Below are 526,628 nucleotides of genomic sequence, written 5' to 3'. Positions count from 1 at the left end.
TTTTAAAAATTAAGAAAATGTGTGTGATAATGAAAAATAATAATTATTATGTCGGGGATGAATTGATAATTTGCCAAATAAAAATTCGATTGGATATTCACGCGGTACGGGAGATGTAAAATAAATGTAGTAAACAATTAATTTGTCGGCGCATTGTCTTATTAGTCCCTGTTTATAATAATCGCTATGTAGTTGGTGTTGTAAGACGATTATAATACCTCTCTCTTCCTCGCCATTTTATTTAACAATTATTAAAATTTTTTTTTTTTAATATTGCTGTATCTCTGTTTTAAGGGTGGTTAATTTTCTATTACTGTACATTCTTTTCCTTCAGTTTATTAAATTGAACTTACAAGATGTATTTATTTATTTTTTTTTTTTTAATTACTGAAATAACTCTGACTGAAATAGTTATTTAAATAGCAATCGACAATTACAATATCGTCAGTCGAAAAATACCTGAATTGAGTGAGGTCAATGAGAAAACATTAGTTATTAGGCAGTTAGCAGCACGTATTTTTAATTTTTTTTTACTTATTTCACCAAGTATATAAAGTGGTAGTCGACTAAAATAATTAAAAAAAAAGAAGAGTACCTTTTTTGTACAATAATTTGTTAACCTACGCTGTTAACAATAAAATAAGACCACCTTTGGTTTCTTTCTGTAATTATTAAGCTTCAAACATATAAGCAAAAATGGAACTGGTATAATTTAGGGTATCTAGGCTATAAATAAATGCAGCAGTAATATTTGTTGTATTTTATAATATAATGAACGCCAATTAATAAAAAGTAAACGCAGAATCCCAATATTTCATAAACGAATCAAATAACAACGGTACACCGTTAACATTAAGATTTTTACTCGTTAAAATTCTTCAATAGTGCATCATTTTTTAAGAGCTAAATCTTAAGTTTCGAGGAAAATTTCTTGTTAAATTCTTTTAAATTATCGAACCGCTTATTAAAATATAACTCACCGTTTAAAAATATATTATTCTTTCTCCGTTTCTTTTTCACCTTCGCCTGAAAATTTTTATTTATAATTCTAATTTTCGTTTCTTTATTATATAGACCGCTTCAAATTTAGTGATTATCAGAAAAATAAAAAATAATGGATGTCATTATATTTTATAAATTTATAAAATCATTTGATCTAATTCCTAACAATCTTCGTATCGATTATGTTGCACGTACGCGCCTCTTCTAATGGCACTCCGATACCGAATCGGTCACATTTCATGATTTTCATGAAATAGGAGATACAATCCATTGTTTATGTCATGAAATACGTCAATCGCGCGAGTAGCACCGGATGGATATATACAATTTAAACATAAATTCAAAATGGCGGACGATTAAAATTTTTACCCTGATCAAAAATTAAAATTGTTTGAAACTCTATTGAGGGATCAAATAAAACTCTCTCTCTCTCTCTTTCTCAGTCTCTCTCTCTCTCTCTCTCTCTCTCTCTGTGTGTGTGTGTGTGTGTGTGTGTGTGTGTGTGTGTGTGTGTGTGTGTGTGTGTGTGTGTGTGTGCTTATATATATATATATATATATGTATTTATTTTTTTTTTTTATTTATTTTTTTTTTTCATGAAAATATGCATAAAAATTAATGTAATTTAAGAAATATTACTATTTACATGAAATAGTATTTTTCTTATTTTGAAATTATTAAAAATAATTAAAGTGTGATTTACCAACTAGGTAACTGAAAATATGGAAGTCGAGAGTTCCAGCGTTCAAGTCCTAGTAAAGGTTAGTACTAGGTAAGTACTTCTATACAGATTTGAACACTAGATCGTGGATGCCGGTGTTGTTTGGTGGTTGGGTTTCAATTGAACACACATCTGAGGAATGGTCAAACTGAGACTGTACAAGACTACATTTCACTTACCCTCATACATATCCTCTGAAGTAATACCTGAACGGTAAATCCCGGAGGCTAAACAAGAAAAAAAGAAAAAAGAAAGGTAATTGAAAATAAATGTAGATAAATTCCCCGAATATTCTTAAAAAAAGGGAAAAAATCTGAAATTGAAATTACAAAAAGAATAATACACATAAGATATAAAATTAAAAGTAGGTGGCCACAAAAATGCAAAACCTTTCCGTGAGAGGAATTTATAAATTTTGCAAAACCATCAGTTAATAATTGTGGAGTAAAAAAAACGTAATTCAAATAAAAAAAGAAAGAATTCATAATTACCGTAATATTTAACGTAGATACTTTTTTTAAGGTTATTTTTCATTGCAGTCATGTTAAAACTTTTAATAAAAGTAACCCAAATTTGCAAACTAGAAACGCTTGCGAACTCGGCACAGTCAAGATGCGTAAGATGAATTTCGTCGGCAAAGTGTAGAATTTCATCTTCCTCGGCTTTCTTTAATCACTGTATATTTTTGAATTTATGTTCCATAAACATGGGTAATTGTAAAATAAATTAATAAATGTAGGAAAAAAATTATTAACCACTTTAATCGGACATGTTGGTAAAAAAAAAAAAAATAAATAAATAATATAAAATACAGGATGATAATTGAAAAATCTAAATATTAATAAATTATATACGTACATAATATTATAAAGAAAAGCAAAGCTACCAGGGTCGTCTCGGCCTGACAGAGATGGCACAAGTATAGCCGAATGACTATGATATTTGTCAAATATGATCCTTTAGGTAGCGTGCTATGAAGTTTCAAAAACGTGCGTTTACTTGTTTAATTGTTGCGATCGAGTAATCCAAACAAATATTGATAATTTCTGAAAAATGGATAAAATTGAAGTTCAAGCTGTATTTAGGTTTAAAAGGTTAATCACGAGAGACACTAAAAGAGTTAGATTCTACTTTAAAGGATTTGTTTTCGACGGTAAAAAGCAGGCTGCTGAATTTAAATCTGGTTGTACATCGATTCAAGATGATGAACGATCGAAATGCCCAAAATTCACAATGCCGTATTAAATGATTGCCGACTGAAGTTATGCAAGCTTCCTGACATGGCGGCAATCATCTCGATAGACCGTGTTCACTAAATTTTACACCGTGTTTTGAGTACGAAAACGTTTTTCGTTCGGTGGGTGTAGCGTTTGCCAAGATTCGACTGAACACTTTTGAAGGGTATTAAGACTTATTTAAACACGATTCGCTGAGTTTGCCATTTTAACAGTTGATAAAACATGGCTTCATAATTACTCGGCAGAGTCAAACAGTAGTCGAAACAGTGGATATGAGCACGTGAAAGTGCGCTAAAGGAAGCGAAAACGGTTCCACATGAAGGAAAAATTATGGCTAGGGTTTTTTGGGATCGTGGTGCGATGCTCATAGACTACTTAGAAAAAGCTAGAACCATCAAGGGGGTATTACGCTTCACTACTGAACCGATTGAAGGGTGCTATTCAAATAAACGTCCACATCTGGCCAAAAAGAAAGTGGTTTATCAGCACGATTATGCGCCTCTACACACATCTCGGCGTATTGCAGTAAGACTCCATGTCCTAACTTTTGAAGTCCTTCTACATGCTCCGTATTCGCCTCCCAGCGATTACTTCCTTTTCTCAAACCGGAAGAAATGGCTCGCTAGACGTAGTTTTACTTAAAGCAATGAGGTAAAAGATGAGACAACCTTTTTTTACAGAGTTAAACAAATAGAATTATACTGAGGTTATTAAATAGTTGGAAAATCATTGGTCTGAATGTGTCGAATTGTAAAGTATCTGAGTCGAAAAAACAATAAATTATTTATGAAAAGTCTTGTGTTCTTTGTTAAGCGGACGACCCTCTTACAAAAATAAAGAAGTTATAGATACAAACAAACATTTCGCACTATCCGTACTACTAGAGGTGTGATTCAAGACCAACAACACGTCAACAGAGGGAAGATTTCTGTAGAGCCTCCGTTCACACAAACTGTGTTTTCAGTAATTTAGGTAAAGTCGTCCGTTTTGTTGTTTTATCTGTATTTTACCAGTGTATTATGTGATACGTTTCAAATGATCAGGGAAATTTTAAAGTACAACCTTACGAATAAATAGACATTAAAATTAAAATCAAGATTTTTATATCTGTAATTTAAGCATTTTCTTCAGAATAATTTTCGATAACGTAGATAAAATGCTTGACTAGAATTTTTATGAAAATCAGTACTGAACTCTCTCTTCCGGTTTATATATATAAAATAATATTAATGATAGAATCAATACTCCTACTGTTAGGCCCCAAATTACTACCGTTCTTGAAATATAAAGCCACAAACGTGACGCACATTATTTGTCAATCACACGACGTACACCCTTAAAAACACAAATTCGTGCATAAAGAATGTTTTTAAATCATATTTTAGCTGTGATGTATTCTGGATGGTAACAAAACTTCAGAAAATACAACATCCGGGTGATCATTTGACTGATAGAGATAACTTCCCTATTCCGTATACTCTAACGACCGACAAAAGTAAATAAATAAATATTGTTTAAACAATGCTTTACAAAAATTAAAAAAGATTCGCTTATCATGAATCGGTTATCAAACTCTTCTTCGCAGCTCTGTCACTGATACTGGGTACCGGCGGGCGACTATTTCATTTTCTTCTGTACTATGAGAAACAATTTTGTATTTCGGTGAATCGGTCATTTGTCTTAATTTTTAAGGCACTACAATACATCCGTTATTTTGAATAAATTTTCCTTTAACTTTCATCGTTGTTTTTGTTAGTGCGAGTGCAGTTATTTTTAATTACAGCACATGACTTTGCCGACTCCAAAATTTCCCACTTATCATAAATACTGTCGTAAAAACAACCCCCTCTTCTTTAGCCAATATCATATCCGTATCACTGTTCGCTTCTTTCTGGATCTTCTCCGCTTTCTATGTCGACCTGAAATATATTTCCAAAAACTTTAGGAATTCTGTGCAAGTGGCCATTCCATAACAACTGTCAATCGTTAATGTGTTTCGATACTGTTTTAGTTACACCAGTTTTGTTTTGAATAATTTAATTTCGAATGCGATCCAAAATCGTCAGCTGACAGGATTTTTAACAAAACTGATCTTCATTGATTCAATTATTCGTCTCAATTTAGGTGTTACTGTCTAGATTTTTGTACCAGATATAAAACCAGCTCAATAATCGTATCAAATAACGGAATCTTTATCTCTGGAGATAAGCTTCCATTCTAAAAAACGGATTGTACCACTTTAATTATTTCTACTCTTCCCTACTTTTTTCAACATATTCCGTTCATTCAAACTATTAGCAGTGAAAGTCACATCAAGATAACTATTTGAATTTCTTAACCGATCTAACTGTGCACTTTCATGTCGCAGTATCATGACTAACACCACCACCACTACCGTTTCTTTTTTCTTTTGTTTCCTTATAACCAGACCTTACTTGTCATACTCTCCTGTAGACTTTTGAATAATCATATATTCGTCATCATCTGCATCTTCTGTTAAAACTACTTTTATCATCAACAAAGAGAAGGATAGATTGGACATTCCTAAATTAAATCTACTGCACAACACTTCTTATCCATTCCTTGAGCGCTAAATCCAGGTACATTCTTAAACAGCAAATGTGATAACATGTAACCCCATCATATCCCTTTATTAATATTAAAAAAAAATGTTAGAATGAATTTTCCCGATCTTAATACAATTCTTTGCCCTCTGGTACTGCTTTTTCACTGTGTTTATGTACAGAATGCGAATTCCATAACTCTGTAATACTTTGGAGAGCTATTGTAAGGAGACGCTTTTGTAAGAGAACAAAAGCCTACTGAAGGGCTGATAAAAACTAAATGCAATTTTGATCCATGCGATAGACTTTTGTTATACTTAAGTATAACAATTTTGATGTCTTTATAATAATTCTGATGGCGCCTAGAACTGATAGTAATGTAGGAAATTGTAATTTTAATTTCCCCTCCTCTAACGTTCCCGGTTAAAGATCTCTTTAAAAATAAAAAAAAAAAAACGCTAGTTTTAAGCAAAGCTCCTAGAATCAGTTTTCGGTCTCCGTGGTACAAATTATTTTAAATAAAATAATTTCGTTTTACGGATCAGATTTTGTTAAATAGTATAATTTTAATATTTACATGTATTTAAATACGGGCGCACCTTTATTAGTCATCAGTTTAGTTAATGCATCGATTTAATTAAAAACTCATCTGATATACAAGTGGCGGTAATATAATTTTCTTTTTCTTGTGATTAATGATCTCCACTACATTAATTATAGATAAAAATCTTACGTGTTAAAAAACACACCTAAAGCATGTACTTTAAAAAAGTATATATATATATATATAAATATGATAATCGATAATCGTTCGCGAAAATAACAAAACACCGACCCAGCCTAATCAGGAAAAGTGAAAAGCATTCGATTTTTTTTTTTTTTTTTTTTTAGCTTGTTCACTTTTTCGCTGACCCTAATTACTGCTACTGCACATCGGCGTGGCAAGCCTACTAAAATACGCGATGTTCAGTCCTACGCTTTACTTTTGCACCGTTGGGACTGGCTGTAGAATTAAAACTATTTATACATGTTTATATAGCTTTTCATACAAACAATGTACAACGCATATTTCTCACGAAAAGGGAGTAGATAAATGTGTGATTTTAAACTATCTGTTCGGTCTTTCATATAGATGTAAAATCTAATATACAAGTGATTTTAGAATGAATTCCTTTCTTTGAGATCAATGACGTCGGAAATTTCTCTACGTACGCCGTATTTATAAAAAGCTCTGGCATGCACCGTTGTCTAAAATCTTAAAAAATTTTTTAAATTAAGGCTGATTTAAAATCTATTTTATAATAACAAACTTTCAATCGTTAAAATTTTTAAAAATCGAGGTTATATTTTCTTGTTTATATTAATTTTTCTTGTTAAAATAAAGAACCGTAACTGACGAAAACATTATTATCGAAGTCTTAAGTTTGGGTTTGTGGACGAGAATTTGAGGATCAACAGAAATATCAAGAGTGGTGCGTTATTTCCGAAGCAAAGGCTTTTACAGTTAGACTAGCATTCGAGATTTGCTTCCCTAGAAAGACTACACCATATACTTTTCATTCGGTAAAGGATTAACGAACACAGTGCCTTACTGAATTATCTGTATCGATTCCTCAGGCATAAGAGCTTTAGAACCGTGGAAAATACTATAAAAACTAGTTTGTTGCTTAATAATTTTGTTGTTTAATTGCTTATACATAATGAAGGTGTTCAACTTAAAAGTGGTCCCATCACTCAGTAGTTTATAATAAATGTATATTTTTGTTAAAATGCACATATTGGTGTGAAATGGGTAAAATAATGTGGAACATGTTGGTACGACTGGAGTTGGAATGGAGAGGCCTGGAGGAAGCACCAGTAAAAATTGTTATTCAGAAGTTAGTTAAAACATTTTGTGAAACGGTTCGGTGTTAGACCAGAGACTTCCCCGACAAAGGTCAGTTTTAACGACGCAGGTCGTCCAATCCATTAAAACGGTAATTGCATGAGCTCCTCATAAATCTTTGGGGAGACTAACCAGGGAAAATAACATTTCATTAGGTTCATTATTTCACTATAGTGAGGAGAATGCTGAAATGTTGTTATCCGTATCGAAAGCAGATTTAACATGAGCTAACTAATGCTGATTATGCATAATCAGCATTAGTTAGACAGTAGTGAATTAGGTTTACTACTGTCAACGGTTCAAGAACCTTATTAGAGGCAAAATTAACATTTTATTTCAAGTGTTTTTCACAGATTAAGTGTGTTTTCACCTTGGCGAGTATGTTAGTAGTCTCAACTGTTGGACCTGGGGTATTGAAAACCCGCACATTTTCTTTGAATTTACCCTGCACTCACAGAGAATAGGCATATGGTGTGCGGTTTCAAGGCGACAAATAATATAGCCCTTGTTTTTTTTTTAAAACTGTAGATATTTCGTCTACCAAGAAATTATCCGATAGTTCATAGCACATTACTGCATGAGGATGAGCGTGACTGCTGGTGGCAGCAGTTGCAAGTGGCGATGTGCCACTTGCCATACAGCTCGTTCTACTATGGAGAGCTACAGGACTTCTTCGTTGGAAAATCATTTATAAAGGATTGTGGCCACCAAGATTCCCTGAACTGACTAGTCCAGATTTCTTTTTGTGAGGTTACTTAAAAGAAATTGTTTGTAGGAGCAATCCAAACACCCTGCAAGAATTGAAGACAAACAGTACCAATGTCATCCAGGAAATAGCAGGGTACAGCTGATAATAGTAACCAAGAACGTGGTCAAACGTGTTGATAAATATATAGAAATGGATGGACATCATTCTCAACAACTTTTGTAAATTCTTATGTAAGTGTTTACCGATAAACTATTATTTATAGACTAAGCTAAATATGAGGCCTCTTTTAAATTGAATACTGTGTAGATTACGTCGAAATGTTATGATTATATATTTTCACCACAAATTTTTAAATCACCTCTTATTTCTTTAATCCTGTTCCAAATACACATTTTTATTAACCTCCTTCTTTAATATTTTACATTTTTTGTTAAATAGTTCTCTCGCTTTTAAAAGTAATGAAATAATGACTTACTATGAGATAGTGAAAGAAATAATCTAGGCCTTATCGATTTATGGGGACCGTTCCTTTGTTTACCAAAAAAAATAGTAAAAACTGTTCTGTTTTCTCTTCTTGGACAAATCGATGATGTTACCAGTCCTATCTTTTTCATTCTTCTCTCTCTCTATCTCTCTCTATCTAGCTATCCCTCTGTATCTTTCACTGTCAACCTCTGTTATCTTCCCTCCGAGTTTAAAAGCTTACCTTAAGTCTTGATCTTTCTGTTTTGTTGTCTTTTTCCGTTGTTTTACGTAACAATTTTTTAATCAAGCCCTACCTTCGTCTTCCATTTACCATCAGATTCATCTTAATTTTAACCGAATTAATTATCGTCATCGTCTGTCATTCCTTCGCAAAGCATTCATTTTGTAAAGCACGTTTTCATTTGTTACTCGTTTATTCTTTTTAAAAAACTATACTTAATAAAATTTTGAACCGTTATGTATTTACACGATCGTTTTCGTTCCTCATTCTTTTTATTACGATTACAAGGCAAAAATATTTTGATTTCATATTCCTACTAGATCAAAAATGCATTCTTGTTCGGTATATTCACTTTATAATCATTGTGAGGAAACAAAACATGAAAAAACCCAAGTTTCAGTGCCGAAACGACCTGTAAGTAAAGGTCGTCTCAATTTTTAAAAATTTTCAATTAGATCTAACAGAATAAATTAAACTTCAGAACAAATAAATGTAATTTTACCCGCTACTCTTCGTAAAAGTTTCTATTCAACTTACTGTCCACGACAACGATCGTAAGGGACATGAATGGAGTCTGAAACCTCGTAGGTTACTTAAAGAATCACAGTCATCCTTCGAGAGGATAAAATGTTTTTGCATTTTTACTGAACCCGGTGATAATTGTCTTCCCGCATTATATTGTCTTCCCGCATAATCCACAATTTGTTTGACGCTACGATAAACGATTTTTTGGTGATCAGATTTTGTTATTTTCATTCACAAATCTATTTTTAGGGTAACTTAACCTCATCGATGGAACAGTAGGGTTACATTATAATCGACTTATTTAGAATGATACAAACTGATAATAAATCGATGTAAACATTCGTTATATACTTTGGCGGAAAACTACACTTAATTATAATAACCGTAGTATATTTTATAATAATTATCATTATAATTTATTATGATTTCCTATATTTTTATAGTTTAACTATTAAAATATATTATTATAATATTACACTGTTATTGTTTTATATATATTTCATTTTAGGGATAATAATTTCCTACCGGTCTCCGTGGCGCGAGTGGTAGCATCTCGGCTCTTTTATCCGGAGGTCCCGGGTTCGAATCGCGTTCAGACATGATATTTTTCTCACGCTACAAAATTGCCATTTCATCACGTATCCTCTGATATTGAAGCAATCGTTTTTGTAACAAGCAAGACATATCTGTCGTATACTGTGCTGTTTTTTTTTTTATTATTAAAAATTACGATATGCTTGTTTTTTTTTACAGAAAACGGCGCTGAAGTTTTGACTATTTAATATCTTAAGATTCCGATATTATAAGAATTTCTTGTTTTTTTTTTCAGCCGCATTTCTTTTGTAACAGAAATTTAGGTATTCTGTATCTATATGTAGGCTAAAGTAAGATTTAGTGAAACCTCGTTAATAATTAGTTTCTGTACTGTGATATTCGAATTATTAAAAGGCTCATTTTTTTTTACTTTTAATTTAAAATTCTTTGTTAGCCTGCATACTATTATCGTTTACCGTTCACGGAAAAAAAATAGTAAAAAGATCGAAAATTACTATAACAGTTGACACCAAAGAGATTGTCAAAGATGTAATCTTTTTACATGTCATTCTATATTGGGAGTCGGATTAATGAACCGGTTTAAATTTAAACGCGAAAAGGAGAGGGAATATGTGTGTTACCTTAATTGATAATATCGCGGCCCTTGTTTCTTTTACATATTTTTTATTATCTCGAACAAGTATGGTTTGTACCGGCTGTTTTAATGCGATCAACGATACAAATAAAAAGCGAAATCCGGTCGGATAGACGCTGCTATTCGACTGGATCCCTGTTCGTTGCTGCCGTGTCGTGTAATTTTGTAAACTCATTCTTTTTTTATTGCTCGGGTGAAGTTTTATTTTTGAGAACGATTATGCGCATCGTAGAAACAGATTTATAAAAGCTATTGAAATATATATATATATATATATAAAACAATAACAACGTTATATTATAAAATATATTTTAATAGTTTAAAAAGGAGCCATTTTGTTCACTTTTAATGTAGCCTGGAGGGGTGATTTGGAGTTTGACTATTTACTTATGAAACTTTGCTGATCTGGCTACCCTTTTAAGTTCTGAAGTATAAAGGACATGTTATGAGAAAGGACTTTCCTGTGAAGGACTTGTCAAAGGTTTATATATTTTATTCACAAACATACGACACCGGATGGTATTCCGTACGAGAAACCTTCACCTAATCTCAGGTATTTCTTCGTTATTCGGAGGAAATTATACTTGTTGCGGCAGTATATTTGAGCCAACTACACCGTTACTCAATCGGTAACGGACGGCTCTCATCCTGAATTATCTTCCGAAAGGTTACGGGAAGATGGATACCGACTGCTCGGAGGTAATCTTGAGAGAGAAAATTTGACTTTTTTGCGTCTCTCCGGGTAGATCGCTTCTTTCTTAGTATCCACCCTCTCATGAGATCCACCTTTTATTCTCTGTGGTGTACCGTGATTTATGCCTAATTTATCATCGGATCCATAATAAGGTATCGGGGAGCTTTAAATATCTTGGTATTTTTATGATTTCCTTTGGTCGAATATACTTTTTAACTCGTGTTTTCTACCCAATGGCTATCCAAACCATCTCCCAATCTTCTTCCTCCTCCTTCACGGCTTAGGCTTGATTAGCCTGTTCCGGCACCCATGGACGTCTCTGGTCTACCTACATTTTTTCCATTCTGCTTGAAATATACGCATGCAGTGGCAACCTGTGTTGAGGCATTCGTAACAGGTGACTCGTCCATCTCCCTCGATACCGTCTGATCGTTTCGTTGATTGAGTGTTATTCTCTTCGCAAATGTCCGTATACCTAATGCAATCCTTTCTCACACAAACTTTCACGCTCCACAAGCGCCTTATCACTGCCGCTTGTATACGGAAATCATCCGATTTGCTATTGGTCCACACTTCACTACCATATGTAAGTAAAGGAATGACCATTGTTTTATAAAATCTAATTTGGGTATCCTTCCTGGCCTGACCTTTCAGAATACGATGTATCGATCCCCAAACCGCACTAAATTTAGCTAGTTTTCAATTTATATCTTGTTCATGAGGATGTTCAAAGGACAAGTCACACCCCAGATATTTGAAGTTTCCTACCTGTTCCAGAATTTTTCCATCGATACTATTTTGAAACCAAGGGTCATTTTCCGCAAAAGGCCATAAATTTAGATTTATGCTGTGAAATTTTCATGTTGAATTCTTTACTGAAGAGATGGAGCTGATGAACTGCCATTTGCAGCTTCTCTTCACTTTCCTGTACAATCACTATATCAGCAGAAAATGCTAAAGAAATCCTCCTTGTGCAAGATATACACTGGAGTCAACTCTGCCTTGCCAATGAGACATTACTTCATTCAAATAAATATTAAATAACGTTGGTGTCATTGGACAAACTTGATGAAGACCGTTGCTTATCCTCAACTTCCCAACTACCTTTCCATCTCCCGCGTCAATCATAATAGTCGTCTTGGAATATAAACGAATATAAACCAGCAACATTAGTCTTATGTCACCACATCATCAACAGATATATGTGACTTTCGTTTAGGATAATCTCGCCGCAGACTATCCCACATCCTCCAATGTGGCCACCTCAGTCCATACTTGGTCCCAATTTTCTTAATATAATGCAATAAAATGATTCATCAAAATGGTTTTAACTGGCTTGATATATGCGAAATCCCTGCTAAAGTGGTACAGCCAAGTTAAAGACTAATAATCAACTGATGTCTCTCTTATTAAATAAAATGAGAAATGAATTGGTTTTCCATTGCCTTTACCACAGATCTAAATATATTCTGACCTCTAAAGGGAAGATCCCGCCATTTGACGATTCCGGTCGCCATGCTACCCCCTCCGTACCTTGCCTGATGGGCTTTACCGGAGGTCATCATCTGAATCCGCAGATTGAATACATCTCTCAGTTAACAGCTTGGCCTCTATCAGGATGCCACCGATGTAAGTGCCACAGTTGACACTTCCATCGGTATAAGAACGTACTATCAACAAACACAAAACAAAACCAAAAACAAACTACTTAATCGAACAGAAATGAGCAGGAATAAAATATTTAAATTTTGAGCTATAGCCCTACCAATGAAATAAAACAAACATCACGAAATAACCAAACAAATACAAAAAGCAAAACTACGGAGCGCATATCTTGGCCACAATAGAACGCCCAAGCAGTCCCTAAACACCTGGGTAACTCGAACTCCCCATTCTGCATGCCTTCCGCAGCTCGCTGAAGAACCAAATATTTCATTAAGTTCTTTACAATTGACCATTCAGCCTGACTTTTCCAGTTAACATTTAAATCTAAGGTAGACCCCCCCGAGCTCCCTCACTACTTCTAATCTTCTTTCATCATACCGATGATGAAAGACTTATAAAACATGAAAGGCATCATCTAATATGCCACACCACTGTCACAGACCCGAATCAACCAGGCCGAAACGAGTCACTAATCTGTCCCTAAAACCACCATGGCTCGAAAAAAACTGAGGTTATATACCTGTTAGGAGACACCCAATAGGAATCCCCGCAGAATCCTCATATTAGGAAAAAGACCATGCGTGTAGCGCAGATACTTCTGAACCTGAACTTATCGAATTCAATGGCCTGACATCGAAACAGACTTGCCGCGTCAAATCCAAACGGCCCTTCAGCAGTATCATCTTGGTTTTATCCGGGCTGAACTCCATCTTATGTTGACAGCCCCCACAGCTCAATTATCCTGCATGCCCGAGAGGTGCGGAGTTCAACCTCATTCCACGAAGATCCTTCGACCAGCAGCAGTCCGTCATCGGCATAAGCGACAACGCGACAGACGCCAGGCACCTCAGGCGCATCAAATAATCAAATCCCACAATTCACAATCAGGGGCCCAGCACACTGCTTGGAGACAACTTAAATAGTTTCTTCTCCACATCTTCGTGGCCACCATCACAAAGTAGAACGCTTCGATGCCCAAGTAGCTATGTGTTACCTGCATTTCATTTTTGGTACACCCACATCTCTGTAATTGAAATGAAGCAGAATGCCACCACAGATTCTTAAATTCCCCGGATATATCAAGGAAAATCCTCAAGATATATCCAGAACTACTATTCTTGATAATGCTTAAAACTCGTAAAATAACATCTTCCGTCTCCTTACCAGGACGAAAGCCATACTGATACTCCATTAATAACCGTTGCGATATAACCTCTCATTAATACGCAGATATAGTATCTTCTCGAAGACCTTACTAACAACCGGAAAAAATGTAAGAGGCCGATATGAGGAACTAACAGTGGGATCTTTGCCGCAACCCTAACAACATTTAACTATTCCACTCTTCCAACAAATTGGAAGATAGCCCGCAAATAACATTTTGTCAAATACTTTAGTGAATATTCCCACACTAACGTTCACTGAACGAACAAGCAGCTCCACCGTTATTCCATCAAAGCTAGGAACTTTACCTCTTTCAAAGCTACAGATTTTTTCAAACACCTCCGCCTCAGTAACTTCTGAAAACAAAACATCCACGGGATAAGAAGCAACATGGTTTCGAACACGACGATGATAAGCAGTTTCTACAGCTAAATCTTCAAGATCTTTGCAAAAGATCATCTAACAAAGCACGTAGGATATTAGCTTTATCCGATATCTCTCGTTGCCTGGTCGAGGGAGCGGACAGAAGAATGTTCTTCTATCGTTTATGCCGTAGCACTCGGTAAACAATACCTACGGGTCTTTGTTACCTTTTCCTGAACAATGGAACGCCAAGAATCACGTTTGGCCTGCCTTACCTTGTGATAGTAACAACATCTGAGCTCCTTATACCTCGAAGCCAAATCTGCTCGTCGCTCGGGGTCACTCTCAGTTTGAGAGGATTTCTGTAAACGGAGAACAGATGACTTCAGTTTAGTAAGTTCCCTCATCTACCAAGGAGCCACCCTCTGCCAGCCCGAACTATGGGGAATGGAACGCTCAGCGGCATCTATGAAAGCCCCCGATAACCGACGTGCCAGACCACTGTCCAAGACATGGAGCCTGGCCGAAAGAATTGAGACAAACCTCCGCCAATTGGCTTTCCTCTGAAGAAAACACCCCTGCTTAACTGGGAAATTACACCTAATCATCACTCAAGCCACCAGTGTTCTCGAAGACAATAAGTCGATGGTCGCTAAAGCAATCATCGACAACCTTCCAACCACTGACACATGCGGGAATGTATCTCCCAACCGTGACATGGTGCCGGCAAATTGCCTTCTACCGACGACAATCATACCAGCGTATGTTGGCAGCTCACCAGAAATATTAAAAACCTCTAAGTTACGTTGGACGACAAACCTTCAACCGCTTCACCACTTTCATCGGTATAATCACTATGCCACATAATAGATTTAGCATTAACATCGACACTAATAACAATAAAACTATGCTCTGAAAACTGAAGAAGTATCTCCCAGACCTCAAGATGAGGCTCAGCAGGGTCCCGATATTGGAAATAAGAACTTACAACATATAGCTGTAAGTTCTGAATATCAACTCTAACAACAGCATAATGATTGTTAGAGAGCTGCTATAAGAAGACACAACTTATTTCTCTTCTTCACAAATCAGCGGACATGCTGTCAGGACAATAAAGTCGCTTCCATCCCGCAAAACCCGGCAGGTCACCAGATATAATATACGGATGCTGCAGCAAAGCAACATCTAGCTTACGACGTAAGGCCACTTCATCTAACTCGAATTGAACAATATGCACTCTGTGCATTCAACTGACTGAAACTAACCATCACGAGAATTAAAATACATCTCAACAGCTCTCAATTATGATCCACACTCCTTGCTATCGTCAGAGTGCTTATGATCTTTCCTCAACCTTTTACAGATACACGATGGAGGATCAACCTTTTTGGGGTAGTCCTCGGGCTTATGTCCCTCCTCACAGCAGTGGGCACAGATAACGGACAGATTATGGAACTCAGCCCTGTGACCATAAGAACAACACCTAAAACACCGTTGAACATCGAAGTACTCCTTAACTCTGCAAGAAGCAAAATCGATGAATAGCCTCCCTTTGAAGAAACGTCTTCAACAATTAAGTACCCAATTGAAATATCCCGTGGTAACGCTCTGCATCCCGCCTACCCGTTTTAAATAAAAACTGACTCTCGGACATAAATGCAGCCTCATCCAACTGGATGTTTTGCTCTCTAATGAGAGTCATTACCTCATCCTTAGCGAGACACCGGTAAATATCATAAACTATGATTCTCGGACGGCTCTTTCCTTTTGGATCGGCTCTCATATCGCTTTTGTCCACCTTTAACGAGTCCGATATCATTTTGACCGTCTCCTTGTTATCAGCCATCACAACAAGCCGCTTCGTAGTTTTTCTTATGCTTTGAATTCTCAGATTCGACCTCTTTGTTCGAAGAACGACATAAAGAAATTCGTCTCTCATCTCTCTACTAGTTTTAGTGTGACCCTCTTTCATATAACGAACAGGACCTCTTGTTGCTTTCGAGACAAACTGACCTCTTGCTTGTCCTTGATAACATCTGCATAACGTTTCCGCTTAGCCTTAGGAGGCTCAATAACTGGCAAAGGAACAGTCTCCTTTACCATCACTTGTTTCACCTGGACTGGCTTAGAAGCCAACGCCTCGTATCCTTCTGCCAATGTAGACATAAAACCTTTTAATTATTTCAATTGTGGGGTCAATTTTGACCTTAGACTAGCTGAGGCACTTCTGGAATTCTTCGGAAAGGCCATCAGATGCTCAAACTGCTCAATAAAAACCCTAATCAAAGATACGGAGCCACCAGGCTTATCTTTTGATTTCAGAAAATCAGCCACAATATCTTCCTTTACCCAGTTGGAAGTTCCTGCTTGACTTTTTTCATCACCAAAGGAGGCTGACGCAACCATTATGACACACAACTATTTTGAATCCGGTAAAATACTCGTACAAGTTATACTCGGACCTATTATTGAAACCTTACTCTGTTTACCAATTGGCCTAGTAGTGAGCATAAATATTCTCAAAGAAAGCTAAATGCTTCATGTACCTCACTCCATTTCATATCTTCTCTTGTTGAAGACTCTGATGTGTATGGGTATATGTGTGCGCGTGCACACACACACACACACACACACACACACACAGACACACACACACACACATACACACACATAAAATTTGTGTTATAATTCCTCTCGTCTATGTACCGACTTAGTAGGAGAATTGGGAATTAATTTTACATAATCGTATAAATACAGAATGTTCATTAATAAACTCTTGGTCATTTATGAGAGCTTTATCGAAGCTAATGAGATTGAAAATAAATTCTGTAACTAATATAATTTTTTTTAAACCACAATCTGATTCAATTATCGCGTTTTGTGTTTTCGCATTTTGTGTGGTCATTTTGATCTTAGACTAGCTGAGGCACTTCTGGGATTCTCCGGAAAGGCCATCAGTTGCTCAAACTGCTCAATAAAAACCCTCATCAAAGGCACGGAGCTACCATGCTTATCTTTTGATTTCAGAAAATCAGCCACAACATCTTCCTTTACCCGGGTGGAAGTCCTTGCCTGACTTTCTTCATCACCAGAGGAGACAGAAGGTGTCCGTCCGTTCAGATAATTTCGAACCTGTGCAGGCAGTGAGGCGGAGCTCCATCTCTCACGAGAATAAAGTTCTCAGTATCTTCGTCTAGTCGGGGATTAGCCGTTCATTAAAATATTGATATAAATTTCTCTAGATACTGTGTTTTGAAAAAAGAACGGTCCGTACACTTATTCTTGGGAAATACCACAAAGCACGTTCACTAAAGGCGAATCGCGTATATGATGTACAGTTTTGCAATGTATATGTTTTCTGTTCTACATATTCACGTAATCATACGTCGTATCTATTGGTCCTTCTACTGATGTGAAACGTACACTCTTCGTCCAAAACTGGCGATGAGAAAATCCATCTTCTTTGTCAACGTTTTCCTACGTTTCCGCACAGAAATCTTTACGTACGGGATTACATATAGCCGATGTTTAAAATTGTTCTAATTGTAATTTATAATATGTCATTTTCAACCGTTTCCGCTAAAATTTCCACAAGGTCGGTTGCGGAATTTATTATCTTAAACTCGTCGATCTGATTAATTTATTTGAACTACGTCGGCACACGGCGTGAACACGACCTGTGTTTTTTAATCGCTTTTTCCAGTCGTAGATGTTATCGCCTTGTTGGTGGTCGTTACCGTATTTTGTTCTGTAACGTCGCTGCACGATAGTAACGGTGTTTGTTTTGGCTAATTCGAGCACACAAAAAGCTTTCTCTACAGGAGACAGCCGACTCTTGCCGGACCGGTTATGCAACATAATAATCAATATTAACGTCAAAAACAGCTGTTGTAACGACTTAAAATATCTTCCTTTGGAACTGTATTAGTTATTATCTTTACATATAAAAGTTAAGTTTTTTATAAACCATCAAAAACGTCTATTTCATTTGTAACTACCTTGTATTTTTCGTTACGGTTAATTTCGAAAGGAATATATTGATGGTGGTAATAATCAGAATCTTATGTTATTTATTCGCGGGAATGCTATATCTGGTGCTCCGATTATTATTGGTACTAGTCAGTTTTATTTCAGTGTAATTTATCTTTAAAATATCAACAGATAATATATTTTTCCGTAACTATTATTATTTGTTTCACAATCCGGTATCTAAAAACTTACACCCGTTTACAGCTACCCACCTTCTCTTTTTTTATGATGAGAAACGAATTTTAAAATTGAATTATATTGATTATAGGTGGATTTAATCGATAAATTTACGGTAGAAACAAATTTTAAGTAAATTATTTATTATGTATTTAAAAATATTAGCGAAAGTTTTACGTGTTTTTTTTCCAAAACACGATTTGTAAATTTTAAATCTAAGTAAATACTTTCTTAAAAATAATAATAGCTTAACGAGTAAATATATTCTGACAAACTTAAAGATAACTATAACTATTATGATTAATATTAATTACTTAGAAAAAACTTTAGTGAAAAGGTATTTGTTTACATTTTTTTTTCTTTTTTGTTTTTTAATACAACTACTAATTACCCTTAGTAATATAAGTAAACCTTAAAAGTTTTAATATGAAATGCAATAATATACCTACGCACGAATAAGTCCCAATCAGCTATGACGAATTTTTAAATGTTTATTCTCTTTTTTTGACTACAATAAAAATAACAGCTTTTATTATTTGTTTTTTATGTGACAAAAGGTCGGTCGTTGGGTAAAAAGAAGTTTAAGATCTTAAAGTATGATCGCGGTTAACAGCGAAACATTATTAAATGAAGTTAAAACACATTACTCAACGATCGCGCGCGCAGGGATACAGATACGTCAGGAAATGTGCACCTAAAAACCTCATTTATTATCACTGTCATGTTAAGTATCTTTAATAAATTTCCCTATTTATATCGATTAAGGCGATGAACTTTCTATGAAAGAAGTACTAGGAATAAAAACGACTTTGTTATGGTTTAACGTGAAAGAGGCGGCCCGTATTTAATATTCCTTATTAACGCTAACATTTAATCTGAACGAAGAGAAATATTTGAACGATTAACATATAATAAGTACGTGCGATGAAAAATGAATACGATCTTTTTTGTAACTTGGCAACGTTTGCTATGTCGCTTACGTAACAGTTAACAAAATGTGATTATATTCAACAGAATGTGTTAATATTCAATAACCTGTGTTATATAACCGAATGATTTTTAATTTTAGCGATTCCAAGGCTGTAAATATTGCCCCTCCTTGGGTTCAAAAATGGTGGATTCTTTAATCGTATAAGGAGAACGAGCAGCCGGGATCTCCAATTTTGATAATTTTTAATTAGATTTAACACGGTTATTGTTGGGTGAAATATTACAGTTTTCATATAAGTAATCCTTTTTAAGAAAATGAAAAATGTAATTCGGTTTAAAGTTCTGGACATTATTTCCCCATTTGTTTTAGAAATATTGTTAAAAGGAATACCGTTTTGATATGTCGTCAAGCTTTTGCTGTAATAATAACTCAAAAACCAAAAATTGACGGTAATATAAACGGGCTCTTTTATTATTATAAGGGTGTCGATAAAGTCTTTCTTTCCATGATTACAAATATGTATTACAAAAAAAAAAACTGTTACAGTTACAGCTGTGCGTTTGTGGCAAAAGAAAGAAAAAAAATATCAAGTTTTTTTACTATGTCAGTTTACTTCAACATGTACGCCTTTTGTCGCTTGTAGAATGTCCAATCGATAATCAATTTCACGCCATGTGCTTGTCAATATTTCTTCGATAACACTAGCAACAGCTTCAGTTATTCTCCGTCTCAGTGTGCCCACATCAGATACAGGTGTCGCATAAGCTCTGTCCTTAACATAACTCCGAAGAAAAGGTCTAAGGGAGTTATATCTGGTGATCGTGGTGGCCGGGGTGTGGGACCGTCGCCCCTAATCCATCTGCCATAAAATGATTCATTCAGAAAATCTCGAACTACTAATATCCAATGTGATGGTGCGCCATCCGGCTGGAAAACCACCCTAGGTTGCAAGTCATTTAGTTGAGATATAGCAAAGTGTTGCAGCATATCCAGATAACTGGTTCCAGTACAGTACCTCAGTAACTGGTTCCAGTACTTGTTCCAGTTCGGGAACAGGTAACTGTTCCAGCATACCCAGTTAGCTGTTATTGATAGCTCAATGAAAAATAAGGGACCAACTATTCTGTTATGCATCAAACCACCCACATAAAGGGGAATCTAATTTTTTTCCTAGTAAAGTACGGATTTTCTGAGCTCCATATTCTCACATTATGCCTGTTTAATTTCCCTGAGGTGTGGAAAGTAGCCTCGTCTAAAAAACACACAGCTGCAGGTACTCATTGCCGTTATCAATCTGTTGCAAAATCTCCGTCGCAAAGGCAGCACGACGAGAGCCGTCATCTGGCTATAGTTGTTGCAATATTTGAACTTCACACGCGTGCAACCTTAGTTTCTTGTGTAAAAGTTTGCGCACTGTTGACCGGGGAATCCTTATTTCACGAGATGCACGACGGGTAAATTTGGAAGGGCTATGTCGAAATACTTGCTGCACAACCTCAACCTTCTCTTCACTAACGGATGGCCGCCCTGTTCGCGGAAGGTCGACTACACTTCTACTCTTCTTGAACTTTGCATATCACGCAACTATACTGTTACTGTCATGTGCTGGTCGTCCGTATTCCCGTCTAAAATTTTGCTGCACAGTAATCGGTGGTTTCGACTCGTGATACCACAACAAACATTGCGCTTTCTCCTGGATTGACGCCATTTTATAAAAAAATTTATCACAGTGCCCTATACCTGCAACAAACCAATATAAAAAAAATATTGATAAATTTTGTTTTCTTTTGCCACAAACCGCACAACTGTAACTGTATAGTTTTTTTGTAATAAATTTTTGTAATCATGGAAAGACTTTATGAACACTCTTATAATAATAAAAGAGCGTGCGGGTGCAATTTTGTTAGCAAAATGTAATAACAATCTTTAATCGATTTGTTGATTTACGATTAGACTAATAAAAGTTAGAAGAATGTTTGGAATCTTTAGGAGTGATGGTTGGTTACCCTTTGCATTATTGAAAAAGCCGCCAATGGGTTGCATATCTTTCCCGGCTTTGATTTTGAAAGATTTTACTTCAAATACCTTTTAGGGGTTTTAAATATTAATAACGACTTAATTATGCAATAATTAAAAGTTATCCAGTACTGTATTACAGGTATAATTGAAAAAAAAAAAATCAAAATTCTTCGGTCTATCCCTTTACCAAATGACATTTTTACATCAACATTATAGTATACTTTGAGTATAATTACTAAAAAGGAAAAAAAAATTCAAAATTTTTAATAAACAGATTTGGATCAGTTTGTTTGATCCGATAAACGGAATGTATCAGAAATTCTCCCAGGACTTTTGTCACCTTTTCTTCTCGTGAAATAATAGAAAAAGTTCACGTAAACATATGTCTTAAATTGCTTCGTTTGCAAGTTACGGCTAATGAAAGATTTCGCTCGGATTTCAGCTACCCTTATGAAATAAGGTTGCACTGAAATTTCTAGGACGTTAATTAAGGGGCAGAATTAGTGATTTCTTATGGGTTTTGACCTGAAAAATCGAATAAAGTAGGTCCCAGAGCCGTATCTACAGTAGTGTTTGAAAAATTTGGAGCTAATACCAATCAATTGGGTTAAACCCCCTGTTTTTTATGTTTGACGTACATTAACTTTGTTAAATGGTTAAATAACACAAAAATTTTAAACAAAACCTGTAGAGAATTAAATTCTGAACAAAATGGTCTAAGATAAGTTGAATAAAACAAAGAAAAGTTAGAAAAATTGAAATTTTGTTCAGAAACAGTACACACAGTACACAGTACATAGTATACAGTACAGGTTAGCAATTTTTATTTTAAAGCCAAATGTCGACATTTAATGAAGAATGGAAAATAGAGATTTAAAAAAATATTTACACGAATTTATTTAAAAATTCGGTATTAATAGTTACTATAAAGTATGTAATGTCCTATAGTATATAATGTAATGTTAAAATACATTAAATACGATCTGATAAAATTAAAAAAATAAAGCTTTACTCTTTATTGAAATGGAAGACCCTCCGAAAGTATTTCCAATTAAAATGAAGGGTATAGATTTCAACTAGAATTAATATAAATATTTATTTATTAAATTACGTTAAAGAAATCTATTCAAGTATATTTTCTTAATGTATATACAGCTATAAGAATAGTTAAACAAATATAAATGAAAGTAATCTGTACCATGTAAAATTTAATTATACAAAATTAAAATTTTATATAGATAAAATTATGAAAAAACTATAATGTATTAAATACAAACTGAAAATTTAACTAATTATTAACCCTACAATGAAGATGTGTTTTATTTTGTTGAAAATTTTCACAAGATTTAGAGATTTTTACAAGTTTCGGAGGAAAATTGTAAATGAAATAATTAATTTAATGTTTTTTTGTTTCTGTTTATTAAGATATCATTCCTTTTTATGATTATCCGATTAGATAAATGTTAAATATATCGATTCAGATCTGTGTTTGTCTACACAAAAAACATTTTTTTTTTAACCTCCGGGACCACCGTTAGATGAGATGAATGATTTGTAGCGTGTGTGAAAATGCCATGCCTGACCGGGATTCGAACCCGGGACCTCCGGATGAAAGGACGAGACGCTACCACTCGCACCACGACGGCCGGCAATTTTTTTTTTGTCTACACAATATTCACAAAAAGGTTTTCTTGACAAAAGGTTTAAAAATATCAAAAATTCGTACGGATAAGTTAATAGTATTTTTTACTTGGGTTCAATTTAAGTAATTTGTATGCACATATTTATATTTATGAATATAACCGAGTTTGTTCATTACATGAGAGTGAAAACTGACAACACATTCGTTTTATCATATGATTTAATTTTACATTGAAATTTGATAAACAACTATTTGTACTTTATTGAATATATTACCTGTACTTAAACGGTAGTGCATATCGTTGTAATCCTGATGTTATATAACCGCTTTTAGCTTAATATGTATAACATAAATCATCGTGAGGAGCGTGTGTCTATTATTAAATATAAAGGTGAGTCGTGGAAACCTACTATCGTTTTAGTAGGAAATCAATGTTTTATTTTTAGCAAATTTTAAATATTTGTTCCTGAATTTTGAAACCGGATTCGATTCGTTTGAAAACCATCTTTAAGATTTCCACTGTTATCATCTATAACCGTTGTAATCGTTGAACAAAGCTATTCTTTGGATTATGTTGCGTCATAGTGCACCTAAATTACCTCTTTATTTTAACTTTTCCCGCTGCAACGTTTTTATAATCGTAAAAGTAAATTCTTCTTTTTAAGATATCTTTACAAGAAAAAGAAAACGTACAAAAAATCACGGTAGGCTATTCATCGCACGTCATCGAGCCTTGAGTCAAGCGAATCTCAAAACATTTAACGCAGAAATACCATCTTTTTTTTGCGAGATAATCCGAAAAAAAGTAATAAACCAGGTATTTCCAAGGTCATCCTGATTACTGTTCGATTTGAGGCTGAAAGATAATCTAAATCGTATCAATATATCATTTCTAGAATCACTGATGGAATGCGCCGCAGCGTTTTAAAAAAAGACGATAATAACCAAACAATAACTTTTTTTAAATGCATTGGTGGTTAGTGAAAATTTCTTGGGGTTTATTCTCACCAAAAACGAGAATTTTCCGGTTAAATAATCTTGAGATTAGGAGATATCAGTAACCTATTTAGTAGCAATGGATTTGTGTACATCTTGTTTGCTATAACCGAAAAAGTTATCGGCGTCTTGACACGAAATTCAAATCATTCATTCCTAAAACAAGGGCGATTGTCAAGGTAACGATCATTTCTAGTCGTAATACAACATGGTTCTATTATATTCTAAGCTTAGCGATGAGTGAAACGGATTTTGGGTTGTTCTCCAAGCAACAAAAAGCGTTTTTTTCGTTGTTTTGCGTACATATGTTGCAAATCAGTGTTACAACCCGCTGAAATTCACGAAAAAATCGGTTCTTCGAATCTTCACTTCGTCCACACGAAGATCGGCTGCAGTTACCGTTATTTATTTCGGGGAAAGCGAAAATCTCTTTTTCATTATTATTCGTAATTCGCCAGATAAGCTCGAAGCTTGTGTTTAGGATATGAAATGGAAAGTTTGTCTGGCCGACATTTGTATTGGGGGCCTTGAGGAAAAAAGGCTGTTGAACCTCGGGTGTTTTAAATGTGGACATAAAAAAAACCGGTACAAATACAATTAGTAGACCGGTACCAAATAATTGTTTTATTTTTAACAAATAAATCCAACAATTTTGAAACGAAATACAGTCGACTAATTCTATATTTTACATTGTAAAATGTAATAACGGATGACAATATATCTGTTAATAATTTCTAGCCATATATTGCGATAGATGGTTATTAATGTAACTTTAATTACTTACTGGAAAAGGAATTAAACGGATAATTCCTTAACTAGAACACTCTCCTTGTTGTCATCATTATCTTCAATGTAATTTTCACTATTATCACTGTCACTCCATAAAGAGACAATGAAAGATTCTGTCAGAGAATCTATTAAAGATTCTTGGCTCCAACATTCACCTTTGATTTTTTTAACCTTTTCGCAGTAAATTTTCTTCCAGTGTTCGTCGGTCGTCAAATTTTATCTTCACCCAATTTCTGAACTTCTGACACTTAAATGTTCTGTTGCGGCTCGTAATATGTCGCTTTACCTCTGACCATACCATCTCGATCGAATTTAAATCAGAATGGTAAAGTGGAAGCCGCAGAATTTAATACCTCCTTCTTTCTAACAATCCGTCAAATCGGTATCATTTTCTGTTACTTTTGTTAAAACTTAATTAGTTCATACAATTTTGGTTTAACCATTTGAGACGAAAATGGAATGTGGTGTTTCTGTAGTCAAACATTTACGTCTTGTTTCTTGTACGATGACACTGGAAGTTTTTTTAGAATGGATGTTTTGATACGGAGCATTGTCAATAACTACTACAGATTCAGGAGGAAAGTTAGGAACTAATTCTTCTTCAGTTTATTTCAAATAATTTTTAGTATTCATGCTATCAAAGTATTCATGCTATCAGTCGCCCATTTTCATTTGGTTAAGTTAACACTGTGTTTGGAATAACGCCTGTTTCACCTCCAGCGTGAATAATTAAGCGTTCACCTCCATTTATCGGTAAATTAAGTCCTGCACCGCTGTCGTTAGCCCGTTGAGTAAGGTGATAAAACATAGGATGCATCCAAGTATTCGATCGTCCGGTTACATTTTCTAAAATCACAGATTGCCTGCAAATACGAAATCCTTTTCTGGCTAATATCATGTTTTTCAACTAAAATTTTCTTTTAGTTTTCTGTTTTGCGCCACTTAAAACCTAATTCTTTAAAAATTCTTCTTAAACTAGTTTATGTGCCGTTAAAATTAATTTTAATTGTCAATCCTTTATAGAGTTTGTTAACTGTTGGCAGCTCCCCTATCTTTGAGGGAAATTCATTACGGTTACCCTAACAACATCTATATCAAAATCATCTAATCGGTAACTGGTTTAGAATGTTTATTTTTCTTTCTCGGGGTGATGTACGTACATTCCTGATCCTCGCATCGAAGAAGTTTTATTTTTTCTTTTATTTTTCTGTTTAGCCTCCGGAACCAACGTAAGTATTACTTTAGAGGATGAATAAGGATGATATATATGAATGTAAATGAAGTGTAGTCTTGTACAGTCTCAGGTCGACCGTTCCTGAGATGTGTGGTTAATTGAAACCCGACCACCAAAGAACACCGGTATCCACGATCTAGTATTCGAATCCATACATAAGTAACGGACTTTACTAGATTTAAACCTTAGAACTCTCGACTTCGAATACAGCTGATTTGCGATGACGAGTTTACCACTAGACCAACCCGGTGGCTTTAGGCTTTGAACCTGAGTCCGGGAAATGCCACACGTAACTGCAGTTCTCTCTTTACGCGTATGTATAACGATTAAATGCTTGTCATTTTTTAATTTTTCTACAGCTAAAGATTATTTCTTCATGAAATCATACACGTTGTTTATAATTTCATGCGCCTGTCTTCGAAATTTTTACCTTTTAAGAACAGACCAATTCAGCCATAACTATTCGGACTTGAACAAATTACTTTAAAAAGGTTGAACCGTAAACGACGATAAAAACTTACTACAAAATACCTTATCGTAAACTAATCTACAATGTAACAAAATACATGACACACGCCAAAAGAGCCGTACCTAGAGGCAGAATCACAGAATTGAACTTTATATACATGGAAAAAACAAATGAGAAATAAAAATAAAATAAAAATAATTATTTTATATTTGAAACATGATGTTACTTTCTTAATACTGTAAACACACAAAAATACATTGCTTCGTAAACATCAGTTGCATCATGTTTATGGTACTAAGAGATTACTAATCATGGTGTGCCAATGTTTCAGAGAACAGTAGTATAGCAGTGACGTGCGGGATCATCCAAGCTCGCCGTTACGTGGCGGCTACTGTAGTGTAAGATAATAAGCATATGTATCCTTTGTTCTGAAAAACAGTTTATTGTATACTATATGCAATATATATATATTGCTTATATTTAGTAGCGCATACGATCGGTGTTTGGATTAATTCCGGATCTTTTTTTAATTGCAGAAATGTAACGATTTAATTTATCACTCCTAGTGAATACGATAGTTATATATATTGGATTATGTAGGAGAGTAAAAAGCGAAATTTAAATTAAGGATACGGCAAAAACTGAGATAAGATAAATTTAACGTGTGTGTTAGCGAATTGAACAATTACGACCGACTCGGCAGCTTAAATACTTTTAATGTTCTCAGAAATCCAAAAATTTTTCAGTGGCTCGATTACTTTCCAAGATATTGCTTTTCTGAGATAAAAAGTGACATGGGATCCTGAATCGCTAAACTAAACACGTCGTAAAGGTATATGAAGATATTCTTTAATATTTAAGAAAAGATATTAAAACATTATATAAATATATTAAAATATATAATAAAATATATTAATATAATAAATAAACGGTAGAAACGTACATGCTAAAATAAAACCTTATTTACAAACAGGAGTTTTAAGCTTTTTGCTGACGTACCGTATATATATATATATATATATATATATATATATATATATATATATAAAATGTATAGTGGGTCTTTTCCGTTTACACATGCAATAGTAATATCTCTCGGTAATCTACTAATCCCTGTTACCGTTGAATCCACAACAGTTGGTTTTATTTTAGTAGTTTCATGTTGTCTATGAGAAGAAAGTAGATGATTTATGAAAGAATAATTTTTTTTCATATTATTTAATTTTGATTGATCGAATCAGGTTTTTTTTTGATTGATTAATGATGTTACGAAGTGAAATATATTAAACAAGCCTATATTGCTTTTACGGTAATGTATACGCTTTCTTATTCTATCGTATACTTATATTAAATTATCGATTATTTTGCTACTAATATATCGTCATATTAAAACGTAATCGGCGAGTTACTAGTTTGATTAGTTAACATAGATGAAACCGTGTTAAGTAATCGGTGATGCTGCGGTTTTTGATGGAAGAGTTAAAACGTGACGAGAAAAGTAGGGTAGAGGATGATCGTGAAGGGTCTACAATCAATGTAATTCGCGTGTTTGATGATACGGAGACCTACGTTTGTACGCGAATCGGGAGGAAGGAGGAGCGGCTGGAGGAATGGTGGTCGAATTCGGGAGTGTTCCCCGAATTGATGGTGCACGGTAAATGTTTAATGGAAAGGCGGAAACCCATTCATCAAGTATACTCTTTCCTTCTTCTTCACTACTGTCTTCCTTTCACTGTTCTACTGTCCTTTTTCCACCCGTCTCTGTTTACAATCTCTCATTCTCTTGGGTTCTTCTCTCCGCCTTTCCTTCCATTTGCCTCATCTATTTACCAGAATGAACGCTGTAATGCAATCTTTCATACACTTGTCAACTGTTGCTGTATAATATATATATACACACACACAAGAGTATATTTATTTTGAAATGAACCTATTTTATTATGCTGGTTGTAAATTGTTTACATTATCTATTTATTTTATAATGGTTTACTTTTTAATATCAGTATTGTTATTATTTTATATGTTTTTCTTGAAATATTCTTCCTGTAATTTTTCACAGGGTTCTAGGAAACGATAACGGTTTTTAAAACCACGTTTTACCGTTATTAATTTCATGTATAATTGTCTGTTTTTAACAATACACTATTAGTTGGTCAGATTCACAATCGGTTTTTATGAATCTGCAGGTTCTAGCTACTTCTATGGGTATATTTATTAATTAGAAAGCCGTCAGAGACCTGCTGATCACTTGTTCTCCCATTTCCCGAATACTGTAAAACTGCAATTTTTTAATAATTATTTCTAGAGTTCCGTAAAAAAAAAATGTAAGAAAACAAGTATATTTATTTAGCCCTCCCAATATGGTTAAATTAAACTAAGATTAGAAACGAGTGCGGAGGCGGAAAGAATCTGAAACTTAAAATCTAGGAGTTATAGTTTCTGTAGATAGTAACCTAACCGTACGGAACGACAAACCCTAACGGATGAAAAGAGTTCCGAATCGAGCGATAAATTTAAACAGGAAAGCCATCACTGAATGTGTGTATAAGTACATTAAGTGCCGTAACCGTAAGGCATAGGCCACCTCACTCGATACTCATCACTAATTTTTCCGTTTCCCAAGTAGATAGAAACTGAAATTCTGCACTATTAATAAACGGGGTCAGTATGAAAAGTATGATAAAGATTATTTTGATTAATCTCGCTGAATAGGTTAAATTAAGTAGGCGGTTAAAAAATGGAAAAAAGCCAAAAACTTGAATTGAGCGACGATCTCCTTTGGTAGTAAACTACCGCTAACACACCCATTAGTACAAAAAAGAAGTAAAGGGGTGCCGAGATCGGAAGAGGGAAAAGCTTGAAATCCGGGATATATTTTTATCTTGGGTATTAAGTTGCTGGTATAAAAGTTGTTTTTATTCTTTTTTAAGGGCGTGAAATTAAACGATTTTTTCGCAAACAAGTAGAATTTTAAATGCAATACTAATATTTGAGCCGAATATTTATTCCGACAATGACAATGATGTACGTGCTATGTTGAATTTTTTTTTCTTAACTGCACTTTTAAGAAGGATAATCAGAAGTAAAGTTGAATTTACTGATATCCGTTTAGTTTCTGAACTTGTTGTGATAAAAGTTTGAAATTCAGGTCGGATGATGACTACGACATTAAAAAATAAAATCTCAGGTTTTCCCATTTAATCACCCTTAAAATGCTGGATTTCATATGTCCAGCATTCTCTACGATCCAGTTTGACAGATAGAATTCAATACTGACAGTAGTTACAACAATATCTGCAAAAAAATTGGGTTTTTCTTTTAGCCACTTCTGAAAGTGTGACGTAGGATAAACCCGAATCCTGTAATTCCCGCGAATATTTCTAACATTTCGTGTCGGATCTCATAATTCGGCACTGATACTAATTAAAAAATGTTATAAAAAAAGCGTGCATCCATAATTAGGTGGTTTCATTTTTAAGACGCTTCAATGTCTTAAAAGATGGTGACTCTAGGTATAAGGATTTCAGATTTCCTTCTATATTACAAAGAAGATGGAAATATTTAAATCGGCCGTGACTAACTCCCGGTATACTGAATCTTTATTACTCGTGTATTAATGGGAAAACCCTTAGCAACTCATTGTTCATTCCTACGGTTTAGCTATTTTTCTGAAATTTGACAGTTACTTCTTGAGGTGTTTTTAGGATAAGTAAGCAAAAATTAGGTCGATTTACAACTCTCTAGGGGTTGAAAAGGGTATCTTGATCTCAAAAATCCTTATTCGTCTATCCGATAAACGGAACTTCAACCGGTAATGGTGTATGACGAAATGTAAATTTAGAACCGCGTAAACTCATGGTTTAAAAATTTATAAATGTTTCCTACAACTTTTGTCGTATTCATATATATAATTTGGTTAAAACGCGAGTGGTAAACGTATTAATGTTTGCTATCATTTATTGGTTGGATGCACTTTACTTTCTTCTGAGTTGGGCTAATCTTTTAACTTCAATTCAACATATTTTTTAAGTCATGCGCTTTCAGTTATATACCTTATATACTTCCTTCAATTACTAAATTAACTAATCCCGGGTCCCTTATTATATGACATACCGACTTAGTTCTACTAAGAATCGTTGCAGATCTTTCGTTTTTCTTATATTCCTTTTAAAAATGTCTTATTTCTATCTTCATTGACCCATTGCTTTCGTCTTTTTACTAACTATTACCATTTTTTGGCTTTCTTGCTTTCCATACTTTGCCGTAACGGATCGCTATACTCCATATTAATATTTAATCCGTAACCTTCTTGTGGTAGATAATTGTCCTCGAGCTTATTATTTCGACCTTTTTGTTCCATTGCGTAATTTACTTTTTCACTCCGTTCACAACCCGCCGGGTTGGTCTATTGGTAGAACTCGTCATCATAAATCAGCTGATTTCGAAGTCGAGAGTTCTCAGGTACGAATCCTAATGAAGGCAGTTGCTTTTATTCGGATTTTAATACTAGATCGTGGGTACCAATATTCTGGGTGGTTATGTTTCAATTAACCACACGTCTCAGGTGTGATCGGCGTGAGTCTGTACAACCTCAGTGAATGTTTACACCTCACTCTCACGTCACAAACAAGGGATACGGCTTCCTAGAGACCTCGAATCCTGAAAGCTGCATGGGATATCTGGAGACTTTCGGAATATTCATAAGATAATAATAATAATAATACTTCGTTCAACAGAGGGACTAGTAGCTGGAAAAACTAGTAGTATAGGAAAAACTCTTACTGTCATAGAGAACAATTTTGACTAGTACTACCTGATATTCTTTACATTATTCAACCCGTAAGGAAGACCGATCAGATACTGCAAAGGGTCAGATTAATTTAGTCCTGATCGGTTGATTAGCCTTGTCTCAGTCGTTCTGTACTTGTCCGGCTGTACAGAATTTATCGACCGGGTTTACAAAAAGTAATAGTAGGATTTTAATTTATTATTATATCTCTTGAAGTAATATTGATTTAAGGCTAGAATTAAAAAGCAAAACGGACAGTTTTTGTTGGGTTTTGGCCGTGGATTAATTCCCTAATTAATTTCCGCTTGACAGCCGCACTAGCAAAGATGTCGACTATTGAACAAAATGACTTCTGTGCTTTGCAGTTTACTAAATGTGAATCTGCAGTTACAGATCGACTATCGTTCCGTAAAAATTTAATTGTGATCCTCTGAGTAACAGTAACACTCTTCGATGGCATAGTCGGTTTGAAAAGACCAGATATCTGTGTAATGAAAAGAATACGGGAATTACCTAGGGTTTCTGAAGAAAATGTTAAACATGTCGGGGAATCTTTTTACGTAGTCTTAAAATAAATGTTAGGAAGGCCGGCCGAGAACTACCGATGCCGGTGAAGACTGTGAAATGTTTTAAGGAAAGACTTGCAAATTCACACATACTGTTTAAAGCTATTACAGGCTTTAAAGCCTTCCGACTACGGTATACGTCCGGACTTCGCGATCGAAACATTGCGGCATGAAGATGACAACGTTTTTTATGGTATCGTGTTTAGTGAAGTCAACATTTCATCTTAGTGGCAAAGTTAACACGCAAAATGTTCACACCTGGCAAGTCAGAAAAACTCCCATTAACTCTTACAACGGTAAAGGATCTCCAAAATTTAATTGTTTCTATGTGATATCCCGACAAGTTAACAGATTCTTTTTCGCTAATGCGTGTGTAACAGGAGTCGCTTATTTGGATTTGCTACTTACACGGCTCTTTCCTTGACTGCAATGGACCAGAATGAATATTCTTATACAAAAATATTTTTTATTATAGTATACGTAAAATCTAAAGGCGGGTCCTCCCTACATAAGCTGCCTCTGCTTGACTCCACCCAACTCCTATAATCCAGAATGCAGAACACGTGTTACTGGTTGCCAAAAAAGTAATGCGTACTTGCTATTAAAAAATAATTTTGTAAATAACTACTCGCGTCAAAGAACATCACTACATTAATAAATAAACAACTCATTTCATATACCTTTGTATTACATCATTGTTACTGTTTATTTATAGCAAACCTTAGTTAAACATACTTGAAAATAATCTTATAATTTCAAGAAATAAATAAATAAATTACTTCATATACATCTTGAACAAAATGTTGGTATAAATAATTTTATTTGTAATAACAAATTTCCAGAACATACTTCGTTACTATAATAGTTACATTATAACTAGATACGGTGCAAATCATTGCAAATTAATTGTATGACTTTTGGAATATACTAATTTGGCTGATGGTGTGACAAATCGCTGAATGATGTTAAGGGTAGTGGAGGGGATACCATAGCGTACTGCGGTCCGCCTTCAAATTACATGCACGATAATAAAGCTTATATACACAATTTGTCACTTTTACGGGGTGAAAAGATGCAAAGCGGTCGTTTGTTTGAAAAAAAAAAATACCTTGTAAATGTATGTCTATATTCTTTAAAAAAATTAAGAAGAAATCAGGTACACGTTTTATAACTTTATTTTTATTACTTTGCGTCAATAATTGATTGACAGAGGATATTATTTAATTTTGCAATTCTTTTAATGTAAATATAACGTTTTACATCAAATTAAACAAAAAAATTGTTAAACGTATTAAAAAAAATATTTCGATCCATTTTATACTTCGATCATTAAATTTTCAAATAATCACTTTTTAATTTAGTTATCTAAATTTCAGCCATAAATTGACTGAAATTAAATTGTTAAAATTATGAATTTTTTTGTTTATATATATATATATATATATATATATATATGCCAAGTTTTACAAAGTCGATTTTAATTTGTTGTGATTTTATGTTGAGAAATTTTCGTACGGTAACAAGTATTAATACGGAGAATTAAGGATTAATATGGAGATTTAAATTTTCACCACACTTATACTGCATTTAAGTGAAGTGAATTATTTAAAAAATAATCGTAAGACTAGTACATATGATTTTTGTCATCGATCGTTTTTACGCACGTATATGCACATGCAATACTTTTTTCAAAGAAAACGAGAAAATAAATCAAATATGCATGGTATAAGCTACATGAAATTTGCAGTAGAATGGAAAATCTATGCGAAATTTACTAGGGTATGCTGTCACTGCTGCAACCGATTGGTGTGTAAGTGTGTGTGTGTATGTTTATATATATATATACATATGAAATGTCCTTTTAAGAATATCGAATATGGAACTACTCCCTGAGGTAGATTTAGCAAACATTTATTGACCTGGGTTTGGAAATGGATTGCCATCGTTTTGAAGAATTTTTTTAAAACTTGATCTTTGAGTCGTTCTTAAAGTAGCGGATAAAAAGGATTTCGGTAAGAGTACAATTCTTCGTAACAAATTCCGAATAAAAACGTTTTTGTTTCGGCCATAAAAGTTAATTGTAAACTAGAGTGTGAGATTATTTTATAAATTACAAAATACGGAAATAACCGATTAACAATTTTAAATAGAAATGATAAAAAGACGAGCAGTTTTAATGCATAACTAATGTATCGCTTTTTGTAATAAATAAAAAATAAAATTGTTTATGAATTGCGAACGGGAAGTAGAATAATTAAAGCACAGGAATCAAATCATGAATCTTTATTTTTTTATATTAGGCAAAAAAAAAAGCTTTGTAATCTTATCTAGTATTATTATTATATGCTTTTCTTTACCTTACAGTGGTTCAACCTAGTCCTTAAATCTTGCAACCTTAATTAAACTCATTTCCTGAGTCATACAATGGTGAAACTTTACACAGTGACGTTAGTCGAGTGATTATACAATATTCCATTGTTAATTTCATACATCTCTGTAATTTATATATATATATATATATATATATATATAATACAAAGGGAACATCTTGAGGAAGGGAGCTGAATCGATAAGATGTAGGTATCGATCCGATTGATTTTGACTGTCGATTCAGTACGAGTAGATCTGAAGTAGTAGGCTGTAAAAATGGATTTTAATACAACTAGTGTAAATTTACGATGATCGAGAAACTGTTCCTAGATTCACTGCAGAACAGATTGAGGCTATTACAGGCAAGGTTGCCATGAGATTAGCGGCTATTGAACAACTCACGCCAGAAACCCTTGCTAATATAATAAAACAAGAGATGGATAGGGAGATGCACAATGGAGTTAGAAAACGAATGGTGTATTGGTGGACTGGAGAAATCGCTTATCTTAGGCAGATTCTGCAAAATAAAAGACGAATTAAGCAGAGGCTCAGAATAGCAGGTGGACTGAGATATGAAGAGGCCAACATGAGATACATAGAGGCAAGAAGAACACTAAATAGAACAATAAGAAAAAAAAAGACAGTCCATTGGGCAAGGCTATGTGAAGAACTCGATAAAGATCCCTGGGGCATGGCTTACAGAATAATTACCAAAAGGTTCGGTAGGTGTCTCCCTGTAATTACAAAGGAAGAAACAGAAAGGATAATCCCCAGCCTATTCCCGCATTTCATGCCCAATGAGAGAAGACACACTGAATGTGAGAGCAGACGTTTTGCAATGAGTGAGCTCTTATGCGCTGGATGTATGTTAGCTATAAAGAAAAGTCCTGGTCCAGATTATATCCCAGCGGCAATTATCAAGAAACTTATCAATCAAGCTCCATGGGAGATGCTAGAGGTGGTCAGTCATGGACTAGTAAACAAGACTTTCCCGGAGTGTTGGAAGGAGGCGAGAGTTGTGTTATTACCGAAGAGCACAGATGAAAGAGGAAATATGACGTATAGACCATTGAGCCTCCTGAACACAACGGGAAAGCTTGTGGAAAAGATGCTGGCTGGCCGCATAGTGAGCGAGGTTGAGGAAGGCTTGGGCATAAGCCCAAATCAATATGGCTTCTGGAAGGGGAGATCCACCGTTCAGGCCAGCAGTAAGGTTATTAATTGGGCCGAGGAGTCTAGAAGAGGTACTTGGCGAACTAGACAGATTCCATTAATGGTATCACTTGACGTGAAGAATGCATTCGGCACAATAGCATGGAGACACATAAATATGGCCATGGAAGAGAAGAGAATCAGCTCATACCTGCGGAGACAAATTGAGTAATATCTCAATGAAAGAAGGTGTAAGATTAGTACACAAGAAGATGAAGTACACTTCAATATGTCAGGCGGTGTGCCGCAAGGTTCAGTACTGGGCCCATTACTATGGGTCCTGGTCTTTGATGGCGTACTTAGTTTAAGGTATCCAGAAGGGGTACAGCTTATTGCTTATGCTGATGATTTAGCTGTGCTTGTACAAGGTAAAACAATGGAAGAAGTTAAAGATAATACAAACCTGTCACTAGAAATAGTAGCTAGATGGTTGCGTACAAGAGGGTTACAATTATCTGTGAATAAGTGTAAATATGTCAAGTTCACCGGACGTAGGGTACTAGAATCGGTTGATATACACATCGATGGTCACAGAATAGAGGAAGTACAGATGCTAAAATATTTGGGAGTCACATTGCAGAAGAAATGTCGTTTTACAGAACATGTTTTAAAAATATGTGATAGTGCAGAAAGAATGATGAGAAGTTTGAATGCGTTAATGTCAAAGAAGAGAGCACCAAGGGCTTCGAAGAGAAGACTTCTTGCGTCGACAGTGACTTCTGCAATGTTGTATGCCGTTCCGGCCTGGTGGTCAGCATTCAATATTGGAAGGAATAGAGATAGAATGAAGAAGATACACAGAGGGGTTCTCTTAGGAGTTGTATCGGCATACAGAATGGTCTCTTATGAGGCCCTCTGTGTCCTTTCTGAAATTTTCCCTATAGATCTTATCGCTAAATACAGAGTTGAGAAATACTTAGGCAGAACAGATAATGAAGTAAAAGAAGAGATATATAACTTATGGCAGCAAAGATGGCTGGATGCAGGGGTAGCTAATTGGACTAGATTATTAATCCTGACATATTAATATGGACAAGTAGGCGTCACGGTGAAATGGATTATTATGTTACACAATTTTTAACAGGGCATGGTTGTTTCAATGCATATCTTCATAAAATTGCCAAAAGAGATCAGCCTATGTGTATGTACTGTGTAGAACAAGATGATGTTGAGCATACCATTTTGAGGTGCCACAAATGGCAGGAGTTAAGGCAGCATGCAGGTATTAGAGGGAAAACGCCGAAGGAAACAGTTGACTATATGTTTGATAGTGAGATAAAATGGAAAAAGGTTGCTGATTACATAAGAACAGTTTTAAAGCAAAAGAACATAGATGAAAGAAATATGGGGTACTAGTTTGTTATTTGGGGTGGACAGCCTCAGCAGTGAGAGCCAGCATGCTGAGGTGTGCTGGTTTCAATGATCTGCTGAGGACTCTTTGGGTGTGTTTGGTAGGAATAAAAAATATCAAAAGATCCATGGGCCACACCACGGCATTGAGGTATGGTGTGGTGCCATAAAGAACAACAAATGAAAGAAACCTCAAAAGAGCCACCGGTTAGCCCGACCTGCCGTGCCGGTAGGTGGAGAGGGCTAATTAGAGTAACGGACCCTCCCCTTGGTGGCGTAATACCATCAAGTCGGTCCGGCCCAGGGTAGTAGAGGGAAAAAAAAGTGTAAATTTACCTTCTAAAGTTTGTGTACGCTAATCATCTGATTTTGTTATAAATAAATATGATCATTGTAATACCAGTTAATAACTAACCAGATTATAAATAATTATCCAGGTTATAATACAGAATAAAACTGCAAATTAAGATTATTTTTTTTTTGCTAAAGAAAGGCTAGATTTCGCTGAGTTATAATCTATTGTGCCGTAATCTAGTTTAGATTGTACAAAGGCGCGGTTTGTACAATCGCGCCGATCTTACAAACTAGTATCGATTTTTAACTATCGATTTTTAACTACTGATTTCCATTATAATTTGCTATCTAGTTTTGGACCTAGGATTTTGACTGTAAGTTTCTTGTTATTTAGGTATAGTTCTATACCTCGTTCTTATTTTTCTTCTATGACTTAGAAACTGTAACCGAGCTTTTAGTTATCGATATTTTTAAACCTATCTCATTGCAGAAAATCTGGAATGCGTTGAGGGCATTTTGAAATAATTTTTTATATTTCTTCCTGCTAGCATTAACGTACCGTCATCGGCTTATAACGTGACCTGATAGGTGCTGGAAATAGTTTTACAATGTCGTTTATCGCAAGTAGGAATGCAGTGACGCTTATGACACCTCCTTGTGGAACGCCGTTTTAGATTTCGAACAGTTCCGGGAGATGCCATTAATTCTTACTGGATTCTTCTAGAGTTTAGAAAGCGTGCAATGAAATTTATTAAACTACATTCTTGTAATGGTAAGAGTGTAACTTTTATTTATAAAATAAATATTGAAAAATATGTAAAATTATAAAAACTGATTATGAGCAGAAAGTAAAAGTTTAACTTGGGCAAAATTGAGATTATTTCTTAAAATTCTTGAAGTCTATGGGATATTGATCATCATCTATCGTTATTCAACAATGAAATCTGCACCACTATTGATAAAATGAGTTTCCCGACTGTCTAATTCTTAAGTATTACGTATATTTGTTTGTTTAATATTTTTTATAAATATTTAAAAAAACGTTTTTTGTCTCAGGAAGAAAAATTCTGATTCTGATAGTATTTTTTCTCCTGAATTTAAATATGATAGCGGTTTTCCCCATCACGTATGATTTCTGAGAGACGGACATATATAATTTCAAACATTTTAATACTTTCTGCACTCTTAACTACACAGCATTCAAACATTTGATTCGCCTAAAAAGTAAGAAATGACGATTTTCTGCTATATTTCGCTTGTGGAGCATCGCTCTTGATTGCCCAACAATAATCGGCCAGTATATTAGGATTCCATTTGCCTTTATACCTCTTTTCCGTAGCTGAAATCTCCTGATGAAAGTGTTCCCCGTGCTCATCGCTCACTGCGCCATCCGCGAAGAAATCTAGGTGCGAGTGCAGGAAGTGTACTTTTAAGGACATATTACAACTCAAACTTTTATAAGATAAGATCGTTGACATATCAAGGTAATTTTCCGCCTTTCGATTTCCCAAAAAACTCTGAGTAACATTTTTGATTGCTTGCCAAGCTGTTTTCTCCAGTGGATTCAATAGTTCTTCAAACTTTTCATCATGCATTATTGATCGTATTTATGGATCCACAAATATTCCTTTTTTAATTTTTGCATCACTAATTTTAGGAAACTTCTGTTTTAAGTACATGAAACCAGGATTATTGTCCATGGCCTTGATGAAATTCTTCATTAATCCTAGTTTGATATTTAACGGTGGTAAATACACATTTTTAGGATTACACAATGATCTTGTTTCACATTTTTCTATTCAGGAATGAGTGATTTGCGCTTGGGCCATTCTTTTCTAATGAAATGGAATTCTGTTCCTATTATCCCATTCACACAAAAAACAACAGTACTTTGTCTAACCAAGATACAGACCAAGAATAAGTGCAATTACCTTCAAATCTCCACAAATATTCCATTCATACACTACATATTGAAGCTTTTCCAATATAAGTTTAAAGTTTTCATATGCTTCTTTCATACTAGTAGAGTGATGGGAATTTATTTCCATTACGCAGAAGCACAGCTTTTAAATTATCTTGAGAGGAATCAATGAACAAGCGCCGTTCTGTTTGTAATGTTCATTACAAAGTGTCTCCGTAAGAGAAAAAATGTCATTACAAAACACTAAGCCATTTTTTTTTTCATAAAAATAGTCTATAAATTCAGAATGACGATTACGATAAGTACATATCTTTGTATTCTTTTGAAGAAGATTCCATCCTTTTAGCCGGAAAACAAGCATTTAAGACTGTTTTTTGAGGGTGATGGAGAAATTCCGGATACATATTTGAAAACAGGGTAAAAAACTGACATCTATTGGTACTCGTGAGGCAAAAATCATGTTTACCAGTGTAATCTTTTAGTGTGGGTCTTTAATTAAGGAGTTATAATTTATCGATCGTTATATAAACAACAATCAGTAATGGTTTGATTGCAAAATAAAAACGATTTAAGTTTTAAAATATTAATTAATGTTACTTTTTTAAATCGTTTCTATTAAAATGCGATATAATAACATAGGCTGTGATTTACTAAAAACTAAAATTGAGTTTTAGTTTTATTAAATATTCATAAATCTTTTTTGTTAAATATATACAAAAGTCCCATAAAGCTTTTATTATATCAAGTCTTTTTTTGTTTTTATTTTTAAATCCCATCGCTCCTGTTACAGAAGATTATATGAACGCTATATTCGATGCCCAAAACGGTACTCTCGTGATTATAGGAACGAAGCCCTTTTTTTCTTTCTTGTTTTACCGTTATTTTTCGTTTTTTTCTTATTTCGTTGAGCCGATTCCACTCTTTCGTCTATATGTTTCGTAAATTATTAATGTATTACTCTCATATAAAAAGATTTCTCTTTGTTTTTTTTTATTTTTATACTTTTTAATATTTGGAATACTCAGATATTATCGTATCGCATAATAGCATGTTAACATATATGACTTCGTATTTGTAATTATCGAGTATTTAACGGGTATAAAAATGCGTAGAGTTTTATACTTGTTAATGCTAATTTATGTGATACGTTATTTATTAAAATAGAAAAAGATTCGAGTAAAGTGTTGTATGTAATTTACTGTTCCTTAAATTTTAACTATTTTTGACAGTTTTCATTCTGCCACTTTACAGATTATAAAATAAATAAATAAACGATTTCATTCTTCAACGAACACGATCGGTTATTTCGTGTGGAAATTAGTTTTATTCTGTGTACGTACAGTATTATACTTATAAATTTTTGTGTCGTCAGTCAGTTCGGTTTGGTGCTATCGTCCATTCTTTTCTATTCCGAGCTTATATTTTAACCTCATCGTATTTTATTACATCTTACATCCTGGGTGTTATCTGTTCTATATATTCAGATACGGTTTTATCTTCCGAACGCTTTTTATCTTTATCGCACGGTTTTAATTACTAAATTAATAGATTCCAGATGTCTTAATAAATGCCCGCGATCCTAAATCGTCTTTATTTCGGGCTAAAGGAAAAAAATGTTCGCCAAAATCTTATTCCTCTTCTATTATTCTTAAAACATTCAGAATTTTATTGACCTAATTATTTTCGAAATCTCCCTGTAACATTTCATTTTAAAGATCTCTCTCTGTCTGTCTCTATCTCTATCGCGCTCTCTCTCTCTCTCTCTCCCTTTTTCTCTGTTCTTTTCTTTTTCTGCTTTCCTTATTCGCTAAGCTCGTAACGTAAAGCGCTAAGCTCCATACAATTATTTTCAAGAATTTATATATAATTCTTAGATCTATGTTTGAATATCAGTATGCTTCTTTTTTTTCATAAAAACTCTTTGTTCGAGACTGTCTGCTTTTGATCTCTTCTTTATTTCTTCTATCCTTTATAATTTTACTACTTAATAGCAAAATACTTTAACACATTTTATAAATACCGTAATATATATCCGTCTTGCAACTTCTTCTTTTCTTGTTTTTTAGGGATAGGTTTTTATAATTTTGTTAAATTAATAAAATACGTTGTTGTCGTTATTATTATTAATCCGTTTTTATAGAGTTTCCTATGCCGTTTGTAAAACTGAATCGGCACTGATTTAATACATCTTACACCATACGTTCCATTGCCCTAAAAATCGTCTTAGATAGTACTTTATTTTTACGAGACGTTAAAGTTAGTGGTACGATAGTTGTCAAATTTCTGTTCTTTTCGCCTTTGATATGGTAACTATCATACTGATTTTAAAATCCGAGAGTATTACTCCGGTCTCATAAATTCTGCTTACTAATGCGAAAAGCATATTCAGTCTTACTTCTCACATACAGCATAATAATTCAGACTGTATGTCATCGATTCCTACTTCTTTAAATCTTTCGGAGCTCTATCGAATTCAGATCGTAGTGCACTCTTGCAATCTTCTGTAAAATCATCATAAATTTATTTTTTCTTTATCAAATTAATATTTTTGCTCTCTCAGATATATTTATTAATTTTAACGGTAATTAAGTTGCGGAATCGTCGCACAAAATCTCTATTACTAGTTTAATTTTTCGGTCTACTATGGTTAGAAAGGGAAATATTTGTATCGCTAAAAATATCATGATCCCGAATATTTTTTAATCTCTTGACTTTTGATGATTAAGGTCCTCTGAATTCAAAAATACTAAAGTCTAAAATGAATTCTAGTACGATAAATGAATATTAAGTAAATTGATTCTAAGGGTTAAAAAATCTGGTTAGCGAAGGAAAAGATGTTTAAAATATGTTATATATAAAACGATTTCCGACTTAATATTTTACGCGAGCGCGCACGTGTTAATTTACTTAATAAAAAATAATAATATAATTGGACGTACCATTGGAATATCATTATAAATATTTAAAACAATATTTTCATAAACTCTTCGCCCTAATAATTTACTTTAATACATTTTTATCATTCCATTGTTTCGACCCGGTTTTTAAAAATAATTTCCTCGTAATCGAGATGTTTTTAGGGAGAGAACAGTTTTTTGAGGGCCAGAGAAGTTTAGAATCGTCTCTATTAAAATAGGAATTCTATAAACTTTTCCAATTTTTTTACTTTTCCAAACTTATCGATTTAAAATTAAAATAATTTTTATTTTTAACGTAACGTTATTGGTATGGATATAGTTTTAATCTTTGATATGAAAAAAATTTACACTTTTTAAAAACAACATTTTTTTTATACAAATATTGATCTATTTTTCCCCATGACGGAACGGAAACGGTATATGCGTTTGGGGTAAGAGGTTGTGTGTGTTTTTTTCTGATACCATTTTCCTCAAAAACTTCTGGAACGATTTCGATGAGATTTTTTTCATTACACAGATGTCACTTCAGAGCAGGTTCTTAGACAGATTTTACGGTTATAGACCACCAGGGGGCGCTCCAGTAGTTGTATTACATAGGTTTCACCTCAGAGCAGGTTCTTAGATTAGTTTCACGGTTATAAGCCGCCAGGGGGAGCTGCAGTAATATGTGCTTTCTCAAAACAGCTTCGTGGTTTTTTAAATGTTTAATTTTATCACTTGTCTCTAACATTATTAAGAAATTATTGAGAGTAACAATACTTATAATTTAAGTCTCGCATATAAGTTGATCCCTCAGTTTCCAATTATTAAATAAGCTTTCTGATACCTTGAAACACAGTCTTAGTGTAGGATTGAATTTTCTGTTTTTTATTTTTATTTTTACAGTTTAAAAATTGTTTTTAATTATTTGTCATTGGTTTGAAATATAAGCAATTATATTTTATATATATTTTTTAAACCTTAATATAACGAAGAAAATATATAACATAGGTCTGTAAAACCTCTTTAAGTGAAGTATTAAATATTTTTTGTAGTGATGTGAAACTTCAGCGATCTTTTTCTCACATGTTACTTTAAATAATTCTAAAATGATTGTTAATCTACCGATATGAATTAGAAATGTAGGCCGTATAAGTTTTTATGCAAAGTGAATGATACTGGAGAAAGGATCTTCACGTTTTAGCCCGAAGAACGCAGTTCCAGGTTCGATTCCTGTCAAGGATTTTTCGGCGAGATAGATTTGTCTTTCGTGAACCTCCTGTCCGTAAGAGATTCTGTTGGTAATAAATCCAGAAGCGATATAAAAAAACGATGCTAACGGCGTAATATCTCGGTCATGTAAAATATACTTTATACATAAATAGAATCGACTTGAATACTTTATTAAATTTATACAGTTTGTGTTAAAAAATTGTACGGTAAAAAGAGACAATTTTAATTTTAAGATTAATCCTGTATGCCTCAGTTCGGCTGAACGAAGATCATAGCTAAGAAATAGAATTTGATGATTGTGAAAAAAACTATAAACTATAATGGATCAAAATAAATGTTTAACACTTACAAAAATAGGATTATAATATAGAAAATAACTCGCATGAAAATGATGAAGCCACCCACGGTTAAGCGTAAGAGAAAGAAATGTAGGCTCCAGTGAAGAAAGGAAGGGAGAGAAAGGTGAAATTCTCTCTTTTTTACGTTTTAACTTACAAACCGAAGAAGGAATCAAGAAAGTAAAGGAAAAATCACGTTGTGGGGGTAATAAGCCGAAGAGAAAAAATTAATGACTTTCAGATCTACTTATTATTTTGTTCTTTTTGCCGAAATTAAAAATGAAATGGAGGCGATGCCGAACGATGAGGATTCACTGATAAGAAAGGAATGCAATTTTTTTAAAGTAATTAAGATTAAAGTAAAGGTAACTAACTGGCGCAATAAGGAAGAGAACAATAACTTTTTAATATTGAGATTAGAAAATATATTCGGAAGTCGAATTGTTTAATTATGTAAGTAGTGTGGTTACAAAGCGCGTGATATAAAGGGAAGATATCCGAAACGATTTCGGAAGCAAGATAAGGAAGGAGAGCTTTCATCTCGGTAAGAAGTCTGATAATACCAAAAATTGTTTTATAGATTAGCAAGAATTTAATTTAATATTTTTGTGGAATGTAGCGCTTTACGTTAGCGAAACACTGGTGACAGCGAAACTAGAAATTAAAGAATAGAGGCTTTTGAAATGTTTGTTGTAGAAGAAAACTGAAAATTAAAACTGGCAAATAAAGTTAGAAATAAAAAGCTTACAAGAAAAATACACATTATTGAAAGAAGAGCCATGTTAAAAGGTAAATGATTAATAATGAATTATTATTTTAATTAACGGTTACGTTTAATTAAACTCTGAAGGTTACATGATTTATTGATACAGTGACGAGTAGAAATTAAAAACCGTCCAGACAAATATTAGTGTATAAAGAAAACAATTAAGATGTAGAATGTTACAGATAATTTGAAATTGAACAACAGATCATAGAACAACAGAAACAGAGTAACACGTCAAACCGGTCGAGTGACTGACAGGTGGTGGAAAAATGTTATCATCAATTATGACTTGGTAGAAACAAATTGTCTTTTCTTTTGTAAAGTGCTTTTTAATCTTATTGTGATTATTTTTTAGTTGTTTACGAAATTTCATTTTCCAATTTTTTCTAAACGTACTTTATGTTTCCGGATGTGATATACGGTTTCTAACAAAGTGAATATCTCTTTTTTGGTATAGATAAACGGTTAACTACTCTTCGATTTTTGTGTTTCTCGTAATTTTGTGGATCTCTGAATCCAAAAACAGTAAACCCTACATCCAAAATTCTGTACGCTATGTGATTGTGTCTGTGACAACTTAGTTCAACTTAGGAACGGTTATCCTACATCAATGAAACTTATTTCGGTAGTTCGGTCAGCCAATAAAATGCCGTATCGTGTGTTAGGAATTAATAATACTAATCTTTATTTTAATCGGATGAGGATTCTCTATATCTCGAAGGTTTTACTTTTAAAAAACGTATCATTCGTGTATATTTTTTAGCTTATTTGTCTAGTCGTTAAATATCTTTACCCATACAAAAATTCCAAATCTGCTGATTTTTTTTATAGACATGTACTCAATCTTTTATTCTCATAGAGAAAAATAAGAGCATTAGCATAATTTTACATGCTAATAAAATTTAAAAAAAGGCGATAAAAGTCTTCTTTTTTCGCTTTTTTTATTTATTTTTTTTAAATTGATTTATTTATCTATTTCTACTTTCAAGAGTGAAACAATGCCTAAATCAGCCAGTACGCCTACTGCCTAATTATCTTATTAGAGTGGCTGATCGAAAATTAAATTATTCGTGAAAATTGCCAACCCTGGACTGGAATTCGAACCCAGGAACTTTCAGATGAAAGGCAGAGACGTTATACTTCACTGGAGAGTGGTGATTTATAATAATTATTATATATATGTATACAGAGTGATTCAAGAGTCATTTAAGGAAATAATTTGGGAACTGATTTTAAAGCTTCAAATAAGGAAAAACGTTTACACTAATATACGTCTGAAAGCGCTTTGTTATCGAGATACAATTGGTGAAATATTTCACTCGTATTTAAGTTCCCCCGATGAAATTAAGTCATACTGAAATTCTAAGGCGTTATATAAGAGTTAAAATTTATTAGTTCTTAAGTTTTCTGTCCTGAAAAATCTAATAAAACAGGTCCCAGAACTGTATCAAAAAGCGTGTAACGCGTTTTTTTTTTTTTTGGTTTGAAGTACAATAACTTTGTTAAATGACTAATAAATGTGTACATTTTATTATCAGAAACTTGTAAAGAAATTTAATTCTGAGAAAACTGATGTAATAATAATGTTTATGAAAAACAAAAAAAAATTAACTTTTAATTATTAAAAACAAAAGTTAACTGAAAAACGTTATGAATTTGTAAAATTTAAAAACAACTGTTTTTAGTACAATAACAATTTATATTATTATTTGTTCTGCAACATAACTTTCTAAAAATTTGCCAAGATAAAAAAAATCGTTTAAAAATGATTAGCTGTTAATCACCGTATATAATTTTTTTCCGTAAAATAAAACGTGACTAGTGAGGTGAGCAAAACTTATGAAAATAATTATGCTTAGTTCCTTGGACTCTTGATTTTATAAATATTCTCAAAATAAATTTCTTAAAAGAAAAATCCTTCGGGCATAAAGATCTGTATCTTACTTATTACATCTGTACATATTACTATCTGTACATATTACTTTATCATTAAATAACACATGAAATGATGTAAGCTTAGGATTTTTATAGAAATATTTTACTTAAAAATAAGTAAAATTTAGTAATCTTGCAGTTTTATAATTCTAAATATGTATTTTTAGTTCTGAAGGTACTTTTAAACCCGAATTTATATTTATTGCGTTTTTTAAATAAATTACGCCAAATAATCTACAGTTGTTCCGATTTTACTTACTGCTTACTGCTGTTACGCAGAAAAAGTACATGGTGTACTAGAGGTATTGGTCAAAGTCGCTTTCTCTGAGATTAATGTTCAATCGCTGTGATCAAAACAATGAAGATATCGCTTGTAAAACTGAAACGCCACATTTTTCATCAGTTTAGCACACTTATATGCAATTGTATCTTCGACTCGGTAAATAAGGCGACGAGAATCCACTTTAATGTCATACAGCAAGCACATCATGGATTATTATTATTCTTAGGAATGATTGCCCTCTTCAGAAGTGACGTGTGATTCATATCAGGCCACCTACAACCGTTATTGTTACGGTATTTAACACTCCCGACATCAGTTTGATATATAAAATGAATTTAATTAAATAAACGGCTTGTACTATACTAGTATTAAACGTATAATTTGCTATCATGATCGCAATTCTGTTCGACGGACTGGTTTATGTATGAATATATACAAAAGTTTTCAAATTGTACTATAATCTTTCGATAAATGATTCTACAGCCAAAAATAAGGGAAAAAGTTCTTATAAACATAGATCAGAAAAGGTTCGTTAGAGAGTTTCGGCTCGCGAAACATTTAGTCCTGCTTTCTGTTCCTTCTGGGAAATTAAACCGTACTAAAATTCTTGGAGCACAAATCGAGGGGTAAATTTAGTGCTTCCTTATGGTTTTGATCTAAGAGATTAAATTAAAGTGTCCGAAGACCTCTATCTCGCTTAAGTTTGAAAAAAAAAAGGAGTAAAACAAGAAAACTTTTGTCGGAAAATACACTTTTTCAGGTTTCTAATAAAATAACTTTGTTAATTTACCGATAAACAAATAAAAATTTCTAGTTAACTTTGTAGAAAATTTACTTCCGAGAAAATTAATGTAAATAAGTGTATTAAAATTAAACACAAATTTGAGAAGTTCATCTTTAATTAGAAACAAAACACAGAATGGATCGGAAAAGTGAACGATCTTAAACAGAACAATTTTCATCAATGTTTGAACAACATAATGGAAATGAAAACAAATAGAAAAACTTATCAATAACGGAGAAAAATGAAAAAAATATATTAAAAAATAAAAATCACGTACTTATTGGTTTTTTCTATTCTAGAAATTATTAAATATCAAAATTGTTATTTGATAAAGCCAAATATTTCTTCAAAGCAATTTCTCAATGTGGCTGCCATTCTGTTCAAAGAATAGTTCATCTCGATGAATTCACGCTAACCGTCCAATACTCGTAGCATCATGATTATTCCCAATGGTAGCTTCTATAATACGATATCTCAATTCTTCTTCTGTGCCAATACGAGCGAAACAGACTAATGACTTCATCCAACCCTAAAGGAAAACGTCCACTGGCATGAGCTGGGAGATCAAGGTGGTCATTTTACTGGTCCGTTTCGACCAACCCATTGCTTACTAAATGTTTTAGTTAAATGTTCATCACATCACGACAGTAGTGAGTAGGCTCGTCATCATTGAAAAACCACATGCAGATGTGGTTTTTTTTAGCGTGCAGACTCTTATTGCAAGTGGAATATCTTCCAAGATTCTGTCATATTTATTTGCAAAAAATGCAAGTATCGGTCTCCATTTAGCTTTGCCGATAAGAAGAAAGACCCTATGAGATTATCACCAAGAAAACCTCATCACACATTAAACAAAAATGTGCGTTGGAAATGACTTTTATCGGTCTCATGGGGATTTTCTCTGCCCAAGTCTGAATGTTTCGATAATTTACAATGCAATTTTTTTTAAACCGTCATCCGTTTATCAAAATCATGGTATTAGCTATTTTGTTCATGAGTTTTATGGAATGGGTATAATTGTTTCTACCGTAACGTTCGCCACACACTTGTTTGCGAAACATGAATGCGATTTGAAAACCTTCTGGTGCTTCAGGTGGGAGATAAATGTACCGCAGTCAATACTGCTTCTTCAGCATTGGCATTTCTCACGACAAACATCAAATCGTTGTGGTTTAAGAGTACCTGTTTCTCGAACTCGCTTCTGCAAAGCGTCAAATGTTTTACGATCTGCTTCGATATGGATTATTTTCCCCAGCCAATCCATTTTTATTTACTTTACAATAAATTAACATGTCCATCAACTCTCCAAATGAAAACAAGTTTTCAGTATATCTCGTTGCGAATAACTGGCCGAATAATAACAGCACAAACACCGCTCAAATTAATATTCAAATGATATCTTAATTGTCCTCCTCTATGAATCATGAGACCTTTCCGTTGGTGAGGGGGCTTGAGTACTCAGTGATACAGAGTAGCTGGACCGAAGGTGCAACCATATCGGAGAGGTATCTGTTGAGAGCCAGACTAAGGAATGATTCCTGAAAGAGGGCAGCAGCTCTTTCAGTAGTTGTTAGGGGCGTGAGTCAGGACGACTTAAATGGCCATATCAACATCACTCAGTCCTCTGAGTATTGCGCAGCTGAAAGCAATGGAAAACTATAGCTGCTTTTTTTCCAAGAAAATGTGGCTCTCTGCATTTTCATATAGCAATGATGGAGGCGCCTTCCTTGGTCAAATATTCAGGAGGTAAACTAGTCCCCCGTTCGGATCTCCGGGTGGGGACTACTAAGGAGGGGGTCACCAGAAAATTAAAAAATAACATCCTACGAGTCGGAGCGTGGAATGTTAGAAGTTTAAAAAAGGTTGGTAGGCTGGAAAATTTAAAAAGAGAAATGGATAGGATAAATGTGGATGTAGTAGGAATTAGTGAGGTTCGGTGGGAAGAGGAAGGCGACTTTTGGTCAGATGATTTTAGAATAATAAACAGCTTCAAATAATGGGCAGGCAGGGGTAGGTTTCATAATGAACAAGAAGATAGGGAAGAGAGTAGAATATTTCAAAACGCATAGCAATAGAATCATTGTAATAAGGATAAAATCAAAACCTAAACCGACAACGATTGTTAACGTCTATATCATGGGCACAAGCGCCCATGATGATGATGATGAGGTAGAGTGTGTGATGAAGAGATTGATGAAGCAATTAAACACGTAAAAGGAGATGAAAATTTAATAATAGTTGGAGATTGGAATGCAAGCATTGGAAAGGGCATGGAAGGAAATATAGTAGGTGAATACGGGCTGAGCAAAAGGAATGAAAGAGGGAACAAAATTATAGAGATTTGCACAAAGTATAATTTAGTAATTGCCAACACCCAATTTAAAAATCATAATAGAAGAATATACACTTGGAAAAATCCAGGCGATACTGCAAGGTATCAGATAGATTATATCATGGTTAAGCAAAGATTTAGAAATCAACTCGTTGACTGCAAAACTTACCCTGGAGCAGACATTGATAGCGACCATGATTTGGTGATAATGAAATGTAAATTGGGATTTAAAAACCTGAAGAAAAGGTGTCAGATGAATCGGTGGAATTTAGAGAAGCTTCAGGAAGAGGAGGTAAAGAAGATTTTTGAGGAGGACATCGCAAGAGGTCTGAGTAAAAAAGATAAGGTAGAAAATGTAGAAGAAGAATGGGAGAATGTTAAAAAGGAAATTATTAAATCAGCAGAAGCGAACTTGGGCGGAACAAAGAGAACTGGTAGAAAACCTTGGGTTTCAGACGATATATTGCAGCTGATGGATGAACGTAGAAAATATAAGAATGCTACTGATGAAGAATGCAAAAGGAACTACCGACAATTAAGAAATGCTATAAACAGGAAGTGCAAACTAGCGAAAGAAGAGTGGATTAAAGAAAAGTGTTCAGAAGTGGAAAGAGAAATGAACATTGGTAAAATAGACGGAGCATACAGGAAAGTTAAGAAAATCATACAGGAATTCTTGTATCACTTTTCTGGCCCAGTTTGTATGCTTTGTTTCTAATTAAAGTTGAACTTCTCAAATATTTTTAAATTTTAATAGATCTTATTTACATAAATTTTTTCAGAATTAAATTTTCTACAAAGTTAACTAACTTTTATCTGTTTATTGGTAAATTAACAATGTTATTTTATTCCAAACCTAAAAAATGTGTTTTCTGACAAAACGTTTTCTTGTTTTACCCCGTTTTTCTTAAGACTTATGTGAGATAAACAGTCTTGGGCCACTTTTATTTAATTTTTTAGATCAAAATCATAAGGAAGCGCCAAACTTATCTCTCGATTTATACCCCAAGAATTTTAGTACGGTTTAATTTCACAAGGGAAGCAGAAAGCAGGGCTAAATGTTTCGTGAACCGAAACTCGCTAACGAACCCGTTTTCTGACCTATGTTTATATGAACATTTTTTTTTGCTGTAGAATCATTAACCGAGAGACTGCCGAGCAATTTGCAATCATTCTGTTTATATGCGTAATACTTAGCAGTAGTTTTATATTTATTTTTTTATTTATTTTTTTATTTTATATATATATATATATATATATATAATTTAACCTGATGATGGGATTATAACTTCAAAACGCGTGATTAAACAACTGAACAAATTTGTAGGACTGATCTAAGAGATAAGTAAATTTTCATTTTGTAATGTATAGAGAATTAAATTTATGTAATACAGAAGTGTCGGTTCAGCGACATTTTTATTTATATGTTGTCTGCCTCAGTTATTCATTTTTTAGTTAACATAACTGTGTCCGTTAATGTGCCATATCTTAGTATGTAAAGATTTCCTGAAAGAATAAAATCGTTAGAACAATTTTAATTTTTGACTACATCTACAGCACAAATATCAATTGTACCACTTTAAATCGGTTGATAGTTGACCACAGGAGTCTAGTTGAAAACGCGTTGATTTTTAATCAAAATACTGTTGTACTTAAAATTTACTTATTTTCTTAAAACACATGTTATATAGTTATTTATTTATTTACTTCAGCAACTGCAGAACTACAGGCTGAGTTCAATTATAAAAACCTTTATTTTTTTATTCAAAAAAAGAGAGAAATGGATATATTGCACGTGAAAAATATTAGGTCTGATCCGGGATTCGAATTCAGAACCTTTCGGATTAAATGCAACTGCAACTCCATCACATTACATTGTACACTAATTTATGTATTATTTTTTAAGGTGGAAAAGTTATGTTCTATTAAGGACGTAATGTAGTCAACTTGAATTCCAGTCAAGCTGGTTCAGGATAAGTGGTGGGGATTTTATTGCGTTCTTTTATGAGATATTGTATTACAAAAGGTGTTATAGGTTTACAGTCGCCTGAAGCAAAATCTTCTCCTTAGTTCGTTATATGTAATCTACATTCTTTTGATACGCCTTTCACTGCGCCGAAGGTAATGATGGTCGTGGTGTGTATGTGTGTGCATTTTCATTTCTATGAAAGATAGATACAAATATCGATATGTTTGAACAGTTTAATGATTAAAGATATATAAAAATATAAGTATAGTTTAAAACAGTGATGCAGGTGGTCCGTATTTAATTTCTTCCGGCTTATATTTATTTATTGTTTACAGACAATGTACCTACATATTGACATTGCGGCAGGGGAACTCTATCATCAGCTGATAACAGATCTGGGTCATTCACCTTTGTCTGTTCAGTAATCTGGATGTTATGCGGGCTGCATTTATTACACCAGTGTGTTCCTATTAGCTGTCGGTGAATTTTGGTTTTAATATCTGCACTGTTTGCTTCATATGGTTATTTGCTGTAAGTATGAATATATATATATATATATATATATATATATATATAAAAGTATCCCCCCACAAATACGCGCTCACACACAACACACATATACAATTAGGATCTTGACCAAAAGTTTTATTACATTGGCTTTAAACATGGATAACTACATACTGTGACACTTTAATAAATTTATTAAGTTTATTTTAATATTTTGATTAATAAAAATAATAATTAAAGAATATTACATGTAATTTTTTGTTATCTATGTTTTATTATAACTGTGTAAAAAGAGAACTTGGATTTGAATTTTGCTGGATTTTTTAATTTAGGGATTAAATAAGTATTACCTAATTAATTGTATATTTTAATTACAGTACACCATATGCAGTTTATTCTGTTATAAAATTGTGATTTTATTAACCCAAATGAGGTTTAAATTTTGCTTTAAACAAGTCTCCAAGAAATTAATAATAACGAAAAACTGAAATTTTAGTTTATTATGAAGCTTTACTTGACCTTACTTACTTTACTTAGACCTTACTTTACTTAGACCTTTATTTGATTCGTGTTTAGTTAAATATAAATAGTTGAATTTAAAAAAATATATAATAAAAACTAACTGAAAGTTTTAATTATGTTTTATTGTTATTTAACTTTTTAACGTAAAGAAATGATACATAAATGATTACATTTATAGTAATCGAGGAAACCTTTACGCTTTGTAAGAAACTGTTACTCTTCTGTTATTTTTAACATTTGTGAGTATCGGTGACTCCGAGCTTCGGAATTGGTTTGCAATCCTTCAAAATGATTGCAGAACATGGCGATTGCGACACAATATAAACAATAAAATTGAAGTTCGAGCTGTTATCAAGAGTTAAATTGTTTAACCTAGAAGGACGTAAAAAAAGAGTTCTGTTCCACTTTTACCTTCGTTTTTGACGGTAAAAAAGTGGTCCGCTGAATTTAAACGTAGTCGTACATCGTTCAAGATAATGAAAGTTCGGCAAGCTCAAAAACGCTACGACTGAAGAAATCGTCACAAATAAATATTTTTACGTTTGATGTATCGAATGCAATTATATCATAAAGTACTGATCATTCGATCGTGGAATTTGATGCAGATTTTCTCTTTTAAGTACGTCTATTGAATTTATTAATAATTGAAGTTACGAAGAAAAAACCTATCTGTAAGCGTTAAATGAAAACTAAAATAACTGCTCTCAGACGCACAGCCGAGGAAGAAAGTTATAGCAATGATTCTCAACATTTTTAGAATCACGACCCCAAAAAAGTAAAAAAAAAATGTAATGAATATATTTCGCGACCCCCTCCCCCGCCAACTATGACCCAATGAAACCTTTTTTCTTTTTTTTCTGTTTAGCCTTCGGAAATTACCGTTCAGGTATTACTTCAGAGGATGAATGAGGATTATATGTATGACATGTAAATGAAGTGTAGTCTTGTACAGTCTCAGTTCGACCATTACTGAGATGTGTGTTAAGTGAAACCCAACCACCGAAGAACAATTGTATTCACGACCCGACATAGTATTCAAACTTGTATAAAAACCCAGTGAGACCTAGTTAAAATTATCTAGCTGTATTTATAGCGACGGGTGTGATCATGCATGTATGAAGTGTACATATATGAGCAGTTACAGGTTCTAACTTGATGTGTACATGCTCCTTGTGATTTGGTCTGCTTGCATAATATTCGCTGTAGAGCGTTCATATTCGACCATGAATTTGATACTTTTCAACACGTCGTGCTCCAAGCTATATAAAAGAAGCGTAAGGAATTGCAGTATTCTATTTAGTTTCGAATGCAAAAAGCGTGCGTCTGGTGCCTTTATTTAAGTTTTTTAAACACTAGTTTCATTGAAAATAATAATAATTGAGGTTTCGATTTTTTAATGTGCGGTCAAACGGGGTAACTGTTTTTTTTTTTTTTAACTAGATTCTTATGCAAAATGGATAAATTTGTGAAAAATCGAAGTGTCATCTACATCCAGCGAATCAATTTGTAAAAAAAAAAAAGATTGTACAACGACATTTAAATTAAGGTTTTATCTCATCGGATGGAAAGTCGCAGTGCGTTGCTTGCGTTCAAGTACTCTCCGATGAAAGCATGAAGTCATCAAAATTAATTTGACTCTTGTAAACTAAACATCCGATTCATAAAAGCAAACCCCCTGTAATTTTCGAAAAAAAAATTACATACTTTGAGAAATCAACAAGCTTCTATTTGTAAATCAAACCACACTGATGACAGTACACTTGAAGCATCTTATCTCGTAACATTTAGAGTAGCTAAGATGTCCAAACCCCATACAATTGCAGAAAATCTCGTACTGCCTGCTGCAATTTATATGGTCAGTGTTTTAATAGGCTTGGGAGAAGCAAAAAAATTACAAAAAATTCCGCTTTCTAACGACACAGTATCAAGGCGAATCGATGACAGGGCTGATGTTCGCGATCAGATAATTCAGGAAGTGGGTTCAAGTGAATTTTTTAGTATTCAATTTGATGAATCAACAGATGTGGCATTCATATCTCTTTGTTATGTTTTAATATGAGTGCGATAGGGAGAGATTAATCAAAGAAAATATGTTCTTTTGCAAATCAATACGTGGTCATGCAACACGACATGTCTTTTTGATTTTTTTTATGAAGCTACTAAAAATTGTAACGTAAATTAGAGAAAACCTATTGCGGTATGCAGTGATGGTGCAAAGGCGATAAAAGGAAAGAACAGTAGATTTCTGAAAAAAATTAAGATCGTCTTATACCAAGGGCGGATTGGACGCACTGCTTCCTTCACAGACATGCTCTTGCCGCAAAAAAATATGCTGGAAAATCTCAAACAAATTCTTTGTAAAGCTGTAAAAATGGTTAATTTTATTAAAACTCGATCGTTACAGAATACGCTGTTTGCTAAACTGTGCGATGAAATGAGCGAAAAGAAAAAATCTGTTCTTTACAGAAGTCAGGTGTTTATCGCGGGGAAAGTATAAACCCGGTTATTGGAATTGCGATATGAATTAATAATATTTTTTTAACATAAACAAACGCCATTCTCAACTTCAATTTAAAAGAATAATGATGTGCGGTGCTTAAACCTGCGAACACCTGAAATTACGTTCACCGTTGTCGAGTAGGATTTTTGAATCGAAATAATTTACACGAAGAAAAAATAGAAGAAGAAAGGAATAGAGATTTGTTACTTAAAGCTACAAAACGAGTCTAGTATTATTATTATTATTGTTATTATTTTTAGATTATTTTATATGTTTGTGGTGTTACTGTTAAATGTTTTACATTTAATGTAAAATAGTGTTTTGGTTAAAAAGCGCCACCATGAATATAAGGATATCAACAGCGTTGTTGCATGTTAACATTAAATCTTATTATGTTTGTGTTGGTGTTTTTGTGTTAGTATATTATGTATTGTGGTACCGTATCTGATTATAGCGTCGAGTACGAGTGATTCATTGCGAGGTTATCTTCGTGGAATTCAACTTCTTGCAGGTCGTTTTCTTCACAGAATTACAACTGTTCGCACAATTTCCTTTTTATTTTACTAGAAATTTGATTTTGTTTTTTATTCATTTGTTATGAAATCGCGTTAAGTTTTTTTATTTATCGTTTTAAACAAACATTTTTTTTTGTTTCGCAGTATATTACAATGCAATTACATTTCACATAGCTAATACCAATACATCGGATTCATATATTCCGAAGGATGTGTAAATATGCATATATGTTCAAACACATTTATTCACACACGACACGCAATGTTTGAATACTTACCTAAATATACAACCTTCCGGTGGAAATGAATCTATTCTTCAGTGCACATTTACTGTTATGCAAACGTACGTTCTGGGTTATAAATTTACCGTCATTTATATTATGTATTTATAACTATAATTCTCGGTAAAGAGGGGTTAGTTTTCTAGCTTTACATCGAATTAATTTAAAAAATCCTAAACTTGAAATATTTTCACAATTAAAAAGTGAACAAAAATTTTGGGGTTTTTTAATTAAAGAAAATTAATTTCTCTGCCGTTTCCGGAAGATTCTGGGTCGAATCCCGGTCAGGTCAGACAAATTATACTCATGCTCACTAGCCGAAGGACATTCTTTTGTAGTGAATTATTGATAAAAAAAATATTTTCTTTAAGATAAAGAAAATATTTCTGTTTTTTTAACTATGAGAAAAATCGGATGTTTTCCATAACGGTATTCAAAACGTGAATTATTTAAAAACAAGTTTATTTTGAACCCACTTAGAATCTCTACCCGAACCATAATAAGCTTCAAAAAGTGAGATAAAATCACTTCCGTTTACGTCATAGCTGTTCTAAATTTTATTTAGTAATTGTAAAATTGTATTTATTGATTACAATCGTATATCAGAATATCGAATCCACTGAAAATTAAGTAATGCAATTCCTTTACTCTCAGCAGCGACCGGCCTATATATAACATCATTATCATTAAAAAAATCAACCCTTAACTGGGGTTTCTTGACCTCACTTGTATCATATCCATTATAAAGATGGTTGTTGGTAGCATAAAGCGACAAATCTTTTTACCGCCTTCTGTCGTGAAATATAGCATTATGTCCAGTTTTTTTCTACTGTGAAGGAGAAAATTCTGAAATCGAAATAAAGAATAAATTTATAAAAATATCGATCTTATATACCATTTTTATGAAACGATTAGAATGTAATCTAAGTGAAAAATTCTTTACAATTAAAGATTTGATTTTCAAAAAAGGAAACATAATTGTGGGAACCTAGAAACGGAGGATTGGAATGATGTGCTCTTTTTTGTAAATGAATGTCAGTAAAAAAAATTTCGAGGAGGGAGACAAAAATTAAGGAAAATAAAATTTGATACAATTTCTTAAAAAAAATAATTTTTTGTTGTTTTAGGAAGGGTTACCTTCTGAGTAATAAAGTTTCACTTTCTGTACCCGAAGAAATCCCTTGTACTACTATTTTTACGTATATAAAACGAAAAAGAGAAAAATTGTAAAAAATGAAGATCTTAACATTGCTAATTGCTAATAATTTATAACAGATACACAAATTTTATGTTTGTGTGTGTGTGTGTGGGGGGGGGGGGGGGACGCGCGCGCGTGAGTTAAACGCTTGTTGATTAGAAGTTAAATTATATTGTTAAATTACGAACCGACTAAAAGACTAGGTTGAATTAAAGGTGACAAATTATTTTATCTGATATAGTAAATTTATCTCATATTTTCATTCGTTAAAATAAAATCACTAAGGGCTTTTAACTTTTTAAATTCCAGATGAAAAGTTTTTACATTCGTATAGGATTCCACAGTATTTTAATAAAATACTACTAAATCGGTTTTATTTAATATCCTCTTCAGTTTTTTATGAATTCGTTTTGTTTCATTCTTCAGCTGTATATACTGTGTTTTAGTTTTTAAATAACTTATCGTCATAAGATTTTTCATTTCAAGAAATCACATACTACATTTTAATAAATTATACTAAGAAATACGATTAAATATATTTAACCTTTTATTTTAATGCGCTTTCTTTAATATATTTTTAAATTATCGTTTACTTGACCGCTTTAAAATTTGTTGTACAGTAAACTGTTTAACTAGGTTCAGTTTAACCGATTCGCAAAAGTTAATCGCAAAGGGACCGAAAAAAGATTTATGCTTTTAGAAACACCTCGATTAATTTATATAAAATACTTAAACGTATAATACTTAAAAGTATAAAATACATAATAATTTAAAAGATATGCAATAGGTCAATTTATTTATACAGGAAAACGCTACGTGTAATTAATTTACAATTATGACAGTAAGATAAAATTAAGTTAGTATTCCCGTTCTGAATAATGATATCCTGAGGGAATGTAGCGGATTATAAACCCCTTACGCCAATAAATTTTTTTTTATCCTCAATTCGTTTTTTCCCCGTTGTTTTCTGTGAGTTTGTTTTGACAGTCCGTGGATTTGTGAATCTGTTTTAGTTACTGTATCCCTGGTATTTATTAGGATTGCTGGGTCGGTTCTGTGCGGTGGCAGTAATTTGATCTGCATCTGAGATGCTCATTCATCCGATTACAATTCGACATAAAATCGTACGTACTCGGATTAATTTTACTCCTGAAAAAATCATTACTTTCGTAAATTTTTAGACGACGCGTTCTTTTGCCCGGTCCAATATACATTTCAGTCCTTGTGCTTCCGATAACCGAGAAACGATTTGTTATTGAAATTTCTGTCCATCTCGAGGTCGCTACGCTTATCTTGAATTTTTATTGGAAAATATGAATACTTGTTAAAAATTTAAAAAAAAAATTGTATGTTAACAAATGTAAGCAGTAACATGAATGGATTAGTTTATTTATTTTGTGAAATATCGTAATAATTATTATAGGAAACCGGTTGCTTTCGCCGGACTAAATGTCACTATTATTTTAATGAACGATTAAAAAATAATACGTTAATATTAGAATTATATAAAACGATTAAACCGTCGATTATTTTAACGAATCGCTTTATAATAATTGTACTGTACTTTATGTGATTTAGAACGTACCTGGTGGCGAGAAAAGTAAAACCTGACGTACCGATTAGATCGCAGAAATTTTTTTCCGGATAATAACAATTAAGAAAGAGCCTTTAGTTCGAGTTAAGAAGATTCAAAGCGAGTAATTACAGTTTAGCTTTATACGAGTAGAAAATGAAGTCTCAACTCGAGAAAAATTCCGTGCAGGAAAATATAAATAAATAGTTGAATGCGAATACGGCAGGTTAGCGTTGAGGATTATTCTATGACAAAATGAAGAGAGGAGAAATGTCTACTCGTTTTGCGCACGAGGACTAGCATAAATTTTTTTACGTGTTATTCGGAAGAATCGAGAGAAAAATTTAAAGATAGTAACAAAATAAATTTTTACTTAGATTCCGATCTCACAATCAGAGGATACCGATCAATTATTTTAAACGTCTTTAATACAAACCTACTATACGTACCAAAATTGAATTTTCAAACGAGCCGATAACGTTCGATTACTATGAGTGTTTTCATTTTGTTTTATTATTTGACAGATTTTTTTAATTTTTGCATTTCTAAAAATGTTATTTAATAAACAATATGTAATATTTTAATATCAATAAACACGTTATTAAAGAAGTCGTTTCTATTTAAACTGCAATTTATTTGACACAAGTCTTCGATTATATTATTACTCGTACTTAACGATTTCCTATTTTCGGTGAACTCCCATCATAACTCTCAACGATCGGAGGTTTACTGTAATTGCTTATATTTATTTCTTATTATCGTTTTCTTTCTTTTTTTTTTTATTTCTTTATCACTCTTCACTCTTCCCGGAGACTTCATTTACTATCGAACTTTCGTTTTGTTCTGTCTGAAGTCATTCTTTATTCAGACCGCGTAGTTAATTTATCTCCGACGAGTAAATTATACCGCAGACGTGGAGATAAAAATTTTAGTTTCATAAATAGTAATTATAATCAAAAATCTTCGATCAACATGTATACGTGTTGCAATAATTTAAAAAAGTGTTATCGGTTTCCGGGTGATGCATAGAAACAGATTAGTATAAGGGTAACGAGTTTACCGTCTTCATTCTTATACGGAACGTATATAATACATAATGAAAGACTGTGCGAGACGTGAAAGCGATAAACGTTTCCAGTGCTTTTTTCTGAAATATATTTTTTTCTGTAAATATGTTACGAGTCCAAAACCTAATTTCAGTTGAACGTTACAACTTCAGTGTCGCTAATTTTAAAAGTTCGTACACGTTTCGAAAGATGACGGCTGTAACTTAAATAATATCGGTTTGTAAGAGTGTTCCGACTCCGCTGCCGTTGAAGGGTATAGTTTTCGTTCCCTTCGATAAAAGTACGCGATAAGAAATAATATTTAATACGTCAGAGGAATTACGTAATTTAATATCATATACAATATTTATTTGTAGTCCGTCGAACTCTGTTGAAGTTAGTTATACCGTTCGTCATTTTTTGGTATTATGAAAGGAACCGATAACCTTAGTTGGCCAAATAACCGCCTATTTTTAATGTTTATATCGTGAAGGTGGACGAAACAGATCCTGTAAATGTTAGTTTTCCGCAAAATTCTATTGATTATTAGCCGTGTTTAGACCTTTAAACATCAAATTAAAATCGATTATATTATTTTTTTGGTCTTTGTAATACTATGTTCTTTTTATGTATATTTTTATTACAAGTAAATTAGCTTATTTTTTTTTAATATTATCTTTTATTATTGTTTGAAACAAAAAATAAATGAATTTAAATTGTTTGCAGTATAATAAAATTTTATGTTTTTCGCTTCCTCGTTATTTTATTCTAGATTATACCTCCCCGTGCTTAAAACAAAATAAGACTCTTACATTTTAAAAGTTTTTTAATTCCTCAAAAATTAGACTTTTGGAGCGCAGTCTGTCTGATTCATAAAACGTTAAACGTGAAGAAATTTAGTTTAAGTAGATGTAAAAAGTAAAAACGCGGTATATATTTATTTTTTTAGATGCCTCATTAATCCCGATCGCGTCAGAAGGATGTGTTCGATGTACCCGATATTCTTGTACATATGCACTTTAAGTTTTGGTAATGATGCAAGTGAACGGCTGCTTGGATTTTTATAAAATACGTCTTAAACGATTCGCTTCATCGTGCGATTGACGTCGTTTGTACGATAATTACGAGAAAAAACTAATGCGATGTTGATACAATTTACTTCCGAGCGGAAATCAAAAATTGATTTGAAACTCAACAAGCGGGATGTTAAATAAAAATGACTGAAAAATACAAATAATAAAACCTGCTTGAACGATTAACACTTTACGTAAATTGTTATAAACGAAAAGTAGAGAATTAATTTAAATTAAATCGAAGGTAATCGTACAAAAGAGTAATTCAAAATCGGTTTGAAAAAGAAAAAAGAAAAAAGTGCAATAAGACTGAAAATAGTGATTTAAAATTTTCAAAATTGTAATTATTAAAATTTTTTAAAACCTAAAAAGAAAGAAAGAGGACATTTGTTTCTTTATATTATTTTACGTTCTTAAAGGGTACATAATATAAAACACGTCGAGAATGTAAACAAGATAATAATGAATGTAAACAAGATTTCACCCTAAGATATTTTTGTAAAGGAAGTGTCTGTATTACGTGTATGCTTAAATTGGTAATCCTTAGTAAAAGTAATCGTACAAACATAATCTCTCTCCTGCTCTCTTCCGTTTAAAACAGAATATTTTCTTTAAAAAAAAAACTCAATTTCAACATGTTTTTAATGTAAATATTCGTTTCCACTTATATAAAAAAAAATCACTTAGTCTTAATTATAAAAATTTACTTTTTGTCTTATATTTGTTTTATCAAAATGTAAAATTATTAACAAATGCCTCTTAGGCAGTATTTTGTCTTGGAAGCTGAAATTTTTCTAAATTAATTTAACTTATATACTAATATAAGTCACTTATATTCAACGTTTAAAAAAAGAAATAATCAATAAAATTAAGTTGTTAAGTGAAATGTATTTAATTATAATAAAAATTGTAAATATTATTATTCAACTTTAATGAATGAAAAATATGAAACGGTATTTAGTGGGCAAAGTTAACAATTTTATTATATAAAATTAAATTAAATTAAAAATTGTAAATATTATTATTAAATTTAAGTTACTAATGATTATAATCATCATTATTAATTATAATGAAAACAGTGTTTTTATTGGTTTCGTTTACCAGGTAATAAGAGCAGATTTGACCCACAATTACGAAAAAATCAAAATGTTCAATAAAAAGAGTCCGATTCACTCTCTTGATCAAATGACCATTTGACCTTAAAAATTATGCAATATTAAAAGTATAATTGAGAAAAAAATGAGAAGTGTCAGTAAAATATTTTGGATTTCGGTTGACTCCCTTACCAATTTACATTTTTATCGTCAAAATAATACTGTATTTAGAGTATAAATGCTAAGTAAAAAACAAAGATTAGTAAACAATTTGGGTCTCATTTAATCTGAACCCCTTGGTGGAAAACCACCTCAATATAACACATTTTTAAGAACAGCCACGTGTGTACTTTAACCATAAAACATTTACACCCATCTAATAGGACAACAATAATAACGTTTTCATGTTTTATTAGTTATAATTCATTATTACATAATTGGTATTAATAATTTAATAAAGATTGTAAAAACAAGAATTTAGATGTACAGTTATAATTATACAATTTTTTTGTACAAATCTAGAATTTTTTATTAATTAGAATTTTCAAAAATTTAAATTGAAAAATAATTCGTCCAAATAAACAATCGTAGAATTTTCTTTTCTGCAAATGAGTCATTTTTCTTAAATATTTTGTCCTCTTCTACCGGATGTAGAAGAGGACTGTCTATTAAACGTTTCTCAAACAAACGTTTTCTATTATTATCAGTTTTACACTGCATAAGCCCTAACTCTTTCAGTATAACTGATAGTGTAGTTTTAGAACCTTTAAATTGAATACTCTTTTGAAGAGTATTTATTTAATGTTAGCAGTTCATTATGATTCGTTAATTATTCTTACAAGGTCTTGATCAAAACTGTCTAATTCATTAACCGGTTTTTAACATTGTTTATAGTTTTTTGATGTGCTGAATGATCACGATTCGATTTAGATTTAAGAAGATCCCGCTTTTCTTTTCGGAGTTTTTGAACTTGTGATCTTAAAATCTCACAAGCTGCAGCTACAACGGTTCTTTCTTTTTGAATGCGTAATAAATGTTCGTCATCTTTTAATTTTCCTAACTTTATAGCTTCTTTCTTCATAAAATCGTATACATTATTAACTATTTCACGAGCTTAACTACGGAGCTTTTTAGTTTCTTTAAGTGTATATAAATTTAACTCAAATGAGATATTTTAATAACCTTTATTCGTATAAAATGGTAATTTATTTTATGACTCGCCTGTTGGAGGGAGTGTAATAATAATCTGTCAATACAAACTATTCGTTTTTGTACTCTATACAGTACGAAATATTTATAAGTATGCTAAATAGTTTTAAAGAAATTATTGTCTAAAATTAAACAAAGTGATAATAAATTTTATTTGTGGAAAGAAGTTTAGCTATATATGAAAATAGTTAAACACACTGCAGAATACTCGGTTTCTGAACGAGCTTCATGTTACGAGAAAAGAGTAATACAGAGTGATTGCAAATTAAATATGGTCTTTCGATAACTTATTAAAAATTTATCTTTTAAGAGTTGAGATGATTACTACATGATTATATAGAAGAATTCTTTAAGTTTTGGTTTATAAATGTTCAATGTGTGCACCGTTTGTAACACGACAGATATCAATACGGAAGTCGAATTCATCCCAAACAGGTGCAAGCATATACCGGTCAACGGCAACAACAGGATTTATGATGCGTTGTTTTAAGTCGTCGATATCAATAGGAAGGAGCGTTAAAAACCTTTGGCTTTTACATAACCCCATAAAAAGTAGTCGCAAGGCGTTAAGTCTGCATTACATGGTGGCCAACGTTTAAACACTATGTTTTCCTCACTTCCACGACAGATCCATCGTGTGGAAAGGAGTTTTCTGACCTGTAAGTACCAGTGATGCGGAGCTCAATCTTGTACAGAAACAAAGTTGTCACTAACCTTTCTCGATTTGAGGCATTAGCAATCACTTAACATGTCCAGATAAATTACTCTGGTTACTGTCACTTCGTGAAAAAAGAACGGCTCGTGTACCCTTTCACGAGGTACAGCGCAAAATGAGTTCTTTTTCGAAGAATCGTGTATATGTTGTAAACTTTCTCTTGGGTTTTCTGTACCCCGTATTCTTACATTATGTGTATAATAATTTCGTATATATAAGTATATTACTATAATACATTACATATATTCATCACCGAAAATTAGGCGATGAAAAAAGTCATCGTCACTTTCAACACATCCCTGCAACTCCACACAAAATTGTTTACGTAAGACTTTATCGTCAAAATTTAAACTTTGTACTAGCTGTAATGTATAAGGCGTCATTTTCAAACGTTTCCGCAGAATTTTCCACACAGTTGGTTGAGAAATTTGCAATTCTAAACTTCCTGATTAGTCGACTTGCGTGGGCTACGTTGATACACATCACGAACAAGGTCAATCTGTTCTTCTGAAACGGGAGGTCTTCCAGCACTTTTCTTTTAATTCAGACACCCTGTCTTTTGAAACTGTTTATTCCAGTCATAGATTGATTTTATTGTTGTTGGTGATTTATCATATTTTCTTCTGAAACGTCGCTGCATGAGAGTAACCGAATTTGTTTTGGCTAATTCGAGAACACAAAAAGCTTTCTCTACCACAGTAGCGGTCATCTTGCCAGACTGGCTGGTAACACGACTCATCAATGAGTGACATTAGCAGCAGGGCAGATATGCCAACATAAACTTTAAAAAATTCCCTGTAAAGCCTAATCATTTACTGTATTCATATACACACACCAGTTTAATTTTTTATAAGCTATCGAAAGTGTAAATTTCATTTGTAATCGTTCTGTATAATGCCCTGCACAGCAACTGTCTGCTTCGTATAAGCAAGCCTTTATTTTCATCATACGCAATGTAAGTACGTACATAAAGCTTTTGGAATTTCTATAACTTTTTTTTACTAAGCGGGTCTTCAAACTCGACGTTTGCAAAAACCCAGATGTCCAAAATTTGGCTGATCGATATACTTTACCTTTATAGCTATCCACAACACAGCTATAGCCGGCGAATTAAAAAGATATGAATTAAAATAAGGCATAATTCAACACTATTTGTAATCTGCGTAAAATTCTTCTTCCATCATACGGATAGAAAAAACATTCTTGCGATTAGGAAGCAACGTAACTATTTTATTCGTAGTATAAATTAATCCCACTACAACGTTAAATTAAACTTAAACCGTGGTGCAACGAATTTAACGAATAGATTCGCCTTTAAGCAAGATATGAATCTGTAGGAGGAATGTGGGCTTGATTAGCGATGATACAGATTGGGGTAAGACTATTCCCGGTGCCTCCTCATCAATCTTCAAGAATGTTTGTTTTGTTATGTAGAAAGTATCGATCGACTTAGTTTATCTCGGTTAGATAACGTTATGAAATAAATATTTTCCTAAAACAATTTCTGAAAAATCTTTTTATACTTTAGTTTTCTTTTTCTAGTACATGTAATTTTTAACGACTGTATTCCACTCATTTCTTTGTATACGTGATGGTTATAATGAATTTACGTATACGACTGGTGTTCATTTGATATTGCAACCCCTTCTACAAAGGGTGTGTAGTTTAAAGAGAATAAATTATTAGCTGTACACTTTACAAAATTTCATTACTACATTAGCTTACCTCCATCCCGCCACGTGATGATAGTGTAAATATCTTCATTATATGTAGTGAATTTTTTTCTTTTGAAAAATATCTTTAAAAACACTAAATATTTTTCGTGTTACACAATTTCTGCACTGAAATCCTCAAACAAATCAACTAGACAGAGCAGATTTCCATAATACTCGTATTAAACAGGAAAGGTGGTATTATACAGAAATACTTTTCTTTTTTATCCGGTTTAAGTAGGTACTTAATTTAAATCTATCATTTTGGTAATTAGGTAATTACCAAAATGATAGATTTAAATTATTTATTCGCATCCGATGAATGTCTCGAGTATGCTAATCGTAAAGTGTTATGTGAAGATCGTATTTCTGAACGGATGTGAAACACGGACAGAAAGAAAAATGGAAAATGAAAGGACAGAGGCTTTGAAGTGCGGACATGGAAGGGATCGGAGAAGATTAAATGGACTCGGTGAAAAATTAAGTAATGCGGAGAGTTAATGGGAAAGGAAGGGTAATCAGAACGATTCAGAATAGGAAAGGTAATCGAGCAGGAAGTATTATCAAAAGAAAAATCTATTAAAAAAATTCTAGCAGGATCAGTAGAACGTACGAAAAGGGGATTCAAAATTACAGATTTAAAAGGAAATGATAACTATCAAGAAATCGGTGTTAAACTGGAAATATAAGGTGTTAGAGATGAACACAGTGTAAGGACCTTGTCTCAGTGCAGCTCAATATACGATATAATAAAATGTTAATAATGTTAATAACTTTTCAACATTTAAATAAAGAAAAATGGAATATAGTAAACACTTACTTCTTGAAACGAACTATCATTTTTTATGAGGCACCACACTCCGAGTGTGGGACCCCCATTTAAATTTTACACACATTTTAAAAGGACAAATTTTTTTTTGACGAAAAAAAACTTTGGGCTTCGATAACTATATGCGAAATGGCGATCATTTAGTGTTATTCGCTTCGTCTCAAAAATCATCATTTTGGTTAGTGTTGTATTACTCCAAAGGTTTTTTACGTCAGTTTTTTTTTTGTTTTTTAATGCCTTTTAAAATATGTCACAACCCTACCCCATTTGAATTTAAAACTTTTTAGGAGTCCCCCATGGGGTGGATTATTCCTGGGTACTTGGAATGTGGTAGTCTCATACTGTAAATAAATTGTTTCGATGTAAATCATTTCGGAAATTTACTAAATTTCATTTTTTTTTACTTAAGGGTTTAAACTTTATTAACACTTTGTATATACAAATACAGTGTCCCATTATCGGATATAGTTCACGAATACGTTCTATAAGTCAGAATAAATAAATATCTGGGGCACCGATTACAGAGAAAATGGTACGTTTTAAAGTGCAGTTTAACCTGACGAATTTAAAATATTGGATTTTAATATCTCCATGTATAATCTTTCTTATTAACAAAACTATAAATGTCAAAACCGCTGTTTTATATTTCAATTAAATAAACTTTGATAAATTACCAATAAAATTTTAAAAAAATACTTACTAAAATCTGTTTAAGATATACCAGCAAATTGAAAAAAATGATTAAGTAAATTTAAGAGAAAACAAGTAAAGGTTTCGTTATGTAGATACTACCCATATTGATATTGGCAGTAATGATAGAAGTATTATTCCACCGGTGACCAACTAGGTAGGAATCGCCGCCCTCCAGCAATTGCCTTGATTGTCGGGGTTGAAGTATCTTGATCGGAGCGGCATTGGAAAATACTACGTTAAGGAATAAAACAGATATGTGGTTAAATACAACAATAATGCATAAAAAACAATAGTAATGCAGTTTTTTGACGATACCATACGAATAAAAAAGGTATAGGATAAAACATTAATTTTGAAACCGTTATAGTCCTAGATCTAGGGTACTTTTTCATGATAGATTTTCATCGTGCTGGAAGTAGGTTAAATTTTTAGTTTACTGAATGGCAGATTAGTAGGAAAATGCTGTTACGCGGTTGCTTTTATCGAATTGGTGATAAACTTGTAACTTTTTGTGCGATTTTTTGTTTATTTAAAACAAACGTATCTTTTACATAAAGTAATACAAAGAACCGTTCGGCAGACATTTGGTCGATTCAGGATCACAGGCAGTCATCTTCTAAACTTCTTGTGTGATTTTAGACTTACAACAACCTAATTATTTTATAACAAACAATTGACCTAAAATAAACATCTAAAAGCGATCGGCAAATATTTTAACTGGACTAGATCACAATCAGGTGTCCTGATTCTGTAAAGTTTTTGCGGTCTGTTGATAATTTGTCATACTCAAAATCGGATATAAATTAGTCATGAAAAAATACGGTATCTCAAGAACTATTATTAATCGATAAATATCTGAATCAAATTTTTACATTTGCAGTTCACGGTTGTTATAATATTACAAACAGAAATATATTACTTCCTGTCAAAAAATCATCCTTATGAATTTTTATATCTCGAAGTTATATTGAGGTCTCCTAGGTTAAAAATTCTAAAATGGATTCAAAATTTTGTGCGTATGATGATTGTTTCTGTGTATTTGGTTCTGCTGCTTATAGAACATAGGGATTGATTTTTTTTAAATCTTTGAATAAAAATTAAAAGGTTGTGAAGAGATATCGATAAGAGGGGTTTATATTTCATTGTATTTTCTCTGACAAATAGAGATGTTGAATTTAGCGCTCTGTTTCCACAAAAATGCGTAAGATCATTTGTTATTTTACATCACCTTTCCCGGACTTTCTTTAGATTATAATATATTTGTGTATGGCAGTAGAGTACATACTGACTCCCGTAGGGGAAGACATCCGCCTTGTGACGATTCTCGTTGCCAAATCACCCCCACCTCCTCCGATTGTTGCCCTAATGACTTTCCTGGCGTCGTCGTTTAGACCCCGGGAATCTGACCTCTTGAATCCGATTACATATCACAGTCATAAGTTTGGCCTCTGTCAGGATGCCACCGATTCAAATGCCTCGGCAGACATCTCCATCAGTGTATTTACACAACCTACTATCGCCTTCTTAATAGGCTTCTTCCAGTTTCGCTCATCTACTCTAATTTGTAACATTTTCAACCAACTGATTATCAGTTTCGCTGAAGCGCAATCCCCGCACCTATATGTATCTAACACCGAAGAGCACAAAATAACCATTTCCCCTTAACTAAATTTCAAACTAAACTGTACTATCAAATATTTATTTTTGAGTCTACTTGAAACAGCTACTCTCATACCTCTTAAACAAGTGTTAATCGCAACGACAATTTTGTCCTACAGATATCGAAACCCATTTTTTAATTTTCATAGACAATTAAGAAATTCAGTTACTAAATTTTAACAAGAAACGAATACTAACTCTCTCTGAAGATCCGCTTTCATCTCCCACACGCACCTTCATTACACAGTTCCTAACACAATATTCCTCTATACTGAAAAGTAACAGCACAACTAACCAGACCTCGATGCCAAAACGCCTTTCTTAGCGAGGTAAACGACTAAACGGGGCCCTAGCCACCCGAGTTGTTACTGTCTTTTAGAATATCAAACTCTTTCAGCCACCCTCTGCAGGGCCAAAAATCTAAGGAAACCAGCACTTTAGGCCGCTCCCTTTGGGGTTTTCAATTTACTTGTAAATCTAAATCAGGATTAATTCTTCAAGTTCTCTTAACTATTCTAGTATGTCAGCTTAGTGCTTTGGTCAGACATGCAGGACATTGTGTACATTGTCGTCAACTCTACGTTACGGATACTGACCTGAGTCAGTCAAGCCAAACCTAGCCAACTTATTCTAAAAGCACCACGTCCAGAAAGAAACTGGGTAATATGCTGATCGGGGGAGACCCACCTAGCAACTTGTAAACGTTTTACGTCCGCGAAAATACCACGATAAGGACGGACAAAATAATCTTTCCTTGTATGAAAGGGGAAAAATTAAACAACTCCCTATCATTCAGAATTCAGTTTTCTGAATTATTTTTGCATTCTTGTATTGAATTAATTAAAGTATCTTGTTTTTTTTGTGAATTAACATTTAGAACATTTTTATTTTCTCGTCCGATAACTGTAATAACATTCTTTAATTCTTTAGACACAAATACGCACTCTCACACACAAAAAACTCTCCTTCTCTCTCCATTACGTTAAACCGAGTTGTTTAGGTGCGGTTTATTTTTACCCTTTCAGTTTATTCTCTGCTCAGTTTATCTTGTTTCCCTCTCTGTGGGAGGTGTAGCCAGAAAACATTCGATGTATTAAAACGATGTTGAAGAAAAAATATACCATCTTTCAAATCCAGTTAATTTTTATTTTAATGGATGAGAGGTAACACATGAACGTGTGTGTTTGTGAGTCGTGTAATATACGACGTTTGTCTGACAAGTGTAGGACTGTTTACTTTTTATCGAACAGCAGGCATAGTAATATTAATTCGCTCACGTATTACACAGCACCGACCGACAACAAACAAGAATCTGTAGGGTATCCTGCAGCACCCGACCCGTGTTTAAAACACCACCGTTTCCACCACACACGGTTTAATATAATCAATCACGGTGACATATTACATAACATGGATAAATGGAATTCGTTTCAAGATATAGAATATTGTGCGACGTCATTATTGCTTAGGTACACGATCGTGCTCGTGAACTCTCGCATGCTCGTGAACTCTCGTATAAAAAAAACATAGGTCTGCATGCGAGCATTCGCACGCACAGACACGCGTTTATAATATAAAATAGAATTTATTACGTTGTTGGGTTCGTTTCGTAGAATTTCATTCCGATAAACCTCACCTCGGTATAGTATTGCATACTTATATGTACATTAAAGTATAGTCTGGTTGCAATATTATAATTAATATAAAGGTACGTTACATTATAGTGCCGTTTTAAAAATCAAATTATTAAAAATTGATATAACGGTGATTACAGTAGAAAAACAAGAAAGACGAGTAGAAAAAATGCGAGACAAGGGTGACTTGACAATAGTAATGAATCTGGTAAAAAAAACTTTAAAAGAAATCTTTTTTTAGTAATTTGCGATGATGTTTTTACTTAGTGAAACTAAAAAATTAATTTAACAAAAATTAAATAAATATTTTATTTGTAGGAAACAATATTACGTAGCAGATAAATATCAATCGAAAGAACAGTAAATAAGGTGTGACCGTACTATTTATTTTCCTATAAAGAAATATAACGGTAAGTTTAATTAAATATGTAGTATGTATTTTAAATTTATAAATTTTCTTTTTCTAAGTTGTATATCCAAAATAAAATAATGTTTTCAACCATATTTTTTATCACGATTAATGAATAGAGGTGAAATCATAGTCGTGATTCTACTTTCGTAAACCCAACCGCTAGTGGGCGCATTGCGTAACCAAATTCATAACATTACATAACATTTCCTACAAGTCTGATCGGTTCGCTACATTTCATCACGTTTCTTCATTTTCTATTAATTTTACGTTATGTATAATACATTTTTACATCAGTATTCGATAAAACGACTGTTTAGGTAGTAAGGCCTTTTGGTTTACGTAGATTTATGTTTTTTTACCGACAAATTAACGAAACTTAATTCAGATATCTAAATAACGAAAAGAAATTTCTATATTCTATCGTCCGGATTATTTTACGTCAAACAATTTAATAATTTTTATCTAAATTCTTATTTTTTCCTTGCATTTAATCACATTTTAACATTTCGTATCGTTTTGTAGGACGATTCCTGCATACAAGAGGTGTCTTAGATGTAATGCACAGTCGCTCATAATTCGCACACGAATAGATAATCAAATGAAACAAATATAGATTAAAAGCTCATTTTATTTGCTATAAAAACCTTTACTTATTTTTCAATGTGATCACCGTTTAAGCTACATATTTCTTCCAACGGTAAACCAGTTTTCTCATTCCGTCGATAAAGAATGCTGGAGTATTTTTTCTTGATCCACTACCTCACTGAATCCTTCAGTTCATCGTTCGTATGAAACGAAAACCCTTAGTATCCCTCTTCGATTGCAGAAAGAAGTGAAGATTGCAGACAGCCAAATTCATTAAGTGTGGAAGGTATGGATTAGGTTCAAATTTCAACTCCACAAGAGCCTATAAGGTTACACGCGGTGTGTACGGCCGAGCATTATCGTGTTGCACAATTTTCGGCTCTGTGGATTGTCGAACATCTCCTGAGATGTTTCTACATCTGTATGAATCGCACAGAATTTACAGTCGACCCGGCTTTTAGTTAGTAATTCACGTATTTTGTGTAATATGAATGGTGGAATTTTCGAATATTTATTGTAAATTGATACAGTATAAACCACAGCAAGTATTTTTTTTTATAAATTAAAAGTACTTTAATTTTTCAAAGGTACAAATTTATTATACTAAAAACAGCCGTTTTTAATCTTACAAATTCATAATATTTTTCTGTTAAGTTTTGTCCTATTTTTTGTTTTTAAAATTTGACTTATTTACCATAGACTTTATTATATCAATTTTCTCAGAATTAGATTCTATACTAGTTTTGATAATAAAACTTATCCTTTTGTTAGTGATCTAACAAAGTCATTATACTTCTGACCTAAAAAAAATTGTTTTTCACCGCCGAATTTCTGTTTTACGTTGGATATCATGAAAACTACGGGAGGTACAGTTCTGCAATCTGTTTTATTCGATTTTTTTGGTCAAAGAAACATAATTCATAAACTTACCCCTTAAATAACTCCCTAAAAATTTCACCAAGGGAACTGAAATCCGGGAAAAATTCTTCGCTAACCGTAACTCTGTAACAAAACTTTTTCGGACATACGTTTATATGAATTTTTCCTTATTTCAAGCTCTAGAATCAGTTCGCAAATTGTTTTTCTTTCCTCCCCGGAATCACTCTGTTCTTCTTCTTCCCCTTATTCAGTATTGTGGATCGGACGATGAGCGTAGACCTCCACTGCTACTCTAATTCCATACTCCTAGTTAAAATGATTTCGTTCATGGACACTTCTCCGATTCAGTATTTTTAATGCTATTTTTTCTTGCCTCCTTCGCTTAATACAACTTTTGTACTATGAGAACCTGCATTTTTACATTTTCTTAAACAAATACATCTCGATGCGAACCGTATCAAATTCTCGTAAGATTTTCGGAAAGTTTCTCTCTATTTGAACCAACACACGATTTATTCTATCCTTCAACTCTGTTAGGTCCTCGATGTTAAGAAATCTCTTTCTAATTCGGGTCGACTCGGAAGTCTTTAGCGATCGATTCATTAAACTGAAGGTCGTTTGTTATTTGAAAGTTGTTTTTCTCATGTTAGATCGTGTACTTTTTAAGCTTATCAAAGTCAGGTTACGGTGGATTTTAATAATCGAATACGAGGGGTTCACGGTTGATAGTATGAATGCATATATAAAAGGATTTTCACTCTTTGTGTATCAATCCATCGAAAAGATTTTCTATTAAAACGGCTTTCTGCCAGTTTTATGTAAATCTTTATTTTAGGATTCTTGCACCTCTGCCGAAGATCTGTCGTATTTTCGATCGTAATGTCCAATTAATCCAACACATTTTCTTTCATCGCGTACTTTTACTTTAAAAATAGAATCGGGGATTCAGTTTTTTGTCGATTCATATCTCATTCGTTTTGATAGTTGTTGATCCTTTAAAATCTGATAGGTCATAATAATTATTTTTATTTTGTAATTCAGATAATCGATTTAATTAATAATAGATAATGTTTTTTTTTATTTCATAAAAAAAAAAATTATCAATTTAATGTGTTAATTTTTTTTATGAAGGGGTATTTAATGCGATTAGTTATAAATATTAAAATTATTTGTGCTAAACAATATTAATATAAATTTTTTTTATAACAAATGTTGAATGTGTCCACCATTTTCATCAATGCATTAACCTCTTGCCATTGCCCTCTTTTTCATATTCCCTGCAATCTTTCGAAGGGTACCTCTTCCAATTACTCGTAATTCTTGAGTTATGTTGGCTTTCAGTTCTTCAATGATGTGTAGATTATTTTTGAATACACAACCTTTTAGATATCCCCAGAGGAAAAAATCTGCAAGAAAAACATCAGTTGACCTAGCTGGCCATAAGTCAGTCGATATTAATCTTTCACCAAAAAATATTCTCAAGAGATCCAGTGTTGCTCTTATCGTGTGACATGTGGCTCCATCTTGTTAAAACCACGAATATCTCTCATTTAATTTTAGATTTACAATAAATTGCGTTACAATTTCACGATTGAGTTCTGACAAGAAAGATTGTTTTCAAGAGTACGTGTCCAATTATTCTTTGCCTGGAAACTGCACACCACACACCAATTTTCTGTGGATGTACAAGTCGTGAATGGATGAATGAGGATTGTTGGAGCTCCAGTAGCGATCATTTCGGCTATTAAACGTAACCACTCAAATAAAACCAAGCCTCATCTGTAAAAAATAAATTATCCAGCACTTTAATGCTCTCCTGAACAAACTTATTAAACCAATGACGGTAATGGAGCCTAACAGCGTAATCAACTGGTTGTAATTCATGTGATACAAGAATTCGGTATGGATTTAAGTTAAGTAGCCGAATTTAAGTTAAGTTTAGTAGTCTCTGTTTAAAGCAACTTTAAACAGAGAGTCCTTCTTTGTTGCGCAAGTTTTCGTAATGATTTATTTGGTGTGTTTTAAAAAGCTTACCGTAACATCTTCCAATGTTTCGTCAATTAGTATTGAACGTTTCCGGCTATGTCTCTGAATGCAAGTGAGATCAGTCCCTCTATATTTCTTTATCAGATGATGAATTGAAGGTTTATTTGGTAAATTTTTAACCGAGAACTTCAATTGAAAAGCTTTTCTTGGCCCAAAACAAAATATTTAGTTGTCATATAATTTTCCACAATAAAAATCATTTCTTCTGTGTTCAAAACCACTTAGTCTTAATAAAAAAAACACAGATAACCAAAAAAACTAAATATTCACAAAAATAGATAGAAAATAATATCAGCTTTTTAACCGACTTCAAAAAAGGAGAAGGTTATATCAATTCGACAATTATTTTTTAATGTATGTAACACAATATCTCCGACGTTAGTAAACCGGTTTTGATCATTGTTTTAATCGAAAGAGTATAATTTCGGAATGGTCCCGTATAAATTTTAACCAAATCCGACGTTACTCTTAGGAAAAATACCAAAAAAACTTTTTAATGTATTTTACGCAATATCTTCGACGTTATTTATTTGAATAATTTGTTTTAATCGAAAGAGTATACTTTCGAAATGGTCCCATTTAAATTTTAACCAAATCCGATGATACTCTTAAGAAAAATACAAAAAAAACTCTTTTTTTAATGGATGTGACGCAATATCTCTGACGTTAGTGAACCGATTTTGATATTTTTTTATTTATTTAAAGAGTATACTTTCGGAATGACCCCATATAAATTTTAACCAAATCCGATGATACTCTTAGGAAAATTACCAAAAAATAAAAACGATTTTTTAATTGATGTTACGCAATATCTCCGACGTTAGTAAACCGATTTTAATTATTATTTTTTAATCGAAAGAGTTTGCTTTTGGAATGGTCCCGTATTAATTTTAACCAAATCCGATGATAATTTTAGGAAAGATACCAAAATAATGCTCTTGCGTTTCGTTGACAAATATTTATGTGTTAAACTGATACGATGAGCATGACACTAGACTTTCATTCCCTAAGAATCGATTGTTGTACGTTTTCATTTGAGAGAGTCTGCATTCTCGTTGTTGAGAAGTCAGCACTTCTTTCTTTATTAAAGGATCATTCCTTTCTTGGCAACTTTCATGTAAACGTTGTTGTCTCATTTGAGCAGCGCGTTTATTAGGCCTACCTTTTTTTTTATTATATAATAATGTAAATATATTATAGTTATAATGTAATATATATATATATATATATATATATATATATATATATATATACACTAGACACCACTAAAAATTGTGAAATAAAATAGTCTACAAAAAATAAAATTAAAACCGACTTCAACAAATAATAGAACCAAAAAGTTAAAAATCATTTTATATTTAATTATTAACTAAAGCAAAAGCATTTACAACAAATAACTACTTTTGAAGTCTGTGCCAGCAACACAAGTTAAAAAAAAAAACAAAAAAAAACTACGAGCTATATAATAGAAATCCTACTACAAACAATGCAAAATTGGTAATAGTAGTTCTACTACAATAAAATGAGATCCACAAAAATACAATACAACAGTAAAATGCGGCATACAAAAATATGATGTAAGTCTACTTTAAAGATGCTTGGCTATCCGGGATTCGTACCCGGATGAAAGGCCGAGACGCTACCACTCGCGCCACGGGACCGGCACTTTAAATATGCTTAGGTACTTATATTATCACCAAGTATATGTGTCGTAGCGAACTCAAGATGAGGTATGATCGTGAGACGCTGTCTTTAATATGCTCTTGAGATCCTATTTTACATGTGGGAATCCCGTTTAGCCGCCTAACGGTTGGTTGAGGTACTAACTGTGTTGGCTGGCACCGACTTCAATCAAATCTTTAAAAATCTTTAATCTGTAATCTGTGTTGGCTGGCACCGACTTCAAAAATAGCTATTCGTTGTTAAATACTTTTACTTTAGTTAATGAATAAAGATGTAATTATTTGTAACTTTCTGGTATTATTATTTTTTGAAGTGGTTTTTATTTTTATAAATTATTTTATAATAAAACAACAACAGGTAGTGTTGTCAACCTCTTCATCCAGAATTATTGTATTAACATTTCTAGAAATTATTTTGTTTGGGTTGCGTTTTAAAACAAACACTCTGTATAAAGAAGTTTTAATGCCGCACCGAAATCGCTGTATATTCTTTCTGAAATTCCTTCTACCCATTGATCAAAATAACTTGATATCATTCGGACTCTACAACTTATAAAAATCCCCAGTAATTAGGGTTCATTAGTTTAAAATCATTTAATTCTATCGATAAAACTGTCTATTCCGTCCTTATAGTGCGGTATGAAAACTCTTTTTGGTGTATATCATTTTTACGCGAATAATAAAAAAATGTATATTCTTATTTTTGTTATGATTTTCCACAGTCAGACGTGGAATTTTCTACTTCTTTCGCTCTTGCTTGAAGCTTTTCATTATAACTTTTGTATATTTTAAAATCAACTACGAGAATATCGGTTTGAGGCGCTTACAGCTTCTCCCAATAATGGTTGTTTATTTCCTTATAGGTACCGTTTTGGTCTTAAAACTGTACGTTTTCGGCTAACTTTTTCATTTTCATAAAGCAATTAAGTGAGGTGCGAAGAAAAATGCTCCCGATTTATGCCTTGTGAGTTTAATTTTATTTAAAATTATTACGAGGGTTATTTTTTTTCAAGGTCCAATCGGTCGCGAAATAAAAACCCGCGCAAAAATTGGATGAACCTTTGCGCATATGTGTTGCAGCGTCTCTAGTATGGTCTTCAATCACGCCGCTTAGTTTAGTTCTGAACACGCAGCTAGCACGTAAACATTCTACAACAATAGCATCTCCCGCTAAGTGTGAAGTGCGTGCGGTAATTCGATTTCTTCAGGCTGAGGGGTGTAATGCAGCTGAAATTCATCGACGAATAAGTAATGTGTACGGTGAAACTTCAATGAGTGACAGTAAACTGCGACAATGGTGCAGGAACTTTAAAGCAGGACGTGCAGATGTTCATGATGCAGGCGGTCAGGGAAGGAAGTGAATGTCAACCATGATCTCGTTGAGCGAGTGGATGAGGCAATTCGAGAAAATCGTCGGTTCACAATTTCTGTATCGAGTGATTCGTTTCCTGAAATTTCAAGGTCAGCTCTCTACACCAATGTGAGTGAGAGACTTCAGTACCCCAAACTGCGTGCGAGATGGGTTCCCAAGATGCTGTCCGACCATCACAAAACAATGAGAATGGACGCTTCCCTAACATTTCTCCAGCGCTACCAGAATGAAGAAGATTTTTTGAACAAAATTGTCACAGGGGACAAGCATGGGTCCATTTCGAAACTGAAGAAACAAAAGAACAATCCAAACAGTGGATGCATTCTCATTCTTCCAGTAAACCAAAGAAGTTCAAGCGAACTTTATCCAACAGAAAGTGTATGGCTACTGTGTTCTGGGACCGGAATGGAGTTCTCTCGGTGGAATTCATGGAACGTGGTACGACCATCACTGCAGCCTCATACTGCGTGACTCTTCAACGTCTACGAAGGGCAATTCAGAATAAGCGGAGAGGAATATTGTCATCAGGCATTGTCTTTCTCCATATTAAAGACTCCGAATTCGGAATACCACGTTGCTTTGATCGGTAGCAAAATGTACGAACATATTTTTAATAAACAGAACGGACGCAATGAAAATAATGTAAAAGCCACTACATTACCTCTGATTATTTTTCCACAGCTGTATTAATTAATTTTTTTATCATCGGTTATGGTGTCAGTTGTAACCGACTTAGCGGATACGGCACATCCAGGTAGTGACAACTGGCACCTACCTCGTGACGATGATGCCCTTATCTTTTAAGAACATGTCAATGTTGAATTAAACGATTAACTGTATTAATAAAATTAAAACAAAAACAAAAAGTATGATGCAACATTAAGCGTTAATTTTTATTAGTATTCATTGTTCTCGCTACCTTAATATCGGGACGTAAGAAGAATAAAGCCCAGGTTGAGTGAAGGGTACAGAGGAAAACAGGGTTTAATCCGTTTACGTAAGTGGCAGTAAAATTTTATTCGGGAAATTTCCCGAGAGAGATATCGTTAAAAGGTTTTTTCATATTTCTACCGATCTCTGTGGCGGAGCGGTAGCGTACTAACCTTTCTTCTGGAGGTTCTGGGTTCGAGTCCTGTTCAAGTAGTGGAGTTTTTCACGCGCTATAAGAATCATTATTGTACATCAGTAACGTAATGATTATTCACAGATTTATAAATACAATAAATAAGATATTTTATTAAGGGCTTATTCCATCGCTGTTAACACGATTATCTTTCAAGGCGATTAAAAAATAAGTCGATTGTGTTATACTTTCTTCCATTATTAAATCGATATAATTGTTCATTAAATGAAGACGTAATTAACATTGAAGGTATATTTTTTTAGCTTATAAAACAACCACTTCATCGATATAAAAGTTACCGCGATCGCTATTTTATATATCGTAACGATGAAAGTTAGCGCAACGACGTTTCCGCTCTCCAGATCTACGAATATACAGATATCATAGAGGTTTCAGCTCGATGTATTGTTCAGTGTTTTGAATAAGGTTACTACACATTAAAAACTAGTTTCAATTATAGTTAAAAAATATATATTACTACTTAAATGTAAACGATAAAAAAATCTTCGTAAATAAAACCCTGTAAATAATCTGGAAGTCTGCAGGGAATGCCGGCTAGGCCTACTAGAGGTCTTAACGTTGTGCCCGATTTTCACTGAACGTGACCGTCATGATAATCATAAAAACATAATCGATGTGTTTTTATTGAAATGTATAATAGAGGAATTCTTAAGCAATAGGAATAAGAAGAGAAGGCAGGGCTGCCGGTAATCTCTTCGGTTATCTCAATGTCCCATCGTTACAGCCTTAATCCATTCTTATTTTTGTAAATAATAATGTAAGATAACATATTATTATACCTTTGTCGGTGCTATTTCTGATACCGTCACTTTCGATTTAAAACTTTCAGACAGATATTTTTGGAATTCGTAAAACGTTGTAAATGCAGTCAGTCCTAAGATCGTTCTAACGTTTACTTACTATTGTAAACGAAGTACTATTTCGCGAAATCTGTATCGGTTGTACATCCGGGTAATTTAATCGAAAAAACACCGTAGAAAGTGTCTCGGTCGAACACATATCAGAAGCGTTGTTTGAAAAGTAAAAAGATTAAAAAATATTTCATTCTCTGATTAAAGGACTCAAATTATTTTTATACCGAATTTTACGTTATATCGTTTTCTTATTAAAACGTCTTAAAGGTGTTAAAACTTTTTTCCATATCGGTCACAGGCAAAGAATGTAAACACGATTACATTGTATTATGGAATCGGATACCGAGCGACTGATTAATTACTTCTTAATTTAAATAAAATAATATGTTCAAAATTGAATCCACCCGACCGAAAACAAATCCAGTGTGTGTAGTCGAGTCATTTCTCTTACTTTAATTATTTTCTAAGCAAACAGGAATTTTTTAGCGTATGAAAAATACCAAGCATGACCGGAATTCGAACCGGTCTCCGCGTTGCGAGTGGTAGCGTCTCGCCCTTTTATTCTGAGATTCCGGGTTCTAATCTTGGTCAGGCATGGCAGGCATTTTCACCCGCTACAAAAATTGTATTCATCTCATCCTCTAATGTAATACTTAACGGTGGTCCTGAAGGTAAAACAGAATAAATTTACCGGAATAAATCGATTAGTACAGTTGCCGGAATGAGCGAAGTTCTATTCAAAGTCGCACCGTATAAAAAAAAAAAAAACGCGAAAATATTAACTTGTTATTAATTTATGTATATGTATAGCATTGTGCTGATATCACTAATAAGCAAAGATTTATGCGATGGGCTCACATAATCTCTTGAAATACACTATATTTACTCGTAGATGAAAAATGCATTTGTACTATAACCGTTAGATGAAAATAAGTTATAAACTATAGTAATGAAATCAATTCGTAATATAGTTAGTTAATATATTATATTTAGCTTTATTGTGTTAATGTTTAATGTTAACAATTAGATTATGAATATTTTTTTTAATAATGGCAAAATAGATGTGCGACTAAACCGTATTAAAAAAAAAAAAAATGTTAGGTAAGTTGATAGAAAGAAGCATATCTTTATGTTATTATCCAATAACGGAACAAAAAACTCAAGTCAATTGTTACTGGAATGTAGATAATAAAATAAATAATTAAAATTAAAAAATTAAAATTTATAAAGCGATTAGATACGCTATAAATTGATAAAAATATAATAAAAAGTTTTGATTTGTCGATTTATAAAGAATAACTCGTAATTCTTATGTATTAGATAATTTCAATAATGGTCATCTTGATTAGAAAAAGGATTAGGAATCGACAAGGAGATGATTAAAGATGCGAAATTAACCGAATTGATAAATGCAGATTCCTTTTTATCCGATGAGGTAAGGTCATGATTATTGAAATAAATAAAAAAAAAACTGATTGACTGTGATAATTTAGGTTAAACCGTAACGATGAAAAATAAGGTTTTCGCACTGCCATAATGGCGGTGGAAAAATGAAAGCCGGGTTACCAGTACTAATCGGATAGGGAGATATCGGTGGTAATTTATTTTTTATATATACCACAAAGTAAGCCGATATATTCTGCAGAGATTTTAAACGGCTTGTGGCGACAAAACGTAATAAAATTGATTTTAATAAGTACTAATAGTGACATGATGGGATTATAAACTCTAATAAGGATCAAGAATTTAAATTAACCGTGATCAAACTAACATAGGATAGGTTGTGTGTAAAGACTGTCTTTACATTCTGAATTCCAAGTGGCATGTAATTAATTAAAAAAGCTTTTTTTTATAAACTCGAAACCGGTAATTCGGAATGTAAATGCTTCGTATCAGAAACCGAGGTAGGTCGTAGTCAGTTTTCAAACGGACAAAAAAAAACAATCGATAAAGACATGGGTAAATTCGATTCGTGAAAATTAAAAACTGTGCATGTATATACGTTGGGAATTAGACGTATACAGTGAACTGCGATACTTTACTACATACCCGAAGACTGAAGCTGATCTGAACAGGCGCAGTACTAGCGAGATAGATCGTAAGATCAAGTAATTCCGATTGACTGGAACCATAACATTACAAGCGATAAAAATGACGAAGACATAATATTAAATCTGTAATCGATTTTCCTGTATTCCACCTTACATTTTACTAATAAACATATAGCCATTTACACGTTAATGATTCGAATTAAGGGCTAACTTTACTCGGATAACTATTCAAGTAAGCGGTAAAACTTAAGTAGAAAGCCTGATGTATTTTTCGTTTTTGGTTACGTTTTGAGTCGTTGACCGTAACATATTTTGTAAGAGATAGCAATTCGGTTCCTGTATGTGAATTTTGAAAAAAAATTAAATTTGCATTTCGTTTATCGATATCGGATTAATCTTTAACATGATTGCAAATTATTTTATAGATCGATAAATTTCATCGTAATTACTGTATCTGATTAAAGTTACGTCCGTAAATAATTGCAGTGATGCATTTTATTCTCTTTTTATCTTTGTATTCCGTTCAAAACTAAAGTAGAAGGAACTAGGGTTCAACAGCTTAGTTTATTTCAATTCGTGTCAATTATCTTGATTTGTGTCCGTTCTATTGTTTGTACGGGATTACGCATGGACGACGTAAAATGTTTTAAAGGAACTCTGAGAACGAACTTATTTTGATTACATGTAGAGATTTACGCGATTAAAGTCATAGAAATTCAGTGCGCTACTTCTTTAAAATAATTACAAAAGGTGGCCCCCTTTCGATGAAAGTACTTTTTGTATTCAGTCACTCTGGATTCGCGCCCAAATAATAATTGTACGATTTAATACAGAAACTTTTATTTACAGCCTGTAATTTAAATATTACATTCGTAGAACTATAAATCTCTTTCAAAGGTAAGAAAGTTTGCAATTAACTTATTGATTCTTATGAAGAATACACTTCTGTATTATACACTAAGTGAATAAATTAAAGATCCAAAAATATAATTTTATACCTTATTTTCATTTTTAGATTACTTAAAAAAGTTTTTTTTTGTACTTTCAAAACAATTCAAAATTTAAATCAACTATACAACAAATTTAAGCCGGATACCGATAGCGTACTGCTGTTTTGTCGATTATGGAAATAATTAGCTCCGCGTGAAGATGATTTTTATACAATTTTGATTAATTTATTATAAAAAAAAAAATTAAATAAATAAAAATAAAATACGCTAAAGAGTTACATTAATAATACCCAGGGATAATACAAAAGCGGTAAAATTGTTTCGATTTTTATTCTTAATTTTCATTAGGCATCCGATACTATACTACACTTTATTTGTAAAAAAAGTTTTCCTTTTCCTATTCGATTGACTAGAAAATGTTCGAAAAAGATTCTGAATATCTCCTGGCACCGGAGGAAAAGTATGCTGCTCTTTGATCGGTCGAGGGATAAAGGGCTTAACGATAGCATTTTTCGGGTTGACCTTGAAAATTGTACGGTCGGTAAATCTCGGAAGGCAAAACGGTTGTGCGATTAATTTTGAGAAATAGTTGCGAAAGGATGTGTAATAGTGAAATAAAACTGGTCTCTTATTGATCGGAATATCTAAGTTGTCGGGTAAGGTTTCTACCTTTTTTTCTTTTTTTCCCAGGCCGGGTATCCAATCAAGTATGCGCAGCCCGGGAAAGTGTCCTTTAAACTCAAAGGAGGCCTCCCCACCCACCGGCTGTACGTCCGGCACGGCAGGTCAGCTCCCCCGGTTGGATCTTTTGTTTTAATGTGCCTGCCTCAAGCCCCTCCCCCGACAGAGAACCAGGCCCGACAAAGCCGTCCCTAGCCCCCGCCGAGGGAACCGGGTCTCGGTCTTTTCATTACCCAGTTGTTATGATCCCCAAACGAAGAAATGATATTCTCCTCATAGCTGCTTACCTTAACGAAAATATTAAACTACTAAGTTACCACGGGGCCTCAATGGCCTTTTAAAAGGGCTACATCATCTTTAGCCTTTAGCACTATCTTGGCAAACTCTTCCATTTTGTTCCAATTGTCAGCGGATCGCAGGAGAAAAAGAAGCAGATTCTCCGGATTTAATTCTTGCAGCCCTGCACGTCGTCTATGTATAGTCCATCTATTACAGTGGAACAGAGTATGTTCGGCAGTATCCGAATCCGGGCAGAACATGCAAATAGGTGCTGGTCTTCTACCGAATCGATGTAAATAATATTCGAAACTACCATGCCCAGAAAGTATTTGAGTAAGATAATAACCAACCTCTCCATGTCCTCTATCAAGCCACATGCCCAAGTCGGGTATCAATCTCCTGGTCCAGGTAGCTTTAGTGGAAAGATCCCATCTGTCCTGCCATATGCGCCTGATGTTGGCTTGGGCTTCTTGTTTTGACATGCCACGATACCTAAGTGATCGCTCTTTAACTAAGAGGTCGATAGGGGGAACCGATGATAATACACAAGCCGCATCGTAAGAGATGGTGCGGTATGCAGAAGTGATGTTTATAAGAGCTTGCCTATGCAGAGTTCTAATTCTTACGACATTTCTTGCTACACAAAGTGCTTTTTCCCATATAGGTGCAGCATACAATAATACAGAGGTTAAATGTGAGGCAATGACCCGCCGCCTAGATGCACGTGGAGCTTCATGTCCAGCCAACAATCTTGTTAAAGCCTTTGCGGTATTCTCGACCTCTTTACATTTCTGTGCGAGATGAGGACTAAACTTTAGAGCTGGGTCTATAATGACACCAAGATATTTTGTTACTGCCACACGGTCTAGTCTGCGATCGCCCACGCGGAGATTTAGGTCTCTGAGTCGCCTTCTTCCAGCCAGAAAAATATAGTGACATTTATCTAAAGACAAAGATAGTTCTCGGTCCGAGAGCCAGTTATTAACCAATGTTAGCACTTCATTACCGGTAACTTCAAGGTCACGTTCAGTTTTGGCTTCAATTAATGTAGCCAAATCATCGGCATAAGCAACTATTTCCGAGCCTTTAGGTAATCTCAGTCTGAGTATTCTATCAATTACTGTTAGCCAAAGCAAGGGGCCTAACACAGACCCCTGCGGCACTCCTCCATGAAGCTGATATCTAAATTTACCTTCGAGCGCCTCGACCAAAGTCCACCTATCAGTCAGATATTCTCGTACTTGTCTTTTGATATAGGAACTAATCTGTTTGTCCGTGAGAGCTGCCATAATCGTATCCCACCGGACCGACCCAAAGGTATTTTTGATATCTAACAGAATAAGCAACGGGATTCTTCTGGTACGATTTTCTGGTAAGGTTTCTACCTGGTTACCCGCTTTAATCGCTTGGTATACATTAAACGTAGAGTAACTTATGCAGAGATTGAATTGAACGTTTTACTGGTTTAACCATAAAATTTAGGCATTTTTTCGTTTATTTTCTTGGTTAAAAAAGAATTAATAAAAAATGATAAACCAAAACTTTTAATAAAAAACAGAGTCGGTTATACCTTAATACGTTTTCATTGGATCTACATGCAACAGAAGTGTAATAACAAATAAAAATTTAAAAAATTAAAAATGTAAAAGAGAAGAATAGTGTTTTTTACTTCCTTGTACGAAGTAAAGGAAGTATGTGAACGCGAAAAATTTCGGTTTTCAGATTTCAACAGAAATATCCATATTGACCATTCCCGAATCCATTTGGACTAGTTTCGGCGTGACGTCTGTACGTACGTATGTATATTGCATAACTCAAAAACGATTAGCCGAAGGATGTTGAAATTTTGGATTTAGTAAGATGTAATTGTACACCTCCCACTTTGGTTGCAATCGACTGGACCAAAAGTGTGCAAAAGAGCACAAAAAAAAAAAAAATGGATTTTGGATTTTTTCTTAACTGCAGTAATAAGCCCTCATTGATAGCTTTTCAACGATATATCATAAGTGGTACTTATTTTCGCTGGTTCCAGAGTTATAGCTAAATTAAATTTTTATTGATGAAGTATTTGGATCTTACAAGGGGAAGGCACATCGGTCCGAATCGGACCTCATCTCACTTTTTTTTTAATTTAATTATATTGCTTTATTAATAATTATTAACCTCCGATTGTAAAAAAAAAATTACGATAATAATAATTCAATAATAACAATAAAAATAAAAATATATATCTAAATATCAGAAGTTATTAATAAAATAAAATTTTATGTACTTTTTATTTAAAAAAAAAAGTGTGTATGTAATTTAATAGGGGTACAAGGAAATTATGTGGTGTCCACATCAGATTTTTTTTTCTCAGATAAATCGATTAATGTTCTAATATTATATATTTTTGAATTATATTTAAAACATTTACTCAAATAAAAAAATAACATTACTCTATTTTATGTATTTTTGTTTTTACATATTTTCGAGATATTACAGTCTGATGAAGATGGATCTAACGAAAACGCGTTCCATTTTTAACAACCATGTAAAAGCAATTTTTTCTCATTTTATTTTAATTGATACAGTGAAAATGAATTGAAGGATTTATAAAAGAAGATTTGTTAAAGAAAATAAGTAAAATTGTAAGATGATTATAACTGTTTTAAGTATTATCACACGTGAAAGGATTAAATTTTAAGCTTCATACACAATAAAAACACCGTTTACGTTTGTTACTTTTACGAATATTGTACTAAGGAATGATTACCTGTACGGGAAACTACTATAACGGGTCAAACTTTTGAGTACTCGGTTTCCCTCTCGAATTTCTCTTGAAATTCCGGAGAAACTGTTAATCATGAAATTCGGAAAAAATTTATTTTATAATAACTCATTAAAGAAAAGCAGTAAGTTGGATTTTTTTTTATCTCATGACTATTATTTCCACCGGGTAAAGAAAAATTTTAATTTCTACACGAGATATTAAACGATCAATCCAAACACTTATGATTTAAATTTTCTTTTACATTTAACGTGGAAATACACATAAATATTATTGCAGGAACCGGAAGGAATAATCCCTTTTACGTCCGGAGAAATGGGGAGGGGGGGATAATTTTTTCAAACTTTATACCGGTCGGTATTTTGCTCTTTTATATTTCCGAATTATCATTCGCGTCAAAATTAAATACAATATTATAATTCTGGAAACATCGAAAAGGAAGTGGAGTTAAATACAGCTAGAAAGTTTTCCGTATCGCTTAGCCAGTTTTTATATTTTGATATTCTATCGATTGGCTGAATAGTTCAAATTTCTTTCTAATTTGATCTCTTGCCTTTTTTCTTGATGCAGTGTTGTATATTCAACCCTTGTACAAAATTATTTTTAACCGGATTCGAACGCGGTCGCTATTCTTTCACACAACAGTAGTCGCACATTTCCCGATCGGTGAAACATGTAATGCAAAAAAATACAGAATCTGTAAGTTATCGTTTGTTTTTTCTTTTTTTTAAATTTTGTTTATTAATTTAATTAATTTTAATCACCACTTAATAATTAAAAAAATTACAGTCATTGCATTTCTATTATACATACGTACATTTATAATGAATTATTCTAAATAATTACATTACACAGTAATAAATTACAAAATATAAATATAACATTTTAAATTATAATAAATAATATTAAAAAAAAATTAATAATTATAAATACACCTATAAGTATTCATTACTAACTTAGTTTTTCTAATAACACATAAATTTGATTATAGATAACTATGATTAATTAATTATATACTAATCTATTAATATTTACGTTGTGAAAATTGAACAAATATTTGTGTCTATGTGACAGTAAAAATTTATAATAATTTTTTTCTATTACAATTATTATTAGTTATTAAAAGTATATGTATACTATTTGTTATGTTATTCTGACGGCTGTGGTTTAATCACATTAAAGTTTTATTATAATAGAAATTAGATTTGAAAAAGAAGTCCCATACGTTCATGAGGATATTCTATATATAATATTTGATGATAAAACCAATAATAAAAATGTCAAAACTGGATATGTTGTGATAGAATTTGCACCGCCGGCCGCTTGAGTCCAGTAACCATCTGGGTGTCTGAAAAAAAAAAAACAGAATTGTTGAATCGCAATATCATGAATAATCAATACTGATTTTTAATCGTTTATAAATTGTATATTAAAATTAAGTTAAAATTTTTCTGAAATTCAAAAAGTAATTTGTTTATTTTATTAATCAATTTAAAAAAGAAGGTTTTCAAGTCAATTTGTGTAAACATTTTTTTTTTGTATATTCTAGCCTTAAAACGGCTCCGAAATATTTGATCCTACGTACACTTTCCGAACGTTCGGTCCGACATTCGTCCTTCTCTAGCTGGTCGTTTCGATTCCGTAGAAGAAGACGATAATTTCGTCGTTGCAGAATCGTTGGTAATTTTATCGTCGGCTTTATTAAAGAAAAAGTAATGGTCGGAATATAAAGTATTCTATGAATAAATAGCCATGTTTCTTTCGTTTTCCTTCAGTCGGCCATTTTGTAAAAAGATGTTTACATCTCGAGTTAAGATTGAGACATCTTAATATAAAATTCTGTATAAATGATTAACCGAATGTCTCTAATAAATAAAAAAAATACTATGTAAATACGTTAACGGATTTCAAAATAGCGGCCACGTCAAGTCCCTTTCCCGTCTAGATAGCGCTATAGCTCTAGAAGGGAAAGTATTGTAATCGGTCCAATTTGGGCATATGCGGTATTCACCGGGATCTTGACGTTTTGACACCTATGGAACCCAAAAAAACGGATGGAAATTTTCCGGAGGTCGGTTCGTATGTACGTGTGTTCGGTGTTGGCCTCTAAGTCACTTATCTCTAGAAATACTGGACCGATTTTGTTTTGACCTAACTTGGTCAGAACTTCTATATATGGGGCATTGATGCCATTAAATTTTCAACGTAAAAGGTAAGGCTGTTGAGCAAGGTCGCCCTCAGTATCTCGAGATTTAGCCTAATTAATATCATATTTTTCTTAGGCGCATTTGTTTACGATCAAAAAATAACAATATTTGCAAAAAAAGTTTTGCAAAATCTCACCCTCACCCTAAAATATGTTGTTGTAGTCATCTGCTATGTTGTGACGTCACAGGTGAATGGTAGAATTAAATAAATGAATAATATTTAATGTGCAAAATAGTAACTCGGTTTGGCTGGATCCGAAATCGCCTGGTACCTGGTGAGTTAAGCCTCGCAGCTACACCAGTCTGTCGACAGTACAAGCGAATTTCTTTTATGTAGGTTGTGGAGTTACATTAATTTAATTAGTGCCGACCGTCGCCGCTAGTACTGCCACACCCGCGCGAATTAAATACGGTATGCCGCGCGCTTTAGTTAGAATCATTGAATAAAATAAACGAAAAAATATTATAGCCGCGTGACGGGAAAAGTCAAACAAGTGCGTTGTCAGCTTTTTTTTATCTTACGTATTTCGGTAATCTATAGTTTTATCAAAATAAATTTTAGTCGCTAATAATGTTAAATCTTCTTCCATCGCAAAGAAAATGAACGTTATTTGTGAAAATCGCTCTACCAACTGCTGAGTTATTCCAGAAAATTGTAAACATAATATCAGCCGGAGTTTAAATCCATAAAATAAATAAATGTAATATACATAAAGTTGTTGTTATGTACCTAATACATTTGTCGTATTAGTGCTTAAGCTAGTAGCTGTATTCACTTATTTGTATTATACTAATGTAACGGTTGTATTTTTTTTTAAATCAATTGTTTAAATTGTTTATGATACCATGTTTTACGTAGTGTATAATTTAAATCAAAATATATTTTAATTTTGATATATTTATTTATTTTAGTATAATGCGTCTAATATTCAGTAAATGTTACATTTCATATTACTGTTGTGTAAATTAACACTCGTTTTTAACATCCAATGTACTCCTCAAAATAAAAATTAAAAAAAAAACGATACGAAAAAACAAAAATATTGAAAATTTAGAAAAATATAATTAATTATATATAATACATTTTAATTGTTTACACACAAACTACAGATGCAACATATAATACATGAACAAAATTATTAATTGAAATTAAAAAAAAAACTGCCAAACGGTTGCATAACTTTCCTGGCTTTTCTCTTGACAAATTTTTATTTTAAATATATTATACAGTTTTTAAATATTAAATTACTTTAGGTAATATTTCGAGTGCAATTGTTAAAGATCAAAATATCAAAATGTTTAGTATAGAAATTTAGGTCTGATTTGATTCCTTAGATCAATAACATTTCTACTTTAAAAATGATGCAGTATTAAAAGCATAATTTAGAAAAAATCATAATTCTTAGTAAAATATTTTGGGTCCCAATTGACCCTGTTAACAAATGACGTTTTTATCATCTGAATAAAAACATATATCTAAATGCATAAAACAAATATATATAATATTGTGGCCGCCATTTTTTAATCTCCAAAGGTAAAATTTTCTAAGTTATTTATTTTATAGACGGTGTTGTTGGATACATATGCAGCAAATTTCATTAAAATATCTCATTCCGTTAAAGTATGAATTTTTACTGAATAACACCAAAGTGGCGGTCAGACGGAAAGAGAGAAAAAATAGAGGAATTTGATCAAATGAACTTTTTTGTCTATTTCGATATCCTGAATCAGTCCTTTAAGTTTGGCAACACCCCTGAGTAGCTAATGTCAGGGGAGGGGGAAATATGGATACTGTGATGTCTTCTCGTCCGATGGGTTCAAAAATTAGGTCAAAGCTCGGGCAATTGTAATCAAATATTTTTATTAAATTTCAGCGTTTTTAGTTATAGGGTTTACGAGATGCGAGGTAAAAACTGTTTAGAAATAATGATGAATAGCCCTCCACCCCAAAGTCTAATTAACTTTGAAATTTTAATTAGAAACTTCGAAATTTTAAATAATTTAAGTGCTTTCATCGTACTTAAACTCAATTTTCTACCATCACCGCTAAACAAAATGAGAAAAATTCAAAATTCAAAATGGCGAAAACTATTCTTCCCCTTTTTTAATTCTGTCCACAATTAAGTAAAAGGTGAAAGATTTATTTGGAATAAAGAGAGTCCAGATCATTGTCTCATACACAGAACATTTTTTTTGCCATTTTGGAAGAATTTATGTCGAACCAGTCCGGAGACAGTAATCAAATACAAGCCTACACCTGCATGCAAGTGCATACATCTTCCGGAAATTTCTATTTATTTTACGTTTTTTGGACTCAAGGGGTCGTAAATCATTGATATTTGCAAAAACAAAAAACAAAAATTGGACCGATCTATATTCCTTTCTTTATGAACAATCAACAAAACAAAAAGCATCAAAATAGCTGGGAACTTATAGATGTAGCTAGGAAAGTAAAACTAAAAAAAATTGTAAAGTAAGGAATATAAATTTATTTTAATCGGTTTTTATATGTAATAATTTATAGTCATTATTACTGGTTAATTGTTTTCAAATGATTTGTGGTAAACAATAAAATTTTAATCGCAGATTTATAATTTTTTGACAATAGAATTTTGACAAATAATAGGATTCATTTCTGGTCACATTATAGCCGTTAAAAAATTATTGTTAACATTTTTATATTAATACGTAATCACCTATTGTATGTATGTTTAATCGAAAAGTGTATAAAATCATCCAAACTAGGGTCGGTAAAACTATTTTAAAAATCCATAAATGACGTTTATTTGGTCAAGAGCGTACATTCTCGATAGGCTAGTGTACTTTCAAACGCGTTTGCACTATACTAAGCGACATTTAACTTGACGGTTGTGGAATAAACAACAGCATTTTCGAGTATAGCCTATTCCTCGTACGGCTTATTAATTCATAAAATAGTTTCAAATGTACGTCGGCCAAGTTTTATCCGTCATTTTATACTGATTTCAAATTATTATAGTTGAATTTGTATAACAAAGACGAATCCAACCGTATCAACTTTTTTTTCTGTTTAGCCACCGTAAGGTATTACTTCAGAGTATGAATGAGGATGACATGCATGAATGTAAATGAAGCTTAGCCTTGTACAGTCTCAGGTCGACCGTTCCTGAGATGTGTGGTTAATTTAAAACCCAACTACATTCATCCTCTGAAGTAATACCTTACGGTGGTTCCGGAGGCTAAACAGAAAAAGAAAATCCAACGGTACCAAATTTATCTCAAAAAGACGGTGAAATCCCGGAATTCATTTTTTAAATTAAATGCCATGGACGTTTTAAAAGTCGTTTAATGTAACTGGTATTCAGCAGAATATTAAATAACGGTTAGATGAATAACAGTTTAGAATATAAAATTTGTTATCGCTGTAAATTGTTTTAATAGTTGTCTAAACTTTATTTTTTCGAAAAGACCTCCGTCAAGTTATGTAGTGGTTAGTATAGAAGGTATAAAAAAAATCCGCATTTCAAATTTTAGATATTAAATGATCGGGCGTGTCCAGCAGATTTGTTTTTTACTGCGGAAATTATATAATACGTAAACAAATATCACTAAATGAATTTGATAGTAACAAGAGGTGGCGATTTAGTAAATAAAATGTGTAATCAGGAAATAAACATAATAAAAAGCCGTAATAATTTAACTTAGTGTATATTATATATTTTATTAATTCTTAAAAATACGAGTATGTCTTTTTTAACTCATTTTGCATAAGTAGTTCTTTTAGGCTAAGTATAAATTAATCATATATAAGCAACATTTCTTATCTCTTTTAGATATACGTTTTATGCAAGCTGTAAATATATTTAATCTCTTGTTTTTCATTTATCTCCGTAAGTTTCCTCCTGATGAACATACGAGTAGATAATTTTTCTTTTTTCATGAAAAAAAATTCCAGAATCTAAACTTAATTATAATATTCAACTTCTTTTTTTTTATTAAATATTTTACGTCGTGGATTCTCAAAGTAGAAATTCGATTTGTTATCTTCGTATTCTAATAATCCTTTATAAATTTAATTCATTACTTCCTTGAACTGTATATGTTACCTATTAAACTTAGTAATTCAAATGTAATTTGTTGAAACAGGTGATGATTTCCCGTTGGAAATATAATGTACGCCATGTCGAGTAACCGAAATAGTGAATGTTACGGGATTATTGTTGTGATACCGTGAAACTGTTTTTGTTTGAGAAAATGATAACAGAATTCCAGATAAACTGTTATATACTGTTTAACAAACAACATTGCTCTGTTGTTTAACTAAAGGCGTACGGTAGGGGCGGGCACAAACTCACACATGGAATGATTATAAGAAAATACTACAAGCTAAAATATTAATCCAAAAATTATGACATATGATGACCTTCATGATAAATTGGTCACATTTCTACTTTTTTTACAGGAAGTTCCAATTAAATAAACAGTTTCGTTAAATAAAACATTAACAGTTAATTATCGTATAAAACTCAGCAAATTGAAGATGTTATTTATAAGTTCTGTTTCAATAGGAAGAAAAATAACAAACCTACAAAGAGATAAGAATATTATGTGTGTATTTGTACTAAGTCTGCGTTGTAGACTTAGTACAAATTTTGAACATTTATCTACAACTCTATTTATCCAGAGGATCTATTTCGTGCTGAACGCATACAGCTGTGCTTCACTATACTACCCTTAGCATATTGCGAAGCATCTCCAGAATTATGGTTCGAAAGGAAGGTTTCCGTCACATTGTTACGGAATTCTTCATTTGTAGCGTCCGATATCAAAGCTTGATTATTCCTCACAATATACTGTCGAGTGTATGATCGGGAATTCGTGGTAGCCATTGCGATGTGGTCGGTGATGCTTGCGTCGCACGGTGGATACAGCGACCCGAAAATCCTTCATTTAGGAAATTTAGCTTCTTCAATTAGGAAAATGTTAGCTGGAGACCGTTTTGCTGAAATCCAGACAAACTCCATGATACCCTTCTCTTGAAATACAGGTACAAACCGTTTTTCCAACATTTACAAATAAGAATCTTACTACTCATGTACTTTTCAAATATTGTCTGAACAAGTATCGTAATGTCATCCCGGCTCATATGACATGTGGTGGTTCCCTTTCCGATTCACGCATAAAAGGAGGATTCTTCTTAGCCCAGAAAACCATATTCCTGACTCGTGAACAGGAATAAATTTCACATTAATCAGAAAGTAAACCTCTTGTTCAGGTCACCGCGTTTGAAAATCGTTCTAATAAAGCACCGGTGGATGCAACAAGCTGTTCCATGTGTTCATCCGATAATTTATTCTAAAAGGTTGATTGAAATTATTTCTTATTCAACTCTTTTTTAATATAATCACACATTGTTGAGCGCTGTGTATTATTAGTGTATTCAATACTAGCTGTTCAATACAATCGGCTAAGGCAATACATGTTTATACTCGCGTCTTCTTTCGACTGTTACGCGGCCTGTCTTTAATACTTGCGAAAACAAATGATGTTTCTCGATCAGCACTGTTGCTTCATGAGGCGGGTTTTTGTTAAAGCGCCCACGAAATGCCTTTATCATTTACGACATTTTTTCTTCGTGCGTCGTCGTTTCTTGTAGACATGTCACCAACGGCTCCTCAAAATTAACCGAGTCGGCTCATTTCAATCAAGATATTATAACTAAAGCAAGAAAATAAATGAGTATCCTGTATGACCTTGAGAAAAAGGATGTCAACCGCGGTAAAAAAAAAAGAAAACGAATACTGCCAAATTTTTAAACAGTACCAACTTGTTTGTTGCAAGGTAGGGTGAGGGCGCTTCTCGAAACCGTAATATATGGTTGAACTGAACGTCGTATTCGTGTCTCTTCGACATATAGGATGACGAATACGACGCAATCTCACAGATCTCACAGATCTCACAAATCTCACAGATCAAAACGCATCTGATAATTGAGGATATTCACGTTCTAGTTGCTATTCTCAGCAACAGCGATAGACGTATTTCTGCCAGAATTTTAGCCGCTGAGGAATGTCAGGTAGCGAAAAGCCGATGAAACAGATAAAAAAACTTGTACTAGGCCACTCTTCATTAAACTCAATATATATTCTAATTTTGAACGCGTATTAAAATCTCATCCATGTAGAATCGGCAACACGGTTGAATATTATTAACAATAAGCTAGGTCACATTAAAACTTGTTTGTCGCCATGAAATTTATCGGTGCGAGACAGCCACTGCGAAGAAGTTATACTTTTTGTCATTTGTGTAGAGCGCACCAGGTCACGCACATTTCGCTCAAGTCGGTGATCCGATCTGTTCCTAGCATAATTTTGGCAAAAAGGGTTCATCACATTTTCCTAGATCGTAAATGTTTTTTCGACTTTGCTTCATAGATTTAAACTATCTCTTACAATTCCTGATATTTTATTGTTAGTGAGACCGAAATTGACTAGGTTTATGTCTGACAGGCTTCAAGAAATCACATTTTTAATAAACGACCGGTTGTGGTGGGAACACTCCTATCAAAGTTAAGTGTAATTTACATACATACACGCGCGCGCGCTAATTCTTATTTGCAATTGTTCTCACATTTTTTTAAATTATTTTTTTTGATCCAAGTATAACCGTCTTGGTTTAATTCTTTCTAATTGTGGTGGTGCTGGTCCGTCTACAACCCAAATATACTTCCGTTTGTTGAATGCATTATTTTTAAAAATTCATATGTTTTTCATTTCAGTTATTCTGTTATTTTTTCTTGAATATATCCATCGCATTATAGAATATATGTAGTACGGCTTGTTGTTAATCGTAACTTTAGAGCGACCTGTACGGCAGAGCGGTAATGTTTCTGTATTCATCGGGAAGGTGCCGGATTCCACGAATCACGATAAGATTTGAAATACTCTTACTCGCTAAAGATTAATTTATTATTATTAAATAAGAATTAGATAGTATAATCGGATGATTTTTCTCCGATTAAAATTAAATAACGACCTATCCGATCATTCGCTCCAGACAAGTAATAAAAAATAACTTCAGCGATGAACCGAACGTTAGAGCAAAATATTCTTACATTCAGATGGATATTCGGTCGATGGACATAAATTTCCTGATTGTGCATCGATTTTAATTTTTAGAGGTTCATTGTGCGATAAAGTTGATAACTGATATTATTCTTAAGCTATTCGTTTCTTATTTGTTTATATTTTACTAATTTTCGAACTGAAGGACATTAAAAAATGCTGTGGAATAATTTTTTCAAGTACTAAAAATTATTAAAAAATTCAATACTGTTCCTGTTGTATTCTAATTTTTAAGTTATCATAAAACTTAATTAATTAAATCGCTTGACACAACTTCTAAAAAACCTCGATAACATTTTGGATTAACTAAAAAAAATTAATTCTCTACTTGTAGAATTCTTGAAAATTATTCCCACTCTGTTAAGGGTAAAATATTTAAAAAAATAATTACAAATATTGTCATGTCAAATGGATTGAAACAAAAAAAAAATAATAATATCTAGAGCTCTGTTTTTAGGAGAGGATGTTTTTGTGTTAATATTTGTTTGATAAGTATTTCAAACTTATAACGGCTCATTCAAAAGAATAAGCCAAAGAAGAATTTAGCTACGGGGTAAAAAGGTATATCGATGTTACGAGTAATAAAATAATTTTTCAATTTTATTATTGAAGGAAAAGATAAATTTTAAGCTCTATACTAATGCCATAGAGTTAAGCGTCATTCTTGTCAGCTTTTTTCTTTAATATTAATTATGAAAAAAAAAAAACTTAAATATTACCAAATTGAATTTTTTCAATTCGTAGCAATTAGTTTATTAATAATTTATGTTCAAAAAAGCAAGTTATAATTTCTTATTCTAGATAAAATTATTAATTCTGTTTACGATCAGGATAGTAAGTTAATTTTAATTCTCAACTGATGTTATTAATACTATAACATTAATTAAACTCTTATTCTGAAGTTTACAAATTTATTTTAATATTTAAATGAATTTAGTTAAAGCAAATGAAAACTCATCAAAGGATCTTCACTTTTTTGTTGTTTGCCTTAATAATGGATACTTGATCCTTTGATGTACGGATATATATATATATATATATATTACAGAGAGAGAGAGAGTGAGAGAGAGAGAGAGAGAGAGAGAGAGAGAGAGAGAGAGAGAGTGAGAGATCTGTGTGTAAACTAAATACAGTAGAAGTGCGAATAAATTTATTCCATCCTGACTAAAACTTTTTGTTTAAATTTAATTTTCATAAAATAATACATATATATATTCTTTAAGTCTCCTGTGCCTTAGATTAAAAATATAACTAGCATAGTATTGCATTATTAGAATAATAATAATAATAATGATGATGATATAAATTCTTTTCATATTAAAGCGTGTATCCTATATTTACTTATACTTGTATTCTTTGAATAAAACAGTATTTGGGTTCTTCTACTGATTTTTGGAATGTAAAACTATTATCCACACAAATGATTCTCGCCATTCGATTGGCCGTATACCACTTTATATAATAAAAAAAAATCCTTCTGCCGGCAGTTATTGTGGGCTTTAAATTCGAAACAGCTTAATAAATAATTAACAGATTTCTATTATAATAACCAAGATACAGAAAAAAAAGCAGAAATTTTCCTATACCTTTTAAATATGTCTTTACATAAAATCGTAAACTGGATTCAAAACAACGGAGACGAACTGCAATCAGTACCGGATCAGTAAATAATAAATTAATTTTAAACATTTGTAATGAATCGTTTCTAAAAATTAGACCCGGACTAGGGCACGTCCTCCCATTACATCACTAAAATGTTAGATTTTGTTACAAATTATCCCTAGATTTCTAATCTGTTCCAACCTTACGTATTATTGTTAGTTATAAAGTAAATTATTCAAATAACTAAAATCCGACATCGATTTAGATTTAGAAACCTCAAAAATTCATTAGAGACTGATTACTCACAAGATTGTTCTAAATCATGCAAGAATAAACAATCAACCTGAGTTAATTAATCGTATTAAAACATTTATTATAAGCTCACATTAAGATTTGATTAACGGACTAGCGTCCAAATTGTAAGAAAGTAGCCATTCTACTTTACTGCATGAGCGGAAGAATGCCGGTAATCTTATCCGCACAACGTTAAAAGGACTGCTTCATGTTACTTTCATTTTTCTAGAACGTATAAACAGATATCGACGTGTATTTTGGTATTTACGTCTTAAAATTTTCACAGGTTTTATTTATCCCTCGATAGATGTTTTTTTTTTAATCAGATGATTTAGATGTTTTTCTTAGTAGTATTAAAATTAACCCTCTTATAAATAGGTTTACAACCAAAAAAAACCGTTCGAATTACTTTATAATTTTTGTTCTTTTTTCTTTTAGTTATAAACATTGGAACAAAATATTTGCAGAACTGAATATACTAATTTAATTCAAAAGGAGCACAGATTCAATGGAGATATTAATTTTTAATGCAGGCTGATAAAAAAAAGGTCGCAACATGTATGGGTATTTGATGATACCTTTCAGATATTTTTATATAAAAGTTTTAGCACTTTGAGGAAAATTGAGTCAAGATAATAAGGTAAAGGAAATGTTTGTAATTTGAATTAATTTAGTACAAGTTATTTCATCTTTATTCATCTATTACGTACAGTGATTTCGGTTGTTTTTTCTATTTTTTCTCGTTCATCGAGGATAAAATATTTTGTACATTAATAAAATAAATAAATAAAATCGCCCTCAAAATATTACTTCAGTCATCTTGTACAACGTTTTTACAGTAAGTTTTTCAGAACTAATAACATATCGAAATGAAGATGAAACGTCTTTCGTTACTATTGGAAGATTTCATTTCGACTGTTGGTGATTTGATTACATACGAAAAGCGTTTACGAGTAATTTTATTAAATTACCGAGATACAATATTTTTACATAACAGAACTACAAGTCAGTCAGCTTATTTTGTTATATTCAACCGGGTCTAGTATTATAAAAATTTCTTCGATATCGGCTCAAGGTTTACTAAACAATCTATTTTTGTATTATTGATCATGAAAAAAAATATATCTTGTAAAAGGGAATAAAGATGTTTTTTAGGAATCGAAAATAAAAAATTATAAGCGATTCGATACGAAATACAAACTACTGAAAATGGTATAGCGTTTTTAGAAAAAACCATTTAGATTCTGTTACGGAAATTGAGGTGCGAATCGTTTTCTCATCGTTCTCTTCACCGTGCCGGGTGAAGACCGTTATACTGTCGTAACATCACTTGTCGACTTCAACCGATATACGACGCGACCATGGCGGAATAGTTCGGAAAGTTTTCGGCCTGGCACAGAGATGGCACAAATATAACCGAATGACTATGATTTATCAAGTATGATCCTTTAGATTGCTGCTGGAAAGTTTCAGACGAATTTAGTTGCTTGTTTGTGTATCGAACAAAGGCAATGCGTTTTGACCATTTAAAAAAAAAAATTGAAGTCCTAGCTGTTATAATGTATTTTGTTTTAAAGGCTTAACCCAAACGGATATAGTTATAAAAGACGGTTAGATTACACTTGAAAGGATTCTCTCAAGAAAAAATGGGGTTAAAAATGTAGGCTGTTAAATTTAAAAGTGATCGTACATCCATTCAAGACGAAGAACACTCGAGCTCTCCAAATCAGCTATGATCGACGAAATCGTCGCAAAAATCCGCGATGCCGTATTAAATGATCGCGAGTTTGCTTAGATCGCATACATTTTCGATAAACAATGTTGATTATATTTTAGACGACGTTTTGGGTTTGTACATTTCTCAAGGGTGTTTAAACTTATTTAATCGTGATTCTGCTGAATTTATTCGACGTTTTAGTAGATGAAACATGGATTTACCGTTACATTAAAAGACCGAACAGTAGTTCAAACACTGGGTGGCAGCAGGTGAAAGTGCGCCAAAGAAAGAGAAAACGGTTTATTCTACAGGAAAAGTGACGGCTTCGGTTTTTTTGAATACTCGTTATGTAATGCTCATAAACAACCTGGAAAAAGGCAGGATCATCATTGGGGAATATTAGACTATCTGTTGGACCGATTGAAGGGTAAAATTCAGATAAAAGTAAGCATCCAGTTAAAAAGAAACTGATTTTTCGCCATGATAATGCACCTGTATATACTTATCGGATTGTTGTTGCAAAACTCAGTTACCTAAGCTTCGAAGTGCTACATGTGTGCCGTGTTTGGCGGATTTGGCTGCCAGCGATTACTTCCTCTTCTTAAACATGAAGAAATGATCGCTGAACAAAGATTCAGATAATTGGGTAAAGCTGAGACAACCGCTTATTTTGCAGAATTTGATAAATCACATTATACTTAAGTTATTAAAAAGTTGGAAAGTAGTTGGTGTAAATGAATCTAATTTCAAGGTTAATAAGTTGAGAACTTAATTTTTTTTTGAAAAATCTTGTGTTCGTCAGATCGAAAACTGTCCCTACGACCCTTGTATGAAAATACAAGCGTTTTACTCGTATGGTCCTACAAGTGAAATTTTATTTTATTCACTACAGGGTTCGTTCGATGTGTGCAAATATCATTATTATCAGAGAAAGGAAATCTGATCGATGTTTTTTTCTATTTTTGATCCTGCACGTATGTCAGAATCATAAAAATGAATACGTGTAGATCAAAGCAATAAATCATGTAGTTCTTTTTGTTAACAAATAGTGAATTGTACGTGAATGGGGGTTTAAAATAATAATTTCATCGATAATAAAATATAAATATTTATTTTTAAGATATCAACTGATATAATCCACCATTTTAGAACGGTTATGAATGCAATGTATTCGCAATATAAAGGATCGTCAAAAAATTTACGAATGCATTTACCTAAATTTATGAATGCGGTTCCCTAAGTAGAATTTAATCAAAACTTTGTAGATATACGTTATAAGATCGGAAGCGAGTTCAATATCCTAAATCAAGCTTCAACTATATATAAGGTGTATATGATATATTGAAAAGTTATCGGTTTTATCGCCGCTAACGAAATAACTGTTGTTTCTTTGGTAGCAGAGCATTGTCGGATTTATGAAAAGGAAGAAAAAGGAATAAAAGAAAGGGAGAAAGAAAGCAGAATAAGTGTAAGAGAAGAAAGGAGGGCGTGAAAATATAAAAATGATTGATTGATAATATACTCGTACATTGAAAAGTTAAGACCGGCTTAATCTAAAACCTTATACTTGACAGGTTATGTTCTCCGATACGGTAGGCTATATAATTTTACGAACCGAAGTCTTACACAGAAAGTTCATTTAACTCGCTTTTACTTTTCCTGTTGTAATATATAAAAAAGAGAAACTGCATCTAACGGTCAAAAAACTACCCACACCTAGCTTTTGTTCCTCAACGATTTGAAGTACTGCGACTGCAAACGTATACTTAGAATCTTAGTCACAAAATTCTATAATATTTAGTATGAATGTGATATACCGACCTTCATTTAATGTAAGTGTGTTTGAACTAAATTATCGTGAAATTTAATTTGTATTGCTTTGTACTTGTGGATAAATTTTGTAAAATTAAAAAAAATCCATTGGGTTGTCGGAAATCTAATGTAAAGTATATCGTACGGAATTGAATTTCGGAAGGAGTTTGTGAGCACGTTTTTATAACCTTACCTTAAAAATGGAACGAAAACGCTCCTGTAAAAATAGACATTATTTTTTGAACTTTTTATTATATTAATGTAGCTAACTATAACATTATTTTATTAAATAAAATCATTATCAGAGATATTGATATATCTCTAATATATAAGTTACAGAGATATTGATATAATTATCAGAGATATTGAGATAAACTTTTACTTTTTGCTTATTAATTTTATTTTATGTTTTTACTTCCTTGTACGATACAAGGAAGTATTGTAATCGCGAAGAATGTCGGTTTTCCGATTTCAACGGAAATAACCATTTTGATCACCTCTGAATACATTTTCACTAGTTTCGGAGTGACGTCTGTACGTACGTATGTATCTCGCGTAACTCCGAAACGATTAGCTGTAGGATGTTGAAATTTTGTATTTAGGACTATTGTAACACCTAGTTGTGCACCTCCCTTTTTGTTTGCAATCGACTGAACCAAAAGCGTCCAAAAAGCCCAAAATCCAAAAAAAATTATGTTTGGGACAAATGAAATTTTAATTAATGAAATATTTTGATCCTACAAGGGGAAGGGACATCGGTTAAATCAAGCTTCATCTCCTTTTTTTAACTTTTTTTTAATTTAAATATATTGATTCATTCTAAAAAATATATGTATATGTAATTTAATAGGCGTACAAGAAAGTCATGTACTGTCCACACCAGATTTTTTTTACCAAAATATTCGTGTGAAGATGTTTAAAAATAAATCATTCGATACTTTAAAACAGAATATATGTACTAATCCTTTATACCGTCTGTCCCAATATAATTCTTATAGTTGTGACTCGTGTACATTACCTTAGGTAAAAATGGAATTATTCGGAATGGCTTTCTCTTGTAGTAATAATATTCATTATACAGCCACGCCCTGTGATCAATAGATCTAAATGACACTTGAGGATTCTAATACCATCGGGATTTCCTATTACAGCATGCGGAATACGTGGAAACTGATGAATTTGGAGTTAATAAACTGGTTTTCATTATTTGGGTTTATAACATTTTTAACATATTTTTATAATTTACATATATTTTAGTTAAAAATTAATTTTAATCTTCTTACAGAAAACAGGAATCCCCAGTGTAAAATTATCTGCCCGGAATGGATTTTAATACTTTAGGAATTCAAGCGTAGGCTCACTATAACTAGGATATTTCAACTGTTTTTAAACAAATAAAATTTATCCGGAATCAAAATGATGGAGCTCATTCTTTCAAAGACTTTTCAAAGGTCATTATTATTAGTACTATCTTACGTGGTGTTTCCGGTAACAGTGCTACGTTGAACTGGGCGATCTTTCGAAGAAAGAGTATCAATTTCATAGCGGCCGTTAACTTGCTAAATAATTTTGAAGCGTCATCATGTTTTCAGCAGTTGTTCGGCAACATAAATGTAATTTCATCCAGTTTTAAATATGATACCTACGTTTCTTAATAAAAAAAAAACCCGTTTCAATTTATTATCTTCTATTATCGTCCTATAACATTTACATTTGTTAATCTTTTCCCTTTTTTGTCGAATTGGCGTTTATAAAACACAGCCGCCTCACTTCAGAAAAAAGAAACATTAACTGCTGCTTTACACTTTCAAGTTTTTCTTAACGGTGATAATACGTGGAAAGCATTCGGGATCACAACGGGAGCGTCCAGAATAGTTTTCTCTGACAGTAGTGATGTTCATTATGCTCTCAACTAAGCACGGGAAAATTGTTATTCTTGAAAATAGCTAATATAATTCCGGAGTGACTTGTGACTTTATCAAGTCGCCGGTAACCATCATGATAATAAAATTTAAAGTACCTACGGTACATTTAAAAGAATTGGATATAATTTTATTCACCATAAAATTAGCAATTTTTTACTGTTGTAAAAAACATATTTTTATTGTATCTGTTGTTTTACAGATACGTTTTACAATGGTTTTTACCGTTTATACGTGGCGTGCATACACATACAGTCAGGTTTTGTATTTTTCTTACTGAACCATCTTTATTTTTATTTTAACCATGTCTGTTAAAGCGCACAAACAATAAATTATAATCTGTTTTCTCATAGCTTAACAAAATATTTTGGTTTGTGAGAAAGAGTCTTATTATGATTCCGTTGTCGTTTTTAATAAACTGTCAAATCGTTTAAAAATTTTCCCACCAACTTATTTAAAATACAATTAAAAGTTTTTCAGATTTTCTTTTACGGAAACAATGTTATTCTGTTAATGAATTTTTAAATAATACTGATTATTAATTAACGTGTACATAATCATCTGCTCAAAATAATTTTCAATAGCGGTGAGTGAAATGTGAATTATTTTGTAGCAATTTTTTTATATTTAATGTATCTATCTTAACATTACTTCCCGTTAAGGTAGTTAAATAATTAATGTGGACTTTAAACTTATACATATATTTTATTTTATATTTTTTTTTATATTTACAATTCATCTTATATTTAAGTGATGTATATAATGTATTTTTATGTATAGATTAGATCAAGATTTATTCGTTTAATTACTCTTATACCGGTAGAAGGAACATATATACCAAAGTATCGGACGATCTTTTTTATATACCCACAGTATTTGTTTTATACATAATTTTTCTAAAGGATATTCAATGAAATGACTAGTTCATATTTTGCTCATACGCATGAATACAGCTGTATTATTTATTGCATCATTCTTTTGTGATTTGTTAAAAAAAAAATTACGTGAAATAAAAAGTTTGTTATTAAATACACGTTATGCAAATTTTGTTTTTAGAGTGTATAAATAAAATCTTATTTAAATAAAAGTAAAGAGTAGATTTTTCTCATTTTTAACGTACAGAAAAAGAAACGTCGGATGAAGTGGATTGAAATTAGTATTACGGTTGTTGTTATAAATAGTATTTCCCTTCCGCTTTAGTTTACTTCATTTCAGTCGGCTACACTTCATCCATTTCTTGAAAGCTTTTCATCACCGGTCTTTTCTCTCGTATCAACGGGCGTCGTTATTTCTTTTCCCGTCGTACCGGACCTTTTTTACTGTCTCTTTCCTTTTTCTTCTGTACTTTTTCTCCCTAGGTTTATCGTTCGGTCTTTTACGCTCGTTCGCGTCGTGTTCTCGGCTGTTCTAGTCCTTTTTTATTTATCGTTCTTCTTCCCACTTCCGCTATAGATAACGACGATATAACCTATATATAACTGAGGGTAGAACGGTCGAGTTTTTAGTAAAAAGCATTAGTTTTATGAATTGCAACCCCTTTCATTATGTCTTCAACGGCTCGATGCAGAGTCACTCTGAATAAATCGTAGTCGTACCGACGCGAAACTCCTTCACTTTACTCCCGTCCTTCTATCTATATATCTTTACAAAGAACCCTTTCTCTACGACTGCATTCGTTTCAAGATTATGACGTCGACAAGAATCGTAAACTTTATTGCGAAAGGGAAATTATTATGAAGTACGTACATTTATATATATGATACTCCGTTTCCAATCTTGAGGAGTTCCTTTTATTTTTTGTGAAAACAATATAGGTTGAAATGAAATCTTGACAAATCGTTTATATACGTATATATTGCTGTGCGGTATAAAAAATGCATATTGCACCGTAATCTTTATGAAGGGGCTTTTTTTTAATTGCACATTGAAAATACTTCCGTAATTAAAAATAAAAAAAAAACGAAAAACTAAGTACGAGGTAAATTTTACTATTATTTCTATGCTGTTGTATAAAAAAGGAACAGCAAACGGCATTGATAACAGTAAACAAAATAATAAGCGCTCTGGATTTTTTCATTTCATTTTATTCGAAAAATAATGAGATCTTGATTTAAAAATTCTGTTTTATCATTCATGGTGTGTGTGTGTGTGTGTGTGTGTGTGTGTGTGTTGACTTCTGTTTGTCTTTATATCAGAAACTTTTTGATGTACATCGATGAAATTTGTTGTGAGGTTTTATGTAAAAAAAAAGGGTTAATTACAAAAAATGCATTTTTTATAATAAGGTGGGGGACTTATCGAAAGAGAAAACATATTTTTACTATATTAATATTTTTCCTCGTCTCTTTTAGTTTATAAACAAACATAATAACGTTTCGGATATAATTATAAATATCACGTTTAAAAGGTTTTAAAAATATTTCAACAAACACTTCGGCTTCTAAATGTATAGGAATTAAATTTTTTCAATAAAAAAGCATATTTTTTTCTAACAGAAGCGGTAAGTCTCCATACATTTTTTGTTTTTTCAATATACTGCATTGTTTACTACAGATGTGTATGTAAAACACCTTAGGCACAAGCGGCAATGGTCGACCGTAATTAGGTCCGCTTGTAAGTCGAGTAATTTTTGTAAGAACTCTAGGAACAACAATTGTACAGCTTTCTCTAAAATTAATGATGTCGACAGCACGGCCGGGCCTCCGTGGAACGGAATTAAAGTATCAGGTACATGTTTGTTATCGCACCGCCACTTTTTAAACATTTTTGATGCAACTTCTTCAGATTTCATGAGAAAATGAGTAATAATAATAACGTTTATTTAAGGTGGAAAAAGTACATTTTTTAATAAGAATAAAAATTTAAAAAAACTACCAATAAACACCTCATAAATACAGTACAAATTCAATTAAAATAAAAAGTTTTACTCATTTTATGACATTTGTCACCAAAAAATGTGGTGGTGCGATAACACTAAGGTTATGTTACTAATAAGTTGTATATAACATGCATATTTAACATTAATTAGATAAGGTTATCGAGAGAAAAGCGAGCATAGGTTATGTTTGGTTATGTTATATTGATATATGTACGATTAGTCAGTACATGGAGTCAACATAATCTAAACAAACAACCTACGCTCTCTAACAGACATATTTTTTGTTTAATACATTGTAATTTGTTTTATACCTGGTTTTTTGACAAAGAAGTTGCATCAAAAAAAGTGGCGGTGCGATAACAAACAAGTACAAAGTATCATTTCTAGAACCGAGTATCGCCCGCATTTCAGGTACCTCGGTGTACCATTACGCAAGAGTACATCAGGCTGGATGAACAAGGGAACGATAAATCGCTTCGTTCCTTGCTTTCCTAAGTATCCGCGAACTAATGCTTGTCATCCCTGAGAACGGCTAAGTCGTTTCGCGGGAGATGGTATCTGACGTCATGTCCTCTACAACCGTTAGGATTGTGGCAACTGAACCGACAGAATAACCAAATTTTCCATATTTTCATGATTCAACCTGCCGACTTATTTTTATTTATTATTTTTTATGAACCGATGGGTGATCAGATGGGAACAGTTAAAACACTTTCTTAAAGGTAAGGTAATTCCACTCCAAAAAAATACGACTTCTATAACTTGTAAATTCTTTTTTACTCTTTAAACGGATCGAATATTTTTTACATTATGGTTTTCTTATTAAATCACAGTAGCGATGATTTTGAGCCTTTATCTAAGCGGTAAGGAAATAATAGTTAATAATTTTATGTAACTTTTACCGGTATTAATTTGTTCTAACGATTCATAATATGATGTAATGTAAGACTATCACAATGTTTTACGATACCTTACGACAAAGCATTTTAATTCAGATATTTTAGTTTCGCTTACATTAATTAAAAAGAAGAGAATGTCGACAGAATACAGAATAAGAATCTTCAATTTTATCTAAGAATTAAATTTAAATCCCGGTACTTATTTTATTACAGTGAGTGTCGTCTACAAAAAAAATGTTCATAACATCACGGAGGTTTTGTCGCATGGAACGATATCAGGATTTAAGTAATCATGTATAAATTGTTCGATTATTAATGTAAATTGGAAATATACACATTATTTTTGCGGAAAAACGAAATTTTTTTAAGCAAAGCTTATAAATCGCTTCTGGGAAAAATAGTTAAAGGATTAAAGAAAGATTGGATAGTGAGAAAAACGATTTTTCCCCCCCTCATCGGACTGAAAAACGAATCAAAAAGAACAAAATGACCCACTTGAGACGAACTAGGTCGGTGAGCCGTGTATTAAGACATCCCAGTGCAGTCAACCCTCGGTGAGAGTTAGAACTCTCTATACACGTTAGAACGTGTAGAAGGTAAAAGCGTATAGGATGAGGAAGAACGGCATTTATGTAACCGGTAATTTAAGATTTAAAGTGTAGTAAATATGTTAAATTTAAAAAGAGTAGCACAGAATAGAAAGGAATACAGAACAGCATCAAATCGGTCGACCGTCTGATGTTTCCGACAAAAAAATTGCAGATGTCCACTTGAACACGTGAAACACTGAGTCAATACGGTTGCATTGTGTGAAACCTGTAATAAATTATATCATAATTGCTCTAAAAGACCCTTCCTTAAAAGAGTGGATAAATGCAGTATTACACACAACACACATACACACACACACACACACACACACACACACACATATATACAAAAAATATGAATGTGTTTCTACCAAAATGATGTCGGCATACAGGAGGTACCATGAATATACGGAGGAAATGAATTAGAAACTGGTGTTATAGAGGAAGAAGAGGAAGTCGAAGAGGATGAAAGGGGAGAAGCAATACTGACATCTGAATTTAAGAGAGCATTAAAAGATTTGAATGTCAGAAAGGCTCCTGGAATTAACCGAATACCTGTAGAATTACTGCGCAGTGCAGGTGAGGAAGCAATTGATAGATTATATACACTGGTGTGTAATATTTATGGAAAAGGGGAAGTTCCGTCAGACTTCAAAAAAGTGTTATAGCCATGATACCAAAGAAAGCAGGAGCAGATAAATGTGAAGAATACAGAACAATTAGCTTAACTAGTCATGCATCAAATATCTTAACTAGAATTCTGTACAGAAGAATTGAGAGGAGAGTGGAAGAAGTGTTAGGAGAAGAGTAATTTGGTTTCAGGAAAAGTATAGGGAAAAAGGGAGCAATTTTAGTGCTCAGATTAATAGTAGAAGGAAGATTAAAAGAAACAAATCAACATACTTGGTATTTATAGACCTAGAAAAGGCATTCGATTTCGTAGACTGGAATAAAATGTTCAGCATTGTAAAAAAAATAGGGTTCAAGTATAGAGATAGAAGAACAATTGCTAACATTTACAAGAACCAAACAGCAACAGTAATAATTGAAGAACATAAGAAAGAAGCCGTAAGAAGAAAGGGAGTCCGACAAGGATGTTCCCTATCCCCGTTACTTTTTAATGTTGATGATGTAGTAATTCTAGCTGAGATTAAAAAAGATTTAGAAGAAACAATGAACGGCATGGAAGAAGTCCTACGCAAGAACTACCGCATGAAAATAAACAAGAACAAAACGAAAGTAATGAAATGTAGTAGAAATAACGTAGATGAATCACTGAATATAAAAATAGGAAGAGAAAAGATTACGGAGGTAGAAGAATTGGTTATTTGGGAAGTAGAATTACTAAAGATGGACGAAGCAGGAGCGATATAAAATGCCGAATAGCACAGGTGAAACTAGCCTTCATTCAGAAATATAATTTGTTTAATAAAAAATTCATTTAAACGTCAGGAAAACATTTGCTGAAAGTATATGTTTGGAGAATAGCTTTATATGGAAGTGAAACGTGAGAAGAAAAGATTAGAAGCTTTTGAGATGTGGGGCTATAGGAGAATGTTAAAAATCAGATGGGTGGATAAAGTGACAACTGAAGAGGTGTTGCGGCAAATAGATGAAGAAAGAAGCATTTGGAAAAATGTAGTTCAAAGAAGAGACAGATTATAGGCCACATATTAAGGCATCCTGGAATAGTCGCTTTAATGTTGGAGGGACAGGTAGAACGTAAAAACTGTGATTGCAGGCAACGTTTGGAACATGTAAAACAAATTTTTAGGGATGTAGAGGGTATACCGAAATGAAACGACTAGCACTAGATAGGGAATCTTGGAGAGCTGCACCAAACCAGTCAAATGACTTGAGTGAAGACAAAAAAAAAGAGGTTTGTGAATTTATTTATTTTTTTTAAGTTTAATTTGTTTTTATATAATTTTTTGGTAGTAAGCTAGCAAATCATGAATTAAATTTTTTAAATCGCTAAAACCTTTTATAAATTCTTAATCTGTTGTTATTCAGTTGTAACATATCTAATTTTAGTTTTAATATGAGTACATTTGTGGGCTTTTTTACTTAACACCGTATTTATATATCTTTTCTTATCAAATCTGTATTTATTTCGATTTAAATTTTATGTCACGTACGTATTTTAAGTATTAGTAATAATTTGTGTGTTATTTGTAAAAAAATAATGATAATAATTAAGTATAATTTTGCTTACGTTTAATGTTTAAAATTGTAATTTATTTGTGAAAAATGGACGCAGTAAATTACACATAATAGGTAAAATAATAATAATAATAACGATAGCGGCCATGATTTATCCAAGTTTTGTCATTTTGTATTACGTAAAGGTCAACATTGATTCCATAAATACAGCTAGCTGATTACTTGATTTATCAATTTGCGGTTAGGTAGCTTGTATTTTCGTTAATTTAGTTGTATAGTTACGTAGTTTTATAATTCTCAGTTTTTTTTGTAATATTAATAATATTGTGTATTTTCCTGTTTTTTTTTTTTGTTAAACATAAATTTTTAAAATGTAGTAATGTAACTACTGATTAAAAAAAGTATACATATATATATATATATATATATATATATATATATATATATATAGAGAGAGAGAGAGAGAGAGAGTGAATGAGGAATGAGATATGATTTAAATGAACAACCACAAAACTAAACTCCTTAACATTCCTATGCGCTTCGTCTATTTAATCTTAATTAAACAAAAATCGAATACAAATCTTAACTGCTACCGCTTTTGCGTGATAAGTACGTATTTCAAAATTTAATCTCTTGAAAACGGTTCGTATAATTTTCATTAAATTTAATTGTATTTACTGTTTCTGTAAATTACTCTATTTTAGTTCAAAGCAGGTAATTGGCAAAAAAAGTTAATTTTAAAGCGCTTTGTATACTTAACAATCGTTATTTAAAAACATTGAAAACTCAGAACACATCAAAATCACTCAAAACTCTCATCCGTACGATTTAGAATTCTTACGTTACTGTAACGACCCATTAATAAATTATATCATAATTGCTCTAAAATAACTTTCCTTCAACGAGTGGATAAATGCAGTATTACACACACACACACACACACACACACACACACACACACACAATGACTGTGTTTCTACCAAAATGATGTTCTACATCAAACACCATATGACTATTGTGATCCCAGAATTACAACGGTCTCATCGTGGTCTCGTACAAAAAGCAGCAAAACCTTCTACGAAAATTTTTTTAGAGTTTTTTTAGCTTTCTACGAAATTTAATTGCTGCTTCAGTTAGAAAATTTCATTACTGAATTTCTGACAAACGATTTGAAAGCTTTTTTAAAGTTGATTAAGGTTAATATTATTTATTGCTATATTTTTATCATTAATAAATAATTTTTATTAAATGATTAGAAAATTGTCTAAATAAAAATAAGCCAAGCGATTATTAGAATAAAAATTACATCCAAAAATTCATCGTAAAAAACAGCTAAATACACCAAGTCTTGTACTAATCAATACCACTAATATAATGAAACCAGAGGAAAAAACTGAAATCTTAATAAATATTGCGGCCGTAGTTTCAATTACGTCCGCCTCTACTAGAAAACAAAATTCATCCAAATTTGGACTGACGTTTACAGTGGTCCCGGGAATTGTTGATCAAACGTAAGGACTGATTCAAGATTCAAAAATAAACAAAACGTTCATGTGGACAAAAGTCCTGTTTCACTTCATTTTTCATCTAACCGCCATTATGTATTATTATTTCTTTTTTCAATTTTATAAGATATTTTATTCTTTTTATTTTTTATGATATTTCAATGAAATTTTGGGTTGCAGTATATACATATACATCCAACAACATATAAGCTTGAAAATGCTGCCTTTGGAAATTCCAAAATAGTGCGGCCGTTTTTAATTTTCGTAGATTAGTAGTTTTATCGAACTATGTGTTTATTAGGTAAAATTTTACCCCGTTAACTGTGAATAAAATTGTACCTCATTTGTTAAAATCAGTGGATAAACAACTGAAATATGGCTGAAAATGTTAAAGTAGATTGCAAAAAAAATTAAGCGGTGACAATTTTAAGCCTCTTCTGTTATTACCAATAATTATAGAAATTACTATTAACTAATTTTAATTTAATTAGAGAGGAAGGAAAACAAATTTTGATGCTTTGAATCGGCCTCTTAAGCTCGGCCAACACTTACCAGGATACTGTGTATATTAGGAGTGTTAATAAAGTATGGCAACCCTTAAATAACTTTTCAACAGTTAAATATAGAAAAAATGTAATCAGCATATGCTCCTACCTCGAAATGATACATTTTTCGGTACGACCATCACATCCCAAGCCGTCAAAAAACTTCTATGGAACGGGGCGACTCAAACATTTTAAATATAAACGGTAGGGTTATAAAAAATCGTTTTAAAAGGTATTGATAAACAAACGTTTTGACTTAAAAAAATTTCAGGCTACAACAACCTAACCAAAATGGTTGCCGTTTAATATTTTTTACAGCTAATCTAAAAATTGGCGTTCAGTATACCTAAAGTGGTTTCATACCGAAAAATAGATCGTTTCAAGGTAGAAACATTTGCTGAATTTTATTTTTCTATTTTTAACGGTTGAAAAATTATTTAAGGGTTGCCGTACTTTATTAATATTCTTTATAAGATATTCTTATTAATATTCTTAAAGGTCGTATAGCGACCAGTCCAAGTGGAGAGGTTTGGCAATATAAGCTGATTTTTCACTTTCTATTTGAGTCGCACAAAACTAAGTTTTATAATTTAATTAAGATTTGGGAGGTTTATAAACGCTTCGTAAATGTGATTTTTAATTAAAATTTTTTTTTGGTAATTTTTTTACTAGTTTTATGTAACTACTGGTTATAATCACTTAAAAATTAAAATGTGCATTTATCTGTTTATTTTTATCCGGTGTATATGGTCTTTGAATATACTTCCACTAATTTTATAGAGTATGAAAATTATTCATCAAACGTTTTTAAACCTATTTTAAAAACTCCTTTTGTGTTCAGCATTATATTTTCTCATATATTTATTCTGAGGACCAGCTGAAAATTTTTACAATATTATTGGGAAAAAAATCAGTACCTTATTTTGAGTTTAAAACGTTTTGTGTTGGTTATCGTAGTTTTAAAAAAATAAATTTTGAACAGAGATTTTATAACTAATGTCGCAAATCGAAAATTTTTACCTAACAAGCAATAACCTAACACAAAGAAAATTGAAATAGGTTATTTCTGATAATTAAAATGTCTAAACGATTTTGAATCGTTTAAAATCAAACAATCGTTTGATTGTTTGATATTTTAAAACATCAAGAATTGATTTTCAGTCAGCATCAGAAAACTTTATAAATAAATAAATAATATATATATAGATGATTATATAGCTAAAAATAAGAAAAAAGTTCATATAAATATAGGTCAGAAATCAGTTTGTTAGTCTCAGCTCACGAAATATTTAGCCCTGCTTTCTGCTCCCTATGTGAAATTAAACCATACTAAAATTCTTGGGATACAAACTGAGGGGTAATTATGTTTCTTCCTTATGGGTTTTGATCTAAGAAATTAAATAAAAGTGGTTCCAGATCTGTATCTAAATTAAGTTTTAGGAAAAACCGGGTAAAACACGAAAAATGTTTTATAGGAAAATACACTTTATTAGGTTTGAAATAAAATAACTTTGTTAATTTACCGATAAACAAATAAAAATTTATAGTTAGTTTTGTAAAGAATTTAATTCTGAAAAAAATTAATGTAAATAACATTTATTAAAATTAAACAGTAATTTTAGAAGTTATATATATATATATATATTTTTTTTTTTTTTTTCATGTTCTTAATTGTCGATTTTCATGAAATTTATTTTTTTTCCCCCAAGACTATAAGGAATTTCTATCATCTTTAGATAATGTTCACCTCTACAAAAAGTGTTCATTATTACGGTTATATTAGTAAGCTTAAAAAATATTAAAAATATATCTGGCGACTTAAACTAATCGACTAAAAACAAATTAATAAATAGTTAATACCTAAAAACGTAAAGAAAAATTTAGAAATAGCTCTATTCTGTACCGTACTCTTCGTACGGTACAGAATATTATCGGCAGAAAAAAATTACTACGACAAAAATAATCTAAAAGGGTATAAGTTCTTAAAATATTAAATCGGGTAAACAGTATGTACCTTTAAACAAAGTTAATAAAACAAATTCCAGTTCATATAGGTTTCATAGTAGCATAAATCAGCATTCGACGAAAAACAAATTACTAGTTGAATAACAAGATTTTTTACAATTGATCGCACATTAACAGATTTGTTCGACGTAATTTATAAAAAAAGACAAAGATTCTATAATTGCAAAAGCTATTTAAAATGCTCCAGTAATGGTTTTTTATTACTTTGTAAATACATATCTTTCCAACTCAAAAAAACTTCTACCGGAGTCGCTTTAGATAACAGCTCTGATACGAGCGTACTTCATACATGAGCAACAGGTATGTTTTAATGCGAATAAAAATGAAATCTTCCGTTATACAAGTATTAATAATAATAATAATAATAATAATAATAATAATAATAATAATAATAATAATAATAATAATAATAATAATAATAACAATAATAACAGCCTTTATTGAAATAATATTTACAAACTTAAAATATTTGACAAAACACAACACGTTTTGATCTATGACCACCAGAGGGGTTGTAGAACCAAAAAATCTTATAATTAAAAATTTAATTCCTGAATCAAAGAAAATGTATATTTTCAAGCCTTTTTACAGTATTTACTTAATATTGGCCAACCATTTCAGTTAAGATACGGCTTCAGATCCTCCATTTCCAAACATTCCTTGTTAAAAAACTGTAGCCTCATCTCCTGTAGAATAAGTAAAAATGTGCAATGTGCTCCTCTCTTTGCATATTACACATAGAACAAAGCCGAGAGTTTGGGTACGAAAATGAGTACTTGTTTAGATAAATCATTTCGGCTCTTGCTTTAAAAAACCATTTACTTAAATTAAAATTTTCATTACTGTAAACATAATTAACCCCCAAGTCTAGTTCTTTGTAAATTAGACGACTGCGAATGTTGTTCAAAATACCTATGTAATCTGACTTCATTTTATTCTTAATCATTTCTACATTAGAATTCACGTTAAATTCTGGGTAGATATAATCGAGTGGAACGTTTTACTTTCCAACAAGCTCTTTCCATTCATCGTAAAAATATATTCTTTTTTCTATAATATTCTACATTATTTCTATAATATTATATCTTTGCCGATGAGTTTGAAGCTTATTCGTCATTTAAGGACAGGGAATACACCGAGGGTGTCTTATTTTATCCCCCGATTCTTTTTCGGTTAACCTACGTTATTTCATTTCATTACTCGAGTTATCTATAGAAAACTGAAATAAACTAAAGAAAATTGTTCTTGTCTCGATTACTTTGTAAACTTCGATTTAAGCCCGTCTTAAACGCAAATAAATGCTTAAACTATAATAACCACCAAACGTTCAGTCTTTTTACAATGCACTCGACCGATCCGAAATTTTTGGAGTTTCGGTTTTCTAATATTAATAAATCCATTATTAAATCGTCGATGAAAATATGTTCTTAAATATTTCTCACCGGTACAATATCTCGGTTACCGAATGGAAAACGCCGGTCAACCGGCGTTTAAATATAAACTATATTCTTTTTTCTTTATATTTTTTATCACGTGACATATCGATAAAGTTTTTGTATCGACAACAGAAATTGTATACAAGCCCATCGATAAAATTAAATTAACGTTATCGTACTGAATATAGCAATGGATCGTTTTATACATATATGTTTGAATTAAGGATTCTAAGTGTATTTTTCCAACGGATATGATTCATCATTAGATAATTTGTAATAATCATTTCAGAATATTGTTATCGTCGAATAACTTTTTTTTATTGTATTTTTCTTTGTGTACTTTAATGTAGATAATGCGCTGTAATAAAACCCACTGTTGTTAAGTGAAGAATGAATAAATAATTCATCCAGAATTTATTTCAAACTTTAAAATAAAAATCTGTGTAATATTGGTATTATTTATGCTTTCTGTTTAGGAATTCACTCCGACTCTTGCCAATCTGTATAAATTATAATGGCCGCAAAAATGTGTGTATGTGTTATACACAGTATATGAAGATTGTATTGTAACATGAGTATAAAAGGTAATGCATTACATTATATTTTTATACTCTGTTTTTATTATTGCAAGGAATATAGTAATATAGTCAGCCGAAGGAGCATCTGGATGTTTAGTAACTGCACATACTCGGGATCAGCATCCTCAGCAGTTTCGCCGGTATATGCAGTAAATTTCGCAAAATTCTACCAAGTCTTGTCTTATGAGCTATCTCTTTGCAGCAATTAGAAAAAAAATGTTTTCGTAAACCTTGTTACAGTAGTTACTCTTAATTACAATATACATCTTATTAGACTCGATGAAAAAGGTTTCCATTGAAAAATAATAATTCTCTACTGAAATAACTGTTACTTGAAAAAGTAGTTTGTTAACTTAAAAACCATTATGTCAAAAACATTGAAAAAAAATAAATAAATAAAAATTGGATGTTTGATTTTTGTTTGAAATCAAACATCGAATTTTATCATGGGCGTAACGCCCATGATAAATTTACGCCCATGATAAATTGCTTTTAAATTTCCGATTGCTTTTAAAAAGAAATCGGAAAGGGATATAATTTTCAATTTGAAGATTTTTTTTGAAATTTATTAAGTTACAAGTTTTTTTTACTTAAGAAATGAAATCACTTTAGGTACCAGAAATAAAAAATACGAAAAATTCTTAATAATATTATTAAGGAAAATTAAGGTCCAAGCTCGAAAACGAAGATATAACGCGACTAGATAAGTCTCTGTGCAAAACAAATATTAATGCACGTTTCGTATAAATTCAATTTCGGTGCTTCTTTTGTTGTCAGTAGTTATGTATTGGAATTATTATTGATTTCAAAATTCAAACGTTCATTGCTCGTAAAACGATTTTGATGATTTTTTTATTAAACGTTTCTGCAGAATTAAATATTCGTTTCAGTTGAGAGTGGAACGGTATTTGTTATAGTTTATTCCCGTTTTAAAACTAAATGTTTATTATTATTCTGTTATATATGACCAGAAATGTTGTAGGCGAGCTGAGATGAGAAAAACATCCTCGCGTAAATTAAGGAATGCTCAAGTAATATCATTCCGTTCATCACATAGATCGGCTGTATAGTGAATATCAATGATTTCAGAAAAACTACCTCTAACTAGTGCCACTTGTATTTCGGATGCTTTACACATATCGTAGCTATAAGAAAGAACGAGACACATATTGTAAAGCGAAAAATTAATGTGCTCCCTTCTTTCGAGACCAATGAACTATAAATATGATTATCATTTCATCTCGATAAGAAAAAACACAAACTAACTAATAACAGAATTCTGGAAATTACAGTGTAGAGAAATAATATAGAAAAAAAATAATCGGTAAAAAAAACTGCCTACAGACTCCGACCACAATCTCGGGGGTCTTATATACATATTAAAAAAAAAAAAAAAAACGAATAACATCGGGCCTAGTAAAACCTAACTATGAGATAGGTATTATATGAAATATAATACCCCACTCGTTTTTTCAATGTTTGCTGTTTTTTTGTATCTATCTTTAGACGATAATTTCATAAGAAAGATGGATTTCTGTCCGAAAGTAATGTCTTTCAAAAATAGTAAAATTTAATTTTTTCATCTTACCTTATCTACCGGTCAAACTAAATTATTACGACAGTATATGAAAAACATTCGACCTTGGATTGCCCTTTATGTAACGATATTTTTATTCTTGTTTATTAAATTTCCCGCAGATTTTTTGTAAATATTTTTTACTCGTACAACTTTACTTACGTTTATAGTAAATAGAAAATCTTCTATATGCTTAAATTAAGATTATACTCAAATTGTGCAAATTTCCCATCATTATTTTTTTCCTTTTCGATATTATGATATACATGGATTTATTTGCAGATATAATTTCTCGATAAAGTGAAACGTTTTTATACGTTATTTATTTCTTGAAAATGTTATTCGTGTAAGATAATAATGTTTCGATTTCATTCTTGTAATTCCTTTGAAGTAGGATACGTATTATCACCGTCGGTCACGCTCTTTTCCAATCGTACCAGATAACGTCTCATTTTATATTTATAGTTAGATATCTAAACCGTATTGCACTGCATTGTTTTATTTAAAAAATTTTAAAAAAAAAAGTAAATTGCATATCAGTAAAAATGAAGTAATAACAAAATATTACTCTGATAACGAGGAAGAAATTAAAAAATAAGCATAACATTTGAAGGTTAAATATCTAATTTAAGTTTTTTTTTTTTAGTTACAAAAGTCATAAATGATTAATATATAATATACATACGGGAATCTTGTTCGTAATTTCTCCACGCATGTTTTCATAACCACAGTTACCTACTTTTGCCAACTATGTAATAATTAATTCTTCCTTTATTTTAGTTAAAATTATACAACGGTCTAAAATTAAATAACAGATTATGAATTCTTTTATAGGTCTCCTTCAAAGAAGAAATTCGAAGTAGTTAGGCCATTAAGATCAATAACGTCTGTTTACATCGAGAGTAAACTCTATATATAATGACGCGCCGTAATGTGTGTTCAGCGGCATCTGTCGAAAAAATAAACACTTATTGAACGTGTACTGTTTTGGAGTTATTGTAGAAATTATTCTTGAAACATTTTGGGAATGTTACAAAACTATTTGGAAATTTAATCGCCCTAGAAGAATAAACAATAAATACCGTCTTGTGGAACTCTTATAACGACATATCCGTATTATTTAGCATGATTACACCATACGAGTGTGTGACGATGAATCGCTCACGGAACTTTGTTACTCCTCAAACGGCCATGGATACACGATCCGTAGATACCTCGCATTTTATGCTTATCTGAAGTAAATTTTTGTGTCCTAAGTTAGTACATCTTTGCAATATAGAAGTATTGTATTGTATTAGAAAAAATTAGAAGATCGAGCTTCTTCCCGAAAAGCTGTAATCTCGAAGAGATTTTCATATCCGCAACAGGATCCAGTGAGCGTTCAGATATATCCATAGATAACTGTTCTGAGAGGATCTGATAGTCTGGATTGGGTAGTGATTACGAAGGAGAGAGAAAAAAAATAAAACAGCACAACAACATTATTAAAATTTGTTAAATTTATAATTATACCAGAAACGCAAGAAGAGTTTATGCATCAACTATAATAAAGGAAAGCAATACGGTAAGTAACATTTATGCTACAAGAACAGAAGACTTATCTGAGAATAATTGAATAAACATTATATTGATAAAATAAAAAAAAGAACAGGTATTCAAATACATAATTAACTTACAGCACGAAAAAACATAGCACGACCAGTCTTACGGATCACAACATTTTACTTAAAAAATAATCTAATTTTAGTATTTATATATTATATCCGACAATACAGAAACAACCGCGAGCAGTAAGTAAAAATTAAATAAAGTCTTTAGATAACTTAAATCTTGTAAAGAGCTTGACCCGACGATTTAATAACAAAAAAACAATGTACACAGCACCGAAGCTAACACACCCAAGGCACGATGAGAACTGACCGACAAGACAGCTGACACCGTCATTCGCACACAGGTCAGAATTGTAATAATAAGCAACCTTGGGTTATGTTGTTTATAACACCATTCACTGATTTGTTGACAGACCCTAGTCCCCGTTATTGCGAAATCGGCTAAACTGTGGTTTCTCGAACAACGTTGTGTCTGCGACCTTGACCAAAAATTGAACATTCTTCCCCGGCAGTCAGCAATGGAGTTGTTGACGAATTTCGGTCGGCACATAGAATTCTTATTAATGTTATCAAAGTTGGTGGCAAATGGGCAGAAGAGCAAGCTTTGAGATAGATCTTGTAAGAGTAGAGATAGCGGTTTTAAGTGTAACCACTCGAGTGAGCCCATCCTTCCCAGGGTGAAGAGCAAGAACACGAGCAAGCGGCCATTTTGAAGGGGAAACCGCTCAACTGTGAGCAGGACCAAGGAGCCAACTGAGATGTCGTGAGTGGGGTGGTGCCACTTGGAGATGGAGTGCTGCTGCTGAAGATAACTAGATGACCAGACCTTCCAGAACGTTTGTAGACGTTGTTGAATGAGCTGCCATCGAGTGAGCCTAGAGATTGGAAGCTGGTGCAGAGAAGGTCCTGGTATCGTAATGAGAGCCTCCCCAATGAGAAAGTAACCTGGTGTGAGCGTCGAGAAATTGTCCGGGTCCTCTGAGGGTGGTTCAATCGGCCGAGAGTTGAGTAGGGCCTCAACTTGAGTTAAAAGCGTGCTGAGCTCTTTGTACGTGAGCACAACGTCCCGGACTGTGCGAGCAAGCTGGGAAGCAGCCGTGAAACTGATTTCACGGCTGCTTCCCACTTTCCTCCAAAATGGGGAGCACCAGGAGGATTGAACGACCATTGAGTGCCATCGTTGAGTAACACAGACGATAGAGCTGCATATTCCAGTGTCCCGCGAGAAAATAGCCGTTTTAGTTCTTGATCCGCTCCAACGAAGTTGGTTCCACAATCAGAAGATAAAGACTGACAGCGACCTCGACGCGAGATGAATCCGTCGGCGGAGTAGTCTGATACTAGCTCCAGGTGAACCGCTGACGTGACCATGCACGCAAAAATGACCAACCAGTCCTTGAAGGACTTATGTCCGCGACCTTTCCAAGACTTAATAGAAACTGGACCTGCATAGTCAACTCCCGTGGAGAGAAAGGCACGAGTGGGATTCACCCTGCATACATGAAGCTGACCCATCAGTTGGTGAGCTCTCTGACCCCTGAAGCAAGCACAGAGCACACAGTTAAAGATGAAAGAGCGAAGCGGCGTGCGGTCACCAAGAATCCAGAAACGACGACGAAGTTGAGCTAAAGTGAGCTGAGTTCCTCCATGGAGAGTCTGAAGATGAGCATCCTGGATAAGCAGATGAGAGGGTGACGAGGCAATATGATGGCATGCTAGGAGTCTTCCCCGATGAGAGCATGCTGGAAACGGCCACCAACTCTGAGTATCCCACTCCAATCAACAAACGCGGTGAGGCGGGACATCTTCGTAACGTCGGTCATAAAAATGAATTGACGTCGTCGAGCCCACGGGAGCACGTCGAAGAGGTCGCTTTGAAGTTTCGCCCCTGGATAAAGAATATCATTGAGTGTGACCGTTATAAGTGGCATTGGACCCGTTGAATACCACTCTGAGTTTAGTAGTAGAGCTATGCTCCTTGAGGACCCCATGGTGTGGAAGGTAATACGATCCCTTCTGGACTGATGGAGCAGTTGAAAGTCTTCTCATATGGCTCTGGCCCAGGCATTCATGTTCCTCAAGGAATTCCGTGTAGAGGTGAGCATATTTTGGTTAACGATCAAACCGACGCTGAAGCTGATGAAGCCTAATCTGAGCGACAGAGCGAGAGTTACCGAGAGCTGAGCCTGATTCTCTGAGCGGAAGCCGCACGATGTATCGTCCTGAAAGATCACGGGTGAACGACCGCTGAACGTGATGTTCGCAAGCCGCCTCGTCTGGAGAACGATCACTGACGGGCACGTCAGGAATCTCTTCCAACCTCCAAAACCGAGTGAGGAGTTCCGTGAGCTTAGAACCATCGAAGGCTGTGTGAGCAGAGACGAAGCAGCATGTCGCCTTAATAGAGGCGGGCCCTAGAACGATTCAACCGAACTTTGTGAACTGAGCGACTGGAGAATCTGTCGTTGCCTTGATAATCTGCGGCTTCATGACATGACCGTAGACATCAGCACCCAAAAGAATGTCCACGGGAGCAGAACGGAGGAATTCGGGATCCGCAAGATCTAATCCTTGTAGTTGTGGCCACTGTGGCGTAGAGAAAACTGAAAAATAGGGCAGAGAGGAAGTGACCTTGTTGAAAGTGAGCGCTGAACACTCGAGAGTGAAATACGAAAAGCGAGATTGAAGGGTGAGCTGAACCAGATCACATGAACGCCCAGCAGATATTCCACCAACTGAAAAAGAGAGCAGAGAGGAAGTGACCTTGTTGGGAGTGAGCGCTGAGCAGTCGAGAGTGAAATCCGAGAAGCGAGATTGAAGGGTGAGCTGAACCAGATCAGATGAGCGCCCAGAAGAGATACCACCAACTGAAAAAGAGGGCAGAGAAGAATTGACTTTGTTGAGAGTGAGCGCTGAGCAGTCGAGAGTGAAATCCGAGAAACGAGATTGAAGGGTGAGCTGAACCAGATCATGAGAGCGCCCAGAAGAGATACCACCAACTCCAATGATCGACACCGAGGATCGCATGCGAGGAAGATTCAGCCGTTTAGAGAGCTGTTTGGAGATTATAGAAAGTTCTGAACCGGAGTCCAATAAAATTCTTACCTGGCGATGCGAGCCGTCAGCAGCGATGAGTATGGCCAAATAGGTGGGCAAGAGAACTCCCATTCTAGAGCTGGAATCCTGGAGAGAGTTGGTTTGCTTCTCCTGGGAGGCGAATCCTCATTCGAGGTTGAACTGTCCTGGTGATGAATCCGCCGAGCTGACAGCCAGTGCGTTGACTGACGTTGCAACTGGAGCTGATGAAGCCAGTGTAAGAGCCTGACCCTGCTGGATGGCAGGCACGGTTCTCCAGGTCTGCAGGTGTAACAACTTGTGGTGACGGTCTCTGCAAATTAGGCACCGTCTAGATGTGCGGCATGCCTGCACAACATGTCGACCCAGGCAACTGGAGCGAAAATGTTGCTGTGTGATGAACTGTCTTCGTTCCGATCCTGAGAGCGCTGAAAAGAGCGACAATATGCGATGTAATGATCACCCTGGCGGACGTAGCAGGAAACCGTTCTGTACCCGTTAAATTCTCATCTTGAGCTGAGCTGGGCTGTTTGGAAGCGCTGTTGGCATGAGAGACCGCTTGTGTTAAGCGTGATGTCTGCTGAGAAGAGCGAGAGCGATTCTGAGATGACCCAGAAGGCCGAGCATCAATTTGAACTGTCCGGGCTTCGATGGTCTCCATGGCAGGAGCTCGACCTTCGTGAAACTTGAGCTGCTCCGACAGGGACGGGAAAACCATGGATTGATCGACTTTGTATTCCCAGGCCTCAAGGAGAGCTGGGCTGAGTTTCTTACTGATGATGATGTTAAGAAAAGCGTCACAATTATCCACTGGTACCTGAAAAGCACGAAGAGCGTTGAGCGATTCAGTGGTAGTACAGAGCAACCTGTTCAAGTGGCTAGCTGAGTGGATGGCCATGGGTAATACATCGAGCATCCTGGTGATTTGAGTGGAGATGAGCGGGCGAGGGTTGTCGTAGCGAGCAGACTAATCCCCAGGCGATATTAAATGAGTCACCTGTGATCGGGAGATGGTTAATCAATTGAGCTGCCTCGCCCTTGAGGCTGGTCCTTAGATACTGTTTTTTAAGCGACCTATGGATAGTCCACAAAATTCACTACCCAGATCCGGCTCGGAGGACCAAAAAATGTTCTGAGAAGATCTGGTGGTCTGAATTGGATAGTGATTACGAAAGAGAGAAAAAAAATAAAACAGCACATCAACATTATTTAAAGTTTGTTAAATTTATAATTATACCAGAAACGCAAGAAGAGTTTATGCATCAACTATAATAAAGGAAATCAATACGGTAAGTAACATTTATGCTACAAGAACAGAAGACAACTGAGAATAACTGAATAAACATTACATTCACAAAATAAAAAAAGAACAGGAATTGAAACACATAATTAACTTACAGCACGAAAAAACATAGCACGACCAGTCTTACGGAGCACAACATTTTACTTAAAAAATAATCTAATTTTAGTAATTATATATTATATCCGACAATACAGAAACAGCCGCAAGCAGTAAGTAAAAATTAAATAAAGTCTTTAGATAACTTAAATCTTGTAAAGAGTTTGACCCGACGATTTAATAACAAAAAAACAATGTACACAGCACCGAAGCTAACACACCCAAGGCACGATTAGAACTGGCGGAAAGACCACTGACATCGTCATTCGCACACAGGTCAGAATTGTTATAATAAACAACCTTGGGTTATGTTGTTTATAACACCATTCACTGATTTGTTGACAGACCCTAGTCCCCGTTATTGCGAAATCGGCTAAACTGTGGTTTCTCGAACAACGTTGTGTCTGCGACCTTGACCAAAAATTGAACAATAACCACTGGGAAATAAAAACTCAAGAAAACAGCGGATATCAATAAAGAAGCAACATAACCGGAGAAAGACCACGAAATGAAACGATAATGCCGCCGGAAGGAATAACTCAGATCTCCCCAAGGCGGTAGGAGTCCATTCTGCAATTCTCAGCAGATCGGTTTACCTTTACCCAGCACTACGGTAATTTTAAAAAAAAAAGTATAACATTTAGGAATTTTTTTTAATGGATCGAAGTTAAATGAACATTTTTTTTTTAATCTTAAGGAATGAATGACACGTAAATGCGCGTGTCCATTCGTACGTGCACACACATAAATAAAACCCTTACAACTAGGATAAATTTATATTGACCTATTGAAAAACTCTGCTTGAAAACCGACTAAAAATTTCCCGACAGCTCCAATCTTGATTAGAGAAAGTTTTTTTTTTACAATAATTTGCTCAGTTTTGTACAATTTTAACCTTATTGTGAAATTTTAGCTGGGGATTTTACTATTTGTTGGACTTTTATTTTACATTTGTTTCTTAAGATGCACTGAAAAAATAATTTACAAGAAAACATAAATTTTTTAAATTCCTAACTGCTATTGTTTCTTTTACCAATTTGATATAATAATAATAATAAATAAACAAAGGCATACTTCATATTTAACGCATTATTTCTTGACAGAAAGGTTAGTTTTTTTTATATATAATCCATTTCAATCTATCTTATGGCTGTGACGCAGAAAATAAAAAGAGATCCAGTAATTATTTATCGGAGGTAATTTCTCTAAAAGTAATGGTTCACCTAGTCGTCAAATGTAAAAAAATGAATGAAGGTTTTTGTTGATAGAAATAAATGTCTTGTTAATATATTGTTAAACCCTTGTCCCGTGCTTTTATTCTACTCTGTAAAGAAGGAAATGAGAAACCATTTTTTCACTGCTTACTTTCCTTAGTAACAAGACTCTTAAACACGTTTAAACCATTTTCAGGAACGATTTAAAATTCTTGTCAGGTCGCCTAGGACTGTTATACAGTTTTGATCGAAATATATTATCTAACGCCCAAAAAGTTAGAAATTTTTTTTTTTTTATTCTGTGTAATTTAATTCTGAGAAGGCCGTTCGTTATACACAATGCACTTGTCTGAATACACGTCATTTTATCGATTTTGTATAAAAAGTGTTTTAATAATTAAAGCTTGTTTAACTGACAGTAGTTTACGACATAACGATTATCTGTAATGTCGGGTAGATTAGCTCATAATAAATATAAACACAATATTAGATAAATATCTAATATGTCACGTTATTTAAATGAAAATATTGAAGAAAAGATAAGTGAATTTTACCTTATACAAAGAAAAATAATATTTATTTTTCAATATAAAACTCATCATAGACTGTAATTTCCTACTTCTAGTTCCCTCGGGGGGCCTTCAACTACTTTCCTCCATCTCTTACCGTCGATAAACCACTCCTTCGCCCTATTGAAGTTATTCTCCATTCTTTCATCGCCCTTTTCATCTAATTTACTCTCGGTCTACCGTTTGATTTTCTACCCATATCTTCTTAATTTACGCTTATAAATATATCCTGAATAATACTGGACTTTTTTTTAGAGAGCTGCGGTAAAGCAAGAAAAAATATTTTAAACTTTTATGTATCGTGTGAAGCATCGATCGGTGTAGAAGACATCACGCACTCGCCTTGCATACGCTGAATAGAACTTATTTTCGCTTCGTCTCTGAATCGGGGGCGAGCGTTTTAAAAATTCTTAAAATCAAAAATATATTTATAGATGCGTATTTTCTATATAAGATATAAGCTTCCGGAAGATGCCGCTTGCATTTTTAACAGTCGTACTTTTTCACTTCATATTTTCTATCTCTAGTGAACAATTACTAGTAGAGGAAATATTTTACGTCTTTTAGTAGTAACGTATCGTGTTACCCCTCCCAAGACTTTACTGGCATTATACTGCACCATCACCTTCTTAGGGTTTACATAGAATCTTTCTTGCACTGTGATGTAAAGCAAAGGAACTAATAATCGACATTGGTGCGTCCATAATCGTTTCTTTATCTTACACGTATAGTCTACGAGCCCAAACATGAATGATAGCTTAAATAAATGTTTCATAACTAAAGTAGAATCAGAAGATGCAAAATACACATTAAAAAGTGGTGAAAAATTATGCTAAAAAAGCGTTTTTGTGAGTGAAATGTTAAATCTACTGTATAAGATTAAGCGGAAGCAGAATTAAATACTAGTTTATAAAGCTTGCTAATCGTTATTAATTAAAATTTTATCGTTTATCAGATGTAATCTTGCACGTTATTGTTTAATTTGCTTTATAGAAAAAGGATCTGTAATTGTTTCAACAAAAAAAAAAGTAATTTCTTATATATTAGCGGTATTTTACAAATTAATATAATTTAATACAAGACTTTACTACCTCGTGAAGAAGTATTCTGACTTGGGGTATCACATTATAAATGTGATACACATATAAAAATGAAAAAGGCTGTTCGGACAAATTTTTGCAGTATTTAGTAATGAATAGTTTATAGTTGCGATTACATAACAACCCGAAAACATTTAAATACTAGGCGACTTTTCAAACATCTACTTCTGTGATGGTAAAACTTTTTTTAAATAAAAATATATTAACTATATCATTCTTCTTTTTTTTATAGATAACAACATTGATGCCTTTTTTTAATGAAATATATATAAATACATTAAAATAATATCTTTGTTGTGTTATGAAAAATCATGAAAAAATATTTGATAAAAGATATTTAAATTGGTCATTTTTATTATTTTCTTGACTACAGTTCTATTTCTGCAACATCTTAGCTGTTAAGGGAAATAATAGCGAACTGTAAAAAATTTGGTATCGGGGTTTTTGCAAATGTCGACGTTTGAAGGCCCCCCCGAGTTCAACAAACAAAAAAAAAATTAGAAAAATTTCCGGAAGGTGTATGTATGTAAGTACGTCTACATTAATTCTTCGGAAATGGTTCAAACAAATTCTATATGCAGGTCATTATTGGTATTAAAATTTGGGAAAAATTCAGAAAGGGGCAGAGGTAGTTTTCGCCATTTTTAATTTTTGATCTTTGTGTAGTGGTCGAATAAAATTTACTTTTAGTATGATGAAAGTACTTAAGTTATTTAAATTCTAAATATTTAACTCAACCGTATTTAGATGTGGCGGGCATTTACCATTATTTCTGAACAGTTTTTCCTTCGTATCTCAAAAACCCGTGGACAAAAAAATTGAAATTTGGTACAGATATTTCAGCTTTGGCCTAAGCTTCGACCCCAGAGGACAAAGAAACAATGCGGTAGCCATATATATTTGATTTGTAAATTATAGTTTTTTAACCGAATCGAGCCAACTTATAGTTAGCAGAAATATAAATAAGCTTATTAATACTTAAACTTTTACGCCTCAAAAATAAGGGGTTGTATGAGACCCTTACTTAGTATTAATTTTTTTTTAAATTATTTTCTTGGCTACAGTTCTATTGCTGCAGCAGCTAGCTCTAAAGAGAAACTATAGCGATCGGTGAAAATCTGGTATCGGGTTTTTTTTGCAAATGTCGACGTTTCAAGACTCCCTAAGTTCAAAAAACAAAAATACTAGAAAAATTTCCAGAAGGTGTATGAACGTAAGTACATCTATAATTAATTCATATATTAAATAAATTCTGACCTCTAGTATAAATTTTTTTACCTTAATTTTAAAGATTAAAATACAACTGTATCTAGTATTAATGTAAACGACAAAGGATGTTTTAAGGAAAGAATTGCCATGGAATCCGACAAAAATTTGTAATTTTTTTTTAAATTTTTCTAATTTCTAATAATTCTTTTTATTTCAAAGTCGCGGTTGTTACTAAAAATGTAATGAGGTAGCTGTTGAGCAAAAGGAATCAATAAGGATCCAATTTTTTTAGCTAAAAATTTTTTTTTTTTTTTTAATTATACTTTTAATACCGAATAATCTTTAAGGTAAAAACCTCACTTGATCAATGGGCTCAGATCGAACCCAACTTTTTTTTATTGAAAATTTTGATATTTTTTGCAATCGAAAGCCAATACTGCGTAATGAAGCCGTTAATATTTAAAAAACATATGAAATATTTGAAATAAAAATCTATTAGTAGTAAAGCCGGGTTATGCATTGCCGAAATTTTTTTGATTTTAAAAATTCAATTTTAAGGATTTTCTGATATATTTTTATAGTTTTTACACTAAACAAAATCGATATATAATAAAAACGATTTTTTTTTTTTACTTTACGATTATTTCAGATGGTTTTTTTTTTGCTTGATGACGTGGTCAAATAAGCTTTAAGCTTGTTCGTGAGGTATGAAAATGGATTTTGAAGCGTATGAAAAATGCCATACCTGACCGGTATTTGAACTTAGGACCTCCTGATGAAAGGCCGGCCCATATGTAAGAAGCTACTGCTCCGCCACGGATATGTATTTAATTAGTATATTATATTCAAATGTATTTAATTAATTTGTTTATAACAATGAAATAATAATACATATACTCTTACTGCAATTTCATGGACATAAAATGTTTTTCACCGATTGCATAATGTTAATTTTTGGATACAATGATGTAATCTCTGTATTTTTATAAGTCTCCATATTTAAAGACACGGAAGGAGGCAGACTTAAAAATGAAAAATCTATATGAACAATCTCTGGAAAAATGATTTTTTTCTAGATTATAATATCTTATAACTATCCTGAAAATCTTGTAGCAATTTAGCAAATTTTTATCTCGGGTTTTACTCCTATAATTACGCACCAAAGACAAAAATTCCGGTAACCTTTCGGAAGTGTTTTAATCCACTTATTTTTTAATCGGATAAAAATTAAATGCAAATTTTTAATTATTTTTTTTTTTATAACTTTATTCATATTTTTAATTTCACTTTACCATTCTAGGCAAAAATAGTTATACTTACTAGAATAATCTGTTTTTTTTATTTAATAGGTTTTCCATTCTTTTTTTTTTGTATCATGTAGTTACTAAATAGTCGATATTAAAGAAATATAATAGAGTTTTGTTCGGTTTTACTTCTCACGCAAACTACTGGAATCTAATTCAAGTCTGACGTCATGTGGTTTAAACGATTACATAGAATCGTTTCTAAAATACCGGTTTATTAGTAGTTCATACTTATATTTAAGCTCACTATAAAACCTACGTAAGTTAATGCCATTCGCCGATTTATTTGTTAAATGTTAGGAGGAGTTTTTTTTTAATTTTCTTTTCTTTGCCGGCGTCCGTGGCACGAGTAATAGCGTCTCGGCCTTTCATCCGGAGATCCTGGGTTCGAATCCGGGTCAGGCATGGCATTTTTCATACGCTACATTTCTATATCCCACATACAAGCTTCCAGCTTATGTGGCGATATCATGAAGCAAAAAAAAAAATAATAATTCATTAAAAGCCAGTAAAATGTCAGAGGAGACCGAGCAAACAGTCACCGTGCACCGGCATGAAAATTCCCTTGAAAGAAAATAGTTATAAATTGCGATAGTGAAACGGATTAATTTTTATTTAATTTATAATTTTATACCGTAAAATTTAACAATAATTTCTTTATTACAAAATTTTAGATATAAAAGTAAGATTTCCTCGATTAATTTAGATGAAATCAAAATACGGTTTCACTACCTATATTTTCTTACTACAAAAACAGATTAAGAGTTAGCATAATACAAAAACATTCTTCCACTTCTGTCGTCTCGTGATTTAAAAAAAAAAAAAAACGGTCGATCATCCATAGAGTTAATGGCAACATAGGTTACAGTCGGTGGATACTTTTTATTTTGCGGGTCTTCACAAAAGAATGGTAGGGTTTTGAAGATGGATTAAATGAAAACAAAAATACTTACAGTTGAGGTTGTTTATTTATCGAATTTGTCTTCTCAAAATAATAAATTTCAATATGTGCACCGTTATTTGCTCGGCAAATGTCCAATCGATACTCAGTTTTTGCCCATACTCGAATTAACGTATCTTCTGTTATGGTTACAATTGCTTCGTTGATCCTATCCTTTAATTGACGTAACTCGAGTATTTTTTGCGAATAAACAATGTTTTTTTTTATATACTCCCACAAGAAAAAATCGCAAGGTGTTAGATCTGGACTCCTTGGAGGCTAGGGTAGAGTCCTTGCCGGCCTATCCATCAGTGTATAAATTTTCTGTTCAAAGCCTGGCTGACGAATGCATTAACGTGAGGTTGGTGGGCCATCTTGTTGGAAATGATTTCGTTGTATGTTTTCCAGTTTATCCAGTTGAGAAAAGCAGTAATTGTTTAACATATCAAGATAAACATGTCCATTAATAATTTTTTCAGCCAAGAAAAAAGACCCGGATTACACGATTTTTCATCGCAATACACCAAACATTAAGTTTAGGCGTATCGCGTCGTTTCTCTAAAATTTTATGTGGGTTTACAGATCCCCATATTCGTAAATTGTGTCTGTTAAAACATTCATTAATATGAAATGTAGCTTCATCCGTAAAAATTATATCGTCTAAAAATGATTCGTTGTCAATAATTTTGTAGAAAATTTCAACAGCGATATTGAAACGTTTTTCTCCATCATCAGGTTTCAATTCCTGCAGTAGCTGGATTTTATAAGCTTATAATTTCAGTCTTTTGTGGAAAACTGTGAATTGTTGTTTTCGGAATATCTAACTCGAGACTTCAACGAGAGATGGATTTGTTAGGACTTCTGATTGATTCGTTCATTAGATTGTGTAATTCGTTCAACAGCTTCGTGTAATACTCATGGTTTGCCAGTTTATTTTTCCGGAGAACAGATCCATTTTCTTCGAACTGTTTGAACCAACGTCGTAATGGTATATATTTTTCATGCAGTGGCTGTTTTCTATATTCACGTCAAAATGCACGTTGAACTAAACACACCTCAGCAACAGTATAAAAACTGATGTGGTGGTTTGAACTGCTGCTACACAACTTGTGGGTTGGAGGCTATCAGGGCTACCTATATAAGTTATCAAACTTTCCCTACTGCCTTGATTTGAATTACAGAAATCCCAACGTTATTTTATGAAGACCGTTATATCGGTAATTATTTTTTTTTCTACGTGTTTTACACCGTATCGCCTACGTAAACAATATTTTTATGATTAGTGCTGCGAACCGTGATCAGTAACAAAATTAGTAATATCAAACATAACATCAAAATAGATAACAATTACATAGTACAAGTAATAAATTAAAGTATAATTTAATTTGAAGTATAATAAATTATCACCGTATGCATGTAAAAAAGATTATATTGCTTTTGATTGAATTCTGTGTGACTGGTTACAATCTAGATAAAAAACACACCGCCATGATGCTGTAACCAGTATTTCCTACCCTACATACTTGTTATTACGTATTATTTCATATTAATTTTACATTTGTTTTAATAAGAAAAATATGTAAATGAAATGTTACGTGAAAAAATTCCACAATCTTAATAGGATTTAAACCCGAGACCAGTTAATTCATAAGTAAGCATGTTGTCCTCTATTAAGAGGCGTACAATGTTATTTTTTGACCGATAGTATTCTTCACATCTGTTAAAGCAGGAAAAGTAATAATAAATATTAACTACTCTTAAAGCGGTTAAAATTTATTTATTTATGAACAGTAAAGTTTTGTTTTATTACTATTAATCGAATAAAATGTACAAATAATAAAACCACATCGTAAAATAAATTTAATAACACAATTAAAACAAACAATAGGACGTATTTAACTTTGTAAAATCCGAGTCGTTTTATTTATAAATCGGCCGGTATTATTTCTCTACGTGTTTGGTGCCGATAATAGAAATAGCTAAAAAAAAAAAAAAATGTTATTTTATAGAGAACCCAGTAACTTAGAAATATCGCAAAGTCCTCGTTGGTTTTCTACTTCCTGTTTCTTAAATGAAAATCACATGTCGGCGTCTTAGAATCTGGAGTTTCCCGCTATTAAACTTTAAAGCTTGATTCTTTTTGTTCCAGAATACGACAAAATGCTGTAATAAAAAGGATTCGATAAGACCGGGTGATTGGGAATCGAACGTCGTACTACAGGCGTTTTAAAGCGGTGTTAGTTTTAAGACTAGTAAACAGTGATATATCACGAAAGGAAAAATAATTTTGTCGCAAAAATATTATTCTATTCGTTATCGAATATCTATCCTTTTGAAAAATAATCTAAGTCGTTTATCTCCTTTATTTCAGGGTTTATTTCCTTTATTTATACTCGCACAGGCTAGGTGGCTTGGCTCTATACGTTTGGTTCTGGTCGGAGGAAACGTCACGGTTTTGGAAATTCTTAATTAATAATAGTATTTAAGTTATATTCTCTTAATTATTTTTTTCAAATTATCGAAAATCCTGGAACGGCTGTTCAAATTCGTAATAATTATGAAACATAATACAGAATCTAGAGCGTTAACCGTTTGAATTTAGCGATTGAAAGAAACGCTGAATAATTTAAAGCCTAATTCGTAATATTGATTTTGTAGGTACCGTACAGCGTTTTGTTATGAATTTATAGTAGATAATTTTCAAATATTACAGATAATATTACCAATCTACTACTCCTGTGTGTAAATTTGTAGGTCGTTCCGGGCATTAATATTCTTATAAGTTCTTTATTGCTGGTGAACCAGTATTCGTTTTGTAATCTAAAAATTTTCTGATCGTAAAAGATAAGGAGAATTCGTGTTCAAAAATATTCTAAATTATATGTTTTATTTAAAACAAAAATCACTTCGTGCTGACTCGGTCGTTAAGTACAATGTTTTGAATACGTCATTAAGTTTAGTTAACGATATGGTTTTATCATTTGTATATTTTGTTCGATTAATAGTAATAAAACAAAACGTTACTGTTCGTAAATAAAAAATTTTAACTGCTTTAAGAGCAGTTAATATTTATTACTTTTCTTACTGTAACAGATGTGAAGAATGCTATCGGTCAAAAAATATCTCTGCCTGATTGTTGTAACTCTCAAAGTTTTAAGGTCTCATCTCACGAATTCAGTAATAATATAAATATGTTATTCATTATGAGTTATATTCTATTTTGCTACGTACGTCCGGAGCGATACGACCTACAACGATGGGAACTCGATGAGGAAGATTTTAAACATTAGAAAGATTAATTGTTTTAATTTTTGAAAAAAAAGTCATATCTCTAAAATGTTAAAATAAAAAAAAATTTTACTAGTATATGATTTTTTAGATATTTAAAAATAATAATACCATTGCAAGTTTTTTTGATACTCAAAAAGTTGAGTTTTTTTTAATCTATCGATTTAGTATTGTTTTTCTGTACGATTTGTTTTCAGGATAAGAATTACTTTTAACATTTATCACAGAAGTTGAGAATAAACTTTAACCTTTACACTTTAAAAGGTAACTTTATAGTTAAAACATTTAAAATTTGAGGCAGTTTTAGCAATATTTTTTGATACTCTTAATTTGCAGAATATCTTAATGTATGAAAATTTGATGTTTTACTCGTTTTCTAAGTTGGACTTATAATTTTTTCATTACGTAGAAAAATATGTAGGATGAGTAGTATAAAATGTATTTTAAACTTTATCCGTGAGAGAGGGTTACCGTTTTAAGATCTATGTAAATCTCTCGAAAGATAACAAAAGCATTTACGTGTGTTTTTATTAATTTTTATTCTTAAAAGAATTGAGAATCAAGCAAATTTTCCTCCTGAAATTATTTTTTTTAAATTTTAAACGAAAAAATCATATAAAATTATAGAGACGATTTTCGAATCATTAAAAAATATTTCGTACAAAAGTCGTTTAAATTTTATTTTAAAAAAATGTTATACCTCTCCACACCTTATAAAATCTTTTCATCCAAAAGAGAAAGTTAATGCTCCGTTAACGGCTTTTTGTGTGTTCTTGCAAATGTATTTTAAGCGAATAAATGCCGGTTAAAACCCAGTTTTAAACAAGTCAGAATATTTTTCAGGTACGATTAAAATAAATTAATATGGTTTTGAAAAATCGGTTCAGCAATTTTTACGAGATATCTATGTAAAATTATCTAAATGAGAGTAAATTTGATATAAGGACATGTGAGTGATTCATAATCAACGGCCAGCAAATCTGCTGAGGATAAATTGATGAAAATTTGTATACGCGTTTTTCTTAAGGTGTAAATAAATGCACACTAAGAAAGAATTTTTTAAAATTCTGTTGTTAAATGTTAAAATGAAGTAACGATAAAATTTACTATTTTTTTAAATTTCTTTGTGACTAATGAAGATATGAACTTGATTTTTGATGTGAGTAATCTTCATGTGAATCTAAGTACAATTTATAGGTTTATCGAAATTCGTCTTCGAAAGGAATGAAGAAAAGTAAAAATATTTTAAACAATGATTGCAAGTTTTCCCCATTTCCGACTACATTAAACGAGCTATTCACTAAATTTAGGCTTGCATACACTCATCAGATAAATCTAGAAACCAATTTAGGTTTTTTATTAATTTTGATTTTTTAAGAGGTGCGATATTGTACGGCGCGGTGGCTCAACAAACAATCACTGTTGCTGTATGCTTCTGCATACATTAACAGCAAACGACTGCCTGCACCTGCCTCCAATTGCTTGACTAAAAAACATAAAATTAAAAAAAATTGACCGCGTAGGGAAACGCTGTAATCATATAGCGCGAGCGAAGCCGCTATGAGAATGCTAGTTTTATACAAAACTAAAAATTATTTTGATTAATATCGTGATAAAAAATTCTTCAGTTTTGTACGGGCTACTATCATTTATCATACACGTAAGAAAAGTTCGATCTATATTTAGTTCTATTATCCAAACCGAGTCGCAAAAAGAAAAAAAGAAAATGTTATTGTTTATCAATTAATAATGCCACGGAAGATAAATTCGCTGTAATAGAATTTAAATAAAAAATGTTGCTTTTAGACTTTTTTTTTTGTTTGAATTCTTTTTTCTTTAAATAACTTTAAAAAGTTTATCACAATTTTTTTTTCATAAGTTTAAAATAATAGAAAGTAAGTAATAATAAATACACACAAAGCAAACAATTATTTTTACGTTATAAGATGATAATATTTTGAATAGGAAAAAAAATAAAAAATCCAAAATTTTAATTTTTAACATCTATTTATTGATTTAATTAAATACAGTAATGTGTTTTAAATTTTATTGTAATTAGTTAATTTTAAATTATTCTAATAAATACAATGTATTATTTCTAATTATTTAATAATTATACAATTGTTATTTTTTAATATATTAATTATTAAAGTATAGTATAATTTTAACAAAATTATTATATTTATTTTGATAAATATACGTAATGGGTAATGAATCCAGGTACAGAATTGTCTTTTGTGAGAAAAAAATGATAAATCGATGAATTAGTAAAAATGAATAAATCTAATGAAATGAATTTATAATTTCAGTTACGGTATTTCTATAATAATTAACAGTCTTTTTCATTTGTTTTTATTTAGATAATGTTTTACGGTTATAATATTTTTACGCGTGTTAAAAATATTTTAGGTAAATATCATGTAAAAATATTTGAGCGCGGTTTATTTAATTAAAAAAGAAATATGAACGTAGATGATTTTTTGTAAGTGCAAGCGAAGAAATTTTCATAAATATTTTACAAATATTTGTACAGCGCATTAGGCGTAAGAATCAGTAATTATTTATTTGTGCTTCTGTTTATACTCATTTTTGTTAAAGAAAATATCAAAATATAAAACTAATCGATAAAAAAAGCGATACATAAAATACAAACAAAAATATTAATGTTAGTCCATGGATAGTTAGTTAATTTAAAAGCTCGAAGTATTATTTTAGCCTATGCATATCAAAAAGATGAACGAGGAATAACTTCTTTTATTTTGTTTAATTAAGTAATTTATTTACGTATAAATTTTACGACGTTATAAAATCTTTTTTTTGTTGTAAGATTTATTCTGTCAGATATTTCTAACGAATTGTACGTTTAATTTGAAAAGTGTTAAAATTTCTATCTTTAAATTTTTTTATTCCAAGAATTCAGGTATTATTACTATTTATAGATGGATTTTTTTTTCTTAAGCAATTTAAATTAATGTTCTTCTTTATTATGTAAAATTTTAAATAGAAATTTAAACGATGCAAAAAAGAATATTTTCCTCGAAGTTATTTGTTATTTATTTTATTAGTAAGAAAATGTGTAATTAAGAAGTATAATAGAGCGAAAAAGCTGCATAGTGAGATAGCGAAGTATATAGTTTATGTATTACAAACGGCATAGAAAATATATGAAAAAAGAGAACTTTGAAATAAGAGAGCAAAAATAATTATACACATATACTTTAAAACTTATATACTACAAAAAGAAAAAAAAACAAATATACGAATAAATTAATAATAATATAAGTATAAATTAAAAATAAAAATAGGTTAAACGACGTATAAAATTTGAATAATATAATATAAAATTAATAATTACAAGATTCCAATAACGCCACAGGATACTCTGGTTCCAGCGTGACCAGTTGTCAGACTATCTGCGAATCCACCTCTTCCAAGGTCGTCTTGGTCAGAATGTACGACGACACCGCGTCCGATGATGCTGTTCTTACCGGACAAGGATATGACTTTGTCTGTTATTGCTATCTGAGCTATACCATTATCTTCTGCGTATATATTACCCAGGTCACCGACGTGTCTTATTTCATCGGTAGGTCCTCCGTGGTTTTTCTGAAAAAGAAGAAAGAAAAAAATATTTATAGACTATAAAAGTATTATTATACCGTTAAAGAATATAAATACTCGAATACGGTTTAATAAAATTAAATGAATAAGGTATTAATGGAGATAAAACGATGTAAAATTGTATTTATTGTGAAAATATAAAATAAATTTACGTTCCAATTTAAATTACAATAACATAGTACATTGAATTATATACTTCGTCGCCGAAAGCTACTTCTGCTCGTGGACATACGTTTTTATATTTATTACTTATTATCGTATCATTCAGATCAGCTAATGAATTTCCATAATTTATATTCAAAACGTATTAATTCATTAATATTTTAAAGTAAAATGAAATAAAAAGTAAACAAATTTTAATCGACTATCCTTATATTCGTTTTCACTTATCTTCTGTACGTGTAGATTTTTTATATTATCCTTTTTGTGTTTAATGAAATAACGTAGCAACTGAATTAAAGACCAGGAGGTTCTCTGTATCGGTTCCCCAAAATTCAACGACTAAATAAATTCGGGTAAAGCAAAACATTAATCACTATTTTTTAAGTCATCTGTCACCTGACCGGGTTAATGTTATTTTCTATTCGTTTCTGTTCTACTCTAATCGTTTAATAATAAAATATTTACATCTTTATTTGCTTTATAAATCTAATTTTTTCTTCCCGACATGTTTTTCCCTCCACCCGTTACAAGATTCTGCCGTCAATCCTTCTAAGATTTTCCTTAAAAATATAAAACTTTCATTTCTAACTTTATAAATCCGTCTAATTTTCAAAAGTTCTTTACACAAATTTTGCTGTTGTTATTGTAAACGACACGTTTCATAAAATTGATTTTAAGAATTTTTTTTTAATTCCTAAACCTTTCTTTGATTAATTAAATGTATTTTCTACACAAAACCTCGTCTTTTCTTTATGGAATTATTTTTAATAACTTTTTTACATCGTCCGTCTTTTGTAATTTTACCGCCTAAATACCCCTAAAACATTTTTCGATTTATAACGGTTATATTTAATACTAGATTATCTTTCTTTTTGTTATATTTTATTATTTTCTTTAAATACATCTTAATTATTTATATCAGAGAATATAAATAATATTTTTTTCGCTTACAGGTTTCGGCATCTTTTTTCAAGTTCAATTAAATGAACTCCTTAAAGATTATTGAAATAATAATTATTTTACTTTTTCTGGACTTTGAAATAATTTATTTGGCCAAATTTAACTTTTCTAAAAATTTGAGAAATGAAAAAAATTAGTAATAAGCGAGTCAGCGGCGATTTATAGTTTAAAAGCTCTCAGATTTTATACGTTACGAAAAGTTTTATCTAACCTAAACTGTTTTATGAAACCTAAACTTTAAAAAAAAATCGATACCTTTATCTGCGGCAGGGATTGTTCAAATTTTATAGTAGGAAACAAAATTTTAAGATAAAGTTTTTAAGCGTACGCTGTGAGCTGATAGAAATAGATGTCCGGGCGTGACAGATTTAGTTAGATTTAAGCTATTGCCTATAATCGATTCTGTTTTATTTCGATTATTTATTTTGTTTGTTAATTACAGAGGATAGAAATTATCTGGTTCGTTATATGTATAAGTAATTATAGGTAAATGGGTTACGTACGATGTATTATTTCCCACCTGAAGTATCTAATTTTCCTTCTTAACGCTTAATAAATTATTTAAAAATCGGGAGTTCTCTAAGGAAGCGGATAAACTCCTTAGCATTCTATTGTCTAGTTATTACTGCTTTTATAACGGTATACTTTGAAAATAATTTTAAAATGGTACTATCTCGTACATCTAAATTTATTTTTACAAGATGTTATCATCGTCATAGCTCTTTTAATAAAAAAAAAGAAAACTAAAATGACCTTCATAAAATTTCATTTCTAAGAGTCCGACAAATAAAATTGAATGCTGAAAGGTAAATAGAAAAAGAGATACGATGTATTTCAAAACGTCTACAATGGAACAATAGAATTAACTGCGAATTTTTTTCTTTCTATTCACGTCTTTTTTATTTTATTTCCAGCTGTAAGTGAAAAACGACCTATTGTAATTTTATATTCTTCTTAAGTATCCTTTTATTTTATTTTTGTATATTTTTTTTGCCCGGAAGGAATCCATAAGGTTTTTTTTTTAATTTAAGAGTACTGTGTGTCAGAAATATTTTTTATTCCAGTATCGTTTATTTTAAGTTCATTGAACTATGCAGATAATCTTATGTAGCTTAAACGTAAATACATATATATATATATGTGTGTGTGTGTGCTTACGCACACACAGTACACAAACAACGTGTGATTGATTGTAATTTTATTATCCTACATCACATTCATTATTATAATTACGTTTAAAAAATATATATAAATGATATGACAGTTTGTTGAAGTGAACAAACAATACGATGTTATTCGGAAAGTTCTCGGACCTACAAAGAAACACAAGATTTTTCACAACTATTTTTTAATTTTTCAACGCAGGTGTCACCTTGCAATTCGATACATTTAGACCGACTTTCCAAATTTTTAATACCCTTAGTACAGTGTAATATCCAACTCTGAAAAATAAGCGGCTTTCTTAGCTTTGATCGCATCATTTGAAGTGAATCTTCGTTATGCGAGCCATTTCTTCAGATCTGGGAAGAAGTAATCGCTGGGAGCCGAATCCGACGAACCGCAGAAAGTACTTCAAAGCCTAGGCCATGGAGTTTTGCAACAACCTAAGACTTGTGTGCAGGCGCATCTCGGGGTAAAAGAGCATTTTCTTTTTGGCCAGATGTAGCCCAAATCTTCTCCCCCGTGATGGTCTTCCCTTTATTCAGATAGCCCATGAGTTCCACAACAGAAAAATCCCAAAAAAAGTAACCGTGATATTTTCTGCAGATGGACCGTTTTCGATATCTTCGGTGAACGTTCATCTTCTTCCACCCACAGTTTGGTCCTAAGGGAAATACGAAGACAGTATTCTAAAACCGATTTAAGTGTTTCAATATTTTTCCTTACATTAATCGAGGATAAGAGGGGATTTCAGATTTGTTGAACCTAGTGGTTTAATAAAAAGCCCTGAAACTGAAGAATTTGATCACAAATTCTGATACTCCTAAGGTAAACGTTTTTTTCGTAATTCAAACATTTATTTATTTTATTTATCACGAAATAATACTGGTGGATGATAGGTACAGTGTCGTATGTCATTCGTGTAGAAGTAAGATTACACACCGTAAAGGAAATTTTCTAATAGTTTTAGCAGTTCCAAAGATTACCCTGGGACAACTACCTTACGTAGTTTTTAGTTTTTTGTTTTTGTTTATATATATTAGCATATTTAGATAAAAATATACGTTAACATAACAATAGATATGATTATACTACTGAAAAGAGAACTGTAGTAAAAATACGTATTATAAAGTAAAAATATCTGAACCTGTAGGAAAACACACTATAAAGGTAAATTATTATTTTTTTTAAATTCCTCAGATGTTTCCGCTTAAGGTCGTCACTGAGTAAGGGATCCTGAACTTTAATTTAGCCTTTCCATTGTTTTATTATTTAAATCCCGGATTATAAATCCTGTATGTATATACATAAAATTGATATATATATATCAATTTTTGTAGAAGTGATGATCAGATTAAAACTTATGTTATGTGTAATAATACAATTAAAAGACTTAACATACATTACTGAAATTTATAAAACAACAGTTCGGATAATAAAATTATTATAATTAATAAATTACAATATGCGTAAGCTGGTGCACGAGCTCACTGCAGTAGTATTTAGTTGGACCACCGGGTTGGTCTAGTGGTGAACGCGTCTTCCCAAATAAGCTGATTTGGAAGTCGAGAGTTCCAGCGTTCAAGTCCTAGTAAAGCCAGCTATTTTTACACGGATTTGAAAACTAGATCGTGGATACCGGTGTTCTTTGGTGGTTGGGTTTCAATTAACCACACATCTCAGGAATGGTCGAACTGAGAATGTGCAAAACTACACTTCATTTACACTCATACATATCATCCTCATTCATGCGCTGAAGTATTATCTAAACGGTAGTTACCGGAGGCTAAACAGGAAAAAGAAAGAAAGTAGTATTTAGTAAAAACATAGTACTGTATAATCCGATGAACCATGTAATCGTAATTTAAATCTGATTATGAATTCCATTTATGTTATTGAACAAAATATAAAAATTAATTTTTTTTTCATCTCTAGCAGAATGTTTTTAAACGAGATTTTATCGATTTTTTAACTTTTATATAACTAATGAATGATATTCTGTATAATATTTCTATTATTGTTATTATTTATGAATATTAATTTGGAAACAATCCAAATTGAAATGAATACAAAACCAACATATTGCATTATATTATTTCTTGCTGTTGTTTTATATATATACACACACACACATATATGCTATTTAGATCTATTTTCAAATTGGCTAACAAAGCAATTTGTAAAATTGATACCAGAGACCGGAGGAATAATCAGCGTAAAATGTTATACGTATATTAATCTATTCTATGCGTATTAATATTAGTTACTTATGATTGGTGGTTATAGTACGGGCTTCATAAATTTTCCCGTAAAATCTGTTTTGACTAGATAAAATCCGTGATTGTTAAGTTAGAACCTCTGTATTTCATGTTCAGTCGGTTAATTTAAAACGTTCATTGTAATATATAAGTTCGTTTTTTATGGTTCGTATAATTATTTTTAAGCAAAATATTTAAACAAAAAAAAATTAATTGATATGATTAAAATTAAAATAAAAAGTTTATACTTATGTACAAACTGTTATTTATTTTTGTTACGCTGCGACCGATGATAAGTATCGCTGAGAATAAATGATGACTATTCCCGGATTTAAAAAATTGTTCAATATATTTGAGATCTTGCAAATCCAAATATACCTAAATCACAGATTCAAAATTCTTTGTTCATTTTTTTTTTAATGAACATTTTAAAGAATTCATTACGGTATATCAATAAATATTTTTAATTTTCTAAGTATTTGGCACCGTTGGTATAAATTAAAGTTCCACTTACCAACAATTTTCAAATATATTTCCAAAGTACTTTCAGATTTGCTACTCCAACATCAGGGATTTGTTATAAGATGTTAATTCAAGTCATATGTATAATTATATTTAAATTAAAATTGTTTCGTTTATAATAGTCGGTCGTCAAGAAATATAAAATAATTTTTACGTCAATAAGACTAATGTCATGTCCGTCAGATGTTTAAAACTTTTATGAAATATAAATATAATAGTACCAACCTATTAATAATTAATTATTGTGTAACTTGTTTATATAGGATATCATTATCGAATTTGACTTGTTGGTTCATTCATTTATTATTATTCAAATACCCGTATATATGAAATTTTTCTAATATGCTGGTTTTATAATTATTAGTGTATTCTAATATTTTAATATATTTCTTAGGGTTATAATTACGAGTATGTCCAGTTTCTAAAATGTGTTTAGCGAAATTAGATTTTACTTTATTATTTTTAATTATGCAGTTAATATGTTCTTTAATTCTTATGGCGAATGAATGATTTGTCATTCCGATATAATTTAAGTCACAGTTTTCGCAATTAAGACTATACACTCTTTGTTTTTCTAAATTATAATTATTATCTTGATTTATTGTTATAGAAGGAGTCTTCATTATTTATGTATTTTATTATTATGGCGTATTCATTTATATTATTATACGTTAGCTTTATTTTGTTCTTTATGAATATTTTATTTTTTATTCTGGTGTATAATTTATGTCCTCCTCTATGAATCATGAGACCTTGCCGTTGGTGAGGGGGCTTGAGTGCTCAGGGATACAGAGTAGCTGGACCGAAGGTGCAACCATATCGGAGAGGTATCTGTTGAGAGCCAGACTAAGGAATGATTCCTGAAAGAGGGCAGCAGCTCTTTCAGTAGTTGTTAGGGGCGTAAGTCACAATGACTTAAACGGCCATATCAACATCACTCAGTCCTCTGAGTACTGCGCAGCTGAAAGCAATGGAAAACTACAGCTGTTTTTTTTTTCCAAGAAAATGTGGCTCTGCATTTTCAAAAGCAATAATGGAGGCGCCTTCCTTGGTAAAATATTCCGGAGGTAAAATAGTCCCCCGTTCGGATCTCCGGGTGGGGACTACTAAGGAAGGGGTCACCAGAAAAGTAAAAAATAACATTCTACGAGTCGGAGCGTGGAATGTTAGAAGCTTAAAAAAGGTTGGTAGGCTAGAGAATTTAAAAAGGGAAATGGATAGGGTAAACGTGGATATAGTAGGAATTAGTGAGGTTCGGTGGGAAGAGGAAGGCGACTTTTGGTCGAGTGACTTTAGAGTAATTAACTCAGCGTCAAATAATGGGCAGGCAGGAGTAGGTTTCGTGATGAACAAGAAAATAGGGAGGAGAGTGGAGTATTTCAAGACGCATAGCGATAGAGTCATTGTAATAAGGATAAATTCAAAACCTAAACCGACAACGATTGTTAACGTCTATATGCCTACAAGTGCCCATGATGATGATGAGGTAGAATGTGTATACGAAGAGATTGATGAAGCAATTAAACACGTAAAAGGAGATGAAAATTTAATAATAGTTGGAGATTGGAATGCAAGCATTGGAAAAGGCAAGGAAGAAAATATAGTGGGTGAATACGGGCTGGGCAAAAGGAATGAAAGAGGGGACCGACTTATAGAGTTTTGCACGAAGTATAATTTAGTAATTGCCAACACCCAATTTAAAAATCATAGTAGAAGAATATACACTTGGAAAAAGCCAGGCGATACTGCAAGGTATCAGATAGATTATATCATGATTAAGCAAAGATTTAGAAATCAACTCGTGGACTGCAAAACTTACCCTGGAGCAGACATTGATAGCGACCATAATTTGGTGATAATGAAATGTAGATTGGGGTTTAAAAACCTGAAGAAAAGGTGTCAGATGAATCGGTAGAATTTAGAGAAGCTTGAGGAAGAGGAGGTAAAGAGGAATTTTGTGGAGGACATCGCAAGAGGTCTGAGTAAAAAAGATAAGGTAGAAAATGTAGAAGAAGAATGGGAGAATGTTAAAAAGGAAATTATTAAATCAGCAGAAGCAAACTTAGGCGGAATAAAGAGAACCGGTAGAAAACCTTGGGTTTCAGACGATATATTGCAGCTGATGGATGAACGTAGAAAATATAAGAATGCTAGTGATGAAGAAAGTAAAAGGAACTATCGGCAATTAAGAAATGCTATAAACAGGAAGTGCAAACTGGCGAAAGAAGAGTGGATTAAAGAAAAGTGTTCAGAAGTGGAAAGAGAAATGAACATTGGTAAAATAGACGGAGCATACAGGAAAGTTAAGGAAAATTTTGGGGTACATAAATTAAAATCTAATAATGTGTTAAACAAAGATGGTACACCTATATATAATACGAAAGGTAAAGTCGATAGATGGGTGGAATATATTGAAGAGTTATACGGAGGAAATGAATTAGAAAATGGTTTTATAGAGGAAGAAGAGGAAGTTGAGGAGGATGAAATGGGAGAAACAATACTGAGATCTGAATTTAAGAGAGCATTAAAAGATTTAAATGGCAGAAAGGCTCCTGGAATAGACGGAATACCTGTAGAATTACTGCGCAGTGCAGGGGAGGAGGCGATTGATAGATTATACAAACTGGTGTGTAATATTTATGAAAAAGGGGAATTTCCGTCAGACTTCAAAAAAAGTGTTATAGTAATGATACCAAAGAAATCAGGGGCAGATAAATGTGAAGAATACAGAACAATTAGTTTAACTAGTCATGCATCAAAAATCTTAACTAGAATTCTATACAGAAGAATTGAGAGGAGAGTGGAGGAAGTGTTAGGAGAAGACCAATTTGGTTTCAGGAAAAGTATAGGGACAAGGGAAGCAATTTTAGGCCTCAGATTAATAGTAGAAGGAAGATTAAAGAAAAACAAACCAACATACTTGGCGTTTATAGACCTAGAAAAGGCATTCGATAACGTAGACTGGAATAAAATGTTCAGCATTTAAAAAAAATTAGGGTTCAAATACAGAGATAGAAGAACAATTGCTAACATGTACAGGAACCAAACAGCAACAGTAGCAATTGAAGAACATAAGAAAGAAGCCATAATAAGAAAGGGAGTCCGACAAGGATGTTCTCTATCTCCGTTACTTTTTAATCTTTACATGGAACTAGCAGTTAATGATGTTAAAGAACAATTTAGATTCGGAGTAACAGTACAAGGTGAAAAGATAAAGATGCTACGATTTGCTGATGATATAGTAATTCTAGCCGAGAGTAAAAAGGATTTAGAAGAAACAATGAACGGCATAGATGAAGTCCTACGCAAGAACTATCGCATGAAAATAAACAAGAACAAAACAAAAGTAATGAAATGTAGTAGAAATAACAAAGATGGACCACTGAATGTGAAAATAGGAGGAGAAAAGATTATGGAGTTAGAAGAATTTTGTTATTTGGGAAGTAGAATTACTAAAGATGGACGAAGCAGGAGCGATATAAAATTCCGAATAGCACAGGCGAAACGAGCCTTCAGTCAGAAATATAATTTGTTTACATAAAAAATTAACTTAAATGTCAGGAAAAGATTGTTGAAAGTATACGTTTGGAGCGTTGCTTTATATGGAAGTGAAACGTGGACGATTGGAGTACCGAGAAGAAAAGATTAGAAGCTTTTGAAATGTGGTGCTATAGGAGAATGTTAAAAATCAGATGGGTGGATAAAGTGACAAATGAAGAGGTGTTGCGGCAAATATATGAAGAAAGAAGCATTTGGAAAAATATAGCTAAAAGAAGGGACAGCCTTATAGGCCACATATTAAGGCATCCTGGAATCGTTGCTTTAATATTGAAGGGACAGGTAGAAGGAAAAAATTGTGTAGGTAGGCAACGTTTGGAATATGTAAACAAATTGTTAGGGATGTAGGATGTAGAGGGTATACTGAAATGAAACGACTAGCACTAGATAGGGAATCTTGGAGAGCTGCATCAAACCAGTCAAATGACTGAAGACAAAAAAAATGTATATATAATATATCTATAATTATACTATTCAGTGTACGTCGTTATAATTAGTTGAATAATAACCAAACATGTCATTATTGTATATTAATGTTCCTTAAGTCTTTAAGGGATTATGTTTATGTTTTAAATTTCCTTAGGTTACGTGAGCATCATTTGGTGGCCTATTAAATCATTATTGACATGTAATTTTTTTATCTCGTGTTCTGCCGGTTTAATGACTTTTTTTTCAAAAAGTCAATTTTTCCGTAATTTTTTAAGTCTTACACTTGATTTACAATATTGATATTTATATGTATATACTTTTTTGCATTTTAGTAAACCCTATATTAATGCTATTGAACCAACTTGATTGCGTACACTACTTTTGCGTGATAATTATTACAAAATGTTAATTTTGGAGACCGTATTGAGGTGAACCCAACGGCCGACCGCGGCCATTCGTGTATTTTTATAATCCTCTAACGATGCTTAATCCGAATCGGAAATCAAAATCAAAATTCGAGACAAAAAGAGTTCACACACATAATATTGAATTCAATAACGAACTGTTCGTTGGTTGAAAAGTTCGCATAAATACAACTTATGTATAAAGTATAAATCTTATACATAACAGCCCACCACCTTTCATTAATTATGTTAAGAGAAGGTATTAATAAGCACAACCTGAAGGAACGCACAGAAACAGAGCCTGAGCCTATCTCTACTACCGATGATTCTATTATGTTCTATTTGTATTATGAGTGTCCATCGGACTGTTAAGTCCGTAGCAGGGATATATACATCTTGTTCGATCGACTGTATGTTGATATGGAACTATTATACTTGGGAAATGTAAGTGGAATATTATAAAATATTTTATAAAAGCTGATTTTGATAAAACCATTTTGACATATAACAAATTTGGACCTTATATTTGTGTTTATGCTGTGTAAAGTATTTCTTACTTATTAATTTATATTTTCATGGGCTGTTTCTTAAATACGAGGCCGAATTTATACGTCCTCTTTTATCATCTCATTGACAATACCAAAGATTTATAGCATATTCGTGCGTTAGTAGTCATTGTACCTTCTACCGATCCTCATAGCTCTTTTTAACTGGTTTTTCCTCTCTCATTATTTAATCCCACAGTTATTTTCGTGTTCTGATTCGTTTAACCGTGTGCTGATCACGCATTTGTTGTTAATTTTCCTTTTTATTTCACATTTTTTCATTCTTTCTTCATATTTATTTAACCTTCCGCAATTCCTCCATACCAACGCCTCAGTTGCTGCTAGCTTTTTCCCTTTTTCTTATCATTCATGCTCCTATCAGTTCAGAAGAACGCTCCCTTCAAACGTATCATTTCACACGACGCTTTGTCAAGTCTAGCGCCATCTACATGGCGAGTGTTTCATTCTATGAAATGCTTCCCTAGCCGTTTTTACTCTGTTTTATTTTGTTTTCTCAAACTTCTATTTATACAATACTTTTAAATATACACACTGCTTTATTTGCTCAATTCTTTCCTGTTTTTTTTTTGCGTTGCGTAGACGCTCATTCATGGTTCAATTCAACTTAGGTATTATAAAACGTCGTTAAAAACATAGTATTACAGTGTTATCGGATATCTGAGAAAAAAATAAAGTAGACTACTAGAAAAAAACTAAGTTTCGATTCGATTGGTCGAAATTGAAAACAGATAAAAAGTTTCTTGCTTTCTTTAAAGAAGGGTGTACGCTACCTAATCCTCTTATAAGGATCGAAAGCTTTTCTTCACTTGATAACAACTCATTTAAAAAAAAAATAATTTTAAAAAAGCCGATCATGTTATTAGGCGGATAGGAAGAAGTTTTACAATTCCTATTTTTCGAGCGGATGGTGTCTCGACATCAGCGCGATATAATGTTCTTACGACTTACTTTAAGAGAACATTAAAAAGTTTAGAAGAATAAACAAACTTAGTATCTTCTGGGTCGGGGTAGTTTGATAGAATCATTAAAGTAGATTTTTATTCGTTCTATTTTCCAATTGTCATCCTCATTTTATAATTTTGTATTAAGCTTTTTACACAGTACATATGCGTAAAATATACATACTTTTGAGACACAGCGACTGTGCATATCTCCTTGGTGGGTCCCCTAGACACCCTTGTATAAAAATACTCCCCTCATATGAAAATATTTACGTCAGTATGTAGCTAATTGATTAGCACTGGGTTAAAGTAAATACACCGGCACATAATTTAATATTGCATTTTTATAGTCAAAATAAATATTTTTACAAATTCTGTTTCAAGGTTTTATAATTAATATACAGAGACAGGAGACTAATTTTTTCTCCTTCTATAACGAAAATATACAAGAAGAAATTATTTAGATAATATTATGTATATAAAAGCAAATTGCACCCGGCAACAATGTAATTATTTATTAGCATTTTTTTTTTCATTTACTATATTTGTAGAGTATCCATATTTAGTACTTTCACAAAGAGCTCTGCTTTAACAGAGCGTTGTTTTATAAAATTTAATTTGAAACATTATTATTATTCTTAATGTGTACGTTGCAATCTGTTCAACTAGTGAAAAATAAGCAACCCCCCCCCCCTTCCAGGCCCAGTTAAATTAGGATACGAATGTAAATGAAATATACAGTCTTGTACAGACTCAGACTTTCCATTCCTGAGATGTGTGGTTAATTAAACTCCAACCACCAACAGTGTGATAGTTAACATATCAAAACTACAGAGATGCACATTTACCGTCTGTCGATCGTATGATGAACTAATCGTTTTGCTGCTCTTAAAATGAGTACTATTTTTTATATCCAAATTTTAAATTATTATTTTTAATTATGAATAATTTAAATAAACTATATTATTTTGCAAAATAAATGTAATATACTCGTATTATTATAATGAATAGCATACAACAAAATAAATTAATATACTACTGAACATTAAAAAATCTACATATATAAAACTGTGAATGTCTAGTAAGTGAATGCTAAGGATGTATAAATTCATAATAGTATTCAGTTGTCTTATCTTATGAATATTTCTTGATAACTTACCGTATGTTATCTTACAACCCATTAGTTTTTATTTCTCCATAATGAGATAGCTTTTTTCTCTCATTCTTTAGATCATGAATGTATTGTTTTATTTTATTTGATTTCAATATCAATTTAAATAATTTTACATTCTGGTTCTATGTATGTTTTTTTCTTTTAAGTCTATTTTATTTAACTTAAATTTTCAATTATCATTTTTTATGTTTTTTACTTCCTTGTACAAAGTAAAGGACGTATTGTGATCGCGAAGAATCTCGGTTTTCAGATTTCAAGATTTCAACGGTAGTATCCATTTTGACCATCCCTGAATTAATGTTGACTATTTTCGGCGTGACGACTGTACGTACTTATGTACGTGTATGTATCTCGCATAACTAAAAAACTATTAGTCGTAGAATGTTGAAATTTTGGATTTAGGAGTGTTGTAACATCTAGTTGTGTACTTCCTATTTCATTGCACTCGACTGAAACAAAAGTGTCCAAAAAAGGCCCAAAATCCAAAAAAAAATTAGATTTTGAACTTTTTCTTAACTGTAATAATCAGCTTTCACTGAGAGTTTTTCAACGATATATCATGGTACTTAATTTCATTGGTTCCAGAGTTATAACCAAATATAATTTTTATTAATGAAATATTTGGATCGTACAAGGGGAAAGCACATCGGTTCGAATCCGACTTCATTTTCTTTTTTTTAACTCTTTTTTTTATTTAAATATACTGATTTATTAATAATTATTAATCTCTGATTGTAAACAAATTTTTTAACTATTTCTTTTTTATTCATTTAAATATATTGATTTATTAATAATTATTAATTTCTGATTGTAAAAAAATGTGTATATGTAATTTAATAGGTGTACAAGGAAGTCATGTGGTGTCCACATCAATTTTTTTTTTATGTATCATGTTACAAATCATATATTTTTAATTAGTTATTTAAAATAAAAATATATAGTTCTTTTTAATAATCATTCTGTTATTATGATATGAACTCGCGGCTAGTGCTCAAGGTTTCTTTTACTAGCCGCATCAAGAATAAATATGTTGAATAAAATTGTAATTGTATATAAAAAAATGTGCAGTGGGACGCCATTTTCGGGATGTCCAATTATCTGAACTGCTTACACCCCACTAGGCAGTTTAAAAAAAATTAATACATAATTTAAAAAATCGAATATGCTATTCAAGTAAAGCTTTGCTTCAACAAGAAATGTATTTTTATCGATCTTTGTTTTTGATGATTTTTTTTAAACTTGAATTTTTGAACTTCGTATAGCACAAAAGATAATTTAAGATAAGTAATTTAAATTTAGTTTGATATTAAGATAATTATTTTAGGTCTGTTTTAAACTAATTATAAAATTAATTTCTGAAAACATTGATGGAAACAAATTAATCGATCAAACATGAACCATTATGTAATGACTTCCAATCAGGGACGTCACACGAAAAAGCTCTTAAATGTTTTTTATGCTGTGGACTGGTTGCGCGGCAAAAATATTTTACCCTGATTCTTTGTGTAAAACCATTATGATCTTACAGCTAATAAACCAAGATTAAATCGACATTAATGCGAATACAGATTACAGATTGTTTAAAGAAGAGTTAATACTTTCAAATGTATGTTTTGATTATTGACGGTCATTAGGCTTTATTCTGTTAAAGGTACTGTAATTTTCTCGATTTTTTGTAATTTTTAGGAATAACAAATATATTTTACAACACCCAGTAACTTGACTGAATTTCTCCTCAATAACGTTTTTGCACGTTTTTGTTCTTATAACTTTTGTAAATGAAATTTTTTATAAAATAAGTAGTAAATTTTAATTCTTTCAAGTAATTTTTGTAAATTCAGATTCTTTTATTAGCAGATTTCTATTTATTGGATATTTGTAACATTTTATTGTAATTGCTTTTTATTACACTGTATCCTACGTATGTCCTGAGTACACTTCAGTATCACTGAAATACATTTCTTTTTTTATATTCTGTCTTTTTATTAAGTTTGAAACCCGTTAAACATTAGAATATGTGCAATACATATGATGTACTTAATTAAAATTTTCCAAATAGCCGGATTCGGCCGTGCAAAGGTCAATGCGGATAATCGGCGTTCACTGTAAACAAATAAGAGACAAATTTATTGCCGTATAATTATGATTAATTATTTAACTTCATCGCTGAGAGATGTATTCATTTTAAGACACCTGAAAATTTCATACCGGAGAGTTTAACAACATCGATTTCAGCTTGTTAAGTTATATTAAATTCAGCTTATATTTTATTCTTTAAATTGTTTAATAGTATTAAATAAACCTGCCGGATGAACGTTGGAGTTAAGAGTTACACTACTTACATAATATCAGAGGTCTGTTTTTCGCAGTGAGACGGCGTAGTTTTTTGTTTTTTTTTTTTAATATAATTATTGAAGAATTTTAATGCACGGTGTAATATTTATTGTGTTGATCTTACCTTATAATCATAATAATAAGTACATTTGATGTGTAATGTTGAAATTTATATTACTTCTTTATTGAAAATGTATGCGAATAACGAGATAGAGAGAGGGAGAAAGAGTGAGAAGGATACATCTTTAAATGTCCTTGCTTGTCCGTAACTAAATTACTAGTTATTTTCTGTAATTTTCCTCTTGTATTTGTATTTACATTAATGTCTTTTTATAGAGATAACAAAAATTGAATTTTATGTTTTATAAATTATTCTTGTATATATTCTATCTTTAAAGTACGCATTAAATATTTAATTATACAATCACAATACGGTTTTAACAAAGTGTTTACTACTTAAAATTAAAATAAACAATAATATGGTATTACAGTGTTTATTTAATACCGTAATAAAAAGGTGTGTCACTTTACAGTCACGTTGAATTTGTCTTATTACAATATGAATTTAGCATAGAGTAAATGAAAAGTATAATTTAGATTTGTTATTTCATAATTACGTGAACATATTATATAGGTAACAACAAATCGTATTACGGTGTAGGTCGTTCGTCCTGTACGGGAAGGTTCGTTTTCTAGTGAAAGTAAACATATGTGTAAATAAATAAACCGACCTAGACCCACAAACATAAACGTATAGTGTGACCATGTATGCCCTCGATTTCAGGGTCAACAACCTTTATTACGTTATAGTATTAGGCTGTAATAAATTATTCCGTAAAGTTTTCAATTTTAAACCGCTTTTATTTTTACCGGCGTATACCGATCGTTATTTTAACTCTATTTACGTAATCATAACTGAAGATTAATTTTATTTTATATATTCCCGTAAGGGATGTATTAAATTATCATTAAATTCAAATCTGCTTACATAATTCAGCGATTCAAAATAAAATCAATTGCGTTTTCATACATTAAGACATCTTCACTACCGTGTAAATAATTTTTTTATTAAAATCGATAAAATTGTAACCTATTCATTAGTAGATACGAATACAACTTCATTTTCAGAAATAATTTTGAATTTCGCAATCGATATCGGTGTAGATATTATTGTTACAAGGTTGTTTAAATATAACTCGTTCCGTTAGTTCCTCTAGAATGAAGCAAATTTTCATTAACGTTACCTTAAATCATTCTTCCACGTTACGAAGTTTTTCTTTTAAGTAAGGTTCTTTAGTTAAGAGAAAAAAAAAACTGAATAACATGAACAAACTTTATTACTTAACGCATAAAAACTACGTTTATTTACTACTTATATGCTAGGAATGGAAAATAACACTCAGATCAATTAAGATAATCTTAGCGGAAATATGAAATATTGTAAAAAACAATTTAGAATAAAACGGTGTGAGAGGAGTCCCGTTCAAATTAGATGCGCAAAATATCGGCGGCCAAATTCAGGGTTCCCATTGAAATTCTTGGTATTTTTTTGTTATCAATCATCCTAACAGTTTTTGCACTTCTCAGTTCGCTACAATCTCTTAAATTTAATATAAATCCTACACTACCCGTATAATTTATTTTAATGTTCGTTTCCTTCACTATTGCTTTTTTTCTTTTTTTTATAATACAAAATATTACTTTCTTACATTCGTTAATATACGGTTAATCCAGCTTTCTATTTATTTTAAATCGATTCTACCTAAAACTTCTCTCTTGTCTTAAACATCATCTCATTCTCTATCAGTCCAGATAATTTTCATCATCCTTCGGTACAATTACGTTTTCTGTTTTTTCTAGCGTTCACATTTCGCTGTCATAAAATGTTGCACTCCATACGAACATTTTAAGGATTTTTTTTTTGCAGTAATATCTAAATTTTTAATTCTGTAATTCGGTCACAAATTAAATTAAATGATTTATAAACGAAAAAGTATTTTTAATACTGTGAATAGTTATACCAATTTTAATAAAAGCGATGTTATCGCCTATTATTTAAATCCGTATAACTATTTTATTTGTGTGACGGTTAATTTACTGTCGGATTAATCTGCCAAATATTTTATTAGTCGAGAGGTCGGGGAGATATAAGGGAGAGCGGTCTCTTCAAAGAAGTCGATATTAAAAGTTTTACTCTATATTGTTATTCAGCTTATCAATATATTACAATCGGAAATTCTATCGAGACAAAATAAATACCAATAAAAACAACTCTCTCAGCTTAAAATATAAGTTCTGTAATTTGTTTCTATTTTTTTTTTTTTTTTTTTTTTTTTTTTTTTACTGATGCGATATATTGATTCAAAACTTTTGTTTTTATTTCTTAATGAAGCGTTATAAAATATTAGAAAAGCTTTCAAGTTGTATCACAGGCTTTAATTGGAAATAAATTATTCTGAATTATTTTTTCAGAATATTTCCTATTTCCACTAGCATTATTGATTCGAGTGTTATTTTCTGTCGTTACTAGCACTGTCTCTAACATTCGTAGTAGACGCGTTTCGGAGTACCTCCTGTTAAGATTCACTTCTCTTTTCTTCATATTAATTGTACATACATAAACCGTCTAGTTGTTCTTATTCATTTGTAAAGGTAAATAAATTTGTTTATATTTAGTTAGCCTATTTTACCGGCTGATATTTTATATTCATTATTTTTCTAATTATTAGTGAATTGTCCAACTAATTTTAGATTTCATTCTGTCATCATACGTACTCATCAACTCGTATTTTCATCAACAATGTAATGTTCACATAATATGAAAATTAAATAAAATATTTTAGATGTAATGAACATTACGACATATGAGAAACTATACTTAAACATGAACTGAACAATATTTATTAGAAATATGAACCGGCGAAATTAATATGTAGAATAAATACACCCAACTGAGGTATTACACCAAGGCAGTTAGATATTTGAACACCATCCTTCTCAAAACTGCTTAAAGCATAGTCTTACGTTTAGCTTAAGAGTGTGCTAAAAGTATTTTGGGAAACGGAGGTACTCAGGAACGCGTCAATTACGAGTATTAGAGTGACAGTATGTAGGAATGGCAGAAAATAATACTGGAATCAATTAAATTATTCTGACCAATTTATTTAAAATTTAATTTCTCTCTCTCTCTCTCTCTCTCTCTCTCTATATATATATATATATATATATATATTCAAAATATTATATATTTATTATTTATATGTTTAGCATTCGGTTATATATATATTTTTATTTTATATATTTACAAAATATATAATGTGTTCTTTCTTTAAAAAACGATTTTATTCTTTGAATGAGTAGTACTAAACACGAACTTAAAGAATTTCATATAATGTGTACAAATCATATTCATTACTCGTTCCGTACCTTTAGGTCCATTAAAGAGATGATACATCTTGAAGATTGTCCGGTTAAAATGAAGAAAAAATGGTAAACATTAACTGGGAATCAAATCCAAAACTAAATGAATAAGAGGTTAGTGTGTTGACCATTACACAGACTCAAATAATTTTCGACCATCTTTTAATACTCCTATCGTTATTATTTCATATAATGATCAGTTTTTTTTTTTTGCGTATGTATTCGCCATAAAATATACTGTCCTTTATACCCAGGTCTTTTTTATTATTAATGTTGTACTTTGTAACGCTCGCTACACCGATGAAGTTTTTCCCACGGTAATCCTTGTAGACAAAAACCGAGACGGTTCCTTTTTGTTTTCCATGAAGTAGTGCACCTACCTGTTCCTGATGTAATCCGTATAATTTATTATTGTATCGACCTCCGTCGTCACCACAAAGGTCGACAAGACGAACTTTACCTTTCACCCGAACGGTTCTGGATTCGAATCCTTGACAGGCAACTTTTTATTCCTACAAATTTAATTTCTTACAATAAAAAAATTAGTAGGGTGCTTTTAATCGGGGATAATTATCGGATAAGAAACAAATAATTGTATCGTTTAAATAAATATTTATTTATTAAATATTTTAAGTTTTAAATTTATTTAAAAAATACAATTATTTATGCAATAATTATATAAAATTATTTTATTTTATCGATTTTAATTACTAAAAATAATTGTAATTTTTACGTATTTCTGAAGAACATTTAATCGTATCGTAGCCTGGTATAGAATTTCTGTCGCTTTTAAAAACGTTTACTCGATTTAAAAATTATACAGGAATATTTTTTATTATTAATTTAATTATGTAAATAAATTAATAAATAATAATATTCAAATTTATCATTATTGAGGAGATAGATTTTAAGCTATATACAAGTATCTTAAATGTTCAATTTTTCGATGGGGAAAGAACCCGATCAAAAATATTCATAATATAGCTTAAATCCTGCAGTTTAAAGGACTGAAAGGATCGCAAAATCTTTCGTATATTGAATTTTTTTATGTATACGGCAGTGCGCATAAAATATTTACTTATCTCTAGGAAAAGATGTAATTTAAACAATGAGAAAGTAAGCTCTGAACTGGATTTAAACCCAAGGCATTTAACTGAAATGCAAATAAATAAAAAATGAAATGAAGATTTTTCCTTCCATTTTAAGCTAAACGAACGAATTCTACACACATACACAAACACACACACATATATATATATATATGACGCTTTAAAAAAATGCAATATAAGCCACTATTATTTTCATTAAATTAACATAAGGTAAATAAAAATTTATTTAAATATTTCTACCGCTCTCTTTTTTGTTGTAAATTTATTCTGCTACTTTTATCTCTTCCTCCCTCTTCCCAAAACACTCGTTTAGAGATCAATCTATCTTTGTCCGTCTTTAATATCCTTCGACAATTTTTATTCTCTATCATTCTAGGTTTAATCTTTAAATCTTATTTTACGGGTTTAGAAATTATCAATTTCATTTCATTCCACTGAATATTGTGATCGTAAAACTTTTAACGGGTCGTTGTCTGTAACGCGATATAAATGTAATTTAATTTTAGGGGTTTGTTAATTGCGGATGTTAACCAATTTAACTAATATCAGCTGCTCTCCTAGTTTTATTTATCCGATCGTACGATTCCCTTTAACATCCATAAAGTTGATATTGATCCGATAAAATGAACATAACTCGTTATGTAGGCTGCCCGATATAATATAATAATTAATTATAACGATTTTTAACTCTAGTAATACTCGTCCTACAAATAATAAAAAAATGCATTTAAATTTGATCCTATTTCACCATCGAAACTTTTATAAAATATAAATTTTTATAAATAAATATGTAACTTATAAATATAAAAAATTTGATGTGTTGCTTCTAGTTACATTCTCCGAATGCAGTTTTTTACGATGATTTTTTTTTTCTTTTTAAGTGAATGCCTGAGTATATTTGTATCTGTTTTTCCGATTATCTTGCGAGAATTACTAAAGTAATTTTAATGAACTAGCCGGTTAAACTTTTATTAAACTCGATTGGGTATTATTTATTAAGTTATTTCGTAATTTGAAGAAATTAAGTGTCACTTCAGCCGTTAAGTTTATTGTGCAGCAACCTAAAGAGTTCCAGAGGAGGTTAGGAAGCTTTCGTACCGAGAACGCATCGCCTCTTAGCACAGACCGAGTAGGATGAGAACTACAACCGAAAAAAAGAGAAAGAAAAAATGAATTGAAAGAAAATGCTCGAATTTTAGTGCATCTTTCGTAATGAAACTAGCTCTCCCGGAATCTGGGTATAAATTCACGGCTCAACTTTTTAAACTTCATCTCGACGCTCCCAAAAGAGTGTTATACGTAAAACCGCCAACACCTTTTTGACAAAAATTATAATTTTTTTATTTTTACCTAAACGGGAAGAAATTTACCGAAAAAAATTAAATGTAATAATAAACTTTAAATGACTTCTGAGGAAGACTTTTTTTTATTGTACTGCAACCTCTCTTTTGCGGTAATGATTTTTGTTAAGTTTTGCTGAGGATGTATTTAAAAACAAATTTAAAGATTAAGATAAAGATTAAAGATAATAACAACCTAAACAACGAAACAAAGAAGTGATTCTGATGCATTTTACTACAAAACTTTAAGAAATAATAATTAAAAAAAAAATTGAAACGTTTTATAGGAAAATTTTTATTTAAGGTTTCTTTCTGTATTAGATAAAAACTGGTAAATCTTAGGAAATACTGTTAATAACTGGTAATGAAACCGGTGAAATAATAAACTTATTAAATTGAGGATTTTAAATTTAAAACGGCGAACGGTAATTGATGGCTCAATGTGGGCAATTATTTTATTTATAACATTATTTCAAAGATTACATTTATCGTTTCATACATGTAAGCATTAATTTAAAAAAAATAATAGAATTAAAAGTAAGTATTCTGTTTAGATATTTTTTATTTTCAGTTAAATTACTTCTTATAATGATGATTTGTGTTACATTGTGTCCCAAAAAAATACTTGGTCGTTTTACATTACAATTCCCGGTCTAGCTTACGGTCGGTTGTGATGCGTGTAAAATACTTGAAACGTACGAGGACCTAAGGCAGAATTTTTGTTAGTTGTACACTCGGTTCCCGTCCCTGTTAAATGTTTACCATATGGTTAGGGTGGTTGTCAAAGCGCGATGATTTTTTGTCGAAATTTTTTTTTTAATTCCTGAATTATGTTCCACAACCTACTCTTTCCGATTAAAATTGTTGAGTTGTCCCCCTCTCCGTAAGTGTTAGTGGAATAGTGGTCTCATACGAAAAAATAGTTTGTTTCACGGTAGGAGTGTTAGCTAAATCACATTTTTTTTACGTTTAACTGTTGAAAAGTTAATTAAGGGTTCCGTATATTATGAACGTTGTATGTTTAGCCTAAGTCTTGTGAAAATATTAGATATTTTTACCGGAAATAGAAACAGAATCTTTTAATCTAGTATGTTAACCGTAAAAATACACCGGCTGCCGATTTATTTAATTTTTTACTACACTAAATATATAAAAAGATTTTCTTTTATAACAAATCAGTTGTTAAAATCTGCCGTGTTAAAACACCAAAATTGTCATCTTTTAGCGTTTAAATTAATATATTACTAAGTTTTATTTTAAAATTCAATTTTCAAGAGATTAACCTGTAAGCCTAGATTTTTTTTTAAAATGAATTATGTAACTAGATGTAGGTCAGTAGTAGCGGTTGTAGCTTATTACATTATTACAACATTTTCCATAACCGATGGGAAACCTTAAAAATGTAACTGTTGTTCAGAGCTTAGTTCAATCCGACTATCTGTTGATTGTAATACTGTTAAGTGTGATATTCGTCGAGTGTAAACTTAGATCTACTTTAAAAATTTCACAACAACGTGTTATTGTATTAGCGTTTCGTGATTTTAGTTTTACATATTTCCAATAATTATTGCTATCACAAGAAGTTTATATTAGCGTACTTTTTTTTTTTAATAAAAACTTACCTTTTCAGGATTGAAATGTCCTTGAGTGGAAATACATCCTCCACTGATATCACCTTTTGCGTGGATGTGGAAACCGTGTTTACCCTTTGTTAGTCCTACAACTATTCCTGTAGCTGTAACTGGACCGTCATCGACTTGTACAAATGTTACATTTCCATTCGCTTCCCCTTTTAATACTGCGATCGCTCTCTTTTCCTGCAACAATAATAATTAAATAAATAAATTAATAACCTTACTGAAATGAAATATTTAACTATTAATATTTGGTTAGATTTAATCTTTTAAGTTTAATTTTTAAATTTTAAAGGGACTGTCTGATTGCTTTATTGCGCTTTTCGGTTCCTTTGTACTTCCAGCTACATTTTGTATCATCCTATATCCGATTATAAATGTTTTTTGCATTTTAGATTTATCATTTATTTTAAATTTGTACCTTGCACCGTTTCTACAAAAGGGATCTAGCCGAACGATTAATTCAGCTGGAACACAGTTACACAATTACACAGTTTTCCTTTTGGAATCCTATACCTGCTCTCGCATATTTCATTTTAGAAAGATAATTATTTTTAATGTCGGATATATTTAATCTGCTCAAAGTCGTTAATCAGTAGTGGTATGTCACTCTCACCCGGGTCTCGATCCATGAGCGACTGTGCGCTTGGAGGAGAGGCTTTCTCCAGGTGGTGACCTGCGGTGCGTCCTAGGTAGATCTTCCTTTTTCACCGGTCATCTCTTTCCCTTACATTTTATTCCTTTTTCCCAATTTTTATCCGTGTATTTATAATTCTAGGCCGATTATGCCGGAACTTCTTCAGTTTCCTGATTATAGAATAAGCCTAATGGTGAAATGACTTACGGTTAAAGTCGAGCCTCAAAATATTTTTTTTTTAACGATGCAAATACTAATACTCTCTAAAGGTCCACTTAAGTAAATTAACTTAGTCACACCGTCTTAAACTTTACGGCCCACCAAACTCTCACGTTTCAATATTCTACTATAAACCCTTATAAACTCTGTTTATTTTTCTACAGTTCTTTTATTTACCTCGAAAAGTCTTATTTTACCAATCGATTTAATTTTTTTCCTGTTCTCTTTCCCTCCTTTTTACATTATTTTAAAGCGTCCATATCTTTTATATTTTTATATTTGTCAACTAACATCTTAGCGACGTAAAAATACTTTTTACAAAAAAGAAAATATATTTAAGCGTTTTTTCCGGATTTTATTCGGATATATATATATATATATATATTATGAGTGTAGCCGATTTCATTTCCGTTATAAATAAAGCATTACTTTTTTGTTACAGTGCGTTTGATTTTTTTCTTATTTAGATCATAATTTTTAATTTGATCGATATCAAGACAAACTTATATATAACGTCTGGAATATTCCTTTAACTGACCCTTCATTTCCTTTTATTATCTAATTTTATTACTTCTGAATTATTTGTAATTATTTTTTTTTAAATAAATCTCTTTCCTACTTACAAATACTTTTCTTAGCTATTCGTATTTATTTACTCGATACGAATCCGTATAAATGTTAAAAAAACAAAAACAAAAAGGCATATAAAGTGAGTCTTAAAATATTAATTTATCGGCTGTTATTGTATGCAGGCCTTTAACAGAAAATAAAGTATTGCTAACAGTAAAAGTATAATCTACCGAATTATTTTATTTTTTCCCTTTTGAGGTCACCCGATCGCAAATATTGTAATTTTTTTTTTTTATCGGATGAAGTTGTTGATGGATCCTTTGTTTGAAAAGGGAGCTAAATTTAATTTAAATAAATTTTGCTGCCCTGTTTTTTATATTAATAAAATTGATAATTTTCCTTCCTTGTTGACTCTTATTAGTTATCGATTTTATATTGAATTTTTATTCTCTTTACTTCTAAATGAGCTACTATCAGGATGAGAATTAAAACTGAAATATTAATTATGTCATTAAGTACTACTCTAGGTTATATTTTAGGTTATTATGTATTCTATCAAATCTTATTTAATTTGTACGAAAGGTGGAAACAAATTAGTTTCTGTTTTTCGAAGTGGTTTTTTTTATGTTAATTTTACTCTGCATCTTATAAGATCGGGAATAATACCCTCGTATAATCTTTACAGAAGTATACACGTTCCTAAAAATTGTAATTTTTATTTTTCTACGTCCCACTACTCGAATCGAAATTATAAATTTTATGCTGAATCAGGTGTTAATAAGGTGGGAATGGTTTGCAGTCTTTTTTTTAAAGAATGAAGATTAAACTTTTCGATTTAGAAAAAGCAATATTTGGGTCTGTTCGTCCGTAAAAATTATATTATCACGGTATGAATTAATGTCACTTTTAAGGATAGAAAAATTAATTATGATTTTTTTAAAAATTATTTGTTATTACGAAAGGTAGGGGTAAAAATAATTTTTAATTTTATCGTTACGGAAAGGATTAAATTTTCAATTCTGTTCGAATGTCTAATTTTTATCGATATTTTTGCAAGCGGTTTCGACAATAATATTGATATATTTTGCATTAGATTCTGATTTTAAAAATTATGTTATTATTTTTAATTTTTTAGCGAGTAATTAATCTAGTACAATTAATTCATCGGCTGCCAAACGGCAAAATATCTGAAATTCGGGATCGGATGATAGTTAAAGTTTATCGATTTTTCATTTTCGGCAACCGTTACCTAATATTTTGCGCTAATTTATTTACATATAGTACTTTTAAGCATCAAACATTAAATTATTTTTTTCAATTTTAACATAAAACTGAAATATTTCACTTACTTGACATCGGGAAAAGATCGGGTCGACTTATCAACTTTTACAAATTTCATTGCAGGTACTCACGAAACGTTTTGGATTTAGCTGGATTCGATGGGAAGAAAACAAATAATGACATTTTCAGTAATTCGAAGCGGGTTAAGATTAACATAATCACCCGCATCAGCAGTTCGATAATGTATAATGAAATAAAAAGTTTAAAATTTAAGGAAAATTAAATCGCAATGTAGAATCACGTAGCAAGGAATAAAAGACGAAGAAAAGCAGGTTCTTAATCAGAAGGTTTAAGACAGGGTCCTATGCTGCACCTGTTGCTTTTCGATTCGTATTTAATAGAAACGGTCCAGGAGTTACAGCGGAGTAATCATTATTCGATGAGAAAAAGTAAAATTTTAATTCTGTTCGATATTCTCCTACGGCATGGATTTAATTCTATTAAAAACAACGCAACAGGATAGAAAGAAGTATGACGAGGAATTAAATATTAAGGTACGGGATTATAATAACCCAACAGTTTCAGTTGAATTTTATCAGCTAAAATTCAAAGTAAAAAAGTAAGGTAGACATCCCGGGTCCGAATCCCGGTCAGGCATGGCATTTTAACACGTTACAAAATTGTCATTTCATCTCATCCTCTGAAGTAATACCTAACGGTGGTCCCGGAGGCTAGCAAAAAAAACGGCGGACCTCAAAGGCGGACTAACGTAAATAATTAGGGCTGTCGATAATTAAGGATCAAATGATCAAAGAAGAAGAAGAAAGTTATTTTTTTAAATATTTACATGGAGTGCTGCTGTTTACGATATCTGAACGCGGACAATAGGAAAAGCAGACAGTAAAAGGATAGAGAATTTTTAAATACGATAATACAGTAGGATGTTTAAAATTCGGGTCGATAAAGTACCGAATAAAAATGTCTTAAGATGAACATTTAAAGAGAGAAACGTTTTATCCTTTGTATTTTAAAAGGAAAAGATATTAAGTAGAATATCGAGTCATATATTCGATATAAATTTTTGGCTAATTTGTTTGTACGTAGTAAAAATTGTAGACGAAATATGAGAACATGAAAACAGAAAACTGAGAATATAAGATATAACCAATCGAGTGGAAAAAGATGAGAACAAAACAGAAGGAAACTTAGAAAATTGTAATGAACCTATCAAAAGACTAATGTAATAAAATCTGTTATATTTCTGCACCACCTTGTCCAGTTGAAAGAAAAATATTTATTAATTTTTCAAACATATTTTGTAGATGACTCACTTAAAATAAAAATAATGATCGTATAGGCCTATAGAAGATTATCGTGTAATCGTTAGGAATGTTAAATATAATTCTAGTAAGAATTCATAACATTACATTTTATCAATATTAGTCAGATGTACTTTACAAATATTTGTTATGAATCATTTTTAATATTACTTTTAAATTATTACAATAATTGTAAAAGAAGTTTTTATTTTTATTGTAATGCATAATACACATTAAGATAACGTTGATGATTGTTATAAAACATATTTTTATCAAAATGGTTTTTTTAATGTTCCCTATTGGGTTTATATTTGTTCCCTATAATAGGTAAGTTTATTATTATTATTATTACACTATTATTTTTATCCCATTTTCTTTATCTACTTGTCAACTTAAATATTATTTATAGTACTTTACCGCTTCAGTAAATAAATGTTTACCGTTTAGACTGACCATTAAAATTGTTTAATTATTCGTTAAGAAATATATAAACCCATTAGCGAGATTAAAAATTTTAACTTAACTTTCTTTTTTTATAATTACCTCTCTACTAAGTGTTATGAAATATTTCTGTAGATTACACTATCAATAACGGGTTTTTCCAGTTATTATAAAATGGAATTAAAATTAATCGTACTGAATAATCTAGATGTAAAATACCTAATACGAAATTTACAAATTTTAGTAGTACTCACAAATACACGCGCGGGCGCGTCTCATAGAGACCGAAGGGAAGTTGATGATTTTTTTTAACCGACATATAAAGATGTACAAAAACGTTTCGCCAGACATTGATTTGTTAAGAAAAAATATCTGAATGCTACGTGCCGAATCATCAAAATTGGTTTCGTATTGTATTTTTGTAAATTCATTTTAAAAAAAACAATAATTAAATTAATGCCGATCGACGGCATTATTTCCTTTTCGTCTGAAAGGTTCATCTAGTACGAATTTCATTTGAATATATCAGTAATTTTCCCAACCGTCATTTATTTTTTCAATTAATCGTTTAAGGAAATTAAAAAACTTAACTAGAAAGTTATATACAATTTAGCTACTTTTTTCATTGCGTAATTAAAACGCTTCTCTTAACAACGCGTTGTTATTAACTCTCAGTTAAAATTCAGTGATAAACGTAAACCTGTTGCGCGTAGGGTTAAATGAAAATAACAGCGAGGTGCTATGTATAATAAATTGTTTTCTCATTGTTCGTTCTGCTATCTTTATTGCTACGTTTTTCTCTGTATATTTTTTTATGTACGACACGGTTTTTAAGAATATTTGATACTTGTGGGAAGCATATAATGCACTGAAGCAAGCAAATACACCGAGGGAGTCGTTTACCGGATGTCCTTATAAAACCGGAAGAAGAGAAGAGTAAGGGCAAGATAAGATGTAGACAATGAGTGCGCTATCCACTCGTGTAAGCTTAAAATAAACAGCAAGAAAACAAGTATTAAAATAAACAAACTCGGTCGCGTTTTAAATTTCATTTTTAAAGGTTCTACTGGTGTTTTTTTTCTTTCTTTTTTAATATATATATATATTAAAAAAGAAAAATTTAAACACAAAATTATAAGTAATTACGTGTTCAATAAGTACATATGAACAACATAATAGGAATTAATTATCTTAATTGCGAATGACTAATAAACAAACTATTACAAAAGGTAAATTTACTATGTACAAGACAATAGTCTATCAGAACATTGACAGTGTTTGTAGATCGTGAGTACACAGTCTGTTAGTAAACAGGCATTAAAATAAATGAAAAGTTGTCTATAATACAGTATAAAAAATCGAATGTGGACACCACATGACTTCCTTTTACGTCTATTACACATTTTTTGCAGCAGTTCATTTAAACTTATTTCATTTTAAAGTGAAATACTTTCCTCCAATTCTTTAATAAAGTGCACAGTTATACAATTGCTGAAATATTAGTTTTTATTAACATCAGTTATTTATACTATTATTAATTCTACAATGTTACATGAAATATTAGGATAGAGTAAAAGTCCCTTTAACGTTAAGATAAGATGATAAATATAAAGAGGAAGAAAACGTTAAGAGCAGGGAAATAATAAAAAGAATAAGAGAGAATGATGAATATAAACAGAGAGAAAATTTGAAAACTAGAAAACGTGTACACAAATTAAGATCAGCATTATATCAAACCAAACAGCGGTTAAATGACTGGCAACAAAAAACAAATAAACTAAATGATGATCAACTCCGACTTAGATATTGTCTGACAATATCAAAGGAGTAATGAACTAAAAGATAAGAATTTTTTGCAATTTATTAAAGATCGGCCGTGCATGCCTCAGTGTATATGTTGTTCTTGTGAGGGTTTATTTTTAAGTCATTCTGTAGTTAACTTTAATGTAAAAAAATTAAAATTAAACAAAAATTCCAGAATAAGTATATAAAATTAAACTAGAAAATCCAAAAATAATACGATTCTAAATTATAATTTTCAATTAATATAAAATAATCGGATGTTTCATAAAATCTATTACATATATACATATGTAAAAATTATATATACACATTTTTAAAGTACATAAAATTTTATTTCACGAATAACTTCTGATTTTTTTTACATATTTGTAATATAGTTTCTTTGTCGCGCTTCGTCTCGTGGAACGGCAGCACACAGTTTCATGAAACTGGAATCAAAAAATAGATTTTTATTACTCGAGTGATTCGGGTACACGAAAACTTGAAAGATAAAAAAGTGGCTGAGTTGAGTACTCTTTTTAAATAAATAAAAGTTAAGTAATCAAAATTGTTTTAAAATAATCAAATCGGGTAGCGAATAAAAGTGCAAAGAAAAAAATAATATCTGTATTAATGAAAACGACGGAAAGTCTTCTGTAAACCTCTGATTTATTCGAGAAAGTTATTTCTCCAGTATGTAAATAAGTAAGGGATAATTTAATTCTCAAAAATGAGTTATGGATCCTCGGGTACATTAGGCGATTTAAACGCGTCACAGCCATAAAAAGACCGGGAGAAGTAATGGCTATCGACAAGCAACTGTACGTATCCTTTCTGTCGCGAAACAAAGCGTTGAACAAAGGTAAGAGTAATTTTGATCTTATCAAAAGACATTTTTTATTTTACGTGTAATAATTTTCTCATTATAATTAATACAACATTTCCACACTTGATTCATGGCGCTAAAAATCGTGAACAGGCACTCGTTCAGAAATAGATTTATTCATTGTTTTTAATTCAGTTTAGTTTAACAAATAAATTACCGACTAAGAAAATTAATTATAGGCTAATATTTGTACATTAAAAGGAAAAAATTACACCAACTATTTTAAAAATTATTTAAAGTAATTTACATAATTAACAAAGAGCAAATTTTATTTCAATTAATTTTTTTTTATATCTTTATTTTATTTAGGAATAAATTACTGCAATTAAACATAAATTTTGGTAATATAAATTAAATGAGAAATATTAATTTTTAACTTGTTTGTTCCTGTTCTATAAAAAATAATTAAATTTCTTCTTTAAACATTATCAATTACTGTAACGATATTTTACAACAAAAAAAAAAGTTAAAGTGCGGCGTACACACCCGCCCGTATATAATATACATTGTAATACTGTTGTAGGGAGCAATTTTATATAAATTCAATCGCTTTTAAACAAATGCGATGAGATGTCATTTTGTTTATAATAAAGTACGTAAGATATATATATATTTTAAACAAAAACGAACTATATTTTTTTCTTTAATGAGAATATGGGTTAAAACTTGTGTACTAAATTTTATAAAATAAGTCTCAATCCATTCTTTAGATATGAATTTATATTGGAGAAACAAAAAATGGCCGGCAGAAAAATAATTAAGCCTTTCCCGACATTATTTGGATGGTAAAGTTTGTTTTTTATTTTAATGTGAGTAATCAATTCACAAAGTTTCTCCACGTATTACAAGGATACCTGTACATATATTCTTATACAGTTAATTAAGTTAGATCATACATTAACTTTTTGATCAACATTTTGTTTATATATATATATATATATATATATATATATATATACTCAAGCCGACAGCTCGTTATTTACTCTTCATTGAGTACCAACATAGATTTTTAAAAAAACTTTTTTCACTTTTTTTTAGAGGAAGTTTTCTGGTAGTGGTAAATTTTTTCACCTTGCTTTATAAATTTTTACACCTGAAAGCGGGAGATTTTTTTTACGAAAACCAATTATATAATACATATTCTGATGTCGTTTAGTTATTCAAGGATTTTCTTGCGATGTTCAAGATAATTACATTAATAATTAAGTAAAAATATAACTGATGAGAAAGTTTAGCTAACGCTCAGTAGCCGTCCTTTACATTGTTTCTTTGCATTATTTTAATTTAATTTATTTTTATTTAAACGTAGTTTTCTCGCATTCAGATAAGATTAGGCTATTCTATGTTTTATGCTTTACAATTATACAAATTCTAGTAAAAAAAAAAAAAAAAGGCAAAATAAAATAATCTTATTACAAAATAAATCTGATTTCAAAAAAGAAAGAAATAATTTATTTTTTAGGACTAAAAATTAAATAACGGTTTTTAGTTTTTTTTAATTCGGTCGCTATTTTTAACAGATTAAATTTATCGGTTATCGAAATTTAAAGAAGTATCATTAGTTTTAAGTAAAAATATTGTGTACGTTTTGTTTCTTGTTAAAAATTAATAATATTACAATAGCTTGGATATATATATATATTCTTCTTTTAATGCTTTCACAAAGCCGATTTAGCCTATACAGTGCTACGAGTCACTACAGAGTCTGGACAGTACTGCGGAAGTTCCCTTGACTGAGAGTATCGAGTGTTCATGTTCACTTCCTTTTCTTACTGTTAGAATTCATAACGAATTGATAAATATGTGAGAATTGAATTACACCTGGCATTAGAATTTATTTGTATTAAAACTCGTTTTAACTTTTTGTTATTATTTTTGGGAGCGCTTTCGTAATGATCTTCAGTCAGTTATCAATTTCTCTATATGAATTTATTAAAAAATTTTCCAATGTTTAATAAATATATTTATAATGATAATAGTTATTTTCGTTCAGGTAAATAAAAACCGAATTATTTTGTTACTATTTCCAAATGAACCGGACATGCACAAATTTTTTTTATTATTAATATTAAATTTATTTTTTAATATAAAAAAACCGCCCTCATATATTTCACAAAAGAATTTTCAGTTACAGTTTACAAAATGTTTACTTAGTATCTAAATTAATTTTTGTAATGCGGTTTTTTTTTTAGCATCATTTTGATTAAATAATCGTTTAGCTCTTTCTTATACTCTCTCTCTCTCTCTCTCTCTATCTCTCTCTATATATATATATATATATATATATATATATATATATATACACTTTTTTTATGATCAGTTCACCGTATAAGCTTGAAGCTTGTGCATGGGAATATGAAATGGAAATTTTGTAGCATATGAAAATTGCCTGACCGGGGTTCGAACCCGGGACCTCCGGATAAAAGGCCGAGACGCTACCCTTCGCCTCGAAGATCGGCAGTTTGTTTACTAATTATCGTTTATAAAGCTACGTACATCTATAGATTATAACTGGATAATTATTTATTTATTTATAATGTTAAAATAGAACACTAAATTATTTGCATATTACATTATTTCGGTTAGGAGAAATAAATTCTAAATTTCTTTAGTACTTTTTTGTAGTCGTTTCGTAATTAGCAGAGATAAATAAGCGTTAAAATTGCTTTTATATCGCGTAACTTAAAATCTTTTAAATTTCACTTTCTTAACCCACCGGGTTGGTCTAGTGGTGAACTCGTCATCGCAAATCTGCTGATATCATAGTATTAATCGTATTCCCTAAAATCTTAAAATAATGTTTACCCTATTTCTGTGAAGAGCCGTACGCTGAAACGAGCGTACGTTTATCAAATGCGGAGTTATTCATTAAAGGCAGCTATTGTAATAACTTTTATAAAGTTATTGACTAAAAACAATATTAAATATCAAATTTAAAAAAAAAATATTTGAGTGAGTAGACATTCGAAACTCTCCAAATAATCTCAGTCTTGAAAGGGGGCGGATATTAGTTTCTGTTTGTGAGATTATTATTATTATTTAGGTCGACAAAATAATAATTATTGGGATTAATAACTTAATCACAGAAATATTAGTCACCCGTGCCGAGTATGAATTTATATATAAATTATTTTTTTTTAGGTCTGTATGTAGAAAAAAAATTACATTTAATACACTCGCGTATCGATGTTATGATTATTTAGAAAGTATGATTTTTTTAATACATTGAATTTAGAGGCATGAAATTTTTAGAGTATGACGGCCTAGATTTTAAATTAAAATATCCTTGTAATCTGTATTTACTATCATCGATTTAGTTTATTATTTTCATTAATTATTATTATTTACTTGTAGATCTGTGTAGAACATCATCGATCTAGATAATTACGTAGGATTCTAAATAATCTAGTTTTACCTCGGCCTAAATAGTAAGTTTTTTTAAGGTTGACGAGTAGAGTTAATATTTTTAAGGTCGTATAGTAACGTCTTAATGACATCATATTTTAGATGTGTATGACATGTAATTACATAAAGAGATTCAGGGTTAAATAAAGTAATCTTGAATACTGTATTATTAATATATATCATTGCTGTATTTTATACAAAAATGAGTATAGAATACTGTATACAAAGTATAAAAATGAGTATTATAAAATAGTTACTAAGTATTGCATAAAAACGTTTACCTGGAAAAAATTGAATTCCTTATCGTAAACGATAAATTATCTAGAATGTTTTAGTTGGATATAAGTTCAGAATACATTCGCGAAATAAAAATAATTTCAGTCGAAAAGTTTTATTGGTTGATCCTTCGCTGATAGTCTACGGTATAATATACCCGCTCTAAAGATATACAAATTCCTACTTTAAGTGTATTCATATATATACATTTATATATATGTTATTTTATAATTTTAAAACATCAAGATATTATGGAAAACGGCTCAAATTGATTAACCATAAGTGTTTTAAATAACAGTGAAAAGAATTACCGTTTACAGAGTTAATTTTTTTATTTTTGTATTTAATTTTTTTTTCATTATCGTAAAAATTAGTCATTTCACTCAGATTCCATTAGGTTATGGTTTTTACCGGCTGTTTTAGCCGTAAAAATCGTCAGTGCAGGACGATCAACGTGAAGAAGTGTTGAATCAGGTTTGATATCAATAAAAAAAACTGCGGGAGATAAAGTTCTGGGACCTGTTTTATTCGATTTTTCATGTTAAAATCACAAGAAGTGTTATAAGTAGGGCCTTACATAATGTTTTAAAAATTCCAATATGATCTCATTTCACTTGGGAACTGAAATCCGGGTAAACTTTTTCGCTAGCTGTAACTCTATAACAAAGCGGTTTCGGACATATATTTATAAGAACATTTTTCCTTATTCAACTTCTAGAATCAATTCCCAAATTATTTTCCTTTCCTCCTGAATCACTCTGTATATTTAATTTAAATTCCAGGGCAGTATTAATTTTTATTTTAGGCGATATTAACCATACTGGTTATTGATTGTTCGACGATGAAAAAAAGAAACAAAATTATCGATTTATTTGACGTGTTTTATTTTTCCTTCTTTCCCCATCAACATAGACCGATAAAAACTTTCGAAATGATCGGTTTTTTTTATAATTAGAAAATTAGACATTGTATTACACTTGTTTTAACAAGGAAAATAAAATGAAAAAAAAGTCAGATCTTTTCGGTAATCGAAATAAGTTCGAATTTTCCTATAAATAATATATAGAATAACTTATTTTATTAAAATTATGTTTTTATTTTCTTTTACGTAAATATCGTTTTACTAGTTAATTTGTTTTATAAATAATTAAAAAAGAAAAAATAATTCTTAAAGGTATATTCTAGCTAGTAGTTTGTGAAACTAGTTCTCTACCCGTAAAAAGGAAGATAAGATGAATACAAAAGTTGTGGTTTTTTTTCGCGTATGTAACGCGATTCTTTCTATGAAATATATTTTAGTTTTTCTAAGAGATAAAAGAGTTGAAAAAACCCTTAATATTCTATGGACAAAACAGTAAATTAAATTATACTTTTCTTTTTATAATTATTAAGTTATGCAGCTTATTCGACTTATTCTCTAAAATTGAAGTAGGTATTTAAGACTTCATTTAATTTTTAAATTACGACGCTAAATTTTTAAATACATTTTTATATAAATATTAAAGTACGCTACATTAATGAAGGAGGTATAAAGAGGATTTAAAGAGGTCACCGAGAATAAGAAACGGAAAAAAGCTTTATAAAGTATTTCTTCTTTTTTTCGTTATCCCCTTTATCTTTTCCTTTCCTTAAGGCGTTTATTTTTATCCTATTACATATTTCAGTCTTATAACTAAAGTAATCAGTCCATTCTATTCTTTTTACAGTTAACAAGGCTTTACTCGTACGTCACGGATGAGGTCATATAATATTCTGTAAAACAAAAAAAAAGACTGAAACAAATAACGGCTTCTTAAATTTACTCTTACTTATAATATATGAATAAATGATAACAATTAAGATTTATATTAAACCTAAGAATGTTCATTATCAAGGAATTAAGGACGTTTTTTGAGCACTTTGTAACTTAAGAATGTTCATTATTAAGGAATTAAAGACGTTTTAGTGCACTTTGTAGAAAGCTTGTATAAGCTATGCGCCACCCCCCCCCCGCCCCAAGTACACATACACACACACATTATTTCAACATTATACGACCTTAAAGTAGGCTGTAATATGTTCTCATTCACGTCACCATTAGGGATACTGATACAATGCTGGAAATGGTAAATGATAAATCAAAAGCGATTAAAAGAAACCATTCTTCTTTAAGCGACATGTGAACCGGGGATCTTCAGCATCATTTAACACAGCCGCGGTAGAATTGTTGTATTGCCTCCTACCCATATATATATATATATATGGGTAGTGTACATATATATATATATACGTCGTCAGGTTGTTGCTATAGAAACGATACGGATTTACGGCGACTACCGTGTCTTATAACTCTCGATAATCGACAGAGATTCGAAAGCGCCAAACCGTTTTTATCAGAGGCCTGCAAACGAGGTAAAAAAAGTATGTCGTGTTAATATCGAGAGTATAAACGGATTAAAGCGGTACGTTCTTGACGAAATTATTAGACATAATAAACTTGATAATCTTGTCTAAGAAATCTTAATGGAAACTACAGAAGGAATACCTGGGTGCAAACTCATCGCTCGCGTATGCTATCCCGGTTATGGAAACAAAATGTACAAATAAGAAGTTTGAACTCTTATTGAAGTTTGGACCGATGCCGGGTTTAAATCTACCGAACCCCCAATCTCTGTGGAAAGCGATATCATATCAGTTTTTCATCCGGAAGGTCCCGATTTCGAATTCCGGTTGGCTTCAGAATTTTTCATTACGCTACAAAATTACCATTCTTTACTTCGATACTTTCCATACTTTCGACCATAAGATTTAGACTTATACGGTCCCATGTAAAAAAAAAAGCCAAACGTTTACACCTAACAGTGTAACGTGAAGACTTGTTTAGTCGACGTACGGAAATAATTATTGAAATCGCTATCGGGTCTAAATGAACGGAATAAATTATTTTTCGATATTAGGAAAAATAATATTTTAAGGTCTCCCGAACGGTAAAGACAATTTTCACTCGATATACACTCGGTTTGAACCGATTAAATAATCCCAATATCCTTCGCTTCCACAAGTTTTCACTGTTAGTAAAGAAAAGGATACTTGTAATCGATACTGATTTTATTGCTCCGTTAGTGCTTGTTTATCAATGCATCACCAATAGGAGATTTCAATAAGACTAAAATACTGCTAATCGAAATTTTAGATATATTTGAGTAGAAATAATATTTACTAAGGATCAGATTGTACTATAAATATATTTTTTTAATGTTTACTCGGCATAATTTTGAATCAGTTTATGTAGAAAAATGTTTGAAATTAGAAATGGAGATATCTCCACTCTTTAACATTTATTTTAATGTGTTAAATATACAAGGTCATTGAATAATTAAAGACATAAATAGTTGTGGAGGCAAACAGTTTGTAAGTGGTTACGATACTTTCAGAACAGTAAGTTCATAACCATGTGATGACTTTTCATCAGAGCTGTCTGAGTAAATTTTTTTTTCTATAACCTTAAAAGCTCATTTTACGATGGTGAGCTTCTTGAATTTTGCGAATTAGTTGAATAGTGCGCAGTGATCCGTGTTTTGCTTTTCGGAAGAGAAAAACCTGTTAACATTTACTCTTGTATGTCTAAACAATACGGTAAGTTATATGAGCCACAAAAACTTTTACAAGTGTATAGAAAAATGTAAAGACGATCGAACTTCAGTAACTAAAATCCAATTGAAGTTTCGACTCCAACGGGTGAAACTGGTATAGATTCTCTTCCAAGAAGAGCGACCGACTACAATTAAGATTACAGCTGAAAAATTAAGGAAGGTTATGCTTTTTCGCACAGTATTCTAATCCGTGATGAGACCTGGGTTTACCATTATCAGCCCGAATCAAAAAGATAAGAGCGTGGATTGAAAGCACACGAGTTCACCCGTCAAGAAAAAATTCCGAACCCGACTATCAACAGGAATCACTTTTTGGATGAAAAGAGGACCGGTTTTTGTCGATTTTATAGAAGACGGCGAACTATAAACAGCGAATACTAGTATGACATGCTTACCACCAGAGTGAAATCAGCAATACTGAAAGAACGCCATGGATCTCAGCACAAATGCACCATTCTGTTTCACGGTAACAGGCCGGCTTCACAACAGTACAGATTACTCGAGAAATCGCCGACAAACTGCATCAGGAAGTACTACCTCACCCGCCACCATACAGTTCTGAGTCGGCCCCATGAAATTTCTACTTGTTTGATACGCTCAAGGAGGCTCTACACGATAAGAAGTTTAATGGTAATGATGAAATCGAAGAAAATTGGCTCTGACTTTAAGAAAATATTTCTTTGCAGCAGGAAGAAGTAAGCATATTCAGAGATGAGACGAATGTATAATGTTTTTGGAGATTATCTTGATAAGTGAAAAAAGTTCATGAATTAAATAAACCGTTTTAGTTGCAAAGCAGTTTTCGTTTTTAATTGCTATTGAATGACCTTACGTATAAAATAAAAATTAAAGCAGTTCTACATGGAAAAAATTCCACTTTTATTCGAGATTCCACTCCCTTCTGTTGTCTAAAGCCGTTATATCGAATTAAATGCAGTTTCTGGGATTTATATATTTAAAAAAAAAAATTTCAGTTATAACATGAAGTGCTTTAGGGCGATGTTTTTTTTTGTTGAGATAATTTTCTCAATTGTTAATCATTTTTTTTTTAGATATTCATTGTGCACATTAGAACCTGTAAACCTTTATCGATATCTCACGAAGTAGGAGTTTTATTAATGAGAAATTAATTATTTTTTGAAATTAACCTGCAAGGGCTAAAATTATGTGCAGAATACTGTATTCTGCATAAAATTATACACCGTACATTAACGTTTCACGAATACCATTCCATCCGGTTTTTTATGTTGTTTTTTTTTCTAAAGAAAACTTTATTGTTTTTCTAAATTTACAAATTAGTGTGATGCTTTTATTTACATTTGGCTTGAGGTGGTTTATTTTATATTTAAATATCTTGAATATTAAATAGCCGGAAATACACGCTGTAAGATACGAATCTATGTGAATGTAACCTGACCGTTAATATATATATGTATATGATAAATACGGGAAAATTATTTTATGTTTTCTTTAAAAATATTTCGACTACCTTTTTACATTTTTACAGGCGGTTAAAATATAAAGAAAAAACCGGTTTATGTAAATTTATTAACAAATAACCGGAAATCAGTTAAATCGGTGGCAATATATTATTGGAGGGTGACAATATACTGTTTATTATTTCGAATAATCTCTCAAAATATATCATCAAACGTTCTAATTTAAAACAAAATTATTTCAAATGCCGTAATTTAAATAAAATGTTTTATTAAAGTTTTGTATTATTATTATTATTACTATTAAACCGATTTAATATTTAAATACGCGTTTGTATTTAATCATGTACATAAACGTTTGTGTAAATGTATGTATATAAATATTTTACGTATATATTCACTTTTATATTCCACGCTAGAAACATTCATCCTGTTCTTTCAAACTTCTTGTTCTTTCGTCCTCTACATAATATGAACATAAAATTTAAATTGCAAATGCTGTAACGTTTAACGCAGCATCATTTCTGTTGTTAATAGCGACTACGAGCTTAACGTATAAAACCTTTATTAACTTTTAAATCTTATAATATTAAGTTTTAAAGGTAACCTAATATAAACAAAATTTGCCTAACAAATCTTTATTTAAATTATGAATACAAAACGAAAAGATTTAGACATTATGTTTAAAACAAAGAAAAAAAATGAATTTACGTATTTACTGTTTAAACGCGATAATATACCTGTGTTAAAGATAAGACACTATAACTGTAATAAACATTTATTTGAAAGTTTGTTTAAATTTCTTTTTACTGGATTAGATTATCTCAATATATTTCTATTACCGTGTAGCATAACTTTTACTAATTCCACATCAGATGAATATAATTTTTGTAAAATAATTTTTTTTAAATAAAACTTTAAAAAAATTGAAACGGGTTTTAAAAAACCCACTAAAAATATTTTTTAATGATTCTTTTCTTAATTTCTATTAACCGTATTTACTCGATTCTAAGACGCAACCCCATTTTAAAAATTCATTACTTGAAATAAAAAAAAGATCTCTAATTAACGGAAAAAATATAAACCACATAATTTTACAACAATAAATTTCAAATTAAGTTTATTACAATAGAAAATTCTAATATTTATTAAGTACCTATTTAACTATCTATACCTGAAGAGTTACTTCATATTCATTTTTATTACCGCTCTCTGATTCTGAATCGACGCAATTTTTATTTGCATCTTCATCTTTGTAAGTTGAATTAAGTATGTTTGAAAATTTGTTAAACTTCTGTTCAAAATATACCGGAAGCTTTTGACTAATTGGTGTACGACGTCGTAATGAAAGTCCAGTGCGACGCATTAACCTCTCACACCAGCATCAACTTCCCTTAAAAATCACACCGATGGTCTTATCGATTTCCAAAGATTTTAATCGCATCATCTGACCGGTTACCGGTGGTCCTTTTGCACGTTTTTCTTTTACGAAATCGATTACAGCATCATCAATTTGGGGATATATTTCTCTTTTAGGCCCCATAGTACACTCGGTCGATGCTTTACATAAAAATATTGCTCGATGGTCTTTTCTCCAACGCCGTAAATTGACTTCGTTAATATCGAAATGACAACTGGCAGTTCTATTGCCATTATTTTCCACAGTACAATAATTTTCCGTTTTAATGCAGCATCATAACGCAACCTTTTGTTGTCATATTAACGGTTAAATTAACGGAAAACTAAACTTCACTTTGCAATTATTTGTGCTAGACTAACAGAGTAGAAGGTAACAAAAACAAGGTTACAAGGAAAGACGGTAACATGATATAACAAATATCGGCGCTATCGAAATATTAGCCCGGTATCGATATCGGGGTACTTGTAATATCAATATCGATATTTTACTTTTGATATCCTATACCTACGTACGAGTAGATTATTGCCCATTATATTTCTTCGAATCTTAGACGCGCCGTATTGCAATGAACGATCACATCGAAAAAATAATGTCTTAGAATCGAGTAAATACGGTATGTTATGCAAATGTTTGAGTCAAATTTCAACGACTTTTCGCGACATGAGGTAAAAACTGTTTAGAAGTAATGTTGAATATTATCATCCCCTGTAATTTCGACTGACTTAAACTTTGGAATTTTAAGTAGCTTAATAAGAATTTTCATCATTTTACCTCAGAGTGTTTCAGCCCGTCCAGAGATAATAATCAAAATTCAGGCCAAATAATGTACTCACGATCATACATTTTCTGGTAATTCCTGTAACTTTTTTTTGATAAAAGGACCTTAAAGGAGAAAGAAAAAATCTATAGCCAAAATTTTGTTCGATCGCTTTACTTATGTTTATAGCTGTGCTAGTGGACGAGCGATAAAGCTCTAAAGGGACAGTAAAAAGAAATTGTAATTTTTATTTTTATACCTGAATTTTTCTGGCTTTACACCTTTTTTTTAAACAATTGTAAGGTACTTAAAACACCCAAGACGACCTGTAAGAGACTAGTAGTAGGAGTTAATTTTTATGTAAGTAATGATGTTTATTATACGGCCAGCCCGTGACGTAAGTGTCACCGGTAGGACTGAATATCTTTCGCCCGAAATATATATATTTTGGTAGCTCGTCTTGATATACATCAGTATGTTCGGCTTAGTGAAGAAGGCGATGTCAAACCGCCTCAGGATTACATTTCATTATAATGTAGCCTACATCCGTTCGATTATGGTGTCTTACTTTGCATTCAAAAAAAGAGGAAATTGTTTCTGAAATTTTAAGAAATCAGTTATTAATAAATTTAAAAATAGTTAAGTAAAAAAAGAAATGATTTTTTATAAATGTAAATTTAATTCGGTATATATTTTAAAATGAAAGTGAATTTCCTTTATCTATTTCTCAAGATATATTTTTTTGTTAATGATGCCGAATGTATGATTTAATCTCTTTCGGATTTCGGTAAAATAAAATAAATAGAATTAATTATATTCTGGGTATAGGTAAATTTACACGTACTTTATTTATACTTTTTTTTAACGGTTATTACTTGCAAAGAATTATAGTCTAATTTTTAAAAATGTAATTTTATATTTCTTTGTAATTTATCTGTCTTTGTTTTTATGAAAAGCAAAATGTAAGTAGAATATATTCATTTGCTTTGTCGATTTACTTTTTACTAATTAATTACGATGGAAGTTATTTAATTAAACATTTATCGTATGTTTTTCTTGTAATGGAAGACGAAATTAGAAAGAAACCTTTTATTATTATTATAAATATAAGAAAGGCAAAAAGGATTGTTATAAAGTAATAACAGGAACATAATGCTTTAGGTTATTTTTATTTCCAACTGAATAGTTAGCTTTCTATATGTATATTTCATCATCTTAGTCTTTTTTACTCCTACCAACAGAATCCATAAATTCTTCAAGAAGAAATTGTTACAAATGAAATGGATCTATTAAGGAGAGAAAAAAGTTAAAAAAAAAATAGAAAACGTAAAGGGAAAATTCGAATGAATATACGAAGTATTGTATTTCTGGTAACGAGAATGTGTGTGTGTGTGTGTGTGTGTGTGTGTGTGTACACACACATACCACAGCACACAAACTCAAATTTTTCTAGCAGACATCTAACGTATAACAAAATATTCCAGGTTTATGCAAGGGAAATTGCTATTAGTACGTAATACAGGGCTTAAATTGTTCGTTGTAAACATACACACCCACCCACACACATATATATATACATATATATATATATATACCACGTGTCTTATGTCGACCTTCCTATTTAAAAAAGTTACGTTTGATTCAGTATGGCGGACAAAAATTAAAAACCTTTTGCAGATTTTTTTTAACTATGTAGAACTACATTTCTTTCTGCCTCCAAATATCTCTCTGATATGCCATATTAAGCTGTTTCCATACTTAAGTATCAGTCTGTATATATACGATTGAATATATCTTCTATCAAACGTATTCAATTTTTAGCTACGTATATAAAGTAATAAATCTCCTTCAATTAAACTTCAAATAAGTAATTTTAAGTTTAATTCATAAAAAAAGTCGTTGGTAATCGATATGATTTTGCAATAATTAACCAAGATTTTAAAAGATTAACGAATAATTATTAAAATCAGGGATATTACTTTTTATAGTATGTAATTCTATATTTTCTTCGTATTCGACCACTTAAGTAACAATTTCTCAACGGTTTGGTGTATCCAAATCGTTAGAAACAACCAATTGTGTCTTTGGCAATTAATCGAGGACATCTGTTGATATCAACAGATCGTTACGGTTTCTCGCGAGAGGTCGTAGCAAAATACTGGTGAATATTACCGGCCCGATGACCTGATGCTTTCTAGGAAACGTTCCTAAAACAAATTCTTTCACCTTCTTTTAACTTCCTCTCCAGAACTTAATATAACACGCTTTCATACAATCGATCCGACCATTAAAATAATAATCATAACGTAATAAGCTCATGCAAGAAAAATCAGTCCGTAATAGATTTCCTGTTTGTGACTTACATGTACATTTATACGTGGTCGTGTTGAACGGAGAGTCGGTTAATAAAAATGAACGAGCAAAAACAACGGTACGAGTTGATGCAACAGGAATAAATTCACCGAGTGTTCTCATTTATTCCTCAAACCATTTATAATTAGACATCAGTATGCGTTTTTAGAATTTGAAAGTATTGAATATTTTCTCTCGTATCGTAATCCTATTTATTGTAATTATACGAGACTTCAAAAACTGAAAAACCTCTACCGATTCCACTGACAGGTTATGTCAAAACCGATACAAAAACGAACCATTTCGCTAATTAAAGGTCTTCTTTTATTTTATACGGTATATCTCGATTGTACGACTGCACGACAAGAAAATCGATAACGTATTGTCTCGGTTCAAGTTCCACATTATATTAAATGGGACAGATTTGCTTTACGTATTACAGGAATCATTTAGTGACAATTTTCAATTATTAAATACGACAATAAAATTTTAAATAAAAATTAAGACGGCATAAAGAATATGTTTTCCTATAAACGATTTATTATTTTACAATCGCTAACTCTATTTAGTGACGAACTAAAATAATTAAAACCGTTGTTTGGAACCGATATTAAAATTACTAAAATAAATCGGTTTAAAAATTTAGGTTCATAAAGATAAATTAAAATATTTCTTTATGTGTTTTCTGAGAAATGAAATATTTTGTTTCTCCTTAATCTCCAGAATCTGTTACTTTAGAAAAAAAAACTTAGGTAACATTTATTCCGAAGGAGGAATTTTTATGTTAAAATTGGAGGCATTTGGTTTACAGTCTCTACGATAAATTAAAAAAATCGAGAACTTTTTACTACTTTCAAAAAAAGATGTGTTCTTAATTTATCTACGTTCATTTAACTGTGTCTCAATCAATTAGATCGATTTAAAACAATTATTTTTTACAATGAAGTTTCTTATTGAATGTTTCTCTGATAATAATTTTCGCGGCTCACCACCACGGACTAGAGTACGGCCGACCGAACCCAGCCGAAATGCAGCACGAATGGCAGCCAGAATGAAGTTAATACCAATACCCACCTTCCTATCCTAACTTACAATTTTACTTCAGTCAATACCTGCGACTCCCTCCAGAGAAGGGAGTGCATTGCTTCCTCCAAACACTAGGGCCCCCGGAAGGCGTATTCCCGTTAGTCCGAAAGGTCTTCAGCGGACGGATTGAAGGGGAATTACGTCGGGAGTACGAGGCTCGTATATGCCCCCAGTATCCCACGATCAGCCCCGGTTAGTTATTTTACATTGGTCTAAAGGACTGGAACGCAAAAACTAACTCCGTCCATAAATAAAACATAAAAATCTATAATCGCCATTAAAGAAATAATGACCCGACCGATAAAAGAAAGACACAGCAGCAAAGGATATTTACTGCTGTGAGATTAGATTTAAATTTTCATCTAAAGCTACTCTTCTTTGGTTTAACGTACATAGTTATTTTGTATGTATACACAAACAAACAAACACATACACACATATACACACAATACAATACAATACTAGGTGCGTACCCGGCTTCACCGCGTTCTTTTCACCCGCGAGTTCATACAAATTTTATTGTAAGACTGGGCCATGTCGATGCAATCTCTCTCAAAAGAATTTTAATTATGTATATTTGTCTACCAAAAAATTATGCATTTACAAACGAGCAAACATTATTTCTTTTTTGGTAATATACGTACATATAGACGGCATGAAAACTGCAATCGGCTACGTAATTCGTACCTATTCTATCCCATTTTATAACATATATTTTAAAGTGCCTCTTTGTAACGTACTTCGTGAGTTTTCTTTCTACCCGGAGCACAGATAAAACAATCGGTACTCTGACATACTCTTGAGCAGGAGATGAATATCTGACAGCGGGATAAACATGTCGTTCTGAATCGACATCTCCAATTTTCAGTGTTACTCTGATATTTATTTACTGTTATAGCAAAACAAACAATTGCAGGAAATTCCAGGCGTTTGAATTGTAATGAGTAATTTGAGCGGGTAAGTTGAATGCGATGAATGAAAATTTCTTCACCTTTCCTACAACCTATAAGGATTCTCGCCTCTAAAATGTTATTTCTTAGGGACTTAGAAAATTACTAAGATTATTGACTGATGCTTCTTCCTCATAGAACGCACTATCGATTAAGTAAACTTCAGTCACAAATTCTGAGAGAACTATATTACTGATACTGGCGGAGAGAGAGGCAGGAGAATTATGCAGTCATAATAATTTATATCCATTTTCCTTCTGAGGACTGATTGAAAGCACGATGGGACAGCGAGCTGGAAATATAATCGCAGTATGTTAAAACGATTTAAATAAACACACGATTATAACTTTTTTATAATATAGAATTTATCCCAGCATAAGATGACAGAAACTGCTGTTAGCCGCGAATAGAAAAATACTTCAATTCAAAATTACGAGAATTTAATAACGGGAAAATATTATTAGAATGAACGTGATATTGATCTATCGGTCCAGTCCTTTTTGAGTTTTGAAACACCCCCTTCCCAATTTTGTGGCCCAGAAGGGATGACGGGTTCTCAATACAAGATTCAACAATTTAGGTCGTAATTAATACGTGTTTATGTCGAATAGTTTTCAGTTTCCCTCCTTTTTTGGATCTCAGTTTCTAAAATTTGACACAGTCTAAAACCCGACCGTGGTTTACGTAAAATCATCTTGAGAATTTTATTAAATTCGAGAGGGCGGTTCAGTCGTAATGATTAAACAGTTGACAGACTAACCTTTATTTTTTAAAATGTAGATTTATATAATTATATTTTTCATATTATTTTTCAAACGGTTTTTGAGTGTTTAATACGTTATTTTCTTATAATTTGCATCTTTAAATTTAATTTTTCATTTCGAATTAATACATATTTTCTATCAGCTCGCAAATATTTTTATTAACTTTCAAATTTCACAAAATTGTGCAGAATTTTGACATTCAAGTTCACACATTTTAGTATACATAATTTTTTCTCCTACTTATAATCTTTTTACGATTAACTCTTATTATATAATTCCTAAAAAAAACATCATTTTTTATTTAAACACCGACCTACTTATTTATAATCGGATTTACATATTTCGGATATTTCCCGTCAGTGATAGTTATAATTTAATGATAGCCTATTTTACTTCGGCTACTTTATACCGTTATAAAGAGAGTTTCCGTTGTAAATAAGGAAGAGAATGTCTTAATGTCGGCACATAAATGTAAAAAAATGGGAGCGAGTTTAAATCGATGTATTCGCTTCATTAATTTTCAGCCTTCATTCATTAAAACAATCGTTTATTTGTTTTTTTCTAACAGCGGTTTTTCTCGCTTACAATGGGCAAAAGAAAAAAATTAACCGATCAATAATAATAAAAATAGGCAATTATATTTTTCCTTTTAATTTGTTATCTCTTATTCTTTTCAAAGTAATAATATATATGAAAGAAGGAAATTGTAAATGAATATCATATACTTTAAGACCAAATTTCTTTAATCTATATCGTTGAACTTATTAAAATAAAAACGTAAGAAATCGTAGCAGAATTTAATTTCAGTTGCTATATTCAGCTTCACCTAAACTAAGCGCCATATAACTTGGCGGATTACTTTGCCGTGTTATCTTGTCGCCGAAAAAAATCTAGAAAAATGTAATAGCATCATCATTCATTACTGCATGAAATACATAAAACACCATTAGCATTTCGGGAGATTTTTGTAAAAATGACAATAAAAATTTGATATTTTAACTCGTTTATTTAGTCTCTTCTTTACCGATCGGCAAAATCCCATCTGATGAATAAAAAAGAGTCGCGTAAACAATACTGTGTAGTCGCAAGTATTGTTTCTAGCGATTTGTGATTATTAACTTGTATTTTATTATTTACTTTTTATTTTACTCCTACAACAGGATGAATGTTCGGTTGAAGCTAAGTATACTTGAACGAGACAACTGCCGTTCTCCGCGCGCGCCTTTTTAATTCATAAAATAATTTTAAAATTACGCCCATCACGCTTCATCATTTAATTTCGATTTCAAATTACTGTTGTAGTCCAATTCTTATTGCACTAACGAGACCAACGATACCAAATTTATCGCAAAACGCCTGTCAGATCCCGAAAGTGCTTCTTTTGTATAAAAAAAACCCAACAACACAGTTGTTTCTAATGCACGGATTACGCGCGCGCGCACAAACACACAACTTATTTTAAAATGTTTATCAATTTATTTAAAGATAACATTTTTTCGTTCATTTAATTCAATGATTCTAACTAAAGCGCACGCGCATACCGTATTTAATTCGCTCTTCTGTGGCGGTACTAGCGGAAACGATCGTTATTAATTAAACTAATGTACTTTCACACTTACATAGAACAAATTTCACTTGTACGGTCAACAGACTGGTGTAGCCGCGAGGCTTAATGCACCAGGTACCGAGTCAACCGAGCGATCGAATTCCGAGACCCAGCCAGACCGAGTTACTTTTTACATTTTAAATATAATTCATTTACTTAATTCTACTGCTCGCCTGTAACTTCACAACATAGCAGACGACTACAATAGCATATTTTTGAGACTGGGGGTGCGATATTGCAACATTTTTTTGCAAATATTGTTATTTTTTAATCGTTAACAAATGTTCCTAAGAAAAATATGATCTTAATTAGGTGAAATCTCGAGGCACTGAAGGTGAGCTTGAGATACAGCTTCACCCCCCTTGACCTTTTAAACTCAAAATTTCTTGGCATCATGCCATTCGTGATCATTTAGAGGCCGACATCGAACACACGTACATACGAACATTAACATCCGGAAAATTTTCATCCGGTTTTTTTTTTGGCTTCCTTAGGTGTCAAGATCCGGTGAAAACCGCATATACCCAAATCGGACTGATTACAATACTTTCCCTTCTGCTATAGCGGTATATAGACCGGAAAGTAAAAGAAATAAAGGCCGTTTACAAATCCTTTGAGTGAACCGTACTTGGCAGAGTGATAAATAACGGTTAGATGAACATGGTAGAGTATTACATTTTTATTCCCGTCGGTTGTTTTTTTTTTATAGTTATTCAAAATTTACTTTTCCGAAAATCACCTAAAAACAGCGTTTTTTTCACGCCAATAATGGGAAAAACAGACACGTTAATGGTATTTTATACATTTCACGCAGAAAAGGTCGGTAATTCTAATAATGCAATTACATTTTTTCTTCGATTTCTTTTGACGACCCAGTAACATGGCGGGTCACCGGCCAAGTTATGTGACGCATAGGAGAGTAACAATGTCTACAGGATAACCGCATAGTATAGAAAGAACACGAAATTCATAGGCACCTAGATAACGATTTTTTATATTCTTTTACAATTATTTTCACGAGCGATAAAATTCGGAATACAGCTAAGGGAACGTATGAATGATTTATGAGACTTTTAAATGGTTTCATCCGTTTTTAACTTGCGATCTTTAGAATAGAAAGCTATCGTTATACAATTAAGATATAAAGTTATTTCTATCTTTTTATAAAACAGAATATCCGTGCTTGTTTACTGGTACCTATGTTTACTTACTTCTTGAAAACTGCTGGAATTTTACGATTGAATACGTATTAACTTTGAAAACAAATTTAGGTGCAAATATCGTTTTTTTTTTTTTTTTTTTTTTTTTTATTTATTGAACTAATTTTACAGATAAACTGATAATCACAATCAGATGTTTTGCAGAGAAAACCGATCTGGTTAAATAAATCAGAATGTCCGAGTGCATGTTTAAATGTAGTGATGTTCATTTAAAACTAAGGAACCGAATAGTAGATCGTTAACTAATAGTTTTATTGATGTTTAATAAAAATGATAGGCGTAAAAGTAGGTAGAAATTCATTTATCAGGTGAGAAGTAAATCTCAAAACGCACAGAGAGTAGTGTTTTGAAGTTTCACCTTTCACGTAGTATCCTCTAACGAAAATTAAAAAAGATGATGTGGACACCACATGACTTCGTGGTACGCCTATTAAATTACATATACTCATTTTTCTAAAATGAAAAGTACATAAAATTTTATTACATTAATAACTTCGATAATTTTCCATATTTTTTTATTTATTGTTATTGAATTATTATTTATTTTTAGGTTTTTTGGTTTTTTACAATCAGAGTTCAATAATTATTAATAAATCAATATATTTAAATGAAAAAATAGGAGGTGAAGTCTGATTTGAACCGATGTGCCTTTCCCTTGTATGATCAAAATATTTCATTAATTAAAATTTTATTTGGCTATAATTCTGAAACCAATGACAATAAGTACCACTTGTGATATATCGTTGTAAAGCTCTCAATGAGGGCTTATTACTGCAGTTAAGAAAAAATAAAAAAGCCAATTTTTTTTGGATTTTGGGCTTTTTTGGACACTTTTGATGCAGTCGATTTCAATGAAAAGGGGAGGTGCATAACTAGATGTTACAACAGTACCAAATCCAAAATTTTAACATCCTACGGCTAATCGTTTTTTAGTTATGCGAGATACATACTACGTACGTAAAGACGTCACGACGAAACTAGTCAAAATGGATTCAGGGATGGTCAAAATTGATATTTCCGTTGAAATCTGAAAAGCGAAATTCTTCGCGATCACAATACTTCCTTTACTTCGTACAAGGAAGTAAAAAAAAATGTTAATTAATATCGGTATTTAATTTTTTTTAAATTGGGGAAATTCTTCTCCATATATCGACGACTTAATTGAATCTGTTCAGAATTTTAAAATAAGACGAATGAAGTAATTTTTCGTGTCGGTTCTTTTAAATAAATTTAAAGGTTAGGTAAACCGATAAAATCGGAATTATTTCCTTGTTTCTTTGCGTTTCATACAAAACTAAAGAAAAATCTGCGATTCAGTTTTTACTCGGTATAATATTTATTCGTTACCGTTGTGTCCGTATCGGATTTGAACTGAAGGTTTCACTTTTCGGGTAATCGATCGTGATCGGTTCCGGATAACTCCCGAGTTAATTAAAATCGTTAATCGTAATTATAATTATCGTTAATTATAAATTTACGAGCTATTCATCACTACTTTTGTTGTACGCGAAGCCGAGGCGATACATCTTTATTACGAAGTAAAAAATAATTGTTCATCAACAAGCAATATTTTAGGCTAACTGCTAATCGTATATAGCAACGCACAACAGTAAAAAAAAAAAGTTTTAGAATAGCGTTTAAACATATCCGAATAAAATTTACCGGCGTCCGTTTTGCGAAAACTTTACTCCCGAATCGTTTTGTATCTAAAAAAACGTCTGTGGAATATAAAATGGATTTGAAAATATTTTACAGTAGAAAAGAAGTTTGTTCGGGTTAACGAGCATGCAATTTGGAAGTATTGATAACAAATTTCATCTTCGGCGACCTTAAACGGGTGTAAAATATTCTTATCGTGTTAGAATCACTATTACGTCTTTCATATATATCAAACTATACTTTCAAAATTTACATGACTTCGAATGTAACTAAATCTTCCTTTCCGATTTCACATTTAATTCGAGTGTAGGAACAGTTCATTTTATTTCTGGCACTCGTTTCGTTCTAATAATCTAGCTAAAAAATATACGTACAATTACATGAAAATTAGATTTAGTTACGCTTTTTAAATATTTGGAATCGTAATTGTTTACAGGATAAAATCTTTTTAAATATATAAATATTAAAAAAAAATTAACACGATATTATCTTTTGGTTTTATTGTCCAATTTACATTTTAAGACCTTTTTCAATGAAAAAAGAAAGAAATCTATTAATATAAACGTAAGATTTAATTATAAAACTTAGAGACTCAGTAGTATTTGTACGGCTTGTAACTCATAACGACAGGTAAACATGGAAAACAGGAAACCAAATCGGTTGGCTTTTAAAATATAATTACATTAGAATATTCTTTTTTTATAAATCTGATTTATTTTTTCGTAACGGTTGTAAGTATTAAACTTTCCCATCGGCTTTGTTCCGAAGATCCGAAATTATTATTCTTCTTACTTAAAATTCTGCAAAATATATATTTAAAAAATAAAAGATCGATATACTGCGATCGACGATTATTTTCAGTTCCTTGAAGTGTTATTGATCGATTCGATAAATTGATAAAATCGATTAGTTTTGTATTCCGTCGTTTTAAAATATTTCAATTTAATTTTTGTCAACGATTTCATTAGCCGATAAATTACCGAAGGACTCAAACGTTCGACTTAACTTTGTGAGCAGAATCGATCAAATAAATGGTTTACATACTCAATAAAATTATTAGAAAATTAATCTACATAACTACAATAGATATGCATTCAACCTTCAAATAAATATTTTCAATAAATGATGAAAATTAGTTAAAAACAGCGGTAAAGACTAAGGGGAAAAGTAAATAAAACCTTGCTAAGAAATATAAAGCCAATATTTATGATTAGTTGTTACTATGTACAATTTTTTTTTTATATATTAGTATTTCCTGATGACTGATTAGTAATCAAATTGAATAAATTACAGAATTTTATATTTTTTGAAACGGTCCCGACAGTTCTTAATCGTTTCCCTTTCCTATTGTTTTCAAAAACCGTTTACTAAATAAAAATAAAAGAATTTTTTGTACTTTCATTAATTATTATTTAATAATATTGTCTGATTAAATTTTAATCGTAGATATATTTATTCGTGTTATGCATGTGCGGCTTAGCATATGTTAACTATAGTTTTTCCTAGTGGAAGGATGAAAGTTCGAGGTGTGGCCGGATCGGTTATGTTTTAACTGTTAATGGCTCCTCGATGACCTCCTCCGGCCACTGTTTTGTTGTCGAACTGTGATTAAAGACAATAAATCTTGTACCGATGATTAAAGATTGTAACAAAATAGAGATACATTAGCTACACAAACAAATGACGCAGCTACCTACACATTCTGAATTAACAAAGCTGTTCCACATATCCTGGGACTTGTGAATTATACAATTCAGTCGGTTATTAATGAAAATCAAAGTCTAAAATAAGGTTAATGTTGTAGATGAGTCCTGCTGCATTGATTTTTTTAATAATATATCAGCCTTTGTTTTTAAAAATATAAGATCACTCTAATAAAAAGAAAATTTTGAAATAATGTATTTTATATAGTACAAAGTAGAAATTTTTTAATTAAATGAGAAAGAATTCAATTTTTTTAAATTAAATAAAAGTTTTAATTAAATAGCATAATAGTAAAAACTACTAGTTTCTAAAATTAAGTCAATAATTTAAAAAAAAAAAAAACAAATATTAAACTACATTAAACATATAATTAAGGATGTGGGATGGAGATGAAAAAATTTTAATAATACAAGTACAGAAGGGAAAGTAGTAGAAAAATTTATTATACCGTTAGAATACCCTTAGACGAACAAAAAAAATTTACATACAAATAAATCGGAAAGTAATTTCTTTTGGAACAAATAAAAGTACTTAATTTAGTTACTTTACTTAATTAAGTTCTTAAAAGTAATTAAAAGTTTGTGAAATAAAGCCAGTTTATTCTGAAAAGATCACGTTAGAAGATGACAACATTAGGAAACGATTTCTGTATTTACTATTACGTATTACTCGCATACATACGTATTTTAATAACAAAGGTTAGATGAACTAAGTAAATGAAAAAATATGCGCAAAACCTAGAGATTAATTCCGAGGTTAGCCGGTTTAAAATCTGCGTTTAAAATAAACAAAAATTATTTTTATTCCTAAAATTCTCTTATTTTGTTTAATTAGTTAACAGTTAAAATTCTTTTATTTTTATTGCTGTTTACTGTCTCTCATTGTCATGTTATATTTTATTATTTATTTGCTCACGATTATATAATATAATCTGGTTACGTAATGACTGTTATCGACTCTACATCTGGTTTATTAGAATATTTTAAATATCTGACATACAGGTAACTAACTGATAATTATCAGACAGATATTCGGAAATATTTTAATTTTTTAGAGTAACCGTAAAATGTTTTGAAGATTTCATAAAAAAAATGAATCGCTTTTTAAGTTGCGCCAATTCATTCATTTATTTATACGACTATATTAATTTTGGCTTTAAAGGTCGATCCCTGTCCCCGATGCTAAAGTACCTGAGGTACAATAAACACGGAGCAGAATCGCTTTCTCACGACAGTAATGATGAAAATAGGCTATACAGCGATCCTGCTGTGAAGAGAGAAAAAGTATAAATTTACGACTAAATATCGCCTGAATTTTGATGGGATTCGCATGCCGATATCCGACTGTGTATTCGCCTCTGTGAAAAAAACAACAGGAAACTAACTTCTACACCTCTGGTTTTCCTAAGCTCGGCACGGGATCTTGTTCTTCAGAACAGATATGTTACTTCCGGAGTATCGTGAGATTTGTATCAGGTCGTCTATGGTCGTTACGGTTACATTTCTTGATTTACGTATTAAAGGTTTTAATGAAAAATACTTTCACAAAAACCTATAACCGTAGTTTATATGGTCCATCATTCTATAGTATTTTGTAAGGCATTTAATATTCTACTTTATAAATTGAATTTTTTTCTTTTGTTCGAAAAACATAAATGATTTTTACCATCGGTCACTACTTAATGAGTTTAAAATAATTCTGCAGTTAAAAAATTAGGATCGGAAAACTGGTGACCACCGTTGGCTGCATTATTATTATTATATTCAAATCTTCTATATCCAGAATCGCTAAGAAAAATCGGCTAATATATCTATTTTATGAAAATCGACTAAGCCACAGCAAAATGACAGAGACTGCCCCAAAACAATTACCTTTCTTGTGGTGCTTTCAAAAAAAATTACTTCTGTACACTGAAATATAAAATTATTTTCGTAATTTTGCTATTATTAAGAGAAATATTTAAAGTTACACATAATTTTAAATACGCATTTATTGTTATCGTTTTGGTAAAAAGAATAATAAACATAGAAAAAAAATGTTTTATTGTTTCGTTACAAAAATACAGATTATGGTGAGTAATTATGAGTGAGCATAATAAAAAAAGCGTTTTCATTTCTACAGATAAATAACGGGAAAACGCATAATTCTTTTGATTTATTAACATCACACTAGCATATTACACACACACATATATATATATATATATATATATATATATAAACTAACAAAAATTTGTGTAAACAATTTTTCGGCGTGTTGGCTACGTTTATAAGCGTCTATGATTGTGCGCGGTACATATCCAGCTAGAGAATAAGTAAGATACTTAATCATAGCGATACAAATCATGAATTATAAAATTAAATGAAACTTACCTCGGCAGAAGCGATGGTAGCCGATAAAAATACTGCAAAAATCGCTCGTACAAAAGCACTTGATAATGCCATGGCAGTACAGTAAAGTCTGCGGACTAGTAGCAGTTACCGGAGAAGACTTGGCTCTCTTACGAGGTAGTATTCACTACTGAACGGCGATCGGTCGGATCTGCAACAAGAATAAGAAAAAACTATATCCTACACCACTGGTGAGGAAGTCGGAAAGTGCATCGTTTAACTGGGAGGGGGAAGTACCTTACGACTCCCTCTAGTGGCCGTTCAAAGAACTTCGTCGCTCGTTTTTATTGCACATATGCATATATATATATATATATATATACAACAAATAATTATTATACTACTTTCCGTTTCACGTTTTTAACGGCCGTTACATATTCTTGTTCATTTATCTTTATTACTTACAAAATATGTAAAGCGGTCGTAGTACGTAAGCTTGCGTGATGGAAATGTTATGTTTATTACATAAAAAAAAATATGTGTAGAGAAGTCAACGCCGACCCTCCTCACTTATTTAATAACTAAGGCCTACCTACAATGCGCGTATACATTACTGTTGCTTCCTTACGTAATGTTATCGTACAAAATATATTACTGTAGTCTATTTTGAACCCGACTTAACGCGACTAATTTTAAAGTTAAATTTTTTACCTCTCGGTGATCGGTAATCATTGAAAAACCGACATAGGGGAAAGTAAATTTTACGTTGAATTGAAAGAATGAATGAATAAATCTTTATTTCCCTTGTACAAAATATGACATAATAAGAATTACAGTATATAATTATAGCAAACATAATACCTGCAAAGGATAACCTGTGCGCAGGTATGAACCTCTTAATAAAAAGGGAATATAAAAATTCAAACTATTTTAAAATAAATAATAACTAAAAGTTATTACATAAATTTCTTACAAATAAAAGCTTAATTGTTAAAGAGATCAATTAAAATTTAAACTTATTATCTTAGTAAAGCGAAGAAAGAATAAAAAAAAAATGAACATAATACTATAACAAATGAGCAACCGCACCCATGCATTAAATTCAACATTAGATTTAGTAATATCAAGAAGATACAAGAATATGAAGATGAAGTGAATAATATTTATATTGTTGAACACTTTTATGATTACTATATCGTGTAAACTGAAGAAAAATGAATATTGTTATATCTTTTAAGTTGTTAATACTATTTTTTAACAATATAAACTAATCCTAAATAATCTTAGTATTAATATTATGACTATAATTATAATTATAGATTTACCCTTAATAAGTTTGCCTTCCTTAGTTTAGTTTAGATTAACTCCGTTATAAGATTTTTTTATAAAAAACCAAGACGTCATTAAGATTGGATCAGAAAATTAACTAATTACGTATATATCATTTAGACCGGATGGCAAAAACATGTTTAGTATAGCGATTCGGACATATTATTTGTCATTATCCACTCATCTATTTCTTTAAGAAGTTTTTTGTTCCCTCTGCTATACGTAAATTTAGCAGGAATAAGATTTATTATTTTAGTAGAAATATACATGAAATGTCTTTTGCAGACCTATAGGACATTTCGGGGTATTATAAAGGTGATACTTTCCTTTTTCCTTTTAGCCTCTGGGAATTACCGTCAGGTATTACTTCAGAGGATGAATGACGATGCTATGTATGAGCGTAAATGAAGTGTAGTCTTGTTCAGTCTCGGTTCGACCGTTCCTGAGATGTGTGGTTGATTGAAACCCAACCACCAGAGAACACCGGTATCCACGATCTAGTGAGCAGATCTGTTTATATTTTTGTCAATATATAAAACTACGCTTTAGACGTAGAGCTGTCTCATTGTTAACACGTTAACGATGAATTAGTAATAAGTTTAAGGTACGATAAAATCATTGATTTTTATGAATTTTTACAAAGTTATTTTCGTAATTTTTTTAATAAAGCATATAAACTTAGCTTTCCGATTTAAATTCTGATGCAAGCGTATAACTGATGTGTATCTTTTCACTTCATTATTTAAGGTTTTACTTTTATCTTATCTGTCTTTAAAAATATTTTGTAGGTTACTATTCTCCGTACGACAGGTCTGCTTTCGAATGGCCTAATTATAAAACGGGAAGTGAAAGTTTGCATCTTGTTCTTTGTGAAGTTAAGGTGATGTTTCGTTAGTAGCGGTGTAACAGTACGCTGTAAAACCGTCGGTCAAAAGCGTTGTTAGGGTGGCACGACTGTGTGAGCTAAAGGTTGTCCTGTTCTACTGTAAATTCGCAGTTTCCGAATGGAAAAGTGCTAGTCTTGTGTTCTGACGATCGTAGGTTCCAAACTCAATGAATATTTGGGAAAAAATCATAAATAATGCGTAAAAAAAGCGAGGGGTGGTTAACACAGACCCGTAAGTTTAGCTTACTTTGTCCGAACAAACATTTACGATCGATTACGCCGCATTCTATGTATTTAGAGAATTAGTGGTGAGTGAATTACCAAAGGCTTTTCAATTTATATATTACACAAGTTTAGTACGTCCTTCACCTCTGATTTTATCGGTTCCAGATGGTTTCGGATTAAAAATTAAAAATACGAAACCTGTATCTAGTTTCACCCATTTGATAACGTTTTAAACGAAAAAATTCCCGAAACAAACTTAATAGAATTTCCTGTTAACTGTTTCGACACATATTCCTGATAATTAAGCGATCTATATTTATCCTCTTTCATCCTTTTAGATAAGATTAAAAAATATTCCGCAGTATATTCAGAATATTATCAGTATTACTTTGAGTTCATTGTTAGCTTCAAACGCGGATGCTCGGTATTTCCGACGGTGCGACGTCCAACGATTTTCAGATAGATGGTTTTGATTCTTGCCAGTCGCTACGATTTAATGAGGCCGTAATAAATAACGATAGATATTATTTTGTTGTACCGGCAAAGTCGCGTTAATTTTAAACTTAAACGAAATACGTCTAGAGTTTTAATAAGCTGAGTAAGTATGAACTGTGTTATGAATTAATAAGGACAGTTACATAAGCTAAGAAAATGAGTATATACAGCTAATATTTTTGAAGTAATAAAACTTATTAAAGAGGATGCCGAGCAACAAAGTAATACATGAAAAGTTGGGAGTTGGGTAGATCAACTGATAAAAGAAATAATGCATAAAACTTTACGAAAGAATGAACAGCATATTAATAATGTATAATGAAAATGTTTACGTACATAAATAAAAATAAGTTAATAGAAATTATTAAAATTAAAAAACACTTTGAAATAATTAAAACCGTTAAAATTAAATAAAATTACAAAAAGGAGAAATCAGATGAAAATAACAATGATTTTATAAGTTTAGTTTTGGTTTATAGTAAATTTCATCCAACAAAACTCAAGATATTGTTTCATCTGGTTGTTTTTTTTTGTTTTTTTTTTTTTTAAACAGTATTATGTTTTATCGGTCAGTTTTGTTTTGAGGGGGCTACTTAGCGAAAGCGCCTTGACTTCAGTTTGTTTGAGCGATACAAAATTAATTAAACATTAAAGAAAAAAACAATAATTCCATAACTTCGTAAACGTAAAAAAATTCTTTATGGAAGTATTAATTAGACAAGTATCTAGTAAATATTTCTTCAACTGGTTTAAGTTTTACAGTGTTGCCAGTTTTATTAAATATTTTAATGCAAAAGAATGCAGCAATAAGTCATCAAACTCGCTCTTATTCGATTATATTAAATACGTCTAGCTGAAAATCGTCGGAAGACGCACAGTTTTTGAACAGTCAGAACTAGGAAGGCCGCTCTAACGTAAAAAAAGAGAACTTTAAAATCTATTTTAATCCGACTTCATCCTTTTAGAGACGGTTATAAAAAATCTGGAGATATTTTTCCATAGAACATTGAACTTATCATCCGTGTTAATTGTCGAATTCTGCCGCGATAGGTTCCGAAAAAATACTATTAGGTATTAGTGAGTGCAATTTTAAAACGGATTATCCTTTTTAGAAATAGTTTACACGGAATATCGTTTTACATAAAATATAGGTTCTGAGTAAATATTCCTGAGAAATTTAAATGTTTCATCTTTATTGTATGACAGTAGCTAAATATCTTTATTAATCTATTTTCTCGCCTGTAAATGCGAGTGAAAAAATTTTTTAGTGGTAGTTCACTACCCGACGGGAATATTATATTGTCCTTTCAAGTTTCTAGCTTTTTCGGTCTCGACACCCTTCTTAATCCTTTTTTAGTTTAACCGTCGATGGCTATTAATCGAAATAATTTTTTGCTTAAAAATTTTCCTAAGGATCTTCCTTTGAATATTTATGCTTAATTTCACATTTCTAACTGTTCAGGAAGCGGAAAAAATTTTTTTTATAACTGTAGCGCATTAAATTTATGACTTAATTCGGCCTATTTAGAATTTGTTTTGTTTATCTAAATAATCCGGTTAATTTAACATCATCTGCTTTAAGAACATCGGTATTACAGATGTTCTTTCGATTCACGTATTGATTCTTCGAAATAAACATCGAAAGTAAATCGGTACGAGCGATACGAATCAGTAGAAAATAAATTTACGCATCAAATTTGAAACTAGGAATTAAGAAGAAATTTAGAAAAACAAAATTATATTTACGAAGCGCTCGGCCAAATGCAACGAAAAATATAAACGTTAGGATAGAAAACAAAAGAAAAGAGTAGAAGCTTACGAAGTGAGATATAACCAAAGAATGTTGAAAAATTTTTGTTGGTCTAAAATTGCAACACGTTTCGTCACGTAACCGAGAAAAAAGTCACATTCTGCAAATTCTTCTCTGTAGAGGATTGTATATAAGAAAGGATGGGTGTGTATAAAGACGTCCAAGATCGGTTAGTTTTTTCTTACGGACCCCTGATGTAGTGTGTAAAAATATGTAAAAAAAGGCGAATTTATGGATATAAGTATGGAGATACTCATTGCTTATTTAGCATCTATGAAACAGGAATTTTAAGATTAAAAAATTAGAAAGGAATGTTGAAATCATGGAACCAGTTAGGTGAACGATAAATAGTTTCCAAAAGTTTTAAACGTTAACATTATAATCTGTCCTAAATATAGTGTCTCAGGCGTGTACTGTAACCTTCACTAAAATCATTTAAAGAAAACAACTTTTGTTATTATTATTATCCCATATACGTCACAAGGAAGTTGTTAGAATCGGGTGGCAAATATAGAACGAGTGAACAGATTATGGTGAAATACTATTCAAAGTAATCGCCTCAATGTTTGTATTATTATTTGAAAATTCCAAAATTATGAGGTTTATAAGTCATATGTAAACCGTTACTTTCAATTTTACTTTCAAAAAATAATAAATTAAGGTATAAGATACTCGTTTATGTCAATGAAAAGTCAATTTAAATGTAGTTATAAAATTAAAATGAAAAATATTTATAAAGTTAAGACAAAAATCTATTACAAATAAGTAAATGAAAATTATTAACAAATAAAAGTAAAATATCTTTGGAGTTCATAAAATAAAATAAAAAATCGGTTGTGGTTGTGTCGGGCTACACGGCCGTTGGTTTAACGTGAAACATTACAGACCTTGGATGAAGTTCTTCCGAGCTACAGACCGACCAACTTATCTGTTGTGTTAAATGGGAGAACCATCATCGTATTTTTTTTAACAAAACTGAAAGTCTCCAATGAAAAATTTCAGTTTTTTCATTTGGGAAACTCTACAGATAAATTGGTCGGTATGTATATCAGCGAGTCACTTTTAGTGTATTGGATTGAAATAAAAACGAGACATTGATTGCGTACTAAATTTAATTTTAACATAAAAAAGACACTAAATCGTACATGATATTTATTTCGACTAATATTGGACGACCATTTTGTTCAAAATTGGTCTGTGATATGAGAAGTAAGACATAATGCATAATAATAAGCAGCGGTAGAAGTTCTCGGGCCATCGGGGTCGTTTACTGAGCGCGCCGTGCCAACTTTGCGAAACAGTCTCGCTCTCTCGACACCAGACTTTGGGGTACCTGTGCGTGGCCCATAACCTCTACTTTCCAACGATATGCGTAATTTATATTTCCGGCTGGCTTTTGCGCGGGTGAGGCTGACATATTGAATTTTTATACTTTTATTACATGTTTACTTAAATTTTTTACATATAAATATTGTCCAAAATACACTTATTATTACTTAAATCGATCTATCTCGACAAACTCTAAACACAAACGCACGAATCGCCGCGCTATCACGTCTAAGTCATGAGTTACATTGAATGGAAATGAACGAGAACGCCAGTTTTGGCCGATCTGCGCTGTGCCCCCTCCCCACCAACCCGCTGGCTAATGATGCAAACTCAAAATCGTATCGGTGAGCAGACCATATAAGTTATAAAATGACACCGCATTTGCTTCTCTGAGACTAATAGTTAGGGAGTTATTAAGGCAGAACGATATAACATCTTTTTGTCACGCTACAGATTTCTGTTCTGGTACCAGTATGTTTCGGTGTGATTTTAAAGAATTTCCACGTCAAAATTTTGAATCTTAGTCCGAAGAAAAGAATAAAAATAATTTAACTGAACCTATAAATATTTCAGAAAGATAGTCCGGAATCGGTGTTAAAAAAATACATTTTTTAATCCTTTAGTAAATAAGTGTTTGCATCGCTTTAAAAAATATATATATTAAAAATGATACATTTTTAAATTTTACGAGTAACATTAAAAATACGTGTAAATGACAATCATTCACACCATTAAAAAACCTATTTGAAAATGATCAAAATAAGTCTATGTTGACGTACATTTTGTTTTAAATGATTTTAAGAAAAATAAACGTAAAATAAGTTATTATTATACTTTCTTGAAATAAACTGAAATCTTCAAGGGGAGAGTTACAGATGAAAGTAATGAATTGTAGTGTAATTCTGATACGTTTTGGTTAGGGTAATATATATTCCTTTTTTTTTTTTGTAGTAACATTTCCAATTAGATTCAAAAACTCCAACTTCCCGATCTATTCATAAGAAAATCAACGTATAAAATATATCACATCTTTTAAAAATATGGTCTTTGTGTGGGGAATATATTCTCGAGGGGCTAGAACTCCCAGTTCCTTTTATTGCTTTGTCATTATTTATTAAAATAGAGATCTTTTCAATAAATTTTTATTTTATAGATTAAAAATTCTTTTCCTACTACCATTTCCTTGAAAAATAGCCTTATGAATTTATTTTATATATTTTTGATTCAGTGTATGTATGTGTGCGCGCGCTTGATTAATTAGGGTAGTAGTCATTTGCCCGTTGTCTCATATGTTGATGATATATATATAATCAAATCTTTAGATTCTCATTGTTCAGAACATGGTACTTCCTTTTGATATTTTTGAATTTAAAAATTTTTAAGAAAATTAGACCCAATTAGTATATCGATTTGGATGTGCAATTTATTTTTTGTTGATCTGGGCATCATGCTAGAACGGTTAACCGATTTCGGAAAAAATTAAATCCTGTAAAATTTGTAACGGTTTGTTTACCAACAAATTTTACTAAAATATTTACGGGCATTACTGAAACATTACGGGCAAACACTGAAACATCTTCAGAAAAAAACTTGGGAGAGAGAACAGGAGACCCCTTTCTTTCTTTCTTTGCAAAGGAGTTTTTATTTACGAATTACGCATTTCAGAAAAACATCAAAGACGGTTAGTAAAGTAAATAATAATAATATTTCCTCTCATGTCCGCATTTTTAATAGACCGACCTTGTCGGAGAAACTACGCACTGGTATACACCGTCTGGATGTGCGAGTTCATGCCGCAACCGATCCGATTCTTCAGATGCCAGGGGTTTCGCCGCACTGCAGTTCGATGCGAGAGACCGCAGGTATGCTTGTGTTGTGTAGAGACTCATGAAGTGGAACTGTGAAGGATCGGACTGTCTCTTCAACTGCAAAGGATATCATTCATGCCATTCAAGAAACTTTCTTGTTTACAAAGATGAAATAGCTATTCAGGAAGTTGAAACCATACAGATCAGCTAAACTACAAGTGTTGATGCACATCATCTCCTCAGTAACCTCGCCCCACTGTTAACTACAGTGGTAGACAGAATAATCGATAAAAAATTGAAATCCTCTCTCAAAAAGAAGTAATGGAAATATATTGAGTAAAAACAAAAGCCCATCATAACAGAACAAAACCGAAGACAAGCTTCAGGTTAAGATTGAGCTACATAGTCTGACAAATGGATTTTGTTAAGAAGGCTTCGGAACCCCTAGGAGGCTTTAAAGCCATGTTCTTCTGGTTCTACTGAGATGGTCTCACAACCAAAACACCACAGAGACTACCTCAAACCATACAAGGGGGATCTGTTTCGATGCGGTGCGACCCCTGTTGTGGATGTCACTCTTGTTCCCGCCTCTGAATCGGCGCCTTAACTGAGCGCCCAACTATGCCCGTCAGTTTTGCCGCTTTCATGGTCTCCGACTCGGGGGCTAGGAGCTACACGGGAGATAACATACTTCTAGTACATGAAGTAGTTCTTAGGATGGAAAAGAAGAGAAAAAGGGTTGGTGAAAGGGCAAACCCCGAAATTAACTGCCTAATATAAACGAGTCGATTCTTCAGTGGAACTTCAAGGAATTTTGTCAAACATCCTTGAGCTCCAACGCTTGGTACATATGTGGACTCAATTTGTATATGTCTTCAACAAACACATTCCTGCCGAGATATAAATTTCAACTTAAGAAGATATAATATTTACCGGCGAGATAAACCGCCAAATACAAAAGTTAGAGGCGGTGTAGCTCATATTAGCGTCAACTAGAGTTACCACCGAAGCGGTTGAAATAAACACAAACCTGCAAGCGGTCGCAATCAGAATGAAGCGTTCGCTGCAGATCACTATCTGCAGCCGAGTTTTGATTGCAAGAAGGATGACATAATGCCATTAATTGCACTGCTTATCCCGCCCATACAAACAGGTGACTAATGCATACAAATCTATTTGGGGATCTGACTGAATAGATCTCCGAAGAAGAGAGTTGGTAAAGTTCCTTTTAAATTCTAACTTAGTATTAAAAAACGGCTCAGGAACTTATTTTAGTGCCAGAAACGGGTCGGAGTCCTGTGTAGATGTAACTTTTATAAGTGCTTGATAACATCGAATTACACTTTCAAAGGTTTAGAAGTTCTCTACAGAAGTGGCCATTTTCCGGTGCAAATTTCAACTGATGTCTCTTGGGGAAATTATTCCCAAAAGATACTCCATCTTTTGGGGAAAATATATCTCTTCCCCAAAAGATGAGTTTGGTAAGGTAGATTGAACGAGCTTCACTACTGATAGGAAACTCCCTGAAACAACTGGAGTTATTGAGAATGGTGACGCTTTTTTAACTCGGCATCAAGATATATTTCCCAGAACATCTGGGAAACTCAAGAAGCCACCCCTTCCTTGATGGAATGATGAAATTAGTGAAGCGATATAAGAAAGAAAAAAGTATATAACTCTTTCAAGAAACATCTAGCATCGGACAATTTAATTGTCTTTAAAAAAACACAGGTCGCAAAAAAACGATCCTGGCAAAAATACGTGTCATACCTATTAGCAGAAATACGACTGTAGCAGACATTTGAAAGAAAGTGAAGTCTACCTGTAGACATATAAAATTTACCCCCATACTTGCCTTCAATATGAAGATGATCTGATAGATACTTCAAATAAAATTGCTGAATTATTAGCCTGTCAATTCGAAGAAGACAGTAAAACGACCAATTATGATGAATGCTTCAAAAATAAAAAAACAGAACTTGAGGGTCACCTAAATTTTTGAACCAAAATTAATTTGTCTGCAATGTACCTTTCGAAATAGATGAATTTATGAAAGCGTTGGTGAAAACAGGCAAATCAGCATCTGGTCAAAACGAACTACACTACATCATGATTAGACAAGCAAGCATCGCTGCAAAACTTAGATTGCTAGATTTATATAATCAAATATGGCTGGATTAAATGTACCCGCGGCAGTGGAAGAAAGCATATACTGTTCCAATTCCAAAAAAAATATAAATATCTGATCTATCCCGATAGTTATCGACCTATTTCCTTGATTGCTATTGGAAAAATCTTCGAAAAATTATAAATAATCGACTCGTTTGAATTTTAGAAAGAGAAGGTTTTTTATCAATTATTAGCTAATATCTTATAATTATTATCCTAATCATTTATCATGCGTCAAGCAAGATTTCGATAATACCATTCAAATAATGACGAAATGATCAGTTTAGAAATTACTATATATAACAGTTTCATTACCAGGAAACACTGTGTCGGGGTCTTTTTTGATCTGCAAAAGGCTTTTGATATGACTTGGCGACATGGAATAATGCTTCAACTACATGAATGTGAGATTCACGGCAATTTACCGGTAATACTTTGCAACTACAAAACGACCATACTTTTCAAGTAGGAGTTTATAAATAGTACTCGTCAGAAAAAAATTTGGAAAATGGTGTACTACAAGGCTAGTGGTTGAGCGGTACGTTGTTTACGATCAACATCAATAAACTTATATTAGCAATTTTATGAGAAATCAGCAAAAGCGTCTTCGTCGATGATCTGGCAATCGTATATGCCAGTAGCAATAATGTTATGGTGAAATATAAACTGCAACGAACGCCCTCAACCAATTTGCAAAGAATTTCAAATTTTCACCAGAGAAACCTTGCTGTTCACTTCTGTAGGAAGAGAACTCCTCACCTTAGTCCTGTTTTAACCACCGATGACCATCCTATTCAGTTCAAAAAAAATATACACTTTTTATGTTTATTACTATATAAATCCCTTACTTGGGAACTGCGCATACAGGAATCAAGTGTTAAATGCAAGAAAGCCGTAAACATTATTAAATGTTTATCGATCGTGTTTTGGAGCTCAGAAAGCAACATTACTGCGATTTTATTAAGCATCGGTTTAATCGAAGCTCGATTACGAGTCTATTCCGTATTCCTCGCTAGAAAGTCGCATCTAAAAAGTTAGACGTCATAGATAACAGCAGAATCAGATATGCCACAGGCGCTTTCCGTGCAAGCTTGGTGACTAGATTAATGTCTGAGCCCTGCATAATGCCATTACATTATAGAAGAGAGATCTTACTATTAAGATATGCAGCAAATTTATGAGCCTTTCCCACCCATATAAACTATAAAATGTTTAATAATAATCCTTTGACTACTTTATTAGAACACCGAGCTACCTGTTCCAGACCAGCCGGAATACGGTATCGTGAGTTAGCAAAAAAACACGAAGCATTTTGTATCAGAAAAATACTACCGTGGCGGCTTTTGCCATTTCTAAGCACAAGATTAGATCTTTCTCATAGAAAAATGAAAGAGAAACCAACAGTGACCATTTAACAGGAATTTTCAACAATCATCAATAACTATGAGGGACATATGAAAATATTAACTGATGATTCTAAAACTGAACGTGATTTTGGATGCTCTATTTACATAAATGGAGAAGCTCATTCGTGTAAACTGCTAAGTATGGCAAATATCTACATTGCAGAGCTCATTTTTATACAGTAAACATTGTTATTGCTTTACTAAACATTTCTGCGAAGAGAGAGTGCTTTTATATTCCGATTCTTTAACCAAATTATTTGCTATTCGGAATAAGAACGTTAAGGATGTCCTTATCGCAAACATCCTGTTCATTCTATTCGTATTTAACCGGAACGGGACAGCGATGTGTATTTGTATGGACTCCAGGGCACACTGATCTCAGGAAATGAAAGCGTAGACGAAGCTTCCACAATGGCAGTAATTTCTGAGAATATGGAGGTGATTCCATTCGAGTGACAGACTTTAAAAATCGTCTAACCATGACTATCAGAACCACTGATGAATGGAGTAATGAATGGAAAAGACTAAGCACAAAACTTAAAGCAATTAAAATTACTCCACGTAAATGGAAGAGTGATGCGAAACTGACTCGTCGGGAACAGGTGGCGATGATTACTCAGAGTCGTTCACACGCGAATAATATATTCATATTTATTAACCGGAGAAGAAATATCATTGTGCAGTGAATGTGATAAACCACTAATCTACTGGAAGACTATGCGACGTATGAAATCTTAGAAAGAGGTACGGACTAAGAAATAATATTGCTACTGTTTAAAAAAATAGCAAAGAAGAAAATATTACTTGCCTACTTGCACGTCAGTAAATTACTAACGCGTTTACAGTAAGCCTTCAACGAAGTCAGTAGGTGTTATTTTTTGATTGAGAATTACTGCTCTAGGTGAAGGCTTTACAACCGAACATAGTACTGAAATCTGTATGGTATTATTGTTTAACATTTTTTCTGTATTGTATTCTACTGTATTTTATTTTGTGTTTTATGTAAAGGACCCTTCACATCCTGTATGTGTTATGTATACGTTTTGTTTAAATATCTCTTGTTACGTTTATTTTTGTGTTTTATTAAAATATAAGGGCCCTATATACCCTTACAACTAACGATCCTGCTGGTGATATAATTCTTTTTTTTTTAATTTGTCAAGAATTAATGATCTTAGAAGTCGATGCCCATATAAAGCAAAAACAGAAGAAGAACCGAAGTTATTAAGAATTTTATTTTTTACAGGAATTTTATTTTTTTATTTTTACGGGATCTTCTGTTCTTGGGTTAAAAAAACTTTTATGATTTACTGTCTAGTTTGTATATATACATTTAAAAAAATTATCGGAATAACAATTATAGGAAATATATTTTATATGAACTTAAGACTTAAAATTTTACTGTGAGGATTCCTCTAGTAATTTCTTTTTTTCTCTCTGAAGATATATTTTTAATAAAAGAAATAGGAACAGCAACTAAAAGTTAATATTAAAACAAGGTCAGTAGAAACATTTAAAAAATCTCGATCAAGGGTTCCTTTTATTATAATTTGTAAAAAGTAATCCCTGGAAACGATACATTATTCGACTTGCCGTTAAAAAGTCGTAAGTTAACGACAAAAATATCGTTCCGTTGTTTCTTTGGGCTACCGATAAAATGGATTTTATTACGACTAATGCACTTGCGACGAATTGTGTTATAATAAATTTAAAAAGTAATCCTCAGCCAAAAATAAAATGTACTTAATTATTCTTACATCTTTTATACCTTTTATTCTTTACCGAAACACCTCAATAATGTAAAAATGAAAAAAAGTGATTTAAAAAAACTTCTCATTGAATGGGCATTAATTATAACGTAATTAGGTACTAACAGGATTCATGTTGGATTTATACTGGCAGTCCAGACAATTATAACATGATTATAGTTATTATTTTAATGTTAATAATTATTATAAATCAATAAATAATGTATTGTTGAATGGTTAAAGCTTAGTTATTTATTTTCTTTATGTAATTGTTGCAACAAGATATTAATTGTGTTATTAGTTGTTGTAATTAAGTATAGTTTTGTTTCTTAAATATAGTTTTAGTTACTAAACCTAATACATAACAAATATTTAAAAGAAATAATTTGTTCATTAGTTTTTAAATATATAGTTTAATTTTGTTAAATTAATTTTTATAATTGTACTACTATTATAACTATTAGAAAAAAAAACTAATAATTCTTTAGTATATCTGTCGACAGACTTAGGTCTGACGGATGATAATGTAATTATTAAATTGTAAATAAAAAAAAAAAAAATAAATAGCGCATTAAAGCGCTGTCTTCATATTAAAATTATTTTGAAGCGTGTGGACCCTCTTACAGATACTGTCGAATTTTTTCACAGTCAATTATCGTCAGGTATTGTAAAATAGGTATATATTTTCATTCTTTAAAATTGCGAAATTCAGAATTTTGAGAAAAAGTATTATGTAAAGAATAATAAAAAACTGGAAAAACGTGGAAAGTTTGAATATTAAAATCGGTGTATAGGTATAACCCCATTTATTTATTTATTTTTTAAAATTTTCTCGTTTTAATTTTTGGATTTTTATGAAATTTTATATTTTTAGTATTTTTAACCTTTTTTAACTACGTCGTTGGGTTCGAGTTGTTTTTTTCAACAAAGATCCTTACTGCATTCGATCGTTCGATATAGATTAAGAAAATTATTTTCTTTCGTTTACTAAATCGTAATCGTACATTACTATATGTATATTGTATATTAGTATTAGTATCTGTTTCATACGGAACGAGAAGAAAAATTAACAAACGATAATAGAATAAAAATACAAATGACAGAATCGACTGAGGGAAGGTAATAATACTTGGTCTGAGGGAAGGTGCTTCTAACATCAAAGATTTTAACGAAAGGTCTTATACATTCAGGAACATGGAAATAAAGTACTGGAAAATGTGTCAAAGGAATAGAATAAAAGATTGAAATGCGGTCTCGGAGGAGAACGGGAAAACTTTCTGCTCTACTTAAATGATGATCGAAGTGTTTAGAATAGTAAACAAAAAAATAAAAAAACATTTATAGAAATATTATATAGACACAATAATTTCATGATGAACGTACCTGAGGAAAAGATAGTAGAAGGTAAGAGAGGAATAGGTAGACCGTAGTACTCGATAGATAAGAGAAATGTTCCCCTCGGGTTGGTCAAATGGACTACGGATTTGAATACTAGATTGTGCATAACAGTGTTTATTGGGCGTTGGGTTTCAATTAACCACACATGTCAGGAGTGGTCGACCTGAGAATCTACAAGACTACATTTCATTTACATTCATAATATCATACTCATTCATCCTCTGAAGTAATACCTTACGGCGGATTTGGAGGCTTAACAGACAAAAAATAAATAAAAGAAATGTTGGAGCAAATTAGTACGAAGAAATTAACCGATACCGGGAAAAATGGACGAGAAAAATCACTGACGACCGGTCTTCGGATTGAATATAAGGAAGAAGAAAGGAAGAAAAATCATTAAATAAAACTGGTAAATTTCCTTGAAATTTTTCGTGCTGTTAACTAGCTATGTAATAACATGTTTTGTGAAGAGAAACAGTCCATGAAATTAGCCGATTAAATAAAATTATCTTAAAATAAATAACTTTTTCTCGATTGAATTAGCCAGAAAATTTATTATCAAACGACCCCAACCGTTCCAAGGTCCTAGAAATTGCTAACGACCGTAGATTTTGATTCGAGTTATTATATTATTCAATGATCAGTAAATAATATAGTGTTTTATTTTTTATAGTGTCGTAATTAATTAAACAATTTGAAATGCGAAATTATGATTATGTCTTACATATGTACAATACAAAGGTCGGTTACAATTACATCATACTTGACGTAATTTTCGATACGCATATTCGCATATTTAAATTTATCTATTTAATTATTTTTCAATTATTGAACGCTGTAATATAATAATAAAATGATGTTAAGGTTTAATAATAATAAACACATTCTAAATGAATTTACAAAATAATTATGTACAGTATCAAAAAAATAATGAACTCGAGTAAAACAGAAAAAAAAAAATTCAGTTAATTAATATTTTATCAATATATTTTAGACGATGGAAGTTATTTAAGAATTATTTTTAAAAAATGTTGAAAAAAATAATTAAATCGTCGTTTGCATGATTAATTTAGTGCTGGAGAACACAGCATTAGCGACCAAATATCAGTTAAAGAGAAAAATATATAACAATAAAACAGTAGGATAAAAAACGAACAAGGAAGGATAGAAATATAATAAAATATAACGCTGGCTTGATATAAAATCAGAAGCGTTTTAATCTAACGCTTCATCGAGGATAAAATTAAAAATTATTATTACGTTATACCTTATTAATTTTCTGACCTCGGTTTATTACATTAGAAAAAGTACAGTTTTAAACCTTTCCTCGGATACTTTACCTTATAATAATGCAGTGTACTTAAAAGAAGTTTTTGGGTCCTTTTTTCAATTTTTATTAATATGAATTCAGATGTGCTACAAAGATTTTTAATGGGGTAAATAAGATTATTAAAAGATAGGTATAAAGTTTCACACCTTCGCCAAAAATAAAATCCAAGACCGACCGATCTAGAAATCACCGTACTACACACACTATTTTTAGTGTGTGTAAAAATAATTTATCTTTATTCAAAAATTGACTCGATAATTCTTTTGCGGAAACAGATAAAAAATTGAATAAAATAAATTTTAAGTTAAAACGGTTAAAAGTCTGGTTAAAAAATTTACAAAAATCTTATTTTTGTAAAATAATTTATTTAAATAAATTATTTAAATAAACGCTCTTAAAATAAGATTTTAAAGTATTTATTTTTCATCGCGTTGGTTTCCGTGGCATTTTATGAGCTAAAAAATATTCGACAGAATTATTTTCAAATAACCTCTTCCGGATTTAATACCTGTTCGTCTACATGAATTTTGTTTAATTCGTCTACAGTTCTGTCATAACACGACAAAAAAAAAAATTAGAATTGTTTCCCGTGATAAAAGCTTCCTCACCAAATTTCATGGTATATATTAAACTGTTCTTGAGATAAAATTCAAAGTACAGCGCATGCAAAACTAGAGAGTGCAGATCTTTTGTTTTCTAGATTTCAAAAATCGATATATATATAAAATTAAATGTTTGTCTCGTTTGCTTTCCTATACCATTCATACGATTGCGATGAAACTTTGGTGTTTTGTTGTGCGCACGCCGGTGAAAGTTTCTGATTTAGTTTGAACCCGCTAGTTGGCGCTGGGCTCGAGATATTTCGAAAAATCTTATTTTTGGTTCGATTTGGTTCATATTCAGAATATATATATTAGTTACGTGAAAAGAAATATTTTTGTAAAAAATATACCCGCTAGGTGGCGCCGATGTCGAGATATTTACGAAACGAACAAATAAATAAACAGACATTCTTCTTCTTCTATATATATATATATATAAATAAAAGGCAATGTTCGTATGTGTGTCCGCTATAGACTGAAAAACTACTGGACCGATTTACGCGCGGGGGAAAAGGGAAAAAATACAAAAGGGAAATAGGGAAAAAAGAAAAAGGAAAAATTGGAAAAGGGGAAAAGGAGGGAAAGGAAAGGGAAAGGTTAAATTTTGTGAAGTTCCGTAATGTTCAGTTTTTTAATGTTTTATCAAACTTTCAATTCTGTTCATTTAATCTATATATATACTCAAATCTAGCAATAGCTAGTATTGCTAAGTATTGCTAGGTCTGCTAGTAGGGAATAAAAATATTCATATTTTTGAATTCCTTGACCTCAAAATGTAAAAAAATAAAAAAAACTCTGAGGCAATCTTTTTTAAAATCGCTTGTTATATTTTTTCTCCGTAATAATCTATTACAGATGAGAGAATACACTTTTACTCCTCCTCAACCACTTCATTTTTAGGGGTTTCAGTACACCCCAAGTAGCGGTTTCTTACCGAAAAATAGATTTTCATTTTGTGTTTTTCAAGAAAAATGTATATTTTAAGAACGGGTAAAGGTATTTTAATGAAATTTGGTGTATCTGTACCCAAAAACATCTTCTACAAAATAAGTTTGAAAATTTTACTTTTGAAAATCCCAAAATGTTATCCGCCGTAAATAACTTCGAAAATATTAATCACAAATATTAATCACAAATATTAATTTGACCAACTATGTTTTAGTAAATAAAATGTTAAGCTTTTAATAAATGTTGAGCTAATTGAGGCAATGTTACCTCATGTATTCAAATCGGTTGATAAGCAGCTGAGATATAACTGAAAATTTTAAAGTGATACGGTATTTATAAGTATTCGTTTTCTTTATAATGTGTAACGTTTTTTTTTTTATTATTATTGTATTTTCATAAATTAAAATCGATAATTTAATCTTGGATGAGAAAATTTAATTCTTAATATAAATGTTGGGTTATCCGATTTAAAGCTTCCTTAGCGTAACGCATTTTCTGTTATTGTCGATGAAGATTAGCGGAATTATATTAATGAATCTAAGACTTATGCGGATGAGACTCCTTCGAACCGTAGTTAAATCTTCTCTATTGCGACTTTGAAATCTACCGGTGGTATTCAGAGCCGTAAAATTATAATTCTTGCCAAAATTATCCAAGAAAGCTTGGTTCGTTTAATTTTTTAAAGTTATGTATTTGTAATTATTTTAACTTCGACAATCATTTCAATAATATTATTCGTATCTAGTCTACATAAATAATTATTTGTGTATCCCTATGTTATTAAGATATATACATATATATATATGTATATATGTATTAAGACATCCTTACTTTGTCTTGAATGTACTTGTTTGTACCGCTTTAAAAGTATTAAAGCAGAAGAGTTTATTTATTTATTCTTATATGTTTAACGGTAAAGAATAATACTCTTCAAGAAAATAGATGTGTAATATTAACATTTACAAATAAAATAAAGTAAGAAAAAAAAAACTATCTTGTCTTCTGTATAAATTAGGTTAAAATGTAATTATAATAAACAGATGTTCGTCATTATTATTTTATACGCGAAGCGAGTAAGTACGTGAAGCGAGTTAATTATACTTAATTTAGTTTTTTAACGCGTTCGTGTAGAAAAAAAATCCCATTCTATCATATTTTTATTTACACGACTGCTCGAAAAGAAGTGTAATATATTTAGAATGTATGTATGTATGTTTGTTCCACCGTAGCAGCTCAATGGGCAAACCGATTTAGATGTATGAGCCCGAGTTGGAATTCTTACATTATCAGGAGTTATAGTTTATATAATAGTATATATATATATATACTATTATATTACAGTACATATTATTATACATATTATATTAGATACATATTACATACTATATTAGTACATATTATTATTATATTACAGTATATATATATATATATATATATATATATATATATACTGCGCTATGCTGAGACCAGCTTGAGCCTGACGAGCTCCCACAAACGGTCTTTGTAGAGTTTTATGACAGTACGATTAGAGGTAATGCTGTCGGCATTGAATTGAGGATCGAGCTGACTATTGTCAAATTTGATACTTTAAGGGACAGGACAAGTGGAACGGCATATGCTGCCACTAATATTGTGTTGGGATGTGACGGTGCATAAACTACAATATATATATATATCCCCCCCCCACACACACACACACACACACACATATTTATATAACCTATGAATCTGGGTAATGTAAGGATACATTACATACGGAGTCATACATCTAAATCAGTTCGGCCGTTTAGCTGCTACGGTGGAACAGACGTACATACATGCATACACCCTAAATATATTACACTCCTTTTTGGGCAGTCCTGTAAAAAGAGCGGCCTTCAGGAAAGACAGTCAAACATTGAACTAATTTTTACGCTGATATAAGATTATGAATACAGGAAGTAAGCTGTGCAAAGGTCTTAGGTTTGAAAAATGCGTTTTTTACCGTACTAAAATAGGAGATATGGAGAACATTAGAGAAAGTAGGTGAATCAGAGAAAATTATCAGGAGGTTTAAAAGGGTATTACACCATAAAAAGAAAGTTAGGATAGTTGGGAGAATATCTCAGGAATTCAGTACGGGTCTGGGAATAAAACAGGATAGCCTCGGCCCGCTATTATTCATAATTCGAATGGATGATACTATTAAGCGGTGTAAGCTAAGAACAAAATGAAGCGCAATCCGGAACCGACAGATGACAGGCATATCGTAAACGTCGTGAAGAAATTGAAAAATACCATCCGAAATAGGGGACGAATTGTGAATCCCGCAAAGAGCAGCAATAAAGAACGACGGTAATGCTTATTTCAAGAAAAACGATCAAACTAGTTGAAGGACTGACTGTAGAACGGAACGGTTTGTGTTGAGTTGAAAGTTTTAAATGTCTATTACGTTTTTTATTTCAACGTACATTTGAACCGACGAACACGTAACGGTCAATCAGAGCCCTTAGCTATAAAGGTACTGGCGAAGCTGTACTTTTGGTGGGATTATTAACAGGTAAAATTTCTTCACGGATAGATCGATCTTTCTCTTGTTCCATCGCTTTCCTTATCATCTACCACTTTTTTTATCACGAGTTCTGTGGGCTGAGATAAGATACCGCTAGTTATGTAATTTAGTTACGTACGTAGCATACGTGCCTTTCGTACGATCGGTTAGGAAGCCGATAGCGGTGATATCGTCCGGAATTACGCTGAAACGCTTTTCCGGTGCAGCAGGGCTTTTTGATCGCTGTTAAATTACAAAAATAAAAATAGCCGCGTTATTTAAAAGGAGAATAGATTTAAAAATACTAAATTACACGTCTGAAATTGTTGTTTGGTTGAATCGAACCGTGGAGCATATAAAATAAAATTGAATATACTATTGCAGAAATTGAAAGTCGTTAACGTTCAAATAACCCGGTCCCAGTTGCAATTAATCATAGTTTCCCCATTTATATGAAGACCGCTTTTGCCGATTCATATTCGGATTACGCGTCAAGATATAATAAACGTAGCAGGAAAACGAATTGACTCGGGTTTAATTAAATAGCCGAAACGAGGTAGGATAAGGAACATTTGTTCAGTGAAATTCTCTGATATTATTCTATATTTATTTAAGGAAATACATCGGTTCGTAATTTAAGTAATTGTAGCCGGTATTTACAAACTGTGAGTGAATTCAGTGACAAATTTTAACGGTCTACTATTTCCTTTGTTTAATTGAATTGAAATAGCTTTCTGTTGTAAAAAACGTCAAAAGAAAAACAAAGATATATGCTTCATGTAGTGTTGTTAATTTATCCTATCCGTCCTTTTGTATCGGATTATATTTATCTTTTTCAATCTCTTAGACTAAACTATACGAAGAAATTTAAATTATAAAGGTTCAACCTAATTAAACGAGAAAGCTATTCTCTCTAATAAAAATTAGTAGTCGACATTAACGAGGTCGGTTTTAATGTTAGGTATGTATTAAGAATGCTTTAATATGTATTTAAGTTTTGCTTTTTTTTGTTTTAAAACTTATTAGGGTTAATTTAAACATTCTTCTACCTCTCGAGTATTTCTTTAAATAACTTTAAAAAAAAAGAAGAGGGTTATTTCAAAAACACATTATTTTTATTTATAGACCCTTGTTGAACACGCATCCGTGAGACTGATCGGTGGACCGTATAAACATAAAACACAGTACATCACGTACAAATAATATTAATCGGTTACTTGTTTAATACATTTTTTATTATCAATTTAATTTATTTATTGAGACTGATGATTATCAGCTTTATTTTTTTAACGGGATGTTTTCTTTTATTTTTTTTTAGATTATTTAATAACAATTGTACTATTATTTTAAAAGCTTCCAACCCGATTATAAAATTATTTGTTATTTTTTAAAATTCATTATCAACTTCTCTTATACGATACGTCTCTGTATTATGATATGTTTCTGCATTGAATGACATCAACTCTCTGTACTTCTTTTGATATATTTAACAAAGTTAATGACTTATCGTCCGTGAATCATATTTACACAGATAATTAAGGACTTAATTACAATAAAATTAGTAAAAACCAGCTCGGACTGAAATTCATATATTTTAAATATTTGATGGTCGGAGTGATTTTGCGAAAATTCTGTTGTCAAATATTACTTGCATCAAACATGTAATAAATAAATAAGAAAGAAAAAAAGAGTTAAGCGTCCCTGAAACATGTTAAACTATTAAATCATAATAAAATTAATGACAGCCGACACGATTGAAGTTTGTAGATTTGAAATATTTAAGGCAAGGAGTGGTTTTTTGACGCAAGTTTTTTTTTGCAAATATCATTAGTATAAAAAATTCAACAAGAAAGTAAGTGAAAAAAGTATTCTTTAGACAATTTCATCGAGATAAAATCCTCTACTTCCGTATCCCCTATTCCCTCGATGTATTTTCAAAAAAAATAAAAAAAAGAGTAACAATCAACGCTTCATACGGTGGTCATGGTCTATCGAGTATTACAGTCTATCGAGTGTCTACGTCGAGTCGTTCCTGAGATATTAAGCGAAATAGAAGCCAAAATACAAACACAAACATAAATTTTTTAAATGTAATTTGTAATATAACACATAAAATTCCAAATTTTTGTAACTTTTCTTTGTGTTATTCAACTTATCTTACACAGTTTTGTTCAGAATTAAATCCTCTGCAAGTTTTGTTTAAAAGTTTTATGTGTTTATAACCCATTTAACAAAGTTTTGAACGTCAAACATAAAAAAGAGGGGTTTCTATTCCAATTTATTGGTTTTCCCCGAGATTTCGCAAAATCTACTACAGATACGATTCTGGGACCTATTTTATTCGATTTTTCAGACCAAAAATCATAAGAAATCACTAATTCTGCTTCTTAATTAACGTCCTAAAAATTTCAGTACGACCTCATTTCACCGGGGTGGATGAAATCCGAGCAAAATCTTTTACTAGCCGGAAATCCGAGCGAAATCTTTTACTAGTCGTAATTCGCAAACGAAGCATTTTAGCACTTATATTTATATGAATTTTAAATTATTTTCACGAGTAGAATAGCTTATGAAAGACCCGGAAGAACTTCGAGATACACTCTGGGTATATATTGCTGGATAATTTTTGATACGATAAAAATAGTCTTTTTAATTGTATTCTACGACAGTCGAAAGAGTAATTATGAAATTTCGGTGTGTTTCCAGAACACCACTTGGCCACTAAAATCGCTAAACATTAGCGACATTAATATAAATCTTAAAATTTAAATCTTTCACCGCCGCTAATTAAATTGAAGTTAGTATTACTTTTTAATATTAGTATTTATTAATTTAAAAAATAATCATTTTTGTTAAATTCAGTCTTTTAAGTTTTTTAATGTATTTTCCATTCATTTCTATTTTCTACCGGTCTCTTATCCTCAATATCTTCTTAAATCTTAAATTCCCCTCGATTATGCTATTTTTTATATTCTAATCTTTGTCCTCCTTTATTGTTTCCATCGTTTACATTTCCTTCTATAATACTTCGGTTAAAATTAATATCCATATTATTATAAATTTGAAAATATTTTTACCTATATACCTTTTCTATTTATTCATTTTTACATTAGAAGTTTAAACTAATTAATCAATTTTTTTTTTAATTTCAAACAGATCCTTTCCCGACCCGACGGGAACAATTTTGTTAATATGATTTACATTTTGGGATATATTTTAGCAAAATATTTCTTGGGGGAAAAGCGTTAAAGAAAGTAAAATTTGAAAAAAATTTCGTAAGAAAAACGTTTTAAAACTTTAACCGTCGGATCTCATCAAGGTAACAAATAAAAAGATACAAACTAAAACAAGGCTAATTCGTTTTGTAATTAATGTAATTGTATCGTGCGATGATCAACAAGCGACATCGATGTAACTTGTCCGTGGGCAAGGGAAGTAGTGTAAGTAATTAATCGTTTGTTATACTTAAACCTTAGTGTAGGTAGGTTTATTAACTTACTGCTTTAATGGTCTTTTTTCTTTTAATACAAGCGAAAGGAATTAGTTTTTTGACAGGATCAATACGGCAAAGAGATAAAACCCTTTATGAGATTAATCGGATAAGCCTACGTACGAAGGGTAACGCTACCCGGTTGTTATTTATGAAGGCTTTCCGATAGCGTTGTTGCTCTTGTTAACAACGAAAATCGTTTTGCATCCCTTTGTTAATCGAAGGCTTTATAACGATATCTGATATATCCATTATAAAATTATTTAATATCTATCATTAATATCTGTCAATAATAATATTCTAGGACGTCGCTCGTTTAAAAAAGAAAAATTAAAACTTGTAATTTGTAAAGCGTATAAATTTATACCCTGAATTCGTGTTTCCTGCGGTAAAGTAATTTTCTAAACGTTTATCGGTTTATTGAAATTAAGTTACAAATACATATTTATAATTTTTTGTATAAAATTTGTATTAAAAGAAATCAGAAATGTTTTTTAGAGCATTGCTACATTGTAAACGGCTGCACTGATTTTCATGAAAATGTTTACATATTATTCTATTCAGTTCTTCAATCCTGTGACACACGCAACAGCACGTAACGACATGTAACAAATATGATGAAGAAAAATAATCCATTTTAAAACTTGTACTGTTGCTTTAAAATGCGAGCAATATTTTTCAATTCTTTCAATTTTAAAATTTTGATTTCATATCAAATTAAGGGATAGTAAATTGCTAGCAGTATTCGTACTTATCTTGGAAGCCATTTAAAGAAGTCTCAATATAAAGAAGAAATTAGGAAAAGTATTGTTAAATTTTTTTGAATATATTATTTTTTAAGTAAAATTTATTTTATTTCTTTAATTTTTTTAAATAAAATTAATTTTTTCGCAATTATTTGGATTTCTCAATATTTAAATAATTTTCCATTCCAAATTTTAAAATGTTGTTTTTCATTTTGAAAAAATGTTGGGTTATCGCATCACTTTTTTTCAATATTCGTATATTAAAATTAGTCGCGCAATCGAGATAAATCGTTAGGAAGGAAATTGGTGCCGCCCATCAGCAGTTATGCAGGCTCTACAATAAAAAAACATACCTCCTACGAATTACCCTCCTTCAGTCGTAGTCTGTCAAAAAACAAATTACCGATTGGCAGACACTATTTTCATTATACTGAAGAATTATGTGAAATAGAAAATTTGTTTTAAATTCATCTAATCGAACGAAGATCGGCACCTTACAAGAGGACTTCACTAATATCCGTACAAATATTCGGAAAAGTTTCAGTATTTTCTGATCGCGACTTGAAAAATGATTTTACCTAATGTAAATTTACACTTATAAGTAAGTTCACCGCGGGTGATATGATATTTTCCTAAACCAAGAACTTGTTGCAATTTATATACTATCATTTCATATCGTTAAATAAATCACGTTCTGTAAGAGATAGCTGCACGGTTTCCAGAAGTGAAATTTAAGAGGTCGTCCGAATTTTATTTTGTTTTTTACATTGCCGAAATCAATCGAACCGTTCAGGATATTTCAGAAATTTAATAAAAAATAACACGGTGTATAACATTTATAGGTAAGCGAGTGATATCATTTGGCAGATGTGCTTTTTTTATACGATTGGAGTTTTGTCTGAACAATGCTCACAATAAGTTTTATTATGATGTATTAAGTAAAGTGAAATTCTAGTACTTGCCGATGGGTGTGGCATCGTTATATTCACTCCGTTGACCCGGTTTGACATCTTTCGCTCTGACTTTTAGTTTTGTCGGATGACCCATCTTTTTTCGTAAACAGAAGTAGTCATTAATAGGATAGTAGTAGCCGGTCTCCGTGGCGTGAGTGGTAGCGTCTCGGCCTTTAATCCGGAGGTCCCGGGTTCGAATCCCGATCAGGCATGACATTTTCACACGCTACAAATCATTTTATCTCATCCTCCGTTGCAATACCTAACGGTGGTACCGGAGGTTAAACAATAAAAAAAGGATAGCGGTAAGTAAAGCCCACAAAATTTCTACCTTATTTCCAATTACATTAATTAGTTAGGGAAAAACTTTGATAGGAAACCCTTATAATCTTCTAAAGGTAACATTATTTATTATTTACTCACTGAGTTTCAAAGAAAAGTTTCTTAAAATTTTAAACTAGGTTTTGATCTCCCTATTAAAATAGCAGTGTTTTTGATTTAGTTGATAACGCCTACAAAAATAAAAAAACAATATTGTTTAAAACATTTTTTAACAATTTTATGTAATTAATCTTTCGACAGTTTCGATTTTTATCTCTTTCGTATAATAAAAAAACTACATTGTATATATATATACACTTTTTATTTATTATGCTCGGTTCCGTAAATTATCTTGAATGAAGAAGTATTGTGTCAAATTAGTGATGAAACAATTATTCATTACTGCACGTCATATTACCCGATATGTGTTATCAAGTAAAGAAGAACACAAATCTTGCAGCAGAAGGCCAGGGAGGACGAAACGGCGATGGACGATAGATAGCCCTACAGACAATAACACACACTAGAAGAAGGGCAATTCCAAACCCCTTTCAGGAAGGAAAAGACCCAGACCCGCCACAGCGCTCTCTAGGGAGCGTACGTGATAGAGGCATGAGGCATAAAGACCGAGACCTGGCCTTTGCGGTGAGGCCCAGGAACGACATAGTCGGGCTTGGCCACCTCATTTCAAAGGTTAGAGACAGGTAAAAATAAAAGATACAAACCGGCTAGCTGACCTGTCGTGCCGGCGGACGGGAAGGCCCGTTTGAGTTAAAAGGACAACCTCCTGAGCTGTGCTAAGCTTAATCCTGCGGTATCCAGCTCGGGAGATAGGAGAAAAAAAAGTAAAGAAGAACAAAAGTCTGTTAAATAATACATTCATATCCATATCTGTGTCAAAAAACCACCGAAAATGGTTACAAAAGACCAAAATTCTCATGAAAATATGAATGAAACTTGGGGTATTATCAAGAACAAGGTGCGAAAGTGTTCCTGAAGGTTTCGAGAATAATAAAGATTACGGTATGAATGAAAGTGTTAACAAATTCGATCCGAGGCTGTTGATGGTGGTCAGTTGGTTTCCTCCTTTCCTTTTTTTGATCCGAAACAATGGGACTTATGACGGACTCCGCGCCGGCTCCGTTTCTAGCACGATTCTGTCAGTTTTTGTTTGTTAACGGTAAACAGCTATTTTATCTGAACAGAGCGGAACGCCGATGTAGAAGTTAGTAGATTCTATTTTTTATCTGGGGTTATATAAAAAGTCAGAGTACCTGTTAAATATGTGCCTTTTACTTCTTCAAAAGTCTGCGGTCTATATTTAAAACGGGTTTAATAGATCCCGATCGGATTGGAACCCTTTCACTCCTTTTTTTCATGTCCAGGAGATCGACGGTTGTGGGAAGCTAAAATACGAATCACCATTATTTTCCGATTTTTCCGCCGGTACTTTATACCAATATATTAAAGAGGTTGTTTTACATGTACAATGTAAAGAATGAAGTTTCCGTTTCGATGTCAGATATTTCTATAATAATGGTAAACAGGAGGTGAAATGCATTACACGATCTCGTTTAATTTTTTAACCGACATGAATATTTTATTAAATAAATATTAATGAATTTCTTTCAGATCATTAGTCGACTTTCAAACCGACTCTCAATTAAATTTTACATCACATACACGAGCTTTCGCATGACAGACAGAGGCAGAAAATAAATTTTGCTTAATCGTTAGAAGTTTTATTTTCTTCTGAATACTCATCCGACTTTTGTAGGTTTAATATTCTGCACTTCAAATTTTAAAGCTATTAAAATACTCTTCTTGAAAATTAAAGTAATACATTAAAATAAACGTATTATATACCAGATGGTAGTAATACGATAATGCAGTTAGTTTACTAACGTTTTGTTGTGTAAATGAACCCAATTTTTTACATTTTTATGCAAAAGTTAACGGACAAATTAAAGGTAAAAGTTGAGTAGTTTTTTAAAAGTATTTTAATTTTTCAAAGGTCTTAATTTATTGCACTAAAAGCAGCTGGTTTTGATTTTTACAATTAAAAACATTTTTCTGTTAAGTTCTGTTTCTTTTTAATAATAAAAATTGATTATGTGGATTTTTCATACACTTTATAACACAAATTTTCTCAGAATTAATTGCCTACAAGTTTTGATAATAAAATATACGCATTCATTAAACAAAGTTATTGTATTCAAACCTAAAAAAAAACCTTTTCGTTTCCCAATTTTTCTGTTTTACATGGAATATCATGAAAACTAAGGAAATACAGTTCTGAGACCTGTTTTATTAGATTTTTCAGGTGAAATACATTAGAAACCAAGTTTACCACTTATAAAAAGTCTTAAAAATTTCAAACTGAACTCATTTCACGGGGGGAACTGAAATCCGGGCGAAATTTTTCACTAGCCGTAACTTTTTTTTTTTGTTTAACCACCGGTAGGTATTGCTTCAGAGGATGTGATGAATGAATTGTAGCGTGTATGAAAAATGCCGTGCCTGACCGGGATTCGAACCCGGGACCTGCGGATGAAAGGCCGAGACGCTACCACTCGCGCCACGGAGACCAGCTCGCTAGCAGTAACTTGATAATAAATAAAAGTTTTCGGACATGTTTATACGATCCTTTTTCTTTAATTCAGGCTCTAGAATCAGTTTTCGAATTATTTACTTTTCCTCTTTAATCAATCGTGTATGTATATACGTGTATATATATATATATATATATATATATACGTATATATGTTTTCAATAAAATTAAATTTACTTCGATAAATGTCGTCATTCTTACATTTTTTAAATCTTAACAATTTGTATAGTAAAAAGAATCGATCTAATTTATTTATTACGTTGGAACGTTATTTATATTTATTAAATGCTTTTAAGCTCTCCAATGATTTAAGTTCTATTTATACTTTTTTTTTGTAAATAAAAATGCAGTGAAATACAAATCCATTTACTTTAAATTTACACTGCTATAAAATGCTATTTTCAACATAAAACTGCAATTTTCAACTAGATTTATTATCCTTTATTTGGCATTTTATTTGTCTGGTTTTTTAAGAGTAAAGAAAAATCGTATCGGGGAGGGTATTAGTGAATGATTTAATAAATTCAACGAATCGATACTTAGAATAAAAATCTGATGTGGACAACACATGACTTCTTTGTAAGCCTATTAAATTACATATACACATTCTTTTAAAATGAAAAGTGCATAAAATTTTATTTCATTAATAACTTCTGATATTTTTTTCATTTTTTTTTTATTGTTATTGAATTATTATTTATTGTAAAAAATATTTTATAATCTGAGGTTAATAATTATTAATAAATCAATATATTTAAATTAAAAAAAAACTAAATAAAAGGAAATGAAGTCGGATTCGAACCGATGTGCCGCCTTTTGTAAGATCCAAATATTTCAATAATTAAAATCTTATTTGGGTATAACTCTGGAATCAATGAAAATAAGTACCACTTATTTTAAAATTAAATTTAATTCAATAAATGACGTCATTCTTACAATTTTTAAATCTCAACAAAGTGGTACTTTTATAAATATCACTTATCGTTGAAAAGCTCTCAATGAGGGTTTATTACTGCAGTTAAGAAAAAGTTCAAAATCCAAATCTTTCAGATTTTGGGCTTTTTTGGACACTTTTGGGTCAGTTCATTGCAATCAAAAGGGGAGGTGCATAACTAGATGTTACAACAGTCCTAAATCCAAAATTTCAACATCCTACGACTAATCTTTTTTGAGTTAAGCGAGGTACATAAACGGTCAAACTAGTCAAAATGGATTCAGGAATGGCCAAAATGAATATTTCCTTTGAAATCTGAAAACCGAAATTTTTTGCGATCACAATACTTCCATTACTTCGTACAAGATAGTAAAAATGAATGTTTGTTTGTTTGTCCCGTATGCGTTCCTATACCATTCATGTGATTGCGATGAAACTTTGGTGAGTTGTAGCACGCCCGCGAAGGTCTCTGAATTATTTTGGACCCGATAGGTGGCGCTGGGTTCGAAAAATTGTATTTATAGTCCGATTTGGCTAATATTCAGAATATGTATTAGTTTCATGAAAATAAATATTTTTGCGAAAATTATAGCTAGGTGGTGCCGGTGTCGAGATATTTGTGAAACAAACAGAAAAAATATACAAACAGACTTTCTTCTTATGTATATATAAAAGGTAATTATCGTATGTGTGTCCGCTGTAGACTAAAAAACTACTTAATTGATTTAACCACGGGTTTTTGAAAAATAATCCGCGTTGTCCGGCGAAGGTTTAAATCTATTGAAATCCTTTATCTGACCAGTAGAAAGAAAATTAGGGATATTTTGAACTGACTACTGTGTTTAGAGAGTAGTTTGAATTAAATCCGATAGTGCTGTTTCGAAACTGGGATTTATTTACTTTTTGACTTGGTCAATTTTTTAATGTTTTATCAAACTTTCATCTGTGTTCATTTAATAATATATATATATATATATATATATATATATATATATATATATATATATATATATTTAAATCTAGTAATAATGAAGCATTGCCGGTCTGCTAGTGGTTTATAAAAAATAATTCTTCAAATACTAGTCTTTTCTTTTGTAATGAATACTGTAGTCAATTCTTATTCCTGTGTATATAAAAAATTTCCAACACAAACAAAATTTACAAATTTAAAAAACTATTTACCTTATCTTATGCTATATTTGCTATATTGAGATGTTTTCTTCATCTGTTCATAAAAACGCATTTATAAGTTGATCTGTATGTTATATCTATGCGTGAAATTTTTTTTCACTTTTTTTAATTTAAATTAAAGATGATAGTAGTCTACAGATATATAATCATTAATTATTTTCAAATTACCTCAAGTGTACTTAAAAAAAAAAATTAGAAAAATAAAAGTCTTCACTTGCATTGGCATCTGGATTCATTTGCAAATATGTTCAAATGTAAATTTACACAATTCAGGTATCACATAATATTTTGTAGTGATATTTAGTTTCAAACTTTTATAAATATTATTAATCGTAACATAATACTCGTAGAAATAAATTAATTTAACCTAAAAGTTACTTTTTTCTAATAATAATTAAAATCTTTTAAACAACCAATCTATTCCTTAGTTCATCCAAAAATATAATTTGTTTTTTATTCAACTCACTGTAATAGAGTTATTGCTGAGAAAGTATAACTAAAAAATAATTGTTTTCTTCTATATTTTATCTACAGTTTGAAGAAAAAAGGCATGGAAGGTACAGTAAAGAAAGACAAAGGAAATAATCTCTGTAAAAGTTTTCGTTCAAGTTATTTTTAAACAACATTTTTAACGTTAAAATAAGTAAAAAAAAAAATTATATAGAATATAGCTGAGAGAGGTGTCGAATAATATACTGCCTTGGTTTAATTCCTCGGTTAGGTTTAATTATTCTAAATATTTATTATTTTCCGGTTCAATCAAGTAAATAAAAGTTTTTAATTCATTTATCATATAAATTATTTTATATTATAATTTAAACTTGTAATTCATATACCCTATATATCAATTAATTATGCGTTCGTAACAAATACAAATTGAGTCTTTGGAGAATGGAACTTGACTGACTAAAAATAGGGCATTAGACCAATTCAATTAATAAGAGTAACAGAAAGAGTGAGAATTTATATAGAGTAACAAAAAAATAAAATTTTTGTTTTAAAATTTAAAATTTCTTCATTAATAAAATTTAAAGTTCCTTTTTTTTAATAGAAATCTGATGTGGACACCACATAACTTCCTTGCAAGCCTATTAAATTACATATTCGCATTTTTTGCTGCACTTCATTTAAACTTTTTTCATTTGAAAGTGAGATACGATCTTCCAATTCTTTAAGAAAGTGGACAGTTACACAATTGCTGAAATACTAGTTTTTATTAACATCAAATATTTATAATTATTAATTCAACAATCTTATATGAGATATTAAGATATAGTAAAAGTCCCTTTATTTCTCGTATTACTAGATCAGTATTATTCGTATCTTCGTGAATTGCTGATTAACAAAATTTTGAGATTTCTGGTGTGTCGTATAAACAAAAATTAATAATAAACTTTTCCGTTTAGTGTACTCCTGTATACTGATTACAGGTGTTAATTTCGACTTTACGGTGTAAAATATTCAGTTTTTATTATTGTATTATTTGATGAATAATCAAAAATGAAAAAAACAAACAATCCTACAAGAAAAGGAAAGATAAAATGAAAAAATATACCTCCAAAAAACGACAAGAACATATATGAAGAGGAAGAAAATGTTAAGAGCAATGGAAGAATAAAAGAAATTAAGAGAAGTTGATAAATATAAAGAGGAAGAAAATGGTAAAACCAAAGAAAGAATAAAAACATTATGAGATTATGATAAATATGTAGAGGAAGAAAATATTAAAACCAAACAAAGAATAAAAGGATTAAGAGAGGATTATAAACATAAAGAGGAAGAAAACGTTAAGACCAAGGGAAGAATAAAAAGATTAAGAGAGGATGATGAATATAAACAGAGAGAAAATTTGAAAACTAGAGAACGTGTACACAAATTAAGAAGAATTATATCAAACCAAAGAGCGATTAAATGACGCAACAAAAAACAAATAAACGAATGATGATCAACTCCGACTTAGGGAAAATATTGTCCTACAACATCAGAGGAGTAATGAACTAAAAGATAAGAACTTTTAGCAATTTATTAAAGATCGGGCATGTATGCCTCAGTGTATATGTTTTTCTTGTGAGGGTCTATTTTTCAGTCACTCTGTAGTTAACTTTAATGTAAATAAAATTAAACAGAAATTCCAGAATAATTAAATAGAAATTAACTAGAAAATACAAAAATAATACGATTCTAAATTATAATTTTCAATTAATATAAAATAATCAGATATTTCACTAAATGTATAATAATGCCTATTAAATTACATATACACATTTTTAGAAGTACATAAAATTTTATTTCACTAATAACTTCTTTTTTTTTCATATTTTTTTTATTATTATTGAATAATTATTTATTGTAAAACGTTTTTTTTTACAATCACGGGTTAATAATTATTATTAAATCAATATTTAAATTAAAAAAAAGTTTAAAAAAAAATGAAGTCTGATTCGAACCGATGTGCTTTCCCTTACAAGATCCAGTTATTTCATTAATTAAAATCTCATTTGGCTATAAGTCTGGAACCAATGAAAGTAAGTACCTATTATGATATATTGTTGAAAAGCTCTCAATGAGGGCTTGTTACTGCACTTAAGAAAAAGTCCAAAATCCAAATTCTTTTGGATTTTCACCTTTTTTTGGACATTTTTGGTTCAGTCGATTGCAATCATATGGGGAGATGCACAACCAGATTTTACAACAGTCTAAAAATCCAAAATGTCAACATACTACGGCTAATCGTTTTTGAGTTATGCGAGATACATACGTTCGTACGTACAGAGGTCACGCCGAAACTAGTCAAAATGGATTCAGAGATGGTTAAAATGGATATTTCCGTTGAAATCTGAAAACCGAAATTTTACGTGATCACAATACGTCCTTTACTTTGTACAAGGAAGTAAAAAGTGTAATTTCCAATAGAATTGTTATTATTATTAATTTCATAATGATATTAATTACTCAGAAGCAATTTAGCACATAATTAAATCAATTTAGCATCAGAATAATTAAATCATATTATCTTACTGAATTTTATGTAAAAATGATCTTGAAAGATTTATTGTTAAAAAAATATCTCTTAAAGTTTTATTTAAATACCAAATTTAAAATCTGATAAAAATAATTACAGTTAACAATTAGGACTAGAATTAAATAAATAATAACCCAAAGTCTATACTCAGAGTACCTTTAAAATCGGTTCAGAAATTTTCATGAGATCCACGAGTACTGAAACTAAAAATTAATCAAGATATTGGAAGAAAGTACGTAGTTTTGTGTGAAATGTCAGTATATCATTAAAATCAGGATGCTAAAAGTTCTATTAAGGGAAATGTCTGTGAAAAGTGACAGCATGCATTAACACCAACGAGGCATATAAATGTCGCTGACTATTTAAGTCTTCATTATGGTTCTGATACACGAAAACCGTCTTAAATAAACTTGTCGTAACACAAGTCGCTTACATTGAGATGAAGGATGTCAATTGTACCCTAAATACTTTCGGGTAAGGGTAAAAATTCCACATATATGGCTGAACATATCATGCATTTCGGTAATCATAACACTGCTAGAACCTGTTGCTTCGCCGAAATAAACTTTTGGAAAATTTCTACCGCTTCTACCTCACACTCCAGTAAATAGACTATACTTTTTGTGTTTGGAATCTTTTTCGTAACCACCACTTTTTTTCGATAAAAGTTAATTTTCTTCCTTCCGATTTGCCGAATTTTTTCTTTTGTTAAATATAAAATATTAAAGCTTCGGAATTATTTTTGGAAATAATTTTTATAAATTTTTAAATTGTTATATTACTATTAATCGATATGAATTGAATGTAAATACTGAAGGACTCGGATTCACAGATTCTACAGGGAGAAATGTCACCGTAGTAAAAGCATTGTACTTCTAAAATTGTAATGTGTCACGGGTAACCCTACAAATTTCTGAACTCTGGTACAAGAAACTTAATTCCTCATGTTTAAGTAGTTAAAATTAAATTATTTTTATTCGTTGTAGCTAAATTTATGTCATTCGAAAATAATTTTTTTGTAGAGCTCTTTTTACCTTTTTTTTAATTATATTTTCTCATGTAGGAAAATAAACTTCGTTATTCCATCGCAGAAACTGCCGCTGGTTGATAAACTTTGCTTATTCTGGCCATATGCGGCCAGAATAAGCGAAATGGAGATCAGATGCAGGAATTGGAGGAGCAGAGTTGTTTTAGACCTGGCCGTTCTTGTATAGATAATGTTTTCAGCATAAAACAGCTTATTGAGAAGTCATTAGCCTATAATAGAGAGTTGGATATAGTATTTATTTTATTTTATATATATATATTTTTTTGTTTGTTTGTTTAACCTCCGGGACCACCGTTAGGTATTGTTTCAGTGGATGAGTTGAATGATTTGTAGCGTGTGTGAAAATACGGTGCCTGACTGGGATTCGAACCCGGGACCTCCGCATGAAAGACCCTGATGCTACCACTCGCGCCACGGAGGCCGGAATATAGTATTTATTAACTTGAAAAAATCTTACAATAGTGTTCCTATTAAGTATCTTTGGACAGCTACGAAAGACTGTGGAGTTAAAGAAATTTATATAAGTGCGATTAAATATTTTTATCAGGGTTCTAAAAGCAGAATAAAATTCGGTGAACATTTTTCTGACGACTTCGTTGTCACTAAGGGTTTACGGCAGGGGTGTTGTATTTCCCCAACGTTATTTAAGATTTCTTTGCAGAAGGCGCCGAAATAATGTACTCGTAACTGTTTTTTTCCTTTTTTTTAGCCTCCGGAACCACCTTAAGGTATTACTTCAGATGATGAATGAGGATGATATCTATGAATGTAAATAAAGTGTAGTCTTGTAGATTTTCAGGTCGACCACTCCTGAGATGTGTGGTTAATTGAAACCCAGCTACCAAAGAACACCGGTATCCACGATCTAGTATTCAAATCCGTATAGAAATAATTGACTTTACTAGGATTTGAACTTTAATGTGGTGAAATTGGAGTTCTGATGGAGGAAAATTATATTTATATTTTATTGTTTGTAGATGATCAGATTAATTTGGCAGAGGATAAGGGTGATATTTTGTATATGATGGGGAGCTAAATTACTGAATACAGGAAACGGGGACTAGAAAATAATGTAGAAAAGTCACAGTACATGGTGGTCGGAGGAAAAGGAGAGGGTTTAGAAACGTCGTTAGAAACTGTGAAGCACTCTGATGAATTTAAATATCTTGGGATAACATTAACATCTGATGGAAGAAATATTACGGACTTTATGAATAAGATTATAAAGGGGGAGGGGATTGTAAGAAGGTTCAATTCGGTTTTGTAGAATAACGATATTTCAGTGAAAAATAAACAAAATATGTTTAAACCTTTAGTTGAAAGTAGTGTAGCATGTGGATCTGAGCTATGGGCTCTACATGAAATGATGAAACAGAGACTGACGGCTGTAGAGATGATGCACTGGAGGAGACGTTGCCAAGTTACACTGTTGGGTAGAGTCAGAAGACTAAGAGAAATTATGAAGGTCATACCATATTTGATAAAGAATAAAGCAGTTAGACGCTACTATGGTATGGTCATACGCGCAGGATGGGTCCAGACAGATCGCCTCGTCAAGTTTGGGAATGGCAGCAATCAAATATAAGAAAGAGAGGAAGGCCACGAAGGATGTGGAGTCATGATGTGGTGAAGAGTATAGAGGAGCGTGGTTTGTTGGACGAGGCGACTCAGGAAAGGAAGGTTTGGAGAGTAGGATGCGGGAAATGGCCGTAACGGCTGTAAAAAAAAACCGCAAAATAATAATAATATAATTAAAAAATTGAATGTTTTTCATTATCTCAGATAAAGAAATAAATAAGTATAATAAAAATACCACATTTTAATTAACGTTTTATTTATCTGAATTTGACTTTGCGAAGTTGAAAGTAGAGTATTGAAATATCGCAATTCGATTAGTTTTATTAATATATTCAATATAATAATAAATAACGTCGCATTGAATTAAAAATTTTTTTCGTTTTAAAGATAAAAATATTATTATTAAATTACCGTTTAAAAATAAAATTTATTCAACCATGATAATCGTAGATACTGCCAAAAAGACGAAGAATATAGGCGTACTGTCACCAGTTTAAATTCATAATTTTTAGATCAAGATTGAATAAGTAAATGCACGAGAGTTAGTTATTTAATTACGTAATGGAAAGTAAAAATTGTAAGGAAGTCAAAGTTTAGAAAGAGCAAAAAAATAATCGGAAAGTTTACAAATATTTTCTATATTTGTAGCGAATCAAAATTCAGTGATTTAATGTTCATCGCTCAGCAATCTTCAGAAATCGTAATAGAAATCAAAAATTGTTGGCTATTTTTCCTAATAATTGATGGCCGCATACGAACTGTAAACCAATGAACCTTTTTTTTTGTCTGTGTTAAAGATGCTAGTAACAAAAAATACATACTACTGTTTTTTTTCTTCCACGATATTTGTTTTAAAAAATTAATAACGTTTAAATAACTACTGATGGTAGATTCATTTCATTTATTTTCTTTTAACTTTTTTCTTTTTTTTTAACCTCCGGGACTACCGTTAGGCATTGCTTCAGAGGATAAGATGGATGATTTGTAGCGTGTGAAAATGCCATGCCTGACCGGGATTCAAATCCGGGACCTCCGATTGAAAGGCCGAGACGCTACCACTCGCGCCACGGAGGCCGATATTTTCTTTTAACTTGTTAGTTTTTTAAACACAATGACGACTTTAAACACGACACAATTAACGTTTGTAAAACACTCGATAGAAATTGACTCGCATATAAAAAGTAATTTGGTTTTAGTAATAAAAAGGTCAACGATGAATCTTATGTTACCGAATTTTCGATAAAAAGTGGTGAACTTTCTTTACATTTATACATTAATTATATATGAATCCAGTGTAATTAAACCACCGAATGCGTAACACGTTTTACCTATTTTAACAGATTGGTAATTAAAATTATAAATTATGCCTACAATGAGAAGGAATAAATCTATATAGAGCATTAACAAATATCTTTGTAAAACAAAAATTATATTAAAATTAATTAAAGATCTTCTTTTGTTAATTTCTTCTTTCTTGTATGGCTTATTTTATTCTCGATCGAGCGAAACATAGTAATTGAGAAAAAAATTTACATTATCTTTTGATATTAAGACGAAGTTGTAATATGAATGCCATTTTCGTGGTGTTATACAGAGTAGTCATAAATTACTTACAGCAATTCAGTTAATAAAAAAATAACAAAGGGATGTACTTACATGCACGTTTTATTTTTGAACAGATCATTTCAACGGTTTTGTTTACAACCCCTATTAACTTCAAACAAGTTCCACACGAGCATTTTTTATGACTAGTAAAACGTCTAGACGATATTCAATTTTACGCCATTTGTTACGATGAATATTTGGAGTTATTCCATTAATTACACCTTCCATTCCTCCATTAAATTCATTGATGTTGACAACCTTCGTTGGTACACTCTGCCTTTGACAAACCCCCCATAAAAAAGAAATCGAGTGGTTAACGTCAGAATATGGAGGTGGCCAGGAAATCAGTCCATCATGGCTGATCCAATGTGGATCAAAGTAATTTTCTGGTATTGTATGAGCTAATCGGTTTGAGGGAAAGGTCGACATTTTTTTTTTCCCAACAGATTTCCTGATGTACGAGAGCCGATTAAGTTCTGTAGTTTGATAAAATTTGTTTTTATTTCTCGTTTTAAAAGTTCACTAGTTCGTATTCTGTACACAGGGTTTAGCACTTCCTATTTCTTTTAAACATTAATCCTTTTTTTCATAATATTAATTAGAGTCGAAGGCAATAATTTAAATATTATGACATCGTTGTTTTATCGTATCCGGTAGTTTTAGTTTCAGCTTTTCTTTTTAATAAGTAATCGTTTACTTTCGTGCAAGAGATCTAGATTTAATTTTTTCTGCTGTTATATCAATAAAAATTTATATACCGGAAGGTATAATAGTAATTCTCATTTTGTTTATTTATTGTCAATTGAAAATTACACGTATAATTTTATTCAACATATTTATCTTTGACCCAGGTAGCAAAAGAAACCTTGAGCGCTACCCGAGAGTTCATATCATTATAACAGGATGATTAATAAAAAAACTAATTAAGAATACCGCATTTAACTAAATAGAAATAGATGATTTTTGTAGCATGATACATAAAAGTAAACAGAATAAAAACATAAAAATTTAAATTGAAAAATTAAGTTAAAAAAAATACATAAAACTAGAATATAAAATTATTTAAGTTTACATTGAAATCAAAACAAATAAAATACAATAAATTCATAATCTAAAAAAAATGGGAAAAAATAATTTCATTATGGAGAAATAAAAAAAAGTTCATTATAAGATAACGTATGATAAGACAACAAGAAATATTCATGAGATAAGACAACTGAATACTATTATGAATTTATAGTGCCGTAACATTCACAGTTTCATATATGTGGATTTTTTAACCTTAAGTAGTATGTTAATTTATTTAGTTTTATGTTATTATAATAATATATTCAATTTATTGTTATTAGTGTGGATTATTTTTGTTTTTCAATTTGGTAATTTAAAATAGATATTTTGTTTCACCCATTCAACTATTTCTTTGATTAGATTACTATTTATTATTCGGACGTTAAAATGATTGAGGACTTTGTTAGAAGATATACTGGCTAATAATCATTAAATAAATAATTTGTTCTACTACATTTAATAATTACGACGATTATAAAGTAAATTAAAAACGTGAAATAGTAACTCCATACGATGCGAAGATACAGTACTCTTACGAGTTTTAACGTCGAAGGTTGTAGAATGTAATATTGTTAAGTAAATAAAAATAGACATCTATAAATGTTCCTTTTCTAGTATACGACTCTTAGCGAATGAAATGGAAATCGGGGAAGTACTGTACCATATTGTTTTCTCTCTGTAACTCGCATAAAAATCTACATATAGCTCAAAAACAGCCAAGTCGATCCTTTCGAAAAAGGCGAAATTCATAATATAAATAAATTTATCAAAAAACAGTTAAACATAAAAAAAATTAAATTGTGTATATTTTCCTACCTTAAAACGATTTATTTTTCATATGAGACCACTACTTGGTGTATTATATATATATATATATATATATATATATTCTACTTTTGAAACCGTATATGAGAAATATTAAATGGCCGCAATTTTGGTTATGGTTGTTGTAGTCTGATGTTTTTTAGTTAATATGTTTTTCACTACTCCTTACCATGATACGTCACATCTGTACCCTTTCTATTTAAAATATTTTGAGTCGCTCCACGATAGGAGATTGGGGATTTGGTGATTCATACCGAAAAATAGATCGAAAGGGATTGTAACATAGTTACTGGCTTTCTGAGATTCTTAGCCCTACGGAGGATGGCTGAGGAGGTCGGATGCTGTTATGGATATATAGATAGAATAATAACCCGAGTGACTAGGGGCTCGCCTGGGTGCTTACTTCGCCAAGGAAAGCGTTTTGGCATCGAGTCCCGGTTAGCTGAGATATTCACCCTTAGGATGAGATTGAATGTGTTCAGAACTCTCTGATGAGGCTGCGGTGTGGGAGGGTGTAGGCATTGACCCCGCTTAAAGCGGATGAGAGCAGAGAGAGATACGGTACGTTTTCATTGGAAGCTTATTAAATTTGTTTCTTAATTTTTGAGTAAATAAGGAGGAAATTTAATTTTAGGACAAAATTGTCGTTGTTGCGATGAACACTTGTTTTGTTGGTACGAGAATAGAATTTTTGGTTTAAAGGAGACTCAAATCAAGTTATGATCTAAGTGCGTAGTCTAAATTAAGTTAGATATTCGAAGAGTTATTGTGTGAAACCTTCGGTGTTAGAGGAAGGCGCGGCGTCGCGCTTCCGCAAATCTGCGAGTTTGATAATTGAGGTTTGTAAGTTATGGTAAGTGGTCGTGGTTGGAGGAAGCCATACAAAAGCGATTGTAAGTTGCGTAAATACACTACGGAAATGTCTGTCTAGTCATTTGCATCGGTGGTATCCTGACAGAAGCCAAACCGATGATTGTGATGTGTTATCAGGTTTAGAGGGTCTAAGAGACGCCTTCCGGTTATCCCATCAGGGCTAGCGACGGAGGGGATGGTGTGGCGACCGGAATCGTCACAAGGTAGATTTCTTCCCCTACGGGGATCAGGATGTTGAAAAGTTATTTAAGGATTTCTGTACTTCGTTAACTTTCTACATTTTTCCGTCAAACGGAAGATTAATATCGTTCTTGACGTTAATAAAGTTGCATTTGCAACGTTAAACTCATATTTAGAGACGAAGGGGTTATAAAAAAGTTCCATAAAGTATATTTTCTTAAATGTAGATAATGAATGTTTTATGAAATTTTTATAAATTTGTTTTCTATTTAAATGTTTGTAAATATATCTACAAAAATGAAGTACATTAATATAGTTAAAGAAATACACGAAAAATAATACCGTTAACGATTTTGATTACTACATCGGATTGAATTACGCAACATTTGGTTAACCCGTTTATCTTTCGTGCATATATTATGGAAAGAAAAAAGATAAATGCATTATATTCCACACGTATGAATAATAATAACACCGTAGTTTACGAACAAACTTGTATTTCAGTCTAAGTGGTGTACGGCACTGTTTGTTGTATCGCTAACTGATATTTAATGGTCGTTGTAGACGCTAAGTTACAAGACTATTTACACTCTGTGTTCGTGGTTAACTAACGCTGACTTTAACTCGGTGTAACAATGCATTTATGCATCGGTTAACTTAAGAACGCTTCTGGCTATACTGTTTCCCTTTATCGCTCAAATTTACATCCGCATACAAACATTTTGCATGCGTTTGCCGTTTACTTAATAAAATTCATAATTTTGATTTATTCGTTTGTTTCGATCGAGCACTGTTATTGTAATATTTTTTTATGTACTTATCGTAATTTATTTTTTACACCGGGGTAGATTAAAATGTAAACATTACAAGATTTTTTTACGGAACCAGGAACTTTTTTATTTTCAGCACTGCTGGTTGTAATATATAATCCGTTAACCTGCATCCTGCGCCATTCTCTTCGCGGTAACGCACCGTATTCTCTTTTCGCATAGTCCGCGAATATAATCTTAAATAATCATCCTCTCTTTAGTCTCCGTTGTTCCTTCTGATACATTTTTCCAACGTATATTTCGTTTTTGATATATATATTGAAACCGGTTTTTCTTTACGGACGGTGTGTTTAATTACTCTGATCCTCCGTAGATCCTTCTCGTTCTTATACGGTCTCACGGCTAATTTCCGTTTCTTTATTTCCGATGTATCCTTTTTTTTACCGTATTCTGTTGAAGGCCGAAGTTTACCATTCGATACTCCAGAAAGTATGCTCCGAACGTAATATTTCATCTATCTTTTCATAATCTTTTAATCTATCCTGTTAGTTTACGTCTTAAATTTGCCATCGCTATCCTTTGAAGTTCGTTTTTGTTTCGGTACTCGTCCGTCATCTCCATTACTTAGTAACCGTTCCTATATCTGTTTACGGTATTTATTTTGATTCTATTATGTAATATGTTTAAATTTACATCGCTTTCATTTTCTGTTTTTATTTATTCTAAATTAATATACTATAGAATTTCAAATAATTATGAACATACAAATACTTCCTTCAAAATATATGTGAAAAAAGTCGTTTCAGTTATTCTGTGAACAAAAAGTTGGCTATAGTATTATGTAGGTTATTTTTTTGTGTAAAATATATTGTAAGTTAATATGTATAATGTCTTGCATTACCGTAATGTTATTAATGTTTTATTTATAATTAATATTATTTATTTATAAATAATATTAAATTTATTTCATTTTACATATATTTTTCCCCGTACATTAATAATTTTAGTTTTTGTTTTAAAGATTTAAGTAATTACTGGGTATGAAATGGAAATTATAAAGAGACAAATAATTAATTAATGTAAAGGAAAATACGAATATTAAAATTATTTTTATTTTATTACCATATTTTCAAGTATTGTATTAATTTATGATATTAGTATGTAATTGTAATTAATAGGTTGTGTACAAATCAAAATACACACACACACAAGTATATATGATTTTATAAAGTATATTAATAACCAAAAACCAACTGGATAATTTACCAATTGAAATATTTGATACCATAAAAAAACAGTTAGGTAAAAAAGACTTCTCTAGAAAACACTTTCGATTCAAAAAATTTTTTTAGTAAAAAATTACTATCTAAGTAATAATTTTTGTTTCTAAATACTCTGAGAAAGCAGTAGTTTGAATAAACATAAATGATGATGTTTATAGACAAAACCTTAAGCATAGATTTTCATACGGTCGTTAAATTAGATAAAATATACGTGCAGTCTAGCGGTCTGTTATGCTTGTATAATAATAAAAGATTTCAGAATATGCTTTAGTTAATTACTTATTAATCAATTATTTAAATATTTGATTAAATAAATGGATATCCATATCTGTTGTTTGAAGAACATTTATTCAAAGTAACTTAACCCAATTATCGCTTAAGGTAGGATGGTAATGGGCTAGTGGGAGCAGGGTAGGTCACGATTAGATTGTAGGTGGAGAGGATTTATTAAATTACACAGATCTTTCTACCACTACAAAATATTCTGATCATCCCCTCTACTTTTACTATGATTAAATCAGCATTAAATCATTTAATGACGATTTTAATTATCGTTTAGTATATTTTTTACTTCTACTACTTTACTGTAATCTGATTTATTAGTAATAATTTTCAAATTAGTGCGCATTGTCGACGTTTCTACCATTTTTTTCCCCAATAAACACAATGTTTAACTTGTGAGAAAACTTAAAGAGAGCGATCAGATCATAGCCTCCTTTCATTTAATGAACCGGTTCCTATATATTTAAACCTTTAGTGGAAATACCATTCGATTGCAAACAGTAACATTTTTACCAAAAATGATTATAATTTGAAGTGTTTTTACTATTATTTATAATAATATATATAAAAATACTCTAGCAAATAACCGTACATACGCATGGGGGCGCACAGGGATCGAGTATATTGTAATCTTACAAACGATTTAAGTAATTATTATATATTTTATTTTTTATTTTAAAAATAAAATATAGTTGTAAAGGAATAATTTTCATTTCTATCATTGGCGAAGTGTTCAATGTAAAGTGTAAAGAATCTATACAAATACATTGAAATTTTGGCTACAACGTTGCCAGATTTAAAAATATATATTTATTAGGGATGAATCTAGGGCTTTTAACCGGTTACTATTATTTTTATTGGCGGTTACGGGTAATTTTTTTTATCGGAGTGGATACTAACAGGTGTGAGATGTAGGGTTTAGAGCAGGTTTTTAAAGATTTTAATTTGAAGAAGAATTTCTACCGGTCCGAAAAATTTCTATACCTAAGTTAAACAACAAAGCAAAGTAAAATACACATCTCGCCATAAAATTGTTAATGATTTAAATTTGTAACCGTATCGTATAACAACTTAAGAGAACAGACAAACCGAAACTTCTTAATTATTCTGACTGGTTTCTCACAAACATTATCGATGGACGGATAGACCCGATGCTTATTTCATGTCAAACGAGGCACGGTTTATTTATCCAAGCTTGTTAATTTGCACATCAGGTATCGGATTACCGATTATCTTCGCCGGATATTTGAGCATCCACTTCACGATGAGAAAATCGGTATACACTATATTGTTTCTGGTAATCGTATAGTGAGGCAGTACTTTTTTTCTGGTCTGACAGTTCAGAAGTGTACCGTATTAAAATTAATTAAGTTTTATTGTTTAAAATTATAATTAGCACAGAATCTAATTTTCGTTTTCATTTCCTCATTTCATTCATAAGATTTTACATGACGCAACTGTGTCTAGTCTACAGAGGTTCGGTTTTGCTCGCTCTGTACAAAAAAATTAATTTTCTTTAAATTAAAAAAAAACAATAAAAAACGTTATATACAAAATATATATATATTTATACAATATACCTGCACCTATATACAATATACCTGCTATTCGCAATGGCAAATAATGAACTTTTAAAATTCCGCCTTTGTACATCCAAAGAAGTGCCACATACGTTTTCCTAGAATTTAATAGTTAGCATCTTACGAGGATATATATATATATATATATATATATATATATGTATAGGGAAATCATCTTTACCCTAATTCAGTTTCAGCTTTTTAAGCATTTTTTAAAGGAAAATCCGATTTTTTTAAAGATAAGATGTTGATTGAATTAAAAAAATAAAAATACAGCTTTAACATAATGTTTGATTATGTTAAGGCTGAATCGTAAAATATATTAGCTAAACTCTCGGGGATTAGTTAAAAAAATAATCGTAAAGCATCTGTTAAATGCACCACTATTTGCTTATTACCGGGAAGCAGAAAAAATTTTTCTATAGAGTTAAAACTGAGCTAAAGTTAAACCTGTTTTAGCCTTTTTATAAATGTCTTTGTATTGTCGTAAATGTAGTACGGAAATTTCTCCATGAAGATAGATTAGATTCAAATCATGCTGGTAAATGAACTTCCATAAACTCGCTTCTCGTGTAATAAGTATGATTTTTTATATAATAATTATTGTACGTTGTAAAATTATGAAATCCTTCCTCACTTTATTCAGTTTTAAGTATTTATGATCGGATTAAAAGGAAAACAGCGTTATATATTTTCACACGGGGTATTATATGTGTTAAACATCAAGCTTCCATCACAAACTTGATATTTGGAAGACTGCAGCATCAAAATTTAATTTCGTTTAGACCCCCTCTCTTATTAATAGTTTATCGGATACTTCTTGAACTCGAGCCAAGTGTTTTGTTGAAATAAATAGTATTTCTGACCAATTTCATTGTTTATCTCGACTGGAATGAGACGCACTGTTTATTTAAAAATGCGTTAAATTCTCTTAATTTGCGTTAAATAGCGTTAGCTTACAATCCAACAGAATAGATGTATTAGCTTTCAACTTCATATCTTCAAGTATCGACCTCTTGATTTAACCTAATTTTTTCTTTCGCTGAAAGTAAACGACGCCGAATTTCAGCTTTCCAGCTATTATTAACAAGATAATTTATGGTGAGTGAAGCTGTACGAGTATACGATGTGTAATATGCGAACACCTAAATAAAAATAGTCTGAAAGATTTATAATTTTAAATATAGATTAAAAATGAACGGATAATTGATAAGGGTATTTATAACCGCAGTTTATATAGCGAATAAGTTTTTAAATATTCCACAAAATAATTGTACTCAGTTTTGAGGAAATAATTAGTACCAAAAGAAAAACATACCGTTTTCAGGTTTTATTGTTTTGTTCTGTGAACTCGTTCGTAAAAATCAGAACTTTAAAATCTACTTGAAAAAAGAAGAAAATAAATATAAATAACATACCTATTTTATAATTAACTCATTTATAAGATTTTAGAGGATCGATCTAAAGTTATAGCGGAGTTTAAAAAAATGGGAAATTATGTCAAGCCTGTAAAAAATTGTTGAGAAATGAAATATCGGTAAAGTAAAATAAGATCCCGAAGATAGATTCTGATGTCATTGAGAAATATTCGCGGTTCTTTGGTTTAGAATAATATGAGAAAAAAGAAGAGCTCTTAGGGTAAAGCGAAACCGGGCACCGTTTTACTGGACAGGTCATGTCCGGCTAATAACAAAAATAAAAGCACAAGGAGTGCAACGTTGAACTCAAGAAATGCGTGTCTCGTTCCCTCATTTCACTTTCAAAGCCGACAGCGTAGTGGCGATAAACTGGTTCGACCAGTTTCTCGTGCTCCTCATTTAACTATTCAACCGCGCTCGATCTTAAATCTACTTTCTGCTTATCTTACTCATGAATTTAGTTTAGCCGGACATGGAAACGGTCAAATGATTAATAGTCCTACATAACTCATTAGGATCTACTTCAATTGTTCGCTTCACTTCTGCAGATAGATATTTTTTTCACAATTTATATGTATACTGTAACCAAAAAGTTTTAATTCTTATACTTTATGACCAGGGATTATTTTTAAAAACTACTGAACAGATTATAAAAACATAAGTACCCATTACTTTGAACATAAGTACACATTAATTACGTCACCCAACCTTTCCCCGACATTTTAAAATTAATAATTATTATCCTTATTATTAATAAGAATATTTACTAAAATGTTACGATGTCTACTAAATAGTAAATATATATATAAAAAATTGAAAATAAACTGAATCAATGAGCTGTGACGATTTAAATAACCTCGGTTACAAATGACACTATTAAAGTTTGCTTACTCCGAGTGTGATGATGTTCGTTCATTATGTTGCCAATCCGTCGAGAAGAGCGTGAAGGCACTGCATACAATGCTGAATGAATATCGTTTGATTTTTATCGGACTTGCCATGCTTATATACAAAAGCCCCCATTCATCTCGTTGAAAAAGACGACGGAAAAACCATTTAGTCCCCCAATTTTTTTTTTCGTAAACTTGGTACAAAATGTTGTTATTTTTTAAAACGGCTAGGTAGTTTTTGGGAATGACTGTCAGGTCTGCGTCGTTGAAACTATATAGAAAGTTTTTACGCCGCATTTGTTGGCCGGTTGAGATACTATATGTATTACACTCCAACATCGAATTATCATAGGCGACCTGACAAAAGATATCGGTCACTTCCGTAAACTCCATAGAGATCTCAAGAATAATAAGCGTCTGTATCGTGCTTCTTGGAGGAAAAATCATGAATAAACCTACTTCCTTCCCTTTTACAGAGCCGAATATATTATATCCAACTTGCCTAACCTACTGAAATGCGGCGATATTCAGTCCTAGAATATTAGCAGTTCATTCTGCTAATCGCTGGAGCCACATGAATAATGAACATCATAATTTTCTCTCAGAATAAGCGACTCTGCTATTGGCCTCATTTAATTTAGAATTTTTTTAATTTGTTACGGCCACAACAAATATTGGAACGTAGCAAAGATAAGGACGGTTCAAGCTGTTAAAGCCGTAAGTTTTACTTTTGGCTTTCAGCTTAGTCAGACCGAGGCGAGTTTTTATCGAGTAATTTTATAAAGTAATATTTCATTAAACGTGAACCTGGATCGGACGGCATTACAAAACAGCCGATCAGCGACGATTCTAACTGTAAACCGTAAATCTTATTTCAGCGATCAAACTATTTTACTAGTTATTAATTAAAAACTCGTGTATATCAACGACACCTACTGTGTTCCATTGAATTGTAATAATAACAATAATAATAAAAAATGCATTTCAGTTAATGAGTTTTTCACCGTATGTTGTACGTAGGGTGTATCCGTACACGGACCCACATATGCGACTACATATTCTCTGTCTATATCGTACATTCAATTATTTAGCGTAAAGTTCCTCTTTATCGGTATATGCCAGCAATGAATATATAAATTTGTAAGGAATACCCTTAGGGAGTTCAATCTTTTTAAAGAATCCAACGCTTTATGTACATTTCATTTACCGACCAATTACATGGACGCATTGTTACCTTATACACGGCTTGCTTCATTATTTTTACTCTTTCATTTCTTTTTTACCCCGTCTCTTTATATTTACTCTTTCTTTATATTTACTCCTTTTTTTCTTTGATTTCGCACCTGTGAACATTCACATATATTCCTTTATTTTTAATTATTAATGTATTTATGGCAGGTTTTAATTTGAAATTTACAAAAATCCGTTTTGAAAGCAACAATCAAAATTACGGTAATTTTAAAGCGATTCGATTTCAGAATTTTAACAAATAATCTTAAAACTGCTACATCATTCATTCGTTTATCTGAGTAAAAGTTAGGCTTTTTTAGACAAATACACTATTAAACATAAGAAATATTTCACTTTTCTAGGGTTTTCTTTAAGGAAGGAAGTGATTCCCTAGCTTTTCCTAACTTATACTTATATCTCCTTTAAGTGCAGATATTTCTTCAAAGCGATGAGTTAGGGAAAGAAGCAACCTTCACCTTACCGTCCAGAAAGTAGTCCTTTGAGGCTCGGCTGGATCCAATATATTTTAACGGAAGGTTCTTTTATTAACGGTACTTCTCCCGGCTATCGTTCACTTTTTGGGTTCTGATTAACAACATATTAAACTAACGACCAAGATGTTTAACTGAGTATAACAAAACCGCCAACGACTCCGGATTATTTAAGCCCTACCGGGTAATTGGAGGCTTTTTTGAGTATAATGTGAAAAAAATAATACTGTTCAACTTCATAAAGATAGTACAATGAGATGAAAAATTTTTAATGGAGCGTTTGATTTTTTAAAACATGTACATTTATTAAGCAAATTTTATTTTGATTCTATCATTTGGCATGTTTAATGATATTTTCCTTTTCCTTTTGTTTCGTGTTTGTTTTTTAACCTCGATATAAGTTCTAAATCCAACGTCTTCGATTATTTATTTATTTAATAAATTCCCAATTCTTTTCTCAATACCTTTTACCTTTTATGCGTTCCTCTTCCACCGAAATTACAGACGTAACTTCGCATTACAAAGAGCTTTCGTTGTAGCTTTTTTCCTATCGTCCACGTTTCAATTACATAAAACGCTATACGCTACACTGCATACAAATATTTTAAAGAATATTTTAATATTTGATACCAGCAGGTTTCTTTTTTCATGAAAACTCTTCATCCTCATGCCGATTTGCTTTTAATTTCTTCTTTATTTGTCCACTTTTGTAATGTTTTATATGTGGGTAATAAAATTCCGTTCTGCCTCCGCCTAAATATTTATTTCTACGTTATTCTTAGCGTCGCATTTCATTTCCTTTTTTGCTATATTTATTTTCAAACGGAATTTTGCTTTCATAGTAATATATCTATACCCTACAAGATTTCTTCTAACTTATTTCCAGTTTCTGCCGAAAGTACAATGTTTCTTTTTCTGTTCTCTCCTCGGATATTTACTCCACACACAAATCTCTCTAATTAATTCCTGTAACGCTTCATTTTTTTACACACGTCGAAAAGCAACAGGTACACACATTACATTCTTGTATCACTGTTGCTAACTCGGTGATTATTGTCCCATTTTTGTACAGATTTTATATAATTAAAAATTTTTTTTTCAGTTTAATCTTCCTTATAAAGATGTGAATTTATGGGTTTTCTAAATACATTTTTTTGACCTTGCTACTGTACGAGTTTAAGATCTAACTACTGCCTTTTTAGATCAACTGAGAAAAAAAACCGGTGTACGTATATTAATTTACAGTCATTTTTATGCGTATTCACGCCCAAACATTCATACGCACTACTGTCCGTACACACTAGTAGAGTTACAAACAACGATGTTGAAAAAATAAATATTTTTTCCGGTGACATCATTAATAGTTATTTTCATAACATATTACTTCAGTCTGTCTTCTTTTGTACAAAATCTGACAGATAAGGTGAAGTAAAGAAAAGAAATATAAAAAACGAATATAATAATAGTAATAATGGGTGGGCCACTATACAACGTCTGGCAGGTATATAAAGCTGCTACCTATTACTGAGTTTTGTGTGTTTGTATGCGTTATATGCGCGCGCACGCAAGCGTGCATTTGTGTGTCCCGCATATTATATTGTTGAATTACATACAATCTCACTGCTGTTAGTGTATTTCAATTAGTTAGCTACTAAGCCGAGCTACCTATCTGCCCGGATGATATACAAGATGAGCTAAATTACTAGCCAGATTATTATATAGCCTTTAATAGACTAATTTGTTATAAAAAAGAGTAGGAAGGTTAATGCCCTATTACATTTCATAAGCCGGAATAAAATATTAAAAAAAAATATATACACGCACGTATTTAGTATATATACGTTCACGAAAAGTGCGACGTTAGTATTTAATTAATTATTACATATTTGATTATAAATCTTTTATAAAATTTTACCTTATAGAATTATTAATATAACGTCGACATGCGTACGCATTTACGAAAGAACCGAATTCAAAGAGATTTACTAATTGCGACTTAAGATTAATTACTACGTTAATTAATTTTACATCAAAAATTAAATTTAGTAAAACGGAATACCTTCTTTCGATTCCTAAACAAGGTTATAAAAATTAATTAATCTTAACAATTGGTTCCTTTTAAAGAAGTGCGCGGATAATAATTAAAATACATAAAACATTATTAGCTGTAATCACACGACTTAACGGGATAATAAAATTTACAATTAAAAGGGAACATATTGCTGTTATGAAAATTAAAAGATATTTTATCTTTCCTCAATCTGCATTCAGTATATGATTTTATAAACGCGTTCTGGATTCAAATTATTCAATTTTTCTACTAAAATTCATCATTCCTAAAGAAAAATTGTTTAACCGTTCTCAGTGTCTATAAATGTTAATTTAAATTAAAAAAAAAAAAATATTGGTATCTAGACGAATAAACGGTTTAAATTTCCTAAGAGGAAACACAATAAACACGTTACACTACAAATAGATGAAAAAAAATCAGTTTAACATCATGTACAAACTAATCGAAGTAAATTTATAAAAAACCCCGAAAAAATTTCATTTCGATATAAAAGAAAATAAGCATCTATTACGCTATCGGAAAAAATCCAACTCCGTACAGCAGTAAGGTAAAAAAATATATTTAGAAAACCCATAAATTTACATATTTATAAGGAAAATTAAACTGAAATAAAAAAAAAAATTATATAAAATCTGTACAAAAATGGGACAATAATCACCGAGTTAGCAACAGTATACAAAAATGTAATGTGTGTACCTGTTGCTTTTCGACGTGTGTAAAAAAATTAAGCGTTACAGGAATTAATTAGAGAGATTTGTGTGTGGAGTAAATATCCGCGGAGAGAACAGAAAAAGAAACATTGTACTTTCAGCAGAAGCTGGAAATAAGTTAGAAGAAATCTTGTAGGGTATAGATATATTACTATGAAAGCGAAATTCCGTTTGAAAATAAATATAGAAAAAAAAGGAAATGAAATGCGACGCTAAGAATAACGAAGAATTAAATATTTAGGCGGAGGCAGAACGGAATTTTATTACCCACATATAAAACATTACAAAAGTGGACAAATAAAGAAGAAATTAAAAGCAAATCGGCATGAGGATGAAGAGCTTTCATGAAAAAAGAAACCTGCCGAAACCGAAGTGGAAACGTCGGATGACAAATAAATATCGGGCGAGTGATGACAGCATTTAAAAAACGAATCACAGAAAAATTCCCCTTGCAGTGTACGATCCATATAGCTAGTTAGATTCGGAAAAATGTCTGATGCACTTAAGAACATGGAGCTAATTTGCGTCGTCACAGATTAGGTTAAGGCATGTACCCAACCACGGTGCATTCCAAAGCGTATATTAAAAAATCAGGCTTATTGTAAAGAGCCTGACAAAGCAAAGAGAGTCGAATTTTTTCTGTGTTTTCGGCATTTGTTTTAGGCCTACCCGGTTAGTGTCCTTTCAAAACGCTCCGAAATTCTATTTACGTATGCTTTTGTCACTCGGAAAATTTTTATGATAGGCTCGTTCGCGTATAATTTTTTTGTACAACAGTGAGAATTTGTTTCTGCGAACCGGTACACGCACTGTAATTTCTCTTGTGACGTCACTAGGTATTTATGCCCGGACTCATAACAGCCTAACGCAGCTTCTACCCGAGGAGAATATGTAAAAATCTTATTGATTTCGCTTCGAGATTCCGCATAAAACACTATCAAGTGTTGCAAATTAAAAACTATATTTGTTCTTGAAACCCTACGAACGCGTACCATCAAAATATGCCGGGTGTTATTTTTTGAACACCCTTTTACTGAATTCTAATAAATTCTATTTTGCTGCATCCTTGTAGAGTTAATGCGGTGTATCGATAACAAAAGTAGGTATTTGTAAAAAAATCATGAAGAATGAATTTATTTAAAATAGGCGTAACAATTTCGCGTTTGAAATCTTAGGAATGCCTGCTATTTCTCACTTGAAATGTTTACAATTATGTTGGGCCCTTTTGATTAAAACTGTATTTTAGTCAATAGGTCTCGATTACAATATATATAAAAAATTACTTTTTATTCTTCGGCTAAGAAAGAAATCGAACTGTCCATCTCGCTTGTAGTAAATTTGTTATAACTTTTCTGTGTGCTAGTACAAGATAAAACGCTATAATCAACTAAACACTGGGGGAATGTTTACAAACTATTTTATGTAAAAAGTAATTTACGCTTATGATCCTTACATTTCGATTTCATTCTTTTGTATTTTATGGGAACATTTTAATATTCATTAGATTTGAATGCACGTTAATCAACCGATAAATTTTTAATTGTAATAATAATTAACAAAAACCAATTTTTTACCGTTAAAACTAATAAATATTAAATGTTAACAAATTTTACTAAAAGGTCGTTAAAAAACTAAAGATCCGTTTTATAGTCTTCGATTACTTAGATAAAACGTAAATGACAATTCTGAATTGAATACACAGAAATTTCTTTATGCAAATTAGTACATACAACTTTTTTTCGTGACCTATCGGAAAAACGAAAATTTAAAACAATTATCCAGAAGAAAAAACTAAAAAAATTTTTTTAGTTTTCTATATAAAAAATGATGACCGTCTGACCATCTGGTAATGCTGTGTGTCCTTAATCCCTTCGGTACCGTATAATAAGAATATAGAGGTTTAATCGGGGCTGTGTTTGCGTCTGAAAGGCAATCTTTACACGTTTAATTTCCACCTAACTTCTTTAATACTAAAAAGAAAGAATTGAAAGACAAAAGTATAAAATTGCTTATGCTATTTATTATAAAAATGAACTAAATGTAAAAACTATGCCCAACAATTTACTTCCAATGAACACTAATTTTGAATATAAACATTATTAAAGTTATAAATAGATTATTATATTTCCATGTAACACAGGTATGAAAATAAATCTACAAAACTACTTAATCGTATAGTATCGGTGAAGATAATTGCGTATAGCTCTTTTAGTAAAAAATTACTCCTGTCTGAGTGGTTATACGTATAAGTCGGTATGCTTGATAAAAAGAAAATTTGTTTGTGACGGGTTAAGATACGGTATTAGTAGATTCAGTCTCATAATCAGTCAAAGGAATTATTTGTTGTGATCGGTCAAAATTTGGTGTTTTCTCTGTTCGGTCACAATTATTGCTCTTGTAACGGTTGAAAAATGAGGAGTTTTACAAAAAGCTCACAAGAAGTGTTTATAGTAAAGTAAATACATCTGCTGATTTTTCTTTTAGCTACAATTGAGATTTTAGAAAATTTTCCTGTTTTCTTTTCGAAAAACTGCTTATATTTTAACTAAGATTCATACCTGCTTTTCGTACGTGCTTGTTTCTCTCGCCCGACCGTCTAGTCAGAACTACCCTGGACCCCTCTGCGTTATCCTCATGGTTGCGAGGATAATATTGACACATTTTTTAAATTATTTTTTTTTTAAATTTCAAATCTTGTAAATAAGCATTTCCACTATTTTTGTAAAACTGACAGCGACCAATATACAGATATTACCGACATTTTCAGGAAAGTAAATTATTATTTTTTTAATTACACATATACCTGTCGACTTCCACAGAGCTCGCTTCTCTCGCCATAACCGCGGGAAGTCCAGAGGGCTCTGGGATAACAGGAATGTATTCTGCAAATTTGAAAGGGATCGGTCGGTTTTCGCATGATGCTGTTGAAAACAGAAAACTATCAGACAAACTTTGAATTAAACACAAAATCTGTACCTTATAATGTATTTTCTTGCTTCATTTGTTACAATTTTGTTCATTAATAAAAGAATTTTCTGAAAAACTACTTTTCTCATTGTTATATGATATTTACTTCGTTTTTAGAACGTAATCTATTTATAATATATTTTTTTAATGATAATAATAAATTAAAAATTTAGTGTAACACAAGTAATAATAAAGTTACACCTGATAATAAAACTGAAAACTATTAATCTTTACGCTTACGCTGATCTTAAAATTTTACTCTTTTACTAATGATAAAGCTAAATTTTAATGTTCCTTTACGAAAATTAATTAAAAATAGCAGAATTTTTAATAAAATAAATCTAAATATATATAATATCTACTAGAAAATCGGTTAATCTCTTAACCTTTACTTTTGGTCGCTGATTTAAAAAAAGGAAGTTTAAAGAAGTGAATAGACTACCGAGGGTGACGTAACTGTCTGGAATGCAGAAGTATGTATTTTTTCAACCTTAAGATTCTAAATAATTTTTTCGACATTTCACTTCAAAATATATTAGAGATTAGAATGACTTCTGGTTAAATATCATTGAACTACAGTAATACAGTAATGTATAATAATTATGTTAAACAAAATCGCTCGAATAACCGTATGTTCTTTTAAAATATCTTTCACCGATATTATATAATAATCTACGAAGTGGCTACAAGCCACTCCCTTTCTACGATATAACATACAGTTTACAGGTGATTGTAAAGGTTAATCGGCTGCTTTCATTTACTCCTAAAAGTGTAATGTAATGTTAAGTGTTGATTCAACACTTAACATTATTTTTACGAGTTCAGTGAGAATTTTGATTTGTATAGTGTTAAGTTAATATGGCAGACACAAACGAGTATTCAATTGAAGTACTTATTGTCACTAATTGTTACTGTTTGGATGTATGAGCGTACAAACGCGAACGCTAATTATAACATTGGAGACCGATTCGTTCATCGTTTTGATAAGAAAGCACCATAATAGTTACACTTTCAAAGTCGAGATAAACACTTCTCCAACGGGTCAGTCCTTGATTTCAAACGATCTGGTCATTCCAGTCGATTAAATAGTTCTGATATTGTTGAGAAATCCTATTTACGATCTCTCCTTAAGTCGACCGCGAAAAAGTTTTCAGAACTCGATGCTTCAGAAAATAATGAAAAAAAAGTTTGGATTTAAACCCTTTAAGCCTATTTGTGTTAATGAGTTTTCTGACCGGATCGATAGCTTTAAGGGAAGCTTGTTACAAAGCGACATGAAGTGCTATTCCGATGTTCAATATCACATAAAACAGCTTTCTTCTCTGGAAAATTCACCATTTAACTGAATAATTGATTTTTAGAATGTTTTATTTTATCTTAAAGAATATCCTTACTTTTATGAGAAAATTACAGACCATCAGTCACGTGTCATGAAGTGGGCAGCGATATTTGAAACGCATCTGATAGAACTATTTTTTCGAAGGAAGTTTTAAAGTATTTCATACCTTAACATGCTTGAAAATTATTTGATTCTTCGGCTTCCATCGATCGGTAAGGAATTAACTGTCATTTTATTGCAAGGTGGAACCCCAGCTCGTTATGCTCAATCGGTAAGGGACTTTTTAAATGAACGTTTTGAAGGACGGTGGATCGTAAGGGGCTTAGAAATTAGATTGCTGCCTAGAAGTCCAGATTTAAACTTTGATCCCTCTCTTCGGGGCGTAGTCAAAGAAAAAATTTCTTATTTGCGACTAAAGAATATCAATGAGCTGAAAACCGGTGCGGTGTCAAAGATTTTTGTTTAACGACTTTGTTTTTCATTACAGCAGAAAATCTTTTAATGGATTGGCGTCCGATACAAATGTGTGCGGTCAATGCAAGAGCGCATACTGGTATAATTTAAATTGTTTTATATGTTAAAGTAGAAAATAAATTAATGACAAAAAAAATTCATTTTCTTTCTTCTTTATATGAAAACGGACTTTTCCGATACCATGCAAAAGAAACTTAAAATGGGACCGCCAGGAAATGTTTCTGTGTAAATTAACTTAATAAAATCATCGAAATCGGTAAATTTTTTCGTGTTTAACGCTTGAAACATAAATTTGAAAACATATACGGGTAAAATTGAGGACCTAATCTTTTTAACCGACTTCAAAAAAAAGAGTTATCAGTTCGACAATTTTTTTTAAATTACGTTACGCAATATATCCGACAATAATAAACCGATTTTGATAATTTCCTTTAATCGAAAGAGAATACTTTCGGAATGGTCCCCTATAAATTTTAACCAAATCCCATGATAATCTTAGGAAAAATACCAAAAAAACCGAACGGCTCGACACCCTTAGTCGCTGACCGCTCGCACAGAACAAAAGGAGGAGGTTTTAGAAAATAATTTATAAAAAATAATAATAAAAATCGACTTCAATAAATAATAGTACTAAATAGTTACAAATAATTATATTCTTATTTATTAAATAAAGTTAAAGTATTAACAACAAATAATTTTTGCAAAATTAAACAGTCATTAGTAATTATTATACAGCCGGGTCAGCTGATTAGGATCAAATACACATGAAAATCCCTCATTTTATACTGTATTAAACTAACAACTAGCGTTATCTACTATTGCAGAGTACTACTGCAGAGTACGTCAAAAACAAAAAGTTGAACTTAGAATATTCCTACAAAGCCCTTAATCATGCACATCGGCCATGTCGGAATAATCCGTCAAAGACTGGTAAGGTATTAAATATAATACACACACGCGCGCGCGTACTAGATACCACCAAAAATTGTGAAATAAAAACCGACTTCAAAAAATAATAATACTAAACTGTTACAAATATGTTTATTTATTTATGTTACAAATATATGTTTATTTATTAACTAAAGTAAAAGTATTTACAACAAATAACTATTTTTGAAATCGGCCCCAGCAAACATAAATTAAGCATAAAGTTACGTAACATTACTACCTCAACCGACCGCTAGGCGTATTCTCACATGTGAAATGGGATCTGAAGAGCATATGAGAAAGAGCGTCTCACGATCATACTTCATCTTGAGTTCGCTAAGGCATATATACTTGTTTAAATGTATGTACCTTAGCATCTATAAAATATTCTTATATCATATTTTTCTATGTCGCATTTTATTGTATTATATTTTTGTAGATTTCATTTTATTATAGTAAAATTTCTATGACCAATTTTGCATTGTTTGTAGTAGGATTTGTATTATATAGATCATAGGTTTTTTTTCTGTTTAACTTGTGTTGGCTGGCACCGACCTCAAAAATAGTTATTTGTTGTAAATACTTTTACTTTAGTTAATAAATAAAAAATATAATTATTTGTAACATTTTAGTACCGTTATTTTTTGAAGTCGGTTTTTATTTTTTATTTTTAAATTATTTTATTTTTGAAGTCAATTAAAAACACAAAATGATTAAAAAATACGTGTAAAGATTTGCTGAAGCGTTGTAAAATTAGGAAACATTGAATCCTGGTGTCAAGATAGCTTTAATTTATCTTTAGTTATTATAAAACGTAATTAAATAGGTTCTCAGCCGAAACGCTGCGAAAAATTTTAATTAAAAAAAAAGAAAAAGTAACCTAACCTCTTTAATAAAGATTAAGGCTTCATTTTATCCTTAATATTCAAGATAACTTATTAAAAAAAAAAAAATTGGATACTTTCCCCTATAATGGAAACTGTTTTTTTTTTTTGTTTTCTTATTTTTCTTTTTTCAGTTCACACAGCGGGATTGCATTTTACTAGAATATTTCAGGGAATTGAGAATTTAAGTAAATAAAAATATAAATCACTTTTCTTAAATTTAAGAACCTGTAATCGTGCAGGTAAAAATTATGAATAGGATAATGCCAGGCGATTCAGGTAATTAATTATTAAATAGGATAAATGTTGCAGTTAATTATATTAAAAAAAAATTTCAAGAGCGTAAAAAGTTCGTCCTACAATTCGTTTGATAATGTTAGATAATCATTTATAGAAAAATGAATGTGCAGTAAAAATATTAAGTTTTACTGAAACTAAAAGAAAAAAAAAATTTCCGAGGATTTACTTACAACAAATGAAAAAATATTTTCACCAGGCAATAAGCGAAACAGAAGTTTTTTAATTAACCACCTCTTTTAGTTTAAAGGAGTAAATTTTATGTTCTTCATTTTTCTACTTTTTTTTGTTTGAGATATCTCTTTTTTTACTTTTAACCACCGCTTAAATTTCCTTAACAGAGTAAAATAATTACTTAATAAAATAATTTTTATATCCGATAAATTTCATTATTATTCATTTATAATGTACTAACTCCCATTGTGTTCGTTATCCTCAAGGCTATGAGAATAGTATTGATAAATAAAAATTAAAGTATAGAGACTTTACAAATACCTGAAAAAGAAATTAAATTACAAAAGAGAGAATAGGAATAACTGTATCGATTAAATTACACAGACTTTTGGAAATATCGTTTTTACAAAACGTTTTTCTTTTTTGATAAAAATGAGTGTTGTATTTTGTAAAGGAATATACATTACTTTTACATCTCTAGTTAAACTTTATGACGTAATGGAGTTTACATGTTTGTTCTACGAACTACTTACCTGAAAATCCCATTTCGACCGTAATTCAATCGAAATTTGTATATCCTATTGAATAATTGTGATAGTTAAGTTCGTTAAAGAAATTTTTGAAAAAAAAAGATAAATTATATATAATTTAGTATAGAATAATTCAAAATTTTTTATCCGTTAATGAAAGCTAATTTTAATGTATAAAGATGTTAGATCAATTAACTAGTTTGAATCGGGTTAAAACGTAAGTGCATTCAAAGTGGCTTTTGTACAACTTACATCATACTAAGTTAAAAGTACTGTAGAGTAATCTCGTCTAACTTTAAGATGAAAAAGTTCTGAAGAAATGTGGATTTATAAGAAGAGGATACAGACAAACCTCTTAAATTATTTAAAAGATACGTTGGCTGAAAAAAAAATTACTCTGAGAGATACTAATATAGAAACTTCATTAAAAAAAAATGAATATTTATAGCTGAAAGATCTTCTTTTTTTTTTTTTTAATAAAAATATTGTTTTAAAATTTGTTACTTTTCTTTACTATTTAATCACTTTAAAAAAATTTTCTTTTTTAAAACTTCTCCAACCGATTTTAAAAAAAATTCTAATTATATAAAAATATATAAGCTACTTTTGAGAATATTGGAAATAAATTAATTTTTTTTTTACCCGATTTAGAAAAAAGATTTGTCTGTTATCGGAAGAGTCCATTAAATAATATAAAAAAAACACAGTTATTTTTTCGTATGTATTTTTACTTCTTGTAGGAAGTATTGTAATCGCGAAAAATTTCGGTTTTCAGATTTCAACAGAAATATCCATTTTGACCATCCCTGAATCCATTTTGATTAGTTTCGGCGTGACGTCTCTACGTACATACGTATGTATATCGCATAACGTTTTTTTTTTGTTTTTTTTTATTATAACGACACAGCACAACTTTACAATCTGTTCAGCAAGATAACTGAACAATAAGTAAATATGATGTATTTGAACTAGCATTAAGTTATTAAAATCCCAGCAGCTTGTGCCGTAATAATGAAATAGAAGAGAACTCCGTACGGCCAGACCATAAAGTCACCTAATTGAAACGGTTAGGCAGACCAAGAATATTGTTCCTCAGCAATCTTGAAAAATCACCGATCTTGTTATCTAATAAATCGATCGCCAAATAATTCGGGTGCCGATCCAAACGATTTTGATACCGTAGGCTGACCAAAGAGATTTCCTGTCGAACTGTTCCCAACAAAATAATTATATATAAGACTTATATATCAGGGTATGTTGATCATTTTCCGCAGTATTTTTGTTTGGTAGCGTTCAAGAATGTTAATACTGGAGTTGCACGATATACCCCACAATTCAAGTCCGTAAGTCCAAACAGGCTTCAAAACGGATTTATAAATCAATAATTTACTTTCTGCTGAAAGCCGAGATCTATGTTCTATCAGCCAGTCCATGTGTTTAAACTTGAGATCCAACTATTTCCGCTTAGAAGTGATATGTTTCGCCCAAGTAAGTCGTCGATCAAGATGAAAACCCAAATATTTAAAATCTTGATATCTCGGAATCGGGACACACATCAAGATAGAAACAGGAGGACAGGTTTCCTTACGAAGGGTGATCGTGGAGTGTTTTGATTTTATTTCGTTTATTTTATTTTCCAACTTGTAAGTCACGATTCGAGGAGAGTGATATAATCTTGAATAAAATGAGACGCAGTAGTCGGATTTTCGTGGACAGCAAGAATTGTAGTATCGTCAGCAAACGTTGCAACTGTGGTATCTACCGTAATTGGCAAGTTAGCTGTAAATAGATCATACAAGATGTGTTCGAGAACGCTACCTTGAGGTACCCCTGATTGTATAAGGAACAAATCCACAAAACCTCTCCAAGTTTAACTTGAAAGCACCTGTATTCTAGGTAAGATTTTAGTACCACATAGAAAACATGCAGTAAAACCTTTTTCGGTTTATAGAGCAATTCTACATGCCAAATTTAATCAAAAGCCTAACTGACATCGAGAAAAACCGCTGAACAGTACTGTTTCTCGTCTAGAGCATGATTTATAACGTTAACAATCCTGATTGCTTGCCCCACAGGAGCATGTTGCTCCCTAAACCCAAATTGGTGAGCCGGAATGTGATCGTCCACGAACCGCTTCAGTCTTTTCAAAAAGAGATTTTCAAAGACCTTAGAGAGCACAGGAAGCATGCTGATAGGCCTATAATATGTTACATTTTGGGATCTTTACCCGGTTTGATATAACAATTAACTGTGAAGTTTTCCACGGACCAGGAAAATTACCAATTCGGATAGAATTGAAAATCAAAGTAACCAAACGTATCGCATGCCGAGATAGTACCTGAAGAACATGATCGGTGATCAAATCATACCCAGGCGCCTTCGCTGAATGTATTTCATTGTTAATGACCGAAGAGACTCGTGTACTGTAAAGCGCATAATCGGCAAGGACATTTGGAAAGCAGAAGTCAAATAATCGGAGATTTCTCTGATCTCCTCCGGATGTGTCTCGACATTACTGGGCTGGAATACGTCGGAAAAGTGTTGAGCAAATAAGATCGCCTTCTCCTGAAAACTTCTCGCCCACGTTCTGTCAATGTTACGGAGAGGAGGAATAGACTGCAGGGGTCTCTTGAATGACTTCGCAGCTTTCCATAAAGTGTACTCAGCTGCGTGCCCATCAGAAATATTCTCAATGTTGGATTTAAATGAAGTGTCCTTAAATGCTCGAATTAACCTTTTTAGTTCTTGAGAAGCCCTGTTAAATCTTCCCTTATCAGCAGGGTAACGAGTTCTCTGCCGTACGCGTCGTCATCTCCCGCGTTCTTCAATGTTCTCTCTGATGAAGACCGGATACGTATTTTGAGCTGGGGGTGCAAAATCCAAATTGGACATAACTGAAAAACGATTAGCCGTAGGATGATGAAATTTTGGATTTAGGACTGTTGTAACATCTAGTTGTGCACCTCCCCTTTTAATTGCAATCGACTGACCCGAAAGTGTCCAAAAAAGCCAAAAATAAAAAACAATTGGATTTTGGACTTTATCTTAACTGCAGTAATAAGCCCTAATTGAGAGCTTTTCAACGATATCATAAGTGGTAGTTATTTTCATTGGTTCCAGAATTATAGCCAAATAAAATTCTAATTAATGTAATATTTAGATCTTACAGTTGGGGGGGGGGGGGGAAGGCACATCGATTCGAATCAGATTTCACTCCTTTTTATAACGTTTTTTTTAATTTAACTATATTGATTTATTAATAATTATTAACCTCTGATTGTAAAAAAATTACGATGAATAATAATTCAATAACAAAAAAAAAAGTATGAAAGATATCAGAAGATATTAATGAAATAAAATTTTATGTACTTTTCATTTAAAAAAAATGTGTATATGTAATTTAATGGGCGTACAAGGAAGTCACGTGTTGTCCACATCAGATTGTTTTACATATGTATGTACTTAACGATTTTGTTCAAATTCGGTCAGTAGGTATTTATATAATGGGGCATTTATCGTGTAAAAACTTTGTTCAAATTTTCCGAGAGGGCGGTCGAAATTTGGAAAATTTTTAATATTTTCTACTTTTTACTCGATCAGTTTAGAAAGAATCTCTACTAACAAAAATGTAACGCTTATTACATAAACTTTCAGAAAAGATATTTGCAAAAGTTTTACTCCTGCCCCCCAAAAATTGCAGGTATACGTCATTAGCGTTTTTAGAATATTTTAATAGAAATAGAAATACGTTTAAAATAATCGTACAGGGAGACTCTTAGTACAATAATCGCCTATTATAAATGTTTACATATGTTTTTGGTCTTCCGGTACTAGATACAATAATTCGACAATATTTTTTTATGAATTTACGCAAAGTTTTAAATTTTCTTAAATTAAATCGTATTAGTACTATTATTACTATACATGCATGCTTCAGAATCATAAAGAGCAAACATCATTGTAAAAATAACAGTTTGCAAAAAAATTAATCCACAAAAACAATTTATCATTTAGTATATCAAAAGTGTTCAGTTTACTACTCAAAATCTCAAAATTTTACATCGCTAATGAAATTTTTCGACCCTCTAACGTATTACTTTTACTTAAGCCAGAAAAAAGTATAAAGTGGTCGGGTATATATTTGTAAAACCCTATATTCAAACAAATTTTTACTAATATACGTTTTTTAAATAATAGTTTAAATTAAAAAAAAAAAAAAAAACAAAGTAAAGTAAAGGAAAGTGTTGAAATCGTTTAAGAAGCCAGTTTTCGAAATACAGCTTGAGTTTCTCAGTACGGGAAAGTATGGCGACTTTTGCAGTTATTTGCAGTTTTTTACATTGTAAAAGAAATCATCTTGTGGTTTCGTAGATATCTTTCTTCTAAGATTCGTAAGTCGAGAATTTTCATTTAACTACAAAATCTTTGTTTTTATGGTTCGAAATTTTTAATGATTGCTTTTTTGTTTGCCGTGATTAGTTAAGTCTTGAATTTATTATATACTGTGTTCAGCGTAAGAACTATCCTAGCTGTTGTTTGTAGTAGTGAGATTTTACTGCGCTTGTTAGATTTTGTTAGCGCAGTATACCGGGTGACTCAATTTGCTAATCCTCACCAGTATTTATATAATACTTTATCGTCTATCGTGTTTTTGTCAACAGAGATATAACTTTAAATTTAGCTACTGTGTAATTAATTCGTAAATAATTCGGTTTTAGTCGGCGCCAAATGAAAACATCAGACGTAAATCAGATCATAAATCAAACGTAAAACATCAAAACATATCATTTGTAAGCGTAACTTTCGAGACAACGTCTATTATAACGCACGCTTTTTGTTTACAACTGGCTATAATTTTTAGTGAATAGAGTATAGCGTAATATTATTACTGTTGTTATTTAAAGAACCTTTAAGTCACTCTAATATTTAACGTATTTTTACGCGAAAATAGAAAAAATTATTTGGAAAACGTGATATAAAAAATATTTCATATTTTACTATTTTGGACGATTTTAGCTCACGTTCGTCAGCGGGTGGTCTTAATCTTGTAAACGTGATTTCTTTACTTCCATTATCTTATTTTGATCGATTTTCTTATTTTTATTATGAAAATTTTCATTACGGACAAATTTCTTTCATACAAACGACGTTTTTTGTGCATACTTACAATTGAAATAAAATAAACATTAAAATATAACAAATCGAATTCGAAAATTTCACTACAATGTAAGATATATATATATATATATATATATATATATATATATATATATATATGTGTGTGTGTGTGTGTGTGTGTGTGTGTTTTCCCTTTTTTCGAGAACCAAAAATAGAAACAGATTAGTTTTAATTTAACGCATATATTTTTTGTCGAAAATATTTTTTTTATTTTAAAATAATACTTATAATATCGTTTTAAAATCCTCTTGTAGTTCTTTAGATTAATTTTGAAAACTTTTTCTGTTATGGAAAATATAGCGTCGAGCTTCTCAATTGTACTTTCTCAACTCGTCATATTCGTACTGTCGTGTAACATATTCAAATAAATCGGTTTGAATCCCTTTGAAAAATAATCGGTTATTGAACTATATATAGTGTTATTATTTTATATGCGTAACTCGTTCTCTTCCTTCTCTGCGAAGTAATAAAATGAGATTAGTAACGCGCAGCTTTTCAAATGATTTTTAGCGTTATTAAAGGAGAACAAGCAATTAAAATATAACCTTAATAATGGAAAACCTGTTCTTGAAAAATCGGTTACAAGGAATTTGATGTAACTGAAAGCAAATAGCAATAAAAATCCTTGATCTACTAGGAAATAAAATATGAGAAAAGAAGTCAAGGACGTAAATGAAATGACCGAACCGGCCGTTTTGAATGGTGTTACATAGCATTAATCATTCTTTCAATAACATTATGAACTTCATACATGTGTAAATAAATAAACAAAAATAAAAATATATATATACACACACAAGGGTTTTTAAAAATGGAAACCCTAAGTAACATTTCAACCGTTAAACTTAGAAAAAAATTTGGTAAATGCTCCTACCTCAAGATGATCTCGTATATAATAATTATTCAATATACTTTATATTTATAAACATAAATTAATATCGGGTTTGTAATCACCTAATCAGTGCACAAAATGTATAATTTTACAATTTTTATTACTTTATATACAAAAAATCAATCGGTTTAATTTTTAAACAGTTAGCAACGATATACAGAGCTGCAGAACTTTCGCCTATTTGCATAAAGTGCTTAAATAAATATTAACCTTTAGCCATTAGTAAGAAAGTTAAAAAATAATTCTTACTTTTACCACTTTACTTTTTGCTTTATTTCTTTTATTATCGAAAGAAAAATAATTACAAAAAATAATTGAAGAATGATTTGTTAAACCGGTTTTTAAAATTAGAATACACCAAATCCTGAGCTAAGGTACTATGACCTTAGACATTCTACTTAATATTTTTTTTGATCTCTATATCCGTGGTAAGGATCCAAAACTTCCATCTTGTTAATGTTTTAAAAAAAAAATACAAACAAAAAACTTCATAATTTAACTAAAAACTAAGTAACTTAAAACTTAAAAGTGGAATGTTTAAAGTAGTAAAAAGTAAGAAGTTTTCAAAAACGTAATTTTTATTGTCCATCTGATGTTCATTTATTAATTCTCTGATGTCATAAAAACCGAATCCACCCTGATAACGATACGTAGAAAAGAGTAATATTAAAAAAATTGTAGTTTAATTAGAAAGGTAAAATTTTTATAGATTCTTATTTTTAAGAGCGGTGATGTATTAAGATAGAAAATGGAAATTTTCCTATCGTGAAAACGATAAATTTAGATAAAATTATTCAAATAAATTAATATGATTGATTGAAACTAAAAAATTAAAGTTTTATAAATTTTCTACTTATCCATGAAATACACGGTGTTCCATTTTCCGCACAGATTTAAGTTCTGTAATATTATTTGACTTACGAGAGATTTTGATTTTGTAGTCGGTAGTAATCGGATGATATTACTGTATATTTATTCTCAGTTAATTTTTTTAATATCTATATAAAGTACAACGGGGTTTTAAGTATAAAGAGTAAGAACATTCTTTTGCTTCAGCACGAGTAGAAAAATATGTGTACTACTTACGTGCATGAATAATCCCGGGCGAAATTTCCAAATTCCTCACTTCGTTTGCAAAAGCCGAAAATGGTGACCCTGTGTTTGGCGGAATGACGAGGCAACTCCTCACTAGGCTCTTCGTAGTCGAATATCTCGATCGAATGTTTCTCGATCGGGTAAGTTGTCGAACTATTAGTGGGCTACCGCATCTGAATAATTCGTTGACGGCTCACAACTTTTAGTTCTGGAGAATAGTCATAGTATTGTTCAGGTCAAATATGACCTGAACGTCTCAATCTACTGATTGAAAACTCAGATGATTTTATATTAGTGGGTCCGATGCTACCGGGTGTCAAATGGGCAGTTGATTTTATATACAGGAGCATTTTTATCAGTAAAAATGTCTTATTTGTTGCTGTTCCAATGCTACAAGAATGGAATAAATGCAGTAGGACGATACTTAGAACACTTTCTCCTTTGTATTAAGCATGCAATAAAGAACTTCTTTTTTTTTTTGTTGATTGTTTTTATTTCCTTGTACGAAGTAAAGGAAGTATTGTGATCGCAAAAAATTTCGGTTTTCAGATTTCAACGGAAATTTTGACCATCCCTGAATCCATCTTGACTAGCTTCTGCGTGACGTCTGTACGTATGTATGAATCTCGCATATCTGAAAAACGATTAGTCATAGGATGTTGAAATTTTGGATTTCGGACTGTTATAACATCTAGTTGTGCACCTCCCTTTTTGACTGCAATCGACTGAACCAAAAGTGTCCAAAAAAGCACAAAATTTTCCAAGTGTCCAAAAAAGACTTTTTCTTTAACTGCAGTAATAAGGCTCTCATTGAGAGCTTTTCAACGATTTATCATAAGTGGTACTTATTTTCATAGGTTCCAGAGTTATACCTAAATGAAATTTTAATTAATGAAATATATGGATCTTAGAAGGGGAACAGATCGGTTCGATTGCGACTGCATTTCCTTCTTTTCATTTAAATGAAATTTTAATTAATGAAATATATGGATCTTAGAAGGGGAACAGATCGGTTCGATTGCGACTGCATTTCCTTCTTTTTTTTACCCTTTTTTTTAAAATTTAAATATATTGATTTATTAATAATTATATTAACCTGTCATTGTGAAAATGTTTTTACAACAAATAATAATATATATGAAAAAATATTAGAAGTTTTTAATGAAATAAAAAGAGGAAGGTCAGGGATCGTTTGTCGGCTGGGGAAGGTCATGAAGATGGCCAAGAAGATTTTACTCTTTCGAGTATTAGAGCTCTCTTTAAAAAAAAAGTGCTCTTATAAAATTTTTCCTGATTGTACTCCCAAACTGAAAAATAAAGGTTTTAGTCAAAATGTTAAAACTTATTTCCTCGTTTGGTGTTTTCAACTTCGACTCCTACATTTGCTGGGAAAGTTGAGCAACAACGTTGCCAATTATAAATTAATTAATTAAATATTAATTTTTCTGCATTTTAGATTGTTCAGTATATTTCGCTTTTTATTAAATCTCATTCTTGGTGTCTATTAGATTTTCTTAATCGGTTTATTTGAAACTTTTAAGTTGTTTTTATTATGGCCTCTTCTTTTATTAAAAAATTTCTTTTGATCTACTTACTAGCGGGTAACTTTTAAAACTGGTCTTGTTTTTATGTGTTCTAGTGTTTTTGTAATTTTCTTTATAGTTTTTTATTTTATTTTCTTCTGAATCTTTCTTTTGAAAATTATTGAATATATTTCATTTGCCTTTTACATTATATTTAACTGAAGTCTTGGGTTATAACTTAAGTTTTGGTGATTTTTTAATAGAACTTCATGTTGTATCTTAACTGTCGTTAAATGTTAACTGATTAAACTTACTGAATTTGTCTTGTTACTTGTTTTCTTTAGTTTTTTTTTTTTAATGTATGGTTGTAAATCTTTTTCTAGACTCTGATCTTCGAACTTTTCTATTTTTTTTTTTTTGCCTTTGCTTGTTAGAGTGGATTTTCTTTTCGTTATTTAATCAGATAAGTTCTTTCCGTCTTTTTAATGTTCTCTGATAAATTTAGTAGAACTGTTGGGTTTTTCTTACTTAAAGCAGAGATATTAGCCGAAGTTGTTCTTCGTACTTTAACAACCTGATGGTTGTAGAGTAAAAATTGCTTCGAAGATCGAAAGTCTGTAAGATTTTTATTTTGAAATAGTTATTAAGTTACTGAAAAAACTTCTTTTTTTTAATTTTGCTTTCTTTGTATTTAAAATTTTATTTAATTTTTAAAAATTAAGCAAACAATGTTGTATGATCAAATCCGCTTATATTACTGCCATGTATTTCACGACTGTAATTATATTCATGTTCACTACCGTTATAAACCGTAATTATTTGTTAGTATAGACTTGTTTAAGAATAGAAATTAATTGATAAAGGTGTATGTTTATTTTGGCTTATTACAATTTTTTTTTTATTCTAAAATTAATTTAGAATAAACAAAAAATTGTCATATTTTTGGGGACACTTTTATTCGAGTTGATTTATCGTAATTCTTCAAGCGTTTTTATTCAGCGTTAATTATTTAATCCTCAGTTATAGGTTATATAAAACCCTCTACCCCTTTACCCTTTACCCTCTACAGATGTCATTCATAAAGAAACCGCAAAAAAAGGTTATTCGATAACTTGCATGTTCTTTCGGTTTATCCCTTTATAGCACCCACTGCAGTGTTAATGTACGACTCCTGGGGTTTATTTTTACTGATAGATATCTTTTTAAGAACATATTTGTCTTAAATTTGTACAATTTATCTTTTAAAAGTTGGAGCAAGATCTGAAAAAGTTAAAAAAATGTTCAGTTTTTAAAACGGTCGTGTTTGAAGGTAATATGTAGTTTTTAAACGACTTTACATAGTTTGGGAATGCGGGAGAGTGAGAAGAGCAGGCCTGTGTTCGCCAAAAATTTCTCAATTTGAAACGACGTCAGAGAGATCGCATTGTCGGTCAGGGATCTTACGATTGCTGGTCTACCCTTAAGGTCACTTATTTCTCACTGATTCTTTTAAACACCACATCTCCCTCCCTCAAAGAAAAATTATTTTCTAAAGGCTAAAGAGTTTTGGTACCTTAAGAGGGATGGCACCACGCCATTTTAGTGAAGTTTATTTTTTGTTCTTTTTTAAAAAAAAGGGACAGGTCTCTTACACGACTGCATAAGATTATATTTTTAAATATGTCAGTTTTAATATCGAATATCACCTGCATTTTGGTGGGATTAAGGATGCTGGGGTGCTACAGTACATCGGCTAATCGAAGAAAGCAGAATGAAATTACCATTCAATTTTCGTAATCCTGGCGGAGGGTGCTGGTTATTTTTGAGAACGACAGATATCGAGAGTAAGTGGTGTTTCGTGTCGGATCATCTACAAACGTTTAACTGTATTTTCTATAATACATAATTTATTTTTTTCTCGATTAAAAATATCATTCTTAGCTCATATCGCAACTTAACTCTTGACTTTGGTTATTGTAATAATTGAGAAAATTTAAAGACTTAACTTTTTCTTTTAATTATTAAAGGAAATATAAAATAAAACTAAAAAAAATTCTGTTAATTTAAGGATTTTTACACAGACTTTGAATACGATAAGATTATTAGTATTTAATAATATTTCCCCTTACCTTAGCACGACATCATGAATTACACTTAAGTTTTATGTTAAAACAAAAAACATAATAAATGCGCGAATACATTATATAAACTTTTAATAAACTCTTAATATAAAAATTTAATAATTAGACAAACGAATTACAACACAGGCTCAGACGTATAGGTCAAAAAATAATCCGGATTAAAAGATAAATTATAATGCCACGAAGATGTCACGAATAATACAACACTATAGAAATGAAGATTTTTTTTATCTGATCTTTTCATTCTGACCGGATAATATAAGAGTAAGTCTTTAAGCGTACGCATAAACGAACGTACCAATTCAATAATTGTTTAAATTAAGTTTTGATCTGTTTGGACTCTGAACCTCAGTACGCTGAGAAATACAAAAATCCGGTGAGCATCATTAATTTTTGACTCATTTACTCGTAGGCTACTTTCCCACTGTTTATAACAGCCGGAAAATAAATAAATCCGTTCGTTGATAGTAAAACGCCGTATAGAAGTGAGAAATAATTGTGAAAAAATGTAAAATTATTAACTTTTATCGTGAAATTGTGAATAGTATTTATTACAGCGGTTCCTGGCGGTTTTTCACTCGGTCGCACGTTCGCATAAATTTTATCTTTCATGCAAAAATGTTTGTGGTTAACATAGCAGCTATTATTTTAAATTTATTATTTTTAACCGGAAATGAACGGGAGAATTACAGAACAAAAGCATTAAAAATATAAATAAACACTTCACACGTTATTATATTCAAAACTAAACAGAGGCCCTATCGTAAAAATTTGTATGTATAATTATAAAAAAAAATCCTCTTTATACATTAAAATTTTTAAAGTTTTTATCGCTTACGGATTTGGTTCCTATCGTTTGAACGTCGGAATGCTCGATAAAATCATAAGAAATGATAGGCGACACATTTTTAAAATATGTTTGTTATAGCGGTTTTCCCTAAAAGACAATACAGCTTTTGTGCAATTTTTCATTTTTATTTCCTTTAAAAAAAACCTGCGTGAATTTGTTATAGTCCACCAAATCGCGCATAAATTCTGTCTAAAATCCGACATTCTCGGTGAAAAAAGAAGGTTCTCGATTCAATCCTTAGTTATTTTTATTTTGTTATGTAAGTTTAAAATTTAAACTTTCATAACTAACCAACTAATTCATCTAGATCAAAAAAACATATCTACGAATGTGTGTTGCTCTGCTTTTGGCTTTCAGGACTGACTGAACCGATTTTCTTCAAATTTGATTCAAATACTTCTATATATGGGACATTGATCGAATTATTATTATTTATTTTTTTAATTTGATATGGAAGTGGAGGATATCGTGAAAAAAATAATGTCAATTTTCTTCACAGGCATTTTAGTGAAAACTCTATTATAGCAATTTTGTTACCTACAGTACATAGAAGTAGTGATCCAAAAAAAGATTTTCAACAAATCAACCCCCATTTCTTAAATTTGAAATATATGTTCATTTGAAACAAAGAACAAAAAACATATATTTCAATTTCTTCCCATGATTTCAATAATTTTCAAAAATTGTTGAACGTTTATACGAAAATTTATACTCGTACTTCATTTATAGAGCTATCAAGAAATATCTACAGTTTTTTTTAAATTGTAGACCTCGGACCTAATATGCAAAAACGTTTTTTGAAAAGTTTATTTTACTTATTTTAGCATTTATTGTAGGGCCTTTATTGTTAGATTTAGAAAAAACTTTACTGCTTAAGAAAATTTGTTAAGCTTACCTACATATAAATAAACATATACGTATTTTTATTTTTAGAAAAAGTTTTCTTAAAATTTATTCCCCACCTCTAAAATACTTAATATTCTGTTATTTTATTGTTATTTTTTGCTCTAATTACTTTAATTTTTATTATTAAACTAGCAGGTACTGGCTTCGGACGCGACTATGATTGTTATAGCAATTATCGAGTTTATAAATCGCTATAAGTACGTGTAAAATATTTCTTATTGTGATTTATGAATATCCAAAGTATGAAGTAATAGATTCATCATTCATGCGTCCTCGATGCGTAAAAATCAATATTTGATCATTTCGACCCAATAACACGATTCGTGAGATCTTAATTTCTGTAGAATAATGCAAATAGTGTTTTTTATACATTTTTACACTATTTTTGGTTCTTCCTTTATCGGAGCAAATAAAGAGCTCGCTGCTCTTACTTACTCGAGAACATTCCACATACAACAGCCCGTGAGCAAAGCAAGCAGCTCGTAAATCTACATCAGCTGTACTCGTACGAAAAGTTTGATCTTGTGACTTATTGATGGTCACTGGAATTCAAGGGATAACTACAGTTTCTCCTTTGCCGCACCCTGTTAGAATAGTCGCTTCGGTGATATGATTTTTTAGAGAGTTGACTTTTAATAATAGAGTTCCATTACATAATTGTGGTGGCTTCAGATTTCTCATGAATATAATTGGAACACCTGCTTTTAATTTTAATGTATGAGCTGGTAATCCTGATACCAACAAAGAATTCAAAATCTCAGTCGGGTAATGAACTGCATCCTCTTTGCTCATAACCGTATTAATGTAGAAGTATATTTCCTATCTCCTGGAAATTCTTGCAGTATGCAGCTATTTATGGCATTTACTTGTTCACTTCTCGATGCTAGTATGATTCACGTAACCACGCCTTATCGTGCAAATTTATAGAATAAATGAGTTCATAGACCTTTCGATCAATTCCGCAATTGAAAAAACTGTACGATATAATGATGGTGAAAGACAGGCGGAGCGAGTAATGCGGCGCACTGTTGGACTAACTTGTGGGCGTGTCAAGAAGGAAGTGAATAAAATTTGTAGTAACTCGGTTACTTTTTAACATATCGGTATAAAACAAAACGGAAAACCTTCTGCTCAGCGCCTGCTATGAGCGTGCAAAGTTTCGTTTAAATCGGCTTAGTAGATTTTGAGATTAGTGCAGACAAAAAACCCAAGAGATTTATTTATTAGTATAGATATAGATAATAGATTTTTTGTATTTTTCTTCATCAGTTAAAGGATTATAAAAATAGCTTTAGTACTTATATTATAATCTGGACCAAAATGAGTAGCAATTTTTTTCATTACTTTCATAAAAGTTATATTTTATTATTTCAATTTTTTTTAATGTTATTAAAGAAGTGAAGGTATTCTTTTTAACTTCTAGAACTTTAAAAAAATTTCTCCACATTTTGATTTTAGGGGAAAGCCCCTAAAATCAAAAATTATTTATTCGAAATTAGGGAATTTTGATGCTTAATTGTTATTTTGGTAATCATCATGATCAATAAAAAAATCCCTTGATACATGGGCTCCCAAATTTAAAAAAAAATTCGGAAAAATTTTTTTTTAGTAGTTTCGACCTCACCGTTTATGAAACTAATTTTGGTGAATATTAGCATTATTAAAAGAAAATACGGCAAAATTGTGCAAGAACATATAATGTCATTTTAAGGATGTTTTATTTTACAATTTCGAAGAATTTTTTCCTGTTTGTTTCTTTACTACTTGTTTTTCTTTTTTTTATACTTTTTTTTTACAAATTTATAGAATTTTTTATTTTACAATTTAAACAATTTTTTTACAATACTATTTTTTGACCAACGTACCCGAGAAAGTGAGGAATTTGCAGCCTTTTTGTAATCAAGACCCCTCCCAATTCAATTCCTCCCTTTGGATTTAATATAGTGTAAACATGTCCACAAATTTCAAAATGGCGGTTAGGTCAATTTTTTAATCTTATATATCTAATAATTAGTTTTATCAAAATGTGATTTATTAGCTGTAGTGTTAAACTACAAGTGTTAAATAAAGGCTTAAGTGAACAAAGTAAAATTAGGGAAATTGAGAGAAAAACTGGAAAACAATTATTTATCTCTAATGTTCATACTGCTTAAATTCTGTTCAGATTTAAATAAATCTTTCTGTGTATTGTAATTGCATTGAATTTATTAATTCATATTGTTTTACTTTAGCGATAAATAATCTTTATTCGGTCATTGTTAGGAGCAGATTTATAAGGTGGCCGAACTGCGTTATTAATAATGATTATTATTTTGATTTATATAATTATCTATAAATAAATAAAAGGCCGTCATTTTGAAATAGGGCTCTTGATTTTGGTAAGTTGTTAATTGTTTTTAATTAACAATTTTTAAATTTATATTGGACATCATTTTTTTTACTTTCTAGTGCGTTTTTTTTAGGCGGTTCTAGTATTATTTTTTTTATGTCGATTTCATTATGTATTTCTATCTTTTTCAAAATTTGTAAAAAAATTTATTGTAAAAAAATTGAAGCCTTCAATATTTTATAGGAAGTACTTTTTATAATATTTTATTTGTAGAGAACCTGTATGTTTTTCTTAATGAAATCTTTTTTTGCGATAACATTCCGTGCGTGTTGTATTTCACTCTAAACATTTTTTAAAGTAGAAATTATTATGAAATTTTTTAATGTGTAGCTTTTTAATTCCTTTTTTTAATACTAAGACATTTTTTTTTTTTATAAAAAGATTCTTACGAGTAAAATACCTTCAGATATTTTGAAAACTTTATACAACCCTTAAAGTAAAATATGTTTTTTCTGTAACAGTTTTAAAAAATATGCATATTACAAAGAATTTTTATTTATTAAATTTTGCACTACGATTTGATCGTTAAAAATGTAATTAAATGAAAACGGATTAAACAAAGACGATTTATAATAGCGGCGCGCTCATTTCGTTACTACTATCGTAAGGTAAGGTTCCCCTTAGTACGGTTATATTTTGCAATTTATTAAATCATCACCGGTGTTGTAGTAGTAGGCGCTTTTATTGTTTATAGGTTGGCAGACTTCTGATCTGTCCTCGATCATTGTTTACGATCGCAGGTAATGTCTGCATCTCATAACTCTAATCTAAATTATTTTTATGTTATCGGTATAGTAGACGAATATTTCTTTATTAATGTTTTAAAAAAATTGAGCTTTGAACCGTATGCAATAAAACTTTGTTTGAAACATAATACGGACGTACGTACTCCGGAATACATTTATTTTATGAATATGAACACAAATTTATTAATTTTACTTTCTTATATATTTACTTTTTAAGAACATCATTCAGTTTTTCTAGTATCCCGCAACATACGTACTCGACGTCGGAAATACCATTTAGTGTTTGTGAAACGGTGTGAGAATAGCCGAGAGAAATAACTTTATTAAATTGTGTTTTTATAGTTATTACAATATTACTATTCATCGATTACCCCGCTTAATATTTAAATACGACGTAATAAATAGCATAGTTAAAAAAAATCACACTTAATGAACATACCGCCTATTAATATACAAAGTGATTTACGAGGAAAGGGAAACAATTTGTAAACTGATTATAGAGCTTGAAATAAGAAAAAAGGGTCATACTAACATATTTCTGAAAACGCTTTGTTACCAAGTTTCGGCTTGCGAAGAATTTCGCCAGAATTTCAGTTCCTCCGGTAAAATGAAGTCTTACTGAAATTTTTAAGGCATTATATAAGGGATAACTTATGGTTTCTTTTGTTTTTTTGACCTGAAAAAATCGAATAAAACAGGCTCGGAACTATATCTCCCGAAGTTTTCATTATATCCAACGTAAAACAGAAACATTCGGTGTTCTGCGACAAAAACCAATTTTTTTTTTAGATTTGAAGTACAATAACTTAGTGCAATGAATAATATATGCGCAAACTTTATTATTATAGAGAATTTAATTCTGAGAAAATTAATGTAATGAAAAAATCTTTTATTTTTAAAAACAAAACAGAAGATTGGCAACACTAACTGTATGCTTCGAAATGAATTTGAATACTCATTGTTGTCATAGAATTATGATTACGTGTTATTAATAAACGTTAGGCGGTTTATTTGTGTTAGGTATTTTTGTGAATCAAGTTATGTAGTGTTGTGTTTGTTGTGCTCTAATCTGTATCTATATTTTTCCAATTGAATCTGAATTTAAAAAAGTAAATTCCGTTTTGAATTCTTTGTTTTAAAAAATGCGAAAGTTTTCGCTAGCCGTAACTCGATAAGAAAGCCTTTTCGTACATATGTTTGTATAAACGTTTTTCCTTATTTCAAGCTCTTCAATCGGTTCCCAAATTATTTCTCTTTCCTCTTGAATCACTCCGAATCTTATACTTGAATCATTATATTGTATTCGTAAAAATTTCAGTACCTGTTCTCTAATGAATTTATAGTTCTTTAATTAAATATTTGTAAACTAACATAAATATAAGTACATCGATTCAAATTAACAGTACGGTATATTCCCGAACACCACAGTAATACATAGACGCAATTTAAAAGGCTTATCTCTACTAAAAATAATGGTCGATTTCTGTTACACAGTTTTCGGTTCTCTTTCGTAAACTAATCGTACTCGCTCTTTAATCATAAACAAGGGAATACGCCGAACGGTAATCCTCATTTAATGAAAGATTTTATCTAAAGCTTACCGGCGTTATGTATACCGGGAAAAAGAGATTATGTTTAGAGGGCAAAAATAATCGATTATACGTTCGTCTGTTTTACTTTTTATTCACTTTTACATACCGAGAACATCGGTTTCATTAAAAATTGACACTCCCCTGTTTTCTTTTATAGCTCAACGTTTATATTCGCCCTGAATTTAGACATACTAAAATTTCAGTTACAGAATTTTATATCTATGTATGCGCTTATCGCGTTCGACTTAATGTCGTTAAGATTTAACCTACGACCAAGAAATTCAGTACGGCAGCGGTTGTAATGTGGTAAATGATTTTTTTTCAAAATTATTTGTTTATTTATTTATAAATAGGTCTGTCTCCAAGTGAATATGATTCAATGAAAATTGTAAAGTATTTATTTTTTCTTCCATCAAACGATAATAATCTCGTAACATTTACAAACAAAATTTCTTAATCGCTTAAAATTAACGAATTAAATAATTTTCTTAAATATTTTCTGTTAACTTATTTACTTAAAAAAAAATTATCTTATTTTTATATAAACTTTATCAGAGAGAGAACAGTTTTGAATTTTGTCGTAATGTTAGCGAGGAATTAGAGTTAGGGGATATAGGATTTTGAAACTCTGACGTTATACAAACGAAATCTCTCATGTTTAGAGTACAAAAGTTGTTTCGGTCAGATATTCAACAGCTTTGTGTAATAAAAGTATAGAAATTAACCGTTCTAGAGTTTTAAGAAATTTTAAAACGTTATTTGTATTCCTTATAAAATTAGAAAGAAAAAATATCGAGAAAACTAATTTTTGCTTCTTAACAATAATTGGTTCATTTCTCTAAGATGAATACAAAAAAAAAAAAATCGTCACAGTTTCACTTCTTAAAAACGGTCCTAAAGGCTATAATCCGATTTGACTGTTAGGAAATGTTTGGCGACGAGTATAACAAAATATGGATGGGATAATTGGAAGAAAATACCTCCACGATTTTTGCACAGACGCGGCCAAAAGAATTATATTAAGAAATCGGGAGAATTATCACATCTATCGACGGAAACGGAAGGCGGATCGACCGCTCTAAGAATATGAAATTACAAGAACTTGAGAAGACGGCTACCGATTAAATTACACAGCTATTGCTACAACATAGCGATATCAAATCTTTAATGTGATCTAGAATGTAAAAATACTACGTTGATTGTAGAGAAACGATTACGGTTGATATTGTTTTCAAAACAGGACTGAAACTCTAGTTTCGAGTCGAGAGTCTATCTACAGAACCGTTAATTGATTTTATATGTGCTCTCTCGATCGCTGATGTCGAACTGGATGGACTCTACTGACAAATATAAAAAAAACCGGATCGCGTCGCGAGTTTTTCTGTTTCATCGCTTAGAGAGTCGTACAAATTACTAAAGAAGTTAGGCGATCGTTATATGTACAATATGTTCTTAAAAGGTTGTACGACATAAAATAATGTTTTTTGAATGACAGTCACGTGGCTGTACATCGTATTTCTATTTGATCGGGTACGTTGTGGGGCGTTGAGTCGTCGGTTTGTGCCGGAAACCGAACTTTTAGTTGTTTTGGGCTCAGTCGAAATCGAATAAATTTCAAATTTTCGAAATCGATCCAAAGTTTCTTCGAGTATTATTTGTATTCTTTCACATTTTTATTAAATTTGTTACACTCTGTTTTATTTATTGGCAATTCGTGTACAGTAATTCATTAATATTTTCTACAACCGTATCCTGTATAGCTTATATTCCTGAGAGATAGACTTTTATGTCCGTTTAACTTTGAACATTTGCTCGTTACTTTAGAACACCTATCAATACCTACGTTCCTTTGCAACACTTACGTTCTTTACGTATAGTGCTGTGTATGTATTACGCTGTACGAAGGTTCTTGATCTTTATGCTTTATTATTGTTTATGTATTTGAATTGTGTGTTACTTTACGTAGCGTAATATATTGTGAATGTTTTGTTATTTATACATTTTACACTTTTTCCTCAAGGTTTCATTAAATGTTTTCTTCGTTTAAAGCAGTTCGTCGTTGTATTGTTTGCGTTTCTTAAACTAATCTACTGCTGGCCTCCGTGGCGCGAGTGGTAGCGTCTCGGCCTTTCATCCAGAGGTCCCGGGTTCGAATCCCGGTCAGGCATTGGATTTTCACACACGCTACACATCATTCATCTCATACTCTGAAGCAATATCTACCGGTGGTCCCGGAGGTTTAAACCCACAACAAAAAAAAACCCACTATTTTCTGGTCGTTCGGCCTGTTAAAAAAGAATTGTAGTTGTTCAGCAAAGACGTAACCTTTCATTTTTGTAAGATCTAGCGAACTCATTTTAACCACAAGTGTGTTTCATTTATGAAAAAACGACTTGTAAGATTAACGCTACCCGATAGTTGTCGCACGAAAGTAAATTTTCTTGTTTGAAAATACCGAACAGCGAGGAACTTCATCCAATTAAAATGAGGCAAAACGTGGATTTATTCTCGAGGGCAAGTATGACACTTTAACGATTGTAGGAACAGAAGAGAGTAGTTATTCGCACAATATATCTTAATTTCACGTCTGAAGCAGGTGGTGATTTATGAATTCTACACGGTTTTTTCGATGATGAATTTCATTTCTAATAAATGTTTTCAGGAAAATACATTTATTTATTTATTGCCGATACAGCAACATTGTAATTGGTATGCTAAATTTTTAATTTTTATTGCGTTTCAGAAAAGCTGGAGAAAATTGGTTAATGAAACGCAAACATAATTTTGCTTTCATCGGTACTGTATACAGAAATATCCATTTTTCCAATAGTTTTACACATATATTGTTTTCTGAAGCCACAAAGAATTATATATACATATTTTCTTGACATACTGATACGTTGTGTTTTTTTTTTTAGAATATATATTACATATCATTTTAAAACTAATAATATATGAAAATATCGTATCCTTTTTTTTTTTGTTTGTGATAAATTTACATAAACCCAGCAATTCTTCTTTGTGAATAAATTACTTGTTTTAAAGTGACATATTAATAGTACAAAATTACTCGGTGAAAATATTTACATCATTTTATTTTGACATATATATGTAGGTGGGTTCTTTTTTCTAAAAAGATATATACTATGCATACAAACAAAAAATAATTTGTAATTTACATAATTTGATGTGCTACTAGGGATCTACTATGTGGCGGAGAGGTAATAAGTTATGTTTCTTGTTAGTTAGAAAGGAGTTTTTTTTATTATTATTATTTTTACTGCTTTTTCTTCTTTTTTTTAATATTAGGTTACAGTAGTTGCAGACCTGTTTGTCCACCCTATCTTTATTATTATTATTATTTTAGGGTGACATGTGTACCAGCTCGACCTCAACCGCGTAGTCTTCTTTTAATGTGCCATGTATATCGTACGCTAACCGGCTGTCATTATCTTGCGGTTCATATTATATTATAAAGCAGCGTCTACCTTTAAATTTAGACCTATATTAAAGGAAGTCCGATTTTTTTTTTTTTTTTTTTTTTTTTTATTCTTTTAGTCTTATGTCTATACTTTATATTATAATTTAAACCACAGGACGTCCGGACCATCGGCCCAAAAGCGCTTATATCTTATGTCTTGAAGATGTATGTTGTTCGTAGTAAATTTCCTTTTATCAAATAACATATTTACTTACCATTTAAAAAAATATTTTTTTATTAACGGGAAATTAAGGGAACAAGAAGTACAGAATTAATCATGCGAAATGTTTCCAATTTATGTCTGCAATTAAATTTCTAAGATTTAAAAAAAAAATTTCATTTAAAAAAGTTAGTGGCAGTATCGGTTTTTCCCCCGGGAAATTTGCACATTGTTTAGAATTTAACCTTCCTCAAAGAATTTTTCCCTTTACATCTTCATTTACTATTTTGTTAGAAAGAAAGAACATTTATTTGAAAAAAAAAAATCGATTAATCTTTTTTAATAACGTATTAATCTAAAACTTTAATTTTTGTATGTATATTAGAAAATCAATAAGATTGTAACACCAATAATAATTTTTCTACTTTTGGAAGGGTAAATTTTAAGCTCTGTCCGAATATTTTATAATTACAAAAATATTATTTCTAGTTTTTTATATAGATTTATTATAAAATTTTGTTTATAACAATTATAATTAATTTGTTTAGAATAATAAAAATATGTAAAAACTTTGAGAATGAACTTTTATTTTCTTAATTTAAATAATACGTATAAAATATTCTTTCTGTTCTTATATTATTATATTTGAGTATAGAATTCGTAGAAAAAGGCCTTTTTCCCCCAGGGTATAGGCAGGTAGTGAATTTCATCGGATGTGCTCTTGACCGAGGAAAATCAATTTCATGTTTGATATTATTCTTTCTATGTTACGAGAATTATAAAATACGAAGTCTTATTTTGTTTCTATTGGAGATTTTATGTCTAGTAATAATTTTTTTCTACTCCTATTTATTTTTCAAGATTTTACGAAACATTACTTTTTTTTATTGAATGTGATAGTTTTCTATTTTATAGATTATTGTTCATCTTGACACACTCGTGCTCGTGCTGTTTAGTTATTCAATTTATTATTTAATATGTTATTATTATTATTCCCTATTTTAACTCTGAATAGAACGGATGTTATCATCTCGGTCTATGTATGTAAAGATACGGGTGATTTTCTACTTCGCTGTTCAAAAACCTAATTATTGTATCTTATGTAGAAGTGTGAGTATATACAAATAAAAGTAACGTAGATTTTTTATACCATTTCTTTCTAACAATTTTCAGTAATATGAGTACATTTTGCAGATCTTTGCGATCCCATTTCTTACTGTACAACTGATCCAGAGAATCTCTGCATGCGATCTCGACTTAGTACAAAATTTGTTTATAAAAACAAAATCAGAATTTGAGCGAACGGCAATCATCCCTCTTTTGTATATTATTCCGGTCCGGCAGATGTAATTTTGGTTTCAAATCACTATAAATCTCTAAACCCTGGAGCGCAGATGATAAAGGTCAGGAATAATTTTAAATCTTTTTAATGATTTATTCGTATTAATATGTACGTAGAATTATTGTGTTTATCGTATAGGAACAAGTTGTCAACGAGTAATTGAAATTTAGGGGGAAATTGCTGCGCTGTAATTTTTTAATACGGTAGGCTTAAATCTTTTAAAATAAAATTAAATGCGAAATTATGTTTAGATCCGTGCGTTTTTCTATTAAAGATATAATAGTCTATTTCAGTCTGATCAGTAATGTATAAGATTAATTAATAGAATTGATGGGCTGCTCCTTCGCTGATAAAAAAAAGGAACTTATCTGGAGTTTACCTGGATCGAGGGAAATCGTAGTTAAGCTTGGTCGGAGCGGGTCGTATAATACATCAATAGTTATACGTAAAATAAAAAATAAAAGCGTTTAACTCCATGCTAATAATTAAAAGCGATAAATATACGCGCTAATATTAAATTAAATTATTGATGATACTAAATAATTTAATAAATAACAACAAATAAAACAGATTTTAAGGCGTTATTGAAAATTATTTGAGTCAGATTATTTGTTCCTAAATTAAACGGAGATGCACTGAATTCTTGAGTGTTTATTTTGTTTTTCTGATTACGTAGAACTAATAGACAGAATATTATTCTGTAAAAAGGAATATTTTAATTTTTATTTTAAATAATTATTGAGGCATTTAAATACTAATTAAAAAAAATTAACAACACAATTGCGCAATTGTAGGACTTTCCCGTCAAGCGGTTAACGCCACGTTCCGGGAAAGTCCCACAGCTGTGGGTTGTTTCTGATGTACGGCTTACACACAAACTTAATTTAAAATATTTATCACTTTATTTACATATAATATTTTTTCGTTTATTTAATTTGATGACTAACTAAAGCACGCGCGCATAACGTATTTAATTCGCGCGAGTGCTAGCGGCGACAGTCGACACTAACAAACTAATATATTTCACAACTTGCATAGAACAGATTTCGCTGGTACGGTGGCAGACTGGTGTAGCCGCGAGGCTTGACGCACCAGGTGCCTAGTCGACGAAGCGATCGAGTTCGAGACCCAACCAGACCGAGTTAGTTTTTTACACTTAAAATATTATTAATTTATTTAATTTTACCGTTCCCCTGTGACGTCACATCATATCAGACGACTACAACAGTAATCTTTTGGGGTGGGGGTGTGATATTGGAAAAGGTGTGATATTTTTTGCAAATATTGTTGTCTTTATTCGTAAAAAAATGCGTTTAAGAAAAATATGATCTTAATTTTAGGCGAAATGTGGAGATACTGAGAGTGACCTTGCTCTACAGCCTCACCCCTTTAACCCTAAGTTTAACATTTAATGGCATTAATGCCCCATACATAAAAGTAATATGACAAAGTTTTGTCAAAATCGGTCCAGTAGTTCTGGATATATATGGTGACTTAGAGGCCAACACCGAAGACACACGTACATACGAAAAATTAACATCCGGAAAATTTCCATCCGGTTTTTTGGTTGTTTGGGTTCCTTAGACGTCAAAACGTGAAGATGCTGTGAAAACCGAATATAAGCTCAAATCGGACCGATTACAATACTTTCCCTTCTAGAGCTATAGCACTACCTAGACGGGAAAGTAAAATGCAACTGAGGCCCTTTAATTATGGCCCTTTCTCTTTTTTGAAATATCATTCCGTGTTATTTGAAAGCAGTTCTGCTGGCTGGTTTGATAGAGGTGGAATTGCGTTATTTTTTAAAGAATAAATTATTATTTTTTGTTTTAGGAAAAATTGCACATCCGTAAACATAATTTTTGATTAACTGATTTACATCGGTTTATATGATTATTAATTATTGGCGTCAAACTATGATCTAATACCCCATTTTTGTATCTTGAAAACTCGTTCTGACTCTTTTAAGGCGTGTCGAGAATTAATATAATTTATTTAATATCGATGACAAAGCATATTCCGCTCTAATTTAAAAAAATAATCTGATGTGGACACTACATGACTTCTTTGTACGCCTATTAAATTACATATACACATCTTTTAAAATTAAAAGTACATACAATTTTATTTCATTAATAAATTCTGATATTTTTCATTTTTTAAAATTTTTATTGTTATTATTGAATTATTACTTATTGCAAAAATTTTTTACAATCGGAGATTAATAATTATTAATAAATCAATATATTTAAATTTTAAAATTTTTAAAAAAAGTTAAAAATGAAGTTGATTCAACCGATGTGCCTCCCATTATAAGATCCAAATATTTCATTAATTAAAATTAACTTGGCTATAACTCTGAAACCAATGAAAATAAGTACCGCTTATGATACATGTTGAAAAGCTCTCAATGACCGCTTATTACTGGAGTTAAGAAAAAGTCCAAAATCCAAATGTTTTGAAATTTTGGGCTTTTTCAGACACTTTTAGTTCAGTCGATTGCAATCAAAAGGGGAGGTGCACAAGTAGATGTTAGAACAGTCCTAAATCAAAAATTTCAACATCCTACGGCTAATCGTTTTTGAGTTATGCAAGATACTGTACGTACGTACAGACGTCACGCCGAAACTAGTAAAAATGGATTCAGAGATGGTCATAATGGATATTTCCGTTGAAATTTGAAAACCGAAATTTTTAGCGATCACAATACTTCCTTTACTTCGTACAAGGAAGTAAAAAAAATCAATAATATCGTAAATTTAAATGAAACTAACGTAAACATCGTGATACGCTTTATTTCATTGTGAAATGAATACTCGAATTAGAGAACACGTTCCCAGTATCTCAGTTGGATTGTGTTAAATCTATTGTGACATAGAGAAGGGCTGATTACCTCGAACAATAAGAGATTTTAATTACAATCTAATCAGCTATTGTAAGACAATTTTATGACTACATTATACTAAGGTATGAGTTGAACGATTCCGACCAATCGGCAGTCGAGTTGAGAAGTACGTTATTCTGGTTCTGTATATCCCACATTTAAACAAATTACTTATATATATATATATATATATATATATATATATATATATATATATGCAGTAACTAAACAACAAATTGTTTTGTGTTTTCTGTTTCTGATCTCCGTTGTACGCAGAGAGAGGTTTCTGCTGCTTGTCCAAAACGGTTTTTAGTTTTAAATAAATAGATTAAGAACATATCTTAATCAAAATTGTAGATAATACAGCTGTAAACTGCCTTAGTCACTGAAACAAAATTGTTCAAAGAAATACACGTATGTATATGTTCATCGACAGAAATATTCGCATAGGATACTATGAAGAATTCCTTATGTCTTTTTGTAATAAGTCACCTACCAGTTTATTTAAATTGAGATTAAAAGTTTCCGATTTTGTTAAGTTTCATGGTTTTTTATTTTTTATTTTACCTGAAATATAAAAAATCTAATATTTTAATAATAAAAAGATTGTTAATTTTTTTTCATAGGAAGTAATTTTCGGCTCACTCTATACTTGATTTTGTACTTCTTTACGAGAGGTTATCTCTAAAGTAAAGACCGCTTCATTATAAAAAATTATTCTGAAAACTTTACAAATATTTTTTATTTCTCTTAAACTGCATACCTTATACTACTTCTCTATATATCGCCCTATGAACGTAGACGTTTATCGTAGCGATATTACTAGCTTCTATATACCTTCGTCGTATTCTTCTACCGCCGGTACATTTAGCCACTGATTAACAGCACTTTTAAGTTCATCGTCATCCGCGAGTTACCACTCAAAAATCCTTTCAATTTCCCCAAAAAATGGCAATCAGAAGGAGCTAAATCCGGACTATATGGTGGGTGATCGTAAATTTCCCATCCAAATATTATAACAGTAAATCATATGTCGGGCCCGCAACATGTGGACGTGCATTATCGTGCAGCAGGACGACGCTGTCGGTCAGCCACCACGTCACCAATTTTGAATGGAAAGCCATTCCGTAACTTACGTAGAGTTTTGCAGTAGGCTTCTGCATTTGTAGTCGTTCCACGTGGCATGAAATCAATCAGCAGTATGCCAAGCCGATTCCAAAAGACTGGCCATCAGTTTGCGTCCAAATGGCTGGGGCTTGACCTTTGTTGATCTGATTGGTGATTGAGTATTGCGCCATTCATTTGACTGCCGTTTCCTCTGTGGCGTCTAATACGAAATCCATGTTTCATCGCCGGTAACAATTGATTTAAAGAACTCATCACCCTTTTCTGAGTAGTGCATTAAAAATGCTAAAGCAGATCCCATTCGGATTTTTTGTGACGCTCCGTTAAGACGTGCGGCACCCAACGTGCACAAACCTTTCTAAAGCCTAAATGGTCATGAACAACGCGATCAACAACAGCTCTTGAAACATCAGGAAAAAGAAGGGCCAGGTCGGAAATCGCTGAGCGACGATCGTTTCTGATTTCATCATCGACAACGGCGTTTCAACAAGTCCTCGGTGATTATCGAGGGCCTTCCAGAACGTTTTTCATCGTGCACATTAATTCTGTTATTTTTAAACCTTTCGCACCATTTTCGGACATTTCATTCATTCATTACATTATCACCGTACACAGCAACCGATTGCCTATGAATTTCAGTCGGCTTAACGTTTTGATGATTTAAAAACATATTATTCCACGTATTTCATATTCGGCGGCAACATCGATTTTCCTATTCACTTTATAATGTAATAACACACGTAATCAACTATACTACAACGCGACAACTTAGAGACAACAATGCAGTGTGTACATTACTAGCGTGGCCATGAACGACGCAGGTTCACCAACCTTAAGAAGAGAAATTTCTCAGCGGTCTTTACTTTAGAGATATACCTCGTATTTAATATCTTCAAAATAATTCCTTTTGACTCCTTCATATATATATTATTATGCGTTAATAAATATAATATTACAATGATAATAATCTAATAATCATTACTATTATTATTATAATAATTTTACTTTTAATTATGTATTTTAGGACGCTGCTCTGATCAAGTTTTAACCACTATTTCCCTCGAACCGTCCTAGAAAATGCCGGATCCTTCCTATTTTCATACGCGATCTACATAATGTATGGATTCGAATAAAATATCTACTTATTTTTTTACCCGCACTAAACTAAGGTTATTCATGTAGATTTCTTTCTATAGCCCCACAAACTCAAACTCTATCATGTAATCCTTAGATATCCTTTTTCCATTTCCGGGTTTACTGTGTCTCGGTTAATTTACTGTTAAGTCCATTCGTTGGATAAGCTTTAAAGGGACAGCCTTCTAGATTAAGCGGTAAGATTCTTTTTTAATTAACGTAATTCTCGACTGTGTCGTTAGTTGAAATGTGTAAGGCTTACAGGATGGCGTGCATGAATGCTCATTTTATTGTTTTTATTATATATTCCTATGCCCGAACCGATTTACCATATTCATTTTCCACATTATATTTTGTGACGTGATATGACAGGTAAAACAAAAGTGCTGATAATTTTTTTCGATCGAGAGGGTGACGTGATTCTTGTTAGTTGTTTTATATGATATATTTTTTATCGAGTACTTTTAATCCAATCATTAATTTTCTAACTAATTAAACGCAATCATTTTAATTTTGCACATAAAATTTGACAAAATAATTTTAAAAATTATATATATACTATCATCCCCGTCGCGGCAACGCCCGCTCTATACGGTTATATCCGTTTCCTGTCTCGGTCAACTTTTTATTCTATTTTATGTTTTTTAGTAAAGTAACTGGAGGCAGGTACTACCAGTTGCGTCTTACGTACAGTACAGGAACTGTGGCAGTGGCTGTGTTGGTTGAGCCGCCGCGCCGTACATCGTCGCACCTATTAAAAAATTGAAATTAAAAAGCACGAAAATGGTTTTAGATTTTTTTATAGAGGTGCCATTTGCAGGCGCCTAGGTAGTGTCGGGATCGCTAACAGGTTCTGCCGGATATTATTAGGTGCGTATGTGTTCCTGCGCACTACCGACTGAACCTCCACCCCTGGCTATCCACTCCTCCTGGAAACAGCTAATGCAGCATTACCACAGGAAGGGTAAAATGTCCGCTCACACAATCGGACACCGCAATCAAAGGAAAACCAATACACAAATAAACATCAATAAAATCACACACTCAACACAAAGATACAAAACACAAGCAACACTAAGACACAGCAAACCACAATTACGCCCATACATATTTATCTGAAGAGTAATTTCAAGCCCAAATGGAGAAAATTTGCAGTCATTGTTCAAATTTTGTACCTTTCTTCATCCTTTTCAAGGTCGAATTACCGAAAATCTAGAAACTGGTATTTAGATATTCACATGAAGATTACACACACCAAAAATCCAGTTGATTTCTTCATTTGTTACTGCGAAATTAAAAAAAATAGTCGGGTTTCAAAAATCCATTCTAACCCTTTAACCTCAGAATTCTAAAAAATCTAGAAATTGGTTTTTAAATAATCATATGAAGATACACCAAAACAATCCAGTTAATATGTTCATTTTTTACCCAGAAATTAAAAAAAAAATTCATTTTAATCCATTTTAACTCTTAAAACGTGGGATTTCAAAAGATCCTTTCTTAATATACCCTGAGAATGTATACACAAATTTTCATCAATTTATCTTCAGTAGTTTTTGTTGTACGTTCATTATGAATCGTTTAACGCACACACACACATACATTGCGCACACACACACACACACAAGAGTATATATGGTTGGGCAAAAGTTTGAAATATAAGCTTTATCTCGGCTTCTTGTTAATACAGGAAGGTGTTTGGTACAGCGTTGAAAAGCTTTTCGTTCCCGAGCTAAACTCAGGGTGTGCTGAAAATGCAATAAAAATACAAAATGTTCCAAAAATTAGCAAAACCTACCTTTTGTTAAATGTAAGTATATCACTATTTTTGTGATTTCAAAACTTCCTCATAAAAATAGCGGTTTTGATTATAATAGTTATTTTTATTTTAATTATAAATGCGTTACGGGAAGTTGAATTTTTTGAATTCATGGTGTTAATTGCATCATAGTGTATCACTGAATCGAAATTTAAAAAATATTTGCCTAATCTTTTAATAGGATTAAAAAAGCTTATTCCTCATGTACAGGTGTTTAAAAAACTGGTGTTCAGTTGTTAAAATATCATATGTTAAATAGATTATTCTTTTTTTAAATTTTTTTTATTTTTTATGTGTGATGTTGCAATCTGTTCAACTAGTGAGCAATAAGCAAACCCTCCTCACGGCCCAACTTTTTAAATTTATAATTATTTTTATAGAATTTACTGTAATAATTAAATTATACGTTAAAAAAGATAATTTATTTGAGAAGATTTACGCGTTAGTCCAACAGAGTATGCGTTAGAGTTATCCGACTCACAAAATGATGTAACTGAGAAAAAGAATTTCAAGGATTAAAACACTGCTTTTATGTGAATCGCGAATGCAAATTGTAAATTGAGCAGTATTAATATTATGAATTACAGGTCCAGAGAGTCAGTTCTGTAATAAGTTCAGAGAGATCGAAAAAATAAAGTAAAACTAATTTTCGCATTTTGTTGGATACATTACTTTCGAAATAACTTTAAAATGAAGGGCTTTTAGCGCCTGGTAGATTATAGATATTTGTTAAAAGTTCTCTTCATGAGGACTAAGTTTTATTTAATCCCGTTAAAAGATCGGGTAAATAGCTTTTTAAATTTCGGTCAGAGAAGTTTTTCTATTCGGTCATTTTGATTTACACGAATAACGGAGAGTATTTATTACTCAAATGTCTACATCATAATTTGAATTACTCGGTATCTCCGTTAGAAATTTGAAAAAATGTTTCCTGCAGAAATTATATTACACATTATTTTATTATTTTTAATTTTCTTTAAATTATCCTTCGCTAGTAAATAAAAAAATTTTCTCTAAGGAGGTCAAAACCCCGAATAAAGTTTAAACTGCATACAATTATAATTAAATCTTTCTCTCGGTTTTTGTAAATTGAAAATATTGTATTGAAGTTTGTATTTTACATAAGATAAAATGTATCTTCTTTATGTATACGATATATTTTCAAAATATGCACTTATTTGTTTAATATATAAGTATATAACAAATTAAGAAAGAATTTATGTTTAATTATAGCAAAATAAATCTTACCCAAGTAATTAGTTATAATATTTTTCTTTTTTAAATGACCTCCTCCTTCAACCAGACTGAAGATAGGTACAGAATTTCCCCTCTGGATCCCAAATTATTCTTTATATGTGTACATAACTACTAGGAAATAATAAGTTTAAAATCCCAATTGTTTAGATTAAGTTTTTTGGATTTGTGACGGGCGTAAACGGGTGAACGTTATTATTATCGTGGTTATTTATATCTTTCCTAATAATAGTCCGTAAATGTGTTCCCGAAAATTTTTAACCGAATCGTACTGAAGCCTAGACAGTAGTCGTGGGCTTGAGATGCGGTAGACGTATTAGATTGTCTATACGATTATCATGTGTTTTATCGGTACGTTATATAAACTGATAAATATGAAACTGCAAATATTATATTCTGTCGTTAGGATTATATTTTCTATCTAATAATAACATATTCGAACGTTTTCCTTTTACGAATCTGTAGCCGAACGTCTGCAATACTTCGAAAAGAATTTGTTTTCCTTCGTATCGAGTCATCGGTATTTTTACAGCTTGTAAATTTTATAGTCGATATTCTTTTACTGGACTGTCAACACATAGTGTAACGTACAACTTTCGACAAATTCTACGCTCAGTTTACTGATAGTGAAAAAAAGTATGGCTTCTTCCGACAAGACGGAACGACTTGTCACACATCTAAAGATTCATTAGCAATCGTCCTTGCAACCTTTAAAGAAAAATGAACTATCCGCAAAGGACGCTGGCCTCCGCGTTCCCGGATTAGTCTAGCGGCGATTTTTCATTCGGGGCTATTTGATGGAAGAATTTACGAATCCCCACACTGTCGATAAATTAAAGGCGAACATTCGATAACAAATTGACGGCATCGACAAAAACGTTTGCGACTGCTGACACTCAATGGATCACTCGAGCGCAAAGTGCATCGCTGCACAGGACGCTCGCTTCGAACATCTTTTGTAAAATATGGTAAATTTTGGTAATGCAGATACAGAATTTAATTTACGTTTTTATTTCGTTTATAAAATGTTACACGTCACGACTGCATTTAGTCTGTAGCGGCTCGGTTTTAATTTGCTCACCCGGTAAATACTTGTATAATATATAAATAATTTGATATATATCTTCTTTTTTTTATATTAAAATCTACGCAAATTATATAGAGAATTCAACATTCAGTTTTTCAGTCAAAAAGTAGTTTTGGTTATCATCGTAATAATTATGGGTAAATTAAGATTTATTGCGTTTTATTAGAAACATAGATTTTCATGTTATCACAATCGTTAAGCTTAACGATATTCTAAAATTTGGGCATGAAAGTGAATTTGATTAAAACAAGGTTTGTTTCTGAAAGAAAAAAGTAAAAAAAATAAATATATAAAGGTTAGAAGTATTTCAAGTAAAACATATTTTTAACAGATTTTGTTGAACGGTCGGTCTGACTCTTCTAGAGGAAATGTTTTTTTAAAAATATATTTCTTGATGAAGTATTATAAAATATGATTTCCAGAAGAAAGAATTAAACAGAATAAAGCCCGGTTTAAACGATTCGACCTTAGTACCGCTACTAATTCTAGTGGTGATCACTATTATAATAATTATTTGCTTAGATGCTGAATAATAGCGACTAGTCTCTTGTAGTCAAAAGTTTTATGTTATTGTTAACTAGTACGTTGAAATGTGACTTGTTTAGAAAGTAGCAGGGTAGTTTTGAGAAGGCTATTGAGAATAAGGGTGCGGGAAATATGTGAAGTAGAATTGAGAATCTTAAGTAGAAAAAAAACTGTCATGATAATGGAAGGGATTGCTTTTTAATATGTAACTAACATCTTTATTATATGTGTTTATGTGTGTGTATCTCTCTCTCCCTGTGTGTGGGTGTGTGTGTGTGTGTGTGTGTGTGTGTGTGTGTGTGTGTGTGTGTGTGTGTGTGTGTGTGTGTGTGTGTGTGTGTGTGTGTGTGTGTGTGTGTGTGTGTGTGTGTGTTAGGAGAACAAAAATAATTTGCATTTCTCTGAAAACCCAAAGTAGATACAAGACATCGACTACGCTGTTATAGAAAAACGGTTATATTTTCTTGGGCTTGATAATGCAGACGAGGGTAACAAGATGTGCAAACAAACTCAATAAATTCTTATCCATAAGCGGAACAACATCCGTTCACAGTTAAAGAAAAAAGCCGGTAGGACAAGATTATTGAAGCCATAAAATACTGGGACCCTCGTTGCTGTATTAGGGCTTTGAAGAACGCGTGCTGATGAGGTGTAATGAGAATAGGATACGGGATTCTGAAATGCTATACCTTCGAGCTATTAAAGATGTTACACATGCTGATCGCTTCAGAAATGAGAATACCAGGTAGAAACTGAATATAAAATTCATAAAAACTAAGGTATATATCGATAGAAATAAACGGTAAAATCATCAAGACTGAATCTGCGACAATAGGATATCGATAGACATCGACAATTTCGATCGTCAGAAAAGATCTTGCCACCTAATCCTTGTTAGGCGATGATGATGTTTTGTAATTTCATATTTCTTTTGTAATATATCTGTGTAGGATGAATTCGTTTTCACGAACGAAAAAAGGGAAATTCCAAGATGGTGGACTGCGACACTAGCGTTCCTTGTGGTGTCAGGGGGTACTATAAACTCAGTATGCCCACTTAGCCAATAGTTTAGAGCATTTTTGGGGGTCGAGATGCGATTTTTCAAACTTTTTTTGCAGGTATTGTTATTTTTTAGTTGTTGACAAATATGCCTACGAAACATACGACCTTACCATAATTAGTCGAAATCTCAAGATACTGTGATACGGTGATATCAGCTCTATAGCCTTACCCCCTTGACCTTTGAAGTTGAAAATTTAATAGCATCAATACCCCATATATAGAAGTAATCTGATCGAATTTGGTCAAAATCGATCTAGTAGTTCTGGAGATATAAGGTGATTCACAGATCAACATTGAACACACATACGTACATACGAACATTAACATCCGGAAAAATTCCATCCGGTTTTTCGGGTTCCTTAGGTGTCAAAACGTTAAGATCCGGTGAAAAGTGCATATGCCCAATCTGGACCGATTACAATACTATCTCTTCTAGAGCTGTAACTCTGCTATAGCGCTACGTAGACGGGAAAGTAAAAGTCAAGAAATGCAAATTAAAGATATTAAATATAACTATAAAGAATATTTTTCGTAATTTAATCTACGGTTTTTCTCCTAGAAATATGTATATAACCTGAGAAATGCCGGGTAAACAAGTAGCATATATTAATTTTTTCCTAAATAGCTGACAAAAAAAAAAACAGAAATGGATACCTATATCAAGTCGGTTGTATTATAAAGCTAGCGAATACAATAAGAAAAAGATGATTAGCATTTATCCTCTACAAGGATACTATAAATTATAATTTATTTATTTAAGCTGCTAGTTTTTTCTGAACCCTTAGTTAATTATTATATTTTTTGTTATTTTATAAGAAAAGAATTGCTTCGTTTGTAAACGGTCAGAGGTGTGATTAAAGATGTGCTGAAGGGTGGTGTTGACGAACAACAGACCGAACAAAAGTGACAGATATCATAAATATTGTAGTGACAATGTTTGTGTCATTACAACAAAGGATACACAATAATAAACAAAGATATTCTCTTATATAATACATTTTACTCCCTCTATTTTTTTCTTTCTTTTTACACTTTTAATCTTTTTTCTTTCTTTCTTTCTCGAAATCACTTTTCCTTAAAAAAATAAATAATAATAAATAGATAAATAAGAAAAAATAAAATAATAAAGGAAACTTTTTCAAGATTAAAGAGAAAACGGTTGAATAAAAAATGTATTGTACGTCGGGTTTACATTATTAACCGATGTCAATGTAAAGAACAAAGATAATTCTCCGATTACGGTCGTTAATCGTGCCGTTGGTCTCAACAATTAATGCACGAGATGATGATAGCACCGAACGAAACGACAATATTTTTGATTAACCCGTGTTACGTCATAAATATAAACGTTTTACGTCGTTTAGATTTTCAGTCGGATACTTCCACGTGTTTCCCCTGCTGAATTTGAAACTGTGTAAATAATGCATTCTTTTGCTCCAGAAAGAGGTACATTAATCTGTCGTATTATACTATTTTTCCCGGTCATTCTTAAGTCTGTGATGCATGTAAAGCGCTCGATTTTCAAGTGATACTAATCAGTCTATTTCTCCAAAAGTAATGAAGTTCACTGTACGACCATTCCGTGCGATGAACAGAATGAAGGTGTCATTTGTACGGCTAAACATCACGGATTCTCGGTGAGTTTAGAATGCTAATATGTGGCCGTATGCTCAGTTCAGTGAAAAATCAACGGGAATCAGCTTGGAATGAGATGGTCGATATTTTTAGCGATTTGAAACGACTTATGACTCATGTCAGTCTCCTACCGTCATTACGTGTATGACGTTTAGCATACGTTCAATACTTCCGTACGAGGAATTTCGTTCGGTTCAAGATTATTTCGGTCGAGCTGCAATCTTCCAGATCTTATGCGGTTTCGTCAGTATCAGGAGGAGTAGCGATTGGTTGCAACACATATTTTAGCCGGTAAAAATAAAATTTCTTAATGATAATGTACTGCTCTTATTCTGCATAAAGGTATTCTGATCTATTGAGTGATTATCAGCGAATCGGTTGCCCGTCAGAGACCTGTAAGAGGTGGAGGTCTATCGAAAATCTACCGTATCGGGTGGTATCGATCGCCTATCTTTGCGATGTAGATCATTCCTCACGTACTACAGATTATTTTCCCTTATCCTCGATCCTATCTCTCCTGAGGTATTCTATATGTTTTGGTCGAACACCCGGTGGATCTGTATTAAAAATAGATCGTTTCAACTACACATTACTTGATTTATTTTATACTCGACATTTATGCGGTAAGATGGGAGGACACGTCTGTTGGTGGAATCGTGTACTGCCTGTTTTCTATCCGATGGCAATATAAAAAGCCCGACCTGGGATTAATATGTTTATCGGGTAAATCAGGTTTCCTTATTTTATTTTAATACATACATCGTTTGATTAATCATACAGAATTAAAGTTAGATTAACTAAATTCTGCTGTAAAATATTATTTTTTTGGATTTATAAAAAACGTTTAGTAGCTGTCGAAAAGTAGGTAATATGATATCGTGAAAGTTTATTGAGTAGGTTAATTTTATTAATGAAGGATCATTTAGCTACGGACTGCTTGTTGAGAAAAGAAGTGTTATCGATTACAGTGCACATAGAATCTTCGAAGTCCAAGTTTATTTATTATGCAATAATATCGTCTGGGGCTTTAAACGCTATAGTAGGGTCTTTCCTAGTACAGTGATTTTAAATGAACTTTCCCCTTTATTTTCGAAAGTAATAAAAGTGAGCTTCTGAATTTAAACTTGTTCGTACATCCGTTCAAAATGATGATCGCTCGGAGCACCCAAAATTCGGTACGACTGACGAAATCGTTACAAAAATTCACACTTCCTTATAAAATGATCGCCGACTGACGATATCGAGCTGCTGACAGTTTTAGGTAAGGAATTCCTTTCCGCTCTATAGTTGCCTCGTTTGTTACCAGTTGACCAAAAACACATTGGACTGAACATTTTTAAGGGTATTTAGTCTTATTTAAACGCGATTCCGCAGAATCTTTTTTCGATGTTTTATAACAGTAGATTAAAATTAAATTCACCATTACTCACCAGAAACCAAACAGCAGTCCGAACAGCGAGTAGATGAAAGGGAGACAAAAAAAAACGAAACGGTTTCATCTACAAAAGTCATGATTACATTTTTTTGGGATTCTCGTGGCATAGTGCTCACGGAAAAAGGCAAGCCATCACTGGGGGTTATTACGCTGTACCGACTGAAGTGTAATATTCAAGTCCACTGGACCAATTGAGGGGGTGCTATTCAGGGTAAACGGGGTAAACGTCCACATCTGGCCAAAAAGATAATGCTCTTATGCCACGCTAATGCGCTTCACGCACCTTTCTGGTTGTTGCTGCAAAACATCATGACCTACGCTTTAAAGTGCTTTTACATTAGCCGCATTCGCCGGATTTGGCTCCAATCAATTACTTCTTCTCAAATCTGAACAGATAGTTCTCTGGACAAACACAAACAGCCACTTCAAATGATGAGTTGGAGAAATCGCATTATACTTATGGTATTAAAAAGTTGAAAAGGCGTTCTTCAGAATATCGAATTACTACTAGGTGACTATTTAAAAAATTAAAAAATTTGGAAAACCTTGTATTCTTTATCAGACAGAACTTTTCAAAAGAAAACCGGTAACAGTAACATTACAAATGAGGATAATTGAAGTTATATTTAAAATATTTAACTTCATTTGAGATTCTATACACAAAAAAACAGATTACTATAGATTAAAATAGTTTTAAACTCGATAAATTTACCGATAAATTTGAAAAATTACAGCAGAATGGACCAGATTTAATCTACTATGAATAAGGTAAGAATAATTTTCGTTCTATAAAGTTTATAAAAACCGATTACCTTTTTTGGATAATTTTCTATTTTTGGACCACTGTCACCTGACTGCTAAAACACTAGCGAGGAAGACAATTAGAATACAGTAAAAGCAATTTAAATTTTTAAATAATTGTTATTGTTTAATTAAATTAAAAAAAAATTTAATTACATTTCTTATTTTGTCACAAAGTTGAATAACTTTCAAAAAACTTGATTATTTTCATTTCTGATTAAAATAATGAATAATCATATTTTTAGTACATTGAGGTAGTTTTAAAAATTTATTGAAAAAGAAACAGATCATTTGTCGATCCAAATCGTTATGCGTTTTATAAACACTGATCAATGCAATGGCAAATTCATCATTGTGTTGGTCAAAATAATTAAATATATCAAAGAATAGAAAATTTCATTCATTTTATAGTAAATTTAACAAACCGAATCGCAAAAGATATTTAGTTCATAAGTGAAAATTAAAATAGAAAATGCAAAAGTATTGCCGTTCGTGATTGTGCAAGATTTACCCGGTGTTAAAAATAATTTTACTGTTAACATTACAAATAGAGTAAGTACTGTTTTCAGGAACATCGGGTATCATTGATCGATTACTGTAAAGAATGAACTTCCACTATACCTCCTTAGGTTTTTTGTACTTTACGATTTTTTTAAAATAAGTTTTCCGAGTGGAAAAGGATAAAAAATAAGTTTGAAGTAAACCAACATTGGATTAAGTGCAGTGCGTTGGGAAAGTTGCTGTACACTGGAATTATGGAAGTGTGAATTATAACGAAACGTTTTTAATTATTACTTTGTATTTTTATTTCATTATTTTATAGAAACGAATATTACAATAACCGGAATGGTTTATAAAAGGTGTTGAAAATGATCTCCTCCAACATCATTACAATACTGCACACGTTTCAATTTGCTTTCACACTTTAACCAGCTGATGTACGGGAATTTCTCGTACGTATGCCGTTATTGCGGCTTGGCAATGGTCGCATGGTCTGTTGCGGTACTCTGCCTCCCATACAAAGTAACCTGGTGGAGTCACATCGGGCGATCGTGCAGGCCACAAACCCTTCGAAATGATTTGTTGAAAGACATTTCGTAAAAAAGTTATTGACCTGTTTGCTCTGTGCGCTGTGCCGTTGTTGGAACCAAGCGTGATTGATTTCCACTTATGTTAGCTGACTAATGAATTTTGTTAAACCATAACGATCACTATTAACTGAATTTTCAAAAAAGATTGGACCCACAATGCGCTTTCTACTCACACCGACCCAGACTCCAATTTTCGCTTCGTGTAAAGATTGTTCGTTTAATTCACGGTGGTTAGTTGTCGACCACAGTCGTGTATTTTGTGAATTAATATAACTTCCGAGATAAAACAACGCTTTATCTATAAAAAAAACGTAATGTCGAGGGTACCTACAGAATTTTGGTCAATAAAACCTTTAAACCATTGACAATAATTTAGTTTTTTACCATGATCTGTAGGTTTCAGTTCTTGAACACACACATTACTTTGTAGGGGAAAAGTTTCAGTTTTTTTCTTCAGCTTTATGTGCGGTTGCAATTCCGATATCTTGTTGCTGTGCTAACTTATGTACGCGTTGACTTTGATGGACTTTCGGCCATAGCATCAGAAATATCAATCAGCTTTTATTCATTTAGTTTAGGTGGTCTTCTACTTCGATCAGCATCTTCAACAGACCCTATTGCCCGAAATTTTTCGATAAGAGTTCAAACTGCGTTGCGGTGAGGTACAAGAGTATTTGGAAACCTTTCAGAAAACTTGTGCTTCACTAAATCAGTATAGTTGTCACCTTCTCGAAAGATGTGTTCGACGAGAAAAATGCGTTTTTCTACCAAAAGAACCATTACGTTTCTCGCAACTGTTGATTCTGTTAAACGAAACAAAACGAAGCACGTACAATCACAACTCAACAACTGACGTCTTGGTTTATTACTAAGCAGCGCCCAACGAACCCACGAGGCATCAAACTTAACGCCGAAAGGACAGAATGCATTACATAATTCTAAAGCATACTGCACAATGACTTTTCTGAACGATCTGTATTTAATAGTGTACTGAAAAGTCATGAAGCCGTTCATCGGTAAGAGAACGGTCTTAAGAGACAACGGTTACGTTGAACACGAAGGAAGATGAGTGAAGAGTCTAATGCGTAGCCTTAGTTTCTAATGTCATAAGTAGGAAAATAGAGGGGAGAATGCAGTACTACCAGCAGTGGCTTATAAACAGAAACTTTCACTCCATCTCATCTCTCTTAAACCTGTGCATAAATATTATTTAAATATTAGCGGGTCTGAACACTGCAGGACCATCTATCAGCTATTTACGAAGCCACTCCAGTTGTATTTTTGATTCAACAGTCGTTTGCCTGCCGGTGAATGCAGATCGCAATGTCCGCGATAATCGTTTCTCCAGCGAGTTGTGAAGTGCTCGCTATGATTTAATTTTCATGTGCAAAAGGATCTTCAGCTGCTGAAATTCATCGGGAGTTGTGACTAGTGTATGGACCTACAGTAATGAGTGAAGGAAAGGTTAGAAAAAGGTTAAAAAGATGACCGTTCATCATAGATAGCCGGTATGAAACCAAATTTTAAATATTCTTCTAAATACTGAATAAATATTAGACTGAAAAATTAGTTTGCGACTTAAAGAAATAAATGTGAGAAAAATGAAATGCGCTTTGATGTTTACAAATTATTTATAATACAAGTACATACATTTACGTATCGAAGTCCTTCAATAATAAATCTACGTACACTGAATACGTTTTTACTTCCTTCTGAGATCGACAGACTTATCTTAATTAGAATATATACAGTGGTCAGCTGGTGACAATGAAGAAGTAAAGAGTAAAAGTAACCTAAACCTTTATTTTCCTCTCACCACTCTTTACTGTTAGCTAGCTTTCCTCCTCTTAGTTGTCGCCGGCTGACTCCGTGAAAATTCTGATTTAATTTTAAAAATGAATACGTCAAAATATACATTTGTATTCTATAACTGAGCATCTAAAATTGTAAGAAATGCAAAATATTCACTGTTAATAACTCATTCTTCAACTCTCCACCCACCCAACCTCCAACGGCGTATGGCCTATCTTGGAAACCACGGATATAGGGAATGTAAATTTTAAAGGGGTTTATGTTATATTAATAAAAATAATTTACATGTATACAAGTAAATTTAATAGCATCTATCTAGCAGTAGAATTTCTTTATTAGTAGTAATCGTAATTGTTTTATTTTATTAAATCCGAGAAAAAATAAAATTTTATTTACAATACAACCATGTAATAGTGATGCAATACTTTAGTCTTTGACCGATATGATGTCGACATAAAAAAAAATTTATCCGAGCGTGTGAACAAAATAATATACCCGTTTTTTTTAACTTAATTATTCCGGTCAGCTGTCGTTTGACTGGTGTGATGCTATTCTCCCGTCACATTCTGTTCTTTGCTAATCTTTTACCCACGATGCATTTACGATATTTACGATCTAAGTTAACTGTTTTATAAATTATACGATTAAATCCTTCACATAAATTTCTGTCTTTTCCTACAGATTTTACCTCCTACATGGCATTCTATTACAGAACTGAATAAATCTGGATGTCTTAGTACATATTACTCTCTTCACTAGATTCAGTCATTCGCTTCAAAGTTCAATGCTGGTCTTATTTCATCTTTATATAAATTTTCTATTAAACTACGTAATTCCATTTCATTACTAAAGTATTTATTCCAAAATAATGTAGAAAGATGTTAACTGGTATTATATAGCCGACACTTAAACAAAATATTAAAACCTTGAGTTTAATTCGATCAACTTCGCTTTCTCAGTACATCACAATTTTCTCTTACACTTCACAGATATTTTTTTATAATAAATATTATCATAACAGCCCACGAAGATAGATATGAAATAACACTTAGGTAAAATATTACAAAGGAAAGGTAATCATTTTAGGTATCGATGAAGAACTGAATTTTTACTACACAAAAGATTTTGTTATTTATGGCCGGATTATGATTATAAAAATAATAATAGTAATTATTATTATTATTAGTACAAATAAGGGAAAAATTTGCTGATTAATTTAAAAGAGAATAGTCTAGATTTAAATCGAAAAAATAATGTAGTAGAATGCTTTTGAAATTTGAAAAAAAATATTTCAAATTATATTATAAGAAATGAGGCAGATTAATAGGTTGTCCTGACATGAAGATGCTGAAATCTCCCACACATTTTCCGCATCGACTAAGTTTTAATTAAAGCAGATAACTGCGCGTTAACAATGTATTCAGAAAACGAAATGAGAATTTATTTGTAATCCCAGTGGAATAATTGTTATAAATTACAGTATACTATAAAAACAAAAAAAATTAATGTTTATCAGTTAAAACTTTGAGGTATAACAAGTAGATTAAGACCCTTTCATGATGGCATTGTTCACTCACTATTAAAAATTAATTCTGTTATTTAAAGTAATTATAATGCCTATAATCCTTATTTAAAACAAATAATGCAGAGTATGAAAGAATTTCTGTCGTATTAAAAATAAATTATTAAAAAGTATATTTAATAATATATAAAAGTATAATACCGGCACAATAATAATTATCCGAATATCTCGTTTGTCGACATATGCGAATTTCGTATCGTTACGAGGACCTCGCATCTCAGACCGAGCCTTCTATCTAAGCTAATTTCCTTCGATATCTAAAAAAAGATTTTCATATAATTCGTGTAAGTACCGCCGGATTAAATCATAAAAAGCCTTATCAACCAAATACTAATTCAAAGTTTTCGGACGACGGTAACGACAAGCCTATGATATTTTTTTTACAATAAAACACTAAGATTTTCTCTAAATTTAATTCACTGGCTTCTTGAAATTAGCAATCGTAGATCGAGCTGAACCGAATTAAATACAAATCGATTGAAAAAAAGAAATAAAATTTTAATGAGAAAAAATGTTACCGGTTTCAGCAAAAGTAAATGTTAAGAAAATAATAAAAACAAACGAAAAAGATTAATATTTCACTACAATTAAGAAACCTTTATAGATGACTGCACACAAGTAAAGAATTATTAGCCTGTTTTTGTTGGTATCAAAAAGAAAGAACTACCAAAATGCTGCCGTAAATATCATTCGTTTATTCTTACGTAGTTACGCAGAAATTATTTTTATCATAGTATTTGTAAAATATTAGATTGTAAAAAATATTTTACGGTATTTCTAGTCTGTATCCGTTTTCCGATGCAGTTTAATGGATTAGATAAAAGAAAATCTTGTCCGATTATAGCAACGGGTTGAATAATTTTACATTTTAATAATACTCGTACTATATTATAAGTTACATATCTCCAGGGGTTTATAGTAGAAATAATCAGAAAAGAATTAAGTTTTATTTTGCAGTATAAGCTAGTCTATTTATAATATTTTCGTTATAAACATTTTTCATTTAAGGAGTATAGACAGTGAACTTTCACAAGGCTATATTTTACGACTTTCAAGGTAAATCATAGGCAAAATATTTATTTACTCTCTTATTGCCGGTGACGAATATAAAACACTTTAGATAAAATAGATAAGGATTAAAATTAATCTCTCTAAGAGTAATGATGTTTATTAAACATCCGGTACATTTGCTGAACCAAAAGAATACGTTAGTAATAAGACTCAATATCACCTGTGTTCGGTGGATTGTACTCCGATGCGTAGCAGTATATTCGGCTCGGTAAAAATTATAATCGGGAAATAATCAATCGCTCAGTTTCCCTAGCACGCTCGATGCGAAATGGGTGTTGTATCATTTGAGTTTCATGACTAGGTCGTCTTCAATTGTAATCATGACAGCTAGTTTTTAAATGCGTTTAACGATTAAGAAGGCATTTTTTTCTAATCTTTAAGTAAATTTCTTGATTTTATAAGAAAGTTACTACTGGAGAATTTATTGCCTTTTTTAGAGTTTTTTAAAAATTATTACTCGGGATGCAGTCCAATGTAAAATTAATTCAAATATTAAATAAAGATTACGAAACATATTATTAAACCTTAAGAAATAAGCTCGACAGTTTTAAGAAATAATTTTAAAAGATCCGGGTTTGCTCGATAAGCATCTCAACTCTACCTTAACTTTTTTGTACGGACACAGGGGTGAAATCTCTGGGGAATCTAGGGCCAGGAAACCCCTTGGTTTTTGCAAGGATTTAGAAGATATCAAGCCAAAAACTAAGACAACACTCCCATAAAAATCGAATCGAGTATAAGGGAAAGAAATATATTTTGAAAAACATTCTACCGTCAAACGACTGCAAAACTAGGCAAACAAACAGTTCCAGATTAATGCTTCAACGCTCCTCCAAATAATCGGTACCCGACCCATCCTTATTTCCTCGATAGATGGGATATCTTTACACGGAACAGAATCAGCATTAATAGAAGAGATTTCATTTAGCGGCTTAGATGTATGGTTCAAAATATCCTTTTTACTACGAAAGAATTTATTAAGGAAAACTATCACCCACTTCCATTATTGTGTGACGGATCCGATACAATCCTAGTAGGGATTTGGGTAATCTATAAATCCCTGTTAGAAAATCAAAATTCTTATTAAGTATCTCTTTATAAATCTTGCTTAAACATTAACACCATAAACTTTTGAAACACCATCAACGTTAAACAAAGAGAAACGCTTCTCTTTTGACGGTAAGATTGTACTATTTTGTCTATTTTCTCATTTACTGTGCCTTTTAAGTATGAATGGGAGGTTTTATAATTGGATAATTCGTAAGAATTAAATTTGAATACACAGAAATTTGATAGATAGTTATTTTTTTGTAAAAAAAACTGTTTCAAATCGGATACATTTGTTACTCTATAACAATTTATTTTGATTTTAATTTAATTTTCCTACTTTAGTGCATAAGTTTTGAAAATTTAATTTTCATCTATTTATATCCCACTTAATCGATTCAGATTTCGATCGAATGGTTTTATTATTAATAATTAATCCTTAATTTCAAAAATAATAATGTTAATTGTTCCAAGGACATAAAATTTCGATTGTACTACAAAATATATTTTTTTATAATTCAAAATGAGTTTTAAGCGTAAATATTAATTTTTAATCGTGTATACCATCTGAATTATCAAAAAAGAGATTAGTTTAGTTAATTTTAATTTTTCCGATTATCCGAGGAATCGTGTATTCAGATCATTTCCGATGCAAATAGTTATAATCCGGAGCAGCAGAGGTTAAGTTAATGTCAGGAATGCACACGTGAAATAAGGAAAGTAAATTCATAAGAATAGCAAAGAAATATTTCCTGCAATTCTTTGTTTCATACATACAGGCCGCATTCATTCGCATTGAAACACACATAAACATATACGCACACGTATACAAAAGCACGCAACCGCATTACGTTGACAAGGCATCAAATAACATGCATCGCTCACATCTTTTTACATCGCTATAAGTATAGAATTAGACAAAGGCTAATAAGCCTTGCATATAGTTCAGCTCCTTTTATTATTCGCCCTATTGTTTCTTAGAAAACCCCCCGCTAAGCGGCATCACAAAGCATAAAACAGCTGCATACTGCACACTTTAGCTTTCTATTTCACCCCCCGCGTTTCGTTCTTTCTACTACACACAGTCACTCTCAGAGAAGTAGATGATATTCATTACGATCTACGACTCTTATAATCTGAAAAGCATACCGTACACACACCGACCCCATGTTAATTAACTACCCTGGTACGTATTTTTCTAGTTAGCTTTTCAATTTCAAAGTATTTTTGAAATATTAAAAAAAAAAAATGAAAATTAAGCAAAACTTTTCACTTTTTAATGAAACAAAACATATTAAATAGCAAATAATTAATTATTGCATTTCTTTCCGCCTAGGTTCTACTAACATACATCTGATACTTCGCATTTAGTTTAATTTTTTGTGCAAACCGGATCTAACATAACATACACGCACCTTTAAATAAATCCTGTCCTTATTGGAAATTCTATTTTGTATGTAATTTATTGTGTATTATTATTGACTATTACTATTGTTTATTGTTTATTACTATTATTATTATTATTTGTTATTTATTTCCGTTTATTATTATTATTATTGATTTGCCTTATTCTCTATATTCTTAAATTATAAATTGTATTTATATAAACATTTGTATTTGTTAGTCTCTCAATATCCTGATAGAGCCGCGAACAAGAGACAATATTGAAAGACAAGTTGTTGAAAAACTGCAAGTTGAAAATTCTCAAGCCCCAGTATCATCGTGATATATATACTATATTAAATAAAAAAATTACTTAGATGTCAATAATATATTGACGGAAAATATTTTGTGCTGCAATAGCTGCTCTTGTTATAACGGGAGAAAAATGGCTGCTTAAATCGCTGGGCTAGAGTATATTAATACAGCTGTTAGAAGGAAATCATAAATCTTTAAAAATTAGGTGAAAAATTATGCTTTATGATCGGCACGAATAATAAATATCCTGCTATATTAATCGGAATGAAAACGATACTTCGTCTTGAAGATAGAATATCGTAAGTAAATAATTCAAATTACATAATAGGGTAAAGGTTTAGAACGAAGAAGAAAAGGATTGAAATAAAATGATGATGATGAAACATTTAATATTAATTAAAGTTAATTTATAAAGCGGTGGTGGGGGAGGTAAAAATGGTAATTTATTTAACTGAAGTTTTATAATAAGATTTCGAGTTGAAATTGAAGCGAGGGTTCTGTATATTAGTTAAGAACAAAATTTAAAGCGATAAGATCTGCGAATCATTCATTTTATAAATTGCGTTACTTTATTCCACATTGTGGCTTCTGGAAAACAGGAGGGTAAAAACGAAGAGAATGAATGGATTCTATTAATGTAATAGTTTTAAAGGCTGAAAATCTTTTTTCTTTTTATTTTATTTATATTTACGAACGAGTGAGGGAGTGTGTTTGTGAGTGTGTGTGTGTGTGTGTGTGTGTGTGTGTGTGTGTGTGTGTGTGTGTGTGTGTGTGTGTGTGTAGTATTTATTATAATTAATATATGACTTACATTTCAAGTTACTTTTTTAATTTAATTTAATTTAGTTACTAATTTATTTTTTTATTACAAAAAAGATCTATTAAAAAACTATTTTATTCGATTAAAGAACTTTACCTTAATCGTGTTACGTTGGGGAAAAACAGATAAACTGTCAATTTAGATTTCGTTTAGTTGAATGCACACTGTATGGTTAATTAAGTAAATAACATACGCTGCACCGTTTTGCGCTTGTTGGTTGTTGCATTAAACTCTGTAATTGGACTCCGCTAGGTATTTTCTTTTTTCTTTTTTGTTTTTTTTGTTTTATTATTTTATAAATTATACCATACTATACCGTGCTATCTTCTTCTTATATTATATAGCCGACATTGTGCAATAAATTTTAATAGGGCCCCGTCATAAACGTTTAACAACTTTTATAATGCTGCAGACCACCCTGTCCGGTGAGTTTATAGAAGTTTTTTTTTTTTATTTCTTTTAAATTCTTAAATTGCTATGTTCAAAATGATAAGGATCTATCGATTTGTGTGCCTTTTTTATTTATTTATTAATAAATTAATAACAAATTCAGTAGAAGTTGAATAATTTAGTTAATCTGTTTGAAAAAATATCCGTATTATTTCAGTTTTTTAGCCTATTTCTGTTTATAAGAAGTTTTTTTTTAAGTTTTTACACAGTTTTTACTTCTTTTTATTGTTTAACATATTAGTTCGGTAAAAGTCTGATATAGTGTTTTGTGATGGGAAGATGCTACTATATCGATGCTACGTTTCATAAATAAGCGGGTGTGAACAATAATTTTATTTTATGACGCGTATTAAACCCGTTTTATTATGTCAAAATTCTATGGACCTCCACATAAATATTACTAATGATATATCTATTCTCAAGGACGAAAGAAAAAAACTTGTTACTAATATTCGGATTATTTAATTTGGAAAAACGTGACGTTTTCGATTTAAAACGAAAACACCATTGTTTTTTAAGCGAATTCCAGAGTATTCATCCATATATAAAAATGTATAATGAGTATTCCAGATAATGAAATATATGATATATACTGTATGATATACGCTGTAATCATGACACTACAACTTCTTATTATCCAAATATAACCGTTCAGATTTATGAGAAAAGAAAAAAATGCGATACAAGTAAAACGTTTTTGCTTATTTATTAAAAAATAAATGTATATAAATATCTACGTTCCCGTAAAAGTTTCGAATCTTTCAGCCGATTATTTTACTTAAAACTTATGTTAAAAACATACGTTTTTAAACCAAACTGTTGCATTAGTTGAAAAAAAATTCGGCTGAAACCGAAAACGTCTATAATATAAGCAAATCCGTCCATAATAAAGCTTAAGAAATTGTGTATCACTACACAAGTTTTCGTGTAGTAATACTGTTTTTATAATTTTCTGAGTATATCACTTTTACCCGTCTAACTAGCGCTATAGGCGAGCTAGAAGGGAAAGTATTGTAATCGGTCCAATTTGGGCATATGCGGTTTCCACCGGATCTTGACGTTTTGGCATCTAAGGAACCCAACAAACGAAAAACCCGATGGAAATTTTCGGGATGTTAATGTTCGTATGTACGTGTGTATTCGGTGTTGGCCTCTAAATCACCTTATATCTCTAGACCTACTGGGCCGATTTTGACCAAACCTGGTCAGATTACTTCTATACATGGGGCATTATGCCATTAAATTTTCAACGAAAAAGGTCGACGGGGTGAGGCTGCAGAGCTAGGTCCCTCCTCTGTATCTCGACATTTCGCATAATTAAGGTCATATATTTCTTAGGCACATTTGTTAACCGTTAAAAAATAACAATATTTGCGAAATTTTTTGCAAAATCGCACTCTGAACCCTAAAAATGCTGTCTTAGTCGTCTGCTGTGTTGTCACGTCACAGATGAGCGGTAGAATTAAATAAATTAATAATATTTATAGTGTAAAAATGTAACTAGGTCTGGCTGGGTCTCGAACTCGATCATCCGGTTGACTTGGAAACTGGTGCGTTAAGCCTCGCAGCTACACCAGTGCGACGACTGTACAGCGAAGTTTGTTGTACGTAAGTTCTGAAATTACATTAATTTAGTTGGTGCCAACTGTCGCCATTAGTACCGCCACACCCGCGCGAATTAAATGCGGTAAGCGGACGCGCTTTAGTTAGAATCACTGAATTAAATAAACGAAAAAATATTGTATTTGGATAAAATGATAAATATTTTAAATTAGGTTGTGTATGTGTAATCCATGAATCAGAAACAACCCGCAGTTGTAGGACTTTCCCGGAACGCGGCTTAGCCGCGTAACGGGTAAGTTCTACAACTGTGTTGTCAGCTTTTATTTTATCGGTAAATGAATGTTAACAAATAAACTGATTTTTTTTTTGTTTTTTCCTTTATCAAAATCGGAAGATATCGGAGTTTTAATAGTAAACTTAATTATTTTATAAAGCAGAAAAGGGGGTATTAATTTATTAAACGAATTTAACTTAGTAAATTAATCAAGTTGTTTGTCTCTCAGACTACTTGAAAACTGTAACAAGATAAATAATTAATTAATCAAAACGTTTTTAATTACTCTACAATTTATATATATATATATTTTTTTTGTTACTCTGTAGGTGTAATTTTTCCAAGATAATTTTCAATTAATTGAACCTTGTGTTCTTAAATAAAAGCGTATCGGATTTTAAAGCGCAATTTTTCGTTTAGTAGAATCTTCTTCACTTCACTGCACTTTCCATTGTGACTTTTCTATATATACTTTTTTAGTTAGGTAATGAGTTCTAATACAAAATTCTGCTCAATTCTCAGAATGAAGTTTAGAAGTTAGTGTAAATTTATTATTATTTTTTTTATAATCTTGAAACTCGATACTGTTTGTCCGATGTAGAAATTTTTATAGATATAGCGGTTTAATTTTTTTGGTCTATTGGTTTTTTCTTTTGAAATTTATGTTTTTACCCCTTTATTAAATTTAATCGAAATATTTATAGTTAAGTCAGCGCGATATATCATCGGATTTATTTATCTTGGTTTTTCTATTTCGTTTATTTATTGTCGCATGATGATACCAAAGAAAGCAGGGGCAGATAAATGTGATAAATGTGAAGAATACAGAACAATTAGTTTAACTAGTCATGCATCAAAAATCTTAACTAGAATTTTATACAGAAGAATTGAGAGGAGAGTGGAAGAAGTGTTAGGAGAAGACCAATTTGGTTTCAGGAAAAGTATAGGGACAAGGGAAGCAATTTTAGGCCTCAGATTAATAGTAGAAGGAAGATTAAAGAAAAACAAACCAACATACTTGGCGTTTATAGACCTAGAAAAGGCTTTCGATAACGTAGACTGGAATAAAATGTTCAACATTTTAAAAAAATTAGGGTTCAAATACAGAGATAGAAGAACAATTGCTAACATGTACAGGAACCAAACAGCAACAATAACAATTGAAGAACATAAGAAAGAAGCCCTAATAAGAAAGGGAGTCCGACAAGGATGTTCCCTATCTCCGTTACTTTTTAATCTTTACATGGAACTAGCAGTTAATGATGTTAAAGAACGATTTAGATTCGGAGTAACAGTACAAGGTGAAAAGATAAAGATGCTACGATTTGCTGATGATATAGTAATTCTAGCCGAGAGTAAAAAGGATTTAGAAGAAACAATGAATGGCATAGATGAAGTCCTACGCAAGAACTATCGCATGAAAATAAACAAGAACAAAACAAAAGTAATGAAATGTAGTAGAAATAACAAAGATGGACCGCTGAATGTGAAAATAGGAGGAGAAAAGATTATGGAGGTAGAAGAATTTTGTTATTTGGGAAGTAAAATTACTAAAGATGGACGAAGCAGGAGCGATATAAAATGCCGAATAGCACAAGCTAAACAAGCCTTCAGTAAGAAATATAATTTGTTTACATCAAAAATTAATTTAAATGTCAGGAAAAGATTTTTGAAAGTGTATGTTTGGAGTGTCGCTTTATATGGAAGTGAAACTTGGACAATCGGAGTATCTGAGAAGAAAAGATTAGAAGCTTTTGAAATGTGGTGCTATAGGAGAATGTTAAAAATCAGATGGGTGGATAAAGTGACAAATGAAGAGGTATTGCGGCAAATAGATGAAGAAAGAAGCATTTGGAAAAATATAGTTAAAAGAAGAGACAGACTTATAGGCCACATATTAAGGCATCCTGGAATAGTCGCTTTAATATTGGAAGGACAGGTAGAAGGGAAAAATTGTGTAGGCAGGCCACGTTTGGAGTATGTAAAACAAATTGTTGGGGATGTAGGATGTAGAGGGTATACTGAAATGAAACGACTAGCACTAGATAGGGAATCTTGGAGAGCTGCATCAAACCAGTCAAATGACTGAAGACAAAAAAAAAAAAAAATTGTCGCATGAATAAAATTGATGAAACTTCGGGAGTAATTGCGATGTTAAAATGAGAACAGCTGCATCAGTCGCTGATAACCGAGCGGGTAAAAATAGGCTTTAATTTTGTCGCTTTAATTTAAAACTAATTATTTATTTTATATAATTTTAAATGCACTTGTTTAAATTATATCTATGTTATACATCGGCCTTTAGGAGTTTCCGTATAATTTATGCGATCGAGGAATAATAATCGTTTTAACCGAAATAAATAATACCTTTTAATTAAATATTAAACCCTGAATTTATTTCTTACAAAATTATTCCATACACGTTAGCATTTTCAATCGTTGTAATTCAGCCGATAATTATTTAGTTATTCTGAAATTATTCCATTTTAAATCTGACTTAAAATTAATTTCTATTTAAAGGAATTATTATAATTTTTTTATACGTAAAAATTCTTTACATGTAAAAACACATATAAAATACGTGTCACTACATATAAAAATATTATATAAATAAAATAATTTTTACTTAAAAAATATTTACATGCCACGTCAGAAAATTTCAGTCGCAAGTATTATTCCGGAATAATGTCGCAATTTTAAAATTATCACCGTGTCGTCGTTCGATTATACGTTTCCATTGGAGTTAATTAAAATTTTATTTTATAGGTTAGTTTAGAATATAGAACGATTACGAAAGCCTTCTAACGGTGAGATTCCGAACTACTCGTGTCGTTTAGTAAAATAAAACTAATTTTATTTTGTAATATCTTTAACATTATAAATATTGAAACTCACAGAATTTTCTTTTTCTTTTTTTTTTGTATCGATCTTTCCTTTTTTAATTTTTTTTTCACGAATACTGAAGAACAAACGAGTTATTTTTTAAAGAAATATAAACTTATAATTACTGTCGTTAAGCTTGATAGCTCGGTAAAAATGCAATGAGAACGTTTACAAAACAACTTTTTAATTAAATTAAAATTGCCGGTACAGGAATAACATATTCCTTTACCCTTTCTTATTGTCCTTTGGGTTTGAGTTAAATTAAAAATATTTTTCTTTTTTCACTCAGTTTCAATAAAATCGGCACTCGAGTCGCGCCCAAAAATTGCATACCCATTTCCAGGGGTAAATAACAATACCATGCCGCAGACTTACGTCGGATAGTGATGACTGAAGCGGTTTGCCGATACTGTCTTCGTAGAGCGGAATATTCTGTCGCGGAATAATCGTAGAGACCGATAAATGTCCGTTATATACGGCCTTACAAGGGACACCTTTATTCTGTTCACCGCAGTGCTTGGGCAATAAAATGAACGTCATTACCGTCATACCAAAGGACTCTGATCGGTGAACTCGTAACTCATCCCCTTTATATCCATCACGATTCTAAAAAAGATTGTCACGATATAGAATAAAGCAAGAAATAAATGTAGTCCTTTTTGAGGAGGAGAACGCATTACACAGATTATCCTCCTGTCAGTTGGGGAAACCGATACGAAAATCATCCGATTATAGAAAGATCCTCCTGCTGTGAACGGTTAGTTAAAAAAATTTGTCGGTGAACTCGGTTTTATTTCTGGATTTTTGAATTTTTTGGGGGTTCAAAATTTTTAAGTATTTTTTTAAAGAAAATTGTACTTGAATGTTTTTCAAAAAGAAAAAATTAAAATACGTTTATTTAAAAGTATGGTTTTTAAGATGCGGGTTTCGTCATTCTCTTCAGTATCGGCAGGTACAATTTTATCTTTTTCTCTGTCATAATTTTCATTTAACGATGATTTGCAATTAACGATTTAAGTTTAAAAAAAAAAAACATTTACCTTACTCCCGGAAACGCGCGTGCACACAAACAAATAAACATGCACACATAAAAAAAGAAGATAAATATGAATATAAATATATAATATAAAATATTTATATTTATATAAATATAAGAAGATAACTATGGAATCGATCATAGTCTTCCATCAAATCAAACGTAATCTGATAGAAGACTATGATCGATTCCCTTTCGATCTTTTTTGCCCAGACCGCATCACTGTTAAAGTCGGTTTATATAAACTCGTAACGATTTAGTATTATAATACACTCGAGTCGTCGAGTTGTACTCGTATACCTCGTTAAGTGAACATGTTATGGAAATCGCCTGTTTACCGGCAACCCATCACGTTTTTCGAGTCGAGTTCTACTATGTGTACCGCATACGGCATGTTCACTCTTCATCAGTCCTCTTCGGCTTTAATTCGCCTTTATATTAAAAAACAAAAATTATAGTACGTAAAAAAATAATAAAATAAAACGTGACTAGACGATGCGGTAAAGAATAAACACCTGATATTATTTGTATTTTTTTTTTTTTTTTAGGTTATCCGAATATTTAATATTATGATACGGCTATCGTAATGACACTATGTTTTTTCTTTTCTTTCATTATTTAATGCTTTTTATTAGTTTGTTTAGTGGCAGTACCGATCTGTTTAAGAGTTACTTTAATAATAATAATAATTAAATTACTTCTTTATTTCAAAAAAAAAAAAAATAGTATTACAGATTTTTCAGCCAAAATTGTGCTGGTATTACAGATTTTTCAGCCGAAATTGAGCTATTATTTCAGTAAATATTTTTAATAATCTAAAGATGAAAAAATAATTTGTCTTTCTTTACGAAAACCGTTTTAAATTTTATTAATTAAAATTTTTTATCTCTGTGAATTCTTTCTTTTTCAATTCTCAGCGAGTAAATAAAAAAATACACTGCCCGCAAGAGAGAGGAAAAAAATCCCCGTTTAAAATTTCTAAAACGTTTATATGTTCGCTTTAATTCTCACCTCGAAAGTTTTCGCTTACACGCGCTTTCGGTTAATGGGCTATAAAAAACTTTACATTGATAGGTGTATGAAACCCTCATTAATCGTTCGAAAGTTAGGAAAACTTCACGGGTATTTAGTTTCAAATTTTATTTTCGGTCTGTTGAAATTTTGTTAAAATGTATGTCGAGCGTTTATATAAAAACCTTTTTTTTTTATCGGAACGGACGGGATTTAATTTTTTTATTAAAATGCTTTTGAAAACGCATCCTCAAAGATTAAAATTTAATTTTTCGTCAAGAGGAGACGATGAGCAGGCAAATCACGGGAGCTCCGAGTCACGGAGCAGGCAAATATTTTAAGTAAAGATATAGCTGACATCTTTACCATTAGCGTAGGCTCATCTTTCATGTATCGATAAAATGGGCTGTCGTTAATTCGTAACCCGTACACATAAGCAGACATATAAACTAAAATAATGGGCACAAATTAAAACAATATATTTTTATTTTCTATGGAAAGTTATGTCACGCCTACCTGAAAAATTAATCTGATTTCACGAAAACAGTTTTTTATAAACGAAATACCTAAATAAAAATCAGTTTTTTTATCTAAATTTTACTTGAGGGGACTGTGAAATTTTGACTTCAAAATATTACTAAATCTTATAGTTCAATAAAAAACAGATGTGTGTAGATCGGTCGAGCTGTTTCCGAGTTTTTAAAAAAAGATCGGTACATATGTAGAAACATACCTGTAAACGTTCTGGTTTACATATAAAGACGGAAAAGTACGAAGTTATTTGTAGTGAAAACAAAAATGCGGTTTATGTGAAACTTGCAAAGTTTTATTTCCATACTTTACATAATAGGTGAGAATAACTCATCAAGTAGCCTGTAAACAGATTATTCTACTAGTATTTTTCATAACTATTAAACTTTTACGGGAGGAGCTAAGGGAAACCGCGAGAAGCAGGTCGGGTTGATTTTTCAACGGCTGGATTTCGGATAAGCAAGGAGCTGATTCCAGATCTGGCACTATGGTTAGATAGGAAACATGGTGAGTTAAATTATCATATCACGTAGTTTTTTACAGGTCATGGCAATTTCAATGAGTACCTCCATCGTGTTGGAAGAAGGCCAGGTCCAGAATGTATGTACTGTGAGAGAATTGACAATGCAGAACACACATTTTTCTGCTGCGAAAGGTGGGCAATTAAAAGGAGGAACTGTGGCATAATAGGTATGAGCCCAGCAGAGGTCCTAGAGCACATGTTGAGGAGCGAAATAAACTGGAAGAAGGTTACGGAATTTATAGTAGCAGTATTAACAGAGAAGGATATAGATGAAAGGCGACTAGGTTACTAGTGTAGAATAGGGTAGGGTGGACAGCCTCAGTGGTGAGAGACGGCACGCTGAGGTGTGTCGTTCTCGATGATCCACTGAGGACTCCAAGGGTTTAGATAGGTTCTGATGAAGAAGAAGAGTAAGAAAAGACCCGGTGCCATGTTACGGCTATTCGAGGTATGTCGTAGTTACCAAATGGGTAAACAGAAAATCACTCAAAAGAGCTGACACCGGCGAGCCGACCTGCCATCTGCCGGCGGGGAGGCTCTTAGAGTTTACCAGACACTCCCCTGGGTGGCGCAATACCAACCAGTCGGACCGGCCCAGGGGAGTAGAGTGGAAAAAAAACAAAAGTGGTACGTCAATTTTATGACGATAAAAACTTCACAACCTCAAAATTATTTAATTAGTTTCTGTTTCTTTCAAAATCTAATCCGGGTTTTCTTAATTATTTTCTATTCTAATACGTGAGTATTTGTTGATTTCATCAACAGATCAACAATACAATTAATAATGAATATTTTAATAAGTGATAAATAATATTAGAACTAATTCCTTGTAAATTACAATCGCATAATTATTTATTTTTTTCTTTGATCATTATAACGTGTTAAGAAAACAATATGTAAACTAAACAGAATTAATGATAAGTACATTGTTTTTTCTGATAGTATGAAAAATTGTACGATAAATTTTAACAAAATTTTTTCGGTGAGTTTTACTTAACTGAAACAAAATGCAGAAATAAAAAAAATTGAAATATTTTATTTAAACGTGTTACCGCGTACAAATCAGATGATGCTTGTTCTATAATGAAATTTCTATTGAATATTCTGTTTTTCGTCGGGGTTTTAAGTTGTGTAATTTTTCTTGAAAAAAGCTCAGATCATTTGGATTTTATATTGAAATATTGAGTAAAATATGGACCGTTCCGTATTTGATCTCTTTCATGATCTATTGCGGTGTTTGGCGGTGAAATAAACCAGAATTCTCATGCGATCTTCAATTTTAGATCAAAACATAGTCATTTACTCGACTATATTAAAACTTCGCTTATCCGTGACCCGCTTCACCATCAGAATCTGTCTATCTATGAAACTTAATAATTCACTTCATATTACGGTTTAACACCGTGATTCTTATTTTATTTCCTAATTTCTTTTATTTTAACCTTACTCCTTTTTATAATTTCGTTTTTATATTTATTTTTTTCTTAAAAAAATACTGAAGATAAAATTTTTTTAAAATATAGCCATTTTTTCTTAACCCTAACTCTATCTTAAGCTAATGTGACATGTGCCAAAAATTCTAAAAATGTGGCTCATTTTCTTTAATAACTAATTTTCTCGTTCAATTCGCCAATTTGGACGGTTTTTAAAGAATAAAAATTAGGGTTTTAAGCTTAAAAAATAGAATAAATTATAATACCTTCGTATTAGGTAGTTTTACTTCTTTGTACGAAGTAAAGGACGTATTGTGATCACGAAAAATTTTGGTTTTCAGAATTCAACGGAAATATCCATTTTGACCATCCCTGAATCCATTTTGACTATTTTCGGCGTGACGTCTTTACATACGTATGCACGTATCTCGCATAACTCAAAGATGATTAGCCGTAGGATGTTTAAATTTTGGGTTTAGGACTGTTGCAAGATCTAGTTGTGCACCTCCCCTTCTGATTGCAATCGGCTAAACCAAAAGTATCTAAAAAAGCCTAAAATCTCAAAAAATTTGAATTTTGGAGTTTTTCTTAACTCCAGTACTAAGCCCTCATTGAGAGCTTTTCAACGATATATCATAAGTGGTACTTATTTCCATTGGTTCCAGAATTGTTGCCAAATGGAATTTTAATTAATGAAGTATTTGGATCTAGGGGAAGGCACATCGGTCTAAATCAGACTTCATCTCCTTTTTGTAAACTTTTTTTAAATTTATTTTTTTAATTTAATTTTATATTTAAATATATTGATTTAATAACAATTATTAACCTATGATTTTAAAAAAATCTTTACAATAAATAATAATTCAATAACAATAAAAAAAATATATGAAAAAAAACAGAAGTTATTAGTGAAATAAAATTTTATGTACTTTTAAAAATGTTTAAATGTATCTTAACAGGCATTACATATGTGTATATATAATATTTTTGGTGAAACATCTGATTATTTTATATTAATTGAAAATTATAATTTAGAATCGTATTATTTTTGGATTTTCTAGTTTAACTTTATTTAATTATTCTGGAATTGTTTTTATTTTAATCTACGTTAAAGTTAACTACAGAGTGACTGAAAAATAGACCCTCACATATACATCGAGGCATACATGCCCGATCTTAAATAAATTGCAAAAAGTTCTTATTTTTTAGTTCGTTACTCCTCTGATAATGTCGGAGTTGATCATCATTTCGTTTATTTGTTTTTTGTTGCCAATCATTTAATCGCTCTTTAGTTTAATCTTCTGTTTTTAATCTTCTGTTCTTAATTTGTGTACACGTTCTCTAGTTTTCAAATTTTTTCTCTATTTTCATCATCCTCCTTAAACTTTTTATTCTTGGTCTTAACATTTTTTCCTCTTTATATTTATCATCTTTTAATTTTTTTTATTCTTCCCTTGTTCTTAAATTTTCTTTCTCTTCATATTCATCTTCCTTTTTTTTAGATATATTTCTTCGTGTTATCTTTCTTTTTCCTGTATGATTGTTTCTTTTTCATTTTTGATGAAAAAGGCTTAATATTCAACGGTTTCGATATTATACGAAGCCGTTGAATATATTACCGTAACTACATTCATTTTACACAAAAAATATATTATTTTCAAAAATAATTTCTAAATAAAGTAATTGAAAAAACTTAAATATAAATTAAAAATAATAATAATAAATTAACCCTCTAAAATAGCAATAAAAAAACGTAATCTTTTAACACGTAGCGTATGTTTCTATAAATTTACTTATCGATGTATTGTTTGATAATTATGCTATTTTACATGCACAATTAACCGGTTGATTGCCCATGGGCCGATTTAAGTTTTTGTCAATATAGAAAATGAGAGAAAAACGTTGCCACATATGTTATTGAGAGATAAATTTGTGTCTCGTAGTAGAATGGTTTGTTAAAATTGAAAGCTAATTCTATTACTCAATGTTAGTAACAAATAATACATCATATAATAGGAAAAATTCTAATTGAAAATGCCCTTAGCATTTTTAACAAAAAAAACACACAATTCTTGTTTCCTAGCTAAAAATATCGTAAGTGTTTTATTATATTTTTTGCATTCATACAACACGTATCATAATTTTAATTTGTTCAGTTGGCAGAACATCTCTCCAATCACCTCCCACATTTATAACCTATAAACCTACGTTTTTGATCACGTGCTGTTTTTGTTTTGTGAGTGTTACTTTTATAAAATTTGTTGTGAATTGCATCTGTAAGTAAAATTATTTAAGATTTGATTTTATACAAACAGTGAATTTACTTATTATATAACAAAATTTTCATTTGAACTTTAGTGTTTAGTTGAGTGTTAGGTTTAGTTTGTTATTTAAAAAAAAAATAGTCTTGGAACTTAAAAAAAAAATAAAAATGGAAGAGGACAAAATTGGAAATTACTTAAATGAACCATCCTCTTTCTTTTTCCTGTTTAGCCTCCGGTAACTACCGTTCAGGTAATACTTCAGAGGATGATATGTATGAGTATGGTGTTGTAAGTCTCAGTTCGACCGTTTCTGAGATGTGTGGTTAATTGAAACCCAACTACCAAAGAACACCGGTATCCACGAACCCTAGTAATCAAATTCGTATAAAAAGTAACTAACTACCTTTACTAGTACTACTGGTTGGGTTTCACCAACCACCAAAGAACACCGGTATCCACGATCTAGCACTCAAATCCGTGTAAAAATAACTGGAATTACTAGGACTTAAACGCTGGAACTCTCGACTTCCAAATCAGCTGATTTGGGAAGATGCGTTCACCAATAGACCAGTCCGGTTGGTTAAATGAGCAATCCTCACAATTAAGTAATTTTGAAAGTGATAGTGTGTCTGAAACTGAAAATGGAAGTATTTTTGGACCAAACAGTGACTACGATCCTGAGTGGGTACCTGACGATTTAAATTTGACTGAATTGAGGAGAATGTAGGTGTTAATCCTCGTGACTTACACCAAGAATTTGAAGAGAATGAAGGTGATAATTCTTATGGCTTAGGCTCAGAAGTTAACGATCTAGAAATGGTAGATGTAAGGAAAACCTGTAGAAGAAGGGTGCTAACAATATCCCTAACAGTAATATTTGGGGGTCTCTAGGAGATTCAGGTAGTGTGAATCAAATTCCTTTTAACTCTAAGCGCGAACCACTTGTGGTAAATCCAGATTTGATTGATTCTTTGATCGAATGTGTCCAATTGAATTTTGGAATTTATTTATAAGTGATAACGTTATTGATACACTTGTCATTGAAACAAACCGTTACGTAGCACAGACGATTGCTTGTAGACCTGATGCTCCTCCTAATGCTGGAATTAAAAAATGGGTGGACACAGACCATGATTATATGTTAAAATTCCTGGGAATTATTTTAAACATGTGTCTATGTCAGTTGCCATGAGTAGCCCATTACTGGCGAAACGATGACTTGTATTACAGCCCTTTAGTCAATAAAATGAGTCGAAATCGTTTTCAGTTATTATTAAGTCTGTTTCACTGTTCTAACAATGAAGAAGCCCCACCAAATTATCGACTGCATAAAGTACAAGTACAAGTATTTTAGAATGTGTATTAATCCGGATGAGAATATGTATGTAGATGAGAGCATGATCCCATTGTTGGGCCGCACTTTTTTCCGGGAGTGTGTAAATGGGAAAAGGCACAAGTACGGGATAAAAGTTTTCAAATTATTCGGAAAAAATTGCTACACATTATCTTTTCGCGTTTATAGTGGTAAAGTAGACAGAGCCGGGTTGCAGGGACGATATATAAACAAATCGTGATGGAATTAGCAAAACCTTATTTGGACAATGAAAGAACGTTATATTGTGACAATTGCTACACCAATGTGGATTTGGCTGTCACATTACTTAACAGAACTACACATTTAGTTGGCACTTAGAAAGAATAGAAAATTAAATCCTAAAACTGTGACCAACGCTAAATTGCAGGTAAGTGAGCTGATCGCACAAAAAAAATGTAGTTGTTTAAAGTGGAAAGATCAGAGAGATGTGCTTTCCACTAAACATACTGACGAAGAAACATATACCATGATTAGTCGAGGTAAGGAAATTAGGAAACCAGCTGTGGTTGTGGATTATAACAAAGGGAAATCGTTAATCGATCTGGCCGACCAAATGGGATCATATAGCTTCCGCTTCGCAGATCACTAAAGTAGTACCGAAAAGTCACATTTGAAATTCAGCTTAATACTGCAGTCATAAATGCTATAAGCATTTATAAAACTGTGACCGGAAAGAATATAATCTTAACCGAATTTAGAGAAGTTGATGAGAGGAATGTTTATTGGCAGGATAACCTACAGATGAAACACATTATTATAAAACCTTACAAACCAGGTAGATGTAAGATTTCCTACAAAAAATATGTAACTTCAATGGGGCGATTAACAGCATAGCGCAAGACCCAGGCACGTCAAAACAAGGTGTGAAGTTTGTGGAATAAACATGTGCATGACATGTTTTACACAAAGTCATGTATCTAAGCTCAAAAGTGTAATGTAAAAACTTTATTTTGTAATTGTATAATATTTCTTTTTGAACATTCTTCAATATAATTTAATATTTTATTTAACGTTAGTCAGCTGAAATATTAATAGTTAAAACTTCTTAGTGGTTAACTGAGATATAAAACTAAAACAAAATACTCGTGTTAGTAAAAGCTGAAATAATGAAGTGAATAAAAGAACATTCTTAGTGTTAAGAACTTGAAAAATAATAGACAAACTGGATATTTATGAAAAACAATATTACTTTGTTCTGGTAAGTCGGCATATTCTTTTATAATATTGATAATTTATTGCATGTTTCAGACTTTAGGTATTATTTGAGGTAAGATAGAGAATGCTCTTTCATGCAAAGTGGTCCCCAGTGCCACGAGAGATATATTTATCTCTCGGTGATTTTTAGGACAAAAAATTATAATTTAAAGTAAAAATCACTTTTTAAGTAAATACTACCTTACTTAATATTTCAATAAAGGAGTCTAAAAAATATTTTTAAACTTTGTGTACTTTACCGGCTGATTTGTTAAGGATAATTAGGGTGAGAGATAAAAATAGCTCTCATGGCATTCAACCTCTTAAAATGTAATATTTCAAAGGTTTATATTGTTATTTCGACTATAGATTGTAATCTTGCTATTATTTTAAATTTCGAAAATATACAAAGTAATTCAGGAGGAAAGAGCAGTACTATACTAATAACTTAGGAACTTATTTTAGAGCTTGAAATAAGGAAAAAGGTTTATACAAACACTGTCCGAAAACTCTTTGTTATCGAGTTACCGCTAGCGAAACATTTCGGCCGAATTTCAGTTCCCCCGGTGAAATGAAATCATACTGAAATTTTTAAGGCATTATATAATGGGTGTCTTGATGGTTTGTAAGGTTTTTTTACCTGGAAAATCGAATTAAACAGGTCCTAGAACTGCATCTCCCGTAACTTTCATGATATCCCAACGAAAAACAGAAAAATTCGATTCGGTTACGAAAAACACGTTTTTTTTAGGTTTGAAGTACAATAACCTTGTTAAATGATTAATTAATGAGTAAATTTTATAATCAAAACTTGTAACGAAAATAATTCTAAAAAAATTAATGTAATAATGTATATGAAAAAAAAATCCACCTTTATTATTAAAGATTTGAAGTAAAATATTATGAATTGTAAAAATTAAAAACAGCTATTTTTAGTACAATAAATTTAGCCCTGTGAAATATTAAAATACTTATAATTTGCTTTTTAAAAAAATACAGAATAAATAATTATCGCGTCGCAATAAACATATTTAAAATTCCTTCTATTTGTTAAATATAAGATGAAGAAAATAAATAAAAATGAAAGAAGTCATAAAGAATTTTAATATTTTGTAAAATTTAAATAATTGTAACAAAATCAAAACGTAATGTCAAAGTTTAGGGGAAAAAAGAATATTTAGTCGTCACTTGATTTTTTTTTTTATCTATTATGTTTGAAGTGAGCGAAACCGACCATGTCATTAATTTACAAACCACACTATTTTAGAATAAAGTGACAACATTTTCTTGAATAATAATGATAAAAAAAAATTACTGACGATCGTCATGAAAAAAGAAAGTTTTCTATTTGATGTTACGATAAAAAAGTTTCATAAAAATAAGTTTTTACTCTGCATTACTCTAATAAATTTTTATTTTTGTTGTTAAAATAAATAATTACGTGACTTTTCTGCTAAATATGAATACAGTAAAATTATAAAACATTGTAACTTTAATTACTGTGGTTCTTGAAATAATGTTATTAAATAAACGATTAATGTGTACAGAAAGAAATTATTCTTTAATAATTAATGTAGTAAATTTATTTACTCGTACACAAGACTTCAGCAAATTTGACATATTTTAATACTAATTTGCATAAATCGTATAGGTAACTAAGCAAAAGTTTTGTTTTATTGGAGTGATCAGAGCTTGTCTACCCATACAGGTAATATCGTAGTCGGAGGCCGGGTCTGGTGGTGGCCAACGGTAACTAATAGGCATTAAGTCCTTTGTACACTATCTTTCATTTTCCTGTTTAGTCTCCGGGAATTACCGTTCAGGTATTACTTCAGAGGATGATATGTATGAGTGGAAATGAAGTGTAGTCTTGTCTCAGTTCGACCATTCCTGAGATGTGTGGTTAATTGAAACCCAACTACCAAAGAACACCGGTATCCACGAACCCTAGTAATCAAATTCGTATAAAAGTAACTAACTACCTTTACTAGGACTTGAACGCTGGAACTCTCGACTTCCAAATCAGTTGATTTGGGAAGACGCGTTCATCGCTAGACCAACCAGGTGGGTTGGGCCTTTGTACACTATAAGTACTTTATCGTTTCTGTTGATCTGTTGAATTGCTTTAGCTTTTATGTAACAGTGTATTAATTTCTTTTGAACTCTTATCAGTACGTATTTAGTTATATTATTTCTAATGGGATATAAAAAAACGATTGGTGGATGTAAAGTTCAGCGCAGCCAGGCGCATGAATTTATAGTCATCAAGAATTTGAAAATTAACCACAAAAGCCATATTTTAATTTTAAAAAACTAGGAAAGTTTGCTAAAGTAACAAGAGTACTGTCCAATGCGTAAAAAGAAATGCGTTATTAAGATTTCATAAAAGAATGCTAACCTGTAGAATTGCCACATTCCACAAAAAGGACTTCGAAAGAAAGCAAAAACAAAAATTGATGACTACGACAAGTACGTTGTTAGGCGAACCATAAACGAATTTCATGTGGAGCAAGGTCAATGACCTACACTAGAAGCTTAATCTATATTTTAAAAAAAGACACAGAAAATTGATTTTACAGACGGAAATGGGCTTTATGGCAAGTCATGAGAAAACAAGGGTACACGATAAAAATCACGTTAACAATCTTAAAGTTCTTATTGAAAAAACGATTAGAGTATCGGATCTTTTCAGTTTTCTGTCTACATCGAATTTTTTATCGAAGATTTTAACAAAGGATTAGAAAGACCAATATCTAATTTTAATTATTTCTTGGTCTAATTAAGACCAAGAAGTTCTTGGTAATTTTAATTAGTGGAGGCCAGCAGGTCATAGCATCATGAAGTATTTTTCGAATAGATCACTTGCTCTCGAGTCAGTGACGCCATATTAATTGCAGAGGTACGAGTCAATGTTAACGGAGTTCAGCACTTTGTTTCATATTTATTATCCTTGTTCTAGGTGGAATAAATTGCTAAACAATAGGTAACAGTTGTTCATGTCAACAACCACTAAAAAACTATTTTTACTTTTCTACAAAAACGTACTGTTTTCGGGAGCTTTTGTAGAAAAGTAGGCTTCAACCTCAATTTCAACAGGAAGTTGAGGGCAACATGATTTTATATATCGAAAAATAACTTCTTTTCACGCTCTACTGTAGTGCCGGGGCCGCCGATTTGAATTGGAATTTTCTACAAATAAACTGTCACTTCACGTATACAATTTGTTACGATCTACTTGTAGACTCATCAATTTCAAGTTCCTTTTCACAAAATATTAAAATTTGATTACGTCTTCTTTACTTTTAATACTTTCAACCAAATGAACGAAATTAATGTTCATAATTTGTCTAACTGTCTACCACGCATAGACCTAGTCGCGATCACCTCTTCTCTTCGTGTTCCAAGTTAGATAAACAGGTTAATCAACCTGTTTAATTAATTATTATTTCTTTGTTCTTATTTTAACTCGAGGATGACTATTTGACCGTTTATTGTTCGTTTTAATTGAAAAAAATACTTCAATCCGATCTGTGGAAAAACCTATGTAGACAGAAATGAAAAGATCCAGAATATCTACGGAAATTATCTAAGCACAGAAAAGAAGGTCGACTAATTAATTTTATAATCGGACGGAACTAGTGTGCATTCGACACATATAACACCCAGTTCTTGACAAACGATTTATAGGAAATGGCCGGCTCCAGCTTACAAAAACCAAAGTGCAAATATTTTTCATGCCAATGGTAAAAAAAGGAATGTTGTTAACAACGCGTTATTGATTTTTTAATTTGAACAAAAAGTCTGATGTGTACTACTATTCCATGCATTTTACGAATTATGAAAACTAGTTTAAAAAACTAACTAATTCCTGATTTACTGCCAAATTTGTTCATTTGAACGACTATCATTACCATCGGTTTACCATCTAACGTTCGATTGAACGCTAAACCAAATCAATGTAAAACAAAAACTGTGAAGATTAAGTGCTTTATTGAAAATAGAATTCAGTTTAATGAGAACATGTAAAAAACCAGGAAAATAAAAATTAATTTCCATCAATAAATTCAGGTTTTTAATGTATAAAATGGATGCGTAACTATCTGAGTACGGTCATAGTACATTACGGCTTCCGTTTCTCACCCTAACCTGAACCCTAGAGTTTAAACGATCAGGGCAATATAAATGATCACGTTGCTAAGAAAAATGTAACTTCTAAATCGGATAACTGCATCACTTAAGTACAAAAAAAATTAATTTTGATAAATAAGAATGGTTGATACAAAATATGTAGCAGGCAAGCGCAAAAGTTGAACAAAATTATTTATTAATGGAAACTGTGCTAGACGAATTATCGGAAATAATTATAATGAATTCAGGAAGCGACCGTGAATCCAGTGATGGTGACAATAGCGTTGGTGGGGAAAGCGGTTTGAAAGAGTTAGCATACGTTTGGTAAACGAAAATATTTTCTATTATAGTAGTGAATTCGTATTGATGCCCGTTAGAAGTAGTCTACTCTCGCTCGCTCGGTTCCCGCTATTGTAAATGGATTTCCCTCAGTAAGTGTCTGGTCTTGCCGTCCGAATTATAGATTTTTTTTAGGGGTATTCAACTTGCAGATATTAACTACTACAATATCATCTTTTATAAAGTGAGCCTACATCTTTTTAGAATATCATTTAGAAGTTTTGCTTATATTAAGTAATTCCATCAAATATCGTGTAGCCAAGTTGCAAATCGAATTGCTACCCGAAAAATAAACCAATTAAATTTTATTAGAAAAATGGGTTCACGAATTCGTAGAAAAACTTTATTTGAAGAAAACTATCAGTAGTTTGTGAAGGACATTTTACCGAAGACATCATTATGAAAGAGTCAATCGTAACGCTAGCGGCAGGATGGCACGTTTTTGAGAGAGACCGAAGGTAGAAAATGATGTTTATCATATTATGTTTAAGAACTGTTACGATATTTATCCAAATTTCTCACACAAAAGAGGAAAACTCCGGATTTGAGACGAGAAGATATTGTGGCAAAGGGAAAGAAATCGGATGGATTTAATTTTTTTTTTTTTTGGGGGGGGGGGGCGCACGACGAAAATTCGTTATCAGCTTCCGGAAGCAATGCTTCTACAACAAACAAACTAGTTCAGTAACAACAAATGCTCAACAAACTATAACGAATATATAAATTAAATAATAGTAACAAAAAAATAAATTCAAAAAGCACAATATCACAGGCAAAATAGTAAAGATCTAAAGCACATTACAATAACTATTAAATATTCGGATACAAAAGCACCGCATTTAGAAATAATAAGACATTCATTAGATGCAATCGTCGTATTTTTTCCTAGAATATTTCGGATGTTAACCCCTAATTTAAATTTCCGACGCGATGCCTCATAACAGGCACAGTCCGACAAGGATGTGATGTACCGTTAGTTGGCAGTCGCAGCAAATACAGGGATGCATCGGTCTGATCCATGAGTAAGTTTAGTGTGCCCTATTCGCAAACGGCAAAAATAACCTTCTCTAGACGGTTATTCCTGCATGAGGAGCTCCACGGTGACACAGTGTTCTTAACTGGGCGAAGTATATTGTTGATGATAGGTTTCCATTTACTTTGCCGCTCGTCACGAACCACCCTCTTCAGAAAACAGACAAATTCTTCGAAATAACGCGATTAGTGAAATCAAGCTACAAACAAGCCTTTTTTCCGCGCTATAAACTCGCTCATCGCCCGAAATTCCAATACGGCTGGGGATCCAATAGGACCTCACTTGTATTACGCTGAGTCATCTCAGAAATAATAGAGACTCCTTGATAACAGAGCGTCTTGATACAACGCGATTAATGATTAACATTTACTGCAGTATGTTTTTTTTAATTAACTCGAACACAGAACTTGCTGTATAAAAGAGAAATTTAGGGGGAGCGTATAAAAAAAAAAACCATAAGGTTCTTTCCGGATGATAATTTGGCTCCGTATATTCTTTGAATATCGTGTTACCTACTGGACTACATGACATAATAACTTTAGTTCTTCTTCATCGTAAGTACCCCGATACTTGTAAGATGAATCGGATTTTTTGAGTTAACAGATTACATTGAACAAAGATGATGGTTCTGTCTAGAAAAGAAGAATGAAAAGTGGGAAAGGAATTATTCTTAAACGGGTGGTCACTACTATTATAAATATATTTTATTTTTACCCCTTTTAAATTAAAAAGTAAAAAATAAAAAAACTGTACTAAAAAATTTAACTACGCGGACACTGTAAAATAATAACACTACTAAAATCTTGGAACATATTGTTGGATTTTCTTTTTTTTTTAAATTACTTCTTTAATAAGTTGACAAAGATAAGTTTTTTACTAGTGGTTAGTATTGTAAATACACTACTCTGAATCGAAATGTAAGAAAGGTAAGAAATAGCAAATTTCTAGCGTAAATGCAGAGCCTTTTTGTCTGTGTATAAACAGTAACCGACAACGACCAATAATGTGATGTCACCATATAAGTATTCAGGCTTCGTAGATCGCGGTCAGATCAGTTATATTTTAATGGTGTCTGCTCTTCGATACTGTTTACCGCCCACTATTGTGCTTTTCGGTTCTACAGTAGAGTCAGGTTATTATGAAGTAAGAGTAAACAACCAAGACTCGTTGCCGTTGGCTAGAATTGGATCTTTCAATTTAATATGATCATAGCTAGATCCCTCCGAAGAAATTTCAGTTGTTACTATTTACATTATTATTATTATTATTACGAAACATTTACTTTTAATTATTTTATTATTATTTTTTTGCATCATGATATTTTAATTAACAATAATAATTGTTTATACGTTATTCTATTTTAAATATTTTTCCTAAATTTTTTTAGGATAAAATTTTTGAAAATATTTACTTATTTAGTAAATATATTATACGATGCAATAATTCAAATCCATGCTCGGTAAAACAGCGAATGTTTTCTTATTGATATTTTTTAAGTCGAATGCAATAATTTTTGTTCGCACATGTACTAACTTCTTTTGTGTGTTTGTCTCATTACCCAAGTTTCACCCGGATCCCCATTAAAGGAAAATATTTTATTCAGATCAATAGGCCTGCATATAATTACGATATGCAGAAATCTTATCTGTTATTTGTTCGAAACCTACATAAAAATTTTAACAGTTTTCCGATTAAATATAGTTTCAAATTTCATTTTTTTTTTTAATTTTCCCCTTCCCGAGAACATATGGCAACAACGCATGTTCGGCGGATAAATTAAAAAAAAAAAAAAAAAGAAGAAATTATATCTATTGAAGCGGAACGAAATCACCTATTGAAATATTCTAATAGAATTTAGTAACCGCTTTAATTCAGTGTATACTACGAAATAATTCTCATCTTTTTAAGTTTTCAAGATTTAAAAGGCAGCCATTTCAATATTTTAAACATTTAACATCTTAGTAAATAATAGTTCGTTACCAAGATGTGATAAATGCATAATCGGCCAAACTGTGTATTTATAGAATGTATTTATGTAAAAACTCAACTACGTATTTATAGAATAAAATTTGAAGCTATTATTTTGAAGAAAGTTGTCTCTCACTTATTCAAAATGTGATGTCCAATGTCGAGTTTTTGACGGACTGTTGGAACAAGTCGACGCTGTAGTTCCGAAACGAGGAAAAATTAAAACGATAATAAAGTTTAGTTGTTAGAAATTCGAAATGATGCGGATGCCTTTTGTTATGTATGTGGGGAGTTTACCGTAAAATCAAATAGAAAAAACACTACACCTTTAATTAAAAAAGCATATCATTTGTACTTTCAGTATAAAATTGGCGGTCAGGATAAGACATGGGCTCCTCATATAGTATGCACTAATTGTGCTGTATATTTAAGAGGATGGCTGAAAGGTACACGGAAGGCTTTGTTATTTGGTGTACCTATGATTTGGCGTGAACCAAAGTATCATGTAACCGATTGTTATCTTTGTTTAACAAGTGTGTCTTGAATTTCTAAAAAATCCAAACATACTGTAAAATATCCTTCATTGCAATCTGCAATAGGCCTGTACCTCACAGTGAAATTATTCTAGTTCCTGAGCCACCTGTGAATGTGTTTTGAAAGTGGTATTGAAGAATCAGGCAGTGAAGTAGACAATGATTTTGAGTTATCTTACAATAAGCCACATCTTCTATCACAAGGTGAATTAATGACTTGGTTAGGGATTTAAATTTATCAAAAAATCAAGCTGAACTGTTAGGATTAACACTGCAAGGTTGGAATTTACTTCAAAAAATACAAAAATTTCGGTCTTTCGAAGCCGACAAAAAGAACATTCTCAGTACTTTATTGATGAATATAATTTGGTTTATTGCACAAATATTGATGAGGTTACATTGCACTCAGGACAAATTCATAAACCTGAGGACTGGCGCCTTTTCATAGATTCGTCCATGTATAGTTTAAAAGTGGTTCTACTACACAACGGAAACAAATATCCTTCGATACCAATCGCTTATGGCATTTTAAAGAGACATACGATGTGATGAAAGACGTTCTTGGAAAAATAAATTATAAAATACATATCTGGAACATATGTGGTGATTTCAAAGTTATAGCTATTTTGTTAGGCATGTAGTTAGGCTATACTAAGTACATGTGTTTTCTTTGCGAATGAGGCAGCCGAGCTAGGGATAAACATTATCTTACCAAAGAGTGAAAGAAACAAGACAACTTAACTCAAAATGGGAAAAATATTATTCATGAGCCCTTAGTTGAACCCAAAAAAATACTTTTACCCCCTCTCCATATCAAGCTAGTACTAATGAAAAATTTTGTAAAAGCAGTGAAGAAGAATAGTCCCGAATATCTTTACATCAGGCAGAAATTTCCGAATGTAAGTGAAGGAAAAATTAAAGAAGGAATATTTGTTAGTCCTCAAAAAAGAGAGTTGGTCAAAGATGATGTATTTAACTCAATAATAAATAATGTAGAAAGTGCAGCTTGGGCTTCATTTAAAGACGTTTGCAAAAATTTTCCCGGCAAACAAAAATCCAACAATTACTACGATATTGTTAATCAACATCTTACTTCATATAGCTATGAGATATAATATGTGTTTGAAAATACATTTCCTCCACTTACATAAGGATTTTTCCCCGGAAAACCTCGGAGACGTAAGTGAAGAACACGGTGAACGTTTCCAAGACATTTCGCTGATGGAAAGCCGCTATAAAGGAAAGTGGGATACTAACATGCTACCCGATTACTGTTGGACATTAATTCGGGATGTGCCTAAGTATATTTATAAAAGAAAAGCATCAGCGAAATCATTGTAACACAGTATGGCTAAGCAAAATTATAAATTTTACAGATTTTAACTATATTTTCCCTTAATTTTATTTTAAGCGTAATTTATTTAAAACTGAGAGTGATAGAAAAATTGTGTTTACATATCTGTAATGTACGCAAAAAAAGCAATTCATGAAATGGCATCACACTTAGAGAAACATTAAAAAAATATTTTTTGTAATCAGTGTTATTTTTACAGATTGTATATGTATACACATTCGTCTACAAAATACAAGGAAACTGAGATATGTTATAAAAAAATTATGTTCGAAAATAAGTATATGTGATTGTTTAAAAACGGTATATTTTTAGTACATAACTCATTTTACTTTTATATACGTAAACGACTGAGCATACAATAGGAGGTTTTATTTTGCTGTATAAAAAACGTGATAAAATGAGATTTTTATGTTTGTGTTTTTTCTTCCGTTTATTTATGTACTCGTATATATATATATATATATATATATATATATATATTTCTATTACTCTTTTTTCTTCAGTATTAATACATATATTCTTATTCTTATTGTATACATCTAGATGACGACGGTTTATATCGTATCATTAGTGATAGTAAGTTTAGAGCGGATGGTTTATATATGTGTATTTTAGGTTACACAAACGGACTTGTTCATGTAGTAAAAGACCATATAGGATCCGTGCTATCCTTTTAAAGTGAACACCACAACAACACTAATGAAGAACGAATGGCTTTAAGAAAAATAAAACCTTTAGGAGGTACCCCCCCGTTTTATATAGGACGAAATAATGCATTCTAAAAGTCACGACGTCTCTTTCTATCGCTACCTCTTTCTCTTACAAGCTTATATAAAGACAATTCTTTCTATCAATAATTGTATGCACTGATTAAGGAAAACCATGTTAAAATATTAACTGGGTCGGATTCAACTAATATAAAACTTTAAAACCACTTTTTTTAATCGTTTTTACCGGATGTACAAAATTAAATATATTGTAATTTAGGGTTTTAATTTGTTGTAATGTGTCTTGGATGAAATGTCCAGCGTTGACTAAAAAGACTAAAAAGCTTTAGTTGCTCGCACGGCCGTAGATTGATTCCCTAACTTTCCGCTTGACAGTGCGATTAGCAAAGATGAAGACTCCTAAACAGAAAGCTTTCTTTGTTTTCCAGTTTGTAAATGTGAATCTGTAATTACAGATCAACCTGCGTTTGGTAGAAAATTTAATCGTGATCATCCGAGCGCCGGTGTTGACAACGTTGAATTTTTTAAGGAATCGCTTAGATTTAAGCCGGATTGTTTACAGCTGTTAGCGGCTTTTTATCCTGCCGGGTACGCTGTGTTTGCCGACTTGGCGATCGAAATGTTACAACGAGAAGACGATATTTTTATCGTATTGTGTTTAGTGATGAGTCAACGTTTCAGCTTAGTGGAAAAGTTAACACACATAATATCCGTATCTGTGGGTCAGAAAGTCCCCGTGAATTCTTATAATGCGAAAGAGGCTGCCCAAAATTGAATATTTTATGTGCGATATCCCGACAACTAGTTTACGGGGCTTTCTTTTTAGCTGAAGCGAGCATAATAGGAGTTTCTTATTCGGATGTGCTGCGTACACGGCTCTTTCCTCGACAGCAAGGTGGATCAGAGAATTTCAATTGGCAAGAAGATGGCGCATCTCCTTACCGGCATCACTTTGTACGGGATCGGTTTAATTACGTTTTTCTCGACCGCTGGATCGATCGGCATCGACTTGAGGGTAGTATTTGTTTGCCGTGACCTCCAAGGTCACCCGTTATGATCCTTTGATATTTTCTCCTTTGGGATTTATAAAAAAAATAAAGGGTATCTTGTACGCGCTTCCGCTGTACTGATCTTTCGATATGAGCCACAACAATGAAGCAACTGTCATTTGCATATTCCAGACATGCTGGTTAAAGCATGGAACGTGCTCTATTCTCGGTTGGATGTGTTCCGCGTGACGAAAGGTGAAAGGTCAATACGACGTATTGAACACTTTTAGGGAAAAACTAGTTGAGTTTCTCTTTTATTTTATTTGTGATTCATTCTGTAAGTCAACCTTAAAAGATATTAAACAGACTTAAAACACTGATATTCTTTTTTGCATACACTGTGTCAAAACTTAGTAATAATTACATGAAATAACAGTTAATTAAATACATTAAGATCTGAATAAAATAACTGTACAAAAAGCGAAATAAATTTAGAAGGCGTTAATAAAAGTTATTTGAATAAATATTATTTAAAAAATACAAATTAAAAATCAAGGTGTTTAGTAAAATAATTTTTAAAAAATATTATTATTTAAAAGCTTGACAGAATAATACTTTTTGTTAAAGAAAAAAATATTTTATTTAAAATAAATTGGACTGCATATTTTAGAAGTGGGTCGTTCATTTTTTATAAAAGATGGTAACAGAAGCATTATAAGATTCTTTTTAGTGCTCAAATGTTTTGTGCTGCGTTACGCGCTGTCTGGTTTGATATAGGTGAGTATTATTTTTTTCAGAAATTAATGACTATTTTTTCTTTTCAAAAAAGAATTATTTCACCTCGGCTGTTGCCAGTTTCACGTCCTTTGTTTGATACCTGTACGGTTCAATTTCGCCGTTATGATCGATCGATTCGTATGATATTACGAAAAACACCAGATAGCGTAGCTTTATTAATTCGATCCGGGGAGGTGATCTCTTGCCATGGTGAGTTTATTATTAGAAACCGATTACGAAATCAGCAGAATAGTGATCGGGAAGATTATGGAGCGCCGTTTCTTAAAAATATAAACGATTCGGTCAGGCATCGAATCACCAATCTCCCGCTCCAGAAGACTAGCGTCAACCTTTTTAAGCTGCTGCGAAACACGCTTCTACGAATATATATTCTCTATGTATTATTTTACTGACCAGCATGTCGGTGTTTTTGTTTGTATCGATATTTACTTCAGACTTGGGAATCGTTGGCCCGTTGTGAATCGATTCTTTTACCGTCGTTATTAAATTTCAGCGAACAATCAGAAAGGATTTCAATGTAAATTTATTTACATAACCTCATTATTAGGTAGACCGGTAGTACGGCTGAAGCAGAGAACGTATCTCATTTTACAGCGTCATTTATCGTAGAGTAGCATTTTGTTTCACTGATTAAATCGCGTTCTGTAAACGATTGCTGAATGTACCAAGTTAAAATCTATAAACAGACGATTTTAATTGTGGTATTTTATTTTTCAAAATGAGGTTAAATGTCCCAGTAGATCCTTCAGAATTCTTCCAAATTTTACGCGGTGAACCAAATTACAAAAATTTTGAAATTTAACTTAAGAATAGCCGTTTGACGAAAATGATTTTAATTTAATGAATTAATGAGGAAGTTTAATTTTCACCTCGTATAAAAGCCTGCTGCCAGAATTAATCGAACTTGTTTGCTACGTAAAATATTAATTTTATTGTAATCGGGTCGATATTATAAAATAATTAAATAATATAGAGAGAAACTTTCACTAGGCTCGATCTGTAGGCTTGATTAGAAATATTATGATATAGAAAAAAGGCTTTTATTGATCGCAGTTTTTGGGTGAAGGGCAAATATTTTAAGAAATATATTTTATAAATCAGATTTATAAATTGTAAAGAATTTCTAGATGTTATCACTCGAATATTACCCGATTAAATTAGAAAGATTTATTCTGATTTAGTTAAATATATATGTATATAGGGTCACAGGTGGAACTACAATTCAACTCAAGTTTAGTTATTGCTTTCTCACTCTCTCTCTCACACACTCTCTCTCTCTCTCTTATCTCTTTTTCTTCCTTCTCTATCCAGGAAGAGTTATATGCGTGCGCATAAGCGTGAATGTGTGTGCATTACGAAAAAAAAAGAGGGATGGAGATAAGTAAAGAAAGTGTGAAAGAAATTGTATGAATTCAGTCCTTAAAAAGGGAACTGATAGTTCAATTGATCACCATTTTTCTTTCGGTTTTTCTTTTTTCTTTTTTTTTACTTTTGACAAATAGCTTCCTGCATGCACAAATTTCCTTATACTTTCCTTTACTCCTTTTTTTCTTTAATATATAAATCTTTCATAAGAACTTTATTAAGTTTTTTTTTTTTAGTGTAATTGTTTACAAATTTTCTTTTAAAAATGAACTATTCTTCTGTAAAATTATCTATCTTCATTTAAAATTTGACTCGTTAATTTTTCTTTAATAACAAATTTTACGATCGATGTTTAATACTTTCTGGTGTGGGGATCTTCGATCTGATAAAACTCGATTTAAAAAAGAGAATGATGAAGATAATTTGTTGCATGTGAAAAAATATATTGCTGAACTAATGCTTAAGTATACGCGTAAATATTTTCTTTGTTTGTATTAACTACCTTGTGTGTACGGTGGGAAAACCTTTGGTGGAGACACAGCACTACAATTCGTCTGAAATAATTACTACAACGATACTCAGATTAATATTGTTCCAAGTTTAGGTATTTTCCCTTTGAAACAACCCCTAACAGGGTTAAACGGGATTATAATTGTGTTCTATAATCTTCGTACACCATCTAAAACCATTGTGTTGCAACTTCGAATTCAGTGCGGCTGTTAAATTCAATAATGTATAAAATCATACATGAGGTTTTCTTTTTAAACACCTATAAATGGGATCTACTCGGTTTAAGTATAGCGTATGAAAAATGTATATATTTTGCCGTCCGATTGTGACGCTAGAATTCGACTTTGAACGTAATCGAAAGAAATTTGATGAAGTTAAATCTGTAGTCGTTATGATGATGGTACAGTTTCATCTTGTTGGGCCGCAACTACCGGTGTTGCACTTCTAAATGCTGTATTTAGAAAGAAAAAAGTTGTGCGATTCTGTATGACGTGCTCACTAGACGAGACATGATGCTCACTAGTTTTTTCTTCAAAAAATTACGAGGCGGTAATATTCTGATACACCGTACTAGACGGTCACTTTTTGAATACGTAGGGAAATTTCTAGCATCCTTTTGGGTTTTTCTTCGACCCAAAAACGAAAATTACGTCAGATGACGCGATCGGATAAATGAAAATGTGTTGCGTTTTACGTAATCGATAAGTCAAAATTTAAGGTTTACCATGCGACAACTGTTGTAACACTTGACAAAAAGTTATTCTCGATGATAAATCATCAGTTAAAAGTTCCTGAACGATCTACGGGTATAATCCTTACTTAATTTTAGAGTAAAATATTGTGTACCATTCCGTCCGTTACGTTGGCACGACGTTTAATTGTGTGTCATGGATTCCAGTTACTTTTCGTCTCATTCTCTCGGTATTAAGTATTTAAACCTTTTTTTTGTTTGTTTATACATTTAAAATACGAAAAATGATTGATTAAAATCGATAGTAACGGAATAAGATTAAATTGCGAGACATAATTTTACTTGATGCCGTAATGCTGAGCTCGCTGAGAAATATTCGTTGAACGGAAATCTTCGATTGAATATCGTTTGAACTTCGATGAACTGCAAAAGATTTTCCGATAAACAGTCAAAGTCTTCATTGATACTAAAATTATATATTACTTATCGCAAAAGCTAAATTGGTTTGCCTACTCGATCCTTCGTTTTTGTAAGTTGTACTCGTGTATTTGACTACTCGTTTTTAAGACTTTTAACACTAAATTACTTGAGGGCCGCCATTTAAAAAAATTAAATTAATGAAAAATCTTTATAGTATTTCAATTTATTAAATGTATATATCTAATTTGGGTTCAGTGTTTTATTCAGATTTGATAATTTTTTCATCATAGAAAAAAAGAAGATAAAAAAAAGACGAAAATAGAAACACAAAAATCAAAGTATTTTTAGTCGTTTGCTCTCTAGATATTTTTTTCTTTGGTATAATATGTGGATTCATTCTCCAAAGATTGAAACTAGCTTCTGTAAATATTTTGTATAAAAAAATAACTGCAGTTACTGTAAAATCTAATAATCTTAAACACCATTTAAAAAATAATTTATTTTATCTAATGCTTATAAATGGATTTATAATCTGTCGACTTTTAATCGACTGACTTTTTTTTACTTAGTACTTGATTTAGAGAAAAACTATTTTTACAAGTATGTATTCAGAACGCTCGCAAATATTTGTGTTTTTTTTTTAACGGTGAAAAAGAGCATTTAGTTTTACGTGGAATAAGCCGTTACATTACTTTTAAAATAATTAATAAAAATATAGCGGTATTACTCGATGACTGAATTCGGTTACAACGAAAACTATTAAACAAAAAAGAAATAATAATGGTAGGCTACATGTTTAAAAGATATGATGATAAACATAAGAAAAGGAAGAAGTAAAACCAAAACAAAAAAATAATGTAAATACAATATACTTAATAAGTGTATATAAATTATACATTTATTAAGTGTATAATTATACAAGTGTGTAATTAATACAAAATCACCGTGGCGGAACGGTAGCGTCTCGGTCTTTCATCCGGAGGTTCTGGATTCGAATCCCTGTCAGGGATGGCATTTTTCATACGCTACAAATTTCCATTTTCACATTACCACGTAAAAGCTTCTTTGTAAGCTTCTGTGAATTCATCAGTCAATAAATAAATTGGTTTTATTTTTAGATTAAACCCTTCTTTTACTATTTTTAATTTTTATCTTAATAAATGGTAATAACAGTTGAAATCATAATAATAATAATATACGGTGTAAGTAAGGAAGGTGGAAATGATTTTGAAGTGAAATGCCACCCTGCTCTGCCTGTCCTTCGACAGGTGAGTTAAGAACCGCGTTGATCTTTGATCTCAGAACAGGGCTGAAGCCGACTGGTCTCGGAGCAAGCCACGAAGAATAAGTCGTGTGGACTGATGATAAAGATGGAAAGCACGGGACCGGTCGTTGACCTGCACCTAACTAAGAGAAGTCCACAACCGGCTTAATGTTTTGTTGCTACTTAATACATATATGAATTCAGTTTAAATCGATGAGAAATAGCTTAAAACTTAAAAAAAATATTATAAAAAAAAATGATGGATTTGCATAGACTGGCTACGGTTTAAATTTATATTATTATTATATACAGCCATTCTTGTATTTTGAGTTATAAATTATTATGTTAATTTACATATGACATCCATTATGATTACTGGAGACAAACGAGTTGATTATTTTTTTTTTTACATAACGACATCATAAAACATACGAGTACATACAGAACCCAAAATTCCTGTTTATAGTAACATTTCGTTGTTTGTTATCCAACATTTATGTGATTAAAAGTTGTTTTACATTATTATATTATTTTAGTTAATAAGAAATCTGTCACATTTTTCTTTGACCAAGATAAACAAAGAATGTTGATAAATAATAAGGTATAATTTTATTTTGTTATGTTGTCATTTTACCATTAAATCCGAGGTTATTTTTTTCACAACAGATTGCAAGCTCAGGTAATATTATTATTGATTTCGAAGCCGAGATTCCTAAGGTTCAAATCCTAGTAAAGGCAGTTATTTTTATACGGATTTAAATACTAGATTGTGAATATCGGTATTCGTTGGTGGTTGGGGTTCAATTAACCACACATCTCAGGTGTGGCTTGTAAATTTTTTTTTTTAAATTAAAAAATCTTTAGGAATGACGGGATATTATGCATAAAAAGTACTTAGTTTTTCGCTTTTATTGTTAGCTTAACTTTAACCTTAAATAAATTAGTTATTTTCTTCAAATTGATATGTTTTTAGCGGGTTCAAACTGAACTTATTCCATTTTTGCCGGTCCTCAACATCTTCCTTCATTTTCGGTAGTTTTGTTTTACTTTCTAGTTTCAAAAAATCATTCCGAAACCTTTTCTCCTTCCTTCTATTATTCTTTTTATATTTCTTCGCTGAAAACTAAGGTTCATAAGGATCCTTTTTACGTAGGACTTATCTCGGAGCAACCATACGTTTTCCTCTTCTTTATCTTCTTCATCATTAAATTTTTCTTCTGACCGTAGTTTTTTATACTGTGTTCTGTTTTTTTTTTTTTTTTGCCGTTAACTTTCAAACATCATTCTTATTTTGGTTATATATAATATCGTTCTTTTACTTTTACCCAGTGCTGACCTCTAATAGGTAATATTTATTAAAAAAAACAAATTTATGTTTTGGTGTACTTAAGAAAAAAATGTATTTCTACCGTTTAAGTATTTAAGGAGTTTCTTGAAAATAAATTTTACAAAGTAATTTTACTCGTACATCTTTTGTGAAATGTAAGCGGAGACTTGTAGAAATTATCATCCTGATCGTTTTTGCTCGATATAAAAATTGTAATAAAAAAAATGTATCACTGAACCCGCAAAATTGTATTTTTAAATAAGTTTAAATTGTATTTAATTTTTTTTTCTTGTAACACACTATTGTAATGGTAAACTAAAGGTGGAACGTTTTTTTTTTTAATTTGTAGAAAAAAATGTTTAAAAATAACATTATTATATTTCGTATAGTATTTGGTGTATTAAAATTGTATTTTGATTATTTTAGAAAACTTGCCATCATTAATGCTTTAAAAATAAAAATAATGTTGTTAGAAATGGTGACAATAAGTTCTGTTAACTCAAAATTGCAAAACTGTGAACGGATTTCAATAATTGTTTTTCAGATTTTTTACTCTGTTATTTTTTATATTTACAATTTCAACAATACCATTCCCCTCTTGCTGCTGCAGCAACACAGCTATAAAGGAAAGTATAACGATCGGTAAAAATTTTGGGTTTTGCAAATGCGAATTTTCAAGACCTCCTTAGTTCAAAAAACACCAAAGAAGTTAGAGAAATTTCCGGGAGTTATATGTACGAACGTATGTCGACCAGTATTTTGATTAATATTTTCGGACCGGTTTAACATAAATTCTTCGAAAATGGCTGAAAATATTTCTATATGCCGGACATTGATGGCGTTAAATTTTGGGCAAAATTTAAAAAGAAGAAGGGGTAGTTTCGTCACTTTTAATTTTTGACTTTTGGTGTCGTAATAGAAATTAGATCTATATTACGATGAAAGTAGTACTTACACAATTAATTAAAATTGCAGAGTTAAGTCGGTAGATTTAGGTGTAGGGAATATTGAACATAATCTCTTAACGGTTTTTGCCTCGGATCTCGAAAATCAAGAAAGTTTGACCTTATTTTCGACATCATCGGACAAGCGGGCAATATGGTATCCATAATTTTTTCTTCAGTAAACTATACATTTTTTATCCTTGTTGAAGATCATCGTACCAAATCGAGTCAACTTATTGAAATAAATAATTATTCTAGTAAATAAACGCTTAAGCCCTAAAAAACAAAGGGGCTGACTGAGATCCGTACTTAAAATACCATTTTTCAAGATTGAAAATCCAACTGTATTTAGTATTAGTGGGAACATAGGAACCTTTTAAAAAAGTTGTTCCAATAAGACCCGACTCAAACTTTGACGATAAAAATGTCAGTTTTTCAAAAGGAACAAGAAGGCCAAAATGTTGTACCAAGAATTTTGGTCTTTTCTCAATATCTTTAACGCTGCAAAATTTTAAAAGTAAAAAAGTCATTTGATCAAGAGGTCAAATCGGACCCAATTTTATGTTACTGAACATTTGGGTATTTTTCTCAATTCTGTAGTCTGTCAGTCACGTCAATAAAAACACTATTTTCATTATTTTTATAATAATTATTATTATTATTACAATTTTTATTTAAAATTAAATTTTATTTAGCAACTTAATTTTATTGTATTATTTCCATTTTTAATTTCTGTTTAACATAAAAGGCAGCTCCGGAATAGTTTTTCAACCCTTTGACGCCTTTTTTATTCACTTATGATAAGAAATCATTACAAAAATTTAAAGTCTCTACGATTAATATATCGGATAGTAATGTGAAACATTTTTAATTAAAATTTAGCTTTCAATTAGTTTTTTTAAAAATCTATTACAACTATTAAAAATATGGTCTAAATAAAATATACTGTACTTAATAATGAATAGTATAATAAAATTTTATAAAAATCGTGGAATTCGATTTTTGAAAACTAATTTAATAATTATAATTATATCTGTATATATGAACTTTAAATATGGTATCTACTTACTTTAATGCGTTTCAGAACTCTTTCCCTCCTTAGAAAATAACTTACTGGAGGTCGTCATCATGAAGAGACCTTAGGCGAGTCTCTCTTCATGGACAACGGTGTGCACACGTCGCGTTTGTGCGTGGTTTTGTGTATTTGTTGATTGTCTTACGACTTTGTATGTGTAAATTTATGTTTGTTTTTCGTTTTTCATTTTATCTTGATGGTAAGACGTCCTCCAGTGAGTGATTTTCTAGAATGGAACGGATTTCCGAAACGCACTAAAGTAAATAGATACCATATTAAAAATTCACATATACAGATATAATTATAATTATTAAATTAATTATCGATTGTGACTTGGATATTTTAAGATGAATTTTAAACGATTTTTAAGAGCTTAATTTTTGAAATGAGATTTTAAAAAATACTTGTCGTGCCATAAGTAGTAGTTTTTGTATTTGACAAAAGCTGCTTGCAATTGTAATTCATGAACATAATTAGAAAGCTTCTGACTTTTAATCGATTCAATAATAAGAAGAAATTCTTAATTTGACCGGTATGTCTTTTTTTTTTTATTTTTAAGTCTTCTTTTTACTTTTCACTAAACGTACAGATTCCGATGATTCTTCTTTTATCTTCAGTTGGAAATTTTTGTGACAGTTTCGTTATAACATTCTTCTGCATAATTAAAATACAAAAAAAATGTTAACTGAAAAATTACATCGTCAACGTAGACAATTTTGAATTTTTTGTCATCATCTCTTGATATAGAATAATTATACAGCAGTGATTTTTCAGTAACAGATGTAATTCTGATTCAAAGCATAACCCCACGAAAATTCAAGAAAACTAGTCGGAAATCTTAGAGTAAAAATATAGTGTTTATTCAGCGCTGTAGATAGCTTTAGGTTAGGCTCGGTAATTACTTTTTATGTCGTTTCTGTATTAATCAAAACGAAGGGTTTTTGGCCTTTTTTTGCGAGCAGTTGTTTCATACGGGTAGAAAATTTTGTTAGCCTATCCAATTTTTAAAAAATGTAAATGAATTGATAAACTTAAACTAAAAATAAAAAAAAACTGACGCACACAGAGAGAATCCACTATTTCGAAGCTTCTTTAGATTTAGATTTTTTTTTGTATTCGACGCTAAATAAAACAGCTTTTTTCCGAAGAAAATTACGGTATTGCTTTTAGTCGCACGTGTGATTGGTGAGGGGGGGGATTGAATTTTCTTTACGTTTTGAGATATTAGGAGTTCGAAAATACCATTAATCTATAAAATTTGGTTCAAAACTTAGAAAATATTCAAAACTAATATAGATCGATTTCATTAAAATTTAGATATGCTGCAGCAGTGTATCTGAAGTTGTGCATGTGAAACTTCTGAGTTGTTCATTTACTCTCAATTTAACGTCGGCAACACACAACATAGCCTCAATTTGAGGTTGTGTTGACTGTGTAGTGGTGTATTTTTCATAGGTTTAAGCAGTGAGACAGTGGTGAGCAAGTTGAACTTTATGTTTATGTGGAGGGAGTAGTCGTTTATCGAACTTATGTAGGGCATTATACTCTAAAAATCAGCGCGTTTCTGACTACGAAATAGTTCGGCGTCGAAAACGAAAAGTCGGTCTTTTTGCTAGAACCTCGCAATATGTTGTTAATGGTTGTAATTTTTTAATTTGGCGCCAATAAGTCGAAAGACTTACTGAAAAAGTATTAGTTTTTATGGATTTATTTTAAGTCGGTTTAATTTTTAAAAGAATATTTTATGTTATACTAGTGTATATTTACTACAGATAATGTTTAAATAAATGAAAATAAAAAACACTTTATTTTTGAGGACGTACTAAATGTATTCATGACAAATTATACTTTTGCCTTAATACTATGGTTTTACATGTCAACACACACACGCGCGCGCGCGGTTATACTAGTTGAAATTACTTTTTACTAAAAATATAACCGCATTGAAATCTGATGTTGTTTGTGAGTAGTAGATTCGGTAAAGTAAATAAAGTAGTTCGGTAAAGTAAAAATAAACAAGTAAGTTTTAAAAAATGTTTTTTTTTAAAGCAACCGAATTTTATGTTTTATCGTTAATATAAATTACCGTTTATAATAAAGTAATTTATTTTGAAATAAATTTTACTATTTCTTTGATATGTATGCAGGATATTCTAAATCGTCAGTGAATACACTACACAGTGAATTTTATAATGATATTAAATCTTTCGTTGTTTTTTTTCTTTTACTAAAGCGTGAAGTACAGAGTACAGAAATTCTAAAATCTTGATAAAAAGTAAAAAAAAAAAAACACGCTGATTATTCATTAAACACTTTCAGTTAAAACTGAAATATTTAAAAAATGGATAAATGACAAAAACTAAATAGTAGCCTATAAAAAGAAACGTTATTAAAATGTAAATTTTTATTAGCAAATTTTTTTATCCTTTGGAATACGTAAATGTTGCATTTATTTGTTAGGAATGTGTTCACAAACGCTACCTTCATTTTTAAGCGGTAGGCTACTGCTGTGTTATGGCTATTGAAGTCCAGTTTTATTTTACATCCGTGAATTTTATCCCTATTCAACAAATTTTTAACAGGATATAAATTTTTTTCTCTAGAAGTCCTCATAAATACTTATTTGTATTTTAAAGGTTATATGCTCCTTTTTTATGTAAAAGATCATTTAATTTTCACACACACACACGCACACGCGCGAATCTAACATCTGTTTATCTGTCTGTTTAAATGTCTCTGTAAAAATACTCCTACCCTTTCACGTAAATTTTCTTTTATTGGACATTTATAAATTCACCGATGAGATAACTTGGTTACTTTGTAGTTAATCTTAGCCATATATTCACTACCATAACGAATGGTTGCGGTATACAACCGTTACTTTTATATCATATCTGCGTTAATTTAAAATTCCATAAAGTTAAGCAGATATTCTCAAGAATAATAATTGTTCAATTTTAGGCTTTTTGGGAAAAGTTAAGAGTAAAAATGTTTTCTAGTGCGGAAAATAATTCCCGAATTCTGAACCGAATATGCAGCTGCATTCGTGTCAAAATACCAAATGCAAGAAATGGTGTTTTCAAATTTAAAATTTGACATCTTTATTCTGCAGGCTACCTGTGTTGGAATTTTATCCTTTCGACTAAGATTTTCTAAAGCGAAGTCAGTTTCACTTTTTTTAAGTTATTTTATAAACGGAGATGAAAATATAAATTTTGTAAGTATTGTTTATTACTATTGTTGTTCTTGTTATTCTTTTTTTTCTTATATATATATATATATATATAATAAGAAAAATACCTAAAAAAACCATTCATACAAAACTTTTTTTTAAGTTGGTTTAACCCTTTAAAAAAATATTTTATGTTATATTAGAGTATATTTACTATAGATAATGTTTAAAAAAATTAAAATAAAAACACATACAAAAATGAAGATTCCCCACTAAAACAACCACCAGGTTGTTTTATTGTGTAAGTGCATACTAAGAAAGGATTTTATGAAATTCCGATTTTTAAAGGGTTAAAATGAGGTAACAATCAAATTTACTATTTTATTTTAATTTCTCGGTAACAAATAAGATATCAACTTGATTATTGGTGTGTGTAATTTCCATTTGAATATCTAAAAACTAATTTCTAGATTTTTTTAAATTCTGAGTTTAAAGAGTTAAAATGGATTTTGGGTTTTTCTGAAACACGATTTTTTTTAAATTTCTCGGTAAAAAAAAAATGAAGATATCAGCTTGATTTTATGGTGTGTGTAATTTTAAAGTAAATATCTAAAAACTAATTTCTAGACATTTTAAATTCTACCTTGAAAGCAGTGAAGAAAGGTAAAACAAGTTTAAACAATGATTGCAAATTTTTCCTATTTCCGACTATACTAAATAAGACATTCACTAGATTTGAGCTTGCAAATACTCTTCAGAAAAAAATCTAGAAACCATTTTCGGGTTTTTTTTTCAATTTCGAGTGCGACAGTGTACGGCGCGACGGCTCAACCAACACAGTCCCCGTTATTGTACGTGCGATGCAACTGGCTGCACCTACCTCCGGGTAATTGACTAAAGAACATAAAATAAAAGTAATTAACAAATTAAAATAAAGTTAGAAACGAAGTACGGTCACCTCCTACTGGTGTTTTCGGGTAGCTCTAAGAACCGTGCAAAATATATTTTCACCCGTACTTCATAAGGGTAACCAGTTATAACTAATATTTTTAAGATGGAGGCCGACTTTGAAACCCACGTTCTTAGATTACTCAAAGTTTCGGGCTCTGTACTGACCACTGTTGCTCAGAAGAAATTACAATACACTGGTATTTTTTATAAATTGAACAGGCTTTAATTTTTATTTATCATTATTATTCTCACAAGCATGAGTTTAATGAACACAGCGGGGTCCAAGGGACAGAGCGCTCTGGCTAGACGGGAAGGGCGAGCGAAGCGAGCCATGACCGGTTAAATATTCCCTGACCGCGACGGGAAACGCAAGTAATCATACAACGCGGACGAAGCCGCGACGAGGATGCTGGATGGGGGATTGTAATACAGTTTTTTTTAACTTTTATTGAGTTTTTGCTTACCATTTTATATTGGATTATTTCAGTTCATTAAAAAGATGAATTGATTTGACAAACATGTTCAATTTTCTTATCTTCCTTTTTTTGTTTTTCTTTAATTAAGCTCTGGGCAACAATTTGTTGTTTATCGTATATCCCTTCTATATTTTTAAAAATTCTTATTCTTACGTTTTATCAGGATTTAATAAAAATCTAAAAACAATATTCATGTTTAAATAATTTTTATTTATAAATAAATAGATAAATAAGTCACCTTTTAAAAAAAATATTATGGGTGAAGCCGCGACGGGGAAATTGCTAGTATATATATATATATATATATATATATATATATATTTTAATGGGTATAAATCAATTCTCGTGATAGAATTACTGAAGGGTTTTTCATTACTACAATATTAATTAATAATACAATACTAATCCAGAACCACTTTTGTAATTTTTCAGATCTATTAAAAGTTCGGTTCAACCGGTTTTTTATTAGATTTTTTCATTAGTTTTTGATACCGTTGTAGTTTACAACGATTAGAATATGTTATTATTTACTCAACAGATTATATTGATGTTCAAAACGCGTTCAATAAAAACTTTCTTAGTACACAAATTTTATTGACTAAAAGGTCGCATTGTTAGGTTTTAAGATAAATTAATTTTTTTTTTTATTAAGTAATGTATTCTGATAATCAAATGAATGTTATAAAAAGCAACTCTTGATATACTTCTCGTCAGTCTATAAAAATATGTAGTAAAAAATGTGAAGTCAACATCATGCGATAAGATGTGGGTTAATTTTTTAGTTTGTTGTTCAGTTAAAACTTTTAGTGCAATTTTATGTGAATAATTTGAAAATCATGACCATCCATTTTGATCTTTTAAATACTGTTACCCTTAATTAACGGATCGCATTGAGGACAAACTAAGTAAAAAATACGCGTGAATTTATAAATTCACTTAAATTTGTAAAACATTTATAATTGATTTTATAAAATATCATTGCATTCATATTCTGTTTATTAAATTTTAAGTAAATTATTCTTAGAATGGAAAAGTCGTTTGTAAACGGTGACCAACTTAGAACCTTACCTATACAGACTAAACACAGCTGCGACGTGTAACATTTTATGAAAAAAAATGAAACAGCACATTAGTAAACAGTATATTAAATTAAATTCTGTATTTACATTAGCAAACGTAAATCGTTTGTTGTACGAAAAATCGCTCCGGTTTGTTAGAAGAAGCCGTACTCTTTTCACGATCTGTAAACAGACCATTACATTCTTCGAAAATTGTACGGTACCCTTCTATATTGATAGTCCGGTCATAAAATATTGGTTTCGCTGTACCGGAAATATCACCATACGCCGATTTTCTCATCATGAAATAAACGCTTAAACATGTCAGGATTTTCAGTATCCGATATCTGGTGTTGTGCAGATTAACACGCCCAGATAGATGAAGCCGCCGATAGATGAACCGTGGTAGCGTTTCGGCCTTTCATCCGGAGGTCCCGGGTTCGAATACCGGTCAGGCGTGGCATTTTCACACACGCTACAAATCATTCATCTCATTCTTTACAGTAATACTTAACGGTGGACCCGGAGGTTAAACAAGAAAAAAAAGATGAAACCGTGCCATTTAAATGAAATCGTCGTACGATATGAAATACAGCATCGGGTCTATTTGTCCGTCGACATTGTTGAGTCAGCCAGTCGCAATAATTAACAAGTTTCTTTGTCTGGTGTCTTAAGTTATTTCGCAGTCGTTACACAATACAGTTTCTAGTTTAAATTATGAAGAGTCTTACGGCAAGATATATATTTAATATCGCTTTGTTATTATAAGTTACGTATAGATTTTTCTAGACCGGCAGAAATTCTTCGGATCTCTAACGGTAGGTTCGTTTCGTTTTGAGTTTGAAACCTACACCATTGTATGCCATTTTTTAACCGAGTCGTGTATGTTCCGCTTTGCTGGGATATAAAGGCTTTTGGAAATCTTTTCACGAATACTTGACGCGTTTCTTAAACGGATTCAGAACTCGCATAAGCTTCCACTATAGCGACCCTTTATTCTGTCGAATAATATATATTATAGAAACGTAAGTGCAAAGAATGAAACTATACTGCACTGAAACACGAAAAGTTTACAACTGGGAACAATAGGCAAGAGTAATAACATACGCGACAAATATTGGCTCAGATAGCGGCGTTAAAGTTCACTCGGATATATGCAGTTCGAGCCGGCTCGATTCCCTTTTAAATTTCTCTCCCTGTATTTTGATAGATAAAACGATATTTACAATAGATCGTTTAATTACACCGAATCCAAATTACTATGATATACACGGTGGGCGTGGTTTTTTCATAATTTATTTGCAGGATTAGTTCGGAATTTAAAAATAAATACAACTTTATTTGGTTTCTGTTTATCTAATTTTGACTAAAAGGTTAAAACAGAATCGTTTGTGTTTCAATAATGGACAAAATCAGTGACGTTAAAATATTCATATATCTTTTCGTTTCACAAAAATTGATTGAATTCTTTGAAAATTTTTTGTGATAATATTAATATCTAATAATTATAATATAGCCTTCCGTAAACTGTAAGTAAATAAGTAATAAAATGTGAAATTGAAAGGTATAAAAATTTAAATGATATGTGAATGCAAAAATTTGTCTAGTTTATTAATAATATTTTATTTGCATACGTCTTTTTTCTTATAAAAAAGAAAACAAATAAATAAATATATATATATAAAATCAAAAAGTTTCAGTTGACAGTAAAAATAAAAAAAACTTTCTTCTATTCTAACGAGAATCCCCCACCCTTTTAACTTTCAATATACCCGTTTGCCCTCAATTTATTCATAAAAAAAGCAATCACAGTTTTTGTTGCTTCAAAAAGTTTTGCCTCAGTCATTCCCATGGGAAGTTTCTGGGATTATATCCTGATCCTTTTTATACATTTTAACATGTATTCAATCAATTTTTTTATTCGTTAAAATTTTTTGAAGATTTAAAAAAGATAATGAATTCCATTGTATAAACTAAGACTTATTATATATATATTTTTTAAATATTCTTTTCTTAGATGATTTATTACTTTTTACAATTTATCCTATTTACTTTGGTAATTTTCTTTAATAACAGTACCTTCTACCCAGGAAGGTTCTAGAATATAATACTCTAAAAGTGAGAATTCCTTTTGAGACGATTTTCACACGTAAATGTTTTTAACAAAACATTTGTTTAAATTTTTAAAGTAAATTTGCCTCGGTACATTTTACTCGATAATCATTGTTACATTGTTAATACCCTTATACGACAGTTTTAGGTCGGTATACACGTGTGAAAAAGACTACTGATTGGTTGCTTCCGGTGCGAATATATTTTTGAGGGCATTGCCTAATTGGCTATCGGTTACGACATTTATTTTTGCACCTGGTTTTAATACAATACACAACAATGAGAAATTATTTTATAACTCTCAGGCTGTTATTATTTAATATTATGATGTATGATTATTCCGTCGAGTTCAATGTATTCCAAAGAAATACATTGAACACATCTGGTATACGTTTTTATTTTATTGAACATTTTGAAAACATTTGTATTTTTTAGAAAACGTTAGGCGTTATTTATAATTAGAAACAAAACATTTATTTAATAATATGAATACGCTTTAATATCTTCGTAAGAAACACTAATAAACTATTTGATGATATAATTTGTTCTTTTCGTATCGATCGGCCGGTTTCGATAGCGGTGTCGTGGAACGAAAATTCTATCTGTCGTAGATGGAGTTAATTAAATACGGTTCTTGCTGGGGTAATCGAAAAATACCGGCTGATTGTACCGAATATAAACCTTTTAAGTAATACTGTTTATAAAGCTGTAAGACTACATCAGCCGTAATTTTACGGTTGTATGCCAGTAAAAAAAGAATAATTTTACAAATTATTTACAAAGGAAGGGGGCAGGTATTACTACGGATCTACTGTATTATAATTATCAGTCGTACTAAATAAATCTGAAATTTTTTTTGATTTGCTACTCAATCACGGAAAAACCACTGCACCGATTTTAATGAATCTTCAGTTTCATTGAATCTCCTCTAGTTATTTTATTCTTTTTAATAGAGAAACATATATGCTACAAAAACAAAACCCAAGCTGAACTTCAAGCAGCATCCAGAGCTGCCGAAACTGAAGATAAAATGAACGAGCATCGTAACGTTGCTTTATGTTACCGCACAAGTCTAAAAGAGGTTGGGAAAATGTTTGCACTAATCATATATTAAAAAATTGTCTTTTGTGCAATGGATTTTATCTAAAATATATATGCATATATAATAAATAAAAGAAAAAGGTTTATAAATATTATATCAGACTATACCTTAGCAGCAGAATATAATTGAGCACAAATTAATTGTAACATTCACGTAATGCTCCTTTATTTTGGTCTCTATCGAGTACTTTCACAGAAATTTCTGTTTCTTCAAAACGGATTTTTTGTAGTTTGTTGTCTCAGTGATTGAAGTAATAATTAAAAAAAAATTTTTTTATCGTAATCAATAAAAACTGTATTGGTATTTATTTTGAAATGTTTTATTACGGGAGGATGGAAACATTTTTAATTACTGTGACATATTTTTCTTTTAACTTTTCATTGTGCGATAATTATCATGAAAAATTAATTTGCTTATTACTTTTAATTGTAGATCGTAAATATAATGGGTTAATATGATTTATTATTTTTATATATCATGTTATAAAAATCGTGTATTTTCATTTAGTTAAATATTGTATTTTTAATTAATTGTTTTTAAAAAATCATCCTGTTTTTATGATATGAACTCACGGCTAGCGCTCAAGGCTTCTTATACTAGCTGCGTCATGGATAAATATTTGAATAAAATTGTAGATGTAATTTTCAATTGACAATAAATAAATATATAACATAATTATAACATTTGTTGTAATTAAATATTTATAATTTTTTTATCTTAAAAATAACGTTTCTTTTTTAAGAAAAATATAATTTAACGATCGTAAAAAGTATGTTAGCTTATAACTTAACAAACAATACCCGATAGGACTATTGAATACCGCATAATTTTTTTTTATGTTTCCCTTTGTACCGAAACACGACTGTACAAATCATTAAATTGTACCGACTGTACTTCATTTAAAACGCTATAAAAACAATGTTTAGTCTAGAGTTGCAATTTATGTACGTATTAATTATTTTTATGAGTCATTTATAGTCCATTATTTTTTTATGCTAATTAACATGAAACATAAGAAATACCATAATTAAAAGGTAATAATAATAATAATGGTATGTTCCTTTTTAATTATTCTGATGTAGTTTTGTAATTATTATTGTTGTTGTTATATATTTTTTATTTATTAATATTCGGGTCTGATTTACTAATGTTCGTGCTTACATTATTAAAAAGAAAAAAATCTGAATTGAATTAAATCCACGATTATTATGTAATCAGAATATTTTGTTCTTTCTTTTTTGCATATACGAGTAGTCTTTATAAAAAAACAATAAACAACCTACAGGATAATAAAAGATAAAATAATTTCATATTTAAAAAATAAATGAGTAGCTAAAAAATATTTTCTTAAAGATTTATTTAAGGTACAAAACTATTTTTAGGTATCTGTTTGCCGCTCCGTTCCGGAAATTTTTTTTTGGGAGAGCGTTTATCTAACATTTACACGTTTTGTTTGTTTGTGATCTTAAAAATTATGTCCACCCCGCAGGATAGAGCTGAAATCAAACCAAAATAAGTGAAGATTCGTTTCAAGAAATTATGATAAATGCAGAACGCCTAGTAAAAAAGAAACATACAAGCCGATTTGCTACGCAGAAAAATAAAGTAGAGGAGAAAATTTCAAAAGAATGTACTTTTTCTTGCTTACATAACATTTTATTGTTAAAGTCAATCTTCATTCATCCTCCGAAGTAATACCTTACGGTGGTTCTGTAAGTACTGTTGAATAAAGATTAGTAAGCGTAAACATATAAATGCACATTAGTTTTATATGAACCCACCGGGTTGGTCTAGTGGTGAACGCGTCTTCTCAAATTAGCTGATTTGGAAATCTAGAATTCAAGTCCTAGTAAAGGCAGTTACTTTTATACGGATTTGAATACTACATCGTGGATACAGGTGTTCTTTGGTGGTTGGGTTTCAATTAACCACATATCTCAGGTCGAACTGAGACTGTAAAAAACTACACTTCATTTACACTCATACATATTATCCTCATTCATCCTCTGAAGTAATACCTGACGGTAATTCCCGGAGGCTAAACAGGAAAAAGAAAGTAGTTTTACATGGGGTACTGTCTGAAATTGTGTTGACACTGCTAATAGTACTGGAAGGTGTCGGTATAGTGTGCAAGACGCTGTAGGTGGCAAAAAAGCTTTATTTATTTAAAAATAAATAAAATTAAGCAAATAAAAATATTTTAGAAAAAATGGAAGTAAAAAATAGACATATATATGAAAATATCATTAAAACGGTTAATAAAGGAAAACAGACACGTTCGCCGTACAGCTTACTGTGTCGGGTGTTGATATTCTTTGTGGCTCTCTACCTGTCTAATAATCCATCTCCATCGCCCCTGCCTATCGAATGAGCTTTCTAAAGTTTCTTGTAATAATTCGAAGTGAATTTTTGCACGACCTGCAACCTTTACGTTTTCCCGGTCTATTTTTCGACTAGAATCCTTTTATTCTCGAGCCTGACACCCGGTCAGGCTTTTTTTTTTATGAAAAAGACATCCGACCCTGTTCTGACAGCCGATCATTTGAGTCCACGATTTACTCTCTTCACATGCATCTTTCTCTACCGTTAGGTATCGCCTACCCTCTCCTTTTCTGCTCTAGGAATACCTTCTAAAGTCTTCTGTTCGATAGGGTTTGAAACCGATAAGTGGCCACTTCTGCGTATAATCGTCACTTCAGTTCTTCAATTCTTTGCAATAACTTCCACTTTTCATCTTCTATCATTTATTTTTATTCTCGTTACTGTTCTTAAATATTTATTTAAAAAATTGGAGCTTTCTGGTATTTCTGGAGTGTATGATAATCGTGTAGAAGAATATTTAGTTAATAAAAATTGGTAAATATTTATTATTTTTTTTAAGTAGCTACTTTATTTATTTATAATTGAAAGGGAATGTTAACGAACAGTTTATTGAGGATGACCTATCGTCCGAATATATTTTAGTATTTAACCCGTCTTAATTCGTAAAATCTTAAACCTACTGTAGAAGGTGTGTAGTAACGGTTCAGAACTATAGGGTCTGCTACCTAACATTTCTGAAAATATAACGATAATATCAACGATTCTTAATATTGATTTTAAATATATACAGTTTTAAATACGTTTACATTGAAACAAAACGTTTCTCAGTCTGATAAAGGTATTTTACGAAATAGTAAAATATTACAAAGAAAAGTTGATTTTTCTTAATTAAATGACTGCAACGATCTAAGGATTGCGTTGCGGATTGACTCGTATATATATATATATATATATTTTACAAACCGTAGCCGATTGTCAAACCCGAGATCTTCGGTGTGGCGAATAAATGCGCTATTGCGAAAGCATAGGGGCCATCCGGAAAAATTATTGAATTTCTCGTGTGTTAGGTTAAAACTTATTTATTAGTCGAATCGGTTATTAACGTATATCGTTAAACATTACGAAAAATGTATTAATTAACAAAACTAATAAATAAAATTAAAAAAATTACGTAATACAATTACATTTTACATTCTATAAAAAGAAACCGTATACTGTAAAATAGACATTATTTAAAAAACAATGGATATCTTCTTATAAAAATAAAAATACTAAAGAAAAAATGATAAAAAGATTTTGAACGGACCGTATCGGTTGAAAACGAGTAGTGAAATAGGGTAATAAAAAATGATGGGAAAAATTATTCGTCCAAAAAAAAAGAAAAACCTAAGGAAACGGCTTAAGAGCGCCAGAAACGATAAAGTAAGAACAGGAACTAAATAAGAATGAAAAATCTAGATCTTGCCGGGGATTGAAAACGTCTAGAACAGAAAACGGGTGAAAGAGAGACAGAACGAGGGTAATGGAAACAGAGAACGGAAAGAGTGATAGGGCAGAGACAGACTGTTAAATGAGGAAAATAGTGAGCATAAGCCGACATGTCGCCAAAGGGTATCTAAGCCTTTTACATTATTTGTGTGTAATCATATTTTTCATATGAAGGAGGACGACGTTTTCAGTTAAAAGTGACTATATATATTTTTTTTATGACTCGAGGGGTTTTTAAATGTTTAGACTGGTTGTTCATAAAAAAAATTATAATAAGAACTAATGACTTCGAGATGAACGATGAAAATTATTTTAAATCAAAAGAATGAAAAAAAAGATAATATGCTATTAAAAATTTTTATTTACTCATAACTATTTATAAATTATGTGATAATTTAACGAATAAATAAATCTACCCAATTTCATTGTTTTATTTGACAGTTTTAGTTTTGATGTGTGTAACACTATTGTGTAGTATTGCTTTCTTTCTTCAATTTATCAAAGTTTTATTTAGCCAGGTATCTACCAAACGAAGCTTTAAATTTTTTTCTGCCTTCAATTGTTACATAAATTGTGGACAACACTTAAATTTGTGTACTAGAACAGGATTTTTTGAATAATAAAATGTTCGTTTTTACGTCAAAAACATAATTTATCTGCCTACAGATAGAATTAAATGACGTTACAGTTCTTCTATCCCTTTTAATATATACTTTAACGATTTTCTCCTCATCTCATTTATTTGAAAAACAAGATGTCATTCCGTTCACAATAAAAGGCTTAAGATTTTAAGAAAAAGAATAATTTCCTTATTTATTTATTTTTTTGTAATGTCGATTTAAATATTTTTACTGAATTTATTCAGATACTTCAGTCCCTTTATTGATTATTAATTTTTAGTGAAATAACACAAGAAGACATTTAAACCGAAAACGAAACGTTTACACCCGTACGTTTATGGAATTTTCTGAACGTATTTTTATAAAATGAATTCAGTCCAATCATTTTTTTCGACACTAACAACATAAGTGTAAACTGACGCCATATATTTTAATCTTAATCTGGGGCGACTATTTAATTTCTAAGGAAAGATCAAGTTTTGATCAAGATTAAAAAAACTGTCGATAAGTACTGCGCTGATCCATTTCGCGTAAAAAGTTCCCAATTTATCGAAAGAAGTAGGCAGCATCGGTGATTATTACCCTGATAGAACCTGAAGTTGCCTATGAGCGGGATTTTTTCCCGTCCTGTATTTTCTTCCCGGACGGTTATTATCCGTAGAAGTGTGTAACATGGTACTCAAGTTGCTGGCGAGTCCAGAAGCATGGAAGGAGATTGAGGATATGATTGGAAAAATAATCCGCAGGAAGGAGGCGGCGGCATAAGCCCTTGGGATAGCCTGCGTGTAGAAGAGACGTTCGTCCGCGTTTCGACATGGATGAACGTCAGTCGATGGTGCGCGGAGGACTTCAAAGGAGTCTGTGTAGTGCCGTTCTTTAATCGGATGCATACAGAGCGCTCCCAAATACTCAGGGACTGAGTAATGCTCAGGCGTGTCTGATCTCCGGGTGATGCTAGCAAGGGGAAAGATTTTAATCGGTGAGAGCCCGACACTACCACCTGTACGGGGGCAGGTGGTAGGGATCTGGTATCTAGGGTATCTGGTAAGGATTTCCTCGCCTCCTACGAAAAAATATGGTTATTTCCTGGGTCTATTTCCTTAAATTTAATCTCTTCTCCTAAGTTTTCGCATTTTTGGGTTAGGTCTCCGGTAGGTGCTATAAATGCCGGAATATCCTACACATTCACTGTTAAATTCTGTGAGCAGAATGCTGCTTATGGATCGATTTGGGAATTCTGTTTTCCGTTCTGCGGTTATAAAATAATCTCGATGACTAAAGAGTTTATAAAATTAAGTTGGCGTTCCTAATCCTAAAAAAAAAAAAAAAAAAAAAAAAAAAAAAAAATCAAAATATATCGATAAGAAATCGGCATTGAACACAAACGGAGATCGATGTGTAAACGGCTGATGATCCCTCTCTCCACCCCCGAAAAAAAAAACTTTAAACGAGATTCAACCTGAACAATAAGTAAATTCCCCGAAAGTAATGTAACCTTTAAGAAATTCTAAATGAGGAGGTTTTTATTTTCATTATTCGTTTGCCAGATTTGACGTCATTTCTCATCACTTTCTGTTATGATCTTTTAATATCACGTTGAATCGTATTCTAGATCCTGAATTCTTTGATTTAATCTGTTTCCTATACCCATTTTTTACCCCGTATTGTAAAAGGAAAAATAATAACAACTACAAAAACAATAATTTTAATAATCTTTCAACGAAATTACTATATTAATTTCAAAGTGGGTAAATTTAAAAATTTTACAGAATCGTACAAATTACTGAGTATTGAGTAAATTAATTATGTATTTAATTTTGAATAAATCGTTTTTTTTGTATTTTAATTAATTGATTTTTAGTTCATATTCTTATTAAACAGATTTAATGTATAGAATCGATTAATGAATACCGAATCCAGGAACGTAGATTAAAAAATCAATGATTTGTCTATAACCCTACCAAATGTCCTGTAGACCTACTTTAGTCAAACGACCAATTAATATGTTACACTTTTTAATTCTAATTTAATTATGTATTATTATTATTAATTTTATATCTTCGATCAACCGACGTGAAGTATCCACGATGTTCGTCTTGTACGTTACTAGAAAAAGAACTCTCCTCCAAAAAAAAAATTATATATGTATTTCTAAGAAATTTATTTGTTATATTCATTAAATAATTTACGTGTATTTATTAATCGACTCTTGATGATTAAATTTTTATTAGAATCGTACTAAATTATTTCGTTAGTCATACATAAAAAAGTGTTGATTAACGAAACTAGATTATTCGATATCACTTAAACATTAGCGGTTACATTTTTTCATTCTTTTTTTTTCTTTTCAATGAATGTTTGTCCATACAGTATATGTCTTACTGTTGAAGGAAAAATCTGAAATTCGTGATAGTTTACGACGGTGGCATGGTGGGGTAGTCACTGAAAGATATTACGGCTGATAACCGCAATTTTTTATTATTTCATATGAAATATGAAATAACGGGCCTGAGTAACGGACCTGAGTAAGGACCTGAGTAACGGGCCTGAGTAAGGTATAACGGACCTGAGTAACGGATTCCTTCCAATTAAAAAGAAATTAGTAGAAAGTATAATAATGGGAGGAATCCAGAAAGGGGCTAAAAGGAACCCTTTTAGTAAAGGTAACAGGTCCGTTTAACAATCGTATTTTGTAATACTGCCCACTGACACACCTAAACAGATGTTCTTCCGTGAGAAGAGTTACCGAACCCAGGTTAGGAATGCACGGGAACGAAAGGGGTCGGTCGATTGTTATCACGCTCAACTGGAATTTGGTAAAGAAGATAGGAGTGTAAATACTCCAGGGAAGATCAGTTGAAGTTAGTTCTCCGAAATCAGTCTAAGCGTGACGTTCTGATGTCAGTCTGCGAAATGAGAGTCTGCGAGATGGGAGTCCTGCGAGATAACAGTCAGCAAGAATATTCTGCGAAGAAGTCAGTGAAGAAGCGAATTTCTAGTGAACTAAGTTCAGAGCGATTACGGTGACGTTACAAGTAATTCCAGTACATGAAAACAAGAAATGGTTCGGTGAGTTACTGTTAGAAGTGAAAGAGATAACGTACAAAATTTTATTCATAAACTGTTAAGGTGGTATTATTTGTGAACAGCAAAGGTATTTGCAGAAAAAGAACTTTATACTTGTCTTATATATTGCACTACTGTTGTTAATACAAGACTAGTGGTTAAAAGTGTTAACACTAGCGGTCATGCTAATGTCTTTTGTCAATAGGACTGAATTCTAGTTTTCAATATTTATCTACCTGCGAACAAATCCTGACGATTACTTTAAATTCTGTTTTGTATGTCATCACTGTTTATTATTACTGACATTTATTACTATTATTGTTTGCTGTTGTCATCATTATTATTCTGATTATTATTGTGGTTGTGATTACTATTTTCATTATTTGTTTTATTGTTGTCGTTTAGTATTATTATTACTATTGTCATTATTATAATTACTGATTTGTCTTATTTTTCTTATGTTTTTAAAGCAATAAATTGTAATTATATAAACATTTTCAATTGTCAATCTCTCAATATCCTGATCGAGTCGCGAACACGGGCCCATATTCATCCTTCTAAGAGTGTATGATATATTTATAGACGCTGTACATTTATTTTTTATATCAGTAAATAACTTTCCTTTAAAAAAATTGTTCGACATTTAGGCATTGATCCTTTTTATTTATCTTTCACTTGTTATTTCTTCTTCTTACTTATAAACATATTGTCCAGCAGTTACTCTTAGTTCTTCGTTCAGTTCAGGTGATCATTGCCTCTCATAATTGTCAAATTTGTTTCAGTGAAATAAATATATTCTGTTAAAAATATTTGGGTTTGTATTACAATGTTCCGGCACCTTTATTGCGCGAGTTATTACATTCAAAAGTAACCGAATGCAAGAATCGCGCGTGAACAAGAATATTCTAATTTTTATACTTCTAATAAGTACGATCGTAAAAGCAGATTTTTTCTCATTTTTAATTCTTTTATTTGTTGTTTAAAAAAATAACTAAAATTTTGTTGTTTTTTGCTATTATTTTTTTAATGCATAATAATAAGCTAAGTTTCTAAGGGTAAATATAATTAAAAAATTTATTACTAAGAAAGAGTTTAAATGTTCAAGTTCAGCGACATACTGTAGTTTCCGTCTTTTTTAAATTTATGTTGATCTAGCTAAAAAAGTATTTAGGTTGATCAAAGAATTGTGATTTAAACCCAATAATTATATTATTTTACAGAAAGCTTAAATTTATCTTTAATAAATTCAATACTAAAAAAAAATGTTTGCCATTTAATTTACGTCAACGTGGGCCGAACCTAACGATTATTCATCGACTTAAAATTTCTAAATATAAAAAAAACTTCTTAAAACTCTTGAGAATTTTAGTTTCTCCACATCTGTAAACTCCCAAAACTTTTTGGGAAAATAATAAGCTCCTATCTCATAATCCGAATCGTTGTATCCAATTACACGAAAATGGTTTTCTTCTCTGGTTTTCTTTCTCTGATTTGAACCACTTTTTAATAAGTGGTGTTTTTCTTTTTCGAAGAGATTACACATTCGTAAATACAAACACTAGGAAAAGCTGATTTTTGTAATTTACTAAATATGGTTATACATGAGCGCAAACATATATTGCATATTCATGAGCGCAAAACAATGATGTGAAGTTTTTAGGAACCTCCAAGAAATATTATATTTCAGACGGCAATGTACCTAAGACTAATAAATATTTAATAACGATGACAAGTTGAACGTTCTATTAAGATGCTTCAAAGAGAAATGGCACGGTGTGATTTCCTACAAATTCACTTTCATAAAGAGAACCTGTACTACTTAATCTATTTTCTAAAATTTGAGAAATTATCGTGTCGGTAAACAATTATTTTTCCCCTAAAACTACATCGAAATATTAAAAGAAGTTTAGGACACCTTTTACTGAATTTGTTTTCCTAAGACTATATTTTAACAATCTTGTATTTAGAAGTGAATTTTGTAGAAGTGCATTTTTCAATTATAATAACACTGAAAAAAATTAAAGAGTGTGATAATTTTTTGAATAATTGTTTAAAACCTGGTGGGAATATTTTCGCTAAACTACTCGAATCTGTCGCTAAACAATTTTCGCATCTCAGTTTGAAAATTCCATCGTAATGCGGGTGATATTCAGCATTACAAGTTACGCATTCACTGTTTTTACTACAGAAACCGGTTGTGTAATGAAAATCATCACTCTCAGAGAAAGCAATTAAATTAATTTCGTTTGTAACTTAAATATTTCATGTCATAGATGTAAGAAACACTGAACCAGTATAAATGCAGTGGAAGATTTCTAAATAGGCTATAGCCTACGGCCGAAACTTTTCGTAGGCCGGAAAAATTTTCGCGCCGGCCGGAGCCGCCGAGCCGGTCGTTCAGCCTATAGGTACATTTGTAAATCCACCTCTGTATAAATGGTCTTATCCTTACAAGAAGCAGTCATTATACATACTTTATATTTGCTTTGTCACTGTTTGGGACTTGAATTCTTAAAATTATTTTTAGATACCGGGTGTCCAAAACAGAACTCCGGTGGGGTTCCAAGAACGAATATAGTTTTTATTCGGCCACACTTAATAATGTTTTATGCGTAATCATGAGGCAACAGTTTAATTTTAATTTACTAGTTTTTTCGTCAGATAGCAGCTGCATTAGACTGTTACACAGTGCAAACTGTTACGAGCCCAGGCTTCAGTACCATGGCGTCGCCGCAAGGGAAAGCACATAACAGTGCGTGTACGGGAACGCAGAAACAAAATTAGTGACTGTCGTACAAAGAAATTACACACGAGTCATCGTAGAAATTCTCCGAGTGACAAAATCATACGTAAGTGATTTCAACAGTTTTTGGAAATCGGAAGCATTTTGAAAGGGCACTCACCGGGTAAGTCTAAATCAAATGCCGAAAACACGAAGTATTAGACTGCCTTTTCGAAGAAGTCCAAAACGTTTGATTCGCAGTATTTGTCGTCGACTAAGATTTCCGTAAGCACCATCAATGATGTTCCCAAGCGATTTAAACTTCGTGCTTTATAAACTGCAGTTACTGCATGAAATTAAACCCAACGTAAGCCACAGAGTTCAATTTGTAACCACCATATTACGATACTGATGAAAACTACCTGCACCGCATTTTATTTTCTGATGAAGCAATATTTCATATTCGTAGAGTTGTGAATCGCTAACATTTTTAAGTACGGAGCTCAGAAAGTTTACAGAAAGCGGTGGAATTTGTCCGAAAGTGGATATTTGGTACCGTATCACGCGTAATCGAATTTTTTAGTCATTATTTTTTCCCCCGAGCTGACTATTACGATAGTGAACTTAGACATTTAGAGAACTTTGAGTTTCTGCAGATTGAGAAAATGGAGGGCCTAATTTTCCAAAAAGATGGAGCTTCTCCATATCATGCAAAAGTTACGCGAACTGCACTTAACGATAGGTTTCCAGAAGCAATTACTACAGACATGCTCGATAGAATGTGGAATGAGATGGATTATCGGTTTGACGCCTATAGGGCTGTAAACGGTGCTCTTATTGACTTATATTAAGAGGTAGAATAAACTTTACACTTTGTACTTTCATGTAATGAAACACACAAATTTGTGTAATACGAAATGTAATAAAATAAATTTAATTTAAAACCGTACCCTTCTTTTTCGGGCACCCAATATAATGAAATGTATGATAAAACGTAACGTAAAATACTTTTAAGAAAAACAAATTTAAAATATTTTTAAACTAAATATTATTTTATTATATTTTAATTACATTTATATTCTCTTATTTTTTGTGTAAGAGAATACAATATTATTATCTCGTATTTATGAAATTCTTTTATTGTTGAATGGTAAGAGGCGTGAAAGCCAGTCTTTAAATCATTTAGTATTAAGTTACTTAATGAATGTGTTGCAATAAATGAAGATAACAGATTATTTTTATTGTTGGTTAATCCTTCTGATATACGGTTTTACTGAATAATGTGGAACAGTAATAAAAGTATGGTAAGTGATTGATAAGAATAAAACTTGTTAGTACCGGACTACCTTAATTTAAATATTACATATAGTGACACACAGTTTTTAATTAAATTATACCAGAAATGTCTCTAAACCATATCTTCACTCGCAGGTTGAGAGATATTTAGAGTGGTCGGGCGTTCACTAGCTTTATCACCCCTTTGCGAATTCTTAGTTTTGAAATGAGGAACAATTGCCTAAAATAATTAGCTACAATTTCATCCCTGTAACTTCCTACGGTTGAATATTTATACTTTATTGTTATTATTTTTGTTAATGTAATTCCTTATTTTATGTTTACAATTATAATTGAATTATTAATAAAACTTTAACCCGTTTACGTGAATATAAATTTTTTTTTATATACATTTTGGGAAATTTCTTTCTGAATTGCCTAAGAAAAAATCTATTAAACGTTTTTGTTAAATTCGGATTTTTACTTTATTTTTGTAAAGGTTTTTCCATCCGTACCGCTCTCGACGTAGTTTACTTGCCATCAGAAGTATAATTTTATGTGTTGCATAATTTTTATTATACTAAGAAAATTAAAAAAATCTGATGTGGACACCCCATAACTTCCTTGTACGCCTATTAAATTACATATACACATTTTTTGCTGCACTTCATTTAAACTTATTTCGTTTCAAAGTGAGATATGATCCTCCAATTCTTAAATAAAGTGGACAATTATAAAATTGCATTGTGGTGGACTGCACATTATATCGCATGTTTTTCTGTTGTCCGTATAAGCATTTTATGTTTGCTTATATATTAATTTTGTTTCACGTCGCTCAAGTATGTGGTGAAGTGTGAACGTTTCGGATCCGTAACCATGCACACATCGGTTCGAATCCGACTTCATTTCCTCTTTTTTTAACTTTTTTGTAAATTTATATATACTGATTTATTAATAATTATTAACCGCCGATTGAAAAAAAATATGAAAATATGTCAGAAGTTATTAATGAAATAAAATTTTACGTACTCATTTAAATTCAAAACATTTTACAACGGTTAATAATTATTAATAAATCAATATATTTAAATTTAAAAAAAAAAATGCATATGACGTTGGACTTCCCCTTGTAAGATCCAAATATTTCATTAATTAAAGATTTATTTGGCTGTAACTCTTGAACCAATGAAAATAAGTACCACTTATTAAACATCATTGAAATGCACCCATGAGGGTTATTACCGCAGTTAAGAAAAAGTCCAAAATCCGTTTTTTGGATTTTGGGTTTTTTGGATGCTTTTGGTCCAGTCGATTGCAATCAAAACTAGAGGTGAACAACTAGATGTTTCAGCAGTCCTAAATCCAAAATTTCAACATTCTACGACTGATCATTTTTGAGTTATGCGAGTTTTGAGTTATACGTACGTACTGACGTCAGGCCGAACTGGTCAAAATGGATTCAGGGATAGTCAAAATTGATATTTCCGTTGAAATCTGAAAACCGAAATTTTAAGCGATTACAACAAACTTCCTTTACTTCGTACAAGGGAAGTAAATATTTATATCGTTCTCTTTATTAAATTTCCAAATTCATAGGAAAGAAAATTTGTATGAATGAAAAACAACAGTCAAAAGTGGCATTTTTCCCAGATTTTACTCGCAGAGATAATTTTAATATTCATGACTGGGTTTTAAATGACAAAAGAAAACCTGAACGACCGAGAAAGCGATAGTACCAGGGTGTATCTGAGGCTAAAGACAAGAGAGGCATGGAGGAAAACCTTTTTGGGTGCATCGAGAAAGATGGTTGCGCAGTGCGGAAGATGGCCGTTGATGACTGTATAAGGTTTATATATACTGATTTATTAAAAAAAAAAGAATTATAAAGAATAAAAAAAAGAATTATATTATAAAGAAATTAAGTCTTATCGAGGTAGAAGACATTAACAATTTCGTATTAATCGGTTCTACTGGTTCGATGCGATTCGCCATTCCATTCGATGCTGTTCTACTATATTAACCTAAATACGATTATTACATTCTAGGTTCTGGGTTGTTTTTTATGAGGTACAATCTTCGTTTTCCTTCTCGGTTTTTATCTTCTATAAAAAAAATTAAGGTAACCCTGGTGGTTTATGATCCAGCAACCTGCTTCTTTTAACAAAATCCTGTCACAGATTTGTTTGATCTTCCATCATGCTCGAACGATCTACATAATTTTAAACATCTTTCTAGATCATTTTTTTTTCTATTTGACATATTAGATTTTTTTCATAAAAAAGAACGACTTATTGACTGATATTAAATTTCTTTAACGTTTTATTTATTTTGTTTAGTTTATCACCCGCTTTGTTATCTCCGATAAATAAAGGTTTATTATATAATTGCTCCGGAAGTGGATTCCCTCGGATTCGATTCGGAAGTACATTATATTGTATATCAGTAAAAAAAAAAACAAAACGCATACATGAAGTGAGTTACGGCCAATCTTGAACTATTACGCCTTAGAGTAGGATACCGAGCCCAAAATTCTTAAACCTTATTTGTTACAACAAACGAAGTGAGCCACGGATAAAGAAATATAACCATATACCGGTTTAAATCGATAAATTATCTTATTGGAATAAATATTTACAAACATCGAGTGTATCGTTTAAATTTCAGAGAAATACAAATACAACGTCGGTGTGAACTGACGAATAGGATCCCAAATCAAATTTGATTAAAAAATTTGGAAATATAAATCAGTTAAGTAGTATCTCCAAGTTTGTTGTTAACAAATTCGTTGGTAAACGGTTAAAATTAGAGAACTAAGTTGCTAATATTAATTAATTATTGGACGAAACTTACTGGTCAAAATTTTACTAGATACATAAGCGGTAAGAAGTTTTGGTACGATTTCGATATAAATTGCTGAAAAATTACCGTTTTATTTTATTTAAAAAGCTTGCTAAAAATATATTCCGAAAAATTCATTTCAGCTTAAAAATTGAGCCCCCCTGTTTAACGAGACTTAACGCAAACATTTCCTCATTATGTTTAACTGGGGCAACTTTATAGGCCGAATTTACCTTACGTTATTCCTTTCAGACAGTGAAAGATTTTTTAAACATCAACAGGTAGTTATTGATTGTGATTATATACACATTTACCGCAAATTATTTTCATTTATTTTATATAAATAAATGATATAAATTTATTTTATATAAAGAAATTAAGTAAGTATTTAGCGATGAAAATAAAGGGATTTACATTCTTTTCAATAAGTTTTTTAATTAATGAATATAACAAATCTTAATGAAATTTAAAAAAAAAAATATTTATAATAAAATTATTTTTATTTACGTAAAAAGTTGGTGTTGCGTGCACCTTGAAAGAAATTTAAAAAATATATAATTACAATATATAAGTAGAAAAAATTAATTTCTTAAAAACTATATCACAGAGAAATTAATTTACTAATTTCATTAGTAAAAAATTTCTGGTTATATGTGATAAAACTCGTGGTCGCGCTTAGACCCACCCACACACGAGCACAAACACGTACTCTCACGTCAATACATTAATCACACGTTAATGTAAGTTGTATTAAATAAATAACTAACTCGGCTCATTATTACGCTAAAAAAAAACGTTTGTGGGTGGTCTTATTTAATTTCCCGGTTGCACTTCTGTTAAACTTTCATTTTATTAATGAAAGGTTTTTTTATACCTTTGAAGAAAAATATTCTTTTTGACCGTTTTTAAATTAACCGGACTTAACGCCTTCGTTAAATTCACGATAAAAGATACTGGTTATCTTATATTATTTGATAGCATTGAATTTGGGCACTTTGTAGCGTCGTTTCTCCGGTTATTATCTATCTATGATGTAACAACATTTTCAGTCGGGAACAGTTAATTTTATTTATAAAAAAGTGACACGTTTATTTTGATAATCCGATAAGTTTCATGTAGTACCACAAGTAATTAGCGTTATGATGAAAAGAAAGTGGTACTTGAAAAAATAATCATTTAAATCGATTGCTACGCTAGCGCGAAATAACCAGGGGATATAGCTGCTCTTGCGGATTGCTATACATATAATTATATAAAACTTTTTTTTTATTGTACACTGTACCCATTATAAGAGTTAAATAACATTTTTATTTACAAATATCACAGTTTTTTTAATATTGCAACATTAAAAACATTTTTTTTTCTTCGTTACCCTACACAATTTCGTATTTAGCATATATCAATACGAACTAACAGTTTTTTTTTAATAAATAATTGCCAACTGAAATTATTTGAAAAATGAGAAATTAATGGAAAATTATTGGTGATAAAAACGCCAAAATTCGTTGTAAAGGTCAGTCATTTAACAGTTAATAGGATATCTTTATTTTATATTTAAAATAAAGTTTAAAAGGGTATTTTTTCTTATATTATCTTCTTTTTTTTATTTCAGTTATGAAATTTATTGCGTACAGAATAAAAATAGACCGACCATCTTAGTATTTTTTTTTTTTTTACTTTTATAATGGGTGAAGAAATTAACCATAAAAAATAATCGGCAATATATAACGCGATGTAGGACTCGGTATAAATAAGTTGCATCCAAATAACAGAAAATAGTTGTATACCATTATTTGTTGTAAAAGCAGATAGTGAAATAAGGATTTTAAAATAAAAAGTTAAAAAAAGTTTGCCGTATGGGTTTAACATCCCAGTAAACTTTTCAATATTTTGAGTAAATATAAAATATATATATAAATATTTTTTTTAACAACAAAATGAAACCGTAAATTTGTTACAGAAACTTAAAATTCTTTTACGATTTATTTCTGAGTATTTTTAGTAAGATGTAAAACAAAAATATATTATCGTTGAAATTTTTAAATCAAGTAAAAAAATAATGTTGATTTTAATTGTATCTATTATAATTCATACTGTAAATAAATAAGTTAAAAGAACAGAAAAGTACGTAATTGATATTCGAATATTAAATTATTTTGTTTTAAACCAATTTTCTTTTTACCCGACCGAAGTTAAAAACCTGTTTGGGATTATCAGCAATACAGAAGAAATTACACGCAAAAAAATATTAGTGTTGAAAAAAAAACACGTGAATAGGTTGGCGTATAGGAATACTGTCTACAGGTTTTTTTAATATCCGTTTTTTTTTTAAGATAATAGATTTTTCTTTGTAATTTCGTAATTGAAGTATATTATTCGAATGAAACAGTAAGGATCTTACCTTAGTTTATATAAGTAATTAGACGTAAAGATGCCGTCTTAAAAACAGGAGCAAGTACCGTGATCGGATGCTAATTCTTTGGAGTCTGGAGAGCAACTGGACCGGACCAAACATCAACCGTTGTATTCCCGTGACGTCACGACATCAGTGCATATAGAGTACAAATGAATCGTGCACTCATGCGCGCATGCATTTCTATCCTGCCTCCTACACATGCATACATATCTATCCACCAAGCACGAATTCATGACGCATTCTTCTAAACGTAACATAAAAATACTAAAGCATACTTTAACGCCTTTATTTATCTTAGAAATTCACGTTTAATTTTTTTTATACCGTTTTAATTTCATTTATTTATTTTCTATTCTATTAATTATTTTATAGTTATTTTACGATATGATTTTTTTCGTTAATTACTTTTCCGAAATGATTAATTTACTACAAAAAAAGAAGAATAAAAATATATTCTCAGGTAATATAAATTTTTGTGTCGCTTATTCTACTGAGAATTTGTTTGCCCGTCCTAGTTTGTTTATATTCAGGAAATTTATTTACCTATGAAGCAGTCCATTTTTACAATAACTTTTTTTTAGCGTAAACTAAACACTTCATCAATGTGAAGGTACTAAACCGGTTTTTATAAACAGCAATAGTATTTTCTGTGAAAAAAAATCTACAATAACTTTACGTGAATACTAGTACTGAAGTATTTACTAGATAATTTGAAGAATGTACTAGTAAACATTTTTACTTCAATAATATTAAATAAAATTTCTTCCTCGCTTCAAAAAATATTTTTCATAAAATCAATTGTTCTTCTTTAGATAAATAAAACACAAATTTTATTTTACGTTTTTGAGAAATTCTATTTTTAAATTTTAGCATGTTAATGAAAAAAAGGAAGTTAAAATTCTTACACCAAATCCTGTTTTCACAGTTTTTTTAGATATGACGATAAAATGATGTTATAAACTTGAAAGTGAAAAATTAAAAAATAAATAAAATTATGGACCTTCTTTTTGCGGTACAAAAGTTAATCGTAGAGAAAAAATTGGCAATACAGTTATCCGTTCCGGGAAAATCCCACTACTGTTGGTTGTTTCTGGTGCACGGCTTACACACACATACACCCACAACTTAATTTAAAGTATTTATTATTTTACTTAAATATAATATTTTTTTCGTTTATTTAATTTAATTATTCTAACTAAAGCGCGCGCGCCTACCGTATTTAATTTGCGCGGGTGTGGTGGTACTAGCGGCTACGGTCGGCACTAACTAAACTAATGTAATTTCAACTTACATAAAAAAAATTCGCCTGTACGGTCGGAATACTGATGTAGCCGCGAGGCTTAACGCACCAGGTACCAAGTCAACCGGACAATCGAATTCGAGACCCAGCCAGACCTAGTTACTCTTTTACACTTTAAATATTATTCATTTATTTAATTCTACTGTTCACCTGTGAGGTCACATCATAGCGACGACTGCAACAGCATTTTTTGGGGTAGGGATAAGATTTTGCAAAATTTTTTTTGCAGATATTATTATTTTTTAATAGTTAACAAATGGCCTAAGAAAAATATTACCTTAAATAGGCGAAATCTCGAGATACTGAGGATGACCTTGCTCTACAGCCTTACACCCTTGACCTTTTAAGTTTAAAATGCAGTAGCATCAATGCCCAATATATAGAAATAATCTGACCAAGTTTGGTCAAAATCGGTCCAGTAGTTCTTGAGATATAAGGTGATTTAGAGGCAAACACCGAACACATACATACGAACCGACATCCGGAAAATTTCCATCCGGTTTGTTAATGTCCTTAACTGTCAAAATGTCAAGATCCGGTGAAAACCGCATATGTATAAATTAGACCGATTACAATACTTTCCCTTCTAGAGATAGTTCTGCTATAGCGCTATCTAGATGGAAAAGTAAAACTAAGAAGATATTGTTGTTCAATGTATTTTAAAGAGTTTAATGTATTATATTATTAAAGAACTGGGTAAGAAAAATCATAAGATCTCCATAAACGTTCTTTTTTTCTGTCTTCAGTCATTTGGCTGGTTTGATGCAGCTCTCCTAGAGTCCCTATCTAGTGCAAGTCGTTTCATTTCGGTATACCCCCTACATCCTACATCCCTAACAATTTGTTTTACATATTCCAAACGCCGCCTGCCTGCACAATTTTTTCCTTCTACCTGACCCTCCAATATCAAAGCGACCATTCCAGGATGCCTTAATATGTGGCCTGTAGTCTGTCTGTTAGTCTGTCTCTTCTTTTAACTATATTTTTCCAAATGCTTCTTCATCGATTTGCCGCAACACCTCTTCATTTGTCACTTTATTCACTCGTCTGATTTTTAACATTCTCCTAGAGTACCGCAGCATCTTTTCTTCTCAGGTACTCCGATCGTCCAAGTTTCATTTCCATATAAAGCTACGTTCCAAACATATACTTTCAAAAATCTTTTCCTGATGTTTAAATTAATTTTTGTTGTAGACAAATTGTATTTCTGACTGAAGGCTCGTTTCGCCTGTGCTATTAGGCATTTTATGTCGCTCTTGCTTCGTCCATGTTTAGTAATTCTACTTCCCAAATAACAAAATTCTTCTACCTCCATAATCTTTTCTCTTCCTATTTTCACATTCAGTGGTCCATCTTCATTATTTCTACTACATTTCATTATTTTCATTTTGTTCTTGTTTATTTTCATACGGTAGTTCTTGCGTAGGACTTCATCCATGCCGTTCGTTGTTTCTTCTAAATCCTTTTACGCTCCGTTATTAAACGTTCTATAAATGATTACTTTACAAAAATATTAAGTAATTTCACGGTGATATATAAACTCTTCAGCAGCCTATTCAATTGAGAATTCGATGGTTTTTGAGGCGAGGTAAGTCCCGAAATTTGTAGAAATGATACTTATAATCTTATGAATATTTTGAATAAGAGTATTGTAAATATAAATTCAAATCGTTGGCGGTTTGAAGTATAATATTTTATCGAATTATCTTATTAAAAACTGTATCGATCGACGGGTATTAAGACGTTACTGAAATGCAATACAGAATATTTTTATTGTGTTCATTTATAATGATAATGCGGTATAATCATGCTGTTTATAAATTATATTAACTTTACATTTCATTATAAATTAAATTTGTTATATAATTTTTGTTTTAATATTGAGGTTACTACCGATGAGATTATTCAGAATAAATTATTTTATTACTGTCATCGGAACAGGAGTTTTTCTTATACTGGTGATGCCAGACTATATATTTTGTTTTTTAAATTAATTTATTTGTGTAGTATTGTGTGTATGTTTTTATTGTAATTAATAATAAATTATTAAACAATCATTTTGGTCGTTACATAATAATTAATTATTTAGATCACATCAGTGGTCTGTAGAAATATCAAGACATACGAATATATCAATTATTGCAAGAAATCTATCAAGTTCTGTATATCTGCTAAGTTGTGTATTTTGTAAAATGATTAAATAAATTATAATCACCCAATTTTGGATGACGTGTAACTCCTGAAATTTTCCTCGGAAATGAAATGCGTATTAGCAAATCTGTTCAATTTGGCACTACAAATTATACGATCTGTCAGCCCATTTGTAACATATCTTTCTCTTGTCGTTTTTTGCAATAAATATACTCAATTTGGCAAAATTTCTTCTACTTTTTACTTTCCTTTCTTCTCCGTTATATTCATGTATTAACTTCGTGTAGTCTGATTAAAATGAATAATTTAAACTCACACACACACACAAGGTTGGTTTTTTAAACCCATTTAAAATACCCTAAACTCTTTATTAACCGAAACGGTCGACTGTATAACCTTGTTATAACGATTGAATAACGAAGAATTCCACATTTGAATAAAAATCAAAATAAATAAATGAAATTAAAAAAAATTGGACTTTTAACGTCTGTACTTTCTGTTATTATTTAAAACATACTCTCTTTTTTCTATTGAGTACGATTATCTACCTTTCTTAGATTCGTCATTATTAAATCACATGTGACGTGTTTCGGATTATAATATAAAAATTATGGCGATCTTAACAGAAAAAAAAAATAATAATAATAATTTTAGTCTCATTTTGACATTTTAGTCTCATTCAACATGTTCGATCGATACCGAGGTATATACGATCTTATTATTATTTTTTTTTAAATATCGTTTAATACCTTTATTACCTTAAGTGTATCGTCGTATACTCAAGTACATCGGTCTAGATATTTAGTGTGGACATTGTAAAATAATCGTGCAAGACTGTTCGAAAAACTTCCTATCTCTATTCGGTCCATCCAATAGATATTAAAAAACAAGCGGATGGCTCCAAATCATTTATTCTATATTTCATTCATTGTAATCAATTACTGGCAATATATTAAAAAAAAATATATTAAGCCCTTTGATTATAAATTTTATTTTACTGACTTACATTTTTCATTAATTTCAATAATGCCTACAGATTTTTAAAACATTTCAAATCCAACTTAAAATTAAAAAAGAAAATGATAGTTTAAGTATATTATGGTATATGAAATGTATTTTTATTTTAAAACCTTTTTTAATCGTAATATTTATATATTTTTGTTCGTAATTTGGTCTGTGAGGTATAGATCAGTTTTCTATCTTTTTAATATAACATTTTTAGTCTCCATTGATAATCTAAAACTGTACTCGACTGAAATCCGACCGGCAACTTTAATTTGCTAAAGAATTTCAAGAGAAAATGCGGGCATTGTTTTAAGTTCTGAATAAAACATATTATGTCAGTTCTCGGCTGACCTTTTATATTTTTTTAATAAACAAAGAAAGACGCAAAATAATTATTTTATAATAAAAAAAAATGAAAAAGTAGAACAAGGCTATAGAATTACATGTATACGCAACGTTTGCGTATACAGTGGACCGATCTAAAAGTATAATAACAGGAGAGGCAAAGTAAGTAAATTACTTTACTTCATACGAACAATCGCTACAAATAAACCATATTACAGAAATATGTGTAAATATAAATCAAGCATTTCAAAAACTACGGTAATCATCCACACACATACACTTTCGCGCATGCGTGCACACACACATACACTCGCTCGTATATTCGTAAACACCAATACAACACACTACGATTAAATAATGTAAAAGACAACAAATGTATAACCTGATTATTTACATTCTATAATACAGTTTTTTATTTAGCTGAATTAAAATACTGGTTTGTATATAACGCATTAACAACTAACTGGGGAACATTAATTTATTATTTTACATTATCTTTATCGACATTTCTTATCGTTTTAGTAAGTGTAAAGCACTACAAGGTACAAGAGGTATCAATCAGAGTCGCTTTCTTTGATAATAATGATATTCATTGTACAGCCGGGTTAAGTAGTGAACAGAATTTAGGGTTGAATATGACAAGCAATTTCCCTAGTATGTTTGGTACCTAGAACGTGAATCGGTCACTTTTTGGAGCGGTTCGTAATTCGTATCGGGAAGTCAAAAATTATTACCGTTATGGCACTTAAAATAATACTACAATACGTGTTGTAAGGCTTCGGCTCCGCGTATGATGTTTTACGGGATGATTCTATGTTAAAATGAAGGAATAAAAACGTATCGTATACCTTGGCATTACTTGTATCCAAATTGTACAAAAAACGCAACGACCTGGCTCCGCTTACGATATTTTATTTGTACCCGATCGTGGTGAAATTGAATTTTAATCCTGTAGTCGCTTTGTCATTGTTACTTGTACGCGGAAATGGAAAATTACATACGGGAAAAAAGAATAAACGATAGATACATCCGATTACAACACAAAAATTACAAACGGGAGGTTTCCAATTTTTCATGAAAAGTTGAAACACAATATCCAGTTAAATTTTTTGACTACTTCAGACTGTTGGCAGATTCATTTCATCACCATATTTCTGTAGTTTGTGACAAACTTCAACGTACAATTACTACTATGCGCGATTGCCTAGGAGTAGAAGAAAAACTATCTGTTACTTAATTATGGTAATTGTAATTTTAAACATTTTCAATGTAATTGTTACAAAAGTACACAATGATTATAAATTGTTGTAGTACATTTAAAATAAATAATATACGATAAACAGAACAATAAACTAAATAAATTAATTTCAATTATTGATAAATCAAGGAATAGATTCTTCTCGCGAAATAAGTGAAACGGATGAATGAGAGATATGTGGATAATTCGGCATTTCTGGATAGAAGATCGAATTGTTGGTGGGAAAGCATTTGTGAATACGACGGTATAGGATAGGGAATTCCGCTGATGTCCATACTGAGTTCCGTTTGCAGTAATTGCAACATCTATATCCAGAATAACAGTTTTTTGGGGTTTTTTTTTTTAACTATCTATATCATTTTCAGAATTATGACTAACGCAAATAATTTGTCTAGGTTTTCATCATCTTTAGAATTGGATATTCTTTATAATATGTAATGATTCAGATTCGAAACGGTTTTCCAGTGTTTCTTTTATTTTTCACGAAGCTCGGGAACTGATTGAAGGTTCGCTCGGAGAAGACCGAGAACGTTCTTCTTCTAACGCTGATGAATTCTCGATTCTTTGTCATCACTATTCCCAGTTTTCTCGATTTCCCCAGTATTCTTGTTAGTATTATATGATTTTATTAGACGAATCGTATTAAGCACGGGTGACTTTCCGCTTCTAAAACTAACATTTCACTGTTTATTTCGTATTGTGTCATTTCATAATATAAATTTTATCAGTGAATTGAAAACAAAGGAATAAACAAAAAAAAAACCAATCTGGCTGGTTACAAGTGCGAGAGGAATTAGCCGTCGGATAATAACATGCATGAGTTACGGACATGAAGCCTCTTTTTCTTTTTCCTGTTCAGGCTCCGGTAACTACCGTTTAGATAATACTTCAGAGGATGAATGAGGATGATATGTATGAGTGTGAATGAAGTGTAGTCTTGTACATTCTCAGTTCGGCCATACCTGAGATGTGTGGTTAATTGAAACCCAACCACCAAAGAACACCGGTATCCACGATCTAGTATTCAAATCCGTGTAAAAATAGCTGGCTTTACTAGGACTTCAACGCTGGAACTCTCGACTTCCAAATCAGCTGATTTGGGAAGACGCGTTCACCACTAGCCCAACCCGGTGTGTTAACGTACGTGAAACCTGAGTGAGCCTGATGGTACCGATACGATAATTATCGGATTACAAATGATACAAGTTGCGACAAAATGCGGTAAGACCTTGAAGACTTAATGCGATACGTTATTGGGCGTGGAGTCACATTTTATTTAAATTAAATATATATTTTTAGTCATTCATCTAACGCAGAATCATTCAGTACTACTTTACCTACTTTGTACGCGGAGCAGTACCATACTAGAGTTCAAATATAATTACCATTTTAACGAAGTAAATTGTAGATCGATAATACACTGGCATAAGCAATGAGTACTACCGTACAGAAAAGTCTGTACCTACGAGTAATAAAGATCGTTGGATTACAAGGATATTTGTAGCGTTTTATGATAACAAAAGATAAACGACTGGAAAAATAGGAAGGAGTAGACTACAGACGTTTGATAAGCGTTATTAGAAGAAAAGGATGTTGAAAATTAGTTGGGTTGATAAAATACGAAATGAAGAGGTCTTAAGACGAATAGGAAAGGAGAGAATTTTGTGACAGATTCTTGAAAAGAGATGTACTAGGGCAGTAGGCTACGTAGTAATACAGCAGCCCTAGTTAATTCGATAGTACAGGGACAAATAGAAGATAAAATCTATATAGGAAGACAAAGATCGATATGTATATAAAACAAATAATTGAGGACAAAGTATGAAGTAAATATATTGCCGTTAAAAAATTAGAAAATTTAAAGAGTGGGGATTAGTAACAAATAGATCCAATGACTGATGACTAAAAAATGTGTATTTTAAATAAATACAATAAGAATAAATAATACTGAAATAATTTTAAACTACTACATTAAGTATAATAATTAACTAACGATTGTATGACTAAATTTTTACCGTTTGTAGTAAATTTATTTTAACCGAGTTATTTACACATATTTTTACTAACCGACTTCAAAAAAAGGAGTACATTCTCAATTGGAGTGTATTCTTTATTTTAAATGTATGTTACGCAATATCTCCCAAGTTAGTAAACCAATTTTGATAATTTTTTTTTAATTGAAAGGGTATACTTTCGCAGTGGTCCCATATAAACTTTAACTAAATCCGATGATATAATCTTAGGAAAAACACAAAAAATTTAACGGCTCGACACCCTTATCCCGCTATCCGCTCGCACCAGTACAGTGTTCCTCTCTGTTCCTGTTTGACTAGGATATTAATAACAGTCTATATTATCGTTGTTTAGTCTCCGTGGAAATATTCATGGCATTTCTTTCTCTATTTTTCATCCTTAAACAACCATTATTTCTTTTTTTTTATTTGCTACTTTCCTCTAAACTCCATATACCCGTAAATATTAAACCTACATGTAATATTTATATAAAATGATGGAAAGGTGTATTTTCCCTAATTTTAAAATTATAATACAAATATTTATATTTATAAAAATGCAATTATTTATAACGTTTTAGTACTATTATTTTTTTTAAAGTTGGTATTTATTTATTTTTTTAATTATTTTATATTGACAAGTTTATTACATCATTTACTTGTTTGCTGGTTTTTGTTTAATATCAATTGTTAGATCGTACCAATAATACAATTTTGAGCGAGTATTCCTGTACTGGTAAGTGAGGTAATCGGAAAAGCAAAACAAATTACTGCTTTGATCCGTCCGGTATTCGAGTTTCTGATTTACCGATAATTCTGACCGGTAAACAACAAAGTCACATTTTTGTATCTCGTAATATTGATTTCAGTTATTGATTATAAAGTATTCTGAACTAGTAATCATAGTCGAGACTCTTTGAAAACGAATACATGAATAAATTAATTATATCGATGCAGATAAAATGAACAGTAGCGTTTCGTGCGTATCATGTTGTGTCCCGTGGTTTTATTTTTTAAAATGCACTTGAACAATAATACTTTATATAATAAAAAAGTTGTATTGAAAATATTTATCATTTTTAAAAATGGACTTCGTAAATACAAGAGGTATTAAGTAAGGTCTTGAAGATATTAAAAATCATAAATAACGTGACTTTTTTTTCCCCGAGCCGTACATCCAATTAAGTATCCTCGGCTCGGGGACGTGTCCTTTCCGGATCTTTTAATTGCCTGCCTCTAATCTCCAACGGAAGAAACCAGGCCCGGCTATGCCGTTCCCAGCCCCCGCCCGCCGGAGATCGGGTCGCGGTCTTTCCTTTTTAGAAAAAATCAAGAGAAGAAATAAGGTGTAAACACCTTATTATAAGAGAAGAAATAAGAGAAGAAATAAACACCTTTGAAAAAGGTGTTTATTTCTTCTCTTGATTTTTTAAACTAAATTACTAAACTATGTAATAGATATTCCGACCTATGTTTGTTTATTGCAAAAATATTTCATTTTAAAGAAGTTATTCCGTTGATAAGATTTTAAATAAACCAAAGTTGAATTTTCTGCACCCTCGTTCAACGTGTAAATAACTACATTATGCGTACAAATAATTTTCAATTAACCGCCTTTAATAATTGTCATTAATTTTTTAATTTATATATTAATTATTTTGACATTTTTGCTTCACCAAGTTTTGTTTTCTATATAACAATATGATAGGGAGTTAAACTCGAATAAACTGAAGTATTTTAGAAATGTGATGAAATTAAATAAAAAAACTCCTTATAACCGTCAACCTGAAAACGCTTTATTTTAAATTGTAACTACCGAAAGATTTGAATGAAATTAAAGCGTAAAGAGCAAATAGTGATTTAAATTTTGCAAACCGTTGCTAATTTAATAGCAAAATTGATGTTTTTAAGACAAACTGGATGGGAAAGTCAGATAATCTTAATGCCTATGACAAAAATTGTTATTCTGCGTAAATAAATTATAAATATTAAATTTACTGAGAGAGTAAAGAGAGTTAAACCGATTCGCAAAGTAATATTTGATTTAAAACCTCAAAAAAATGTTAAAGTGTTCAGTTTTTGTTTTCTTTTTTAAGTTAGTATAAAACAGTTTGTTGTAACAAGGCATCGCCTAATTTTTAAAACTGTAACTTTTTCAGGAATCACTCTTTTATAACTGAAAAAATATAAAATATGCAGAAAGAAATTGCTTTGTAGAGCGTAAGAGAAGGCAGTCCTACAAAAAAAATTAAAAAAAAATTATATATATATTTTTTTTGAGGGTAGTTAACATTTAAGGAAACGGGTATTAAACTTTAACATTCATCCTCTGAAGTAATACTTTACGGTGGTTCCGGAGGCTAAAAAAAAAGTAAAGGTATTAAACTATAGATATGAAGCACAATAGATCGCAGCAAAACTTTGTTCAGTACACAAAACGCCATAAAAATTAGAGGCGAGATGGGAGAGTTTGCTGTTTGCCACGCTATAGAAAATTTCATGAGAATACAAAAATTTTACATATACAAAACACCTTATACTGAATCTTAGTCTTTTAAAAATTAAAAGTTTGTAGCACATAAGTAGTGGGAACTATTAGCTTTTAAAAGGCGATTATTTTATAAAAATCAGAACAGTACGCATTACTTCATTACTTCCATTGCATTATTATTACGCGGTAAACTGATAAATATCTTAATAACCGAAGGAATTATCATTAACTGTAAACATATTTTCAACATACTGATTTTCTAAATTATGAGGGATTGAAAGCCATATATTTTTCCTACTTAAGTGGGTTTATTTCTTGGGTTTCTGGAGAAAAATTTTTAAAATATACTGTAATAAACTTCGAAATTATTCGTGAAATGGTAATTTTCTAGTTTCTCGATTCACCTAGTTTTTTTAATGGAAATGTCGTCTTAGTTTAGTTACATTTTACTAAAAAAAGTTACATTTACAAAAACAACAAAGGGAGACCCTTTTTTATGTAAAATTATTTTCTTTTAGCATTACGATCTCTGTTTTTTTTTTAATAATTATTTTATGTTTAAAGATATTTTTAAATAGCATGCAAAGCAAAACAATCGTCGGCATTTATCTTAAAAACCGATCACCGTGCAAACTTCGTTTTACTTTCATCTATGAAAAAAAATTTAAAAGAAAACAAAATTTAGCTTGTTTAAACCTTTTTGAGATTAATGCCTTTATCGACCGGATGCTGAAAATTAAACGCTTATTAGTAATTATTTACCTAAGTAACCTTTAAATTATGCGCACATAATTCAAGATAATCATAAAAGAATGGTGGCGTTTCAATAACTCAGATCAAGGCATTAGAAATATTTTATGAATTTATGTTTGTAGCATTGAAAGCCTCAACCTAGAAAAGTTTGTGTAACGCCAATTTTAACCACTGCATCAGCTTCTTTATTGTTGCTGAGGTGTGTTTCTTTGTTTACTATGTTTTTTGTTCAAGAAAGAGCATAATGTTTTCTTTGGAGTGCCAAACCGGTCAGTAATTTAGTACAACTTGATTCTCGAGTACATGCTAAAAGGAGACAGCTTATAAATAAAAATGACTCTGATTCAGTCAGTTCAAAAAAGTAGTGTCAGCTCTCAAATAGAAATTGCACGGAAGGCCACCCCTCGGTATCAGAAGAAAGTTTTGAACGAATTAGATCGTCTGGAATCAAAAGTCTTAATAAATCCATCGCTCATCTAAGTCTCGAGTAACAAATTCCAAAGCCAACCGTTCAAAAAATACTACAATCCATATATATGCGTACAAAATCCAGCTGTTGTAAGAAGTGAAACTTTCTTATACAGAAAAACATAACCAATTTACTCTTGAAATTTTAGACAAAATTGGTGAAAACGAATGATTTTTGAACGATATTTTTACGGATGAAGCTATTTTTCACTTTAACGGATATGTTAACAGACACGATTCACAAATAAAACGATTTGAAAACTGACTTGTAATTTTTGAGAAAGCAGAGAATGTACTTAATCTTTGATTTGGATTAATGAAACCTCGTGCCACTGATCTTTTTTCTTTGCTAAAAGACTATTAATGGAAATGCTTATCTTGATATGTTAAACGATTATTGTTTTCCTCAATCGGATGAATTCGAAAATGAATATCGAATTTATTTGAGTTTGAAAATATAATTTATTCCTAACAAGATCGTGCATCCTCACACTTTAACGCGTTCTTTAACCAGTCATTGAGTAAAAAATTTGCAAATAAACGGATAGGTCGAGAAGACGTATATCCTGGCCTCCAAAACGTCGTTGTGATGTTCTCTAATTCATATATTAAAAACATTGTTCACTCTTAGAAATCACGTGATCTGAATTGCTTAAAAGAAAGAAGTAAGAAAAAATTACAACCATTACAACCGTCTTTCACCATTCGTGTTACTACTAACGATTTTATTAATTCTGTTAAACACACTCTTCTAAGAAGGTGGCAATGTAACTGACCTGCTACAGTAGATAATAAATTTCGACACATCAAAGATACGGTGTTGCCATGGACTCTTTATGCAGAAAAATTCATCGGGAGGAAGTGGTCCTCTGCCGATTGTGATTAGGACATACCAGAGCTACTCACGGGTATCGATGTCAGCAGAAAACGCACCATTGTGCGTACAATGGACTGCCGCTTGACTGTGAGCCACATTCTTATGGATTGAATACTTTATGCGGCCTTACGTCGCTAATTTGATTTACCTAGGGAAATTCGCCGCATCCTAGGCAAAGATAAGAGTGTACTAGACGGGTATTGCTACTTCTAAGAAGTATCAATATACTTCATAAAATTTTATGATAACCAACCGTAAATTTTGATTTTTTTGTTATATATTTTATCCTAACGGGTTACACTTCTTTTGTTATTTTAGTTTTAACCTTGTTATTATCATAGTTTTCATCTCAATTTTAACCTTATTTCATTAATATTTTTAATATCCTAGAAGGGGCTTTTTGTTATAGTTTTGACACGGGCGATATAAATGCGAAAACGTTTTTCGCCTAAAAAAATAAACTGATTATCGAGTGGACATTTGCCGAGCGCGAAGGGAATGCGTGCTTATTGAAATGTATTGATTACGTAACAAAACTATTTGGGATGAACAATTTACAAATAAAAGAATAAAATTGTTTTTTTTTTTTTTATTCACCCCTTAATCCCACCATACCTTTATGATGTCTCTGTATATAAAATCGAAGTTAGGTACTGGACGATTTTATACGGTTCTCTTGACCCTTACGATCAAATAGTGAAATAACTTTTTTTATCCATCATATAGCTGGAATATAGTTCTAATCCCGTTGAGATCTATACAAATTGTAATGTTTAATATTGCCATCCGAATTAAAGACTATTTATTTATTTATCGATGTATTACTATGTGAGATTATGGAATACCCTTCAGTTATTTTTTAGTAGATTATTCATTCCATATTTTTTTTTTTTTTTTTTTTAAATCTCGTTCAAGTTTTACAATCAGAATTTAACGATTGATCCTGCCATCGTTATTTTTGTTTATATCCTTCTTTAATCGTTAATTAAATTATTTAGCCGAACCTTTGTCTGTTTATTTATGGTCGATTCCAAGGTGTCCGTAATTGTTTTATCGGGGAATATTGTTTTGAATGCGACTTACATTCGGTTCCACATGATTTTGATCGCTGGAAAGGAATAGTTCGTAAAATTTAATTAATTGCCTGTAAACTTTATAAAATTTATCGTGTTTACCGATTAGCTTAACAGTTAAAGTTTTAAATATTAGATATCGGTTAGTATTTTCTTTCTGTAGAGTGCTATTTTAAAATACCTGGTGATAAATTAAAGGTAATCCTTATTTTAATCTGTCATCGGTTGTAAGAATATCACTGCTGTTAAACGATTGTTTTCACAGATTGGTAAAAGTTTAATTGTTAGAGTATCCGTTGTTTTGCTCCGTCTCCGGGCGATCATATGTTTTTGAGCTATTAATAATTCTACTTTTCGGTCTGGTGAACTCAGAATATAGTACAACAAACTCTCACTTTACTCAGAAAATTATTCGCGTATCCAAAAAATATGCTGCATCAACATCCCAGAGATTTGTATATATCCGGACCGTAATTAAACGTACGGCTTATTTCAGCTGACAACAATAATTGTACTAAAATTAATATCAGATCAACGAAGACGTGTATGTAGTTTCTAAGATCTGTTAATTCGTTTTCATTTGACAGATCTTTTTTTTTTTAAGGTCTATTCACTTATTTATCGGTGCAGAGTTCTCAATAAACATGTCATCGTTTGTAATATCTTCTTTGTTTGTAAATAAAATAAACTTAGACAACGTTCTGATTACGTAATCATAGGAGTATATTTTGAGAGCGAAATGAACCGTAAGTAAGTAGTCCTGTAACAATATTAACAGACCGACATCGGTATTGTAGATGATCGATGTCTAATCTAATAATTATTAATGCTGACATATGCACCTAATTGTATATTACCATCGAGTACAGTATTAATTCACCTACGATGCACTGCATTTAATGCGATATCGATCGAGTTGTCGACGATTAATTTGAGTACAATGTTCATACAAGAGGAAGAGGGTGTATCTAATGTTACATTGTCGAACGATTAATGTCGTTTATCCCCATTTGTCAAGAAAGAAAAAATTTTACTCTTGCTTTATAAGAAATTTTATACGAACAGCTTTATTACGAAAAATAAGAGCAAGTGTTTTTTTTTTTTTTTTACTGGTGTTATTTCTTTTTTAAATCGTTGAAGAAATCCCTAAAATGATCCCGTAATAAGTTTTTAAAAAAAAATTCAACGGAAGTTTTATAAATTAAAGATTACATCGCTTACATAATTTTTTTTTTATTATTCCTAATGTGTACTTTGCAATCTGTTCAACTAGTGAACAATAAGCAACCCCTCCATGGCCCAACGAGATGAGGATGATATGTATGACATGTAAATGAAGTGTAGTCTTGCACCGAATCAGGCTGACTATTCCTGAGATGTTTGATTAATTGAACCCCAACCATCAAAGTAAACGGGCTTTCACCGTCTAGTCTTCAAATCCGTATAAACGTTAACTAACTTAACTAGGATTTGAACATCATAACCTTTGATTTCGAAAATCACCTGTTAAACAAGTGATTTGCGGCGACGAGTTTACCACTATAACAGCCCGGAGGGCCGCTTACATAATTTGAAACTGTTTTTATGTACTTGTCGTTATAAATTTTAATATCGGATTAAAGAGCTTGAAGTGATTCAGACTTCAAAGTAACGCAAAATATAAAAAAAAAATACTTGGAAAAGATAAGGTAAGCGCATTCCCGCGTTTCAAACGGCCTTGTTTCACACCCTTTACTAGTTACTTAGAATTATTTCTACTCATTTCTTTTCTTTATCAAGACGCTGTTATCTTTTTATGTACTAAGACGCTTGCTGTCAAGACCTTTTCCATTTTTAGCAAAGGTTTTTTGTTTTGTTAAGGTGTTTTGTAAGCCTTGCCATATGTTAAATAAAAAGCCTTAAAACTTATTTAAAAAATTATTTATTTAAAAATTAAAAAAATAAATAAAATAAAAAACTCAGAAAACAACATAATATCAAAGCGTAACTTTTTTTTTCGCACAGTAAAGTGCTTGCAAAATTACGGATCGATAAAATTGTGGTAGTAATTTTATTTTTCGCCATTTTTTAAAAGTGCGAATTTAAAGTAAAGATAGAATATTATGTTTTAATGTTTAGTGATCGATTTTAAGATGGTTGTATTTTTATTTTTCAAAATTATTTTCTCATTTTCTTGATCGGCTTCATGAATTTCTTCTTTTGATTGTTGTCACATGTTATTAAAACAAAACAATCCAAAATAGCACTTGATTTGTTAGAGTTCACGAAACATTTTCTTGCCTTTACTTTTTAACCGGTAGTTGTACTTTGAACAAATCATTGGTAAAAGTAATTTATTAATATTTATTTTGCAAAAAAAAAATTGCTGAATATTTTATTATTATTAACGCTGAGTAATGAAAGTAAAATATTTTGAAATTCTGTCTGTTTCTTTATTTTGTGATATTTTTAAAACGTCGGTAGTGTTTTTCGATCCTGCTAGAATTTTATTTTTGTTATTTCGACCTGTAGATAACAATCCCGTCTTTTACTGAAAGATAGAGATGATCAATTTTTAGATGAAAACTACGAGATAAACAGGCCCAACCGATTCAGAAAGAGCTATGATTTTAAAAAAAATATTTTTAACGTAACATTATTAATTTTAACAACCGGATGTGACTATTATAAATCGAAATACTGAATTAGTTTATAATAGGCTAAAAGATATTTCATCGTAAAAAAAAGTTAAAAAGCCAATGGCATTCTGCAACATGTACATCAAATCGAAAGATAACCAAATTAACATGTTTGTTATTTTGTCTTTATACAATAATTTTTTTTAAACTTGCTTTTAATTATTTTAGTAAACATGCTAAATTGTATTTCTTTACCGGCATTTAAGCCCGCTTTGAAGCAGACTTGTTCACATACACGATATTAATCAAGTTCGGGAACAAATAACTTTCCAACAATATAGAAAAATGAAATTTAATAAATGCTCTTACCTTAAAACGATCTATTCTTTTACATAAGACCTTTACTCGGGATTTACTGTGGGCCAGTGTTGATACTAGACGTGAGAAAAATTAAATAGCCCCCAGTTTGGTTATTATTTCCATAGTCCGAGAGGTTGTTTTACATCAAAATATCTATTTTACAATAGTTTTCAAAATGATGTGTCAAAACCCTATATTTTCCCAATTAAAGTGTTTGAGTTGTACCCCTTTTCCGATGAAGGCTAGAGTGTGTGATTGACTACCGAAAAATGGATATTTTTAAATAGAAGTATTTGTTAAATTTCATTATTCTATATTTAACTGTTGAAAAGTTATTTAAGAATCGCTATATTTTTTTATCATTATATATTTATAAACATACATATTTTTATGATTTATTTTGTGAAATTAAAAAAAAAATTACCTAAAATTCAATTATAAATTTACTGAAGTGTCATCCTCATATTTTTGCTATTGAAATATGAAAATTTTTCGTTTTCTTCTTTCTTCAGTTTTTTTTTTTTATAACCTAGGAAATATTGCTACTATTTTATAAAAATTACCATTAATATAAAAACGAATCAATTTATTAAATTATATACTTATATTAATTTGATTAAAATTCTACTTAAAGATTGAAAAAATAAGTCATTCAAAATCACAGTAACTATGTTAAAATATTAAACATTTTTTCTATTCTTTTTGAGAAATTCAACTTTGCAATTTTGTAATTTTCATCCTAGATACAAGCATTAAAAGATTATTGGAGTTATATGTACTTCTTCGCGCACTTTAACGAGTAAGATGAAATAATATACAAAAAAAAAATTCCATTTTCTTTCCGGCAATCAAACCCTATTCGGTATAGAAGCGGGTCGCCTAGGCATCGATTCGTCGTCCGTGTAGTACCGAGGGTTCGTTTCTTTAGTCGTAGCTCGGGTATCAACGAGATTAATTTTTTATATCGATTAATGAATTTCTTTTAAAAAAATGTTTTTAACGAGCTAATGAAGAAAATATATTTGTGCGATAAATATAAATAAAAGTATAAATATTTTTCTATTGACATCGTTAGCTGCGCTACCTCTACCGTTAGCTAGGCTAGCTGTACTTTTGCTAAAACGTAAAACGAAGCGAGTTACTACCGATTGTAATTTACCGATAACTGTAAACTGATTGTACCGATAACTACCGATAACTCACCTTTTTGTTGACAGAGAAACGTACACACACGAATCCACATAAAAATCTTATCACTGTACGAAAAAATTAATTTTCTCTTTCATCGTTGTCATTGTTCTATTTTTTAAATTTATTTTTATGAAGTTTTATTTTCAATTTAATTATATATTATTGTTATAAAATTTAAGGTCGCAAACGCAAAAAACACAAAAATTACTTAGCCTTTCAGACTTAAAAATGTAAAAACTTTCTGGTCTCAAAAGAAGTAAAAAGATCCATGACATTAAAACTTCTTATATTTTTTTTTTTAATTGTAGTTAAATGATTTAAAATACTATAGTTTAATTGCTCCAGGAAAAGTACAAAAAAAAATCAGATTAATCACAAAGGGGAATCTAATAACGAAATTCTAAGAAGAGTTTGCTGTTTACGAAAAAAGGAATATTAAGAAAGAATATAAGGATAAAAAAAAGTGTCGATATACTCGTACTTCTTGAGTTATACGAACCGTCTTCGAGAGAAAAACGGAATATAACTGTAAAAGAGATCGCAACGTTTCATATGAATATGAAAGGTCGACATAAATGAACCAAAAGAGAGAATAAACAACGGACGCTGTCGAACTATTTGCAGATCGCTGACCCCCAAAAAAGACAAAAAGATGTAGAGATTTACGGAAGAAAAGAGACGGTAAAAACTAGTGGCGAAATAAAAGAAAAGTGCTCCTAATAATTTTCAAGTTCCTCTATTACTTTAATCATATGATATCGAACCAAAACTCCATAAACTTTTTAAATTAATTTTTATTTCAAAAAAATGTATTTTTAAAATGTTTATAAACAGAACATTATTATTTTAATTTATAATCCTACGTGTTATTATCGTAAATAACGATAAAATCGTATCTCTTTAATTAGATCGTTAATTTAAAATAGATAAAGCACGACTAAATTAACATAATATCGAAGGAACGAATAAAATTAGCTTATTTTCAGACGGCTTTACTTGCATAGGAAATCCCTAACGTATTCAGATGAATAGTCACGTTTAAACTAAGTAAGAAATATTTCTTTCACCTTTCATATATTTATAATTAACAGATTCTTATCCTTTTGCACCTATTTCCTTACAATAAAACCTATAAGAAAGGCAATGCTTACTCCATCATATTTTTATAAAATTTTATCTTTCACGTACGGAAATGAATTTTTATTTAACTGAATCCCTAATGTTTTAATGAGTTGCAATTAATGAATATAAATGAATTCAAAAGAATAATTTAATTAACAGTGTAATGAAAGGCGATTAACTAGTTCAATTATCCGGGTTAACTTTAAGAAACTTAATTTTCAAGATGAAATTTTAGTGTACAAGATAAGTGCAAAACTATGGTTGAGAGTTAAATATTTGGTAGTGGAAATTAACTGTACAGATTCGACAATGGGGAAGAGAAAGTGAGAGAGATAGAGGGAGTGAGAGACAGCGGTGATAGTGTGTATGCGTGGGTGTGCGCGCGCGCGCTTGCATACAAGTTTTGTTTAGAAATGAGTCGAGCGGAACTCTGGTTAAGTTTGAATGTAAACTGTGCATTTGGGGGAACGATGTAATTGAGCAGTTCTCCTTCACGCATTGCACATAGTTATTTCGGTTTACCGAGTAATATCCTTATCGACCTATACCTTTAGTTAAAGTTCTACAATATAGGTCGTGCAAAATTTAGCAACGAGAAAAATGAATATATGTATTTTCAATTTATATATACCTGTATGTATTTGGATTATTTTTCGGCGATTTTGATTTTAATTTACTCAAAGTAAATTTACATTATTACAAATTATAATTTAATCATAACGCGGATTATTTTGTTACGTAGGAATCATTTACGTTTTTACTGCTGACGGATCGTTATACGCAAATATTAAACTCCGTAGTTTTATAAAACTTCGTACCGAAAACATCGGTTAAAATGATCCCTAAACAAACTAGTGACCCACTGACATTGTTTCATTAGTTTTGATATCTGCAGTATTGCTTTACTAATGGTGCCGTGGTCGGCAGTTTAACGGTCCCGGAGGACCGTTTTGCTTTTTACAGGAACAGTAACTATTTATCGACTAGCTACCGTAAGATTTTTCAGACGTAGCGCTCGGTAAGTAGATCACGCAGTTTTCTATATTTTAATTTTTACGCATAAAATTTACAAAATAACGTACAAAACCACAGATATTGATTAATTTTGGTTCAGAGATATACTATTTGAAGAAAACGTGAATATATTAACAAAAATTATTCGAGTATTTTTTTTAACGTCATTTAATAAAAAAATTAAAAAACTTTTCCTCCTGACTTGTAGGCATTAATATCTTTAATACCTTAATCAATTATCCTCTAAACGATATAATTTTCCTTTTTATTATAAAATATTTACATTAATTTAAAACTATTTAAAAAATCCATTTCGGTACGCCGGAAGAGGCGGAGATAGATTTAACCGGTGATAAGTAGGAGATAAAAAAGTAAAGAAAAACTTAAAATTTACTCAATACGACAATGGTTGCATGTGAAAAAAGTTTCACATATTTAGCATACGACAAGCCCCATCTTCGTATAATTTCAGCAACATTTTGGTCATCCCTTGCCTTAAGGGTTAGTCATATCAAAAATTGTTTCAGACAGAAATTTTAGGTAATGTTTAGAGAACTAACGACCACTAAACCGATTTCATACTATGTCTATTAAGAGAGGTATGATTTTTTTTCATCGAAACTCCGTTTTCTCTACCTCCTGAGCCAATGGTTGGTGATACCAAAAAACTTTACTTAGATAAGTTTTAGGCCCTTATCCAAAGAATAGTAGGAACTTTAAACGAGTTCGATATTTTACTTAATAAGAAAGTTATAGCGATATTTTTGGTTTTCGAAAAAGTCCCCCCTTCCCATTTCTACCCCCATCGACCGATTTTGCCCAATAACAAAATCGAACGAGATTTTGGGTCGTTATATTTTGTATATCAATTTGAAAGTGACTGGCGCAAAATTACGGCAACGGCAGTTATCGTGTCCACAAGAAAGTGAAATATATATATATATATAAACTTTTGAACTAACGCTAGTTTTGGGGTTTGGAGGATGTGAAACACGAAGATATGTTGAAATTTTCCGGAATTCAAATCATGGTACCCATTACGATAGGTAGCTTTCTCATGAAATCCTAAAAGATTATTAATTTCGATCGGTATCGAGATCTGTAGTTAATAGTAATAATTATATCATTTTTGTATACGTGAAGTGAACGTGACAAAAAGCAGATAAATTTTGACGGGCATAAATATCGATTCAAAAATCTCCTAAAAGAAAACGTATGTTAAGCCAATACACAACAGTATGGACGAGTTTATTGACTGTATTCAGAGATCTGGCAGTATGTATTAACTATCGAAGAACTATTAATTGCTGCGAGTCGTCGCGCGAAAATTTTAATGGAAAGTCCCATACATTCTAACATACAAATATATCACTATTGACGGGCTTAGAGTTAAAATGTCACTTGTATTAAATAAAATTAACAGAAGAAATGATTGCGAAAAAATTATTTGAAAAACCGAATTCCAACAGTTCGGTATATCAAAACAATGTTCGTAATAAAATTCAATTACGATATTCGTAATTGATGAGTATATGGTATTTTTAATTGTCTTAATTTTATTAAAAACGTTTGTCTCAAATTTTTGCCAAATGTGTTTAAGGCAGTAACGGACGGTATCATAAAAAAAGTTTTGTATTTATTAATTAATTAATTAATTGAGTTTCTTGAATATAATTCAAGAAATTAATTTGGTGTTTTTTTAAAAAAAGTAGTTTATTGTTGATGTGGTTTTTTAATTAGAGTCTTCAAAGTTGCTGAAACGTATATTTTATAAATTTATTTTATAATTAAAATCTATTTTAAAAATGTATTATTTGTCTATTGTTGTAGAATTTGTTGTTCAATACGATACTCGGTTAAACGATTTGCCGGGCCTCAATCTAGATTTTTCTTGATCTGCTTTTTGATCAATTACTCGGAAATTGGGCTCGGTTCGGCCAAACTGTTTACATTATTATACTGGATATTTAACATCGTAATATTCCCTCCGATTAATATTTAAAAAAAGATAACAATAGATTTACAAAAAATAAAAAATAAACAATTCTAAACTGATAAGTAGTTATATGTATATTAAAATTTTAATAAAATTATATGACTTTTTGGAGAATTCAGATATGATATTTGTAATTATAACCCTTATGTATGAATTAAAATTATTTAAATTTCAGGCTATTTTCCCGGTTTTACGCCAGAACAAACACAACGCGTAGTTTAACAGTCTGTTCTATTAAAAATGCACACTAAAAAGAACATTTTTGGGTATAACACTTGACTGAGATTGATTACATCTTTTTTTAATTAATTTCCAGTCGCTCAGTGCTCTGAAAAAAATGTGACCATTATTTAGTCATTTTAATTGTTATAAAATATACGTGGTTACACTTAACATTCTGAATAAAGTATACCCACATACTGAAAGAAAGTGCGACATCGATGTCAATGTTATTATTGCAGGTGTAGTATGCGATGTCTCATCCCTATAAGAAAATTTAGTAGTAGTGAGTATCTTGTAATTTATACCTGAAATGTTGCAGGAAAAGAAGTACAAAAGAGATAGAAGAGTATGAAGGATAGCTTCTTGAAAAATATTAAAAATTAAGTAGGAAAGAGTAGTGATGCAAGAAAAAAGAGAAAATTTATGCATATCATAAGTAAATGACCATTCTTCAAGCAGTTTATTATCAGTTAAAATAGTAAGTACAATTACACACTCATCCTCTACTTTAAATCTTACTTGCAACAAAAAATACCTCAATCGCAGCATCCTGAATAATTCCTAAGGACTCCAGAGCTGATCGTAAGGGTTTTGTCTCCTCATTTTGTACAGAACGAATATAATGTTCAATTAGTGTTCTAAAAAAAAACTTCTTTCGTAAGTTTTTGGAATTATTTGAATCCTTTGGAGATTATCTGAATGTTTTTTTTTTTTTTTATCAAAAGTTTGGAATACATGAATACGGATGATGAAATTATGAATACTGAAACACCAACAGTAAGAACCGAAAAATCTGCTGTTGTGCCGAGCCATTTTCACGCATACTAAACAAGCAAAAGTCAGATTCTTTTGATTTTTTTAAAAGAGAAATTCTGAAAATTCTGAAGGCAAATTTAGAACAACATCCCCAGAAGTATTGCAGGACCCATATGAAATGTTTCTGATGTCATAGTTGCCACATATAAAAAAAGATGAAACCAAGTGACAAGCTTCTGTTTCAAATTCAGTTCGTGCAACTTATCCAGACATACTGAAATCCGAATCCTAATTCGTACGAGAGTACTTCCAACTCTTCATCCCCTGTTAACAGCGCCTGTCACTGACATCAGCCACGTCGAAGACACCACGTAGACAGTTTTTGAAGATGAGGATTCACTATTGTCCTTTCTTAATCTTTAAAATTAAGTGATAATTGTAATTTTATGAAAAGTAAACTGCATTATAAAAATACTGTGTTGTAGAAAATTAGCCTTACCTTAAAGTTACTACTAACTTTTCTTCTGCGTTTTTACAGTCACGCATTACAGCATCACTATTTGTAATTGCATCTTCAACCTTAGATAATAATGTTTCAACTGAAGATAAGGACATTCTGTAATACTCAAAAAGCTTTTTGAAAAGCTTCCCTTTACTCATCTGTCACTTACAATAGGATGTACCCAATACATTCTTTGACGTCGAGGACGTCGTCGGCGAACAATTAATAAGGCATTTAACTTGTTAAAAGCATTTTTATTTATTGAAAATTGATCCATGTTGCATTGGAGAGCATAAATCACTGAGCTCGCATTAAAAAAACACGCACATGTGGCCGGCTGCGTGTGAATTTTCAAGCTGCATGAGAAGAATCTTCGTTTACAGAATGAAAAAAAATACGTGTTCGTATGAAAAAAATCTGTTGTGGATAGCTGCCCGTGGTGGCCCTCTGCCTTGTTTCAATTGCAGAAGCGTGGTTGCGCGCGGGATGAAATTAGGACTGTCTCGAGTTACTTCAGCGAAAGAACTGTTGTCCTTCGTGACGGCAGTTCGCAAGTAGGAAAGACCCTATCAAAAGGATGTCCACAGGGCAGTGTATTAGGTCCACTCGTCTGGACCATCGAGTTTGACTCTCTCATGCGGCTACGTTTGCCCGGTGGCTGTCGCGTTGTGGCTTATGCCGACGATGGGCTGCTGCTGGTTGAGGGTGGTTCGCGTGTTGAGATTGAGCTCAGAGTGGCACAGGCATGTAGGGTTTTGCGGTTGTGGAGTCTTCAGCATAAGATGGTTTTCAGTGCGGAGAAAACCACTATGATGTTTTTGAAGGGCCGTCTAGCTGCAACTCGCCATCCGCGGGTTGTGATGGACGGTTGTTCAATTAAGTATGTCACTCTTCAGAAGTATCTGGGTGTTATCCTTGATGAGAGGGTTCTCTTCAAGGAGCACCTGCATTATGTGGCGAAGAAGGCAGTTGATGCTTTCTTCGGCGTCCGTAGAATAGTCCATCCCGATTGCGGGTTGAATTTCCGTACCATGCGGATTCTTTACAAAGGTGTTTGCGAGGCCATTATGTTGTACGCTGCGCCCGTCTGGGCTCATCGTTTGCGGTACCAATGTTATAGGGACATTTTATTACGAGCCCAGCGTCGTCTTTTATTAACGGTTGTCGGCGGTTACAGGACTGTCTCGCGAGAGGCAGTAACTGTGATCGCGGGCATCAAACCTGTGGATATTTCGGCTACGGAACGTAGCCAGCGGTATGTTGCAAGGAAGGGAGGCCTTCTTACTTCAGGGCGTATGTGTGAGATCGAATACCAAGGTTTTGACTCTTGGCAAGATAGGTGGAACGATTCTTTAACAGGTCGTTATACGCATGGTATATTCCCCAATGTTAGAGAGTTGCGAGCGGTTAGCTGGGTATCCCCCAATCGGCACACGACGCAGTTCCTCTCCGGACATGGTGCTTTTAGGGATAAATTGGCTAGGTTTAGGTTGGTTGATTCCGGCTTCTGTCCGGACTGTAGGGTCGATGACACTGTGGACCATGTCCTACACATATGTCCCCGGTACGAAACTGAGCGTACCAGAGTTACTAGGGAACTCGAGAGAGTAAACTCTGTTTTGGATCTACGAGTCAACTGGAGGACTCGTAGAGAGTGGACAATAGTTGCTGGCTTCCTTCGCTTCCTCGCCCTGAGCAGGACTGCCGAAGGGATTTAGTAGGTGATAGGAACCTGGGTGGCTAGGGACCGCCTGGTCAGTTGACTGGCCGAAGGTAGGCGCTTAAGGCAGCGTGCCTCGGTTAGAATAATTGGTGTTATTTTGTTGGAGTAAGGCTGTCGGCGGAGTTGCGGCCGCTGCCAACGGGCATGGTTATCCTTGTCCCGGGGGGTGCGGTCGCGCTTCGACAGGGGCATTTTGTGAGCTAACAACACTGTCGGCGGGGCGTCTCTGGGTGCCGCTTCGGTGGTATGCAGCGACGTTTCGGCGGCGGTTACGAAAGATGGTGAATGTCCCGCGGGATTCCGCGATGGAGCTGTGTGGGAGTAGGCGTTAATATCCCTCTCCCGGGCAGACCGGAGCGGAGTCAGTAAAGAAACTCATTTCGAGTAATAAGCAGGGTTCTTAAGGGAACAAGGTCTAAATTTCGCTGTGTTAAACTTTAGTGGGAAAGTTTTTTTATAGTGGTAGTTGGCTCGGATCTGAGACATTCGATAAATTGGCTAAATAAAGTTAGTGCTAGGCGCGGGGTCTTCATTCCGCGGTTTGGCTTCTAGCTTAGTTCCTGAGGGCGCCGTGGTAGCTGCAGGTGTCCGTTGTCTTCTTTCTGAAGACATAAATACATAAAACTATCTCGGGGTGAACTTTACCGATGCAGATGTCCCTCGGGGCATCTGCATCGGTGGCATCTGTGCGGGGCCTGAACTGAAAGCTGTGGTGCGCAATCAGTTTGAGGGCGAGAAGATGTCCTCCGTTAAAGCCACTACTGGCTAGGAACGGAGGGGATGGTGTAGCGACCGGACACGCTACGAGGTGGGATCTTCTCCCCTCGCGGGGGGGGGGAATCAAGATGTGGATAGCTGCCCGCTGGACGATGCGCCGGATAACAGTTTTTCTGTGTGTTGCTCTACTTTTATTTCTCCCGTACTAGCCGGAAATAAATTTCGGTATTTAGTTCAGATTTTATTTACAGATTTCAGTTCATCTACGACTAATAATTGTTTCATTATTAAAAATGATTATAAATGTTTTGTTACTCAGATTATGGAATGCAACATTAAAAAAAAAAAAAAAAAACATTGCTTACCCAAATACCTATTATATTTAAAACGGCTGTTGCTTGAAAACACTCAAATCGACTGAGGAAAATTAGAAAAGATCGGTTATTACGATTAATATTAATCAGTCGGACTTATTTTAAAATTTTTATTGTGCGATCATACAGGCTTAAAATCGATCGCTTCTCGGCCTCTTGGCTAAGATCAAAGTGTAGGCTTAAAATCGAGTTAGAAGAACAGTAAACTTTTTTTTTTAATTCTGCAATAAAATAAATGGCAGAAATGTTTTTAATAATTAGATGTATTCCTCGGCATAAAGAATAAAAAAATAACTTCCCTTATAGTTTTTTACTCCTACTATGAAACGACTTATTAAGATCCTAGACATCAGTCACTCTTACTCAGAAAGTTATAATGCTCAACAAATATTTTACACTCAGAAAGTTATAAGTTATAATGCGACCGATACAGTTTTTTTTTTTTTTTTTTTTTTTTTTTTTTTAATAGAAATCGTTCTTTTTTATTTTAGAATTATTTTATTTGTTTACTATAATGAATACTTTCTAAAATAATTTCTCTTTTAAGTTTCTTAAACTTCATAACACTATGTTTTCCTTTTATCAAATTCTTTGTTTTTCTCCGGCTTTATTTTCTTTGTTTAGAAACGCTCTTAGATTTTTTTTAAAATTCTCTTAGTTAAACCTCTTTACATAATTCCACAAGTTTAAAGAAAGTTTTATAATTAAAAATTTAAATATTAAAAGGATTAAAAGATATTAAAAGTTTTTATCAGATAACACTAACATTAAGATTCCTGTTTTTTTTCTCTCTCTCTCTCTCTCTCTCTCTCTCTCTCTCTCTCTCTCTCTCTCTCTATCACACACACACACACACACACACACACACACACACACACACACACATACACACATTATCGTGTTCTATTCTGTATCTCTTTTTTTATTTTTTCACTTTCTCTATCTATTTCTCTTTCTGTGTATCTCTGAAAGCATTCGGAGAGAATCCCACGAGCAGATTTGAAGCCGATCCTCATCCTCGTACGACCACGATAAGGAGTAATCCGTTGTCGGATACAAAAGGTGGAAAGGGGTAAAGTGTGAGGCATTAGTCGGCCCCAATTATTTATCTAGACTACAAACTTGTGCTTCTGGTTTATAGTGAAGGGTCAGATTATCTTGTTAAGTTACACTTTATAAATGATCGAACGACCACAGACACATTTACTTTGGGATATTACTGATATCTTATCCTTCGTTATATTCCTGTATTTTATAAGTTAGTTATTAGTTCTAACAAATTAACTACAAAATATATATATATATATATATAAAAAACAAAAATTTATAAATTTAAAAATTCATTCCTATTTTAAACCTCCATTTTATCTTAAAAATATATATATATGTATATACATTTACGTATTTTCAAAAGCATTTTATTTTACCGATCAGTTTGTGATCTCTTCTATCGAAATCTCATGTTGTATTTATTTAGATTTTAATATTTGAGTTTGTCTGCCCTAAACCAATAGATCTCTAAAGACTATTTATTAAAATATTATTTGTAAATTTATTTCTTTAACATTAATTTTCTTTTTAAAACAGCTAACTATCATATTTATGTATCTTTATTGGTTACTAAGCAGGAATTCACATTTATTGCTTTAATACACAAAGTCCTTCTGAAACCCGTTTGGTCGTATAGTAGACAGCTACGGGATAAGACGAGCAAGTGCAACATTGAGGTTATATAACGCTTTCAGAATAAATTGGCGAGAAACATTAAGAGAGACGCCGTGGTTTGCACGTAACGAAGAAATTCATAACTATCTGGAATTACCTTATGAATCGTGAGGAAATCAAACGATTCGGTTCACATTACAAACGACTAGGTAATCATGTGAACTATAGAGCACTGAATATCCTAGACAACAGCGAGGATGTCCGACGACTCAAACGTCGTCACATGCTGGATCTTGGGAGTCTGACTTTTGAGCTGGGGTAATATCTTTTGAGCGATGAGCATCTTCTCTTGATTGAGGCCTAATTTCCTTTCATAAGCTAATTATGTTACTGTTTTGTTTTTCTTTTCCTTTATTTTTTCATATTATTTGATTTTTTTTTTGTTTTACGGATTTTTGTGCTTTTTATGGAGTGAATTTGTGCAAATGAACTATAAACTGTATGTTTTATGAACAATAAAACTGTATGTTTTATTGAGGGGAATTCATTGGAATACCCTCATCAAGTGCTTATTGTAATTCTCTTTACTCGTGGTTCCATCTTGGAATCGATTGTAAATATTCGAATTGTGGTACAAAAAACAACCTCTTATCAACCTAAAACCTCTTATCTTTATGTATTTGTAGAGGAGTTGGCGAAGAAGCTCCGTTTACTCTTTCCCGGGAGGAAATTGAAAATTTCATTATGCATCGGTCGATAATGAAATAAAGTATAATTGGACCATATGATTGCTTTTTCCGATTTATTTTTTTTGTACGAAGATAAATATTTAGGTCGTAAACTTTCTAAAATTCGACTACAGTACGCGTTTTAAAGCGGGAATAATGAAAGAACCTTAGTCCAAACTCGCTTTCGTTCGATGTTAAGCATTTAAATTCTGTTTTTGGTTTTTTATTATATTTCGAGTAGCTGAAGTATAATGAGATCGTGTCCTTTTTATTTATATGTAAAATGTTCAGGTGCGAATGAAATGGTCTACAAAAGTGGATTCAGCTTTGGAGTGAAATGCTTTTTATGGTTCTCTATTTAGTTGTGAAACCTACGCTCTGTTATTCTTTCGTAGAACTTATAACAATCTGAGCGGTCAATTTAATGTACCCTAATTAATAGAATTTTGTTGGATTTTTAAAAACCTTTTTATCCGATAGTTTTTATTATTTTTTATTTCCGGTTTTATGTCCGATCTAGTATCCTTTATCAAAATTTTTCAGTAAGATAGTTAATGTAAATGAGTGTAAGGAATTGGATTGCATTTTGTTTGTCTTGTTCAATTTTATGTTCTGAAATTTCTGTAGGAGTTTGTGTTTCATTGTTCTCTTGTATCCATTTGCTTCAGCTAAATATTTTGTCGTGTATACTTCAATACAGTTTATTTCGGTAGTCTTTTTGTGAAAATGTAATACCGTGTAGGTTGTGTAGCATTGTTCTAAATGCTGAAAGTTTATATCGTACTTGGAGATTATACATCTTCTCTAATCTCCTAATTGTGTGGTAGTAGGTTTGTATGATTTTGAATGTATGCGAGAATGTTAGTGTTACTTTGTTATGATCGTGGTGTCCAGAAGTTTATCATCCGTAAAATAATAGTCAATTCTAAAAAAAATCAGAAAATGAAACCACCTTATCTTCCACAACAGATTTCATTTTATATACAATCTAACAGACTAAGTGTGGGCTCAACTTTTTATCTGGCGTATAAGTTAAAATATTTTTGTCAGATAATGTAAAAACAAATAATAATGTAAAATATATAAATATATTTGTAAAATATGTTTTGCAAATAATGTAAAATGTCAAATAATAAAATATATTGTCAGATAATCTTATTTAATAATGTGTTTCGCAGATTCTTATCTAGATTAAATAGAGACTGAATTTTTATTTATTTATTTTTTTTAATCGATTACTCGACTCGACGAACTGGAAACGTATTTAATTTTTTTTTTTTAAATCCAGGATTTCGTTTTAACCTGATTTGACGAATCAGAACCCTAAAAATACTTATCTTATTTTCTATTTTTATTAAATGATTGTAAAATTGTTTTTTTTTTTTTTTACATAAACACAATTCTGAGTAAAACATTTCCCTTTTTTAAATGTTCATAAAGTTAAATGTAATGTAATATTTAAATTTCAATTCGATAATGATACTTGCTTTATGTTACAAGTATTACGAGAGCCGAGAAAGTAAAAATGGTTGGTATATTTAATGTCATTGGTTAGATTACGAGATGTTATACAAAGTGCTGATAGCGCTGAGTAAATAATTATTATCGGAAGATATAGAGTACGTGGTTGTTCCTTATTCTTAAAAATATAAATTTCTGAATAACCATTCCTACAAAATTTTTATAAAAATACAAAGCCTTTCACGAAAGCGAGGAACTCGATCAACATACAATCTAATGATATCTGTTATAAAAAGACCGATTCCTACAGAAAGTTAAGTTACGCTGCATTACTCTTCGCTAAGGTTTTGTAACATCGGTTTCGTAACTCAGAAGTATTTTCATTCCGAGTCCGGTTCCGTAATCTTCCGTTGATTTTCATTTTCATATACGGGAATTCTGTTCGATTAACGTTTTCATTATGTTTATTAAAAAAAAGAAACCTCAGTACTTGTGCGGTTACGTTCGCCGATCTAGAGCTTCATCCGTTCTAAACGTGGCTCGATCTGCGGTATGCTTATTCCATAATATATAATAGTCGAAAGTAGTTCGGTCAGCGAACTCAAAACAACACCGTAGCTACGATAATTTTTCTGCCTAAAACGACCTTAAGAATCATTATTAAAAAAAATTTAGATTTATAAGGGGCACTTATTACGGTTACGTTAAACCCTGCCTTGTGTTCATAAGCCGATTAAAAGTATATATTTTTGTTTTAATAAAATAGGCAGTGTGAAGACCTTCGTGTAATTATTTAAAATGTTAAAAAAGCGGACTCTAATACGTTATTTTTTTAAAGTGGTGTTTATTAAAATGGTGGTGGTGATTTTATTAGAATATATGTTCGGCTTAATGAAGAAACGGAGTTGTGCCCCTATCAGCATGTCACTCGCGCACCACCGTGACGAGATCATTTTTCCATTTATCCGAAAGTATCTGAGATCGAATATCGGTTAAGTTTTGTGTATTTTCGCTCCTATAAGCCTATGAATTTATGTGTCCACCTGTATCCAACAAACAGAATAAATATATTGTTCGTATAAGAAAATTACCTGAGGTACTTTTTTTTGCTTCCATTATAGGTCGAGGGAATAATCGGGAAAGCGGGTACGCAGTCTCGAATTTAGTCGTCGGTCTCGTATGCTTTTAGTAAGAGGGTGAAGAGGCGCTCTCTAATGCTGTTTGAATTTATTGGTAACCGAAAATGAGAGGTAATCTAATTTATAAAAAAAAGAAAATACTTAAAAAGGTTTTTGTCTTACTTGCTTAGCAGTCTCGGTGAGGAGAAACTGAATTTTTTTTCTTTCACGGTAATGCGTTTAGCCTATATATAAATACATACTCCGCGTAATTGTATAAAGCTACAGTAAATAACCTAATTCACCTCTAAATTAAAAAAAAAAACGTTTTCTTTAATAAATGGTAATAATAAATTAATTAATAAAAATATTTTTGAGTTTTATTAATAGTAGAATAAGCCGTTAATGAATAAGCTAGTATGAATGTTAATAATTATTTTATTTTTACAAATTAATGATTCATTTGAAAAATTGTATGTATTTCACGGCTATTTATTTCAATGAAAACAAGTTTAGAGGTCTTTTAACTAGAAATTTATGATTAAACGAATGATGTGAAGGTTCCAGCTCTAGGTAATAAACAGCCTAGCCTTAGGTGATGTGTACTTTTTCATCGTTTCACCAAATTTAAGGTAATCTTCTGTAATATTTAATCATCGCATTCGTTAAATCTGTTCCAGGAAATTTTGTATAATCATTACACTTCTGTAATAATTACAAGCGGACGTCCATAATAATTATGGACGTCCGCTTGTAATAATTATAGTGATTTGACGTAATAGTTCTGCGTATTTTTTTTATTTTTCATTTACAGTCTGTAATAAACATTGCTTTTCGATTACACAAGGTCGGTTTGTTAAACGTATTCAAAGTAAATAAGTTTTAAACAAGAAGAGATAAAAAAAAAAGAAACAAAGATTTACGATTTTTCGTTACTGTTGTAACTTTGAACTGGCTAACTCATTCATAGGAGGAGGGAAGATCAGTCAGTGATGCCGCCGGCGGTTATTGCTTTTCTGGGGTGAGTGAAGCGAGCTTTGGCGGGATGTAAACGGGTAGAAGCCTCGGGTGAAAGCGTGAAATATTTTTATTTCTTTAACGTTAAATATTTCATTTTCGATATTTTCTGCCGTTATCGACCCGACTTTCAAATCTAAAAAGCTTATTCTCCGTTGTATACGAGAATTTTGAGTTGAAAACGTATGTTCAAGTATTTTTTTGCATTGATTTCAGCTAGGTTGCTTAACATTAAAAAAAAAACCTAAAATTAATTTTTTTCTTGTATTTTATTATATTCAGAATCCAAATACTAAGAATATGAAATTTTTTTACAATCGAAAACAGTAAGAGTAAAATCAAACAATCTTTATAAGAAAAAAGGTAAATATCTCGTGACAAGCTTTACATTTGTTTCTATGAATTTATTTCGAGTGCTATAACCTAAAGGTTGAAAAGAACCTGACACGAGACTTCAGTTACTCGCGAAAATGGCATAGCTGTTTCCACTAATCCCCAGGCAGGTTCTCTAAGAAAAGTGAAATCGTTTATCTTTGTCTTTTTCATTAAGCAACATGTGCATTCGGCTTAATGAAGAATCGGTGTCTCATGTGACATTTCCTACCCACAAGTTTTGCCATTTATATATTCATATTAAAAATATCAAGTATAACATTAAACTCCAAATGGCAGACGGCTGTTTATCAAGCGAATACAAATCTGTGCTGGTTTAAGATGTTTACCTTCGATCTAGAACCGACCAATATATGTTTCGATGTTGTTTTAGTTGTTTATTATAGGTCAGTTGTATATTAAAAAGAAATTTTGGTTTGCTGGAAGTCAAAAATCACGGAAAATTTTATAGTATCAGGATACCGGTGCGTGATCCCGAACTAACCTAAATGTATGCCGATTGTTCTTCTATAAATAAATAAAATATCGTGCAAAACCTTACAAATTTTTCAAACAACCGGACAACAGCACTTTCCTACTGAATTTTCTGCCTGCCATTTACCAAATTAAAAATTTAGCAGACTTCCAACCTGATGTAAATTAGTTATGAAAAGGCGTGCTGGCTCTAGAAATATATACAGAATAAATTATCTTTATGTAAATATAATTATAAAACGGTATTGGTAATAAAATATTTAAAAACAAGTACTCTAATTAACAAATATAATATTGATTTAATCAAATATTTTCTTCTTTTTTTTAAACGTGCGACGAACGTAAATTATAAATACGAATAAGCCGTTTGCTTTAATTAATGTTTACTTTTAATTTAATTATATATGCTAATAATAATAATAAAAAATTTAATTAATTATAGATTTATTGTTTCATACGTTTAATTACTGTGGTTGATTTTTCCTATAATCTATTGAAATGTAAATTACATTATAATCCTGCAATATAAAAATTGTTTTGTGGAAGGAAAAGTTGTTTCGGATAGATACTTTATTAATGAGATTCATTTATAGGCTAGAGCTCATTATTGATGACAAAAGATGTGTAAAAACTATAACGTTATAATTTATTTTATCGTTAAATAATAATTTTTAAAAAAACCGATGAGTTACTCGTTCAAAAATATACGACATTCATTGCGTACCCTATTTTAATTACGTATGTTAATTAAAAATTCTCATTGTATACTTCATAACTATTATGTAAAAGCGTCAAGTAAATGCTTACCGTATAAAAGTTATATAAATACTATTAATAATTAATGAAATCCACCTTACCAGCACATTAATATGAACTCAAGATCTTTCGGCTTACTTGAAAGCCATCATCAGTAGATAAAATTATTGCAGATTTCATTAATTGTTATTATTATTTATTTAAAATATCAGCGGTACCATTTTCGAGAAATTAATAAAAGTTATAACAGAAAGGAATTCATCGACATCTTCGTACTTGTAAGCCCGAGTAATCGTATCGCTCTTACCCGTGTAAAAAACCTAACCTAATAACGGTAACATAGCTTCTCTTAGAGTTTAGTCGACCCATCCGGTGAACAGAAAAAATGTATTATCGATATGATACAATATCTGCTGCGTTTAGTTTGTTTAATTTGTCGCTGATACGTAACGATACAATCGGCTCGATGAAGGCAACCGGTTTGTTTTTTTAATTACGAACCTATAAACAGTGAAATAAAATGATTTAGATAAAACAAAAAACTTGGATATGAGTAATTGCCGGTTTTAGAAAATTAAACTTCTATCTACGACGTGGCGCTAGATTTATCGGATGCTGTTCTTTGAATTTTTCTCATGTATCGGGTATTCTTATTTCATACGAAAAATTTTTATCGTAACTTTTGTAATCATTTAACGTTCAATATTCATTGTGATAATGACCACTCAGTACGTTAAGGGTTCATATACAGCAGAAATACAGAACAAGCGAAAAAAGAGTTCAATCAGTATTGTAGAAATGTTATTTGTTATTGCTCAGGCAAAGGATTGTGAAAATCGTACGACAGGCAAAAAATTGTTATAGGAGAGTCTTGCTTTCGTGAGTGGCGATAGAAAGAAAACTAATTTCTCGTAGTTGATAAAAACAAGAGAGATTTCGGTGGAAAAACGCGAAATATCCAGAAATAGAACAAAGATTTCAGCACATACGTGGAATTTACGTCGTTCTAGACATCAGATCTCTACAGAAATTATCGGATGAAAGCCCTGGAAGGTATTCAGGTATGAATTGCCAGGTACGAAAAAAACGTTACTCGGTGATTATGATAATATTTCACAATATTGTCGTACGAACACAAGAAAAGGGAAGGATGAACAATGAATTAATACATTAAACTCGTCTGGGAGCTCAACCAAGCGCTTTGTTTAGAGATCTTCCGTATTTTTACATTACAAGAAATCTTCCGTTACAAGTATTACAACTGTATAAGTTATTCCGCGTACAACTGATTGCCGGAAATTGTGATCTGATTATTATTCCTGGTGGAATGACATCTATTCTTCAATCTCTGGATATCTGTGTAAACCGACCTTTTAAACCACTTATTTTTTTTTAAACTCCGCGACCACTGTTAGGTAGTACTTCAGAGGATGAGATACGGATGATTTGTAGCGCATGAAAATGCCATGCCTGACCGAGATTCGAACCCGGGACCTCCGGATGAAAGGTTGAGACGCTACCACTCGCGTCACGGAGGTCGGCGACCTTTTAAACCCAAACTCCGTAAACACTGCACAAACCGGATGGCCAACATGATACATCATCCGGTAAAATTAAGAAACCGCCTTTGGTACAAATTTATGTGTGGATTATTAGGGTTCGGGCAGAAATGATGATTGATTAAAATATCGTTAAACAAATGTTAAATTTCAAACGCCCTTGATGGAAATTAAGACGATTATTTGCAGTTACATGATACGAAGATAATTGCAATATTACAGATGATGGAAACTCGAGCACTGAATGATAGTAACTCAGGAAATACCTAATATAATTTCCGTGCTTTTAGTTAAATATTTACAGTATATATTGATTTACTGACATTACGCATGTAAGAACTACTGGTATTGTTCAAAAGTAACAGAATGTTTTTCCGTTTTTTCAATTTTCCAAACCTGGGTGCACGTGGTATATGGGTATATACTCTTACGTTATATTAATCTAATAAATTTTTGAAATGTGTTCTTATAAGCGTTATATATGTTGCTGTTGGTTAAATATTGATATAATATCGATATAATCCCATGACTGGACAGTTTATTGCTGATGTTAAAACAGATCAAAGGACAAACTATTATTACTTCATAAATTTTATGGTGCACAGTACCATATCAATTTTAACGAAGGTGTAAATGTTGTTAGATAAAAAATCTTAATTTTATCAGCCGTCACCGTTTCTTTAAAATTAGAAAACGATTTCAGAAGACGACGGTATAATAATAAAAAATACATTAATTATTTTTAATGTTTCTGTTTTTATCTGTGATTTTACCTGTATTCAAAAATTAAATTAGAAACCCATAACTAAGAAAAATTCTAGATTTATTTTTTCTTTGAAAATTCGTAATACACTCATTGTTTTTCTCCTAAAATCCTATGATCGATTTCAACTAAATGTTCGGGGTTAATTCATTTTATCTTATAAATTAATGATGTTAAATCTAGCCTCCTATTAAATGTTTGATTTTCGGTGTTGATAAATCAATGTACAGTGCGTATAATGAAAATAACAGCTTGTGTTGGAGAAACTTGAGACTGCATTACTACCCAACCTGAAAAAATTTACACCTATTTCATAGGACAACGATAATAATTGTTGTAGTTTTATTTATGGACGTTTAATTTATAACAGTTTTCATGTTTTATTAGTTATAATTCATTAATACGTAATTAGTAATAATAATTCAATAAATAAAGATTGTAAAAACAAGAATTGTAATTCAGGTATATTTTTAAATAAAAAAATCTTAACTAATGCTTGAATGTATATTGTGTCCGTAATTGTACTAGATTAGATGTACAATCTTTATCTTCTCTTCGTTCCGACCACTACGGATCATATTTACATAGTTTTGACTTCTTTTTCTTTTCCCAAAAGGTTTTCATTATTTTCCTCTGTTGTCCACTTTCTTACGTCCAAGTATTCAGGTTTATATCCTTCTTTTTCTTTCTGTCTGGAAACTTAGATTCTCGAATCACTTTTCTAAATTTATCTGTCTTTACACAGATCCTTAGAAATGTTTAATGTTTTTAAATCTATTTCTACTTCTCTAAACCAGTTGCTCTTTGTGCCTCTGTTTATGTAGAAATTAAATATTTTTTTTGTCAATTTTTGACTGTTTATTCTGCATAAAACTCTTCTTTTTCTGATTAAGTCCTCTATTTTTTCTGTATGTTTGTAAATTTCTTTTTAACTTTTCAGTTTGTAAATTTTGGTACATAAATCTTTCTTATAATCCTTTTTTCTATATTTGTTATTTCTTGTTCTGAAAAAAATTGCAGACATTCTGCCCCATGTAGTGCTTCTGGTAGGATTACAGTACTCTATTCTTCATCCCATTTTTTTTTTTTTTTTCAGTTATATTCGGTGTTATGATTTCTCCCAAATATTAAAATTTTTGAACTCTACTTATTTCTTTGTTGGCAGAAATTTTAAGGGTTCTTTTTGTCATTCGAAAACCAGTTCGTTTTTTCATAAGAAATTTGAAGACCAATTTTGCTTACGCATTTGCTTAGTTTTTGAAAATTGATTTTAGCCTCGTCTATATCTCTTGGGAAAATTACAATATCGTCTGCGAAGGCCAGAGTGTTTGTATTTATGAATTTAGTTTTAGTGCCCATTTTTTTTTTGGTTTTCGTGTATGCTAACGTTTTAAGTTCTTTCTCCCATTCTCTAATAACTTTTTCAAGGGTAAGAATTAAAGAGGATCGGAGACAGTCCATCTCCTTGCCTTAAACCAGTTTTAATTTCGAATGTTTCTGAAAGTTCCCCTAAGATCTACAATTATTATTATTATTATTATTATTATTATTATACAATTTTAGAATTCTCATATTCTTTTTTGTGTACGATTGTTTTCATTGTTGATTGTACTGTTATTAATATTAACACTTACTTGAGATATGCATTATATGTGTAGTTCCTGTACAAGTTCACCACTTTCTCTGTCTTCATCGGAACAGTAACTTTCCCTTTCCCTACCACTGTCTGGATGTACGAGTATGATACATTTATCAATTATTTTGTCGATTAGCGATCCCATCTTCTTATACTCAGTTTTAGTTTTTTTTTTCAGGTTCCCAATATGGTTTACAATTATCCTTATTCATTTCATTCATTTTTTCTCAGATAATTTTGTAATATCTGACATTAAACATGTTGTTTTATTACTGGCTCTTTAAAGATTGTTTTTCTTTAAATATTTGTTTTTACTGGCTCTTTAAAGATATTTTAGTAGTCTAACATATCTTTAAAGAGCCAACCATACCATCTTGATCGGATTTAAATCGGGATGTTATAGTGGAAGTCGCAGAACCTGATCCCCTGATTTTTTAATAGTTCATAAAAATGGCACTTTATTTTGAATTTCTGTGTTATTTAATTATGTCATACAATGGTGGTTTTAATATTGTTTTATTAAACAGATTATTATTCTTTTCTAACCAATTAATCATGCCACTTTTCCTATCATTTGAATTCAAAGGCTTTACTAGAAGCGAATGTGGTATGGCGCATTATCGATAAAAACCACTGACTGAGGGGAAAACCAGGAATTAATTTTTCAGATGTCCGCTCCATGAAATTGTTGACGCTGTCGTGATAGTCACCGCTTTTCAACTCGTTTTCCGAGTTAACATCGCGTTCGGAATGAACCTCATTTCTCCTCCAGGTTGGGTTATGAACCAGTGTGGATTATGAATCGCATTTATTAATCGGCGCTTACTCCCTCACCACTGTCATCCGACCACAATTTTGTTGTCGAACGGGACGTTAAAATATACTATTCGTCCAAATAAACAATCGAAGAATTTTCTTCCGTGATTTTTAAATATTCTATCCTCTTCCACCGAATATCTTCTTTCTCAATCAAATGTTTCCTTTATTATCAGTTTCACACCACTTAAAGCCTTTCAGGATAGCTACTAATGTAGTTCTAAAACCTTTAAATTGAATACTTTTTTGAAGCTCTTCACGTAACTATTCAATAAAGACAGTTAATCATGTTTCGCGTGCAACTCGTTAACTGTTCGTCTTACAATTCCGTGATCAAAACTGTCTAATCCACTAACTGGTCTTTAACGTTGTTCATACCTTTTTGGTGTGCTGAATGAGCTAGACTTCGATTTAGATTCAAGAACATCCTGCTCTTCTTTTCGGAATAATTAAAATCCCCACAAGCTGCAGCGGTTTTTTCTCTGAATTTTTTAATGCATATTAAATGGTTTTAATTTTTATAATTTTATGACTTCTTTCCTCATAAAATTATATACATTATTAACTATTTCACGAGCTTGACTAATGAGTTTTTAATTCGCTTCATAAACAACGTGTACAATAAATATTAGTTAAAATTTTTTCAGGGCTTCCACCTATTCCCATCCAAAAAAATACCACATACCCTCCGGCAACTATCCATCCACCCTCCGCCAACATCCACCCACTATCCACTATCCTACTAGAGCACGCCAAGAATTGAACTAAATCAGTTCATTGAAAATGAAAAGTCAATATTAGTATTGAATATTAGGTAAAAATGTGACACAAAAATTGCTTAGCTATTCTATGAATATGTTTAAAACGATTAAGTCATTAATAAATCATTATAATTTGTAGGGTGTAGGCCTATTATTTAATAGACCTATCATCAGTAATAATACCCATGTAATGTACCCAAGTACATTTAAATATAACTCAAATAAAATATTTCGATGACTTTTATTCGTATAAAGTAATCATTTATTTTATTACTCAACTGATGGAGGGAGTGTTATAAAATCTATCAATACCAGTGTAAAATATTCGTACTGTAATGGATACAGTAAGAAATACTTATAAGTACCTTAAATATTTTTAAAGAAATCGATCATAAATTTTAATCGTGGAAAGAATTTTTGCTATTTATGAAAATAATTAAATTCACGGTACTGCAAAATACTCTGTTTCTGAATGAGCCTGATGTTACCAGAAAAGAAAAATATAACACCCTGCACAGCGACTATCTGCCTCGTGTTTTTATTTTAATCGTACAACACTGAGGCCTCGTGCAAGTAAGCTTTATTTTTATCTACGCACTGTAGATAAAAAAAAAAATGTTTACGTTTTCTTATTTTATTCAAGAAATACACCGCTGATACGTTCAGTCAGATTTCATCCATTTTCCGAGATAAATTGATAAACCTCCGCGACACTTTATAATCTCGAATGCCAGCGTGCGGAGAGCGTTGGGAGGATCTCCGCTTGCTACATAACGAACTTTACAGGATATCTCCGCGTGGTCATGTTGCACATCAGTTCCTTATTCTTTACTCTGTATATCAATATTCTCTGATAAGCCGTCCTACTAATAACACAGCAAAACACAACTATATTTCTGTGCGACCGTTGTATACTCAAATGTAACTTTGACAAACCGCTTACTTTTCTCAATAACTTATGTTTTAAAGGGCATGACGTCCTTGTAAGGGATTGTGAGTTATCGCATTGTTTTTGTTGGTTATTTTCAAGATTAATATATGGTTATTCTAATGATTTGTAGGAGATAATATATACAGAAAATATTTAGAAAAAATTTTATTTCAACTAGGATTATTTTTTTCTCTCTACTGTGAAACAAATTTCTCTTGACTCTTACATTGTTTATATAAAAGTTAAGTAAAAACTATTCATTTAAAAATTAATTACTTTTTATTCATTTTATTTTAATTTTTTATTTGTTCATTTTATATAATGCATTTAGAATCAATTAAAGGGAAAAATATTTTAGTCGTAATAATGATCAAAAACCGATAGCTTGGTTGAGGCTACATAATTTGAAAATTATTATTCCAAATTATAATTCGGAATTATTTGGTGTTAAATAAACTATCGAATGTTTATTCTTAAATGTTATTTTTTAAATTGATTTTTATTTGTCTTACGTCTTTTTAACTATTTCTTCTATTTAAATCGATTACGATTTTTAGATCTCATCTAGTTAGAAATTCTGATCGGTTGACGTCATTTAAAAACTGTTTAGCTGTAGGGTGTTCAGTTCGATCTCTCCCTCTCTTTGTTCGTGTTACGTTCTCATCTTTGTTCCCTTCTAAACATTACATCGGCTAAGAGTACGACCGAGACGAGAGACCGTTCGTGTTGTGTGGCGATGGAGAACGCAATAGATGGTAACTAATTGTAAATCAATTTTGGCACCTCATTACAAATGGTGATTATAGGTAGCTATAACCTAACAACCGCTCTCCGTAACACGGTGTACGAGTAATAGAGGCAAACCGTGAATCGGCCTAAGAGAAGACAATCACCTTGATGAGTGTACGTGTGCATGTGGGTCCATATATTTATGTTGAATGTCGACTCGTAATATAGCCTGTACGCACGCACGCACCCATAACCGGTAGAAGTTTATTTCAGTAGCACCAACCACTCTTTCCTTTCATCGTTCATAATAAATTACCTTTTTACTCGTATGTTTACGTACAAGCTCTAATAACTTTCAACATGCTTTAAAAGAAGGTAAAAAATATACTAGATAAAATAATGATAATAATCTATAGCTATATCATATTTCTAAATCGTATCTATTCGTTCGTTAGTTACACATTTGTGCTGCTTGCAAGAAAACCGTTTATTGTAATCTATACGCCAGAATGTGTTTTCTGAGTCTGCAAATATCTTCACTGTGTTTTAAATTACCTTCATTCGCTTTCATGCTCAGTCAAACTTAATTTAATTTGTTTGAATCTCCCTTTCCCCTCAAAAATAAATATTGAGCGCAGGAGGATAACTTTGCAGCAATTATTTTATTTAAACGCGCGAAGCTATCGTAGATGTAGAGATTCAGCGTCTCCCTCCAGTTCAATCTGTCTCTAATCTTTCTTTTATTCTTATTCGATATGACCCACTATTTTTATTACTTACCGCTATTTAACTATTTAATTTTCTTTACTTTTTGTATACCTAATGAGGTGGAAACAGCAGTTTATTTCTTCATAGTTTTTTTTTTGTTTAGTTATCGCATCATAAATTACAAATTAAAAATAAAAAATCGCTTATGTCGAGTGAATGATTAACTGATAGTTAAGTATGTGTATAATTTTATATCGATCGAATGAAAAGTATTCTAAATGATTCGAAACTTAAATATAAAAGGGACGAAACTGCTTCTCTGTTATTACTTTTATTCACCGTATTAACACCGTAATCCGCGTAAACGGTAGAGGACTTGGGCCGGTACATGCTAGAAAAATTAAATTTACTCATGCATAATTCTCAGGAAACGAAGCACTCATTAGTTATTCGAAAACGTGTCATAATTAACACGTTTCTGTAAAACGTTTCATAATTATATATATATATATATATATATATATATATATATATCTTTTATTTAATATTTTTTTATTTAAATCTGTATATAAAACATTAAACATTTTTAATATTTTATAAAACCTCAAAAAATTATTTTTTTATTTAATTATTTAAATTAATTTAATTCGATTTGAATTAGACTTATTTAATGGTAACAACTGGTACTTTGAACGCCCTAACTATAGATTAAATAATTATTTAATATTATATATATATATATATATATATATATATATATATATATATATATATATATATAATAATTATTTAATATTATATATATATATGTAACAATTATAATTGTTACATTTTTCCAATTAGTAAACATTATGGTTTATTTACCTTCGTATAACAATTATATAAATATAATATAACGCACAAATAAAATATAGTATTATAATTTAATTTAAATATTACCATAACAAACAAAAATAACTCGCCAACGTGATCATCAGTCGCGACTTTTTTGTTTAATAATATCGGGTTCGTAATCGTCTGTAACTCCTGCCTTCGTTCTTTGGTCTCACACTTGAAAACCTTTTTAAAATTGCATGTCAGTTGCAAAAACTCAAATATATTTTTAATTTAAAAATAAAAATATTTTTTAAACATCAACGTACAAAGATCAAAATAATTGATAAAAATTATTGGAAAATAATAAAAAAATATTATGATGTGAAATGTTGACAATCGAATTGAAATTATCAGCTACGAAACAGATGGATGAATCTCTCCTAAGCACTAATAAAAAAAAACAAACAAAACAATAAAAAAACCTGTTTAATAATCAAAATAGAGATAATATGAAAAATAAAATAAGAAATATATGTTTGTTTGGTGACACAGCAGTAATAGGTAACCTGGCACGAGAGACCAATCAAACCAAAAATGACACAGTCTTCTCAAGAACATTAACATCCCGGCCTAGGCTTCTTAGAGCTTCCCGTTGTTTCTTCAACAATACGAGTATGTTTATAATTGTAGTTAATCGTACCAACGCTACTGAAATTCACTAATATTCAGCTATATAAATGATACCGTACCTTTCAGCAGTATCAAGGCTTCGCTGATTATCAGACTGTGGACACAGTTATCGCTTGTCTATTTTAGGCTTGTTATTTCTTACTTCTACGGAGGTAAAAGGGTTGCATTTATACAACGCGTACCCGCCTCATCGTGGCTGAAAGGTGGCAACGACACCTGGTCGTAAGACCCTGTGATACACAAGGGATTTCCATAGTCCTGCTTGCGCTCTTTTCAGAGCGGCCGTTAATCTGTGGTTTTGCGCCGTACGTTTAGGTATTGCACCCAATTGATCCAGTAGAGGTCAAGAGATACAAAGTGTGACAGGGGAATACAGAAGGTCCCCAGCTGCCCATGCTCGCTGCGGGCAGTCGTCACATTTGTGGGCTTGCCCAGTGTTTCAGTTAGAAGGAAGACAGCGAGAGTTTCGTTAGATCTTGACAGGTTAGGGAATCTTCGGCCATGACCGAGTTCCAAGAGGTTAGGAAGTCCAGGCGGAAGAGGAAGCCTGAGCCTGTGCCATCGATGAGCTCCTCTGAGAACGAGGTCAGCGAGATGGACTCGGGTGCATTCACGCAGGCGGTAGAGGCATTCAAGAAAGCAAAGGGCAGACCTAGCAGTTCTGCCTCGCTGGCTAAAGTAGTCCAGGAGGACCTAGACTACTTGTTTGAGTTCTTGGCATATCCCAGCGGCATCAGCGTGAGAACGAGGAAGACGGTTCTTCCCCTCTCATCAAATTCAAGGAGGCGTTTTCGGCGATGGTAGAAGGCTTCGAGGCTTTGGCCTCTAAGCTCCACGAGGTCAAAGTCCAACCCACGGTAGTCCAGGCCCCAACGCAGCCCAGACACTACGCTGACATGCTGAAGACCAAGTGCGAGGCCAGCAAGGCGGCTAAAAAACCTGAGGTCCTATTTTTTAAACCGTGCAGAGGGCTCGAAGACCACGAGCCAAGAACTGAAGCGTGATTTCCGGGCTGGCCTTCGTGGCGACCAGAATCAGCTGAAGATTAGGGGCATTAAGGAGACCAGCAAAGGGCTCTTAGTTGTTGCGGAAAATAAGGAGACATTCCGTGTCACTAAGGAGTCTCCCGCAGTCAAGAAGCTTGAGGTGAAGGTAGACCCCAAGCGTCTGAGAAGGCCCCGTGCCATCGTGTATGACATCGAACGGAGCCACTCCGATGACTAGGTTCTGTCTCTCATCCGAGAGCAGAACCCTGACTTGGACGAGGCTTCTTTCAACGAACAGTGTAGGCTTGTCTTCAAGACTGGTAAGCGTGATGCTCGGTATCACGGAGTGTTTGAGTTAGAGGCTGGTCTCCATCAGAAGTTCGTATCGGAGGGACGAATCTTTGTAAATTTCGCGTCCTGTCGCGTCAAGGAGTACCTTGACGTGCAGCGATGCTTCAAATGTTGTAGGTTTGGCCATAGGGCCTAGTTCTGTAAATATGCGTCGGTCTGCGCGCATTGTGAGGGCGGGCCATAAGCGTGACGACTGTCCGCAAAATAAAGAGGCTCCGTCTTGCGTTAACTGTAAACGGTTGCGCAAAAGTCATAGGCACTTTGTTAATAGTAAGGAGTGTGGTTGTTACTTGAGAGAGTTGAGTGTACTTTAACTCTCTCAATGGTTAGGTTCGGTCAACTTAATTCCCAGGGAGCCTATGCAGTCCAAGTTGTGTTAGGTGAGGTTGTTGAGAAACGGAGCCTCGATGTTCTTCTTCTGCAGCACCTGTTTGTGGTCAAGTGTGATCGCCAGGTTTTACAGGCTGGAATAAGTTTCTTGTAGGTAACAGTAAATTCGCCGTGCTGGCAGGAAGTCTATAGATAGTGTCTTCATACGGCAGGACTCTGACACGCATCATGTCCTTGTTAAGCTTGCCGTGAATAGTTTGGGCCTGGTTGTAGTTAGTTCGTACTTTCAGTACAGGGATCCCACTGAACAACACTTGGAAAGATGGGATGGAATTGTTAGGTTGGTCGTCCTATTCTTATAGGAGTTGATTTGAATGCCAAATCGCCTCTTTGGCACAGTGGGATCACGGACGATGGCGCTGAATTGATCGAAGGTTTCATCGCGCAGCATCAGTTTGATGTTTTCAATGTAGCCGGCGAGTTGACTACCTTCACCGGTGCAGTTGGTTTGCGGAGGGCCTTCCATGGTACCAAAATTGCTGTTACCATTGGTAAGGACATCCCCAATAGGATTCTGAATTGGTCTGTAGTCGATGATTGCGAAAGCGATCATCTGCTAATAGTTTTTGATTGGGTAGGTGGGCTGCGCGATGTCTTTAAGGGTCACATTCCTGTTCAGCACGAACGCCTCCTGCACATGTGGGCGGATTGGCCCAAGTTTTAGAACATTCTTGCAGCCAGGCTAAGAGTTTTTACTCGAAGTCTGGACGAGGTCTCGTTAGACGACCTGGCAGAGAATTTCTCTTCTGGGGTAGTTGAAGCCGCTGAATATTCTATTCCCAGAAGTACGGGTCGATAGAGAGTAGCTGGATGTTGGACTCGGGAATTGACTACGATGAAGCGGACTGTGGGCCGGCTTAGGAGAGCCGCACAGCGTACGGATAATCCTGATCGGCGTGCAGTCTTGGAGACTTCACAGTGAACAGACGTGTTTGGAGTCGAGTGGGCGTGCAGTCTTGATTGCGGATTATCGTCGGAAGAGGACCGAGTATTTTCATAAGGTTAGGTCTTCTAAACGTGATTCCTGACGCTCTTTTGTGCAAGACCAGAGAAACAAAGACCCACGGCGTGTTGTTTATCCAGTTCTTGGTCATAAGCGGAAAAAAGACATTCTTCTGACGGCTCTCTCGACCTGGGATAGTGTTGTTATAGATAACAATCGCGTCCTCACTCATCTGATGGACGATCTGCTTCCAGATGATACCGAGGTTGGTGAGACCACGTATCATCGACGTGTCCGAAAGGAAGTTGTTGGTTTTCGCTCTGAGATTTTGTCTTCATAAATTACTGAGGTGGAAGTCCATCAAGGAATTTGTAGCTTGGCTAGGAATAAAACACCCGGATATGATGGTATCACAGTGGAGCTTCTTGTTCGCACATTGCCTGTGATTGTTGGTCCTCTGACTAGGGTTTTCATTGTTGTTCAAGGTTGTTTTTTGCTGGGCACTTCCCAGCGTGTCGGAAACGTGGTATGCTGAAATTGCTCTTCAAAGGTGGCGACAACGATCCCACTGTAAGTTCCTCTTATCGTCCTTTGACGCTCTTGCCTGTAGTAGGTAAGGTTTTCGAGAAGGTCTTGTACCTCTGCATTAATAGTAGGTTAACTTCTAACCATATGCTGATGGACGACCAGTATAGTTTATCCTCTGCCTTGTTTCAACTGTAGCAGCGTGGATGCACACTAAATGAGATCAGAACTCTCTCGAGTTACTTCAGCGACAGAACTGTAGTCCTCCGTGATGGCAGATCAGAGGTAGAAAATACTCTGTCTAAAGGTTGTCCACAGGACAGTGTTCTAGGTCCACTCGTCTGGGTCGTTGAGTTCGATTCTCTCTTACGATTGCGGATGCCCAGTGCCTGACGCATCGTGGCTTATGCCGAAGATGGGCTGCTGCTGGTCGAGGGCAACTCGCGAGCCGAGATAGAGCTCAGAGCGACACAGGCATGTAAGGTATTAAGGTTGTGGAGTCTTCAGCATAAGGTGATTTTTAGTGCGGAGAAAACCACTATGATGTTATTGAATGGTCGCCTAGCCGCAACCCGTCACCCGCGGGTTGTGATGGACAGCCTTCCGATTAGGTATGTTACCGTTCAAAAGTATCTGAGTGTTATCCTTGATGAGTGGCTTCAAGGAGCACCTCCAGTTTGTAGCGAAGAAGGCCATCGATGCTTTCTTCGGTGTCCGTAGATTTATCTATCCCGATTAGGGTTGAATTATCGTACCATGCGCATTCTTTACAAAGGTGTCTGTGAGGCCATAATGTTGTACGCTGCGCCCGTCTGGGCTCACTGTTTACAATTCCAATGTTATAGGTGTATTCTTTTGCGAGCCCAGCGTCTTCTATTGTTAGCTGCTGTCGCTGGCAACTGTTTCACGAGAGGCAGTCACTGTGATTGCCGGCATAAAACCCAATGACATTTTGACTACGGAACGTAGCCATGTTTCGGAACGTGGTATGTTTCCAAGAAGGGTGGTCTTCTAACGTCAGGGCGTATGCGAGAAATTGAAGACCAAGATTTTGACTCTTGGCAAGGTAGGTGGAACGATTCTTCTACTGGTCGATACAGGCATGATATTTTTCCAAATGTTAGGGAGTTGCGAGCAATTAGCTGGGTTTCCCCCAATCCGCATATTACTCAATTTCTTTCCGGACATGGTGCTTTTAGGGATAGTTTGGCTAGGTTTAGGTTGGTTGACTCCGACTTGTGTCCGGATTGTAGGGACGATTACACGGTGGACCATGTCCTGTATCTCTGTCCCCGGTACGAAGCTGAACGTACCAGAGTTGTTAGGGAACTTGAGAGAGTAAACTCCTTCTTTGATCTTCGAGTCAATTGGAGAACTCGCAGAGACTGGGCAATTGTTCCTGGCTTCCTTCGATTCCTCGCCCTGCGCAGGACGACCGAGGGGATCTGGTAGAGTAGAAACCTGGGTGGCTAAGGTCCGCCTGGGCAGTTTGATTGGCCGAAGGTAGGCGCTTTGGCAGCGAGCCACGGTTAGTTACGGTTAGTTATAAGAGATATTATAAATGCAAAAGGTGTCGACGGAACGGCGACTGCATTCCCGATGGGCATGGGATACCATGCAGCCGTGAGGTGCAGCGGCATCTCGACGATGGTTTATGAGGTGAATGTCACGCGGGACTGTGCGTTGGAGCCGAGTGGGAGTAGGAGGTCTGTCCGCCTCTCCCTAGTTGACCAAACCGGAGTCCATAATTTAATTTAACCTAAGTATGGGGTTTGAACTAAAGTTGAGTTCAGTAAGGGAATCCAGGACTAAGTTCGTTGTTGCGATCAACATCTTTGGTTGTATGTTGTGTTTAATTTGCCTCGATTTAAGAGAGATTCACGAAATTGGCTCATAATAAGTAGAACTAGGCGCGGGGTTCGTGCTTCCTCGAACTCGGTTAGCTAGTTCAGAAGGATACAATGTAGTACATTCAAGATGTCCGGACGAGGCCTACAGCGAAGGCAAAAGCTGAGTTAATAAATCACCGATGCAAATGTCTACCGAGGCATTTACATCGGTGGTATCCCAACGAGGCCAGGCTTATTACTATGAAATGTAAAAAGTCAGAGGGCAATAGACGACTCCCGTTAAAGCCCAACAGGGCTATGAACGGGAGGAGTGTGGCGACCGGAACGTCACTAAGCGGGTGTCTTCTCCTACGGGATTGGGACGTACAAATGATACCGTCACTCTGTTCATCACAAGGACTGACTGTATAGTGAATAGTGAAGATCATCATTATTTCAGACTCGTTCATGTAAAGGGGGTTTTACACGCGTCACATTCGGATGAGTAATATGATTATACAGTGTGAAATTACTCACAACGGCAAGCGGTCAGCTCACAACGGAGAGTTTATTGGAGCCCTCTTGCAGGGTGGTAAGAGGGGAGGGGTTCCTATTTTAAATCCAAAATGGCAGCTTCCAACTCGTCTCCATTTTGGTGTAAACTCTATTTAAAAATGTTAAACGCAGCAGCCGAGTGGAGCGCGTTCCAGTCGCATAATCGCCTGGTCTCGGGTTAGATTCTTCTTTTGTTTTTTTTAACTTTTATTTTTTTCTTACATATGCACAATGGCAGATGAGGTTTTATTAAGTATTATTTATAATTATAATAATAGTAATAATAATAATAATAATATATAATTTACAAAAATCTGGAAAAAATTATATGAATTTCATGTTTGCTGATTATTATTTTATTTGAATGTAACAATCATTAATCTAAAAATCTTTATAAACCTATAGGAATGGGAGTCACATGGGGAAACAATTTTTTTTTTAAAATAAATCTTTAAAAAATTAAAATAAATAAGTTTATTTAAATTTTAGTGTTTCGGTTTCAATTTTACTATTAGTTATAAAAGAAACAAAATAAACGAAATACAAATATTTTCGGATTTATATATTTATTTATTTTAATTTTTCCAATTTTTATAAAACAAAATTGGTTTTTTAGTTTAATAATTTTTATAATGAATAAAATAATAATCCTCAAACATGAAATTCATGTAACCTTTGTCTCAAATTCTTATAAATATTATTATAAATATTGTATACCAGAAACTTATCTATATAATAAAATGGACAGTAAAAGAAAAACGGGTGCACTCCGAGAAAATAAAGGAAATATGGAAAAGGAAACAAAGAAACGAAAAAAAAATAATATGCGCATGGCCCCTAGTTAGCCGCTTTGAAATAAAACAGAAAAATCATCTGTGCTAGTGTGTATGTAACAAAGAAGAAAGGTTAAAAAGACACGGAAACTCTACACCTTTTGATTATGAGACTGGACCTCTTACCACTCGGCTGCTGCTGTTCTGTAATTGTGAATATACAAATAAGCTACTTCAGCCATTCAAAAATTTTTAAATCGATTTTACTTCAATAAGAAGCCAAATTGGAAACTGTCATGTCGGATTTGAAGTGAGCAACTCCTACCAGCCTCTCTTTTTCCTGTTTAGCCACCGGTAATTACCGTTCAGATAATACTTCAGAGGATGAATGAGGATGATGTGTATGAGGTGTATGAGTGTAAATGAAGTGTAGTCTTGTACAGTCTCAGTTCGACCATTGCTGAGATGTGTGGTTAATTGAAACCCAACCACCAAAGAACACCAGTATCCACGATCTAGTATTCAAATCCCTGTAAAAATAACTGACCTTACTAGGACTTAAACGCTGGAACTCTTGACTACCAAATCAGCTGATATGGGAAGACGCGTTCACCACTAGACCAACCCGGTAGGTCCCTCCTACCAGCCTGCAAAAAGACACCAATAAACTCCGTTGTAAGCTGACCGCCTCGCTCTTATAATTAAGAATATAGGAACATCACTGGAATTTATTAGAGATTCTTTTATTATACCGAAGTCTCTTAAAAGCTATCGTCAAGATATGACTTTTCAGGATGACCAATTTTCAGTGTAATATAATAAATTTATCGCGGCGCAAATTTTGTTAATTAACGATCGAAACAATTTATGTAGTTCGATATTTAAAGCGTTCTTCACTTAAAGAGGTTAGTAAAAACATTCAGTTTTTTCAAATCGAGCTAGTACTCTTACTGAGTCGAATCGTTATTTTTCAAAGTTTTCTATAGGCGGTAGCGAGTAAATAACCTAACGTTATCGAATGGAAGCGGTTTTAATGCGCCTTGATCACCAGACTACACTTCAATTGACAAAGGTTTTAAGCGACTCTATAACAAATAATTATAATTAACACGTTTACTTAATAATTTAAGGTTATTGCTTTGATAATAATTAATATTTATTAAGATGTATTTAAATTTGAGGTATATGTGATATGCTCATATCTCAAAATATTCTTTTCTAATATCTTTGCGTTTCATTTGTAGCTAATGTAAATTAATATATTATGTATATTTGTTTATTATGGAAGAATAATGGAAACAGTGGCTTGCGAGATCGTGGATCTCAAACAATGAAACCTTTTCTTGTGGAACTGTTTAAAGAGTTAGATATTGAACGGTCCACCCCCAAGAAACTCGTTACAAAATTACCATAATTTCTTCGTCATTTCAATATCTTACGTCATAAAAACTCGACTTAAAGAATGTTGAATCGAATTAGTGGCCATTTTTACAATGTAGTGTTTAAACCTTTAAAGTGTCTTAAAGCCTAAAAAAATGCTTTAAAGTGTGTTAAATCCTAATAAATAAACCAATCTGCCAATCTGTTGTAAAAACTTTTTTAAATGTGTAGTTAAAAAAAAAATTATTAAATTTTAAAAATCTGTTTTATTGAATTCTTATTTAATGCCATTATTTTGACGTTTTTAATGTGGCATACAGATGTTTGACAACAGTTTATAAGTAAGTTGATTTGTAAATACTGATAAACATTACCCTGGGATGATGAAGATATTCCTTTGGGAGAATTTTATTCTTGGATGTACTTTAATTTTTAGTTTTAGTTTAGAAAAATTAGTTTTTGTTGCAGTAATTATTTATAAGCAGATCAATTCAAATTCACTAACCAATGATATGCTTCTTTTTCATAAAGATCTCTCGATCTCTTCCAGAGTTAGAGGTGGAATGAGCTGTGCGTTTTCACGAAAAATTTGTATCTTCTATATCCTTTTTTTCTGTGTGTCTTTGCGGTAGATACGCCTACTTACACTACCCACACTCTTTCTTACAGCCCATCTTTTTCGAATTTCGGATTATGCGGGTGAAGCTCAGAATCTGTGTTTGTTACATGAGGAGGGTGTCGGAACCTGAAAATGAGTAATTTTATAGGGGTGCGAATGTTTGTGAATACATCTGAGATTTCGATTCTTGTTTGTGGCCGCGCTATAAGTTTATCAATCGGGTAAAACTAAACTTTTTAATACTTCATAAAAAATATTAACCTATTGCTATTCCAAAATAGGTTTTTATAATTATATTTTTTGTCTAGTCAATTTTTATTTACGAACGTTTACTTTGTAATCTATGTAACATAGCAGGTTTTATTGCGTATTAAAGTCGATTGTATAAATTGAATTTAATTAGGATTCAGGATTGTTTTATTTCATTAAATATTTTAATGAATTCGACTAATGATAAATACAGTTTTTAAAATTTAACAAAATAATTAATTTATAATGAGTTAAACACGATCAAATAACAGAAGATAATAGATTTAAACATTGTGTTTTTGTAATTATGAAAACGCTTTATGTATTTTTTCGCTATCTAATTTAATTTGAACAGATTATACGTGTAGCAGTGCTGATTTTCTGTTAGGTCGATCCGTGATTGTCGACTACTAGACGACGTAGGACTAACATCTTAAATTATGTAACAAAATAACAGGTATATAGGCGAATAATAATTAGACCTTGTAGCTTGTTATCCATGATAATTCTAAATAAAACAACAACAGCTATGAAAACGCCATTATTTTACCACTGCAAGGATATTATCTTTACAAAACAACAACAAGATTCTTAAGGTTTCTTTCACTCTAGCCAGTGTAAAATGCTATACTCTAGTCACTAATAAAACAATACCCCTGATATTAAAAAGTAAGTATAAATATTAAAAATAGGCATCTTATTTTTAGTTATAACGAGTAGCGTTTGTTTAATTTTTTTTATAAAATCGTTTTTGTAAAAATAAGAAACTGACGTTTTATGTATTAGATTGTTCCCGAACAGATTAAATAATACTCATTGTTTCTATCTTAAAAAAAAAATAAAATTATATAACACTTCAAAAGTTTGCCGAAAGGACTCCGCTCTTATAACACCATTTTACCATTCTCTTGCTTAAATTTCATTTTAGGAAAATGTAAATAACATAATCTAGTTGTCATAAAATTTTGAAATTTTTTTCATTTAGATGGGAAAAGTATGTGATTTTCTACGGCGGGATTTTCAAAACAAGTTACGCCTGTAATTACCATACGTAAATCCAGATCACTCACAATGTACAGAATAGTTTTTTTTTTTGCTCCTTAGTCAAGAAAAATCATTATTTCCGCTTTATTGTTTCTTTTATTTTCATACATCTCTTAATATAGTTCGGTAAAATATTTACTATTTTTTATTTTTTATTTTTTTGTCTATAGTACATGTTTATTTACTTTTTCCTTTACTTTCACGTCTAAATTGAGCTATAGCAGAGATATAGCTCTAGAAGGGAAAGTATTGTAATCGGTCCAGTTTGGGCATATGCGGAATTCACCGGGATCTTGACGTTTTGACACGTAAGGAACCCAAAAAACCAGAATGGAAATTTTCCGGTTGTTAATGTTCGTATGTACGTGTATGTCTGGTGTTGGCCTCTAAATCACCTTATATCTCTAGAACTGCTGGACCGATTTTCACTAAAATTGGTCAGATTACTTCTATATACATTGATGCCATTAAATTTTCAACTTAAAAGGTCAGGGGATGAGGCTATAGAGTCACCCTCAGTATCTCTAGATTTCACCTAATTAAGGTCGTATTTTTCTTAGGCACATTTGTTAACGATTAAAATATAACAATATTTGCAAAATCGCACCGCTACCCCAAAAAATTCTGTTGTAGTCGTCTATGTTGTGACGTCACGGGTGAGCGGCAGAATTAAATAAACGGATAATATTTAAAGTGTAAAAACTTAACACGATCTGACTGGGTCTCGAACTCGATCCCCCGATCTACTCGGTACTGGTGCGTTAAGCCTCGAGGCTACACCAGTCCACCGAACGTACAAGCGAAATTTTCCCTATATAAGTTGCGAAATTTGATTATTTAATAGCGACCGTCGCCGATATTACCGCCACATCCGCGTGAAAAATATGGTATGCGCGCGCGCTTTAGTCAGAATTATTGAATTAAATAAACGACAAATATATTTAAATAAAATGATAAATATTTTAAATTAATTTGTGTGTGTAAGCCGTGCATCAGAAACAACCCACAGTTGTAGGACTTTTGCGGAACGCGGCTTTAACCGCGTGACGGGAAAGTCCTGCATCTCTGTTGTCAGCATTTTTTAATGAGTTCGAATAATAATAAATGCAGTTTTTAAGATGCAACAAAATAATAATTGATTAGAAGAATTAATTAAACTCGATTAAATAACAGTAGATAATATTTAAGCATTGTGTTTTTGTAATTCTGAAAACGTTTTATGTGTTTTTCGGTATGTAATTTAATTTGAACATATTATACGCGTAGAATTGCTGATTTTCTGTTAGCAAAATAATTTCCTAATATTATTTTGAACCATTTTAATTTAACTAATATTATTGTGAAAAGCATGTGATAATCTACAGAGCGCTTTTAAAAACAGGTTACCTCTGTAATGACTGTGCGTAAATCCCGTTCACTCGCACTGCTCAGAATAGTTTTTTTGCACCTTGCTCAAGAAAAATAAATATTTCAGCTTTTTTTCCTTTTATTTTCATTCATCTCTCAATATAATTCGCTAAATAATTTACTATTTTTATGTTTTTTTTGTTTACAGCAGATGTTTATTTACTTTTTCTTTTTTTCTCAGAACTGATTCTAAAATATTTTTATTCAATTTAAAAGTAAAATTACTTTAAATGCGTTTTGATATTTTATTTTTCACAGTGGACTGGTATCGTTGATATTCTCTTCATTTTGCTGAATTAATTCCTCCAATGATCCCGTAGTGTCTGAAATGAAAAATAGACTTCTTCTCTGTGAAGACTTCTTCTTCAAAGTGAAGCGGGAAGATGGTCGAATTATGTATTTAGATTTACCAATTTTTGAACCCTCTGAAGTAATTTCGATTTTGTAAGTGAACAGCCACAAGACGAAAGATTAGAACAATATTCAGATTATTTGATCGATACATTCATATTGGAAAATGCAGTATTTCTTCCAATGATATCGACTAGTTTCACAGCTTGTTTAGAAAAAACAACGAAATACTCCAAATCGTTTCACTCACGATTTAATGGATGATTTTACAAAGCACATCTTTGTTTAAGTAATTTTGTTAATATCCTTTTAGAATTTCAAACGGATACGTACGTCAAATTGAAAAGTGAAAACTAACCTGTTAGAAGTAAGGATCTTATAACCGGACATCGAAATGACTTTTGTAATAAAATAAAATAAGTAAATATCATGAAATCTGCAGATTACAATACGTGAAATATTTTGAGTATTTTAATGCACAATTATTTTAAAAGATTGTCTTAAATTTTAATCTTGAATGCTGCAAGTAAATCTGTATCGTTTGTATTGTTAGTATTACACAAACTTGCGTTCATATTTTAATTAGTTTTCATATTGTTACGTTACCTCCATTAGTTTTTATTTATTTAACTCAGGTAAACGGTGCGCAGTACGTCTGTAACAAATGCCCTAATGTGGAGTACAGCGTGCTGTTCGTGTAATAAATTTTATATACAGGTACTTAGTACGCGATTCGGGGCCGCCGATTAATACGAAATAGTTAATTGATAAACAGTATTAACCCTTATTACAAAAGTTTTATTTAAATGTGCTCCCTCGCCCCCCTCGTAACTCTTATATCTTACTGTAGAAAAACCAAGCGTATGCAAAAAGATAATATGTTATAGCTTATTAAATTTATAAAATAAATACTTATGTTTCTGACTTATGTTATTAATATGATGCTTTCTTAATGTGGGTCAATAAACACATTTAAGTGTTAAACATCCGTCACCTTTTCCATTGAAGAACATAGACATGGTTTTGGTTTTTTTAGGTTTATTTATAATGTATCTAATGAAATTAAAAATTATTAAGATTTGTCGGTTGTCCTTCATTATCGTATGGATATTTTTTTTAATTGCTATAAGAGATGTATCCAGCCCACCTTTCGTATTTTAAGTCTATGCTCTGGAGAATTCACAACACTTTCTCGAGAAGAGGCCGCGAATATCAATGTTGTGTCATCTCCAAACAAGATGAAGTTGCAATTTTCAATATATAATTTAAGCAAATCATATATATATAATTACTGCTCTTTATGTGCACAAGTATTACTCTTTGAGCCAAGCAATATTCGAATAAATAGTTTTTATTCGTATCACAAGAAAAAAAATTCTATTTAAAAAAAAAAGTGTAAACAATTTAACAGGTGCGTCACGGATACCCAAATTTTACAACTTTTTATAAAACCTTAAATGAAGAATGTATTCAGAAAATTTTCGTACATCTTTTTTTGTTATCATTAGTTTTTTTTTTTTTTTTTTGAGTTTTACGGACATCAACTGCTATGGTCATTAGCCCGTTGGAAATTTGCAGCATATAAAAAATGCCATGTAATCAGAAATATTAATTTTTATATTGTTCACAAAAGATGTGTTACTTCATGTAATTTGGTAATTGTATTGTCTGAAACTAAGTCTTTTTAATTGGAATATATTTAATTGAGTACTTTATCAGTCAGGATTTTATAATCGTTTCCATTATTTTAGAAATATTACGTATTAAAAGTATGAGGCGGTAATTTTAAGGAAATTTTGGGACAACGGATTTAAATAATGGCAAAATATCGGATATTTTAAAATGATTAGGAAATTTTTCAGCTTCTAAACCTTTGTTTATTATATATCTAAGGGTTTGGTTACAGATTGAGCAACTTTTTTTTTTTTTAAACGTACTCGTCTATTAGTAATACTATCATAAAATTTGGAGATGTGTTTTTAAACGTACTGTTAACTTTTATTAGCTCATTTTCATCGGTAGGATATAGAACAAAAGAATTTTGGAAAATGATAACCGTGTCTGAATGAATAATTTCATTTAATCGGTTTAAATTTTGATTCAATAACTTTTCTGAATATAACTTTCCCTCTTGAGAAAATTTCGGTATCAGCCTTCTGAACAGAAACATTCCGCTCGCTATCTAACCGTTCCATTTATACAGTTATATGTCTTATCGCTACTTCTTTTTCTTTGTGCATTTTTTTTAATTTTAGTCTTACTTACTCTGCTCTAAAAGTTTATTTAAGAAATTTCTATACCTATTATATCTGGCTTTCAGTGTAGCATTAAAAGGCTGCTTAGAGAGAAAGTTAAACATTTTGTCGCGCTTTTGTATGGAATTTATTAATCTAGCACTAATCCAGTTATTTCAACAGTTATGTTTTTTTTTTTTTTTGGCTCGGATATTTTAATAGTCGCATTTTTTATACGATTTATTAATTTATTAGTTAAAGAACTGGTTAAAGTTTATAAATTAATGTTACCATTACTAATTATGTCATCTCAATTTTAATTTCAAGAATAGAAACTAAATTAAAGAATATTAATTTTTTCAGTAAGGATTGTGAAATAATAATTTCATGTAGTCCTTATGCGAACCCGGTACGAAAACGGTTTGTGTTATCCATCTTAACGATTTAACCAATAATGTTATTGTAGGTTAATATACAGTCTCGAAAGTTTTATCTTTACCCGGCTACAGCTCTATTACTGCTACAGCATTATAACTACGAGTATAAAGGAAAGATAAAGTGATCGGTTAAAATTTAGGGTATCGGGGTATTTGCAAATCTGGGGTTTAAAAAAAAAAAACAGAATTTCCTGAAGATATACGAGTATGTACGTATGAATGTGTGTTGACCTGTATTTTGATTAACAACTCCGGAAATGCTTAACATAAATTCTTCAAAAACGATTCAAATGGTTTCTGCGTAGATTGCATTAAATTTTGGATAAAATTAAAAAAGGAGAAGAGCTAGTTGCATCATTTTTTAATTTTTGCCTTTTTTATAGCGGTCATAGAAAATTGAGTTTTAGTACAATGAAAGTACTTATTATGTTATTTGAAATTCCAAAATTTTAAGTCGATCTGAATTAGGAATGGACCATATTCAAGAATATTTCTAAATTATTTTTCCCTCAAATCTCGAAAAACCGGTGACCAAAAAAGTCGAAATTTGACTATAATAATTTTTTAATATTTTTTTTTTTAAATTTATTTATTTCATTCAATTTACATTTTTCTAGGATCCCCTATACTGACACAACAGTTTATCATGGGTTTCCATAAAAATAAAAAATACAGAAAATAACTAAAACAAAAAACAGAAATAATTCCATTAAAAAACAAAACAAAACCCATAACTTGTGATCAATTAGCATAAACAAAACAAACAAAAATTCTCCTTATCCTCATAAACATTAATATTCTTCTCTCCAGTTCTCTCCTTCATGTTACTTAAAATTAATTAAATTGTTAAACAAAAATTAAGAATGTCATCCTTCAACTTCTTCATAAAAATGAAATTTAACGTCCCCGATGAAAAATTTGAGAAAATTCTTCATCAAGTTTTTTTAAAAAATAATCGATGAATGAGGCCGTTACTCGATGAAAATCCAACATAACAAAAGAAAAACAAAGTATATTATTTGATTTCCACAAAAAAATTATTTAAAAGGTCACAACAGATGTTTCGTTACACAGTACCTTTCACAGGAATTTCTTACAAAAACCATCAATAAAATTTAAAATGATGAAAAAATTGGAGATAAGGCAAAACGGTAAGAAGAAAGAATTAGAAAATATTTGCTAAATTAACAAAAAAACTCGCTCCGCTTTCCTAGCTAATTATTAAAATTTGCTCTTTGTAATTTATCACTGATTATACATTAAAATTCACTATAATAAACAAGAAAAAACTAAAATTAAAAAGTTAAACAAAAAAACCCTTGATCTATATAATGCAAATCCTACTTCAAACAATGAAAAACTGGTAGTAGAAGTTTTACTACGAGTACAATAAAATGAGATCTACAAAATTATAATGTAACAATAAAATGCGACATACAAAAAATATGATGTAAGAGTAGTTTATAGATGCTTAGGTAAATATATTATCACTAAGTATATATATATATATATATATATATATATATATATATATATGCCTTAGCGAACTCAGGATGAGGTATGATAGTGAGACGCTTTTTTTTATATGTTCTTGAGATCGCATTTTACATGTGGGAATCTCGTTTAGCTGCCTAGCGGTTGGTTGAGGCACTAACTTTATGTTTTATTTGTGTTTGCTAGCACCGATTTCGAAAGTACTTATTTGTTGTAAATACTTTTACTTTAGTTAATATATAAAAATATTATTTGTAACCTTTTAGTACTATTATTTTTTGAAGTCGGTTTTTATTTTTTATAAATTATTTTATTTCACAATTTGTAATTTTATATATATATTGTATTTAATATATATTATTATATAATTAAAATGTGGGTAAGCCTACTAAACGCACTGTTAAATAAGTCAACGACGTTTAAAGGAAAGTTTCCAAGAAATGAACGACCGTTTAAGGAAAAATAGAGATAGAAATCCCATGATTATTTCCGCAGAGACTTCCCAACATCGAGAATGTACTACTGTTACAAATGAGAACGTAGAATACGATTACTTGCTCTAAAGAGTCATGCTCATCGTGTCAGATTAATACACAAACGTTTGTTAATCGAAATGTAAGAGCAACGTTCTCACTTGATATACGTCTCGGCTTGATATACGAAGCTTACCGGAAGCTGTATTCATGAAATTTGATGACGAGTCTATTGGTCTTAGAATGAAAAATGTTGATGGTTGTGTAGCCATTTGTTTGTATAACATTCCAAGCGACAAAGAGATACGGAAATACTGACCACAGAAAGAATGCTACCTCTAATATTAAGCTGGGCTGTAACCTTTCACAAACTGCAGAGTACAACTCTTGACAGGGCAGTGCCTCGGCAAGAAAAATTTTGCCAAGGGACAGATTTATTTCGCTCTTAGTTTATTTGAAAATTTAGAGGGCATTGCCTGTTTTATCTGGATCCAAATAGGTTATTAAATAGACCACATGACGAGAAAGCTCTGACAGAAATGATGAGGTTGCGTAATTTATAGGTTTCATTATTGCGAGTAGATATTTGGACAAGGTTTGCGTTTATCCGATTAAAACAACTGTTTATAACTATAGAATATTATTTATTGCAAATTTATAATGTTTAACTCGCTTCATACAGGTGATGTGTCTATTGGGAGCTTGCATGACTATTTATTTAATATTGCAAAATTACAATTTATTATTGCATAATATAAATATAAATATTTATATTATAATTTTGAAATTAGGGATAATACAATTTTTCACAATTTTATATAAATATTAAATGTAGGTTTAATATTTATATGGAGTTTAGAGGAAAGTAGCCAAGAAAAAAAATGAATGGTTGTTTAAGGAAGAAAAATAGAGAAAGAAATGCCATGAATATTTCCACGAAGACTATACAGCGATAATATAGACTGCTATTAATATCCTAGTCATAAAGGGAACAGAGCAATACGGTACTGGTGCGAGCGGTCAGCGGCTAAGGGTGTTCAGCCGTTCGGTTTTTTTGGTATTTTTCTTAAGATCATCGGATTTGGTTAAAATTTATATGGAACTACTGCGAAAGTATACTCTTTCAATTAAAGAAAAATTATCAAAATCAGTTTACAAACATCAGAGATATTGTGTAACATACATTAAAACAGAATAATAAATTCGAATTGACAACCTCCTCCTTTTTTGAAGTTGGTTAAAAAATGAAAAACTTTTAGTTAATTTAGTTTAATTTTAGTTTAATTTAGTGAAGATTACAAAAAGCAAACATAGATTTACAGTAGGATGTCTTCTATGTTTTATATTCTCCACCATGATTAAAGGGAAAAACTGGAAGAAGAAAAAACCTCACTACCTTCCTCTCTTTTTTTTCTATTACTAAGATATACAAAAGAAAAATTATACTTCAGAAAAACCGCTCATACAAGCATTTCAGAACTCATTGTTCCTTTTTTTACGGTGTAAATTTTAAAGTAAAAAAAAAGTTGAAGGACGCAATTCAGCTAAGATGAGTGAGAAAGAAGGAAAGAAAATTTAACTACTGATAAACCCGGCTACAGATAACGATAATGATAAACGGTTAGCAGAAAATGAAGAACTGGAATTCATTTAATTTACCGATAAGCTACCATAATCAAATCTGAAGCAAAATCGCATTCTTTTAAATTTAAAACACAATTGAATTACTGTTTCGTAGATTAATGATCTCCTCGCCGTTCTCCTTTAATAAGAACTGTTATTCGCGTCAGGGAATAATTTTATTCGATATAGATTAAAATAGAGAAGAAAAGATACGATGACATTTAAATAAGTCTAAAAACCAAAACCCTCAATTTACTCCTTTTTATACAAAATATACAATATTTGTGAAGCATAAACTCCTTCACATTTATCTAGATCGTGACAACAGTTTGTGTTATTAGAATCTTACTCCAACAAATCCGCACCCGAACGAATCCCAGTTTATTTTCCCTCTTCAGACCTCTTGCCGGCTCCAGGATAGTCTTACGTTAAACGAAAGTGATCGTTAAAGTATACCTCGGCTTCGTTTAATCGTCTTTGACGCAGCGATCAAGTCGTGTTAATTCCAAGCAATGTAAACTGTGTTACAAAAGCCATAGAATACTTTGCTGTTGGAACGGCCGATACATTCTTCCTCCTGAAATCCACTCGAATGACGTATGCGATAGATTTCAGGGTAGAATATAAATCTTCTTCTGTGCAAAGGGCGGTGGTTATTTCAATATTTTTCATTTTGTTTTGCTGTTTTAAGATATGTATCTTGTATCATTGGTATTTCAGCATTCTGTTTTTTAAGTCTTCACATTTCGATTATTTTCTTTATTGAGTTAATCTACATTGAATTTAGTTTTTTAATCCTTTTATGTAAAGTTTCGGTCTGTGTTGAAATTTCGTTAAGTTTATCGTAAAAATCGAAGCAAGCTGCTCACGCAAGCTTATATTTTCGGCTCTATTTAGTTGAATTCCATTTCTCAATTCGTCTACTCGCTCATCATGAATATTTTTACGCAATCGTAAACTTTCAAACAGATTTGATTGTATTACAGTTAGCGTCGTTTTATAGTGTTTCATTAAATATTATTTATTTTAAAATTAAAATTTTTTAATATTATTTTTATTATTTCTTTTTTTTATTAATTATTTTTTATTTATTTCTTGTACTTTCCGCAGAGTTTATTGTTTATGACCATCCAAACTTAGATGTTAAGTAAAAATAATATTTTGTAAAATTTTTCTTAAGCGTAATCTTCTCTTCCAATTCTTTTCTGTAATCTTTTGCCATAATCTTTATTTGTGTATCTTCACGATTATTTTTGACAGATTGCATATTTTTTAACCGTTTTACACATAAAAAAATTGTGTCAACCCCATACGTACTATCTGAAACTTTCTTGGGTTCAATAACATTATAACATTATCGAACAATACTTTCCTAAATAAAATTGTTTATTGTTTTTTTTTGTTTTTTATCTGAATTTTTACGGGCATTGACTGCTAAGGTCATTAGCCCTCGTCTCATTCTTTAAAAGAAATTATTATCTCCATCAGGATCGTCATATGTAAGGGTGTAAAGGGCCCTTACATTTTATTTAAAAACACAAACTTCACAATAAACATTAAGACATAAAAGACAAGGACAATCACAAACACATACGGGGTGTAATGGGCCCCAATATTAAAATTTGAGATAAGGTTCTCAAAAGACCATGAAATTAAAAATTCAACCTATCAATACCATTTCTTTCTTTATATATATATATATATAAACTACCGCTTAGAGATTCTTTTGTCACAGCTTTAAACATTCATTTTATAGACTTTTAAGAAGTCCACTGGCGTGTAAAAATGCAACTATATTTTCTTCATTTCCATTATCCAGATCAGCTCTAATATTATTTGTAAGACGGAACCTCTTTCTGAGGTCCTCATACACACTTCACTCTTCTATTAGATGCTGGATTGTCAGTGTTTTATTACAAACACCGTACATTGGTCTCACTTCGCCGGTTAACAAATATAAATTTGTTAATCGCGTGTGACCGATTCTAAGTCTGGTCACCGCTACTTGTTCACGGCGAGTCAACTTAAAGTCGCTTTTCCATTTATAAGGAGAAGTTTTTACTGAGTTTAATTTTTTATTTAAACTCCTCCATTCAGCGTTCCACTTATTTCTTACTATGTTTTTTAGACGGTTTTTAACATCTGCCACTCTTACAGGAAATGCATCCAAATCATCGCAGACTGTTGCCTTTCTGGCAGCTTCGTCTGCGATTTCATTACCTGTAATACCAGCATGCCCCGGAGTCCATACAAATACGCATCGCTGTCCTCGTTGTTTTAGTACGTATAAAATGGACAGGATGTTTGCAATTAGGACATCCTTAATGTTCTTGTTCCGAATTGTGACAAGTGCACTTAATGAATCGGAACATATTAGCCCTCTCTCTTCGCAATAGTGTTCACCTGCTGAATTGCAGTGAGTTCTGCCGTGTAGACACTGGCCACATCTGGCTGTTTCCAAAAGTGGGCTTCTTCATTTACATATATTGAGCATCCAACACCATGTTTGGTTTTAGAGCCATCAGTATAAACTCTAATATGTTCTTCGTAGCTACTGACGGTTGCCAAAAATTCCTGCTGGATGATCACTGCTGGTTTCTTTTTTATTTCTCCTTCAGAGAGATCCAAACTTGTATTTACCGCTGTCAAGATCCATGGCGGTATTTCTCTAGTAGAAATTGCCAATGTATCTAGAATGGCAATTTCATATTTATTTCTTAATTCGTGGTACCTAATTCCGGCTGGTCTGGAATAGGTAGCACGACGTTCGTATAATGCAGCCATGGGATGATTCGTAAACAATTTATTATTTATATGAGCAGAGAAAGCCCATACATTTGCTGCATATCTTAACAAGAGGATCTCTCTTCTATAATGTAGTGGCATTATTCCGGCTTCAGACATCAGACTAGCCGCCGGACTTGTGCGGAAAGCGCCTGTTGCATATCTTATTCCGCTATTATTAACTACGTCTAACTTTTTTAAATGCGACTTTCTAGCGGATGAATGTACGATAAATCCGTAGTCTAGTTTAGATTGAACCAATGCTTTATACAATCTCAATAATGTCTCTTTGACTGAGCCCCAATTTAAGTTCGATAAACATTTTATAATGTTTAGGGCTCTTTTGCATCTATCACTCAAGTCCTGTATATGTAATCCCCATGTAAGGGATTTATCCAATACTAATCCTAAATATCTTACATTGTCTTTATATTCTATTGGATTTTCATCAATTGTCAACGCAGGACTTTGATGAGGAATTCTCTTCCTACAAAAGTGTACACAGCACGTTTTTTCTGGTGAGAATTGGAATCCGTTATTCTTTGCAACTTCATTTAGAGCATTGATCGCTCGTTGCAATTTGTAACTCACCATAGCAGTCTTGTTGCTGGCATACACAATTGCCAGATCATCAACATAGACGCTTTTGCTGATTTCTGCTGGAATGGCTAATATTAATTTATTGATGGCAATGGTAAACAAGGTACCGCTCAACGGCGAACCTTGTGGTATCCCCTTTTTCCAAATTTCTTACAGATGAATATTCGCTACTGACTCGTACTTGGAACGTACGGTCATTCATATAGTTGCTCAGTAAGACTGGCAGGTTACCACGAATGCCCCATTCATGTATCTGGAGCATTATACCATGACGCCAGGTCATATCGAAAGCCTTCTGAAGATCAAAGAAGACTCCGACACAATGTTTCCTTTTAATAAAGCTGTTATATATAACGTCCTCTAAGCTGATCATTTGATCAGTGGTAGAAAGGTATTGCCGAAAACCTGCTTGATACGGTGATATCAGGTTTTCTTTTTCCAAAACCCAGACGAGTCGATTATTAATCATTTTTTCCAGTATTTTTCCCATAGCACACGTCAAAGAAATAGGACGATAGCTATTGGGGTCTGTTACATTTTTATTTTTCTTTGGTACCGGAACAACATGAGCTTTTTTCCACTGCTGCAGGTACGTTCCATCCCGCCATACTTTATTATAAAGTTCTAATAATCTGCGTTTTGCAGTGGTATTCAGCTGCCTGATCATATTATAATGGATTTCATTCGGACCAGCAGCTGTGTTACCTGCTTTTTCCAACGCTTTCGCGAATTCTTCCATTTTAAATGGTACATTATATGAGTAATTATACTCAGTTCTAAAATTTAGTAGACCTTCGAGTTCTTCTTTTTTGGTTCGAAAACCTTCCTCGTAGTTGGCCGTTCTGCTGGCCTTTTCGAAGTGATTGGATAACAGCTCTGCAATTTCATATGGAGTGTCTTTTATTTCATCTTCATCTTGAAGGCTAGTTATGGGAGCAAAATCAATACGCCCACAAATCGTCTTCACTTTCCTCCAAACATCTGATGCAGTAGTAGTTTTGTCGATGGATGACACGTATTGCTGCCAGGATCGTTTTTTCGAGTCTATCATAAGACGTTTTGCATACGCCTTGTATTTCTTAAAGGCTACAAGATTTTCTATACTAGGATGCTTCTTAAAAGCGTTATACGCCCTTTTCTTTCTTTTTATAGCTTCACTTATTTCATCGTTCCACCATGGAACGGGTTTCTTGGTAAGTTTCCCAGATGTTTTGGAAATATATCTCGATGCCGACTCAATTATTGCATTTGTTATGGCGTCGACATTGTCTCCGATAACTCCAGTTGTTTCTGGGAGTATCGTTCTAGCTGTGAAGCTCGTCCAATCTGCCTTATCAAATAACCATCTTTTAGAGATGGGATATGTTTTTCTTGTAACATCAGTTACAATTTGCACCGGGAAATGATCGCTTCCATGCAGATCGTCTATGACATGGAAGCTGTACCTCGGTGCTATCGATCCGCTTATAAGTGCAAGATCTATACAGGACGTCGATCCGTCTCTGGCATTGAAAAAGGTTCCTGATCCGTCGTTTAAAATAATAAGTTCTGAATTCATCAGGAACCCTTCCAGTTCTCTTCCACGGGGATCTACTCGATCCGATCCCCAAAGAGAATTATGAGCGTTAAAGTCACCCACCAGTAAAACAGGTGGGGGAAGCTCGGAAATTAGTCTTGCTATGTCATCCTTATTCCAATCAAAATTCGGCTAGTATATGCTGCAGAGTGACCTGAAGCAGACGCTTCATTCTAACGGCGACCGCTTGTAGGTTAGTGTTTAGAACAACCGCTTCGGTGGTAGCTCTAGTCGATGTTAATATAGCTACTCCACCTCTAACTCTTACATTTGGCGGTTGATCTCGCCGAAATATATCGAATCCTATTAATTTAAAATTTTCATTTCGGCGGAAATGCGTTTCTTGCAGACATATACAAATCGGGTCTACATCATGTACCAAGCGTTGGAGCTCATGGATGTTTGAAAAACATCCATTGATGTTCCATTGTACAATCGACTCGCTAATTTTTAATTAAATTATTGTCTGGGTTTGCCTTTCGGCCATCCTTTTTTTCTCTTCTTCTCCATTATGCGAACGGCATCAAGTTTGCGGAGAACGTCGTCGCCGGCGTAGCTTCCGGCCTCCGAATCGGAGACCACCGAAGCCGCCGACGACGACGGGCATTGATCGGCGCCGGTTTCAGGCGCCGATTGTTTATTGTTGAAACAATTTTATGGAGATTATCGTTCACATAAATTGGGTGGGAATGCTACCCATTTGGGGAATTATCGTTCTGCTAATCTTTTATTTGTAGAGTTATAAAATTGTATATCACTACCGGTTAATCGGGACAAATCTGTGGGAGGCCAATTGTACTGCACCAATTTTTATGGGACTTCCAGAATGAGGGTAATTGACTCATTTAAATTTTATTTAGAAATATTTCTGGGTGTGTTGAAAAAATATATAATTTTTTCTTTTCATAAATTTTCAGGTTTTTTTATATTTAAAATCATGTAGATTGTAATTTGATCTCTCTTTTTTCTATTTAATCTCCGGAACCACCGTAAGATATTACTTAAGAGGATGATTATATATGAATGTAAATGAAGTGTAGTCTTGAACAGTCTCAGGTCGACCATTCCTGAGATGTGTGGTTAATCTAAACCCAATCATCAAAGAACACCGGTATCCACAATCTAGTATTCAAATCCGTATTCAAAAATATAGTAGTATAATATTTACTGTAGTAGTAATATAGTATATATAATATAGTATATAGTAGTATACTATATATTATAGTATAATGTACTATAATATAGTAGTTTTCAAAAATTTTGTATTTCAAATGTCACTCTCATTTTTCGAACGGGTTGTGTCCTTTTCTCCCGCCATCTGATGAAAGTTCAAAAAAAAAACTTTACAAGATAAAAATAGGACACATAAAAGCAAAAATAGCATACCTTTCGGTACAATTCCAATATAAATCCAGTTTCTAAATCGCTCCGACCGAATGAATTCTTTTATAGAAAAGTGCATGTAAAACCTAAAAATGTAATTTGATATCAGCGAATGACTACAACATCCGATAAAGTTTTTGTGGGTGTCAAACACTTAAACCCGAAGTTTACGATAGCGAATAACAAATATTTTAATTAGGGTTACATAATGTATCCGAAATTTACTTTAGAGATTAAGGCTAAAGTCTCGATCATTTATGGTAACGACTATGCAGTGAATAAATACGCAAAAGATCAGAAATTCCGAAATAACGATATCGGTTCATGAAAGTGTTTGCAAGAAGGAAAGAAAGTTATCCAGAAGAAAACTAGAATATTAAAACTTATACGACTACAGTAGTGGAATATACTTAAAATAAATCAATTTTCTTTTTTTTTCAATTTTCAAAAAATACGTATTTTTAGGTTGTAAAGAACATTTACTAAAAAAAACGGCTGCACATAATTCGATGTAAATTACAGTGTATTATTGATATAAGAATATAAATTAAAAACTAGAAGAGTTGATAAAATAAAAATTGTTCTTTAATCATTCTGTAAAATTAAATGAAGAGCATTGAGAGTGTTCAAACGCGTCCAGTTTTTTTATACAAATTTATTTTAAAATCCTCTTGTCATTAACTTTAAAAATGTTTAATACCAGGTCCGGATCCCTTTAACAAATGTTCATTCGTAAAGGGAACAAATTTTTACGAGGATAGTTTACTGATAATTATATCAATCGGGTACCGAGCCTAGACGATTGCGAAGGGAAATTTTTGGTCCCATTTTAATATTTTTTTTACAGTAGGTCGAGAACACTACTTTTCCGGATAATATTTTCAATACAAATGATAACGTGTTGCCTACTTACAAGGATTTGAATTCATCTATAAAAATATATTTGTATTCTTTTTATCGGTATATTTTCTACAACTAAAAACTTCTTTCCAGATAACGTTTTAAACGAGTATCGATGCATAAAATAACAACTTATATATTTCGTTATTGTTCTCGTTGTTTCAACGTATCAAATTGATCTACCGACAAAATTTTCATCAGACCGTTTTGCGATCTTTTCACTTTAAATTAATTTTTAGTTTATATACCGTGGGATTATTGTCGACTTAATCCTTGACAATGAACAAAAAAAAACTTTTAATTCTTCTCAGCGATGCGTGCAAAAGAATCCGTTTCGTAATTCTTTAATAATGTGTTAATATTGGCCATCGTTTAAAATATTTATTGAAATATTTTAAAGATTTATAATAATGAAAATTTTTTCTTTCGACGTCAGTTTTATTAACGGCATAATTCATTTCGTTTGGAATCCATTTAAATTATTATTTTGTCATAACTAATATAGTAAAATGAAAAAAGGATTTTTTCCTATACGTTTATGAAAATTAGCGTATTTTACTTAATGGAAATGTTATTGATCGAAAAATGTTGGCAAACGCTTGAGAAAAAAGTTTTTTGAAGAAAAAGGTTTTAAAAGTGACTTTATAGTGTCGAATATTATTATGAAAACACAAAAAAAAAAATTTATAAACGACAATTCTCGCAGTAACAGGAGGTTATCAGTATTTTTATTTAATGAACTGTATTCGAGTTTACTCTGTTTATATATTCGGTATATTTTAATTTATGATAGTGCATCATCTGTACTCTTTAGTTTTCAGGCGCTTAAAAATAAAAAAAAATAAATTAAATTTCTATAAAAACAGCGGATTGATTGTTTTAAGTTTAAGAAATTTTTTATAGTAAAATATTGAGAGCGGAACCTGAATTCATCGCTGCCCGTTTACGATGGAATATTTTACCGGTCCCTTGAATTTCTCAAAAAGAAGTTTTCAGTCATTAACTAAATTTTAAAACTAAATATTTTGATAATTAAAGTAAATAATATCAATTGAACCAGATGTTTAATTTATAATAGTGTTGCAAATTATTAGTTATTGTTTATTATTATTACTTACGTTTATTATTGTGAAGGTTGTTATTTTGTTTTTTTTTTTTTGAGGTTTTAGGGGCATCGACTACTGTGTAGTAGCCCCTTTTCACATAAAAAAAAAATAAAATATTTTTTTCGCTGATAATAACCGTAGTCTTGTCAAAACAGACCATCTAATAAAAAGACTTGATCAGTCGACGAAAGGCAGATGGATCTACAGACTGATTCCGGACCTCCAGAGATGGATGTGTCGAAAACACGGAGAACTAAGGTATGATTTGACGCATTTCCTTACCGGTTACGGATGTTTCATGGCATGCATGTTGGCGCGGACGCTGAGACCCTCCGCGGATTGCGATTACTGCGGGGAAGATGATACAAAACACACGGTGTTCATGTGCGATCCGTTCCTGCAGCATACGGCAGCATACAGGGAAGAATTCAGCGTGCTTACCCCAAAGAACATCATTAGGATTATGCTTTAGACCGAACGATCGCGATACGCGGTATCCACGATGCTGGTTAAGATCATTCGCACCAAGTTCGCAGAAGATGTCCAGAGGTGAATAACTACCTTTAAGTCTCCTTTGGGGCATGTTCCCGGCCCCAAGAGATCGAAGGTTAAAAAAAATAAATTAAAAAATAAACAATTAAAAAAAAGCTAAAAAAATAACGCAGGATCCTGGCAAGTTTGTGGCGTGGGGGCATCAAGGAGGCGCGGATGGAGACAAAACACATGGGGTGCTGTGATAATAGCGTAAGGTGGGCCCGGCATCCCATGTTGTAGGTGAGGAGGGATTTTAGTAAGTAGGCCCGCAAGGGAGAGTCCCACACTACTATGGGGTGTGAGACCACATGGTGCCTATAAAAGGTTTCCTCCCCTCTGACAAAAAAAAAAAAATAAATAGACTTGTTAAAGGTTTTGAAAACACCAAAGAAACACAAGATGATAAGAGTGCCACTTAAAAACATTTAAAACTAACACATTAAGACCACTTCAAAATACTTAAAAGAGTTATTCATTTATATCAAAATGCTGTCAAAAAAACTATCAAAATCAGTTCACATAATTAATATATATCAAGCACAAATTAAAATATAAATAAATATGAACAGCTTTCCCTGCAATTTTATTGCCTAGTTTTACCCTTAGATCCTTTCTTTCTTTCTTCTTTGTTCCATCTTCCTGAAGGCCTCGATGTTGAACTCTAGGGTGACAGAGACCTTGGAGATCGATATCCCTAATTCTCCGCAGTAAATCACGGTGGATCTCCTGCTGCCGGTATCAGATGACGACTCCAATGGTGCGGTGAGCAGTGCATTAGAGTTGAGACTCGTTTCACTCCTCGCTAGAGCCTGTGAGGCGGCCGAAAGGCTCTCCTCGTTTCGAAAGGCATCCATGCTATTGAAGGCTACATTATTGGTTTTTCGAAAATCTTCCTTTTCCAAAATCTTTACGTCTGGTTTCGCAGGTCCCTGAGTGGGAATTTTTTTCTATCCGTAGTTTACCTTCAGTCTTTTTCATTTTAGTTTCGTTTTCCGTCGCTTTTTGACTGGTTTAATATTCATTCCTCGGTTGTGTAACAATCTTTTAGGTATGGACATCCGCTTCTTTCTTCATCTTTCTTCATCAGTACAACCTCAACTTTGATGAGTCCTATCTTCGTAGCTTTCAATAGTCGTTATGACTAGGTCATTGTCGGTCTCCATAAACAACCCCGTAGCAATCTTTCTAGTTTCTTTTATATGTCCTTCTGAAGTTTCCACGATCCCACCAACAATCACGATAGAACTAAGTTTCAAAAAATTCAATTCTTTCTTCTTTATTACCAGATACTTTTGAATTTATCCAAAGTGCTTAGGTGAAAACTTAATTCGGATGGTCTTTTCTGTCTAACTGAACTTGACGCTCTTATTTCTCTTTGCTTCCAAAAATAAGGTTCTCCTGGACGAGTGTTTTTACGTGGACCCTTTACCACGGAAGATGTAGATGTAGATGCTTTCATAAACCTATAGTATCGTCAGTCAATATGTCGTAAGGTGCGGGAGGAGAGACGGTTAGGCGTGCCCCGGATCCTGCCTGGGTTCTTCCAGTCAGCCGCCTCTCACAAATTTAACACGGGCCAGAGAGTCAGGTACTACCTGACCCACGATACCGACATTCCAGAGCTCGCACGTAGCACTAAGGGCTCCGAAACCCTTACCCGTAGGATAATCCCTACCAAGGGTCGAAGTGACTGACTCACGCTGAGCAGCGCAAGACTTTGGCAGAGCTAAGCTCACAGCAGCCCACCCTCAACCCGGCTCCACAACCGAGGAAGGGTGGGCACTCCCCATCCGCAATCTGCCCAGCGTTGGCAAGACAGATTATTATTATTGTTTGGGCCATTAATTCCAACATAAAATGTTTGAAGTTTATTATGAGATGTAGCTCTGAAGGTAATACGAAATAAAAAAGTTACTACGGAGCGTTTTGTTACTATCGAATTGTTTTCGTTTTTTTTGCAAATCTAATTGATAACACAAAAACAAAGGCATTTATCGAGAAACGGTTTGCGCCATCGTTTGTTTCGTAAATTTTTACATTCAAATCATATCATGTCCATCTTCCTATTTAAAAAGAAAGATTAATTCAATGGAGCGGATCCAACATGACGGATAAAATCTTCAAGAACTTCAAAGTAGTAATTTTATAACTGTAGATCCTCACGTGTTTTTAGCTCCTAGTATCCCTCAGTTTTGAAATAAAAAGCTGTTTCCGCTTTAATATCACTGTATGTGTCACGTGCCGTAATCATAATTGATACAGTCAAGCTGAAATAGGATGGAAATATCGATACTAGGACAAATTGACCTATGACCCCTTGAAGTTACAAAGATCAAGGTCACCTCATCCCGTCCACGAACCAATAGAATGGCAGTATTTTAGTCATGTGACGCTATCCCCCTCTCCATCTTCCTCCATCAGATTGAAGAACAGGCGTTGGGGACTTTCATCTGGTTAAGTGATGACTAATGTAGTGAATGAAAAAAAAATTACGCCATTAGCCGAGCGTTACTGCATGGGGTTTAAAGAATTTGTTATCGTGTAAGTTTGTGTGTGTGTGTACGTGTAATGTTGTAGTTCTGAAAAAAATAAGTTTTTTTCAGAACTACATTTTAGAATTGTAGAAACTAAATTTTCTACAGGTTTTGGTAATAAAATTTACGCATTTATTAGTCATTTAAGAAAGTTTTTGTACTTTAAACCTAAAAAACGTGTTTTTCGTCACCGAATCTTTCTATTTTTCGTTGGATATCATGAAAACTACAGAAGATAAAGCTCTGGGATCTATTGTATTCGATTTTCCAGGCCAACAAACATAAGAAACCATCAAGTTCACCTCCTTATATAACGCCTTAAAAATTTCAGTATGACCTCATTTTACCGAGGGAACTGAAATCCAGGTGAAATTTTTCGCTAGCTGTAACTTGATAATTAAGCGTTTTCGGACATATGTTTGCATGAACTTTTTTTCTTATTTCAAGGCTAAAATCAGTTTCCAAATTATTTTCGTTTCCTCCTGAATTACTTTGTATAGCCACAGCAGAAAAAAATGACATCATAGCACTTCGTTGACTAATTGACGTGTTTCCACCATCAACCTTTTCAGTAGTTAATTATACTTTTAAAAGTAATACAATAAGTCGGATCGACTTATTGAAGTAAATAAATAATTACTCAAATTAATAAACTTTTAAGCCCAAAAACCGGAGGGGCAGAAAGGGACCCGTATTTAAAATATACATTTTTCTTACCATAATTTCAAGATTGAAAATCCAGCTACATCTAATACTATGTAGATGACATAGGAAAGTTTTATAAAAAGGGGCTCGCATAGGACGAGAATTAATAGCTTTAAAAAAGTTTTTATTTTTTTTAATAATTTCTGATGCTTTATCTGTTTTTCAAGTTGTGGCTGTTATTTAAATTGTTATATAAGGAGTAAAAAATGCAAAAGGTTCAACCGAAATTTTTTTTTTAAATGTGTATTTTTTAAACAATTATACTAAACATAAAGTATAATTTTGAGATGATTAAAAGATAGTTCGGTCAAAGTGATAAATGAAACCCAAGAAGTTTTGTTCTTTCTCAGTTGTACTTTTAATACTGTATAATTTTTAATCCAAAGACGTCATTTGATCAAGATGATCAAATCGGATTCAATTTTTTTAATGAACATTTTTATCTTTTTCGCAGTTGTAATCGAAATATTGCATAATTAAATTATTAATATTTAAAAAATGTATGGAGTATCTGAAATAAAAATCTATCAAGAGCAAAGTTGGGAAAATGATGAGTGCTCCGGCTTATTTTATTTTGTACCGATTATTTGATATAATATGAATTTAAAACGTTCAAGTAATCGATCACGTTAAATTTCCATCTACACATATTTTCGGATTGTTATTTAATGGGGCGATATTATACTGTTTTAAAATACCGATTTTTTTTTTATGTAGCCCTTTTTGATGCAAATACAATTTCATATGGTTCCGTTAAGTTAGCGTAAACAACATCTATCATGTAATTTTTACTACAATTTCCGATGGAGAATAACCGATTCACGTTTACTTTCTTTTTCTTTTGTTAGATTAAAGTCAAATTGCTGTTCTGAGAAGCGAGATATGATTCAGACTGTCGGTCATTAAATTGTGCGGTGACAAAAAACTAAACACTGAAATGAAGTCATGAACGTAAGATCTTCATCCCACGACTGAATTATTTACTATTCGATGCTGTGAAAAGAAATATATTTTTTTTTATCAATTGTTCTACTTATTTAGAGCTCTCTCTCTCGTTTTCCTGTTTAGCCTCCAGGTATTACTTCAGAAGATGAATGAAGATGACATGTATGAGAATAAATGAAGTGTAGCTTGTAGAGTTTCAGTCCGACCATTCCCGAGATGTGTGGTTAATTGAAACCCAACCGCTAAAGAACACCGGTATCCACGATCTAGTTTCAAATCAGTATAAAAGTAACTGCCTTGCTAGGACTTAAACGCTGGAATTCTGGACTTCCAAATCAGCTGATTTGAGAAGACGCGTTCACCACTAGACCAATCCGGTGGATTGTTTATTTAGGGCTAGAATTGAATTACTTTTTACTGTTTGTAATTTCAAAACTACAAAAGCTTTTTAATTACAAACTACAGTAATTATATATGAAAAATAAGTTTAGCAAATGTCCTGATATATATTTATCTTAATTGATCTCTCCATGTATTATGTATGTTATTTTTATTAAAATGCATCGAATCAAATCTAAATATAATGAACATTTTTTCCACGCTGGCAAAAATTGCCAATTCATTTAAACTGTTCCAATTCATTTAAAAAAAATAATAATTTTATCTGTTTTTTAAGACCGTTATAGGTGATGATATCATTTCTGTTTCGTATCGGTTTATATGAATGTGATTCAATAAATTCCACGAAGCCCACTCAACAGTAAAACCTATACTATTGACGCTTCAAAACCAAAAGATAGTCAGTTCTCTTTCATTACATAGCAAATACCGACGTAAAAACATCTCATTGAAAGACAAAATTAAAGTTACTTAAATGTGTTTTTTTTTTTTTAGACCACCTATTGTTAATTGGTCTATTGGTTAACACGTCGTCGCAAATCAGTTGTTTAACAGATGATATTCGAATTTGTAGGTTCTAAGGTTCAAATCCTAATCAAAGTTAGTTGCTTTTATACGGAATTGAATATTAGACAGCGATTACGGTGTACTTTGGTGGTTGGGGTTCAATTAACCACAAGTCTCAAGAATGGTAGGCCTGAGTCTGTACAAGACTATATCTCATTTACATGTCGTAATATCATCTCATTGGACCGTGGGGGAGAGGGTTTGCTTATTGTTCACCAGTGGAATAGATTGCAACGTACACATTAAGAAAATAAAACAAAATGCTTTTAATAAATGAAAAACACACGTCTTTTGTCTACACTAATTTACTGTTTCTATTGCCTAGAAAGAGAAATGCCTGGTGTTTTATTAGATGATAAATAATCATGAGATAATCAAATTGATTTCTTTTATAACAAAATAACCCGTATTGTTTCGCTTTGAAGTATCTTAATAAAAGTTTTGAATTGTCATTGTTATTAGATATTTATTATGCTACCGTACATTCCCGTCTAAAATATATTCTTATTTCTTGAGGCTCTCTAAAACCTTAGAACAGTTTAAAAATTTAAAAATGGGTGTCAGATCATTGTTTGATCCCGATAAGCATTTATCTTGTAGACACGATATTAAAAAATTAAATATGTTAACTTATCTTCGTGTTTATTTTTTTGAATGTGAATTGTTTTTACTAAAAAGAATAAATAGCCATTTATTCTCAAAAAAAAACAATATCCACCTCTAAAAAACCAGTCATAATCATACATGTTTTCGAATAGTTCAACGCAATACTTCGGCTTACGAGAAAGGGCCGCCGTATTTACTTCCGTTGTTAATTTTTAAAAAATTAGAACCAATTAAAAATTTTCGCACCAATTATATAAAACATAATTAAAAATTATTTTTTTTTAGAAACAATATTACTCTACCGATGAATTTTTAAATAATACTATTAAAAATTTTCAAAAATTAATTTTCTGCATCCTGTTTGACCCGTGTATAAATATGTGCTCCAATAATTTTCATTTTGTGAATTGTGGATTATTATATAGCTATTTTTTAATTTAATATCGTAATCTATTGTAATATTATTTCACGTTTTATATTTTAAATAATTAATATGGTATTTATTACATATATTTTTTATCTTATAATTAATTGTACCCGGTTCTTGACGTAACGTGATCTATACAACGTATTTGTTATAAACAGATCGGAATGATGAATGAGTGAGTGCGTTTACTGTTTTTAGCTGATGTATTTCTTTTAAATAACACCAATAAGATGTGCCGCTAGATTGCGCCTTCTTATGTACATCAACACAGCTGTTTTAGATTCCAGTCGTTTACTTTGTATTTCGGACTCTTTTCATCTAATGGTTTATTTAATACTTATTTTTAATTCTGGAAATCGTCTTACTCCAATTAATGTTGACAAAAATGCTTGGGTCTTATACAATAGACTTACTATTCAAGTTCAAAAATACGTTTTGTTACGATTGTCTATGTACTGTTGAATTAAATTGGTTATTCGTCTCATCTTTGATATTTGCTTAATTTAAATTATTGATCTATTTTACTTGTGTTTTCATGTTATTCAAATATGTATCATATTTTATTCCTATAAGCATTATAAATTCCAGAGAAGCATTATATAGACATAGAGAGAACTTGCAAACCCTCTGACAGGCGCGCGTAACGCTATCTTTGGAGTCAGTTTGACGCCAGTAAAACATTGGAAGAGGACTGAATGTGGCGTAACAAATTCATCGACTACACGTGAGTGCGAGTTTCTAGATTCTTACTTTTAAAGACAACGGCATAGGGACGATGATGACGAAATATTTAATATTAATATGGCTATCCAAGTAACAGTATCAGCATTACGTACATAATACCAGAAATTTAACTTGATTTGGTGATGAAGATTAGTTCAGGGTAAATAGCCTGAAATTTACATTGGAAGACTGCAAATGTATTGGAGGTACGTAAATTTGTGCTAGCATTCAAATATATTTTTAACAAAAAACTTTTTAAAATTGTGTTCATCTACTACGTAAGACCCGATTATTTTTGGGTGTTCTAGTGCATATTACAAATCTTCTAACGTTTTTGTCGTAATAGATCAAAGATAGTATTTCTAATTTAACTGGTCATATTTTAGATTATTGTATGTTTCAAGGATTGTGTGACCGGCTTTATTGAAAAGGAAATTTAGTTCTTATATTTATTGTTTGGCCACCGAGTAGGAAACATTGTCTGGATCTGTTTGAAGGTGGCTAACCTATCAAATCACATTAAAGATTACTGAGTGTGTAGAATTTTGTCATTTTCAAAATATGTTTACTAATGTCTGATCTACTTCCATAAAGGTAAAAATAGAAAAGGGATTGTGGCATCCATCACTTTTTCATCCCTTATTAGATTAGGGCACTTTTAATTGGGATGGGTACAATACATTATTCATCAACAACTGATCAATTGAGATATATTCACTGACAAAGATTACTTTTTCTTCAAAAATTATAAATCCACCCAGGAACAGGAAAAATGTTACTAAAAGAATAACCTTATCCATCTTTAAAATTACCTGACTAAACTTTTAACTGTTAATCTAGACAGACCTTCAGTACTTTTACAGACCGGTCCTGTTGAATTCCATGTAAGGATCGATATTTTTTATTATTGTATCATACAATTGGCCGTTTTATGTTTACATTGAGTGCTTTTGTGACCTGACGTAAGAGCTCCCGAAAGTTTTTAAAATGCTAAAGTGAACAAAAATTGTCTGACAGAATTAAAAGTAAGTTACTAGTAAAATAGAAAGCGATAGTAAAAGTAATTTATTGAATATAAACATTGTTCAATTTAATTTGTGATTAAAAAGTTAATATACACCTTTACAATCTTTACATCGACATGGTAAACAAGTGAATGAATGTTTAAAATTAAACACAAATATAAAAAAAAAACATTTATCTCATGTTAATTAGATCATTTATGTTTAATCATTTAAAAAATAAATGAAAAAATATAATGATTCATTTTCTTGATGACAAAATATATTTCACATCTTTTTGTTGTTTAACTATGTTTTAATGAATAGTTATTGCATGCATAGATATTCTTTACAGATTTAGTGATTTTCATGAAAATTAAAGTTATTTGGAAAAAAGTATACAAAAATAAAATAACTTTTTCTAAACATACAGACATTTTTTCCAGAAGTTAATATTTTCCTTTTATTTCTTGTTATAATCAGTGTGCTTAACTGTTTTATTGGTGTAGTGAGCAGGATTAAGCTAGTGTTAATTTTGTTAATTAAGTGATTGTTTTTCGACATCTCTATTTACCCTATTTACTCAATTATTTCTTAATTGCTGCAATTATTAGTTGTTTCTTAATCTGTTAATTTTTCTGTTTTATCATAATTTAATGATAAATTGCACGGTTTTGTTTATTTATTTTAAAGGTTGTGTGATGTACACACAAACTTGAACGGTGTGAAATCTTAAAAAATGTATTATAAATAAGTCAAAACAATTTTATCCATATTTATTTCATTTTTTCCATATTATTTATTTCATCCATATTTAAACATATCATGAACAACAAAAATCCTTAAAAATCTAGTTCAGACACTGCATCCAACAGCATGTAACAGTCATTATTCCTAATCGCAATTTCTGAAGAGGCTTGAATTAAAGCCACAGCTACTTATGATTCAAGTAAAGTTTTCATAATTTTTACCAAATTAAGTCTGCTGTATTCGATTTAAGAGCTGCTAAAAAATTTACATAAGTTACTTCCATAGATCAGTTTAGACATTATTTAAGTTTTCTTACATCAATGTTAGTGTAGCTAAGTAAATAATTTTACAAAGAAACTTACTGAATTAATTCAACTCAAAGGTATATTTTATGAATTTGATGAGTATTCTTTTCACTATTTTGAAATATAAATTTACATGTTCATTTTCTGAATACATTATTATATAGCACAGTAATTTTGAAATTAGAATATCATATGAATAGAAAAGGGATGACAAAAATAATTTACATACAGATTTCATGATATACAAAATATCTGAAATTATACAAATTTAAAATTCAAATTTGACATCTGTATTCAGAAAGAGAAATAATATATACGGTAGTTAAATTAGTGTATAAAAAATCATTACAGATGGGTCATTAAAAATCATTTATAATCTAAGTTCTAATTCATCTATCAATCTAGTCTTGTGTAATAAATTATTGATTATAATATCAATAAAATGTAATCAAATATAAATTGGTTTAACTGAATAGTATTTAAATAAGCACACATACTCCTTTTATCAAGGATTACTTCATTCATGTAACTTCCAATTTCCTGTACCAGTATCATACAGGTATATAAATATTGTTCTGCCCACCAACTTTTAATTATAAGAAATTTAATTTTAACGGGAAAAAGAAAATTTAACACTTTATCTTTCATATAAAATTATAGATATGTTTTGTTTTAAGCATATGTAATTTTCTCTTTATATAAAAAAGATTTTTCATTTAAAATAAAATAAATACTTCCTAAATTAGATAATATTACTCGCCAGTTAAACTGTTTTATATGCTAAGTGACTGCTCATGATAATTAATTACTGTACCTATTTCAAAATATTACATTTTTTGCATTATAGAGTTCTCTTATAAAATGGTTGTCACACTACTGTTTGGAATACATGCGTGAAGATATTTATTAAATATAAGTTTTCTTTAATAAATTCAAAGTTTATAGAGAAATTATTATCCTTTTAACATTAATGCCTGTAATAACATAAAAATATTTATGAAAAGGTTAAAGCACTTTTTAATTAAATATATCCAAAAATTGCACAACTTTCCCAAAATTACAGTAGAAGTAATTAAAACCAAGATCAGTTGAAATTTGTGTTTGAAATCTTTGTACCTTTGCAGGATATAGTGTTCTGAGCTTTATTTCAAAATCACTTCAAAATGCTGATAATGAAGTTCAAATTTTAAAGGATTTATGATAAATTTGAGGTAACCTTTACTTGTGGAAAAATGTAAAGTTATGTTTACCATTAAAGCCTGAATTTATTTTCATACTTGCATGCGCGCGTGCACACACACACACAACAACAACAACAAAACTGTTGAACTCACAAAAATTCAATGTTCTCCTTAGATGCTCTGCCAGGGTTATCATGAAACACAGTTAAAATTGTGTTAAATGACAATATTTTGAGCTATTTAAACATACAAAAGTACCTTTTAAACGAAAATATTATCTCTGCGATAAGGATTTAAAAAATTCTTTCATGATGATGCTTCATTTAGAAAAGAATTAAAATAAACTACTGCTTCTGCGTGTTAAAACTTATAAGCATTTTCAAAAAATGTAAATAACTTCAATTTTGGGAGGGGGTATTTTTTCAAAGTTAAAAAATATATTTAAACATTTATAAATAGTAAATATTTTTTTTTTTTTTTTTTAAGTATATTGTTAAAGTATAATGAGTCAACATCTTACACCTCCTTGTTAACAAACCATCCTGTCATTCGATTTATTGTTTATGAACTAGAATTTTAATCTCTAATATAAAAAATTATCATACATTCAAAATTTTATGTTAAACCCAATAGTGGTGAGATATAAAGTGAAATATACACCTGATATATACACTTTCACTACTGAATCGATAATATGTATTTAATTCGTTAACTGCAGAAAAGTGCACATTAATTTGTTGCTTTAATCCATCTGTCCTGACCATTTTTACAGTTGTAATTCATGTGAAGAACCTGTTACATAACAGGTATCAGTCAGAGTTGTGCTTTCACCAAGTGTAACGATGTTTTGGTACTTACGTGTTAACGCCACCAGAGCTACAGCTTTATTTAAAAACAAAGTAGTCAATCGGATTTTTTGAGTATTTATTTAATAAATTCAGTAATTATTGCAATTATTTATTATTTAAATAATCAAAACACTCTTGTTAATTAGTCAAGGTTAGCGAGTGAAGCGAGCGTAGGTTAAGTTTGGTTAAATTATATTTATAAAATAAATAAATATAAATAACCATTTATTAAAATTAATAAAGAGACTGTTTTGAATCTATGTTAAACTCTATATCAGCCCATTTTGAAATCCGATTGACTACTTTGTTTTTAAATAAAGCTGTAGCTGCAGTGGCATTAATACGTAAGTACCGATGTTTTTTATACAATCAATTTCTGCAGTAAATATAGTGAAATTGTTGATCATAGGGGTAAACATCATTGGTATTTTAGAAGGTTTATTTGCTGTGATACATGACTGTGTATTCGGGGAGTGAAGAAGATTATGTTGATCCACTTCATTCCTTGTCATAAGCTTATTACGGTGTGTCTCTTACTTTTTTGGACACTTCTTAGTTATGACTTTCAATGAGTGCCGTAGTATGAGATAAATTATAAATATAAAAACAGATTATAATGTAAAAAATTGATCTAATTAAAGTCTATATTAATTATTTAAATAACAGCATATGAAATAATGTTATGATAAGTAAATTAAACATAAAAAATTACAGAATAATTAACAGCCAGATAGTGCTATTAAAAAAAATTATTTTGAGTACATATTTGTGTATTTATTGAACAGGATACAGAAAAGTCAGAGTTTTTTTATAATTATTTTTTAATTAGTATTATCTAAAAGTCATTGAAAAATAGTAATAGTGTTTCCAAAAAAAAATCTTTTAACTGTATTTTAAAAAATTGGAAGGAAGACTTTTCTAATGGTTTAGTAACTTATTAAAAATGACAATTGAAATACAATAAGGCACTTTCTCATAAACAAAAATATTGTGTTGAGTTATATTAAAATAGTTCTGATAATTAATGACATCAACATCTCATAAAGGAAGTTTAAATCTTATTAAATTTTAAGTTTTTATGTAAACATAATTTTTAAGATAAGTGATAAATATATTTAACATATTTAATAGTAATAATATGCTGCAGATAAATTAATTATAAAAAAAATGTAACTACCTGTAAGAACCTGAAAAAAAATTTAACCATGGTCATGCTTTTATAAAATATTTACTTAAATTCACCTCCCAGTTAATTCTACTCTATGTTCATCAATTAACTTTGATTTTGTTGTTAAAACTATTAGGTTATCTAAAACGTATTGAGACTTTGGAGGCCAAAATTGAGAATATATTTATTGTTATTGGAAAATAACATTATGAGACTACATATGCACCATTTTTTTTTTTTTTGGTATCATTCTGCCATTTTTCTGGCAACACCATAATCCCATTGCTGTAGAACTTATATGATTTTTGGTCAAAAAATTGTAACATGTGGTTTTTACAGGCCTCTTTTGAAACTAACTTAACATCATTCAGTGAGTTCTGCAGAGACTGAAACAAATGATAATCTGAGAGTGGCAGGTCCAGGCTATACGGATGCATTAAAACCTCCCACTCAGTTCTCTCAATTGCTGACGGGTTGTTAAAGTTGTATGCCGTCTGGCGTGGTATATGATAGATACTCTTTCTGTTAACCAGTTCAGGCAGTTTTTTTATTTAATTGCTAGATGCAATCGTACTAATCATCAACAATATAGGTTTGATTTTATCATTCTACCTGGTGGCAACAGCTCGTGATGCATGATGCCCTTCAAATCTCACCAAACGATAGAAATTTGATTGAGTAAATTTTTTGAGTCAGATCATTGGCAACCAAATGTCGAGCTTCTTTTTGTAGCTAGTTTACTTCAAATAATTTAACACTGTTTGGTAGGAATGTCTAGGTTATTGGCAATATCATGACTGCTAACATGCAGGTCTTCCTCAACTTCTGCCAGAATATGCTAATGCTCTCTTGTATACAAATAAAGGCTCAATACTTTTTAGTCTACCTATTATAATAATAAAATCACACAGTGCAAGACAAACTACAGTAAAATAGTAACTATAACCACCAGACAAAGCAAAGATCAGACCCGAATAATTTAGAACTTTGTTTGCAGACATAACTATAAGGCTGCATTGATATACTCCTTCATTAAAAATAACCCAATATTTACTCTTCACCATATATTGTGTGAAATATAATTAGGCATATTTTGTTGCCATATAACACCAACATAATATATTATATTTTCATTACTTGTATTTTGTAGTTTCTAGTTTCTTATTAAAAAATAGCCACTATCAGAAGTTTACATTAGTCAGGTTTCTAATTCTGTTGATGTTTGTTGTTTAAAACTTAGAATTGAAAATGCGCTGAACAGAAAAGGTTTTGTTAGTTTGTCAGTCAGCCAAGGTGGTTGCATTACTTGTAAAACAAAGAGAGATGAGCTCTGCAATCAGTACTGGTCAGACTGATTGTTGTAATTGTTGATGAATTTTGCTTTGTTGAACCAATGAAATGTTTTAAAAAGACCGTATATATCATCTTATCACTGAGTTATATCACCTTTAGTCATAATTCTTTTTTTCATTGTATCTTTTCCTCTCTTTTATGTATTAAAATGATGCATACTTAATCAAAATAATTGTTTTTTATCATGAATTTCTCTAATAAAATGATATCAAATGTGTCTGAGATTTAATTGATGATTTGGATATTTCTTATGTAGTTTTGCACGGAAAACATACTACGCTTGTCAGGATGAAGTGGAAATTTATGACATAATACAGCAAGTAACAAAAAATCTAACCTTTTGATCAGCGTATATAAAAATTCTCATTACTTTATCTACTTCTGATGTTCATTTTACAATTTCTTTTTACATTTGACTTTACACTATCATATGATAAAAATGCAAACCAGTTCCAGGCAGTAAAATAAAATAAATCTTTATTCTGATCAGAAAATAATAATTATATAGATCACACCAATATAAGATAAATTATAAATATAAAAACAAATTATAAGATAAAAAATATAAAAGTTTAAAGTCCATATTATTTATGAGTAAATACAAACATATGAAATTATGTTAATGTAAATACATTCAATATAAAAAATTACTATTACATAATTCACAGTTCAGAATATGTTATTGAAAATTACTTTGAACATATATTTATATACATGGTGATGACCTGCCTCAAAATCTTGAGCGATTTATTGCAACTCTTTTCACAAATGTTACAATTGTACCAGAAGATAATTATAATGATATACAAAATAAAACTTTTTTAATGTTTTTCTAAGTGTGATACCTATCTCTACATAACTTTTTTGCGTAGATTATAGATCTCTAAATAGAATCTTTCTGTCATCCTCAGGTTAATATAAATGGTACATTAAAGGTCTATAAAAATTAATATAACTGATGTTATTATGGGATGTCATATACTTAAATTAAAACTTATTAGCAGATTCTCTCCTTTTATAGGTAGGTTTACTAAAATATTGAAAGTTTAACACTCTATTTGCCTTTGGAATGGTTTTCCAACACTAAGATATCTTTGTGAAAATGTTTACGGTGTTCATCACCACTGTCCCAAGGTTTGGTGGAAAAAATCCAGATGTGAGTGTAGGAAATTGAATTCTAGTGACAATTACATCCCATAGTTCTGTATGAATTTATCATTATATCTGCAATGTCCTGGTAATTATAAAGTTTATGGACACCCAGGAAATTTTCACAAGTGTCTTTAAACGTTGTCCAGGCAGTGAGTTCTACATACGTCAACTCAGAGTTTAACATTTCATCTCTGACTGTTTCCCTTATTTGTGGGTCAACAAAAATCCCTTCTTTAATATTTATTTCTCTTACTTTTGGGAATTCCTGCCTTATATATTAGAATGCTTGACTGCTGCACTTCTTCATAGCTTTCATAAGATTTTTTATTAATTCTATTTTGATATTAAAGGGTGATAAAAATATATTTTTTGGGGATTAACTAGAGGTTCATGAATAATTTTTTTTCTCCAGTAGTTAAGTTCTCATGTTTCTTCCACTGCTTTTTTACATAATGCTCATCTCCAGCTCGTCTGTCCCATTCCCAAATAAAACAACAGTATTTTGTATACCCTTACTGTATGCCTAATTAAAGAGCTATTACTTTAAAATTTTGACAAACATATTTCAGCTATGCTTTTTTAATTCACTTTTTCAATAACAGTTTTCATAACATTAAACATTTCTTTCATATTAATTCCAAAACAGATTGGTACAAAAGGATATCTATTACTATCGTGAAGCAGAACTACTTTTAACCTATACTTAGAGGAATCATTGAAAAGGTGCCACTTCTCAGGTTCATGAACTCGCCCTAATTATAACATTAGCTCATCAATATTTATGCAGAAAACTATGTAACTTTCTTCAGCAAAGTATTGAGAAAATTCTTTCTGGCTTCAATAGACTGATATATATTTTTTTTTTTTTTTTAAGTAAATTCCAACCTTGCAATTTTGAGTCTAAAAGTTCAGCTTGACTTTTTGTTAAGTTTAAATCCCTATAAAGTCATTTAGCTTACCTCATCTTGTGATATAAAATGTGGCTCACTGAATTGTAATTCAAAGTCTGAATCATGATTTTAACTTCTTCCATAATGCCCGCTTCTTCACTGCTGTTTTCACAAAATAAGTTTTCAGGAATCTCTGGAACTGGAATGGATTCACAGTGAGGTACAGGTCTGACTGTAGATGGCCATGAACAATGTAGAGTAAAGTGTGTTTAAACTTCTTAGAAATTCCAGACACATTAGTTAAACAGAAATAACAATCAGTTAATTGATCTTGTGGTTCACACCAAACAGCAGGGACACGGAATGGCAAGAGTGGCAAGGCCTTTTATTTGCCTTTTAGCCATCCTCTTAAGTTGACCAAACAGTTACTACATTTTATATAAGTAACCCATGTCTTATTTATAGTCAAAGTACAATTTATAAACATTTTTTAATTAAAGGTGTTATGTTTGTCTTATGCGATTTTTATAGTGAACTCATGTTAAAATAATTGTCCAAAGTATTTACCCACTTATGAGGATTTTGAGACATTACTGTTCACTCACTTCACAGTTATCATACTGATTGAAGAAATATTATACTACTAAAAAGACTAGGTTAACAAAGTCAACAAGCTTTATGGTTTGAATTATATAGACTTGATGAATCTTCTTCATGTATGTTTCAATAGAGAGGTATGATGACATGATATGTAATGTTTTTTTATTGCTTAAGTTATTTTTTTATGATTAGCAACTGACTAATAAAGTTAAAAATATATGTTGGACATATAAATATAAAATAATGATGTAAAAGATAAAACATACATACATAATCATTCATCATATATCAACAATTTTCGTAATGTAGATTTTGAAATTGCTCGAAAACATATGGCAATGGAAAAATTCTGATTTTAGATTTGTTTTCAGCATTAAAAAACAGATAATTTCATGTATTGCACATTAAGGAACAAAAATTGTGTTTATTAGCGTTATTTAAAAGGAACTGAAAATTGTGTGATAGCATCTCAAAACATTATTCACTGGATGGATTATAACCTTCTAACTTTAAATCTGGATAAAACCATTGCATTGTGTTACTGAGGCAGATGTAACATTGCTGATTGCATGGATAGAATTTTTGTAATGATAACAGTAGTATTTCTGTTGCCCACAAAATGCAATTTCTGGATGTTTTATTAGATGACAAGTTCTCGTAGGATATTCATTTGATTTTGTTAAAAACAAAATCAAACATCCAATTTTGCTCTGAAATTCTTTAATAAAATATTAAGCTCGTCATCATTATTAAATATTTATTAGGTTTAGATAATTCTTCAGAGGGTGAATGAGGATGATATGTATGAGTGTAAATGAAGTGTAGTCTTGTACATTCTCCGTTCGACCGTTCCTGAGATGTGTGGTTAATTGAAACCCAACCATCGAAGAACACCGGTATCCACGATCTAGTATTCAAATCTGTGTAAAAATAACTGGCTTTACTAGGAGTTGAACTGTTTTTAAATAACTCAACACAATACTTCAACTTATGAGAAAGGACTTTGTTATGCTTCTGTTGCCACTTTTAATAAGTTGCCAAACTGTTTGAAAAATCCAACAATTTCTTTAAAATACAATTAATACATTTTTTTTTTTTTGAAATAATATTCTTTTGTTGATGAATTTTTATATAATAATAATTAAATACAAAAATACAATTTATCTGCATCCCATTCAACATGTACATAAATATCTTCTCAAAATAATTTTCAATAGCAGCTTCTGAATTGTGAATTTTATTATAGCAATTTTTTATGTCGAATGTATTTGTCTTGACATTATTTCATATATTTGTGTTTAAATAATTAGTATGGACTAAAACACATCTATTTTTTATCTTATAATTTGTTCTTGTATTTATAATTTATCTTATATTGTTATGATCTATTATAATGTATTATGTTTTTCATGTTTAGATCAAAATAAAGAATTATTTATTTATTCATATAAGGAAATAAAGTGTGTTGTTATAAAGGAATAAATTTAGGAAAGTGATATCTGGAAAGCACAATTCTGTCTGAACATATTGATAAACGGACAAAGAGGAACAATGAAATTGGTGAAATCAAGAAAAAATGCTGTAATAAAGTATAAATAATTAATTAAATTATGTATATTTCATTACATTTAATATTATCATTTTATGATTTTAATGCTACACACTTACATATAAAAATATAATATATAAAATAATTTTATAAGTATAATTTGTATAAAAATACAAAATAATCGATACTATTACTTCTACATTATATGATTGTGATAATACTAATAGTGTTAATATAGTTCACGCTAATTCTGTTTGATAATAATCATTCTATTTAAAACTTTTTTACTGAACAATTATAAAATACCTGATTTTGCAAAAATGAAATATTTATTTAGGAACTTATAAAATAAGAAGATATATGATGCGAGTTTCTCTGCTACAAGTAATCATCTATTTACTGTGTTGTAAATACGTATTGTTTTCAACATTTATTTTTATATATGACCATGTAGTTGTGATAAAAAGTATGATAAACAGTTTGGAGATGAATGATAGTATAATTAGATGAATTGCATTAAATGCAAATTCCTTTTTATGGATTATTATTCTGCCATATTATCTTTAAGTTAGTGAAAGGTTATGTGATACATCTGACTGAAATTTAACCCAAAACTTATAAAAGTTATAGACACCGCTAGTTCATTGTGGAGCTTTGCAGAGTGGTAGAGCAGTATTTATATATTTATTTATAGTAGAAAAAGAATAATATAATTTAAATTGCATTTAGCTCTATTACAAATTTCAAATTTTAAGATATTGTTTATACTATATCAAGAATTTGATGATTAATATAATTTTTAATACATTAAATAATTATGCTTGGGACATTTAGTATAGGATTTTTGATATTTCTACATCTGTGAACTACATTTGTTAAAGGTGCGGTAAGAACATCCAACTCAGTTGCGTTTACTTATTTTCCTCATATGGTAATTAAACTCTTCAGGAAAATAATCAGAAACAGGCTAATTTTAACAAATTATTGCGTCAAGTGGTGTATACCGGAAAAGGCCTACAAGAAAAATTGTGGATATTACAAATTTTTAGGAATCAAGAATAATTGTTTCCATTGATTTTTTATCGCTGAAGATATGTATATAGGTTTAGGTACATACTAGTTTTAAATGATATACCTCTTTATGAAGAAAAGTAGTATTATTGTTTTTTTAACTTCTCATTTGTGTATCTAATATCAGTGCATCTAGGGATAGTTACTCACAGTATAGAGGTATAAAACCTCAGTATATAAACTGTAGCGGGAGATAAAGGTTAGAATAGATCATTTAAATAACTTAAAGTGTAGAATGTAATACATATGCTGAAATTAAAAGGATTAGCGTAGAAAAAAGGATTGGAGTCATCAAACCAGTTAGATGAATGATGGCCAGAAAAAGAATAAAATGGAAAATTTACAAAAAAAAAAAAAATGTAATGGTAATTAAAAGATTTAACATTTAAATTTATCAAGTGTGAGTTTGTTATTACTATTGTTTTATAGTTCACACTATTAATTCTCGAATCCAACTAAAACCGATACCGATCCCAGTTTTAAGTGTTGATGTCTCAATGTGTCCCCTCCCTGCTGTCCTAATATATACAGTTGAAGTCAAAGTAGACGATCTCATTCATAACAATTTTCATCTTTGGCGTTCACAAAATAGTTAACGGTTGATATTTTGTGCTTTTATGAGAATTTTTCCCAACCTTATTTAAGTTAGACAGGAACAGTTTGGCTCGATTTTATAGACAGATGTTTTTGCTAACATCAACCTGTTGGTGAGAATAAGGAATGGAAAATTTTAGTGTGCAGTATGAAAAATGTCATGTTTGACTATGATTCAGAGGTATTACTACTCTACCATAAACATCAGTGATTTATAATTTTTAATTTTAGTAAAATAATCAAATTATATCTGGCGACTGAAGTTGATGAATGATATTGTTAAATAATAACTGCTCTGCTTTTTTTCTCATTTTTTAGTTTAATTTATCTTATTGGAATTTTTCTGCTGCAAGTATCTTTAACCAGATTCTTGAAAGAAAAATAATATGAAATTTTAGTTCCTTAATATTGAAATTAAGTAAAAACATGGAATTTTATATAAATTCATAAACACACGTGAAATACTTTTGTGAGTAGGTGCAACATAGATATAATTATATTGTTTAATAGAAATCTACAGTTTATCATGTATATTTGAACATTTTAAATGATTTTGTTTATTTTTATTCTTCATATTTTTATTAAACTGGACTTAATTGCGATTAAGGATTAAGCCTATTTAAAAAAATAAGTAATTGCAATAATATATATAATTTCCTTGAATCAAATCCTGGATGATCAATAATAATTGTTAACTGTATACAGGTGAGGTATAATAATAATTTTGACTGCTACGGTGCCGTCTGGCTAATTATCTGACGATTTTGTAGAACGGAAAAGGAACTGGCCTTTAACCCATAATATTTATTTGGTCTACTCGCATTAAAGGACTCGCTTAGAGTTCCTATAATAATTGAGAGTACATCGGTAACCGCTCGTGAACCTTCTGCTGACATCGGCTGCCGTACAAAGCCACTTAAGTACTATAGAGGTGTCTTTAGTCAAACGTTATGGGATAAGTGCCTAGTTCCTTTTTTCCAAAGAAATATATATCGCTAATCAATAACTGTAGCATCGCCAAACAAAGATTAATGCTAAAATAAATGTACAGGATTACGCGTTACGAGTATCGTTACGTTATGATAATTATTTTACCTTAAGCAAAATTCGTTTTTCTGGAAGTTTCAATCATTTTACGTACAGTTTTTGCGAATTAAAATTAAATAGGAGCCTATATATTTTTATTTTTTCAATGCTTTAATTTTACTGTCCATGGTATGTTTTTATTTAGGTTTAATTAATTTATTATACTGAACGTATTAATAAATTGCAATTATACCGCAAGACACTCTTGATCCGGCGTTTCCTGTTACTAAACTTTCTTGATCACCACCTCTTCCGAGGTCATCAGGATTAGCCTTAACGACTAAACCGCGTCCGATAACGTTGTGCGGTCCAGTTAAACTTATAAGATGATCTGATATCTGTATTTTTGCCACACCATCATCTCCGGCCACTATGTTACCTAAGTCGCCGACATGTCTGTAAGGATCTGTTGGCCCACCGTGTTGTACCTGTAAAATTGAATAATGATTTATAAAATTATTTTTAAAGTTAAAGTACAGTAAGATATTCTTAAATGTAATTGTGGTTTAATATCAGGCTACGCTCTTATTATTACATCGATCGCTTGTTTTTTACATTTTTGTCGTTCTCAGACATGTATGTTAACAGAAAAATTAGAATTCTACGTCTTTATTCTATACACAACTGAAATAATTCCTTTCTCTCGGTTTACTTTTCTGTTTTTTTAAAAGGTTAGGTTTTTAATACATTCTTATAAATAAATTTTAGTCAGAGTTAATTCTATAGTCGTTAGTCTTCTAAAGTAATTAAATTCCAGTGGTGTAAAGTGAAATCGCAGCCAGAGTTGTTAAACTTTGATGTTCTACGATAACCGGTTAATTAAACGTACCTTTGTCCATCGCCATTTTATCGGTATATCTCTGCCGTTAATTAGTAGAATTCTACTCTCTGAGATGTTCTTGTTATTTTGAAATCATCATTCATTATAGCTACGATTTATCCTAATCAGTAGTTGTTAATACCTGCTTTTTTGGAAATATATGTTCTTTACACGGTTCCTTATTTAATTTATCTATTTTAATTTGCAGTTAAAATATTAATTTTATAACCTATAATATTTAACAGAGTTTATAAAATTTAACTAATTTATTCATCTACGATACAAATTGAATGTACTGTTAATAAGGATGAACAATAAATAGTTGAACAATTATACAAAAAGTCGGCAAATTTATTCGTTATTCATTTAAATATAAAAGAATCAATTCGGATAAATTTATTGTAGATGAAAAAATTATGAAAAAACAATAGAGATTTGGGCTATTCTGTTTTAAATGGTGACTGTATTTGTGTGTTTAGTAAGCACCCCTAACTTCAGCCGTTTTGTTATAATGCGCATGTACACGCATTAATGAGCCCTTCATTTTATAATTGATCACTTAATAATTAAGCGGCTTAACCGTTGCAACAAATTATTAATAATATTTCATTATTTATCATTCGATTTAATAATGTTTATAAAATATTCTTCTTCTAGAAATATGTGATTTTTTTTTATAAACGTTAATATTTATTTTATAAATAGATTCTTTTTTTTTAATACTAAAAATGCAATTGATAGGATAATTTACTGCCTATGCAAACTATTTATAAGAATAGTTGTGAGAAATATTACTGTTTTTAGTAAATAATATTAACTACAACTATTTAAACTACAACATACTATAGATAGCGCCTACGTACCAAATTAGGTTAGCATAAGAAATCTTTATTTTATTTATTATTTATTTTTTTTAATGAGCTAAAATGAATTGTAATTGAAAAAATTACTTATACTCAAAAATAAGTAAAAATTTATAGTTATAGTCGTTATATCTTTGCCGATGAGTACAAAACTTAATACGCGCTTAATTTTATCAATACAAAATTGAGAACGGTATAATTTAACAGTAATTTTTCTGTTAATGAGAATTCATTTCGTAATTGAACATTTTTTGTTTTAAACTTACTGTGTCGCCCTTTTTCGACTAATTTTTTTAAATCTAGTTTACGGCCGTAGACTTATTAAATACAAAAAACAGTTCTGTAACATGTCAGAAAACCTGTCCGATTTGCGTGTTTTTTCTACCGTTTTTTGATTATAATTTATTCTTTGTTGTAGTTATTTCAGTCACGAATAATTATTTTTAAAATTTAAGAAAAACTGGTATATTTTTTTGTAATCCGAATAAAAAATGTGTGAATTAATGAAAAACAACCATTGTTATGACGGGGACAGTGAATGGATTCCTTTTAAAGTAATCACTACCTCTAGTGCTGCGGAGGGCAAAATATTTTAATTATCTCGTAAGAACTTGTATAATTGCTTCTGTGAATTGCTACTCTTTAAATTGACGCCGGTTTATGATCTTTTTTTTTGGAAAATAAGATTATAAACCGACTCGAAATATTAGAGTCGAAATATTATAAAAGATCCGCACTGACTCGAAATATTTAAGCACGAACCAAAAGAAAAATTTGCTGAACTTTTGTGTCCCAGTCGAACCCTTGATCAAATTACGTTTTTATTATCAAACTATATTTAGAAAAAAAAGGAATCAAATCGTAGTAAATAAAAAAAAAATGATCTTTTTTGTTTGTAAATCTTATTTACCAATGATTTTATCAACGACGTAGTAATGGTCGTTTTTAATTACTGTACATAATCTATATATATAAAAATGTTTTTGTTTGTGTGCGGCTTCAAAAACTCAAAATGTTCTGCACCGATTGAGCTCAAATTTTCGCACGATATATAAACCTCATCAAAGATTGTTTTCATCTATTTTTAATAAATCTATCTATCTATTTTTAATTTGGAAATTTAAACAAAGGAAACCAATCAGTTCAATGCAAGATGGCCGCTGTCAAACACAACGACCAAATTTCTTTGAATTATATTTAACAGCTAAAACATCTGTATTTTATTAAAAAACAAAAAAAAAATTTTTTTAAATTTAGCACGATTATAACTCGCATCAAAGATTGTTTTCATCTATTTTTAATAAATCTATCTATCTATTTTTAATTTGTACAATTTTTTTAATAAATAAGAAGCTAATAAATCAGATGGAAATGTAAACAAAGGAAAACCAATCAGATCAATGCAAGATGGCCGCTGTCAAACACAACGACCAATCACAAAGAGCCCATATGGCCGTTGCCAATGTAAACAAAATCACAACTGATTAAGTAACAAATTTCTTTGAATTCTATTTAACAGCTAAAACATCTGTATTTTATTTTTAAAAAACACACACAGAAACAACAAGAAAAGCCACCAAGATTGATGACTTACACTAAATTAAAACACCCAACTTTCTTATAGCCCAGATAGACTTAAGATTATGCAAACAAAAAAAGTCGAAATAACCAAATACACAGAAAATAATATCCCTATATAATGACCAAAAAATCCTTTGTTAGGTTATTTTTTGAACGCTAAATGACCAAACAATCGTTGTTTGGTCATTTAGCGTTCTTTGCTATGTAAAAGCAAAGAACAAAATTCACAAATAATAACACTGAAACTACACAACTAAGTATTCGTTTTTTTTTTGTTTTTTCTAACCTCCGAAACCACCGTTATGCATTGCTTCAGATGATGATATGAATGATTTATAGCGTATGAAAATGCCATGCCTGACCGGGATTACAACTCGGAACCACCGGATTAAAGTGCGAGACGTTACCACTCGCGCCACGGAGGCCGGCAAACATATTCGTTAGGAGCCGAGTAAAAACACGACTTACCAATATGGCGTTGTGTGTCAAACCAATTTTATACGGACTATAATTACTTTTAATACGCGAAACCCTTTGCAATGATTGAACATTGACTTAAGCCTCTTCAAAAATTATTCATTTTGAACTAAGCCACATTTTGATATCATTGATTTTCTATAACACGGCTGGATTCTTTTCGTTTAATGATAAGAAGCGTTGTCGAAGACAATAACCGAATTCTCTTCCAAAGGACATAATACACCGCTAAACTATTTCTAAATAATTCAAATGCGTGTAATTTTTTTACGAATCGCGTTTTTATCAAAATCTCACCTTTTTCTCAATTGACCTGCGGGGTTTTGTTTTCTTTGGAGACCGTAATTCATTAGTAGATTATACTCGAGAATCACGTTGTACACTGAAGCAGCACAACTTCTACTTACGTTAGCAGTTTATTAACATCTGAAATCAACGCCGTTTGATTATTCTGTAATTTGTAAGCATTACTCTGCTTTTGTAAGCATTTAAAATGATGTGTTTTTCGCACAATTTAAGGGATTTTTTTCGCAGCCCATAAATCTTTATATATAAAAATGTTAAGTTCGTTTGTGTACGCTTCAAAAACTCAAAATGTCCTACACCGATTGAGCTCAAATTTTAGCACGATATATAACCCGCACCAAAGATTGATTTTATCTATTTTTCGCATCAGTCAGATACCCGCGACCGCGATAAAACAGTTTTTTTAACGGTCAGCTGTGTACCAGTGAACGCGCCATCTGCCGGAAGCGAGGGGAACACTCGCCATACTAGCTAACGACAACCGTAGTCACATGTGAAACAATACCTGTTTCCAATTACATTGTTTATTAACAAAAAAAAAACCTATCCACTTGCATCTGATTCAGATTATTATACAATCTGAATTAAATATTCACTTTAATCGAGGTACTTTTGTGTGATCGTGTCGTGATTGAGCTGCGCCTTCAACCAAGCACTGAATTTATTAGAAAACGACCAACAGTGGGATATTTGTATTAATGACGCGTGCAACACTGCACATCCAAACCAAATTCGCGCATTATTCGCAATTATATTGACCGCTTTGTTCCCTTCATCCCCCACAGAGTTATGGGAAAGATATCGATCGCATATGGCTGAGGATATTTTGCATGCAGTACGCCTAGAAATTACCAATATGACCATGGAATTTACAGAAGGCATTTACAACGAAGCATTGATAAATATTGAAGAGAAGTGCTTAGCTATTGCAAATAAAGTTCTTAGTCAATTGGGAATGCCAGTACCCACCCGAGCTGCGATTGCTTCATTTGATATGGATTTACGCCGTGAACAGAGTTACAACATTGGTGATCTTCAGTCATATGTCCAATCAAACATTCCCAAATTAACGCGTGAACAGTAAGTCATTTATGATCGCATAATGCAAATGATAAATGACGGAGTTGGGGGGACCTTCTTCTTGGATGCGCCAGGAGGAACTGGGAAAACAGTCCTCATTAGATTGATTCTAGCAACGGTTCGATCAAAAAATGACAATTATCCTGTTGCGGAATATTAATCAGCCAAAACTCTGCAACGGCACGCGACTTGCAGTTAAGAAATTGATGAATAACGTAGTGGAAGCAACGATTATAACGGGGCCTTTAAAAGGTGAAGATGTTCTCATTCCTCGAATACCCATAATCCCGACCGATACACCATTTTAATTTAAAAGATTGCAATTCCCAATTCGATTTGCAATCACAATCAATAAAGCTCAAGGTCAATCTTTAGAATTGTGTGGTTTAGATTTAGATGCGGATTGCTTCTCACGTGGGCAACTGTATGTTGCGTGTTCCGGAGTCGGTAAACCAGATAGCCTTTATATCTACGCAGACAGTGGAAAAACAAAAAATATTGTATATCCACAAGTATTGCAAAATTAAACTTCTATGAAACGTATGCTTTGTTTTGTTTCTCATTTCTCATCCGTGCAACCACAATGTGCCACAGCGAAGCGTAGCGGGTAGAGCTAGTTTCTTATAGTATTCAACTTATCGAAACTTACGTATTTAAATATTTTTTAATGTAATTTTTAAAAAGCAATCATTCCTGACTGAAATAGCTATTTCTTAAGTAAGAGATGACGAGTAGAATAATGCTTTATTGTGACGAGAACATTGTAGAAAAGTTAGTTGTTAGGAAATTGTCGTTTTTTACTGATTGTTTCACGTGGGAAATTCGAATTAGGTTGAAAAGTATAAAGTTTTTTTTTAAAGAAAAGGGTGATTTTCTTCAGTATTTTACTTAATTTTTTTTTAAAGACAAATTCCAGTGATGGAATTAAATTACACTGAAGTGATTTATTCAACTACAAACTCTTCGCAAATGTATTTAAAACCCCCCTTTAAAACTACAAAAACTGGTTTTTTCGAAAAAGTCATGGCTTCATATTAAGTAAACTGGGTATGCTCTATCGATTACTGATAATATCAACTTCCGATTCCCACCGGAAGTGAGTTATCCATACCGGAAGTTAATCTTTTTTTAAATAGAATATGCATATTCTGACCACGAATTGCAATTGAATACGTAACTTTTATTTTAAACATTGTTTTTCAAAATGCGATTTTTGACCTCTAAATGACCTCTGAAGTATACCTCTTGCCAAGTCAATATGAAAGTTCTTTCATAAGTGCTTTAAAAGTGGTTGTATAATCGACTAAGTTTGTGTTCATTTTTCATGTGCTAATTTCATTTAATATACTGATTATCATTCTTTAATAATCAATATGCCCATTTATTTGATTTTTTACTTTATGCAAATGATTCTTGACCATTCTTTTGGATGTTTGATTTTTATTATTAATATTATTTTTAATGTTATATAGAGCTTCTTTGTATCCTAATTAATTTTTATTGTTTATTAGAACAAAAGGGTTTTTAATCGTTACACTTATTCACTTCTATAAAACCTAAAAAATTTGGGGTTGATTTCATCAATTTTTTTTTAGACCGACCCGAATTACCGTTTTTGGATTACAAAAAAGTGAAATCGGAATTATGGAAGCATTACTCATTTTCTTTTAAAAATATTGATTTATTTATTTTGAATCGGTGGCGATTAGTATCCGATGCGATATAACTGTCACAGACGTCAGAACTAGCTTCGTCTTATCTATGAGATAACAATACTCTATTCATCCTAACATCTAAAGTGAGTTTCAGATTATTGTCACGATTGATCAAGTAATGTGACATGAAAGCTAGCATTGTCTTTACTGATATCTGTTATAAGTTCACGAGTATGCAGCTGTACGTATATAGATGTTAGAAGCGTATAATTTATGCGGTCATTAATCTGAATTATAAATACTTTGAAATGTTTTTCTCGTTGTTGCTTTTCATAGATTAATAATCTATGAAAAAATTTGCGATAACTATAAAATTATTCCATTTATTTTACAGCGGGGAACGCTCTTCTCCATTCCTATTTATTCTGTACAAATCTCGATCCTCAATATGTTTTCTTTAAATTTACATACTCAATTACCCGCTTTACATTCTTTAATAGTGTATTTTTTTACGGTTATCACCGGATTTATTTCATTAATTCTGAGCGTCTTAACATAGCCCACCGTCCTTGTGTTTTATTAAGAAGAATTCTACACAAACTTTTTTTTTCTGATTTGTTTTAAAATCTTTTTTTTATACTCTATTAATCCAGCTAACTTTCATTATCTTCTTGTAACATGACATTTCTGAAGTTCTTTTTCTTTCTGCTTTTTTGTTCTTCATATTTCGTCGCTGTCAGCTCCTGCATTCCATACAAATATTAAACGAAATTCTTTGCGATTCCTAAATCCATGTCGATACCAATAAATTATTTTTCAGCATAAAACCTTTCCGGATTTATCCCGGTTCAATTTTGTTGCCTGTTTTACTTTGTATATTAAGTTTACTATTTGATTAATAAAATTCTATTATTTTTATTATGTTGGATCTATATGGTAAAATTTACTTCACGTTATTTTCTAGTACCTACTTAAAGTAATTAAATTAAAGATTTTCAATGTCATCTTCTATTTTTTTTAGCCTTTTTCTATTTAGCCTCCGGTAACTACCGTTTAGATAATTCTTCAGAGGATGAATGAGGATGATATGTATGAGTGTAAATCAAGTGTAGTCTTGTACATTCTCAGTTCGACCATTCCTGAGATGTATGGTTAATTGAAAACCCAACCACCAAAGAACACCGGTATCCACATTCTAGTATTCAAATTCATGTAAAAATAACTGGCTTTACTAGGACTTGAACGCTGTAACTCTCGACTTCCAAATCAGCTGATTTTGGAAGACGCGTTAACCACTAGACCGACCCGGTGGGTTTTCAATGTCATCTATAATTTAGATTAATAACTTACTTGTTTAATTTTTTTTTATGTAGCTTATATAATGTGTTATTTTGGATCGACCGTGTGACTTACGCCGCACCTTTTAAAATTTCTTCGATCTGTAATTCTAAAGCTGCTACTTATAAACCGAACAATTTAAATTTTTATTATATGAAAATTTCCTGCTTGGGTAGTCTAGGATTTTGATACCGGTGATGGGATTTGCATGCTGAAAGCGGTTCTCAGAAGAGAAGGAAAACAACGATGATATTACAGTGTATAGTTCAGAAAATAAAACAAGAAAGAAATGTAAAAATCATCCTTAACGAAGAAACAGCAAAGTATATACAAGGCAAAATTTTTTCCGACGAAAGAATAATTACTGTCAAGATAAAAATGAACCCAAAAGATTTGCTTTTAGTACGAGTATAGTTGATAACCGATCGATATAAAGGTAATGCAGTTGAAGCAACGCATGAAAAGACAGAGAAAATTCTGAAACAGTTTGGTAGTGATTGCTTTGAGACAGTGGGAGGGAATGACTTTGCATTTTGAAAGGAAAATAAAATGTTCACAACAAATTCTCGGTTTAAAGACTATACAATAAGACTAGAAGAAGAAGAAGAAGAAGACTATAAAGATTTTCGTGTGAAAAAACCAGGAGATGTAGGCAAATATCAAACTGGTGAATATAATTACAGATGGGGTAAGGAACGCGATAAAAAAGGAACGTGATTTGCCACGAGCAGACGTTAATAGGCATTACATAATTGAGGTTGCTGAAGTAAAAGTAATATCGAAGAGAAATAAAAGAGGAGATTAAGTAATCGATTGAGATTTGGAAAATAAATAACAGCAATCGGAAAAGAGATAATGAGTGAGTGAGAGAGAGAGAGAGAGAAAGAAGTTAGCCGAAGTACTATAGAAGAAATATAGAAGGCGATAGTGCAAATGAATTTTGGCTAAATATGAAAATTGCCACAAAAATATTAGCGGGACAAATAATCGGTTTCATTATTGAAAGAAGAATAAAGAAGCTACGGCTCAAAAAGTGGAAGGCATAAAAAATTTTAAGAACCGAAAGAATGAAACGGGTAAATGGGTTTAATCTGCAGAAAACTGAGTAACGAATTAAGAAGAAAATTATAAAAAGCAAAGGAGAAACATCTAGGCTATCGTATGAACGCTTAGATATAAAACGCTTAGAAAAGAAAGTACATTATGAACTAATACAGAAAAATAATAACAACTGAGAATAAGCGGGGGAAAAGTACAGGTATTAAGAAAGTGCAGGTAGAAATAGCAAAGAATTAAAAAAAGAGTATATACTTAAGAGGTGGTAGGAATACATGAAGGAACGCTTCCAAACAAGAATTCTACCGAAGGAGAACAACCGGTGTTATCGGGCCGATGAGAATTATCGGCGAGAGGTATGTAGAAAATGTTAAACGAATGTGTATGTTTTTGTATAGAAAAAGAAAAACTTCATTCCTCGTTGTACATATTTGGGTCTCGTCAAGGCTCTAAGCTTTATCGGCAAGTGCCTATTGAATACAGAACAAATACATTAACATTGAAAAAATACATTAATAATTACATCAAAAAAGAATGTTAAAAACATAATAATATCTGGTACTAAATACTACTAATTATGATAAATAAATTTATTATAAGTGGCGTCGTAAAATGGTTGCGGTAAAATTTTATATTTCAGTCGTAACAAAATATTGAAGGATTTAACTGTTGTTGCTTTAAGATTAACAGATATTGTAGATATTTATAGTTTCAGAGGCTAGCCATCGAAATACTTGTTTTTTAAACAAATTATAATTTGTCACATCTTTTATTTCTTTCGGTAACATATTATATAAACTGGGAGCAACAACTTTCAATGACTTTCTGCCATGTAAACTATTATATTTAGAAACAACAAATAGCTCTTTATTTGTTTGATGAATAGTTTTTTTTTTTAATATGGAACAACAATTAATTTTTCATATGGAACATACTATCAATATTAACCGATAAAAACCGACGGGTGATAAGGTTGATAAAATAGTTTCTCCATCCTATCATTCGACGGTCTTAATTATTTTAATTACTCTTTTTTGAGCCTTTAATTTTCTTCAGTTAAATAATTTGCTGTTGAACCCTATACTTCAACTCCATAGTAATTAATTATACAATAATTGATTTATGTAATAAAATCATTAATTTTGAAAGTAATATACCACTGAGGTAGTAAAATTCATTGGTAACTATATGAAGTGTTTTTAGCAGATTTGTTATATGACTTTTCCATTTTAATTTACTATGTAAAGTAATTCCTAAATATTTAAATTCCTCTACATTTGCAAAATTTTACAATCACACCTGTTATTCATAGTACAACTACAATCATGAGATTTGATAATTGGAAGCCTATTAGTAAGCTTGTGACTGGTTCTGACGTGAACCACAGCCGTTTTATCTTTATTTAGACAAAATTGCTTTTCATGAGTCCATTTTATAAAAATTAAAATCTTCCTGAAGACAATTGAGCTGTTTCAAACAACTTACGACCAGCCAAGATTACTATGCCATCCGCAGACATGAAGACTTTACAATATTTTAGTTTGAAGTAGACTTTATCTGCGTATATTAAGAACAATATCGGCCCTAAATGGCGTACATGAAAAATGTATTTGAACATCTCAAACGGGGTAAACCGATAGAAATATTAAGAAGCCAGAGTTTTGAATGATAAAAGATCAGCTGAAGAATTGTACCAAATCAGAAAATACCTATGAAAGTAGAGATGTTCAAACCGAGTGGTTTGACCTAGTGGTGTGCTGTTTATACTTATCCTAGTTTAATGTATTTTTGTTAAAAATATCATCCAAAATGTTTTAGAAGAAAATGAAGTAGGAGGAGGGAGAATAAACTATATAAAGTATGAAAATTACACGTGATTTTTAGTAGATAAAGCACGTATGCTTTATCTGAAATATTTGTTGAATATCGTAATATTCAACAAATATTTCAGAATTATAGAGACTAACAAAAATAAATATTAGCAGAATTGTAGTAATGAGGATAGGAGATAATAAGCCGATGAATGTGGCACAAAAAAGGAAAACAATACAGATACTTATGTACCGCGTTGACTGAAGACTGAAAAAGTAAAAACTGAATAAAAAAAAGAACGGCGATGGCTGGAAAAATATTTAACAGAAACAACTATTCTTTTCTGTTTGTAGTGACGACCACAAGTTTCTGAATGTAGACACGAATTCTACCGTTATATTGTCAATAATGAAACTTTCTTGAAAATAATCTTCAGATAAATAAATTTAAAATGATCTAAAACCTCCCTTTAGCTCTTAAATTCATAAGTATTTGTTTATATAGGAGTGTGTACCATTATTTTATTCTTGAGGTAATTTTTACACGATGATATTTTGTACGGGTTTGACATAGTATCTATGTGTAGTTAATTCCTTCTGATCTACAAGTATGATCAAAAATGCGAGCTAATTATATGAAGCAATTACTGAAAAAACCTTTTCCTGTAATTTTGCCAAAATCCCTGCAGATACTAAAATTACCTGTAAATGTAGGACACATCATAACAATTTTTTTTAAATAAAATATTTCTTATCGAAGACGCAGTGAAGAAAAAAAATAGTTTTAATATTTCGCGTACTAATTTTTTCTTGGTAGAGATACTTTTTCTCTGAAAAATTGTATAGTAATATATTTTTATTAACAAAAAAATCGGAATTGTTTGCAAACTTTGAAAAATTAGCAGAGTATGGACCCATACATTAGCGATTTCACCGTTAAATGATGTTTCTGTAATTAATTTTCACTTTATTCCACAGCGGCATTCTAGAATTTAAAAAGAATATTTAAGAATGATATTAAATATGTGCACTAGTATAACGATAAATGTAATTTAATTATAATATACAAACCAAAAATGGATTGAAATGCGGTCCAAGTGATTCACATCCTTCTCTTAGGTCACCGTAAGAATGAATATGAAAACCGTGTTTACCGGGTGTTAAACCGGTAACATTACCGGTTAAAAATACAGGACCACCAGGTGGATGCGGTTGAACAAAAGTAATTGTTCCTTGAACGTCGCCGTCTGCACCATTACTACGTAGTACAACTACTGCGTTTAGAGGATGTGGTGCCTATAATTAACAAACAAAACAAGTGTTAAAAATTATTCGTAAATTGATCTGTCGTTTAATCTATACATGTTGATAAAATTAATCGATTATCCAATAAGGAAATGGATAATTAATATGTAAGAAATATTGTGTATATTAGAATGAAGTTAAGATGATGGTATCGGGTATTTTCTTAAGGCAGAAAAAATTATAACAAAAACGATGTCAAGAACATTCCCGTTTTACAACAGATTAGTCCCAAAACTGTTTCGGTTCGACAGATTCTAGCCGTCATTTCTTAAATCTGATGCAGTGGACGTTTTGATGTTATCTACGCCGATGGCGAACGAAAGTCGCTCGTCCTTAGCAAATAGATTCTGGTCAGTCTTCAACTAATCTGAACAATATGTTGCCCAATCAGTTCGACCGGCCGAGTTTATTTACTGTTGACCATTCAAGCCGAGGCTTCGGATCCGTCCACAGGAATCATCGGCGAACTTTTCTCTTCATATATCTGAAAAGATAACCGTGTGATTCAGTGTGCTATTTCTCAAATGACTCGACGTAATACAAATGTGAGCTTCTGCTGTATCCCCAGCATATTATAATTTCAGGCAGTGAACGCGATACTAATACATTAACGATATCGATTAAACTTTGGTACTGATATCAGTCTTAATACAAATTTACTCTTCCGTTGCGGTTAAAGATCTCAATTTCTACATCATCACCCTTCATACGCAACCACTAAGCTGTTGTGATATTGCGATACTGCTAGTCCTTGATCCTGGAGGGACTGCACTATCTCTCTCTCGTCCCAGAGTATTATCTGACGCATTTTTATAAGCTACCAAAATTATAGCGACTGTATCGTAATGGAAGTTTTAATTAAGACGCTTCTACGAAACCAAAATATAACGCCCGCAGAATTTGTTATCAAAAAAAAACTTCCAGACAATCCCTCGGCGTAATAACGGATGCCATCAAATCAGTATCAAGAATAGATTATCATTCGGATTGATAGCGGGCGTATCGTACTAAAAAACTTTAAACGGCCGGGTTCAACCATTTCAAGGCCATCCTTGGTACATCTTTATCAGTAAAATTAGAAAGCGCGGTGCTCGTACTAAAAACATTTAATTATTGTGGGAAGTGCAAATCGGCCGAATACAAAAAGGTTCCGAAGCACCGTTTCCACTTGGATTATGCGGTTTCAGTGCTAGCAGCTTGCCATTGACATCGTCCATAAAGATCTAATGTGCTATTAAAGACTTCGCCGATTGATCGAAAACAACGTAAGCGAATTTCAGAAAACGATTTAAATTACATATGTAATCTATAGAAGCGATTATATAATAACTTAGGGCAAAACATGTGCCTTTTTTTTAACGCATTAGTGTCTGTGTATTTTTTATTAAAATAACGGTATCGTTAGATTTCTTTTAAAAACGATTATAACGGCTACGAATTGAAATGAGAAAAGTTACCTTTCCCCTTTTATAAATATGCTTCCGGTTCATAAAATATCTACGGTATACCGGTGACATTTTATTCCGATATGTCGATTAAAATTCAGTCTAAGGTCATTTAAAACTCTGATTAGAGCCAAATATTTTTAACTTCAGCGCGCCTATGTATGACGGTTACTCGTCTCTACTTATGCAGAAAATTGAAAGAAGTCGGATTGTTTCCTAATGAATCGGCATACTGTGACTTCTTTATAACCATTTTCCCTAATGCTGGCTGTTACATGAATTAACTTTGTTCCTTCGGTCAGATATATGTCATTTAAACCGGGGTATAAATCTTATAATGAATTTAAAAAAAAGTTTTTTTATTGTATAATATAAATAGACATGCATATATTAACATCAGTAATAGTCGGTAAATGGATGAGAATAATTCGTATACATCATTTATTGCTGGAATCAAAAGGAGTATCCGATCATAAAAATCGAGATGCTTCGTAAAAAAAAATACATAAATAAATAATCATTATACCTGTATACATTCCAGCAGAAAATTGATGTAAAGAAATGAAGTATAATTAACAATAATTCGAATTAAGAAAAAAAATAAATTATAAAATTCACTTAAATATTAACAATAATAAAATTAACGTATTAATTAAACTATTAAAATTATTTTTAAACCTAATTACTGCATTAGAGTGGGTTAAAGGATAACATATGCGTGGGTATAAGGGTAAGATATGCATTTTACTACACAAAACAACGAAAAAAGAATAGTGAAAAAACATAAATAACAAACAAATAGTTTAGACTAAAAATACGAAACTCTTAATTAGGAAGGATATTAATTCTATCTAATTACAGTAACTATGAACAATTATATACCAGCAAACATTTAAATACAGAGAAATAATATACATAAATTTCATGCAATTTTGTTTCCTTAGTTCTTCTTTTTTATATATTTGGCACACATTTTCCTAAAAATATATTTTGATCGGAATAAGAAAATATTTTTTTTGTAGAAAAGTAATTTTTATTGTTTATTCGTTCGCCAATCTGTTTTAATATTTTTTTTTGTTTAAGTACTAAACGATGGTTGACGAATTAAGGTGAGGTAAGTTACTCCTGAAAATACTGTAGCCGTTCTCAACGTACTATGCTACGTAAAATTGTATTCGGTTCCGTAAAGAGGGCAACTTGGCGTCATTCCTAACGTTCAATAAAAAAAGAGACTTAACACCAGATGATTGTTAATCTTCAAAATGATATGCTATTTTATTTTTATGATTTTACCTTCCTAGTAAAAGAAAGGTTGTAAAATATATCTTTAAACCTCCATTTTTAGGGGGAAAAATTAAAATTAAAAAAAAAATTCTAATTAAAATTTAGTGAAAAACAACAATCGACAAACTGCTAACTCCTGATTTTACTCCGATTTCAGAACGTCATAATTTAATAAAACAATTAAATTATTTGCATCTTAGGTGGATTTTTGAAAGCACTTCTAATTTTTACTTCCTTGTACGAAGTAAAGGAATTATTGTAATAGTAAAGGAATATTGTGGTCGCGAAAAATTTCAGTTTTTAGCTGTCAACGGAAATATCACTTTGACCATCCCTGAATTCAATTTGACTAGTTTTCGTGTGACATCTGTCGCCCCGAAACTAGTCAAATCCAACAATTTGGATTTTTCATTTTTTTTTTTGTTAACTACAGTAATAAGCTCTCATAGAGACCTTTTCAACGATATATCATTAAGTGGTACTTATTTTGACTGGTTCCAGAGTTATAGCCAAATAAAACTTTAATTAATGAAATAGTTGGATTTTACAAGGGGAAGACACATCGATTGGAATCGTACTTCTTTTTTTTGTTTAATTTAAATATATTGATTTATTAATAAATATTAACCTCCGATTGTAAAAAAAATTTACGATAAATAATATTCAATAATAACAATTAAAAATAAAAAGTATGAAAAAATATCAGAAGTTATTAATGAAATAAAATTTTATGTACTTTTCATTTTTAGAAAATGTGTGCATGTAATTTAATAGATGTACAAGGAAGTCATGTGGTGTCCCCTTCTGATTCTTTAATTTAAAATATATCGGTTTTATTTTTATTTAAACATTGTTAGAACGATAAAAAAAAAAATTACACGTATGAAAACAAGCTATTGCAAGAAAACGTAAACACGACTTAGAGGAAACATGTTTTTAAATAAATAAAAAAAGAATCCAAAAATGTTCGCAAAGAGATTACTATTGAGCGTGAGCTAAGACAATCTTGGATGATAGACATTGTATTTTCTTTTTACCCTATTTTTTCCCACAGATTTTCTTGCGAAAATATCTTCGATATAGGAAAAACACAAATGATACTATTATTACACTACTACAATCGACACTAAGAAATAATGTTTAGGAAAAAATATAAATACCTTCAGATCGTCTACGTGGATCATATGATATTTTATTTAAAAATATTCTGCTTATGTTATCTGGATAAAATTTACGATGGGGAGTTCCAAGAAAACTTCTTTCCAAAAAATAAAAAGAATCATCGAAGTAGATGTTTTGGTAAAAATAAGCCTTGAACATTCATTTTTAAAAAATATACGGGTAGAACTGAGAACGTGCTTTTTTAATTCGATATGAAATTTCCAGTTAAAATTAATTTAAAATTCATTTATATCCTAACATTTGTTTCATTAATGTATTAAATGATTTTTAAACTTCTATTATTATTTTTTCTTCAGTTTATTTTAATGAAATTATTTTTTTGCGATTAAATTATCATCTTAATCTCAAAACTCGATATAATACACAGATAATGATTTTTTTTTTGTGGCTTGCGAAGAACATCAAACCCAAACGGATTCAAATCTAGATAATGTCCTAAATATTATCGCTCTTTCAAAACAGTCTTATTACGTCATTTATATTGTAACAGATAGTGTCCAGTGTTATATACCCATATAAAACTGCTTTTTGCGTTTTTATATACCCGTTCTACTATTGGATTCGAGAGGAATCGTTCGAAAACTATTTTATAAAAATCGGTACAGTAGTTTAGAGTTACAAGGATACATGCATGATATGTCGTTAAATACACTGCTTCGGGAGTATAGTAATAAATAATAATCTTTTCATTTTTTTTTTATAATTAACATAAAAGTTAGATATTAGTTTGTGGCGGCGTATAAAATATTGATTTTATTAAACGCTAATGATAGACTACGTGTGTTTTGTTTTAATTAGTTTAACTTGTACCCGGTTAAGTAGCCGTATTTAAAATTGAAGTGACCTCTGTTTTCATGTAACGTCACATGAACATGTAGAGAATTCTTTCACTGTCACTTTAGTGCTACTGAATTTTAACTTAAGCTAAGTGCTTTTGTACATTCTGCTTTTGCCTGTAGTGTTCAATTAACGTCGTTCAGTTATTTATTCTTTCTCTTTGTACAGTCTCACAGTAACATACACACGCGCGCGCGCACAAACACATACACACAAATACAAATACAAACCACGTAGTGTCTAAAAAGAAAACAAACTTCTCTCTTGTATATTTATTCTTTAACGTATTAAGTAACTCAGAGGTGAAGAAATTAAAAGATAATATCGGTTACATTTCCAAAAAACAACAAACTACTTTCATAAAAAAAGGAATTCTTTTTTTTTTAATTATACACTGAGCCTACATTTCTTAATAGTATTTCTCTTGTTATAATTATTGTCGACTTTTTAAATAAAATAAATTTTCGTCTAATATATTTCACGAAATATATTTTTGTTCAATGGTATCGCAGAATTTCGGTACAAGATTGGGAAAAAATCGGACTAATAGTCATGATCGTCTTTTGTAAACATAATTACTGGAAAACTGTGTCGGAATTACGCAAATATTGGAATAATGTTCTTTCATTTCCACGCGGAAGTAAACGATTCAAAATCCGAAAGAATCGGTTATAATTGAACGTAACGGTCCTCCCGGGCATTATTCGTTGTGGAGTCCTAATTGGCAATAAATCCTTGTCCTGGCTTTTCATAAATCAAAAAAGCTACGGGCAAACTCTCTACATTGTAACTGTAGCACGGTCACATACAAAATCTGATTTAATAAAACCACACTTAGATTTGGGACTGGGGACTTTAGAAATGTCATATCATCGTTTAGCCACCCCGTTGCTAGAACGTCTTAAAGATACGTGTCGTTAATTTATCTTGCACGTAATCATTAAATTAAAGATCGTTTCAATTAAAAATTCGATTGAAATCTATGTTTTTACTTATAATTGTGTTTGACAGAATATTTAGCAATTTTTAATAAATTAACCAGCGTATGAGAATCGTTTTAAAATATTTTGGCTGATGGATCGGTAAATTGGCTGATGGGACGAAAAAATTCAAAATATCAATAATATAGACGTTTGAAACCGTCGATAAATGCTAACCGATAGAACGATAAAAATAGAAGATAGAGATTTCAGAAAGAAGTAGCGAGAAAAAGTTGTAATATATCGTCATTGTTTTTTAATTTGTATGTGGAACAAGGAATACAATAATAGAAAGATGTATTCGAAATTGGAATACAAAAAACTAAACTGGTATAACTGATAGAAAAAAATCGACTTTAAAACAAACACGAACAAAAGCGTTATTGATATATGACAGTAAGGAGAATAATATGTAATTAAATTTAAATATAGAGAAATATAGCGAACCAGAAGTCGTAGAATTTGATTGATAAAATAAGAAAGACGTAAAAGAAAAGACCGGTACAAACAAGAATAGCATTAGTGCAGAAAAGAAATCTCTCAATATCAAAAATTGAATCTACGAGTTAGAAAAAAAATTCTTAAACGTATTTATGTCGAGAGTAACGCTTTACAGTAGGGAAATGTAAACCGTATAAAAAGTACTAACGAAAGGTAAGAAACTTTTTAAATAACAAAACGTTGTTACAAACTGTATACAGAACTGCTTGAAAATTAGGTCACTCGGTAAAATTAGAAATTAAGCGGTCTTCGGTGGAATAGGAAATGGGAAAAATTTTGGGAGAATGTTGAAGAGAGAAATAGGTTGTCGGGTTGTACATTTTTATATCCAGATGAGGTTAATTCGGTAATAGGGGTGTATGTATGCTTGTACAGCTGTGGAGAAAGATCAAGTTACAGTGTATAATAGAAGTAATTTAGGATATAGGATGAGTATCTATATCGATCCAAAAAAATTACAGTGAAATTGTAAACCGTACGGTAGCAGTCTCGCAGATATCATTTCTTGTCAATTATCAAAAGTACACCGATATCAAAAAAGGTAAGACACTACATTTCGATTATCAAAATCTGTTATTAATTTAGAATTTTGTTTAAAAAAAATACATTGTTTTTGATATCAGTATCATTTTTCATTTTATCAAAAACAGTCTTATTTATATTACAGAAACCTTTCTTTTTTTTGAGCGGAAGAAATGAAATATCTGCGAGATTCTTACCGTACAGTTTACAATTCATTGTAATTTTTTTGGATATCACTCTGTTTTGTTAGATTATTCTTTTACTTTTTTTTATAAATTACTGATTGTTATCTTATGGATTTACTATTAAAATTTATTCCCTTTCTAGAGCAAACAGATTTATATTTTTTTAACTTCTTGGCCAATTTTTTTTTGTTGATAGTCATATCATTCATTTACTTTATATCATATTTTCCCTTTTTTAATAAAACTTGTATAATGAGCTTCACGAATCGAAGATCGGTGATGTAAGTAATATTGCACTTATTACTTTGTAAGTGTAATCCTCGATTTTTATCTTATCCGTGGACACACTTTTTGTATTATTATTAAATGAACATTTTTTTATTTCTCCATCAAATAGTTCTAATTGTAGAATTTACCGATCCAGTTTATTTCTGTTTTATGTAACAAATCTTTGTTGCCACATTTGCAACACTTTCCTACTGTTCGTGTTTTTTTGTTTTATTAGCAGCTAAAATCGCTTGTAAACTAATACTTTTATTTTTTCTAATGAAGTGATGAGAACTGAAAAACTAATTTCAGCTTCAGCACTTTCATTTACATAAGAGTATTCACTATTAAAACAAGCTGTAGTATATTTTGTTTTAAATTTTATTATTTCAAGTGCATTAGTACTTATTATTAGTTTTTGTACGCTACCTAGTACTATCAAGTACTGCTACCTAGCGGCGCGATTCGTAAACCCAGCTTTTTGAGGAAAAGTGACATGTTTGGATTCTGCGGTTTATCAAATGAAAGAAAAAACGTTGTCAAACAAAATTTGAGGTATTTTTTGAAAGTATTCTTTATTACAAATGTAACTGAACTGAGATATAATGTTTTCACGCCTATTTTTATACTTTTCCCCATTTTCATTTCACTTTAAAGTTAGGTCATGTTTAGACCTGTAAGTATACTTCGTTGAGACTTCGCCGTGCCGTCCAGTTTTGTAGACTCTTACCGGCGAAGTTCTAACGAACTTCTTGATTTAAAAAAATTGTATGGAACAGAAAGGAAATATATTATTCGTATTACTAAAAAACTTTTTAACTTATTCTACCCGAATAGGTAGAGAGCTGAAATTTAGCACAGCTTATCCAAAGAGGCTCCTATGGATTTATTGTGGAATGAATTATTGAAATATTTCTATCGTAGCCGTTTATTTCATATTATACATCGATAAAATGTGTTGCGTATAATTTGTTCTAAGTTTTACGATAGAGTTTTATTTAAATTGTATAAAACGTACTTGTGAGAAATAATTTTTCTTTTAATTCAACTGCCTTGAATTTTTGCATGTTAATGGTATCATTAATCATATCACGCTTTCCTACTCGTTTAATGTTTGGTATACACAAACATTCAAGCGCTTGAGGATACTGTACATTACAATAAAAAAAAAAAATTCACAGGCCTTAACAATTGAAATTATAAAAAAAAAAACCTTGTGAATGAACAATAAAATTTCTCTATCTTATCTACATTTTTATAAACCCTACACATATTATACATTTCTTTCTCTTTTACAATGAATATTACATCGTACTTCATAGAAAATTATACTAAAAAATAAAAGAATGCCGTTTGCATTATATATTTTTTGAATGATGAATTAACAAACGAATTGTTTTGCCTTGAAGATACCAAATTATACAGAAATATAATTATTTTTTTATGATGGTACTCATCATATTCAGTGGATTATAAATATTTGAAACAATGAGCGATTATAGGTCCAGCAGTAGGCCGATCCGATCGCTGATTGCAAGTGGACGTAAGCCGTACTAGAAGTATTTTCTTTTTAAAAGTATTTTTATTCATTTTTGTCTTGTTTACGAAAAATCTTTTCCGCTTCTTTCTTTCTTAGTTTGTAATTTAACATAGCCATCTTTTGTAGGGAAGAATCCCGGTCAAGATTCGAAAATTATCCTGTTCTATTTTTTCAAAGTCTACACCGTACCGATTTCAGATTTATATTTTATAAGCTTTTTTATCGCTTCTTTACAAGGTTTCTTTTCTGTAGATTTTTTCTTATAAGAAAACTTTCCCTATTTATATTTTAACATCTTTAGAAAACCTTCATATTTACGTATATAATTAATACCTTATCTCCCTTACTTAATATAGGCAGGGAAACATTGTATTGTTTCATGACAAAAAACAAACGATTCAATAGTTTGTCGCTTAACGCTACCTGTCCCGACTTTTATTACGTTTACGGTTCCTGAGTTGCAGAAGGCAGTAGTCGGGGGCATATTCATCGAGAGTAATGGTGTACTTTACATACTCAGTACCTGCAGTAGATAGAATGAAAAAGAGTTTTTATCGTTCGGATTTCGGTAGTTCTGGCTCGATAATGTAACAAAGCTTATTCGGTCGAGTAAAAAAGTTACGGAAAACCGATTTGCTCCTTTAATTTTCCTAGTACGGCTGTCATTACATTCTTTTTCATCGTGAGCACGATTATACTATTTTCATAATTGACTTTCATTACATATAACCATTTACTTTTCGGCTCATAACAAACACTAATTACGTTTTTGTTCATTACATTTCGTTTTTACTGTATTTATCTGTAGATACATTTTTTTCGGTAAATCTTATAACGAATTCCATTAAAACATCGAATCAAAAAACTAACTGAAAAAAAACATTGAATGAAAAATATCATATCCTAATTATAGTTTCCCTTTATTCTAAAACCGATTAGCTTTTTTTACTGATGTTAAGATTTATTTTTTTTAATTTAATTATCTACTTAACCAGTTAAATAATTCTCGTACATCTTCCATATTAGTAAAATAAATTTTTACAAAAAAAATTATCTTTTTAGTCCTAGTTAGAGTGAATCTGAACAGATGCATTCTCAAGTATAATTTACTGGAATTTAATTTTGTTATAATTAAACCTCACCGATTAAGAGCTGTGTCCCTTCACTAGAATAAGATCGGACAGGATTGGAATTAAAAGTTATTCACTAATGTAATGACAGAAATTTTTACGTCAATTTTGGAGCTAGAAAAATATAGTAAAATTTTAGTAGCATTTGAACTGAAATATAAAGAAAGTCTTTAACATTCACAAGAAAATACACATTCCGACGAGATAAAATAAAACGTAAGTGCCATTTGAAATCGGTAAGATGTGGAACTTTTTTTTATAACCTATTACCCTATTAACTTGTACACATTTATAAAATTCTTTAAATATTCTTTGATATATTTATTAAATTCAGTAAATACATTAAATTCTTTTCTTTGCATTTTTAAAATTCTTTAATAGTCATTTAAATTCTTTAGTGAAAGAATTATCAAATCCAGTTGTACCCAAAGTATTTCATTCATCATATCATTTTTTTTTGTTGAGATTACGGGTATCGACTGCTATGCTTATTTAGCCCTAATGGAAATTTTTAGCGTATGAAAAATGCTTTGTCTGACCGGGATTTGAACCCAGACGAATGAAAGGTCGAGAGGTTACCACTCCGCCACGGAGATCGGCTCGTATCATTTTTAATATCACGTCATTATAGGTTATATGCTCTGAGACAGGTCCTTTGCATCATATCTTTTACGTTCTTCTACATTCTTAGATTAACTGTAGAGTTCCTAATAGCTTTCATTTCGTTTTAGGTGATGTGTAATTTTTACTCTTTTACAATTTCTTTTTTTCGCATCTTCTGCTGATTCTTCTAGCAATCTTTATAAAAAATATGCCTTTCAAAAATTAAAATTATTTACGTATATTTTTCATAAATGTTTACTCGTTTTAATTAACAAAATAGCTTTTTTTTCTAAATGAGGCTTCTTCAGGGAAAGAATTTTTTCAAACCATATCACTTTTCATCGAGTGAAAAATGTTTTTTTATACCCGGTAAATAAAAGTATTTATTACTTTTAATAAAGGTATGTTTACCGTGATATATACTATAGTATTTTTTGATTCAGGGCATTCAAAATGACCGGTGGAGATATTTTTTTATAGCGATGTTTTTCTTCGTTATGTAATATAAAAGTGGAAAAGTAAAACACCAAAGTTTGCAATTTTCCTAAATTTAAGTAATCGGTCGCTTGCTTTTCTTCTTGTTATTTTTTTTTTAATAATCTGCTGGCAAAAACTTGAACCATTAATTATTAGCCTCTTCGTTTTCGATGACGAAACAACTGCATCTGTATCCACAGATAACTACTTAAAAGGACTTGAAAATCTACGTTAGCTGTTAAAAAAAAAAATTTATTGCACGGATTGTAACCGTCTAACTTTAAATGCGGGAAAAAGGCCGTTGTATTGTGCTTCTCAGGCTGACGAAACATCGCTAATCGCGTAGATAAAGTTTTCATTAGCGATAAAGATAGTGTTTCTGTTGTACATTAAGTGAAATTTGTTAGTGTTTTATTAGAAGACAAGTTCTTTTGGGTAGGAACAAATTTATTTCGTTTCTGTTTTGCTTCAAAGCGTTTCAGACTCTGTTTGTCATCAATTTTAAATACCTTTCATGATTACGTATATTCCCGTCTCAAGTATAAAATCATCTCTTGGGGCAACCTTAAAAGATCAGAACGCGATTTCAACTACAAATGTCTTAGATCATTGTTTGGCACCCATTAGCGTAAATTATATATACCGATATTTAGAAAATTAAATATCTTAACATATCCATCCGTTTATATTTATAAATGTTTGCTCTTTACTATAAAAAGGGCCATATTTTTCTTCCGTCACCGTTTTCAGTTAATCACTTTAACATTTAAAAAGATTTCCCACCAGTTTGTTTAAAATACATCTAAAAGATGTTCTTTTTATAAATAATATTACTTGATGAATTTTTAAATGATATTAATAAAAAAAAAAAAACTGACAACACAATTGTAGGACTTTCCCGTCACGCGGCTTACATACACATCTTTATTTAGCACGTCAGTGCTACACTAGCGCTCTTTGTGACGACAGGGAGTACAATTGACACAGTATATCCATTTAGCCATTAGTTTAGAGCATTTTTTGGGATGAGGGTGCGATTTTGGAAATATTATTTTTTAATTGTTAACAAATGTGGCTAAGAAAAATAAGACCTTAATTAGGTGAAATCTCGAGATACTGAGGGTGACCTAATTCTACAGCCTCCGGACCTTTTAAGTTGAAAATTTAATGGCATCAATGCTCCATATATAGAATTAATCTAACCAAGTTTGGTCAAAATCGATCCAATAGTTCTGGAGTATAAGGTGATTTTGAGTGCGACACCGAACACACCCACGTACATACGAAAATCTGGAAAATTTCTATCCGGTTTTTTGGGTTCCTCTTGTGTCAAAACATCAAGTCCGATGAAAACCGTATAAATTGGACCGATTGCAATACTTTCCCTTTTAAAGCTGTAGCTCTGCTACAGCGCTGGACAGGAAAGAAAAATACATAAGAAAACCTGAATTTTCTACATTACTCTTTAATAATCGAGGACATAAATATGTGCTCAAATAATTTTCATTAACGTTTTCTGATTAGCGAATCATTTTGTGATTACTTTATACGTTTAGTATCTTTGTGTATTATTGTAGTATTATTTGATGTTTATAATTTAAATAATTAATATGGACTTTAACGCATCCTTTCTTTTTTAAATGTTTTGATTAATAAAATAAAATAAGAATCAGAGCAAGAAGCAATCGACCAAATTAACCATCTGAAAGAAGTAGTTGAAAAAACAGGCTTGCAAATCTCCTTTTCAAAGACAAAGATGATGCCAGTAAATATCCCCAAAAAATAGAAAGTATGGCGAAATTAAGATCACGTAACATTTTAAATATCTTTGAGAAATAATTACTAGAAACGAAACAGATAAACTAGTGATTGAGACAAAAAACAAAAATTTGAACAAGTAGACTTTTATACAAAAAATATTTACAATAAAAAAATTTTTCTATAAATGCAAACTTAATCTAGTACAGTACATTTGTAAGATCAGTCATCTTGTGCGGCATAGAAACTATAACTATACAGCTGGAATAGAAAATCTACTCAAAATATGAAGAAACATTTTAAGAAGCATTTATGCTTCAAAAAACACAAGAAGTTTGCAGACAGGTCAAATAAAAAGATATACGATAAAATTGAAGACCTGGAAGTAACAATAAGAAAATGACGACTGAAATTCTATGGACAAACGGCCCGAATGAACCAGTCAATGCTAAACAAACAGACCTTCAATAAACTCTGGCAAGATGGCTATGTCAAAGAGATGAAAGAACTCAAAACGTTCAACGTTAAAGAAAAAGACTGTCTAGATCGAGAAGAATGCAGAAAGAAAATTTTTGAATTATAGGTTCCTGTAGGTGAAAAGAAAAAACTTAGCAGTGGAGAATGGACTGAAGAAAGAATAGCTAAACAGTGTGAAGGAATAAAGAACTTCTGGAAAAAAAAGAAAGAAACCACATGAAATGATAATTGCGTGGTTCTTGAAGATCTATCCCCGGAGAAAAAAATTTTCTGTTGTGATCAGAATTTTACCTTGGTCTTCCTTGATTCATCCAGGTAAATATGGGGACAGTTACTTTTTAATCAGTGGAAGTTCACATCTACCCATCCCTGATGTGATCTTTATAATGCGTTATTTTGTGTTAATCGGAATAGAGGATTTATTTAGTTATAATAAGGAATAGAAAACTTTTTCTAAATAGTTTATTATGGAATTAAGATAAAATATTTATGTATTTTCTTACTGATTTCAAATTATTCTGGAAATTTTTTTATCTTCATAAAATACCAGATTTGATATTCCAATTAATAATAACTTTAAAAATTAAAAGTAATTTTTTATGTAACATCATATGTAATGCTACATAATGTATTGTGAGTGCGTTATTATATGCATGAAATAAATGCAGATTTTTTCCGGTTTATTATGATTTTATTGTATCACTTTCTGCAGCTGAGATTTAAACAAGGTAATCCGTGATACTCGACAAGTGTTGCGCGAACACGCGCTGAGGTGTGTGCATAACTTTACAACCAATTCTTTTAGTGTTATTTAAACCTATTTCAATCTCTCTTTGTATTTTATTTTCTTTTACTTGAGAAGGATGCAAATCTTACTTGGCAAGACTTTTTTTTCTCTTTTCCCCTCTTACATTTCTCTTCCCACAAACAGAATAATTTAAAAGATTCACTTTTTGTGGTGCTTTTTAGATCGTCCGGCTTAGGTTACTTTTTATAGTTTTATATTCACCGGGGTTTTACTCTTTAAAATGAGTTTTGAAAGATGATTTTATTTATTTGAAAATATTTTTTAATAGTGATACATAAGTATCATAGTGATACACAGTTATTAGTGATACATAGGTAACATTTTTTCCTCTGTAAGTTTTCTATATTAAAAAAAAAAACAACATAATTTATGTGATTGGAAATTATGTATTAAAAAAATATGCAAAAATGGATCACGACTTAAGAGATTAAAATTGGTAGAAAAATAAAATAATCCGTTTATATAAATAAATATTTTATAATTCGTTAATCATGATTACAAAAATCCTTCAGGAGTAGTGGATGTGCAGCTAAAAGAAACTTCCCCGACATATGCCGTAAATAAAAGCCGTGGGAAAACTTTGGTCCGAGTAGCACGATAAGGTATAGAATTATTTTACTAAATATAAGTGATTTTAGCCCATATAATTAAAATAATACAAAAATCTATTACGTTAATTATGTTAATAAATAATGATAAAGAATAGAATCGATACGGAATAAGATAATAATCTTCAAGGCCTTAACTGAAAAGTATTTGAGTCTATAAAATTTAAATACAAATTGAAAAAGAATGCCTGTAAAAAAGTATAATTGATGTTAATAAAAAATCGTTATTATATTGTTAATTAGTTGAAGAAAATCATTTTATTCTGAATTAATTTGCGAAACCTTTTAAACGGTCGGTAATTTTACTTTTTAATCATTTATATTTGTTAATATAAACTGCTTGAAAATTTGATAAATATTTAATTTACTAATGTCGTTCTATACGATTCAGAATGTGCGTAAGGTAAATGAATAATTAATAACAATGGCCTCTTAAAGTTTTATTAAGATGCATTTTGTTTTTGTTGTAAACAAACTCGTTTCGATCGATCTACCCCGTAATAATATAATTTAAAAGACGTGTTTAAAAAAATGTAACGCAAAGAATTTACTTTTTATACGTTCTAATAATCAGATAGATTTGCTTTTTTAATATCACCATCATATTCCATAAACTTTACTAGTTTTTTTTTTTCATTAATTTCTAGGAATATTTCATTCTAATAAATATTGTAATAGCAAAAAATAAATTTGTTTTGCAATTTTTTATAACATGAAGTAAATGCCTCTCATATAATACTATCACACTATTTTTTTTTTTTCCATAACAACATTACCTGAAATATTCATTCTAGTCATTATCGTTTTATAGACATAAATGTACTTCGTACATGTCCTTGGTTTTTATTTGAAAAAAAAGCTTAATTATGGTACGGTCATCAGTCTGTTAATAATTTGAATGTATTCTATTTTGCAATATCACCATTTGAAGTTATGTAGAAATAGAATTTATTTATCTATAAATAATTTATAGCTTGAATTTTTAACGAGGCGATTTGGAGTTTTTTAACATTTTAATTCGAGTAGCATTATTTAAATTATGATTGATCAAGAGTTGAGAGCAAAAAATTTGCTTATGGTAATGCTTACTGACAACTTTAAAATATATGTTTACTGACAAACATTAAAATATTCCGTGTAATAACGAGTAAATTATGTATTAAAATAACATTATCTTGTTTTTTTCTCTTAGTAAATACAACTATGTTTTAATTGCAAACACACATTATTCAGTTTTTACTAATTGTATAATTGTTTATTATTTCGGTGGTAAAAGTTACTAATTTAAAACGATTAGTAAATTAGGCTCCTCCCTTGTAACCTTTAAAATCAATCCCGTTCAATCTTTGTTCCCTCTCCAACATGGATGTGATTCGCTCATTCTTTCCAGTAGGCGTTCTCCTTTAAATACGAAATTCTTACGTTGGAACTGACCGAATAAGAAGTTCATAAATATAAAGAAGAATCTAAAATAAAGTTTATATTAGAAAGCAAATTATTAGCAAGAGTCGGTTTAATTTTCAATTTTTTTACTTCATTATAAAAAAATGAATGGTAAAAGTGATTCATCGGCCTGCCTAGAGCCGATAAGATATCGATTTATAAATAAGATATAAAAGAAGACAGCGATAGAATCTAGGTCGAAGAAGGAATGTTCTCGTAGAAAATATTAACAGTTATATTTCATCGCTTTAAATATTACTCCTTGATAAGCATTTATAAAAATGTTATTTTGAAATATAATGGTTTTATCAAGTTAGCGTCATGAATTTAAATTATAATTTATTATAATTTAAATTATAATTTATTATAATTTAAATTCATTATACTGTGTATTCATTATACTGTGTCATATCTCTAGTCGGAAATTGTTTTTATTTTTATTTTATTCTCAATTATATCTCTAAGTAATACATCTTCGTGTAATCGCATAACGTTTAACTTTTCATCATAAAGTACGTTAGATTATTCAGCAAATAATCAAACTGTACACTAGCTTTTTAATGGATTTTTATTAATCATGTTTTGACCTTAAAGATGACATTTTTATGCTTTTAACTTACCTATAGTTTATTGCATAATCTGTTATGCGGTATTCTTATTTCTAAAATAAATGGGAAAAAAAGTTAATAACGTTTTTATACTAGACGTATTGCAAATTGTGTTTTTTTAAAACTCATTTATTTTATTTTCTCTCTCTCTTTCGCCATAGATGATTTTTTTTAGCAATAATTGTTTCTCTTATATTTCTGTCCTTGTTTTATTTCTAACTCTCTTTCTTTTTCGTACGGTTTATCTTAAAAAAGTAATAATAATATAGTTTGAACAAAGGTAACGTAATTTAATAATACTTTCGTGAAAATTATAACCGCGTCAGTGTAATAATGAAAATATAGTTTTACGAAGAGTAATACATTTTCTTTGTTATCTTATTATTAGTATCACAATCAAGATTTATTCTAACAAATCTACTCGCTTAAAACTTTTTAGAGTTATATTAACATATTACGATAATTTATTTGTAATCATCTATTTTTTGTTCAGTAAATTTAGAATCGCCTAAATATTTTGACGAAAGAAATTTTTCTTATATATTTCGCGATTAACATTATGCAATTATTATTTTTACTTATTCTTTTTAACGGCCTCGTTTGTATTTTATGTACACGTATTTTAATGATCGTTTCGCAAAGGATCAGTGTATAAATAATGTTTTCAATTTTTGTTGTTTTTTACTTCCTTGTACGAAGTAAAAGAAGTATTGTGATTGCGATATATTTCAATTTTCAGATTTCAACGGGAATATCCATTTTGACCATCCCTGAATCTATTTTGACTAATTTCGTGACGTCTGTACGTACGTATGTATGTATCTCTCATAACTCAAAAAGATTACCGTAGGTTGTTTAAATTTTGGATTTAGGACTGTTGTAACATCTAGTGTTGCACCTCCCTTTTTGATTGCAATGTACTGAACCAAAAGTGTCCAAAAAAGGCCAAAATCAAAAACAAAATTGGATTTTGGAATTTTTCTTAACTGCAGTTATAAGCCCTCATTGAATGCTTTTCAACGATTTATCATAAGTGGTACTTATTTTCATTGGTTCCAGAGTTATAGGCAAGTGAAATTTTAATTAATGAAATATTTGGATCTTAGAAGGGAAAGGCACGCGGTCGACTGCGACTTCATTTTTTTTTTTTTAACTTTTACATTAATTTAAATATATTGATTTATTAATAATTATTAATCTTTAATTGTAAAAAAAGTTTTACGATAAATAATAATTCAATAATAACAATAAAAAAAAGAAAAAAATCAGAAGTTATTAATGAAATAAAATTTTATGTACGTTTTATTTAAAAAAAAAAAATGTATATGTAATTTAATATGTGTACAAGGATGTCATGTAGTGCCCACATCAGGTTTTTTTTTATTTAGAATTTTATTGAGGGTAAGGGGTCCAGAGGCGGAGCGCCCTGTCTAGACAGTAATGGAGAGCAAAGCGAACTGTGAGGGTTCCAAGGACATGTCGGGCGATCGAGGCCCAACCGATTAAGGGAGTCAGGGGTCCCGGAAAGGAGTTCAGGGTCTCTTAAGATTCTGGCTGGGGTTCAGGAGGCGGAGCTCCGACCGACTAGTATTATATATATATTTTTTTTTATGTTTAAATTTTCAATTTTCTGGTATAAAGAGTTAATGAACAATAGGGATGTAAAATAAAATTGTTATTATTGTTACATTATCTTAAATTTTGTTCGTAGTGCTTTTATAATCACGTAAACAATACTTAGAGAAAACCCTTTTTTTAACTTAAGAAAGTAATAAATAAACAAAAAAGTTGAAAATGTAAAAGGTTATAAGGGAAATAATAGTTTTTAATTTTTTGGTCTCGTTTAATTTTCATTACTTCCCTCCTGATGACCAATTCATAATCTTACTAGCCTCACCTTAATCCTTATATTTTATGTTAAGATGAAAGCGCTAAAAAACCAGGAATTAGGCCGTATCTACATCATTGTGTAGAGACGTAATATAGCTGATATAGCAATTAAGTTCCCTGCGGCACGTTTCATCCTAAATTTAATTTTCGTTAACCCAGAAAAAAATATGGCAAAATAATCGCCATATAAAATTAACTCAGTAAAGTTTATTTGAAATATGATTTTAATATAGAAGGTACGCCCGCTGAGAATCCTATTCTCTACTTTCATTTACTTTAAAATTTATTTCTTACAAGTAAAAAGGTTTGGTACGGATTATAAGAATTTATACTTAGTAATCTTTATAATCTATTTTATGTTCTTCTAATGTACGTTTCCTTTTTCATGTTATGAAGAATTACAGTTGTAATAAGCGACTCCAGGATTTCATATAATCGAATTATTTTATATGGAACACGTTTATTATATTATACAATCTTGTAATTACTTTGTTTCTTTCTATAACTAATAATTTTCCTACTGATTTTGTAATGAATTCACTGTGTACGCAAATGCGATAATCGTACGGCTCCAAGCTACTCAACAAGAAACCTATGTCACTGCTACAGATGGCATTGTAGCTTCTTAAAAGTAACAAACATCCCGTGCCGGTCTCATAAGAAAAGTTGAGAAGTGAAGTGCTTACCGGTTGCCTTCCTCAGCGAGCCTCATTTGTTGGTTTCACCGAAATTCGAGTAATGATATTCAATTCTCCATAAAGCACCGTTATCCCGTTCAGCAAAATGGTCGGTCATTTGGTAAACATCATTACTCTCAAAGTAAGCAACAAGAGTGCCTTTTTTGCAACAGGTGAATTAAATACGGCATAGGCAATTAAAAAAGGCCCGGACAGGTGACATAAAGCGATAAATTTAACGTAAATATTTCTGTCGAAAGCAAATAATGCGTGCGTGCGTGTGTGTTATATTTACTGACCTTTCACTAGTAGCTTACGAAATGATGAATGATGAACAAACAGTTTGATAATGTTAAGTATGTATATGATTAGATAAGTTATTGTAACTTAGTGCTATTCGAGGTCGCAAGAAATCGAAAAAAAATTCTTGAAAAATACGATTTTTATTAAGAAAATTAAAAAAAATATGTACTGTACATACATAGTACAGTATTTGCATTTTCCGTTGTACCGTACTATAATGAATGAATTTCAACAAAACAAAAACCTCAACTCTAGTCTTACGTCTTTAATCTAGAACATAAGCTTACAGCTATGGAGGAAGATGCACGATGAAGAATAAATATATTATCGTCTGAACAGCTAGAAAGGGCCGTTCGCATTCTTCGATGTATGGTTTTGCGTTAAACAACTATCTATAAACGAATGAAATCAAGGTTACAATGAATTAAAACATCAGTCATTCAAGTTCGAACAAAAAACGAAGAATCGAAGAAAACATTGGAACTAGAATAGCTGATAACGAACCCCTTAACTATCAACGTGAAAGAGGATGATGACAACGAAGTTTCAGTTACGCCTATAACCCCGAATCGATGAATGAAAATTTTAGTTTAGGTAGACGGTTAGCGAACTAAAGTTTCAGAAATTGATCCTTTTCTAGAATGTTCCTTGAACTTTATAACTCAACTTGACACGACATTGGCACGGTACCATGAAGAATTTAAAGAACTCGAAAGAAATTTTTAAAAAATAGGCAAAAATAAGGAAATTTTTTTAGAAAAAAAGAGGGTTTTATTGATTGGTACAAAAATATCTGTAACATATTTATTTAATCTGCATGCATTTCTAGTACGCATGTATCGCACATTACCGCTTTTTCTACAATCCAGTTGTTAATGATTTAAGAATGTAAATCCATTTTTCCATGAAGGTAATCTCTGCGAATATAGGGTGATTAATGAATAACATGTGTTTTCTATATCTAGTTCGCCTGATTAAATTATACACCAAAAAAATCGTATTTCTTAGTATTTTCTAAAACACGTTTATTTCTTAAAATCACAAACTAGAAAATAATCCCACGCTGTTTTCTTTACTGACAAAAAATTATAGTTAGGAAATACAAGTAACTTTTTGATAAAGGAGATTTTTACTTTGTAGTTGCCTAAAAGAATTGTAATATGTGATCGTCAGTAGATATTTGTCTAATTTTTATATTGATATGTTTTAATATTAGAATTATAGAAGAAATGAATTTTCGTAATAAGTGACTTGACCGGTTTGGTTCAATTCTCAATTCTCTTCGTAGCATTTTAATTTCAACGTATGTATTATATCCTACCTTTTCCCAATTATTTGTTTCCTGTGTTTTTTTAACCTATTTCTTTCCCCGTCAGGTTTTACCTTCTACACTTCCTTCCATTACTAAATTCACTAACCCTAGATGACTTAGTACATGACCCACCGACCTTGTCCTTTTTAACAGGCTTCTGTTGCAAATTTTTCTATTCTGCATACTTCCTAAAATAATTCTCATTTTCTATTTTTTACAATAACAAGGTAGTTAATTTTGTTTTCTTGTAATACAACTTTTTTCAATATCTTGTATTCTTCTTTTTTCTTGTTGTACGAGTACATGTTTCGTAGGTATAAACTGCTAAAATATATACCTTTTTTTAAATTTCTTTCTAAACAAATGTAATATATGATTGATACTAATCTTTTCTTGTTTAAAGTTTCAATTTGGATTGCTTTCCATACCTAACCTGTTCATCCTTTGTAATTCCCCTAAATAAAAGAATTCTTCATATTCTATTAGATAATTTTCATGTACTGTGATATAAATATAATATTTCCTTCCTTTCTCTAATATTTCAACATTTCATTACTTTTATTCTATACTAAATTTTTCAAATCGAATTTCTTCACTATCTGTAAATTCTTAATAACTTGTAATCTCTTCCGATATTATATTTTTCATGTCGACTGAAATTGTGTAAAGTACCATAACCGAATGTCAACATCTTAATATTAATAAAGATTGTTACATTTCTTTTCCCAGTTGTTTACGGCCTCATATACAGTGCGATCATTTCATCGCGCACTACGTGCATTACTCGAACAGTCTCCAAGGAAAGGTTTGCGTAAATTATCATCGTAGACAGGAATGTCGTACGGGAGTGCCCAAAAGGCAGCAAAGAAATTAGTTTACATGCATACCGAATACTTGGTGAACGCCATTGTTACCTGCAACAAGGCGGGGCAACGTGCCATACATCCAAAAACACCACGGAAAAATGTTTTGGAAAAAAAATGTTTGGTGATCGCTTGAATTTAAAAGGTCTGTCGCCTCCTTGTTCCCCTGACTTGTCACCAAACTTCTTTCTATGGAATTTTTTGAAAGGATGTGTATATCGAGCAAACCCATGTAGCTCCAAGACCTGGAGCGAGCCATTACTACAGATATGAATTCCATTACCCCTGATGTCCTACAAAGGCTGTCAAGAAATACGGTGCGAAGGGTTGGGACCTTCCTTTTTCCTGTTTAGCCTCCGGGAATCTCCGTCAGGTATTACTTCAGAGAATGATTTGTGTGAGTGTAAGTGAAGTGTAGTCTTGTACAGCCTCTGGTCGACTATTTCTGAGATGTGTGATTAATTGAAAGCCAACCACCAAAGAACACCGGTATCCACGATCTAGTATTCAAATCTGTATAAAAGTAAGTGCCTTTATTAGGACTTGAACGCTGGAACTCTCGACTTCGAAATCAGCTGATTTGTGAAGATGCGTTTATCCGTAGACCAACCCGGTGGTTTGAAAGGTTGGGATCTGTCTTCAGAAAAATGGTTGACGTTTCCAACACTTGGTGTAACACTTACCAGATGTGCTTGATTACATCCATGAAACAAATCAAATATGAGCATTTGTATTATAGTCCATAGTGGAATTATTGTGTATAGCATCATGATGTGCACGATAAAATGATCGCACTTTATTTATAATTATATAAATTGAGACGAACCGAGACTACATACTTGTCTGATTTCTTTCTTTATCTTAGCTTGCATTGCTTTGTTCTCTTTCCGCATTATAACTACCAGATTGTTATAATGGCACTTCTTTTATCTATATTTTAACATTAAATTACTTGAAATTTTATACAGTTTATTACATTTCCTATTATTAAATGCTTCACAAATTTATCTATATCAATTTCTTATATCCGTACTCAAAAATAAAATCATGATCTTTCATGAACGAAGCAGAATTAAATTTCTATTTTTGTGGAACAGACTACGTTTAGTTTCAAATGAATTTTATTTAACTTCTATTTGCGAGGTTATAATATATTTTTTGTACATAAATTGCAATTTAAAAACAATTATTATTTATAAGGAAAATGTAAATATAAACCATAATTTTGATAACAAGTATTTAGATCCACTGCAATCAAATCGTCGAAAAATCGTTATATCTGTTATTAATTACATTAAACGTAATTATTATATCGTTATAAATTATGTTCATTAATTACTATTTATTTATCAATTTTTCGCTTCATTAATAATTATTTAATTATAACTTATCTACGGATATCTCTGTACTTCCATTTCAATTAACAAATATCCTATCAACTTTGTTATTTTTTAGTTAAGTAATACAAGTAGTTGTAGCGTATCAGATATAAACCACCATAAATTGGGAAATCAATAATTTAATTTATTGATGGCATTTACTAATTACTGATAATTAACCGTTTAATTGTTTTGTATCACAAATTATTGGCGATAAGATACTGGACGTGAGGCGAAGAGAATAATAAAGACCCGAATTTGCAACTTAATTACAGGGAGACAGCGGTCATCCGAAGGCCGATTTTTCCGTGACCGACTATCCGAACTGCTTACATCCGTACTAAGCGGTTAAAAAAAACTGATACGCTATTTAAAAGTCTAAAAGCCGTAGAAATAAAGCTATGATTCAACAGGAAATGTGTTTTTATCTATATTTGTTTTTACTGAGTTATTTAATTGTATTTTGCATTTCGTACGGCACAAAACATCCATAAATTTAGGCTGGTGTTAACCAATTATAAAATTAATTTCTAAGAAGATCGATGAAAAGTCGTTAATTGATCAAGCATGAACTACGATGATGTAATGATTGTTTTTATTCGTTATGTACATTCAGTAGGTCAAACTAAATGGCATCATTACTGTAATCCTTGCCTATTAAGTTTCATAACTTTAAGCTGAGCAGGCTATTTTTGTAATGTATTACTGTATCTGTTTTTTTATTACATCGTACGTATGTTCTAAGTTATATTTTTAATTTTATCGTAATACATTTATTTTTTTATATTTTCTTATTTTTATCAAGTGTGATACCATTAAAAATTAAAATGGCATGTCCATTAGGATGAAATACTACTGTATAAAAAATTTAATTTTCCAGTTATTAGAATTTTGTCTTGCAAAGGATAACCCGGATGATCGAAGTTCCATTGTATGAAAAAAATTCCAGAATATTTGTTTTCCCTATTAACAAGTATGTTTTTTTCTTTTGTCGGTTATTTATTACGGTCAAGGTAAATTTATATGCCTAATTCAATTTTTTTTTGAACCGCGAAGTGTCCTTTTATGCGGTGGACAGAGGGCACTGGAACTAAATTATACATTTATATGATTGTGATCTAAACGTTGTAGTCTTAGTGAAATAGAAAAATAATAAGCATTTTGAGTTTCATTTCTGGTTTAATCTAATAACAATCCGTATAATATTGATTTTATGATAAAAAATGGTACTATAATAATGTGCAATTAATTAAAACGGGAAAGGTTGTACAACAGGTATAATAATGTTGATTATAGTCAACAACGTGCATCGTCACAGTTACGTTTCTGTGTGTCGATTGTTAATTAGACTTATATTTATTGTAATAACAGGCGTACACATTATGTCCGGCTTTCCGGTGTCGAAATAATTATTGTATTATCTGTTGGATTGTTCGTCCTTCATAAACAGAAACACAGCACTCGAAGTTATTTGTATTTTATATAAAAATTATTGTTTGTTTTCTAATATAAACAAGTATATTTTTGTACAAGTACTTTAACTAATTTTTTTTTATACATTTATTTATTTCTTTTTTTGGCTAGAGGTTCAAAAACGGTATCTCTATGCGGTATTTTTCTATACGGTGTTGAACTCGTTGAGAAGGACTACTTAAACAAGTAGCAAATGGTTCGATTTACTCGTCAGTTTCTTTAGTAAGCAATGGCTAGAATTCTTTTATATTCCTGAATAAGAGCCGGAAACTTTCGTAGAGATGATGTTCATAGATAATAAGCTAATTTTAAAATGCGATTTTTTCCCGTTAAATCTTAAGTCTTAGAAGCAGTTCTAATATTAGAAAATTGGTTTCAGTTTAACTTAAAATAAAGTCGAAGGAAATTCCCGTAAATCAGCATTTAATAAAGTAATAATGATCAAGAATGGATTCTTAATTAATATAATGCATTCCAATTCGTTACAAAATTTGATTATTAAGTAAATTTTATTCCCTTTCTACATTAAGGGAATGTAATACAACGTAATTTTATTATTTAAATAGTAAAATTACAAATGAAGGACACATAAAAAATATTGGCACGAAACAGGAGAGCTTTTGTTCAAAAAATAGGTCTGCTTATTTCAAATATAGATCTAAGATCAAAAAAAAAAAATCTTGTAATTATCTGTGAAATACAGTACTTTATGATAATAGGGAAAGTATAGAAAATATATATAAAATATAGAAAATAGGTAAAGTTGAAAGGAGAAAAATACAGGACTTCTTTTAAGACGAATGTGAGAGGAGAGAAATTCACGGTAAAATCATGTAAAGAGGAGAAATAACTTCTGAATTCTCAAGTAGTGAAAGTTGCCAGATCGATAGAGTTCGATGAGAATACGATTAATACAGAATTATGACTCGCTGAAATTAGAATGCAAGAATAGTGCTTAAGAGTTATTATTTTTTTTTTTGTATTGTAGCTTTCCTGCTCGTTACGCTTAACTTTTTAAATTCGCGTTGTATACTAATTTATAACTATACTATACTAATTTTAAATTGTGCGTTGTATACTAATAAAACAACTGGTATCTTGTCTTTGTTTCATCGTTGCAGATAAATTTCGATATTTTTTATTTCCATCATGTTGGAGCTCAGTGCATTACTCTATCGATATGTGTGACTAAATTATTAGTTATAAATGATAATATGATTGGACAGTTGGAGGGGTGGCTCCATAGAAGTCCATTTAGCATTAAAATATTCACCGAAGTAATGAATTTACATTATTAAAAGTCGCTTCAGACATCGGTATTCCATACAGTTGTAGAAGTTTAAAGATATTTTTTTCTTTTAGGTTATTATGAAAGATTGTTTGTTACTCAACGCCCGATTTGGCTAATTTTATTATTTGAAGGAATGATAGTTTAGTTTTACGTTTAAAATTATAACGTCGGGGGGTTGCGCCCTCTCTTAATTAGAATAGGTTACTTTCATTAATTTTTCGTGGTTTACTTTTACCTTTTTTCATTTATTACTATTACTTTAGCTAATTTTTACATTGAATATTGCAAATACTCCGTTCAATAATTTTTATTTAAAATACTTTTTTCAAATCCTGGCCCGGGACTCAGTCCCTGTTTTGTTAATATAAGATTTACTGCCATTTTTGCTTACTAAAAAAAAGAAGACATTAAAGGAACAAAACTTGAAGTTCAATTCTGGTAAACCTCCCCACTCTACTGTTGCGATACGCAATACATCGTTTTGTGACAGAAAAAAGCACTTCACATTATCTACAGCTATGTTTTTCTTATAGCTGTAATGCAATATCTGCTGTATCGGATGTATAAGGTACAATAATCAGAATCTTCTTAGAATGATAATTAACTAATTCGGCGGTCCCTTTGGTGAACAGATGTCACCGAATGTTACTGCCCTTTACAGTGGGCTTAGTATATCGATATGAAACTGTAATTTCAATTGGATGAAGAAAAGCAACGGAAACTCCTTTATTTCTGTAGATAATCTGGCATGGAATTTTGTTATTGTTTAGATTAGTTATGCTATTTTCGGAAGTAACTTGTGTTTTTGTGTCAAGTCATTAAAAAGCTTGGTTTGTAGCAGGTGATAAAACATATCTTTTAAAGTGATTTTTTTTTTTCTAAAGAAAAGTATTCCGCTCCGCTCTGTTGAGATACGATTCTTCCATTTTCATGCTTGTTTTACATTCTTACGAGAATGTTATAGGAGCAAAAAATTTAAGCTTACGTAGTTTAAAATCAAAGTACTTATGTCTGAAATTTTTGTTTTTTAAATCTTGATGAGGAGTTGTACTATCACATTAAAAAAAACTTAATTTTTTCGCTTAGATTTAATAGATTAAGGGCTACAAAAAATAAAACATTTAAGTTAAAACATTTGTTTAACTTTTTTGTTTTGTTTTGTTATAATACAAAGTATACAAAGCATTGAGGGGCTTCGTCTCTCTTTTAGTAAAACAATGTTTTTTGATGTTGCTTTCTGCACAAAATTAATTCTTCTGCTATTTATACAACTTCCTTGTTATAAACGATGACTTTTTTCAATTGTTTACTATTACAGATGAAATCTATATCTTATTAACCGGTTTTCAACTTGCAGACGTAAGTTGAAAACCGGTTAATAAGACGTAGTTTTCTTTTGTCAAATATTTTCATTTTTCTACCTTATTCAGTTCACTTCAAGAATGATTCCTCTTTAAATGTAAATAAGTATGAAGTTGCGGATACCATAACTTTGAAGTAACATTAGAAATTTGTCTTACAGTAGAGTTAATGCCTCCTCGTTTCAGCAGTAAGATTTTGGATTTGAATCCTGTCAGACATCAGCTACAAGCTGATTTATTTAATTGTAAATGTAAAAAAAAGTTTCAAATTTGAAAATTGATAAAGATTTCTGCCTGCTTTCTCTGCAGATGTAATACATGTAAAATATAACGGTTTGGTGTTTTATGTAAAATAAAAAGAATCTTTCAAATAAATTTAACAGCAGTTAATTTTGAGAACGATCGATCTAACGTTTATTCCATGAAATAAAAATATTTCTTTTTACTAAACATTTCTAAAAACGATATTTCCTCAGTCGAATCCCGATTTCACATTATTGATTGTCTAATCAACCGATGATTAGATTTAACGGAGAGTTGATTTTTTGTTTATTAGTTTCTGCTATTAAAAGTTACATTTCACTACCAATTTAAGCGCCTAGAATAATTTATTAGCAAATTACCCTCTACGAAATAAAATAAGAAAAAGTAAAATTTAAACTGACGAACACCGTTATTTAAGTCTCTATATGCGATGAGATTTGTTTCTAAAAGTTTACGTGCTTATAAAATATTGTCTACATTTTTAAAGTCGCATTTAGTTCTAAAAACATATTTAAAACTTGAATTTCAACAACTAGTTTTATTTAATATTGATTTCTATTAACATTCTAATAATCGATTGATTACAACTTATATATAAGAGATGCGCTTCTTAAGAAGAATCTAAATCCATGCAAATGTATATAAGGAAGTCAGTTTTGAATTATGCTCAAGGAAGACAAAATTAATCTGTTTTCACCAGTTTCATTATTATTTAGTAATCATTTAAAACATTTTAACACTTTTATTGCACTATTCCTTACATTTTTGATTAATAGTCTGAGTTTTAAAAGCTAAAATACTATATTTTATTAAATGAATGCTTTTTTAATGAAATATTGAGTTGATTAATTGGATTATAATTTTTTAAAACATACTTTTTTTTAAATATAAGGAATATTTTGTTTAAGTATTTTTATTTTCCAAATAGTTTTATTGGTGGTACATAGGAAAGGTACCATATGAAAGCATATATATAAAATAGAATTCCAAAGTTTAAAATCTTATCAGGTTTAGGGTAGGAAAATTATTTATAAACAGTTTTTACCACATATGTCGAAACTCGTCGACCAATACAGCTGAAATTTGGCACAGATATTTATCAATGTTGTATATCCCAAATTTGGTTGATTTTAAAATCGGTGATTTATTGAAGTAAATAATTGCTCCGATAGTTAAACTTTTTAACCATTAAAATAAGAGGCCTGAATGCTATCCGTACTGAAAATAACAGTTTTTTTTTTTAATTTTATTTAAAATTTTAATTTTCAAGGCAAAAGTCCAATTATATTTAGCATGAATGTAGACGATATACTAACGTTTTAAAAAAAAGGGGATCTCATTGAACCCGAATTAAGATTAAAATATTTTTTTTTTTTTACAATTAATGATATCTTATCTCTTTTTCAAGTAGTGGTTGATATTAAAAATATTATCTGAGATAGCTGTTAAGGAAGGGGTCAAACTGGCCTCAAATTTTTTTACTTAAAATATCGATTTATGTTTAGCGATTGTTATTAAGTAGAATATAATTTTGAAAATAAACGTCATTCGGTCAAAAAGGGTTAACTGGGACCTAATTTAGTTTTTACTAAGAAATTTAATTTTTTTTCTCAATTATACTTTCAACAATGAATAATTTTTAAGGTAAAAACGTAATTTGATCAAGGAGCTCAAACTGGAGCCAGATTTTTTCACTAAAAATTTTGAAATCTTTCTCAATTGTGTTCTGAATATTACGTAATTAAATGATTAATATTTAATAACTTTATGACATATTTGAAATAAAAATCAGTCGATGGAAATGCCGGAAAAATTATGCAGCCATTTGCCGGCTTTTATCATTTCTAGCATTTTTATTATTTTTTTATTTATTTACTTTTTTATGTAGTTATTTTCCTTCGTCTGGTAATGCAGTATGTTTTTCTCAAAAATTATCATTTATATCATTTTCAAATAAAAAAAACAAAACATAAATTAAATAAGTATGTAGTAAAACTCGCTTTCCGGTTACTTTAAAAGGGAATAATTAACACCATTAGAAATCCTATTAATACATTTGTTTTAATTTTAAATGACTTTCAATATTCTGGGAGATAGATTTAATCAAAACTATCACGCGTCGACGGATAACCTTAAAATATCTAAAAGATTTAATGAAATATTCAGAACACGTAAACAAAGTACAATTCCATTAGCAAAAATAAATCGAATAATTATTATTCAGCTTATATATGTTGTTGATATTAATCTAATTATAATTTTAGATTTAACAGTTTTGTTATTATTTTCCGAGAATTATTATATTAAACTTTGGTAACCGCATTCAATTTTAAAATCAAAACGGGGGTTTGGAATTGAATGTAAATAATTAACCATTTAGTGTTTTATATATATAAAATAAGCATGTTATTTATAATTTAATATTTTAATTAAATATTATTGCTATGTAAATTATTGTACAAAGTATTAAATTATATTTTGCAAAATTGTTTTCTGAGCCCCTGTAATATTTGTTTATATTAATGAGCTTGAAATACAGTAATATTAATTAATAATGATTACTTTTTTTTAAGTTTATAATAAGTTATCGAGTTCGCAATAAAAATTATTACTATAAATATTATTATCTTTTTTATTAAGTTTTTAATTAATAAAACTTCAAAATAATTCGCTTTCAATAAATTGCAAATTACAAATCGATGTAGGTAAAATATTATTAAAAAAAATAATAATAAGCTAGATGTCTGAATCTTAACGTGTTAATAAATAGTGATCTGGGATTAGATTTGATAAATTAAATAAAAGTTAACATAAATGTAATACGTGCATCGATTGTGCAGTTATATCAGTGTAAATGATAAAAAAATTAATAAAAGAGTGTTTTATGTACAATTTTTCATGACAGTATATACAGTTTATCCAGACATGGCAGCAGGATTTACCGTGTCTACGTTACCCTAGAAAGAGATAATTTTTAACGAGCGGTAAGTCATTTTTACTGCATATGTACGATGGTTTAATCTTTATTATACATCACCTAACAGAATTAATGCAATTTCCACCCAAACTCTCGCAAACTTATAGAGAACAAAGCGTATAACAGAATTTTTTACCAAAGTTTCTCAATTAAAATGACAACATAAATTCGAGAAATATAAAAATATGGGAAAATTTAATTTTTTTCATTAATAATAGTTACCCCCTTTCTGTTATATTGAATAACAGTCGGATAGGAAAACTGTTAAAAATAAAACAGATTTTTCAGGATGTGTGAGATTACGTTATATAATTAATTAGGAGGATGAGTAATATGTAATTTTATTCAAATGTCGAATTTTTGAGATCGCAATAGGAATAGGAAAAAATGTCGGTTTTCATATTTCAACGGAAATATCCATTTTGACCATCACTGAATCCATTTTGACTAGTTTCGGCATGACGTCTGTACGTACCTATGTATATATGTATGTACGTACATACGCATAACTCAAAAAAGATTAGTCGTAGGATGTTTAAATGTTGGATTTAGGGCTGTTGTAACATCTAGTTGTGCACCTCCCCTTTTGATTGCAATCGACTACCAAAAATCCCAAAAACTTTGAATTTTTCTTTTTGGACGTTTTCTTAACTGCAGTGAAAATCCCTGATTGAGAGATTTTTAACGATATATCATAAGTGATATATTTTATTTTCATTGGTTTCACAGTTATAACCAAATGAAACTTTAATTAATGAAGTATTTGGATCAAGGGGAAGGCACATCGATTCGAATCAGACTTCATCTTATCTTTTTTTTTGGTTTTTTAATTTAAATATATTGATTTATTAATAATTATTAACCTCTGATTGTAAAAAAAAATTTACGATAAATAATAATTCAATAATAACAATAAAATTAAAAAATATCAGAAGTTATTAATGAAATAAAATTTGATGTACTTTTCATTTAAAAAAACATGTGTATATTTAATTTAATAGGCGTACAAGGAAGTCACGTGGTGCCCACATCAGATTTTTTTTAAATTCAAATATTGATTCAGTACCTTATCTGATGTTCGGGATATTTTTTAATAATAAATAATTTAAGAATAAAATAATACCGACCGGTTGTAGAAACTTATCTTCATAATCAGTTGATGATTTAAAAATGCGGTCTATTTCTTTGCGGTGATGGATATATCAAAACCATTATTATCTCCTTCTAACCGCAATGAAATGAGTTGAAGATTCAATTCCATTCCACTTATATTCAAGAGGCAGTTATACAGAGGAGTATGGGTTAAACGGGATAATTTCACCTTTGCCTACCATAATTTTAATAATAATTATGATTATAGAAACATCAATTACAAAATAAATTCGACTATAATAAAAATTACTTTAGCTTTTATTTTTAAGAACTATTACGGATTTACATTTTTTTTCATTATTTATGAACCCAAGAGTATGTTATTTTTACTCAATGAAACAAATTACTTTTTACCTCAATTTAATATTAAAAATAAAAGATAAATTACAGAAACGATGTAGAGAAAAAGTACAAATTTGTCGTATTGTAAGGGGTCTTTGAAACTGAGCGCAAAAAGTTGGCCGATTGTGATGGTTTTTTATTAAATCAAGCTTCGTTTGTTTTCAGTAGTTTATGAAAAATCATCGTGGAACGCTACACGCCTCAACAACGTTTACAAATCATAAAAATCTATTATCAAAATTTAGAATCGGTTTCAGATACGTATTGTGCGGTTCACGGTATTTATGTTGTGTTTAATTATCCAAACAAAGTACTGTTCATCTTTGGTTAAAAAAATTCGAAGAGAATTTTTCTTTATTTGATGTTGAAACACCAGTTTACAAAAGAAATGCAAGGATTCAAGAAAATATTTCTGCTGTGAGTGCCAAGTGTTCGTGAAAATCGAAGTTGATCAATTTCACATCGTTCACAAGAATTGAGTCTTTTTCAACAATAACACTGCGTTTTTCAACAGCAAATTTTGCGTATAGATTTAGTCTACACCAATATAAGATTCAAATGACTCAAGAATTAAAGCCACGGGATCATTTTTTGCGTCGACGGTTTGCTGAATGGACTCGTTTTCTGAACTGATTCGGTTTGCTGAACAGCTCGAACAGGATCCAAACTTTCATCAAAAAATCATCTTTTCAGATGGGGCCCATTTTTGTCTTGATAGCTGTGTAAATAAGCAAAATTGGCATATTTTGGATGATTCCAATCCACAAATGATTCAATAGCATACATTACATCCGAAAAAAGCACTAGTGTGGGTTATGTACTGACTGGTGGCATCATTGGGCCATTTTTTTCGAAAATGATCCCGGAGTTGTTACAGCAAGTAATGAACGCTTTCGAGCTATGATTCGTGATTTTATGTTTGAAAATTTGGGAAGTTTTGATTTGAATGAGATGTGGTTTCGACAGGATGGTGCCACATGCCAGACAGATGCTGAAACAATTCAGGTATTGCGTCAAAATCTGTTGAATGATAATTTCACGAGCTAATTTGTCTTCCATAGACTTTTTTAATGGGGCTATGTTAAGTCACAAGTCTATAGCAACAAACCACGAATGTTTCGTTACTTAAAAGCAAATATTCTCACAGTGGAATTCAGGATTTGTGCAAAAGTTTCACAATTAAAAATTTATTTTGTAGATTGGATATGTCGTGGAGGCCATATGAATGAATGATTTTTTTTCAAACATAATTTATTGTTTCTTCAGAATAAAAAAATAAAATTTTTTTAGATGTTGTACTTTGTGTTTTATTGCAATTACACAATCATTTTTTTTCGCTGAAATTGATAACCTATATACACTTATAACAGAAAAAAATGTCATTCCCATGTTTTAGTGAATTAAAAATAATACAAAATACCGATCATCAACACGCCTAACTTAATAGTACGTCATCATAATGAAAGGTCTGTTTAAATATCCGATTAGTTTATTACGCTCATATTATATATCAAATTACGCAGAATAGATCGGTGATTTTAACGGCATAATTAATTTTTTCTTTAAGAAAGAGTTACGGTGAGTGGAAGAGCCAATATGATTCGGATAGTAATTCGAGTCGTTCTCTAGCATATGTTTTTTTAAAGCGTATGTTTTTTATAAGTTGCTGTAAAATGTATGCTGTAAATATGTTGAAAAATAAAAATTTGTTAAATAATGTGTTTAGAAATGAAGATTTTAATGAAACATTTTTTGGTTTGATTATGTCCAAAGATATTTTAATGATTTCATTTTTTTAACGTAAAATAAATCTAAATAAAATATTTATTTAGTGTTTTTAGAAAGGAATCAAGCTGACTTAGAATGTAATGCTACTACAGGCAAACGCAAGGAGAAAATTTTCGGCTGTTTTTTATTTATTTTTTTACTTCTGATAAAAACACTTTTTCTCTCCCTATTTTAGTATATTCTCCCATGAATTCTTGTACTAAGCGCTGTATAACTTGGCCGGTGACTTTTCTCTGTACTGTGTCGTCAAAAAAAAATCGTAAAAAAATTCAGTTAACATCATTAGATTCATCAATCTTTTCTGCGTAAATTGTATAAAACAACACTATCTGTCTTTTCCGTTTTGTTTTTATTGGCATGAAAATACAAAAAAACAGTTTTTCAGAAGATTTTTAGAAAAGTAAACGAGTTTAAAAATCGTTTAATAGACGTGGTAATGGGCAGATTGAAAAAGGTTAGATGAACATTTCAGAGCATCAAATTTTTATCGCCGTCTGTTATTTTTTGTAGCCGTTTAAATTTTACTTTTTTGAGAATCTTCTGAAAAATCGTGTTAAACGCCGATAAAAATAAACAAGAAAACGACACTCCCGTGTTGTTTATACATTTTATGCAGATATGTTTACGATTAAATATTTTATCTATCAATAAATTGATTTAATAAATCAAACGTTGATATATATTTGAATCAAAATAGTTGATTAAATAATTCGATAATTTTTTTGATAAAATTTTTTATACGATTTTTTTTGGCGACACTATAACAAGGTAAAACCACCCGCCAAATTATTTGGCGTTTAGTGTAAAAGATTCATGGGAGATATTAGAAAAAAACAGAAAAAGAGTTGTCATTTGGAGCAAAAAAAAAACAACCGGTAAAGACTACATAACATTCACACAATTTACAGATTTCTTTTTCAAAAGTACTCATTGGCGTTTTAAATATTAATATTGTAACTATTCGATAGGAATTTAGAGTACGATTACAAAAAAATATCAAAATTCATTGTTCAATAAAAACAAAATTGGGTTTGAAAAGCCCTTCATCAAATTTATGTTTTTACCTTAACATTTATTTATTAAAAATATAATTTAGGAAAAATCAAATCTAGTAAAATTTTGAATCCCCCCTCTATCATTTTCACTAAATAATGTTTTTATCATCAAAATTGTATTATTTAAAATTAAAAAAAGAGAAATTAAAAAACTTTAAAAAATTTGTTAAATTCGGATTCCATGTAACCTAGTTTTTTAACAGTTCCCCTCTCTCCTATATTAGTATTAGTAGTTTATTTTGAATCTGACAATTAAAGTTAAAAAAAATTGACGTTTTAACTACTGATCCCATTCAGCCACTTGTTTTTTTTTTTTGTGAAGGCTTTAAAGTTTTCTTAATTTGCGGAATTATTTGCTTCAATAAGTTGGCCCGATTTGAAGTGCAATGGCAACAAGGGTAAACAATTACAGTTTACTATATATATATATATATATATATATATATAGAATCAGGAGTCTGTATAGAACATCAGGACCTCCTACAGGCCTCCAATCATCATTAAGTGCATTAGTTCCTCTTTCTTCTAACTGTTGCTATTGTAAACGTATCTCCTCAATATCTACCAATTCTGGATTTAAATCATGAGAACAGTCACCAATAGTTTCCTTAAATTCAGCCACATCTAACTGATCAGGGACCCACTCAGTATCATAATCAGAGTCGGGACCGCATTTATTGTCACTTTCATATTCACTTAATTCTGAAGTTGGATCAAATAAATAATTTATAATCTCATCCTCATCCATTTTTCAGCACCCCAATAACAATATTTTATCTACTGATGAAAATAACAATTATAAAACTGCAGACCTATTGTGAAAATATAGTGTACCAACCGAAAAGTACTACAATAGTTAATAAAATATTCAGAAATATAATGCAAACCAAATGATTTGCACTATGTTATTTACTTACTAATGGAATAAAAACGGATAAAATTTAACACAAAATTTAAAAAAAAATCAAAAAATTGGCAGAAACAAATAAGACAATTACTGAAATAGTACATAACAGTATAAGACAATTACTGTGATAGTATACAGTACAGTTACAGGTTATCGGAAATACATGATAGAAATAAATAACAGAAAAACATACCGCCAACTTTGCAAGCTAAAATTCTGTTACTTATATAATATGATTACAGCATTATTATAAGTTTTAAAAATATTTCTGTTAACAGAAAATATTAAAAATTTATCAGCTTGTAACGTTTTTAAAAGACAAGCTACAAAAAAAGCTAAGGATATTGCCAGAGACTGCAGAATTTTCTTTATCAATCGGTGTATAAAATTTTATTAACAATGAAAAGACAGAATTAGCTTTCGAAGCCTAAACAAAAGTGTGCACTGAGAGACAGATTCATCTCTCATTAACAAATCTGGAAAAATCAGTTGAGATACATATTTATCTCTCATTTTTAGTTTTAGCAAACACAAGAAATTATCATTTGGCAGTCAACTTATTTTAAAGAGAAGTCTTGAATCGTCGAAATTTGCAAAACCAACGACATCCAGAATTTTAGCTGCTCGCTATACTTATCCTTTGTAAGTATGCTGCTGCAGCAGCAGTAGAGCTGTAGTGTGAAAGTTAAGATTAGAAATGCAGCCTCTCCCCTCGCGTTTTTCAGGCTTATAATTTCATCCTAAGTCGACTCGGTTCGACAAATATTAATTAAATAAATATTTTATTTAGATTTGATTTTGTTTTCTAATCTTTAAAAACATGAAATGATCACACATACCGCAGGAAATAATGAAATTGAAAAATGTTTTATAAAATTCTCTCCTGTCAAAAATATTTGTCTAATTTTGATCTCAAACGCAACGATTTTATTTTTATTTATATTTATTATCTTCCTTTAAACCTGGTGTTATCAGAGTGGAAATAAGTTTCAAATATTATCTTGGGGGTTGTTTGTTTCATGTTGCGGGTAAAGTATTTTAACCTTTATTATTAAGAACTGCCCGACTGGCCCTTAATCTTCAGAAGCTAAAGGTATTTTTATCTTGGAGGTAACACAGTGTCAACAATTTACGCATTCTATAAAAAGTATATGTATAGTTTGAATGTAAGCAGAGTACAAAGTTTCTTAATATAGCGTAATTTCTGTTTCGTTAACAAAATTATTCACGTTTACCATCTATAAAAGGAATTCTTATATTTCCTTTTTCTTTCTTATTATGTGTTTATCTTTTAGAAATTTTTTTTTTAGATACCGTTTGTTATTCTTTTAAAGGTTTTTTCTTCGTTGAGATCGTAACAAAAAATCTATCGGTTGCTTTTTATAATTTTTTGTTACATCAAATGGAATGCATCTGTTTATACAGTTTTTTTATTTTAAAAGTGGAGAATGTCATCGTAGGAATTTCCTATGTAACTGGAAAGAGTGATAGATAATTTTACTTTTTAATGACCTGATATAATGTTCTCTGCAATAAACAAACATTAAAACTCGTACGACAACGAAATGGAACCACGGCTAATCTGATATAAATTTATTTCAACGGAAGTCATTTTAATTCAAGGTTTTGTTTTTAACTCTCACCTTTTACTCGAGCGACTGTGCTAATGACCGAATTTAAAATGTAACCTATATAATACAACTGTGTATATAAATAAATAAATAAATATATTATTTACCTCCCTCGTATTACAAAGTGTCAAGAACTACTAAATAATTGATTATTGACAAGGGTTATATTCAAAATTATTCGACGCGCGAGTAAGCGCACTCATGCCGAACGGTCTGGTTTTATTCATTACATTTATGGTTATTAAATAACTCTAAATATGAACTGCTCGAGGTAGCGCGTTCTAATTTTCTAAAAATAATATTTAAATCGATTTGGTAACACTACAAATAATAAAAACATGAAACTTCTAAGAACTGTTAAGTAATTCGCGTGGTATTTTTACGACTTAATAAAATATTTATTTACTAATAATAAATATATTTATGTTTTAATTACTTAAATATAACAGTAACAATAAATTATAACCATTTTAAATTAAACTATACACAGATATGTTATGTTATATGTACGACTTAAGAAAGGTCATTAATGAAATACAGTGGTCATAATTTATAACAATTATTTGCATTATTATCGAGTTTATTATATTTATTACCAATGCTACGTTTTCCCTTTACGTGGCCTTCAAAAATTTTGAGTTCATTTAACCTTCATAAATCTTTAATATACTTAAGTATATATATTTTTTTTTTTTTCTACGGGTACATTGTCGTATTTATATTTTTGTATATAAATATATGTAATGCCTGTTTATTATAATACATAGTTTTATTTAATGAATAATTATAGCAATGTAATCTAAGTTATAATTGTTATTATAACTCATTATAACCGGAAGTATAGACCTGATTGTTTTATTCTGCACGCGATCGTGGTATAATTAAAATAGACATATTTATTATTTATACACTCGCTTTTTATATTTTTTATTTCATTCATGTAGCAGTACGTTAAATATAAAAACCTATTGTTCCCTATCTTTATCATTTGATTTATAAAAACAATCTTCTGTAATATTGTAGTTACGGAAGTGAATATAATTTAATCATAGACGAATTAAACTACTTGAATTGTTAATGAGTCCTTCTGTATTAATCATTTAGCCTTTCCACGTTTTTGTAAATTTGTAGTATCCTGGTTAGATTTCAGTCGACGGTCGACTGAAATCGGTCGACGGTCGGCGGTGTACTTTTCATTGCATATGAACTCACGATTACTGATATATTCGGGCATGTGGGTTAAAGTTACGGTCTCCGAATCGGTAGGTAAGAAGGAAGACAACAACATCTTGAAGAAAGAATACTTTTTAGACGCTTTATTAAAATTTTAATTGAAATTAGATTGATATTATACCAGATACCTATTTTAATTACATTTATACCAGTGAAGAAATTATACAGTTACACTTCCAAAAATATATACATACATATATATATATTTATATATACATATACATATGTGATCTATAAAATATGTATATATATATGTCAATAAAAAGAGGAGGTTTTGCTGAATTAAATTTTTTAGCGTTTTGCTATTGAGCATGTATTTAAGAGGTAGTGTTCTTTTTTGACGCTGACTGAAAAGTTTAAACGGCTGCTATTTTGATTAGGGTTGTAGAACACTAGAATTTTTTCCGACAAAATTTGTTTTTCAATATGTGCCAAAATTTGTTTGTAAATGATGTTCCAAAATCCTAGCATTTCCATTTAAAATTTTTGAGTTTATCCCTTCTCCTGGTGGCTTGAGATATGGTGGTTTTGTGATGGAAATTATACTGTTTCGAGGAAGAAGCATATGGTAAATTTCATTTTTTTGTTTAATAGAAAACTTCTATGTTTAAATAACGTCTCTTGTTGAGATGCTATCTAAGGGTTACCAAAATTATCACCCACCTTATTAATAGATATACAAATATATATGTATATAATATAAAATAATCATATATATATGTTACATTTATGTATATTTTGAAGAGGGAAGAGAGAGAAAAAGTGATTAATTTGTTTAGATTTAGTATTGTATTTATTTAAGGAGATGACGTTAGAACCCCTACTTAAGAGAGACAGTTACGTTCGCAAGATCTTTTTAAAAACACTTAAGGGTCTTTATGAAACAAAAACCTATTAAACACCGAACACCTATTAACCTAATTAAACACTGAACTACATTTGTACTTAATTCTGATTTTATAAAAAAACTTTCAATCAAAGATAAGTTACGTTAAAATTGTTTTCCAAAAGACTGACATTATTTTTTTTATTTGTTGTAAAGCTTTAGCTTTCTACCAAAAAATATTTTTAAGAGGATATGTGTTCCCGTGTTTAAAAAAATGCTTTCCGTCATTTTGGAAAGATAGACGGGACGTCACAAATGCTGATGTCATATTTTTAATAAACTTGAAAAAATAGGTAAGGTCCCACGTTTAATGTTTCACTTACTCGTATATTTTCCAAGATTCTAGTAATGACATCTTTCAAATACATTTTTTATACTGTATAATATATATAAAGAAGTTAAGGTAATGTAATTGGGTGTAGGCCAATAGTTCCCGCGAAAATTGTGCGTGCGTGCGTGTGTGTGTGTGGTGTATGCGTATGCGTACGCGTGTAATTATATATAGATACATACAATTACAGTACTTACTATTACAGCAATGTAACTGGTCGAAATCAGGTTATATATTTGAATAAAATTAAAACCATTTCTTAATATGCTTTTAGAAGAACACCGTAAGAACATGTTTCTAAATTTTCATAATTTTTCATATATATATATTGGCATCCCCTACCGCGGCTTTGCCCGCTCTATATGTTTACTTGGGTTTTCCATCGTGGTCAGGGAATATTTAGCTACTCAAGGCTCGCATCACTCGCCCTTCCCGTCTAGCCAAATGGTTCTGCCCATTGGACCCCGCTGTGTTCATTAAACTCGTGCTTGTGAGAATAATAATGATAAATAAAAACTTAAGCCTGTTCAATTTACAAAAAATACCAGTGTGTTGTAACCTTTTCGAGCAACAGTTTGGTCAGTACAGGACCCGAAACTTTGAGTGATATAAGAATGTGGGTTTCAAAACAGTCAGCCTGCATCTTAAAAATATTAGTTATAACTGGTTACCCATATGAAGTACGGGTAAACTGTACTTTTCCCGATACTTATCGTTACCCGACAAACACCACTAGGAAGTGATCGTACTTCGTTTCTCATTTTTTTAAATTACTTTTATTTTATGTTTTTTAATCATTGTATTCGTTGAACCGCCGCACCGTACACCGTCGCATCCCTTAAAAAATGAAAATTCAAAAAACCCGAAAATGATTTTTAGATATTTATCTGATGAGTATTTGCAAGCCCCAATATAGTGAATATCTCATTTAATATAGTCGGAAATGGAGAAAATTTACAAGAATTGTTCAATTTTTTACTTTTCTTTATCCCTTTCAAGGTTGAATTTCGAAAAATCTAGAAATTGGTTTTTAGATACTTATATGAAAATTACACATACGAAAAATTTAAGTGATATCTTCATCTGTTAGTCGAGAAATTAAAAAAAAAAGAGTCGGGTTTAAAAATAAAAAAATTAAAAATCCATTTTAACCCTTTAAACTCGGAATTACAAAAATTTTAAAATTGATCTTTAGATATTTACATTAAGATTACATACACCAAAAACCAAGTACGGAATTTCAAAAAATCCTTTCTTAATATGCACTTACACCGTAAGAAGAACGTGTTTCTAAATTTTCATCAATTTATTTTCAGTAGAATTTGCTGAGCGTTGATGAATCAGTCAGTCAGTTAGTCAGGACATGCTCTTTTACTTATGTAGTTATATATGTATAAAATAGTATCTATTATATATAATGACAGTCAAAGTTTACCCAATACGAAAATTATCGCCTAATGACTTACGAAGACAATAGACTATGATTATTTACTTTAGCAGCCTGTCTCGCTATAAATTTCTTAACACTTTAATGTTACCTAACCCACTCACTCACCTTTAAATTAAATACAATTTTTATTTGTTTTTTTTTTGCTCTATCACGAAAGTTAAAATTTTTTATTGCATGCTATGCAATGAAATTTACATTGTTTTTTATACATATACGTAAGAATGTGTGTGTGTGTGTGTGTGTGTGTGTGTGTGTGCGCGCGCGCGCACACACACACACACACACACACACAGAGAGAGAGAGATTGTGAGAGGGGGGAGTTTTTATTTAGAATAAAAAAATTAATATTTTTATAAGTATTATTTACAATATTGAAATTTTATTATTCAGTATTGTTAACTTAAAAACCCTGATCTTTATTACCAGTAAAAAAAATTATACATAATTATTTATTTACTGTTCCATATTTTATTGCTTAGTATTTTCATTTTTTTTTCATCTGATTGTTAAGAAAATTTTAATCACCGATTGTTCTTAAGTAAGACGCTAAAAAAAGTGTTGTATTATATTAATTGAAAATTTTATTATAGGAGCATGTCTTACTCCTACTTAAAACTTTATCGCTTAGGCCACAAAAACTGAAATAGTAGTAAAATAACAATAATCCAATAGACTAGAAATTAGTTGTTTTTTACCCGATTACATGAGGAGAAATCTTTTATTTTCTGTAACTCTACAACCGTTTGAATGGAGAGAGTGAATATTACCCGTTATTTCTCAAAGAATTGTATATAATACATTTATTCCAGTTTATTTTATGATCTTACAAATAGAACGTACGCGTGATACAAAAAGTCACTAATCGGATTCGATGTGTTCTAAATAATTGTACGTACGTGTTCGATATGAGTGAGACCTTAGACGCTTATAAAAGCGACATAACCGTTCTAAAGGATAACGGGTATAACTTTTCCGGTCGTATAAGGAAATATCAACGACCGATACGATGGTTTATATTTATCTTAAAAATGACATCGAAAGGATTCGAAATATATTTTAAAAATAACATTTTCGTACTGATTTCTCGATTAGTAGAAAATGGCATCTGCATTTGAGTTTCGTCGGATCTTTATATACCGAGGGTCACTTGCGCGATCGAAATAAATAGTTTGTTATAAAAAGTATTTCGTGAAATACGGTGCACGCTTTCTGAGATTACGGTGGTTCAAACAAACATATTATTTTCCTTCTTCAGGACTAAAAATTGGGGAATTATTTTCTTTGAAAATTAAATTTTGATAATATCCGGGAAGGTTAGCAGTTAAATGCTCGCTGAACGACGATAGATTTGTATCTAAATCGTCAAATTTTAACGTTGCTTTTTTTGTTTCGTTTTTTTTTTTTTCTAGATCGCAGTTTGTTTTTAGATTCTAAATAACAACACGTCCCCTAGTCCGATGAAGGATGGTGATATGTTATTATTTAATGTACCCCCGCCTTAATAACGATATACCAAAATTACAGTTCCCAAAATTCCAGTTAATTACAAATGCACCCGTTTCGTAATTCAGCATCGGAATAGAACGGTTGTATTGATACTGTGAGAAATGAAAATAAATAAATCGTGTTCGGTTACGGATTAGAACCGAGTGAGAAAGTAAATTTATTATAGTTTTCAATTAATTTTTCCAACGCTTGTATTGTTAATGAATGTTAGTGTAACGTTTGTGTATGTGCCTATAAATCGATCTTTGAACTGTCTAATAAAATATAATTATTATTCTGTTATTTATTTATATTTTTTAACGTAAAAAAAATGTGTATTTATTATTGCTCTATAATTTATACGGTATTTACCGTAGAATGTAGTCTAGCTAGAGGTAAGTAGCATTAAATATTAGACATAAGTACACACACCTCTCAGACCATTAATTATATATCATTATAAATATTAATGTATAAATAGCCTTTACATAATGGGTGTATTTTTCCCGTTAAATAGGGAAAGGCGGATGGGAATGATTGACTTATATAAGTATATATATATTTATTTATTTTTTAATAAATACATACGTACATGTATAATTTTAACCTTGGTATTATATTATAAAATATGTTTCAATTAACTGGAAATCATAATTAACGTAATAATTTGTTGATATTTTTTATTTAACAATATTTAATTTGACGTGTATATTTATCCCCTTTTCTTTTGATAATGCAATTTTAGATTATAAAAATATTTCATCGCCCTATATATGTGTGCGCTAATGTGTTGTGTGAAAGGACTGGAATTAAAAGAAATAAAAAATTTTAGTTAGAAACATTATTTTTAGAAATATTAATGAGGTCCCTTCCAGGTAGTAGATAAGGGCTAGTATCCAGAGTAACGTCGGCAATTTAATTACAGTAGTTATAAATAAATAATAACAAAAGCATATCCTAATAATTACTATCCATTGACTCAATTTCTTATAATTACCAATAAATCTGTTCGTGTACATAGTTAGAAAAAACGGACTAGGTTTAGTAAACCGATTCATAGATCACCGAAGTTAAACAGTTTTTCACTGTGTATTTTTGGAATGCAAACATGCGTAATTTGCATGCCGATCGCATATTTTTTTTTTTAAATTATACTTTTTTATATTTAACTAGCAGACCCGGCAATGTTTTGCTATTGCTAGATTTGATTATAAATCTAAATTAAATGAATACAACTGAAAGTTTGATAAAACACTAACAAAAGAAACATTACGGACCTTCACAAAATTTAACCTTCCCTTTTCCCCATTTACCCTTTCTCCCTTTCCCCTTTCCTTTCTCCACTTTTCATTTTCCCCATTTTCTTTTTTACCAAATTTCCTTCCCATTTCCCCTTACCCTTTCCTTTTCCCATTTATTTTCCCCTTATTTCCCTTTCCCTTCATATTTCCTTTTTCCCCGTTCTTTTTTCTCCTTTCCTCTTACAGTTTTCTTTTCCCGTTTTCGCCTTTTTCTTTTTTAAATTTTCCCCTTCTTCCCTTTTACCTTTTTCGATTTTCCCTTTTCCGATTTTTCCTTTTCTCCCTTTTTCCCCGCGCGTAAATCGGCCCAGTAGTTTTTTTTAGTCCATAGCGGACACAAATTTCAGAAACACTGAAATGGAATCGTAAAATATTTAGTATAGCGTGTGTTGCTTTTACGTCCAACAGATAGCGCTGTTTTTAAAAAAAAGCATGTTTTTACCTGTTAAAGGTGTAAAATCTTAGGTATATAAAAACACGCGCGTATTCGAATGCAACGTTGTGTCAAAATTTCAAAACAATCGGTGAAGAACTTTCGGAGATTTAAGATTTTGAACCAATTACATTTTTATTTATATATGCATGCCGATCGCATTTTTTTTATATAATGCATTTTTTTATATTAAAAAAGTATTCGAGTGTATATAATTGTAGTTAGAATAAAATTAAAATATTTTTCCAATAAGAGAAGTGTACTTGGTAAATTTTTATTTCTTATAATTTCAGACATGTGACAGAGCTACAGTTTGAAATTTCATAAATTTCCTACAAAAATTATTCAGATTAGGCTAATTATTTATTGAAATAAAGTTCTAAATCGATCATTAAAAAAAAAATATAAGTTTCCATCAATTGAATACCCATTAAAAACACATTCTTGGATCAAATTTTATTTTTTTTTGTTTCAACCTTTTTTTTAAATTACATATATATATATAATTTTTTTAATGAGTTAAAATTGACAATCTCTTGCCAAAATAGGACGTAGTCTTTGTTATACATTTAAAGTTAAGTCGCAGTTGAAATTTCCGTCACGATAAAATAAACGAAATTGTGCGTGAACAGATCGTGTAAAATCGGACCCCATTTTTTCAAGGAAATGAAACTTATCTGTACAAATAATTACTGATTCACAATCTGTAAATATGAATTTCAATTGCTTTCCCGCGACCTTCTTTGCTACAAATTTTCGTAATGCAAGATAAAACAAGTGATATCATTATAACTGTTTTTCTTTCTGATTATTAAGAAAAACAGATAGAACACATTCTTCGATGTTGAAAAAAAGGGTTACATCAGAAAGATTTTATCGTAAAAAACCTGGTATTTTTTTTTTTTTTGGAAATCTGGATTAACTTCACGTATAAATGTTTATTCCTGCTCAGAAAATTCATTAACCATAAACACGACCAGCATTTAGTTATATGGAATCCCCAAAAAATATAAAATATCAAAATCGTTGGGAAAAGATAACATTATTATCCGAAAGGTCTAAATAGATCTGTTTATAGTTCGGACCGAATTCCTTTTTTATTCTTTGTAGGTTCTTGTTGATAAAAATTACTTGCTGTCTTCGTTGTATAGTTTTCTTCTTTTGCGTTTTTCTAATTTTAATGAGTAGAAGTCGGAATGAAATTAAGTATGCCGTATATCCTGACATCTAAATCGCATGTGCATTTGTAAAACTTTTAAATTTTGACGTTGAACCGAACTATCCGCTAACTAGTATGAGTGTGAATGTTAAACCGGATTTATTTATTATAAACGTTTCTGATATCAAAATTCTAACTTATGAAATATTCCCAAGTTATGTATTATAAAACTGAAATTTACTATTTTAAGGTGAACACACTAGTTTAATAATCTTTTAATAACGGAATTTATTTATTTATTTATTTTTTTTGTTTTTTAGGTGGTAATATGAAATACAAGTTACTGAAAGTGATGGCATAACTATTTTGAAGAATAACTAGATCCCCTGTGCCAGATTTATCCACGAAAGGTGAACAGTGAAACCGATGCCCTTCACCTTTTCATTGATTTGAATATACTACCGTTGCACATCGAACGCCAAACTCGCTGAATTTCAGGTGGTATTCAGTATGTCTTTTTATTTAATATTTATACTTATAAATTAGTTGTCATTACATAAACAGACCACATTTCGTAATTTCATTTATGAAAAAAACAAGATTATATAGTTTTAATGCAGACCTGGAGTAGGAATAAAAAGGTAATGGAACGCATTTTATACATATCGCGATAAAATCTAACAAAAGTATTATTAGCCCACAAAAAAAAGTTACAAATTATTATTTAAGACATGTTATTCGTAGTAAACTTGTGGACTTTTCATTGCAGTTAAAAAAATGAATTTGCATTTGTTATAGAAAGAAATATTTAGGTAGTTTTAATAGAATGTGAAAATTTAAATGAATGTATCCGACCTTCATAAGACCGTATAAGTTGTGTTATACGGTATTAATTTACACGTAATCCGACTGAATTCATGCCGTATATGAATCCCACATAAATGACAAAAGACGGGTTCAAACCCTTATACTATAGCGATTGAAGATCTAAAGATTCAGTAAAACCTTTTTTCTTTTTATCGCATGATATTTACCGATGGGGGACCGTGAAAGATGGTTCTACCTCACAGTAAAATTCAGATTTTTGTTGAGGATTGAGCCCGGGACTTTAGTCTAATTAATAGTCGTTGATGCTACGACTGTTACATCGAGACGCTCGTATAATATTAATATTTTTCTTTCTCCACTTTAATAGGTAAAAATAAAATGTTATAATTTTGTGTAGTACTACCTGCATAAATTAATTAATCATTAATTAAAAATAAATTCAAATAATTCTAATAATTAATTAATTTCACCGATTCTTCTTCGTCACTTTTCATAAGTTAATTTATCAGTGGGTAGACAATAGGTAAAAATTTCCAACCTCATCCGAAAATGCCTATGCGATCCAAAATAGGAAAGAAAGATCAAGGATTAAAAAAAGGGTGGATGTAAAGAAAAAAGTGATTTGTTAACAATATCAGAAGATAAAACCATCCGGAAGATAGCTCCAATTCCGCTCTTGGCAGCAGGCACCCGACTCTCTCAAAATCCCTCGTGAAATCGGAACATTTTTGGAGTTGCACATTACTGATGAATGATTATGTGTTTTTCACGTTAAATATATGCTGCGACAAAAATCGCAGCATACTGCGCAATGACAAAGTCGCAATGACTTAAAAATTAAGTCATTCAAACTTCATTTACTGGGTTTCTATCGGAATAACCTCGTTCATCACTTAACCTTGTAGCGTAAAGAAATGTCCGACTAACTGACTGTACTATAAATCGTTAAGCCAAATCCCTACCGGTAATAAAATACACCATAAGCGATTAAAATATCAAAAACAGTTTTTTAACGATTTTTTGTTAAAGCCACCATGAAAATATTTGTAATAAAGCTTAAATTTCAGCCAGGTTTATAATGACTTTTTATTTTTTTGTCAGCAGTTCCTGTGAAACGTATGGAGAAAGACACAATTTCAGATAGCGGGCTAATTAAAAAATTAGCCCGATTTTAAAACAAACAGGTTATCACGAGAAAAAGTTATTTTGAACGATTATAGACAAAATTCCATTTTATTCTATTAACGACGTTCGCTACTTCGAATTGGTTTTTATCTTTTCCAGAAGAACAGAATTTGAGTGATTACACTTGTTTCTTGATTAAAAAAAAAAAAAACATGAAAAACGCTTGTAATCATTAAATTAATAGTATATACAAATCAGGATATCATGAGAGGCTCGTGGTCGTAAAAAATTGTTATAGTTTTGCTTAAAACATTCACACGTTGAAGAATTGTATAATACTCATAATTATATTTTAATATAATTTTAGATTTTAGTAGAGCTTACCATTAGCAAAGAGATAAATAAGAATTTTTTTATAAAATAAAACCATCTAGAAGGAGACAGAGCTCCTGCTCAAAATTATAAAATAAAATCCCCTATATAAAAGAACTTGAAAAATAATTCTTATTGTTGTAAAACTTTTTATTTATTTATTACAATTAATCGCAAAATATTACAGAAGATTATTTGTCAGAGTAAGAGTATCGGATACGAGTCAAAATTAAAAAAAAACCTTTTTTAAAACTATCGATCTAAATATTTGCGTTTGAATTTCGTTCCGCTAACATTTTTATGGAACGAAAAATAAGCGTAAAAATAGCAGATTTTTTTTAGAATAGTGATGGAGTCCAAAGGCCATCAATTTCACAAAAAAAAAATTAATAAATATATTTTATAATTATACGTACACATCAATTTTTATCTAAAATTTTTGTCGTAATACAGAATAACGGAGAAACCCGGTTTTAATTGATAAAATAGGAAACCTCTTCCGAAACATTTTTGTCGAAAAAGTAAGTTTATCGTTCTTTTTGATAATGAAGTTTTTCGTACACGAACGTTTCATTTAATCGTATTGGTCGTTCATAATAACTTATGAAGTAAAAAAAAAATATTTAAATAAAAAAAAACCGTCTTTACGTTAAAAGATAGTCACAAAAAACTTTGGCCCACGAAAGTCGTAATATATACACGCTTCAATTTTATATAAAATAGATTACCCGACGTTAGATATCGGACCAAATATTCGGTAATCTCGGATTATATTTCCGGAATGAGGTCGGCATATTTTAATTTTGCATTGAATTTTAGTCGGTAGATTAATATAATAGTAACCTAAAAACGGAAGAATCTTAAAATAAATAATTTCCTCACCAAAATTATATACATATAATAAAAATAAAAAATAAAAAAAAATGTTAAAAGCAAATTCGTTCTTTATGAAAACATGCGTATTATTAAAATAGAATACAATTAAACATAAATACAGTTATACATTCAAACACACATAATACGCTTTACAAATTTTATAACGTACAATATTTACAAATAGAATCTATTGATAATTCGGTTGGTTTCGTGAAATTTATAGCGCATTAATAAATACTTTTTGTATAAGCGATTGTAAATAAAAATAATTTATCTTTAGATTTTTTAATGAATTAAGAAATGATTTTATAATTAATTTAACTAAGGAATACTCTGTGTTTACATTTCAGTTATAAAAAAATTACTTATTTAATAAAAGTGGTTTTTTAAAAATATTACTTCATATTTTGAAAGAATAACAATGACACAAATAAACGTTATTAAATAGTAAAAACTATTTTAATAACTTAATGTAACATTTTATGTAAGTAATATTTTAATTTAAAAAATAATTATTGGTATTCTATTCAGTAAAATTACTTCTCCTTTTCTGTACAATTAAATTATTCTTTTAACACACACACACACACACACACACACACACACACACACACACACACACACACACACACACACCTTTTTTTTTCTTTATAATCTGTCAAGTATAAAAATTGTATAATTAAATATATTTTTATTTTTATTATTTTATTTATTCAAGAAATTAATTAATGTTTACATTTTAATTTTATCTTTTTAATAGAGCCATGTATATGCGTCAGTTTGTATATATATATATATATATATATATATTACTTTACTAAAATTCATATTATTTTTTATTTAATACAATTCAAGTGTATATATTTACATGTATACAATTTTAATCTGTTTAAGGATGTTTTAGTTAAAATAGTAGTCACGGAAATTATGCAAATGTATGAATGATTATTATATTTTTTTATGTCCATGGGAAATTAGTTTTCACGGTTTGATTATACTTAAAAAAAAATAGAAATTGTTAATTGGAACAAAAGATTTAATTTTTTCGAGCGAGAATTGTTACCATATTATTACTTTTATGCATAATTTGAAATTACTTTTTATTTTATGCATATCACATAGATATATTTATAATTAAACTTTTATAAAATAACTTTTACAATAAAAACTTTTTTCACAGAAGAAAATTACTGGACAAGCGTAAAAAAAATAATTAAAAACATTACGAAAATAAAAAAATATACTTATTTTATTTACATTTTAATTTAATTAATAATATTTTAATTTAAAGATTCACGACTAGAAATACTGTAAATTGCTCGTATTATTATAAAAAGCGAAAATATGATATATTAACAAAACATATGCTATTTAAAACTCGTTTGCTTAAAAAAAAATTATAAATTTCTTCACATAAATTTAAAGAAAAATATGTATTCTTTTTAATAAAGTAAAATAATTTGGATTACTTTAATTAATTGATATTTAAGATTAGTTATAAGAAATACTGAAGATCTCGTAATGCTGATTACTGAAAATGATTCATTAGTATACGAATGTTTCGTTTTTTATAAAAATAAATTTTTTAATTAATATTTATATTTTTTATATTTTAATTATTTTTAGTCTTATTTTAAAGAAACTTAATCCGATGAAGTTTTTTATAATTAATTCTAATTTCATACATATTATAATAATTCATTTCCTCCACCATTAAGCCCATTCACCACGGGAATATATCTAAATATGTTCCCAAGAAAAGTAAAATTAAACAGACTCCGCCACCTTATGTGCTCTATGTACAACAAAAATGTGCGTAATAGTTCACAAAAGGAGGTGAAGACACTGTTTCTTACAAATGATACAGGATAAAGCGGGGGCATGTAGACCTGGTAGAGTGAGCCGGAGTATCCGAATAATTCTGGAATGCTTCTGATGTACAAAGATCTATCTGGAAGACCCGGTAGCGGACGTCCTTCGTTCAGTAATACAGATGATGCGAATGTTATTAAAAAAGATGTCGGCACTAGTACAGACACCAAAATGTTTGATACCATGATGTTTGCTGATAGTGTATATTGGCTAAAATAAAATAAAATAATTATTTTTTTAAAGAACGTCGACCGACAATTAGACCGCTATTTCAAGACTAAATAAACACTGTTGTCGGTTAAACACTGAAACGAGCCACATATACCTTCACTTTTCAATCCTCTATTCTGTACCCCTCCACGATAACCTCGACGACCTCCTCCACTGATCTATCCCTAATCAACCCCCCACCTTTCTTTCACCTACCCCCTTTTATTTTAATATTATTCTGCTTTTAATGTTGATGCACAAACGTTTGATGCGTACAGAAATGAATGATTTTTTTAAAAATAATTACTGAATATTTTTGTAACGAGTACGTTTTGATGTTTACGATCTATATTTATTTTATGTATAAAAATAACCTTGAGAGTTTGAAATTATGAAGAGAAATTATTAACAAATTAATTACGTAATATTTATTCTTAACAATTTTACGAGCACAATTAAAATTAAGAGATCGATGATTGGAGAATATATGGCAAATTTGTTTCAAAAATTTCGAAAAATAATTTACACAAGAAAATGTTTAATGTCTTTAATCTTGAGAAAAAATAAAATAAACAAAATTTTTCAACATGGTATTAATTGTTATATATTATAATTATATATAGTATAGTAATATGCATAGTAATTGTATATTCCTAATTATACTCGTATATATTAATAGTTTATATATATATATATATATATATATATATATATATATATATATAAATAAATTTTTACGTAAATAATTGTTATGTTACTTATTTTATGTGTTTAGGTAGATTTCATAATGTTTTAGGTAGATTTATGTGTTTTATGTAGATTCCCAAAATCTCGGCCGAGTTCGTTAACGGACAAAATCGGAAAATATAAAATCAGAAAATTAAGGACGATTAAGGGGCTGATAGATTGTGCTATCGGCTTTTATTTTCTGAAATCTGCTTATTTGTTTCTATTATGAGTTGAAGATATAAGTCAATTTTTTTTCCTGTTTGTTTTTTGATATCGCCAACCATTCTTTCAACCCAGGGGTTGAAAGAATGGGGTTTCGAAGACAAAAAAATCATACCTCCCTTAATAGGCAAAGTATCGAATCGGTTTAAAGTGGTCGTTAGTCCTCTAAACATTACCTATAACTTTTGCCTGAAACAATTTTTGATATGACCAACCCTTACAGCAAGGGTTGACAAAAATGTTGTTGGAATTGTAAGAAGATGCGGCTTGTGTGCTAAACATGTAGAACATTTTTTCACATGAAGCCATTGTCATATTGAGTTTTAAAAGACTTAAAAATGTTCATTTTAATATAAATCAATTTATAATGTGGATCTCGTTCGTTGATTGTTCATCCCCAGAACCATTTATCAATCAAAACTCCTACGTACCCTTGATTTTATTTCTAATTAATGGTGCATCTCTTTACTTACTGAATATAGTTCAATGATTTTTTTTTTTACGTTAAACGGTATTGAATTTACACTACATAATACGATCTAATAATCAGCGTAATATTTGCTAATTAAAGGGACTGTATTGTCCCCTTTTCATTAATTATTAGTAATAAAAGTGTTTTTTATTAATAAATAAATATTGATATCATATCTTTGTAAACTTTGTCCTCTAATATCTGTATTCTCTTTTCGGTTTAGAAATGGACTTAATGTTACTTTTTAGATTTCTTCGATTTCTTACGTGCGTTGCTACGAATGTCTCGCGATTAAATATTTTACTGGAGTACGATTTTACAATTACTTACTAACTTAAGTGGCTTCTCAAACCGTAGTCGGTCCGTCGCTTCACCACCACCCGCCTTCACCTCAATCTATCCTCCGCTATTTCTTCTGTTGCTTTGAGGGTTTTTAAATCATTTTGGACACCGTCTCTTCATTTCATTCTTGGTCTGCCCAGGGTTGTTTCCTTCCATCATAACCATGATTATTTCTTCGCTGCTCCTGTACACATGTCCAAACCAATCCAGTCGTCAGCTTTTTATTATTACTTCTTTGGAAAAGAAGTTCTTGGAAAAACTCATTAAGTTCTTCGTTTTTCTTGCTCCTCCAGCGATCGCCTTCCCTAACTGAGCTGTAAATCTTTCGAAGTACTCTGTTTTCGAAAGACTTTAATCTGGATTTCATTTTCCTTCTCATCGTCCAAGTTTGATATTCATATGTACGATTGAGATTTATATGTATGTTTGAGATTCATACACGTCTTGTTATAATTTTATTTATCCTAATTATCCTGGCTTTGGATAATAGCCTATTTTTAAGAAAGTTGCGCAATCCATACAGGCATCTTGTTGCTGATAGTATTCTGGTCTATTTCAATTTCCATCTCGTTTCTGTTGTTTCCTATTTCCCAAGATAACTGAAGGAGTCTACTTTTTTGAAGCTAGTGTTATTTATTGTAAAGAATTTTTGACCACTGTCTTTTCTTGCAATGAACATTTACTGGGTCTTTTTTGTGTTTCATTGTTCTTACTTGCCTTACCAAGACTTTAACCATCTCTCTCACTTCCTTTTCATTTGCTTCCAGTAGCACTGTATCATCAGCAAAATCAAGAGCATTGACTTTATGTCCAGCCTTAATTTCAGTATTTTGTTCAAGTACACTCTTCATGACTTCATCTAGAACAAGATTAAATAGAGCTGGTGAGATAACATCACCCTGACGGACTCCTATTTCTACCTTGGAGGTATATGTAATTTTCTCCTACACTTTCGCAGTGCACTCGGCCTCTCCAATACACACTCTGGTAAGATTTATCAGTTTCTGAGGTATCTTTTCATTGCAGCCCGTATTTCTTTTCTTGATATAATAACATATGCCTTTGATATTAAATTCCCAGCATTTATTAATGATCTCCCTAAGTATAAATATCTAGTCCACCGTCAAGCGTCCTTTCCTGAACCCAGTTTGGTATTCTCTTAAAGTTTCTTCTGTATGGGCTGATTCTACTAAGTAATCTCGCTAGGATCTTATATGCAATTGTCAGACACAATATTCTCTAGAATTGTCACACACCAACTTGTCACTTTTTTTTGTATCGGGCACATAATAATGGCTGTATTCCACTCTTTTAGTATGCACCCATTCTCCCATATGTTAACCAGAAGTATGTAGATTCTTTTGGTTTTAGCCGTTCCTCCATGTTTCAATAACTCTGCCGGTATTTCACTATACCTTTCACTTCTAAGTTGTTTTATATTTCCTTCCACTTCTATTGACAGCCTTTCCGGCTGAAATTAAACTGAGTCTTCAATTTCGTCCTCCGTGTTATCATTCTTTCTCTTTGAGGTACATTCAGTAATTCTTTAAAATATCCCTTCCATGTATTCAGATTATCTGTTTCATTCACAATTATCTCACCATCTTCTTTTTTCACTAGTCCAGTCCTGGAGAAGCTAAATCCCCAGGAAATATTTTTTAGGGAGTCCTAAAAAATCGCAGCACCTTGTAGAAATACTTGGAATTATTGCTCCTATTATACTCCTCTACAGCTTTCATTATTTCTCCTTGTATGTAGATCCGTTTTTGTTTCCGAATTTCACGTCTTATTCTTTTATATTCATTCTGGGCCGTCTCGCTCTCATTTTCTAGCATTTTAGGTGTAGCTTGTTTTCTTCTTTTAACTGCTTCCTCACATTCTTGTTAAACCCCTTTTTAGTGTTTTTCTTCATTCCATTCAGTACGGTTTTGCTGTCGCTAGAATTATCTTCTTTATTTCCTTCCATATTTCGTCCACCACACTCTTTCTTTCTCATCTTCCTCGTTTTCCTTTCCCATGACTAGCACATGGAACCGGTTTTACAGTTCTATTTGATATTGCTGTCTGTTTAGATCACTTTTCAAAAGATTTAAATCTCTTGCACTTTTACTAGAAGTTTTCTTTTCAGTATTGCACTTCGTCAGTTCTTACCTTAGTTTGACTAGAATAAGGTAGCGGTCAGATCCCACTTCTGCGTCTCTCAGAGATCTGAAATCTATGTTTTGTGTTTATGATCTACTAATATATGGTCAGTTTGATTTCTCGTTCCACCGTCTGGAGAAGTCATATTTGCTTGTGATTATCCTTGTGAGAGGGAAACGTGCTTATAATTCTCATTTCTTTTGAGGTAAAGTTTTACAATAAATTGTAAAAAAGCTGATAACACAGTTGCAGGACTTTCCCGGATCCCGGCTTTAGCCGCGTGACGGGTAAGTCCTACAACAAAATATTTCTACAAAAAATATTTTTTGGAAATATTGTTATTTTTTAATCGCTAACAAATGTGCCTAAGAATAATATGACCTTAATTAGGCGAAATCTTGTTAGGATAACTTTGCTCTACAGCCTCACCCCCTTGACCTTTTAAGCTGAAAATTTAATTGCATCAATGCGCCACGTATAAAAGTAATCTGACCAAGTTTGGTCAAAATCGATCTAGTAGTTCCGGAGATATAAAGTGATTTAGAGATCAACACCGAACACACACAGGTACATACTAAAATTATCATCCGGAAAATTTCCATCCGGTTTTTTGGGTTCCTTAGGTGTCAAAACGTGAAGATCAGGTAAAAACCGCATATTCCCAAATTGTACAGATTACAATATATTCTCTTCTAGAGCTATCCTAGCTATGAATATGAGAAGATCCTTGGAAGATTTCATATAAAACCACACCTGCCGAATCTGACGAATACGAGGATACCGGAACTTTCGAATCCGGCATCCTTCTATACCGGAAACAACTCGGAAGGAAAGGATTAAAAATTAAAGATATAGGCCAGATATTCAAAAAACGGACCAATTCATAAAGGAACCGCGAAACGACGCGAAAATAAAACCCCACCTAGATTGCTTTTAAGCTTCTTCCGGGCAATCGATATTGATCCCTCCCGCTTCCCTCTGTAGATCGGAAAAGGTTTACTCGAAACGGGAGCATCATATTACAGATCGCTTATTTTTCTTTGAACGGCTGAAATATTTGTTACAATAGATTACTTTTCTGACTATTATGAAAGGTAACAGATTCAAGCTTTCTTAAAGATTATCCTCATCCTTCAAAAAACTATGTGGCTTGTGGCATTATCCGACCGAACTGTAATCTGTGTTTACGTATTGTAGTCAACGAAAAATATCTGTATAACGTGTTAGAGCTCAGTAACAAAAAATAAACGCTTAGACAGCGTTTCTTCGTTTCAGATGGGTACTGAAATGGATTCAGTACCCATCTCGTCGAGAAATCATTTTTATCTTCCGGGAACTACTCCGCCAACTGAATTTTTAGCTCACGCAAATGCATCTTTCTGCTATCTAGACTGTGGTGAATAATAATGTGTTTTCTTCATCGAAATATTTCTCAGTATAATCGGAAGTGAGTGGAAACGTATCAGAAGTTTTGCTTTGAAGGCGAATAATCCAGATATCAAGATATTTAACGAAAGCATGAACTTTGTCTGTCATTAATAAAATGTTTTTATCGCGTCTTTATAAATTCACATTCAAGTCGTTTAAATACGAAAATACATCAGCTAAGTGAGCCAACAGCAACATATACTCATTATTCTGTAAAAACATTGATAATGGCGTTTGTTTATCCTGGAAACTTATTATTAATCCATCTCACAATTCCAATAACCGGGTTAACACTTTCCACTGCGATAACCATCTGACTTCTGTATAGAAAAGAAGAAGTTTTTTTCTTTTCGCCCATTTCATCGCACAATTTAGCAAACAGCCTATTCCGTAATTTAGGTCGACTTTTAATAAAATTAACCATTTTTACAGCTTTACAAAGAATCAGAGATTTTCCGACATACATTTTGTGGCAATAGCATGTTTGTGAAGGAAGCAGTGCGTCCATTTCGCCCTTCATATAAGACGATCTTCAAATTTTTCAGAAATCCACTGTTCTTCCTGTTATCACCTTTGCACCATCACTACATACCGCAATACATTTTGTCCACTTTAAATTGTAGCTTTTAGTAGTCTCATAAAAAATATCAAGAAGACATTTTCCTGTTACCTAACCAGGTATTGATTTGCAAAACGATATATTTTCTTTGATTGATCTATCCCTATCGCATTCATATCTAACAAAACATAAGAACTGAGAAATAATTGCGACATCTGTTGATTCATCAAACTGAATACCAAAAGATCCTCTTGAATTCACTTGCTAAATTATGTAATGGCCAACGTAGACAGCTATGTCGTCGATTCGGTTTGATACTGTGTCGTTAGAAAGTGGAATTTTGTTCAGTCTTTTTGCTTCTTCCACGCTTATTAAAACACTGGTCATATCAATTGTAGCAGGCAGTATGACGTTTTGTGCGATTTTTTGGGGTTTCGACATCTTAGCTACACTATTAATGCTTTGAGATAAGACGGGTTAAGTGTACAATGTAAAGGGAAATAACGCTTTTTGTGGGCCTTCCATCCGATGAGATAAAACCATAATTTTAGTAACTGTATCGTACAATCTTGTCTTTTTACCGATCGATTCACTGGATGTAGATGTTTCACTTCGTTTTTCTTGAATTTATCTATTTTGCATAAGAATTGAATTGAAAAAGAGGAAAAACACTTACACCGTTTCACCGTATACTAAAAAACCGAAATCTCATTCATTATTATTTCCACTGAAACTACGCTTTTAAAAACTTAAATAAAGGCATCAGACGCACGCTTCGCATTGAAAACTAAATTGACGTTCTGAAATCCCTTACGCCCCTTTTATATTACAGATAGCACGACGTGTTCGAACGTATCATATGCATGTTCGAACATGACGCTCTCACAGCGTCAATATTATGCAAGCAGATAAAATTACATACAGCCCGTACACGTCAATTAGTAACCTGTAAATTATTCATGTTCGTATACTTCATACATATACGTTCATACTCGTCGCTATTAACACAGCTAAATAGTTTTAACTTGGTTTCGTTGGGTTTGGGTTGACGGGTCGCAAGATATTTATTATTTTTTGGGGGTCGTGGAGTTAGAAAAGGATGAGAATCACTGCGCTAAGATGATTGATATTTTTTAATTTTTATTAATTTATTTTAGTATTATGTTCTTTTTTAATGTGGATGTACATACATGAAAGTTTTTATTATAAAAAAAATTCGGCTTGATAGAATCCTAGGAAGAAGTATCATTAAAAAAGGCTTAGTGTCTAAAATGTACATAGATGTATCTACCCTGTATGTTAGGATTACTTTCAAGCCCCAACACTGGTATAAAGCCTTTCACTGATATAATAAACTTTGTAATTCTTAATTCGTCCCGCTTTAAGATAGAAAATTCGAATTCAATAACAGATCACGTTTACTTGTCTTTATTAGGCAATGAGAAATTACTACAATGATAGGTATAGATTCGTATTGAATCTTTTTTGTATATGATTTGTATCATCGGTTTATTGAAAGTAACATTTGAACCCTTGTTGAGGATTTAAAATTCATGGCTAATGAGATCAAAAGAAATTAAAAATCATTGTTTACCACCAAATGAGCCCTCCTTCCTTAAACGATTTAGGTTTACAAGATATCCGTTCCTCTGAAATAAATAACGTCCTCGAAACTAGTTTAAAGGTTAGAATAAGACTATTTTAATTTGATATAACTTGTAATAACGGATTTACGGATATTAATTTTTTTTCACGCACATATAACCTCGCAATTCAGGTAATAGCAGTTAGATAAGCTATTATTAGTAATAAAAAAATAAATTAATAAAAAAGAAAGAAAGAGAGAAAGAGTAAATTTCTAATGAGTACTGCGTTTTGTATTGTTTAACGCTTCGGATTACAGTAACGTATATAGGAGTATATATATATTTTTTTTCTGTCATTTTCTAAATCACACAAATATTTGGGTGAGACACCATAATCAAAAGATTTAATTCCATATTTTAGGAATTTATAAGGGCAAATAATAGGCCAAAAAATGATCTGATCCCCACTTTAAATCTGTAAAACTCGTTTTGAGGTTTTAGGGAGCGTCAAGCGGTAAGATTATATTTTAGACGGGAATGTACGATAGTATAATAAATATTTAATAACGATGACAATCTTAACGTATTATAAAGATGATTTAAAGCGAAACAGTACGATTTGATTTTTACCCACGACAGAACGAAGCGGATATGTGCGTTTGGGATAAGAAGTTGTGTGTGTGTGTGTGTGTGTGTGTGTGTGCGCGCGCGCGCGCTTGCGAATGTCTGTTTCCATTTTCCTCAAAAACTACTGAACCGATTTCGATCCGGTTTTTTGCATTACATAGGTTTCACTTCAGAGGAGGTTCTTTAGATTAGTTTTACGGTTATAGGCCACCACGGGGCGCTGCAGTAGATGTGTTTCTTCAAAACGGCTTTTGAATGTTTCTAAGTCTTTCTAATTAATATTCTTTTACTTAACGTTTATTTCATAGTGGATTTATAAAATTTTTAATTTTATTTACCTGTGACAAAAACGAAATCAATTTGATTATCTGATGATTATTTGTTGTCTAATAAAACACCAGAAATTTCGCTTTCTAGGCGATAGAAACGGTGAAATAGTGTAGATAAAAAATGTGTTTTTTAATTTATTAAAAACAAGGTTTTTTTTTTTCTTAATGTGTACGTTGCAATCTGTTCAACCAGTGAACAGTAAGTGGTTGCTTATTACTCACCCACCCACCTTCAGCCCAATAAGATGAGAATGATATGTATGACATGTAAATGAGGTGTAGTCTTGTTAAGACTCAGGCCGACCATTCCTGAGATGTGTGGTTAATTTACCCCAACCACCAAAGTATCATTCATTCATCTCATCCTCTGAAGAATGCCTAACGGTGGATCCGAAGGTAAAAAAAAATTAACCACCAAAGTACACCGTTATCTTCATTCTCGTATTCAAGTCCGTATAAAAGCAACTAACGTTTACTAGAATTCGAATCTCAGAACGTATAACAAGAGCTCATATAACTAAAGAAGTGCATATAACTTAAAATTATTAAAGTTGTACGACATATATCGAGAAGATTCTTCCGATTTAAACAGCCTTTATTTTTGAAACAAATGACCGTGATAACCTTGCAGAATTATAAAATAAATATCCTAATATGAAATTTTACTTACGATTTTCACAAACGTTCAAAAGTCATTCATTTGTTTAGTATTCAAATCCGTATGTAAGCAATTAACTTTTACTAGGATTTGAACGTCAGAACTTTCGACTTCGAAGATCAGCTGTTAAACAAGTGATTTTACGACGACGAATTAACCACTAGATCAGCCTCTTGGGCGTCCTTCAAATTTGGCTTAAACATTTCATATACGAGGCCATTGATCATTTTTTTTCAAAATTCGTTTAGTGGGTGGGGAATATCGGGAAAACGAATTTTGATTTTCTTCAGAACCACTGTAGAAAAAAAACTTTAGTTTGGCAGTTTTGTTACACATATAAATAATTTTAAAAAACTTTTCAAAAAAATCAATCCCCACTACTTAAAATTGAAATATATGTTTTTTTTATCTATTTCCCTTCGGTTTTAATTTTTTTTAAATTTTATACATCTATACAAAGCTATCAGAAAATGTCTATAATTTTCCAAAATCATAAATCCCGGATTTCAGATTCAGAAATTTTTTTTCAAAATTTTTAAGTTCTTGTTTTACCCTTTATTGATGAGAGTATTAGATGTAGAGAGAACTTTACTTAAGTAAATTTTTTAAGGTTAACCTATGCATATATATTGCTAGAAGTAATTTTTTTTTAATCAATTCCCCATCTCTAAAAAGTATAATATTCTGTTTTTTGTTTATTTTTTTTAGTATTTTGCTTTTTGATTAAATCTTTTAATTTTTTTTATTAAATTTCTTGAAATTTTTCTTTGGCACTTTAAGGGCAAATAAAATTTAAGTAGTTTTGACCCCAGCCCAAAATAAGAAGCAATTGTTTTCATTACAATCATAGAAGTTATACTTCATGTTTGCAATATCTTTAAACAATTTTTTTTAATTAACTTTTTTTTATTAAGGATCACTTCTTTAAAAAAAAAATGTTTTCTAAACTGCCCCCACAGAGTAATGATGTTCCCAAAATCAAAAGGTTTTTATTTTACATTTGGAAATTTTGATGCTTAAATCTTGTTTTGGTAATCATTATTATCAATAATAAGGTTCCGTTGATAACGGGACCATAAAATTTTTAGAAATTCGGTTATTTGTTTTCATTTATACTTAAACGTTTATTTTAAAAATAAAAGCAGGACTTTTAATGACTGAATTGCAAAGACTGCAGCGAAGCCGGAAAAGTTTTGCAATAAAAAGCTGTGCAAGATTTGACCGCTGTAACCGGGAAAGTCGTGCAATACTTTGCCAGATTTCTTTCATACTTTCTTTTTCTTTTTTTTCTTTTTCCTGTTTAGCCTCCGGTAACTACCGTTCAGATAATACTTCAGAGGATGAATGAGAATGATATGTATGAGTGTAAATGAACTGTAGTCTTGTACATTCTCAGTTCGACCGTTCCTGAGATGTGTGGTTAATTGAAACCCAACCACCAAAGAACACCGGTATCCACGATCTAGTATCTTTCATACTTTAACGTAATATAAGTATTATTTCTGGAATTTAATTTTAATAATAAAATATTCTCTATTAATATCATAATTAGTAATAATTCCTAGAAATAGTTAGATTCCTTCAGCTCCGATAATAAAACATTTCCTTCACTAACCGAGTTTAAAATATTTAATAATAATTCCATTGTTAGTATGTAAAAACAGACACCAAATTGTCTGACTCCATAATTTTTGCAATCCTCTTTAACGTCTCGCATGTTTATCAACCGATTTAATTACACGACTACCCAAAAAGGAGCGTAAAGCATTTAGGGTGAATGTACGTGTGCTTGTTCCACCGTAGCAGCTCAGCAGCTGAACCATTTATATGTATGACCCCGTGTTGGAATCCTTACGTTTCTGGGAGTATCGTAAGCTATATGAATGTGTATATTGTTTAAATAAATTAAAAAAAATTGAAAACAATTATGCTATACATAAAACTGTTACCCGCATGCTCTTTAATTATAATATATTAAAGACCAAATTTTTTTTTGGCAGTCTGTTTTTTAATTTTTTATATTTATCTCTTGTGTTCACAATAAAAGACTTAAACAGTTTATCTAATGAAACGTAATTCGATAAAACTAATTCTTACGGAGATATTAATGGTGGAAAAGTTTTAATAGCCGACATTCTGGAATTTTCAAAGGAAGAATTTTTTTACTTCTTTTGTAGATGTTGGGTACATTTACGACCAAATTTCATTAAAGTATTTCGATCCGTTCTTCAGATATAATCTTTTATTGGACAAACAGATAACAACAGGCAGAGAAAAAATGAAGACAGACAGGGCATTTGTCCACGTGAACTTTTTTATTTTGTTGTCCCGAATTAATCCCTTCATTTTGGTCTATCACCTCCTGGGTCATTTATTATGTTATACATGTCGTAGGCGAATTGAAAAAACCGGCTAATTGGAAAATGAAATATAATATATTTGCATTATTTTTTATAAATATAATCTAACAAACTTAACCTACGCTCGCTAACTTAACAAGCGAGGGAAGTGAGCGTAGGCTAAATTTGGTTAGATTATATTTATAATTTCCAATTAGCCGGACGCACTACAATAAGTCTGATTTTTCAGTTCGCCTACGAGACATATACTGAATATATAAACTCGACGACGATGAATTTGAACGATAAAATACGAGTCAAGAATTAAATAAAAGAAAATATTAAGCGTCTTTCAAAGACGTTAAAGGATTATAATTCGAAATTTTAACTGGGTTTTCCTATTAATTTTAAATAAAACCTTATATATGCTGAGGAATGCTGGGTAATTCAGATCGGTTGCTATTAAGTCATTTGTGTAGTAAACTTCAGTTTATCATAATTATTATCTTACACGCATAATATCCATAAGATAATAATAGAAATAAAAATTACATAAAGTTTTAATAATATATAATACGGACGTAACTCTAACGTAAAACACATTTACTTGAGTTATCGGTTAAGATAGATAATAATTGTTACTTTCTTCTATAAATCCTGGTCACCTTGGTATTCGTAATCTGTTTGCACTTAACATTTAAAATGCATTCGTGGATACACTTTCCCTATACTGCATCTCTTTACCTTTTTCGTATTGTGTAAATACTCGAAACGATTGCATTTACCGCAACACCTGTTATAGGTTGTGTAGCTTATGCCAAACGGAAATAAGCGAGAGCGTCACTACTCCCTTCATCTCGTATCTTTTTCTAATCCGTTTGTCAGTTTAATAAAAATCAAACTCTCTCCTTTTTTGACACCACTCACCGCATTTTATATTTATGAAAAAATAATCTATACGTTCGATTAAATTTCATTGTAAATTTTTTATTATACTGTACTTACAAAAGCAGGAGAAACACTTCACAGAATGTTATTTTCAATTTGATCTGAAACACACAGCTAACAGCTCGGCTGATACGTTAAATTAATTAAAATAGCTTATCTTTAAAGAATACAGAAATTTTATAGACACTTAATACAGCCAATTCTGCATATATTTTTCAATTAATAAATTTACGTTCAGTTATTGACGGAATACAAAATTTTATCTCTTAAAAACGTATATTTATTTAAGGTTCCTTCTATTTTTCTTAATTAAAGGTAATCTGACTGTAGTTATTAGAGTTACAATGTTTTCTAGTTATTCCCATTTATTGAAAACCTCAAATCCTAATTCGATAATTTTTTGGAAATATATTTTTATTATTAAGGCGAAAAGTTTTATTTAATATTTTATCTGCTAGTTTAAAGTATAATAATAATAAAAATAAAAGATTTTCAACAGCCGAGTTAGGAGTTGCTTACTCACCCTACGTTTAATCGCAATCCCAAACTCCGCCCACTTAAAAACATAAACTTAATCTGTACCCGTCAATAAAAATAAATAACCTCCTTTAATTAGAATGATCCAGCAGCAACAAACAAATATCCAGCGATAAGTAGGGGAATAAAACATTTCCCGAGTTGCGTTCAATTCCGTATATTTAACCTTATTAACTTTCTTTTTGTATAACTACTTGAAATCTTATCTGTGTTTCAGGTTGTTCCATATCGAGGTCTGCTGCTTTTTAGATTGTTGAATGCCAACCGAGCGACTATCAAGATGAGGCTATTTGTTAGAACTGCCTGTGGTTGCCCTCTGTATACAGTATTAAGGAAATTATAATTTAAAAAAATTATAATTGTTATTTTTATTTTGTTTAAAAATGTACTATAGTTCTGCAAACAGTTTTATTGTATCACGTTAATATTGTTGTAAATGTTTATATATTTGGCTTCTTCTCATAAATTTCAGTTCATTTTATTTGTGCTGACCTTTGGAGAAAAAATGAATGCTTCAACACTCGACAGGAAATATCAAGGAAAATTATCGGTAAAATTTGATAAAAATGAATAATTAATAATTGAAATCGGTACAAATTATATTAAAATTAATGAATTCTCCTTAGATTATTTGAATTTCAAAGATTATTTGAAAAAATATTTAAATGCCCTTTAAAATATTCAGATTTATTTAATTAGTACTCCATTAATTAAAAACTTACCGACAGAATCATATTATTTTGCAATAAGAATTATGTTTGATTTAATTTTTAAATTGTTTATTTAAGATTAACACAGCGTTTGATAATCGATTAAAAAAGACAACACAACCGCTGTAAGGTTCTTTCTTATATGATCGAATGTGTTAAGATAATTATTCTGCGGACTCTTTTAACAGAAGCGGATATTGTTATAATTTTTAGCAACAAATTAAAAATTTTTCATCAACGATAATAAACATGGAAATATTTGAAATATATATTTACTAAATATCGAACTACATACAAATAAAAAATATACTAAACAGTTGTTTAAATAAATTAGACACCAAAATTAAACTCGAAAAGCGTTTACAAAAAATAAGTAATAATAAAATAAATAAAATCTAAAACAAGATAACAATTTTGATTATTGAACAATCATCATCGATGGACAATGAGGATGAAGTAAATACGAGTATACATTAATAAATTTTATAAATAAATTAAAAAAATAATAAGTAATAAACGAGTGTTTTTCAAATAAGAATAAAAACTGCAAACGGTTGTTAAAAATTCCAATAGAAAGCGTAAATTTAGCTTAAAAATATCCGAACCATTGAAACGTTTAACACAGATTGTCCACAACTACCTAACCCCCTCCATTTGGATAAATAGAAATTTATCTGGATAAAGATAGACAGAATAACGATAAATCGATCAGAGAAGTATCCCCCATCCGTGATCAAAATCTAAGGAGGAATAACAGTTTTTAACTTTCACAAAATTTAATTATAAATTTATTTGTGTAAGTAAATTTATATAAACTTCACACAACATTGTTGGATATTGGTCCCCTTTTTTACAACGGTGATGTTTCATCTTCACTGTTGATAAAATAAGGTTCCTGATTATTCAATTCCTACTTATTATGTACTCTTTTTTGTTAACATAGTTTGTAATAAACTACTAAGTAATCTTGTGATTGGTTTCTACGTAATGCTAGAGCAGAGAAATCGACTGCAGTGTCCGTAGTTTTGCAACTTTTATCGGTGTAATGTTTATGGATTTCAAACGTTTTGATTCTTAAGGTATTGTATTATCTATTAAAAGAATAGAGAATGTTAAAGTAATAATTTTTTGAATAATCACGATAAGCTGATTGTTTTATTAATAGATACCTCTTTAAAGCGAAACAGCACGGTTCGATTTATTGAAAATAACACACGAAAACCTCCTATACAGTTCTTTACGTACAAAAATGTAAATATATTTATTTTTTACCCTATAAATTATCTGTGAATTTAACTACTTTGATTAGATTAATAAAAGTGTTTTGTCAGGATATTGCAGCAGTTAGTCGTTTCCCTTTCCTTAGAACAGGTTAACAGATCGAGGCCTACCATTATTATTTAATTAAATATCTTATTGGAAATAATGAATAATTTATTGTACTGTTATTTGACCCGAAATCTCTTTCTCTCTCTTTAATTTCTAATAATCCGAAAAGAAGGATCAAAAAGGTAGGCGGTCTTTTTGGTTATTGAAAAAAATCGATGGATTGTAGTTAAACCTTTGGTTAGTTTCTTAACTATTAGAAAAAATAAGATAAAATCATATTCCATATTTATATACTTAACTCACGATTTATAAATTATAAAGGAAAAATTACGTAAATGTAGTTATACTGGTTTTCCAACTCTTATCGTTAATTATATCGATATTCGGTAATATAATTCATAAAACACATAATTATAAAACACATAATCTTTTATACACATTAACGTCCTTCAAAACAAGAAACTGGTAACTGTCCTTTTAGAGAAATAGGTAATGAAAAATGTTTTATTCTAATTGGTTGGAATAATGCAAATTTAATAGAACTATTTTAAGTGTATGGAATGTAATAACGGCTATTAAACCTGTAGTAGATTGTTCCTATATTAATAATAACGAACTCGTTTAGAGAAAACTTAACAATAACATTTCAATTCAGCAGTTTAGAACATCAGAAAATTTTTTGTGTTTAGTAAAGGGGATTGATTATATTGCCTGAACCCTCCTATAAAGATAGAAAACTTTCCTCCCTATTAAAAATCTTAATTTAGAAAAGAAAAAAACAATTTCATAAATTGAAAATTTTATAAAAGGTAACATTTTTCAAAATATTTCACCGTTATTAATTCCAGTAGTATTTAATATTACGTAGATTATATTATTTTTTTCATTTTATAAGCTAAAACATTCCCATGAGAAAAATTTGAAATGTATTAATACGCACTTCGAAATACATAATCTCCTTAATATCTCTTCATCGTATAATTTAAAAAACTAAACAGAATCAAATTATTTTTTATTATTATCTAAAATTATATAAACTACATCAGAACGGTATTTATGGTATTCCGGATTAAAAAAAGGATCTGCCCCTACTTGGATGGATGAAGGGAAATTGCGGCTAAACCTTGGTTTAGACCGGCATAACGAATAGACATTTTATTATAAAATAAAACATCTGATTTGCACACACCACATGACTTTCTTGTACGCCTGTTAAATTACATATACACATTTAAAAAAAATGAAAAGTACATAACATTTTATTTAATTAATAACTTCTGATATTTTTTCATAACTTTTTTTATTGTTATTATTGAATTATTATTATTTATCGTAATTTTTTTTTTTACAATCGGAGGTTAATAATTATTAATAAATCAATATATCTAAATTAAATAAAAAAAGGAGATGAAGTCTGATTCGAACCGATGTGCCTTCCCGTGTAATATCCAAATATTTCATTAATTAAAATTTTATTTGGCATAACTCTGAAACCATTGAAAATAAGTACCGCTTATGTATAATGTTGAAAACCTCTCAACGAAGATTTATTATTGCAGTTAAGAAGAAGTCCAAAATCCAGATCTTATTGGATTTTCGGCTTTTTTGGACACTTTTGGTTCAGTCGATCGCAATCAAAAGGGGAGGTGCACAACTAAATATTACAACAGTCCTAAATACAAAATTTCAACATCCTAGGGCTAATCGTTTTAGAGTTATATACAAAACTTCCTTTACTTCTTACAAGGAAGTAAAAATAGGACCGGTTAAATCTATAAGAATAGTTAAAAGTAATTAATACTGAAAATATTAGGAATTAAATAAACAATGACGAATCAATTCAGATAGCTATAATGAAAATTATTTAGTACGTACATTTTTTTTTTTGGTACGGTTAATCAAAGATACAGAAAATTCTGGGATTTTTAATATTAGTTTTAATTAATATTATTTAAAAACTTAAGTAGTAATACTGTTACTATTTCTAAAAAAAAAACGTTCAATTTTAAGTATATCGGTGAAATGTTTTTAATGTGGGTACTTAGAAATATCAATGGAAGCGTAATACAGCCCTTTCTCGTAAGCCGATGTATTCCGATTTGTTTAGTTTAATAGAAGTGGATATTGGTATTTTTTTTTAAGAACAAGTGTTTTTAGCAAAGACAGTTTATTCATAAATATAGACGCAAGGATAAATAAAATATTTACTAAAGAATATTTGTCCACATAATGGCGAAGAAGACAATAATTGATAGCCCATTTTAGCACCTAGAAAAGTCGTTCTGACTTTTTGAGGGAGCCCAAACGATGACATATTTTGGACGAGATGATGCTTAGATGTAATATATATTTAAAAATATACCGGCTTAGACTATATTTAAGACGCTTCAAAGCCGAAAGAGGATTTATCATCTAATAAAACACCGAGAAACTTTATAATGTCGACAACAGTAATCATTAATGGGATAACTATCCGCGATTAGCGATGATTTGTCTATCAAGGAAGCACAATGCAACGGTTTTATTTAGATTTAAAGTAACATAATTAATCCAAAAGTTACATAGTAATATTTTTAAATCATTGTATTCGTATATTATTACAATGTACACAATCTACAGGCCAAATTTTGCTATTGCAGATGTAAAATCAGATTGAGACCAAAACACGCACGCGCATGTATTCATTTCATAATTGACTATACTATATTAGTGTGTTTATTGTATAAAAATTATTATCTAGTAGTTTTTTTTTTTTTTTATATGAATAGCTTTTCATAATTTATCTATCAGAAAAATCTCCGGCTAGGATCACATAACAATTGTAATTGAGGTGTTGGATTTTCCTGTACGATTTTTTATATTAAAATCTCGGCGTTATTTCTCTCTCTAAAAATATTTACAACGTGATGCGTTGTCGGATAGAGAGAAATTAGATCGAGTGAAGGCGAGTTTAAGAGAGAGGGAAATAGTTTTAATTGTAATCGTGTTTTATATGTATACATGATACTGCTGTAGAATATCTGTTATTAGATGAGCGGCACGCTTTAAATCGTGACTTACAACTTCCGGTTTTTTGATTTATGATAATTATAATCAAACAAAAACTCAGTGTAAAGGATAAATCACTTTACGTTAACCTTTAATAAAATGTCATATTTATATGTAATTAAATAACGTTAAAAAAATAATATCGGTGCAAGTACGATCGGATTTTTATTTTTTAAATTAAATTGTACCGTACGTATTTCTGCAACGGTGTAGGTTTTTTGACCTAGATTTCCTTTTTCATCAATCTGTTACAATAAAGTGCAATGCTTTCAAATAGAGTATAAAAGAAATTTGCTTTCAAGAAGTTTTACGGTACAGACACTTTTATAAAAAAATTGAATTTTATTATGGCATAAACCTATTTTTCCTGCCTTTTTGCTGTTACTTTCAATTAAAATGAAAGCTTTTTGCGATTGCATATAGAGTATCTCTTTTCTTGTCTCTTTCGT

The 526,628-nt window shown here is 31.2% G+C and overlaps 2 protein-coding genes and 1 long non-coding RNA gene across 4 annotated transcripts; 1 reads left to right on the top strand and 2 right to left on the bottom strand.

The window, feature by feature from the left end:
- Window positions 1–87,235: 87,235 nt before the first annotated feature.
- Window positions 87,236–354,765, bottom strand: LOC142324047 (superoxide dismutase [Cu-Zn]-like). The gene is made up of 5 exons (XM_075364645.1): window positions 354,638–354,765; window positions 190,143–190,311; window positions 158,357–158,551; window positions 136,131–136,381; window positions 87,236–87,563 (listed from the first exon to the last, which is right to left on the bottom strand). Exons 2-5 carry the CDS (start codon window positions 190,212–190,214, stop codon window positions 87,443–87,445), a joined length of 639 nt encoding a protein of 212 aa, XP_075220760.1. The 5' UTR covers window positions 190,215–190,311; window positions 354,638–354,765; the 3' UTR covers window positions 87,236–87,442.
- Window positions 354,766–431,378: 76,613 nt separating this feature from the next.
- Window positions 431,379–521,558, top strand: LOC142324046 (uncharacterized). The gene is made up of 3 exons (XR_012756201.1): window positions 431,379–431,659; window positions 503,212–503,389; window positions 521,310–521,558. It is a non-coding gene; the product is annotated as an uncharacterized LOC142324046 (long non-coding RNA).
- LOC142324045 (superoxide dismutase [Cu-Zn]-like) lies at window positions 442,326–508,256 on the bottom strand. 2 transcript variants are annotated; one of them, XM_075364643.1, is made up of 3 exons: window positions 507,949–508,256; window positions 457,060–457,284; window positions 442,326–445,429 (listed from the first exon to the last, which is right to left on the bottom strand). In XM_075364643.1, the coding sequence occupies exons 1-3, from the start codon at window positions 508,147–508,149 to the stop codon at window positions 445,175–445,177; spliced, it is 681 nt and encodes a 226-aa protein (XP_075220758.1). In that variant the 5' UTR covers window positions 508,150–508,256; the 3' UTR covers window positions 442,326–445,174. The 2 variants fall into 2 exon arrangements, with proteins under 2 accessions (XP_075220758.1, XP_075220759.1); XM_075364644.1 differs by having other exon boundaries at window positions 507,982–508,256.
- Window positions 521,559–526,628: the final 5,070 nt, after the last annotated feature.

The sequence above is a fragment of the Lycorma delicatula genome, chromosome 4 (genome assembly GCF_047948215.1).
Source record: "Lycorma delicatula isolate Av1 chromosome 4, ASM4794821v1, whole genome shotgun sequence".
Taxonomy (NCBI): Eukaryota; Metazoa; Arthropoda; class Insecta; order Hemiptera; family Fulgoridae; genus Lycorma; species Lycorma delicatula.
Note: the sequence above shows the minus strand (reverse complement) of the source record. Positions and strands in the feature narration are given on the sequence as shown.

Excerpts from the sequence above, each read along its gene's own strand:
- LOC142324047 (XM_075364645.1), bottom strand. The coding sequence starts at position 190,214 with ATGGCATTATCAAGTGCTTTTGTACGAGCGATTTTTGCAGTATTTTTA. Across the intron at positions 158,552-190,142 it reads CTACCATCGCTTCTGCCGAG|GAAAAGAGAGCGATCGCAGT; the intron begins GTAAGTTTCATT and ends TTATTGTTGCAG. Across the intron at positions 136,382-158,356 it reads GACATTTCAATCCTGAAAAG|AAAAACCACGGAGGACCTAC; the intron begins GTAAGTTTTTAT and ends CTTCTTTTTCAG.
- LOC142324045 (XM_075364643.1), bottom strand. The coding sequence starts at position 508,149 with ATGGTATCAAACATTTTGGTGTCTGTACTAGTGCCGACATCTTTTTTA. Across the intron at positions 457,285-507,948 it reads CGCTTTATCCTGTATCATTT|GCACCACATCCTCTAAACGC; the intron begins GTAAGAAACAGT and ends TGTTAATTATAG. Across the intron at positions 445,430-457,059 it reads CGCATTTCAATCCATTTTTG|GTACAACACGGTGGGCCAAC; the intron begins GTTTGTATATTA and ends TCAATTTTACAG.